Source organism: Anabrus simplex, chromosome 8 (genome assembly GCF_040414725.1).
Source record: "Anabrus simplex isolate iqAnaSimp1 chromosome 8, ASM4041472v1, whole genome shotgun sequence".
Taxonomy (NCBI): Eukaryota; Metazoa; Arthropoda; class Insecta; order Orthoptera; family Tettigoniidae; genus Anabrus; species Anabrus simplex.
The window spans coordinates 16,236,007-16,705,518 of record NC_090272.1 but is presented as its reverse complement, the minus strand read 5'-3'; the positions used below and the strand labels follow the sequence as shown (position 1 = coordinate 16,705,518).

The 469,512-nt window shown below is 39.4% G+C and overlaps 1 protein-coding gene across 1 annotated transcript; it reads left to right on the top strand.

Annotated features, from left to right (window-relative positions):
- The first annotated feature begins 211,925 nt into the window (after positions 1–211,925).
- On the top strand, positions 211,926–469,180 carry LOC136879203 (WD repeat-containing protein 73). Its single transcript, XM_067152998.2, has 6 exons — positions 211,926–212,026; positions 318,756–318,824; positions 340,597–340,822; positions 355,998–356,088; positions 366,743–367,036; positions 467,678–469,180. Exons 2-6 carry the CDS (start codon positions 318,766–318,768, stop codon positions 468,127–468,129), a joined length of 1,122 nt encoding a protein of 373 aa, XP_067009099.1. The 5' UTR covers positions 211,926–212,026; positions 318,756–318,765; the 3' UTR covers positions 468,130–469,180.
- The last annotated feature ends 332 nt before the right edge of the window (positions 469,181–469,512 follow it).

Genomic DNA, 469,512 nt, shown 5'->3' with positions numbered 1-469,512 from the left:
CTCTCTCAGCCACTCAGTCACACTCGTTAGCGCTGTCACGGCCCACAGCCTACACGTCAGTCTCGCAGCTCGGATAGTATCCGCTGTTCTCTCAATCCCTCGAACTCAGTTCGCAGTCTGCACACGTCAGCACCCAGTGTTCTCTACGCGCTGCTCCAAACAACCCAAGGTTCTTCTACAGCAGCCGGCCCCAAGAGACTCACACACACGACGTCAGGGAAATAGGAACGAGTCCTCGGCTCCAACAGACAGATACCCCATCAGGCTGTCACCTCAGCCCAGGCCATCACTGACTGCGCTAACTCACTCCAGGCGAGTCACTCCTCTCTTCTACAACAGTCCGGATGCTAGATGTGTCCGGGAACCTCGTGAGATGGAAGACTCCAGAGTAATCGTCTGGTTATTTCCATCGTCCCATGCCGCGCGACCACGGGCAGTAGAGAGAAGGGGCCGATCTAGCACTTAAGTCTTGCTCGTGATTGGCACGGTCGAATCGTAAGCGGGTGGTCCGATACGGTGACGAGCCCGGCCCATGCGGACGCTATAACCATTACAATATTTTCGGTCGAGTGTTATTTGCACAAGAAGAAGAAACCAGTTAAAGGTTCTTTCGAAAATTCCGTAGACTATTTCCCCGCGCGACAGTACCATCAAAACTTTACGTGTATCAGCTCGTTTACAAGTGGCGTAGTACTGGTTACGTAATGTTTAATAAAAAGAAGCGAAGGAGAACAGATCTCACACGGGAGAGATTAGAAGATACACAGGCAAGACTCCAGGTCAGTCCACATAAGTCGCTTCGGAGAGTAGCTCAGGAAAGTGGTATTTCACCTTCTTCAGCACGTAATGCAACAAAATTGTTGCATTTACGATCTTATCGGACTCATTCAGTCCATAACATACTGCCTACAGATTTCAATGCAAGAATACGATTTTACAATTGGCTAATAAAGTGTCCACGACGGTATTGTGGATTCCTACTTTTTTTATGAGCGACAAAGCTTGGTTTCATTTGAGTGGATATGTCAGTTCACAGAACAATAGAATCTGGGATACAGACAACCCGCACATTTTACAGCCGAGACTTCTGCATGATGTGAAGGTGGGTGTGTGGTGCGCCATCAGTGCCCGACGATCCGATCCGGTCCGATATTTTTTCAGGACACCATTACTTCTGATCGTTATATTCACAACATTCTGGAACATTTTTTGCTGAACTGACTGAAGAAAGAAATAGGAACTGCTATTTCCAGCAGGATAGTGCAACGGCCCATACGGCGCGTAGCCCTATGCGAGGGTTGCGGGAAGTGTTCGATGATGATCAGATCATCAGTAAAGGCTTGTGGCCCCCTCGTTCGCCTGATTTAAGCACATGTGACTTTTATCTATGGGGAAATCCTAAAGGAAAAGTTTATAGGATAATCCTCGAACTGCACAAGAATTAGGAATTGAAATTAGGAACATTGTGCGTTATATCGGTGTTCATGAACTACAAAGTGTATTTCGAAGTCTCATTACAAGTTGTTAAGCTTGCATTGCAGCTGAAGGAGATCACTTTCAGTACCATCTGTAAATACTGGTGAATTCAGTTTAATTTCCTAGTTGATTTATTTATTTGTTTATTCATTTACTTATTTGTCCAGAGCATCTATGTAGCCGATGAGTTCAGTTTCGTTTAGTTCCTACAGGTAATTTTGCCGCTTCTTTGAGCCGACTATGCTTGCTTGTCATCGCTGTTTCCGCTCCCCAGCGCGCATAATCCTCGGCACTCTGCTCTGAACTTTTAAATTAATTACCCTGTTTTAGGCAACTTGAAATTCGAGCGTGAAGGAAATTTATCCACAAAAAATGGACAGAAAGCATAAAAACAAAAATGCCCGTGCAAAAGGCTTACGGGCATGTGAAAGTACGCTCTAGGCGTGAAGTCACAGGGTTAAAACAAAAGAGAAGAGAACCAATCAACAACACAAAGACATATCGGACACAAGAGACCCAACTCATGACAAATAAAGCGAAGCACACTTACGTGGTGTTAGGATATACAAAGTGACATCCCAACACGAGGAAGACACAAGAATATGAAAAGAAAGAGCGACGCGACCTAATTGAATACCCAAGCCCCTTAAATGAATAAATAATCTACAATTAAACTCAAGAAGAAATTAATAAAATAATGCAAAGGTGTAACATTGAGCACCACTCCACGGTGGAAGCGTACTGCCGTACAACACATGGTTGAACCCATGTACGACATAACTCGATGTGCGAACTCTCGAACACTACAACAGCAGACAAGATAAAAGTTTCGCAACAACGAGCAGAAGACCTCCAACAATTCCAGGACGTTATAATAATAATAATAACAACAATTATTATTATTATAATAATAGAACCGTCATTTAGGTCTCTCCAGCTATTCAAATCGTCCGCCAGCTCTACTGCAGTGTAGAATACATGAACTCTCTGATGGAAGAAGTTTCAACTTTAAGAAACAGATGTCAGTACTGGGGAATCACGAGCGCAGCATGGTATTCAAGACTTTAACTATCAGGAAGAAACTGTTTATTGTCGTGTTTGATAATGTAATCGGTATTCTTTTGTCTGCTAGTAAAGCCATCCTGAATCACGTCTTCTCTTTCTTTTCCTTCTGATATGATCGGCCGTAAAACTTGTGTTAAAAGGAGGTGGGCACCCGGCTAGCGTGAGGTCTACGTGTGTACTTGGGAAGATTTCCACGACCCCCTTTAGAACGTAATTTCCTGTTTCTGTTCACTTTTCAATTTTAAATGTTGGGTTTTCTCTGATAAACTTTAAATTCATTAAAGCTCCGTTCTCCGCTTCGGACTTGTTAAATTTCCTCTCAATAAATTTAAATTTGGTAACTTTTTCTAACCGTTACATTTGTTTTCTTCTTTCCAGCCTTTAAAGCTTTTCACATAACTTAATCACCTCTTAGCATGGATTAGCATCTGCTTCATTGGGGCCTTATGCCCAATTAGGTAATATGTAAATTTTTCTGGGATTGATTTGTTTTTGCCTCCATTCATTTTGGATTTCGGCCCTTTTGTAGTATTTAATTTGACTAGATCTTTCTTCTCGACTTTTGCGGCCGTGCAGTGTGGATGTTCTGCTCCTGGTGTATTCCCCAGTCCTGTAAATAACAAGTGTACGACTATTTTTAGCAACTGAGTGTTGCTCTTCTAAATGTAAACGTATTCTCCTGGCCCATTGAGGGCATTTGGTAAATTAATACAGTCCCGGGTGCGAGACCCTTGCTTTGCTCTATTGTATTCCTGGGTTTAAGATATTTCTAAAGTTTAGTAAATATTTACTACTGGGTTTGAGCCCCGCCCTGGTAAATTTTAAATTGTGTCAGAAATAAGGCTTCTTTTTCGCTTGGTATTTGACACACCTTATCCAAACTGTACAAGTAATCTGCTCCTCATATGTCGGTGAAACTCTTGTTGAGTAAAAGTGTAAGAAGTTGTGCTCTGTGTGAGATCTCGTCACCTTGCTGACGAGCATAGCACTCTACTGGTTGTATCTTTTCTAATTGTTAAATTACTGTGTTTATGCGAAAAGAAATAAAATTACAATTTCTCAAATGTTTATGTATTTTCTTGAACTTTAATTTTTGCTTTGTTCACCCCTCACGCTTCTTCAGCTCTATGCTCTATTGAAATATCGGCAATAATAGTAGTAATAATAACTTAAATTACGTAAGTAAGTGCTTTCAGTCCGACAACATGACTCTCGGTTTACTATAATTGTTCAGTTGATAAGTGTTTCACCCCAAATGGGAAAATGGTGAACAGCATAAAAAATGGAAAATAAAGAAATTACAAACGTTGGACAATCAAGAAGTTAGTAAAATAACCACCTAATCGATACTTTATTATTGCCCCAGGCAAAATTGAAGTAAGTAACTGTAAGTGCTAATTTATATTCAATTTTGCCTGAGGCAATAATAAAGTATCGATTAGGCGGTTATTTTTACTAACTTCTTGATTATATTCATCGATACGGTCATGAAATGGACAACTTGTAATAACGTTGGACAAGGTGGAAGATTCTCAAAATCCAGACGCGTCTGTTCCCCAATCGGGCAGTGTTCTGATCAGCGTCTGTTTCTCCATGTGAGAGGAAGCTGGTTGAAGGCTCTACGATTTACAACCCTAGTTCTAACATGATTATGCTTTGCCCGTCTAATAATTAGACAGTTGATGCATTGTGGAGAGCCAATTCGAGAATGCAACTACTTCAGGTGGTAATTCAAATGGGGAATCCACCGCCACAAGCAGCGGCGCAAGTAGGCCTAAAGGTTATGGACGACGATACTGGTTAGGAACCCTGAAAGTGCCATTGGAAGAACGGGATATCAAGGAAACAAGGTACAGAGACGAGGAAACAACCTATCAAAGTGGCTAATACAAAAATAATTCACTCTCAATTCTTGGGATGGCATTTAGAGTAGGCAAAAATTTAATAGACTTTGAACATTCATCGGAAAGACTTCTGCACCTAGGGTGTGTAAACAAGTCATACACTCTAATAAATGTCCATGGCATGATAAATGAAGATAATTGCAAGGTTCCAGGCAGAGTTCTGGGAAGAAACAGAAGACCAATTGTCGAAGATTCCAGAGAGGAATATCAAGATGCTGATTGGCAATTTAGACGCACAGATAGGCAAAGAGAGTAAGTGCAGAAAGATAGTACGAGAATATCCAGCGCAAAAACTGATAAACACCAATGGTGAGAGACTCATTGAACTATGTAGTGTCTTTGAACTCGACTGATCTCATCAAATTTCAAGCATTTACCAAGAAAAATGAAGACTTGGAGTTCTCCGAATCCAATCCTTGGGAGATTTCAGATTGATCACGTAGCAATTTATGAGACAGCAAAGAAAGAAATCATGAATGTGAAAATAGCAAGGGGGACAGTGGTCGTCTCAGACCACTACCTGACTAAAATTAAAATGAAGTGTCTTCCAAACAAAAAACCAAAAGAGGATGAAGGCAAAAATTCCCAGATATGACGCAGGCAAATTAACGATTTAAAAAACATACCAAGGAGAAGTGAGACAGCATCAATGGTGCGGCTGAAAGGACACTTCTCCAGGCAAAGCAATGGTGGATGCGATGAGTCACTCGGACATCGTGGAAGCGATGGAGTTCAACCAAAAAGGAATAGAATCTATTATCATTCAGAACCCAGACGAAACTACCGCCCGGTTATTCCGAAGGATGAAGAGACAGTACGAAAGAGATCAGCTGAAGAGAACACAAGATGACTTCCAGATGAATAACACCCGAAACTTCTACAAGACCTTCAAATGACAGCAAAAAGGCTATCGGGCAGCAGGACACTGCTTCAGAGATGAAGAAGGGGAATCATGGATGAACTACATGGAAAATTGTGAAATTCTAGCCAGATACTTCAAAAACCTACTGAAGTGTGATGGCCCGTAGGAAAGGGAGCCACTAAAGAGAACATCATCTAACTCAGTACCACCTGACGAAGAGGGTTAAAGGACAACAAAGCTCCGGGTGAAGATGGCATCGTGGCAAAACCCCTGAAAACTGAAGTCTCTGATCTATTACTTGAGAACGTACGGAGACAGGAAACCATTGCAGGTGATAAGATAGAAGTTAGAGAAATATCTAAAGTTTCGGTTCCATTCAAGATTTGAGTAGAATGATCAAGAATTGGGAGAACAGGAAAGAGAGATCATAAAATGCAAGAGTGTCATAAAATACAAGATTCTGCGGCAGTTTTGGTGGACTTCAGAAACACATATGACTCCACTGACAGGAAAAACTTTGGTGGGATTTCTAGAAGAGTTTGGAGTAGACAACAGGCAGACAATCAGGAACACTTACTCCAAACTAAAGTTCAGAGGGGAGATCTCAGGACCCTTCGAAATCAGAACTGGCGTAAGACAAGGAGATGGACTCTCACCAATTGGGATTTACAGTTTGTTTATTGGATTGCTGTGCTTATGCGAATATTATATTGACTCTTCGATGGTGGTAAGATATTGTAAGGGTTACCCACGATTTTATTTCAGATGGATATTTTGCTGCAGTGCATATTTAATTATGCATTGGAGGGTTAGCATGATAAATAAGTATATAGAGCCAGGATTTCTCTTACAGGCTCATGATAATTATTCAAACAACTGACGCCAACAAAATAAGAAACAGTGTAACGGGAATGTTAAAGCATCACCCTCTACTATGACTGCGCTAATACGCCTTCTCATTCGCCCGGCCACACATGTAAACGAGAGAACACGTCATAGTTACCAGTTCCGGCGCTTGGAGCGCTGGGAAGCTGGCATTAGTCTGCTGGAAGAGATACGCTCAGTGATCATTGCTAAGACTGCTGCCGTAATTTGAGCCTCTGTTTGCCTTATTTGGCTTGTTTCTTTGGTCGTGAATCGTTTTAATGTTTATGTACATAATATTGTTTCCTGCTGTGTGCCTCGGTGTACGATGAAAAGCAGATCGGGAAGTGGGATTCGTTTCATGAATTTCCTTTCAACGAGTAACAACGTCATAAATGGCTGAATGGTATCTCAAGAAAGAATTTCTCTCTTAATTTCAATTCGAGGTCATATGTTTGCCACACTGAATAAATCCACACTTTCACGCTACGTAGGAGATATAAACTGCGAGACTGGAATAACCCTCTTAGTAAAGGAGCGCCTTTTAGCAGAAAGTCAGCGCCTAACTGAAGCAGAGAGATTGTGTTTGTTGGTAGTCCATCGAACAGCAGATGTTATATGACAAGAAACTGGACACCTTCTTTGAATAGAAAGACGCTTCGTTCCATGTTGAGGAAATAAAATCTACTCAAAGATGACTGTCATGCAAGCGAAAGTAGAAATCGAATTACCCTGGTCAATAACCTTCTCCGTTTTATAATTTCTGCTGTGACTACAAAATAAAGGTTACAGCAGCATTTTTTAAGAGGCTTTTAGGGACAGAGCTACATATTTTAACACTCACAACAATAAAGGAAGTCGAAGCTTGCGGTTTTTTCGTGTTGCGCGTTGTGAGTGACAATCGTAAGACTAATGTTAGCATGATAAGAAGAATGTCTTATTCAAAACACATTAAACCGAAGATCTGTCACCCTGTTGATAGTGAAATGCCTCTTCTTGCTTTCGACCAATCGCACATTCTGAAGAAGTAAGAAATTATTTACTAAAAAAAAATCTATGTTTGATGGTTCCCAGGATATAAATGGTGATTTTAGCAAGAAACTGTATCAGATGCAATCAAATGAAACTGTGAAACCGGTTCATTTTTCTTACACGCAAAAATATCGAACCGTCTAAGTTTAAGAAAATGAACGTGCGGTGCGCGAAATATATTTTCGCGACTGAAGTAATAACAGGCCTAGAATATTTAAAAGACCATTCGTATACAGATATACACGACTTTTTAACGGAGGTACCACTATCAAATACATGTTATCATAAGGAAATGATTCGATATACATGTCAGTAGCACAAATGTAGCAACATTGCATCCGGACAAAATGCTTGATTCTTTTGACAAGACCAAGGTGTGCAACAGTGGTAATGGACTTGATTTATGAAAGAGATTAAGTGTTTCGCGTTATCTTTGTTATGTATGTGGTTATTCAAGAATTACTTCACTCAATAAATGTGAATGTCCGATTTTAGGACAACTAAAGTGAGGAAAATCACGCAACAAGGACATTAAATAGTCACCATAGACGCAACAGGATTTTTACGAATAAATGGTTGTGCTTTCAATACAAAATCATGAATAACTTTCAAAATCCACATTCGCAAATCAGATGGATACTGCAGCCTGCTGTTTTAAACAGAAAAGTGTGTGAAATTATTTATTTCTTCAGTATTTACTACCTACAAGCAAGGTAAAGTCACCTCCGTACAGGCCATGAAGGCCCTTGGGGAGTGGAAGGTAAAGGCTTCCACCATTGTTAACCTCGGCACGTAATGGTGTAGGGTGGTTAGCTCTACGCCCGGCCGCCTTTGCCCCCAGGAATTAACCTGGTACTCATTTTTGGTGTAGGCTGAGTGAACCTCAGGCCCATATGCACCTACGGAAGTGGAAATCTCGTTTCTTAAATTTTTACGACTTTCTGACGGGGATTCGAACCCACATCCTTCCAGGTGAACCGAGCACGCCTTTAGCGCCTCGACCAGGCAGCCCCTATTTATTATTTTGTACGGTTTTTCCGCTGCGGAGGGGTACGTTCTTCGCTGAATTTCTTTTATTAAGGTGTAAGGTGTGATTCAAATGTATTTATCGAGTGATTGGCTGTATATTTAAAGAGAAATTTACAAAACACTTAACGTGTGCTGTAATGAACAATCGCGTTTCAATGCCAGGGAAGCAGCGCTCGGCGGTAAAAATGGGAACTAGGCCCATATCGCTTATATCGCTGTATTGGGAAGGCGTATTAGCACAGCCATAGTAGAGGGCGATGGTTAAAGTTAACAGGAATGTTCAAATAAGGTCAAGTGATAGGTTTTATCTTTGGTGAAGATTAATTGCACTCATCCTGTTCTATTTCTGTCACTTAGTTTCTCTGAAGTTCAGTGTTCAGCATTTTTATATTAAACAGATATTTTACGTTACGAATTATTTGACACAAGAGATGTATGTTCAAGTTTACCATCTTCAAAGATCATACTCTAACTTTGGTGAGCCATGTTTTGGTCATCAGTAACTTAATTTAAATTTTATTCAGTAATAGTGATCGGTCCATAACACAACTGGAGGTTTACATCAAAGTCCAGATCTCACGTTAGTGAACAGAATTCTGGCGAAAGTCTAGAGAGTTACCCTTTCTAGAAACAAAAGTGTTGTTTATGGAAGTTGTTGTTGTTTTTGTTGTTCCAATTGAACTTTAAGAGTGGTTTTTAGTTCCAATAGACGCTTAGGCACTTCTGAAATCGCACGTCGTCATGACATGACATTTTTGTTGTAGGGTAAATACATTTTAATTAGTGCATTAACAAGTAGTAAGGCCTTCCTTGAGTCATGTTGCCGCCGATTTAGCCGAGGTACTGGTAGGAACATCCCTCTCAATCACAGCAGGATCACATAACGCTTCTTATTTTAATATTATAGAATATTCATAAAACATGTCTCAGTTGAGAACAAACGGATCTGATAACAGATCACTCCGACTTTTCACCAGTTTTATCTTAAGTAGTGATAAACCGTGTGTGTCGCAGATAAGCTACAGATACCAAGAAACCAAAGCTATCCCCGTCATTTTGAAGTGTTTGGTGAAATGTACAACAATATAATATCAAACACCGCCACACATCTTAAAATCACGTGCCACGTCTTGGACTAACCAACCAACAGCTCGTTCTATTCCCCGGCCGTGAAAATGTATCTCCATGGGGAGTAGGTATTTTTGGAAACTTCTCCTTTAGTAGGTTAGCAGTCCCTACTTTCTAACGCTGCAGGAGCATGCATTGGTCTGCCACTGCTAAGCAGAGTCATGGAGGACCGTCCCAATCCAACTGATGGGCCGAAATGGCACGTCTGGGCGAAACTCTGCAATTGCACACGGCGTAACCATCCAAAAGCTGGTTATATTCCCGTGATTCTAAGTACAAGAATATAGATAGAAATATGTTATACATCTCGATGTAAGGAGATGGCGGATCGTCATATGCTTTATAAACACAGGTTTATTTCAAGAAATCTAATACTGTTCAGAAATAGTGGAATATTGATCAAATATATTTTATTTGGGTTTAGAAACGTACGGACCGTGTATCTTATGCTGGAAGGCCTGGAGGACTATTTCCAGCAGAACAGGATACTGTCTGTCTAGCTGACGAGTAGAATACATCAACCATAACAGGGATCTGCTGTGTGATTCAGTTCTCCACCTGGGTAAGTGGAAGGTGTAAATTATGACAATCAAGGGAATTGCCGATCGTGCACTAACATACCTGCGCCTAGTTCTAGTAAAAAAAAAAAAAACAGCACACACGGCCTTATTGCTGTGAAGGGACCCGCACGCTTCTCACATCTTCTTCGTATCCATCGACTTCAAAATATTCCAGACTTTCAATGCCTAAGTTACCAATAAGTCAATTTCTCCGAACTGTTTGGTGTGAGAATTACAGAGAACACTAGGTGAATGATTTTTTCCAAACTGTCAGCGAAATTATACAGAATTTTTTCACTTAGCTAATTCCCTTGTCCTCACTAATCAAAGAGGATAGCCGCCTAGATTTTGATTTGCAGGTAAGTATAAAATTTGCAGTTTTTTGTGGATGTCTGGTAATATTTTCCTCAACAGATACGACATATTCTCTATACTTTCTCCGCTGCATTCCTTTCTTAGTGCATCTCGTTTCCTTTCACCGTATTTTGTCTGTAAGTTCGGAATCATACCAAAAGCGAACCTAGTTTTCATAATACTGTGCAGGTTAACTGCGGCATGAAGGGATGAACAGGATTCTAGCAAGTTCCATTGACACTGGGATAAGATATTTCGTAGATGAGGGAAGTCTGCTTTTTCTATACTGAGGAGTACGGGAAATACGAAGTCTGTGTTCAAGCCCAGAATTATCTGATGCTACTAACTGTCCTGTTTTCCTTCACACAGGCTAATCTTAGTGAAGGAAGGTCCAGTCACAAAGTACTGCGCCTGAGCATTCCCTTAGTTCAAGGCCATTTCCAACTCAACATTAACGCGAGCATTCCTTCTAGGGCTCTCCAAAGACTAGGTAGCTATGCTCGCCCGCCATTGTCATCCTTACCTGCTCTCCGCTCCAGCGCTGCATGTCTCACGTGGCATTAGTCACCAATCTATATATTATATTATATTATATTATATTATATTATATTATATTATATTATATTATATTATATTATATTATATTATATTATATTATACTATTATTATTATTATTATTATTATTATTATTTGCGAATGAGCCCATTAGGACTACGCAAAGTACTTAGACACAGGCAATTGCCTTTCTTTGTGCCCACACTTCCTTCATTCGTTTGCTGTGTGCTTCTTTTCTCTCTTGAGACCATGTTGTTCCGGTCTTCTTCCTTGGTTCCTCCTCTTGGTCAACTTGCCACTTACGAACTTTGGCTCTGAAGATAACCCGGCTTTAGATGTCTTCAGGTGTAATTCCTGCCAGTTTGAGATCTGTTTTAATTTCGCCAATCCATTTTATTGTGTCCGTTTTGGCTTTACTTCGGTTTTCATAAAATTCAACTATTTGCTTGGTAAGTCTATCTGGCTTTACAAAAAACAATATAAATATGAATCTCCACCTTATCAATACAAAATTAATTTACATTAAGCTGGTAAATATAGTCAAGACTAGTTTCGACCCCTAGGGGGTCATCTTCAGTTTGACATGCAAACCCTAGGGGTCGAAACTAGTCTTGACTATATTTACCAGCTTAATGTAAATTAATTTTGTATTGATAAGGTGGAGATTCATATTTATATTGTTTTTTGTAAAGTAATATCTATCAATACGGAAATGAAACTTATAAACAACAAGTCTATCTGGGTTCATTCGTTTTATATGTCCAAAGAATCTTAATCTGCGTTTTCTGATGTCGCTGTAAATGTTAGAAAATTGTTTGATTTCCTGTTTCCCTCTAAGGCGGAACTGTTCATCTACGAGTTTTGGGCCTAAATTTTTTCTAATGATCTTGCGTTCCTTTTTCTGAATATTTTCTAGATCAGTTTTCCTGTTCAAAATTAGTGTCTCTGATCCATAGAGGCATTCTGGTTTTATTACTGTATTATAGTGTCTTAGTTTTACATGCTTGGAGAGACACTTTTTGTTATAGATATTTTGGGTGAGTCTATATGCAGTTTCCATTTTTTGGCATCTAACTTCGTTGGCTTTTGTTTCTATTCCATTCTCCTGAATTATTATATTATATTATATTATATTATATTATATTATATTATATTATATTATATTATATTATATTATATTATATTATATTATATTATATTATATTATATTATAAGAAAAAAGATAGTGTAGTCTACTTGTGAGGTCGCTCCGCTTACCAGCCGTATCCTCAAGTAAACTATTGCAAGTGTAACGTCACCGTGTTGAGTGAACATCATGACTCCAAAGGCAGTGCAATCCAATGTATCTTCATTCGAAGAACGTATGAATGAGTTTCAGAAACGACTGGAACAAGCGACCATGGCCACCAACCGCACGGAACAACTGGACGCTCTCCACTAGGACCTCCGTGAATTTCAGGCTGAGCTTGAATCCGTTAAGCAAGATCTCTTGGCACTTCAGCTGAGAGCTAACAAGCGAGACGATATACTTGATGCTCAGGAGCAATACTCGAGGAGGAATTGTCTTCTTTTTCATGATGTTTGTGAGTGTCCTAACGAGGATACAGCTGTAAAGGTAGTAAACACTGTGAAGGAGAAAGGTGTCACAGAATTGAGGTCGTAAGAGGACAGTGGCAGACGCAGTTACGTACCATGAGCGTGAAGCAGTGTGCCGTGCTGTTGATAACAGACGAGGAAGGAGCCAGGGAATGTGTGAGCAGGCGACGTTCGTCACAAGATCGATATATCATTTTAAAGGACAATGGCGGCAAAAATATTTTGTAAATACATCTGCTGAACTAGATTCTGTTCTACAAAGGCTTGGTGCAGAGATGAACTGATTAGTCCACAAAGGCTGTATTATACCGCAGTAATCTTAGGATAGGTTTATATTATAGTGCGTGTGCCTTAATTCAATTAATTTTTATGTTGTGTGTGTTTGAGTGCAAGTGTAAGTTAGCAATACATCTATAGAGATACGAAGGTAAGAAGAATGCTTTCCCTCCTGGGTAAGGTTTTTATTACAGAGTACTGTTATGCCGCCCCCTGAATGTGTCAATGACCTTCCCCACCCTCAACATGCTAGAGAAAGTATTTGTGACTAAACCCCATTCTTTGAACTGCATTCATAAAAAAATTCACAGTCTGTCCCAGCTCATATTCAAAATCATATCAAAATCTCTTTATTTGCAAATGAGGTGTCTACCTCTGTGGCAAATGGTACACTAAAATACATTATTGTCAAGCACTAAATTTTAAATTAACAAGAGAAGAAAATTTTTCTAGAATACAATAATATACAATTTACGCTAACAATTTTCTATTAAACAAACAGATCATCCTTAATAAATTTATATTGTTTACAAAATTCTACTTATAATATCTCCTATACTTGCAAACATTGTCAACTCATATACAGTAATGTGGAATTACTTCAAATAATACTATGCAGCTGGTATAAGATTAAAATTTACATTGCATTTATTTACTCTTTTATACCCATTTTGGAACCTAAGTAGCATAACGACCTGCTGCGTCTTAACAGAGCCCCTTTTACCACCACTTTTCAGAGTTCCTGAAGGGCCTACCGTAGTGGTCCCAGAGCCCTCGACGTCCCCACTGTACTTCACCCCTACAGGCAGTCCCCTACTTTGGCTGTCCAAACTCCATGGACCAGGGGATGGAATTAATTTTTTCACACACATTTTTTATTTACAATAGCCTGCACTGGTCGAATGCCCTCTAACATTTATTTTCCCTGTTTCTGTTTATTCTCTTCTTGAATATCTGTACAGATTTTGGAAAAGGATCAAACACTACCCCTGGTAAACTGTTCCACTCCTTCGCGCCCTTACCAATGAATGAAAATTTATCCCAATCGCTTCTGCTAAAATTCCTTCTAATTTTATACTTGTGGTCAGTTCTGCCGATATAATTATTTTCCATCTGAAGCCTCTCACGGATTTCTCCCCGTGCTTCTTCTCCTGTATAGGCTCTATATAATCCTATAAGTCTAGTTTTCTCCCTTCTCTTACTTAAATTTTCCCACCCAAGTTCCTTTAACTTTTCTGATACACTACTCTTTCTCCTAAAATCCCCTGTTACAAATCTTGCTGCTTTCCTCTGCACACTATCTATTTCTTTTATTAGGTATTCTTGGTGAGGATCCCAAACACTGTTTGCACATTCCAATAATGGACGAACCATACTTAAGTAACTTTTTCCTTTTAATTCTTTATTGCATCCTTTAAGTAGCCTCATTATGACATGTAGGGATCTGTATGCTTTCCCAACAATGTCATCAACATGAGCCTTCCAGTGCAGATTACTTTCAAATCTCACACCTAAGTATTTGCACTTGCCATCTTTTGGGATAACTACCTCATCCCAAGTATATTCAAATTCAGTTTTAAAGCTCCTGTTTGTAAATGTTGTAACAGTTGATTTGCCTCCATTAACCTTCATATTATTTTCATCAACCCATTGTTGGATACTCTCAGGGGCGAAGCGTCAGGGGAGACAGGGTAGACAGCGTGTACCCTTAACATTTTGTGAACGAAATACTGTCTAGTTAATTCAGTTATTTTTAGGACATTAGTTATTTTCACATTCATGACATTATTATAATCTCCGCTTTACTTATTTTCGTCTCACTTCGGCAATGTTAGGGCTCGCGTCAGTTACACGAAGCACGTAGGCGAAAGTAGACGCTGTCCATTCTGTGTATTTTTCCTTTGATTTCAGATAGAGCAACACTAACGCTATCTGTATGTGCTGACTGTGGAACTATGACTTTCCTATAGCGAGATTTCTCCGCCCAGTAGACAGACTTGCCAGCGTCTCTTCTTGCTCTCATTGGCTAGTATTTGGATCCCAGGTATAGGAGTGCTCTTATTGGCTATCATCTCAGACATGCTTTTAATGTAGTTAATTTGAATTTATTTTATTATAAGACAGTCTAAAAATAAAATAATCATATTCAAATACGAAATATAGCAAACTTACACCTAATAAATGAATGACAGCATGAAAACCCTTCAAGAACATGCACTTCCTTGCCCGCCATTATTAGTTAAGGTATTATAACCCCCACAACTACTGGCTTACATTCTGAATAATGAACTCCAGTGTGTGCATACGGAAACAACAAAATTGCTTAACTAGATGCCGTATATTCCGTTAACGTCAGTTTCTAGTGAACGCGCTGTTAATGCCTTGAAACGAATTAAAACCTATTTAAGGAATTCAGTGACCAACCAGAGACTTGAAGACGAGGGGTAATAGATATATTTGCTGAAATGAAGGACAGGCGGATTTAACTCATTTACAAGAATATTGTTTAAGGTGACTTGTACGAAAATCTATTTATTTCTTATTTCTCTTATTAAATCTACATAGCAATATATGACAACTCCCACTGCCCATTTAGTCTATATTTAAAAATAAAACGAGTGCATGTAGGATTATAGGTTTGTTATAGGATTTGTCTTAGTTTCAGTCATTAATATAATATTGAATGTAGATCTGTATGCGTCGAAAACAAAATTCCTTATATACACTAATGTGATTAAAATAGTTTAAATATTCTTAAAAATCTGTCTCCCGCCTCACTTAGTTCACGCTTCGCCGCTGGATACTCTCAAGGTCCCTTTGTAATTCTGAACAATCCTTAATGTTATTTATTTCCCTATAAAAATTATGTCATTTGCATACAATCTTATTGTTGATGTTATATTGTTCCCTAAATCATTATTATTATTATTATTATTATTATTATTATTATTATTATTATTATTATTATTATTATTATTATTATTATTATTATTATTATTATTAGCGTATGGTAACGTACACAAAACAATACAAAGGTTAAATATACAGCACAAAATATTATATACATAATTACAAGATAAACACATAACATTGAAAACAATCGTGCAAGCAAAAGGGTTCAAAGAGTTAGATCTAAGTTCTCTAGCCATTGTATGGCATCAGAAGAAGCCACCACAAAGTCCTGGCTGGATCCAGCGAATGCCCTTCCAATGCATTCGGTGACAATATGGTTGATGGTCTGCTTAACTGCACCACAGTCACAGGCTGGAGATGATCTCATACCCCATTTAAAAAACATTGAACCACATCTCCCGTGGTTAGTACGTACTCTGTTGAGGGCTACCCATGTCTTGCGGGGCAAATCAAAGCCAGCTGGAAGATTCTTATAATCAAACAGTGTCTGCCATTGAATCGGAGCTACGCTGTTCTACTCTTGTTGCCAATCAGTTTTTGGATTGAAATCCCTCCTAACAAGTTGCTGTGCTGTTTGAATAGGAGGAGTTCTTGATTTGAGGCGACTGAATCTGACGTTGACATCTTTATGGATAGGGAGATCAGGATTGGTTAATATCTTATTGTATTCTCTATACAAGTTGTTCAATCTTCTAATTCTAGGAGGTTATACGTGGCTGAGCACTGGCAACCAGAAAAGAGGAGTAGATTTTACTGTGCCACTTATGACACGCATTGTTTCATTCAAGACCGAGTCCACCATTTTAGTATGAGAGCTGTTGATCCAAACCGAAGAACAGTACTCAGCTGTGGAAAGCACCAACGTCATAGCTGAAGTACGCAAAGTAGATGCAGAAGCTCCCCATGTGAAGCCAACAAGCTTGTGGATGATGTTGTTGCGTGACCTTAATTTGGCTGCTAGGTTGGTTAGATGTTTCCTGTATGATAGCGTTCGGTCGAGAGCAACTCCAAGATATTTGGGGTTGGCATTGTGAGGGAGAAGACTTCCATTAAGTGACACTTTCAAGGTGAAATTCGCTTGTCAGTTATTTAAATGGAAGAAGCAGGTTTCCGTTTTACTAGGGCTTGGTTTCAAGCACCACGTTTTGAAGTATGCACACAGAACATCCAGGTCTGCATTTAAAGTTCTCTCTATCACATTAGCATCCACATGTTGACTAATTATTGCCAGATCGTCGGCATAAGCAAATTGACGAGAACTCGTGACAGGTATGTCTGCAATATACGGGTTAAACAGTAATGGAGAGAGAACAGATCCTTGAGGTAGACCATTGTTAAGTACCTTTATTTTGCTGTGATTTGTATGCATGACTACCTGTATAATTCTATTTGAGAGCATATTGTTAATCAGACGCGACATTTAACCACACTTTGTCAGTTTAAAGAACTTATACACAATACCTTCTCTCCACACTGTATCATATGTAGCCGTTAAATCAATAAACACTGCTCCACTCTTTAATTGCTTTTCAAAACCTGTCTCAATATGTGTTGTCAGAGCAAGCACCTGGTCTTCACAACTACGTTGAGGTCTAAAACCAGCTTGTTCGATTGGAATGATTCTAAAAAATAGAGGGCTTATTCTATTGTAGATAAACCGTTCCAAGAGCTTAAAGCAGACACTCATTAAGGCAATTGGTCTGTAGCTTTCGACAGAATCCGTAGGTTTACCAGGCTTTAAGATAGCTAGTATCTTAGTTCGTTTAAACTCTGAAGGGAGTTGACTTGTTCGGAGTATGTTAGAGAAAAACTGCACTAGCCAGTTCCTTACATTTTTCCACAGTGCTTCAAAAATTCTGGGTGTATACCATCAAAACCTAGGGACTTTCCACTTTCAATTCATTTAGGGCAAGCGAAAGTTCTTGCTCAGTAAAAGGAGCAGAAATGCTGGAAGAAGTATTGTACTGCTTTCTCAAATGAGACAGTTCATTTTTAATAAACCTTTTGTGTAATTTGTCTGGCTTGGATTTGGACAAACTGGCAATGCGACTGGCAATATGATTAGGTGAAACCTCTGGTCTCAGCTGGGGACTGTGAGGTATTATTCCTAGCTTTTTCAGAAGGCTCCAAGCTTTTCGACTTGAGTGTCTGAAGTCCAGTGTATCCATAGTTTCCTTCCACCTGCTTCGTCTAGCTTCATCTAGTTTATGAAGAAGCTCGTCAGCTACATCTTTTTCACCACTCCTCTGGAAATCTTTATAAAGTAGTTCACAACCCTCATCCCACCCTGGTATAAAGTCATTTCTCACTCCACGGGGAATATGTCTTTTAGCACATGTTAGAATAGCTTTCACAAACCTAGAGTAGTTACTAACCTCAGGAGGAATCCATCGTATGGTACTTTCAAGATCCGCTGAATAGCTCTCCCAACTAGCTTTACTAAAGTTCCAGCGAGGGAGTGGAGAAGATCTTATAATAGGAATCTGCATTCCAATTTCCAGAAGGACAGGTCGATGTTGACTATGGGGAAGTTCATAAGAACTTTACGAAACACAGGTAAACTTGATCCCTGATCACATGAAGCAAAGCACAAGTCAGGATTAGTTTCTGAGTCCCATCTTCCTGACTTGAATGTAGGTTTGTCTTTTGGATTGAAAATCAGTTGCATGTTACAAAGCTCTGCCCACTCTATAAGTTTTCCTCCACACTGATCACTATACCTATAACCCCACAGAGTATGATGACTATTGAAATCACCCACATAGATGGATGGGTGAGAGACTGTTTGAAGAACATTGTTAGGCCGCTGAATTCCTGGAGGTTTATAAATATTTATGATCGATACATCATTAACTTTTGTAGTGATGTTGAAAATGCCTGCATCAGAATTACCAAAGACTAAATAAGTGCAGGTGATGGAATTTCGAACAAAGGTAGCAGTTCCATAAGACTGATGATAAGTAGCTCCCAGTAACTTGTATCCAGGAATGTTTCCTCTTGACTGAAGCTGAGATTGATCAGAGGCATGAGTTTCCTGAATGCATATTACATCAACATTATTTTTCAATGCCAGTTTCGAAAGGTAGTCATTTTTAGATCTACTGATTCCTTCGATGTTGATTTGAAGGACTCTCAGAACAGTTCGTTTCGTGTACCATTAGCCAGGAGATCACAAGTGATAGTCTGGCTACCAAAAGCTGACGTTCAGTTCAGTACTGGCAACACAGTTACCTGTACCTATCCAGGGGCACCAGGGGAGGAATCAGCATCACCCCCCTAAATCATTTGTGTATATTAAGAAAAGTAACGGACCGATTATACTACCCTGTGCAATTCCTTTCCAAACTTTCTCTTCCTGTGATATATTATTTCCTACTTTGACTTTCTGAACCCTTGAATTTAGAAATGTTCTTATTCAACCTATAACCCTTACGTCCAATCCTATTCCCTCCAATTTGTTTAATACTATTCCATGTTCCACTCTATCAAAGGCTTTGAAAAGATCTATGGCTATTCAATCTAACTGGCCTCCTGAATCCAACTGATCTGATATGTCCTACTGAAATCCCACCAGTTGTGCCTCACAAGAAAATTTCTTTCTAAATCCATACTGGCTCCCCTGAACCAATTTTTATCATCACATATCCCTCTGATGTACTTTGATATTAAACTCTCCAGTATTTTACAAACTATACTGGTCAGGCTGATTGGTCTGTAGTTCTCTGGTTTTCTTTCACCCTTTCCTTTATAAATTGGTATTATTATAGATTCCTTCCATTCTTCTGGTATTACACTATTATTTATGACATAGTCAAAGAGAAATTTTAAATAAGGCACTATGTACCACTCCATTGTCTTTAATACCTCCCCACTAAGTTGATCACTTCCTGCTGCTTTTCCTTGCTAAAGCAATTGGATTTCTCTGAAAACATCTTCATTTGTGAATGAGAAGCTTCTTGTTTCTCTATGTGTCTCTCTCTCTACCTTCTGTTACTGTTTCCAACTCCTGACAATCTTCTACTGAATCTCTGAATTCCCTACTAAATAGATTTGCTTTCTCAGTATCTGTTAAACAGTGTTCACCCCCTTCTCCCACCATTGTAGGAATTTGGATTCCTTTCCATTTTTGATTCTTAATATATGAATACAGATTTTTCCATTTCCGTCTGTGTTCATTACCCTCTTGAAGTATGCCATTCACATATTTCTCCTTTGCTTCCTTTTCCACTGTATTCAGTTCCCTCATTAGCTGCTTTTAGTTTCTCTATTCTCCCTACCCTCTTTGATTTTCCTGTTTACTATTCTACATTTTCTTTTTATTTTTCTTATTTCCTTTGTATAATAAACAGAGTGTGAGGTCATTTTACCCTTCTTAACAGGTACAAATCTCTTCTCTCCTTCCCAAATGATTCCTTTAAATTTAGCCCAGAGTGTATCCACATTACTCCCTTCACTTATCCAACAACTGAATTGTGATTTATGGTAAGTCCCAAATTCATCAACTTTAGTTTTTCTGTATAATTTCTTGTCTTGTGTGACCCTCGTATTAAGCATTTTTGGTATGAGTCCTACATCCATTATTACAGCCTTATGGTCACCTATTCCTTCAATTACCTCAGTTTTATCAACAATTTCCCATGGTTTAACCAAGAATACATCTAGCAAGTTATTGAGACGAGTCGTTTCTTGTAATACTTGTGTAAATCCTCCCTCCCAAATTAACTTATTTGCCAGTTTCTGTTCATGGGCTTCACTTGCAGCTCCATTCCATTCAACTTCAGGCAAGTTTAGATCTCCCCCAATTATTACCATATCATTATTATTGTTTTTATTAGTATAATCTATTATTTTCTCAAATATTTCCATGTCTCTTTCCTCTCTTCCAGGCCTATATGTTCCTATAATTCCCATCTCCTTCATATTAACACAAACTAATTTTATCCCTAATATTTCATCCCTTTCATCGGTAAACCATTCACGTTAACAATAATTTTCCTTCACCAGAATAAACACTCCCTCCCTTTTTATCTGCTCGGTCTCTACGATAGACTGTATACCCTTCTGGAAATAGTTCTCTAGTTCTCTATTATCCACCCCTTCTCTCAACCACGATTCCACTCCTATCACCACATCAGTCTCATAAGATTCCATCAATGTACCGAATTTTAATTGTTTATTTACTACACTCTGACAGTTTACCAAGAGCAATCTCAGATCCCCTTCCTACCTAAAACTTGACTGCTGCAATTGGGTAACATTTGACTCATGAGTTGAGAACGTCCCTGGAACCCAGATCCTTGTACATATATCTTGATTTAAAGATCTGAGTTTTCTGGCAAGTTTCCCTGTATATGCAAGTTTCGTGGTATGGGTTTTCTTAAGTGCATATTAGTTTGCAAATCTCTGTTGATAATTGTAGCAATTTGTCTACAGAGAGTTGCTTTTCCATTACCATTCAGATGTAACACATGCCTAGTGAATATTTGCCTGCCAAGACCTAAAGTGTTTACTATATAGACATTTCTAAAACTCTTACATAATCTCTTGATTTTTATATTTACATCATGTACAGCTTTGCTCACACACGAGTCCTCTAAAAGGTCATACCTTGGTGGCACATTAACTACGGTACAATTACGTTTGTGTCAGGTACGGTAGTTTAGAAATCTTACCACTGAGGGACGTTATTAGTTCCTGACTATCATTTGCAGCAATGTCATTTGTACCACTCACAATCACCACATAATTGTCTTTCTCTAACACAGGATCACAACTTGAAAGGACGTCTTCAGTTTTGGCACCTGGTTTTATTGGTCCTAAAACCTCAGTTTCTGGATTCTGCAGCTCATCCTTGATGCCTTCTGCCATACCCCGCCCTTGATTGTCTGCGTAGAGATGAATTTTTGGTGATCTTGACTTTCGGTTGGTTTTCTTCTTCTGTAGGTTACCTCCACTGGATTTAAAATTATTCGGAAAACTTGATGTGTCTTCTTCTGGAACTTATTACAATGACTGAAATCTATTTTGGCTCTGCAAAGAATTGTTTCCCGGTTTTAAGTTAAACGTAGTTTCTCCCATACCGTATGTTTAACATTAGGCCCAAAATGGTTACGCGTCACTTCGTCCACGGCGATCTTTCTTCTCCAATGTCTTCTTTATCTTCCAGTTTTTTATTCTGTCCTTTAAGCTTTCATTTTCAAGTTTCAGAGCACATAAGTCTTCTTGCAGCACTCCTAAAATCTTAAGCATAGATTCGTAAGTCTCTCTTTGTTGTTGTTCTGCCTCACTATTGAACCGCTCTGCTCTTGACTGGGGTGGCCCCACTGTTGACGACAATTTTTTTGAACCAAGTTGGGTCGACAATTATCTTTAACCCAACACTTATTTTTGCAACCACGTTTTGAGTCCCGCGGCGTCTTTCTTCTTTCCTTGTCCCACGTATGTGAGTCATTCTTTCTTCCACTTAACTACATGCCAGCGTTCAAGAAAATCTCCAGCTAGCTATGCTGTACAACTCAGGGATTATCCTATATCAAACTAAATATTGGTTGTTTTTACGTGAATCCGACTGAGATACGCACCTCTAATATATTCATCATATCTGCATGACTAACAGGTCAATAAATCAAAATGCGATCGATCTTAAATTCAACTATTTCCATTACGAAATTACCTTAAATTAATCTTATAACCTATAAATAATAATATTATTAAATTATATTCTTAAATACTAATTTTATTCAATATTTTTTTACTAAGGATAAGTTGTCAATCAAATAAGTCCTATGTACATGTAGGTATTTCACCAAAATAAAAAAATGTGATTGCCTTGAAGTTATCGTGCTAATTATTAGTTTCCAATTCACATTATCAATATTTTTCTCAACATCCACGGTCTCGTCTACTCCCATAAACAATTATCTTCCTCAATTTCTCTGGAGAATTGTATTATTTCAGGAGGCTCTCCTGACCTGACGTGGATTACCTTCTACATCTCCTCAGTCTCATATAAAATAAAATTAAAATGTCCAATCCACTAAACTAACATAAATAATTCCATCATTCCTTCTGGCTAACTCGAAATTAACGAACCGTTATATTAAGAATAAACTAAAATAAAATTATCTGGGAATAGAACCCTCAAATTCTCCTTAAATATCAAATCCTAACTTGATGTTAAGTTCTATCAAGATATTAAATGATTACATAATATGTTTTACATATGTACATAATTATTGAAAGGTTTGTTCAATCATGCATTTAAAGAATGCTTCTTTTGGTGTCTCATTCTAATATTATTTTATATTTATGACTCTATCATTAATAACGTAGACGGAGTAAGCAATGTTTCACATGTGTAGCTTTCAATTGCTACCTAAGCTGATATACCAATGAACATTATATATATATATATATTATCATACTTGGACATGTTCAAAATATTCCCAAAGAAGTATGTAATAATTCTTCAATAAAATCTCAACAACTTTATGTCTAGGTTAAATTAAGGTCGTATTGTTTTACAAATCCAATCAACTGAATGCTAATGGTCAAGGACTACCGTGGATGAAACTTCCACACTCGCAAATAGCAATGACGTAACGGTATGAAGACACTACCATCAATGATTTGCTGTTCCCACTTAAGTCGTTTTAAATGTTGAGTAACTGGTAAAGTTTTCTCAAAAAATGCCGTCATTATACTCTACTATAGGTTATCTAAGGTTATTTTTGAAGATCGTACTTTATTATTAATCTGCAAGTTCACTAACCAACTGTCGATAACTCATATAATAAGACAAGCCATATTACATGTCGCTATAAGCGTCAAATATATCCTGATCCATAACTGCTTGAAATAAACTGGCATCAATTAGCCATACTCTGAATTCCTTCCTAATTGTTCGTCGTATTAGTCATAATTCCCCGCCTAATATCTCAATGCATGTATCATTTATAACATTCACAAATCTTACCTCAATATTTCCGACGTATATGACCTCACTGCAAATATAAACATCATTAACTCTGTTCAAAGTACTGCTCAATTCAATAGATTCAATATCTCATTACAATTTATATTATATGGATCCACAACTATCATTTATATCGACGCACACTTCTCTTATCAAAGTACGAACATATTAAGCCTGTATCTATTTACATTTGGCAAAAAGTTGACGTCATATCCGCTCGATAACCTACAATTCAATGTGCTACATATTCTCATTTCAAACATCTAAGATCACATTATGTAAGGCAATTTTCTTTGAAAGAAAGCTGGACATTGCTAGCAAAGCACATCATTTGCGAGTATTATCTTTCCTACACATGCGAGTGATTATAAGTTTTGGAAGATTAACTAAATCCATCAGTTAAACGTCACTATTGGTTCATTCGCGCTGAAACTCGATATTGAGATCATCTCTCGAAGACATATCGATCTAGCTCTTGTATAAACATTGACAACTTGATATCAAATAAAATACATACAACTAAAATTTAAGAAAAGAACTTTGTGAAACTTAACTTAATCCGTCTGCGTTTCTGGACTGGGATGGCTGCTTCCTGGTTATCCTGGGACGATCATCTCCGGATTATCGCTGCATCATGACCGGGCTGCGGCCTCGATCGTCGGGTCCGTAGGAATGGTTGGTAGGTTATCGTCAGACGTCAATCCCATCTTCAGTTTAGCCGGTCATCGTGTCGCTCTCGAAGACATGCATAAAACACATATTTGAAAATGTCATTAGTTTGACCATCATGCTACTTGTAAATCTTCCTTGAACTATACTTATGTTGAGCTAAGTAGCTTATGACGTAACAAACGTCAAGATTTTAATTTGAATGATCTAAGAGGTATCTTAAATGTTGCCCTGTTTTGAGTAGATACATTAACTGATCAATTTTCAACGTCTCCAGTGATCTGCGCTCCACTATTTACTTCGTTTACATTTGTTTTGATACTCCGCTTGGGATTTCTGTTACGACTAAGAAAGATGTATCGTTATAACTTTATAACGCAATCTGGTTTCACAACAATTTAGGAAGTATCCCTTTTAAATCTTCTGTTCTTGCTGCATATCAATCCACCCGTAAATCTTTTTCTGGTAACTTCATTCGATGTTCCCCTGTTCCTATTGTTGGTTCTTCCAATTAAAAGTCACTGCATTCACCTAAATCACGTCCATTTGGATTCCGTTGGTCTGTACTTTCTTACTTCACGTTTACGGCCTGTTTGATTCTATATGCTTGTATATATTATAATTCGTATTTTCTGCCGCATGATTTCCGACACTTTATCGCTATTCACGGCAAAATGACGATTTTAACACCATGATTCGAAATTATCAGGGCAATGAAATGGTACATTTTTCCTTCCCTGCTACGGACAAATAAATGTACTGCTCGCAGTATATTTATTTCCATTTCATTTCTTTGTACAAATGGAACTTTTTATTGACCTGTTTGAATAACTCTGTTATTTAGGATTTTAACATCATACTTTAAGCCTTATTCATGATCTTGTTGATAGTACAACTTCATGTTGGCGGTATTGTGTATATTTCTATACGTACCTGTCAGATTTTGAATAATATAGGCGTTGTTACCTAATACTCTCTTTATGACGTATGGACCATCGAATAGGTGAACAAATTTTGAAAATATCCGCTCTGTAACATTAGAACTTGGTGTTTTCTTGATCAGTACCATGTCGTTGTTCTTGAAAGGTGGATGAAATCTTTTATTCCGAACTCTTCTCATTCGCCTGTCAGCTTGTTTTTTCAGTCTTTCGTTTACCATCCGGTTGATTTCCAGGCTGCTAGGTCGTAGTTCATCGGTTTGCCCTAATATATCATCCCATGGTCTCTTTCGGTACTCATTTAAATGTACGACACTAGGTATTTGGTTGGTCGATTCGTGGACTGTATTGTTAATGCTTTCTTCAGTTGTACCTATAACGTCGATCCATTTCCAATGATTCTCAGAACAATATATCCTGAAATATTTTGATATTTCCCGCATACATCGTTCTACAGGATTGGCTGAAGGATGCTTAACTGAGCATAATATATGTTTAATTTGCATTTCATGCATCGCTTCTTGAAATTCAGCCAATGTAAATTGGGTGACTCTATCCGTTAGCATTTTCTTCGGCTTTCCCATTTTAGGTATTACGCCTTTATTTATTGCTCTGAGTACCTGCTTGGTTGTGGCTCTTTGAATTGGCTGCAATGTTAAAAATTTGGAAAATATGTCCATGGTGACAACTATGTATTTACGTCCTTTAGTAGCTGATGGTAATTTACCATAGATGTCTATTGCAAAAATATCTCTTGGGGCTGTCGGTAATATGGCAATTGGTTCATGCTTAGTTAAAAATGAATTGTGCTTCGTTCTCTGGCAAGTATCGCAAGTCTTAATGACATTCCTGATTGTTTTTCTGATTCCTTTCCATGTGAATATTTCTAATATTGTTCTTGCTACTTTCTCCATTCCTCCATGTCCTATGATCCTATGAGTATGCCAAATCATTTCTTTCTGCAATGCCTGCGGTACCATTATCCTTAATTTATTCATATTTTGGTTAATACAGCTCATTAGCATTCCATCCTTCAGTACATACTGATTATTCTCATTCGCTCGCTTGTTATCTTCTGGATCATCACGCTCTATTCTTATAATTTATGCGCTAGTTTCTCATCTGAGCTTTGCAAATAAGCAATATTCTTTAGTCTTTCTAGGAATTCTTCGTCCTGCTGTATTAACTCAATCTGTTGTATTATTTCTTCTTTTTCTACAGGGTTTTTACTCAGTGCATCTGCAAGGATGTTACTTTTCCCACTACAATGTTCTACTTTGATTTGAAATTGCTGTGTAAATAAGATCCATCGTGTGATCTTCTCACTTGTCATTGCCGCTTTGAGTCCAAATTCCAAGGCTTTATGATCGGTTCGAATTGTTATCGGGTATCCATATATAATTTTCTTCCACTGTTGTAGCGCGTACACAATGGCTAGTAATTCTTGCTCAGTGGTAGTATAACTTAGCTCATGTTTTCGCAGTTTACGACTGGTAAATGCTAAGTAAGTTCGTTTCCTACTTTCGTCCGTTACCTCTTGATATAGACAAGCACCTATTCCAACATTGGAAGCGTCAGTTTGAATCACGAATTCCCTGGTATAATCTGGATATCCCAGTTTACTCTGTTTTGTCATTCCATTTCCATTTGTTGTTTGTTTTTAAAAGCTCTTTTAACGGTGCTGCTGTGTATCCCTTGCAGTCATTCGCAAAAAACTGGGTCATTCCTAAAAATTGCCTGACTTGCTTAATTCGTGTCGGACGAGGAAATTCACATATTGCTTGGATCTTTACTGGGTTTGGCTTTATTCCATCGCCGTTGATAACGTGTCCTACAAACAGTGTTTGTTCTTGGCAAAATCTTGATTTGGCTAAATTAACTTTAAAACCAGTACTTTCCAGATTTTCTAACAGCTTGTCGAGTTTGATACAGTGGTCATCAAAAGTTTCGCTTGCGAAAACAAATCCTCCACGTAGCATGACCTCAGGTAACAAATTCCTGTCCAGGTTTGTCCTTAAATATCTCAGAATACTTTTCTAAAATTGCATTCAACTTCTGTATTTCCTTAGCATTTAGCTTGGTTTCAGCAATTTTTTCCATATGCTTGGATCTTTCCTTTCATCTTCAACACTCAAAATCTTCTCTAAACTTTGTATTATCTCCTCTCCTTCAGATACACTCAGCCTCCTTTGTGCTGTATATTCTTCCGCCTGTCTTTCTATTTCTAATCCCTCAATTCTCATATGTTCTGAATCCTGTGTTTCTTCATATAGTTTGATTCTTTCTTTTCTTATATCTCCATTAACCTCGATAATGGGGAATCTTATTTCCTGTTTTCTCAAATCAATGGTCATTTCTGTGGCTACCATAAAATCAATCCCAAGAATGATGTTGTATTTTATCCTATTCATTATTATGAACGGATGTTCGAATATCATTCTGCCAACTTTTATCTTCAAGTGTGTTTGTAATTTGCATTCAACTGTCTTATCCGGTATTATTCCTCGGATTTTAGTTTGTGCAACTAGTATTACAGGTAATTTATCCTTTTGATTGATTTCATCATATAGTATTTTCGACATGACGCTTATGCTCGCTTCAGAGTCAACTAAGCAGTGCGTCTTCAGCCCGTTTACCCGCACAATAATAATGGGTAAGCGTGCTCTGTTATCTTTATTATCTTTTTGCATATCTTCCAATAATTCATCTGGATCTACATCCCAAGATTCAATTTGTAAAATACACCAGTTTTCAATTTGGTAATTCAACTTATCCCTTGTACTATTTATTTCTTTCCCTAACCTAAAATTGGCGTTTTTTGTTCCGGGTATCCAACTCATATGCCTGGGCTTCCGGGTTTAGCTTTTGCTCATCTCCTTTTTTTCTTTTATATTCTTGTAATTCCAAGCTCTCGGCTCCTTCTAAGTCTCCGTTTATGTTCCGATCCTTGATTGTGTCTTCCCATTTCTTCTTCTCTTGGGTCTCTCTCCTCAAATCCTGAATATATTGTCTATTTCTGTTTTCTCTTCCATCATAATTGTTAATCTGTTTCCCTCGATACATAGGTCTCCTTCTATAATTGCCTCTATCTCTACTATTCCTGAATTGGTTGTATGGTCGATGATATGGCACAAATCTTCCGTTTCCATCTTGCCTTCCGACCTCGTGACAATCCTGCCTGCACTTGCATCGGCTCTCTTCTCTCATCCTCCCCTGATCTTCTTTCCATTCTCTTCTTCTGGGATCCCTATCATTTTCTCTCCTTTCGGTAAACGATTTCCTCTTGTCGTTTTCCCGAGTCAATACATTTATTACTTCCTCATTGTTCGCGCTTCTATTTATCCTATTCGTTGTATGACTAGATGTCATATCGAGTTGTCTGAGTATACTCTCCATCTCTATTGCCGACTCTACATTCGCAGCCGCAAGCAGTCTTTGGATATGTTAAGGCAATTGTTTTTGTATCGTTTTTATCGCCTCCAGTTCACTAGGCGCTGAATCCAGATCTTGAAATCTATGGAAATGTTATGAAAAGTAATCGCTGTATCGAGTTTGTACCGTTGATGAGTATCTCTTTGAATACAACTCTAATCTGAGACTCTGTTGAATCTCCGGATTCCAGAATCGTTTTAGAAAGGCTAATTTGAACTCTTCATAATCGTGAAAAGTATATTTGAAAGCCTGATACCAAAGGATTGGGTTGGCGTCTAGGTGTTTCTCGACTACCCTAAGCTTTTTCTCGTCTGGGATCCTGTTTTCTCGGAAATACTCCTCCATTTCACGTAGAAATCTTTTCGGTGACATGGCTGCGGTATTGTTGAAATATTTAGGTCGGTCATCGTAAGTTTTGATGATATTTATGATAGCTGGAAGACCATTGCTGTTAGTTCCTATTGTCATATACTTATTGCTCTGGTCTGTTTCTCCAGTTATAGTTGGTGTTCCCTCTCTCTCATTAATCTGTACTTCCACCATCCTCTGTTCGTTCGGTTGCTTCGATATTACAGATTTTGTTATCTGGATTTCATTCTTAATATTTTGAATCTCCTTCCTCATCTGATACAATCCTTGCTCTGTCCTAATCATTCTTTCTTCGGTTTCATTCTTATTCTTTTCTATTTCTTCTTTTATGATCCCCATTTTATCTCCAATCTGGTCACGCGCTGTAATAAAGTTCACTTCCATTGTTTTGTTCGTCGTTTGTACAATTTCGTTTATCCTTTCTATCTTTCCTTCGTACTGATTCCAGTTTCCTTGTGAATAGATTCTTATTGACTCCATATTGTCCGTTTGTCTCTTGATCTCATCCTCTTTCAAGCTTTGAATATACTTCTTACTTTCTGTTAATTTCCCTCTGATTCTATTTACTTCGTAGATCTCTTTATTTTTATTTTCCAATGTCTCAGTCATTTCGGTTCGAAGATTAGTTAATCCAGTTTTTATTTCGAAAACTTCTCTTCCGATTTTACCAATTTATGTTTTCATCATCTCCTTCTGCCTCTCTTCCACTGTTCTTATCTCTTCCATCTGGTTTCGCTGGAGTTCTTCTTGTTTCTGTTGGTATTCCTCCTGTTTCTGATTATATTCTTCTTGTTTCTGTTGGTACTCTTCTTGTTTCTGTTGGTACTCTTCTCGAAATTTTCCAAATAATTCATCTAGTTGCCTCTTTTGTATTTCTTCTTGCTGTCTCATCATCTCTTGTTGATTTTCTTCATGCTTTCTGCTCATCTCTTTCAATATTTATACTATTCCTTTCTGCTCTTCTTTCGCCTTCTCTAACTCCTCGGTTATCTTCTCTATCTCCTCATCCTTTTGCTGTAATCTCTCTTCCTGCTCCTTCTGATATTCCTCGAATTGCGAGCGCAATTGACTTATATTAGACATTTTAATATTTGTATTATTAAGTTTCGCTAAAGTTCCTATTTCTCTATATATGTATAGATTGCAATCACAATAATTATATCAATACTTCAATCCAATTTGGGATTGACAATCTGACTTCCCCCAATAAACCAACCATCCTACTATCCCAGTCACTCACGACACTCAAAAAGAAGCATTCTTGGTATTTCTTAAATTATTATCCTATTAACCATCTCTATCTTAATATAAAATCCTATCATAATCTGAATTAATATTATCAATCAACTTAACCTATCAATTATTCAAATTATTATTGCAATTTATTATTATTATTCTCTCTTCTTCCGCTCCCATATGCATCCGCATATCTTCTCGCTTGATTCTTGATTTGCCCTTCTTTCCTCTTTTTCCTGTATGTAGTAGTGTGAAATAATTTCTGTTCTTCTACTGTGCTATTCTTCTCTTGATCTCAATCATAAGTGTCCAATTCTAATCATTATCCCTCTCAGCCTTACTTCACAATTGTACATCAAGTTCTCTAGATTATTCTTTCCCTTGGTCATGCTACCCTCTTTCTCAGTCTTGCCTCATTGGTGAGCATTGATTCTTCTTGATGCGCCCTATATTCATTTTGTAACTGTACTGGGCGTTCTCAGTCTTGCCCCACTGTTGTGCGCCAATTTTCTTGAACCGCTCTGCTCTTGACTAGGATGGCCCCACTGTTGACGACAATTTTTTTGAACCAAGTTGGGCCGACAATTTTCTTTAACCCAACACTTATTTTTGCAACCACGTTTTGAGTCCCGCGGCGTCTTTCTTCTTTCCTTGTCCCACGTATGGGAGTCATTCTTTCTTCCACTTAACTACATGCCAGCGTTCAAGAAAATATCCAGCTAGCAATGCTGTACAACTCAGGGATTATCCTATATCAAACTAAATATTGGTTGTTTTTTAAGTGAATCCGACTGAGATACGCGCCTCTAATATATTCATCATATCTGCATGACTAACAGGTCAATAAATCAAAATGCGATCGATCTTAAATTCAACTATTTCCATTACGAAATTACCTTAAATTAATCTTATAACCTATAAATAATAATATTAATAAATTAAATTCTTAATACTAATTTTATTCAAAATTATTTTTGTACTAAGGATAAGTTGTCAATCAAATAAGTCTTATGTACATGTAGGTATTTCATCAAAATAAAAAAATGTGATTGCCTTGAAGTTATCATGCTAATTATTAGTTTCCAATTCACATTATCAATATTTTTCTCAACATCCACGGTCTCGTCTACTCCCATAAACAATTATCTTCCTCAATTTCTCTGGAGAATTGTATTATTTCAGGAGGCTCTCCTGACCTGACGTGGATTACCATCTACATCTCCTCAGTCTCATATAAAATATAATTAAAATGTTCAATCCACTAAACTAACATAAATAATTCCAGCATTCCTTCTGGCTAACTCAAAATTAACGAACTGTTATATTAAGAATAAACTAAAATAAAATTATCTGGGAATAGAACTCTCAAATTCTCCTTAAATATCAAATCCTAACTTTTTGTTAAGTTCTATCAAGATATTAAATGATTACATAATATGTTTTACATATGTACATAATTATTGAAAGATTTGTTCTATCATGCATTTAAAGAATGCTTCTTTTTGGTGTCTCACTCTAATATTATTTTATATTTATGAATCTATCAAAATCAGGATTGCATCACGTATTCTCACATTTCTTTTGAAGCCAAATTGATCTCCTCCCATCTCAGTTTCAACTTGTCTTTTGCATTCTTCTGTAAATAATACGTGTTAACATTTTTCGGGCGTGAGATACTAAACTAATGGTGAGATAGTTTTCAGACTTGGTGAGCACCGGCTTTCTTGGGAATATGTGTAACAACATTCTGCCGAAAATCGGATGGCATTTCTCTTGTCTCATACATCTTACACACTAAACGGAATAACTTCTCCATGCTAGTTTCTCCTAAAGCAGTCAGTAATTCTGATGGAATGTCATTAATAAATGTTACTTTGTTCCTACGTATGTCTGTCAAAGCTCTGTCAAATTTGGACCTCATAATTGGGTCTCCCACGTCATCAGCATAAACAGCCTCTTCCTACTCCAGAACCTCATCATATACTTCTTTACCTTAATACAACTGTTGGATATATACCTTCCATCTTTCTGCCTTGTCTTCTTTCCCTTGAAGTGGTTTTCCATCCGAGATTTTAAAATTAATGCACCTAGTTTTCCTTTCTCCAAAGGTTTCCTTGATTTTCCTGTATGAAGCATCTACCTTTCCTAGGACCATACAACCTTCAACATCCTTGCACTTCTCTTTCAGCCATTCTTCCCTAGGTGTCCTGCACTTTCTATCTACTTCATTCTTCATTCGGCTGTATTCTTTTCTGCCCTCCTCATTGTTTGCATTATTGTACTTTCGTCGTTCGTCAATCTGGTCTAGCATCTCTTCAGTTATCCACTGTTTTTGAGCTGATCTTTCCTTTCTTCCTAACTGTTCTTCAGCAGCCTTACTGATCTCATTCTTCATGACTCCCCATTCTTCCTCTACTGTGTTTCCTTCATTCTTTTCATTTAGTCCTTGTGTCACATGTTCCTTGAAACAATCCCCCTCAATCTTTCCTTTCAACTTGTCTAGATCCCATCTCCTTGCATTCCTTCCTTTCTTCAATTTCTTCAATTTCAAATAGTATTTCATGACCAACAAGTTGTGGTCAAAGTCCACATCTGCTCCTGGGAAAGTCTTGCAAACCAACACCTGGTTTCTGAATCTCTGCCTAATCATAATGAAGACAATTTGATACCTTCCAGTATCTCTAGGTCTCTTAAATGTATACAGCCGACGTTTGTGGTGTTTGAACCAAGTGTTAGCAAGGACTGAATTATGATCGATGCAGAATTCAACCAGCCGGCTTCCTCTTGTATTCCTTTGTCTCAATCCGAATTCTCCTACTATGCTACGTTCTCTTCCTTGGCATACCACTGCATTCCAGTCTCCCATCACAACTAGATTCTCGTCGCCTTTTATATATTGTATTCAACCCTCTACCTTTCCAGCACTTGAAATGTGGCACCGGCAAAAATGAATCCCAGGGTCGCTAAACGCGTAATAACCACAAATATATCTTCGAATAATATAACTAACCTTAGAGTATTGAGCAGGAAGGATAAGAGAGAAGATAAATTAAATAAAAAGGTCTGAATGAGAACCTCAGGTAAAAATACAAATTTTTAAAATAAAAAGATAAACTGTGGCAAAGTAAAAATAATAAATCCCTACACACATAAAAGAATTTGGCTACCTTTTGCTGTACATGGATACGTCACTCATAACATCCGGTCAACTAAAATCATCGTATAGTTTAATTCATATGTAAAATTTGTCTTATTCACTCAATTATTCACTCCAAGTCACTCTCTAATGCCTTTATCTATTGAAATTCGACGGTATAAGTATCAAATTAATTTACTTCCATCGTCAATTATACCATGAAAAACAATAATCTTGTTACTGAATTCCAAAATCATCCAAATACATCTCGGGCAATTGAACTCTTATTACATCTCATTATCATATACCGACATTAATTTAATCAGCATGTTGCTTTTTATTTATACATCTCGGTTTTTATTGTATTTGATTATCACCATATTTTAAAAGAAAAAATATAGTTGACCATAATTACATCTATCACCTTTATTTGAGTGACCTTTTGAAATCAAAAATTAATTTAAAATACATTCCTCTATACATGAACTATTCCACTCTTCCTTCTATCCATGAATCATTGAAAAATATAAAGTACTTTCTGAATATAAATTATTGAACTTGATATTTAACACTAAATCATTATACTTTCAAAATTATTAAATTATAAAATTATTAAAATCAATTATTATTATTAAAATTATTAAATCATTACAGAAGTTCAATCAGTAAATCATTAAAATGTTAGAAATTATTAAATCATTACAATATTGAAATTTATTAAATAAAAAATTATTAAATGTTAAATCTGTAAAAAATGTTATATCTGTTAAAAATATTAAATCTGCTAAAAATATTAAATCATTCTTTTACATCAGCTTCCTTCTCTCATCTACATACGCCTAACACGGAACGCCACCGGATCGACAATTACCCCTGATGCAACTAAAATTAAGTTACTATTCTGACTTATCAATTTTAAAAAATGATTTCACATACGCATAATCAGCTGTTCACTAATATATAAAATAACATGAACTTGTTGCGAAGGGACCTAAACTAACTTGAATTCCCACCAAAATAAACTTTATCTACACTGACTATGACAATAGGACGAAAGTTTTTGTCTCAAACACAACAACCACTTGTAATGAATTCACAAAATTAGCGTTATCAAATACACAGTAAATACCAGTCACGTATGCAAGAAATAAATCAATCATTATTAATAATTACCAGGAATATCATGTTCATTGACCTGGTCGGGAATCGAAATTCCGACCACCTGGATCGCAATATTACATTTCATTTCCTATCTCACAATGGAATATCGCGAATATTATTATTAAATCTTTAAACCTCAAGGTGCTGTTCCTAAACCATTCAATCGGAATTATCTAGTAAATTACATTTATTCTTTCATTTTATGACCTTATTCAACGTAGTTTAAATCTTTCGTTAACAAACACGCAAACCAAGTAAGAACATCTTATCTGGGAACGCATCACGTTCATTTTTTCACACGTATGGCAATTATTTCTGTCAACACAAACTAATATCTCTAAGACATTCAAAGGTAGGCAATATTGCCCATGGATGAATGATACACTTTCCAGCCTCATTGATCAAAAGAATAAACTTTACGGTAAAATAAAAAGACAACAACTTAGAGTAAAAATGGGCTGTGATTATGCATCACAGCAATTGATAAATGACTATAAACTGTTATGTAATCAGGTAACAAAGCTTAAAAGACAGTTGGAAAATGCATATTTCATAAATAGATTAAGTAATGCCAAAAACAATCCTTGGAAAATTGTCAATGAAATCTTAACATCAAATTTTAACAAAAACAGGAATTTCCAACTCAAAGTTCAAGATAATATTGTGACTTGTCCAGTAGAAATATCAAAATTATTTAATGACCACTTTATTAATATAGGAAAAAAGTTAGCTACCAATACTCCTACCCACAAATCACCTAATATTGGAAATGGGCCAAGTAATTCATTGTTTTTGAAACCTACTAATGACCTTGAAGTTGCGGAAATAATAAAAAATTAAAAAATAGCAGCTGTAGTGATGTGTACGGTGTTAGTAATAACCTACTTAAGAGTCTAGCTGTGCATTTAATTCCATGCATTACAAAGTTAATCAACAAATCGTTAAGTGAAGGTATTGTTCCATGTGAGTTAAAAATTGCCAAGGTCATTCCTGTGTATAAAGGGTCTGATAAATTCGATCTTAATAACTACAGACCTATATCAGTCCTTCCCATTGTGTCAAAAATCCTAGAGATAGTGGTCAAAGATAGGCTATTAAAATACCTACAATGTAATGACTATTTTTATCCATAGCAGTACGGATTTTTGCCTAACTCTAGTACCTACAATGCTGTGGAAGACATTATTATTAAGTTACAGGAGTCCTTAGACTCATGTATGGTAGCATCAGGCCTTTTTATAGATCTTCAGAAAGCATTTGACACAGTTGACCATAACATTTTATTACTGAAGTTGGAAGCAGCAGGGGTTAGAGGTTTAGCACTTAACTGGTTTACAGATTATCTCAGAGACAGGGTACAGTTCGTTAGTTGTATGGGAGCAGAAAGCACGTTACAGACTATAACAACTGGTGTGCCTCAAGGATCTGTTCTAGCACCAATATTATTTCTTGTATTTGTCAATGATATTGGTAACTTGCCGCTGTTCGGCAAGTTGTCATTATTTGCTGATGACACAAATATTTTCTACACAGGGAATTGTACATATAATCTTGAAGAAAAGATGCAACATGACATATCTTTAATTCAGACCTGGCTTACTACCAACCGACTAAGAATTAATCATAATAAAACTAACTATATCATATTTCACAAACCATTATGTACATTTCCTCTGGACATCAACTTGAGTTTCTATGACCAAGTGGTACCTCGTGTTCAATCAACCAAATTTCTAGGACTTAGCATAGATGAGTCGCTAACTTGGGAGAATCACATCACAATGCTGTGTGATAGAATAACTCCTGCTATTGGTGTACTCAGTCGATTAAAATACAAAGTTTCTCGTGGACTGTTGAAGAGTATTTATTGTAATGTGAAAATGGGAACTAATATTTACTGGACATAACTGAATTATTACATCAAAGCATCTAAGTGTATTTATTTATTCATCTGTCATGTCGACATGTGTATCCAGCCGTTATCTGTATTATCGGCCATTGTTGGAACTGTTTCCTAACTGTGGAAGTTACCAGACCAATTTAATTCAAGTTATCTATCCATTATTGTCAGGCATTTGACTGGACTCTGTAATGCGCCGAATTATCATTTGTAACTTCTGCGCATTTTCGCGGTGCACGCATTGAATTATGGGACTGGCTACTCGCCTAGCTCGGTGTGAGCTCAGTAGTCTGTAGGAGTCTGCTCGCCGTTACTCTCCAAGATGGCTGTGTTGTATGAAGCTCCCAAGTGGACGGCTTGGCGAGAAGGGAAAGCTATTATAATGGAGCTTGACTCCGGCGGTTAAAGAGTAATGTGAGGGCTAGGCCCTGTTATTTTTTTGAAAGTTATCCAGTGTGCTCCAACCTTAATATTTTCTTAATGTAACATGTAAACTTGGTGCAGTGAGTTAACCGTTATCGGTATTAAAAGTTTCAAGTGTCTTGTAAGTTTGGATATCTTAACTCCAAGTAAGTACTGAAAATTATAATTTATTGAAGGGATCCCATTCGTTCAGGCACTAGTGTGAGTAATTTCGTCGTGGACATGAGCAACATTATAAACGACAATTTTGGTATAGTGCAACCTTGTAAGCAAAATTTGATATCTGTTTGAACCGAACCCGTTGGAAAAAGAAAATTTAATGTAATGTAGGGAGCTCGGGATCACTAGTTATGCATCTATGAGGTGATATTTTGTGTAAGTGATTTTGTCTTACGTTTTTGTCGGGGTGCATTATTGCCAACTGTGTTTCTTGATGTTCATTATGATGATGATGATTATTATTATTATTACTTTTATTTTTTTGTAATTCATTTCGGTGCGTGTTTTCTCCCTTAATTTTTTCCTGGTTGGTTGTAATTGCTGTCTGATTTTGTCCTATTGCCTTCGTGGCTGGTTATCTGTACGTGGTTATTATCGCATTGTTACGGGCCTTAATTAATGACACCTCATATTCGCATCGTAGCGCATTCCACGGCCCCCTCTGTTCTAAAGTATGTAAACCGCTGGTGAATTGATTAAGTAAGGCTAATGTAAACTGGTACTATCACCTCTTGGATAAATAATAATAATTATTAATATTATTTTAATAACTTAAAATCTTAAAATTGAAATTTGCTGGTCAAAATTAAGCTTAATAATGGGAGTTTTCTTTCGTTGTCTTATTATCTTTTCTCCCATTGTTTGTGTTCCTTGCTTTTGTCTTTATTACGTCATGTCATCCCTTCTTATCTAATCTGAAGATACGTTAATATTTTGGGTGGCTTTGATGATTATTATGGGATCTTGGCTTCGCGTCGGTAACGGGTAGCTTCTGTTGGGTGTTTCAGTGTCCTTTATTATTTTTATGAGTGCACCGTTAATTGTAAATTTCCTTTAATATACTTCTTCTGTTGGAGTTGCTGTGTGCTATTATTTTATTGTGTTTTCATCTAGCTCGTTTCTTTGGAGTAATGTTTATTCGCGGTTGGAGCCACTAATTTTTTTTTTCCTTTTTCGTGTGTCCTAGTGTGCGTCTTGTAATTTAGTATTTTAGTAGTCTAGCAAATTTCAATTTTAAAGTGATTTTATATCGCGGGCCCGCATATCGGTTGCAACCAATTTTTAAATAATATTATTTTCTGCATGTAAGGTAATGAGTTATTAATGAATTTTCAAATCTTAATTTCGGCGGAAGCCTATGTTAATGTGAGCGTCATTTCACCTTAATTTTAACCTTATTTTAAAATACTGATTTTCTCATCTAGTTTGATTGCATTTTTAAATTTTAGAAAAAGAAATATATATTTTTATTGTTCTTATTTTATACCATTTTCAAATTACATTTGCTTAGTAAATTTTCTTCATTTCAAATTTATCTGGTGTGTCATTTAGTAGCTAGCAGTATTTACCTGGCAACCTGTCAAAGTTATGTAAGACCCTGGCCTTTTTATTCTCGCCTTTGCCCTCCACGCTTCATATTTTATGCTACTGCCTTTCGGTAAGTATTGTGCTTGTTTTCTTCTTGATGTTTGTGCTTTTCTTTTGAATGTTTGGTTTACTAATTGGTAAGGTTGCATTTATCATGCACTAATTGAAAGCCACCTGAATTATATGATTCATATCTGGGCATGTTGCAGTAAAGAACAATTTGAAAAGATCAGTATCTTACAGAAAAGAGCACTGAAAATACTCTTCAACTTACCCACCTTAACACCAACCATACAGGTCTACCAGTATTGTAATGTGCTGTCACTAGATGGTCTTCGTAAAAAAGCTTCAGCTATTATGTTGTATAAATTGAAAAATGGACAAACTCATTCGAACACACTTTGCAACTTGAATTCTGACATACATTCATACAGTACAAGAGGATCTACTAAAATTCACTGTAAATCATCGAAGTCTACTAAGTATGGCACTAATTCTTTATGGCATTTTTCTGTAAAGTTTTTCAATAGCCTTCCTGAGCATATTCGAGAAGCCACTAACTTACCCATCTTTAAAACCAAGCTTGTTAATTTTCTAAAAGTAAAAATGCCAAGCCTATAGAGTACTGATTTAGTATACTATATCACTGCTGTTCATATTTGGTTTCTATCACTAGGATACCTTAATATTATTTTTATTATTCTTCATTGTACAGTATATTATACTTTTGTCCTAGAAGCTGATGTTCTAAAATCTCATCTTTGTTGCCAAATGTAATTAATATTATAATTATTCATTGTACAGTCTATTATATTTTTGTCCTAGAAGCTGATGTTCTCAAATCTCATCTTTGTTGCCAAATGTAATTATTTGTACTGCACCATTATGAGCCTTGGCTCAGGTGCCTCTTTTGAAATAAATAAAATAAAAGTTGTAATTAACTCCATATGTTCCTCTCAAAAATCATCTTCCATACAACTTAGCTCCCTTTGGGTTACAATATCAATTATTCATTAGCATACAACGCTTTCCATACACAATGTATTGCACGCACTTTACATGTCCACTGGTTCAAATTCTCACCAGGGTTCGTCATAACTTATTGATAAACAATTTACTTCGTTTGCCGGCACTATATTCAAATATATTCATTCCATAGTATCACTGGTTCGTTACCTGCTACTGGCGTTCGAATGTTAAAGGTCCTACTTCCAACCTAATCTCAACTAAATCACAAAAACGAAATATATGACAGAATATCTACTCCCTCACAGCACATTTTCATTTACTTGCCAAATGCTTGTTACTTATTGATGAAAGGAAGTCTAAATATGACTGGTCACTGGCACATATCCTCATCATGATATCAATGAACTCTCGCTCGACGATTAAAGTTATCCATGCAACATGCCACAAATTATCACTAACATACCCCAATGACGATAAACACGTATTGAACGCCATCTATTCTAATGAATATATTTACACACACGAGATCATGGTAGAAGATCACACGTCTTGTTTTTACCAACACACGTTTCTTATTCTACACATATTCACTCCCCCAAGGCATCAGTATTAAAATTTACTCCCTATATCTAGATAAACCTTGCTACATTGATAAATAAAAATTGAACTTAATCATTTCATGCAAGGACTGCTGACATGCATATATGAAATAATATAAATCAGGAGGTACTTATCGAATCCGGCAGCATTAAGGCCCCCATTATAACGATAGCGTTACCCTGTACATAATGCCTTCCTCGACGTCCATTTTCTTGACTCTCGTTTTGTACAACATTGCACATGACATCACTCGCACTTTTTACACTAAAATACGCAAAGAAAAGTATACATAAATTATACACAATTTCACATTAAAATCTTGTCACAGTTTAGTAAATACTCCATCTCTGCAAACTTCGCAATTTTCACCCCATGGCACTGCAAATCGTCCCGCGATTTTACGCCATTTCGGTTCTTACCACCCTACGAAACAGGTTTATAGACGCGAGACTTTATATCTCGAAAATATAAGCAATTTATACTCTAAATTCTCTGATAATAATAAATCCAGCGGATTCAGTTATGCATTCTCAATGTAGTATGTATAAGGCTGAGAAATGCTCAAATTCCCGTTCCACGGCGAACACCACAAATCTTCGTCCAAGACGTTCCGAATCAAAAAGCAGAGTGAGCCTCGTGGACCGCGCGTGGGTTCCTGTTGTGCGCTTACCTAGTGGCGTAGAGCTTAGGGAATTCCCTGATCAGTTGGGTAACATCCTGTCTTTAATAGCCACATTCATAAATTACAATCATTTACTAGGATATATTGTCTTAATTTTCCGACTACGTAGAAGTCTGAACCTTCTTCTATACTATCTCGCTGCGGATTTTTACCAATATAGTGGGGCTTTCATGTTGGCGTCCTCATTCTTTCTTATGCATCTTCGAACGCGCTATGCTTTGATTCGCTGTTCAGAAGTCCTATCAACTTAAATTTAGAGTAGCTCTGTCGCATACTTTCTCCTTCTAGAGTGGAAGATTCCATTGCTTCTCTCTTGTGCAATCAAATGACGATGACATGTGTACTATCTGACTACTGACTTGAGCATGGGGCTCAAAACATATATCCAGCATCTCGTGTAACTCTAATTCATTATTCCCTTAAGTTTAAACCATTTTAATATTATAGAATGATGATATGAACCATTTGTTTGTTAAAAATGAAGCCATGTTTTTCAGTGTTGACTTAGTTAAATGTAACAAAGGATTTTCAGTCTGTCAAACACACAGCAAATACAATGTAAATTAAAACACTATAAACATATCTGTAAAAAACACCATAACATACAAAGAATGACATGTTTCGTTCTACAAGAACATCCTCAGATTCTATCAAATCACTTAAAATCAAGCTTATATATGTACAGTATTGTTTACGTAGCGTAAACTTGTCAATGATAGAGAGATTAGTGATAACATGAAACAGTAATGACAAAAAATAAAATATATACAATTATTAATATAATGAAAAACTTACGTATTTATCTAGACTGCCGAAGTTTAGTCCGTTGTCACTAAACACTATTTCAGGACTGTGGTCATGGAAAGTTTATGGTGAGCCACGCTGCGCGTGGAGAGGGGAGAGCAAGAAAGGAAGGGGCCTTGTAGAGCGATGTGGATCTATCCAATTGGATGATTAAATCGAGTAGACTATAGAGTGGAGAGGGGAGGGAGATGTAGGGCGGAGTGGCTGGAGCGCTGTGGAACCTTCCATCAACATTGGAGAGGGGAAAGATGTTATTGACCTATTTCATGTTAATTGTACCTTTATGTAATATGGATGAATGCAAATTAGTATTTTTTATAGGTGAATAAAGTAAGGAACGGTATTATTATTATTATTATTATTATTATTATTATTATTATTATTATTATTATGGAAAAAAGGATTTTACCTTCCATCAACATTGGAGAGGGGAGAGATGTTATTGACCTTTTCCATGTTAAATGTACCTTTATGTAATATGGAAGAATGCAAATTAATAATTTTAGGTGAATAAAGTAAGGGACGTTATTATTATTATTAATTATTATGAAAAAAGCAATTTACCTTCCATCAACATCAAATTGCTTTTTTCATAATTAATAATAATAATAACGTCCCTTACTTTATTCACCTAAAATTATTAATTTGCATTCATCCATATTACATAAAGGTACATTTAACATGGAAAAGGTTAATAACATCTCTCCCCTCTCCAATGTTGATGGAAGGTAAAATCCTTTTTTCCATAATAATAACAATAATAATCATAATATACCGTTCCTTACTTTATTCACCTATAAAAAATAATTAATTTGCATTCATCCATATTACATAAAGGTACAATTAACATGAAATAGGTCAATAACATCTTTCCCCTCTCCAATGTTGATGGAAGGTTCCACAGCGCTCCAGCCGCTCAGCCCTACATCTCCCCCACCCCTCTCCACTCAATAGTCTACTCGATTTAATCATCCAATAGGAGAGATCCACATCGCTCTACAAGGCCCCTCCCTTTCTTGCCCTCCCTTCTCCACGCGCAGCGTGGCTCACCACAAACTTTCCATGACCACAGTCCTGAAATAGTGTTTAGTGACAACGGACTAAACTTCGGCAGTCTAGATAAATACGTAAGTTTTTCATTATATTAATAATTGTATATATTTTATTTTTTGTCATTACTGTTTCATGTTATCACTAATCTCTCTATCATTGACAAGTTTACGCTACGTAAACAATACTGTACATATATAAGCTTGTTTTTAAGTGATTTGATAGAATCTGAGGATGTTCTTGTAGAACGAAACATGTCATTCTTTGTATGTTACTGTGTTTTTTACAGATATGTTTATAGTGTTTTAATTTACATTGTATTTGTTGTGTGTTTGACAGACTGAAAAGGCTTTGTTACAATGAACCATTTGGGTTCAGTATTAAATCTTCTGCCTCTTCGTATAATCTTTGGATTTCTTCATCATCCGCTGAACTAGTAGGCATCAAGGTGGCAGCAGAGTGAAAGCACGCGTAGGTAGAGCTCCTAAATACTGTGTATTTTAAGTGTGTACATCAGAAAATTTCACGTTAACTCCTAACTATATCAAAACCAGTTGGGTTTTGACGCTTGACGGAAGCGTAAATATTGAAAAGTGATAAGTTTTAACGTGATATCTGTAAAAAGGAGTGAAGGCGGTACCTCCTAGTTGCCATGGGCTTGTGCGCGGAATGTAAGAAGGGAGCCAAAGTAAATTGCGAAACGTGTGAAAACTGGTACCACGTGAAGTGCTTCAGTGAGTGATGAACTGTGTGAACATTGTAACAAAGAAATTGCTCATGTGATCGAACAAGTTTCGGGATGAAATGAAAGAGATGAAAAAGGTACAGGATCAGAGGGAGAGAGACCGAGGCAATTCATTAGAATTGTGTTACACTAAACTAAATGATAACGCCAGCCTTGCGAAGAAACAGCGGGGGTATATAGCTCAGCCTTTGGCCGAGATCGAACTTTTAACGCAGGAGAATATCAATCTGCTTGCCAAAGTGAAGGCTCTGGAGAATCGTGTTGTAGAGGGAGAACAATACAGTAGCGTAGCCAGGATTTCAGTTTGGGGGGCATTTAATTTGATAGGTGTCCAAACTTCCAGAGTTTAGGTGGTATAGAATACCTAAAATGAAAATGAGTGTCCTTGAATCCAAGTAAGAGTGGTGGATTCGTGCGGATTCCGGAAGTTAATAGTAATCGTTATCATCATTATCATCATCACCACAACCACCTTCATCATCATCTTCTTCTTCTTCCGTTTTTCCCACATCTGTGGGGCCACGGGTGCGAAGTGTGTCGTACATGTGAATTTGGCCCTGTTGTATGGCCGGATGCTCTTCCCGACGCCAACCCTATATGGAGGGATCTAATCACTGCTGTGTGTTTCTTTGGTGCTTGGTAGTGTAGTATCTTGTCTCAATGAGAGGAGGAAAATGTTGGGGACAAACACCCACTCCCCAAGCCAAAAAATAAATGCGGTAATTTTATTACAATAATGGTCATGCTATAAAGAAGTAACATTTTATACGAGTAAAATAATGCGGCAAAGATTCACACACATACAGGTCGAATAAAGGTTTCTCGCCCGTCTTCTCCATGGCTAGATGATGAAACCAAGAGAATGATGGCCCACCGTGAGTCGTTATTTCGAGATTATAAACAAACTTTAGATGACACAGACTTCGAATCTTACCGCATCTTAATAAATCGCACAAAGCAGTTAATAAGAAAATTTAAAAATGTGCATATTTCCGGAATTCAGCTAACAACTTTAATTCCAATCGCGAATGGGACCAATTTAGAGCTCTGGGAATAGGAAAACATCAACAGAGCCACCTGACATTCTACTTGACGAACTGAACGATTACTCCAGTAGAATAAATATTCAACCTATCCCAGTTAACTGCACCGACTTACCGTCCTCCCCTCCAGCCAATCCACCATTCACATTTCACAGTGTCACAGAAAATCAGATTAAAAAGGCTTTGTACTCGATTAAATCAAAGGCCACGCCTGTAAATGATAATCCTATTACTTTCATACATAACATTATGGGTGCTGCCCTGCCTATACTGACGCAAATACTGAACTACTGTTTACTAAACGGAATTTTCTCTACTGCCTGGAAAACAGACAATATTGAATATTATACTGGTACCTAAGACTTTAGACCCACAATCACTCTCTGGCATTCGTCCTGTGTCCATAATCCCTGCGCTTTCTAAAGCCTTTCAACGTTTGGTATACGAGCAAGTTCTGGAATACCTAAATAAAAATGCTCCTTTGGACCCTTTGCAAACTAGATTTAAAATGGTCACAGTATCGCGACAGCACTTTTGAAGGTAAGAAGAAACGCTATAGACAAACGACTGCTCACTATACTTATCATACTTCAGTAGCACCTTTGACACTATAGAAATTCCGACTATGATAAAGTAAATGGAACTGTTAAATTTCGACCTAGCTGCACTTAAGTTTTTTAGTTATTATTTGAGTAACCATCAGCAGTGTGAAACAGTAAACGACAAGGCCTCTAAATGGAAAATGAAACTTAGTGGTGCCCCACAGGGCTGTATTCTAGGGCCCTTACTTTTCTGTATTTATATCAATGACATACCATCCGTGACAGGAAATAAAATATCGACGCTGCAAGACAAGATATTAACAATGACCTCCGATGACTCAGTGTATATGCACAACGAAATTCTCTTATTAAAACTCCACAAAATCTCAGGCAATCATAATTGGATCACGAAAATTAATGAGCTGCTCAAACAATGTCGCAATCCCGCCTATCATACTGAATGGTAACATTATTCCCTACAGTAAAACGGTTAAAAATCTCAGCTTAATTATGAATGAAACACTTTCAGTTTCAATAATGCAGCCGGTTTAGAGTACAGAAGCTATGATTTCGATTGTTGGATATAATTACATGGTAACTATCAAAACCATCAATACCGAGCTCGATAGCTGCAGTCGCTTAAGTGCGGCCAGTATCCAGTATTCGGGAGATAGTAGGTTCGAACTCCACTGTCGGCAGCCCTGAAAATGGTTTTCCGTGGTTTCCCATTTTCACAGCAGGCAAATTCTGGGGCTGTACCTTAATTAAGGCCACGGCCGCTTCCTTCCCACTCCTAGCCCTTTCCTGTCCCATCGTCGCCATAAGAGCTATCTCCGTCGGTGCGACGTAAAGCAACTAGCAAAAAAAAAACTAATATCTACAGAAGATCCGTCACCGCACTCGGTAGGACCGGCTTTCTTTTCATATCCACCGGGCGAGTTGACCGTGCGGTTAAGGGCGCACAGCTGTGTGCTTGCATCCGGTTCGAACCCCACTGTCGGCAGCCCTAAAGATGGTTTTCCGAGGTTTCCCATTTTCACACCTTAATGACAGCTGATGGCGGAGCTGTTGAGGGTCCAACCAGCCTTGGGGCTGAAGACTGAACATACAACCTACAATTAAGGCCATGGCTGCTTCCTTCCCACTCCTAACCCTTTACTTTCCCATCGTTGCCATAAGACCTACGGTGCGACGTAAACCAAATTCTAAAATACAAATTAAAACATCTTTTCACAACCCCTTCCAAGGAAAAGTTGTATCCACGCTACTGGCCTAGACTTGGCCACTGAAATTATTTCGTGGGTACGCCACTGCATCCACTCACCATTTAAGGTACAAGGTAAGCCCGAATAATGGTTGATACTCAAAATACACCATTATAAATGATGCAGTTATGGCTCAAAAGTACTAAAGAAACGTAAGGCACGCGACCTAGTGTTTTAAGTAGAATCTGAATCAATAGAACGTGACTTCCCATTTTAAAAATGTTTCATGCATCGACTGCGACTCAAGCCTTGGCCGTCGTGATGAGAAGATAGAACCATTGGAACTGAGTTATCACGTCCGCTAATTACAAGATAGTTACATGCACTTTTGATGGTGCCATTTGAGGTTCCAATCAGTCCCCGGGCATTTGACAAAATATATAGACCTACCTATAGAACTAAGGCACGCATCTGCGGTCTGTCTTGCTACTGTTAGAATTACAAAGAAAAACATAACTTACCGAGGATGCACATTATTTTGCCCTTAGTGACAAAACGGTCCGTCTTCAAATAAAGTTACTTATATGGCACAAAATGAGGAACTAACGTGCAGCTCACAATCCTGTCACAGTCTTCCGAAGGCTGCAACTTAAACATAGCACATCTTCCAACCACGGTACAACCCCAGTTTCCTGGAACCGATCTGCAAAAGCTGACACGATGTTGCAATCTTTCAACTGTTTCTGGCCGTGGACACCGTTATCTGGGCGGTCACGTTCCGGCCCCCTATTGAGTAATCCCTGGCTAATTGCCCTTTTCCTCATCTTTTGGCATTTGTCAACACACAGTTACATTCCCAATACTGGGGCCTCTACAATGAAATATCCCCGCGCATCACAATCCTAAGTGTTTTCCTTTCATTCAAGCAGTACAAATATGGAGAATTATGAATGGCCGTATTGAGCCTTGCTAGTAGATTCTTTGTCGCTACGTTAATTTAATAATTCGCCGTAAGTTTTTAAGTTGTTCGTACCATACGTAAAACAACGGCTTATCCTCGCTCTAGTTTCAGGAAACATTTTTTTTGGGGGGGGGCAGTGGAACAATATTCCAGAAGGAAAACCTTGAAACCCTGAGTGTCCGAATGAAAACCTACTAGAAACTGTATAGCAGATTGGAAGAGCTCAAGAACGTGGAAGTTAAGGACGAGATTGTTGATGCGTTCCACCGACTTCCTAAACAACCCAGCCAAAATCATAGATCGATAGTGCAGCGCTTCGACAAGGAGAAACTCATCGGACGTCGCCGGGTGAAGAGGAACCTCTCTACGAATCATATTGGACTCCCTGGAGACTCCATTGTGTACGTGAACGAAGAGGAAGCTTCCAGCTACTGCCCGTCAGAAGAGGATGGAGAAACAGTACGCTTGCTTATGAGTAAGAAAAGTCAGGGTTTACCTGTAGAATTATTAATTGTACCGAAGACCTTGCAAAACTATAGAGGGTGAGCCAGAATTGATAAATATTTACTATCAGAATGTGCGAGGAATGAGAACCAAATTAGACTCGTTTAATGAAAGTTTATTATCTAATAATGGACATATTTGTATATTAGGCGTATATTAGGTGACAGTGAGGTCTGTAGCATCGGATACCGAGAGTACAGACAGGACAGAGGTAGCAGCAGGAGAGAGGGTTGGACCTTCATAGCAGTCAAGGAAAGCATTAAGGTCCTCAAGGTCGAAGGCTTTGCACGTAGGTCAGAGGGCTTGTTGTTAAAATTAGAACTGCAGGGAAACCTTTGTTTTTTGTGCTGTCTAGCTCCCCCCTCTAATCTTGAGTCATACCAGGAAGTGGTAGAGTGGCTAGAAGCCCACTATAAAATTTACAGTAATAATGTGATCACAGCATGCGATTTCAACATTCCCACGATAACAACTACAGACCTCAATCCCTATGATGGTAACAGTCAGTATCAGATGATCTTTTCGAAGTAACATTTCATAACACTGTGCAAAATTGCAATGGGAAAACCCTTGACTTAATTCTTACAATTTATACGCAATTAGAAGTTTCCAGGGACACATTCCCTCTCCTACCACCCTTCATTAAAATTATATTTACCAGTGAAACGTGCTATAGAGAATTTCAGTCTAAAAATTGAAACACGATTTAATTTTAAGAAAGCTAAATTTGAGAAGCTATTCACTTACTGAAATGAGCTATACAATAGCACGGAAATAAATTCGGCAGTAAATACTTTTTACAGTCAACTGTACACGGTATTGCGGAGAAACGTTCACAGAGGCCCCTCCTGGTTCACGAGAGAAATTATTAGAGACTTAAAACAGACAGATTTCCATAGAAAACGTAAAGGCAATTCCCAATATAAAGATATGAAATTTAAACAACTCAGAAGCAAAATTAAGGTAGATATTAAAGTAGCTTATAGGAAATATGTAACGACCGTCGAAGACACCATTGCACAAGATTGTAAAAAATTTGGTCTTATGTAAAAAGTTGAAAACGTAAGTTAGGAACTTGTAATAATATGTTAAAGAGTGGTGAATCAGTTGTGGATGGGTTTGCTAGGTCTACTCTCAACACACTGCTCTGTACGATATCCCCACAGATAATACTAGTGACTCAGAAACTTTACATATCGATGAAATTACGGTGGAAGACATTGACAGAGCAGGTCCTCCATATAACGTAAAGAGATGAGGACGCCATTGTATTTTCTTGATAATCTTGCTCTTAAAACACAAACTTTTCCTGATGTTTGGAAAAAGTCTCGGGTTTTCCACATATTAAAATCAGGTGATCAGCTGTTAGTTAAAAACTATCGACCAGTGTGTATCTTATCAGTTTTTGCAAACGTTTTTGAGTTTATTCTTCATGATAAGTTTATTTTACACATTGGACCAGCAACATGGGCTTGTATCTGGGAGACCTACAGTTACAAATCTCGTCAACCTATGTCAGGATATATCGAAACAATCAGATAATGCTGGATAAATGGACGTTGATTTCACAGATTTTGGAAAGCCATTTGACAGAGTGGATCATGATATATTGCTAAATAAACTGAGTAGATTAGGAAACAATATGTTCAATACCTTGGAAATTCGTCTATGGAATATAATGTAAATTCTAGAATCGTTCAGGCTTTGAACCGCGGCCCAATTACGTTCGTGATTTTCATAAATGATTTACCTAAACATGTATGAAACACCAACTGTGTCCTTTATACGGATGACTTCAAAATATTCAGACCAGTTAGCTTAACACAAGACTGCTTCTTACTACAAAAAGGCTTTGATGATATTGTAATGTGGAGCCATATGAACAAATAAAAATTTAACGTCTCGAAATGTGTAACAATGTCATTCACCCGATAAAGGTGGGTACAAACGCCCTGCAGGAAGTTGACCAAGTCAGTGACCATGGTGCCCGGCTTGACAAGAGTCTTAGTTTCACTGCTCATCTAAACAAGGTGACAGGGGAGGCCTACCGGGCATTGGGATTTATCATACGGAGCACTAAACTCTTCAAGAAGATTAATTCATTCATAGCACTCTGTAATGCCTTCGTACGAAAAAAACTGGAATATGCTAGCGTTGTATGGAATCCGAGGTTCGTTAAATGTGTGGCGGCCTCTAGTATCAGTATATGTGCATGAGAATAGAAGTACATAGTGTGACGACTTCTGCTGTTTGATATTTTCCCAAACTACGCGGCGCTGGTGTAGGTAAACAGGGATCAGCTGTCCCTGAACATGTGATTTTAAATGAGATCTAAGGTGACTTAATTAGGAATTTATCGTTTAAATAAATTATTTAAAACCGTGTGTTTATTATTGTTATGTTTCAGGAATGTGCATTCTCTTTATTGACCGATGACTGTGTCTATGTGCGACCTGTGTTTCGTGCAAATTATGATTATAGTGTTCCTTGTTTTGAAAGTAATATGTGACAAATTCGTAGGAAATATTTTACATTTAGTAATGATTTAATGACATTACTTCTGAAATTGGTTCGTCAGTGTCTTAACGAATATCTCAAACGGGTATGTGTGTATAGAGCTATTTCAATCATTCACCACAAAATCAAACTCAATTGCAATTATCAGCTATAACCTTAAAAAACCACATGTTCGGCTGTTAGTGTACATGCTGCGTAATATAAACACATTAAAACTCTGCAGGCACCCAGATGATGTTACGTACCGGTAGTCATACATATGTAATTCCTACATAACTACCGGTACTTAAGTTGTATATTAACATGCTCAAATTAATGAATCTTATCAGCACTTCACCCCATCAGTCAGTTAACAGGACACCTTGGACATTTTCAGGGTATGTTTTGCGGTCGTACAAGCTTGCATTTCTTTCCGTACTTCTTTTGTTCGGAAATAAAATCGGCATCGTATGTAATGAAAAATTAATTTTGGTACCAAGTCCTGAGCATGTTCAGTACAGCATCCAAGTCTATAAGAAACAGTAATTGAAGGTAAACTATCCAGGCGTTCTTGAAATACTTCACCCCATATGCTTCTTCTACACTAATATTTCTCAAAACAACTTCCTCTACATGAGAAAACATCAATAATAATTCACTCGATGGATAAATAAGATAGTTGGATGCGTTAAAATATTATTCTAGACTTGTTAGGTCCTCCTCTGTATTGTTTTGCGTAGAACCAATACATGCTGTACAGCCTATCACTTCGCTTGCATGTTTAACAATATACCCATAGAACTGATGAATGACATTAATTTTTGAACTGGTGAAAGGAGCTATTTGTTCATCTTCCCAACTTGATAATGGTGGACCGAGCTAGTTGGCAGTGCGGTTAGGGGCACGCGGCTGTGAGCTTGCATCCGGGAGATTGTGGGTTCGAATCCCACTGCCGGCAGCCCTGAAGATGTTTTCCGTGGTTTCCCATTTTCACACCAGGCAAATTCTGGGGCTGTACCTTAATTAAGGTCACGGCCGCTTCCTTCCAACTTCTAGGCCTTTCCTATCCTATCGTTGCTATAAGACCTATCTGTGTCGGTGCGACGTAAAGCAACTAGCAAAAAAAAAAAAAATTGTGGCTGATCAAAGGTAAGCGTGCTGTAATTTTTTTCCTGAGCTGTACTTGTGATTTTGGCATCCTCTTTGACAACAGCTTTTGCCATGGCTCTAATCTGACTGAAAAATTATGATAAGGGTACTATCAAATTAAGGCAGATGTTGACATGGGATAGCCTTCGACCACTTCGAGAACAGAGTGGAATCTTTTTGGGGGTGAAACAAAAATGACGCTTATCATTCGAATGTTTATTGTAACCCGAATTACAACGTGGGATATTGCAAGTTGTAGGCATATTCGCATGCGGTAGTAAATTGAAGCATATGTCAAAGTATACGCCCTACTTCTCAGTTCATGAAAAGTTAATGCCAGCTATTTTGCAATTATACAACTGGAGAATGTATAAAACTACTGAAAAAGACCACAAACTGTTTGCACACTTCCACAGTAAGACGGCGAAAAGCTCGCGTACTTGGCGCTTTTATCGACAGCAGCGCTGCAGGTGGCGGAGAACATGTACACCGTGTCTGTTAACATGTGATTCAGAGGGAGTCGTCACACTTTTCATTTCTATTCGTCCTGATATGTGTATAAACTCATATATATGTTATAAACTCCTTGAACTTTGTTAGGGTTTCGAAGACATATATTGATGTTATGTGCTTCTAATATTATCTTTATTCTCTCTGATTATTATTCATGTTTTACCTTCGTTCCCCACGATAGTTGGAGTGTTAATTAAACACATTAATACACCATCCCTGTTCTATTATTCAAGTACATAATCATCATCAATAACTACATTGGTGACTCCCGACGTGATATTAAAATACGGCAAGGAACACATTTTGTGGTTAGTCAAGTGTGAAAATGACTGATGCCAGCAACGAAACAAATCCACCGCCAACAACAGTATGGAACGAAGCGGGTATTGATCGCATTTCAGTGAAGATTCCACCCATCTGGAAGAAAAACATAAAGGTATGGTTTCTTCAAGTTGAAACACAGTTTACTATGTTGGGTATCACTAACGAAACCACGAAATTTAATCATGTTGTTGCGTCATTAGAAGCGGATATTGTAGAATTAATTTCCGACTTTTTATCTCGACCACTATCTACCACTCCATTCACAGAGCTTAAAGCACGAATAATTCAGGAATTTGAAGAGTCAGAGAATAGGAAAGTGACGAAATTATTAACAGAATTAGAATTAGGTGATAAGAAGCCAACTCAACTCTTGCGTGAGATGCGAACTTTAGCCGGTACGCAAGTCAAGGACGATTTCTTGAAAACCATATTTATGCAGCGGCTTCCTGTTACCGCACGTTCTATATTAGCTACGAGTAAAGATGATCTGGACACCATAGCCACTATGGCTGACAAAATTGTTGAAATTTCACAACCGGGGTTAAATGTTTGTGCTCAAACCGCGCAGGCACCATCCACCATTGCAGTCGATAAAATAAATGATGTCAGTAACGATCGTATGTCAAGACTAGAAATGCAGATCGCTGAATTAACACTGAAAATCAATGAATTGAAAACGTTGTCACGTTTTTCAAGAAGTAGCTCACGATCATCTCATTCTTCACCAAGAAGATCACGAGACAGGTCCCGGTCAGCACATTCTTTTAATCCTAATGGAGCACTATGTTTGTATCACTTTAAATATCGCAGCAGGGCAAAGAAATGTCAGAGCCCATGCTCATATCAATCACCTTCCGCTCAGAATTCCAACATGCAGTCAAACTAAAACGCTCCACACTAGCGGCGGCAGGTGATCGGAGTCATTTTTCACGCCGCCTATTTCTCACAGACAGAAGTAGCGGAAGTCGTTTCCTGGTCGATACCGGAGCTGATATTTCTGTGATTCCGCCTTCGGATAGTGATCGCCCAAAAAAGACAGATCGTAAACTTTATGCAGCAAACGGCACTGGTATTAACATTTACGGAGAGCGTCTAGTAGTACTCAGTTTGGGTTTACGGCGCAATTTCACATGGAAATTCGTAATTGCAGATGTGCAATCACCGATTATTGGAGCCGACTTCATTCACCATTACAACCTTATCGTAGATCTAAAGAACAGGCGACTCACTGACCCATTAACATCAGCAGAGACACCTGGCACAGTGATTAAAGTCTCGGGCATAGAAACAGTTTATCTAATGCCACCAGATCAAAAATATGCTGACATTCTAAAGAAATTTCCCACTTGCTCCATGAAAACGTCCATTTCGACATCCCAGATACCTCTGTTTATCATACCATTGTCACAGAAGGACATCCTGTAGCAGCAAAGGCACGACGACTACCACCAGATAAACTCAAAGCAGCTAAAGCAGAATTCCAACAAATGATCGATATGAAAATCTGCCAGCCATCAAAGAGCGCCTGGGCAAGTCCCCTCCACTTAGTTCCCAAGAAAGACGGATCCTGGAGACCTTGCGGAGACTACCGTGCTCTCAACAACATCACCAAGCCTGACAGGTATCCTATTCCTAACCTTCAAGATTTTAACAGCCAACTACATGGAAAACGAATATTTTCTAAAATTGATCTGATCAGAGCTTATCATCACATCCCTGTACATCCGGACGATGTACCTAAGACAGCAGTGATAACTCCATTTGGTTTGTTCGAATTTTTGCGTACCCCATTTGGACTCCGTAATGCGGCTCAAACTTTTCAAAGATATATCGACAGTATACTCAGAGACCTCGATTTCATGTACTGTTATATAGATGACATCCTAGTGGCCTCACAAGATGAAGAAGAGCACAAGAAGCATCTTCAAATGCTTTTCGAACGACTCAGTACGTTCAACATCAGAATCAATCTGAACAAGTGCATTTTCAGTTCAACAGAAGTACCTTTCCTGGGATATGTGATATCTGCAGAAGGAATCAGACCACTACCAGAGCGAGTGCAAACCATTGTTGACTATCCGCTACCCACAACAGTAAAAGAACTGCGCCGGTTTCTTGGCCTCATTAAATTTTACCGAAGAGCACTGTCAAATTCAGCCAGTAAACAAGCAGAGCTTGTGACTTCCCCTCTCGGAGAACAATCATTGAACGAGAAATGCAACCATGCAAGCTAAGGGCGCCAATCTTTAAGTTGATGACTTAAAGATAAAAATTTATAATCAAGCTTGGACGGACTCTTATCACAGGGGTGGGGTGATAGTGCACTAATCATTAAGCAGGAGAATTAGAAATCAAAAGGCTAATTAAGGCAGATTGATTAAAGTGAACTAGGAAAATACTATTTATTATATTGAATATAAATGACGACGGTTTAACGAGAACTGAATTTAAAATAGGAAATGAATTTAACAAAAAGTTGAATGACTCTACTTCGCGAAAACTTGCAATATTTTTAACTCGCTTGCTCACCATGTAGTCTTGTTCTGCTGGTCCTTGGAAAGCTTCCATCCTTGTAGCTGGAACATCACCGGTCGTCTTTGAGATATCTTCATCTGCAGCTCATTACCATTCCTGCCTTGCTAAGTGCACCTACCATTAATTGGAAGATGGCTTCAACACTAACACTCCCTATTATGCTCTATTCCATATATTGGAGATGAGCCCTAAGTCATAGTTAGAAAAACCTCCTTGGGTTATGTGGAGAGGATACTCAATTAATAATCCTTCCAACTTTACGGAAAATGTGCCCTGAAGTTTCATTTCTATCTAGTTTAATACTACCTATTGTCTTAGACTGGTACAAACCGGTCTAGTAGCCGAGCTGTACGTACTTCCTGATGAGAGTGGCTATACACCCCTCATTCAGAAATTCCTAAGTACCACGTCGTGGTAATGAAGTAATTAATGTAGAAGTGATAAACTATCACACTAGTCCACTATGGTACAACAACCATAAGACAAGTTCACAGACCTACAGCGATATACAAGATCGAAGAATCAAGATGATTAATAATAACGAATGCAGAATACGAATGCAGAATCAAGAAGAGTGAAGCCAAGAGCTCCAACACGCCCTTTTATAACCTTCTCTGGCTCTAATTACAGGTCGCTACACGTGTTCCAATCAGTTGACACGTCTCTCCCCACTCCAGATATTAGAGTTGATGGGTCTTAACCATGATATCAACTGTTCTTCTATTAGCCCTTTCACTCGGTATCCATGGCAACATGACGCTCCTTTGAAAATATAGGTGGTGATCAGTTGGAATTATTCTGGTCGAAATACGGTAGCTTTCGTTACAACGCTTGAACACGTGCTCGCTTTTCCCAGAATTTGATGTCTAAATTTGTCCTTCCTTCTTCCTCGGTGATGTGGCAAGATAGAGGAAATCTACTGCAAGTTAAATTTAAACGAATGTCGCAAGAATCTAAGTGAATATTAGGATATTCAGCCCTCGTTTACAAGTCGTAGTTACAAAGTAATGAAATGATAGTGAGCAAATGATCAACCATGAATTATAATACAATTACATACCAAGATAAATATCATGACGTTAAATTCCTGAATTAATTACACATAATAAAATTAACATAATTACACTGTGACGTCTGGAACGTTACAAGCTTTTGATCCTTCTCCACGGGACTAAGAAAAATGACAACAGAAAAATTAATTGGACAGAAAACCTTCGACAAGCCTTTAATGACCTAAAAAATAGCTTGGCCGATTCAGCACTTCTAGCTCATCCATCTTCAAATTTACCACTAATTTTAATGGTAGATGCCTCAGATTATGCTATTGGTGCATCCTTGCAACAAATCAAGGACAATAATCTGCAACCATTAGCATTCTTCTCCAAGAAACTGACAAATGCAGAGAGGAATTACTCAACCTACGACAGAGAACTCCTCGCTGCCTACTCAGCTGTGAAGCATTTCCAGTACATGCTTGAAGGACGTGATTTTCCGATTTACACCGACCAAATGTATTCAGTTAATCGAAAGAGTGCAAAAACGTTCTGTAAGATTCCTTCATCACCAAACACATGGCTTCAGTAAATTACTACTGATCTACATTTAGGGCAGTCGCCAGGGTGGCAGATTCCCTGTCTGTTGTCTTCCTAGCCTTTTCTTAAATGATTGCAAAGAAATTGGAAATTTATTGAACATCTCCCTTGGTAAGTTATTCCAATCCCTAACTCCCCTTCCTATAAACGAATATTTGCCCCAATTTGTCCTCTTGAATTCCAACTGTATTTTCATATTGTGATCCTTCATACTTTTAAAGACACCACTCAAACGTATTCGTCTACTGAAGTCCTCCCACGCCATCTCTCGACTGACAGCTCAGAACCTATCACTTAGCCGAGCAGCTCGTCTCCTTTCCCCAAGTCTTCCCAGCCCTAACTTTGCCACATTTTTGTAACGCTACTCTGTTCTTAGAAATCGCCCAGAACAAATCGAACTCCTTTTCTTTGGATTTTTCCAGTTCTTTAATCAAGTAATCCTGGTAAGGATCCATACACTGGAACCATACTCTAGTTTGGGTCTTACCAGAGACTTATATGCCCTCTCCCTTACATCCTTACTACAACCCCTAAATACCCTCATAACGATGCGCAGAGATCTGTACCCTTTATTTACAATCATATTTATGTGATTACCCCAATGAAGATCTTTCCTTATATTAAGACCTAGGTACTTACAATGATCCCCAAAAGGAACTTTCGCCCCATCAACGCAGTAATTAAAACTGAGAGGACTTTTCCTATTTGTGAAACTCACAACCTGACTTTTAACCTCGTTTATCATCGTACCATTGCCTACTGTCCATCTCACCACCATATCGAGGTCATTTTGCAGTTGCTCACAATCTTGTAACTTATTTATTACTCTGAACAGAATAACATCATCTGCAAAAAGCCTTATCTCTAATTCCACTTCTTTACACATATCATTGATATAAATATATATATATATATATATATAAGAAAACAAAAGGTCCAATAATACTGCCTTGAGGATTTCCCCTCTTAATTATTACAGGGACAGATAAAGCTTCGCCTACTCTAATGCTCTGAGTACTATTTTCTAGAAACATAGCCACCCATTCAGTCACTCTTTAGTCATGTCCAATTGCACTCATTTTTGCCAGTAGTCTCCCATGATCTACCCTATCAAATGCCTTAGATACGTAAATCGCGATAGAGTTCAACTGACCTCCTGAATACAGGATATCTGCTATATCTTGCTGGAAACCTACAAGCTGAGCTTCAGTGGAATAACCTTTCCTAAACCCAAACTGTCTTCTATCAAATCAGTTATTAATTTCGCAAACATGTCTAATATAATCAGAAAGAATGCTTTCCCAAAGTTTACACGCAATGCATGTCAAACTGACTGGCCTGTAATTTTCAGCTATAAATCTATCACCCTTTACTTTTATTACAGAGGCTACTATGGCAACTTTCCATTCATTTGGTATAGCTCCATAATGCAAAGAATAATCAAATAAGTACCTCAGATATGGTATTATATCCCAACCCATTGCCTTCAGTATATCCCCCGAAACCTTATCAATTCCAGCTGCTTTTCTAGGTTTCAACTTTCGTATTGTACCTGTCCAAGGCTTCAGTGCATAAACAAGTTACCGTGTTTCATAAGTATACTATTAGAATGGAGCACCTCCGATGAGCTTCGAACTCAGCCCGGTTGTCGATGCCTAACCTTTCCCTACTGGAATGATTCTCTAGCTGAGTCGATATTGCATTCGGGTCTGACTGGTGCGTTCGATGGGGGCTATAATTTTCTAATAATCTCTATAGTAGTGGAATATTAACTACGAGAGGAACACTATTTCATTACTAATGAGAAGAGAAACAATATCTTGTATAACAAATTTACTATACTAGTGAAACACATTTTATTCACATGGATATGCCATACAAACACTTTACATATGGTATTGAAGGTGATCTTGACGTTTAAATGTTCGGTAGTCTTTCTCTACACGTCATTATACGTTCAATTATTCAAACTTAAGAGGCGTTCCCTCTTGAACTATTTACACTATCTCAGAATTAGAGAGGCGTTTCCTCTCGAATTATTTCACTGTACACTTACACTGATCACTTTACGCACAAATTTAATCAGTATGGACATACCCTGCTATAATCCTGTTTACTTGCCGAGAATTAATATATTCAAACTATATCAAGTTATGATATAGGCCTACTAACATGGATGAACTGAAATATACGAAGGTTACTTATGTATACACCCCCAAGCCTTTGAACGTCGTACCACAACATTTCCTTAAGTTAATCATTGCTGATTATGCAATGTAATAAACACGATCATTTCATTAGGATATCTATCAATACACATATCAGGACATTATTTACACAACATTGCTACCTGTGGACAAGCATAGAGCGACTCGAATACCAGACATCATAGACAGAGTATCTAGCACTACCTGTAAGAGATGGACAGGAACAAATGCACCTCAAACATACACAATGAGTCACAGATGGCCTAAGTCATCTGCTGCTGGCGATAGTAAATAGAAGCTTTCACTGTCTCCTGGAATGAACCCAGGATCTTCTGAGACGGGGTATATCTAACCTGGAACTCCCTACACGCTGTAAATAATTAAGGAAATAAATTGGAGGGATCCTTCTTTTAATACACATCAGAATATATGCGACGTTGGTAATATTTAAATTGATGCACGTAATCGTTGTGCCGAGAGGAATGAACCAACTACTTGTATTCTGTTCCCTTTCAATGAAGCAAACACTTTCCCTTCGTCCCTTTGACGGGCTCGTAAATCCCCAGCTGTGGGCCGCTCACGACCCACTTCCACCAGCGGGCCACGTGCTTTGTCCTTTCATACACTTGCTTCACGGCAAATCTCATTCTTCCTTTCCTGGCCACAATGGCAGTACATTAAATATCAGCTCTATATCCAGCCGTAATCATCATCTTCGTAGCGTGGTATCCACTTCGCGCTTATTAATAACAGATTCCAGGGGGAACTTTACGTCTTTACTGCACAATATGCATTAGGGCTACAGCCTGCCTAGCCACCACGTTTCACCTCTCGGTACCTCGACTACAATGCTATTTAATGACGAACCCCTGCCACACGGGTCCAAATTACCTCACGCATTCACGAGCTAAATAATTTAATAATATATACCCCAATCTCATGTTTCCATCCGTTGTTTCAGCAGCCTTAATTACTAGTCAGGAGGACTCCCTACGATCTTGTTAAGTGCAAAAAAGAGAGAAAATCAATTACTGAGATACATTTGATGACTCATATTTGCTATAGAAAAGATAATAACTGGAGTAATTCTTTTACAGAATATTAAGCCCTCTTTACTTGACAGCACTTCACACCTAATTAATCTAAGGTCCTTAGAATTACGTCATGCATTATCAAACCCTTATAAAAATGGAAGTAAAATTTGGTCGTTCCCAACCATGATGAAGGTATTCCATAAAGGACCCAAAATAAAAATGAAATTATTATTATCATTATCCCTCCAAATGGCATATTGGCGATCTATGTTACGTCTACATGCAAATTTACTCTATATTTACAATAGGCAACGACCTTCAAAGCTACAAATACTTGGAAATGTACTCAGCCTTCAGGATACCACGTGCACAGCATTACAGAAGGGCAGGCCCCTGAATTTATTCGGACTGCATGACGTCTTCAGCGATGAGAAGTTCTTTGATGACCAACTGGCAAGTCACGAACATGGTGGCTTGATCTCGTGCGATGTTCCAGACGTTCTCTGCTACACCAGGCGAAATTCCTGCAGACAGCTAGATGCCTCGTTCTCTCTGCTACACAGGCGAAATTCTGGCAGACAGCTAGATGTCTCGTTCACTCCGACGTTCTTGTAGACGTATGTAAATGAGGGGAAGTTATCTCATGTGAATGCGTTAATTTATGTTACACACTACAAATTAAATATATGGATGGATCTGCTCAATGGCACGAGCATTCCAACCCAATGTTGGTACTGTCCCTGAAGCCCGACATTATTCCCTTCTCATCTACCTATCCTCTTTATAGACAGAAGATAGCTACTCTGGGCCCTGAAATTCCACTGCTTCACTTAGAAACGTCACTGGTTATGCCACCACTGGGTTAGCACTCTCGTATTTCACGACAATAATTTAGGCGTACTCTATTGCACTTAGTCATACGTAAGTCGAGCTCTCTACTGCGTTAGGGATTGATCTAACGTGGCACTGCCCTAATCATGCCGACAATGAGCCGTTCATTCACTTTCCTTATATTTCTCAGTTATATCGAGTACACGCGCTCCACGAACTTAGTTAAATACGTGCCTATTTATGCTAATTGAGCCGTCTTAATTTAGGCATATATGAGGCTCGATGCACGATCTCTTCGATACACGGACAGCGGTCATTACGGTTTCGTACCGTTTCTGCTATATTAATTAGCGGCACACTGTACGCTCAAACAGCTTACTCAGATTGTGGTTATTTCCACATATATTCACAAACTTTACTAAATCACTGCATTACACTGCTCAAATTACAGGATGATTTATTCATAAACGACTCACACACAAATCACGACGAACTACCGACGAACTGGCGTTGCACTGAAAATGATCTGGTAGTTTCTGCTCTTTAGCTCCTTACTATAAAGGCGAGATGGCCTGGTACTAGCAGTGGGGCAAAAACGCAACCCCTTCTCAAAATGTGCTCCGGTAATACGCAACGTAGAGTGACGAACAGGATATCAAATTGTAGCTCCTGTATTCCCATTTTCACTGAGTGAATATTATTAAAATAGCTTCGTAGATTCTCCAGTACAGTAAGCTAAAAACCGTCCTTTTGTCTCTGTTGGTGAATGTTGACGAGCACTAGGGGAATCCTTCAGTTCGCTGCCACGGTTGGGACTCAACATCTGTTAACCATTAAAACGCGCCCCTGTTACAGCGTAGCTACCGTTCTTTCAATTAAGTAGAGCACTTCTCGGTCTCATAATTATGTGTACAATTCCCTGATTCGAATGAATGTTTGCACGCGATTATCCGTTGAGTATCTTGCGATTTATAAAAATTATCAAGGGAAAAACAATTGAACTCGATGAGTTGGCAGTGATGAATGAATGAGGGAAATAGGGTATAATGTTAGTTCTCACGTTGGATATACTCCCTGGGCTCGGCTAGTGACCTAGATTTTCTGTCACGTGATAACGCGTCTCTTTCTCTCTTGCTCGTGGTTGCAGTGAGAAAACTTCACGTACAAGCGCTCTTGCACCGCCTCGCTGCTAATTACCAGCAACTAGAGTTGGGTCGCGCGACTCAGGATACTGCCAATCGTATCCCGGAGCAGGTGGAAAAATTCTAAGTTGGGCAGTTTTTATCGTAGAATGACGCGGAAAATGGCATATTTCATCTCCTGCGTATCATGACATACTATAGGTGACGTTGTGAACGGTCACAGTATGTTACTGTGAATGTCATTGTTGTCATACGTAAATTACCTCCTCTTCCTGCCAACGTACTCTACTTATACTAACTACATCTAAAATTTAGTAACCACTGTCGGAATGACAGTCTTGAAAATCAGAGAAAAGTATTTGATGCCAAGTACCTGCATAAATTATTTAAACTATAAAATAGATAATCTGAATTTACTGCCTCCATTGAATTTTGGCGTACCTTGCTTGCACTCAAGGGAACGCAGCATGTTTTGGGCTGAAAGAGCTCTGAAGGCCGCCCACAACCATTCACCACTCTATAGGTTATGTAACAACTATTATGACGCTGTTAGCACAGGCAATAACTTGGACTTCAATATGTCAATATCCAAAGTCATAAAACGATTTTCAGCGACACTGCCACGACACTAAGCATTAAAATCACGTTGAAAGCTCTCAAATATTTTAGGTATTTAATAATTTAGTTATTAAAAATTGTATTTTAATTATTGTCATCTAACATTTATGTCAATGTAATTTAATAAATACGTTAAAAAATTTAGGTTTACTGTAAATGGGGTTTACTACCCTGTTGTAAACAGGATTTTAAATAAATAAATAAACCTGCACTATTGTGGTGGGCATTTGCTTGGTGTCTATCTTGACAACAATAATCCTTTCACTATTCTGGGCATAGTAGCTTACCCGCTGCCCTATTTTCTTGTTCATTATAAACCAACTCCTGCATTTCCCCTGTTTGATTTTGTATTGATTATTCTGTAGTCGCCTGAGCAAAAATCCTGCTCTTCCTGCCAACATACTCTACTTACACAACTACATCTAACTTTAGTATATCCATCTCCCTTTTCGATTCTCTAACCTACCACAACTATAACATTCCACGCTCCGTCTCACAGAATGTCAGTATCCATCCTCTCGTGTAGTCCCCACCCGGAGATACGAATAGGGGACTCAGAAATATTTTATCCGGGAAGAAACCATCATCAGCACGTCATGGCTTCAAAAATCAGGAAAGAATGAATTTAAAAGTGAAATGGGAAGTGACCCAATGACTTCGTAAGTAACGATTCATTGGTAAGTCACGTTTTCGGCTTTTGTAGAGACTTTAATTCTTTAGCTTACTATATCAGAGTAATTGTAAGTCACTTCAAAGATGACTGTAACAACATAACTGAAGATGTTCTCCTCCCAATCCCAGGAAGTGTTATAACAGTGTCGATACTCTGTCATGCCAGTAGAAACCTACACTCAATTACGCCATTCGGAATGCCTCGATATGTAATAAAATTGAAAGTTGGTCCAATTGTAATGCTTATAGGAAATATGCACATGGCCTTTGGTTTAATGAACGGAATGCGTATGTTAGAGAATTGTATGACAAAATTATAAAATTTTCATTGAAAGGTCAATGTTACGAACTTGAGGGCCCTGAATAGGGCCTTTACTGTCGACCAAAATATCATGTGCACTCGATTTTGGAGGTTGTTTATGAAATAACCAATACGCCCACTGAAAATCCAATAAATCCGTCATTTTCCTCGTTTCATTTTACTTTACTTCATGTAGGTTTTGAATTTTTAATTTATATGGTAATTTTTTTCGCAAGTGGAACGCAATAAATGCCCGTTTTAAGCGTGTTTCAATCATGCGTCAAATTTAAGACATTGTTTCTCCAAAACCCGTCTTCTCATCGAAGCCGCATTTTTACACAATATTCATAGGGATGTTTTAAGTACCGTTTATAAATGTCAGAATTTTGTGTTTCCAAGAGAAAAAATTCTTATCAATTTTCTAAGGGAACTTTATCTCGGCTCGGGCTAGTTGAAAAATTGCGTTTTTGGACGCCTTGTAATCTTTACGTATCCAGTAGTTATGCTGTATGATTATGAAATACGTAAATGACTTCGCCGGGCCCTTCTCCTACAAAATATTCCTTAAACTAGACCGAGGATCAGCCGTTCTTTTGCGTACGGTACGAACTACTTAAAATGTTAAATTAACGTAGAGACAAAGAATCTACTAGCAAGGCTCAGTAGTGCCATATATAATTCTCCATATTTGTACTGCTTGCATGAAAGGAAAACACTTAGGATTGTGATGCGCCCGTGTAACGATACAATTTAAGGACTATGTGAATCACCGCTACACCAGACATTTGTCCGTGTGGAATTCATAAAAAACGTGAATGGAAATTATCGTTTAATTTTGCCCAAAAGAAGGGAACTCAGCGATAACTAATTGTTGTACTGTTGGGCTTCTTATTGATGCAATTGTAATATAACTGTGGGCAATTGCTTCGCCATTGGACTTTTATTGAACGTTGTTGTTTATGAGTTTGTTATTGGGTAGCTCCGCTGCTCGATAGTCAACTGTTCTGCATGGCGCTCCCTAGCGGCCATTGTTCAAAACGAGCACTCCTGTTCCAGCGGTCGGCTAGTGCAGGCGTCATGTCGCTTGGCTTCCTGCCAGTTGCTATGGCAGGCAAGAATGATTTGAAACCACCGTAAGGTGATTGTGAAAGAAGGCATAGGCCTGTGTAATGACCTTTAAATGAGGATTTTGCTATGTGGTGCTGTAATTTTAACTTGTGTGTAAATGTGGAATGCAACCTTTTTCACGACTACGAGTGCCTGCAGCTGATTATAATATTTTTCTTGGGAATATTTTGAACGAAATGGTATAAGTGAGTACTTCAAAATTCCTTTCAACAATCGGGTAAGTGATCGTCTGGCATGATATTAACTCCAACAGACTTTCCATGTAATTTTCAGGGGATCATTCTTCAGTGAGTAAGACGCCAACATGGCTACCTTCATCGATGTTTTGAATTAATAATTTTTTGGGAGACGTTTTGTGAACCACAACCTCGACATACTACTTGCAGGAGAGTGATGTTTATTCGCCTAATTATGTTCTGAGAAGATTCTTGTGTGAAATCCCTTTGATACCGCTGGCATTTAAATGTGGCACTAATAATAATAATAATAATAATTGTACCGGGCGGTACACCTCCACGCCGCTTATTTAAACTTGGCGCCAGTTGAAACTCCCCTACTGGGAGAAGTCTGAACTTTGTCTTATGTATTAATTTTCAAGTTACCCTGAAGATGCCACTACTTGGAAATTTTGAAGTTTCTGAACTGTGTTGTTTTCGATGTATTTTTGTTTTGCTTGTAGTAAGAAGTGTGAACATTCTCTTCTAGAGGACACTACTGAAGAACTACAACGGTGCACCCTAGTGCGAAGTGAAAGAACTGTTTTTGTTGAGAAAATTTAATTTCAAAAGTTTGTTCTTTGCTAAATTTCTTTTAGTCATTGTTTAAGTTGGCAATATTAACCCTTTCTTTCCCCTTGTTTTGAATTTAGCCAATCCCGAATTTCTCGAATTAATTTTCAACCAATAATATGTTTCTTCTTCGTATTGTGTAGGGGGTTTCTTGATGAACCAATAAAATCCTTGTGGGAGGGTGTTCTCATTCCTAAAACGCCTCGAACTTTCCGCGAGAGTATATAAACTGCTGATTTTCGGGTCTCGGTGCCACTTCAGTACCATCTTTCAGTGTGTAAAGTACATAGCAGGGGGCGGGAAGCGCCTCTTTCTTCGGGGAGCAGTTCAACACCAAGGTAATGGCCTTTTAATAACTTCTTTTCTTGCTAGCTCAGCAGTTTAACTCTCGGGGCGGGTCCGAAGCGTTTCTACCATGTAACATTCCCTAAAATGTAAAGACTCTTAGCCTCTATTCTCTTTCAAAACTACATATTGGGATAGAGAGTGCTTAACCCTCTCGATCTCCCACTCATATTGCATTGAGGTGAACTTATTTTCACAACCGTTTCTTCCCTTCTAATGTAACGTAAATTGTTTCCTTCTAAAAGTCACCTCTTTAGTATGGGATTAGCCCTTGCATTAACGGCCTAGTGCCAAGTAGGTTTTAAACAGTGTATTAGGAGTGCAGATTGCCTCCTCTCAATTGTTATTTTAGAGGTCAAGTATTTAACCTTTTTCTCACTTAATAGACCTCAGTAGGTTGGGTACGTTACCCCTGTGTATATGTCCTTAGAGGACAACTTGAAGGTGGAGTTTGGTGTGGCCTTTGACAGGCTTAAGGTTGAAAGCGAGTGGTTCCTTTTGAAAATTGAGTGTTGTATGCCTCGAGGAGGCTTTTCTGGGTAATTTGGAGCAAGTGCTTCTGAGCATGAATGGGGTTTTCTGCCCCTCTGTTAAAACTTATTTTGGAGTAAGGTCGGGCTGATTGCCCAAGAATTGTGAGTTAGGGGCTCGAAGCCCAAATCTTGTGAATACTGTATTTGTAATTTGTTACCTTGCTACTCCGTACCTGCCATTCGTGTTATTTCTTAATTTTGAAAAGAAAATAGAACCTTGTTAAATTTTAAATTCACTTTAATTTCGTAGCCTGAGACCTGTTCACCCCCCGCACCTTCTTTCACCTCTACCTACCACAAAAACACGGTAACAAGTGGTAGCAGAGCGTGGTTGAATGGGTCTCAATTTAGCCCCTTTGACGGCTAAACATTGTTTTGATTCCAACTCTAACAATTTTCTCAGTTGCTGGAATTTTTAAATTTTCCTTTTTCAAAATTGTTCTGTCATCATGCCCGGCCCTCGCGATGTCCTCCATCTTAACTATTTGAGCAAGGAGGAGTTGATCTATGAATTGACTATTAGAAATGTGCAATCTGGAGGCACGGTTGCAGTAGACACAAACAAGCTTAGAGAGTCCCTTGATTTGCCCATTTCCATCCCCACTTTGGGAGACAAAGAAATTGACGACTCTCTTTCCACGATCATCGAGAATATTACTGGGCTAGCATCTGTAGTTAGTTTTTTTTGATGAAAATGATCCTTCTCCTAATCAAATTAAGCGTGTGCAAGCCAGGCTATTTCATTTTTCAAATAGAGTTAACGATCTGTTGTCTCTAAAGTTGAATGACGTTCAGAGGAAGGAGGCTAGTACAGTGCTTGAAAATATTTCTGAATTATCTAATAAGGTAACTCAATTGTTAACTGGGGAAGTTCCTCCCAAAATCGATCAACCCACCACGGTGAATGTAGGTAGTGAGGAAGAGCCTCCTAAGGGAGAAGTCAATAGGATAACCGTTGCTGCTCAAACTATCTCTGCCCCATTGGACAACGAGTCTGAACGCCGTAACTCATTGAATAATGTACGTTCTGAATTAGCTTCTTTGCCACTTAAACCTTTACCGACGATGTCACCTGGGTTCAGCAGTTTGCCTCATCCATTGGCAATGTTGCTCAGAGGTATCTCGAAGTTTTCTGTCAATACCACCAGTGAAGTTATTTCTTTCTTAAGGTTTTTAGTTGAATTTGAGGATCATGCCCTTGTTTTTTCTCTTTCTCCATGTCAAATTTTGCAAATCATCTATCCTTATGCTATTGGTATTCTCTCTGACAAAATAGTAAGAGCCATAGCTGAACAGTAATCTATTGAAGATTTTCATGCACACTTGCTTGCAAATTTTATTCCTGCCCGCGCGAGGTCATCTCTGATTCAGAAGTACTATTATCGTGTACAGAGATTGGACGAAAATCTGGCGGATTTCATACAAGACATTAAGTTTTATACTAGGGTTTTTGCTCTTCATTTTCCTGAAGATCAGATCGTACAGGCTATTGTAGAAGGAATGTCACCATCCTATAGGTCATATTTATGTTTCGCGGCGTGCCCGCAAACTTTCTCTGAACTTGAAGCATTGGCCGTCTCAGCGGAAGGAGTTAGATACGCCGATTCCTTGCGTGTCGCGAAAGAACCCCCTCCTTCGTTTAGTAATCCTCGACCTCCACCTCGCCGACCAGTCATACCCCGTAAATGTTATGCTTACGGGTCGCCTGACCATCTTCGCAACAAGTGTCCATTGATCAAATCTAGTAGGGCAAATAATGGGGCTGGCTCATCACAAGGCTGTTTTAAATGTGGGGCTTTCTCACATATCGCCAAGAATTGCCCAAATTCAAATAGCACCCCCTCCTGCTCAACTTCTGGTGCAACTTCCACCAATGTCACTAATAATAAGTGACTAGCGGCTTCGGCTGAGTCGACTAATCCATCTTTCCGAGGCTCAGCCCCTGGTAAACAGATCGAAACTTCAGGGAACGTTGCATTTGCAAATCCATCTTTTGAATGCCCCAAAGAGTGCCTTAGGATTGCGGCGGATACCCCCGCACCTGTTCCTTTTCTTAAAATTGAGTTAAATAATGAGCCTATAACAGCCCTATTAGACTCAGGCAGTGTTTGTTCTATTATTTCGGACCAATGGTATTCTAAATTGAAATCTGTTTGTAAACTACCTGACTATGACTCATCTCCTGTTCAATATCTTTCGGCTAATTCATCTCCATTGGAAATTCTAGGTTCTGTAAATGTCAAAATTCGTATCTTTAAATTTACATGGAAAATCAAATTGTTTGTGGCTAAGCACCTGTCTTGCCCCATCACATTGGGAGCTGACTTTATTTTTCACACTGGTCTTGTGCTCGATCTTCAGAGTAAGTCGTGCACATTCAAATTTGCGTCCAATTGTAAAATCCCCTTGTTAAAGTGTAATTCTATATCATGTTCATCTATTTCGCCTACCCAGGATGAGATGTTGTTAGACCTTAGACATCTACCTGAGGAGCAGGCTGATAGTATTCGTAAATTATGTCAGTCATTTCCAGAGGTGTTCTCTGATACTCTTGGTGTTACTGACCTTATTGAATACAAAATTGAGGTCACGGATTCAATTCCTGTCCGTCTTCCACCTTATAGGCTATCTCCACCTAAAATGAAGGCTCTGAAAGAAATCATCGATCAGATGTTGAAGGATGGTATTATTAGGCCCTCGAAGTCGGCGTATTCGTCACCTATTTTTCTAGTCCCGAAACCCCAAGGGGGCTTCAGGCCTGTCATTGATTATAGGGCTCTCAATCGGAAGGTGGTGTTACAATCTGTGCCCCTTCCCGACCTTCATTCTTGTTTTTCATGGTTCCGTAAGGCCAAGTTCTTCACCATCTTGGATTTGAATCAGGCCTACAATCAAATTCCCCTAGCGGAAGAGTCTAAACATCTTACAGCGTTTGCCACGGACTGGAATTTATACGAATACAACCGCGTGCCTTTCGGGCTCCCCACGGGGGCAGCTGTACTCACTAGGCTGCTAGATAGGGTCTTCTCCGACATCAAATTTGAGTACTTGTATCACTACTAGGATGATGTCGTCGTATTTTCGGAGACCTTTGAAGAACATCTAGATCATCTGCGAGAAGTTCTCAATCGCCTTCGTAAGACTGGGTTAACTGTTAAGTTGTCCAAGGTTGCCTTTGCTAAGCCCTCTATGTCATTCCTAGGGCATATTGTGTCACCTGATGGTGTTGCAGTCGATCATTCGAGAACACAGGCCATCCGTGATTTTCAACCCCCTAAGGACATCAAAGGTATCGCCAGGTTCATTGGTATGGTGAATTTCTTCAGAAAGTTTATTCCTAACTTCGCTAATAGAGCGGCGCCCTTGAACCTTCTTCGTAGGAAAGGCATCAAATTCGAGTGGGGACCTTCTCAACAAGCCGCTCTTGAAGATCTTAAATTAGCTCTCTGTAATGCCCCTGTCCTTGCTATGCCTGATTTCTCAAAGAAATTCATCGTCCAAACTGACGCGTCGTCGTCAGCAGTAGCGGCAGTCCTTCTTCAAGAGACTGAACTAGGGAGGCGACCCATCGCCTATGCATCTAGGACTCTATCGGCTCAAGAAGCCAAGTATTCCATCTATGAGCTCGAAGGTTTGGCAGTCTTATTTGCCTTAGAAAAGTTCCGTCTCTATCTGGAACATGTCAAATTCGACCTGGAGACAGATAATCAAGCCTTAAGCTGGGTCTTAGGTAGGCCGCGTCGTACTGGTCGTATAGCCCGTTGGGCCATCCGTATTTCTGCCTTCCAATTCGATGTCAGGCATATCCGAGGTACCGAAAATGTTGTCGCTGATGGACTCAGCCGTATGTTTTCCAACGATGTCGAGACCCAGGAACCGGTCGACAGTTCATCACCTCCCGAGTCCATACTATCTGGTGTTAATGCCATCTTAACAGATGCTCTCATGCTCTTTAGGGATATCGAGAAATACCAACGTGAAGATCCGACGCTGGCTCCGATCATGGAAACCCTTTCTTCTGGGGAACATGTCGTCCCTTACGTTCTGAGGAATGGTGTTTTATGTTGCCCTTCAAGGCATGATAAGATGATGAAAGTTGTCGTTCCAGCTGTTCTTGTACCTATGATTTTCAAGTATTATCATGAGACCCCATTAGGAGGGCACCTAGGCATCTTTAAAACTCGTGAGAAGATTCGTGAAATGTTCATCTGGAAGGGTATGGCGGTGAAATCCGTGAACTAGTAAAGGCTTGTAAACCCTGTTTGCTTAGTAAACCTACCATGTCCACCAAGGTAGGCCTTTTGTCTTCTCATCAAGCGTCGCGCCCCATGGAACGCCTGTATATTGATTATGTAGGACCCTTCCCCCAGTCGAAGGGAAATGCTAACAAGTTCATCTTTGTATGCGTAGATGGTTTTACAAGATTTTCCTGGTTATTTCCGACTAAGCTGGCTACCGCTCAGTCCACCATTACTTGCCTAAATTCTATTTTTGCTTCTTTTGGTCCGTGCCAGTATATTGTGTCTGATAATGCTAAGGCGTTCACATCAAATCTTTTTCGTAAATTCTGTTTTGACTTGTCCATCTCTCATGTAACTACTTCTGCTTATTCTCCTCAACCATCTCTGGCTGAACGGGTTAACCGTAATCTCAGGTCCGCGCTTATTGCCTATCATCATGAAGATCATTCCAGGTGGGACACGTCCCTGCATTGGTTAGCTTTTGCTTTGAATTCGGCGGTTCATGAATCACATAAATTTACTCCAGCCTCTTTGATGTTCAAGTTTGTTCCCAACACGCCGCTCTCTAACCTCTGGTCTCTGAGTGACATTCTACCTGAGACAATAGATCCGGATAATATCAAAGATCTTTGGAAGAAAGCTAAAGCCAATCTTAAGGTGTCTCATGAAAAGGTTAGGGAAAGATATGATCGTGGACGGAGACCCACCAATTTGAAGGTAGGCGACAAAGTGATGGTCAAGAATTTTGTTCCCGCGGGCAAGCTTGCTCCCAGATTTCATGGGCCGTGTGTCATTCTTGATTTCCTTACGCCGGTTACGTTGTTATTAAGCAATCCAGCCACCGATAGGATATTTAGGGTTCACCTGTCCCAGGTGAAACCGGTGTAATTTCTGTGTTAACTTGCTTCATATTATTTTGAAAGGAATATGAAGGTTATATTTTTTTTGAGTTTTCACTTTTAAGGCATTCTGCCCCTTCTATAATATTTTGTTTTATATGTAAGCATTTTTTTAAAACCTGTCCCGAACCGTTAAACTGCCATTCTGTCCTTACCACGGCCATTACCACGATCCCGTCTCCTGCTCCACACACTGTGGCTTGCTTATATAAAATGCCATGGATATCTGCACGCCGCTGGCCCCTCAACCTCTCCACAAAGCCTGTGCCCTCAAAAAAGATGATGGTCCAACAAAATTCTGCCGCCTAGCTTTAATGTTTCAGTGCCCCCGCAGCCGCGCGGCGCCGTACCGCTGCTGGAATAGAGGAAGGGCCCCCTCTCCTCCAGCGAGGTCGACCAGTGTACGGCGAGCCGGAGCCCTCCTCCCGGCCAAGGCTGATGTGCGGCGCACGACCTGCTACTTGCCCGCAGCCTGTATATGTTCACCGCGGGCGCGGCGTGCTTCAACACCACTGCTCCCCTCATAGTGCGGGCAAGCGGTATCTCAGGGTACTTGAGGGGTCCGAGCGGCCGCCTTTGGACGTAAGCTGCAACGGCCGGTCTGGCCATCCAACTTAATCAACATCGAAATATTTAATCAACTACATGGACATTTACTATCAGCAATTACTACACTTGGGAATTCAACAGCAATATTTGGTGGACTTTGAAAATTTTTCTTCACTTTCAAGTATTAAAAGTTTTTCTTCTGAATTCAACTTCTACAAACATAAAGACATTACTTCAGTAGTTACTACGAGAATTTTTAAAACTGGATCAAATCAAATTTTCACTATTTTGATAAATGCTTCTGCAATTAATCTCCATAGCAACATCATAACTTGGACCTTGTTTTCAAACAAAAGTGTATGTTCTTCCGTGTTACCCCCTTGGAGGAACTTTTGGGGGGGGGGGGAGGTCTGTACCGGGCGGTACACCTCCACGCCGCTTATTTAAACTTGGCGCCAGTTGAAACTCCCCTACTGGGAGAAGTCTGAACTTTGTCTTATGTATTAATTTTCAAGTTACCCTGAAGATGCCACTACTTGGAAATTTTGAAGTTTCTGAACTGTGTTGTTTTCGATGTATTTTTGTTTTGCTTGTAGTAAGAAGTGTGAACATTCTCTTCTAGAGGACACTACTGAAGAACTACAACGGTGCACCCTAGTGCGAAGTGAAAGAACTGTTTTTGTTGAGAAAATTTAATTTCAAAAGTTTGTTCTTTGCTAAATTTCTTTTAGTCATTGTTTAAGTTGGCAATATTAACCCTTTCTTTCCCCTTGTTTTGAATTTAGCCAATCCCGAATTTCTCGAATTAATTTTCAACCAATAATATGTTTCTTCTTCGTATTGTGTAGGGGGTTTCTTGATGAACCAATAAAATCCTTGTGGGAGGGTGTTCTCATTCCTAAAACGCCTCGAACTTTCCGCGAGAGTATATAAACTGCTGATTTTCGGGTCTCGGTGCCACTTCAGTACCATCTTTCAGTGTGTAAAGTACATAGCAGGGGGCGGGAAGCGCCTCTTTCTTCGGGGAGCAGTTCAACACCAAGGTAATGGCCTTTTAATAACTTCTTTTCTTGCTAGCTCAGCAGTTTAACTCTCGGGGCGGGTCCGAAGCGTTTCTACCATGTAACATTCCCTAAAATGTAAAGACTCTTAGCCTCTATTCTCTTTCAAAACTACATATTGGGATAGAGAGTGCTTAACCCTCTCGATCTCCCACTCATATTGCATTGAGGTGAACTTATTTTCACAACCGTTTCTTCCCTTCTAATGTAACGTAAATTGTTTCCTTCTAAAAGTCACCTCTTTAGTATGGGATTAGCCCTTGCATTAACGGCCTAGTGCCAAGTAGGTTTTAAACAGTGTATTAGGAGTGCAGATTGCCTCCTCTCAATTGTTATTTTAGAGGTCAAGTATTTAACCTTTTTCTCACTTAATAGACCTCAGTAGGTTGGGTACGTTACCCCTGTGTATATGTCCTTAGAGGACAACTTGAAGGTGGAGTTTGGTGTGGCCTTTGACAGGCTTAAGGTTGAGAGCGAGTGGCTCCTTTTGAAAATTGAGTGTTGTATGCCTCGAGGAGGCTTTTCTGGGTAATTTGGAGCAAGTGCTCCTGAGCATGAATGGGGTTTTCTGCCCCTCTGTTAAAACTTATTTTGGAGTAAGGTCGGGCTGATTGCCCAAGAATTGTGAGTTAGGGGCTCGAAGCCCAAATCTTGTGAATACTGTATTTGTAATTTGTTACCTTGCTACTCTGTACCTGCCATTCGTGTTATTTCTTAATTTTGAAAAGAAAATATAACCTTGTTAAATTTTAAATTCACTTTAATTTCGTAGCCTGAGACCTGTTCACCCCCCGCACCTTCTTTCACCTCTACCTACCACAAAACACGGTAACAATAATAATAATAATAATAATAATAATAATAATAATAATAATAATAATAATAATAACTGCTTTCTGTCGAGAACTCATAAAATCTAGTCGAGAGCAATGTGCTCTCTCCGTAAGCATTCTTGCGGGTTTCTACACACAAAACTGCTTGGGTTAATATTTATATTGTGCTACATCTTGCTGATGTGATAAAGATGGGTTTCCAAGGCAGTAATAAATACGATGTTTTTGAAACTACTGGATAAAATATTAGCTGGTGGACACTCTCTCATATTTGTATTTGTTAAGGTGAAGGTTTAGGTAGATTCATTATATTTTCTTCCTTCGGAAGTATACGGAAGTTGCTAATGTTGATACTATTATCGCATGCATTGTTGTATCGATCTTGTGACCGTTAGCTTGAGTTATCTTGATCTTATCGGTGATTTTTGGTCGCATCTTCCATTATTGAATTCCGCTAATCTAAATAAGCCCTACGAGTTATGTTATACTTAAACAAGTGAATAATTTCTATTGATGCACATACTTATGCGTCACGGGAACAGTGTGGTTTAAGATGATCTGCTCTTTTAACTGGAGCTGTGACGAGTGAAGGTGTGTGTAGTTTCTTGTATCATTAGCCTCACAAAGGCGACTGAATATATCAAATTATTTTAAACCCTAGTGAATACTGAAGCGTGCTTTGGATCGAAGTGAACTTAATTCCCTTTTCTTTTTAAAATTAATTTTTATTATTATTTTGAAGTCTTCTTTTCCATGAATTTTAATTAATGTTACTGATCTGGAGCTTCACTCCATTTCTATTCCATTGTTGTGGATATGCTTTCATTTGTTTTTCTGATAACAGTGTGATAAATTTGGCATTGTAGCGGAGTGAGTGTTTTAACAATACTCGTGACGTGCAGACGTTCGTTGTTGCATGACGTACCTATGTTGTTGATGTGATGAACTGGTTCACAAGATGAGTTTTAATTGTTTCTACATTATTGTGCTACCTTATTACTACTATTATTATTATTACTATTATTATTATTATTATTATTATTATTATTATTATTATTATTATTATTATTATTATTATTGATTTCCTTCCATCATTCATTGCTTTTTCTTTTGATGTGGGCTCGTCCTTAATTTTAATTTTAATTTTTGCTTTCCTTTATGTTTCTTGAGGACATTGTTAGTGTGTTAGGGGGCACGGTTGAAGGTTTAAATTTGAAACGCTTCCGTGTTCACTGAGGAATTTCAAATATGTAATAAGTTATCATTTTGGGGAATTTTATTGGGACGCGCGTACCCACAACTGGTGCACCTGAGTTATTTATGACTTCCCTTAAGGAAAGAAGGGTTCGAACTCGAACAAGTAAATTGTAATAAGCTTTTAAAACTACTGAAGTTAATTGGGAAATATTGTTGAATTTCTTCTAAAAATTAGTTGTAACTATTGGTATGGTGACTACGATTGGTGGTTTTCCTGTAAATGAGCCTTATCATCAGTTTTCTCTTTTCTTAAAAGATAATGTTTTGTTTTTAATTTCTTATATATTTAATTGCACCACCCACCCTTATTATTCTTTTAAATTATATTATAGTTTGGTCTTTTAAGTGTGACTGGGTGTGTCATTATTGTGAATTGCTCTACCTCATACTCCTTCCACCCTCTGTTATGATTGTTAACCTATTGGCTCCGCCCAGGTTCCCATCCCTTCCCATTTCCTGTGTTTGTGTTATATTGAGGCCCTTCTCTAAGTAGCTGGCATGATTTACGCTGGGAAGAGCCTTTTATCAATTTGGTGGTCGCGCTGAGACATGGACTTGGGCTGCGGTATTGTGATTTCATGTGTTTGATTGCCCTCTTCCTAGTCTCTCGGTGCGCCACGTAGAGTGAGTGGTAGCAGCCGTAGCGTGGTTTGTTGTGGCTACGCTGTTGCTATGACTACTGAAGTGAGCGACATTTCACCTTGAGTAATGATTGTTACCGAAACTCAGTAAATGTGGTACGCTCCTCGTTCTTTCTTCCTAACCTTTTTCTGCCTGTACGTTTACCTCACCTATTATCTTGGTGGAGTAATTCAATGGAATTAATGGTACCTTTTTCTTATAATGTGTGCGGTTGGCCAGGTGCAATCTTTTCATTCTGGCAACTTGTGTTTCATGTTGATCTATTATGCTGGTGGGCCTGTACCTGATCCTTGTTTGCTGAGGGGTGCTGGGATGTGTTATGAGCTCCGAATAAGGAATCTCTGCTGCCCAGGTGCCACGGTTTGTGATGTCGCCCTATTTTCCAGTGCTGTGGATATTAGTGAGAATACGCTCTTATTAAGAATTTATTGCATGAATTAGTGGAATTGTTTACTTGTATGTGTACCCTTGTGGTACTAATTTAATTGGTGGATGTCACAGGTCTCACATTTTGTGAGTCAAGTATTGAATTAGTTTAACTGTGTCCTCATTAGGACGGATGGGTAATTCGGGGACTGTCCTCTAACGTCGAAGGCATAATCCTCAAATTGTATTTCTTTCAGCCGTGTGGTGAATCAGCCAGTACATGTTTGTGGTTGTCTAATGTAATACTTTTTGGTTGGTAATCTGTCTTAATTCAGGTCTGTTCTATGTTCATATTGTCCAATCGTACGCATGTGAGCTTGGTATTATCTATGTCGGTTATCTATTGGTTAAATTGTGTGTCAGCTGTGAATAAGGAATCCACTGTGTCCAGTGTAAATAATCCTTCATTGACTTATGCACCTATTTCATCTTGTGCATATTCACGGCTCTGTCTCTTAGTTTATTTATTACATCCCTGGTATTCTTAGTGTTAGGAAGGGTGTCTATGTGCATTGTACCGAATGTCATAGGGTGCGTCTTCGCTAATCCACCATATTATTAGCCCTGGTATATCCAGGAACTCATTTGAATACCTGACGGGTTGTGATTGTACACTAGTGCTGTAACTGCTTCATTAAATTAATTGTATATGGGGATGATTTACATGTCTTAAAATGTTCAGCCTTAGCTAGTTCATCTAAACTGTAACCTGTCTCGACCTAATCGTCTCTGTTTCTTGCCATGTAAGTCTGCACTGCATTTCATCCTTTTATCACTGTCTCGATGTTGAATTTATCGTCCGGTATTTATTTCTCTATTATTTATGAGGAGTGACTAGTGTCATGCGTGTTACGTGATCTTCTTCTCTTGGTTGATGGATATCAGTTTGGCCGTGTGCTTGAATGTATGTCTCATTCTTCCTGATTTTTCACTGCCAGTGCTGCTTGGTCGTTACATGCATTGATTATTGTTCATTCTTACCTGTTACTCAAACATCGACATACCGTTGCTGGTGCTTCGTGGCTGAATTCTAGTGTGGAGTACAGCTGGTTTATAGCTGAAACGGCCCTTCGTTTTTACTGTGTCTTCATGTTCGGAGTTTGGTTATGGGTCTCACAATTGTTGTGTGGTTACTGGTGCTGTTCGTTACCTAATAATTGTGGAATCTGTTCTGAAATTAACCTTCTGCGTTGAATCTTCCTTCCTGTTCATTTTCTATAGGTTATGGGAGTGTATTTTGTAATTCTTGTCATTTCGTGAAAGTACACTGACCTGATCATGTCTTCATTTACCGAGCTCGATAGCTGTAGTCGCTTAAGTGCGGCCAGTTTCCAGTATTCGGGAGATAGTGGGTTCGAACCCCAATGTCGGCAGCCCTGAAAATGGTTTTCCGTGGTTTCCCATTTTCACACTAGGCAAATGCTGGGGCTGTACCTTAATTAAGGCCACGGCCGCGTCCTTCCCACTCCTAGCCCTTCCCTGTCCCATCGTCGCCATAAGACCTATCTGTGTCGGTGCGACGTAAAGCAACTAGCAAAAAAGTCTTCATTTGATGTCTAGTGATATGAGAGCTCATGTCTCTTTTGATTTGTATCTGTGGAACAGATGTTGTATGTGATCTGGTATTATTATGAAAAATTTGTGTACGAGAAATTTTCCTTGCACCTGGTGGTCTGTGTAACCTATTCTGGTTAAGCTTATTTACATGTGGTGTTCATTAGTTGGTGCCTTTGCTAGTTTCTCAAGTGGTTTTTTAACCTAAACTCTCGTGATTCAGTTGCTTCTGGCTCTACCCTGCTTGTTTTGGCAATTTTATATTGTTGCCTGGTTGTCATCTGGCTGTTCTGGGTTCTATTCCAGTGAGTATGGGATCATGTAAGATAGTTCTTGGTCAGTCGCTAAAATTCCTTGTCCGTCGTTGGGGTATGGGACCCAACTGATTGACGGAAGGTTCTTCGCCATCAACTCATGCGCTTTGTCATCGTGTAACCTATCATTTCTTCATCGTTTATGTTTTATTATATCCCGTGTATTCCTACTGGCTGGTGATTGGCATAATCACACAGGGTGGACCGTCGTATTGCCACCATATTATTAGTCCTGGGTTATCCAGAGGTTCTTTTGAACACTGATGGTTGTGATAATACACCTGTGCTCAGTATATTCAAATATTATTTATATAGAGATATAATTTTCCCTGAATTTTGGCCCTTATTATGCTGCGTAGAGCTCGTTCCGGTTGATGTACCGTAACGTTATTTCGACGACTTATCAGTTGTTCCCTACTGTCCTGATTGTAATCGTTAGTTGTCATGTGGTTGTTGACCTTGGTAATGGCTGCTTGGTAATCTCTTGCGGACACACTTTGAGATCTCCCCACCATCTTTTATTATGTCGACTATGTCTCCAGTTATTGCCATAGCTTGTTTCTTTGTCTAGGTCGATTTTCATGTGATCTCTGCGGTTGTGGTTAGGGATAGTTTGGTTTATTATATTTGGCCTCTTTAGTACTTTCCTTACTCCCCTTCTTACCATTCATAGGTTATCTGTGGGTTGCTAGTCCATATGCCCTGATCATATTTACCATATCCCGGCACTACTCGTTTTCCTCTTGTATATTTTATTTTTTTCTGCCTTATTTGCGATGGTCGAGATAGTTCAAATTAGTATATCATTCTGTAATTTTAGGGCCTTGCGCTTGTAAATTATGTCCTACTGTGTCTCTGCGTACTGGTTCTTAAATCATGTAGAGTGAGACTAACTCCCTAATATCAGATATGGATATGTTTTGTGAAACATTACAACACATAGTGCAATACTGTTACAGTAACTCTCGAGGCACCGCTCTGTCATTGTGTGCGTTTAGCGATGAGATCATATTTAGGATGATGATGATGATGATGCTTGTTGTTTTAAGGTGCCTAACATCGAAGGTCGTCGGCCCCTAGTATGCCTTAGGCTATTTCAACACAATATGTAACAGTTGTAGCTTGGTGGGAGGGATATCATAGTTATTTTGAGAGATGACATGTGGGTGACAACTTATGTCTATACATATAGGCTGTATCCTATAGCGGCAGTCAGTTGGATAGTTCAGTTGTTTGGAAGGAGATGAATGGAGAGACTTGCCATGAAGTCAATTAGAGTCAATAGGAAGGAGACGAATGGGGAACAGTGATATGGATACGTAATCGTCAGTGACCAAATGGATTTTATGTTCGGAGTGTGTTTCATGCATCTGTTCGGTCGAGTTCTTATGTCAGTTCGGTGACAGTCCTAATGCAGACTAACAGTTATCAGTGAGCTACTTGTTAAGTTGAGTGTGACGTGTGAATATAATTTCAAGTCTGCTATATCTCGTTTCTTAAACTAAAAGGATACATCACCAAATTAGGCTTGAGATACCTACAGCTGATACCAATTCAAAGGAATACGTCGTAATAACACTCAAAGTGTTCAAGGTATAATAAGTGAACCAGTGAAGGATAAATTTCTTGTACAACTTTTGAATATCCGGTCAAGAATATTTCAAATTTAATGCCTACAATTTCCTTCAGTTGTAATGTCAGAGTTTTATATTATATTTTGAATTATCGCAGTAAATCTCATTCGTTCAAATCAGAATTTAAATAAAATATTTTGTTTAGTATCAAATAAATTTCAATTCAAGAAATAGGTCAGATAACCTCACATTTTAATGGAGAAACCGAACGCCAATCTCCTTTTCCTAGAACCTATATGTGTTATGCTGTCAAAGTTAGTTTATTACCTCACATCCTAGAGATATTCAAGACTCTCATTCTATTATCGTTACATCTACTTGTAGCTGGCCCATCAATTATTGTAAATGTAAGTAATCAGATAAGTACTAAGTGTGAGTACATAGACCGACGATTGAGCATTTTATTTCATGAACATTTTTACATTGTTTCATTTTAATTCAATCTTATAAGTGAGTAGTAGTCACATAGTGTCACCGGAACGTGGGACTCGAGTAATTCGGAACTTGTTCTGAATGACAGCATACCATAGGCTGATTTTGGGAAGAGTATGCACATCTAAACCAACGGAAGTAGTAAATGTGAGGAGTGTAATTTTGTTATATATATTTGTATTTTGGGGGAAAGTCAGGGGGTTTGAGATCGCGTACTATTACTAGTGAACCAAAGATGGACAAGGAAGACAATAGCAAGTCACGTGACTAGGAGGATGTTGCTTCAGAATAGGGAGCTGATGAACAGGATGGAAGGTTCTGAGGTAATTCAGGAAAGTGCAGAAGTCGAGAAGCACACTGAAATTCAAAAGGATGTCGTGGGGGCAATGAACCAAGATCAATTCTCTTTGCTGATGGCCAGAATGACCGAGCTCAGTGAAAATTGTAATAAACAGCTTAACTCTCTAAGTAGTAAAATGGAAGAATTGATTGGTGGTAGTAACAGTACGATCAATAATAAAATAGATACGTTATGTGAATCACTAAATGCTAAAATAGATAATATATTAGAAGTAAATGATTAAATATCTAAGTTAGAAAATGAGTTATATATGGTGTGTTGAAATTAAAGGTGAAATGGAGTTGAGTCAGAGGGACCTTCATACTCAGATTGAGGAACTCAAGGGAATATGTACTGAGAATAGTAACGATATAGCACAGTTAAGCAATATGATTTCTAGTACTCTGGAGAAAATTCACGAGATCGTAGATAAAAGACTAGCTAAGATCCATAATGCAGTGGTGCACGATACGAGGGAATCTGTCAGTAGGGTAGAAACGTGTGAAAAAAGCTTGGGCAAGTCAGTAAACTACAGAACAAACAGGAAACTTTGTCACAGAAGGTGACAGAGAAAGAGGAAAATTACAGGAAGATTTGAGAATATTAAAAGAGAATGCTGAGAGAGTAGCGGAAGAAGCAGTTTTGAATTGCCAGAGAGTACTATGGCAATAAATTAGAGAAGGTCAAACTACAAGTAGTAACGAGTGGTTTATACAATAGGGACCAAGACTTGTCTAAGTTTTCTGGAAAACAGTTCAAATCTATGGAATTTGTAAAATTAGTCGAGAAAACATTTGCAAGTAAGTTGAGGGATAATATTATCGTATGGGAATACGTGTTTGAGATCTTGTCGAATGCCTTCATCGGTGAAAGTGAAACCTGATTTCATGTGTACAGTAGTAATATGTCTAATTTCGGGGAAGTTATAGATAAGTTCACCGACAAGTTTTTGGATGAAAATGTACAAGGTCGTGAGAGAGAACGGATTATGTTTGGTAAATGTGGACAAGAGGAGGGAGTGTCTATGGCAGAAAATTTTTGGCACACGTGCTCATATGGAAGCATCTCAATAGCATAGGGGCAGAAATTGACATCGTAAGGATTATGTTAAAACATTACCCCGATAAGATTAGGGAAGCTGCCTGTATGCAAAAGGTCAGTACTATTACAATAATGGAGGTATTATTAGATCGTTTCTAGGCTCTGAATAGTAACGTGGGTGGTAATCGACCGCAAAGTAGAACAGTAGATGATTTTCTTGCTAGTTGCTTTACGTCGCACCGACACAGATAGGTCTTATAGCGACGATGGGACAGGAAAGATCTAGGAATGGAAAGGAAGCGTTCGTGGCCTTAATTAAGGTCCAGCCCCAGCATTTGCCTGGTGTGAAAATGAGAAACAATAGATGGAGGCGGAAACAGGTCAGATAATTATGAGAGGAGAGGTAATAATTATGATCAGCAGAGGATTAATAGAAATTTCAATATTGATAGGGGTCAGCAGAGTTACCAGAGACAATCCGAAAATGGGAGGCGTGAACATGTGAATTATGTGAGAAATTGTGGACAGAATAGTCAGAGAGATAATAATAGGTCTGATACTGAATCCAACTGGTTCATGTCATTGGCATATAATTGTAAAAATTGTATAGAAGTAATATTATATGAGGCAAAGTCTGTATGAGAAGCTGGATGCATGTTGTAATCCAGCTTGCTAAAATTTATAAGGCCAATAGCGCACGTGTCGAGGTTGGCAGATATTGTACAAAAACGGAGGCAATGGAATCTTCCACACTTAACAGAGAAGTGCAAGAGATGCGACAGAGCTATTCAAAATCAAGTTGGCAGGACTTCTGAACCAGCGAACCGCAAGGGAGCGCGCGAGGTGTGAAGTGATGTAACAGTGATGTGACTCCAATGTGAATGCGCTGTAATATTACCTGAAACCCACAAGAACATATTATAGAAGATGGATAAGAACTCCACATGGTTAGAAAATTAAACTGAAATATCCTAACTAATTCTTTAATTTAATGTATGTGGCTACTGGTCGCCGGATATGGTGAAACAGGTCAGGGAATTCCCCGGATGCTGTGAAGAAGACTCTCTCGGACGTGCATGTCCGAGGAACGCGGACCTGAGCATAATCCACCGGTAATTCGATACTCAAATTATGAAACCTAATTAGCTAGCGCCGATAACCTGTTCGTTGTGCAGCTATAAACGAGACTACAAGTGCGTTTGGAGTGTAGCTTAGTATGCAATCGTGGATTCTTGCCGAGATAACATTTTGATTAATTTTTTATGAAAATTTTGCTCGTGTGAGAATGTAAATTTTTGCGTATAATTTGTAAATAATTTTTTTGTAATTTTTCTTTGTGAATGCTCAGAGTTTCAATCAAGTGTGGAAACATGTATTATGCCGTATGCAATCTGTGTTATGAACATGGACTGCAAGAGAAGAATCTTCACAGAATGTAATGACACGTCAATCCGAAAATGGAAAGCTTGAACATGTGAATTATGTGAGAAATTCTGGGCAGAATAGTCAGAGAGATAATAATAGGCCTAATACGAATGTTATTCAGGAGCCATCATCGAGCCAGAGCACTTTAAACCCTCAGCGGACTGGATAAGTAGGTCAGGTGGACAGTCCGAAGGTATAAGTTGTCAGAAACAGGTAGTTAGTGTAGATAATTGTGTAGTTATTATTTATTTAGCGTATGGTATACAAATTCATTATTACAAATGAACCAAACTACAAACAAACATCTAGATCTTGTATGTAATCAATACATTTTGGGGTTGCTAACAAGAAGTCTTCATATGCTCTGATGCTGCATTCCTCCCTGATGTGCCGCAGTGAACCACAGTCGCATACCGGTGAGGACAGCATTCGCCATTTGAAAAGTGAATCCCCACATCTTCCGTGCCCCGTCCTGAAGCGGTTCAATATTGACCGTACCTTGCGAGGTGTATCAAACCCTTGAACTGTATTATCGATGTATGGCATTTCCAGGCATGCAGCTGGAGAATTTTTCATCCATTCTTCCCTCCAGGAATCGGTTATGTTGAACCCGATGTGATTGATGTCGGCTGCAAGAGGTGGATGTCTCGAACGGAGACGTTTGATTTTGAGGCCCGAGATGTCAGAGTGTACCGGTAGTCCAGGGTTCGCTAGGATCTTGTTGTAATCTCTGATCAAAGCCACTATCCTTCGCAGGCTAGGGGGTGGTATGTTACTTAGGACAGGCAGCCAGATGGTGGGAGTAGACCTGATTGTTCCTGTAATAATGCGCATAGCACTATTAAGTTGGACATCAACTTTTCAACCATACTGGTGCGCAGTACTCCGCCGCAGAGTATACCAAGACGTCCACAGAGTTGAGGCGGATGATCCCCAAGGCCGTTCCACAAAGCCTTTGTATGGTGTTGTTTCATGTTCTCAGTTTCACAGCAGATTATTGTGAGATGTGATTTAAACGACAGACGGTATCATAGGCTACTGATAAATCAATGAAACCCACAGATGTTTTCATCTTCTTCTGCAGGCCTGCTTCAATATGTGACGTGAGTGCCAAAACTTGAGATTTAAGAGAACAAAGTGATTGTGACTTAAGTAATGATAAGTTAAATGTTTTAAGTAATGACGTAGTAATAGATAGTAAAGTATTAATTTACACATAAGGAGTGATCTGTTAAGTGATGTAAGTACTGTTTTTTTTCAAAATCTTCCTCCACTTGGAGGCTGCCAAAGACAAAGAATACACAGACAATTCATTCAAAAATAAAATAAGTAAAGTACGTCTCAATCTGGCGAGTCTCGGTCTGGCGAGTACATGTGGTGTCTGAGTATCAAAGGAGAACCCCTGATCGCTTTCAGCCCCTAGTCTATGAACTCCTTGGTACTGATGTTAAAGGTCTTCATCAGATCTATCGTCTTCTTAGGGACTGTCCCTCTCGCACAGATCATGAGACCCCTCACTTCTATGTCGTCCAGTTCGTATTTGTTCTTATAATACGGCACTGTAGGCTGGTAGGTAGACTTCGTCTGGTTGGTCGGAGTGTCTTACTGTGCGGTCTAATATATATCCTTTCTTCCCTGTAATTGCGATCATATCAATCCTTCTCGTGTTGCCATTTACTCCGATGCCATGGACTTCCTCATGCACTTGATATCCTTTCTCACGGAGTGTCTGTGCTATGGATGACCTGATGTTGTGATGTCTAGTGTTTCGAAGAGCTTCACCGAAGGCACAGGAACCCAAGACGTGAGGTAATGTTTCAGTCTCACTACATCTTCTGCAGCGGTTACCATCAAGGGACCTACCTGGTACAGCTCTTACAGGTGCAACGTTACATGCCATTTTCAGCGCATCTCTCCACTCCATGCTAGAAAGGCCATCATGGTTTCTAACTCAGCGGTTTGCAGGAGGGAACTCCTTGTACAGACACACTCCCTGACCTTTGCTTCTCAACTGGCACCATTTCTCAAATTCAGATTCTCGTAATTTATTTCTGAGTTTCTTGGTGCCATACTCACCGTGTTCTTCATATCGTCAGTTTTACCATTTACATTTAACTCAGTTAAACATCTGTTAATTTCTTCGTCTAGGTTTCTGGTGGCTTCAATATATCGGTTCTCCCGTTTCAGAATGTTGCAGCTGTTTATATTCTGAATCAAGGCTTCCCAGCTTGTTCTAAAAACGCCTAAACCTTTGTACCGTTTATCTGAGTAAATCATAGAATCCGGAGTGTCAGTAAGAAGGGATAAGATCTCCTTTAGTTTACTCTTAACGAGTTTATCGGCATCTTCCAGAAATCGCTGTGGCATTTAACCTGCAGGAAAGCAGAGGAACTGGTAAGTCAACGTAGGGCAGACTGAAGAATTTAAAATTGAACATTTCTGATACGGATGAAGCCAGGGACAGGATGATAACGAGCTGAGTTTCTGCTGAAGGAGTGTCATTGATTTCTTGGGATCAAATAACATGGTATCTGCATAATTTACCCCTAAGTATTTGACACATTCGTTCCTCGAAATACATTGAATCTCCACACCTTCTTCGACTGTAATGAGCCCTTCGTTTATTTCTCCTCTACTGATATTAATAACTTTAGATTTTTCAGGGTTTAATGTTAGACCATGTTCACGAAACCTTTGTAGAGCTAGTTTCGTCAGTTCTATTGCAGAGTCTAGGTTTTTCCTACAATAACCGTATCATCTAATATTGTTAAAGGTTGCAGTCCGTTGGCAAGAGAATAGCCAAGCATGTCACATTGTTCTTTTTCGCCGATTTCTCGAAAAATGTGATCTGTTGTGAGATTGTATAAAGCTGGCGACAATGGGGATCCTTGTCCGACTCGTTGGATGAACGGTCAGCGTACTGGCCTTCGGTTCAGAGGGTCCCGCGTTCGATTCCCGGCCGGGTCGGGGATTTTAGCCTTAATTGTTTAATTCCAAAGGCATGGGGGCTGGGTGTACTCATCATCATTTCATCCTCATCACGACGCGCAGGTCACCTACGGGTGTCAAATAGAAAGGCCTGCACCTGGCGAGCCGAACCCGTCCTGGGATATCCCGGCACTAAAAGCCATACGACATTTCATTTCATTTCATGAGGATCCTTGCATTACGCCACGGCGTAATTTAATGGGATTCGTTTTCTTGAAATTGGCCTGGATCTGAGTTGTATTATTCTCCTGAAGCTTACAAATTATATTGCTCAGCTTGCTTGGCGCAGTTGATGAAGCTAACGTTTTCCTTAAGTGTAAATGGCCCAGGTTGTCGCAAGCCTTGCTTATGTCTAGGAAGACCAGAGTAACATGTTGTTTGTTGTGTTTTGCTGAGTTTTACACAGATCTGAGTAAAGCGGTGTTTATGATGGTGCCAGGTAGAAATTATGATATGGAGAAGGAAAGTAAAGGTATCATTAGATTCTGATAGTGAAAGGTCATGTATTAGCTCCAAGCTTTACGAGGAAGTTCTGAAAGAAATTTAAACTATAACGGAAATTCCTGTGAGGCAAACCTTCATTCTAATAGCTGCTGGTAGTAAGTGACAGAGAGTCAATAAAATGATAGCGGTACCAATCACGATTGAAGATGAAGATGACCTTCAGCCATGCCTTGTTGTGCCAAACCTTGTGTATTCGGTTACTTCAGGAGCTGACTGGCTTACAAATTATGGGACTAGATTAGACTATAATTTAGGTAGTGTTTGTTTGTCCTGGGGGAAAACTAGCAAAGAAGTACGTGTAAATTATGATGGGTCTGAGATAAGCGTTGGTAACGTATGTTCTATTAAAGATATAAAAGAGGTGAGTGAAGGTATTCCTACTGAGAGGAAATGTTTTGATGTGTGTCACGTGTCCATGCGTCATAATCCGAGGAATAGTCTGTATGAGGCAGTGGCGAGAAGTAATTTGAGTGAATTACATGAAAATCAATTGTGTTCCATGTTAGTTGAGCATCGAGACATATTTAGTGATAAGCCAGGAAGAACACACGTATATGAACACAAATTTGTAGTACATGACCATTCATCATTTGTGGGACCTAAGTACCCCATTCCACTTAAATATGCCAGTGCCGTTGAAGAAAAAATAATCATTATGCTGGATTACGGAATAATCGAACCACCTTGTAGCCATAGTACTAATCCTTTAATTGTTGTTGCCAAGAAGTATGGGCCTATAAGGTTATGTATCGATGTCAGACTGTGAATCAGAGAATTGAGGCAGTTCAACAGAGGCCCGAAACAGTGGAAGAATCAGTCAGCGGTTTTAAGGAAAAAAACATGGTTTTTCATCATGGATTTTTCTTCTTCATTTTTGCAAATTCCCCTCAGAAAATAGGATAGACCTCTCACAGCCTTTTCACATAAGAACTGTTTGTATCAACTTGCCAGGGTTCCATTTGGGACAAAGACATCTTCCGCAGCGTTGATTCGCGCTATATATAGAATTCTAGATCGGTATACAGGGAAATTTGTAACGATGTATATTGATGACGTTGTTATAGCATCTCACACTTTTGAGGAACACATCACATGGAACATTTAGACTTAGGTGTACATAGTTTTACAGAAAATTAGAGAGTGGGACTTCACACTGGATAAGTCTACATTTTGCACACAACAGATTACTTTTTGAGGCACACTGTATCTGTACAAGGGTAAAACCAGAACAAACTAGATTAGAGAAGGTTAACAACATGAGTACTCCACGTAATGTTAAACAGCTAAAATCATTTTACGGGTTATTAATTATTAAAGGCGTTTTGTTATTCAATGTGCAGCGTTGTGAAAGCGAATTAGAGGATTACTGAAAGGCGGAGTTAAATGGAAGTGGACGGTTGAACATGATGAGGCATTACTTAGGCTGAAGAAAGGTTTCAGTAACGCCGTTATGTTAAAATACCCTGCGACGGATCGCGAGTTCATACTCATGAGCGATGCATCGGAAAAGGGTACTTCTCTATGTTTGTGCCAATGGGATGATGAAGGAAATTTGGGTATTATTTCCTTGGCGGTTCTAGGAATCAGCTTGACAGAAAAGAGGTATAACTTACGGAAATTGAGTTCTTAGCCATTATTTATTCTTTGAGTAAGTTTATGATGTATGTATTATGAAAAAGGTCACCAGGCATTAGTATTTATTAAGACATGTAAGTTAACAAGTAATATAATTACAAGGTGGATTTTGGCTATCAGTCAATATGACTTTACTATTCGACATATTAAGGGTAATGATAATTTCTTGGGCGATTTCCTCAGTAGGAATCTATCAGGTAATACGGAGTCCAGGTATGTAGAGATAAGAGAAGGAATACTGGTATTTGTGGGGAGTTTAACGGACAATATGATAGAACGGGGTCAATTACGTCATCTCATGTTGGAACAAGAGTGGGAGGATGAGATGTATGTTATCCTGACCTTGCTAAGAGATAAGGAGGCAGATGTCGTGGAGGAAGGTAAACATGAGTACAAACTGAGTAGTGGTTTCCTGTCAAGAAAGTGTCATTCTGGTCAATTTAAAGTTTGTGTACCAAAAACATTACAGGAAGATATGATTTGGTATTACCACAAAGAACTCGGTCACTTTGGGGCAAACAAGTTTCTTTAGGCTATTCAAGGGAATTTTGTGTGGAAGAATATGGGAAGGAGTATTAGAAAATTACCTGCGACATGTGATCTATGTCAACAGAACGTTAGAGGGCCCGGGCGGTCATTATAGACAAGCTAGGCTAACTTATAAGCGTAGATCTGTTCGGGCAACTAGTAAAATCTCAGTATGGGTACCGACATATGTTTTTCTTGAATGATAGCTTCAGCAAATATGTCAAAATGTATCCCCTGAGAAAAGCTACTGGAAAGGGTTTCCCTGAAGCAGGTTATTGACAGACATATTCCTGAGTTTGGAGCCTACGTACACGAGAAGCACAGTTCTTGATTTTCACGACTGGGTGATGTAGAACAAGTATACGGGATGTACGCTTTACGAAATTCATTACGGTAGGAAGCCAACCGATCAAATTGCAAGTATACTAGGTTTAGATTTGGGAAAGGGAAAACCTCAGGATTATTATATCAAACTGGCCAAGGAAAATTGAATAAAAGCAGGAAATAAACGCATTCGCCAGCAGAAAAGGGCAAACTTAGACGAATTCAGTTTGGGTGACAAGGCACTACTCAGAGTTCCATTCAAAATAAACTAAACTTAGGTGGAAAATAGTTACACAGTGGTTATCGATTTATTCTCAACCATACTGTTCAAGGAAGTACCTGCGTACTTCTTTTTTAAATCTGCACAAGTCATTGATTTCTTTCAATTTGGGAGGTAGATTGTTAAAGGCTGTGCTGGCCGGATAAGAAATGCTTTTAACACCATATTTGGTAGTGTTAGTGGAATCTTTGTAAAACTGGTTTGCTGATCTTGTGTTATGGGTGTGAATATCTTTGCTGTATCGTAGTTCTGTATTAATAGAGATCATATTATGTTTATGTCCCTGCTGGCGGGACCTAGTGTTTACAGTGCACTATGTCTTCTGGTATGGGCTAGAGCAATCTTGTTGCTTTCATTGATCGGTCTCAGCTTTATTCTTGGCTTTGACAAAATGAAAGTGACTGAGGTATGAGTGATGCTAGTAATACCATTCCTTCTGCAGGCAGTCCCTGCTATGGATGGTGTGAAAATATTGCTCATAGGCTCAGTTGGTGCATACATTTCAGTGGGCTTGGCAGACGGATATGTAATGGCAACTCATGGCTCGGTGAGGAAAGCAACGGGAAACTACCTCACTCCTCATTTCCTCTTCAGTGATGCCTAGGCCATCTATGACAGCTGATGGTGGAGCTGTTGAGGATCCAACCAGCCTTCGGGCTGAGGACTAAACATAGGTATATTATTTTTATACCTGAACATAAATAAATCTTTAGAGAATTTAATCTGGCATTGTACTGGCAATATGTTAGTTTTCTGAAAAACTTCAACAGATGGTTTTAGAAAATCATATCCACACACAATTTTAAAAGCTTTCTTTTGGAGTATTTTGTAGTTTCTTTTACAGATGCCTATGTACAATTTCCCCATATCATATTCATGTACACCGAGCTCGATAGCTGCGGTCGCTTAAGTGCGGCCAGTATCCCGTATTCGGGAGATAGTGGGTTCGAACCCCACTGTAGGCAGCCCTGAAGATGGTTTTCCGTGGTTACCCATTTTCACACCAGGCAAATGCTGGGGCTGTACCTTAATTAAGGCTACCGCCGCTTACTTCCCACTCCTAGCCCTTTCCTGTCCCATCGTCACCATAAGACCTATCTGTGTCGGTGCGACGTAAAGCCAATAGCAAAAAAACATTCATGTACATAAAGTGTGAATGTATGATGGAGGTATATACGCTTCTTAAGTGTTGGTGGTTTATTCCATAGTCCCTCAATCTTTTTAGTACTCCATTTACACTATTACTTCTTCTTTACATTTGAGATATGCTCATTCCAACATAAGTTATTATCTCAAGTCAGGCTTAAATATAAAAATTGCTTTACTCTTTCAATGGGCTCATTGCCAACCTACATTACAGATATTGATAATTTGTATTGGTTTATTGAATATCATGTATTTTGTTTTTGAGGTGCTTATTACTAGATTATTTTTGTTCAGCCATGATGTTAGTATTTCCAGATCATTTTGCATATAATCCATAATATTTTGTGCGTAACTGATGTCATAAAATATAAATATATCATCTGCAGACAGGAATATCTTACCAGTAAACTCAAGATAACCGATATCATCAGTAAATATTAGAAACAGTAATGTTCCCAGCACTGACTCTTGTGGGACACCTCTTTAACATTGTAGATGGGCTCGTTAGTTTCATTAACATATTGCTTCCTATCAGTTAAATCATTTTTAAACCACTCAAAGTCTATTCCTCTAATTACTGCATTTGCTAGCTTATTAAGTGGTAGTATTAAGTAGTATGATTATCTGTGCCAAATGCCTTTGCAAGATCTATGATAAGTCCAGCTGCTATTTTATTATTATTTAATGCATTCTGTATAAGGGACACTGTGTCAAAAGCAACTGAAAGTGTACTATGTTTGGGTAGGAAGCCATCCTGAAATTTGAAGAAGTGTGTTTTATTAGGAAATTTAGTATTGATGTGATGAGATAGGCCCATATGTTGTTCGTGCCTAGCATCTCCTTAAGCTTGTCTATCACTAGCTTCCTGTTTATCAGGTCGAAAAGCTTAGCAAAATCTATGAAGATGGTGTAATATTTCGGTTGTCTTCTAAGGCATCTCTGATTTTGTTTAGCAGGAGTTCAATAGCGTTTAGGGTAGATCGTCCCTTTCTAAACCCAAGTTGGTTCTCTGGCAGATGCTCGTTTATTTCCTCATTTATTTTTCCTGTTATAATTTTGGTGAATATTTTGAAGGGGCAATTTTCCAATGCTATGCCTCTGTACTTATTGGGATCCCTTGGGCCTCCTTTGCCTTTATATAGAACTTTTACCATTGACTTTCTCCACTGGTCGGGAATGGAAGCAGTTTCTATACATTTATTATATTTGTCCCTATAGGGGCTAGAAGGTGTTATAGATCCCGTCCGGACCTGCGGCTTTCTTGTTTTTGGTGCAGTCTATAGGGATTCTAGTTTCCTCCATGGTCAGGAGTACCCAGTCTTTTTGTATATGTGGAGTGATGATATGTAGATCTTTTCTGGGGTGCGCTGGACCTTCGATGTTGAGAATCTTACTAAAGTGTGATTCCTAGTTTTCCATGTCTATGTAGTGCGTCTGTTTTTGTTTCTTTGGATGTAGGGCTATGAACGGATTTTCCTTGGCTTCCTCTGCTAGCTTCTTGCCCTCCGATTCTAAGTAGGCGCGTTTCTTTTCTTTCAGTGTTCTTTTGTACAGTTTCTTCTTTTCATTGTATATGTACAGGGTTTCCATAAAATACTCCGGGGTTTTGAGGCAAAATATTGTAATGAGGTAAAAACTTATATTAATGTTTAGTACATGGTTGAAAAGGTTGCATTTTCAAGTTTTTTAACAATTTAATAAAGTTCAATATGAGCCCCTTTAGTGGCACGGCACACATCGTAACGGTATTCCACTTCTTCCCATGTCCTGGCCACCATGTCTGGGGGGACGGTTGCCACACAATTGATTATTCGTTCCCTGAGATAGACAACAGGAATTTTCTCCGCATACACAAGATTCTTGATATGCCCCCAGAAGAAAAAGTCCAACGGAGTCATATCAGGGCTCCTTGGAGGCCATGGAATAGGTCCTTCCCTTCCAATCCATTTGTTGCCGAGTCGAGCGTCAAGTGCATCACGCACACGCAAACTGAAGTGTGGCGGTACCCAATCCTGTTGGAAGTAGACTTCTCCGCCTCAATGTCATCTAACTGAGGAAAAACAGATTCCTCTAACATGTCAAAATAGACATCACCATTGATATTTCCTTCAACAAAAATGAAGGGACTTTTTACTCTATCATGCATAAGACCACACATTCACTTTTGGCGTGCCACGTTCATACTCCACAAACTCATGGAGCGGCTCTGATCCCCAAATTCTGCAATATTGTGTCTGTTTACAGACCCGTTCACATGAAAAGTCCCTACACCACTAAAAATAACATTTTAAAAAATCGTTATTTTCATCGATTTCGTTTAGCATAGAAACAGAAAAGTCAAATCTGTTAATCTTGTCTGTCGGTTTAATGTGGTGTAACAGTTGAAGTTTGTAAGCAGTTAAACGAAGTATTTTATGAACTGTTGATCTTGGTAACCCCAACTCCAGACTGCGTCTTGTCAATGATATCTTAGGGCTTCGAAGGCTTGAAGCTCGGATTCTGTCAATATTCCCGGCGACTTTTGTTTTAAAACACTTCCTGTTTGTGTGAAAGCACTTAACCATTGGCGAATGGTTTTATCCATAGGCGGGTCAACACCATAATTACGTCGAAAGTTTCTTTGTACCGTAACAACAGAATGAGTTTCTATTAGCCAAATAACACACTGAGCCTTTTGTTGCGGCGTCGCCATAGCGCGGCAATCCAGACAGCACTGACTGCCGCTACGTTGGTTCAAGGTCAACGCTCCGCAGCGCTGCCAACTGTTCATGAAAACATTCCCAACTGATATGAGTAAAACTTGATGAGCTACTCGTTTCAGAGAAATTAAGTAAATTTTGATATCTTCTACAGTTATTAGGATATGAATTTTTAAAACCCAGGAGTTCTTTTATGGAAACCCTGTATATTTGACTTTGATTATTCAAGTTCTGCCTTAATTGTTGCAATTTATCTAGGGTCTCCCTCCTCAGCCTATAGCACTCACTATCAAACCATATCTTTGTTCTTCTTGTGGCCGGCGGAATGGCGGCCTTTTGTAGGATTTCTTCTATTATTCCTGTTGCATCATCCAGTCTTGAATTATCTATTAATGTGTCTAGATGTGTTATTGAATCTAGCATAGCTTTAACTTTCTCACATCTAGTTTCCTCGAAAGGGGGTGAATTGCCTTTTTCTGTGGTTTTTCCCACTCCCCTTGGATACGTATTTCAATTGGTAAGTGCTTCCTAATCACGGCTTGGTTTATTGTCCATATTGTAGTCATGTTTCCTGTTATTGGTTCTTTCGTAAGTGCAATATCTATTGTGCTCTTTCCATTATGTGAGATGTATGTAGGGATACTGGGGGTGTTTAGCAGGATGAAGCCTTCTGCTTTCAGTTTCTCGAGGACTAGCTTTGCTTTGTAATTCGGAATGTCCAGTCTGCAGTTAAGATCGCCTGCTATAATTATTGGTTTATCTTGCTTGCTCTGAGTGATCATTTGGCCTAGCTCGTCCATTATGTCGATTGCTGTTATGTTCGGTTGGAAGTAAGCGGCTATAATTACGAGGCGCCTATTTCCAATAGTAGGGTATGGTTCTGTTGCCTTGTTGATAATATTGGGGTTAGGTGTGGTCTCAGGAGGATAGTTATCCCCCTAGAAGATCTACCTTTAGTAGTATAATTGGATGGTTCGGCGGCCACCTCCACCTCAGGCTCCCAGTGGCCACCTCCATCTCCACCTCAGCCAGAGGCCTCCCAGTGGCCTCCTCCACCTCCACCTCAGCCAGAGGCCTCCCAGAGGTCTCCTCCACCTCCCGCGGGAAATTTGAATTTGTAAACAAAGCCACGTGCTTTTTGACAGACAACAACGCATCGCTAACCTCAGTACTGCCATCTTGACGGGCCTAAACCTCAGTAGTGCCAACTTAACCTAACTAGCTCGAGATAAACAAAGCCACGTGTTTTTTGACAGCCACGTGCTTTTTGACAGATTTGTAAACAAAGCCACGTGCTTTTTGACAGCTGTCATCGACAACAACGAATCGCTAACCTCAGTACTGCCATCTTGACGGGCCTAAACCTCAGTAGTGCCAACTTAACCTAACTAGCATGAGGTAAACAAAGCCACGTGTTTTTTGACAGCCACGTGCTTTTTGACAGATTTGTAAACAAAGCCACGTGCTTTTTGACAGACAACAACGCATCGCTAACCTCAGTACTGCCATCTTGACGGACCTAAACCTTAGTGGTACCAACTTAACCTAACTAGCGCGAGGTAAACAAAGCCACGTGCTTTTTGACAGCCACGTGCTTTTTTGACAGCTGTCATCCGCCATCTTTAAACCACAAAGCACTGTGCTGCCCTCTATATCGCAGTAGCTGCAAAATTCGTCACCTGTCATCGGCAGTGCTGCCATCTTGACGGGTCTAAACCTTAATGCTACCAACTTAACCTAACTAGCGCGAGATAAACAAAGCCACGTGTTTTTTGACAGCGGTCATCCGCCATCTTTAATCCAGAGAGCACAGTGCTGCCCTCTTTAGCTACTTACCTTTGAAATGTGGTGGCGGATAATTTGAAAAATGCTTTTTTGAGAGCAGCCATCTTTGTGCACCGTGCTGCCGTCTTTAGCTAGATACCTGTGGTGGCAGACAATTCCACGTGACAGCAGCCATCTTTAATCAAGAGAGCACCGTGCTGCCCTCTATGTGGTGGCGGCAAATTGAAAAATTCTACGTGCTCTTGTTTGGAAACAAACTCACGTGCTTTTTTTGACAGCTACCATCCACCATCTTTAATCAACAGAGCACAGTGCTGTACTCTTTAGCTAGATACCTTTGAAATGTGGTGGCGGCAATTTGAAAAATTCTATGTGCTCTTGTTGGGAAACAAAGCCACGTGCTTTTTTGACAGCTGTCATCCGCCATCTTTAATCAATAGAGCACTGTGCTGCTATCATGCGGGCAATTTCGTTAGCTGTCATCCGCCATCTTTAATCCAGAGAGAACAGTGCTGCACTCTATGTGGTGGCGGTAAATTCTATGTGCTCTTGTTTGGAAACAAATTCACGTGCTATTTTCTGACAGCTGTCATCCGCCATCTTTAATCCAGAGAGAACAGTGCTGCCCTCTATGTGGTGACGGCAAATTCCACGTAGAAACAAAGCCATGTGCTTTTTTTGACAGCTGTCATCCGCTATCTTTAATCACCGTGCTGCCCGGTGGCGGCAAATTCCACGTGCTCTTGTTTGGAAACAAAGCCATGTGCAGCTGTCATCCGCCATCTTTAATCACCGTGCTGTCCCCTCTTTAGCTACTTACCTTTGACAGCTGTCATCCGCCATCTTTAATCACCGTGCTGCCCGGTGGCGGCAAATTCCACATGCTCTTGTTTGGAAACAAAGCCATGTGCTTTTTTGACAGCTGTCATCCGCCATCTTTAATCACCGTGCTGCCCGGTGGCGGCAAATTCCACGTGCTCTTGTTTGGCACTGCATTGCAATCAAACACTGTTTAGAAAAAAAAATCTCTTCTCAACATGAGCTAGACAATAACATACTTACGAATCTGCTCATCACCTTCTTTCTTCTTCTATGAGTAATAAACAAAAACTCTATCTTGCAAATAAGGAGCGGGAGGAAGGTGATACCTAACCTAAAATAAAAGAATATGCTAATTCTACATTATTTATTTACATCTTGTATGTACAAGTTTTATCTCGAATCATTTTACCCTAGCGTACTTCTCGATGCAATTCTTGAATGTACAAGTTTAGACTTGCCGTACTACACTCTCAGCGTACCTCTTTGTGATGTAAGACAGCGTAACGTAAGTACACACACCTCTAGCATAATGTTTATGTAAAGTAGTACTTATCAATACTACTATGCCCCCAGGCTAGCGTGTTGGTAGAATTTGGAATGACAAACCGCTTACAATCATCGCTATTAAGGGCTACCTTACTAATTAAATGTGTGTACAACTGGTGCTTCTTGCTTCTAATGACAGACATTTGCTTATGCAAAACAGGTGGATTACTTTTAATGCAATTGTTATAGTTTTCAAAACTTAGCTGATTCTGAACGACATTCTTTTTAACCCCCTTCAATCTCTTTATTTGTAATTCATTTAAGAGTTTTATGCAATATGACTTGGATTTAGTACCTACAAATGAATCGATAATATTCCCAGCACATTCATCTTTCATTTAACCTAGAACCTTTTTGTTCACTAGCGGTAGATGATATTGATTATCTGCAGGATAGTTACTCGTATCAAACCTACCCAAGTCAGGCTTTATATCATTGTAATAGTCATCAGTTTTGATTTGATAAATAAACGAATCGGTATCTGTGTAGAGCAATTGCGCATTATGCGCGTACTTCTTCATCATATAATCGTAATGGAATTCATACATGAGTGTTTTAGCCAATTCAAGTACTGTGAAGCCGACGTAGGTAGGTTTGTCATACTTAACCTTGACACGATTCATCTGTATAATAACTAAATTCTCATGTATGATGGTGCAGCTGTGGAAATTTGGTTTACTTATTAAATAGTTAGCACCATACCTTTTCTTAATATTATCCCAGTTTGTAATCAATTTTACATCAACGCGTTTGTCAACATTCTCCATAGTCTTACCAAACACACTGTTATTCATGAGCTTGTAGAAATCTTTTTCAAACTCGTTAACCGCATTCGTTCTTAAATTATTGTTCAGATCGATATATGGCTTTAGCCACGGTGACTGATTAAATTCTAGTACACGATGAATTTTGGATAACTTCAAACCATGCTGCAAACACTGTTTTAAATTTCGGTAATGAATGATATACTTAGATTTATCGCATAAATTAGCAATGAGCATTTTCGTCGTTGATGCAATGTACGGGGACTTCATATTTTCAGGGCAGAACGGTAGGTCATTATGAGAAGTGTGTAACTCTTTAGGATACTGTAAGTCAACTTCGAGGAAATAACCTTTATCAGCTTCATCACCTAGGGCGTGTAGCTGTAAAGCATCAATTTCGCACTGCGTCAGCCAGCGGAAACCACTCACCGGTAGATGCTGACTCATCGCCCACCCATACTGATTATTAGCATCGAGGTAAACGATATACCGAGATTCCTGACTGGAATCGAAACTCGGCATGTACTTATTATTAGCACTCGAATACCGGCCGCTGCACTGACTCAGACCGCCTCGAATGGATGCTTTTATAAAGTGCACCATATCAATATCAGTTAACAGCTCCAAATTCACACGCGTGTATTTTAACATCGCGTCCCAACTTAACCCAGGTGCAGTAAAATACTGACATGGGTCAAGGCTGTAGGTGTTCATGCAAACACAGCGAAAATTTTCAAAAACATCGGCTAACAAAAGTACATCTGTCTTTAAATATAAATCGGAGTATTCACCCAGCGTTTGAATGTGGAACTGCTCCCAGATATGTTGTGCATGTAAATAGTCATCATCACTAATATCTGCTGAATTCAGCGAGCTGTAAAAGGATTGTTTCGATGGTAAGGCACGTTCTTCGAGGCGGTCTAAGCAGTCGAGATATTCGTAACAACAAACACCCTTACGCCGAAGTAAATTAAACTGCGTTTCTTCAGGGAAAACGCGTCGAATTTCTGTAAATTGTTCAATCTGTAAATGACTAGAAAGTTTATCGAGGCTACTCGCCATAAAGCGAAACGAGTCAAGGAATCTCAGTTTTATAGAATGCTCAGCATCTACTTTTACAGACTTTGCAAACGCAATGTACCGCTCTTTATTCTGAGGGATTATATCTACTTTTTCATCTGAAGCTCCAAATTGTGAAATGATGAAATGAGAGTCGTAACCAGATAAGTTATGAAAAATTACAGGGATGAATTTAGGAACTCTATACTTAAGATTACAGCTATAATGAGCGGCACATCTGTAGAAACCAGTTAAATGATCATGATCAAAAACTTTAGGGTCATTTTCGGAAAATTCCCCATCACAAATGCTACACTTTGTAGCACGTTCATGATCATTTAACTGAATTTCGGTGAGTGGCTTCATAGGAATATTACTATTCAGAATACGACCGAGACGAACTGCATCACTTTCAAGTCTTTCTAAAAATACTTTAGCAGCATCATGTCCTTGATACAGCTCTAACTTGTTAAGCGTACTATCGTAACTACACTTGATGTAATACGCGAAGCTATACGGGACATGCATGTGCGTAGTATTAGTGAAAGAGTTGTCAGGATTAGGTGAGCATGTGTTGCATGGCGTGAGGATGGCTTCAAAGTCTGCATAAATCACGAACGGTACCCACATCTGCTTGTGAAAATTTGTAAATTTTAAAACATTATTGCCTGTAGTAGGTATCTCTGTACGTACATGATTGCAGTCATTCTTGGAATGCTTCGTTAACTGGTCTTCAGTTCTAAAATACTGCAAGCATCCATCACATAGCCACTTTTTGTTACACCTTTTTGACAACTGACTGCCAACAAGTCTACTCAGATTTTTAATCCAGCTTGACTTGAAAGTGATGCAGTTCGTCTCGGTCGTATTCTGAATAGTAATATTCCTATGAAGCCACTCACCGAAATTCAGTTAAATGATCATGAACGTGCTACAAAGTGTAGCATTTGTGATGGGGAATTTTCCGAAAATAACCCTAAAGTTTTTGATCATGATCATTTAACTGGTTTCTACAGATGTGCCGCTCATTATAGCTGTAATCTTAAGTATAGAGTTCCTAAATTCATCCCTGTAATTTTTCATAACTTATCTGGTTACGACTCTCATTTCATCATTTCACAATTTGGAGCTTCAGATGAAAAAGTAGATATAATCCCTCAGAATAAAGAGCGGTACATTGCGTTTGCAAAGTCTGTAAAAGTAGATGCTGAGCATTCTATAAAACTGAGATTCCTTGACTCGTTTCGCTTTATGGCGAGTAGCCTCGATAAACTTTCTAGTCATTTACAGCCTGAACAGTTTACAGAAATTCGACGCGTTTTCCCTGAAGAAACGCAGTTTAATTTACTTCGGCGTAAGGGTGTTTTTTGTTACGAATATCTCGACTGCTTAGGCCGCCTCGAAGAACGTGCCTTACCATCGAAACAATCCTTTTACAGCTCGCTGAATTCAGCAGATATTAGTGATGATGACTATTTACATGCACAACATATCTGGGAGCAGTTCCACATTCAAACGCTGGGTGAATACTCCGATTTATATTTAAAGACAGATGTACTTTTGTTAGCCGATGTTTTTGAAAATTTTCGCTGTGTTTGCATGAACACCTACAGCCTTGACCCATGTCAGTATTTTACTGCACCTGGGTTAAGTTGGGACGCGATGTTAAAATACACGCGTGTGAATTTGGAGCTGTTAACTGATATTGATATGGTGCACTTTATAAAAGCATCCATTCGAGGCGGTCTGAGTCAGTGCAGCGGCCGGTATTCGAGTGCTAATAATAAGTACATGCCGAGTTTCGATTCCAGTCAGGAATCTCGGTATATCGTTTACCTCGATGCTAATAATCAGTATGGGTGGGCGATGAGTCAGCATCTACCGGTGAGTGGTTTCCGCTGGCTGACGCAGTGCGAAATTGATGCTTTACAGCTACACGCCCTAGGTGATGAAGCTGATAAAGGTTATTTCCTCGAAGTTGACTTACAGTATCCTAAAGAGTTACACACTTCTCATAATGACCTACCGTTCTGCCCTGAAAATATGAAGTCCCCGTACATTGCATCAACGACGAAAATGCTCATTGCTAATTTATGCGATAAATCTAAGTATATCATTCATTACCGAAATTTAAAACAGTGTTTGCAGCATGGTTTGAAGTTATCCAAAATTCATCGTGTACTAGAATTTAATCAGTCACCGTGGCTAAAGCCATATATCGATCTGAACAATAATTTAAGAACGAATGCGGTTAACGAGTTTGAAAAAGATTTCTACAAGCTCATGAATAACAGTGTGTTTGGTAAGACTATGGAGAATGTTGACAAACGCGTTGATGTAAAATTGATTACAAACTGGGATAATATTAAGAAAAGGTATGGTGCTAACTATTTAATAAGTAAACCAAATTTCCACAGCTGCACCATCATACATGAGAATTTAGTTATTATACAGATGAATCGTGTCAAGGTTAAGTATGACAAACCTACCTACGTCGGCTTCACAGTACTTGAATTGGCTAAAACACTCATGTATGAATTCCATTACGATTATATGATGAAGAAGTACGCGCATAATGCGCAATTGCTCTACACAGATACCGATTCGTTTATTTATCAAATCAAAACTGATGACTATTACAATGATATAAAGCCTGACTTGGGTAGGTTTGATACGAGTAACTATCCTGCAGATAATCAATATCATCTACCGCTAGTGAACAAAAAGGTTCTAGGTAAAATGAAAGATGAATGTGCTGGGAATATTATCGATTCATTTGTAGGTACTAAATCCAAGTCATATTGCATAAAACTCTTAAATGAATTACAAATAAAGAGATTGAAGGGGGTTAAAAAGAATGTCGTTCAGAATCAGCTAAGTTTTGAAAACTATAACAATTGCATTAAAAGTAATCCACCTGTTTTGCATAAGCAAATGTCTGTCATTAGAAGCAAGAAGCACCAGTTGTACACACATTTAATTAGTAAGGTAGCCCTTAATAGCGATGATTGTAAGCGGTTTGTCATTCCAAATTCTACCAACACGCTAGCCTGGGGGCATAGTAGTATTGATAAGTACTACTTTACATAAACATTATGCTAGAGGTGTGTGTACTTACGTTACGCTGTCTTACATCACAAAGAGGTACGCTGAGAGTGTAGTACGGCAAGTCTAAACTTGTACATTCAAGAATTGCATCGAGAAGTACGCTAGGGTAAAATGATTCGAGATAAAACTTGTACATACAAGATGTAAATAAATAATGTAGAATTAGCATATTCTTTTATTTTAGGTTAGGTATCACCTTCCTCCCGCTCCTTATTTGCAAGATAGAGTTTTTGTTTATTACTCATAGAAGAAGAAAGAAGATGATGAGCAGATTCGTAAGTATGTTATTGTCTAGCTCATGTTGAGAAGAGATTTTTTTTCTAAACAGTGTTTGATTGCAATGCAGTGCCAAACAAGAGCACGTGGAATTTGCCGCCACCGGGCAGCACGGTGATTAAAGATGGCGGATGACAGCTGTCAAAAAAGCACATGGCTTTGTTTCCAAACAAGAGCACGTGGAATTTGCCGCCACCGGGCAGCACGGTGATTAAAGATGGCGGATGACAGCTGTCAAAGGTAAGTAGCTAAAGAGGGGACAGCACGGTGATTAAAGATGGCGGATGACAGCTGCACATGGCTTTGTTTCCAAACAAGAGCACGTGGAATTTGCCGCCACCGGGCAGCACGGTGATTAAAGATAGCGGATGACAGCTGTCAAAAAAAGCACATGGCTTTGTTTCTACGTGGAATTTGCCGTCACCACATAGAGGGCAGCACTGTTCTCTCTGGATTAAAGATGGCGGATGACAGCTGTCAGAAAATAGCACGTGAATTTGTTTCCAAACAAGAGCACATAGAATTTACCGCCACCACATAGAGTGCAGCACTGTTCTCTCTGGATTAAAGATGGCGGATGACAGCTAACGAAATTGCCCGCATGATAGCAGCACAGTGCTCTATTGATTAAAGATGGCGGATGACAGCTGTCAAAAAAGCACGTGGCTTTGTTTCCCAACAAGAGCACATAGAATTTTTCAAATTGCCGCCACCACATTTCAAAGGTATCTAGCTAAAGAGTACAGCACTGTGCTCTGTTGATTAAAGATGGTGGATGGTAGCTGTCAAAAAAAGCACGTGAGTTTGTTTCCAAACAAGAGCACGTAGAATTTTTCAATTTGCCGCCACCACATAGAGGGCAGCACGGTGCTCTCTTGATTAAAGATGGCTGCTGTCACGTGGAATTGTCTGCCACCACAGGTATCTAGCTAAAGACGGCAGCACGGTGCACAAAGATGGCTGCTGTCAAAAAAGCATTTTTCAAATTATCCGCCACCACATTTCAAAGGTAAGTAGCTAAAGAGGGCAGCACTGTGCTCTCTGGATTAAAGATGGCGGATGACAGCTGTCAAAAAACACGTGGCTTTGTTTATCTCGCGCTAGTTAGGTTAAGTTGGTAGCATTAAGGTTTAGACCCGTCAAGATGGCAGCACTGCCGATGACAGGTGACGAATTTTGCAGCTACTGCGATATAGAGGGCAGCACAGTGCTTTGTGGTTTAAAGATGGCGGATGACAGCTGTCAAAAAAGCACGTGGCTGTCAAAAAGCACGTGGCTTTGTTTACCTCGCGCTAGTTAGGTTAAGTTGGTACCACTAAGGTTTAGGTCCGTCAAGATGGCAGTACTGAGGTTAGCGATGCGTTGTTGTCTGTCAAAAAGCACGTGGCTTTGTTTACAAATCTGTCAAAAAGCACGTGGCTGTCAAAAAACACGTGGCTTTGTTTACCTCATGCTAGTTAGGTTAAGTTGGCACTACTGAGGTTTAGGCCCGTCAAGATGGCAGTACTGAGGTTAGCGATTCGTTGTTGTCGATGACAGCTGTCAAAAAGCACGTGGCTTTGTTTACAAATCTGTCAAAAAGCACGTGGCTGTCAAAAAACACGTGGCTTTGTTTATCTCGAGCTAGTTAGGTTAAGTTGGCACTACTGAGGTTTAGGCCCGTCAAGATGGCAGTACTGAGGTTAGCGATGCGTTGTTGTCTGTCAAAAAGCACGTGGCTTTGTTTACAAATTCAAATTTCCCGCGGGAGGTGGAGGAGACCTCTGGGAGGCCTCTGGCTGAGGTGGAGGTGGAGGAGGCCACTGGGAGGCCTCTGGCTGAGGTGGAGGTGGAGGTGGCCACTGGGAGCCTGAGGTGGAGGTGGCCGCCGAACCATCCAATTATACTACTACCTTTTTCTCCCTGTCTAGTTGTAAGATGAAAACCATAGAAGTCTGGGTATTTCCAGTCGTCAGTGACGAATGTTTCCAATAAAATTGCTATTTCGTACCCTAAGAGAAAGTTTTCTGGGCTCATATTCATTGCACTTTTTAGCCCTTCTATATTCCACATCATAATTCTTAGTATTCTTGAAGCATCTTTTAAGTTTTGGTTCCTTCTTTCAACTATTTTCTTTTCCGAATTATTCGAAGGAGCGTCCATTGTCTCGTATGGGGCGAAAGGACTGAAATCGAAAACGTCTGATAACAATCCCTTTCGGCCAGAATTCCTCTTCATATACCCTGTCCATTAGATCAAATGGAATCCCCACTTTGAAAGCTTTCGTGTCGTAATTGGTTACTATTCCTTCACACGTAACGTCGTCTTGGATTCCTCTGTTTTCTAGGTATTTCTTTATGACATCGGAGGTTTTGTGCGGGCTCAAACTCCCCATCAAGAGCCAACCTTTCTTCTTTGCCGCTTGAAACTCTTCAACTCTTGGACCTGTGCTTATAATTGCGTATTGCTCTCTTGTTTGCCTTCTACCTGATATGCTGGCAACTTGCTCCATATTCCACGCCTGGAGTTTTTACCTGCACCAACTCATGTGATGACGAAATCTGTTTGTCATTTTTCTTACTATTACTGCTCGCCTTAATATCTGCTGGTCTCTCGTTACGTGTTGATGTCAGTGGTGGGTGTTGGGCGCTCTCTATTTCTTCTTTTATCATTTTCCTTAAGTGGTTTGTAAGTATATCAATCAAATAGTTTAGTTTTTGTGTGGCATTAATGGTGTTTTATATTCCAGTGACATGTGAACTGGCTCCTGAATGTTGTGGTTATCGAATTCGCCGCTGGTTATCGAGGCATGCTGGGTTGGGCGTGTAGTTCCAGTTGTTATGTCTCTAAAAAGCGCCCTAGTTATGTCTCGTAAACTGTTAGTGGAAGGCGCCAGAGAGCTTATTTTACTTTTATTTGTTATCTCTGGTTCTATTTCATGCGCACTATCGGTAGATGGCGCCACATGTTCCACAGAGTTTCTGTCTCTTACCTCTGTTATCTCTGATTTTGGGATGCCATTAACCTCTTTTCTTACGTTTGTTATATCAACATACTCATGTTTATCCATAGTTTCACTCTCTTGGCCTTTGTTCCTGAATCTGAAACAATCTTCCAAGGTACTCAACGCTTTAAGCAATTTCCTCCTTCATAACTTTACTTAGATAGCCGTTTATATCCTGTATACTTCTCAATTTTCTTAGAGCAGTTTTCACTTTCTCGTCTTGTATGTTCGCCATCAATACTGCAATGGAACGAAGTACGATTTTCGGATAACCGCACTCTATCAGATTCAATAGCTCAATCAAACGGGGTCCTACAGGGTGACCCACTGAGTCCTTTGCTGTTTATTACCCAAAAGGAGGGAGTATTTTCTTGCGCGTATGCCGAAGACATTGTAATCGGCTCAAGAGACATAACAAAACTACAGGAAACTGTAAATGATGTGCAAAACTGGTGCTCCGAAAACAAGCTGTTCATAAACATCTCTAAAACAGACACCACGATCTTCAGAAAAGGAGGGAGAGTACCCGCCTCAGCAGATATCTTAATTCGGGATAAAAAAATTAAAGATAGTACCAGACATTAAATATTTAGGCTTCACCCTGCAATCGAGCGCATATTGTTTCACAGAAAAGGCAATTCAAGCAATGATGGCAATGCATGAAATAAAAGACATTAGATCACTCAGTCTGGAGACAGCAATGTTGCTATTCAGGGTAAAAATTCTTCCAATAATGACTTATGGCATTGAAATTATCTGGTCACATTTAACAATGGGTACCTATCAATCTTGGGAAGGGTGAAAACGAACTATATAAAGAAGGTGATAGGTGAATCAAAAACGACACGATCTACACGTGTATATTTCCTGGCAAGGGAATAATTTCTTGTAGAAGATCTCACGACATGTATGCCTTACCGAACACCGGTGCATCAGATAAACTGCATGCAAAAGCGATGGAGAAGAGAGAAGTCCAACCAGACCTCTATGGCACAAGGGCAATATAGATCGCTCGTAGACAAAAGTTAATTTTGAATTAAGACATGTCGTTACAAGATTAGCAGTTCACGGTTTTCATCACCTACTCTGCAAATCAAAACTCTTCCATGACCCAAGTATAGACTGTGAGTACACACTATGTGGAAAAACGTGTGAACAGTACCACATTGAATTCTGTACAAGAAGAACAATGTCTATAAGTGATTATGCAAATATGTAACCCATCAATGTAATCTATATTCTCTGTTATGGCTATTAGGAAATTCAAGACTTGTTTTTTAAATACTGCTTCAAGTACTTTTGCTAGTGAATATACTATACATAGTGGCCTGTAATTACTGGGGTCAGATTGTGTTCCTTTGTTAAGACTTGGTACAACTCTTACAATTTTACATTTATCTGGTATTACTCCTGTTTGCAGTGACAAATTAATTATCTCGGTGAGCAAGAGGACCAGATGATTTACACACCTCTTGAGGAGTATGTTATTTATTCCGTCATCTGTGTAGATATTTTTGTTGGTTAGTGCTTCTGTAATTTGTGTAACTTATTTAACATTATGTTGGCCCAAGTTACAGAGAGTTGCAGATCGTATGATTAGAAAGCAAAGATGGATTACATGGACCAAGATCTTTAACCAAGTTTTCAACTACATTAGCGAAAAATGTGTTAAAAGCTTTATAAAGATCTTGACTAGAAATGTATTGAACACTTAATGAATTTAGCTGTCCATTTTTTTGATACATACACTGACAGTCCTCCTCCAGTACCCTCTCTAGCAAGTTTCAAAGCTAGGTATGTTATACTGGGATGTTTCTTCATCTGATAGCCAATTTTCTGTTATAACTACGAGGATTCGGGTAAAAGTCATGGCAACTATTTTTTTTCTTGTAGATATGTGAACGGATCACAAACGTATATGTGTCGTGTGGAAGTTCTGCAGGCAGAGTGTGTATGCAGAACAACATATGGCTCTGTGATAGCTAGTAGTAGCGCAGCGAGGGCTGTGAATTCAGTCAGTTGGTGCGTGCCATGCGAGGTGGAAATAACCCGTGTGGAGCAGCGCGCTTACACCAAAATAGCCGTTCTCCGAGGGAGAAATGCGATAGAATGTCACAGTGAATTAGTGGAAACCCTTGGGAATAATGCCCTACTATACCGTACAGTAGCACGGTGGGTAGGAAAGTTTCAGCAAGGACGTGTGTCAACCACTGATGAGCAACGTTCGGGAGGACCTGTCAGTGTGCAAATCGACGTGTCACGTGCCGTCATCGAGCAGCTCCTGGATGAAGACAGACGTTGGGCTCTACTGGAGTTAGAGAGGACAAGTGGCATCGAGAAACGCGCCGTCCACAGGATATTGTGTAAAGAGCTGCAACTGATAAAAATCGCATCGCGATAGGTACCGCATGCACTGACGGAAGTTCAAAGGTGGGTGCGCTATGCAGTATGGTCCGACCACCTTGCACGCTGGCAACAGGACGGCGATCAATTCTTGTCACGAATAATCGCCATCGATGAATTTTGGGCCAGGGCATACGAACCAGAACTGAAACATCAGTCCGAGGATTGGCAACATGCTGCATTCCAAGGAGGCAGAAGGTCCGTCAGAATTCTTCCCCAGTCAAATTGATGGTGATCGTCATGTATGACGTCAGAGGTGTCATTGTTTGCCACTTTGTTCCACATGGAAGAACAGTGACCGCACAGTACTACAGAGACTTCCTGGTGAGACAGGTACGACGTGGCGTTCGGGAGAAACGTCCTGATATTGTGGACAGTGCAATTAGCCTGCACGACAATTCAAAACCACATAAAGCAGAGTGTGTAGGGCAGCTATTGCAACGTTGGGGATGGGAAGAATTGGAGCAGCACCCACCGTACTCTCCCGACATCTCGCCCTGTGACTTTGATCTCATTCGAAAGATTAAGGAACCACTACGTGGTAGGCGGTTTGCAGCACGAGAGGACATTGCTAATGCAGTGCGCCAACAGGTGAACCGATTCACACATAGTGCGGCAAATGTTGAGGGAGATTGTATTCAGCGCCTCCCACAAGGTTGGCGGAGTGTGGTGTCAGTAGCAGGGGACTACCTTGAGTGTATTTAGGCCCAGGTTTGTCATGCCAACTTTATGTGTGCTATGTTGTCATTATTTAGCACCGAGAAGGCCATATTTCCCTTATACTACCGTAATAAATTGGTGTGTTATGATATTTCAATGCTATTCATTGTCCACACATGTAGATAACACCTTGTCCTTTCGTCTGTATTTGTCACATTTTCCAACCGGACTTGTACCTTCAAGAAAAAAATAGTTGTGATTACTTTTGCCCCAACCCTCGTATTATTACAGACTTGTGTAGTAATCAACAAACTTCTCACGTCCTGCACGACTGTATTATTACAGAGGAAGGTGGTTATACTATTCGTAAGAAACCGTCAGTAGTTCTTTATCATCCTGTGTCTGTAAATCGCATTACTAACATCACTTTTAGACTTGTGAATAAATACAATCAGCTCATTAATTTAGATCAGCACACGAACGTACCTTACAAACTTCATCTTAAATCAGCATAAAAATCTACAAACGACGGTGTACATTCTGGAGACATACTACATGTTCAGTCAATCACTACTGATCTGCATTTCGGGCAGTCGCCCAGGTGTGAGATTCCCTATCTCTTGCTTTCCTAACCTATTCGTAAATGACTGCACAGAAATTAGAAATTTATTGAACATTTCACTTCGTAAGTTATTCCAATCCCTAACACCCCTTCCTATAAACGAATATTGGCGCCAATTTGTCCTCTTGAATTCCAACTTTATCTTCATACTGTGATATTCCTACTTCTAAAGAGACCACTCAAACTTATTCGTGTACAAATGTCATTCTACGCCATCTCCCGCAGACAGCTCGGAATATACCACTTGGTCGAGCAGCTCGTCTCCTTTCTCCCATGTCTTCTCAGCCTGAACTTTGCAACATTTTTGTAACGCTACTCTTTTGTCGGAAATCACCCAGAACAAATCGAGCTGCTTTTCTTCGGACTTTTTCTAGTTCCTGAATCAAATAATCCTGGTAAGGGTCCCATACACTGGAACTATACTCTAGTTGGGGTCTTACCAGAGACTTATATACCCTCTCCTTTACATCAATTATACAACCCCTAAATACCCTCATAACCATGTGCGGAGATATCTACCCTTTATTTACAATCATATTTACGCGAATACCCCCAATGAAAATCTTTCCTGATATTAACAACTAGGTATTTACAATGATCCCCAAAAGGAACTTTCACCCCATCAACGGAGTAATTAAAACTGAGAGGAATTATACTAGTTGCGAATCTCACAACCTTACTTTTAACACCGTGTATCATCATACCATTTCCTACTGTCCATCTCACCACATCATCGAGGTCATTTTGCGGTTGCTCACAATCTTGTAACTTATTTATTACTCTGTACGGAATAACATCACCTGCAAAAAGCCTTATCCCTGATTCCACTCCTTTACACAAATCATTGATATATATATAAGAAAATATAAGGGGTACAATAATACTGCCTTTAGGAATCCCCCTCTTAATTATTTCAGGGACAGATAAAGCTTCACCTAATCTAATTTCCTGAGCTCTATTTTCTTGAAATATAGCCTAATATTCAGTCACACTTTTTTCAAGTCCAATTGCACTCATTTTTTCCAATAGTCTCCCATGATCTACCCTGTCAAATGCCTTGGACAGGTCAATGTCTATACAGTCCATTTGCCCTCCTGAATCCAGGATATATGCTATATCTTGCTGGAATCCTACAAGTTGAGCTTCAGTGGAATAACCTTTCCTAAACCCAAACTGCCTTCTATCAAACCAGTTGCTCATTTCGCAAACATGTCTAATATCAGAAAGAATGCTTTCCCAAAGCTTACATGCAATGCATGTCAAACTAACTGGCCTGTAATTTTCAGCTTTACGTCTATCACCCTTTCCTTTATACACGGGGGCTATTATAGCAACTGCCCATTCATTTGGTATAGCTCCTTCATGCAAACAATAATCAAATAAGTACTTGAGATATGGTACTATATCCCAACCCATTTTTCTTAGTATATCCCCCGAAACCTTATCAATTCCAACTGCTTTTCTAGTTTTCAACTTTTGTATCATACTGTAAATGTTGCTGTCATAGGTAAACGTTAATACTTCTTTAGTATTAGTTATCTTCTCTATCTGGACTTTATCCTTGTAACCAACAATCTTTACATACTGCTGACTGAATACTTCTACCTTTTAAAGAGCCTCGCATTCGCACTCCCCTTGTTCATTAATGATTTCTGGAATGTAATTCTTGGAACCAGTTTCTGCCTTAAAGTACCTACACATACCCTTCCATTTTGCACTAAAATTGTTATGACTGCCAATTTTGCTTGCCAGCATGTTATCCTTAGCTTACTTCTTTGCTAGATTCAATTTCCTAGTAAGTTCCTTCAATTTCTCCTTACTTCCACAGCCATTTCTAACTCTATTTCTTTCCAACCTGCACCTCCGTCTTAGTCTCTTTAATTCTCTGTTAAAAGATAGTGGATCTTTACCATTCCTTACCACCTTTAAAGGTACAAACCTATTTTCACATTCCTCAACATTTGTTTTAAACCCGTCCCAGAGTCTGTTTACATTGTTATTTTCCGTTTTCTACCGATCATAGTTACTTTTCAAAAACTCCCTCATGCCTGCTTTATCAGCCACATGGTACTGCCTAATAGTCCTAACATTAACACCTTCCTTTCTTTTACATTTATTTTTAACTACCACAAAACAGCTTTGTGATTACTAATACCATGTATTACTTCGGATTCTCTATAGAGATCATCCGGTTTTACCAGCACCACGTCCAGATTATTCTTCTCTCTAGTTGGTTCCATCACTTTCTGAATCAGATGCCCTTCCCATATTAAAGTACTGTATTTGCCATTTGTTGGTCATATTACCTGTCGTTCGCATTACCTTCCCAATTGACATTTGGTTAATTGAGGTCACCCGCTTCAATCATGTTCCTTTACTTATCGTTTCCCACATAGCTGATCAGCTGATAATTCTGATCCGCGTCAGCGCTACCTTTCCCGGTCTGTACATTCCGAAGACATCAAGTTGCCTATTATCTTTAGAGATGAGCCTTACACCTGGAATTTCTTTTTAACATTTTCGTATTTTATAAATTCTTCTTTCACCAGAATGAATACTCCCCCTCCTACCATTCCTGTCTTATCTCTACGATACACACTCGAGTTCCGTGAGAAAATGTCTGCATCGATTATATCATTCCTCAGCCATGATTCAACTCCTATTACAATATCTGGCAAGTATCTATTAAATTACTTAATTCTATTCCTTTCTTTACAATACTTCTACAGTTCAACACTAACATTTTTATGTCAGCCCCACTTGACTTCCAGTTTCGTTTTCCCTTATGACCGCGCCGTAGGCCACCCCGTTTCCCTGAACGTACCTCCCTACAACCCTTCTAAACAAATTTCCTAACTTATATGTACCACTACGGTTTAAGTGAAGGCCTTCTGAGCGCAGAACCATATCTCCTACCCACCCATTAGGATCTAGAAATCTCATTCCAAATTTCCCACATACCCACTCGATAGGCTAATTTAAATCCCCAAACACCTGCGAGTCAGTATCACTACTACAGAGTATTCCACTGATAACAACCTCCGCTTTCGTAAAACCGTGCTGCATTTACCAGATTCCATACATCCCCAACTATGTTGGTACTTATATCTGCTTGTCTTACGGTGTTAGTACCAACGTGGAACACAGCCTCCTTCTCCTTTCCCTCCTCCTTCTCTTCTACTTTCCTCAACATCTGCCTTAACCTAATTCCTGGATAACACTCTACCCTGGTTCCCTTTCCTCCACACACTTTGCCCACATGTCTAACAATGGAATCCCCCATGACCAGAGCCACATCCCTACCAACCTCATTTGATCCCCCCCTCGTGGTCAGCCCTATCTTTCCTGACAGCTGCAGAAGCTACTTCCTCCTCCCTTTTCTCCATCCCATGACCCTGTTCCACCTGTCTCTTCCTATCCACTACTCCACATTTCTCTTTCCTACCTTTTCTCTTCCTCCTGCTTCCACATTTCTCAGCAACATTTCCCTATTCCTCATCTTCCCTCGGTTGTTCTACCTGCAGTGACTCGTACCGATTTCTCACAGACAACTGCCCTGTATTCTGATCCTGAATGTAGCCCTTAGTCTGCAATCTCCTTCCCCTTAAACCACTAAAGACTCAAGAAGTCTCAACGACTTATCCGATGACCATAACCGGATTCTCCTAGATTTAGGCTATATACTACTACAACAAAATAGAAGAAATGCTAGACGTTATGAACACAGTAGAAACTCATGAACGTGTAGTACAAAGTGAGCTTCATTCTTTACTTTTGGACTCAATAACAATGACGAAATTCACTTTATCATTAATCAGCAAGATGTGTACACACTACCATACGAAAGCTATTGAAGGAAGCCTAAATAAGGCAGATGAAGTGGACCGAGCACATCTCAACTAAACAACCATGGTCTAGCTTTTCTCTTTTCTGAAGCGTGTTATGAAGTAAATAATGTGGAAATAGATACATCGAAGGATTTTGGTATTACAACTGCAATGAAGCTCTACCCTTCTTATAGTGATGAAGAAAGTAGTATTCTACGGATGGCAGGATGGTGCCAGAAAGCTAATAACAACTGGATGATTAATCAGGACGGTACTTTTTCTGGTCTGTTAACTTTAAAACATATTCTCGGCTTTGTTAATGATTTAGACGTATTATAATCAACGCCAACCAAGAGCTAATTCTGATCCGTGATCGAAGCAGCAGAATCTCCAATAGACTCGAATATTACTCTTCATCGTATATTGTGGGAGATTCCACATGTAACATTATCTGATCGAGAAAAACTTCAATTGCTCAAGATTGTCGAAAATGATACACCATTACCTATACGTTTTCGAATTTGGGCGCTGCATGTGTTACCACCTACGAAGAAGCATAGTCAGGCTGTTAAAACGTCACGTTTTACTGAAAAGCCTTTTAATATTATTTGTGGATTTCAAACCCATCGTAAATTCAACCATGAAAAAGATAGCTCACAGTTTGATCACTGTAAATTAAGAAATATTGGACTATATCTCAGCGGAATTACGCATCCCTAGGAAAACATGGACATTTATTTTGAGAAAAATAAATTTGGGTTGATCTATGACATGTTTTGTAAATTCCAATTATCGTATCATCAGAAAGAAGGTCGTCCACTATTTTCGCCTGAAGAATTTTGAAAAAGCACCGATTTTTGTTATAGACTGCTCTTATCTTGATGTCACTTACCATCCACTAACGAATATTGTTACAAGACTATACAGGAAAATAGCCCTTCATCATGATCATTAGTGTGTGCTTCCACACCGTACACTAGTGAACGGAAAGAAGAAAAAGTGTACACGGTTACAGGCAATCGTCTTGATAACAAACAAAACTGTGAATATGCATCGTGTTCGCCTACCAACGAAATTAATGCGCTACATCTTCTTTACCTCATTCAAGTACGCGAGGCTATTAAGATGTTCTATAAACATAGAACCTTATGTCAGATGCCAAAATTTCTGATTCAGTGTTTACCACCAGGATTTTACCTACGTACCTACGCTGCTCCTTTCGTAGATGCTTTTTGGAACATCCTACCTCCCCACAGTAATATGTCAATTGGTGTAGCTTTATGCAGACGCTGTCGACGATATCACATCGAATTCGATTGCGATGGACCGAATTCGAAGATTTTAAACTGTAGACAGTGTATGCATACAGTACCTGATAATGATTCAGGAAGGAACTAAACATATGGATGACATCCAGGTGAGAACTGCATCTTGCGAAACAAACATGCATAGTATAATGAAACCTTAGTTTCATAAACAATAAATGTTTTGTTTAATTTGAATGTTGCAGGGGGCATTACAATGCTACCTCTTCACTTTAAGGAGTACAACAGCATAACCAAGACTGTAGTATAACCGGTAGTAGTTTGTTTAATTTTATAAACAATTACACAATAAATATTTTCATTAAATTTAAAATGTTCCACTTATTGCCCACCTCACACCTATGGAATCTTTACCAAGTCGTCACCATTTTACTCTTATGAAAATGTAGGCTGATGAACTTCGAGCTCTGAAAATTTACAGAAGACTGAAGTATTCATAATAATTGAATAGAGCACACAATTTGTGTATATAAAGCGATAACATGTCATTTTAAGCATAAGTCTATTTCGCTTAGAGCATTCCACAACATGGTAACGAGGACACACACAACTATCGTCAGGTTCATGAAAGATCTTAGTTTTGCAGAGTTTATAGAGGTGTCCATGAACTGCCATAGAAATGACAAAATGTCGGAGATCCTGGTTTGTATTGGTCCAAGTTCTATTCGTCATTGCTTCAGTTGAACAGAATTCAGTACAAATACCATTTTCTGGCCAATCTTTCATCCAGGAGTTTCGTCCAAGGGTCTGTATAAGTTAGAGCGAGCTTCAATCCCAATACTTCAATTAAAAAGGCTCCTTTGCAAGTTCATAAACCAGTCTTGATCTAGTAAATCTGGACACACAGAGGGTTGTCTTTAAGAATCGAGCTTTGACTTTTTATAGAGTGTGTAGGTCATTTTTATTAGCTTATCCCAAATGATTTCCAGTCCATATGTTAAAATAGGAATTATTTTTTGCGTCAAACAAGATCATGGCCGTCTTTAGAGATAGTCTATTTAAATTCTTGATGTCAAACATTGCTTTCATAGCTGCCGCAGCACGTAGCTTAATATGAATCTAAAGCAGTTTACTGTCGTCTACATCGTACAGCCCAGATATTTAAAACTGTTTACGTTGTTTAATGTTTCCATTTTATAAGTCACTTTGTCACTTGAGTGTATTCGGCCTCCCTTCCTGACAATCATGTTGTCAGTCTATTCAATATTCACTTGCAATTCATTTGTATCTGTCCAATTCTCCAGTGCATTAAGTGCTTTTTGTAGCTCTTTAACATCGTGTGATCCTAGAACCATATCATCAGCATACAAATACATGGTTACTTCGTTTGACACCACTTTTATAGCTTGAACCACATCAGAGATAGCTACATTAAACAATAAAGGGCTGAGAAGGTCGCCCTGTAGAACGCCATTTGTCTGCGTGATCTCCCTTGATGAAGTTATATTGTCTGAAATGATGACAGTATCATTTCTTAACATGTTATGGATCAGGATAGTGAGAGCCTTGTCCTCTACAAGAGAATCAAACTTCGACGATATGTTTCTTTTAAGATTATTCTTGGAAAAATCTATGAACACTCTGTGAAATTTACCCCTTAGTAGTCGTAAGATGTTATGTATATCGTCAAGCTTGATGAGTATAACAAATTGTTCTCCAGAGCGATCCCTCTATAGGAATTTGGATCAAGCAAGTTACCCTTTCCTTTATATAAAACCTTCAATGTGGAGGTTTTCCACGCTTTCAGGATGTCTCCTAGTAACAATCATAGGTTCTTTATGGATGGAAGTAAGGAGAAATTGAAGGAACTTACTAGAAAATTGAATCTAGCAAAGAAGGCAGCTAAGGATAATATGATGGCAAGCATAATTGGCAGTCATACGAATTTTAGTGAAAAATGGAAGGGTATGTATAGGTATTTTAAGGCAGAAACAGGTTCCAAGAAGGACATTCCAGGAATAATTAATGAACAAGGGGAGTGTGTATGTGAGGATCTTCAAAAGGCAGAAGTATTCAGTCAGCAGTATGTAAAGATTGTTGGTTACAAGGATAATGTCCAGATAGAGGAGGAGACTAAGGCCAAAGAAGTAATAGCATTTACATATGATAACAATGACATTTACAATAAGATACAAAAGTTAAAAACTAGAAAAGCGACTGGAATTGATCAGATTTCTGGGGATATACTAAAGACAATGGGTGGGATATAGTACCATATCTGAAGTACTTATTTGATTATTGTTTGGTCGGAGGAGCTATACCAGATGAATGGAGAGTTGCTATAGTTGCCCCTGTTTATAAAGGAAAGGGTGATAGACATAAAGCTGAAAATTACAGGCCAGTAAGTTTGACATGCATTGTATGTAAGCTTTGGGAAGGCATTCTTTCTGATTATATTAGACATGTTTGTGAAATTAATAACTGGTTCGATAGAAGGCAATTCGGTTTTAGGAAAGGTTATTCCACTGAAGCTCAACTTGTAGGATTCCAGCAAGATATAGCAGATATCTTGGATTCAGGAGGTCAAATGGACTATATCGCGATTGATCTGTCTAAATTATTTGATAGGGTGGATCATGGGAGACTACTGGCAAAAATGAGTGCAGTTGGACTAGACAAAAGAGTGACTGAATGGGTTGCTATATTTCTAGAAAATAGATCTCAGAGAATTAGAGTAGGTGAAGCTTTATCTGACCCTGTAATAATTAAGAGGGGAATTCCTCAAGGCAGTATTATCGGACCTTTATGTTTTCTTATATATATAAATGATATGAGTAAAGGAGTGGAATCGGAGGTAAGGCTTTTTGCGGATGATGTTATTCTCTATAGAGTGATAAATAAGTTACAAGATTGTGAGCAACTGCAACGTGACCTCGAAAATGTTGTGAGATGGACAGCAGGCAATGGTATGTTGATAAACGGGGTTAAAAGTCAGGTTGTGAGTTTTACAAGTAGGAAAAGTCCTCTCAGTTTTAATTACTGCGTTGATGGGGTGAAAGTTCCTTTTGGGGATCATTGTAAGTATCTAGGTGTTAATATAAGGAAAGATCTTCATTGGGGTAATCACATAAATGGGATTGTAAATAAAGGGTACAGATCTCTGCACATGGTTATGAGGGTGTTTAGGGGTTGTAGTAAGGATGTAAAGGAGAGGGCATATAAGTCTCTGGTAAGACCCCAACTAGAGTATGGTTCCAGTGTATGGGACCCTCACCAGGATTACCTGATTCAAGAACTGGAAAAAATCAAAAGAAAAGCAGCTCGATTTGTTCTGGGCGATTTCCGACAAAAATGTTGCAATGTTTGGGTTGGGAAGAATTGAGAGAAAGAAGAAGAGCTGCTCGACTAAGTGGTATGTTCCGGGCTGTCAGCGGAGAGATGGCGTGGAATGACATTAGTAGACGAATAAGTTTGAATGGCGTTTATAAAAGTAGGAAAGATCACAATATGAAGATAAAGTTGGAATTCAAGAGGACAAACTGGGGCAAATATTCATTTATAGGAAGGGGAGTTAGGGATTGGAATAACTTACCAAGAGAGATGTTCAATAAATTTCCAGTTTCTTTGAAATCATTTAGGAAAAGGCTAGGAAACCAACAAATAGGGAATCTGCCACCTGGGCGAGTGCCCTAAATGCAGATCAGTATTGATTGATTGATTTACTGCAGCTTTAATGTGTTCACTGAAAAGGACGTCAGGACCCGGTGCTTTTCCATCTTTTAGTTTAAGTATAGTGTCAGAGACTTCTTTCTATGAGAATAGAGTGATGCCTCCCCTGTCTGCTTCAGTGTACTTTCTTGAATAGCCTCTTAAGGATCTTCGTTGATTTAGAATGAGTGAGAAGTGTGTCTCCCAGGTATTCATATCTATTTTACCAGTTGCTGGAACTTTACGTGCTTTTAATACTAAGAATGGGTCCTTCTTGGCATCGTCAGCCATCTTCATTGCTTCGAGTTCAATATATTTGTTTCTAGAAGTCTTCAGTAGTTCTTTGTATTTATTTCTGGGCAGACTGTAGTTAGTTAAATCTTCTGTATTCAGTGTTGTTTTCGCCACCTGAAGAGCCTTTAGAACTTGTTTTCTTTCCAGATAGCAGGTCTGATTGAACCACTTTTTGAATTTTCGCGGAGTTATTGTGATGAAGGCAGATTTGAAGATTCTTCTAAAACAGAAGCTGTTGTGTGAAGTATTCAGTCAGCATTATGTAAATATGATCGAACCTGCAAAGTTTGTGACGGAAGGACAGCATCTCAACCATCTGAGGCATTATGCCTAGCAGGGTAAGGTAGGTGGTGGTGTGCAATTTGTAATTGCTAGATTGTGTGTGCCAAAAAAGCATTGATTAAGTTCCAATCCTCTCTGAAGTGCTCAGGTAGAGTGAAGGCATATAACGCTGTTGATTGTTATTTGTCCGTCTGATGCAGCCTTGAGCAGAACTATCGATGCTATTCGACATGTGCCACTACCGGCTTTTACCCTCTCGTTCCTACTATCATATATCATGTCATTCATTTCATATTATTACCTTCCCTGATGTGGTTGAAGTCAGGAAGGGCATTCGGTTATAAAAACTCTTAAAAGATTCATCTCACCACACACACGGGACAGGGATTGGACGCACGTTAGGTTATAACGCCCTGCACCCTGTGACGCCACAGCTCTGTCAGAAGACGCGTTCGGATATGAAAAGATAAGCATGCACTTTTAAATCGCCCGCGCTTCTTACGTCACAGCTCCATCACCACTCGGAGGGGGAGACGACAAAAAGCGTGTGTGAGGTTAGGCTACCGTTCGTGGCCAAGGTTAGATTTACACACGTGTTAACTACACCTACAAGTCACCTCACTAGTTCGGCTCCTCCAAGGGGAACCCGTCTGAGGTTAGGTAGGCGTTCCTCGTAGCGAAATTAGGTTAACACGTCATAACCTCAACTACAAGCCACCTAACTTATTGGACTCCTGCAAGGGGAGCATGTGTGTGAGATTAGGTTAACACGTCATAATAAAGTCTTAAACGTCATCTGCAAGTCACTTGACTGATTTGTGCCTCCTCCATGGGCGCCCGATCAATTCGGCTCTTCCAAAGAGGTCCTTGGCCTTTCCGACTCGACTCGTCCAAAGGGGGTTCGTCCTATTCGGCTCCTCCAAAGTAGCCCGTTACCTTCTAAGCAGGTATCATTCATAATTTCCCTTCACAGAAATTTTCACAGGCCTCTTATCCCTGTTTTAACACCCTTATTATATACTAGGCGATATCTACCTTTCTTTACACTCATATTATTCTCCAACCCGGATCGCACGTCTTCCCTGCTCACTAAAAGACCCTAACTCCTCAATGTCGCCTTTGCACTCCACTGGCAGCCAAAATATACCCGAAAACGCGCTCTTATATGGTAATAAAAGAAACCTACGCTGTATTGACTATACTTATCCCTCACAACATTAAGGCCGCATAGCCTTGGTAATGAAGAAGTTGCATCACATCTAACACATACATATCGGAATACCCTGAAATAAACCCAAGTAAACACACACACACACACCCATCTACACCTACTCACAATCCTTTACCCAATACTAAGCTAACCCAACAAAAAGAAAAATAAGGACACTAGCATGCATTTGCCCAGGATCACCAACTACGTAATCTAAAATCAAGAATAGCTCAGCTCTAGTGAGCTAACATTTAGCATTAATTTACAATCTACCTTGGTTGAAACTAATCTGATTTCTTCTGTCTAAGAATATGCTTATAATATTGATATTTCCACTTAGCTTGGTCGATATTACCCTCTACATGGGTGCAGCGTCAATGGATCAACACAGCCATCATACCACAGTGGATGTGGTTACATTATATAGTTCGTCGCCATAAGACCAATCCGTGTCGGTGCATGGAGTCACTCGGGCAAAGGTAACTGCCACAATAACGGACTTTTCACTCCCGTATCAATAAGACTTAGTTCACACCAGGATGGTGCATTTTAACACAGTTTTCAATATAGCTTCACTGTCATTATATTATTCTCACAATTATATTTGTAATAGGGTCACTTGTGAAATGGATAACAGACAAAAAATACAGCAATCACGACTAACGTGGAGACTGCCTTCCGACTGAAAAACGAATAACGAAAGACTGACCACGCTTCCCCTGCGGCTTCTGGTTTTATAGATTCACAGGTCTTATTCAAAGGAGGGGTTTCCCCAGTACACTATGGCTTGAGGGCTCAACCGCTTTCTGGAGACAAAGCACACAACCGTTGGAAAACAGCAATTCATTATTAAGATTGAAAGTAGCCAAAATATGGACAGATATGTGTCTCTAAATTCAACTACAACTCATTATTCATATCAAAGCCGTGGAGCACAGGTTAAATAACAGACTCAGCACTGTGTTGGATAAGACCATAGGCCACGCCCTCATAGCTCGCTACACTCCATGCAGACTCGTTCAAAGTTTCAAATTACTCGCCGTTTCAAAGCTTGCTACTGACTGTCCTCTATCTCCGCGCGGTCCGGAATGAGACCGTTGGCTAACCGCCTCTCAAACAAAGACTTCAAATATAACGATCCCACAGTCTTGTGCAATATTCAAATAAATATAGATGGGTCATATATGATATGACTCAGTACAGACCAAGCTACTGTCCTTTAAATAATATTAATTTTATCAACATCTTGCTTCCTCCTTCCTTCTATAGACATGATGCAGTCTACAGGTAAAATACTTATGCAAAATTAATTTAATGAGCGAGGCATAATGAGATTCCTCCACGGCAGTGAACAAACTTAACACCTCTGCCTGAAGTATTTCATGCTTTACCACTAGTTTATATTTATTTCTAAAAACTTTTTCAGCAATTTTACATAGTTTTACTACATCTTGAGATGGATTCACAAGAGAACCGTTCGCATTATCTTCTACTGCTAACCTACTTCCGTATGTACTGCTATTAGCCAATAGAGCTTCCAAACATTGTAAGCATTTCAATATTTAGATGCCTGGCGAACTACACTCCCTGCAATGTACTCAACTACATTATCAACATATATGCTAATCGAATCATAGTTATGCCTAAATAGTCATGACCCACTTCCAGTGCATTTAACATAAGTTTGTTATCGATTGTATTTTGAAGAGAATTGTTGATACCATTGGGGGGACATCACTGTCAAAATGTTCACAATTTACACTTTCAGATGGCTTAAAACTCAAAACATTTGGATTACTCCTGTTCCCACTCTAGAACTTAAAGAAGAAAAAATAACTCCAAATAACCTTGGATCAACCTAAGCATTATAAAATATTTCATAATAGCGTCATAATTGCAAACATATGCCTCATTCAACTCCTTAACAGTCATCAGTGAGTCCATGAATCGCCATTTTCCTGTTTGAGTTGCAAGCGAGTATTCCACCTGAAAGTTTCAGGTTTTGTAGATAATTGAGACAGTCCTTATTTATTTATTTTTTATTTATTTATTATGTTACCGTATTTTGGTGGTAGGTAGACGTGAAAGAAGGTGCGGGCGTGAACGGGTCTCAAACTACGGAATCAAAGTTAATGTAAAATTTAACAAGGTTATATTTTCTTTTCAAAAACAAAGAAATAACAAGTATGGCAGTTACAAAGTAGCAAATCAAAGGGGAGTCACAATATTTACAGGATTTGGGCTTCGAGCCCCGAAAACACAATGCTTGGGCAATCAGCCCAGTTTTACCTCCAAAACACAAGCTTCAACAGAGGGGCAGAAAAACCCCATTCATACCTCGGAGCCCTTGCTCCAAATTACACTGAAAAGCCTCCATGAGGCATACCACAATCGATTTTTAAAAGAGCCACTCGCTCTCAGATTTAAGCCTTCTCCTAGGCCACACCAAACTCCACCTTCAAGTTGTCCTCAACGGACCTAAACACAGGGGTAAAATACCCAATCTACTGAGGTCTAGTAAATGAAAAGACGGTTAATTAAATGACCTCTAAGGTAACAATTTGAGAGGAGGCAAACTTGCACTCCTAATACACTTGTTTAAGACCTACTTGGCCTTAGGCCGTGAGTGCAAGGGCTAATCCCATACTACAGAGGTGACTTAAGAAAATAACAATTTACATTACATTACCGAAGAATTGGTTGAGAAAATAAGTTCACCTCAATACAATGTGAGTGGGAGCTCGAGAGGGTTAGCACTCTCTATCCCAGTATGTAGCTTTACAAGAGAATAGAAGAAAAGAGAAGTTACATTTTAGGAAAAGGTTACATAGTGGAACGCTTAGAACCCGCCCCGAAAGTTAAACTGCTGAGCTAGCAAAGAAAGAATTTATTAATCGGCCATTACCTGGTTGTTGACCGCTGCCGAGGAAAGAGGCGCTTCCCGCCTCCTGCTATGTACTTAATACACTGAAAGATGGAACAGAAGTGGCTCGGAGACCCAAAAATCAGCAGTTTAAATACTCTCGCAGAAAGTTCTAGGCGTTAGGGGAAAGAAAACACCCTCCCACAAAGATTTTATTGGGTAGGACCCCGCAACAGATTCAAGTTGGGGGAAGATACATCTGATTGGATAGAAATTAATTTAAGAAATTCGGGATTGGCTACATGCAAAACAAGGGGAAAGAGAGGGGTATACAGCCAACTTAAACAATAACAGAAAGAAATTTAGCAAAGAACAAACATTTGAAATAAACATTTCTTCAACAAAATAGTCCTTTGACTCCGCACTAGGTTGCACTATTGTTGATCTTCAGTAGTGTCCTCTAGAAGAGAAAGTTCACACTTCTTACTTCAAGCTAAACAAAAACACATCAAAAATGACACAGGTCAAAAACTCAAAGTTTTCCACGTGGTGACATCTTCTGAGAAAGTAGAGAATTAATAGCGTAGATAAAGTTCAGACTTCCTCCAGCAGAGGAGTTTCAACTGGCGCACATTTTAAATTAGCGGCGTGGAGGTGTACCGCCCGGTACAGACCTCCCCCCCCCCCCAAAAGTTCCACCAGGGGTGATATATGAAATTTGTTTGAAAACCAGGTCCAAGTTTTGATGTAGATATGGAGATTGATTGCCCCCAAAAAAATTTATAAGATTTTCTTAATTTGGTTTGTATCGGTTTCAAAATTTTCTTGTTGCAGATGAAGTATAGTCTTTAAGTTGTAGAAGTTGAATTCTGAAGATAACTTTTAATACTTAAAAGTGATGAAGAATTTTGCAATGTCCACCAAATATTGCTTGTTGGTTTCCAAAGTGTAGTCATTACTTATAGTAACTGTTCATGTAGTTGAGGTTAATGAAGTTGGATGGCCAGACCGGCCGTTGCAGCTTGCGTCCAAATGAGGCCGCTCGGACCCCTCAAGTACCCTGAGATACCGCTCGCCCGCACTATGAGGGGAGCAGAGGTGTTGAAGCACGCCGCGCCCGCGGTGAACATATACAGGCTGCGGGCAAGTAGCAGGTTGTGCGCCGCACATCAGCCTTGGCCGGGAGGAGAGCTCCGGCTCGCCGTGCACATGTCGTCCTCGCTGGGGCCGAGGGGGCCCTTCCTCGGACCCAGCCGCGGCACAGCGCCACGCGGCTGCGGGGGCACTGAAACATAAAGCTAGGCGGCAGAATTGTGTTGGACCATCGACCTTTTTGAGGGTACAGGCTTGTGGAGAGGTGGAGGGGCCAGCGGCGTGCAAATATCCATGGCATAAGTTAAGCCACTGTATAAGGTGAAGCAGGAGACGGGAGCGTGGTAATGGCCGTGGCAAGGACAGGATGGCAGTTTAACAATAGGGGGAGGTTTACAAGAAAAGCTTACATATAAAACAACATATTATAGAAGGAGCAGAATGCCTTAAGCGTGGAACTCAAAAAAAAAATATAACCATAATATTCCTATCAAATTATATGAAGCAAGTTGACACAAGATTTACACCGGTTTCACCTGGGACAGGTGAACTCTAAATATTCTCTCGGTGGCTGGATTACTTACTAACAATGTAACCGGTGTGAGAAAATCGAGAATGATGCATGGCCCATGGAATCTGGGGGCAAGCTTGCCCGCGGGAACAAAATTTTTGACCATAACCTGGTCACCTACCTTCAAAGGGGTGGATCTCCGTCCACGATCATACCTTTCCCTAACCTTTTCATGAGACACTTTAAGATTGGCTTTAGCCTTCTTCCAAAGATCTTTAATGTTATCCGGATCTATTGTCTCGGGTAGAATGTCATTCAGAGACCAGAGGTTAGAGAGCGGCGAGTTGGGAACAAACTTGAACATCAAAGAAGCTGGAGTAAACTTGTGAGATTCATGAACCGCCGAATTCAAAGCAAAAGCTATCCAATGCAGGGACGTGTCCCACCTGGAATGATCTTCATGATGATAGGCAATAAGTGCAGACCTGAGATTACGGTTAACCCGTTCAGCCAGAGATGGTTGAGGGTAATAAGCAGAAGTAGTTACATGAGAGATGGACAAGTCAAAACAGAATTTACGAAATAAATTAGATGTAAAAGCCTTAGCATTATCAGATACAATATATTGACACGGACCAAAAGAAGCAAAAATAGAATTTAAGCAGGTAATGGTAGACTGAGCGGTAGCCAGCTTAGTCGGAAATAACCAAGAAAATCTGGTAAAACCATCTACACACACAAAGATGAACTTGTTGGCATTACCCTTTGACTGGGGGAAGGGTCCTACATAATCAATATACAGGCGTTCCATGGGGCGCGACGCTTGATGCGAAGACAAAAGGCCTACCTTGGTGGACATGGTGGGTTTACTCAGCAAACATGATTTACAAGCTTTTACAAGTTCACGGATTTCACCGTCCATACCTTTCCAGATGAACATTTCACGAATCTTTTCACGGGTTTTAAAGATTCCAAGATGCCCTCCTAATGGGGTCTCATGATAATACTTGAAGATCATAGGTACCAGAACGGCCGGAACGACAACTTTCATCATCTTGTCATGCCTCGAAGGGCAACATAAAACACCATTCCTCAGAACATAAGGGACAACATGTTCCCCAGAAGAAAGGGTTTCCATTATCGGAGCCAGCGTCGGATCTTCGCGTTGGTATTTCTCAATATCTCTAAAAAGCATGGGAGCATCTGTTAAGATGGCATTAACACCAGGTAGTATGGACTCGGGAGGTGATGAACTGTCGGCCGGTTCCTGGGTCTCGACGTCGTTAGAAAACATACGGCTGAGTCCATCAGCCACAACATTTTCGGTACCTCTGATATGCCTGACATCGAATTGGAAGGCAGAAATACGGATGGCCCAACGGGCTATACGACCAGTACGACGCGGTCTACCTAAGACCCAGCTTAAGGCTTGATTATCTGTCTCCAGGTCGAATTTGACGTGTTCCAGATAGAGACGGAACTTTTCTAAGGCGAATAAGACTGCCAAACCTTCAAGCTCGTATATGGAGTACTTTGCTTCTTGAGCCGAAAGAGTCCTAGATGCATAGGCGATGGGGCGCCTCCCTAGTTCAGTCTCTTGGAGAAGGACTGCAGCTACCGCCGACGACGACGCGTCGGTTTGGACAATGAATTTCTTCGAGAAATCAGGCATAGCAAGGACAGGGGCATTACAAAGCGCTAATTTAAGATCTTCAAAAGCGGCTTGTTGAGAAGGTCCCCACTCGAATTTGATGCCTTTCCTACGAAGGAGGTTTAAGGGCGCCGCTCTATTAGCAAAGTTAGGAATAAACTTCCTGAAGAAATTCACCATACCAATGAACCTGGCGATACCTTTAATGTCCTTGGGAGGTTTAAAATCACGGATGGCCTGAGTTCTAGAATGGTCGACTGCTACCCCATCGGGTGACACAATATGCCCTAGGAATGACATAGAGGGCTTAGCAAAGGCAACCTTGGACAACTTTACAGTTAACCCAGCCTTACGAAGGCGATCGAGAACTTCTCGCAGATGATCTAGATGTTCTTCAAAAGTCTCTGAAAATACGACATCATCTAAATAGTGATATAAGTACTCGAATTTGATGTCGGAGAAGACCCTATCTAGTAGCCTAGTGAGCACAGCTGCCCCCGTGGGGAGCCCGAAAGGCACGCGGTTGTATTCATATAAATTCCAGTCCGTGGCAAACGCTGTGAGGTGTTTAGACTCTTCAGCAAGGGGAATTTGATTATAGGCCTGATTCAAGTCCAAGATAGTAAAGAACTTGGCCTTACGAAACCATGAAAAGCAAGAATGAAGGTCGGGAAGGGGCACAGATTGCAACACCACCTTCCGATTGAGAGCCCTGTAATCAATTACAGGCCTGAAGCCTCCTTGGGGTTTCGGGACTAGAAAAATAGGCGATGAATACGCCGACTTAGAGGGCCTAATAATACCATCCTTCAACATCTGATCGATAATTTCTTTCAGAGCCTTCATTTTAGGTGGAGATAGCCTATAAGGTGGAAAACGGACAGGAATCGAATCCGTGACCTCAATTTTGTATTCAATAAGGTCAGTAACACCAAGAGTATCAGAGAACACCTCTGCAAATGACTGACATAATTTACGAATACTATCAGCCTGCTCCTCAGGTAGATGTCTAAGGTCTAACAACATCTCATCCTGGGTAGGCGAAATAGATGAACATGACACAGAATTACACTTTAACAAGGGAATTTTACAATTGGACGCAAATTTGAATGTGCACGACTTACTCTGAAGATCGAGCACAAGACCAGTGTGAGAAATGAAGTCCGCTCCCAGTATGATGGGGCAAGACAAGTGCTTAGCCACAAACAGTTTGGTTTTCCATGTAAAATTAAAAATACGAATTTTGACCAGTACGGAACCTAGAATTTCTAATGGAGATGAATTAGCCGAAACGTATTGAACAGAAGAAGAGACATAGTCGGGAAGTTTACAAACCGATTTCAATTTAGAATACCATTCAGCCGAAATAATCGAACAAACACTGCCTGAATCTAAGAGAGCTGTTATAGGCTCGTTATTTAACTCAATCTTAAGGAAAGGAACAGGTGCGGGGGTATCCGCCGCAATCCTAAGACATTCTTTAGGGCATTCAAAAGATGAATGTGAAGGCTGATCGTTCTCTGCATTTACAACCTGTTTACTAGGGGCTGAGTCTCGGGAAGATGGATTAGTCGACTCAGCCGAAGCCACTAGTCAATTTTTATTATTGGCATAGGTGGAATTTGCACCAGAAGTTGAGCAGGAGGGGGTGCTATTTGAGTTTGGGCAATTCTTGGCGATATGTGAGAAGGCCCCACACTTAAAACAGCCTTGTGATGACCCGGCTCCATTCCTTGTCCCACTTGACTTGATCAGTGGACACTTGTCGCGCAGATGGTCAGGCGACCCGCAAGCATAACATTTACGGGGATTGACTGGTCGGCGAGGTGGAGGCCGAGTGTTACTAAAGGAAGGCGGGGGTTCTTTCGCGACACGCAAGGAATCGGCGTATCTAACTCCTTCCGCTGAGACGGCCAATGCTTCAAGTTCCGAGAAAGTTTGCGGACACGCCGCGAAACACAAATATGACCTATAGGATGGTGAAATACCTTCCACAATAGCTTGTACAATTTGATCCTCAGGGAAGTGAAGAGCAAACACCCTAGCATAAAACTTAATGTCCTGTATGAAATCAGCCAAGTTTTCATCCAAGCGCTGTACACGATAATAGTACTTCTGAATAAGGGAGGACCTGGCCCTAGCCGGGATGAAGTTAGCTAGCAAATGGGCATGGAAATCCTCAACAGATGATTGCTCGGCAATGGCTCTTACGATTTTATCAGAGAGAATACCAATAGCATACGGATAGATAATTTGCAAGATCTGACAAGGGGAAAGAGAAAACACAAGGGCATGATCCTGAAATTCCACTAGGAATCTTAAAAATGAAATTACATCACTGGTGGTATTAACGGAAAACTTAGAGATACCTCTGAGCAACATTGCCAATGGATGAGGCAAGCTGCTAAACCCGGGTGACATAGTAGGTAAAGGTTTCAGTGGTAAGGAAGTTAATTCAGAACGGATGTTACTCAATGATGCCCGACGTTCAGATTCGTTGTCCAATGGGGCAGGGATAGTTTGAGCAGCAACGGTTATCCTATTGACTTCTCCCTTGGGAGGCGCTTCCTCACTACCTGCATTCACAATGGTGGGTTGATCAGATTTGGGAGGAACTTCCCCAGTTAACAATTGAGTGACCTTATTCGGAAATATTTTCCAGGAGCGTACTAGCTTCCTTCCTCTGAACGTCATTCAGTTTTAGAGACAACAGATCGTTAACCCTATTCGAAAAATGATATAGCCTGCCTTGCACACGCTTAATTTGATTAGGAGACGGATCATTTTCATCAAAAAAACTAACTACAGAAGCTAGCCCAGTAATATTCTCCGTGATCGTGGAAAGAGAATCGTCAATTTCTTTCTCTCCCAAATTGGGGATGGAAATGGGCAAATCAAGGGACTCTCTCAGCTTGTTAGTGTCTATTGCAACCGTGCCTCCAGATTGCACATTTCTGATAGTTAATTCATAGATCAACTCCTCCTTGCGCAAATAGTTAAGAAGGAGAACACCGCGAGGGCCGGGCATGATGACAGACCAATTTTGAACAGGTCAAAAATTCCAGCAACTGAGAAAATGGTTAGAGTTCGGATCAAAACAATGTCTAGCCGTCAAAAGGGGCTAAATTGAGACCCATTCAACCACGCTCTGCTACCACTTGTTACCGTATTTTGGTGGTAGGTAGAGGTGAAAGAAGGTGCGGGCGTGAACGGGTCTCAAACTACGGAATCAAAGTTAATGTAAAATTTAACAAGGTTATATTTTCTTTTCAAAAACAAAGAAATAACAAGTATGGCAGGTACAAAGTAGCAAATCAAAGGGGAGTCACAATATTTACAGGATTTGGGCTTCGAGCCCCGAAAACACAATGCTTGGGCAATCAGCCCAGTTTTACCTCCAAAACACAAGCTTCAACAGAGGGGCAGAAAAACCCCATTCATACCTCGGAGCCCTTGCTCCAAATTACACTGAGAAGCCTCCACGAGGCATACCACAATCGATTTTTAAAAGAGCCACTCGCTCTCAGATTTAAGCCTTCTCCCAGGCCACACCAAACTCCACCTTCAAGTTGTCCTCAACGGACCTAAACACAGGGGTAAAATACCCAATCTACTGAGGTCTAGTAAATGAAAAGACGGTTAATTAAATGACCTCTAAGGTAACAATTTGAGAGGAGGCAAACTTGCACTCCTAATACACTTGTTTAAGACCTACTTGGCCTTAGGCCGTGAGTGCAAGGGCTAATCCCATACTACAGAGGTGACTTAAGAAAATAACAATTTACATTACATTACCGAAGAATTGGTTGAGAAAATAAGTTCACCTCAATACAATGTGAGTGGGAGCTCGAGAGGGTTAGCACTCTCTATCCCAGTATGTAGCTTTACAAGAGAATAGAAGAAAAGAGAAGTTACATTTTAGGAAAAGGTTACATAGTGGAACGCTTAGAACCCGCCCCGAAAGTTAAACTGCTGAGCTAGCAAAGAAAGAATTTATTAATCGGCCATTACCTGGTTGTTGACCGCTGCCGAGGAAAGAGGCGCTTCCCGCCTCCTGCTATGTACTTAATACACTGAAAGATGGAACAGAAGTGGCTCGGAGACCCAAAAATCAGCAGTTTAAATACTCTCGCAGAAAGTTCTAGGCGTTAGGGGAAAGAAAACACCCTCCCACAAAGATTTTATTGGGTAGGACCCCGCAACAGATTCAAGTTGGGGGAAGATACATCTGATTGGATAGAAATTAATTTAAGAAATTCGGGATTGGCTACATGCAAAACAAGGGGAAAGAGAGGGGTATACAGCCAACTTAAACAATAACAGAAAGAAATTTAGCAAAGAACAAACATTTGAAATAAACATTTCTTCAACAAAATAGTTCTTTGACTCCGCACTAGGTTGCACTATTGTTGATCTTCAGTAGTGTCCTCTAGAAGAGAAAGTTCACACTTCTTACTTCAAGCTAAACAAAAACACATCAAAAATGACACAGGTCAAAAACTCAAAGTTTTCCACGTGGTGACATCTTCTGAGAAAGTAGAGAATTAATAGCGTAGATAAAGTTCAGACTTCCTCCAGCAGAGGAGTTTTAACTGGCGCACATTTTAAATTAGCGGCGTGGAGGTGTACCGCCCGCTACATATTTATTTATTTATTTATTTATTTATTTATTTATTTATTTATTTATTTATTTATTTATTTATTTATTTATTTATTTATTTATTTATTTATTTATTTATTTATTTATTTATTTATTTATTTATTTATTTATTTATTTATTTATTTATTGGTTATAGAATGTCCCAGTGAGCTAGTGGCTCAAGGAGGGACTGCACTTTACAATCACAGCTTGGCAGCTTTCAGTTTCATTTAACAGATAAGGCACAGGCCTACATATATAACAAGGAATATTTACAATTACTGATTTACATCATAATATTATTATTTTACATGGAAAAAAGAAGATATTAAAAATAAACTAAACTTAGGTGGAAAAATAGGTACACAGTGGTTATCGATTTATTCTCCAACATACTGTTCAAGGAAGTACCTGCGTAATTCTTTCTTAAATCTGTACAACTTATTGATTTGTTTTAATTTAGGAGGTAGATAGTTAAAGGCTGAATAAGACATGCTTTTAACACCATATTTGGTAGTGTTAGTGGAATCTTTGCAAAACTGGTTTGCCGATCATGTGTTATGTGTGTGAATGTCCTTGCCGTATCGTAGTTCCGTATTAACAGAAATCATATTATTTTTATACCTGAACATAAATAAAGCTTGAGAGTATTTAATCTGGCATTGTACTGGTAATATGTTTGTTTCCTGAAATACTTCCACAGATGGTTTTAGAAAATCACATCCATACATAATTTTTAAAGCTCTCTTTTGGAGTACTTCTAGTCCCTTTATAGCTTCCTGTGTACAATTTCCCCATATTATATTCATGTACATAAGGTGTGAATGTATGAGGGAGGTATATATGTTTCTTAAGTGTTGGTTGTTTATTCCATAGTCTTTCAATCTTTTTAGTACTCTAATTACAATAATATTTTTCCTTACATTTAATATATGCTCATTCCAACTTAAGTTATTGTCTAAAGAAAGGCCTAAATATGAAAAATGCTTTACTCTTTCAATGGGCATATTGCCAATTTTTACTACATTACTGGTATTGATAATTTGTGTTGGTTTATGAAATATCATGTATTTTGTTTTTGAGGTGCTTATAACTAGGTTATTGTTGTTCAGCCATGATGTTAGTATGTCCAGATCTTTTTGCATATACTCCATAATCGTTTGTTCGCAACTGCTGTCATAAAATATAAATATATCATCTGCAAACAGGAATATCTTACCAGTAAACTCAAGATAACCTATATCATTAATAAATATTAAAAACAGTAATGGTCCCAGCACTGACCCTTGAGGGACACCATGTTTAACATTGTAGATGGGCCCTTTAGTTTCTTTGATATTAACATATTGCTTCCTATCAGTTAAGTAATTTTTAAACCACTCAAAGGCTATTCCTCTAATTCCTGCATTTGCTAGTTTATTAAGTAGTAGGATATGGTTAACTGTGTCAAATGCCTTTGCAAGATCTATGAAAATTCCAGCTGCTATTTTATTACTATGTAATGCATTCTGTATGAGGGACACTATGTCAAAAGCAACTGAAAGTGTACTAACTTATGTTTGGGTAGGAAGCCATACTGAAATTTGAAGAAGAGATGTGTTTTTGTTAGGAAATTCAAGCCTTGTTTTTTTATTACTACTTCAAGTACTTTTGCTAGCGAAGATACTACACATAGTGGCCTGTAATTACTGGGGTCAGATTGTGTTCCTTTCTTAAGAACTGGTACCACTCTTGCAATTTTACATTTATCTGGTATTACTCCTGTTTGCAATGACAAATTGATTATTTCGGTGAGCAAGGGGCCATATGATTTACACACCTCTTGAGGAGTATGTTATTTATTCCATCATCTGTGTGGTTATTCTTGCTGTCTAGTGCTTCTATGATTTGTGTAACTTCCTTAACATCTGTTGGCCTAAAGTACACAGAGTTGCAGATCGTATGATTGACAGCAAAGGTGGGTCACATGGACCGACTACATTAACGAAAAATGTATTAAAAGCTTTACAAATATCTTGACTAGAAGTGTGGTGAACATTTGCATACACAAGTTCTGTAACTTTTGGTTTACTATTAGTTCTCCCAAGTATTTGGTTTACTGCCTTCCACATTTCTTTATTAGTATCCCCTTTTCTAATAACATGATTATAATATGACCTTTTTAGCAATCTTTTCATTTTAATTACGTCCTTGCAACATCTTGTGTACTCTTCGATTATTTCAGTTGAAGGGTTTTTAGCTTTTGTTTTTGCATATAGGATATTTTTTCTTTTTACAACTTCTAGGAATTTTTGTGTTACCCATGGCTTATGTGTATCTTTTCGTGGTGGTTTTTACCCAATATTTGAACTAGCTACTCTAAGTCCCTCACTAATAAAAGTACAGAGCTGGTCGTAGGATTCATTCACGTCAGCAGATAAATTTGTACGTGTATTTTTTGTGAAAAAATCATTTAGCTTCGTGTAACTTATTTTCATGTGTGTTTGTATATTTGCGTCACTACTGAATGGAGAGCTCTCTTTAATTTGTGTTGTTACTTCTACAATTATTATATTATGATCACTAAGGTCACTTATTACATTATATACACAGTAATCAGCAGTGGCAAAGTTTGAGTGTACATGATCAATTAAAGTTGAGGATGTGGGTGTTATTCTTGTTGGAAGCCTTGTATTGCAGGGGTAAAAATTGTAACAATTCAATAAGGATATATAGTTCCTATAAGTATTGCTATCTTTTAGAGAATCTACGTTATCGTCTCCTATCAGCAATGAGTTTGATTTTCGGGTATTGCACAAAACAAATTCAAGATCTATCATAAAGTTAGTAATATTACTCTCCTTTGGGTTGTAATATGAAATCAAGTTATATCTCCGGTTTTTGCTAAATACTTCTATTTGGAGAATACTGTGATATGTGTTAATGATCTTAATGACTTTAGTTGTCCATTTTCTTGATACATACACTGACAGTCCCCCTCCAGTAACCTCTCTAGCTAGATGGTAAGATTCAAAGCTAGGTATATTATAATAGGATGTTTCTTCATCTGATAGCCAATTTTCTGCTATAACTATAATGTCAAGTTCTGTAACCTCATCAATAATAAGCATAATATCCTCAAACTTGTTCCTAACACTTCGTGCATTGATACAGATACATTTAAATTTAGAATTTAGAGCTTGATTCTTAGTTTGTAATTTATAGTTTTCTATAGTATCACACTGGATCTCAACAGGACTTATTATTTCCTCACTGCTATAAATGTCCTGTACCATTTAAAATCAGTATCAATTTGTGTGAATATGGTACCTGCAGCGTTTACTGTCCGAGTTTATTCTCGAGGTGTGCGATCTTTTCTTCGTTGCTGATGAGCATGCTTGGTCCATCCCTAGCTTCGCGGACGTAGATCTTGTAGTTCCTTGTCCATGTGGCAAATGTTTTACCATTCTGCTTCAGTAGCCTACACCTTCTTGCAATGTTCTAATTCCTGGGCGAAAGATGGTCATTAATGAATACTTTGTGTGATGGGCAGTTCAGTCCAATATCCTGGGTGTTCAACACTCTTTTCTGTATTCTTGCACTCACTGTTTCGTCTTTGTTCTACCTGTTAGTGAATTTCACCACTATTCTTCCAACGTCCCCACCTCTTGACGCCAGACGGTGAGCGACGTCAATCTCCTGGATACCCAAGTCAACCCCCAATGCCCTGGCTTTTTGTACTACCAAGTCATACACGTTTTCTTTGGCCATTTCTGGCATTCCACTGATTAACAAATTCTTCCTGCGGGTGTACTGTTTAAGGTGTTTTGACCCACCTAAAGCCTGTTTGGTATAATTGCTTACACTCGCCAGAGATTTTTCTACTTCAGATGTTCTTTGCTTCAACTCACCAGTGAGAGTTTTGAACTTCTCAAACTGGTCATTTATAAATTCTGCCGCTTGCTTAATAGCACTGAGTTCAACCATGAATACAGTTTTCAGTTCTGTAACAGATAATTGTATCTTCTCCGTCACCTCCTTAACTACGTCACATTCGCTTAGGTTAGGTGGCGGGTGACCATCGTCACGTTTACATTTCCATACCTTTTCCGAATCACTTCCTACCGCCTCGTAAGCCTTCTTTGACATTCGTGTGCATTCCTTGTGAAAATTACGTCCACAATCTCCTTCACAATTAACGAATTCCTCACAATTTCTCGCTTTTTTACCGCACGGAGCACAAACATTACTAGCCACTGCCGCCAGTGGGTAAACAAACTGCAAATTCATGAAACGATAATGCATTACAGGAAGACTTAGCACAACAGACTGACCTGCTAAATGTCTGAGCAGCAAGGACAACTTTCATTTCTTGGGTTTCATAGTAGATATTACGGGTACACCCGTGGAGCAGAAAGAGGTTAAAGAAGGTGCCGGAGTGAATGGCTCTATCAACAATATCAAAATTAATTTAAAACTTGAACTGAAGGTTGTATTTCTTCAAAAACAACAACTCAACAAATTTTCACTTAGTGAACATAACAACGTCACGTACAAAAGCAAATAAGGGTGGAACACCCCAAGAGTAGGGAATTTAATAAGTTTGGGCTTCAAGCCCCTCGATTTTCAGTTTCTGAGCTACGAGCTCAACTTTACAAAATTTCAATTCAAAAGGAGGAACCATTTAGTCAAGGGCAGAAATCCCCTAATTCACGAGCACTTGCTCCCTAAATTACAATATCTAGCCTTCCAGAGGCACACTTTACTGTTACAAAACGTTGAAAAGAGCTAACAGGCTCTCAGTTTCTTCCAGTCTACTCAAGACAGCATTACATCAAAATCTTACAATCTCTGGCCCCTCAAGGCACACTTACAAATTGAAATAGTTCTACACAACCTACAGGGCCTTTGCGAAAAAGAACAGGTTAAATAAACGGCCCGAACACAAACTGAATGGAGGCGTACACTGCGCTCCCAGATAGTGAAAAATTAAAACCTACAGGGCTCTCGGCCGATGAAACTGGGGCTAGTTCCAAACTGCTGAGGTGGCTCGCATGGAAATCACTTTAATACATTACAAAACAGTTACGAAATCGTAGTCACCTCAAACCAGGATGAAGGGGAGCTCGAGAGGGTAACTCACTCTCTATCCCCGATTTAAAAATTAGGACCTTCGCTCGGATAAGTCTGCGGATGTAGCTACAGAAAATAGGATTTACGTGGCCATACCTGGCTGATGTTCTGCCTGCCGAAGAAAAAGGCGCCCTGCCTCCTGCCTTAACAGACACACTCAGAAAGTCGATGATCAATTGATAAGGTAGCCAGAAAACCGCAGTTTATATACCCTCACGGAAGGTTCGGAAGGATTCTGGACTAATCCGGATACACCCTCTCAATTTTATTGGTTAAACTCAAAAGTTACACTCAAAATCGAACAAGAAGCCTGTGATAGGCTGAAAATTAATTACATAAATTTTTCATTGGCCAGATTCAAAACTGGCGGAATGAGACGGATGTGTTGCAACCCTACAATTACATAAAAACAAATGAAAGTTAGGAAAACCTATAAACACAAAAATTCTTTCAATAACAACTTCCTTTACCTCGCACCAGAGTGCATGATCATAGTTTTTTGGTAGTGACATCTGTGGAAAAATGTCCAAACTTCTTGATGTATAGCAAAACAAAACAAGGAGAAATTCAATCAGTTTAGGAAACTTCACAATAACACAGTTACTTAATATTTCAGTAGTGACATCTTCCGATTAAAGTTCCGAGTTCATTTAGTATCAGTTTCACCTTTTGGTCGATAGCGGAGTTCATTAAGGCGCTTATTTTGAATGTGCGGAGTTGAGGTGTACCTCACGGTACAGACTCCTCCCCACCCAAATGTCCTTCCTTGGGGTGACGCAGACGAATTTTGAGAAAACATTTCCAATTGAAAAAATGTTTATAAGTTTTTCCGAATATAGTTTGTAGAAAAATACGTAAATCCAGATGTAGTGTCCTTGTGGTCGTAGAAAATGAAATACATGCTGATAGGTTTGACGGCAAGACCTGCCGCCGCTGCCGATATTCAGGTGAGGTCGCCCGAACCCCTCCCGCTACTATGAGAGGGGTAGGCGTGGTGATGGCCGTAGTGTTACCGCACGGCAGCCTTTGTCGGGAAAATGGACTCCGGCGCGCCGTACAGAGTGGAGTGGGCCCAGTCCCCGCTCCGGTATCTCTCGCCAGCCCCCGGCCCCCGACCGCTGACGGAGCACTGAACATTAATGACTGGGCGACAGAGAAGTGTTGTTGAAACCTTGGGTGTATGATCTTTATTTGAGAGGCAGCGCGACGGGCAGCGTTGGTGTTGATGTGTGTCAATAATGCGTGGATGCAGGAGACAGGGGCTTGGTAATGGCCAACAAGGAAAACCAGAGGGGAAGATCGTACATAACAGGTAATGTACCCAACAGAGCAGAAGGCCTTAACTCTATTGTTACATTATATTAAAAAGAAACACAACCTTCGACTCCTGCCAAATGTAGTCGCGAAAGAAAATAACAATGAACTTACACTGGTTTCACCTGAGAGAGGTGAACTCTAAAGATCCTCTCTGTGGCTGGATTACTGGCTAATAATGTAAATGGTGTCAAAAAACTAAAATGACGCACGGCCCATGGAATATGGGGGCAAGCTTGCCCGCAGGAACAAAATTCCTAACCATGACTTGATCTCCGACATTTAAAATGGTGGGCCTCCGTCCACGATCATATCCTTCCCTAACCTTTTCATGGGAAGCTTTAAGATTGGCTTTAGCGTTCTTCCATAGATCCCTAATATTATCGGGATCTATTGTCTCTGGTAATATATCATTAATTGACCAAAGGTTAAAGAGCGGCGTGTTAGGAACAAATTTAAACATAAGAGAAGCTGGAGTAAACTTATGGGACTCGTGAACCGCCGATTTCAAAGCAAAGCCAACCAATGCAGGGACGTGTCTCACCTGGAATGGTCTCCATGATGAAATGCGATTAGAGCCGATCGAAGATTACGATTGACCCGCTCAGCCAAAGATGGTTGAGGATAATAAGCTGAAGTAGTTACAAGTGATATAGACAGATCGAAACAGAATTTACGGGATAGGTTGGATGTGAATGCTTTAACATTATCAGAAACTATATATTGATATGGGCCAAAAGAAGCAAATATGGTAGTTAAACAAGAAATAGTGGACTGAGCGGTTGCCAGCTTAGTCGGAAATAACAAGGAAAATCTTATAAGACCATCTACACACACTAGAATGAATTTATTGGCGTTCCCCATTGATTGGGGGAAGGGTCCGGCGCGACGCTTGGTGAGATGACAATAGACCTAGCTTAGTGGACAAAGTGGGCTTACTAAGCAAGCAAGATTTACAATCTTTTACCAACTCTCGAATTTCGCCGTCCATAACTTTCCAAATGAACATCTCTCGGATCATTTTCCGAGTTTTGAAGATGCCTAATGCCCCCGTAATGGGGTCTCATGATAGTACTTGAGGATCATAGACACAACAACAGCTGGAACCACTACTTTCATTTTTTGATCATGCCTCGACGTCCAACAAAAAAACCATTTCTCAATACATAAGGGACGACATGTTCCCCAGAAGAAAGGGTTTCAATAATAGGGGCCAGCACAAGATCTTCACGTTGATATTTTTCAATATCCCGAAACAGCATGGGGGCATCAGTTAGAATGGCGTTAACACCCGAAGGTTTGGGCGTGGGAAGAAAATAACTATCTTCCTGTACGGTGGGCTGCAGGTCATGAGAAAACATGCTGCTTAGTCCATACGCAACAACATTTTCAGATCCTCTGATATGCTCACATCAGGCAGAAATCCTGATGGCCCAACGGGCTGTACGACCAGTACGACGTGGCCTAGCTAAAACCCAACTTAAGGCTTGGTTACCTGTTTCTAGGTCGAACTTGACATGTTCCAGATAGAATCGGAAATTCTCTAGTGCAAATAAAACTGCCAAACTCTCAAGTTCGTAGATGGAATATTTGGCCTCTTGAGCCGATAATGTCCTAGACGCATAATCTATGCGTCGTCTTCCGAGTTCAGTTTCCTGAAGAAGGACAGCACCCACCGCCGATGATGAGGCGTTGGTTTGAACAATGAATTTCTTCGAGAAATCAGGCATAGCTAACACAGGGGCGTTACAAAGAGCTAATTTCAGATCTTCAAAAGCGGCTTGTTGAGACGGCCCCCACTCGAATTTGACGCCTTTCCTACGGAGTAAGTTCAAGTGCGCCGCTCTGTCAGCGAAGTTAGGAATAAATTTTTTGAAGAAATTCAACATGCCGATGAACCTGGCAATACTTTTGATGTCCTTACGAGGTTTGAAATCGCGGATGGCCTGTGTTCTGGAATGATCAATAGAAACACAATCGTGCGACACAATAAGCCCTAGGAATGACATAGAAGATTTAGCAAAAGCTACCTTAGATAACTTGACAGTCAATCCGGCCTTACGAAGGCAATCGAGTACTTCCCTTAGATGATCTAGGTGTTCTTCCAAGGTCCCAGAAAATACAACGACGTCATCAGGATAGTGATACAAGTATTCAAATTCGATGTCAGAGAAGACCATATCGAGCAGTCTAGTGAGATGATCCCTGCCGGTTGTACTCATACAAGTTCCAATCCGTGGCATAAGCAGTTAGATAAGTAGTATAAGTGGACAGTTCGGATGCCACCTCCACCTCTCGCGGGAAAAATGAATTTTGGCGGGAGATATGAATTTTGGCGCGAGATTTGAATGTGTAACAAAGCCACGTGCTTTTTGACAGCTATCTTTAAACAACAACGCATCGCTAACCACAGTGCTGCCATCTTGACGGGCCTAAACCTCAGTGCTGCCAACTAAACCTTACTAGCACGCGACTTGAATCAGTAAACAAAGCCACGTGCTTTTTGGACAGCTGTCGTCCACCATCTTGCATCGCTAACCTCAGTGCTGCACTCTTTACGGCACGACGGGTAATTTAAAATCCACGTGCGTTTTTGACATCTGTTATCCACCATCTTGCATCACTAACCTTAGTGCTGCCCTTGTTACGGCACTACCTTTGAAATGTGGTGGCGGCAATTTGAAAAATTCCACGTGCTCTTGTTTGGAAACAAACCTACGTGCTTTTTTGAGAGTTGTTATCCGCCATCTTTAATCAACAGTGCAGCGTGCTGCTATCTTTACGGCTACTACCTTAAGCCCGTAAAAGCGGGCAATTTGAAAAATTCCGTCAGCTGCCATCCACCATCTTAAATCAACAGAGCACCGTGCTACCCTCTTTAGCTACTTACCTTTGAAATGTGGAGGCGGGCAATGTCTACGTGACAGCTGTCATCCGCCATCTTGCATCGCTAACCTCAGTGGTGCCCTCTTTAGCTACTTACCTTTGAAATGTGGTGGCGGACAATTTGAAAAAATCCACATTCTATTTGACAGCACCCATCTTTAATCAACAGAGCACCGTGCTACTATCTTTGGCTACTAAATTTGAAATGTGGTGGCGGCAATTTCCACGTGATAGCTGTCATCCGCCATCTTTAATTAACAGAGAAAACAAAGCCACGTGCTTTATGACAAGCTGTCATCCGCCATCTTATATTGCTTACCTCGGTGCTGCTATCATTACCTACTACTTTTGAAATGCGGTGGCGGCAATTTCTACGTGCTCTTGTTTGGAAACAAACCCACGTGTTTTTGCCAGCTAACAAGCTGACAGCAGCCATCTTTAATCAACAGAGTATCGTGCTGCTATCTTTAGCTACTATCTCTGAAATGTGGTGGAGGACAATTTGAAAAATTCTACGTGCTCTTGTTTAGAAACAAACCCACATGCTTTTTGACAGCTGACAAACGACCATCTTTAATCAACAGAGCATCGTGCTGCTATCTTTACGGCTACTACCTCGCTAATTAGCGCTTAGAGGCTACTACACAAGATGGCAGGGGATGTTATGGCTACCTCCTCCTCTACCTCCTCCTCATCCTCTGTCAAGGCATAGCTCTATCGAACATGAATCGCGAAGGCAAGAGGGTGCAGCGATAACATTATTGTGCATGTTTAGACTTGCGGATTACAAAAGAAACATAACAAAACTAAAATCGAACACTGTACTCGCTACAACATGTGTTTAGAACATGTCAAGGAATACCTTTGTTCTAAGAGTATCAGACTGAAACATAACAAGGCTAGAATCGAACACTGTACTGGTTGTTGTTAACTTCAACATGTAATTACAACATTTATTGATGTGTTCAAAACACTACATAAGTGATCAAGACTAGAATCGAACACGGTACTCGATACAACATGTGTTTAGAACATGTCAGGGGATACTTTTCTTCTAAGAAAATCAGATTGAAACATAACAAGGCTAGAATCGAACACTGCACTCGATGTTGTTAACTTCAACATGTGAATAGAACATTGTTTGATGTGTTCAGAGCAAAAGTGCAACTTCAATGATTTGCCTAGTGTAAAAATAGAAAAAACACTGTACACATATCGCGTAGCTAACTCGCTCAGTAAACGATATAGCAACCTTTCAATGATTTGCCTAGTGCGAAAATCAAAAAGCTACTAAAAAGACCTCACCGCGTAGCTAACTCGTTCGGTTACACATACCACGCAGCTAACACGCTCAGTAATTGCAAATACACGGGTAATCGACTAGAACACTAATATACTTTATGTAAAAATAAAAACCATTCCGCGTATCCAACTCGCTAGGTCACTCGCTTAGTAATTGCAAATACATCACAACACGACTAGAACACTGATATACGCATACACGTTACTCTTTTTTTTTCGAACACCCGGACAAGAATGTTGCGTGATACTACACGTGACATTCTTACATGTTAAAAAAAGGGAGGATGAAAAATCATAAATTATTTGTATGCATGTTGTTTCGTCGAAATTGTAAGACCAAATGGGAGCGGTACTGTGAGTTTCTGCTACGGCTTGCGAACGGAAGTGGCATGTTATCTCAACAAAAAAATACACATGACCTTGTTCCTGCATACACGCAAGTCAGATACTTGCAGGAATGAAATGTTAGATACCGCGATTCATATCCTAGCAACTTATTACCTTTTGCCATCAGGAAGGGCATCCGGCCAAATCCTTAGGTTTTATGTAATTACACGTTGTTAGGAAGACTGACGATCGCGCAGGAAAAGGCTAGCAGCTGCTAGCCACCCCCTAGCATTTGTTATTTTTAGGGCTGCGACAGTGGGGGTTCGAACCCTCTATCTCTATATCTTATTCACAGATATGATAGAAGTAATGAGAATGATTGCGGGTACAAGATGTTGATGGTGATTCAGCTGTCGGATGGGGGCGTTAAGCCTTGTGCAGTGTATTTCGACAGGAGTAGCCTATGTGCCGATACCGGGTTTTACCCTCTCTCTACTGTCGTATATCACATCCTCGGGGAGGTGGTAGCACACAATTTCTAATAACTAAAGTGTATACTAAAAGCCTGCATTAAATTCTAAAAGATTGACGACATGTAATGCTCTTGATGGTGATTTACATGTCGGATGGGGACTTCAGCGTTGACCAGACCCCTAGATGCTATTCGACAGAAGTAGGCTATGTGCCGGTTCAGGGTTTTACCCTCTCTGTACAAACATAATATTTTATCTTAGGAACTTACACCAGCTAAATCCTAGAAGGTTATACTAAGGGAATTTACCTACACGGTGAAGAAAATGCCATTGCACTGTTATCGATCTTTGAGTTACAGGTGTATTATCATACACACAGTATCCTCGCTGCTTGCTCAAGGTTACTACAGCCAGAAAGCAGTGTACAATTTCTGTGAACGCATGCATTCCTACGTCGCTCTGACTGACTGTGTAAAACACAGGTACAACCTCAAAGACAGTATTCGGTTGGGACTGGTACCTCACCTAAGCGACTTTACCTGTTATGCAGAACAAGGATCGAACCGGCTATGTTAACAACACAAGATGTAACCCGGTGCTAAACTTAGTGCCGGCACATAGCCTACTCCCGAACTACACTAAAACTCAGCTAGCTGCTTCCTACTGCTAGCCCTGTTTTACAGCCGGATGCCCTTCTTGACGCAACAACTAAGATTTTAAATCGCAATAATCCGTTTTACGACCGGCTGCCCTTCCTGACGCAACAACTAAGATTCTAACTCGCAAGAATTTTATTTTACAGCAGGATGTCCTTCTTGGCACGAGAACTAAAATTATAAATCGCAAGAATCTGTTTTACAATCGGATGCCCTTTTTGACGCAACAACTAAGATTTTAAATCGCAAAAATCTGTTTTACAGCTAGATGCCCTTCTTGACGCAAGAACTAAGATTTTAAATCGCAAGAATCTGTTTTACAGTCGGATGCCCTTCTTGACGCAAGAACTAAGATTTTAAATCGCAGTATCTAGCGTCTTACATCATAAACCATTGTTTTACGGCCGGTTGCCCTTCCTAACGTCAAAGGACCGGGATTTTAAGTCGCAAGAATCTGCTTTACAACCGATGCCCCTCTTAACGCGAGAATCGGGTTTTTACAGCTAGATGCTCTTCTTGACTCAAGAACAAAGATTTTAAATCGCAGTATCTAGCGTCTTACATCATAAAACATTGTTTTACGGCCGGTTACCCGTCCTAACGTCAAAGGACCGGGAATTTAAATCGCAAGAATATGTTTTACAACTAGATGCCCTTCTTGACGTAAGAATCGGGGTTTTACAGCTGGATGCTTCTTTTAATGCAAGAACTAAGATTTTAAATCGCAGTATCTAGTGTCTCACATCACGAACAATTGTTTTACGGATAGACGCCCTTCTTGACGCAAGAACTAAGATTTTAAATCGCAGGATCTAGTGTCTCACATCACGAAAATTTCTTTTACGGCTAGATGCCCTTCATGACGTAAGGACTAAGATTTTTAAGTCGCAAGAAACTGTTTTACAGCCGGATGCCCCGTCTTAACGCGAGAAAAAAGATTATAAATTGCAAGAATTTGTTTTACAGCCGGATGCTCTTCTTGACGTAAGAACTAAGTTTTTAAATCGCAGTATCTAGCGTCTTACATCATAAACCATTGTTTTACGGCCGGTTGCCCTTCCTAACGTCAAAGGACCGGGATTTTAAGTCGCAAGAATCCGTTTTACAATCAGATGCCCTTCTTAACGCGAATTTCGCGGTTTTACAGCGGGATGCTCTTCTTGACGCAAGAACTAAGATTTTAAATCGCAGTATGTAGCGTCTTACTACATAAACCATTGTTTTACGGCCGGTTACACTTCCTAACGTCAAAGGACAGGGATTTTAAGTCGCAAGAATCTGTTTTACAACCAGATGCCCTTCTTAACGCGAAAATCGGGGTTTTACAGCTGGATGCTTTTCTTGACGCGAGAACTAAGATTTTAAATCACAGTATCTAGCGTCTTACGTCATAAACCATTGTTTTATGGCCGGTTACCCTTCCTAACGTTAAAGGACTAGGATTTTAAATCGCAGTATAAGCGATATGAAGTAGGATAAATCTGTTGTAGCGGGTTTTATAACCGGATGTCCTACTAAAACCCGGTGCCTGCACATAGGCTACTCCTGTCGAAGAAGCCTGCACAAGGCTTAACGCCCCCATCCAACAGATGAATCACCATCAACATCTTGTACCCGCAATCATTCTCATTACTTCTATCATGTCTGTGAATAAGATATAGAGATAACGGGTTCGAACCCCCACTGTCAGCAGCCCTAAAATAGCAAACGCTAGGGGGTGGCTAGCAGCTGCTAGCTCTTTCCTGCACGGTCATTAGTCTTCGTAACAACGTGTAATTACATAAAACATAAGGATTTGGCCAGACGCCCTACCTGACGGCAAAAGATAATAAGTTGCTAGGATTTGAATCGCGGTATCTATTATTTTTTTCTGTAAGTGACTGACTTGCGTGTATGCAGGAACAAGGTCATGTGTATGTTTTTGTTGAGATAACATGCCACTTCCGATCGCAAGCCGTAGCAGAAACTCACAGTACCACTCCCATTTGGTCTTACAACTTGGAGGAGACAACATGCATTCGAATAATTTATGATTTTTCATCCTCCCTTTTCTAACATGTAAGAATGTCAGGTGTAGTATCACGCAACATTCTTGTCCGGATGTTTCGAAAAAACGAGTAACGTGTATGCTTATATCAGTGTTCTAGTCGTGTTGTGATGTATTTGCAATTACTGAGCGTGTTAGCTGCGTGGTATGTGTAACCGAAAGAGTTAGCTACGCGGTGAAGTTTTTTTAGCAGCTTTTTGATTTTCGCAAGAGGCAAATCATTGAAGTGTTCCTATATCGTTTACTGAGCGAGTTAGCTACGCGATATGTGCACAGTGTGTTTTTGATTTTCGCACTAGGCAAATCATTGAAGTTGTATTTTCGCTATATAGTTTATTGAGAGAGATGGCTACGCGATATATGTACAGTGTGTTTTTGATTTTCGTACTAGGCAAATCATTGAAGTTGTACTTTGTTGTATCGATTGCTGAGCGAGATAGCTACGCAATATGTGCACTGTTTTTTATTTTTACACTAGGCAAATCATTGAAGTTGTACTTTTGCTCTGAACGCATCAAACAATGTTCTATTCACATGTTGAAGTTAACAACATCGAGTACAGTGTTCAATTCTAGTCATGTTACGTTTCATTCTAATCTTCTTAGAACAATGGCATCCCCTGACATGTTCTAAACACATGTTGTATCGAGTACCGTGTTCGATTCTAGTCCTGATCACTTATGTAGTGTTCTGAACACATCAAACAATATTCTAATCACATGTTGAAGTTAACAACATCGAGTGCAGTGTTCGATTCTAGCCTTGTTATGTTTCAATCTGATTTTCATAGAACAAAAGTATCCCCTGACATGTTCTAAACACATGTTGTATCGAGTACCGTGTTCAATTCTAGCCTTGATCACTTATTTGGTGTTTTGAACACATCAATAAATGTTCTAATCACATGTCGAAGTTAACAACATCGAGTACAGTGTTCGATTCTAGTTTTGTTCTGTTTCAATCTGATCTTCTTAGAACAGGTATTCCTTGACATGTTGTAAACACATGTTGTATCAAGTACAGTGTTCTATTTTAGTTTCGTTATGTTTCTTTTTTAAACCGCAAGTCTAATTATGCACAATAATGTTATCGCTGCACACTTTTGCGTGCGCGATGCATGTTCGATAGAGCTATGCCTTGACAGAGGATGAGGAGGTGGTATAGGAGGCGGAGGAGGTAGGGGAGGAGGAGGAGGTAACCATAACAGCAACCGCCAACTTGTGTAGTAGCCTCTAAGCGCTAATTAGCGAGGTAGTAGCCGTAAAGATAGCAGCACGGTGCTCTGTTGATTAAAGATGGTCGTCTGTCAGCTGTCAAAAAGCATGTGGGCTTGTTTCCAAACAAGAGCACGCAGAATTTTTCAAATTGCCCTCCACCACATCCCACAGATAGTAGCTAAAGATAGCAGCACGATGCTCTGTTGATTAAAGATGGCTGCTGTCAGCTTGTTAGCTGGCAAAAATGCACGTGGGTTTGTTTCCAAGCAAGAACACGTAGAAATTGCCGCCACCACATTTAAAACGTAGTAGCTAAAGATAGCAGCACCGAGGTAAGCAATATAAGATGGCGGATGACAGCTTGTCATAAAGCACGTGGCTTTGTTTTCTCTGTTAATTAAAGATGGCGGATGACAGCTCTCACGTGGAAATTGCCGCCACCACATTTCAAATTTAGTAGCCAAAGATAGTAGCACGGTGCTCTGTTGATTAAAGATGGGTGCTGTCAAATAGAATGTTTTTAATTATCCGCCACCACATTTCAAAGGTAGTAGCTAAGGATGGCAGCACTGAGGTTTGCGATGCAAGATTGAGGATGACAGCAGTCAAAAAGCACGTGGATTTTAAATTACCCGCAGTACCGTAAAGATAACTGCACTAAGATAAGCGATGCAAGATGGCGGATGACAGCTGTCACGTGGAAATTGCCGCCACCACATTTCAAAGGTAGTAGCTAAAGATAGCAGCACGGTGCTCTCTTGATTAAAGATGGTTGCTGTCAAAAAGCGTGTGGAATTTTTCAAATTGTCCACCGCCACATTTCAAAGGTAAGTAGCTAAAGAGGGCAGCACTGAGGTTAGCGATGCAAGATGCCGGATGATAGCTGTCACGTAGACATTGCCCGCCACCACATTTCAAATGTAAGTAGCTAAAGAGGGTAGCACGGTGCTCTGTTGATTTAAGATGGCGGATGACAGCTGACGGAATTTTTCAAATTGCCCGCTTTCACGTGCTTAAGGTAGTAGCCGTAAAGATAGCAGCACGCTGCACTGTTGATTAAATATGGCGGATAACAGCTGTCAAAAAGCACGTAGGTTTGTTTCAAAACAAGAGCACGTGGAATTTTTCAAATTGCCGCCACCACATTTCATAGGTAGTAGCTGAAGATGGCAGCACGATGCTCTGTTGATTAAAGATGGCTGCTTCTCAAAAAAGCACGTGGGTTTGTTAAGCACGTGGAATTTTTCAAATTGCCGCCACCACATTTCAAAGGTAGTGCCGTAACGAGGGCAGCACTAAGGTTAGCGATGCAAGATGGTGGATAACAGATGTCAAAAAAGGACGTGGATTTTAAATTACCCGCAGTGCCGTAAAGAGTGCAGCACTGAGGTTAGCGATGCAAGTTGGCGGATGACAGCTGTCCAAAAAGCACGTGGCTTTGTTTACTGAATCAAATCTCGCTGTAATAAGGTTTAGTTGGCAGCACTGAGGTTTAAGCCCGTCAAGGTGGCAGCACTGAGGTTAGCGATGCGTTGTTGTCGGATGACAACTGTCAAAAAGCACGTGGCATTGTTACAAATTCAAATCTCGCGCCAAAATTCAAATCTCCCGCCAAAATTCCAATTTCTTGCGGGAGGTGGAGGCCTCTTCCGAGAGCCGGAGGTGGAGGCCGAACTGTCCACTTATACTACTTAGATGTTTCGATTCTTCAGCTAGAGGGGTCTGGTTGTACGCCTGGTTATGGTCTAGGATGGTAAAGAACTTGGCTTTTCGAAACCATGATAAACAAGAAAGAGCGTCAGGAAGGGGTACAGATTATAACACCACCTTACGATTTAAAGCCCTATAATCAATCATGGGCCTGAAGCCACCTTGCGGTTTCGGCAAAAGAAAAATGGGCGATGAATACGCCGACTTTGAAGGTCGAATAATACCGTCCTTTAACATCTGAACGATGATCTCTTTAAGAGCCTTAATTTTAGTTGGGGACAGTCTATAGGGAGGAAATCTATGTGGAAACGAATCCGAAATCTCAATCTTGTATTCGATAAGGGCAGTAACACCAAGAGTATCAGACAATACATCAGGAAACGACTGACACAATTTACGAATACTTTCAGTCTGTTCTTCATTTAGATATCTAAAGTCTAACAACATCTCATCCTGGGTAGGCGAAACAGATGAACATGACACAGAGTTACATTTGAGCAAAGGAATTTTACCATTATTAGCAAATTTGGAGGTGCACGACTTGCTCTGAATGTCGAGCACCAGACCAGTACAAGACATGAAATCAGCCCCCAATATTACGGGGCACGACAAGTATTTAGCCACAAACAATATTATTTTCCAGGGGAATTTAGAAATACGAGTTTTAGCAAGGATGGAACCAAAATTTCTAATGGAGAAGAGTTAGCCGAAACGCATTTGATAGGAGACGAAAAAGGGTCAGGAAAATTACAAACAGTTTTTAATTTGGAATACCATTCAGCCGAAATCATAGAACACACGCTCCCTGTGTCTAATGGAGCAGTGGTAGGTTCATTATTCAATTCAATTTTTTAAAATGTACAGGTGCGGGGGTCTTCGCCGCAATTCTGAGGCATTCTTTAGGGCATTCAAATGATGGATTAGAAGAACTTTTACCCTTACCAGAGCTTTCGGTTGGTTTAACCGGTGCTGAGCCTTGGGAAGATGAACATGCCGACTCAGCCGATGACACTAGTCACTTTATATTATTGAAGTTCGCGGAGGTTGCACCAGAAGTTGAGCAGGAGGGCGTGCTCTTGACATTAGGGCAATTCTTGGCGATGTGAGTAAACGAGCCACATTTGAAACAACCTTGAGATGACCCTATCCTTTCCTTTTCCCACTCGATTTTATAAATGGGCACTTATTACGCAGATGTTCCGTAGACCCACAAGCATAGCATTTGCGGGTGGTGAAAGTTCGGCGAGGTGGAGGCCGAAAACTATTAAAAGACGGAGGGGGCTCCTTCGCAACTCAAGGTGTCGGCATACCTCATCCCTTCTGCTGACACCGCCATAGCCTCTAATTCTGTCCAAAGTAGTATATGACATAACAAGGGTTTTTAGTTTAATAACGCCACAACTCGCCTAATCACAAATGACACAGCTCCCATTAAAATCAAGGCATATCTCGCCTAATCACAAACGACACATCTCCCATTAAAATCGAGGCATATCTCGCTTAATCACAAATAACACAGCTCCCATTAAAAACAAGGCATATCTCTCCTAAACACATATGACGGAGCTCCCATTAAAATCAAGGCATATCTCGCTTAATCACAAATAACACAGCTCCCATTAAAATCAAGGCAAATCTCGCCTAGTCACAAATGACACAGCTCCCATTAAAATCAAGGCATATCTCGCCTAATCACAAAAGACACAACTCCCATTAAAATCAAAGCATAACTCGCCCAATCACAAATGACACAGCTCCCATTAAAATCAAGGCATATCTCACCTAATCACAAATGACACAGCTCCCATTAAAAAGAAGGCAAATCTCGCCTAATCACAAATGACACAGCTCCCATTAAAATCGAGGCATATCTCGCCTAATCACAAACGACACATCTCCCATTAAAAAGAAGGCAAATCTCGCTTAATCATAAATGACACAGCTCCCATTAAAAACAAGGCATATCTCGCCTAATCACATATGACAGAGCTCCCATTAAAATCAAGGCAAATCTCGCCTAATCACAAATGACACAGCTCCCATTAAAATCAAGGCATATGTCACCTAATCACAAATGACACAGCTCCCATTAAAATCGAGGAATATCCCGCTTAATCACAAATGACACAGCTCCCATTAAAAAGAAGGCAAATCTCGCTTAATCACAAATGACACAGCTCCCATTAAAATCAAGGCATATCTCACCTAATCACATATGACAGAGCTCCTATTAAAATCAAGTCATAACTCGCCTAATCACAAATGACACAGCTCCCATTAAAAAGAAGGCAAATCTCGCCTAATCACAAATGACACAGCTCCCATTAAAATCAAGGCATAACTCGCCTAATCACAAATGACACAGCTCCCATTAAAATCAAGGCATATCTCACCTAATCACAAATGACACAGCTCCCATTAAAATCGAGGAATATCCCACTTAATCACAAATGACACAGCTCCCATTAAAAAGAAGGCAAATCTCGCTTAATCACAAATGACACAGCTCCCATTAAAAAGAAGGCAAATCCCGCTTAATCACAAATGACACAGCTCCCATTAAAAAGAAGGCAAATCCCGCTTGATCACAAATGACACAGCTCCCATTAAAAAGAAGGCAAATCTCGCTTAATCACAAATGACACAGCTCCCATTAAAATCAAGGCATATCTCACCTAATCACATATAACAGAGCTCCTATTAAAATCAAGGCATATCCCGCTTAATCACAAATGACACAGCTCCCATTAAAATCAAGGCATATCTCACCTAATCACATATAACAGAGCTCCTATTAAAATCAAGGCATATCCCGCTTAATCACAAATGACACAGCTCCCATTAAAATCAAGGCATATCTCACCTAATCACATATGACAGAGCTCCTATTAAAATCAAGTCATAACTCGCCTAATCACAAATGACACAGCTCCCATTAAAAAGAAGGCAAATCTCGCCTAATCACAAATGACACAGCTCCCATTAAATCAAGGCATATCTCACCTAATCACAAATGACACAGCTCCCATTAAAATCGAGGAATATCCCGCTTAATGACAAATGACACAGCTCCCATTAAAAAGAAGGCAAATCTCGCTTAATCACAAATGACACAGCTCCCATTAAAAAGAAGGCAAATCCCGCTTAATCACAAATGACACAGCTCCCATTAAAAAGAAGGCAAATCCCGCTTAATCACAAATGACACAGCTCCCATTAAAAAGAAGGCAAATCTCGCTTAATCACAAATGACACAGCTCCCATTAAAATCAAGGCATATCTCACCTAATCACATATAACAGAGCTCCTATTAAAATCAAGGCATATCCCGCTTAATCACAAATGACACAGCTCCCATTAAAATCAAGGCATATCTCACCTAATCACATATAACAGAGCTCCTATTAAAATCAAGGCATATCCCGCTTAATCACAAATGACACAGCTCCCATTAAAATCAAGGCATATCTCACCTAATCACAAATGACACAGCTCCTATTAAAATCAAGGCATAATCCACTTAATCACAAATGACACAGCTCCCATTAAAATCAAGTCAAATCTCGCCTAATCACATATAACAGAGCTCCTATTAAAATCAAGGCATATCCCGCTTAATCACAAATGACACAGCTCCCATTAAAATCAAGGCATATCTCACCTAATCACATATGACAGAGCTCCTATTAAAATCAAGGCATAATCCACTTAATCACAAATGACACAGCTCCCATTAAAATCAAGGCATATCTCACCTAATCACAAATGACACATCTCCCATTAAAATCGAGGAATATCTCGCTTAATCACAAATGACACAGCTCCCATTAAAATCAAGGCATATCTCACCTAATCACATATGACACAGCTCCTATTAAAATCAAGGCATATCCCGCTTAATCACAAATGACACAGCTCCCATTAAAATCAAGGCATATCTCACCTAATCACAAATGACACAGCTCCCATTAAATCAAGGCAAATCTCGCCTAATCACATATAACAGAGCTCCTATTAAAATCAAGGCATATCCCGCTTAATCACAAATGACACAGCTCCCATTAAAAAGAAGGCAAATCTCGCTTAATCACAAATGACACAGCTCCCATTAAAAAGAAGGCAAATCCCGCTTAATCACAAATGACACAGCTCCCATTAAAAAGAAGGCAAATCCCGCTTAATCACAAATGACACAGCTCCCATTAAAAAGAAGGCAAATCTCGCTTAATCACAAATGACACAGCTCCCATTAAAATCAAGGCATATCTCACCTAATCACATATAACAGAGCTCCTATTAAAATCAAGGCATATCCCGCTTAATCACAAATGACACAGCTCCCATTAAAATCAAGGCATATCTCACCTAATCACATATAACAGAGCTCCTATTAAAATCAAGGCATATCCCGCTTAATCACAAATGACACAGCTCCCATTAAAATCAAGGCATATCTCACCTAATCACAAATGACACAGCTCCTATTAAAATCAAGGCATAATCCACTTAATCACAAATGACACAGCTCCCATTAAAATCAAGGCATATCTCACCTAATCACAAATGACACATCTCCCATTAAAATCGAGGAATATCTCGCTTAATCACAAATGACACAGCTCCCATTAAAATCAAGGCATATCTCACCTAATCACAAATGACACAGCTCCTATTAAAATCAAGGCATAATCCGCTTAATCACAAATGACACAGCTCCCATTAAAATCAAGGCAAATCTCGCCTAATCATATATGTTTGGCCATAAAATCCTCCCTCTGGTATTTCATACTAGTATCACAGACTCGCCTTGTTGAGCCTCTTATATCCCATGTTGTCAGTGCCGCACTTGCAGTAAATGAAAATCGTATATTCCGCATGCAATGAAAATACCGGACTGACTATATACTGTAAACTGACGTAAATATAAATAACACAGAAGGCGTCTAGCCTGCTTGAAAATAAATAGCCTTACCCGAATATCTCTAAATTAATTTTTTTGCTATTTGTTTTACGTCACACCAACACAGATAGGTCTTATGGCGACAATGGGATAGAAAGGGCCTAGGAATGGGAAGGAAGCAGCCGTGGCTTTAATTAAGGCACAGCCCCAGAATTTTCCTGGTGTGAAAATGGGAAACCACGGAAAACCATCTTCAGAGCTGCCGACAGTGGGGTTCGAACCCACTATCTCCCGGATGAAAGCTCACAGCCGCGCGCCTCTAACCGCACGCTCAATTCGCCCGGTTCTCTAAATTCAATAACGATATGAAGTTACACAAAAATACTACACTAGCAAAATACAATAACTACGTAATTTCTAACATCTTCCCTCGATCCCATCTAAATATAACATATATACAAATAGCCTGGGCTGAATACATGCATCCCAGCCTTAGCCAATAATTAACGTGAATTGAATTAAAACAAATCTCCAGCCTAAGTGGCTGACATTGAATTTACCAAACATAATGTAAAACTCCATAATCTACTGTTTTATTTTTCCCGGAACATGCCTAGTAAATGGAATTCTTGTACTTATCTTGTGCAGTTAGGTGTCATTCACCACGGCCCACATGGCCGCAGTCTCTCCGCTGCTTTGCTCATCGAGATGATGATAAGCCGAGGTTGAATGGTTCTGGCGTCGACTCCACGTACATACAAGATGTCTCCTTTACGTCCCTGGAACTCTGTAGGATATTGGATTACGTTCACTTCTCCACCGCTTTGCGTGCACAAGTAGGCCTACACTAAGTTGACTCTAATGCTAGACTGTAATTTGGGCAGCCTACGCTCCAGCGTTAGTCCAACTGGGGCGTCATTAGATAAGGGACTGAGCCCAATCAACTTAAGTTCTTCACAGCGGTAAATAATTAAGCAGAGCGCACACGATTCATATGTATCTCGCGATATTGGTCACTGTTCGAAATGTACATTTATCTCATCCGCGGGTCTCGAGCAAACATTACTCTCGGATAACAGAGTTATTAAAATCACGGTACCAAACCGCACTTGGTTTATCGATTGTATTTGAATCAAATGTTAGGACATAATAATTATCCTGTAAACTTCGGCTCGAGATTAAATAACAACGCGCACATAGCGTGTAATCGTTTTTAGTCAGTACAAGGGAACTTTCATCACTCGCGCACAATGTGCAGTTCTCTCCAAGTACACCAGAAGAATAACAGCTGCTGCCCTACCACGGGACTTTAAATAAACTCACCGTCTCTTTGTGGCAGCAGGGTAACCCCCGGCAAACATTGTGATTGCCAGTAACGGACTCTGGTCCGGCCCATACGACTTTCCATTCAAATAAAATTACTCTGATAATGCACAAGAAGGCATTGTTTTCACATATGAGTGACTGATAAATACGTATGCAAGTGTTATGCAGTTCGGACCTGTGGAATACTAGCTTAGTGGCGAAAATAGCTATGTAAATGCTGAGATCCCAGTAAAGTGCAGTTGAAGTTGGTCACCCTGAAGTGCTGGTGAGGGGTTTCCTATATTTGAATCGAACCTCCGCCAAGCTCGGGCCGTTTGAATTTGAAAGTTGGAAGGGGGATGGCGTGCGTAGTTACCAAAGCAACAACTCGCTTTGAATACAAACAGCACAGCGTTTACTGGTAAATTACACCCTGCAGCTCGCCTATCTCGGCGGCTAATGGACTCCCTCACTTCGTACCCAGCTCTAAGCCCATGAAGAAATAGATATGTCCACAGTGTTATTATTATTATTATTATTATTATTATTATTATTATTATTATTATTATTATTATTATTATTATTATTATTATTACATCTTGAGGCTCATTACAGCGGCGCTGAACTTCACTAGACATTTCATTGTCCTATGTGTATTCTCTGTGTATGTTTTGGAACTCAATAAAATTAAATACCTGTCTTTCATGGTGAGAAGTAAGTGTGTGTCTCTGCTATTTCATTTTCATCAGGTTATGGGTCCAGGATCTGAACTGCGTGAATAAATTATGACTTTTCTATAAAAACATACCGTAATTGTGCAACATGTCTCAAGGCATTATAAGGCTAAGTATCCCATTACTAAATGATGGCAGTTACGTATTTTTTAAAAACAAAGATGCGTGATTTTTTGTACGTGACGATTTATGAGAATTTGTCAGTGAGCCAAAACCCGAAGATGGAAATTATGACTGGAAAAAGAAGAATTACAAGGCTCTAGCGTACATTACGTTAGGTGTCGAGGACAGCCAACTCACTCATTTTGCTCATCTGGAAAACGCGTACGATGCATGGAAAACAACATCAAAGAAATACGAGAGATCTACGCTTGGCAGCAGGCTGTATTTACGTCGTAAGTTGTATGGAATACACTATTGTGGCGGCTCGATGAGCAATTATATTGATGCCATCATGGAAGTGGTTGGATTGCTGCGCTCGTCAGGTAAGCCTCTCGAGAATGACGAAATCGTCGCGGTTTTATTGGTGAACCTTCCAAAAAGATACTCAGGACATGTTACGGCGCTCGAAGGTCGTGACGAAGCAGATTTAACTGTGGAGTAGGTAACAGGAAAAATACTGGACGAGTATCAAAGACGTGTCGAAGCCGGGAAATGATGACTTCGAGACAGCACTACATTCAACCGCAACAGGCTCAAGTAAGGTCAGTCATCATAATAAAAAAGAATCGGACAAAGATACGAAGAAAGGAAAATTAAATAAAAGTTATAAAGAGACACGAATATGTTATTTTTGTCAAAAACCCGGTCATTTAAAGATGGATTGTCATTGGTTCAAGAAAAGCCAACAAACAAAGTCAAATGCTAAAGAACCCACCAAATTGTCGGTCAGGGTAGAAAGTAAACAGAATTACGTGTCATTCAAGATATAAGATCAGCAAAATAACACTCAACCTGAGGGATAGTGCATTGATTCCGATGCAACAAGTCACATGACTAGCAACTAACAATTTTTCTCAAGTATGCGTGATTTAATGCCTACTGTTTATCTTGCTGATGATTCGTCAGTACAGGCAGCTGGAGTGGGAGAAAGACCATTGTATTGCGAAATACCAGAAGGAAAAGTCCAAGAAATAAGACTGCAAAGCGTTCTTTATGTTCCACAACTGGTCGATAAGCGGATAACAGAACAAGGTCATCGTATAATTTTTGAGAAGAATTAATGTGGAATCTATAATGGACACAGGATCATTGCTGAGGCAAGAAGCGATGGTAATTTATTTCGACTTCAAACTGTGACTCCAAGGTAGGTAGTTAACACGGCAAGAAAAGAAGGATGTCTGCATTTATGGCATCGTCGAATGGGGCACAGGGACGTAGCTGCGGTTAAGCGATTAACTAATGAGCAATTGGCCACAGGGATTCGAGTATCTTCATGTTCGGAAGAGGTAATACACAATAATTGTATTAAAGGAAAAGTAGCTAAAGTTTTCAGATGGTATGCCAAGGGAAACAGAACCGATGAGACTCATCCATTCCGACCTTTGCGAGCCTATGCAAACGGCGACACCTAATGGCAACAGATATTTTCTGACTCTAATCGACGACCACTCGAGATTTACTGTAGTGAGATTAGTCAAATCCAAGGATGAAGTACCAGGTGCCATACGCTAATATATCGCCCAAATGTCAACGAGATTTAGGAGAAAACCAATTTCCATTCGCACGGACAATAGCAAAGAATACGTTTGTAAAGAACTCGAAATTTTTCTGCAGAAAGTGGCCATAGAACATCAGCTTACTGTCCCCTATACTCCTCAGCAGAATGGCGTCGCGGAGAAGAAAAACAGGTCACTATCCGAATGTGCGAAATGTATGCTGTTAGATGCTAGATTGGACAACCGTTACTGGGGATTACTGGGTAGAAGCTGTACTAACAGCAGCATACTTACAAAATCGGTCAGCGAGTCGGAGTATCAATTAAACTCCATTCGAGTTATTCACGCGAGTGAAACCTGACCTTAGTCATCTATGCGTTTTTGGATCGAAGATTTATCCCTTGATTCCCGAGCAGAAACACAAGAAATGGGATGATAAAGCAGCAGAAGGTGTTCTTATTGGGTATGATGAATCTATTAAAGGATATAGGATTTTAGACCATATGACAGCCAAGGTTTGGGTCAGCAGGTCTGTGAAAATAGTCGAACATGACACCAGTCACATGAATGTTGTTAGCAGTACAATACCAGAAGGGGAAACCATCATCTCGAAAACCAACCCAATGACGAAGGGAATTCCTATTGAAATGTGTTCATCTAATGACAATGCACAAGATTGTCATGAATAAAAAGACGACTTGGAAAAGGAATTTGACAGCACAACTGAAATTGAAGAGGAATATCTAAGACATGCGTCAAAAAGAAGAAATAAAGGAATACCACCATCAAGATTGTCGTACAAAATGCAATCAGATTACGTGAGAGAGCCTAGCACATGGGATGAACTGCTGAAAATGGAACCCCGTGAGCGGAAGTTATGGTCAACTGCTGCTGAAGAGGAAATACGTATTCTAAGGAACGAAAAGTTTGGGAATCGGCAGACCTTCTGCCCGGAAAAAAGCTATTTCATGCAAATGGGTTTTCAAAGCAAATGAGACGGGTTTGGAAACGTTCACATGTATAAGGCCCGTTTGGTAGCTCGAGGTTTCTCGCAAAAATTTGGAGAAGATTTCGACGAAACATTTGCACCAGTTGTTAAACATGAGACTATTAGAGTTTTGTTCGTTGTCTCCATGTTCGACTTTGGATATCAAATCTGCATACTTGAATTGCGAATTAACAAAAGATATATACATGAAGTAGCCGTAAGGTTTCGAAGAAACACGTCAGGAAAACAGAGTATTAAAATTGCGAAAAAGTCTTTATGGATTGAAACCGTCTGCACGTGTGTGGAATAAAAAAAGCTCAAGAAGTTTTATTGAAGCTAAAGTTTCAACAAGGCAAGGCTGATGAATGCCTGTATTCCCGAAAAGAAGAAACGGTTCTGACGGTTCTATTAGGTACGGTATATTCTGTTATAGATGGACGACTTGCTGGTAGCTGGAAGCTGGTAGATCTTCGGAAATAACGGCAAGCGTTGGTCGAGAACTACTCAGTTATTTCGACTTGAAAGACTTAGGTGATGTAAAACATTATTTGGGACTCCAGATCGAACGAAAACCAGATGGATCGTTTTGGTTAAACCAGAGGTCAAAAATTGTGAATCTACTCGAAAAGACTGCGGATTATCAGAAGCAAAGCCAGCAGTTAACCCAATGGAAACGAATTTCCTATCTGCAGAAACATCTCATAGTCCAGATCTAGAAAACAATACAGCGTACAGAAAGGCAACAGGATCTCTAGTGTATTTAAGTACAGTATCAAGGTCTGACATCAGTACGGCAGTTGGCGTTCTTAGTCATCGTGTTGAAAGACCATAGCAAAGTTATTGGAATGCGTTACCTTGCTGCAACAATTGATAAGAAATTGCATGTATCTTCACACGGAAAATTAGAGTTGAAATGTTATGTGAATGCTGACTGGGCTAGTGACAGGATGAATCGCAAATCGACAAGTGGGTATGTATTCCTACTCGGAAAGGGGACAATTGCCTGGTCTAATCGGAAGCAAACATCTGTTGCAATGTCAAGAGAAGCAGAGTATGTTGCAGCGTCTCTAGCTAGTCGGGGGTTATTCTGGCTGAAGCAGTTAATCAAAGATTTCAGTATACAGATTGTTGAGCCTACCAACATGTTCGAAGATAACCAAGGTTGCATTCGACTGATTTAATCGAGTGTTTCTGGAGCTCGAACTAAACATATCGATGTCTGTCATCATTTGTTACGGGATCTGCACGAGAAGGGAATTAATAATGTTCAATACTGTCCTTCCAATATGATGTTGGTAGATTTATTTACGAAACCATTACAACAGGAACCGTTCAATCGTTTTTTGGAAGAAGTAGGTTTCTCGTAGTGCTGAAAGTTTGAATCTGTCTCAACGAGAAGGGGTGAAGGAAACGCTTCTCTTAGATGTCAAAAGTAGCCGCCATCTTTGACTACGTCAACGTCACACAGAGGCGCTGAACTGCACTCCACATTTCATTGTTCTATGTGTATTCTCTGTGTATGTTTTGGAACTGAATAAAATTAAATACCTGTTTGTTTTTTAATGGGAAGTAGGTGTGTGTCTCTGCTATTTCACTTTCATCAGTTTTGATTTAATCAGCACAACTGCTCACCGTTTATTCTATCTTTACGATACATCGTAAAATTCTTAATTTTGAAGGGCATATTAGCTTTTAGCCATGTTTCAGCTAGTAGCATAGTGTCGATATTGTGATCAGAAATAACACCCTCAAGCTCATGCTTCTGATCAACAATACCCTGAAAATTCCAGTCAAGTCCACGTCAGAAAAGAACGCACGTCAAATTAAGGCTCAGTGAAGTACAGCATTGTTGTCTGACATGTCTTGATATTTTCTAATTTGTCTTTTAGTATAGGTATTGTGCCCTTTTCAAGGCAACAACTGCGGTGAACTCTTCCTTCTTCTGTGCGCCGGCTGCTCCTGTAATAAATGACATTTAAATGATACTCACCGCTGCATGTAGACTCTTCTTCCTCAGGCGCGGACCGTCCATATATCCCCGAAGATAGGCCACCCGTCGATCAGGGAGTGAGGAAATGAAAAGTTGGGGTAAACTAACTATAAATGACTGTACCCAAAGACTGAATTAAAATTTAAATAACAAACTGATTTATTGGATAAAGTGCAGAGTGCCAAAAATGAAAGTAAACTAAACTGGTGAAAAATGTAAACAAAGTGAAATAAATGAGACTAAGAAAATTTAAAGATTGAGGATCTGCCTTACAATAACTCAAATGTCTGCCTAATAAAACTGACTGAAAGTCAGTTAAAATTTAAAATATATCAGACTATGTTGACACTGTCTTCAAGTCGATGACGTGAATAAATTCAAAACTCTGGTCAGAAATACCACCTCATTTGAAGTACAGAATTGTATTACGTAGAAAATGTCTCTCAAAATAAATTAAAGTAGTTGAATCATTAATTAAGTAATTAGTTACGTCATCAAATCAACACTGACTCAGAGGAGTTTATCAAATCTTCAAAACATGTGGCTTTGTTGGGAAACACCCAGCTTTTAAATAATCATGGACTACACTAACCAAGTGTAACAAATAAGGAATAATTCAAAGAAAACAGCCATGGACATCGTACTTCATTTACCACGTAACCACTATCACATTCAAACTACTCGTGGTTGAAATGGAAATTATAACACATGAACCTCAGTGTTACAACCACTCATCTAATTATTTAAACTTCACTTGCATGACTGTGATAGCCTGGACTTCTTAAAAATAATCCAAATGATTAGGCCAAGTGCCTCATGTTTACATTTTAAATGAAAGCGATCCTTGTACATTAAAATTTTTACTGAATTTGCCGCAGACTGCATTTCATTATGAACTCATATTTGTGGTACCACCACTAGATGGAGGCAGACCCCATCTTATTCTACCTCATTCATTGCGGCAGTTATTATACAACTGGTTTATTAAAGATCGCTTCATTTCCTAATTTAAAATGTAGTGGATTTTTTTAAAGGTTTGGTAATTACTGAATGTCTGGTATGAGCATACCACCACTATGGTTTTGACTGTGACCTAATCGATGATCCCTTATCCTAACACATGAAATCTTATTTACATAATTAAATCTTTTAATGGAGAAACACTGCTCCAACAAAGAAAATACAGAAATCAAAACTAGCCTAACTACACCTATCTATTTACATCAAATCAAATATAAATAATTCACATACGATCCCACAAATAAACGGTAATAAAAGGTACATTCAGAAAGAATAACAAATAAACAAAACTAGATCCCAACATCGCTGCCTACTGTAAATTAATAAGGATGAAATGCGCAAAATATCGGAGCTTACAGGAAATATTTACCCCGCTACGAGTAGCAAAATATTGTGAATTTTACGGCAATCTCTAACCTCAGACGGCGAATGTCTGGCCATGACACTAATTAACCGTTATGGACAATAATTACTGCAATTCCATGTCATCCATGACACTACATGACTATCAAAATACACATTGACTCGTCGCTCTGCTCACATGTACTACGGCTAGCATAGTTGCCGAGCGTCTACTTTCCCTGGAATTATTTGAAACAAAATACAGGCTTCTGCCTACAATCTTAACCCATGTCGTAACGTATTTAACACTCTTGGTTAAATTATTCATCTCTCAATTCTATTTACCCATCATTAATCTCGACGTAGTACTTCATAATACGGCCTCGCTCGTACCCGGCGGGCGAAATATCTGTCGTGCACATCACTATTTCTTACGACAGTTCATGACATGTTCCAAATATCACGTTTCCATTATCAACGTAGATCACCAGGGATATTACTCACTTAGCTCGATCTCTAGATCATTCTCTGCTTCACATATCACAAAATATCAGAGCTGACTCATCAATGGCTTCCTGGCACTACCTGTTTACTAAAATGACGAGATTGCTCCTCAAAACACAGCTATTGAAAGATGTGTAACCGCAACTACACCGAAATAATTACTCGCGTCCACCAAAAATCGTCGCAAAATACACGGGATAATAACTACAGAAACGGTCATCTGAAGGATTATTCCACAACATAAAACAAGCTGAATGCGCAAAATAGCAAAAGAAGCATTAAAATCAACAAGGCGGCGTCTACAAAATCACAACTCCAACAGAAATATCGCTCAAAACCAAAGTTATAAGAACATGATGATTATTATTACAATTATGAATCGGCATTACACTCATAGAGATCAAATAATATGGCATCCTAAATTGTCAAAGTGACATACTACAGAATAATCCATAACAATACGCAAACACATCTACATAAAGGAAGTGCGCAAATAACCCTAGCTGAAAGCGCAAAAAAATATTATTATTATTATTATTATTATTATTATTATTATTATTATTATTATTATTATTATTATTATTATTATTATTATGATTATTAAAATGTGAATTATTTACAATCCTACCTAACAGTCTAAGCTACATTTGATCATCGATTAGGCACGGTCCTACGTATTTATTTACATTATTTTATTTGATGCTCATACCTGGGTGATGGAGGCATGTTGGATCACCCTCCGGGCTCCGTCATGGTGAATTAGAATTCCATCTTGAAGCTGATGTGGTATTCCAAATTTTCACACACGCAAACCTGATACATTTTTATCATGACGTTACACACGCTTACATTAACATAAACACTCGCATTTTCTCGCACTCCAGTGAAGATTAGACGATAGCACTGCATAAACTCCTGATGTGAAGTCGGAAGTTCCTCTCCGCTACCTTCCTGAAAATCACCTGCTGGTCTGCACACCGCTCTCTCAGCTATTGTTTACATACAGCTTACCGATCGTTCACCCCTTCGGAACATAACAGTTTGCTCAAGGTCTTTACCACTGCGGCCTTTCATTTATGAAAAGACATTCTGCTCCCTGTCTGCTTTAACTAGTTTCTCCCCGCAAACATCTCGCTTGCCAAAACAGTTTATTGTAAGTGGTAAAGCAAGCTAAAGTACAGTTTCCAATGTTGTGGAGAAATTTATGCTGATCGTCCTCCAAAAATGAAGAATAAAATAGCTTTCCAACAAATGTCAAACTCCCCGTGGATTAGAGAGGTTTTATGCAGCTAGGCTGAAAACATGGACTTGTCCCTCTCGATTCGTAATGTGAGTTCATTTGAGCCACGTGTTGAAAGTGTAGCTATTGCCTGTTATCTCTGCATAAATTCAACGTAAAGTAAAGTTTGTTAAAGTGTTCATTTCTGAAATGTTACTCTCCCAAGTAAAATACATGGCTCACTCAGATGCCAACAAGTGTCTCTGATCGCTTTCTTACCAGACAAAAGTAAAGTTCAAAGCTGACTAACTGGATTAGCTGACACACTCTAAATACACTGAGGATTCAGCTAACCCATGAACACAGGATACACAGTGAAACACACAGTCACACCGTCTCACACCGTCAACCACTGTCACACTCTGAAGATTCGCCACCCTGCTCGCTGGTTATGTAATGAGTTCTTCCCCCACCTTGAAAATAGTTCTGTGGAATGGATGTGGCGTAGTGATCTAGTACTCGGGAGCGCTTTATCATACATCCGTAGGTTAAAGTTTCAAAATTTATGTACAAAATCTTCCTAATTTCGGTCTGACTTACTTGTTATATTGCGCCGTGGGAAACGATCACAGAATAATCCACACGACGGCGCGCGTCACCGGCGTTATTTCCTTCCAGCGAATGGCTCCTTCCCGCCATGACAGTTCATTTCCTGGGCGATACTACTATTCCGTGTGAAGTTAAAATTTTATTAATTAGCCAATAATTAACCACACCTTCGCACCGATAAATTTTCAAATATTATTAGGAAGTCAGGACACTGTTTTTCACCACTACTCCGGGCTTCAGATAGCGAAATACTGACTGTAGATTCCCGCTATGACAGGACATTCAAATTTGGAATTTTGTGATTGGCTGAGACTTTCGCGCTCTCCGCAGCGTGGATGCTTCCATTTCCTCCCAAGGGTTGGTGGGTGTTATCGTTGTCTTCTTTGTCCTGCTAAGTAGGTCAGGCCTCAACGCGTGATTTTCTCGTGAGAACCCAGTAGAAAGTCGCCACTCCTAGGCGGTACCATAAAATTTATTGGATGCCGTACTCAGGGCGGTTTACAAGTTGCTCGTGCTCTAAGAAGAGTTTCGTGGATTTTCCTTGCCGACAGCCTGGCGCCAGAAAGTTCCTTTGTGACTGCTAGATTCATAGCCTACTGTAGTATCCCAATATGCGAAACATTCAACTTTTAATTTGTAAATTAATTACGTAAATTCGCTTATGGGTGCAGTATAAACTTGGTAAAATTTATACTCCAACAGAGGTTTAAGATGTCACGCATGCCCCCACAGATCGGAGATGGGTGACGCCTGAGTCGAAGGAGGAGGGTTTGAAGCAGATGTAGGGGTAGGGGAACTGCCCATTACCTGTGCAAATGAGATACTGGGGTCGACTGGCTTAGAGGATGCTAGAGCACACTTGGGCCGTTTCGAGCTCATAGTCTGATTCTGTTCCAGGATGTTTTGAAACAGACGGCATCCTCACCAGGAAGCGGGATTTTCCCTTTTGCAGTTCACACACTTGGTGGCGGCCTCTGCATCTAAGGGGCAAGCAACCGCCACGTGGTTTTCCCCGCATTTCACACATCTCCAGGGCATGGAGCAATAGTTAGCGGCGTGATCACATCTTTTACACCGATAACATTGCGTGGGCCCTTCAAGACCTTTGTATGCCTCAATTTTCATCTTGGCCCAACAAAGAAATCCCAGGGAGAAGATGGTCTCGCTGAATTTCGTATTTGGGAGTGTGACACTCATGACGCTGAGCGGAATAACCTTATTAATATTTGCATCCTTTTTCGTAAATGGTTCATGGTGTGGGTTACTGTAGTCACGTCCTAGTTCGTGAACCATGGGCAACGGCTGAGTGGCCTAGTAAGTGCTCCTGAAAGTCGGGATACCAGTTGCTATGGAATGGGAGTGGGCATCTCGGACATATTCTGCGTCATGGGCCTCCTTGTGCTCAGGCAGCTAGGATTATGCAATTCACCGGTGGTCCATAACCCGTTAGAGGAGAGATTCTAACTTTTACTATGTGCAAGTAGTGTAGCATCCTGCTTCATGAATTTACCGAGCTCAGAACATTTTAAGCAAGCCTCGGACCTATGGGAGTAACGGAGTCCCACTCCCATTTGACAGGCGAGGGACTTCTTGGAAACAACTTGGCGAAGGAAATGGAATTCGATGGGGAGCTGAATCAATATTAATGGGGCTTATGGAAGAAATAAAGCAGAACTGGCTGAGTCAGCAAAGATGATGCATCTGGATGTGCTAGGAGCAAGTGATATTCGGGTAAGGGGAGATAACGAGGAAGAGATAGGAGATTATAAAGTGTACTTGACGGGTGTTAGAAAGGGAAAGGCAGAGTCTGGGATAGGGCTCTTTATCACGAATACAATTACACGCAACATAGTTTCTGTTAGGCACGTAAATGAGCGAATGATGTGGGTAGATTTGTTAGTTGGAGGAATTAGGACTAGAATTGTCTCCGTGTATTCACCATGTGAGGGTTCAGATGAGGGTGAAGTTGACAAGTTTTATGAAGCATTGAGTGACATCGTAGTCAGGGTCAACATCAAGGACAGGATAGTGTTAATGGGCGATTTCAGTGCGATAGTTGGGAATAGAATTGAACGATACGAAAGGGTGATTGGTAAATGTGGGGAAGATATGGAAGCTAATGGGAGTGGGAGGCGTTTTCTGGACTTCTGTGCTAGTATGGGTTTAGCAGTTACGAATAAGCATAAAGCTATTCACCGCTACTCACGGGAGGCTAGGGGTACCAGATTCATAATAGACTATATCTTAACCGACTTCGAATTCAGGAATTCTGTTAGGAATGTACGAGTTTTACGGGGATTTTTCGATGATACAGTGCATATTTGACCTGTAGTGAGCTAAGTATTTCTGGGCCTAGGGTAGAGAAAGTGAAATCGGTCTGCAAACGAATAAGAGTAGGAAATCTCCAGGATGAGGAAATTAGACAGAAGTACATGGATATGATTAGTGAGAAGTTTCGAACAGTAGACAGTTAGCAGCTTCCGGATATAGAAAGTGAATGTGTTGTATACAGGGATGCTGTAATAGAAACAGCAAGGGAATGCCTAGGTACATCTGTGTGTAAAGATGGGAAAAGCGAACATCTTGGTGGAATGATGAAGTGAAAGCAGCTTGTAAACGTAAAAAGAAGGCTTATCAGAAATGGCTCCAAACAAGGGCCGAGGCAGACAGGGATTTTTACGTAGATGAAAGAAACAGAGCGAAACAAATACTTGTTGAATCCAAAAAGAAGTCGTGGGAGGATTTTGGTAAGAACATAAAAAGGTTAGGTCAAGCAGCAGGGAAACCTTTCTGGTTAGTAATAAAGAATCTTAGGAAAGGAGAGAAAAGGTAATGAACAGTGTTTCGAGTAATTCAGGTGAACTCATAATAGATCCCAGGGAATCACTGGAGAGGTGGAGGGAATATTTTGAACATCTTCTCAGTGTAAAAGGAAATCATCCTGGTGGTGTTGCGAACAGCCAAGCTCATGGGGAGGAAGAAAATGATGTTGGTGAAATTATGCTTGAGGAAGTGGAAAGGATGGTAAATAAACTCAATTGTCATAAAGCAGCAGGAATAGATGAAATTAGACCTGAAATTGTGAAGTATAGTGGGAAGGCAGGGATGAAATGGCGTCATAGAGTAGTAAGATTAGCACGGAGTGTTGGTAAGTACTTGCACCTATCTATAAGCAAGGGAACAGGAAGGATTGCAACAACTATCGAGGTATCTCATTGATTAGTATACCAGGCAAAGTATTCACTGGTATCTTGGAAGGGAGGGGGCGATCAGTCGTCGAGGGGAAGTTGGATGAAAACCAGTGTGGTTTCAGACCACAGAGAGGCTGTCAGGATCAGATTTTCAGTATGCGCCAGGTAATTGAAAAATGCTACGAGAGGAATAGGCAGTTGTGTTTATGTTTCGTAGATCTAGAGAAATGATATGACAGGGTACCAAGGGAAAAGATGTTCACTATACTGGGGGACTATGGTATTAAAGGTAGATTATTAAAATCAATCAAAGCCATTTATGTTGACAATTGGGCTTCAGTGAGAATTGATGGTAGAATGAGTTCTTGGTTCAGGGTACTTACAGAGGTTAGACAAGGCTGTAATATTTCACCTTTGCTGTTCGTAGTTTACATGGATCATCTGCTGAAAGGTATAACATGGCAGGGAGGAATTCAGTAAGGTGGAAATGTAGTAAGCAGTCTGGCCTATGCTGACGACTTGGTCTTAATGGCAGATTGTGCCGAAAGCCTGCAGTCTAATATCTTGGAACTTGAAAATAGGTGCAATGAGTACGGTATGAAAATTAGCCTCTCGAAGACTAAATTGATGTCAGTAGGTAAGCAATTCAACAGAATTGAATGTCAGATTGGTGATACAAAGCTAGAACAGGTCGATAATTTCAAATATTTAGGTTGTGTGTTCTCCCAGGATGGTAATATAGTAAGTGAGATTGAATCAAGGTGTCGTAAAGCTAATGCAGTGAACTCGCAGTTGCGATCAACAGTATTCTGTTAGAAGGAAGTCATCTCCCAGACGAAACTATCTTTACATCGGTCTGTTTTCAGACCAAATTTTCTTTACGGGAGCGAAAGATGGGTGGACTTAGGATATCTTATTCATAAGTTAGAAGTAACAGACATGAAAGTAGCAAGAATGAATGCTGGTACAAACAGGTAGGAACAAAGGCAGGAAGGTACTCGGAATGAGGAGATAAAGGCTGGTTAGGAATAAACTCGATGGATGAAGCTGTACGCATAAACCGGCTTCGGTGGTGGGGTCATGTGAGGCGAATGGAGGAGGATAGGTTACCTAGGAGAATAATGGACTGTGTTATGGAGGGTAAGAGAAGCAGGGATAGACCATGACGACGATGGTTAGACTCAGTTTCTATTTAAAGATAAGAGGTACCTATAGAACTAAATGAGCCCACAATACTATTTGCAAATCGTGGATTGTGGCGACGTTTAGTAAATTCACAGAGGCTCACAGACTGAACGTTGAAAGGCATAACCGTCTATAATGATAATGTATGTATGTATGTATGTATGTATGTATGTATGTATGTATGTATGTATGTATGTATGTATGTATGTATGTATGTATGTATGTATGTATGTATGTATGTATGTATGTATGTATGTATGTATGTATGTATGTATGTTTGTATGTATGTATGTACGTTTCGTAAATTGATGCAAATCCCTAGGCTCATAGCCCAGTTCTACGAGTTCCTCACGAACCCAGTCAATGCCGGTAGTTGCGACAATGTTGCAAATTATAACATTGAACACGCGGTTAGACGGCAGTTGGTTGGTGTAAAATGAGGCATTATCCTCTTCAAAATATTGCTTCATGAAGGCATAATCCTCAAGATTCTCAGCATGGAATTTAAGGGCATCTCTAGTGTTGATAACCTTGATCTCGCCGGTGCATTTACTAGTTAGATATTTATAGTGGGGCTGGTACTGAGACTTGTCAGCAACCACTATGGGAGGAACAGAGTCTTTCTTGTGGGGGAGGGATCTCCATCGCCTAGCCCCCGCCACCAGCGGGTACCGAGCTGGTCTCATTCTGTTGAGGGACAGATTGAGAGGAGCTCATAGAAGCCTCCTGTACCAAACTACTGGGTTGCGCCACAGTCGAATTGAGGGTTACCGACTGGGTAGGATTGTAGGCTACTCTGTCATTTTCCCCGCTGGTAGGGAGAGAAGCTCGGTTTTCGATCTCGCCGGGGTCGCTTTGTTTGCTTTCATTTCCTTTAATTTCATTTTTGTTACTTGCTTTCTCTTTCATTTCACCATGGGGTGCCATGGTAACTGAACTTTCACTGTTTTCACTCGCGGAAAGACTTGCCAAGGAGCTGGAAGGATTGTTATTCAGAACATGTGAGGAGGAACCTCCGCCTACCGGCGGGGGCAGAGCCATGCCAAATACAAACTACAACAAGTACAAATAAACAGGCACCCACAGACACTAAATCTACTTACCACCAGGTAATTACTAAAAAATTACACTGGCAGACACCAGCAGGCCGCTTACCGACAGCCGAGCATGTAATAGTAATTTTTAGTAACTACACAGAACTATTTCCCGCTACACCACAACGATGCAAGAACCACAACAATACGCACAGAGATACGGGACCAGAATCAAGCACGTCCGCTCTCTGCCAAGTCAAGATAAGGAATGTGCTGACGCACAGAGAGGCCGTTTTCTCGCGGAATCCTCTCATCATGATAATACATATTATACGTTTCATGATACATAACCTCTCATTGTGATTCACTCCTCACATTTGAGTTAAAATAGTGTTCTCGGCAGTTTTTAAACATGGCCCGTTGAACATCAGTAGTTTAATACACGGATTTGGAGCCACCACCACCACAGGCTCCCAGGGGCCTCCTCCACCACCACCACAACCAGAGGCCTCCCAGAGGCCTCCTCCACCACCACCACAGCCAGAGCCCTCCCAAAGGCCTCCTCCACCACCCGCGGGAAATTTGAATTGGTAAACAAAGCCACGTGCTTTTTGACAGCTATCATCGACAACAACCCATCGCTAACCTCACTGCTGCCATCTTGACGGGCCTAAACCTCAGTAGTACCAACTTACCCTAACTAGCGCGAGATTTGAATAGGTAAACAAATCCACGTGTTTTTTGACAGCCACATGCTTTTTGACAGACAACATCGTATCGCAAACAGCAGTACTGCCATCTTGACGGGCCTAAACACTAGTGCCACCAACTTAACCTGACTAGCGCGAGATTTGAATCGGTAAACGAAGCCACGTGCAGCTGTCATCCGCCATCTTTAATCCAGAGAGCACCGTGCTGCCCTCTTTATCGTAGTAGATGCAAATTCGTCACCTGTCATCCGCAGTGCTGCTATCTTAACGGGCCCAAACCTTAGTGCTACAAACTTAACCTCACTAGCGCGAGGTTTGAATCGGTAAACAGATCCACGTGATTTTTTGACAGCTGCCATCCGCAATCTTTAATATATAGAACACAGTGCTGCCCTCTTTAGCTACTTACCTTTGAAACGTGGTGGCGGATAATTTGAAAAATGCTTTTTGACAGCAGCCATCTTTAATCCAGAGAGCACCGTGCTGCCCTCTTCATCTAGATACCTGTGGTGGCAGACAATTCCACGTGACAGCAGCCATCTTTAAACTACAGACAACCGTGCTGCCCTCTTTGTGGCGGTGGCAAATTCCAGGTGCTTTACAAACTCTCGCGCTTTTTCTGACAGCTGTCATCCGCCATCCTGCATCACAAACCTCAGTGCTGCACTCTTTAGCTAGATACCTTTGAAATGTAGTGGTGGCAATTTGAAAAATTCTATGTGCTCTTGTTTGGAAACAAAGCCATGTGCTTTTTTGACAGCTGTCATCCACCATCTTTAATCGATAGAGCACTGTGCTGCTATCATGCGGGCAATTTCGTCAGCTGTCATCCGCCATCTCTAACCCACAGAGCACGGTGCTGCCCTCTTTATGGCATGTAGTAGCGGGCAATTTGAAAAGTTCTGTTAGCTGTCATACGCCATCTTTAATCAAGAGAGCACCGTGCTGCCATATTTAGCTAGATACCTTTGAAATGTGGTGGCGGCAAATTGAAAAATTCCACGTGCTCTTGTTTAGTAAACAAACTCACGCGCTCTTTGTCAGCTGCCATCCGCCATCTTTAATCTATAGAGCTCAGTGCTACACTCTTTAGGTACATACCTTTGAAATATGGTGGCGGATAATTTAAAAAGAAAAATTCTACATCAGCCATCTCTCGACGCTAATTGCACAAGATGGTGGCTATACATGACTCCTTAAAGGTGCTTATGCAAGATGGCCGCTATACACAGGTTCTTATGTGACTCCCTTGGGATGCCTGCGCAAGATGACGGTTATACAAGGCTCCTTATGAGACTCCCTAGGGATGCTTGCGCAAGATGGCGGTTGCTCTTATGAGGCGGCTTAAGGGTCCTTTGCACAAGATGGCTAGAGATGCCCTAAGGATGCTTGCGCAAGATGGCGGACGCAAGATGGCGGCTATACACGACTCCTTATGAGACGCCTTAAGGGTGCTTGCGCAAGATGGCTGCTGCTCTTATGAAGAAAGCTAGCCTAGAGGCTAACGTGTCGTGCTAGTTCGATTCATTAAATTTGGGGCTTAAATGCAAAATGTTAAATATCTCGAAAACGGTGCATCGTAGAGCAAAACGGACAAACTTTTTCTGCCAAATACCTCGGTTCGCAGAATGAGGAACATGATAGCATAAGAAAAACATAGTCTAATGATGAGATCAACGGTTCGGTTCTAACTTAGGCCCTTTGGCATTAGCTCTGTTTCAGCTTGTAATGAAGCAAGTCTTCGCAACATTATCAAGTCTAGCTATGGTAGAGAGTATAACGTGCCGTGCAGGTTCGATTCATTAAATTTGGGGCTTAAATGCAAAATGTTAAATATCTCGAAAACGGTGCATCGTAGAGCAAAACGGACAAAATTTTTCTATCTAATACCTAGGTTTGCAGTATCAGGAACATGATAACATAAGAAAAACATAGTCTAATGATGAGATCGACGGTTCGATTCCTACTTAGGCCCTTTGGCATTGGCAGCTATCTATTTCTACAAGATGGCAGCTATACATAGCTTCTTACGAGACAGCTTAAGAGCGCTTGCACAAGATGGCTGCTGCTCTTATGAGACTCCCTAGGGGTGCTTGCGGGAGGTAGCAGCGACAAGACGATGACTATACACAGCTGCTTATGATACGGCCTAGAGGTGCTCACACAAGATGGTGGCTGCTCTGATGAAGAAAGCTAGCTTTGCATCGTGCAGGTATTTTTACAGCACTAAACCTCATACCTTTGAAATGTGGTGGCGGGCAATTTGAAAAATTCGACGTGCTTTTCCTTCACAGCAGCTATCTTTAGACAATAGCGGCTATACATAAGCTGTTAAGGCCTCCTCTTATGTCAAGGCATAGCTCTATCGAACAAGTTTAAACCTGCATCGGAATAGCTAGAGTAAGCACGTGCTGCAGTGATGACATCATTAAGCATGTTTAGACTTGCAAATCACAAAAGAAACGTAACAAGACTAGAATCGAGCACTGCACTCTATGCCGTGAACTTTATCATGTGATCGGAACATTGATTGAAGTGTTTACAACACTAAGTAAGTAATCAAGACTAAAAATAGAACACTGTACTCGATACAACATGTGTTTAGAACATGTCAGGGGATACCTTTGTTCTAAGAAGATTAGATTACCGCACATTCCTTGTAGGGCTAATAGGCTAAAGGGCTAATGGGCAAAAGGGCTAAAGGGCTAAAGGAGCAACAACCTCATCGATCGCTATCAGCAAGAGCGCTTGTACTTTTTTAAGTGTAGAAAATTAATCTTTATTTGTAAATGGTTTCATGTTCAGAACAAGGAATGGAACCTAGGGGTTACGTCTTACCTAATAAAATCCCCGAGGTGCGATGAGTTACGTTTTTCGAACTAGTGTTTGGAACACTGAACTTTTCAAGATGATAGCAGAGAGTTTAGCAATGTTCTGTTGTTGGATTATAAATTCCGCGCTACAACATGCATAAGGTAGCAGCCTTGAGGTTTACCGCCTTAAAGATGACAAGAGTGAGGTTAGCAATGTTCCGTTGTTGGACTTTAAATTCCGCGCAATAACAGGCATAAGGTGGCAGCCTTGAGGTTTACCGCTGTGAAGATGGCATCAGTGAAGTTAGCGAAGCTCTATTTCCTTCAAAGTGAGGTTAGGGTTCGTCAAGAAGACAGCTGTCAAAAAAGCACGTGGCTATGTTTACCAAACAAGAGCACGTAGCTGTGACATCACGGTCACGTAGTATGCTGTCTCAGCATGCAAAGTTCAATGTCTACACCTACGTAGTTAACATTCTGCTATGTTCACAAGATTTGTTACACATAACTATTATTTATGCTTTAAGTTCATGTACATAGGTTATGTTAAGGTAGCATCAGATACAAGCGATGGTCACATGCTCTAGTAGAAGATGCATGCATTATCAAAAGGTGGTGTGTACACGCCTTTAAACCTTGCTATTCTTAGCGCTGCCATGTTCACAAGATTTTTAAACATCGCTTTTCTTTGTACTTTAAGTTCATGCACATAGGTTATGCTAAGATAGCAGCACAAACACACGCGAATTTTTTTGTACATTCTAGTGGAATAAGTTTAGTACTGCGTGCATCATGGATACATGATGTGTACACGCATTAAAACATGGCTATACTTAATGCTGCTGCTTTGTTTACAAGGTTTTTATACATTGCTATTCTTTATGCTTTAAGTTCGTGCACACACAAGCGATAGTCGTACGCTCCGGCAGGAGAAGTTTAGTACGATATTCGATACATACATTATCGATAGGTGATGTGTACACGCTTTGGAACATAGCTCTTCTTTGTCCTTTAAGTTCGTGCACATGGGTTAGGGATACGGGATACACAAAAGCGATTGCTATATGCTCTAGCGGAAGAAGCCTAGTACGATAGTCGATGCATGTAAAATCGATAGGTTATGCTAAGATAGCAGCACACTTACACGATTTTAGCACAATCTAGTGGAAAAAGTTTAGTATGATAGTCGTTTCGTGCAAAATCATTAGGTAATGTGTACACGCTTTGAAACAAGGCCATTCTTTGTACTTTAAGTTCATGCGTCTTAGTTATGCTAAGATAGCAGCACAATCTACCTGAAGAAGTTTAGTACGAGAGTCGATGCATTCTTCATTGATAGTTGATGTCTACACGCTAGGAAACATGACTATTCATTGTACTTTAAGTTCAAGTGTATAGGTTAAGCTAAGATAGCAGCACAATCTAGCGGAAGAAGTTTAGTACGATATTTGATGCATGTAAAATCAATAAGTAATGTGTACACGTTTGAAACGTGGCTATTCTTCGTACTTTAAGTTCATGTGTATAAGTTATGCTAAGATAGCAGCACAATCTAGCGGAAGAAGTTTAGTACGAGAGTCGATGAATGGAAAATCGATAGGTGATGTGCACACTCTTTGAAACATGGCTATTCTTTGTACTTTAAGGTCATGCGTATAGGTTATGCTAAGATAGCAGCATAATCTAGTGGAAGAAGATTTAGTACAAGAGTCAATGCATGCAAAATCGATAGGTGATGTGTACACGCTTTGAAACATGGCTATTCTTTGTACTTTAAGTTTATGGGTATGGGTTATGCTAAGATACCAACACAATCTAGCGGAAGTAGTTCAGTACGACATTCGATGAATGCAAAATCAATAAGTAATGTGAACACGCTTTGAATCATGGCTATTCTTTGTACTTTAAGTCCATGTGTATAAGTTATGCTAAGATAGCAGCACAACCTAGCGGAAGAAGTTTGTACGATATTTGTTGTATGCAAAGTCGATAGGTAATGTGTACACGCTTTGAAACATGGTTATTCTTTGTACTTTAAGGTCATGCGTATAGGTTATGCTAAGATAGCAGCACAATCTAGCGGAAGAAGTTTAGTACGAGAGTCGATGCATGAAAAATCGGTAGGTAATGTGTACACGCTTTGAAATATGGCTATTCATTGCACTTTAATTTTATGAGTATAGGTTATGCTAAGATAGCAGCACGATCTAGCGGAAGAAGTTTAGTACGAGAGTCGATGCATGTAAAATAGATAGGCGATGTGTACACGCTTTGAAACATGGTTATTCATATTGCTGCTCTGTTCCCAAGATTTTTTTTGATAATTGCTTTACGTCGCGCTGACACAGATAGGTCTTATGGCGACTCCCAAGATTTTGAGCATAGCTAACTCTAATGCTGCTCTTAACGACCTCCAGCTAAGGATTGATTACGTGACCGTGACGTCACAGCTACGTGCTCTTGTTGGTAAATATAGCCACGAGCTTTTTTGACAGCTGTCTTCTTGACGAACCCTAACCTCACTTTGAAGGACAATAGAGCGTCGCTAACCTCACTGCTGCCATCTTTACGGCGGTAAACCTCAAGGCTGCCACCTTATGCATCTTATTGCGCGGAATTTAAAATCCAACAACGGAACATTGCTAACCTCAATCTTGTCATCTTTACGGCGGTAAACCTCAAGGCTGCTACCTTATGCATGTTGTAGCGCGGAATTTATAATCCAACAACAGAACATTGCTAAACTCTCTGCTATCATCTTGAAAAGTTCAGTGTTCCAAACACTAGTTCGAAAAACGTAACTCATCGCACCTCGGGGATTTTATTAGGTAAGACGTAACCCCTAGGTTCCATTCCTTGTTCTGAACATGAAACCATTTACAAATAAAGATTAATTTTCTACACTTAAAAAAGTACAAGCGCTCTTGCTGATAGCGATCGATGAGGTTGTTGCTCCTTTAGCCCTTTAGCCCTTTTGCCCATTAGCCCTTTAGCCTATTAGCCCTACAAGGAATGTGCGGTAATCTAATCTTCTTAGAACAAAGGTATCCCCTGACATGTTCTAAACACATGTTGTATCGAGTACAGTGTTCTATTTTTAGTCTTGATTACTTACTTAGTGTTGTAAACACTTCAATCAATGTTCCGATCACATGATAAAGTTCACGGCATAGAGTGCAGTGCTCGATTCTAGTCTTGTTACGTTTCTTTTGTGATTTGCAAGTCTAAACATGCTTAATGATGTCATCACTGCAGCACGTGCTTACTCTAGCTATTCCGATGCAGGTTTAAACTTGTTCGATAGAGCTATGCCTTGACATAAGAGGAGGCCTTAACAGCTTATGTATAGCCGCTATTGTCTAAAGATAGCTGCTGTGAAGGAAAAGCACGTCGAATTTTTCAAATTGCCCGCCACCACATTTCAAAGGTATGAGGTTTAGTGCTGTAAAAATACCTGCACGATGCAAAGCTAGCTTTCTTCATCAGAGCAGCCACCATCTTGTGTGAGCACCTCTAGGCCGTATCATAAGCAGCTGTGTATAGTCATCGTCTTGTCGCTGCTACCTCCCGCAAGCACCCCTAGGGAGTCTCATAAGAGCAGCAGCCATCTTGTGCAAGCGCTCTTAAGCTGTCTCGTAAGAAGCTATGTATAGCTGCCATCTTGTAGAAATAGATAGCTGCCAATGCCAAAGGGCCTAAGTAGGAATCGAACCGTCGATCTCATCATTAGACTATGTTTTTCTTATGTTATCATGTTCCTGATACTGCAAACCTAGGTATTAGATAGAAAAATTTTGTCCGTTTTGCTCTACGATGCACCGTTTTCGAGATATTTAACATTTTGCATTTAAGCCCCAAATTTAATGAATCGAACCTGCACGGCACGTTATACTCTCTACCATAGCTAGACTTGATCATGTTGCGAAGACTTGCTTCATTACAAGCTGAAACAGAGCTAATGCCAAAGGACCTAAGTTAGAACCGAACCGTTGATCTCATCATTAGACTATGTTTTTCTTATGCTATCATGTTCCTCATTCTGCGAACCGAGGTATTCGGCAGAAAAAGTTTGTCCGTTTTGCTCTACGATGCACCGTTTTCGAGATATTTAACATTTTGCATTTAAGCCCCAAATTTAATGAATCGAACTAGCACGACACGTTAGCCTCTAGGCTAGCTTTCTTCATAAGAGCAGCAGCCATCTTGCGCAAGCACCCTTAAGGCGTCTCATAAGGAGTCGTGTATAGCCGCCATCTTGCGTCCGCCATCTTGTGCAAGCATCCTTAGGGCATCTCTAGCCATCTTGTGCAAAGGACCCTTAAGCCGCCTCATAAGAGCAACCGCCATCTTGCGCAAGCATCCCTAGGGAGTCTCATAAGGAGCCTTGTATAACCGTCATCTTGCGCAGGCATCCCAAGGGAGTCACATAAGAACCTGTGTATAGCGGCCATCTTGCATAAGCACCTTTAAGGAGTCATGTATAGCCACCATCTTGTGCAATTAGCGTCGAGAGATGGCTGATGTAGAATTTTTCATTTTAAATTTTTTTTGCTAGGGGCTTTACGTCGCACCGACACAGATAGGTCTTATGGCGACGATGGGATAGGAAAGGCCTAGGAGTTGGAAGGAATCGGCCGTGGCCTTAATTAAGGTACAGCCCCAGCATTTGCCTGGTGTGAAAATGGAAAACCACGGAAAACCATCTTCAGGGCTGCCGATAGTAGGATTCGAACCTACTATCTCCCGGATGCAAGCTCACAGCCGCACGCCTCTACGCGCACGGCCAACTCGCCCGGTCTCTTTTTAAATTATCCGCCACCATTTTTCAAAGGTATGTACCTAAAGAGTGTAGCACTGAGCTCTATAGATTAAAGATGGCGGATGACAGCTGACAAAGAGCGCGTGAGTTTGTTTACTAAACAAGCGCACGTGGAATTTTTCAATTTGCCGCCACCACATTTCAAAGGTATCTAGCTAAAGATGGCAGCACGGTGCTCTCTTGATTAAAGATGGCGTATGACAGCTAACAGAACTTTTCAAACTGCCCGCTACTACATGCCATAAAGAGGGCAGCACTGTGCTCTGTGGATTAAAGATGGCGGATGACAGCTGACGAAATTGCCCGCATGATAGCAGCACAGTGCTCTATTGATTAAAGATGGCGGATGACAGCTGTCAAAAAAGCACGTAGCTTTGTTTCCAAACAAGAGCACATAGAATTTTTCAAATTGCCACCACCACATTTCAAAGGTATCTAGCTAAAGAGTGCAGCACTGAGGTTTGTGATGCAAGATGGCGGATGACAGCTGTCAGAAAAAGCACGAGAGTTTGTAAAGCACGTGGAATTTGCCACCGCCACAAAGAGGGCAGCACGGTGCTCTGTAGTTTAAGGATGGCTGCTGTCACGTGGAATTGCCTGCCACCACAGGTATCTAGATGAAGAGGGCAGCACGGTGCTCTCTGGATTAAAGATGGCTGCTGTCAAAAAGCATTTTTCAAATTATCCGCCACCACATTTCAAAGGTAAGTAGCTAAAGAGGGCAGCACTGTGTTCTATAGATTAAAAATGGCGGATGAAAGCTGTCAAAAAATCACGTGAATATGTCTACCGATTCAAACCTCGCGCTAGTGAGGTTAAGTTGGTAGCACTAAGGTTTAGGCCCGTCAAGATGGCAGTACTGAGGTTTGCGATACGTTGTTGTCTGTCAAAAAGCACGTGGCTGACAAAAAACACGTGGATTTGTTTACCTATTCAAATCTCGCGCTAGTTAGGTTAAGTTGGTACTACTGAGGTTTAGGCCCGTCAAGATGGCAGCAGTGAGGTTAGCGATGCGTTGTTGTCGATGATAGCTGTCAAAAAGCACGTGGCTTTGTTTACCAATTCAAATTTACCGCGGGTGGTGGAGGAGGCCTCTGGGAGGCCTCTGGCTGTGGTGGTGGTGGAGGAGGCCTCTGGGAGCCTGCTGTGGTGGTGGCTGCCGAATCCCTGTATTATACTACTAACATCGGTTTTAGACAGTGTCTAAGTGATAAATAACGTTTCTACAATGTGGCAGAAATGCTTACGTATTGTTTAACCGTAGACTTCATCTAAACCGCGTTTCGGCAATTGGCCCACAGTATTTATCACTTAGACACTGTCTAAAAACCATGTTCAACCGGCCATGTTTAAGCACGGCCGACAACGCTTTTTAACCTCAAAGTAGAGGAGTGAATCAAAATTGGAGGTCATGTACCATGAAGCATGTAAATTGTGTTATCATGTTGAGAGGATTCCGGGAAGAAAGGTCAGTCCGACGGACTCTCTGTGGGTCACCCGCTGCGAAATCGCAGCAATTCATATGACATGCACGGGGAGGTAGAGCTTAAAATAAGAATACGCTTTTCGAGAGACTTGTTTCTTGAGAATGACAAAGGGACAGTCCCATAACTGTCAACTTGAATACAATTCTTGGCAACCGGTATATTTTATTATACATGGGGTAATTTCCATGCAATTATAGGTCACTTTGACTACATACGTGTCAGAATTACTTGTCGCAATCGTCAGAGGGCTGTCACATACATCAACCAGGAGGAATTCGCTTATATTTACTGCCAAGTAAATACACATATTGTCTAGTACTGCAACTAGAAGGAAATCTTCCCAAAAATTGCCCTTGCTAGTGCTAAAAGATGTTTAGTTTACAATTTAGATGGTTATGTTGTACAACAGGCCACCAGAATTATGAAGTGTGCTTGCTGTGTAGATGTTATCAAGACATCAATAGTATCAAATAATTATTTTGTCCTCTTTACAAACTTACGGCACTATAACTCTCAACTTGGATAAAACTATTTGTGTCACCCTTCAGAGGCAATAATTAATGTCTTGCTTCAGGCAGAAGAGACAAAAATCTGTAGGTCAAGTTTGTTCTTGAGGGAACCGGCTCCTAAGTATAAGTGCTGATGGACAAGAATAAAATACCACATCACAAAGCCGATTGCAGAAACGATGACTAGTTTTAAGCCTTAGACAACGTGTAAATCGAGCACGATCTTGAATTGTATAAACGATGTTCAGCCGATGTTTAACTAGACATCGTCAACATTTGCGCGGAAGTTTTCTAAGGTATCAAACTAAAGGTGAGAATTAAAAGAAATATATGACTCCCGGCTTTTCTTAAACATGTTATTCTCTCATAAATGCATACATTTTTCCTATTATGCATGATGATGAGTTTATGCTAGTTAGTTCTTTAGAGACGTACTTCCTTTCTTTCTATCATAATTTGTTAAATTTAACAAGTAAATCTTCTAAAAATTGAGCATCATAGACGTTGGACTTTTCAGTAAGTTCCCTATCCTTCCTTGGTATGGCCCTTTTCCACTTGATAAATGTTCCTTATCTTTAGGGGCTTTTAAACAACGTTTTATCTATTTATAGTACATATAGCCTGATCTGCCTCCTGGTACTAGACAGAGAGGCATCTTCACTACACACATTATTATTCTTACAATTTGCTTTTTTGCTAGTGGTTTTACGTCGCACCGACACAGATAGGTCTTACGGTGACGATAGGATGAGAACGGCTTAGGAGTGGGAAGGAATCGACCGTGGCTTGGATGAAAATGGGAAACCACGGAAAAACAATTTTCAGGGCTGCCGACAGTGGTATTCGAACCCACTTTTCACACTAAGCACTCAGGAAAATGTAACGGCTAAACTGATGTTTACTTGCATTAAATAACAAGAAAATCATCACATGAAGTTTACCTCAACACACGGCAAGAAATTCCATTCCCTTCACTTAATGCTTCCTACAACAGCATTTCAGGTATTAACACTCTGAAGAAACAGTGTAAGCACTTGAATATCAATAAAAGTGCAACGCCCCTAACACTTTAACAAATAAATGACGTGTGTCACAGGGACGTGCACATAAGACAAATGAAAAGAACCAATAATACATAACACATCAGAAAATAACACAACAAACAGGAAGTGTGCATGAACAAACCCAAAATGGAAGGAGAGAGGAGTGGATTAAGGGACTACGAGGCAAGCAACATCAAAATGACACCAATATTTTCAAAAAATAAATATATAATTAAATATGAAAAATCATTTACATTCCACACTAAATTATGAAAAAAACGAAAATTCAAAAAAAAATAATGAGGAAGTAATAGAAGAATTTAAACAAATCATTAAATAAATAATCTATGGGTAAATAAATTAGATTCGGAATTACATAAATTCATTATATTATTCTAACTACACTGGTGCACCAGTTCCTTACCATCCCCACAAGAACATATTTATACGAAATAAAATTTTAGATTAACACAGGAAAATTGGGTAGTAAGTTAAATCAAGGGTTTCCAACAAAACCCAACCGAGGTAAAGTCCACACAAACCCCAACGTAAAACTAGCTCACAAGACACATCACGTTAAACACACCGGCACACAAATTTCAACATATGTCATCGCCCAAGATCAAACAGAATCAGGAGAATAGCCCAAATAAAAATAATTTAAAATCGCAGAAGCACAAGAAGGCCAGGGCGATAACTAAGACGCTCAACACATATTAATATAGAAAAGGCAGGTAAACTTCACAACACCAAAACCGAAAAACCAAATGACATGAGAAGCAAACAATGCATTGTCATCCACATGGAGCACAAAACAAAACTGTTATCTCGGCCGATACCACACGCAATAATAATGAGTTACGTAACAGCTGAGCACAAGAGATAACCAACAATAAGAAGTGCGATAATCCCCAAACATCTCGCGCTAGGGCTGTCCAAAACCCTTGACTTAAACCAGCAGACGTTACATGTGCATTGTTGAAATGTGATGTTAATATAGTGCGGGATTACATACATTAGTGAGTAAAGATCACCTTAAATACCCGCAATAGAAAATAAACAAGGAATTCCAAACCAATCCAAGTAATACCTAGCCATGAGAAATTAAAAGTTATATAAGATCACTAATAATAATAATATTTTTTAAAAATTGGAAATATTAGTGCAGCATAGCATTAGCTCGAATCACGGACAAGAAGGCCAAAAAACGAAAGGATGCACAGAACAAAATAGGGAAACACAACACCAAAACCCGGGGGAAACACGAATACAATCACATTAGCGATACATACCAAATTTTACAATAGTAACCGCACACGCATCCAGGAAGTGCAGAAAACAAAACATATATATATACGCAGGGAAACAAATGGATACCGGGAAAGACAATATTAAATCAATGCAAAAGCGAATTTCCAAGTTACGCAGACAATAATGACCTTCACTGCTATACAGGACGCTCACTTGAAGCGAGAACACAATCACACCAAACTTAGATAAAAATTTAAACCATAGTTCAAAACACAACCTATAATATAAAAGACTCAACTCTAGAAACAATAGTATTAATACAAATTAAATAAGAACAGCGTAGTTACAGAGAGGTCATATGACTGAGTAACCGACGTGTTTCGAGCTAGCACTAGAACACTCACTAAAGATAATATAATTAATCTTACACTACATCACACGACTATTCTAATACAATAGTTAAAAATTAATATGAGAACAATCCCCTGCTGCGGGTAGTGATGCTTTCTTAGCCAATACCCGTAGGTAGGTTCATTGTTTCCTGTGTCTGAAGGCACAGCATATTTAACAGTCAACGTCCGCTCCGGTCCGGATCAGCCAGTCGTCAGACACACTCAGAGCAAGGCCACTAGGAGCGACACTGCCCAGCCTAGCAACACGCCCTGGAGGGCTCCGTCCAAATCACACCTAGCAGTACCAAATCACGCGCATAGATAGCGCAAGCATACATGTTGCTGTACACAGAACAGTCAAACACACTAGAAACCACTCGTAGAATAATTTAATAGAACCATGTCCTAATATCCGAACGTTAGATGAGTATTATTATAATCCACTCAGGCACATGGTGTAAAATTCCAGTTTCAAATGGATAATGCCAATATTACAGCTTATCACATCGGCACTCTGTCAATAAAACAGAGTCCGGCAATAAAATGCTCAATTCACAAAAATGTTACTTGTGCGGATAGTGCACGGAATTTAAGAAGTGTCGTGTAGACAGTTGATAGTCCAAATTATATTGCATAATTCATGTTTCTTTTGCGTAATAACGCCACAGCACCCCCGCCTGAAAGAGGACCACAGGGGGTCGAGATGAGGCAGATAGAGTACAGTCATATGCAGTTGAAAAGATACCACTCAGTCGCAGAGTACAAGAGCGTTCAAGGTTTGACATAAGTCCGCAAGTTAGGTCCATAATGAATTTAGGCGTCACAAGTTTAGCGTCAACGTTTCTCGACGTTGAGTATGTTTCCTTTCATGCATAGAGGATAACCATAGAACAGTCTTACTTGCAATTAGATGACATCGAAGAATCAACATGGGGCATACATGGACTGTTCAATGTGTAGGAAGACGGAGTACCAATGGCCAGTAGGGACAGCGTACAACACACCAGGTGGAAAACAGACACATGACTTGCAAACAGCAGCACCAAGTGTTGAGCTACAATGACATCCAGCGGTGTGCCAGTCCTCGGGTGCTTCAGAAACAGCAGCTTCAGGATGGAGAATGCGCGCGCAAGCTGCAACATGAACAAGCAGCAGACAACGAGGGAACAGGCACATCACACATCTCTTAAGTAATATAAAATGGTCCGGTCACCTACATTTGGGGAGTACATTTAATACAAACTGGGTTCCCGCAACCCGGGGTAACAATAGGTTTTAGAAAAATCACGGGGCAATAGTAAGTACCAACACTTACAGTGACATGAGATGTCATCTCAGAATTTTACAAGAGACAATACGTGCACACGGCACGGAACACTGTTTTACAATTTGGCAAGGGCTACAATAACAGGTACCAACCCACAAAATTATTACATGGAGTGATAAGGAGCACCTAATCCTCAATAGTTACATGGAATTACTTATGACCTAACGGCCATACACCTAAACTGGTACATAAAGGATGTACATATTAAACATACAATCAGTACTTAACATTTACAACTGACATAAATTAACAATTTAAGCGGGCTTTATTTGACTGAGATGTACTCTTCGAATTCTTTTAGAATGGGGGTCATTTACCAAAACAGAAACAGGGGTCAAAAACTCAAGAATAGTACAAGGACCATGAAAACGGGGAGCAAGCTTACAAGTGAATTTATCAATCCCCTTACTTGGGTAATGAGTCTTAATAAAGACTTCGTCACCAACAGCCAGGTCAGAGGGTCGACGGTCCTTGTTATATTGTTTCTCCACTTTAGCATATGAAACCTTTAATCTATCTTTGGCTTTCTTCCACACTATTTTAATCTCCTCAGGATCTTTTTTCTCAGGAAGTAGTTCATCAATCCTCAGTAAATTAGAAATGGGGGAAAAGGGGGTGAAGGTGAATATAAGTGACATAGGGGTTTGCTTATGAGACTCATGCACAGCGGAATTTAATGCATATGTTAACCAGTGTAGAGAGGAATCCCAATTTTGATGATCCTTATGATGGAATGCAATCAACGCAGACTTAAGATTCCGATTCACTCTCTCAGCATATGATGGTGCAGGATGATAGGGAGAAGTAGTGACATGGGAGATAGATAGGTCGAAACAAAATTTCTTGAACAGATTACATGAGAAGTACTTAGCATTGTCCGTTACCAGAAATTTAGGAGGGCCAAAAGAACTAAAGATGGAGTTTAAATATTTAATAACCGTAGGAGCGTTAGCTGAACGAGTCGAGAAGTTCCAGGAAAAACGAAAATATCAGTCTACACACACAAGTATGAATCTGGAGCCTCGCCTCGAACGGGGTAACGGGCCAACGAAGTCTACAAACAGTCTTTCCATGGGAGAGGAAGCTTGGGACGATGCTAACATACCAATTTTAGTATTCAACGGCGGTTTGCTAATTGCACACGCACGACAAGATTTTACCATTTCAGCAATTTGAAAATCCATGCCCTTCAAATGAAGAAATGTCTGATCTCTTGACGAGTTTTGAAGATACCAAGATGTCCACCAATAGCAGAATTACCGGGCGAGTTGGCCGTGCGCGTAGAGGCGCGCGGCTGTGTGCTTGCATCCGGGAGATAGTAGGTTCGAATCCCACTATCGGCAGCCCTGAAGATGGTTTTCCGTGGTTTCCCATTTTCACACCAGGCAAATGCTGGGGCTGTACCTTAATTAAGGCCACGGCCGCTTCCTTCCAACTCCTAGGCCTTTCCCATCCCATCGTCGCCATAAGACCTATCTGTGTCGGTGCGACGTAAAGCCCCTAGCAAAAAAATAGCAGAATTGTGATAGTACTGAAAAACAACCGGAATGAAGAGTTGAGGACATACAATTTTCCACTTCTTTTCATTACGTGCTTTACAACACAAGACACCATTACGCATACTATAGGGTTTTACAATTTTACCAGCTTTGATATCATTAATGATCAAATTCAACTCAGGTTCGTCCTTCTGATGCTTACTAATGTCTTGATATAACAGAGGGCAGTCAGATAATATAGTACTGACGCAACCAGAGACACAATCACATGGTTGAGGGAGATCGACAGTTATAGGACCAGTGTTCTCAACAGGGGAGTCACCAAACATACGACTCAGACAGTCTGCAATGACGTTGTCAGTCCCTTTTATGTGACGTACCTCGAACTTGAAGGCAGAAATGCGAATTGCCCATCTAGTAAGACGACCAGTTCGACGCGGGCGATTCAGGACCCAACTTAAGGCCATGTTATCAGTTTCCAAGAGAAAGGGGGCATGCTCAATGTACATCCGAAATTTTTCTAAAGCAAAGATGACCGCCAAACATTCAAGAGGCATCAGTTTGCACGATGAAATTTTTGGAGAAATCAGGAATGGCCAAGACAGGAGAGTTAGACAATGCGGTTTTCAGTTTTTGAAAGCTTCTTTCTGGGACAGGTCCTAAACAAATTTAGCATATTTACGTCTTAACGCATTGAGAGGGGCAGCAATTTCAGCAAAATTTGGCACAAATTTTCGAAAGAAGTTAGCCATACCAACGAAAAGAGCAACTTCACTTCTTTTGGGTTTTGGGGAGGAGGGAAGTCGTGAATCGTTTGAGTTCGACTTTTATCGATAGCAACCTCTTCGGGAGAGACAATGTGGTCAAGAAAGGACATTTGGGGTTTAGCGAAGGACACCTTAGCAATTTTGACAGTTAGGCCAACTTTCTTTAACCGAGTAAGCACCTCATGGATATGTTGGACATGTTCCTGGAAAGTTTTAGAGTAGATTATAAGATCATCCAAATAATGATAAACTTAGTGAAATTTAATGTCCGAAAGGATAGAATCTAGGAGGCGCGTGAGAACTGCAGCACCAGTCGACAAGGCAAAGTGTATGCGACAGAATTCATACAGATTCCAGTCCGTCGCGAAAGCAGTTAGATGACGAGACTACACTGCAAGAGAAATCTGAAGATACGCGCTGTTCAAGTCAAATGACGTATAAAATTTCACACCATGAAACCAGGAAAAACAAGAATGAATATCAGGTAACGGTACAGACTGCAGAGCCACCTTGTGGTTTAATGCACGATAATCCACAACAGGACGATAACCACCATTAGGTTTAGGCACAAGAAAGATGGGGGAGGAATAGGCCGAGGTAGATGGACGAATGACACCCTCATTCAGCATATCCTGGATAATGTCCTTTAAAATTTTCATACGGGGAGGAGCCAAACGGTAAGGAGCAGATCTGACAGGGATATTATCGGACACATCAATTTTATACTCAAGGACATTAGTCACCCAAGCTTATCGGTGAAAACATCCGGAAATTTTGCACACAAATCACGAATTTGATTAGCTTGGTCACTAGATAAATGCTCCAAGTTAATTTGGACAGTTTCAATATTAGCAGCGCTCTCAACAGAAGAAATTAACCTAGAGGGAATTGTATGCCTGCCAATTAATAGAATTTTAGAGTCAGGAGAAAATGTGAAAAATAATTTTCTTTCCGGAAAGTCAGTCACCAAACCAAGAAATCAGCTCCTAAAATAAGATCACAACACAGTTTCTTAACTACAACTAACTTAAATTTCCACGCGAAGTTTACAATTCTGATTTTGATAAGAATAGACCCAATAACAAATACAGTAGAACTGTTAACAGTGACACAATCTATAGATACCGGTTGCAGCTCAGGAAGGATACAAGGCATGTCGACCAATGACTCCCAGAATCCACTAGAGCGGATACAGGCTCACCGTTCATCTCAGCTGGAATAAACGGCAAGTTACCACATACATGGGCAGAGATATGCTGGCAATCAATATGACATAAAACATCATTAGGCAGGGTACACAATTTCATAGATCTGGCTGAGTGAGGAGAAAATTTCACAGAACCCTTAGGATCGGCTAATCAGATAGTTGATTTATTGGGATTATTCGGGCAAGAACGCTTACTATGTACCTTGGACCCACAAACAAAACAGGCGAAGTTGGGGTTTGAATAATTCTTAGGTGTAGTGGGCTGCTTCAGGCTCTTGTCCCGAAGATGATCTCTGGCACCACACGCGTTAACATTTCTTAATCGGTTTGCTAACTGGGGCAGGCATATGAGAAGCACTAGGTGGACAAGGTAACGGAGGGGAAATGTTCGCCACACGACAAGAATCCTCATATCGAACACTCTCCGCTTTGACACAAGCAGCCTCCAGCTCCTTAAGAGTTACAGGTCTAGCAGTAAAGCACGTGTAGGACCGATAATGTGGTGAAATGCCTCTGACAAAGTGGTTCACTAAGTTCGTTTCTGGGATGTCTTGTCTCAACACCTTGCAATAATACTTGACGTCTTTAATATAGTTAGATCACTTTTCGTTCAAAGATTGTCTCCTAAAGCAACAACTCTGGATCAGGGATATATTTGTTTAAAATATTATCATGAAATTTTTCAACGGTCACGTTTTCAGAGATGGCATCCCGTAATTCGACTTTTAACTTTTAACATTCCCTGACAATGAGGGAAGCAGACCCTGAAGACATTCAAAGAAGACAGCTCAAAAATATACGCTGTTTCCAGCAATTCGACCCAGAATCTTAAGAATCGAAGGGTCTTTTCAATGGAATCAACAGAAAAATCGGCCAAACCCTTAAATAATTCTAAGACCGGGGGTGGCACAATGAACGAGACAAGGTACCAGTCGGACAAAGGTTGGATGTAGTAAGATGTTCGACATTACTAGCATGATCATCAACATCAACAAGGGTAAGCATTTGGACACCAATAAATACTTCAAGTGCGTGAATATCACAAGACAATGAAATGGCCTTAGTCAACAAATCGGACACAACTTGACGATTATCAGGGCTAAGATTTAAGGAAAGCAGATCCTTAATTCGATCCAAGTAGTGTTCCACTCCAACTGTGAGTCTTTTTAATTGAGCCTTAGTTGGTGTAAAATCAGCAAACGAGGAACATAATTCTAATAACTCATCAACATTATCCGAGGAAAAGACAATCGACTCACCGACTTCCTGTTGGTCCAACACCGGTACAGTGATGGGAAAGTGGGCGCCTTCAATGAGCCTGTCTAACTTGTCAGCATTGGTTCCCCGGCTTTCAAGGCCTCGTATCTGCAACTCGTAGGCTAACTCAGCACTACGCAGGAACCGCGGGTCACTTACAGTGCGTACACCCATCATAGAAAAGTACATGGAACAATAAATCAAAAGAATCAGCAGGGTCCACCTCAGATTACAAATACATACTTAAATATTAACTTTTTGGTGCCATTTTGCGTGCCTGCGTCGCAATTCTTTGCAAGTATCTATTCAGAGTAGCTTCACCCAAAAAAAAACAAGCGACGACGCTACCAAACTGCAACGCCCCTAAAAATTTAACAAATAAATGACGTGTGTCATAGGGACGAGCACATAAGACAAATGGAAAGAACCAATAATACATAACACATCAGAAAATAACACAACAAACAGGAAGTGTGCATGAACAACCCCAAAATGGAAGGAGAGAGGAGTGGATCAAGGGACTACGAGGCAAGCAACATCAAAATGACACCAAAATTTTCAAAAATAAATGTATAATTAAATATGAAAAATCATTTACATTCCACACTAAATTATGAACCAAAAGGAAAATTTAAAAAATAATGAGGAAGTAATAGAAGAATTTAAAAAATTTCATTAAATAAATAATCTATGGGTAAATAAATTAGATTCGGAATTACATAAATTCATTATATTCTTCTAACTACACTGGTGCACCAGTTCCTTACCATCCCCATAAGAAAATATTTATACGAAATAAAATTTTAGATTAACACAGGAAAATTGGGTAGTAAGTTAAATCAAGGGTTTCCAACAGCACCCAACCGAGGTAAAGCCCACACAAGCCCCAACGTACAACAAGCTCACAAGACACATCACGTTTAACACACCGGAACACAAATTTCAACATAATGTAATCGCCCAAGATCAAACAGAATCAGGAGAATAGTCCAAATAAAAATAATTTAAAATCGCAGAGCACAAGAAGGCTAGGGCGATAACTAAGATGCTCAACACATATTAATATAGAAAAGGCAGGTAAACTTCACAACACCAAAACCGAAAAACCAAATGACATGAGAAGCAAACAATGCATTGTCATCCACATGGAGCACAAAACAAAACTGTTATCTCGGCCGATACCACACGCAATAATAATGAGTTACGTAACAGCTGAGCACAAGAGATAACCAACAATAAGAAGTGCGATAATCCCCAAACATCTCGCGCTAGGGCTGTCCAAAACCCTTGACTTAAACCAGCAGACGTTACATGTGCATTGTTGAAATGTGATGTTAATATAGTGCGGGATTACATACATTAGTGAGTAAAGATCACCTTAAATACCCGCAATAGAAAATAAACAAGGAATTCCAAACCAATCCAAGTAATACCTAGCCATGAGAAATTAAAAGTTATATAAGATCACTAATAATAATATTTTTTTAAAAATTGGAAATATTAGTGCAGCATAGCATTAGCTCGAATCACGGACAAGAAGGCCAAAAAACGAAAGGATGCACAGAACAAAATAGGGAAACACAACACCAAAACCCGGGGGAAACACGAATACAATCACATTAGCGATACATACCAAATTTTACAATAGTAACCGCACACGCATCCAGGAAGTGCAGAAAACAAAACATATATATATACGCAGGGAAACAAATGGATACCGGGAAAGACAATATTAAATCAATGCAAAAGCGAATTTCCAAGTTACGCAGACAATAATGACCTTCACTGCTATACAGGACGCTCACTTGAAGCGAGAACACAATCACACCAAACTTAGATAAAAATTCAAACCATAGTTCAAAACACAACCTATAATATAAAAGACTCAACTCTAGAAACAATAGTATTAATACAAATTAAATAAGAACAGCGTAGTTACAGAGAGGTCATATGACTGAGTAACCGACGTGTTTCGAGCTAGCACTAGAACACTCACTAAAGATAATATAATTAATCTTACACTACATCACACGACTATTCTAATACAATAGATAAAAATTAATATGAGAACAATCCCCTGCTGCGGGTAGTGATGCTTTCTTAGCCAATACCCGTAGGTAGGTTCATTGTTTCCTGTGTCTGAAGGCACAGCATATTTAACAGTCAACGTCCGCTCCGGTCCGGATCAGCCAGTCGTCAGACACACTCAGAGCAAGGCCACTAGGAGCGACACTGCCCAGCCTAGCAACACGCCCTGGAGGGCTCCGTCCAAATCACACCTAGCAGTACCAAATCACGCGCATAGATAGCGCAAGCATACATGTTGCTGTACACAGAACAGTCAAACACACTAGAAACCACTCGTAGAATAATTTAATAGAACCATGTCCTAATATCCGAACGTTAGATGAGTATTATTATAATCCACTCAGGCACATGGTGTAAAATTCCAGTTTCAAATGGATAATGCCAATATTACAGCTTATCACATCGGCACTCTGTCAATAAAACAGAGTCCGGCAATAAAATGCTCAATTCACAAAAATGTTACTTGTGCGGATAGTGAACGGAATTTAAGAAGTGTCGTGTAGACAGTTGATAGTCCAAATTATATTGCATAATTCATGTTTCTTTTGCGTAATAACGCCACAAAAGTTTGCACAGAACACCATCAAAACACTCCAACCGATTAAATATTTCAGATATCACACATAAACATAGGTGATCATGTAGCCAAAATCGACTGGAGCGCTGCGTAGCGGAGAATGCCAACCCGATCATTATTCTATACATGCTATCGAGAAAGAAGGGATAACACTTCTTCTATTCATAATGCACAGTGGCTACTATAGCAACTCTCCGTTCATTTGGTATAGATCCTCCATGAAAACAATAATCAAATAAGTACTTTAGATATGGTACTATATCCCAACCCATTGTCTTCAGAATATCCCCAGAAATCGTATCAATTCCAGCTGTTTTTCTAGTTTTCAACTTTTGTATCTTATTGTAAATGCTGTTGTTATCATGGGATATTTTAATACTTCTTTAGTATTAGTCACCTCCTCTATCTGGACATTATCCTTGTAACCAACAATCTTTACATACTGCTGACTGAATACTTCTGCCTTTTGAAGATCCTTACATACAAATTCCTCTTGTGAATTAATGATTCCTAGAATGGCCTTCTTGGAATTTGTTTCTGCCTTAAAGTACCTATACATACCCTTCCATTTTTCACTAAAATTTGTATGCCTGCCAGTTATACTTGCCATCATGTTATCACCCATCAAGTACTCAGAAAATGTTATGAGTACATAGAAGGAAGTGCCATCCGTGAGATGGGAAATAAAATCAAAAGCCACGTCTGTCTGAAGGTTATATTTGTTCTGAATTCCGAAGAGGAGAAAGAACGTATTGCCTAGGGAGATGTAAGATATCCAGCTCATGATTTTGTGAAATTGTTACGTGGCTGAAAAAGTGGCTAAAATATATAACCTCCTGTATTTACAGGCTGCCGCTAAGAACAAGGTAAAACATATCAATTTTTGTACATATCTATTAATTAAAGACAATTAAAGATTAGCTGTAGAGGTGGTGTCTCAGGATCTTGATGGAGCTTCGGACTACAAGGGTCGTGATTTCGGGGATGAGCTTCATTGGGAGTTGGAAACGCTTCCATATGGCGACGAAGTGACGAGGTATGGTATCGCGACCTGCGACCATTATCCCTATTATTTCAATTTGCTGAAGGTGGTATTTAGGTTTGTAGCAAGGGATAGTGGGTTTGCGTTTGTTAATCTTTTCTAGATTAATCTCCTCTGGCTGACCGCTATGATGCTCGAACCTGACAGTCGGTTCTAATATAAATCCTTGAGAGCTGTTGTCTTTAAAGGCTATGATGTCAATTCTCTGCGAACTACCATGTATGGCCAGTCCGTGTACCTCCCCATGTACATTGAATCCCTTCTTTCTCAGTTCTGCGGCAATGAAGGATCTGATCTGGTGGTGCTGCGTGTTTCTAAGGAGCTGGCACCGAGCGCACCGCAGAAACATTAGCAATCATCTTTATAGCCTCTCTCCACTCGTTACAAGACAGTCCGGTATGATCTCGCACCCGAGAGTTTGCTGGTGTATACTCTTTGTAAAGTTGTACTCCGAGTCCTTTTTGCGGTAGTGAACACCAGGAGGTGAATTCACGTTCTCGTAGCACTTGACGGATCTTCTTAGTAACGTACAGACCGTTCTTGGCGGTTATTTTCAGGGTATCAGCGTTTGTTAGTTTTAGGCTTTCTATACATTCCCGACTCCCCGTGTGAGAATCCCTCAAAGCGCCACCAAGTGGATGTTTAGACTTCAGCAAGGTATTGCAGGCATTAATGTATTGTAGGCAAACTTCGCACGATGTTTTAAACAGAGCAAGTCCTTTGTATTTCTTTTCGGTGTACATCATGCCATCTGGGGTATCCGTCGGCAACTGCAATATCTCCTTTGTTGCACTTTTAATCATATTATCGCTATCGGATAAAAATTTCTGTGCAATTTTCTTGAAACTGCATATCAGGAAAGGGTATATCCGGGTGGGACAGATTGAGGAATTTAGTACTATGAGCTTTTGGTCTTCCTTAGCAGTGGCGACGATGTTAGAAGTTGGAGCTTATTGTGAAGGTCTTTCATTACAGCAGTCTCGTCGAACACTAGAGTATCCCTGAAGGTAGTTCCAAGGTAGCGAATTTATTCGCCGATTCCGATTAAGTCAATGCTACAGTCTTCCTCCACGGATAGCGACCCTTGCTTCAACTCGCCTCGGATTACACATATCCCTGTACGCTTCTGTTGATTGATATCAAGACCAATTGCTTCGAACCTCCTGCGGGTTAGTCGAGTAAGATCTAAGGCGGCTTCTTTGTTCTTTCCGATGATGACGGTGTCATCGGCAAAGCCCATTACTGTTGTAGATGGTAGTTCGGGTGACAGAGATGCCCCGTAATGCCGCGAGAGACTATCTTCGCTTAGCTCGTCTAAGATATGATCTACGGCTAGGTTATAGAGGGCTGGTGATAATGGAGATCCCTGCATCACACCTCTCTTTATGAGGATAGGTTATGTTCTACCCTTATGTATTTCGATTTGAGTGACGTTCCCTGTCTGAAGGTTGGAAATTACGTCCCTGAGTTTTGAAGGTATTCCTTCGGACTATAGAGTTTTTAGAAGGTGGCTGTGACCGATATTGCCAAGTGCCTTTCGAACGTCCAAGAAAATTACCGTAATGTCTTCTTTCCTCTGTTTAGCAAATTTTTACAATGCGCCGAGAATGGAATTTATTTAAAATGGCGCCTGGTGTTGAACAGAATCCTCGCTGGTGTTCATTATAGTGGATGTACTCACGTAGGCGACTGTCAAGTGATCTTTCTATTACTCTCCTAATGACTGAACAGATAGTGATGGGTCGCCAGTTCGACACGGCCTTCGGAACGCCTTTCTTATATAGCAAAATTGCTGGTGCTTTCCGCAGACATTCGGGAATTTCGCAAGTTTGTAGCATTCTGGTTGCTATTATTTGCGACGATAGTCTGTACGTCGTCGTCTTTAAGGGCTCTCATCAAAACGCGATGTGGGCCCGGTGCAGTATCCACTGTGATATGATGGACGGCAGCAGTAATTTCCTCCTTCGACACGGTGGGCACGAACGTTTCATTAATTTCCACACGTTCCGCTTCAGTGAGTTTTTAAGGGTAAGTTTTCCTTTCGGGTAAATTTTCATGGGAAAATGTATCGGAAAAGGAGCTATGGATGTTTCCAAGGTCGATTCTACACACCTCGGATTTGTTCTCCAACACCCGCCTCACTGTCTTCCGTCTCTGATTGTAGAACTGGTATTGGGTCAGTTCGTAGTTATATTTGTTTCGCCTTTTTTCGCGGGCACGTTTGTCTGCACGCTGTGGATTTGACGAGTGACTGTGGTGTTTTTCGTTAAGAGCTAGACGGTGTTTCTTCCTAGCCTCATAAAATTTGATTGCTGGGTGTTTGGGGCCGGGCAGAAAGGTTAATCGATGTGAAGAGGAATGATACGAAATCTTGAACCAATTTATTATAGTCATGATCGTCATTGAATAGTTCAAATTTTGATTTCCAAATGCAAATTCTTGTTTGTACTTTAGAGATGAATTATCTGACATACCCCCGTCGTCGCTAGGATTGGGAACTTCGCTAGGGACTGGACCGGATGTATCTGTTTGAAATACTTTGACTGTGTGATTCTGAAGCAATCTTTCGCGATGTCGGTCGGGATGGGAGCGACTAATATGGACAGATACGCCCCTCTCACCAATAAAATACTGGCTACAGTATTGACATTTGACTTCCCGAGGCTCTTGTGAATTGTTCTTGTTTTCGTACGAATTTGCGTTCCCGGTTTCCTGGGTATCAAGACGTTCGTTAGGTGTTAATATCGAATGATCTTCGGTTGCGTAAGACACGATGTGCGTGCTTGATGTCACGCTGTGATCGGGATGTGCGCACCTTAAATGTACAGATATTCCACTCCTCATTTCCCCTTCATATGTATTATTTACGTCTCCGCGTTTATCCGGTTCTTGTAAATGGGGCGATGATAAAGATGAGTCGGCATCTTCCAACCCTACATTTAGGTCGGTTGTAAGAGTCAAGGAAGTCGTATTTACAAGTGAATCTCGATATTCTTCTGAATGGGCTTTGATAATATGAATTTTAAGTCCTTTGTACTGTTTACCACAATACTGACAAGGAATTTTCTGGTTTTTATAACTGTCACAAGTAATATCAGTCATATGGATGGTTACGTATAAAGGGTAACTCAGGATGAAATTAAAGGTCTGGGAACTAATGCTGTGTCAACGAGCGTTGTGGGTAATGGGAGGTTATGTGTTGCTTTATGGTTAGTTGTCATTTATATATCAGATATTCGTTCCTAAGCTCATTGGAGTTGATACGAAATGAAGGAATACCTAAATATATATATATATATATATATACTGTACTGATCTTATGTTGAATGTTACTTCCTTTCTAGCAGCTATTGAAGAAAAATAATATAAAATATGTGTATAGCCGGTATAACTTTCGCGCCAGATAAATTTTCCGATTCTTCCGTATCGATCTACACCTAGATGATCATTCAATGAAAAAATGGGATACGCAATAGTATATACAGAATAACAAAAACTGTCGAATCGATAAATCTTCAATATAAAATTATGATGTAAATTTCTGTTTCACGCAAAGAAAAATGTAGATAACACTCACGAACTTTCTTCAGATGACTGACACGCCTTAAATGACAAGATATTAAAAAATAACCAAATTTAACCTTATATCATCTCAAATATAGAAAGCGTCAAAACTTTCCATCGGGTCAGTTGCAAAGCCACCTACAAACGTTATCTTAAAGTTACACACTAAAGTTCTTTCGTCACTTGTAGGGCAGTATGTTTTACATTAATTATCATTACTACTTGACTTTTGTGATGAATCTCATTACGTCAGTATGACAAAACTTATGTTAAAACAGTATTTTAAAAAATTTTAAATTGGTCTGAACCACATATTAAGAACTATTACGCAAGAAGAAGAAAGATGTATACAAAATTAATACCTTCTTGGGACCATGAATCAAAGCTAGAAGATACGTATCGGTTCATGTGAATGAGAGAGCTGGTTCGAATCGAGAAATGTGACTATTAATAGATCAATATACAATTCAGTTTGTTTATTGTACATTTTATTTCCAGTTTGTGTTATAAACATGTTTATGTAGAAAGGTCTTCTCTGAAATATAAGGTAAATCACTAACGTGTGCTAAATTTTCTTAGCTGTTTAGGTATGCATCCTAATCCGTAATCTTATTCCGTAAACCTACACTGTTCTGTATGTTGATAAATTGGAGGTGTATGGCTATCTCCACATCTTCGTGATAAAGCAATAGTTGATTTAATATTTTTCAGCAATATATTGCTTCAACTAAAAACAAACAGTTACGTAGTCTGCCCTTCCTATTTGAATTTACAGTACGGTACACTGCGATTCTGTGGTGAACCTCTGCTTAAGGAAAACTTATATGCATCAAATACTTACGCTTTCTATCTGATATTTTCATCAATTCGGATTTTAAATCTGTGTGAAAATTTCTCATTTTGCCGCTCTTTCCCGCACTCGCTTACACAGTTTTCCACCTAATGAGGAACAGTTCCAACAGTTCAACTTCCTTCAAAGATGGCAGCATGATAGCCACCATCGAGCACAGAATAATATAGAGATGGCAATGCCTACTGCAATGCATTGGCTCGCTGAAGCCGAGTTTTGCGCGCATCGCCATGTTGGCATTACCAGCAGTGCTATCCTATTCGAGTCACGTTAATTCCTATCAGAGTCTATCATTTTAAAAGATTTCCGTAACATTATTTCATTCGTTAACGTCTCTAATGCAGTAGAAAAGTGCCTTAGTCATAATTATTAGCACGGGACAGTCCAGAACACTGTTTTAATCGCAGTACCGGTAGTTTAAATTTCGGAAATATGAGCTCAAATAGCCTGTTATTATATCAGATTGTATTTAGCTCAAGCAGTGTTCTGGACTGTCCCGTGCTTATTCTTCTTCTTCTTCTTCTTCTTCTTCTTCTTCTTCTTCTTCTTATTATTATTATTATTATTATTATTATTATTATTATTATTATTATTATTATTATTAAGGAAAGAGCGCACAAACGTGCATAAAATTAGTATACACTGAACAAATAGATACAAAATACACTATTCTTTACTGTATTCCTTTAGAGTCTTCTGTCTCTGTGCACAAATTGTGAAATGATAACGCTCACACAATTTGTTGCATAGTTTGCATAAGCAGTCTTCATCTGGGTCATGGAAGTATGTTTTCATGCACAATTTATGGTGAAATCCGTGTACGGCTAGTCTAGTAATGACACTACGCAAAACCTGGTTTGGTCCACTCCATCTTCGGTCTAGCATGGCTTCTGTCGTGAAAAATTCCGGCCATATTTCTTCTTGTTTTTCCTTTCTTTTCCTAAGGACTGCTTCTGCTTGTGGTGTAGATGGTAGCTGTAGGATGTACCTCATATCTTCTATGAAAAAGCGTTCTTTTGCAAGCATATACGCTAGTCTTGACGGCGCTGTTTTTGCTATCCCCAGTATTCTTTTCAGGAATCTGGCTTTTACTCTTTCTAGGGTTTCTAAGTCGGTCTTAGTAAGGTGGTCCCAAATGAGATGAATACCATAGGTGAGAGTAGGGAGAATTTTGTTGCGGAAGAGAAGCATTGCTGTTTCTAGTGAGATCATGATGGGGTTTTCAATGTCGTAGATCCCTCGTATGGCTGCTGCCGTTCTTTCTCTTATGTGTACTCTGTAAGAGGTACCATTAGATTGAAGAGTGATGCCGAGGTATCGGAAATTACCTACTCTTTTCAAGGTCTGTCCTGAAAACGTGATTGTGTCTTGTGCCGCAACTCTTCCTCCTTTTCCAAATGTCATGTAAACAGTTTTGTCTTTATTTAATTGTAGGTCATTTTCGTCAGCCCAGATCTGTAACTTGTCCATTGCTTCCTGGAGGACCTCCCTGTTTCTAGAGCCTAGTATCAATAGCACGATTGGAGAGTTCTGTATTATCTTCGTTACATCTGCTGTGGCGATAGTGAATAAGATTGGGCTTATTGGATCACCCTGGAGGACCCCATTGGTTTGTGTGATGGGGGACGAGGTTGATACACCGTCTTCGCTTTCAACGAAATTGAATGCTAGCAAATTATTTATTGCAGTGGCCAGACGGTTGTTTTGTCCAATCATATGTTCTAGCTTCTTTATTAACTTGGTTCTGTTCAGGAAATCGAAGGCTTTCGTATAATCAACGAAGACAACGTAAAATTTTCCTCCTCTGTACCTTAGTACCTCATGTATGTCGTTTAATAGATTTGCAATTGCGTGCAGGGTCCCTCTCCCTTTCCTGAATCCAAAATGCTCCTCCGGAATGTGGATTTCAATTTCCCTCTCAAGTCGCCTGGCGAGAATTCTTGTGTAAATCTTGAAGGAGTTGTTCTCTAACGCTATTCCTCTGTATGAGTTTTCATCATCGGCTTCTCCTTTTCCTTTATAGAGGATTTTCATTCGTGATTGCCTCCAGCTATCTGGAATAAATCCGCTTTCAAGACTTCTATTGAAGAGTTTTGTCCATACGGGACCTAGTATTTCCAGGGTGTCTTGTAGATTTTCAGTATATATCCCGTCTGGCCCTGCAGCCTTCCGCTTTTTCATGGTAAATACCATCTCTTTTACTTCTGTAAGGGTTATTGCAGATATTGTTGTATTGTTCTGTTTTCTGATGTCGAGAGCCCGAGTTCTGTTTCCTTTGTTGAGAATTGTTGTGAAGTGGGTTTTCCAAGATTCAATGGATATATGATTAGACTGATGTTGTACTTTTTTCTTCAAGGCTATGTAGGGGTCTTTAAGAGCATCCTTAGCTTGTATCTTTGCATGATCTTCCATATATGATGATTTCTTGAGAGCCAACAGATGCTTATAGAGTTTTCTTTGATGAGCGTACATTTGAAGGTTTGATTTGTTCGATTGTTGTCTGGCTTGGCGCAGTAATTGAAGTGTTTTCCTTCGTTCTTCATAACACTCATGATCAAACCAAATTTTTGAGGTCCGTTCTGTTTTGGGTATTATGGCGTTTTTAATGTAGTGGTTGATAATTTCTGGAGCAGAATCTGTTTGGTCTGCTTCAATGAGCTGTGATGCTAATTCTACCTTTGTTTGGTTTGCCTGTAGATTATCGATATCTAGTTTCCTTGATCCTGTTTGTGTCAGTTTTACTTTGTCTTGGCAGTTCTTTCTTACTCTGAAAGTCGCATAGATTGGTAAATGTTTCTTGAGTACTGAGATGTTTTGTCGTTTTGCTATTTGGTGATCCATAAAGGTGATCCCTTTGCCTCGGAAGAAGATGAGATCGATAGTGCTAGTTCCATTCGGTGCAATGTGTGTAACTTCCTCTTTTTTATTGATCAGATTGTATCCTTCAGCTGCTAAGATTTCCAAGAAGAGATCCGTCTTGCTGTTCGGTTTGTCGAGCCTGCAGTTCAGGTCGCCGGTAATTATAACATTTTCTTCCTTTGCTACATATGTTATTGCCCTAATGACTTGTTCCATCGCGTCATCCATAGCTTCCGTAGGGCTGATATAAATTCCTACGAAAGATATGTAGGCTGTTTTCACAACAATTGTATTTTCTTCAATATTGATTTCTTTGATCACTCCTATTTTATCATTATAGAAGCAGGATACACCTCCTTCTGGTCTTCCCCGGCTCTTTTGGATTGCTAGTGCATGTTTGCTGTAGTAGTGAGGTATGTCTAAATTTTTTGTGATCATTGCTTCTGTGGTAATTATTACATCTAGTCCGTTCCATAGGTTATCAGGTGTTGTTTCGATTAGTCTTCGTAAGCCTTCTACGTTCCATAGCATGGCGTTTATTTCAAGAAAGTTCGTGTCCTTAGTCTTTGCTGGTTCATCTTCTGCACTGATCGACATGTCAAAGTTCGACCCCAACTCGCCTTTCTCGGCGAAAATTGAACTTTCTGACTATTACTCCTTTTGGCCATAAACCTGGTGATTTTACTTTGTCGAGTTCCCCGGAGGAGAGACCAAGTTTAAACGACTTATTTATCCCTTTTGTTTCCAGCATTTCACATTGAATGTCGCTAGTTATCCCATTTTTCCTCAGAAAGTTTACGAGGGTTTCTTCTTCCGCGCTGTGGTGAATGCTTCCTACATATAGCCATTCCTGTCCTGATTTTAAATCGAAGTCCTCATCGGTTCTGGTCCCTCTGATGACTGATCCATCTTTTCGCTGTCTAGTTCCTTCTCTTTGGTGTTTGTCTTTAGGTGTTTCGGTCCTTTCAGTTTCCTTAATTTGTATTGGGTTCCTATGTGTTTCAGTTCTTTCATATTCCTTAATTTGTATGGGATTCTGAATGGCTGTTGAATGAGTGTTCGTTATGTCTTCGCTTGTTGTTGTTGTTGAAGTTGAAGTTTGAGAGACTGCTCTGGCATAATTTAGTAGTTTCCTGTTGCTTTCGAGATAGTCCACTTGTTGGAGTTGTGCTTCTAGGACGAGAGTCATTTTAGTAATGAGCATGTCACCCATCTCGTCCATCTTTTACTTCAGTTCCTCACATGACTTCTTATTTTCTGAGATAGCTTCCTTTATTTCTTCGTCAGTTTCCCTTCCCTGTGGCAAGGTGAGTACTAATTTACATTTCTTACATAGCCAAAGGAGTTTGCAGCTTTTCCGCTTTAAAATCTCGAATTCTCCCGTTGTCAATCCGGCACAGTCCTTGTGCTGCCATCTGTTGCACACGCCGTCACACTGAATCGATATTTGATCGTCTCTAACTTCTCGGTTACAGGCACCGCAGAAAGAAGTTTTATTATTCCTTGGTATGTCTGTCATGTTTCGGTTCACGTCTTTCTTTTGTTTTTCAAGATGTCTTCGTCTTATGTCTGGAGATGCTACTGTTTTACTCTAATATAGATAACTTGTCAATAAGATTCCTTGCAAATAATACTTCTACACGTTCTTCGTATAATTTAAGTCTGTAATAAGTTTCTAAGTGATTTTACCTCTGTATTATGTCTTCTGTCTGGTCCAACTTCACAGCTCTCTGACTTACGACTTGTTGTTCATCACTGCCAACACAACGCATATGACTAAGGCAATTTTCTACTGCGTTAGACACGATAACCAATGAAATAATGTGACAGAAATCTTTTAAAATGACAGACTCGTATAGGAGTTAACGAGACTCGGATAGGAATTAACTTAGCACTGCTAGTGATGTCAACATGGCGACTACGTGCCAACTCGGCTTCAGAGAGCCAATGAATAGCAGTAGGCATTGCCATCTCTATGTTATTCTGTGCTCGATCGGTTGTAACCAACGAGCTAGAAAGAGGACTATAGAGTGGCTAACACGTCTGCTACAGCGCTCTAGGCGGTGCCAAGGCAAAATAGCGGCGCCATATTATATCCGCCCGTGTTTTACGGTTTATTCTGGTTATTGTGTGTTCTTATCGTGGTTTATTTGCACTGAAACTGATAAATTAACTGCATAAATTATGCCGCCTATATGTGCAGCAATCAACTGCACGTTCCGTAGAGGCAGCTCAAAGGATATATCATATTTCAGGTAAGTTTCTTTTTTAGTAAAGAATGCAATGTTTGGTCATTAGCAGAGTATGTTTCCCCGTTGTCAGTGTTTGTAAATCAATCTATGCTTTTCTCTCTAGGTTCCCTCTGAAAGATAAGGAACTCACGAAACAATGGGTAATAAATATGAAACGTGATAAATGGTTTCCGACAAAGCACAGTTTCCTGTGTTCACGACATTTTGAAGAAAAATACATAGTGATCAACAATGATAGAAGACGCTTGCTGTCCAGAGCCATCCCTACAGTTTTTGATTTTCCGAGTCACCTTATGAAAATACAGCGTACTAGACCTCCACCTACGATACGAAACAATATGAGAGCCTCCAGTCCTACGCCGCCACTATTCGAATCTTCGTCCACAAATATGGAATTGAACGATTCAGGTAACTATGCGATTTAACATAATTGACATTAACACAATAATTATTTCAAATGGTTTAAAGTACGAAGTGTTCGGTCTAGGCCTATCATCATTATCGCTATGGGATGGTTTGTTACAGTATTCGGTGTAAAACTTCTATAACCGGTGTGTGAAAGTGAGGTTAGAGATGGCACATGTAACACTCGGCAGGCTTGCCAACTTACACAATCTTAGTGACAAGACCATTGGGCTGGATGGGTTATGTCCGAGGAGCGACAAAACCATTGGTCTGGATTGGATAGGTCCGGCTAGTTACTAGACCATTGGCCGGGGGACGTACAGGTTAGAGTCACTTACCAGCCCTTAGGCCTTTAGTATCCTGCGTGACACCACCATTGATCTGGATAGGTTACGGTAAGATAGTGACAAAACCATTGGTCTGGATATGTTAGATAAAAATTTCAAGAAGCGAGAGTGAAATTGATGGTTCTCTCACTTTTAGCGAATATGGCAGCCCTGTACTTGCACAAGATGTGAGCTCATCATTACTCCAGCCCGGTTGACAAGACTTTCACACCCGTATAACGACTGTCGTTTGTTTACATGCTCGCGGCCTTCTCAGGAAGGGTGTTGCCAAGCGGTGCTCTGTAGCCTACTGTCAACCTCTGTACTTAGGAACTGATGAGTGAGTGGTGCTTCGATAGCTGGTGGTAGTGATTATTGTTGCACGATTGGTGAGGAGTTGTTCTTGCCGTGCGGACATTAGGATAGGACCTGGACAAAACCAGTGATATAGGGACAGGCAAAGGGGATCTGGGGGGGGTTCTTGTATGCAAGTTTTATTTTTTCATTTTCTTCGTCTCGAAAAGCCAAGGGGGATGTAATACGCGAAGGGGTCTAATACATGAGTAAATACGGTAGGCTAACTATTTTAGTAATTACCAATATGTGGTCCTTTCGTATCATCATGGTTTTAATGTATTGTCTGTTAATACTTTCAAATGCTTTTGTAAAGTCTGAATACTGTATAGCTTTCCTTTAGCATGTTTCAAGTCATCAGAGATGTAGTCTCTCGGAATGCTGCTATATCCAGTAAATTGACATTTTTTTCCTTGTAGAAAGATCTAGTCCTTATTTGTCAATAGTAATGCTACTGGTAACAGTGGATTGTGTTTATTCGTTTGTTTCACTTTTACTTTTTTCTCCTCTTTTCAGGAAGTGCTGAACTGAAGATCATAGGAAATGATCATGCTTACTGTGTCCCTAGTCCACGCAAAATGAAAAGAATGTATGACAATGCAATGGAAGTAAATGCCAATTTAAAGAAAAAATTAAATGTCTTCAACAGAACATTAATAGAAAGAGGAGTAAAATAATTAATTACCAGCAGCTAATTTCAGGACTTAATAAAAGACTGTGTGAATCTGGCTCTGAAATTTTAGACAAATGTTTTACAGGTGTACTGAAGGAACTTCTAGAACTTCAGATCAAGGGTTGTGGACAGAATTATACTGAGGAGATAAGAAGATTTGCTTTGATGCTACATTTTTATTCCTCACGAGCCTATCAGTACCTCAGGAAACACGTTAAACTTCCTCATCCAAGGACTCTCCGTCGTTGGGCATCAGTTCTGGATGGTAATCCAGGCTTCACAGAGGAAAGTTTCAGGAAAATTACACAGGAGGTAGAGGGAAGTGCCGAGCCTATCCTTGCATCTCTAATGTTTGATGAAATGGCAATAAAGAAAGATCTTGTGTGGGACGGTAATCAAATTTGTGGTTATGTAAGTTTAGGACAGGGTTTTATTGGAAGTGATGACTGTCCCTTGGCCAGGGAAGCTCTTGTTTTTATGGTTACGGCTTTAAATCGTAACTGGAAGATACCTGTTGGTTATTGCCTTGTAGATGGCACATCAGCTTCTATGAAAGCTAATTTAATAGAGCAGTATCTTAGGAAACTGCATGAAACAGGAGTCAGTATAGTAAGTGTAGTCTGTGATGGAACACCTACAAATAAATCTGTTATGCAGAAATTAGGTGTAACTTTTTCTGGTGATAACGTACAGTGCTGGTTCCCTCACCCATCTTTTCAGCAGAGAAAAGTGTATTGTATTTTTGACGCTGCACATATGTTAAAGTTAATGCGGAACTTGCTGGCAGAAAGCTAAGTTCTTGTTGATGGCACTATTCAAGGTGGTGACGGAAATAAGATTAAATGGGAGTATTTTTGTAGTCTAGTTACTCTCCAGGAAAACGAGGGTTTACATGCTGCAAATAAACTGAGACGGCGACATATCTACTATGAAACCCAAAAAATGAAAGTTGCCCTTGCTGCTCAGACATTTAGCAGGTCAGTGGGTTGTGCTATGTCTTTCTGTAATGCATTAGGGTTTCAGGAATTTTCAGGATGTGAACCCACTGTAAAATTTGTTAAGATTATTGATTTAATATTCGATATTTTGAATTCCTGTCATCCATTGGGTAAAGGCACAAAATCTCCTATTTCCAGAAAGAACAGAGTAACTATCTGCAATCAAATTAAGGACTGTATCAATTATCTACAACACCTGAAACTTTCAGATGGAACACTTGTTTGCAACTCGAATAGGAAAATGCCAATTCATGGGCTCATTGTTGATCTTGTGGCTGTTAAGGAGTTGGCTGAGGCATATGTTTGGAATGATGACCCTATTATGAAATATTTTCTGACGCGTAGGTTGAGCCAAGATCATTTGGAATTATTTTTTTCTTCTTTACGCTCTAGAGGTGGGAACAGGAATAATCCAAATGCTTTGCAGTTTAGGTCGGCGTACAGGAAATGTTTGATTGTACGTGTGCAGCCATCTGAAAGTGCAAATTGTGAACTTTCTGACTGTGATGTCCTTGTCCCTGCCAGTGGTATCAGTTCTCTTCAGAATACAATCGACAACAGATTTATGTTAAATGCACTGGAACTGGATCACGACTATTTTAGTCGTAACTATGATTCTATTGGTATATATGTTGATAATGTAGTTGAGTACATTGCAGGGAGTGTAGTTCGTCAGGCATCTAAGAAGTTGAAATGTTTACAATGTTTGGAGGTTCTATTGGCTAATAGCAGTACATACGGAAGCAGATTAGCAGTAGAAAAGAATGTGAATGGTTCTCTTGTGAATCCATCTCAGGATGTAGTAAAACTATGTAAAATTGCTGAAAACGTTTTTAGAAATAATTATGAACTACTGGGAAAGCATGAAAGAAAAGTAATGTTAAAACTTCAGACTGAGGTGTTAAGTTTGTTGCCGAATTGTTTATTTTTTTGAATTTGATCATTTGTTCACTGCCGTGGAACCAGGGGAGGAATCTCATTATGCCTCGCTCATTAAATTAATTTTACATCAGTATTTTACCTGTAGACTGCATCATGTTTGTAGAAGCAGATCTGAGAAGGAAGGAGGAAAGCAAGTGAGACAGATGTTTACTAAATTAATATTATTTAAAGGGCAGTAGCTTGGCCTGTACCATGTGAAATGAGAGAGATTTTCTTTTTCTGTAATATCTTCTAGGCTTTTCCAATCTTTGTCAAAATACAGGCAAAGTTTATTAATTCTTTATGAAATAAACTGTTACCAGTCACAAGTTCTACAGAGGGATCCAAAAAAATGTAGACACTTTGATAGTTAATATCTTTGGAACAAATGACATATCATTGCGATTCTTGCACAGTAGCGTAGTCCATTGTATTCTCAACAGAATGGCGCAACAATCTTGGCTTGCGTTTTCCAGCAGATGACAGTGCAGCAATGAATGAAGTAAGATTGTCGTTTGAACAACGCAAAGCCATATTGAAGTGGTACTGGAAGTATGAAAACATGGAGGTACAGCGGCAATGGCGTAGACATGTTTGTGAAATTAATAACTGGTTCGATAGAAGGCAATTCGGTTTTAGGAAAGGTTATTCCACTGAAGCTCAACTTGTAGGATTCCAGCAAGATATAGCAGATATCTTGGATTCTGGAGGTCAAATGGACTGTATCGCGATTGACATGTCTAAAGCATTTGATAGGGTGGATCATGGGAGACTACTGGCAAAAATGAGTGCAATTGGACTAGACAAAAGAGTGACTGAATGGGTTGCTATATTTCTAGAAAATAGATCTCAGAGAGTTAGAGTAGGTGAAGCTTTGTCTGACCCTGTAATAGTTGAGAGGGGAGTTCCTCAGGGCAGTGTTATCGGACCTTTATGTTTTCTTATATATATAAATGATATGAGTAAAGGAGTGGAATCGGAGGTAAGGCTTTTTGCGGATGATGTTATTCTCTATAGAGTGATAAATAAGTTACAAGATTGTGAGCAACTGCAACGTGACCTCGAAAATGTTGTGAGATGGACAGCAGGCAATGGTATGTTGATAAACGGGGCTAAAAGTCAGGTTGTGAATTTCACAAATAGGAAAAGGCCTCTCAGTTTTAATTACTGCGTTGATGGGGTGAAAGTTCCTTTTGGGGATCATTGTAAGTATCTAGGTGTTAATATAAGGAAGGATCTTCACGGGGGTAATCACATAAATGGGATTGTAAATAAAGGGTACCGATCTCTACACATGGTTATGAGGGTGTTTAGGGGTTGTAGTAAGGATGTAAAGGAGAGTGCATATAAGTCTCTGGTAAGACCCCAACTAGAGTATGGTTCGAGTGTATGGGACCCTCACCAGGATTACCTGATTCAAGAACTGGAAAAATCCAAAGAAAAGCAGCTCGATTTGTTCTGGGTGATTTCCGACAAAAGAGTAGCGTTACAAAAATGTTGCAATGTTTGGGTTGGGAAGAATTGAGAGAAAGAAGAAGAGCTGCTCGACTAAGTGGTATGTTCCGAGCTGTCAGCGGACAGATGGCGTGGAATGACATTAGTAGACGAATAGGTTTGAATGGCGTTTATAAAAGTAGGAAAGATCACGATATGAAGATAAAGTTGGAATTCAAGAGGACAAACTGGGGCAAATATTCATTTATAGGAAGGGGAGTTAGGAATTGGAATAACTTACCAAGGGAGATGTTCAATAAATTTCCAATTTCTTTGAAATCATTTCGGAAAAGGCTAGGAAAGCAACAGATAGGGAATCTGCCACCTGGGCGACTGCCCTAAATGCAGATCAGTATTGATTGATTGAACATGTACAGCAATTTATCTTATTCGGGATAAATTTGAAGCCGACGGTACTGTTCAGGATGTGCATAAGAAAAGGTCTGGCTGACCGAAAACATCAACAAATCCAGCTTCCAGCGCTGCTGTGTTGCAACATTTTACCAGATCACGTAAAAAATCTGTGAAGCAGGGTGCACGTGAAGGCAGGGTAAGCCGATTAACCATGCGATGAATTCTGAAGGCTGTAAAGTGGAAAGTGTACGTTCCAAGATCGTTGCACGCTATGAACGAGGACGACCCGGATCGAACGATGGAGTACTGCGAGTGGGTTGAAGGCATGCTTCATGAAGATAAACGGTTTGCAGGGATGATTGTCTTGTCAGATGAGGCGCAATTCAAACTGAACGGTACTGTAAACCGCCACAACTGCGTGTACTGCGCTTCTGAAAATCCTCACGTTCACGTGGACAACATGTTAATCTACCTGGTGTTAATGTGTGGTATGGTCTGTCATTGCGCGGTTTGATTGGCCTGTTCTTCTTTCAACGTACCGTAACTGGTGAGGTGTATCTTCATGTGCTACGAACATCAATTTTGCCTGCCTTCCAAGAGGTGTTTGGAAATGAAGGATATTACCTACAACAAGATGGCGCTCCACCTTACTACCACAGAGATGTCAGAGCCTACTTGGAGTATTGAGTACTCACCACGGCCTTCAGACCTTACACCTCTTCTGCATATGGGGGATGTTGAAAAATGAAGTTTATCGATAGAAGCCAACTATACTGAACGAGCTACGAGAAGCCATCGAGGCTTCCTCATCCTGTGTGGCTATCAGACTGGCAACCCTGACGGCCGTAGTTCGGTCAGCAGTTCAGTGGCATCGACGTTGTTTGGCTGGTAATGGGGGTCAATTTGAACCCGGAAAATGAACTTACCTCCATGCAAGGATTGTAAGGTGTGTCATTTTGTTCATTAATATTGACTATCAAAGAGTGTCTACATTTTTCTGGACCCCTCACTCTGAAAAGATTTGCTCAGTCTTTGAAATACATAGGGGAGTAAATCATTTAAGAAAACTTGTGGCTGGAAATAGATTTTATTATTTTATAAGAATAAATTCATGTACAAGGCCTTTCCTAAAAACATGGTTATGTTTATAACATCATTTATCTTTTGAAATACTTTGAATCAATAATGGCTCCATCAATTCAGTAGAGCGAATGTGTTTACTTCTCATGCCCTTTTTTACAGAGACTCATGTTTTTGCTCACTTTCATCTTTGAATCTGTAGTTTCTTAAACCATACACATTAACACAGTACCTGTTCATTTCCTTGACCGTAATGTGTGTGAAATTAGAAACTGCTCTAGATTTCTAATAGTCAAACTTTGAGATTCAGCTGATTGAGAAACCGATTGTGTGTTTTCTTTGCAACTCTCTTAGCACTTTCATGCACTTTTATTGGCAATGTTCTGCGACTACTTTGGCATGTTTTTGTTATTCCAACAAGTTGATTTTTACACTTAAATTATTGTTGCCTTTGAGAGTTATACGGAGTATTATGCTGAGGATAAGTGGATTTAATTGGCTTTTGAATATATAGGGTGGTTGTTAACAAAGTGAACCAGGTGCATGAGCATTATAGTATTGGCCATACTGATAAATAATTCCATATTCCTCACTGTTGTCAGTTTAGCAGCTGCCGAAATTAGCAAATCAATCACGTCATGGGCAAATTCAAATGGGCTTTAGGAGAAGGTGTTACTAAATCTGCACATGGTTAAGACCAGTTTGACAGCACCAGTTGATGAATCGATGCTGACAGGACGGCGGTCGATACTGACTAGGTTTGCGTTACAGTGCGAGTCCATGTCCACTACTGCTTAATGAACATTTTCTATTGCCCCTCAGGTACCGATGATGAGAAATCATCATCAAAGACACACACACCATGGATTCAGCTGGTGTCACTTTAGCATAGTTGCTATGGTGCGATACTGTCCGCTCAGAGTTTCAGGGTCTAATTCCTCCCCTAGCAAATTTTTTTCTTCGATTGGTGCTTTCAAGCAGTATCAAGTTGTGTGGAGATTTAGAGACTCTGCCTCGCATAGCCCATTTGAATTTGCTTGCGAAGTGACCTTCAACAGCTGATAAAAGGACTACGTGAGATACTGAATTGCTTTTTTCAAAATATTTATCAGGTTGACCAACATTCAAATGCTCATGTTCCCGGTTCATGTTGTTTTCGACCACCCTATGGTGTATCTCATGTATTTACATCCCATAGGCATTGCCTGGCAGCAGTATAAAGTCTTACCAGAATGCTTGCAGGGAATGAAAAACATTGCACCCATGAGGAGCTGAATAACTGGCTATTGTATGTCTGTCACCACCTGACCTTTTCCTCTTTTTTCGATTGCCTTTGTCACACCGACACAGATAGGCCTTTTGGCGACGATGGGATAGGAAAGGGTAGAGGCACGTGGCTGTGAGCTTGCATCCGGGAGATAGTAGGTTCGAATCCCACTATCGGCAGCCCTGAAGATGGTTTTCCGTGGTTTCCCATTTTCACACCAGGCAAATGCTGGGGCTGTACCTTAATTAAGGCCACGGCCGCTTCCTTCCAACTCCTAGGCCCTTCTCATCCCATCGTCGCCATAAGACCTATCTGTGTCGGTGCGACGTAAAGCCCATAGCAAAAAAAATGGAAAACAAGAGAAAAACCATCTTGTGGGCTGCCAGCAGTAAAGTTTGAACCCACTACCTCCCAAATGCAAGCTCACAGCTGCGTGCCCCTAACCGCACGGCCAACTTGCTCAGTCCCTTTTTCCTTTTCGTGCTTCCTGTATTAGCTTCACTTATTAAAACAAGAGCAGAAATTTCAAGTAGCCTGGACACCAGGCACGTCATTGCCACAATGTGGTCATCTAATTGCAGTCGAAAAGACTGTTACCTCAAAGCCAAGTGTAACCGAAAACATGCCTGTTTGATTGAAATATTGCCTTTACTTGATTTTCTAGTGAAGAATCATGTTTAAAATCAAAGTAACCTCACAAGTTGAAAGTCCTTAATAAGCTGAAAATAATGCTTGCTGTACATTACTTTTTTTTTTTTTCAAATAATATTTTTGGGAGAAAATATTATTTGAATGTTCGCTCCACGTGTGCATTTAACAGTTGGTTATTGGCAGGTGTAATATAATTTTTTGTTTGTAAATTTAGTGTATGTATATTTGAACTTTCATGTTTGCTGTAATATTTTCATTCTCTGTAAATATTGTATTGCTGAATGTACTTAATGCTAGAGTATTCTGATTGCTTTTGTAATTAATTATTATGTATATATCTAGTTAACGTCTGTGTAAAAATACACACCAATCAAAAAATATTCAGTATATACCAGATTCTGTTGCTTTCAAGTAGAACCGATATCATATTGCTTCATGTGAAACATAGAATAATAAGTACAATGAAAATATACTCAATAACTTAGGATCCAGTGAAAATTAAAACACTTGGTCTGTAACTAAACCCCACAAATTAAAGATAGTTTTTAATGCATCCACAAGTCAATAGAGTGTTTGTCCTCTACAAACCCTGTGGCACTCTTGAATGCAGCGGGACATGTTCAGTACCAAATTATTGAACATTTCTTGAGGGAAACAATCCCACCTCTTGATGGCAGCATGTTTTATGACCTGAATCGTTAGTGGTGGATGTTGATGGTTTGAAATTCCTACTCTAAGAAGGGATCACGCATGCTTTATGCAGTTCCTGTCCAGGGAAAACGCTGGCCAGTCCATTCTGCCGATCACATATCCTTCCAGCTATGTTCACAGCTGCTGCACGATGTGGACAAGCATTATCGTCTTATAGAGTAAATACATCTCCTACAGTCTCTGCAAAATGACTTGCTATGGGTTGGAGAGTGTTGCATTGTACACATCAGCCGTCACGTAGAACGTGAACCAGCGGTGAAACAATGCCTGTCCAGGATAGCGCCGAACCTCCAAGATGTTGGTGACATTCTACCGAGAATCATTCATTGTAACATTCCTCTCTTGCCCTCCACACACGCGGGGAGGTATCATCAGGGTGTAAACCAATTCTCACTTCATCAGTGAACCACATTCTGGATCATTGATCTCGTGCCCAAGTCTGATGTGCTTTAGCCCATCGAATGCAATCCACCATGTGGAGGAGTCCTGAGGGGGTTATCTTGATTAGTTCCCCACCATGGAGTCTTGTGCACAGTGTGGGTACTTATAATAACTCTTCTATTGTCTCAAAGCTCGTGCCACAGAGTAGCAGCTGTGTGTATACGGTGTTTCCATGCTTAAATTCATATATATTGCTCTTGAGGTGGTGGTATTTGCATGAATGGCCTGCGCAGTGCCCATCTGTTACTGAATGGGGGTCTTGGAACTTTTCTCGCAACTTGGAACCAACACTTTGATTCATGTCAACAATGTTATCATCAGCTTATCTAGTGTGATACGATCTGCCGTAGACAGTGTAGGATGAGGTATTTCAGTTCATAGAAGCGAGTCACACTGACAAGTTTGCTTGTACGCCACTTCAGTTCTAGTGTACTGGGTTTGTTTACCAATTCTTAGTCAAATGCCCCTAGCTGTGAAGAAGGCAGGGCTGCCATGATTCAGAGGTGCCAACTATTTCGGATTGTCCGTAATTATTACGGATTTCACCTCACAATAACGGAGTTACCGTCAAAGGGGAAATAATTACGGAAAAGCTGGCATTATCACGAAAAAATAATTTTTGACGGAAACAAAAGAAAAGGAAAAATTTTGAGTCCTTTCGAGCCTCTCTCCTAAATCGACTTTATTTCAGTGCTTGTGAGTTGGCAACGTTACTTGTTCGATCGTGACTTCCTTTTGCTACCCATAAGCGTTGTAAAATTAATTGTGAATGAAGGAGCTCCACTACAAATCCTTCAGTAATGTTGTATTTGCTGTGTTAAGTGTACCTGACAGTTGACAGAAAGATATGCACTGCACTGGTATCGCTTATGGTTCAGCAAACGAAAATGTCATCACAGTTGGAAGGATGCTTCAAGAAAAACTACACTGAAAAGTAGCTGCTGCGTGAGAAACAAGCTACAAGGAATGTTTTATCATAGAACCAACAGGTTGCGTGCAAATGTTATTGTGTAATATGATATACTTTTCGATAGATTGCTAGAGGGAAGGGCAAAAGGGGTGTGTCATTATCAAGAAGGAAGGCGTATGCTTTGGACTTGACTCGAAATTTTTCTTGGGGGCGGAGGGCAATTACTGATAATCCACTTCAAAGTTGGCACCTCTGATGATTTAAATAATGTACGTTATAATAATTATGTTGTGTGACCTCCGAAGAGGCCTGATGCAGGTCTTTTAACTTGATGCCTGTTAGGCGATTCGCGTGTCTGCAAGAATGGGGCCTTACCTATGATGAATTCTAATGCTAGAGATGGCACACACATGCCCATCCCCCGAATCATGGGAATTAACTGTTGAAGGTGAACACCCCGGACCCTTTGGACCATGCTAACTATTTAGTCATGGAGCTGGACAAGCCATTGCCAGTCACAATTTTTACTGAATCTTCTTCACAATGCATTCCAGTCTAACCATAAATACAGCATAAATTGGTAGGTAAACTGCAAATATCCTTAACATTTTTGATGAGTATATTATGATTTTTTTCCTTTATGTAATAAGCAATTTTGTATTGTTACTGCTTTCTAAAAATATATTAGAGACTTTACTGTTTTCCTAATGAAGAAAATTTTGTACTGTTCATTTTTCCTGCACCTTGTGTCCTTGATTCATCACCACACCCATTTGTTTTAGGTCCTTAAAATACTGATGAGCCTGTGCGTGTGGGTAGGTTGTCAACTGTTTCACAGTGTCAGAATCAGGATTAAAGTTCATAACCTTCGTTCAGTAGATTCCAGTCATTTTACTACTGTTGTAATTCACATTTTACTTTGAAATAAGTTCACGGTCCAACTAACACCTGTCTTGGAATTAGCAATATGAAGCAAGCAAATATCTTCCTCTTTCTGAAAAGTACTTTTTGCTTGGACATTGACTGTCTCTGTGACATTCTCTATGTAAAACTAGCAGTATCTTGTTGAAGTACTAGATAGGTGTACCAACTAAAACTGCATCTCTTTATTAATATTTATACATACATGCAGACAGATGTGTCAGTTATAAGAACACAAGCTGACTGACTTACTTTCTCCTTAATACATTACATTAAAGCATATTGATCAACACAGAAAATGTAAAAATTTCACAAGACTCTAAATCTCATGATTTCAAGATCATCAAGCTACAGTTTCATTCAAAATTCCATCAGGATCATCAGAGATGCACGTGAGTGAAGGTGTTAGATCGCCCAGGTGGCAGCTTCCCTATCAATAGTATACCTAGCCATTTGTCCAATGTTTTCAAAAAACTTGGAAATTTATTGAACATTTCCCTTTTGCCCGAGTCCTAATGTGCCGCAAATTTAACAACTTTGAATGTATGAGCGACAAAAGGTTGCCTTTGTAATAAACCACCTAAATCATGACCAGGCAATTTATAATGTTTTAGAAGATAGGCCTATGTCTGTTTAATAGAGTTAAATATAAAACCATTTTTCTGGAGAACTTTAAAATGAACATGAAACGCCAGTTTTACTTGCGAAGAAGAAAGTATATTCCATATTTTGTAAAATAAAAATACATTTACGAGTCGGTTATTGACAGGCACGAGGTATCAAGAGGTGTCTTCTTTCTAAATCGTTGGGCTGGCCTAATGTACATTTAATACCGGTAATAGGTTTATTGCGGGGCGCGCGGCTGTGAGCTTGTATCCGGGAGATAGGGGGTTCGAATACCACTGTCAGCAGTCCTGAAGATGGTTTTTCCATGTTCACACTAGGTAAATGCTGGGCTATACCTTAATTAAGACCACGGCCGCTTCCTTCCAACTCCTAGGCCTTTCCTGTCCCATCGTCGCCATAAGACCTATCTGTGTCGGTGCGACGTAAAGCCACTAGCAAAAAAAGGTTTTATTGCAGCTAATGTACATTTAGAGTTTATCTATTTCGTACCTTCAGTGATTTTTTGTTCTATTATTTTCATTCTCCGTGCGTTGTAATGCTTAATGACAGTGTAGGCCTAATCTGATTCCTATTGTAATTATGGAACCGTACTGGAAATTCACTGATTTCTCTTCTTTGTTTAATGCGTAATTATGTATGCACTTGCAGAATACATTATGCTCCTTTGAGTACTTTCGCAATGAAGAAATTGTGACGATTACTTTTCGTGCACTTTGTGTTCTCAATCACCAACGAGTTGTAGCTCGATCGCCACGCCCACTTGTTTTGATCGCTAATAATATGGCGGACGCGGCGTTCAAGAAGATTCAAATATGGCGGTCGAATACAGGTTGAAATAGGCTTCCCTGAGCAAAGCTAGATTTTCTTTGCACTTTTTTTTTTTTTTTTTTGAGTTTGCCAACTTCTGCACGGTTCTGGATTGTGTATTCGTGGTATATGAAGAATGCGTCGAACTGTCAAATGGTGATTGATTAATGTAAAGGTAAATATTTTCCTTTAAAATTGTCCAGTCTAATTGAAAACACATGTAGTTTGCACATTGACCTTTATTTCATTTCTCCTTTGAACATTTCTCAATTAGCCTGCTTTATAATTTTTTTTTTAAAGGTTACGGTGCATGTTCGAAGCATGGTTTTGAATTCCATTCCCTCAATTTTGTCCGGTAATGTTATGAATTGGAAGTGTAATGATTATTAAACATGGAAATAGGTGTAATACGCCGAAGTTAATCCACTTTTACTTATTTTGCTATTAGTTATATTTAACCTCTATTTCATCTAAGTATTCAATTGTCCTTACCGTACGTTTCGTTGTGTTTACGTTACATTGAAGTTATTATTGCAGATCATCTTTTTTTAAAATACATGTTAGGCTGAAGTATGATATCTTATTTACTATTCCACATTCAAGAACATACTCCGTCAACACGAATTACGACAAGATGCAGTTTTGTGTTTATAAAGATACCTCTGATGCGCTGCATAGGATGGCTACTATCCGTAGGCCTGTAAATATTGCCCAGACCATCTCGGCTTCACCGGCCTGTCTCCACCCAACTGTGTCACCAGGTGGTAATCGGCATACACGCGCTCTGCTTTTGATGTTAAGAACCAAGAATTTGATTCAATGGACTAGATGGCCTTTTTCCACAGCCATCCACAGTCCATTGTCAATGATTTTTTGCCCACGTCGTGTGCTGCAGTCAGCATTATGGTGTGGCTGTGTCTTTTGACTCCGTAGTCCGTGCGCAGGAGTATTTGCTGAACTGTGTTCTGTGAAGCAGTGCCCTGGTCACCACTGATTTTTTTGAACTGTGGCCTGGAGGTTGCTCTAAACAATAAATGACAGCCTTCACTGGCCTCTGTTATCAATGAGCAGCTGCTGACATGGCTGGACAGATGTCCTTGCACTTACAACAAAGGCACAGCTACGAGGTGCTATGTGAAGACACAACTGACAGTGAGCCTGGTGACCTGCCCTACATCTACCTCTCCATGCACTTGGATCATGATATAATGCATGCCCGGTTTGCTTCGAATTGAGCCCTGTGGGTAGAGGTGGCAGAATATCCATGGTATCTCCTGCTAGTAGTAAAAGGCAACTCGGGGCATTTCATCTTGGGAGCATGGGTCGATGATCATGGGGCCCCTAATGAACCTGGCGTTCCTTTCACTTACTTGTGTCAAGCTCCTATCCAACCTCCCTTTGTCAACTCCTGTTCTTTCCTGATCCCGATAGTAGGCTAAGGTTTATGAGATCTGAGGCCCATCGTGGCCCTTCCTGATATACCTTTGTTCTTTGAAGTGCGAAACCTCTTCCATTTTCCTTCTGATTATTGTTAATAGAGGGTGTTTACCCAGTTGTATCACCACCACCACTTACTTCGACTTATGCCAGGCTCATGTCCTATCTTGGTCAGATCTCGCCTCATATAGGTTTTAAAATCTAACGAGCCTTTAATTTTCTTGTCATTGACAATCCGTTTTAAGATATGTGACCAACAAAACTCTGTGCATACCCAACCCATGTCCTGTTCCTCTATGGGCTCGGTTATGAAGTTAGACAAGTCTTCGTAACAAGTTTTTACGACCTTCCTTACCTCTGCCTCATCAGAGTTGAGATGAAATGAATGTCGTGATGTATAAAAGTAGGAAGCAAGAGTGTGGTGCGAGCACAGACTTCCCCTGTTGAATAGAAACAAGGAATCTGCTCAAGGACTCCCTGTGGGTGGGAGACGGTCGTAAAAGGCGACTAAAAGGGGCCCAGGGACTCTGAACCTGAAAGCGTGGTTTGGTAACCATGGGGTCCTTAGCCGGTCCTCGCATTGCTTCCAATTACTTGTGCCAGGCTCCTCGCTTACATTCATCCTATCCGACATCCCTCGGTAAACTCTTGTTCTTTTCCGACCCCGGCGGTATTAGCTTTGTGAGGCCTAGGGAGTCTTTTATTTTCCCGTTGTTAGTGGCCCTTGTCTTTCTTAGATACCTTCATTTTTCAAAGTGTTGGAACCTTTTTTTTTTTTTCCTCAGAGTAGTGTTAATAGTGGATGGTTGCCCATTTGTACTTCTCTTAAAACAATAATCACCACCACATCTGCTGGCGGACGAATGACCACCTTCGCTCCATGCAGTCTAGTTATTAGAAAGTGTATACCACCACCTCTCCTAGCCTGCCGGGGCTAACCACGGTGCCTTAACGGTCACGGTCATTAGGTGGGTTCTATCACAGGACATTGAATGGCATATTTTGCAAAGATCAATGAAAGCCTGGAGAATTTTCTTCCTTCTCTTGCACTTAAAGTAAACAGACAAGTGATCTCATGTTAATTGTGAGCTGTATTGTCTCCATTTCATGTTCCGTGTGTGAACCTCAGACCTTTCTTGTTCTTTCCTTTGGCCATGTGGTTAGGGGTGCGCAGCTGTGAGCTTGTATTCAGGAGATAGTGGTTTCGAAACCCACTGTCGGTAGCTCTGAAGAGGTTTTCGCTGTATATTAATTAAGGCCATGACTGCTTCCTTCCCACTCCTAGCCCTTTCCTATCCAGTTGTCATCATAAGACCTATCTATGTCGGTGCAACATAAAGCCAGTTTTCAATCATGAAAGTGTATTGACATGAAAGAAGCATATAGGATACTATTTTAGACAAGTCAGTACTGGTACAGGAACAAATGCAAATACCTATTAGGGTTAAGTTTTCTATCAACTGTAAAGCCAATTGTATAATAAATTCTTTCATTTGTGTGTTTATTGTAGGCTTAGTGGTTCGTGGTATGGGTTATTGTCTCACCTTAGTTTGTGAACCATGGACGAAAGCTGAGTGGTATAGGAAGTGACTCTGAGAGTCCGGATGCCAGTAGCTATGGAATAGAAGCGGGCATCTGGAATATATTCTGGGTCACGGTCCTCTATTTGCTTAGGCAGCTGTGACTATACAATGCACCTGTGGTCTCTAACCCATTATAGGAGAGTTTCTTAATGGGGCTATGTGTAAGTAGGGTATCATCCTGCTTCACAGACTGAATTGAATTCAGAATGTTTTAAGCAAGGCTCGGAGCTATGGGAATAACAGAGCCCCACTTCCATTTGACGGGTGAGGGACTTCTTGGAAACAATTTTGTGAATAAAATGGAACTCGATGGGGGGCTATCAATATTATTGGGACAACTGGCTGAATCAGCAAAGAGAATGCATCCGGATGTGTTAGGAGTAAATGATATTCATATACGTCGAGACAACAAGGAGGAGATAGGAGACTATACAGTGTTCATAACGGTGTTAAAAATGAAAGGGGTAGGACTGTTCATTAAGAATACTATTGCACAGAGCATAGTTTGTGTTAGGCACATAACTGAGCGAATGATATAGGTGTATTTGGCTGTTGGAGGAATTAGGATGAGAATTGTCTCAGTGTATTTACCATGCGAGGGTACAGATGAGGATAAAGTTGACTAATTTTATGACGCCCTGAATGACGTAGTCAGAACATCAGGTATACGATAGTCATAAAGTGTTCTTTTTTTTTTTTTTTCAATGCAAGATTAGGAAATAAAACTGAAGGTTATTAGAAGGTGAACTCCCCCTGTGGGTGGGGGCGGTAGAATAACACCCACGGTATCCTCTGCCTGTCGTAAGAGGCGACTAAAAGGGCCTCAGGGGCTCTGAACTTTGGAGCGTGGGTTGGCAACCACGGGGCCCTTAGCTGAGTCCTGGCATTGCTTCCACTTACTGTCCAGCTCCATGGCTAAGTGGTTAGCCACAGGGGCTCCGGGTTTGATTCCCAGCAGGGTCGGGAATTTTAACCTTAATTGGTTAATTTTGCTGGCACGGGGGGGTGGATGTATGTGTCGTCTTCATCATCATTTCATCCTCATCACAACGCGCAGGTCGCCTATGGCCGTCAAATCAAAAGACCTGCATCTGGTGAGCCAAACTTTTCCTCGGACACTCCTGGCACTAAAAAAGTAATACGCCATTCCATTCCACTTACTTGTGCCTGACTTTCATCTATCCTTATCGACCTCCCTTGGTCAACTCTTGTTCTTTTCCGACCCCGACAATATTACGCATGGAAGCCTAGGAAGTCTTTCATTTTCACGCTCTTCGTGGCCTTCGTCTTCCTTTGGCCGTTACCTTCATTTTTCAAAGTGTCGGACCCCTTCTATTTTTTCTCTCTGATTAGTGTTATATAGAGGATGGTTGCCTAGTTGTACTTCCTCTTAAAACATTATTCACCACCACCTGGGAAGATGATGAGTAAATATGGGGAAGATATGGAAGCTAATATGAATGGAAAGCGGTTACTGGACTTCTGTGCTAATATGGGATTAGCAGTTACGAATACATTCTTCTAGCTTAAGGCTTATTATGTCAAACCCAAAAATCTACCCGATAAACTGAATTTGTCTGATAGTTACACTGGTGTTGGCTTTTATTATTTCCCACAATCTTAAACTTGCTTGAGATCGTCCTTTTTTACAAAGAATCTGTTCTCAGACCAAAGAGTACAAAACTGGTGGGGGCATTCCATTTAGTCTCCGGATGTAACATACCTCCCATCTTTTGGTTTTCTTTATTCCCCTGTTAACAGTAAACCAAAATGAACCAATTTAAAAAAATTTGACAATCATTTCGCTTACACAGTTTAACAAGACAAGAAGTTAGATTCACAACTAAGTATTTATTTATTTTCCACCTAGTCGATACAATGATTACCTAAGGCAATTTAATGGTTAAACGTGGTACATGTTTCGTAAATAGGGACACTTCCTCCAAAGCATTACTTTGACAATTTATGTATTTTACATCTAAACAGTGTTGTGTGGCTGAAGATGTTGATAATATACGAAACATATACTTAGTTGTGAATCTATTGATGTGCGATACAGACCATGAAGCTGATTTTATGTAAGACAAGAAGTTATCACAAAACTTAAGTCCTATATCGTGCAGGGAGTTTCACCAAATGTCCACTTTTCGTTTTCACTTCGTTTTTACAGCAGAAACAACACTTTCATACTCATTATCTCCATCATTTTCCTGCGATGAAGTCATCTCCAGTGGGTACAAATGTTGAATGGGCCTGATCATGTCCCGTCCAGCAGTCTGCACTCCAACTACCTCTTATGTTACCAGGAAATATCTCAATCACTTTACCCAAAGGCCAATCGAGTCTTTTCCTCTGATCAGAGCCTACTAACACAACACCACCAATCTTTAGCATCCTTCGACACTTTTCTTTAACTTGCGGCTGTACTAAAAGGCTCAGGTAATCATCACGGAATCTTTTCAATTCCTCCCGTAAACGCTGCAGGTACTTGGCCCATCTTCTGAAGTCGATGTTGCCAAGGCAGTCAAGATCAGGGACTCCAATGGACCTATTGTCCTGCAGGAACATAGCAGGAGTCAAGGGCACTAAGTCGCTTGGATCCTGAAACAGGTATGTCAAAGGCCTAGAATTTACCACAGACTCCACATCGCATAGGACAGTCAAAGCCTCTTAATAGGCGAGAGAGGCTCTCCCCAACGTCCTCTTCAACAACTTCTTGACCATTTGAATGACCCTCCCGCACCATCCACCCCACCAAACAGCCGTGGATGGAATGAATTTCCACTGGGTCCTCCTTAAAGATGCTTCCTCCTCTATCTTATGCCAGTCCAAAGAGTCAAAGGAATTCACAGCTGCAGTGGAGTTGGTCCCATTGTCACTGTATATAACTCTGGGTCGTCCCCGCCTTGCAACAAATTTCCTAAGACCTTGAAGAAATGTGGTTATGTAAACGAAAGGTATCTAGGAAATGTCACTGTAATATTCGTCCCAAATGGAAGATAATAATTGCTTTTACTCAAAATGTAAAATCTGTGGTAAATTAAGAAATACTGTTGTTACTAGAGAAGTATGTATACGTACCCACGGGCTGTAGACAGGACTCCCTTATGTTGCATTCCGCTGCTTGTACCATCTTTTGTTTCTTTATTGAGGTCTAGGGCTAGCACCGACGATTGGGAGTGCTATGTCTGTGAATTCTCATTATCTTTGTCCGTATGACTAACGCGGCCTGTTCAAACAGCAAAAATCCCTGAAGCAATAAAAATAAAGAAAATAGCATTATCCCTGGACCAATAAATATATCACTTAGTGAATGAGTTAGGGCACAAAACGAATGAGCAACATGAAGAAAATGACACCTAATTAATTCAAACAACTTCAGTGAGCAAAGACATCACACACAAAAGTGTTAGACAAACAAAACACATACGGAAGTGCTGCGACGTAGCAGAAAAAATAGTTGTAAGGTAGTAAAGTATGTATCCATATTATTCTCTACAAGTAAAATATTTTGTACTATTTCTTAATTTACTGCAGATTTTACACTTTATTTGAGTAAAAGCAATTAATATCTTCTATTTGGGACAAATATTACAATGACATTCCTAGATACCTTTCGTTTATATAACCAAGAAATGCTTCTGTGGAAAGGTTTAACACGAGATCAATACGTACAGTTCGATACACAGCACAAGTAAACAACAAAATCCAAGCTTTCTCTCTGCCCCTTAAGATTAACGGCCCAGCAAGATCAACCCCACTGACCTCAAAGGCTGACGAATCTTTCACTCTTATCTTCTGGTAATGGTGCAGGATCTCCATCAATTTTCTTCGACTCAAATTGTCGACATTTGACACATTTTGTGATCATCCTCCTTATTGTCTTCCGACCTCTTAAAATCCAGCATTCTTCCCTTAATATTCTAAGTATCACCTCAACACCTGCATGAGAATATTTTATGTGGTAGTCTCGGATTTAGAATCTCCCAAGTTTGTGACTGGAAGGCAGAAGAAAGGGATATCTAAAGTTTTGCTCATCTTTTCTTTGAACAATTTTAGTCTTCAGCCTCAGAAGACCATCTTGGTCCACAAAGGTGCAAAGGGAGTTCAGTCATCGTCTTTCAGTTTCTTTCAGAACCCCTCTCTGGACAAGACGCAGGAGCCTTCTCTCAGCCTGTGCTAGTTCTGAAACAGAGAGAACACCCTCACTTTCACAACTTCTGCATTTCAATGATTTTCCAACAAATTGCAGTATCCATCCTATAAGCCTGACAGTTTGAGAAACCTTGGAAAATCTTCTTAGGTACCTTCGCCGAGGAATTGATCGATGATGGAGATATTTTTCTTCTCTCTTGTTTGATGATGCCATCATCCACATTAACCTCTGATGTCTGCCAACTTCAACCAGTGAAGACCCTCCCACTATTTGGGTCTATAAGGGCTTCTACAGAACAGCCTCGAGATGGAAAACAACCAAACTCATACAAATTAGAGCACTTACATATGCCCTTTTATCATCAGAGTAAGGTTCAGAGTAAGATGGCGGCGTGTGCAGAAGTGACGCTGAGTGTTATGCGCAGTATTATTATATTTTTGGTGGTAAAGAGTACAGTGCAATACTCCAAAAGTGCTACAATCGCTTCAGATAACCCTCCTGGATACCTGGAAAACATAATTCTATTGGAAAAACTATTGGTGAGTGAAAAATGTAGTCTTAACGGTTTGACGTGGTGCAGTGCTGAAAGTCTGGGGATGGCAGCCATAGGTCGGCCTCGGCGAAGGGACGGGAGCGGTGTTGTCAGACTGCCTGTAGATAATCAGCCACTGCTGTGCTTGGCACTTGCCCTGAGTGGGGACATCGAACTAAACCCGGGTCCACAACAGTGCACAATTTGCGGAGATAGTGGTAGGAGGAATCAATTATTTGTCCACTGTAATAATTGCTCGCTAAAAGGCCATAGAACCTGCGCAAATGTCTCAGTGTCTGAATTCAGAAAAATAAAGAACGGTTCCCGTACATGGTTATGCTGGAAGTGTGAAATGCCGCTGTTATCAGACTCGTTCTTTACAGTTACCAGTGATACGCCCAGTGACTTAGTGAATAATTCTAAATGATCTTTGCTCCAATACGGCTGATGATGACCCCTAGATGGGTCGAAACTAGTACCGTATAATTTTGTAATCTTGTGAATATATTGTATTGAAAAGGTGGAAACATTTAAGTTATTATTATTATTATTACTTAAATAAAAATATATCACTTTTTGTCTTCAATGCGCGCAGTATTATGCGACCTGGACGGTTACAAAATATCCACGCATCGCTTGAAAGCCTTGACCCGACCATCGTATGTGTCAATGAGACGTGGTTGTCTAGCAAAATTAATGACTCAGAAGTGTTCCCTGACTCGCTGATATTGTTCCGTAAGGACCGAACCCACCGCTCTGCAGGGGGAGTTCCTATTGCAGCCAAGCCAGAATGTAATCCAACTCGAGTTCATCACCTGGAGACAGCAGCCGAAGCACTGTGGGTGGAAGTGACGTGCAACAAACGCAAATTCCTTATTGGATCAATTTATCGCGCCCCTAAGTCGTCGCCGGAAATGAACGATGAACTAATCCTCTCTCTCGAGCGTGTGCAACATGTACAACAAAATTACGATGCCATTTATATTGTCGGTGATTTCAACTTAGAAATTACGTGGTCCAGAAATGCTGCACCTGTTCCAAATAACCCCCTCGCCAATAAATTCCTTTCCGCTTTCTATGATTTATTCCTTCATCAGTTAATGTTCGAAGCCACGCGTATTACTCAAACAACACGTTCAACCCTTGATCTTTTCCTAAGTAATATGCCACAGTCCGTCCAATCTCTTAATACTATCCCTGGATTCTGTGACCATCAGGCAATCCTCGCAACACTGACTCATATAAAACCATCCCCCAAACTCCATACCAGAACAGTTTATAATTTTTCCCGAACAAACTGGAACGATCTATCCACTTTACTATCCAACCGCCTCCCCGTTCTCACCTCAGATTTCACCGGCAGTACTGACATAAACAAGATATGGAACAACTGGAAGAAAATTTTCTTTCAATGCGTAGAAGAAACCACACCAACAGTAAATATAACCAGCAGACGGAAATCTCCATGGATTACCAAGGAGATAGTGCGAGAAATGGAAAAGAAATCCAACCGATTATGAGTGGGAGAAATACAGGCTGGCTAGGAACAAGGCTAAACAATCTATCAGAGATTCCTACGATTCTTACATCCACAGTCTTAACACCAACTCCAAGGAACTCTGGGCTCTTCTCAGAAGTAAAGATTGCAACAGAGCTCCATCTGTATTTAAACATAACGGTACGGCAGTCTCAACACCACAAGAAATTGCAGACACCTTCAATAGGAAATTTAAAAGTAACTTCTCCGTCCCTACTGAGGAAGAGAACATGCTATATTCAAGGACAACATTTACCCCTCTCTTCCCTCTAACCAACCTGTATTTCTCAACGAATGAAGTAAAGGAGAGCCTTCTGAAAACAAGACCTCATGCCGCGACCGGGCCGGACCGAGTGCCAGCAAGAATTCTCAAGAATTGTGCAGTCGCCTTGGCGCCCTCGCTTTGCGCTCTCTTCAACTATTCCATTAATACCGGGTCTGTACCTTTGGAGTGGAAAGAAGCCAACGTAGCGCCAGTTTTCAAAGATGGAGATAAGGAAAACGTAGATGATTACCGGCCAGTTTCTATAACATCAGGGGTCTGTAAATGTATGGAACGTCTAGTTGCTAAATGTATGTTGGATTTTCTCAAGGAGAGAAACCTGCTGAACTCAAACCAGCACGGCTTCATTCCGGGAAAATCCTGTACAACACTTCTAACAAAAGTCATTGATGACTGGCAGTTCTCTTTGGAGCAGACTGATGTCTCACAAATAGACTGTGTGACTCTGGACTGGAGCAAAGCTTTTGACCAGGTGTCACATCAAAGACTTCTGTTAAAACTTAGCAACTACGGCATTCAGGGTAAACTGCTGTCATGGTTGAGGTCATTTTTGGTGGGTCGAACGCAATGTGTTGTGTACGGAGGATCCAAATCAGACCAAACCACAATTACTTCTGGAGTAATTCAGGGCAGTGTGATAGGGCCCCTCCTGTACACGATTTATGCTCTCGACTTACCGGATTGTGTAAATTCGACCATGGCGCAGTATGCCGATGACACAGTCATTTACAGAGCCATGAAAAACCGTGATGATATTGTACAATTCCAATCGGATCTGGATAGTATAGCTCTGTGGTGTGAGGTAAATAGATTGTATATAAATATTAAGAAGTGTAAATATATAAGACTAAGCAGAGCTAAACAACCACTCCAGAACCAACCTACTCTATGTAGAATCCTACTGCCGACTTCTAACTCCATCAGACTGCTCGGTATTCACATTACGGACAATCTGAAATGGAATAAACACGTGGAGGAAGTGAGGTGTAAGGCATACCGGACGCTAGGTTTCGTCCGTAGATGTCTCTCGGGAGGAAGAAGTAAAGCCCTACGAACGGCTTATATTTCCCTTGTGCGGCCCATACTATTATATGGCCTTCCTTCCTGGCATCCAACTACAACGGAAAATATGAGGAAACTAGAAGGTATCCAGCGACGAGCAGAACGTTTAATTAACAAACACATCCCCTTAAACACAGCCAGGTCATTGCCACCAGTGAACTCGCTATGTACACAAATAGATGTAGCCTTCCTTAGGAAATCCCTGACAGATCACACACACCTCTCCCCTTTCCACCGCCTGCAGCTCAATTACCGCTCTGTTAAAAGAGGCCAAGGAGTTACTCTTGTCCCTCCCTTCGCTAGAACAACCTCATATTTAAATGGGTTTTACTCAAGGGCTGCTCGTACGTGGAACCTTATACCATCTGAGGTAAAGCTACTTCCTCTTCCTCACTTCCTCCGCGAAGTAAAGAAAATGTATATGTAAATATAAACCTATATGTGATGTATATAACTTGCATAAATTAGAATTGCAAGAAGGATGGGTGCAAGTACAGGTGTATGTGGGCGAATGTGTATGCGTGCGCGTGTGTGAGTGGTTGTGAATGAGTGTGTATACAGGGGTCTGAGTGAGAGTATAAATGGCTGGGTGTTCTTACTCTAATATTTTCAGGATAAATCAAGATAATTATTATTCTAAGGGTTCAGTGTTTGTAGTGTAAATATGTAAATTTAAAATTGTCTACATAAGTTTGTATGTAAATATTCAGTAGAGTTTATGTACACATGTGGAGATGGAGGCACTTCCGTGTATGTGGGGCTTGCCCTTTCTCCATCTACCACCCTTAAATTGTACATGTACAATTTAAGGAAAATAAATAATAATAATAATAATAATAATAATAATAATAATAATCAGCGTAATGTTTTTGCAGATAGCATTAACAGTGCCAGTTTTTCTTTGTAAATATTCGGCATGAATATATGTCTGCTTTGCTATAAGCCCATAAGATTCCCATCCCACACATAATTGAAAAAAACAAAAACTCTGTACTCCCGGAAGGTAAATCATGATTTGAACCAGTATTGTTTTCCCAGATTTCCAGTCCATTAGAAACTTTATTGCAATATTACTAGTAACATTTCTCTTTAGCCCTGTACCCTCGGTCTTCATACAATATTTGTTCACGTTTTTCATGCGTCTATGTTCATCAGAATATTATTCTCTACTGGAAAGTTTACTGTCACCACTAATTTCTAACATACTCCAATTTCACATTTGTTTAAACCTTGTGACACTTCTCCAAATTATAAGTAGACGACATGACGAGAACTCAAACATAAATAATCTCTAACCGGAATACGATGTTGATAAATACTCACAGCAAAGACTGTCAACAAGATGCCGAGAGCTTGCTGAGTTATGGGAATGCACTGTGGTTGTATGAGAACATTTGATATTTCCGTCAACACACTTCTAATCACCGCGTATGTCACGAGCGCTTCGGAGCGTTAAGCTCGGAGGCGAGTCATAAAACTCGAGCGCTCTGGAGAGTTAGGAATGACATAGGGTTAAGGTCATATTATGGTTATATTTTGCTGTACTTTAATGTGATGTCCGATGTTGCTTGTATAAATATGTTTGTGGCGTCGTGGCGAAACTTAGAAGCTTGGGCCTCGAAGCTGAATAGCTAACGCTTATTGTATCTCGTCCTAGTTTTAGAATAACTTCCTTTAGAGTAAGACTTGCACGTCCACTGTAATATCACCTTCGGAAAGAGATGAGGAAATACCACAACGTGCTAACCACACGACACCTCAGGATGACTTCATGATGAGAACTCGAACATAAATAATCTCTAACTGGAATACGATGTTTATAAACTAGGTATGCCTGTGAAATACACACAGGAAGGACTGTTAACAAGATGCTGAGAGCTTGTTGAGTTGTGGGAATGCTTCGTGGTTGACGAGCAGTATTTCCGTCAACACACTTCTAATGACAGAGTGTGATGAACACTTTGGAGAAATTACATTCCTCCCCTCACCTTTCTTCAAAATTTCAAAAGGACAATTTTTAAGGCTTCATAGTTATATTAACAGTGATAGAGCTGTCATAAGCATGCCTAAAGAAAGTGCAGTGAAAGTGTTAAATTAAGAATTTGCGTTAAAGAGTTCAAGGAGGAATGCTTCCCTGCCGAAGGAAAAATCCTATTCTGCAAAGTATACAAAGTTAAAGTAAGTGCTTTATTGTCCAGCAGCGTAGCGTTACTCTGTTAGACACAAAAATGCTTCCTTCTATATTTTACTTCAGTTAAATATTTTGTGCGTATGGCAACTGTCGGCGATTTCTTACTTCTGATAACTAATGCAGTTTTTATTGGTTTGCAGGAGCAGCAAATGTGGTCTGTCTTCGTTACTGATAATAGTTCAATGATTGTTAATGAATTTATGATAGAGACTAGTAAAATTGAGTTAAAAGAACTAGTAAGGAAAATTAATTGAATTAGTGCAATAAGATTTATAAAAAATTGTATCTTTAATATAAAATGATGATGCAACTCCGCCATTGTCCGGTCCCAAGTCCGGAATGAGAAAGGAGGAGGGTTTGCTGGTCTGGCACCCAGCTGTAAAATTGCCAACGCCGAGTGTTGGGCGGCGGGAAATAACCTCACTCTCTAAGGGGGCCAACGGCTTCAGGCGAATGAGCCCCTTTGGGTGGGGTGATGGTCCCCACAGTGGAGGAAATGCCACTGGAATCCATTATGCAGCGTCTGTTCTCGAGGTTAGGGGCGGCTGCATAAGGCGCCTGTACTCCAGAGGAGCGGCCTCATTATCACCTCACTGGATCACATCCAGAGTTGTAATTCGGGACCTAGTCCCACACAGGTGACACCTTGACAGTCAACCATGGAAGGTCTTTTAAGGAATACTCCACCGGCTGAACCAAGAGTTCAGAGAAGGCAGCATTCGGATACGGTGGGCTGCCACCTGAAAGATACCGTGAAGTCGGAGGCACGGAAATACCCCAGTACTACATACACGAATGAGACAAAATCAAGAATCAAACCAAAGCAGATAACATACTTCTCTACACACAACATAAACTCACTCATGCAAACCGGTAAACTAAAAGTGATCACCGACATAATGGACCAACACAAAATTCTTATCATGGGATTACAGGAAATTAGAAACACTGACCAGGATGCCTTGGAATCTCAAGGGTACAGACTTTATAAAGGTATACCCGGGAAGAGAGTGATGAAGAATGTCCCACAATTTGGAACAGGATTTTTGGTCAGCCTTAAAATAATAAACTCAGTTCAAGAATTCAGATCACAGTCTCCACGACTCTCAACGCTCACCTTAAAGGCATCTAATAAAATCTATACTATAATAAATGCCCATGCTCCCACTAATGATAAAAACAACTCCTCAAAAGACCAGGAGGAAACAGGAGAATTTTGGGACCTATTGGACCAGACCATAGATAACATCCCCAAACACCATATAAAATTATTAATAGGCGACTTCAACGCTCAACTAGGCAGAGAAAGAAAATACCGTGACATCATCGGAAAATGGCCAGCACACAAGAAAACAAATAAAAATGGAGACAGACTAGTTGACCTGTGTAGAAACCATAATTTAATCTCAAAATCTACATGTTTTAAGAGGAAACCTCAAAAACTCAAAACATGGAAACACCCTGACTACACTAAAGGAGAATGGCAACTGGACCACGTCTGCATGGACAAATACCACCACAAAGAGATCTATAACGTCAAAGTCCTCCAAGGAATAGACACAGGTTCAGATCACTACGTAGTTAAAATTAAAATTAAACTCACTCCCCAGAGAAGACAACAAAAGCAAGCCCTTAAAACTAAAAGAAAAATAGATCCTACCCAGCTAATCAACAACAAAAATTACCAGAAAGCAACTGAAAAAATAAAAATCACAGACAAACTTGAAGACTTAGTACACAACCTTAAACAAATTGCAGAAGACCTAGCTCCAATTAAACCACGTAAAAAACACCAATGGTGGAACAGTGAATGTGATGAAACAGTGGAGAAAAGACATCAGGCATGGCTATTACATCAGTCCCAAAAGACAGAAATATCCTATCAAAAGCTAGTAAAACAGAGAAAAGAAACTACCCAAGTCTTAAGAAGAATAAAAAGACAACATCATAAGGACACCCTGCAGTTAATTGAAGAACAGTTCAGTAAAACTAAATCAAGGGACTACTACAAAACCTTCAGAAAGCAGCTCCAAAAATATGAACCCCCGACCCTACTGATGAAGGATGAAGATGGTAAGCTGGCCCATAACAATAAAGACAATGCAGAAATTCTGGCTAAACATTTCAACAAGCTTTTAAATTGTGAGGAACCTACAGAACTCCTTCATTTGGACACCAACACCCCGATAAAAACATCACCAGAAAACATCAATCCCCCCACAATAAAGGAAGTCTATCAAGCTCTGAATAAATTAAAAAACTACAAAGCGCCAGGAGAAGATCAGACCTTTGCGGAAATCTGGAAATATGCAGGAACCTCAGCAAAAGTTGCCCTCCATCAACAACTTGTCTCTATCTGAATTAAAGAAGAACTACCAGAACACTGGACAACAGCCCTCATTCATCCTCTGCACAAAAAAGGGGACAAAACCGACCCTAATAACTACAGGGGAATCTCGCTCCTAGACATAACATACAAAATATTTTCAATAATCATCCTTAATAGGATAAGTTTACAACTTGAGAAAGAACTAGGAGAATATCAAGGAGGTTTCAGACCCTGGAGGAGCTGTCCTGATCAGATCATGAGTCTTAAGTTGATAATGGACTATAACAGGAGAAGAAACAGAGATATGGTGATAACATTTGTAGATTTCAAGAAAGCTTATGATTGCATCCATAGAGAATCTCTGTTTAAAATTTTAAGACACCTTGGACTACACCCCAAATTAATAAACATGATAAAATTGACTCTCACCAATACCAAGTCAAAAGTGAAGTTTAGGGGTGAAACATCAGAGACATTTGAAATTAAAACTGGACTACGGCAGGGAGATGGGCTCTCACCACTATTATTTAACTGTGCTCTAGAAATGGTAATGAGGGAATGGTTTAGAAAATGTCCCCCCAAAATAAAGATTGGCCGAAATATCAAAACAAATTGCCTGGGTTTTGCTGATGATTTAGCATTACTAGCAGTGGACATAAAAGAAGCAAAAACCCAGATATCAGAACTTCAAAACATTGCAAATAAAATTGGCCTCAAAATATCATTTGAAAAAACAGAAATTATGCCCCAAAAGCCAACACAGCTAAAAGAAGTCACCATAAATGGTAATAAAATCAAAATAGTAACTCAGTTTAAATATCTTGGAGAAGTAATAACACATAACTTAAATGAAAAAATCTCAATCCAAGTAAGAACAAATAGATTAGCTAAAGCACAAAAATTAACATGGGATATCTACAAAAAGAAATGTCTATCAATAAATACAAAAATAAAACACTACAACACAGTTATAAAACCGGAAGCTACATATGCAGCAGAAACACTCTTTTACCTGAATAAACAATCAAAGACTGACAGACTTCAGAAAATTGAAAGGAGGATTGGAAGAACCTATATCAACAAAAAATATCAGAAAGATGGACAGTGGCGGTTAATACCTAACAAAGTCGTGTACAAAGAGCTAGAACCCATTACAGATACTATGCGTAAGAGGAGACTGGGATTCTTTGGACATATCATGAGGATGCAGGACTCGAGACTTCTGAAACAACTAGTACAACACAATCTCGTCTCAAAAAATACCACAACAGGATGTAAATGGATCAGAGAAGTAAGAGAGGATCTGAAGGAAATAGGCCTTACAGCAGAAGACACCAAAAATAAGATAAAATTGAATACAAAACTCAAGAATACAAACCTCCGCTTTACCCTTACACAAAACAAACCAACAACACGCACATTTTCAACTGAGGAAAGGGCACGAAGATCGGAGCGTCTGAAGAAGTACTGGGAGGACCGCAAAGCCCGAACAATCCCTTCAAAGAGACCTGAACGACGGACTGACTAAAGTGATCCTATGTGGTCATAAAAGAAGAAGAAGAAGAAGAAAATGATGATGCCTGTTGTTTAAAGGGGCCTAACATCTCGGCCCCTAATGGTACGAAATGAGACAAAATGTTATGACAATTTAAAAATCCATAATTCTCCACTGGCCAGAATTTGAAAACATGAGGACAAAGAATAAATGGATGGATATGAAGTTAAAACAATCAGTGGATCCGACCCGCAATGCTCCACATTTCTGAAAACTAGCGTTAAACAATAGTATTACTGACCAAGGGACTGCTTCTAAAGCACAATACTGAATCGATGATGCTTGTAGTCAAAACGGGTCCAAAATCCAGGTTATCGGCCCCTCAGAATGATACTTATCGCTAGGAAAGTAGAACCATGCTAGTTGTCATGTTGCGGTACTAATCAAAGGTAGCGTAATCTCGCGGTATTCCACACATTATGGTACTATTTACAGGTAATGTAATTCACACATGTAACACAGACCTATGGTATTTTGCACATTACGGTGCTATTTACAGGCAATTGGCTATTGAGTGCATGATTCGAAGCAGTGCATCAATTCACTCGAGTGTCCGAGTGAATCAATTCACAGGAACAGCGAGCTCATTGCACACAATTCAGCTGACTCGCAGCAGACAGTGCTGAGTGGTGCACTAGCAGGACACTGGATATTGGCGGGAGTCAAGGTTCTGCTACAGCGAGACACAGTGAATCATGGCTCACTGATAGAATCGTGCGCAATCACAACTCAGTAAGACGCAAGACACACACGGCTCCTGATCTGGACACTGGCAGGGAGCCGAACTTCCGCTGCGGTGAGACATACAGTGAGGCATGGCACACCGAAAGAATCGTATGCAGTCACGGATCAGTGAGACACAACACACACACGGTTCATTATCGGTACACTGGACATCGATGTGGAGCCGAACTTCCTCTGAATCAATACATACAGAGCCATGTTCACTGAAAGAATCGTACACTATAATGGACTCTCAAGCTCAGCTCATTTGAAAATAATACCCACTTGTATTCACTGTCCTCTTCTTACAGGAAGTTTTAAATAATAGATGGATTTATTTGCAGTGTTAAAAAGGTACGGTAGTCAAAACATAATTCTAAAGTACCTAGCTTGTAAGTAGGTAGGCTATTAGGTTATCCTATATACCGTATTAGTTTAATCAATACCGAGTGAGTTGGCTGTGCGGTTAGGGGCGTGCAGCTGTGAGCTTGCATCCGGAAGATAGTGGGTTCGAACCCCACTGTCAGCAGCCCTGAAAATGGTTTTCTGTGGTTTCCCATTTTCATACCAGGCAAATGCTGGGGCTGTTCCTTAATTAAGGCCACGGCTGCTTCCTTCCCATTCTTAGGCCTTTCCTATCCCATCGTCGCCATAAGACCTGTCTGCCGGTGCAACGTAAAACAAATAGCAGAAAAAAAAGTTTAATCAATCATTTTTTATAACTAGTTGACGTTCGACAATTAATTAAACTCAGCTCTCTAGCCTCCCCGCCTGGCTGAATGGCTCAGACGGTTGAGGTGCTGGCCTTCTGAACCCAACTTGGCAGGTTCAGTCCTGGCTCAGTGCAATGGTATTTGACGGTGCTCAGCCTCGTGTCGATAGATTTGCTGACACATAAAAGAGCTCCTGTGGGAGTAAATTCCAGCACTTAGGCGTCTCCAAAAACCATAAAAGTTGTTAGTGGGACATAAAGTCAATAACATTATTGTCTAGCTCATGACCACTCAAAATTGTCTGATTTATATTCAGAAGAACCAATTGATATTCTCTCAGTTCATATGTCGCATCATTGCACAATACTTCAATAATCAAATCACGAGATCACCGGTGTACGTGGACAGTAAGTGAGCAGACTGATGCAATAGCTTAAATAAAAGGATGTTTAATCAGAAAAAAGTGGGCTAGTGTACATCTCGTGTAGCCTATACAAAATATGACGATTTAAAAAATCTTCTGCTGATAGAAAAAGACATTTTCAAAGATGACCGAGCTAGTTGTCCATGCATTTAGGGTTGCGTAGTTGTGAGCTTGCATTTGGGGGATGTTTATAACCTATGGTTTCGAATCCTACCGTCGGCAGCCGTTAAGATGGTTTTCTGTGGTTTCCCATTTTCACACCAGGCACATGCTGGTGCTGTACCTTAATTAAGGCCAAGGCCGCTTCCTTCCCACTTCTAGCCATTTCCTATCTCTTTGTCGCCATAAGACTTATCTGTGTCAGTGCAACGTAAAGCAACTTAATTGATTTATATTTGATTTATGTTTTATTTCGTGGCCACGGGTACTTTTACACCCAATTATAAATATATAAGGGCTGGTTTACACTGGTAGAGTAGCGAGGCACGTAGAGTGGATAGTAGAGCTACTAGCATGGTGTAAACCACTGGGATAGTAGCTAGTACGCAGTAGAGTAGAGTGGGTTTCCGCTGTGGTAAAGTAACTCTACCACTATCCTACCCCCTCCACTGGAACTGAGCTCTGAGAGCTGGCGGAGAAGGCCGAGGACGCTCGATTTTTCAGTTGGCGTGTCATTCGCCTATTTCCATGTGTGTACTGACGGTATTCCGCTGAGTAAACTGAGCATTTTTGTGCGTTTATTTGGTGGCAAAATCAAGTGTACGGAAGAAGAAACATGTAAATTTGTAGAACTGACAGTGAAAAAAGAATGTTTATGGAACATAAACAGCATTATTTACAGAAACTAAAATATGATACGGGCGATGGAAGAGGACTTGATTACGAAAACGGGTAAAGAGGGTTTTGGTTTTATGGAACTTAAACATAATTTTTTTTTTTAAATACGATGTACCTACAACCAAGAACTGAAGAAAATTCGTAAATCCAAGAAGTCTGGAGGTGGTGTCGCCGACATCTACACTCCCTCTCTTAAGTGGTTTAGTCAAGTATAATTTTCAAGGTAATACTGAAAGCCATCCGCCTCTGTGGTGTGGTTAGTGTGATTAGCTGCCATCCCCGGAGGCCCGGGTACAATTCCAGACTCTGCCACGAAATTTGAAAAGTAGTACGAGGGCTGGAATGGGGTCCACTCAGCCTCGGGAGGTCAACTCAGTAGAGGTGGGTTCGATTCCCACCTCAGCCATCCTGGAAGTGGTTTTCCGTGGTTTCCCGCTTCTCCTCCAGGCAAATGCCGAGATGGTACCTAACTTAAGGCCACGGCCTCTTCCTTGTCTATCCCTTCCAATCTTCCCATCCCACACCAGGGCCCCTGTTCAGCATAGCAGGTGACACCGCCTGGGCGAGGTACTGGTCATCCTCACCAGTTGTATCCCCCGATCCAATGTCTCATGCTCCAGGACACTGCCCTTGAGGCGGTAGAGGTGGGTCCCTCGCTGAGTCCGAGGGAAAAATCAGCCCTGGAGGGTGAGCAGATTAATAAAGAAAGAATAATATTAAAAGCCACAACGCAACATTATAGCTCAGTGATATTAAGGGGAGGTGCAACTTTGGAGGTCAAACAAACGCAGGTGTATTGTCCTATAATGGAGAACGGACCTCCCTCTTTTCGATGGAAGAAGGATTTAAAAAATACCTAAACCTATAATAGTTCCGAAGATGCAACAACAAATATAAACAGTGTCAGCTGGATTGCCCCTTTAGATGAAGGTTTCTCAAGTTTCGGTGTTACACAGCGTGTTCATCATGTGTCTCGACGTGTTTTAAGTTAGACAATGATGCAGGACTGTGTACTTTAATTATACTAATAACATACATAGGAATCTTCTGCCTCGTATCACTTGACAATGCCATTAACTTTAAGCAATAACAGTAATGTCCACAAAAAATAGAATAATTTTCATATTTTGTTTGGAATATCCAAAATAATTATTGTTTACAGTACATTGTCAGGTCTTGAAACTTAATCTCTACACCTGGGCCGTACAAGCAACGAACAAACGAATTATATAAATAGATCAGTAATTGGGGTATTTATGGCAAAGAAGCTACTACAAATTAGGCCTACGCAAGTGTGATTTATAGTGTACTGATGGCTATTATCATTGGTCAAGAACTTCAGAGTCACCTCAAGCTTAAATTTTGGTGTTATTGCATTTCTCATCATTGTGTTGTGTCTTAGAATTTGCGGTGTTATAGCATCTAACAGTGTCTGAAAGTTATCAGGCTTCGATCTCATACACTTTCTGTATTCTTCTTTATACTCGGTCGCAAGTTCTCTCAGAATTAATGTTGATGCCCCGAGTGTATCTCATGTCTTTAAACTCTTCGTTACGATGTGCTTGCATCTTGACATGGTGCTACTACTCTACTCTACTGTATGACACTACTCCTGTATGAACGGTACAAGTGTCAGCTCTACCAGACAGTGGTAGAGTAGAGTAACGTGGCTACTCTACTATCTACTCTACTCATCTCGCTACTCTACCCGTGTAAACCATCCCTAAGAGTTGTGATTTTCAGAGAACTGTGGAAAACCATTAGGTAGTGTATAAAATTTGAGTTATATCAATTATTATTATTATTATTATTATTATTATTATTATTATTATTATTATTATTATTATCTACGTAAGTTTTGTGCTGTAATATAATAAGCAAGTATAGTACTGAATCTGAAAGTTAGATGATGCATAGGAAAGCAGTTCATAGAATGAAGACCAGATGGCAGCAGCAAGCATTGAATGTTGTTGCTGCTGTCTTATTAGTACACACTACACAGATGCAATAGGATTGATTACTAATGAACCGTGAATCGGCTCACTGTATCACAAGATCACTGGTGTACGTGGACAGTAAGTGAGCAAACTGATGCAATAGCTTAAATATAAGGATGTTTAATCAGAAAACCAGTGGGCTAGTGTATATCTCGTGTAGCCTACACAAAATATGTAACGTGAATGGAATCAAATGAATCGAATATCCCATCACTACAACGCAAACCTATGGCGTTCCTCACATAAGTGGACTAACCACAGGGACTTGCACTATCTCATGGTGTTCATATAGTGGGTACTAAGCATAGGCAAGGCAGAAACCATGGTGTCGCTCATCCCATGGTCTTGTTCATATAGGTGTACGAATCACAAGTACTGTAAAATGCATCCTGAGCCACACACTGTTGCTACTAATCACAAACCTATTTTGTATCTAACATAGTGGTACTATGTAATTAATCTCATAATGGAACCGTATTGAGGATAATATATAAAAATTATAAAAGTGTATTGAGTAGGTGGTTGTTAATAAAAGAATTTTATAATTTTAATATAGTGGTTCTACGCGCAAGTAAAAGTGACCCATTGTGTTCCCTGCATGACGGTACTAATTGCAAGTAGTCTCATGGTTCTAATTTGATCATCCCTTGGTTGCCCCTTTTAGTTGCCTCTTATGACAGGCAGGGGATACCATGGGTGTATTTTTCGTCTGCATCCCCCACCCACAGGGGGTTTAATATAAAATAACGAGAGGCAAAAATAATTTGTTGGAAGTACATATGTTTGGTCATATTTTCCATGTTTTTTTGTTTCAAACAACAGTCATTTAGCTGTCCTCTTTCAAGTGAACTAATCATTTCCAACAAAGTTCCACCCAAGAACACTTTTTAAACAAATAAGCTTTTAATACAACTTTTATAGAACAATATGATTACCCATTTTTACTGTTTTTAATGTGTATAGGCCTATTCATTCTACTTATAACGTGTCGCACCATGTGATCGTAGCTGAAGATGGCCGTAAGGAGGCCAAAACATGTACTAATTTATGCATGATTATTTCATTGTGAGTAGTAAATATTAGATATTGAATAGGTGGAACTAAACAATCAGTTCTTTCTAAGAATTAACTTTAATATAGTTGATGGAACCGAACAATGAAATTCATAAGTTGTAATTCAGCAAATTTTAGGATTGTGCAGATATTTTGGGGATTTTTTGGTGATAATGAACAAAGTAACAAATAAGGGTAGAAAATGTACAGGATGAGGAAATAGATATCATTAGTGAAACGTTCCAAACAATAGACAGTAATATAGAAGGAGAATGAGTGGCACATAGAAACAGCTGTGTGCAAAGCAAACATCTTGGTGAAATGATGAAGTGAGAAATGGTTTCAAACAAGGACTGGTGCAGACAGGAATGAACAGAGTGAAACAAATAATTGTTAAATACAATAAGTCATCATGGAAAGATGCTAGGTCAAGCTTTCTTGACGAGTAATAAAGAACCTTAGATAGGAAGGGGAAAAAAAGGAATGAAATTTCTGATGGTAAATTAAGTGAACTCATAGTAGATCCCAAGGAATTACAGGACAGGTGGAAGGAATATTTTTAAAATCTTCTCAACGTGAAAGGAAATCTTTATGTTGACATTAGGAACAACTGAGCTCATGGGCTGTTGATATTATGAGCAACCGAGCTCATGGGGAGGAGGACAATGATTTCACTGAAATTTTGCTTGAAGAAGTGGAAAGGATGGTATACAAATTCCATTGTAATAAAGCAACAGAAACACATAAAATTAGACCTGAAATCTATATCCTGTATGTATGTGTGTTTGGTTGTTCAGTCGTCAGCCCTAAGGCTGGTTGGATCCTCAACAGCTCCGACATCAGCTGTCATAGATGGCTAAGGCATCACTGAAGAGGCGTGCTAGGGAAATGAGGAGTGAAGTAGTTTCCCGTTGGTTTCCTCACCGAGCCAGACATTGCTATTACATATCAGTCTGCCAAGCCCACTGAAATGCATGCATCAATTGACCCTATGAGCAACATTTTCACACCATTCATAGCAGGGACTAGCTGCATAAGGAATGGAATTACTAGCATCAGTCATACCTCAGTCACTTTTATATTGTCAAAGCCAAGGATGAGACTGAGACATGTCAATAGCCTATACCAGAAGACATAGTGCACTGTAAACACTAGATCCGACCAGCAAAGGCATATATGTATGTATTGAGGCGTATAGTTTCAATCATGGCCAAGTCCGTTGAGCTGTTTTTTTTCAGGAGAAGCAGAAAACTCGTTTAGGATATTAATTTATATATATTCAGAAACCTTATTCTTTATGTTGCTTAATAGAGGCTTCTAATTCATTACCATACCATGTTTACAGTCTAAATATATTACATGAATTGAAAAATGTCTTTAAAATTTGGACTTGACCATGTTTGAAACTAACTATGGGACTTGGCAATTTTGAAACTTAGATTAGAAAATTTGGCCTAATATGCATTATTCCTGCTTTGCCGTCTTTTGGGTATGCTTATGCGACAGTGCCTTAGAATAAAATCATCTTGTTTAGCTTTAACGGGGGGTGCATAGTATGCACTATGAAAGTCTTTTATATCTTTCATTTTCAGTAGCCTACGCTTTTTTGTTCCTCTGTGATTACAGGTTGGGTACTGTGGTAAAGACTTTGTGGAATACGTAAGGAAAAACGAAATCTAGATTAGGCCTATTTTCCAACTGTGTTCATCTTGACTTTATTTGGAACAAATATGATTAAAAAATGATATAAGATTAGTGAAAAATCTTTAAAGATTATTATTTTAAACATTATGTTTGTATAAAATTACCCAACATTGTAACCATTGTAGAGGCTAATTAACATTTAAATAGTGTATATTTTGCAAATATGTGGATTAATATAGTTACTTCTATGTATATTCTTCATATTATACCTATTTAATACCATCGTGCCTTCGAAATACATCACCGAGCCTTGATTGAATCACCACTAACAACACGTTGTTGATTGTACTAATCTCAGCTGTTTTTCCCTCCTGCGCTTCCAGGTGGAAGGATCACATTGCCACTTTCTGGCATGACGTTTGTTTATTTATTTCCTCCATTTTATTGCACAGCAAATATGAATACTATTAAAAACGACCAATTAATTATATATATTTATTACTAGCTGATATACCCGTGCTTCGCTACGGGATTCTCAAAAAGACTGGCCTGGTGGTTTTCCAAACTGAATTCAACATAGGTCATTACAAAAACGTCAGTAGGAATGTAGCGATTGAAAGCAATGTTATCATATAAAATACTTGATCAAATGAAAAACCGCACACTTTCTCACTTTCAAGGAACAGTACTACGGTGCCGATCTAACAGTCCAAAGTTCCCGAGCTGGAACAACCAGGTAGCAGACTGCCATTATTCCATTAAATATGCACACTACTCATTCCAATCAGTGCCTCAGGGTAGGGATTGAATAGCTCGAATGCTATGATGAACCAGTGTGTTACATACCTGCAGTATCAGAAAATGTATGAACCAGAGGAGTGGCATGAAGAAAGTTTTCCAACTCCCTAGCTATTTCCCGCCAATGTTCGGTCAGGCTGTTATACTCGGTACGCAGTAGTAATCCCATCTATCGGAGTTGAGCGGCACGAAGAACATCACAACAAACAATGGTCAATGTAAAGTTATTGTTGATCAGTGTTATGTACTTTGGATATTGTAGGCCTTCTGAAATACCATTCTTATAGTCGGTACAGTAAAACTGAATGAAACATAAATGATCGGAAATTGTATTGTCTATAACTTTTGTTATGTTGTACCGTACTTTTCGATAGCACCAATAACATAGGTACCAGTATTTAAAAATTAAATTTCAGGCGCCTTCCCCTAAACTACCTTTTCATCTCGGGAAAATAAAATTATTTACTGCTTAGACTGTAGTTTCTTATTCTCCGACTCTATATAGCGGTTTTCATTAAATTCTGTTAACCCATTTTCTCGTGGCTCGGCGTTGATATGGACTTAGCAACAAAAATACAAATTCATTAATATCTGTGTTATCAGAGCCGGTACGGTAAAAATGTATAAGACATAAATGATTGGAAATTGAATTCTATATAACTTTAGTTATATAGTATTTATCGATAGGACTGCTAATAATATAAATATTTGATAATTAAATTTAAGGCCTTCCCCTAAACTACCATTTCACTCAGCGTGAATAAAATGATTTATAGCCTAGATTGTAGCGGCTCATCCCCTGACTTTACATACCGATTTCCATTAAATTCTCTTCAGCCGTTTTCTCGTGATGCGTGTACATACGGACAGACAGACAGAAATTACAGAAAAGTAAAAAGTACATTTTCTTGTTACTATGGACATGACCGATACAGAAATACCATTCTTTTCACATTCTGAGCAATGTACAGACAAAACTCTTATTTTATATATATAGATTTAGAAGATGTTTACATAAAAATACACGGAAACAAAACCACCATATGTGACTCGAACAAACTTCAGTCAGCCACGTGACTGGATAGCGCAGGGTTATTGGCTCGTGTGGGTTAACAGGGACTTGGCCAACTTTGACATGAAACCTCATTTTTTGCTGTAATTTTAAATGTGATCTGGTCAGATTTGAAACCCACTTTCGGTCTCGTTGTATTCATCTTGTAAAGAGGAATCCATGGAAGTCAAAACATCAGAACGTGCAAAAGATGGACTTGGTAGTATTTGAAACTATACGCCTCATATCTGTACATTGCTTAGAATTTAAAAAGAATGGTTTTTCTGTATTGATCATGTCCACAATAACAGGGAAATGCACTTTTTAATTTTCCATCATGTCTGTATGTATGTGCGAAGGCTGTGCCAAAAATTTTTAGCAGCCCGTAAACCGTAATTCTGAGGACAGTGGGATTCTTTTAATTTGAAAGAGTGATGTTCCTCGACCTTGGAACATGTGTGCGCTTCACCTCCCAGCGCTGGTTCCTCCTCAGCGCAGGAAGAAAACACGGGCAGTGCTGAGTCAGACACGTTGCAAGATGTATCGGTCGCGCCGCGATGTTTGCGCAGTGACTTTTTATGATTATAAAAAGGATTTAAGTGGCAAAGAATGCCATTCTTCTTTGCTGTATGTTTTTGGTGAGGCTTACGCTTCTAAGGCCACAGTTGGAAATTGGTTTCGCGAGTTTTCAAGGGGTCGGCTGTCAGTTGAAGATGAATCTTGTACCGGTCGCCTAGCAACAGCTGTGACTCAGGAAAACATTGGTACTGTGGGGAAAATGATCAAAGAAGACCCACATCTTACATTTTGTGACACTGAAGGGGCCCTAAATATTGGGTTAACAGCAGCGCAGACCATCGTTCACAATTATTTAGGCCTTACCCAGAGGTCTGCCCGTTGGGTGCCATATTCCTTGACAGCCAGAAGGAGGCGTGGACTGGTGTCATTTCATGCTAGAAAAATTCAGTGGAGTGCAGTCCCAAGACACCTACAATATCGTTACAGGTGATGAAACATGGGTCTACCATTATGACCCTGAAACAGAGAGACAGTCTTCTGTGTGGTGCTTTCCAGGGGAGGAACCACCCACAAAAGTTCGAAGTTGGAGCTCTGGAAAGAAGATGGTGGCAAATTTTTTTTGCGAAAATGGTGCATCTCGCATCTTCACACGTCGTACAGTCAATGTTGAATTGTACGTGAATGATTGTCTTATTATTATAAGATATTAGAATCATTCCGTATTGACGGTTTTCACTTTACAATGGCGAAAAATGAAAGTATCCTCCTATTCAATACATCATATATTCCGTCATTAGACGGAGTAAACAAGTTCAGACATGTTTCGGCTCGTTTGAGCCATCTTCAGTGAAAAAAAAAAAATTAGGGGGGTTGGAATAATTTACATAATATGAGTTGAAAAAATGCTAAAAAACATAATGAAAGCGCAAATGAAAAAACAAACAAAAGAGAGCCTAGACGGAAACAAAATAGCACAAATATACAATATTTACATCAATATGCAGAGCAAAAAAACAACTTATTGCAACAAAATTCAGTGAAACAGGAGTTAATTTGAAATAATAATTGATACTAAAAAACTGCGTTAACCTAAGAAACAAGGGAATGAGAAAACAAATGATGCAGATGGAAATGAATAATAGTAGCACATGGTGAGGTTGTGGACCTCATAGTTAACAAATTATTAGTTTATAAAAACGACAAAACAGTTTGAAATCGCTGTCAAAATCCTAGTGGAAACCCATCACATCAAAATGGTCAGGAGGAGAGCGGGAGCAAACATTTTGAGACAAACCAAGCCTGAATTAACCTGCAGGCGAAAAGCCTGTGATAAGGAGAAAAAACACCTTAAATTTAAGGCTTCAGAAATAGCAGCATTCTTAATATCTTCTCAATCTAGCGGTCCCTTTTTTCATTATTGTTTCATAATGTTGGCCGGTGTTTTGCCTTATTATAGAGGGGTCGGAAGGGCTGCTTCTCATATTTTTTATATGCAGCCCTTCCGACCCCTCTATAATAAGGCAAAACACCAGCCAACATTATGAAACAATAATGAAAAAAGGGACCGCTAGATTGAGAAGATATTAAGAATGCTGCTATTTCTGAAGCCTTAAATTTAAGGTGTTTTTTCTCCTTATCACAGGCTTTTCGCCTGCAGGTTAATTCAGGCTTGGTTTGTCTCAAAATGTTTGCTCCCGCTCTCCTCCTGACCATTTTGATGTGATGGGTTTCCACTAGGATTTTGACAGCGATTTCAAACTGTTTTGTCGTTTTTATAAACTAATAATTTGTAAACTATGAGGTCCACAACCTCACCATGTGCTACTATTATTCATTTCCATCTGCATCATTTGTTTTCTCATTCCCTTGTTTCTTAGGTTAACGCAGTTTTTTAGTATCAATTATTATTTCAAATTAACTCCTGTTTCACTGAATTTTGTTGCAATAAGTTGTTTTTTGCTCTGCATATTGATGTAAATATTGTATATTTGTGCTATTTTGTTTCCGTCTAGGCTCTCTTTTGTTTGTTTTTTCACTTGCGCTTTCATTATGTTTTTTAGCATTTTTTTCAACTCATATTATGTAAATTATTCCAACCCCCCTAATTTTTTTTTTTTTTTTTTTTTCACTGAAGATGGCTCAAACGAGCCGAAACATGTCTGAACTTGTTTACTCCGTCTAATGACGGAATATATGATGTATTGAATAGGAGGATACTTTCATTTTTCGCCATTGTAAAATGATTGTCTTCCCAAAGTGCTCGCCACATGTAGGTCACAGCACCCGAAGTCCAAGTGTAGGTACCTTCTGCCACATCTGTGCACAAGTCTACCAGAACAATGGACTTTTTTTGAAAAGGAAAAAGTGTGTTACCTCATCCCTCCCTATTCACCTGCCCTGACCCCATGTAACTTCTTTCTGTTCCCTAAGTCCAAGGAAAAAATTTGTGGGCAGCGGTTTTCGTCAGACGAAGAGGCCATTGCAGCGTACAAGAGTGCACTGAAAGAAGCTTGGACTGAGACATTTTCTAAGTGGTTTTAGGGGATGGAAAAATGTATACGTCCTAATGGAGAGTATTTTGAAAAATTGTAATTGTTATTTTGCAAATAATTTTTTTTTCACACACTGCTAAAAACTTTCGGCATAGCCCTCGTATGTGCGGGCATCATGAGAAAATGGCTGAAGATAATTTAATGAAAATCGGTATGTAAAGTCGGGATGTGAACCACTACAATCTAGGCTGGATACTGACCTTCAGAAGTATAAAGTGCTGAAATCAGCAGTGAAAAGAGCAGTGGCTGCTGCAAAAGATCGTTTTTACCAGGATCTGTACGACCAGCTTGACACACCAGCAGGAGAAAATAACGTTTATCGCCTTGCGAAGTCCCATAACCGTTCAACCCAGGACATTGGATATATCACGCATATCAAGGGAGCTGACAACAAATAACTACGAGACCAACAGGCTATCCTTCAATGATGGTCAGACCATTTCGCAGATATCAGCAACAAAGAATTTGATCATTCACCGATTACAAGCTCTGATGCCGTCTATGGTCCCGTGTTCTTGATTATGGCAGAGGAAGTAATGATTACCATAAAGAAGATAAAGAATGGTAAAACAACTGGCCCAGATGACATACCAGCAGAAATCAGGAAAATTCTTGGCAAACCCGCTGTAGAATTCATTGCCGCACTCTTCAACCAGATCATCATTGAGAACAAACTTCCCCGTGCATGGACAACTAGCACGACAGTCCCAATCTGGAAAGGTAAAGGAGACGTGAACGACTGCTCAACATACCGCCCTCTGCTGGAATCTCTCCGCCCTTTGATATCACCGTGGGTGTACATCAGGGCTCAGCTCTATCGCCTTTATTATTTATCCTCTGCTTGGATACAGCAACGGCTGACATACAGACATCGCATCCCTGAACCCTTCTTTATGCGGCTGATGTGGTACTTGTCCAGCAAACATGCTTTGAACTCCCAACGCCAGACACAAACTTGGAGCGACAATTTGTATGAGAATGGTCTGCGCCTCAACACCCAGAAAACCGAATACCTACAATGTGGCCCCGAAACTAGTGGGACCATAAGGATCAATAATCAAGACTTGCAGAAAACCATGCATTTTAAATATCTAGGGTCAGTTGTCACTTCGAACTGTGATGCCACTTTTGATACCCGAGCGCGAGTAAATGCAGCTTGGCTCAAGTGGAGACAAGTCACTGGAGTCCTCTGCGATAGAAAGATGCCTCACCATCTAAAGGAAAAAATTTACAAGACAGTGGCATGCCCAGCAGCTATTTACTGGGCAGAATGTTGTCTAATGACAAAACAGCACGAGCAGACTCTTCATACGATGGAAATGAGGATGTTTCAATGGATTCTTGGACTGACTCGATGTGACCACATAAGAAATGAAGATGTTCGACAAAGGCTGGGTGTCGCTCCAATTGTGGAGAAAGTGAGGGAAGCGCGTCTCCGCTGGTACAGTCACGTTATTGCTAAAACAGCTCTCCAAGTTGATCCGGGAGGAACACGACCATGTGGAAGGTCTTTAAAGCGGTGGACTGACAATATCGAGGCCGACATGAACGACGTTGGTTTAAAACCTGAAGATGTCAGCAATAGGATGAAATGGAGGAGATGTAGCAAAGAAGCGGACCTCATAATTTGGGATAAATGCTAGGGAAGAGAGAGAAGTGAAATGGTAGTTTAAGGGAAGGCGTAAAATTAGTTCCCTAATATTTGTTATTAGTGGTCCTATTGATAAATACTACTTAACATTAATTATACAGAATTAAATTTTCGATCATTTATGTCTTACACATATTTACTGTACCGACTATGATAATAGATATTCATGAATTTTTATTTTTGTTGCCATTGATGCTTTCACGGCCCGTACTTATAGACGTGATACTGTATAGGCTTTTGGGCTTATGCCGTGTCAAGAAAATAAGGTGAAATTCTTACGTTTTGCAGAGAACTGTGCTCTGTGTCCTCAGAAGAAATCTCGACTGTCCACGCGAAAGGCTTCTTAAACAATGACTCTTTAAATGTATACGTTATAATAGAAGTGGAAATGGTACGTTCATTCGCCAGGATTACGCGAGAAGCTGTGGAAATTACAAGTAATAAATCTCATTATAGACCATATTGGATATCAGATGATGAACTTTAAAATAAGATTAATAGTTAACACCACCTTTCCAATACTTACCTTTCCTTATATTTAGGATATAAACATTACAACAGGCATTGTAAGATGGGACATGTTTCGCTCAACTGTCGTAAGCATCATCAGCCGAAATAAATCTTAGCCTAAAGTTAGGTCAGGGCCCCGAACCTAGTGTCCTTAAAATATGTGGCACCCTAAGAATCAACATTTACATTTAGAAAATCAAATAGGCTTAAAACTAGTGTGAAAAAAACATAGAATGTTACAACATGTTCATAAGCTGTGGAAATACGTAGAAATCCTAACAATTTCAACAGGGACACCGGCTGTCAATTAAGTAATACGTGGTTGATAGCCATTAAGGATCTACGTAGGTAGTTCCCTTCCCTGTCCCTTCACTATTGTTATTTCGTCTTGGTGTTTTCCAAATTCATACGTTCCTCATCGCCAGATGTTTCATTCCAGGCTTGTGTCTATATCGTACACCTGTCGATGTCATATGTTATGTACACACGTTATGTGAACCGCTTAGACTATTCTGATGGTTCGGTCAGCTTCCACTTCCAACGCGAGCGTTTTGCCACGTCCTGAGAGCCATCTGGTGGCGAATGAACGTACCACTTCCACTTCTATTATAACGTCTAAATGTAAAGAGTCATTGCTTAAGAAGTCTTTCTCGTGGACAGTCGAGATTCCTTCTGAGGACACAGAGCACAGTTCTCTGTGAAACGTAAAGAATTTCACCTTATTTTCTTGACATGGCATAAGTCCAAAAGCCTATACAGTATCATCGATTTTTGTTGCTAAGTCCATATCAGCACTAAGCCACGAGAAAATGGGTATACAAAATTTAAAGAATATCGGTACATAAAGTCTGGGAATACAGAGCTCAGTAGCTTCAGTCGCTTAAGTGCGGCCAGTATCCAGTATTGGGGAGATAGTGGATTCGAACCCCACTGTCGGCAGACCTGAAGGTGGTTTTCCGTGGTTTCCCATTTTCACATCAGGCAAATGCTGGGGCTGTACCTTAATTAAGGCCACAGCCGCTTCCTTCCCATTCTGAGCCCTTTCCTGTCCCATCCGTGTCGATGCGACGTAGAGCAACTTGGAAAAAACAGTCTGGGAATAAGGAACTACAGTCTAGGCTATGAATTACTTTTATTGATGCTGGATGAAATGGTATTTTAGGGAAAGGCAGATGAAATTTAATTAACACATTTTTAAAAAATTTTATCGAAGAGTACTACATAACAAAAGTTATAGAGAATGCGATTTCCGTTCATTTATGTGTTATTCAGTTTTACCATACAGACTATGATAAGAGTAGTGGTGGTGGTGATTATTGTTTTAAGAGAAAGTTTGACCAGGCAACCATCCTTTATATAATACTAATCGGAAAGAAAAAATGAAAGGGGGTCCGACTTAAGAGAGACAGGGGCATGAAAAGAACAAGAGTTGAAGATCGCTTGAAGAGTAAGACAAGAGGGAATCATGAAAGAAAGGAAGACTCCCTTTATGTTAGATATCACAGAGTTGGAATGTGATCAACAGTAACATTTAATTTATGTTTTTTGTGATTTGCTTTGTCTCTTCTGTTGCCACTCAGGTAACAATTCTGGCACTTAGTTTAACTTTGGAAAAGGGACTTGAACAGATAACTGTATACAACCTCATTGGTTTGGAAAATGCTTTTAACCATGTAGACTGGCAACAGTTTTTCCAAAAGGTCCTATGTTCTAATTGTAGAAATTTTTCTCTTTGTATCATATGCTTCAAAAGTACTGCTCAATATCATAAAAAAAAAAAACAGATTGAAAGGAAAAAAATAGAATGCTATGTTGATAATCAGTTTGGATTTAGATCTTTGATAGATGGAATTACTGTTGTGTATGGAGTATAACAGTCTGCCTGGCAAGTAGTTGGAGAGTTAGCATGCCATTCCTCTGGTTCATACATTTTCTGATACTACTGGTATGTAACACACTGGTTCATCATAGTATTCCAGCTATTCGATCCCTACTCTGAGGCACTGATTGGAATGAGTAGTGTGCACACTCAAAGGAATAATGGCAGAGTAATGTTCACAGCTGTATGCAGCCTGGTCATTCCAGCTCAGGAGCTTTGTACTGTTAGATCGTTAGCTTAGTACTGTTTGTTAAAATTGAGAAAATATGCAGTTTTTCATTTGATTATTTCATATGATAGCATTGCTTTTAATTGCAACCTTCCTACTGATGTCATTGTAATTACCTATATTGATTTCAGTTGGGAAGACCACAGAAAACAGTCTTTCTGAGGATGTGAAAATATAGGGTCTTTATTTATGCTTGGCAGGGACTTTCTCGCTCGACTGTGGCCGCCAGTCACGGTTCAGTTGCCGGCTACCGCGCATGCGAATGTACGACAGAATACGGTGCTCAAAATCATTATCGTGCATTTTACTCGCCATGTTTACAGTTTATGCTAAAAAATCATTACCATGCATTTATCATGCATTTTACTCACCATTTTTACAGTTTATGCTGAAAATCTTCCCCATGCGCTGCTAAAATAATCGGCATCTCCTAATGAAGTTTTCGGTTACTCTACCAAGTTCTTCAGCACTGATGGATGCAATTGCAACTCTTATATTGTCTTGAAGTTCATCCAGTGTGTGAGGGTTGTTCCCATAAACAACATTTTTTAACATTTCCCACAAATAAAAATCACATGCCGTTAAATCTGGGCTACGAGGGGGCCACAGATTTTTACTTATGATCCTCATACCAAACACGCTTCAGTAAGGAGATAACGACCTTTAGTCTATTTTTATTGTTTACTGAACCTGTAGGTTTGAATCTCTTGGCCAGTTGTTTTATTGTCCGATTGATTGGAATGGGTCTCCCTGGAAATTTTGCTCAAAACTTTTGTCTTGTCTAAGCACACGATTTTCTGCACTTAATGTAAGTATTGTGCAGATGTACACGTTCGAGTAACGAATATTTCACATACATTACAGCACTATACACAATCACAATAAAACACTATACAATACGACATACAGTACGCAGTAGCTTCATTGAACACCCTACTATCTCGGAGCTCAGCTCTCAGCAACTGCAGAAGTGCCGGAAACCGCGCGCGCCAGCGGCCAGTGGCGGCCTGTCATCAGCGGCCAAGTTCGAGAGATAAAGTCCCTGCCAAGCATAAATAAGGACCCTGTATAGTGAAAACTCCCCAACTTGATTGTCTGGCAGTAGGCAAGTGGGCCTGCCATCATAATGAAAACTCTCCAATTTGACTGCGACTGATACGAGGCAAGAGGGCCTGCCATTATAATGAAAATCCCCTAACTCAGTCTTTACATGAGAAAAGACTTATGGTGACATACCCGTCACATTTCTGGGGTAGCGTTAAGAGCTATGCAATTTAATACAATCACAATGTGTACACTACTTAACCTAGATTTTTGTGTACAATGTAGAATTCTGTAGTGAAGCATGGGTACAACAGCTAGTGGTAAAATTAGTGGGTAGGCAGGGATGAAACAGCTTCATAGAGTAATATAAGTTATTATCAGTTTCATGTCCCACTAACTACCTTTTACTGTTTACGGAGCGGAGTATTAGTAAGGTACCTTCTGATTGGACAAAAACAATAATTACACTTAGGCCCATCTATAAGCAAAGTAACTTTTCTTTTTCTTATTTTTCTTTTTCTTTTGCTATTTGCCTTACGTCGCACCGACACAGATAGATCTTGTGTCGACGATGGGATAGGAAAGGCCTAGGAATGGGAAGGAAGCGGCCATGGCCTTAATTAAGGTACAGCCCCAGCATTTGTCTGGTGTAAAAATGGGAAACCACGGAAAACCATTTTCAGGGCTGCCGACAGTGGGGCTCGGACCCACTATCTCCCGGTTACTGGATACTGATGGCACTTAAGCGACTGCAGCTATTGAGCTCGGTAAGCAAAGGAACAGAAAGGATTGCAACAACTATCAAGGTGTTTCTTTGATCAGTATTAAAGGTTCACTGTCGTTTGGAAGGAAGTGTGCAATTAGTAGGTGCGAGTAATTTGGATGAAAACTAGTGTGGTTTCAGACCACAGAGGGGCTGTCAGGATCATAATTTCAGTATGCACCAGGTAATTGAAAAATTCTACGAGAGGAATAGACATAAATAACAGAATGGCATGCTTTGTTGAAGTCTATATTTCCTACAGTTTATGCCCATCTTTGCTTTTGGTTAGCATCCAAACTTTATATTAGCAACATGTAAGTTTCCACTTTGTCATTGTAAAGTGCTTCACTCTCTGCGCTCCAACCAGAGTACCCCCACGTCATGCTTTTCTTGGCTGCCAATGTCACTGCACCTTATCCAGCTCAACAGAGAACATAGTCCAATCAGCTTTCCGAAAATTCCACCGGGCATGTGGTGTAGATCTTACAGTTGGGATTGAGATGCCAATTTCTACTATTGCTGGTCGATGCTGGATGTGAGGGAAGTTCCCAATCACTTTTTGAGTGATGTGGAGAGGATAGCCATTTTCATTACAGCTGGCAAAACACAAATCACGATTAGTGTGTCTACCCCATGCAGCTGATCAGAAAGTGACATGATTTTTTGGCATCAAAAGCAAGATGAAGATTGTTGACTTAAGCCTATTCTGAGAGTTCAACCTCATTCATTGTGTTTTTATAGTACTTCTGTGACTCGTGGTGGCTGTTAAAATCACCCAGATTGACTTCAGAATGCTCAGTAGTTAGTACGACAGCGTGGTGGGTTGAAAGTTAGAAACTTCGGACTGCCAGTTTGGATTCACTCGTGGAGGCAGTTAGTTGCTTGCTTGCTTGCTTGGAGAAAGAGAAGAGGCCCTACGCCGTCTTCATTGACTGTAAGAAAGCATTTGATCTATTAGACAGACAAATCATAATGGAAAAAGTTAAAAACACTGGGCGAGTTGGCTGTGCGGTTAGGAGCATGCAGCTTTGAGCTTGCATTCGAGAGATAGTGGATTCGAACCCCACTGTCAGCAGCCCTGAAGATGGTTTTCCGTGGTTTCCCATTTTCACACAAGGCAAATGCTGGGGCTGTACCTTAATTAAGGCCACGGCCGCTTCCTTCCCATTCCTAGGCCTTTCCTATCCCATCGTCGCCATAAGACCTATCTGTGTCAGTGCGACGTAAAGCAATTAGCAAAAAAGTTAAAAACATGACTGGAATGAATAATCAGATAACATCGTTGGAAAACATTTTGAAGTTCAACGCAGTTGTTATAGAGGATGGCGTCACTACTTTAGAACCCATCATACAGACGAGCGGAATGCTACAGGGCGATCCCCTAAGTCCGCAATTATTCAACATCACCACTGCAGACATTACTGATATCACTAAGACAACTCCAGGAACTTCACTTATATTATATGCAGACAACATGGTAATAGGTTCCCAGAGCAGAGAGGAAATGCAAAAGACACTAACAGAGCTCGAGAAATGGCTGAAAATGAATCCCCTTGAAATTAACCTGAATAAGACAGTTCAGATGACTTTTAGGAAGGGAGGAAAATCCTCAGTGAAAGACACACTCTACTTGAATGGACAACCACTAGAAAGGGTCAATAAATTTAGGTATCTAGGAATAACCCTGCAAACCACAATGAAATCTTTCCGACATCATGTACAAGAGAGAGAGCAGTAGCCGCAATAAGAGCAATTTATAATATCAAGAATGTAACGGACCTCTCCCTGGCCACAACAATGACCCTTTTCAAGACAACCATATCCCCAATAGCAACTTACGGCTTACAAGTAGTTTGAGAACACTTGTCGATTAAGCACCTGGCAAAAATTGAGTGTGTAAAGGGTCAGTTTTTAAAGGATGTATTGAGAGAAGGGAAATTTGCACCAACAATGCTGGTTTATGAACTAGCTAAAGAATCCTTCTGTGTAGAAGATCTGAGGTTACAGGTATCACTGCCATGCACAAGAAGCTATACCCAGCATACAGAAGAAAGAATAGCGAAGAGGAGAGAAATCGATTTAGATTTCTACATCACAGACACCATTGTCAACAGAAACTGGACCGGAGGAAACCAAGAGCAAAGACATATTATAACACAACTTGCCATTCATGGCTTTCACCATAAGATTTGTGTGAACAAAACCTATCATGATCCTAGTGAAAGTTGTGTATGTATTTTGTGCAGTAATAAGTGTGATAGATATCATATAACCGTGTGCTGAGCGAGAACAAAGTCGTTGAGTGACTATTGTAAAACTTAGTTTATAATCTAATGCCCATTTGGGCAAACCTTTCTTCTTAATAGACTATTTATTAGCAATATGTGTTTCCTGTATGACAGCAATGTCTATGTTATTATCCAACAAAACTTTTGAGAGAAAGTCACACTTGGCTTTGCTGATACTTTTGAAGTTGAGTTGTAAAATACGGATGAAAGGTCCAGTGTTTCTCTTTAAGGAGCTCTGAAAAAAAGGTGTTTCAATTTGGTGTTCTTGACATCATGTGATACCCAGGAGATCTTTTCAGACAGACTGGCTGCCAGAATATGGACGTGAGCAACATCAACCCTCATTCAGCAAGATCTCAAAGCAGTTGGACTCAGTGTAGAAGATGCAGAAACAAAAATAAAATTAACACCCTTCTTAAGACTCACAAATTTTTAGTAGAAATGACACATGTAAGGGCTGTAGCAATTTCAGATGAATTGAGAATATTACTGTGAAGAAGTACTGGGCAGATCACAAGAACCAAACTGTACAACGTGGAACGACTCAAGTGGTCCAGTGTGGCCAATAAAGTTTATATCATTACTTTTACCATATATAAATAATGCAAAATTTGAAAATATACAACAAATAAATTAAACATTTCATATCAAGATTTTATTATTATTAAATTTGTATTATTTGTATAATTAAGAATACTGGTACTTTCATCAATGACTATAAAGGTAAGGGTGTTTTCTGCCCAGAGGCAGGTCCGAACCTCCGCAGAGGTGTGCCTGAGTCGGAGTTTACGTACGGTAGAGTGGCCAGCTCCTTTACGCTTCTCCATTCCCCTATCCCCCCCCACCAACAGCGCGTGGCAAACCATCCAAATCTTACCACGCCCAATTTTGCTTAACTTTTGAAATCTCACGGGATCCGGTGTTTCAACACGGCTTCGGCCGTTGGCTCAATAACTATGACTTAAGAAAATGTACATTGCTCAGAATTTAAAAAGGATGGTGTTTCTGCATCGGTCGTTGTCTGTCTGTATGTGCACGCATCACGAGAAACGGCTGAGGTATGTAGTGTCTGGGAATCTAGCCCATAAATAATATTATTCATGCTGAGAGAAATGGTAGTTTAGGGGAAAGCCTAACATTTAATTGTAAAATATTTGTTGTTAGTGGTCCTGTCTTAATGAAAATCGGTATGCAAAGTAGAGAAATAAGTCGCTACAATCTAGGCCATACATAATCTTATTAACACTGAGAAAAATTATATTTTAGGGGAAGGCTTACAGTGGAATTCTCAAATATTTATGTTATTAATGGTCCTATCTTAATGAAATTCGGTATGCAAAGTCGGGGATTAAATCACTATAGTTTAGGCCATAAATAATTTTATTCACGCTGAATGAAATAGTACTTTAGGGGAAGGCCTAAAATTTAATTCCCAAATACGTTATTAGTGGTCGTATCGATGAATACTACATAACTAAAGTAATACATTATTATAATTCCCATCATTTATGTCTTATACATTGTTACCATACTGGCTATGATCAGAGATATTCATGAATTTGGATTTTGTCACTAATCCCTTATCAGCGCCGAGTCACGAGAAAATGGTTAAACTGGATTTAATGAAAATCGGTATGTAAAGTCGGAGAATAAGGAACTACAGTCTATGCTATAAATTAATTTTATAAGTCACCCTAATATCACAGAGTCTAAAGAAAACTAAATATGAAGGCCTACAATATAGAAAGCTCATAAAATTGATCAACAATAACATTACATTGACTATTGCTTGTTGTGATGTGCTTTGTCTTCTGTTGCCACTTATCTCCGATAGCTAGGAATATTGCTGCGTACTGAATATTTTTTTAATTTGCCTTACATCGCACCGACCCAGTTAGGTCTTATGGCGACGATGGTATAGGAAAGGGCTATGAGCATGAAGGAAGCGGCCTTGGCCTTAACTAAAGTATAGCCTGGTATAGTATTTGCCTGGTGTGAAAATGGGAAACCACGGAATAACATCTTCAGGGCTGCCGATAGTGGGGTTCGAATCCACTATATCCCGGATGCGAGCTCACAGCTGCGCGTCTCTAACCATACGGCCAACTCGCCCGGTCGTACCGAGTGTAACAGTCTGCCTAAATATTGGCGGGAAGTAGCTGGGGAGTTAGGTAACTTTCTTCTTTAGCATGCCATTCCTTTGTTTCATAAATATTCCGATACTACTGGTACGTAACACACTGGTTCATCATAGCATTCGAGCTATTCAATCCCTACTCTGAGGCACTGAATGGAATGAGAAGTGTGCATATTTAATGCAATAATGGCAGAGGAGTGTTCACGGCTGTCTGCGGCCTGGTCATTCCAGGTCTGGAACTTTGGACTGTTAGATCGGCACCATAGTACTGTTCGTTAAAAGTGAGAAAATGTGCAGATTTTCATTTAATCAAGTATTTTATATGATAACATTGCTTTTAATCGCTACATTCCTACTGACGTTTTTGTAATGACCTATGTTGAATTGAGTTAGGAAAACCACAAAGTCAGTCTTTCTGAGAATCCCGTAGCGAAGCACGGGTACATCAGCTAGTACTAAATAACTGCACGACATCTATTGTTAACAACAAGCAATTTACCAGTGTTAAAATGAGTCAGTAGGAATCCTCAAGAAATAATTACAATAAATATCACTACAGTCATAATTACTAACATTTTGCTAATTTTGCTAATTGTTGAAAGTTATGATATCAAAGTGACAATAACAGATGTTAAAGACATTCTGTGTGCCAAACAAGGAGCAGAATACATTTACATTTTTGTACAATGTAATAACAATGAAAATAATTTTAAAAATAAATGGGGGATAACTGTAGTGGGCAAACTTGGGGCTTGCCTGAGGGTTTCGGGTCTTCTCTGCACCATCCACGTATGTACTAACATACTTTTCAGAAACTTAAATCGGTCACCAAAAACTCAAATTATGTGGCATAAGGGCTCCTCGTTCAGCCTGCTTCAGGGTAGGAGTTGAAATAACTTTGCTTCACCTCCACTTTATGCATTTTAACAAGTGTGCAAGTCACAAACTGACGAGCCCAAATTAGCACACTGGGGCAAAATGCTGACAACCAAGAATGAGTTAGCTGGAAAATATATTTCTAATAATAAACCAATTATATTGGAATTTGAGATAAATAGCAAAGAGTAAGCAACTACTCTCCAGTTTGTGTAATCTTTAGTATTTTGTTATGAATAGATTATCATGCAGTAAGAAGAGTTAGTGGAGTTCTGTGCTCTGGGAGATTTACATAAAGTGAAACATACCTTTACGTTTTTTCTCTATTCGCTATGAATGCTACTTGTCAAGTCTGGAATTGGATGATTATGGAGAAGAGATCTTCTTGAATAGTTGGCCGTACAAGGAGGAAGTCCTTGAGACTTATGCTGTTGTTAGTCTTGGCTGAAGCCTTGAAAACAACACGTGTTTTTGTTGGTGAACTTGACTGCTTTATGACGGCATAATGTGGAATGTAATAGTGATTTTTCTTCCTTTGAGGGTTTTGTAGTAATTTCTTTCATGTGGCCAAGGGATTCATATTCTTGCATGAATGATATATATATTCCTGGTGAAGCCTTTCATTGCGTTTGTCTTTTTTCTAAGGACAGTAAAAGCTGTTGAAACTGTCGTTCGTTTAGATCTACAGAATTTTTGAGAGTCTATCTTAATAGAGAGTTCTACAGTGTATCTGCCTGACGTGTCTCTTGTGTGTTGCCGGAAGTATGCTTTGGACTACTGTAGCAAACGCACAATGGGGTCCATCTCTTCCAAAACTGTTGAATTTGTTTTTCTAAGTTGCAGTCAGTGTGGAGGAATAAAGGTTGATGAGGCATTGTTTTTTCGTGTTCTCAGTTTTGTGTTTGAGAGAACTGGGTGCTATTCATAAGTTTTCTGTTCCATTATTAACAGATGCATGAAAACTTGATCTCTGGTATAAAGTTTGAGGACAGCCTCGTGTTGATAAGTTTAGTGGCATGTAAAAGGACTCACGCGGGACAAAATTGCGGCTACTCGGTGTCTCTGAAAAGCGTAAAAGTAGTTAGTGGGATGTAAAACAAATAATTAAAAGGTCTGTGGAACGTTCCAATCTTGATTATAGATGTAAGAGGACGGGACAACATATTCAGTGAAAATCACAGGAATAGAACTAGCTTTTTCGAATGTCGAAATGGTGGTTGTTCACATTGTATATGTTGACGATTGTATTTCCTTGAGAAGTGAGGTCTCTCAAAGCCTGTAGTTTCATAATGTTTCTTTTCTTCTCGAGTCACAGTGCTTGAACACTGTGTAGAGACACCTGTTTATTGCAAAGTGCAAAATTTCAAAAAATTTGTGACAATTTGCAAATTTGACTCACAAAGTGATTGACAAAACTATGTGGAATCGCTCTTTGATCAAAGAAATATATGAACTACCTACCTACCTACCTACCTACCTCCTCTGCGAACCATGTGACCTTGCTGCGGTGGGGAGGCTTGCGTGTCCCAATGAAGCAGATAGCTGAGCCGCAGGTGCAACCATATTGGATGGGTATCTGTTGAGAGACCACACTAAGGAATGGTTCATCGAAAGGGGGGTAGCAGCCATTCGGTAGTTGCAAGGGCGGCAGTCTACATGATTGACTGATACGGCCTTGTAATAATACTCAACATGGCTTAGCTGTGTTGATACTGCTACACAGCTGAAAGCAACGGGAAACTACAGCCGTAACTACCACCCGAGGACATGAAGCTCTCTCTGTATGAATGGTGTACTAATGATGGCTTCCTCCCGGGTAAAATATTCCGGAGGTAAACTAGTCCCCCATTCGGATCTCCGGGTGGGGACTACACGAGCAGGAAGATTGATACTGACATTCTGCGAGTCGGAGCGTGGAATGTTAGAAGTTTGAATCGTTGTGGTAGGTTAGAGAATCTGAAAAGGGTGATGGATAGACTAAAGTTAGATGTAGTTGGTATAAGTGAAGTAAGTTGGCAGGAAGAACATGATTTTTGATCAGGTGACTACCAAATTATCAACACAAAATCAAACAGGGGAAATGCAGGAGTTGGTTTAATAATGAATAAGAAAATATGGCAGCGGGTAAGCTACTACAACCAGCATAGTGAAAGAATTATTGTCATCAAGATAGACACCAAACCAATGCCCACCATAATAGTGCAGGTCTATATGCCTACTAGTTCAGCGGATGATGAGGAAATCAAAAGAATATATGAAGAGATAGAAGATTTAATACAATATGTAAAAGGTGATGTGAATCTAAGTGCGATGGGAGACTGGAATGCAGTGGTAGGCCAAGGAAGAGAAGGTAATACAGTAGGAGAATTTGGATTGGGACAAAGGAACGAAAGAGGAAGTCAACTGGTTGAATTCTGCACTGATCATAATTTAGTCCTTGCCAATACTTGGTTCAAACACCACAAACGATGGCTGAATATGTGGACGAGACCTGGAGACACTGGAAGGTATCAAATAGACTTCATTATGATTAGGCAGGGATTCAGAAACCAGGTGTTGGATTGCAAAACTTTCCCAGGAGCAGACATGGACTCTGACCACAACTTGTTGGTCATGAAATGCCATCTGAAGTTGAAGAAATTGAAAAAAAAAACGAAAGAATGCAAAAAGATGGGATCTAAACAAGTTGAAAGAAAAGAGCGTAAGGGATTGTTTCAAGGAACATGTTGCACAAGGACTAAATGAAAAGGCTGAAGGAAACACAATAGAGGAAGAGTGGATAGTCATGAAAAATGAAGTCAGTAGAGCTGCTGAAGAAATGTTAGGAAGGAAGGAAAGATCTACCAAGAATGAGTGGATAACTCAGGAGATACTAGATCTGATTAATGAACGACGAAAATATGAGAATGCTAGAAATGAAGAGGGCAGAAAAGAATACAGGCGATTAATGAATCAAGTGGATAGAAAGTGCAAGGTAGCTAAGGAGAAGTGCAAGGATGTCAAAGGCTGTATGGTCCTGGGAAAGGTAGATGGCTGCATACAGGAAAATCAAGGAAACCTTTGGAGAAAGGAAATCTAGGTGTATGAATGTTAAGAGCTCAGATGGAAAGCCACTTCTAGGGAAAGAAGACAAAGCAGAAAGATGGCAGGAGCATATCCAACAGTTGTATCATGGTAAAGATGTAGATAATTTTATTCTGGAACATGAAGAGGCTGTTGATGCTGATGAAATGGGAGACCCAATTTTGAGTCAGAGTTTGACAGAGCTGTGAGAGACCTAAATAGGAACAAGGCACCTGGAATTGATGACATTCCCTCTGAATTACGCGCTGCCTTAGGAGAAACCAGCATGGCAAGGTTATTCTATTTAGTGTGTAAGATGTATGAGACAGGAGAAGTCCCATCCAATTTTTGGCAAAATGTTATACCTATTTCCAAGAAAGCCAGTGCTGACAGGTGTGAAAACTACCACACCATTAGTTTGTGTATCTCATGCCTGCAAAATCTTAACATGTATTATTTACAGAAGAATGGAAAGACAAGTTGAAACTGAGTTGGGAGAAGATCAATTTGGCTTCAGAAGAAATTTAGGAACACGTGAAGCAATCCTGACTTTACGTCTGATCTTAGAGGATCGAATCAAGAAGGACAAGCATTCGTAGATCTAGAAAAGGCATTCGATAATGTTGATTGGACCAAGCTATTTAAGATTCTGAAGGTGATTGGGATCAGATACTGAGAACAGAGAATTATCTACAATCTGTATAAAAATTAGTCTGCAGTGATAAGAATCAAGGGCTTTGAAAAAGAAGCAGTAATCCAGAAAGGAGTGAGGCAAGGCTGCAGTTTGTACCCCCTCCTTTTCAATGTTTACATAGAACAGGCAGTAAAGGAAATCAAAGATGAATTTGGAAAAGGAATCACAGTCCAAGGAGAGGAAATCAAAACCTTGAGATTTGCCCATGATGTTATTTTATCTGAGACTGCAGAAGATCTGGAGAAGTTGCTGAATGGTATGGACGAAGTCTTGGGTAAGGAGTACAAGATGAAAATAAATAAGTCCAAAACAAAAGTACTGGAGTGCAGTCGAACGAAGGCAGATGATGCAGGAAATATTAGATTAGGAAATGAAGTCTTAAAGGAAGTAAATGAATACTGTTACTTGGATAGTAAAATAACTAACAATGGCAGAAGTAAGGAGGACATAAAATGCAGATTAGCTAAAGCAAGGAAGAGCTTTCTTAAGAAAAGAAATTTGCTCACTTCAAACATTGATATAGGAATTAGAAAGATGTTTTTGAAGACTTTCGTGTGGAGCGTGGCATTGTATGGAAGTGAAACATGGACGATAACTAGCTGAGAAAGAAAGAGAATAGAAGTTTTTGAAATGTGGTGTTACAGAAGGACGCTGAAGGTGAGATGGATAGATCGAATCACGAATGAAGAGATACTGGATCGAATTGGTGAGAGGAGATCGATTTGGCTAAATTTGACGAGAAGAAGAGATAGAATGATAGGACACATCTTAAGATATCGAGGACTTGTTCAGTTGGTTTTTGAAGGAAGTGTAGGTGGTAAGAACGGTAGGGGTAGACCAAGGTACGAATATGACAAGCAGATGTAGGATGCAATAGTTACGTAGAAATGGAAAGGTTAGCACAGGATAGGGTGGCATGGAGAGCTGCATCAAACCAGTCTATGGACTGATGACTCAAACAACAACACGTATGGTTTCTGAGTTACAAATTGCAAACTTATTCAGATACTTCTAACTTCCCTCAGCTTGCCCACCTTGCATATTTTACTGACATTGAAAGGTGATTTAGAAAATGATGGAGTCTCTCATTTAACAAAGCAAATTTCCATCGTACGAGAATATGTTGAACCATACACAGTCCCGTTGGTAGTTGATGTACAGCAGATGATTGCCATTTTTCTTTCCCTGAAATCAGAATATGGACATTTTGTAGAAGAACGGCTCTCACTCCCAGTAATGTGAAACTGTCTATATAGGGATAAATGTTTTCCAAATATCCCTGCTGTTTTCAGCGGTACTGCTGGGCTGAGGGGCTCAGACGGCCTTATGACCGATCCTGGCTCAGGTACTAGCACGTAAAAGAATTCCTGTGGGACTAAATTACGGCACCTCCAGGTATCTGAAAACTGTAATGTTATTGTTATCACTACTTCTTAAAGTTATTCCTGAAGCATAACGCTCATGTTTCTTGTAGGTTACCTATGTTAAAATAAAATGTGACATTTTACTGCAAATATGCTATCAACTATCATTTTGTTTGGCTTTTATTGCTTAAAAGTGGATATAAAATTTATCGGAATTATTGCCAAAATAAAAAAGCAAAAATTATAGCATTTTTTTAATGACAAAATTAGGCAAAATTTTTCACTAGCTGTGTGTTCTGAAATGAAGTTGCTCTGTGAGCCATTGTCGAGAAATTCGGCTATTTTTTAATTTCCACGAGATCAGTCCTCTGATGGTAGCTGTGCTCCTGATTGACTTGTATGTCGTTGTTTAGAGTGCACATTAGACCTTGTGTCATCATGAGTGACGGTGTAGGGATATTTTCTTCATTCTCTGCATGTTCCTTTTGATGTGCATGTATTCCAGAAGCAGTTACTCCAGAGTTGTTTTATATACAATTTTGAATCTGCTACTGTCTCCAGGAACTCAGGGCATTTGTAGACTTGATGCTGAACAGCACATAAGCAACTCTGTTTGTATGTTACTAAATATGTTTGATTGTCTTGCTTGTACTTTGGCTTAATTGAGAAGATTCAGAGAATTCTTTGCAATGTTGGATGAACACAAATGGAGCAAGGGCATTTTCTGCCTAGGATTGAATTTACTCCTTAAACACGGCAACTTGTGAAAATTTGTTTTCGAACCCCAATCTCCTTTTTCTGTCTATACTTGACTGAAGTAGGAAGTCAGTAAATTTATTTTTGGAAGACTGTTACACTTCTTACTGACAGATTCTGCCAAATTAAATGAGCGCCCATCTTCAGTTCCATTATTATTAGTTGCTGCGTTCACGGATGTTATTGTTTTTGCCTCCAGTAAGTCACAAAAGGTCTTAAAGTTATTTGGATGTACATCGTGTCCACCTCAATCATCGTTTATTTCTAATTGTCTGTACTGAGTTAAATTCTTTCCGGAGGGATCTCAACCTTTTTAATTTCACTTATGTTAGTTGTCTGTTTGCAGTTCAGTACAGGTTAAGCGTTCCTTCAATTTACCTCTTTCCTTGATTCATTTGTATCATTGTTTGGTGTATTCATAAGTACTATAGAATGCAGGAAGTAACGCTATCTGGTGAGTTTGCGTGAACTATGAGCGGTGAGAGGTATGTCCATGTTGAGAACTTAAGTGGGTGTGCTGGATGTTGGATTCACCTTGCTGTGGTAACTAGTAACTTTTGCCTAGCTTCTAACCTGAAATATAGCTGGTGATATCGAGGGCCAGAGGACCGTATCTTTATGAAACAGTGCTATGATACTCTACTGCATGTTTTCAAATAAAACAATTATTGAACAGAACAAGAATTGTTGATTTCTAGATACATACAATTGTTAGTATACTAGTGTCCAAAAGTTCAGCATAATCACTAAACGAGGCCATACCACCTGATAGGAATGTCAGATGGATTGCTGAACAAATGTAAGCTGATGTGGCATGCTCTCTATCAGATGGTCCAAGAGCTGTTGTGGCCGGCGATCCCATTCCCCCGAAAGGGCAATGTGAAGGTCTTGGAGTGTCCTTGCTGGTGGCTGACGGGATGCAGTTCGCCTCCTCAATGCATCCCAGCCATGTTCTATAGGATTCAGATCTGCAGACCTCGCTGACCAGTCCATGCGATGAATGTCTTCCCCAGCCAGAAATTCATCCACCAGAGCAGCACGGTGCGGTCGGGCATTATCGTCCATTAAGGGAAGTCTGCACCAACCGCACCTCTGAAGAGTCAAACATGTGGTCTCAGTACCTCATCCCTGTATTTCCGAGCGTTAACAGTGTTCCTTGGACCAGCCATGAAGATGTGCAGGTCCGTACGGCCATTCAACATTGTGGCCGTTGTTGAACAGCAGTGAACAGAAATCAGTGAAGCAACAGGCCTATGAAGAAATGGACTATGAAAAAGATTTATGTTCCTTTACATTTCTTGGTTTAAATTGTATTATTTTGTTAAGTATAGAAAGGGATGTGGAATTTTTATAAATGACTTGTGAGGCAGGGTGTGCCACGTGTAAGTGGCCCTTTCCTGTCGTTTTGTAATATCCGCGAAGATGCAAAGTCAGCAGAAAGGATTATTCGAGAAGATAATTATCATTGGCTAAAATTCAAGTGTTTTTATTGGCCAGTATATTAGGATTTTTAATTGGTGAATGTGGCAAACTGGAATGTTGTTATTGGTTATTTGTAATCACTCTATTTCCTGTTTGTGGCTCCTTGCGTGTGCGAGTTACTTTGTCTGCGTCTTTGAAGTTGGAGCACTACAGCGGGCGGACGCGTTTTGCGTCCGTCCCGCAATCGGTCTTCAGCCAGCCAAGGTAAGCGCTGTTTTGCCTTATGTTATTTAAATGCATTCTTGTGTTTCGGACTATTCCCGACTAATGTAACTTCAGTAATTATGTAGAATATTATCTTTTGTGCCGGAGTTTCCTATAGTTTTCCACATTTTCCAAAATAGAGCATTTATATGAATTGGCGATTATGCTAGTCCGGAACGTGTTGTTTTCAGAGGCAGACCTTTTCTAACTCTAGTTGTACTTGTAAGTAACCGTAACACTTTCTTGAATGGTGTAATTAATTTTGTTTCGTTCGAGGTTGCATCCTTTCATTCTGTAACTTTAATCTTAATGTGAACCTCTATGTCAAAGTTTTCATTCCGTAAATTTAACTTTTAATGTGAATCTCTATGTCAAAGTTTGTTTGTGACCGAAGAGCTTCATTGTTTCCCTTACACAGCTTTTGTTTTGTATCTCAAGTATCAGTTAATCCGCAGTTCATTTATTGGTTCATTTATAATTGTATGTTCATTTTCTCAATAATTATTTGTCTGTTGGGTGTATTATTGTAAGTCTTTTCTTCCCCATAACGTCATACGTTCCCATGGACCTCATAGGGCTTCCAACACCTTCCACTCTCTTAGTTGTCATTTTTAGGCCTGTAAGTGTTCCCTTGTATTTGCTTTAATATTGCTTATCGAAAGATACTCGTCACATATCCATGTTCTGATGTGAATTCTCCGCCGCGGCGTCATTGTACTATTTCCTTATTCATATTATTAAGTGTCTATATTATTTACAACTATTTCTTTATTCATATTTTAAGTCAATATTTATTATTATTACCATCATCATCATTATTATTATTCTGCTTATCATTATTATGTGTAGGCGTAATTGTCCGAATCACGGCTACAAACATGATGCCGCCCCATCACCACCACCATACTGGTCCCGTTCCACGATGTTCCTGTGGTTGTATCGGCTACGCGGTTCTCTCCAGATTAATGTGGACGGGAATTGTTCTGCAAACTGAAGCGGGATTCATCTGTGAAGAGCACATGCCTCCATTCATTCATGGTCCAGTTTCGATGTTGACGGCTCCAGTGCTGGAGTGAGCGGGACACACACCGCTGGACATCGGACAAACAGCCCTGCTGTTCTGAGCCTCCGGTACACAGTTTGCCGGGAAACAGCAACCCCTGAGACGGCTGCAAGCTCCGCCGACAATTGTCTTGCAGGTGCACTCCGATTTCATCGGGCGGTTAAGGCCAGATATCGGTCCTGCTATGGGGTGGTTACTCTTGGTCGACCTGGTACTGGCCTACGGCTAACATCTCCTGTGTCTTGAAATCGTCTCTAAAGCCCGGAAATGACAATTTGTGGCACATTGAAGGATACAGCGACTTCGGTCTGTGTCTGGCCTGCTTCCAGGCGGCGGAGTATTCTAGCCTGCAAAATGGGGTCCAAATAGCGTCGTTGTGCCATTATGTTATCACGTTCACCACGAGGATACACTCCGTACACTATAACAGGGCAAACATGACCGAGGGAATATGTGGCGCAGGCACTGGCTGTGTTTATTTTGCGGTTACGCCGCTAGTCAAAGTAGGGAACACTCCTTTCCTATACAGAGCGAACACGTAAGGTTGGCAGGTGCGTATGTCGTGCGATTTGCGGTCTATTTCCTATTGCCCTGCTTACTTGTAATGTATGCTTAACTTTTGGACGCTAGTGTAGGTATAAGTTATAGGTGATATGCTTGCTTACTGTGAGAGTTCAATCACTGTACACATTGTAGCCACATTTGAATGTACGGAAAACGGTCTACTTCTTTATCATTGTTGTCTGCGGTACATCATTAGTCTATAGGGACATTATATCATCGGCTGCTACTCATTTCCAAGAATACATTTTTCTCCTGCAATTCTTCTCAAAGTCTGTTGGCTCTGTGGAGATGTCGCTGAGGACTGATTTCCGCTTTTCATGGGTTTCAATTTCTAGGGACATTATATAATATTACTTAAACTTGCAATGAATAAATAGAGTATCAAACAGTAGGCCTACCTTAAATATTTTACTTCTGCTGTGCCATTGTCATTTCATATTACTTACTCACAAGGAAGCAAACAAGCAGGTTCAGAATTAATTCAGGGCATTTGTAAAAGTAAGTTTCTTTATTATGCAACACAGTACAGTACTGAAAAAAATCATGGAACAAAGAACTCTTAAAGTGACTGAAAAGATGAAAGCAAACTGGATGGGAGGAGAAGGACTTTAAACAACAGTTCTTGAAGGTACAGTGGAAGAGGAAAAGAAACTAGGAAGGAGGAAAAAACTGTATCTGAGAGGGAAAAGGGCGTATGACGAATTTTTATGATTCTGAGTTGCGGCCATTTTTGTGTTTAGTATAATGAAACTCATCTGTGGAATAAGGGCGGTTGTCCTGTTGCCATTCCGTGCGGATTTAGAGTGCGACATAAAGGCGGTAGTCCAGAATGCTTTGGAAATGGTGCACGTGGGACATTCGCCGTTTGCAGGAAATTATTTAGTGCTGCTCTTCTAAGTGAGTGCTCCACACGAGTTAATAGACATTCGCCTTGTGCCTACATTATCGAAGTCTGCTTATCAATATGAATGTTATTATTGTTTCCGGTATTATGGGAATATAAAGGACCTGCATTGTTGTATGCGAATTAGCATGAGAACAGCAGTGAAATATTGTAAGCCACAAGGACTTTGGTGTTTGAATGTACTCAAAAATTTTCAAGAGGAAGGATGATATTGCAACTTGCTCTGAAGCAAGGACGTGAATTGAGAGGCAAATATATATTACTGAAGAGTTCCATATTAGCGTACGTTTTGTGACTGACCATGCTTTGTGGAGTTACGCCCTAATCACTAACTTCAATGTACAAATTGAAGTAATGCTTACTTCAGCTGATTAAGATTAGGTCCCCTTAACATAGGCTGTATTATTAATAGTATCTTAATCATCGTTATTATTATTACTGTTTTAGTGCTATTTATCAACAACTTCCACTACAAATACCACATATTATTGCTAATGTAAAAAGAGTAATATTCTCAGATGAAGACACACTGGACGCAAGCGTTCACATGAGAAACAGGTGGATGAAGAGCATATGAAAGACTTGCAGCATGACATTGCATCAGACTTCTCTGACTTGGATTCAAATTACAAACTTGAAGACAGTGAAAATAGTGGGCTTCTCTATATGGTCCGTTTAAGTTCAGAATGTCAAAATAACTCAACAGAGGCATGTGAGTTACTTGTAAATAATGGAAATGTAAAAGAAGGAGAAGTACATCGTGGGAGAAAAAGGATCCAAAACCCCTCAAATTGGAAAAGAAATAGTGCTAAAAGAACAGTAAAGAATGGGACTTAACCCTCCACATAACTGCAGGATGAAATGTGCCGAGATATTAACTGAAGAAGAATGGAAAAATATATTTGATACCTTTGGAAGAGGTCTAGTTCTTGGGACCAGAAACGTCAGATAATAGGAACCTTGGTGAAGGAAGTTCTAAAAAATAGACACAGAACTCAAGAAATGGATAGTTCTACAGAGAGAAGAAAGGTGACAAAACTCTACATGCTGGAAAATAAACATGACATAATTGCTGTGTGTAAAATTATGTTTTAGAATACGCTTTGTGTCACTGACAAGTTTGTGAGCGTTTCTATGTATAAAAAATGAATGGGGTAGTTACATGTGATTGAAGAGAAAAATCTATGCTGTCTACTCGTGATTGGACGTCCAGGACCAATCTCGATGTATCATTGAGGAAGGAGGAAGCTGTGATCAAACGGCGAGAAGCCTATGATACTGGACTGGACTTCAAACTTTGGTGGAACGTGGTCTTATTACATTCGTGGAACGTGATTGATCTACAACTGTGGAGTGCTTAGGCAGTGGCTATTGCATCACTTGTGGCGGCTTGATATTATACGTTAGGGAGGGCTATTTCAGACTTTTCATAATTTATGTTCTGGAACAGCAAGCGTGTGTTGCTCAAGTGAATGTATCTTTAAACCAAGTGTTAGTCAGTGAACACAGTGTTATAAAGGTACAGTATCTGTGTGATATAATAAGTGCCAATTATGCGAATATGCAAGTCGTGTTGATACCGGAGACAGTGAAGGGTACTTATCTACATATATTTGCATTGTTGAACGGACTAACTGCAAATGGTAGCTTGGTCCTCGCTTTTGGTTTCCTAGTGTTTTTGTTCTTGTTGTAAATATGGAGTCTACCAGCGGTAGTATGTGAGTGTATTTGATGTATATTTTTGTGTGTTGATGAGGTGCCCCATGCGCGGATGTTATTCAGAATATAGTTCGTTATTTTAGAATCAGTGGTGTTATTGATGAACCTAGGTGCAGTTCCTACCTGTTTAGTTGTTTTCAGAAGGTTAGGTAAAGCCTGAACCAGATGTAGCAGTATGCAGCATTATGTACACGCCTAGGGAGAGAAAGCTTATCATACTCTATCAAAATTCGAGGGATCCGTTCTGGTGAACACTGGTGCCCATACTACGGACATTTTGATCAATTCTTCTTTTTGTTTCGTTTCGGTCAACTAAGGACCACGTCATTTCAACTGTTTCCCTTGAGCTTTAATGTTGGTCCAGTATTCCTTCATTCGTATACGGCGTTGCTCCTTTCGCTCTTCCGTCCATGCCTTTCCAGTTTTCATCTTCGGCTTTGGTAGGAAACTCTGATGTTCTTGGAGTTTTTTCTTAAGTGGGACACGCTACTGGATATCTTCAAATGAGATCCCAATCTCCTGCAGATCTTTCTGTACCTCACTGAACCATGCCCCCTTTGCCTTTTTCTCTTCGAGGAATATGAAAATGCGGTTGGTTAACCGTGTTGAATTCATTTGGGCCACATGTCCATAAAAGGTAATCCTCCTTTTTCACATCACATCAGTTATTTTCTCCACATGCGAGTACAACTCCTGGTTGTGCCGTCTCCTAAACTCGCCGTTGTCTTTGACTGGACCTAAGATTTTTCTCAAAATCTTTCTTTCCTTGGCCTTCAATTTCTCCATCATGCCTTTTTTGTTCATGGCGAAACATTCCGCTGCATATAGAGCTTCTGGCCGGATAACAGTGCAATAGTGTTTGATTGTTGCATTCAGAGATATAGATCTTTTGTTATAGACATTTTTATTCAGATGGTAAGCCATTTCCATTTTATTCATGCGTGAAGGAAAGGCTTCTTTTTCGGACAAGTTAGGTTCTATTCATTCACCAAGATACTTAAATTTTTCAACTCGCTTGACTTTTCCGTGAGTCCCTTCTAGCTCACTTGGTGCCAGTTTGATGTTTGTATTGAATTTCGTTTTCTCAAAGGAGATTTGGAGGCCCGCCTTTGCAGCTTGTGTTTGAAGCTGATTGATCTGTTTCGTGGCCACATCCAAGGAATCAGCGAAAACCGCGAGATCATCTGCAAATGCTAGACAGTCTATTGAAAGGTTCTTGTTCTTGTGGCCTAGCTCATTTCTCTGCGCCATTCACGGATCACTTTCTCAAGAATGCAGTTGAACAACAGAGGTGAGAGATCATCTCCTTGCCTAACTCCTGTCCGTATTTCAAAGGCCTATGAAATCTCTCCTCTAAACTTCACTTTTGAGATGGTGTTGGTGAGAGTCCGTTGGATGATCACTCTTGTTTTACCGTCCAAGCCAAATTCCTTTAAGATCTGAAGTAGGGTAGTTCTATCAATTGAATCATGGGCCTTCTTAAAGTCGATGGACGTTACTACAAAAGGCTTGCTCCTTAGTTTAAGATATGAAAGGACAGATTTCAGATTCATAATCTGCTCCACACATGACCGTCCTTTCCTGAAACCTCCTTGGTAATCACCCAACTCTTGATCTAGCTGTTCTTCTGCCCTGATTTGAAGAGCTTTCGAAAGAATTTTGTAGGTTATAAGTAGGAGGGAGATGCCGCGATAGTTGTTAACCTCCGACTTGTCGCCTTTCTTATGAAGTGGGTGGATTAGGGCAGATGTCCAGTCACTTGGAAGTCTTTCAGTGTTCCAGATTTCGTGTATGATGTCCGTTAATTTTTCCACTGCATTGTAACTAGCGAACTTCCACAATTCAGCTGTTATCGAATCTTCACCTGGCGCTTTATTATTCTTCAAGGATTAGATAATCTGTCTGACTTCCTCTTTCGTAGGTGGAGCTGAATCTCGGTGAACTGTTGTTTTATCTTCAAATGTGAATCTGGACATTGGGGCCTTGCAGTTAAGAATGGATTCGAAGTATTTTGCAAGGATCCGGAAGTTTTCCTTGTCGTTATGGGCTAGGTTTCCATTGGAATCTCAGAACTGTAGGCTCGGTGGGTCGTATTTCCTCAAGTTGCTTTTAAATGTTTTATAAAAGTCGTGTGTATTGTTCTTCTTGAAATCCTGCTGAATTCGAGCCAGCTGGTGTTTATCAAAAGCACGTTTAACGCTGCGGATGGTTTTGCTGCACACTTTCTCTCATTCAAGAGGTTTGTTCAGTTGACTTGGTTCTTTAGCGAGTTCCATTTCTGCCAGGCGAACTGGCATCGCATTCACTGTTCCACCAAGCATGCTTCCTGGGCTTAGTAAGCTGAACCTTCTCTTTAGCTGTTTTGACCAGGGCCTCGCGCAGTTGTTTCCAGTTTTCTGCATCCACCGATTGTATTTTCTGAGTGAACTCATGGTTAGATCCTAGGTTTTCTCTATCAAATATTTCAGTCCTTTTGGCTCGAACTCTCCTTGTGGTTCTCGGGACCAGTTTGACTTTTATCTTGGATAGATAGTGATCTGAGTCCAGTTTTGCTTGTCTTAGAACTTTATCATTCTGAATTTCTCTTTGAGCCTTCTGTGCGATCGCGACATGACCAATCTGGAATTCACCAAGGTGGTGATCTGGGGATTTCCAGGTCTTCTGTTTCTTGGGCAGGTGCTTAAAAGCAGTAGACTTCATTACGAGGTTAACCCTGACAGTAACACGTCTATAAATATCGCTTTAGTTACACCACACATTTCGAAGACGTGTCACTCAAAGCCTAATATTTAAAGTTACATTAAAGTTACCAGATGGAATGAACAAGGAATAGAGGTGGTGGAGGGGATAACTCTTCCATCCTTAAGAGGAATAGATGGGATTCATTCGCACAACACGTTAGAAAAACGTATGGTGTTACTGTCAGGGTTAAATGCCTTACACAGCTCTATTAGCCGTTCTCCATTACGATTTGTTATCTGGTGAGCAGGATAGTTTCCAACGATGTTTCGGAACTTTCTCTCTTTGCCTACCTGGGCATTGAAATCTCCAAGCACGATCTTGGAATCTTGGATAAAATCTCCTCAAGTCCTTCCCAGTATCTATCAGTTCCCTCTGGGTCTCTCTTGTTCGCTTGGTTGATCGGTGCATGAACGTTCACAATAGTATACATTTTGTTTGTGCATCGAAAGGATAGAGTCGAGACTCTGCTATTCACAGAGGTGAAATTTGTTATTGAGTCCAGAATCATTTTGTCGACTACAAATGCTGTGCCAAGGTGGGGGACAGTTTGTATGACACGTTTACCAGGTTTACTCTTGAAGATCCTGTAACCTTCAGATTCAAAGACCTGCTCATCTGTAAATCTCGTTTCCTGAATTGCTGCAATCAAAATTTGCTGTTCCGATAGGATATCTGTGAATTGTTTCAGTTTTCCTACCTTCTGGAGAGAATTGGCATTAAAGGTAGCAAAGAAATTCTTGGCTCTATGTTTAATCTTTCGTGGAGTCTCCGAAACCTCCGAGCATGTCGGTGCAGGCTCCCCGGAATCCGAAGGCCCGCTAACGTCGTACAAGACGACGGTGGATTGGTTACCACCTCTGGTAGTAGCTTTAGCTGAAATTTCCTCCATGCTTTTTTCACAGTTTAAAAACTGTATAATGTGAACGGTGATATTTCGCACCGACCAAGGTACTACCAAGGTTGTGAGCCTTGGAGCCCCCAGCACTGATCGGTTCACCGACCCAGTTTCCCGCTGGGATTGGTTACCCAACCTGCCATTGGGTTGCTCGGCTTAACAGGGGCACTTCTTGTAAGTTACGTGCTGGAGTTGTAGTGAATGAAGCTAGTTCAATTCTCTTGCTGAATCCAATAGTTTATTGTTGCAGATGGTCGCAACGACGCATTTCACTCCCATTTGCCAGGGCCGTGAAGACCCCTCCTAGGTTGACACCTAGGACCCATTTTGATCAATTATTTTTATTAGTTTAATTTATTTTAGTAATTTATTCAGTTATTTATTCATGTATTTTGAATTAGGTTACAATTAACATCCAAGCGTGAGGTGATTAAGTACTTTATTCTATTCATATTTGATTATTTTAATTATATTGCAATGGTTATGAATTATTATTATTAATTGTCATTCAGTAATATTACAAATGGCATCGAAGTGTGTGGCAATGATTATGGTGAATAATTCTTATTATTGTGATTTACATCGTATTACAAATAGCTGCCCAACGTGGAGGTGAACGATTGGTACACCTGTTAGGCTTATAAGCGTAGGTGCACTTGTCAGGTGTGGTTGGAATTCTACAAACTGTGTCAGCGAAGTGTCGCATATGTATTTTGGAGTATGAAGAAATGTTTTAGCGAGTCTAGTATTATTAAATTGAGAAATAGAGAGGTTGTTAAAGTTGTTGGTACTATGAATCACAATAAGAGAGCTCAAAAGAATTCCGCCACATCAAGTCTATCTAGCAGTGAAGATTAGTCGGCAAAGATAGATGAGGAATCGAGTAATCTGACTCAAACTCAGCCTGTAGGGGTTCAAGGGGAGGCTTCAATGCTCAGTATGCTTAAATCGCTACTTAATTAGTTGAGTAAAGAGTTGAAGGGTGAATTTAATTTTGTTAACTGGGTCAACAACTGTCTCACAAGTGTTGGGTTTGATGCCTTTAGGCGTTCTTGTAATTCTAAATGTGTTCTTACGTTGGGGTAGCTGCCTATAGGCATCTGGCTATTCTTAATCACTTCTGTCATCTACTATCATTTAAAACTAATTCCATTCATATTAGATGTGATTATTGCTGTCCTATTCATTTTTATTCGGTCTCACGCCAGACGGGTAGTTCGCGCCAAGGCGGCAGTCCGACAGCTGTCTTGTGTTGCCTCGTGCGGTCCGCGCCAAATTCTTCGTAAAGAATTTATTTGTGTATATTGTACCGGTTACGACCTGTACATGCGTATTTTTTATAGTTAATTGCATTTAATCATCACGCGTAATATTCCGAGCAAGCCTGGTTTGTTTACATTCGGTAGAACGAGCGAGCGAGTCGAGGACAGCTGTGTGTGTGACGTAGCTGCAGGGGCATGATAGATCACCCGCCTGACACGCCACGTGTAGCTGGCCTGACCTGGTATGTTCTGGATTCAAGCGTCACACCTTCACGAAAGTTCGATTAAGAACATTTTAAAACTCCTCTATTAATTGTGGTAGCGACTTGAGCGACAGGTCATTTTGAAGGGAATCACATAAACGTCGCAAAGCGTGAATCTCAAGTAAATCCGTCGAGGGATTCATGAGATAACCAGTTGCAAGGGATCACGCTATATGACGACGTAGAAGCCCCCAAACCGAATATAAGGAGGGCTCATTTTAGCCTGATCAGTCAGTCACAGCCGAGTATTCAGCCTAGCTCTACACGCTGCCGTAGTCGTCAGAGGCTATCTTCGAGTAGTTACAGTCTTGATGCGGAACTTAAACCATTACGGCCATATGGGACTTATCAGTTGTGCGCGCGTGAACTCTAAAATTATTCAAAGTCTTTCTGAACATGGACTTGTAATGTCTGTGAGTGTTAAGGAACAAGTCATTCTAAGTCTTTATGAACAGTGACTTGTAGTTTCACCAGTGATGAACGCTAAAATTATTCAAAGTCTTTGTGGACATTGACGTGTAAAACGTTTGCCAGTGATGAACTATAAAATCATTCAAAGTCTTTGTGGACATTTACTTGTGATTTTCGCCAGTGATTATTCAAAGTCTTGCAATTTTTACCAGTGATGAACTCTAACATTATTCAAAGTCTTCATGGACATGGACTTGTAACATTTACAAGTATTGAGGAACAAATCATTCTAAGTCTTTATGAACAGTGATGAACTCTTAACATTATTCAAGGTCTTTATTAACATAGACTTGTAATATTTACGAGTGTTGAGGAACAAATCATTCGAAGTCTTTATGAACAGTGACTTGTAATTTTCGCCAGTGATGAACTCTAAAGTTTTTCAAAGTCTTTATGAACATGGACTTGCCATTTTCGCGAGTGTTAAGGAACGAATTCTTGAAAGTCTTTATGGACAGAGACTTGTAAATTTGCCAGTGTTGAAAAATCAATTATTCAAGGTCTTTATGAACATTGACTTGTAAATTCTGCGAGTGATGAAGAACACATGCCGAAGTCATTGTGGACAATGATTCTATCAGCCACATTGGACTTGGGTAATGAGTGATTACCTGCAACGTCGTCAGAGACCATCGTAGATCATCCAGAACATCGGTAGTTCGAGACTTATTCATACACAACCAACCTGGGTGTTCCGGCCTCATCTTAACGGAGTATTTGGCATCTGCCGGAACGTGTTCCAGCCTGTTCGGCCCGGTGAGCTGGAGACCCGGACCATTTAAAGGACGATGTTGAAGACAACCCCTATCTATAATGAGGTGATGTGCAATTTGATATGCATTTCATGAATAAACTCTTATTCAATCTGATTAAAATTTTTCTTGTAGATAGGACCCTGCCCCCTGTACTAAGCCCTAGCTAGTGTCCATCCAGTTTTGCCCTGAGAACTCTTTCATGCTTACGTAAAAATTAAAATCTTAAAGTCGGGCTCTTTTACTGGTACAATATGTACATTGAAATTACTAAATTTGCGAGTTGTTGTTACGATACAGTTGTTCTGCGAACTCCATTGTCCATGTTCTGATAACTTTTTGTAAATTGGTCTGTGTATGAGGGTAAACTGTTCCATGTGACGTGAACATGGCTTGGTTAGGAAAGACGTTGAATTATATCGGTAACGATGAACTAGTGGAATATTTATTACAAGATACTGACACTGACAGTGACGCGTCCACTGATGGGCAAAGTGACACAGAAAACGACGACCCAGAAGAAGAAGAAGTGGTGGTGGAAAGTGACACTATATGAACGGACATTCCAAGTAAGCCTAGGTCTAGATTTCCTTTCATTGAAGGTGCAGGTATACACATAGTACTGGAATGTAATAATAATAATATAATGCTATTGAATTTCTACTATGTTACTAATAATTTAAATAAATCAAGTATATTATATTTCTCTGTAGAGTATTTAAATCTGCTGCACGCTACTGTACTCATTCCAAAAGTGCACGTTGCGCTGAATAATTACCCACTGGCTGGTTGACGTTATGAAACTATTCCCCAGTTAAGGGGTTAAAAGTAAAATCGATGAAAAAATGAAATGGTGAATGGATTTTAGTACCGGGAGTGTCAGAGGACAAGTTCGGCTTGCCCAATGCAGGTTGTTGACTTGACGCCCGTAGGCGACCTGCACGTCGTGATGATGAAATTATGATGAAGACGTCACATACACCCAGCCCCCGTGCCGGCAAAATTAACCAGTTATGGTTAAAATTCCCGACTCTGTCGGGAATCGAACCCGGGACCCCTGCGACGAAAGGCCAGCACGATAACCATTTAGCCATGGAGCCAGACAGTAAAATCAATAATAAGAATGATGAATTGTCCAGAAAGATTCGTAGTCAGAGTAAGGAGTTAAATTCAGTGACTGTTGATTTGTCTAGTAAAATTGATAGTTTAAGCAGTGCTGTGAATGGTAGAATAGATTAATTAAACCAGAAGTTTGACCATCAGAGCAGGGAAATTCAGGAAGTCAACAGTAAGGTCGAAGCTCAATGCTTGGAACTGACTGAGAAAATGGAATGCCGATTTAATGTAGTTAGGAAGGAATTTGTTGAAAACGGGAAGGAATGTGATAAGAGAATAAAAATAGTGGAAGATAAAGTCAAGGAACTAGATAGAATTAAGACCATTCAGAATGTTTTAGTGAAGCAAATAGAAGGAAATGCCAGAATGGTAGTGGAAGAAGGAAGTTAAGGGAGGAGATCCGTGAAATCCAAGTAGGTAGCAATATATGTAGCGGGTACGTATCTTGTACGAAGGACTCTGAATTGCCCAAGTTTAATGGTCGACAGTTTAATCTAATGGAATTCTTGAAAACGGTGGAAAAACAGTTTTCCAAGAATCTTAATGATGGTTTGATTGAGTGGAGTATGGTTGATGAGATGTTGGATGTTGCATTTGTTGGAGAAGCAAGATCTTGGTTTCACATTTATAGACAGGGTATTTTGAGTTTAGAGGAATTTAGGGAAGCAGTTGTAGATTTTATGGTTGACAGAGGTATAGCATTGCTGGGAATCAGTGAGACCAAATGGAAAGGGCAAGGTGAGAGGAAACTAAAGAAAGGATTCACCTTATTCTATAGTGGAGGAAGAGAAGCCAAAAAAGGTGTAGTTCTCATAATTAGAAAAGACTTAAAATAATACCTAGAATTGATGGAAAACATAAATGACAGGTTGATTAAGGTCAGATCGAAACTTGAACCTGGTGTTACAGATATAATTCAAGGGTATGCTCCACAAACAGGAAATACATATATGGATGTAGAGGAATACCTTGAATATCTGGAAGGTCATTGTCACGGGTGAACAATGTAGCGGAAATGGAAAATGTTTGTTGAAGACTTTACTTGTAAAGTGTGGTAATATGTTTTATTTGTAACGACCTAACCTGTACAGTGTAATATTTGTAAATAGTAGATTTCAGTTCTGTACTTACTGGAAGTACCTAGAAAATTGTTACATGAATTTTTGAACAGGGAGTGTTGCCTTTTGTTGGTTATGTGTTCTAGAAGGCATTTTCTAACTATTCCGGAAATGGAAGGTTCGCGAACGTGCGTATTCGAGAAACTTGTTTAAAGTTCGCGACTGTAGTAGGAATTGTGATTGGTGAACCTAGGTGGGGATAGGCGGACTCATGCATTCTGATTGGCTACTCCAAGGCCAGGGTTTACCCTTATATAGAGTGCGAGGCAGCATTTCGTGGTCTGGTCGTGTCTTGTCTTGTCTTGGCCTGGTCTGCCTTAGTCTGTGTTGGTCTGTCTGATGTTTTACGTCATGTGCGACGCCTCGCTAACGGGATGGCCCATCTTCGAGTAACCACTCTTGAATTCCGTTCCGGCTAAAATGTCTGTAATGTTCGGTTGCTATTTCGTATAGGAGTCTGCCCTAGCCTAACCTAGATTCGCCGAATTAATTATTTATGACGCCTTAGCTTTTCAGCTGGGCTTGTCTGTTTGTTTTCGAGGCATTCCCTTTTCTTGTTTCACTAAATATGTAGATTGTAGTTTAATATATTTACCTTGCGGGTTGCCTCTGGTAGTTCAGTGTCACTTGATGTATGATAGAGTTTTGGTAGAGTACGTTTACTTCACTGTAAATTGCATTGTACAACTGGATTTGTAACTAGATGTATAGTTGGTTTGAAATTTTGTACTTGTACGAAGGCATTGTCAAAGAACCTGTGAGTTATGTGTACCACAGAGCTTATATGTTCGTAAGTTGCAAGTTGGCGGATTTTGTTCGGAATGTATTTTGTAAAATCCATTTGTAAATAATATTTTCTTAAAATTTAAGGATCACGGTTGATTATTCGGAATCTGCAATCTAAGCCATGTCCATGCCCTCGGTAGGCCCTAGCTCCTTCCACCTTCCTGGTTTGTTGTCTACTAGTTGGCCCTACTGATATTTACGTATGTTGTGTCGGCGGAGATCCGCGAGTTGCTGCTGATGCTTCGCTGAGTATGTAGTGATTTCTGGTATTGTGTAGTTCTTTCCTTCCCCCCTTCAGGTGTTTGTGTTTTGTTTTTGTGTAACCACTGTAGTAGCGGTTACATTTGGTAGCAGAGGCAAGCGCTCGGTTGCGGACGAAGAAAAGTGAACTGTGACCATACCTAACCTAAAACTTCGTAAAAGTTGTGATTCGTGTATCGCTTGAAATCTTGTTTCTACCCGTCAGGATGGCACGCGCTGTTCCTAATCCTTTCCATTTGAGAAAAGCAGAACTCGTTTATGAACTTCGTATCCGAAAAATTAATTGAACAGGCAATGTCAGAGATGACACTAGCCTGTTGAAATAGTCGCTTAACCTACCTATAACCATACCTGAGTTAACTACGGACGAGTTGCGTGAGTCTTTGGCCGTGATTAAAGATAGGTTACCTGATTTTAACGCCATTCTTCTGTCCTTTGGTGCGTCTAAGCCCTCGCATGGCCAATTAGCGCGGGTTAAGGGGCAGTTACTACATTATCTCGACAGAACTAAGGATTTGTTGTCTCTCGAATTGCTGGCAGAAATGTCAAGCCTTACTAGAACAGTTTTCTAGAATTGTCGACAGAATCAGTGGTTTGCTTGAAGGCAATAAGTTAAATAACACAGCTTCTGAAGTTCAGGTGTGTATTCCATCTGAAATGAGTGACAGTGTTAACTCTGGTGATGCATCTGTTGCTGCTGAAGGGTGCAATCTGACACATAGTGCTGGTGTTATTCAAGAGTCTGAGGTGACTAATGCTGTCCTGGGATCTTCTGTTTCATTGTCTGGAACTAGAACTCCCGTAAATCATTCTAATGATCTATCTCCTTTGCATGTTGGTACCCATACAATTTTTCCTGTGCTACCTGCTAATTCTGTTGTGGCTCAGTGTTTGCCCTCTATTGTTAATCAACCCGTTTCTGATGCAAGGGTGCAAAACCACCCCCCTGTCTTAGCGCCACCGGTATCAAGTTGCATAACCTCTACACAACCGGTTAATGCCCAAATGGTCTATCAGATTAGTGAAAACAATTCTCAAATGAGGTCTGCGCCCGTAACGTTGCAGGCTATCGTTAGTCCTAACCTATCCTGTACTCCGTCCTTTTCACAAGGACACCCGAATCAAAGGTACGAGGCCTCTATAAACCCTCTGGAGTATTCTAAGCCTTCCCAAGCACCCTCTGCAGCTGTTTTCCCCCAGATTTTCTCCAATCCGCCTCACCCGTTGACCACTGTGTTTAAGCGAGTCCGTTGAAGAAGTTATTTCCTTCCTTCCGTTCCTAACTGAGTTCAAAGATCAGGCAATAGTGTATAACCTCAGTAACGACAACGTATTTCAAATTCTATACCCGCATATATCTGGGGCTCTTTCTGAGCATATGGTCAGTAGATCAATTTCATGCCCGTGTGCTTGAATATTTCATTCCTGCTCGTGCCTTGTCTGCATTAGTGCAGAAGCACTATTTCAGAGTACATCTCAACGAGTCATTATCTGAGTATGTTTAGCTTCAAGCTGAGATTTTCCGGCTCCACTATTCAGAGGCCCAGATGGTTGCCAACATAATTGAAGATCTCGCCTCGAACTATAGATCATATCTGGCTCTTTCACCCCGACCAGCAACGTTCGCCCAGTTGGAAGCCGTTACAGTGTCTGCTGAAGGCATTCGATATGCTGACCAGTTACGCCTTGCATTCTGAAACCACCCCGTCACCTGCTTCCAACTCACGTGATCCTAGTTTGTGCTTCAGTTGTGGCTCCACGGCTCATCTGAAACGGGATTGTCCCAAAACTGGCACATTAGGCAAGGCGAAACCTGCGATGGGTAGAGGCTCTTCCACCAATACTTCTTGCCGTAATTGTGGATCAACTAGGCATTTCTCTAGGCAGTGCCCACGTAACATTTCTGGCCCTGCACCCCGAGGCCATAGTATTGCTAGACGACTAACCGCCAGTTCTGATTTTTAAACCCCAAAGCATGGCTTCTTGTTAAGTCGATCATGACTGTACCTTGGATGATTTACTTTATTCTGAATCTAATGATCACTCCCAGTCTGACTCTGGTGTTCATTTCTTGCAATCTTGTAGGATTTCTGCCATGCCTTCTTATAAACTACCATATTTATGCATAGGGGTAAATAATGAACCTGTCTGTGCGTTACTAGACTCTGGCAGTAATGTCAGCTTGATGAGTGAGACCTGGTACCATTCTATGAAAACTGTTTGCAAGTTACCTACATTTTACAACCCGTGTCCTTAACCTGCCATACTGCTAATCCTAATTCGTTGAACATTGTAGGATCACTAGTGGTCAAGATTAGAGTCCGTGATTTCACCTGGAAAATGCCAGTACTAGTGGCAGAGGATTTATCCTGCCAATTTTATTGTTAAAACAGGCATGATTTTGGACCTCCAATTCAACAGATTCCATTTTAAATTTTGTGCAAGAACCTTTGAGCTGTGTGATCGCTCCCCTATCCTGCCTTGTCACGTTAACGCTGTTCCTGAAGATTCTGATGAACCCAAGGCTTTCGATTTTAATCACTTACCCGAAGAGCAGGCCAATCAACTTAGGAAACTCTGCGATAAGTTCCTTGATGTCTTCACCGACAGGTTAAGTGTCACCTGTGTATTAGAATACAAAATGGAGGTTACGGATAACATACCTGTTCGCTCTCCTCCGTACCGGTTGTCACCTCCCAAAATGAAAGCCCTGAAGGCTATCAATGATAAAATGCTCGCTGACGGAGTGATACGCCCGTCCAAGTCACCCTATTCTTCTCCCATGTTTCTGGTCCCTAAACCGCAAGGTGGTTACCGGCCTGTAGTTGACTATCGGATGTTGAACCGTAAGGTAGTCCTCCAATCTGTCCCCTTCCTGATTTGCACTCTTGTTTTTCTTGGTTCGCTAATGCAAAATTTTCACCACCTTCGATTTAAATCACGCTTATTACCAGATACCTCTTGCCAAAGAATCCAAGCATCTCACTGCATTTGCGACCGATTGGAACCTATATGAATTTGAGCGTGTCCCTTTTGTCTTATCGACTGCAGCGGCTGTCCTTACACGGTTACTAGATTGTGTCTTATCGGACATTAAGTTCAAGTTCGTTTATAATTACCTTGATGATCTCGTAATTTTTAGTGAAACCTTCGAGGAACACCTATTCCATCTCAACGAAGTGCTTGAAAGACTGCGTAAAGCAGGTCTAACCCTCAAGGCATCCAAGGTTTCCTTTGCTCAACCCCAGATGTCCTTCTTAGGACATATTGTGTCGGGGAGGTGTGTTTCAATCGATCAGTCTCGTACTGCCGCCATCCAGAATTTTCCCCCTCCAAAGGACGTAGCCAGATTCATTGGAATGGTTAATTTTTTCGCAAATTCATTCCCAATTTTGCTGAACGTGCAGCCCCATTAAATGTCTTGAGAAGAAAGGATGCCAAATTTGTGTGGGGTGATGTCCATCGCGAAGCCTTGATGGAATTGAAATCTGCCTTATGTAACGCTCTTGTACTGGCTATGCCTGACTTTTCTAAACGCTTCAACCTTCAGACTGACTCCTCTTCCTCAGGCATATCTGGTGTTCTTCAGGAATTTCAAGAATGGCGTCGTCCTATTTCTTATGCTTCGCGTGCCCTGAATCCTGCTGAGCGAAATTATTCCATTTATGAGTTGGAAGCCTTAGCTGTTGTCTTCTCTTTAGAACGCTTCAGAATGTACCTGGAACATTTTCCTCTCGATCTGGAAACTGACAATCAGGCGTTGAGTTGGGTACTGGCCAAGCCGCGAAAGACCGGTCGTCTAGCACGTTCGGCAGTGCCCATCTCAGCCTTCCAATTTCAAGCCCGCCACATTCGTGGCACCGAAAACGTTGTGGCTGATGGCCTGAGTAGGATGTTCAATCCAGGCAGCTCTGACCCTCAATCAGAGCCAGCAGACTCATCTCCCGAACACGTATCAGCTTTTGTAATGTAGTTCTCACTGACTCTCCCTTCCTTTTCAAGGATATAACCAAACATCATGAGGACGATGCTGAGTTAAAAGCTATTATCGACAGGATTAAATCTGGTGAGCATGTTAAGCCCTACATTCTTAAGAATGGTGTCCTGTGTTGTCCTGCTCGCGGTCGTAGAGACCCCAAAATTGTAGTCCCAACTTTGGTCCCGGCTCTCTTCAAATATTTTCATGAATCCCCAGTGGGCGCTCATCTGGGCGTTTTCAAAACAAGAGAGAAGATTCGTAACCACTTCATTTGGAAATCCATGGATAGTGAGATCCGTACCCTTGTCAAGTCCTGTAAGATTTGTAACATCAGCAAACCCGCCCCGCATACTCGTCTACGTCTCTTGTCTTCTGAGTGTCGGGCTGAGTGGCTCAAACGGTTAAGGCGCTGGCCTTCTAACCCCAACTTGGCAGGTTCGATCCTGGCTCAGTCCGGTGGTATTTGAAGGTGCTCAAATACGACAGCCCCGTGTCGGAAGATTTACTGGCACGTAAAAGAACTCCTGCGGGACTAAATTCCGGCACTTCGGCGTCCCCGAAGACCTTAAAAAGTAGTTAGTTGGACGTAAAGCAAATATTATTATTATTATTATTATTATTATTATTATTATTATTATTATTATTATTATTGTCTTCTGAGCAAGCTTCTCGCCCAATGGAAAGACTGTTCATAGACTATATCGGGCCCTTCCCGAGATCTCGGAATGGTCATCGTTTCATACTTGTGTGTGTTGACGCCTTTTCGCGTTTTATGTGTCTGTTCCCCACTCAGATGGCTAACGCCAACACCACCATCTCGTGCTTGAAACAGATATTTGCCTCGTTTGGACCCTCTCAATTTTTGGTAAGTGATAACGCAAGAGCCATTACTTCTGCCCAGTTCCGGAATTTCTGTTTTGATCTTTCCATTGCTCATGTAACCACTACCCCGTATTACCCGTAGCCAAATTATGCTGAGAGAGTGAATCGTAACCTGCGATCTGCCCTTATCGCTTATCACTCCTCAGACCACTCCAAGTGGGATTCCTCATTAGATTGGTTGTCATTTTCATTTAACACTGCTGTCCATGAAAGCCACAAGCAAACCCCTGCTTCGTTAATGTTGGCTTTTACCCCAAATTCTCCTCTATCTAATCCGTGGTCAATTAATGATCTTCTGCCAGACGATGCCAGCCCAGAAAAGATCCGAGCTAATGGGCACCGTGCACAAAAGAACTTGAAGGTTTATTACGCTAAGGTCCAGTATAATTACAACCAAGGGCGAAGACCGCACGAGCTCTCTGTGGGTGACCAGGTGTTTATTAAAACACACCCCGTCGGTAGTGCTGCGGACCATGTTATCAGTAAGTTGGCCCCCAGATTTCTAGGTCCTTGCACCATCTTAAAGTTCCTTACCCCGGTGACATTATTGTTGAGCGATCCCGAAAGGAAAAGGATCAGCAGAGTCCACCTCTCCCATATCAAGGTACCTTAAGTCTGGTAGGGAAGGGTAAATACTATTGTTGGTGACCATGTAGACTTAGTTGTAAACTATTGGTAAGAGTTTAGTTATAAAATAATGATAAGTGTATTGTAAGGTATTTATAAGGTTTTAATTATGAGGTAATAATAAGTTTTATTGTAAGTTAGTTGTAAGTAATTGTGTAGGTGAATACTTTGGGTATCCTCTAGTGTAATAGATTTAGTATTATAAGTTAGGTAGGTGTTAGTTTAGGGTCACTGTTTGGAATTTATTCCCCTTACTTTCAGGTTTAGGATAAACTCCTATAGTTTCCTTTCACCCTCACCATAATCTTGTCAGATGAATTATAGATAGTAGTGCTTACCCTGGGGCTAGTGCCCTAATATCCCTGGTGTGCGAGGGAGAGTCCCTACTGCATACTTATTAAACCGCCCATTGGGTGATTCTACGCAAGATCTTTGAACCCAGCAGCATACTTTTACCTCAAGTATTCCCCTGTCTGCTGCGGTTTGTTTATGTTACATTGGCTGCAGTGACCAGCTTCTTCTCAAGGCAACCTGAAGTGCCAAGTTGGAAAGCACACTCTGTGCCCTGGGTGCTACCATCCCGCATCACCATCCTGTGGCAAACATCCTAATGGTGGCAATCTGACTGGATGGTGTCTCACCCTGCTGCTTATCTGGTGCAAGATACCACTGGACTGCAATTACATAGCTACCTGGGTCGGACTGAAGTTGAATGGAGGCTGGCGGCAAATGGCTGTGTCGGCAGCCGCATCATCAGCGAGAACCTGTGGCCTAGCTGTGCTGTGACTGGTGTGGAAAAGTAGTGCAAAATACTTAGTCCGTAATCTCGCCTATAAGGAGGCTTTGAACACTGTTTAGCAACAAAGTGAGAAGTTTCTGGCTGACTAACATTTGGCAGAAGGAAAGTGTGTACATCCTTTGGTGGACATAGTACAAATTGTCTAAACAACTGTGAAAGGGTCAGAAGGCGTTTTGAAGTGTAGTGTGACTCTCCATGTAGATTTTTGTGATATTTATTGAATAGGTGGATCTATGAACACCTTTATTATTTTTGAAAATTATTGGTAAAACGTAAACTGAAGGCTACTAAAAGGACCTGTGGTGTGCTGACAGTTTGTTTTGTTTGTTATCAGAAAGTCTACTTCAAGAAATCGTGTGTGTTAGAGTAATATATCTTTACTATCTGTACTGTGTGAGAACGTTTTATTGCTTTTTCCCCAGTGAAATTATGTTAATGGTCGAGCGTGGCTCGACTTTCGGGGGGAGGAAGATGTCGCGGGTGATCAATGTAGTGGAAATGGGAAATGTTTGTTGAAGACTTTACTTGTAAAGTGTGGTAATATGTTTTATTTGTAACGACCTAACCTGTACAGTGTAATATTTGTAAATAGTAGATTTCAGTTCTGTACTTACTGGAAGTATCTAGAAAATTGTTACATGAATTTTTGAACAGGGTGTGTTGCCTTTTGTTGGTTATGTGTTCTAGAAGGTATTTTCTAACTCTTCTGGAAATGGAAGGTTCGCGAACGTGCGTATTCGAGAAACTTGTTTAAAGTTCGCGACTGTAGTAGGAATTGTGATTGGTAAACCTGGGTGGGGATAGGCGGACTCATGCATTCTGATTGGCTACTCCAAGGCCAGGGTTTACCCTTATATAGAGTGCGAGGCAGCATTTCGTGGTCTGGTCGTGTCTTGTCTTGTCTTGGCCTGGTCTGCCTTAGTCTGTGTTGGTCTGTCTGATGTTTTACGTCATGTGCGACGCCTCGCTAACGGGATGGCCCATCTTCGAGTAACCACTCTTGAATTCCGTTCCGGCTAAAATGTCTGTAATGTTCGGTTGCTATTTCGTATAGGAGTCTGCCCTAGCCTAACCTAGATTCGCCGAATTAATTATTTATGACGCCTTAGCTTTTCAGCTGGGCTTGTCTGTTTGTTTTCGAGGCATTCCCTTTTCTTGTTTCACTAAATATGTAGATTGTAGTTTAATATATTTACCTTGCGGGTTGCCTCTGGTAGTTCAGTGTCACTTGATGTATGATAGAGTTTTGGGAGAGTACGTTTACTTCACTGTAAATTGCATTGTACAACTGGATTTGTAACTAGATGTATAGTTGGTTTGAAATTTTGAACTTGTACGAAGGCATTATCAAAGAACCTGTAAGTTATGTGTACCACAGAGCTTATATGTTCGTAAGTTGCAAGTTGGCGGATTTTGTTCGGAATGTATTTTGTAAAATCCATTTGTAAATAATATTTTCTTAAAATTTAAGGATCACGGTTGATTATTCGGAATCTGCAATCTAAGCCATGTCCATGCTCTCGGTAGGCCCTAGCTCCTTCCACCTTCCTGGTTTATTGTCCACTAGTTGGCCCTGCTGATATTTACGTATGTTGTGTCGGCGGAGATCCGCGAAGTTGCTGCTGATGCTTCGCTGAGTATGTAGTGATTTCTGGTATTGTGTAGTTGCTCTTTCCTTCCCCCCTTCTGGTGTTTGTGCTTTGTTTTTGTGTAACCACTGTAGTAGCGGTTACAGTCATATACAGGACAAACAATTTGTGATCATAGGAGACATGAATGCCCAAGTAGGTCAGGAAAGAAAAGGAGATGAAGAGATTATAGGTCCATTTGGATAAGGGAAAAGAAAAAAGCCTGGAGGTATTTTGGTAGACTTTTGTAGAAGAAATCATTGGTAACCCATGGTTTCGAAAGAAAAACAGTCAGAAGATAATAAGATATAGCTGGGATAACAAAATCAAAACTCTGAGAGATTACATTTTGGTCAAGAAAGGTAACAGGAAAATGTTGGTAGATGTAACAGCCCTCCCAAGTAAATCTTTTGAAGGATAACACAGAGTTGTGATAGCCAAGTTAAAGATGGGAAAGATACAAAAGATAACTGAGATTAGGCAGAGAAAACTAAGGGTGTGGAAATTGCAGGAGAAGGAAATAAATTAAGAGTTCCAGACACACATTAAAACAAGTATACCTAAGGAAGACATCAGAAGGGTCGAAGAAGAATGGACATATTTTAAAACAGTCATGGTGGGAGTCTGCAGAAAAGACCCGTGAAAGAGTATCAGGAAGGAAGAAAGATAAAGAAATGCCATGGTGGAATGACAGGGTAACAGATATAGTTAACAGGAAGAAACAAGCTTGGAAGAGATGGCTGAGAAACAGAACAACAGAATATAGGCACTGCAAGAGGGAGTGCTCGAAGGTGGTTCATGAAGAGAAAAAGAAATGGTGGCAAAAATTCACTGAATCTCTGCAAGAAGATACAACCAGAAGCTAAAAGATCTTATTTCAGTGGGTTAAAAAGAAGGAAAAATCCAGGTGAAAAACTTCAATAACACTCCAGTGGGCGCGCGGAGTAAGTTACAGGTGTCCTCCAGTGATTTTGTTTTGCGTGACTACAAGGGTTGGCAACACTCGTGACCTTGAGCGGCGATATACCTCTCTCCTCACTCGCCCACCGCCCGTTAGGGCATTGTCAGCTTTTATGCTCGCCAATTGTCGCCGTGACCTCGTGTTTATTTGCACTGTGCAGTAGTGGAGGAGACTTGTCCTCCGCGCGCCCACTGGCGTTACAGTATTCTTTTATATTGCTGTGGTATTTTTATTTTTTTATTTCATAATTGTGGTCGTCATAACAAGGGCTCGGAAGTTCATGCATTAAGTAAACTCTTTCAAGATTAAAATTATTGTTTCCACCTTTTCAATAGAAATATATATTTTTAGTGGTTAAATTCTACATGTCCGACTCGTTGGCTGAATGGACAGCGTACTGGCCTTCGGTTCAGAGGGTCCCGGGTTCGATTCCCGGCCGGGTCGGGGATTTTAATCGCTTCTGATTAATTCTTCTGGCTCGGGGACTGGGTGTTTGTGTCCGTCCCAACACTCTCCTCTTCATATTCAGACAACACACTACACTACCAACCACCACAAAAACACTCAATAGTGATCACATCCCTCCATATAGGGTTGGCATCAGGAAGGGCATCCGGCCGTAAAACAGGGCCAGATCCACATGTGCGACGCAGTTCGCACCCGCGACCCCACAGGTGTGGGAAAAGCGGTAGGAAAAGAAGAAGAAGAAGAAGTGGTTAAATTCTACATGAATGAAACACACCAGTTAGGGACATGTTTCACCCTAGTTATGGGCATCTTCAGCCTATATTAATCCTAAGGTCAAGAATTAAAACTATAAACATTGGAACTTATAGTAAACTAACTTAATACTAAATACAATTGTCTTATGCTATTTACACAGTTTACAATATGTACAGTATGTACAATAAGTGCATTAACCTTGCCAGAATTTATGAACAATGAATTACATTTTTTACAATGACCAGACCTCCAACTGCAGATTGGAATGATCACAGCTTGAATTGGGGCTTCTCAATAGTATTGACTAGAATTTATCACTGCGTGAGTTGGGGTTTCTTCAGCTGTTATAGTCGCCTGAGTCATAAGAATTTTTACAACACCGGAATCTTGGATAAAATCGTTAATATTCAATTTATAGTCCACATGAGTTGGAAATGAGAAGCCCCAATTCAAGCTGTGATCATTCCAATCTGCAATTGGAGGTCTGGTCATTGTAAAAAATGTAATTCATTGTTCATAAATTCTGGCAAGGTTAATGCACTTATTGTACATACTGTACATATTGTAAACTGTGTAAATAGCATAAGACAATTGTATTTAGTATTAAATTAGTTTACTGTAAGTTCCAATGTTTATAGTTTTAATTCTTGACCTTAGGATTAATATAGGCTGAAGATGCCCATAACTAGGGTGAAACATGTCCCTAACTGGTGTGTTTCATTCATGTAGAATTTAACCACTAAAAATATATATTTGTATTGAAAAGGTGGACACAATAATTTTAATCTTGACAGAGTTTCATGATTTTGATAAATGCATCGTATTTTAATATTTTAGTGCGTGTATGGCATATTTTTATCAGTTTAATGTTTTTTTTACAGTATTTTTAATTCAGCTTTTTTCATCTGGTTGATGTTGGCAGTAATGTTGCGCATGATGATGCAACATGTCATGTGGTGAGGAAGTATGGTGTCACGCAGTGAATCCCCTGTTTCATCATCTACCCTCACGTTTTGTGCTTAGCTGTCGACTGGTTGTCCATTGAGTCGTATAACGGTGTTGTGAACTGGTTGTGACCAAACTATGTTTCGCATATATAAAGTGTCCGTTAAAAAGTCCTTTAAATGATGAAAATAAGGGCAACTTCGAGTTGTAGATTAACTAATTTACAGGAGGTGTTTTCAGGTGACTTAATATCTACAGATAATAGGGTACTGTTCTGTGGAGCGTGTGAGAAAACTATAGGGAGTGAGAAAAGATTTCAACCAGTTTAACACATGAACACAGCACAACATAAGGACAATTTAACTAGCAAACTCGCAAATAAAGAGCCTGTATTAGAGTGTTTAGGAAGTAGGATTAGTGAATTTTCTTATGGGTTGTGCCAAGCATTTTTATCAGCTGATATTCCATTGTATAAAATTAATAACCCCACATTAAAACATTTCTTGCCGAATACACTCTACAACATGTGCTTGAAGCAAGTACATTGCATAAGACTTACGTAAGACGTTACAATAACGAATTGTCAGATTTACAAATTGAATTAGCGGATCAGTTTGTGTAGTTGTCTATTGATCAAACCACTGATTCTGAGGACCAATTTATTGCTAATGTAATTGTGGGTGCCTTAAATAAGGAACAAAAGACGATACCATATCTTCTTAATGTGTGTGAATTGCCGGCCACTAACAATGTACAGTAGAACTTCGCTTAACCGAAATGTTCTGCCAAAATTGTATTTTAATATTTAGTTTACTTTACTTTTGTATTCATCCCTTGGCACAGGCCAGAGTAAAGTGTAGCTTCCACCGAAGTCCCAGTCTCATCCATGGCTGTGACAATATGGTAGCTGCTGGGGTATGGGTGGTGCTGAGTATTGACATTCAGAACACAACTAGTGCATCTGAGTGTTATGAAAGGTGTTACTCATAGGGTCAGTCGTGCTGCAGTAACACTTTCTGACCCAGTGAGGAAAGCAATGGCAAACTACCTCACTCCTCATCTTGCCTAGTACGCCTCATTTTGGTGCTGCCATTGGTTTTTGCGGTTTCCTTATAACCGCATAACCTTTGGTGGTGCTATTTGAGGATCCAACCAGCCTCTGGGCTGATGACCTAACAGACACAGACGACCCTCTCATACTTAGCTGTTGATATTAGTAATTCTCTTGCTATATGTGCTGAGAGCTACTATGCGCACCCTATTTTTATATTATGACTTATGCCAGAATATACGTGTAGCATAAAACAAAACTGTTATTACCCTCCAGTTCGTTCCATGATACATTTTTTCTTGAACAAGCAGCAATTATTATTAGTGTATTATTATTATCATGATTATTATTATTACTGTATTATTCGTCATGAAGATTATGCAGATGACACCGACCTTGACAATAGCAGTTCTGAGAATCGAGTTAATATTAGATGATGGATTTAATGCACTGGAGGTAAGATTGATTTCGAATTTTTATTAAAATACAGTACCACATGCTTTCATTACAGTACTGAAATAAAATTACTGTATACAGTATTCAGTTCAATAGTAACAAAAAAATGTTTCATTATTTCAGATCGCTTTGCCCTTTGTTGAACAAAGCAATGAATCTACACCAGGTGATGTATTGTTGATTAAACAGTGGTGCAACATAGCTGCACCAAGAAAACTCAAAAGAAAATCACTGATTTTATACAACCAGTGCCATTATGTAAACATGTATACAGTATGCACCGTTGCTTAACAGAGTTCATGCATTTTATTTCGACATTTAACTTCCGAATATATTTACCATGTGTCATCCAAAAAAACTCATCAACCGAAGTGGCTCCGACCCCTTTATTTTGGATAAACGGGGTTCTACTGTAACTGTAACGCAGTGCGTGATAGACTCATTGAAATTATTATGGCCATCTGGAATCAAATACGACCGGCTACTTTTATTTGTTACAGATGCAGGTACTTATACAGTAAATCATGACAAACACTGAAAGACATTTTTCCTAACTTAATTCATATAACTTGTTTGGCACATGCTCTTAATCGCATTGCTGAGACAATCCACAATTCTTTCCCATTGGTAGATCGATTTATGGCCTGTTCAAAGAAAATGTTTGTTAAATATCCTTCAAGAGTCAAGTTGTTTAGATCAACAGCACCCAGTATCCCACTTCTTCCTGTGCCAGTGTTAACACGATGGGGACCATGGCTGGATGCAGCTCAGCACATAGAAGTATTCAAAGAGGTTGTTAATTCATTACTCGAATGAAGCTGCATCAATACAAACAGTGCAAAATATTCTGTCAGGCATTGAGTTAGAAGAAAATCTTGCTTTTATAGATGCCAATTTTTCTTTTCTTGCCAACCGCCAGAACGTCACTGGAAGCTGTAGGATCTTCCTTAAAGGAAATACTTACTGTTTTTGAAAAAACAATATCCAATCTAAATTCTAATCCTGGTAGTACAGGACAAAAAGTGAAAGAAAAAATAAATTATGTAACTTCAAAAAATCCTGGTTATAAACAGTTGTGCGATATTCGAGACATTACACATTATAATTCTCACGTTAGGTCCGTATTGAAATGTACGTAAATACAAAGTATGTTACAAGTGTTTAATATCCACTTATTCAATACAAAGAGATCTAGTAAATTAACAATTATATCTTATCATAAAAAGTTACAAGGGACATGTTTCGCCCATATTAAGGGCATCATCAGCCTCATACTCAACCTGTAAGGTGAATAATCAGGATCCTGATTGTTCTTACAAATCGTAAAAAGAGGATATCAGTGTAGGTGTTTGTCTAACTTAAAATTATTAGAATGTCCTTGGTTAAAATCGTAGTATCAAGCTGCATGTCACAAGTTCACAAGATCCCTTGTGCCGGGCTGAGTGGTTCAGATGGTTAAGGCGCTGGCCTCCTAACCCCAACTTGGCAGGTTCGATCCTGGCTCAGTCCGGTGGTATTTGAAGGTGCTCAAATACGACAGCCCCGTGTCGGTAGATTTACTGGCACGTAAAAGAACTACTGCGGGACTAAATTCCGGCACCTTGGCATCTCTGAAGACCTTAAAAAGTAGTTAGTGGGACGTAAAGCAAATAACATTATTATTATTATTATTATTATTATTATTATTATTATTATTATTATTATTATTATTATTATTATTAAGATCCCTTGTAACTTTCTATGATAAGATTTAATTCTTAATTTACTAGATCTCTTTGTATTGAATAGGTGGATATTAAAAATAACTTTTAACATACTTTGTATTCAAGACATTCTCGAAGGAAAACCGTCTATCACACCAAGAGACTTGCCTCTTTGTGTGGTGCAGTTATCATCCTTTAAATATGCCCCAATAACATCTTGTGATGTAGAAAGAAGTTTTTCGCGTTACAAAAGTGTTTTGCGAGACAACAGGTGATGTTTTTGTGCAAAGTGATGGTTGTGAACTCAGCAGCCTCCAAGTTTACTATCAATACTAACCTGACTTGACATCTGATAACAACACATGGCCCGTAACGCACTGACTTCCCACTGCTTCAAGTAGTATCATATCATTTGCTCATCGATACTCGGGCTTTCAGAGAAAACGCCAAATTTCATGAAATTCTTATTTAGCAAATCCAATAAGGGACAAATTTTGAAGTTTGTTTCTCTCAGACCGCGGGATGCTATCCAGAAGTGAAGGTAGCGTTTGATTTCAAGGTATCAGTTACGACTCGTACATTTCCGCACAATTAATACGTCAAAATCCTCATCTTCATTCCAATACAGCTGAGGGAGGGCGTGATATCCAGTGAATAGCAGAATCCCTATAAACTTTTTGATACATTCTGGCGATAATTGGAAGCTGTGATTATTGTTCTGGGAGGCTTACCGAATGCTTTCACGAACAATCAATCTCAGTACTGTTCCATCAGACGTTCTTCAAAATATCCAACAGCGGTCTTTTCTTTTAGAGCTGTTGTCAGACTGACTGACTCAATTTCTCGAGAGCCAGGATATGATTTACTGCATGTTGCATCTTCCCTTATCTTACCTTATCTTCCCTTATCCACTTTTTTCTTCCGAGGTTTGCATCTTCCACTTCAGGTTGCACAGTTCCTTCACAGTCCTGTTATTGGCGAGTATGCACTTTCAATCTTCCCGGTACATCAGTTGGGACCGTATCTTCCAGTTAGGTTTCGTCAATGTCCTCACAGTCAGAAACATCGTCTACGCGATCTGGTGGTAGCTCAACAAAATCAGTAGTATCATTCACATCACAGTCATTTTCCTGGACATGACGAACCATAAAGTTTGGATCATTGACTTTTTCCTCGATTTCTCTAAGACAAACTGCAGTATAGCGACTCATTACAATCTGAAAAAAATAAAACAAAAACTTACATTGTATCTGCCATGAGCCCCAAATGGGGATCAAGCTTTCAGAAGCCTCCAGTCCTAAATGAAAATAAGCATGAAAGTGAAAGGGTGTTCTATATCTTCTAAAAGCATTAAATTCAGTTGATTGGAATTTAGAAATAAAATATTATAACATGACTTACTGTTATTTGAAAATTCACAAGTGTTGAAACTTCTGAATACCATGCCTCATCAAAGGAATCACGCACTACAACCCACAGCCTTGGCAACAATGAACAAACACTGTAACCACAAGGTTCAAAAATGTCTGTAGAACTATGTCAACATGTAATCATTGTTACCAACCTAAACATAGAAACATAATCTCCAAGGAAAGAAGAAATCCCCAATTGGGGATCATGGCAGTTAATGGGTTAAGACAGGGAAGTGTATTGTCACTTACTCGTCATTGGTTACAATTCTACATAATATCAAGGGGAAGATTATGGCCAAGCACTGACACTGTACAGACATAAGTGGACTTACAAAATGAGGAGATGATTGTACTGTGAAAAGCAAGATTTTGATTGTGACGAGAGGTAACAGAAAATTCGGGGGATTGATAAAAATTGGAAATGAATCTCTTGAAGTAGTGAAAAATTTTAAATATTTGGGCAGTGTGATGTCACAAGACGGAAATTTGGATGGAGAAATTGATTTAAGAATACAGCAATCTGCAAGTTTCTACCAGTATGTGAGAGACATTGTATGGAACAAAGATGTGTCAATGAAGTACAAGAAGGTTTTATACTCATCCTATTATAAACCTATACTGACCTATGCTTCAGCAGCCTGGACGTTGACTAAGCGGAACCAAAGTAAGATACAAGCAGCTGAAATGAGGTTCTTGAGGAGCATACAGAGAAAGACAAGATGAGATAGAATACGAAATGAGGAAATAAGGAGACGCGTGGAAGTGTGTAAACTTCTAGAAGGGATTGATATAAGATATAGCAAAGCTAAAATGGTTTGGGCACATCATGAGAATGCCAGGAGAGAGAATACCAAAGAGAACATTCATGGATACAGAGACTGGAAGGAAGCCTAGGGCACGTCCTAGAATGAGATGGAGGAACTCTGTTGTGGACTGTATTGCAAATAGAGGAGTCGATAGCAATAAAGTACTAGAAGAAGAATGGTGGAAAGATCGAGTAAGGTACATTACCCTACCCAGAGGGAATCTGGAAAAGGGAATGGATTAAGAAGGAATTTAGGGAGAAATTTAGTTCTAAATTTTAGAGTGAAGCTATTCAGAGAAGGGAAAGAGATCATGTGCTATTTGGCAAATATAGACCTCAGGAAGATGTGTCTATGATGGAGTATTTCTTGGCACATGTTTTGATCATCCAGAATATTGAAGGTCTAGCATCGGAGAGAGATACAGTCTGCCATATGTTGAGGCATTTTTCTGAGGTCCGATTACCTACATGTATGCAGAATATCGTTACGATTAAGGAACTAGAGCAGCTTTTAGATAGGTTTGATGCTTTGAAAGGGCAGGGGAGGACTAGGCAAAGTGAAGGCAGGAATTATGGGGATATTGGGAGATAAGGTAATCAACTAGGGGCAGATAGGAATAATCAGAATTTCAGACACACTAATCAAGGGGAATCAGAAAATAGGGGGTGTGCGGATCAAAAACCTCTAGATCAAGTGCAGAGACATGGTAATAGTGAACAGGCCACGTCAAGTAATTAAAACCGGAATCGGACTTCGTAGTTGGGTCAGATAGGCAGTCCGATACCGAAATTCCGATTCATGCGATGAAACAGGTAAGGTGCGATGTAGACGTGACAGAGGAATTATTGTATGACCATGTGATTTGTGATCAGAGAGATTTTGAGAATAGGGGGTGTGATGAAATTAAGATAGGTGTGTCGGATGACTTACTTTGTGCTAGTGGTGATGGTAATAGCGGTGTTGCGATCAATAATCTTGTGGAAGTTTCTGAAATTGAAAGTGAAGTTTTTCGTGAAGGTGATAAAGGTGGTTTAGTGAGTGAAGAGTGTTTACGGAGTATACATCAGAATGAGGATGTTTTTGTTGATTTAGGTGTACGGGCAACCGAGTAAGAAAGCATTAGTAGTTAGTCTGAAGATTTATTGTGTTCGTATGGATATTAGTGATTCTTGGTGACTAAGTTACATGTAACAACGACCGGTGTGTGTGAAAATTGTCACGGGTGAATAAGAAATATCATTTATTTTACGTGAACTAAGTGTGAAACAGTGTTTCAGATCGGAATTTTTGTTTGAGGTTATGTCCAAGAACAAACAAAAGAATCGCGGTAGCAAGGAGATGGCAAGCTTGGAGCAGCAACAGCCACAGCAGCGCAGTGCAGCAGATGGGAATGTGAGGACTCCACCTAACGTAAACAGTCGCTCAGAGGATCTGTCGGCCGCGGTGAATAAAATACTTCGTGAGTCAACATTTTTAGACTCAATTATGGATCGATTAGTGGACAGAGTTATTGACAGGCTGAAGGAAAGTATTGATTTCAATACTAAAGTAATTGAAGACTTAAAACTGGAAATTAATAAACGGGATGAAAGGATCAAGGAACTTCAACAGGAACTTCACAAGATGAAGGCCGATTCCCATGACGAAGTGGGGAATGTTAACCATTACCTAAGGAGAAACAATATTGAAATCCATGGCGCACCAGAACTTCCGAATGAAGACGTTTATAGTGTCGTGACAAATATTGGTAAAGCTATTGGATTTGAATTAAATAAGTGTGATGTAGACGTTGCTAATAGAATTTCCTCGGCAAACAAGACACTACCCAGACCCATCATTGTCAAATTTGTGAACAGATGGAAAAAACAGAAATTTATGGCAGCAAAGAAGAATGTCCGGCAGATATCATCTGTAGCAGTGGGCTTCAATGCTTCAGATCATACGATTTACATCAATGATCATCTTACACCCAGAGCCAAAGGTCTTCTTAAGAGGGCCAAGGATTTAAGAATGATAGGTTATAAGTATGTGTGGACACGGGAAGGTAAGATTTTTGTTAGGAAGGATGATAACTGTAATGTGATAAGCATACGAAATATCGAAGATGTTCGTAATCTTGAATCAGCTTGAATTATGACATGGAAATTGTAGAGGCTCAGTTAACAAACTTAAGACAACTTAAGACCAGAGATTGCCATCTGAGAATTTTTTATGCTAACTCGCAAAGTATCCGTAATAAATGGCTAAACTTAACCAGTTTAATTGTAGATGTACAGATGACAGAAATCATTATTATAGTAGAAACATGGTTATTCCCACAAGATGAGAAATATTATAATCTGAAAGGTTATGAATGTTATTTTTGTTCCAGAACAAAAGATAGAGGGGGAGGGATTGCTATATACATTAAAGAACCCTATAAAGCTAAAATATTAGTTTCGATTAACACTCCTGGTACTCCGTACAATTTTTTATTGGTTAAAGTCAGCGGTCTGGAGAGGGATATTCTTATTTTGGGATGTTATAATCCCCATTTGAAATTTTCCAAAGAGTTTCTTAATGTACTTGAGGATATATGGAATAAATAGAGTAATTATATGTGTTTTACTGTAGGAGATTTCAGTATTGACAAACTTCAGCCGAGTCTACTAGCGTCTGAACTTAAGAGGTTATGTGAATCTTACAACCAAAATCCATGTAACAGCAGATTTCCCACCAGGATTACTAACAGTACAGCTAGTCTGTTAGATCATGTTTATGTCATTAAGCTGTACAGGTGCAAACTGTATAATATAATTAATGATTATAGTGATCATAATTTATTAGTCTGCGATATAAATTTGTTATCGAAAGCGAGAACAGAAATTTCATACTTGAAACCAAAAACATGTAATGTGAAGAACATGAATGCTTATATGTCTACCAATCCTTGGAAAATTGTCAATGAAATCTTAACATCAATTTTTAACAAAAACAGGAATTTCCAACTCAAAGTTCAAGATAATATTGTGACTTGTCCAGTAGAAATATCAAAATTATTTAATGACCACTTTATTAATATAGGAAAAAAGTTAGCTACCAATGTGATAGTAAATAAACTTAACAATTATCTGCAGGAAGCCAATAGTAGCAGTAGGCCTATAAATCAGAATTATAAAACAAATAATAAAAGACATTCAAAGGTAGTCAATATTGCCCATGGATGAATGATACACTTTCCAGCCTCATTGATCAAAAGAATAAACTTTACGGTAAAATAAAAAGACAACAACTTAGAGTAAAAATGAGCTGTGATTATGCATCAATCAGGTAACAAAGCTTAAAAGACAGTTGGAAAATGCATATTTCATAAATAGATTAAGTAATGCCAAAAACAATCCTTGGAAAATTGTCAATGAAATCCTAACATCAATTTTTAACAAAAACAGGAATTTCCAACTCAGAGTTCAAGATAATATTGTGACTTGTCCAGTAGAAATATCAAAATTATTTAATGACCACTTTATTAATATAGGAAAAAAGTTAGCTACCAATACTCCTACCCACAAATCACCTAATATTGGAAATGGGCCAAGTAATTCATTGTTTTTGAAACCTACTAATGACCTTGAAGTTGCGTAAATAATAAGAAAATTAAAAAATAGCAGCTGTAGTGATGTGTACGGTGTTAGTAATAACCTACTTAAGAGTCTAGCTGTGCATTTAATTCCATGCATTACAAAGTTAATCAACAAATCGTTAAGTGAAGGTATTGTTCCACGTGAGTTAAAAATTGCCAAGGTCATTCCTGTGTATAAAGGGTCTGATAAATTCGATCTTAATAACTACAGACCTATATCAGTCCTTCCCATTGTGTCAAAAATCCTAGAGATAGTGGTCAAAGATAGGCTATTAAAATACCTACAATGTAATGACTATTTTTATCCATACCAGTACGGATTTTTGCCTAACTCTAGTACCTACAATGCTGTGGTAGACATTATTATTAAGTTACAGGAGTCCTTAGACTCATGTATGGTAGCATCAGGCCTTTTTATAGATCTTCAGAAAGCATTTGACACAGTTGACCATAACATTTTATTACTGAAGTTGGAAGCAGCAGGGGTTAGAGGTGTAGCACTTAACTGGTTTACAGATTATCTCAGAGACAGGGTACAGTTCGTTAATTGTATGGGAGCAGAAAGCACGTTGCAGACTATAACAACTGGTGTGCCTCAAGGTACTGTTCTAGCACCAATATTATTTCTTGTATTTGTCAATGATATTGGTAACTTGCCACTGTTCGGCAAATTGTCATTGTTTGCTGATGACACAAATATTTTCTACACAGGGAATTGTACATATAATCTTGAAGAAAAGATGCAACATGACATATCTTTAATTCAGACCTGGCTTACTACCAACCGACTAAGAATTAATCGTAATAAAACTAACTATATCATATTTCACAAACCATTATGTACATTTCCTCTGGACATCAACTTGAGTTTCTATGACCAAGTGGTACCTCGTGTTCAATCAACCAAATTTCTAGGACTTAGCATAGATGAGTCGCTAACTTGGGAGAATCACATCACAATGCTGTGTGATAGAATAACTCCTGCTATTGGTGTACTCAGCCGATTAAAATACAAAGTTTCTCGTGGACTGTTGAAGAGTATTTATCATGCACTAATTGAAAGCCACCTGAATTATATGATTCATATCTGGGCATGTTGCAGTAAAGAACAATTTGAAAAGATCAGTATCTTACAGAAAAGAGCACGGAAAATACTCTTCAACTTACCCAACTTAACACCAACCATACAGGTCTACCAGTATTGTAATGTGCTGTCACTAGATGGTCTTCGTAAGAAAGCTTCAGCTATTATGTTGTATAAATTGAAAAATGGACAAACTCATTCGAACACACTTTGCAACTTGAATTCTGACATACATTCATACAGTACAAGAGGATCTACTAAAATTCACTGTAAATCATCGAAGTCTACTAAGTTTGGCACTAATTCTTTATGGCATTTTTCTGTAAAGTTTTTCAATAGCCTTCCTGAGCATATTCGAGAAGCCGCTAACTTACCCATCTTTAAAACCAAGCTTGTCAATTTTCTAAAAGTAAAAATGCCAAGCCTATAGAGTACTGATTTAGTATACTATATCACTGCTGTTCATATTTGGTTTCTATCACTAGGATACCTTAATATTATTTTTATTATTCTTCATTATACAGTATATTATACTTTTGTCCTAGAAGCTGATGTTCTAAAATCTCATCTTTGTTGCCAAATGTAATTAATATTATAATTATTCATTGTACATTATATTATATTTTTGTCCTAGAAGCTGATGTTCTCAAATCTCATCTTTGTTGCCAAATGTAATTATTTGTACTGCACCATTATGAGCCTTGGCTCAGGTGCCTCTTTTGAAATAAATAAATAAAAAAAAGGTTAGGTCGATTATGTGTGAGAATGGTGACTTTGATATGAATGAATGTTCTGTTAAGAGAGTCGCGAGTAACAGTATTGTTGGCATGAAAATGGTGTGAATAGGAGCTGATATAAAAGGTGGTGAAGAGGGAGGCATTAAGTAGTACTGATAGCAATTTCGAAGTGAGTTATTGTATTGATTTTAGCAATAGAGTGAGCGTGAGTGAGGGAACATGTGCTAAGAGTTGTGTGAATGATATCGATATGAGATGTGAGGAAAAGAATGTGACCTGTTTGCCTCTATTAATTATGGGTTTGTGGAAAAGAAAACTTAGTGAGATACCTGCTCATTTCAGAAATAGGCATTTCTTGAATGTTAATTTTGTTATGAATGTTCCAAATGAAATCTTGTGTGTTACTTGTGTAACTGAATGGGATGGATGTGTGTGTGTGAGATAGATTGTATTCTAGATGTAGTCAGATTTTATTACGGTACGTATTCCTAGTTTTTCGATGCTGATGTTAAGTTTATATATAGGTTTTTTTTTTCTTTTTCATTTATATCAGGGTCCGTATTCTGTGGACAGTAGAATAGGCAGGTTATCACAGTAGTTTAAGTGTTCAGTTATGGCATTCTAAGATTATTTATGAAGTTCTGTTTTGCGGTGAATCATAATATGTGAATTCATCGATTCACCAAGAGGGTGATAGTACATATATCACACCCTTGCACTGTATTTAGAAGTGAGAGATATTATTGTCATTATTCCTATTATTATTAATATTATCATTATTTCATTTGTATGTTTATTCTTTACATCTTAAGCTGGAAGGTATCCATATGTGATATGAGTAATTTGTTTTGTACAAACAGATGGGAAAACAGTGTTATTTTCAACTTGGAAAATTCGTATGAGTCATGTGTATAGCCCAGAGTCTGATGAGGTGGCCTTGTTGATGTTGTGGTTGGAAAGTTCTGATGACTCATGTGAAACACCCCAGAGTCTGTTGATGTTATTGTTATGGGATCCGCGAAATGTTCAGGGCGTGTTCTTGACAAGAGGATCTACCTGTATTTGGATGTCCAGGACCAATCTCGACATATCATGTGAGGAAGGAGGAAGCTGAGGTCTATATAGGCATGTGATCAAACGGCGAGAAGCATATGATACTGGACTGGACTGGACTTCAAACTTTAGTGGGACGTGGTTGACCTACAACTGTGGAGTGCTTAGGCAGTGGCTATTGGATCACTTGTGGCGGCTTGATATTATACGTTAGGGAGGGCTATGGAGTGCTGTGTTTCAGACTTTCCATAATTTATGTTCTGGAACAGCAAGTGTGTGTTGCTCAAGTGAATGTATCTTTAAACCAAGTGTTAGTCAGTGAACACAGTGTTATAAAGGTACAGTATCTGTGTGATATAATAAGTGCCAATTATGCGAATATGCAAGTCGTGTTGATACCGGAGACAGTGAAGGGTACTTATCTACATATATGTGCATTGTTGAACGGACTAACTGCAAATGGTAGCTTGGTCCTCGCTTTTGGTTTCCTAGTGTTTTTGTTCTTGTTGTAAATATGGAGTCTACCAGCGGTAGTATGTGGGTGTCTTTGATGTATATTTTTGTGTGTTGATGAGGTGCCCCATGCACGGATGTTATTCAGAATATAGTTCGGTATTTTAGAATCAGTGGAGTTATTGATGAACGTAGGTGCAGTTCCTACCTATTTAGTCATTTTCACGCCCTGGGAGAGAAAGATTTATCTTACTCTATCAAAATTCGAGGGATCCATTCAGGTGAACTTTGGCGCCCATACTACGGACATTTTGATCAATTAGTTTTATTAATTTCATTTATTTTAGTACTTTATTCAGTTATTTATTCATATATCTTGAATTAGGTTACAATTTACGTCCAAGCGTGAGGTATTTTTATTCTATTCTAATTTGATTATTTTAATTGTATTGCAATGGTTATGAATTATTATTATTGTTATTTACATCATATTACAATCGTCTGGTCCGATAATTGTGTTGGTCAGAACAGAAACATTCTAATGAAAGGTGTACAAATTGTACTTGAGGCTTGCTTGCCCCAAGCTGCTCTGCAACAAGCAAAGCAGCTTAGCTTGAGCATCAGTGAAGCAAGAGTGCACACTAGTGATAGCAAACCAAAACCTGGGTTTCCCTAAGCCTGACATGTTGCGTGGAACCCATTCGGACAAGAGTGAACGTGAAGTTTGCTATCGATGTGCCGTTTCAACGAGTGCAGCTCTGTTGTAGTTAGAGGTGCGACCAGCAGGAAAATGAACAATAAAACAGGGCTCAAGTCTAGCATGAATTTCATTATTATATGTTTATGAACATGTAGGTTAGTCACAATGCAATTTTTGCAAAAAACTACTCAACACCCATTCAGGGACCTCAACTATCTTGTGACATCTCTGCAAATTTGACCCAAATTTTCCTCAGTCTAAAAATATTTTGAAAGAGGACAAAGACTTGGTGACTGACAAGTGCGTGGAAATGTGCGCCAAGGACTTGAGACCATTTACAACTATTGAAGTTGAAGGATTTTTAAATTTAGGGGAAACGCTGATAGAAATGGGCAGAAAGTATGGCTAAGTGGATATTAAAAATGTCATACCGTCTCTAGTCACAGTTGCTAGGAAAACGGACAAAGTGCTCAGTGAAACGCTTCCCGATATAGTACATGCTGTTAAATCTGGGTGTGCACTATATGTCTGTTACAGTGCACTATATAAATGCAGATTGGTCTCTCAATAAGTATGTATTAATGTGTTTGGCCTTCCCTGACTGTCCAAAAACTGGTGATAATATTCACGGTGAATTGGAAGATTGTTTGAAAGGACATAGCGTTTTTCATGAAGATATTTGCAAAATTACATTTGTAACAGACCAGGGAAGTAATATTGTTAAGGCCCTCGGCATATACAAGCGTCTTCCATGCATGGCTCATATTATTAATACTGTCTTGAAGCATGTTCTGAGCGAACCCTTTTTGAAAGAAAGTCTTCCTAATGTGTTAGCTGTTATCCATTCAGTGAAATCTCTGATTTCATACTTTAAGAGAAGAGGCCTATGTGTGAGGTTACAATCATGTTTGAAACCGTATGTTTCCACTCATTGGAACAGTTATGTTGACATGCTGCAATCAGTTCACTCTCAGATAGATGCTGTGAGAACTATTTTAGAGAAGGAGGATGCCTCTAATAAAATGCTTGGTTATGATCAGGACATTACTGCCCTGCTTGTAACATTTCTTAAGCCATTTAAGGAGGCCACAATTGATCTTGAGGGTGATGAGGAGCTGACTTTGCATCTGGTCCTTCCATAGTTTTATGCCTTAAAAGCCCATTGTACTGTACAGGATGACGATGAGCAGGTAATATTTCATTTCTTTCAAATTTTAATGCAAGTCTCCTGATATTTAAATGTAAACATGTTTTCATACTAAATGAATTTTCAGTACTTGAAGCTTTTGAAACAAACCGGTGGTGCCTTCCCAGAGCAGAAAATGGAAGTCCCACAAAATTGCAACATTTTTGGTTCCTAAATATCGCATATTAAAGAAACGAAATGCAGGAGAACAAATGTCTGTTTTTGAGGCAGCTCGACAAATGTGTGTTGATTCTGTGGTTATTTCATAATCATCATTATTATTTTTATAATTTTTAGTATTATTATTATTATTATGTATTACACGTATGCAAATTAGATATCTTTTAATATTCTAACATTAGCATAAAATATCAATAACTTGGGCATATATATTTTCAGAGCAGCTACCCAATCAAAATAGACAATTCTTCTTCAAATGGAGAAAATTCAGTGCAGCGTAAGAAGGCAAAATTTAACGATTGGGCAGAAAATTCGCCAATGATATATGATGAGGTCAGTAGGTACTTGCAAGAATGGTTTATTAATGACGAAAATATACTGTGGTGGTGGAAAAATAATTTGCAGAGGCTGCCCCGACTTGCCTGTGTAGCGAAAAAAGTGCTTAAGATACCCACGAGTGCCTCCAGCGAGAGGGTCTTCAGCTGCTCAGGAAATTTAATCAGCCAAAAATGTTCCTGTCTTGATGCGCAAAGATTTAATGACCTCATAGTAATACACACAAACGATAATGTTTCCATGCATTAAACATTGGTATTCAGTATGCACAGTATGAGGCGACCACAAACTAAGAGAACAAGTGGTAAAATTACACTTCTAGACTGATTAGGTTTATAATTATTTCTTTTGGTTTTGTGGGGAAGGAATTCCTAAATTATTAAATGTATTTCCAAAAACTTACCTAGAAAATTAATCTTTTTAAAGATTTTTATGACCTGTACCTTCAAATATATTGTTCAGAGAACCTACTTTTTATTAAGTAACTATTTTTGACAGTGAGAAATATTATTTGTTAATTAGTTCCATAAGACGTCTGAATTACGAAATAAATTTAAATATAACTTTGTATTGATTAACATAATACTAAATAACCATATAAAATAGTATTTGTGTTGACGAATCCTATATAAATTCTGGCATGTAACAACCCCTTTCCTGCGAGTCTCATATCAGCACGATCAACGAGCAAACATAGATTAACGCAGCAGGAAGAAGAAAGCTAGCTAACCTGTAGCTTGACCTGGCCTGTACTGTTGTTTACAGGCAAGCATGGGCAAGTTTATACAAAGAGGATAGAATGATAGCAAACACTCGTAATCGAGTAGGTTTGTCTTCCAGGTAGGATGTCTCTTCATCTGTGTGTTCGGAGGTGACTATACAGTCCAATGCGGGAGTTACACAATTTGCCACAGTGATGACAGGTAGTCCCAGGTGGAGCAGTCATGTTATTTCTATGTCTTCTCAGCACTTCTTTTTCTTTCCTACGTTGCCTCTTGTAATTCGCTGTTCGTCGGCGGTTTTCTTCAAAAGACAGTGTGCCGTAGTGGACTAGTGATCTCCAGGATGAACGGTCAAGCGCTAAGCTCTCCCAGTTATCAACATCAATGTTACATCTCTTTAAGTTAGCCTTGATTACATCTTTAAATCGCTTCCTCTGACCGCCTACACAGCGTTTACCTACTGATAGCTCAGAGTAAAACACTTGTTTGGGAATGCGATTATTGGGCATGCGAACTACGTGGCCTGTCCATCGTAGCTGGCGTCTTAAAACCATCAATTCTATACTGGTGGTGTGTGCCCCTTCAAGAACGCTGATATTTGTGCGCCTGTCTTGCCAAGTTATTTGCAGTATTCTCCTCAAGCAACATTGATGATACTGTTCTAGCTTCTTAAGGTGTCGACTGTAGCATGTCCAGGATTCAGATCCGTAGAGTAAGGTTGGAACTACAACAGAATTGTACACAAGAATCTTTGTTGTGATATTGACATCATGATTGTCAAAAACTCGAGATCGTAACTTAGCAAAGGATGCTCCTGCACGGTTAATTCTGTGTTGGATTTCTGAATCTATATTTGCGCTTGATGAGAGGGTGCTGCCAAGGTATGGGAAGGTGTTTACAACTTGGAGGCTCATTCCATCAATTGTGACATTGATATATCTTTGACCTTCCCCAGGGGCTGGTTGGTATAGGATCTGCGTTTTGCTGGTATTCAGTTTGAGTCCAGTCTTGTTGTACGCAGCAGAGAAAGCATTCAGGATTCTCACAAGCTCTTCTTGTGTCTGAGCTACGACAGCATTATCATCAGCGTACTGTAACTCAACTAATGCTGCAGACGATGTCCGAGTTCCTGCCTTTAAACGGCTCAAATTAAAAAGTTTACCATCCATCCTGTAAGTTATATGAATTCCTGGAGGGAGATCATCTCTTACAAGTTCCATGACAGTGGCAACATACAAGGAAAACAAAGTGGGGGCTATCACACAGCCTTGCTTAACACCGGTATTGATATGGAATGGCTCTCCAACAGAGCCGTTGCCAATGACAGCTGCCATCATATCAGTGTAGAGCAATTTCAAGATGGCAATAAATTTCTGCGGAAAGCCATATAGAGCTAAAATTTTCCACAAAGCTTCTCGGTTCACAGAGTCAAATGCCTTAGTAAGATCAATAAAGGCAATATAAAGAGGTCTATTTTGTTCTCTACATTTTTCCTGGAGTTGACGAGCTGTGAATATCATATCTGTGGTTCCTCTAGAAGGCCTGAAGCCACACTGACTCTCTGGAAGTATTTTCTCCATCAGGGGTACAATACGATTTGCCAAGATTCGAGCAATAAGCTTTCCCAGGCACGACAGTAAGGATATTCCCCGATAGTTACTGCAGTTTGTTCGATCCCCTTTCTTAAATATGGGAACTACCAGACTGTCTCTGAAATCAGGAGGCATTTCTTCTGTGCTCCAAATTTTGACAATCAGTTCATGTATGTGTCTTACTAGTTCCTCACCACCTTCTTTGAGAGCTTCCACTGGTATACCATCAGGACCAGAGGCTTTGTGACGCTTTGCTTGATTTAGAGCATGCTTAACTTCATCTAGTGTTGGTAGGGAGCCAAGTTCATCATTGATGGGAGCTTGTTTTAATATATCATACACCTGTTCATCAATAATCGAATCCTGGTTCAAGAGGTCTTCAAAATGCTCTTTCCACCTATTCATGATGGAGTGCTGATCTTTTAAAAGTATACTCTTATCGCTGGACCAAAGAGGATTCCTCCCAAAGGTGGTGGGACCATAAACTGCTTTTGTCGCTTGGAAGAACTGTCGTGAATCTTTATCTGCTAGATATTCCAACTCTTTTGCCTTTGCTGTCCACCATGCATTCTTGAGCTCACGGGTTTTTCTTTGGACATTTGCTTTGGCAATATTTACGGCTTGTTTCTTAGAGTGGGAGTTAATGTCCCTTCGCCATGCTTGCAAGGCTTTTCTCTTCTCTGAGATCAATGCTTCAATTTCTTCATCATTTTCATCAAACCAGTCCTGATGTTTTCTGGTCTTATATCCTACTGTTTCTTTGCAAGCATCTTGAATAGTGGTCTTCAGACTCTCCCAGTGTTGTGTTACATCAGGTTGATATTCCTTCGGCAAAGTCTGATGAAGGAGCTCTCTGTATTTTGAAGTAATTTCTGCATTGCCAAACTTCTCGGTGTCAAAAGTATGTCTGAAGCTCTTCCGTTGTTTCCTCCTCTGGGTGGACAGTGACAAATGCATCACTGATCTAATAAGTCGGTGATCTGTCCAACAGTCATCAGCTCCCGTCATTGCTTTGGTGATGAGAACATCGCGTAGATCTTGCTTGCGGACAATCACATAGTCAATGAGGTGCCAATGTTTCGATCTAGGATGCTGCCATGATGTTTTGAAGCGATCCCTTTGGCGAAAGATGGTGTTGGTGATTATCAACCCATGCTCAGCACATTTTGAGAGGAGTTTTCACTGCCAACTCCCTCCTTGCCAATGACACCATTCCATACTTTATGGTCCTTTCCCACTCTGGCATTAAAATCACCAAGCAAGATGATTTTATCTAGTCGATTGATGTTTGATAGGATGTCATCCAGATCTGAATAGAATGTTTCTTTGATGTCATCATCAGAGTCTAATGTGGGGGCATATGCGCAAATTACTGTGGCATGCTGGTCGCCATTTAATCGAAGTCTTAATGTCATGATGCGTTCATTACGACCAGTTGGAAGCTCCTGCAGGTCTCTGAGAAGCTTATTCTTGATAGCAAAGCCTACTCCATGTGTTCGGTGTTCACTGGTAGGTTTACCCTTCCAGAAGAAAGTGTATCCTGCTCCGTTTTCATTCAACTGACCTTCTTCAGCAAGACGGGTCTCCTGGAGTGCTGCTATGTCGATATTGTATCTTCGTAACTCTCTACCCACAAGGGCTGTTCTCCTTTCGGGTCTCTCATTTGAAGGGTCATCATTAAGTGTTCTTACGTTCCATGTAGCAAAATATAATTTCTTTCTTGTTCGACCGCATTGAGGTGATACCATTGGACGCGGCTATCCAATCGGTACTAGAAGTGGCTGACTATGTTTAGGGCACCTTTTCTAGCCCCTTCCCCATGTGAGGTGAGCAGAGTGGACCCTAAATAGGACTGCTCAGTCGTAGATGCAGCAACCGAATTGCTCTACAGCCACAATCCTAAGCAAGACGACCGATCACACATCTACCGCCTACGTGCCAAGTTATCACTAGAGGCTTCCAGACATCACAATCCTGCCCCCGTCGCAACTTCCTGATCGCCGCAGGACTTTTGGAAGAGTCAATCTGTTGTTGGAAGGCTGCTGTGCGTGAGATTCCTTTAGAGTGAGAGTGTTGGTGCACTTCAACAAACGCACTGTACTTGATGACTTACGAACTGTTTTCAATGGCAAGCCGATGCAAGACGATTGAAGGGTTCATAGTCACTGCAGCCTTCGTCCGCCATTCCAGCCGAGGAGGGACTTACTGTCCTTACGCCTGGTCCGCCGTTGAGGACTTTCTATGCCGTTGACCAAATATGGTTCATCCGCCTTTAGGGGAAGTTCCACCCCAAGGGCAAGAGAGTGCCCTGAACTTGATGAATTTATGTGTCATTTCCTACACAAAGGCTTCATCAAACCTACTAAGGGAGAGCTCATCCGCCCGTAGCCGTTGGTTCTCCCCTAGTTTGCCAGGTTTGGTACTGGCCGCCTGACCCTCGGCCAGACAGTCGCAGGTAGTACCGTCTACTGTCACATACGGTAGCAGGGTGACCCTGACCTGACGACTCAATGATAAATTTTGGTTCCAAGCCACTTGGCGCTAGTAGTTTTAGTCTCTTTTCCGAGATAGCGCCACAGTGTGCATTCTGGTGCAATACCTTAGTATTACTTTCAACAGATAGCGCGGAGAATTAACATCCGGCGCAGTGACGCACATCCGGGTATGCTTACGGCTCCTCCCCCCTCCTTTCCCTGCCCCTCGCCCCCCCCCCCCCCCAAACGGCGATAATAATGCAGTTCTACTACCTCCATGCCCAATACATTGTAATTCATATATTTTTATTTCCAAGTACTTACTACGTTGTAAATAATGATCTGATACCCCTAGTTTGTATGGCATACTATGTTACTGAGAACATAACCACACACCTCAAAGCAGCTTTAACTTCAAATGAATGATTGACACATTAACACAAAGCTGATATTATAACAAATAAGAAATCCCTTCGAAAGCAAGACAATAGAGCACACCATACACAAGACAATGGGGTATCACATCAATATCCAAGTACCACATGAAAATAAAAATAACAGAATTAAATGCACTGAGACAGGAAATATATAGAACTACATTAACAGAACCATTCAGCTTTCAGCCCCTGATGTGTACTCAAACAGGAAATACAGGATTTCAGGAGGACTGGCGAAGATATATTTCAAATAACCAAGCACAAGGAACTAAGATTTACATCACAAGCACATGAGCACTTGGAATTCAAACAACACAAATTCTGTAGCATCATGGGAACTATCGATTAAAATCGATATAAGTTTGAACAAGGTTAATCGATTGGGTAAAGTCGAATTCGATGCAATTCAGCAATATCTCCACAATGCTCGACGTTTTATGACTAATTAATTTGTGAGAAGTGCCCACTGATTGAGGTTAGACTTGAAAAACTTTAAATACTTCACTTCGAGACAAAGTGCCTTTAATTATTAACAACGCTCATTTTATGCTTACTTGCGTGCCATCTACAGAACGTGTATATAACTATTTACACGTTATGAATGACCTCCAGCGCCATCTAGAAAAAGAGACTGAAACTACCTGAAGCTAGCTACAGATTGGAACCAAAAGCCCTAGTAGAGATGGGGAATCTGATTCTTTTAGAAGAACGGATTCATTTGAACCGATTCACTAAAATGATTCGTTCATTTAATTCGTTCATTCCAATACCGCGTGACGGAGAGCCGAAAGCGAAATCATGGACTCAGATGAACCATTCCGTTATGTTCTTTATAACTGCTACTGCTTTACATGTTTACAGGTTACAAGAAGTGAAATGTTCAAAGTATAATAATAATAATTGATAGCATTTTAACAAGAGTAATATCCTTTTTAGAGGTTACAGTTGAGAAATGCTACACAACTGTCTGACTAATCCTTTCCAAACTTAAGTAGCTACCATTCGAAACTATACGAGAATCTAATTTGAAATTTATAGTAGATATGAACATTTTTGTGGCCATGTTTCACACGTTACTTCGCAAGAACAAGAACGTGAGCGGGAACCTTGAAGTAAACTTAACCTAACATTTCGCAACGAGCTGAAAGTTGAGTGTAGCTTCAAGTTCCGAGAAGTGTGTGACTTGAAACTACGTGATAATTTCTTATTTAATTTTTTTTTTCCTGTAAGGTTAGGTTAGAGTATTTGACTTGTGAACAGGACTTTTAGTTCAGGTTAAATAAAAAATAACAGAGTCGTTCTTCACAAGTAGTCATTGATTCAAAAATGGTGGATACCCGATTTGGCGATATGAATCAGAACGAACGAGGAACCAAGGAACGAGTTGCGGCTGCCATCTCTCGATTCAGATTTCGATTCACAAACGAGTCGATTCATTTCGCTCACTGAATCATGATTCAATCGTTCAGTGCAATGATTCGTTCATTTTGAATCACTCGTTCAGAATCTCCCCATCTCTACCTATTAGAGTTTCACCCCCCTGAGTTTATACACCTTTTATTCAGATTTCTCTGGCTTCTGAAAGGCCACACACGTGGAAGTGGACAGCATTCATTCAACCAGTGAAAAGAAAAAGTTGAAACTCACCCACTTGGAGATTGCTGTGATTGGGCTAGGTTCATCAGAACGTGCTAGGTAAAGAAGCCGCTACTAGTCCATTTGCATTTCATTGCAATCTAGCAATTTCAAAAATTTCACATCTTTAACTGAAAAATCTGGATCCGCTTTTACAAATCGCAAGAAATCTACTACAGGTGAAATGTTTCTAACCTCAAAAGTTGTTTCAGCTGACAGACCTGGAATTGTTGACTACAAGACATATTTCATCAAAACCAGTTTCCAAGAAATTTATATCAGAAGGCGTCATAGAAATGCTCTCCTGTCACCAAAGGAAATTCCGACCATATGAAGAGAACCCAAACCCATTCGTTCAGCAAAATACACTGGACATCAAACGTTAACTCAGTGGATTCCATGGCAGTACGGTGCGTTTTATAGTGATCTCCTTCATTGAGAAGAAGAAGAAGACGTATCCTACTGATGAGTGATACTTCTGCAGACATAAATTGAAATTCTCTGGACAAATTTTTAATTCGGGAAAAAGTAATTACAATGTTTCCTTACACAGAACTTCTGTGACAAAAATAATTTCCAAATAAAGAAAAGAAAATAGTGAAGATAATTTTCTTAATGTGATAAAGTTTTGTGTGTGCTATATTATATTTTTCTTGTTCATATAAATTGATATTACAAACAGTTACCGTATTTACTCGTGTGTTAGACCCCCTCTGGCTTTTCTAGATGAATAAAATGAAAAATAATCTTGCATACAAGACTCCCCAACATAATTCGTCACAGAAAAACAACGAATCCGCTTCGAACCAGGTACAAGTCTTATTGTAGGTCTGATGACATCGCACAAATTTGTCAGTAGTTTCGTCCGTACGACGCACGCAATGCAAACGCGTCAGAGTCATGCAGTAGGCTACATCTGTGTTTCCTAGTTAAGAAATGCCTGCCTCCGTAGCGTAGGTCTACTGCAGCTCTGATGACGTCGCACAGATAGTTTCGTGTTCGACCCGCGCATTGCAAGCATTCATCAGTCATGCTATGGTAAAAACAGTACATTACTCCCCTCCACTGGGGGTGTGTCTAAATGTTCTCGGAATGAGGAAACGAGTTAACTTTAGTTGAGGAATATTCATGGTTATTGCATTTATATAGCAGGCGAGATCATTAAGAAAGTGATTGTTTAATATCTCGTAACTCGGGCCAATATAGGTATTTTTTGAAAAAAAGTTGAAAACGTGATGAAAGTTATCCAGTTATAATGATTGTTTCACTTGCCAATGTACGTAAAAAATTATAATAATTTTCTGTCCCCACGTACTTGAAACGATTTTGGAGACTCCAAACAAAACATACTAAAGTATTGATTATTTTCACCATGTTGATTAATCCTGTCCGTATTGACTTATATTCCAATTTCTATAGAACACTTTCCCACCTTGTCAAGACTTTACATATTTTATTATACTTAATTACTGTACATGTTTCGAGAGCTAAGTACTCTCTTATTCAGAGGTGCCAAAGCATCAATTAATCTTTGGACTTGGTACATTGGTAGAAATATACTTACCGGACGTGTTGGCCGTGCGGTTAGCAGCGCACAGCTGTGAGTTCGCATCCAGGAGATAGTGGGTTCGAACCCCACTGTCGGCAGCCCTGAAGATGGTTTTCCGTGGTTTCCCATTTTCACACCAGACAAATGCTGGGGCTGTACCTTAATTAAGGTCACGGCCACTTCCTTCCCATTCCTAGGCCTTTCCTGTCCCATCATCGCCATAAGACCTATCTGTGTCAGTAGGACGTATAGCAAAATAGCATAGAAATATAATTATCAACAAAACACTTATATACAAATCTTGCCATACGACAATAATAATAATTTATAAATCTTGAAATTGTTAAAATATTTTTTTGTGTTTCTACTTACTTACTTACTTACTTACTTACTTACTTACTTACTTACTTACTTACTTACTTACTTACTTACTTACTTACTTACTTACTTACTTACTTACTTACTTACTTACTTACTTACTTACTTACTTACTTACTTACTTACTTACTTACTTACTTACTTACTTACTTACTTACTTACTTACTTACTTACTTACTTACTTACTTACTTACTTACTTACTTACTTACTTACTTACTTACTTACTTACTTACTTACTTACTTACTTACTTACTTACTTACTTACTTACTTACTTACTTACTTACTTACTTACTTACTTACTTACTTACTTACTTACTTACTTACTTACTTACTTACTTACTTACTTACTTACTTACTTACTTACTTACTTACTTACTTACTTACTTACTTACTTACTTACTTACTTACTTACTTACTTACTTACTTACTTACTTACTTACTTACTTACTTACTTACTTACTTACTTACTTACTTACTTACTTACTTACTTACTTACTTACTTACTTACTTACTTACTTACTTACTTACTTACTTACTTACTTACTTACTTACTTACTTACTTACTTACTTACTTACTTACTTACTTACTTACTTACTTACTTACTTACTTACTTACTTACTTACTTACTTACTTACTTACTTACTTACTTACTTACTTACTTACTTACTTACTTACTTACTTACTTACTTACTTACTTACTTACTTACTTACTTACTTACTTACTTACTTACTTACTTACTTACTTACTTACTTACTTACTTACTTACTTACTTACTTACTTACTTACTTACTTACTTACTTACTTACTTACTTACTTACTTACTTACTTACTTACTTACTTACTTACTTACTTACTTACTTACTTACTTACTTACTTACTTACTTACTTACTTACTTACTTACTTACTTACTTACTTACTTACTTACTTACTTACTTACTTACTTACTTACTTACTTACTTACTTACTTACTTACTTACTTACTTACTTACTTACTTACTTACTTACTTACTTACTTACTTACTTACTTACTTACTTACTTACTTACTTACTTACTTACTTACTTACTTACTTACTTACTTACTTACTTACTTACTTACTTACTTACTTACTTACTTACTTACTTACTTACTTACTTACTTACTTACTTACTTACTTACTTACTTACTTACTTACTTACTTACTTACTTACTTACTTACTTACTTACTTACTTACTTACTTACTTACTTACTTACTTACTTACTTACTTACTTACTTACTTACTTACTTACTTACTTACTTACTTACTTACTTACTTACTTACTTACTTACTTACTTACTTACTTACTTACTTACTTACTTACTTACTTACTTACTTACTTACTTACTTACTTACTTACTTACTTACTTACTTACTTACTTACTTACTTACTTACTTACTTACTTACTTACTTACTTACTTACTTACTTACTTACTTACTTACTTACTTACTTACTTACTTACTTACTTACTTACTTACTTACTTACTTACTTACTTACTTACTTACTTACTTACTTACTTACTTACTTACTTACTTACTTACTTACTTACTTACTTACTTACTTACTTACTTACTTACTTACTTACTTACTTACTTACTTACTTACTTACTTACTTACTTACTTACTTACTTACTTACTTACTTACTTACTTACTTACTTACTTACTTACTTACTTACTTACTTACTTACTTACTTACTTACTTACTTACTTACTTACTTACTTACTTACTTACTTACTTACTTACTTACTTACTTACTTACTTACTTACTTACTTACTTACTTACTTACTTACTTACTTACTTACTTACTTACTTACTTACTTACTTACTTACTTACTTACTTACTTACTTACTTACTTACTTACTTACTTACTTACTTACTTACTTACTTACTTACTTACTTACTTACTTACTTACTTACTTACTTACTTACTTACTTACTTACTTACTTACTTACTTACTTACTTACTTACTTACTTACTTACTTACTTACTTACTTACTTACTTACTTACTTACTTACTTACTTACTTACTTACTTACTTACTTACTTACTTACTTACTTACTTACTTACTTACTTACTTACTTACTTACTTACTTACTTACTTACTTACTTACTTACTTACTTACTTACTTACTTACTTACTTACTTACTTACTTACTTACTTACTTACTTACTTACTTACTTACTTACTTACTTACTTACTTACTTACTTACTTACTTACTTACTTACTTACTTACTTACTTACTTACTTACTTACTTACTTACTTACTTACTTACTTACTTACTTACTTACTTACTTACTTACTTACTTACTTACTTACTTACTTACTTACTTACTTACTTACTTACTTACTTACTTACTTACTTACTTACTTACTTACTTACTTACTTACTTACTTACTTACTTACTTACTTACTTACTTACTTACTTACTTACTTACTTACTTACTTACTTACTTACTTACTTACTTACTTACTTACTTACTTACTTACTTACTTACTTACTTACTTACTTACTTACTTACTTACTTACTTACTTACTTACTTACTTACTTACTTACTTACTTACTTACTTACTTACTTACTTACTTACTTACTTACTTACTTACTTACTTACTTACTTACTTACTTACTTACTTACTTACTTACTTACTTACTTACTTACTTACTTACTTACTTACTTACTTACTTACTTACTTACTTACTTACTTACTTACTTACTTACTTACTTACTTACTTACTTACTTACTTACTTACTTACTTACTTACTTACTTACTTACTTACTTACTTACTTACTTACTTACTTACTTACTTACTTACTTACTTACTTACTTACTTACTTACTTACTTACTTACTTACTTACTTACTTACTTACTTACTTACTTACTTACTTACTTACTTACTTACTTACTTACTTACTTACTTACTTACTTACTTACTTACTTACTTACTTACTTACTTACTTACTTACTTACTTACTTACTTTGAAATAGATATTTTCAATCATAAATGATAAAAATCTGTTCAAGTAGTTACTATATGCTAAAATTTTCTATCTACTCTTTTCTTGGAACTTACATCCTTATTTATATCTAAAAAAGAAATAAAATGGTTTTTTTTTTGTGTCTAAATTTACTGTTAGTTTGTCATTTAGTAAAACATTTGAAAATAGAATCATTTCAAATCGTAAAACAAACAAATAACACCTATTAAGTAAAATATTTTCTTCTCTCTCCTTGAAAATTTCTCCTTTCCTTGAGTCATAGAAAAGAAAAACATATTTAAATTCCTAATCTGCAATTCCATTACCTTACTTATTCCAATAATTGTCACTTAACTTACTGCTATATTTCTGAGACCTATCACATAAATCGGAATTTTCATGGTTTTCCGAAGAAAATTAAGATAGGAATTTTTGAATATGCCTTTATTTAACATCTGCATAAATATATATGAAACATTTCAATTGTGCTGCATTTGTATAACGAGCAATTGGCATAAATGTGCAGCCAGTTTTTAGCTTAACAAAATAGACATAAGCCCTTTTGCTTCTCAGGAATGGAAATAGAAGTGAAAAGGGGATACCAAACAGTTGGCCTGGGACAGAAGCTATGGTGTCAGAAACCTGCCAGTGGGCAGAATACAACACTTTACTGTAAGATTGTGGTTTGTTAGATGCTTTCTGGGATTGAGGATATGATTGCTGGTAAGATGATGCATAGGCCCTGTAATATTTTTTTTCATGTTTCACAATATTTATGACAAACCTGTTGTCCAATTTTAAATCCAGTTGTTCATTACTTAGTGGAGATTTGTTTTGATAGGATGGCGTATTATATCAACACTGCTATCTGAAGTATTGAACATTTTCAACAACAAACATGTGCTTAGGAGACAGGCAGCACCTGCTATAGACGAAGGTGGGTGTTTGAGGTGGTAACCTTGTGAACTTTCATTTAATAATTTTATATACTCGACAGTTTTCCATCTTTGAATGAAAAGTTCTTGCATAGTCCCTCCGTCAGGAGAAATTTTATGAGTGTTCATTCAATTCAACAAAAATTGTAGAGAAGTAATGATATAAAATTGAGTTGTGGAGTTTTCATAACAATGCCAGGCTCCCATTTCCTACTGCCGTTTGTTAAGGAATTGGAGAGTTTTTGTAATATGGCAGGCTTGCTGCTAGTCCCACTCGACTTAGGGAATTCTCATTAATAGCAGGCTCCCTTGCCTACAACCAGTCACTGTCATTCAAATTGCGTTCTCCAAGGTGGTTGTTGAAGTAAAGTTGTTTTATAAAACTTTTGTGTAAACTACATTTTTGTTCACTCCTGTGGTTGCAGAAGAACTTACACGTGAACATGCTGTGTATAGCTAACCATGGGAAAAATAATCATTCCTTAAATACATACCACCAGGCGAATTGGCCGTGTGGTTAGGGGCGCGCAGCTGTGAGCTCGCATCCGGGATATAGTGGGTTCAAACCCCACTGTCGGCAGCCCTGAAGATGGTTTTCCGTGGTTTCCCATTTTCACACCAGGCAAATGCTGGAGCTGTACCTTAATTAAGGCCACGGCTGCTTCCTTCCCATTCCTAGGCTGTTCCTGTCCCATCATCGTCATAAGACCTATCTGTGTCGGTGCGACATAAAGCAACTTTTAAAGACTTTGTTTATTATCATTACAAAACATAGTTTAAAAGAAAATTGCAGTCGTTTGAATAGTAAGTAAACTCATGTCCTGGAAGTGGTATTTGGATGGAATCAAAGGAATGCGAGGGATGAAACCTGTTTTTCCCGCACCACATCCCGTGAAGATGGTTGCTTTGATCATGTTACTATGTAAAGACTTCACTTGCAGTTTAGCAGATATCAGATTCCACAGTAGCATTGTAGGTCCTCCATCTTTCAGACTGAGATTGTGAGGTGGAAAATCTCACCACAGGGTAATGGACCATGTCCTCTATCCTCACAACGGAGTCCACCGACTTGCATCTCACCATCTTGGTAGAAAGTTTGTTCAATGAGGAATCTTTGATGCTTACTGCATGGTGTGAGAATAGCTCTCCCCTGAAGCCAGCGAATCATTGCTGTACATTAAGCGGTGAGCAACTAACTCCATGCCTAACAAAACCTCTTCTGGAAAATGTAAGGAAAATATTCAGCAATGAGAAACAGGATCTACTGTATACAGGAACTGTAGGTAAACAGAAAGGAAACCTTGGTAGAACAGCTGTAGCGTTGTGACCAAAATGAGTCTGTAAAGGTAGATGGTATTAAGAAGAAAATATAGTAGATGAAATTAAAAGAAAAGATGTATTCAGTGAACAGTATAAAACTTTCTGATAGAACACTGAGACAGTGAGCACTGTAAAATTCCCTCGCATTCCTGAAACTTCCTACATATCTTACACAATCCGTCAAAGTTGTTACGCCTTGTTTGTGAGTCTGCCAACATCTGTTCTCCAGCATCTTGGCGTAGAACGGTGGCAGTGTGTTTCTACTACTGTATCTTGAAAACGGTTTGTTTTAGGGCCTTAAAATGTGGTTCCCAATGTTCCGAATGGACCTACCACCATTTGTTCTTTGCGTCTTAAGACTTAAAATGACCTTTGTCTTGTCCTTGTATTGATTTTTGCCCATAGTGGCCTGTGCTATTATGGCAAAGAGCCTAACTCTAGCGCAGAAGTTGAATTTGGAAAAATCCTAATTTCAGATTTCTAGGTCTTCTGGATTTGGAGATTTCATGATCGAAGAGTGGTATTTGGCTTTTATACACTGCCACAAAAAATATCCAAACACCATGAAATAAGGAATGTCAGTCAAAGTCATCTCCGTACAGGCCATGAAGGCCCTTGGAGGTTGTGGAAGGTAAAGGCTCCCAGTATCCGTAACCTCGGCACTTGATGGGGTAGAGTGGTTAGCTCTACGCCCGGCCGCCTTTGCCCCCAGGAATTAACCTGGTACTCATTCTTGGTGTAGGCTGAGTGAACCTCAGGGCCATGTGCACCTCCGGAAGTGGAAATCTCGTTTCTTAAATTTTATGACTTCCTGACGGGGATTCGAACCCACGGCCTTCCGGGCGAACCGAGCATGCCTTTACCACCTCGGCCAGGCAGCCCCTTAAATAAGGAATGTAGAATATGGAAGTTTAGGCAATAGAATATATTAGTCAAGGTAACATATTTTAAAAGATACAACACTACAGGTTAATATCCACGCGAGAAAATCCATCGCAAATGTGCCATACTGGTCCTTTTAATAACCGGTGTAATCGCCTGACTGTTGAATGCAGGCATGCAAACGTGCATGGATTGTGTCGTACAGGTGTTGGATGTCAGATTGCGGGATGAAGTTCCATGCCTGATGCACTTGGTCGGTGATTACAGGGACCGTTAATGCCAGTTGCGGACGATGCTGGAGTTGTGCTCTATTGGGGACAGATCGGGGGATCAAGCAGGCACATTGGGTTACAACAGCGACAGGGGGGTGTGCATTATCCTGTTGGAAAACACTCCTGTTCATCACTGGCAGCACAACATTCAGGGTGCGTGCTCCTGCTGTCATAGGAAATTGTTTCCCAGACTCCCAGTGTAGGTCCAGTGTGTCGATGCCGTAGACAGGTGGAATGCAGGCGCTCACCTGGCCTACTCCTAACCTACACACGGCCGTCACTGGCATCAAGGCAGAACCAGTTTTCATCGGAAAGCACGGTGGACCTCCACTCCGTCCTCCCATGAGCTCTCGCTTGACACCACTGAAGTTGCAGGCGGCGGTGGTTTGGGGTAAGTGGAATGCACGTCGCAGAACATCTGGCTCGGAACGGTCCTTCAAGTAACAGTTCATTGTGTTGCTGCGGTGCCAACTGCCGCTGCGCCACAGCCATACACCGAATACGGCGGTGTCACGGTCTTGAGCTTGGTCTTCTTGCGAGTGCACCTTCTCGTGACCACTGCTGCCTGTATGTATGCAAGTCATTCTGCAATAGCGCGGAAGGAAAATCCACCTTCACATAGCGCTATTATACAGCCTCAATCAACCGCAGTGATCTGTTGATACTGGCCTCTTCGTCGCTGTAAAGGCATTCTTGACCCCCTCACAGTCATTCGGTCCAATCTCACAGGTAACTAATGCTCTAGCACGGTACAACCCCTATTTAAAGCAAACCTGATCAACGTCATGGGGCCGCTACTAGCGCCACGCTAATGCGGTTTGCGGGAAATTTGAATCAACGTCATGTTTCAAATATATAAGCACGCGTACCAATGTTCGTTAATCTAGCACAACCCCTTCTTCGTGTTTGGATATCTTTTTCCACCGGTGTATATCATATTATTATTAAGCGTATGGAATTTACAGAATGGACAAGTGTATACAATATTATACAAAAGAAAAACCTGCAAAGAATACAAGGTAAGTAGGGAACAATTACACATGAATATCTAAATTGTTTATCCACTGCACTAGGGATACTGAGACATCAGCAAAGTCTTTTCGGTCTCCACCATAAGCACGCAGAGGGCATTCGTCCATTATATGATGCATGGTCTGGACTAAAGCACCACAATCACACGCTGGAGAGTCCCTGAAGCCCCACTGGTGAAGGGAGAATGCAGATCTTCCACAATTTGTGCGGAACCTGTTTAGTGATGCCCACGTTCTTCTTGGCAAGCTGAAACCAGCTGGGGCATGGTTTGGATTAAAGAGGCTTGGCCACTCCAGAGCTGTACGAATCCATTGCTCTTTCCATTCCTCTTTTAAATTGAAACCAGCATCCGTTTTCAACGGTGGCTTACGGGATTTCAACCTTTGTCTCCAGAGATCAGCAACATCTCTATGGATAGGTAGAGTTGGATTGGACACGATATTATATTCTTGAACAAGGGCTCTTGAACGTCGCAGGCTTGGTGGAGCAATGTGGGACAGGACTGGCAGCCAGTGCGTTGCAGTAGGCTTCAGAGTACCAGAGATGATACGCATGGTGGTGTTAAGTTGTACATCGACTTTCTTCACGTGGCAACTGTTAAGCCATACTGAAGAGCAGTATTCAGCTGCAGAATACACGAGGCCAAGCGCAGTACGTCGTAATGTGTCCGCTGAAGCACCACATGAAGTTCCACACAATTTAAACAGAATATTATTACGTGATCTCAACTTAGATCCAAGGTTTTCAAGATGCTTTCTATAAGATAGGGTTCGGTCAAGCGTTACCCCGAGGTACTTTGGGTTAGGATTGTGCTTTAGCACTGAGCCATTGAAGCGTACGTGGAGTTTTGTATTAGCCAACTTGTTGTGGAGATGGAAGCAAGCAGATTCTGTCTTATTCATACTGGGTTGTAGTCTCCAGTTTCGGAAGTAAGAGCTAAGTGTATCCAGGTCAGACGTCAGGATGGCCTCGGCATGGCTGAGATCTGGATGTTGAATGGCAATGGCTAGGTCGTCTGCATAAGAGAATTTTACTGATTTTGTCTCAGGAATATCTGATATGTAGAGATTGAATAGAAGAGGTGCCAATACTGATCCCTGGGGTAGGCCATTTTTTAGTTTCCTAAGACGACTAATGTCATCATACATGACAACACGGAAGAGCCTTTCGGTTAGCATATTGTTGATCAGTGTGGTTACAGTTTTGCAAGGGATAACTCGTTGCAGCTTCAACATCAACCCTTGCCTCCACACAGTATCATATGCAGCCTTTAGATCTACAAAGACTGCAGATGTTTTAGAGCCCCTTTGAAAACCAGCCTCAATGTGAGTTGTTAGTGCTAGCACCTGGTCAACACAGCTTCGGTTCTGCCTGAATCCAGCTTGCTCTACTGGGGTCACTTCATTAATGGCCGAACTAATTCTGTTGTACACAAGTCTCTCAAGGAGTTTATAGCAAACACTCAGCAATGCTATTGGTCGGTAGCTATCGACTCGGTCTTCCGGTTTACCGGGTTTCAGAATTGCAATGATCTTGCTTACCCGGAATTCATTTGGCAGATGCCCAGATGATAAGATATTAGAGTAGAATTTAGCCAACCAGAGCCTTGTGTTTGGACCACTATGTATCAGAAACTCAGGAAATATCCCATCAAAGCCAGCAGCTTTACCAGGTTTGAGGCTTTTCATAGCAGTATCTACTTCCAGATGTGAAAATGGTTCCGAGTATATGGAGTTGTCCTGCAAGTTGCTTTTCTGTTGTTTGAGCAACTTCTTTACTTGGACGGTATGTTTCTTATCAGAGGGCGCTCGTGACATTTTAACAATATGTTCAGCTACTAGGTTGGGGGTGATGCAACCATTTCTCTTGTGGCAGGTTCTGCTTCCGGTAAGTTTCCTGAGAAGACTCCAGGCTTTTCTGCTGGACTGTTTGAAGTCCATAGTCTCAACTGTATCGTTCCACTTCTGCTGTCGAGATTCATCTAAACTCTGTAACAGAGCACTTGCTATTTCAGGATCTCCACCCTGTAAATACTCCTCATAGAGTGTCTCACAAGTTTCATTCCATCCAGGGATATACTCTTTCTGCAGCCCTGTTGGAATATATTTCTTGGCAATTGAGATAATAAGTCCAGCAAAACATTCGTAGTTAGACTGAATAGGCGGTATGAATTGGACACATTTGTCAAGATCTTCTGAAAAGCAATCCCACTTGGCTTTATTGAAATTCCAGCGTGGTCGAGGTGTGCTTTTAACCAAAGGTATTTGTATTCCTGTAGTTATCATGACAGGTCTGTGTTGACTGTGGGGAAAGTTTTCCATTACTTTCCTTGCAGTAGGCAGGACAATACCGTTTACATTTTCAGTGACAAAGCAAAGATTAGGATTGTATTCTCTCTTCCAGCGGGCTGACTTAAAGGTTCCTCTATCTTTCACATCGAAAACCAGGTGTAGATTATTAGCTTCAGCCCAGGTGACTAGTTGAGAGCCACATTCATCTGCATCATGCCCGACTCGTTGGCTGAATGGTTAGCGTACTAGCCTTCGGTTCAGAGGGTCCCGGGTTAGATTCCCGGCCGGGTCGGAGATTTTAACCTTCATTGGTTAATTCCAGTGGCTCGGGGACTGGGTGTTTGTGCTGTCCCCAATATCCCTGCAACTCACATACCACACATAACACTATCCTCCACCACAATAACACGCAGTTACCTACACATGGCAGATGCCGCCCACCCTCACCGGAGGGTCTGCCGTACAAGGGCTGCACTCGGCTAAAAATAGCCACACAAAAAAAAAAAAAAAAATTCTGCATCATCATATTTCCAGTTCGGATGGTGACTATTGAAATCTCCAACATATATTGCTGGATGATTCTGGGTGAGGAGCACTTCATTTGACCAAGCCACGGATGGTGGTTTATATACATTTACCACTTCGATGCCCGATATGTCAACAGTTACCACGTGAACACCGTCAGTTACCATTGCTGAAATGAGCCGAACATCTCGTAGATTCGAACGAGCATAGGTTGCTGCCCCATACGCTTGGTGGTAGGTTGCCCCAATAGCGATATAACCAGGAATTTTTCCTCTCGATCTTAGCTGTTCCTCAGTCGCAGTATGAGTTTCTTGAATGGTCACTAAATCGATGTTGTTTTCAAGAAGGATTCTAGAAAGATGTTCACTCTTCGATCTGGATATGCCTTCGATGTTTATTTGGCATATTCGTAAAGAAGGTCCTAGTATCTTTGCAGGTTGGTCCTGAGAAGGACCATTTGCAGAAGTTCTCTCTGAGTCCATTTGGCCAGGAGATCAACGTCTGTTGATAGTTTGGCTGCCGATTTGTTGTTGCTCGCTTAGCACCACCCGGGGAACACGTGCAGGGCAATGTGGAGGTAAATCCTGCGGACGTGAGCAACGTTCATTCCCCTGTATATCATATATAGATTAGTGATCGGTTGTAATAATATTTATTCTTCAACACTGTAGTCTATCTCTATCCTTTGTTTCAGGAGTTATACAATGGCTGACTGGGATTGTGGTGATGAAGATGAAGATTGGTTCTATGAGTCCATCACAAGGTAAGGTGTTGGTTTGAGACAGTACACGTCCAAGGAGGGAACGTATATTTCTTATCCGACATCCCTTGCTGGTATTAGGTTTGCAAGGCCTATGGTGGAACTGTTTCATTTTCATACCCTATGCATTTTTTTTTTTGAGTTACTAATCTAGTTGAACTTCCTTCTCTCTATCTGTTCTCGATTTTGATTTAACTAGCTAACGCAGCTGTGTTTCACTATGGAATTCTACACTGTATATGGATTTCTATGGTAATTACTGTACATGCTATGAGAAGATTTTTATTAAATTGCATATCTATTAGTGTTGTCCAAGAAACACTACTGGGAGGTTGCCATACATCGTTTCTCATGTAAAGTCCAGGTTGGAGAGTTTTCATTATAATGGCAGATCCCTTTCCTACTGTCAATAACAGTCAGGTTTGGAATTTTTTATTATAGTTCCAGGCCCTCTTCCCTACTGCCATTCACAATCGAGTTGGGGAGTTTTAACTATAATGTCAGAAATACTTGCCTACTGCCAGTCACAATTGATTTAGGGAATTTTGGCCCCCTCTCCTACTTCCAGTCACATTCCAGTTAGAGAGTTTTGATTATAATGGCATGTCTAATGCCAGTTACAATTATCTATAACTTACAAATATAATAAAGGAGGAGGAGTCATCATGACTCTGGCAAATGGGAGTGAAAAGCGTTGTTGCCAATCATCTGCAATATGAAAATATTGGATTCAGCAAGGGAATTCAACTAGCCTCTTTCACTCTAACTGAGCACATAACCTGCAAGAGGTGCCCCTGTTAAGCCGAGCAACCCAGTGGAAGGTTGGGTACCAATCCCAGCGAGAAGTTAGGTCGGCGAACACATCAGTGTTGTGGGCTTCAAGGCTTACAACCTTGACAGTTAACAAATTGTTACCTGCGGGTAATCACCCTAAACTTTTTTCTTAACTTTCACAACATGGAAAAAATGACCAACGGAAAAACTACCCCTGGTGGTATAAAATCCATCCCCAGTTTTGATGGGGCAAGCAAGCCTTTGGATTCTGGAGAGCTTTCACCTTCATGTGAGACGAAGAAACATTTTAAGTTCTTGGCGACCATCAACATCAACTCCCTCCTAGAGACAAGAAAATTAAAACATACACTAGATGTTTTAACTGAACACAACATCCTGATAACAGCTGTATAAGAGACCAGATTCCTCGATCAAGAAGTGATAGAATCACAAGGTTATCGGATCTACAAAGGCCAACCAGGTGAAAGAGTGATGAAGAATGTGCTTCACTTCGGGACAGGCTTCATAGTGAGCAAGAAAATGATCAACTCCATCTTCTCCCTTTTATCTCCAAATGGAAGAACATCCACTATAGCTTTTAAAACTCTCAACAAAGCATACACAGTTATTAACTTCCATCCACCCACTAATGGTACCAACAGAATGTGGAAACCATTTGGAGGGTACTCGAAGAGACAATGGACTGGATCCCAAGGCACCACATAACTATTTTAATGGGGGACTTTAATGCCCAGATTGGCAAAGAGAGAAAATTCAAGAACATAGCTGGAGATTACCCAGCCCACAAGAGGACCAACAGAAATGGAGAAAGGCTGATTGACCTGTGCATAAATTACAACTTAGTCCTCAAATCTACAGCTTTCAAACGCCTTCCTAGGAAAGCCATGACTTGGAGATGCCCTAACCCAATGCTTGGGGAATTCCAACTGGACCACGTAGCCATCAGTAGAAGCAACAGCAAAGAAGTGCTGAATGTCAAAGTATTGAGAAGTGCAAATACTGATTCAGACCACTATCTTTCTTTGATCAAAACCAATTTCATCCTTCTTCAAAGAAGCAGAGAAAATCACTGCATCAAGTTGCGAATTCCAAGGTTCAATCAAGCCAAGCTGAAAGATAACAATAACTTCACCGAGACCCTGGCTAAAAACAAAGACGAAAAAGATTGGCCTCAACTACAGAAAGCACTAATAGATGCAGCGAAAGCCACCATCCCGGCGGTCAAAAAGAACAAACATCCATGGTGGACAACTGTTTGTGACAAAGCAATAGAAGAGAGAAAGCAAGCATGGCTAAAATGGAACCGTAACAAAAGTCTGGATAACCATAAAAACTTCTTAGAAGCTAGGAAAACTGCTACTAAAATTATCAGGAACACCAAGAGGCAGTATAATAAAGATATCACCGGGCGAGTTGGCCGTGCGCGTAGAGGCGCGCGGCTGTGAGCTTGCATCCGGGAGATAGTAGGTTCGAATCCCACTATCGGCAGCCCTGAAGATGGTTTTCCGTGGTTTCCCATTTTCACACCAGGCAAATGCTGGGGCTGTACCTTAATTAAGGCCACGGCCGCTTCCCTCCAACTCCTAGGCCTTTCCCATCCCATCGTCGCCATAAGACCTATCTGTGTCGGTGCGACGTAAAGCCCCTAGCAAAAAAAAATAAAAAATAAAAAAATAAAGATATCATTGAACAAGCACTGAGGGATTTTCAAAGAAACAACACTAGAGACTTCTACCAAACTTTTAAATCTCAAATAACACCCTACTCAGCCCCTACACTTCACCTTCGGGGAGCTGACGGAAAGCTGAAAATGAACATTGAAGAGTGCACCACAGTTCTAGCAGAGTATTTCAACAATCTTCTAAATTCAAAGGAACCCAAGGAGAAACTGCATTTCGAACCTCAGAATATTACTAAGTTGGACTCTCTCCCACCAACAAAGGGGAAGATCCAGAAGGCTATTTCAGAATTGAAATGTAACAAAGCAGCAGGCGAGGGTGGAATCATAGCAGAGCTCTGGAAATAGGCTGATGAGGAGTCAATCCAAAGTATCCATGAAATCATATCTAATATCTGGGTGACAAAAAGCGTTACCTAGCAACTGGACCTAAGCTATCATTCACCCGTTACACAAAAAAGGCGGCAAATCAGATCTCAACAACTACAGAGGGATTTCCCTTGTATCAGTGACGTACAAGATACTCTCCAAAGTATTACCCACAAGAGTAGAGGCTCAACTAGACTCCTGTATCAGAGAGTACCAGGCTGGGTTTCGCAAGTCAAGATCATGCGCCAAACAAATCCTGAACCTGAAAACCATCATCACTTAAAAAAACCTAAGTGCCTCACCCTACGTGGCAACATTTGTTGACTTTCAGAAGGTCTACAATTCAGTAGATAGAGAGTCACTCTTCCAGGCACTTGCTGAACGGGGACTAGATAAGAAAACCTTGAATCTAGTGAAAGCAACTCTTACCAACACTACAACCAGAATCAAATTCAGAGGGGAACTGTCCCAGAGCTTTGAGATCAAAACAGGTGTTAGACAAGGGGATGGCCTCTCTCCAGTCCTCTTTAACTGCCTACTAGAAAAAGTCATTTGTGAATGGCCAAAAATGCTAAAGGATGACTCTGGATTGAGAATAGGCTACAAGAAAGACAAGTTAACAGTCAACTGTTTAGCCTTCGCAGACGACCTTACACTCCTGGCATCCAGTGTGGAGGAAGCTATCCATAAACTATCCTCTCTCGACCACGTAGCAGGTGAAGTAGGGCTGAAGATTGCCATCAACAAAACACAGTTTATCACCGACATCAAAGATGCACCCAAATCAATCCCACTGGGGGACAAAGCAGTACAAAGGATTAACTCCTTCAAATACCTAGGAGAATGGATAACACCAAACATGAATTATCAGGCCATGAACAGCAGATGCATGAAATTGGAAAGCACCTACCACCTATGTAAGAGTATGTACAGATCCAAATCCCTCTCACTTAACCTCAAAATCAGGCATTACACTACTGTAGTTAGACCATCAGTACTATACGCCTCAGAATGCCTAAACATGGTAAGAGAAGGGCAACTTAGAAAACTGGAGCTGAAGGAAAGGAAGATCCTGAGAAAAATCATGGGCCCTATTAAAGAAGAAGGCAAGTACAGAATCAGGCACAACAACGAACTGTACCAACAATTGGAGAGCATTACAACATCTATGAGGAAGAGGAGATTGAACTTCTATGGTCATGTCATGACAATTAGAGGCTCACCTCGAGAATCTTCCACACCATCTCTAGAGGGAAGTGGGCAAGACTTGTCAGAAAAGACCTTCAAGAATTGGACATTGCTCCCAGTGAAATTTATGACAGGAATAGGTACAGAACGTTGATCAGAACATCAAACTCTCTCCAGTCACTAACAGAAAAAGCAGTACATCCGGGAGGAGGTGTGAAATGGACTTAGGAGCGAAAAGACATTCACAGTGCAAGAATGAAGGAGTACTGGTCAAAGGAGAAGGCTGCTAGAGATAAGAACCACGTGGTTCATAGCAGGCCCAAACGGAACTGGGGGAAAAAAAAAAAAAAAAAAAGTGTGTGTGTCAATTTTGTGAGTTTGTTTATATCTGGAGGGTAATCTCAGAAACTACTGGACTGATTCTAAAAATTATTTCACTAATAGAATGATACATTATCCTGAGTGCTATAGGCTGTATTTTATTTTCAAAACAATTCGGGGGGGGGGGGGGGTGACGGGGGGGGAAATATAAAAATAGGCTATTATAGGCAAAATATTGAATTTGTTGTACTAGGACGAGACAAACCTCATTTTAAGTCCCTTGACGCAAGCAACACTACTCGGTAAGCCCTACAGGCCCTAAAACCAACCGTTATGGAGATATTGGCACCACACTACCCCTGCTCTAGGAATCGGATAAAGAAATGTACTGCCGTAACCATGGCATCGTCAGCTCCAGGATTTTAAGCAGTGAGATTACGCATGTACGTTTGGGCATAGCTGCCAACCAACATTGGTACACATAATCCTTGAGGGACATTGGCTGTATTTTATTTTCAAAACAGTTCGGGAATAGGGGCGACGGGGAGAGAGATAAAAATAATAGGCTAATGTAGGCGAAATATCGAATTTGTCATACAAGGGCGAGACAGTGCTCATTTTAAGGCCGTTGGTGCAAAAAAAAAAAAAACTTGGTAAGCCCTATGGGCCCGAAAACCATGTTTTTAAGGCCCTAAAATCAGTCGTTATGAAGATATTGGCACCACACTACCCCTGCTTTTGGAATCGGATAAGGAAATGAACTGCCATAACCATGGCATCGTCAGCTCCAGGATTCTACAGCAGCAAGATTATGCATGTAGCATATCGACAGTATAGCTCAAAAACTTTACATGTTACAGACGTGAAGTGGTATTTATACTGCAATCTCTTTTTAAAATAAAGAAACGTATTATTTCGTTTTCGGAAACAAACACTTGGGTGGGTGGGAGTGTTAAAAGGACTGAAAAGTTGGTTGGCGTGAATTTGTAAGATGATCATGTCCACAGTATATCTCAAAAACTATACATTGTACACATGTGAAAATTGGTATTTTTAATATTTCACAAATAAAAAAGATTTTTTTTTTTTTGGAAAATCCACATAACGTGGGGGTAAAGGGGACTGAAAAGTGGGTTGAATTATTTTTATTAGGTTACTGATATCTCAGAAACTGAAGATGTTACAGATGTAAAAATTGGTATTTGGCGTCTCCTTAAAAAAAAAAAAAAAAAAATACTTATTCTTTTGTTTTTGGAAAATCCACTAGGGGGGATGAAACGATTGAAACATTAGTTGAATTATTTGTATAAAGTTACTTATATCTTAAAAAACTAAATATGTTTACAGACGTGAAAATGGGTATTTGGATTATCCTTTTTGGGGGGGGGGAAAATGAACTTGGTCTGATATTTCAGAAACTGAAGATGTTACAGATGTAAAAATTGGTATTTGGCGTCTTCTTTAAAAAGAAAGAAATACTTATTCTTTTGTTTTTGGAAAATCCACTAGGGGGGATGAAACGATTGAAACATTAGTTGAATTATTTGTAAAAAGATATTTATATCTTAAAAAACTAAATATGTTTACAGACGTGAAAATGGGTATTTGGATTCTCCTTTTGGGGGGAAAATGAACTTGGTCTGATATCTCAGAAACTGAAGATGTTATAGATGTAAAAATTGGTATTTGGCGTCTCCTTTAAAAAGAAAGAAATACTTATTTTGTTTTTTGGAAAATCCACTTAAGGGGGGATGAAACGATTGAAACATTAGTTGAATTATTTCTATGAGGATACTTATATCTTAAAAAACTAAAGATGTTACAGGTGTGAAAATGGGTATTTGGATTCTCCTTTTGGGAGGAAAATCAACTTGGGGGAGAAAGGGGGGGGGGGGGGCTGAGAAATAGCAGTTGAATTCTTTTTACGAGTATACATATATCTCAAAAACTATTGTTTTCGGTAAATTCACTTACGGGGGAGGAGGGTGGAAAGAAGTGAAGAAGAACTTGATTTTTTTATGAGCATATTTATATCTTAAAATCTGAAGATGTTACAGATGTGAAAACTGGTATTTGAAATCTTCTTTAAAATAAAGAAACCTGTATTTTTTGTTCTTGGAAAACCACTTAAGGGGCAGAAAGGAAGTGAAAATGCAGGTGAATTTTTAAAATGAGTACCGGAATATCTACAGTGTATGTCAAAAACTTATCATGTTACAGACATGAGTTTTGGTGCGTGGAAAGTCCTTTAAACATAAAGAAACATATCTTTTCTTTTTGTTTTTGGAAAATCCACTAAGGTGGGGGTGGAGGAAGGGCTGATAAAGGGGTTGAATTCTTTTTATGGGGATACTTATATCTCAAAACCTGAAGATGTTGCATATGCAGAGATAGGTATTTGGAATCTCCTTTAAAAATAAACTTTTTCTTTTAACTGAGAGAAGACATCCTCGTGTGTACAATTCTATGACTCATGTTCTTCTTAGCCCCAAAAGGCAATACCACAAACGTGGTTTACAAGGAGTTTATGGAGTAAATGAAACTCAGTTTTTCGGTGAGTTTTTGTACTTTAGGGATTTTCAAATATTGTCTTAGTACAATGCCAAGGAATGATTACTTTTATCAAATTACGAAATCCAGGCGAGAGAAGCTGTGGGTAACTGCTAGTAAGAAATAAATTGACAAGAAGGTCCACCTTTTCAATACAGTATATCAAGTAAATAATATTACATTGGTCTTGGGACTAGTTTCAGCCACTTAGTGGACATCATCAGCCAAAATAAAAATTAAGCAGATAACATAACTAAAACATATGTATATAAGATAAAGACAATGTTGCATTAATAATTATAACATTAAAATACATATAACAACAAAAATTATAAGGAGTTTCGATTATAATGGCAGGCCCCTTCTATTGCCAGTCACAATCAATTTAGGGAGTTTTCAATATAATGGCAAACCCACTTTCCTACTGCACTTCCAGTCACATTCCAGTTGGAAAGTTTTCATCATTATGGCAGCCCCTTCCCTACAGCCAGTCAAAATTGAGTTGGTGTTTTCATTATCATGGCAGGCACCCTAGTGCACTGCCAGTTACAGTTGACTTGTAGAGTTTTCATTATAATGACAGGCCCCCTTTCATGATGCCATTCACAGTAATACATACTAATAAATGGAACTTGATGTGAAGCCATCTGTACAAAAGTATAAAAGTGAAAGTAGACATGAATTAAAGGACACTTTCAGGCATCCTACGAACTTAAAACTTGGTACCAGAGAAGCGGACCCCCGCAAGATCCCTAGAAAAGTTGAAAATTCCCAATATTCCCCAAGAAGGCCAGGCTTTAGAGTTTCAAATTTGGAGCTCAGCATAAGTACACAAGTGTAAGCATTTTTTCACCCTGTCGGACCTTTTTCTCCAAAGTGATTAACTGGAGTTTTCATGGGCTTACAAGTTTCCTGAAAGTTCACATATCAAACCCCAAGAAAGTGTTGAGGGATATTTTCAAGATATTAAGGAAGATAAATATGAAAGTTGGTATGTATAAGGACGTTTATTTCTATTAAGGTTCTTTGAAGATCCGTGTAAATATATATTTTTTAATAACGACCTCTAAGTACAGTGGAGCATTTTTGGTTCAGTTGATCCCAGGTTCAATTCCCGGCTGGGTTGGTTAATCCCAGTGGCTTGGGGGTCGTCAGCATTAGAATTCATCGTAGGTAGGGCCCCATACTCGCCTGTAGGCCACACACCATTGTCATCATCCTCCCGCCTCTGCCAGGTTCCAATCTAGGTTTTTTCTAACTATACTAATGATTGTTTTCTTTTGACTCACCTTAGTTTAGGTTTCTCTCTTGCTCTGTCTGGATCTCCATCATCCACTTCAGTATCTTTCCTTCTTCCATCCTCTGAATCAGAGGCAGATTCAGTGGGGGGGTGTTAAATAACATACCACACAGCAAAAATTAGCTTACATTTTGTAATAAAGCGAGAACCTTACTAAGAGGCTATATATCCCTTTCAACAAATCGAACTTGTATAGTTCCACACATTTTCATTAATATTAAGCATTTAGAATTCTCATTATTATATGACTATCAAATTGCACTAAGCATTCAAAATATGAAGGACAATTCTTCAAAGAATTTAGTAAGTTCCTATCATATATATTAGACTACTGTACACACGAAAGATATACTATGCATGCAGAGTCGTGCAAGTCACCACTAGCAACTATGTTATTCCCCTGTTTTTGTCATGTGTGCAGTCTGTTTTGAATTAATAATAATTTAATATGTGAATCTTTGAAAAATTACACTTGAGTAACTTTATTAATTTTATAGCAAGTGTTTACTCATCTGACTAATCACTTAGCATTAATTTTAAAGTTATGTACTAGTAAACATAGCCCCTGTTTCATTTTGCCTTATCTTAACCATAGTAAATTATCCGTATTGACAACCAATATATCACACCAGAAGGTCAATTATATATGAATGTCCACCTTACCTACAATAATATGAAATTTATTACATAAAACCTGTCTGCTTCAGAGATGGCAGAAATATTAGCTGTTTCCACTGACATACTAGGACGTATCCTTATTTCATCATCTGCAGATCCTTTCTCTTTTTTAGTAGTAATCATGTCATTGCCACCAGAAGAGCCTTAACTGTGGAATTTTGACATGTTTTATCTTTTGCTCCATTGAAACACTAGAATATTTACATTTTTCACTCATTGCACAGTAAATAGTGAACTTTCAGCTAGTATTCAAAGTATTACTTGTGAAATGAAACTACTTTTGAAACATTCGCTATGAGCAATCTGCAAGCTCCTCGTAACTTGTTGTGAAGGTCGCCGAGGTAAACAGCACATGCCAACATGCAGCCTGTTGTTGTCAATCCGCTGGCCGCTGCTAGGACAAGTTCAGTAGTTACTGTTCAATGTGTGGACACAAATTCTTTGAAGTTGGTATAAACTGTACTTGATTCTACTGTATTATGAGTTTCTCTGTGTTTTTTGTTTTATATTGATGTCTGTGATGACCATATGCTAATGTAGCCAAAGGTCAAGAAAAGATATATAAAATACAGTAGTTGTTATTCAAGGATTTTGTGCTCATCCCTAGCAAACTTTGGTGACGTACGTACTTAGGGCGGAAATAAAAATGTTAGCACAGCATATACACCTGTTTCAGCCACTCGAATAGTATTGCACTCTGCAGTGTAAGATGCTGCAAATTGTGAGGAATTTTATTACAAACACATGGCAGCACTTACAATGTATACACATAAACACATTGAGCTCTGGAAATAGAGAAAATAAAGCGCTATGTAGTTTGGGTCACGTAGCTGTCAACTTGCATTCAGGAGATAGTGGGTTTGAACCCCACTGTCAGCAGCCCTGAAATGGTTTTCACACTAGGCAAATGATGAGGCTGTACCTTAATTAAGATGACGGCCGCTTCCATCACGCTCCTGGACTTTTCCTATGCCATTGTTGCTTCAGTGTGACGTAAAATAAATTGTAAAGAAATGTAAAATAGTAATACTGTGTTCATGCTTTATCTCGGCAAGAATCAGCGACGGGCTGACAAGGGGAAGCAGTTCTTATGCAGTGGGAAACTTTTTTTTTTCTCTCAAATTGATGACCTAGAGGTTCGACGGGCTTAACAGCTTACTTTTAGTGTAAATTACCTTTTAAGATCAAATCCAATGAAAGTGTTGATGAAAATTCCTGAGATATTTACACACCTCACGAACTTCTGCCCCAGTACTACTTCTACTCTTACTGTATAGATAAGTTACCAGACGTGCCAAATCTCCCGATTTTTCATCATTCCTCCCGATCTCCCGATTGCCGGGACTGATCTCCCGATTTTCAGACCTATATCCATAATTTTCGTATTTTTTTAAACTCCTGAGGATTTCCTCATTCTGTGGATATGTGGCTGAGTATGGCTGGTCCATAGTAGTTCTAGTAATGATACCAGATGGCAGTACAGGGCACGGTGGCGAGTCATGTGCTCCTCCTTGGTCTATAATACAGTCATTCTCTTTGCCAGTGAGTCAAGCGAGTAACATTCTCTTTGGAGAAGACCTGCAGAAGTGCTCGTGTTGTGTCTTAATATTTGTTTTAGCCAAAATGTCAAAAAAGAAATATGATGCAGTGTTTAACAGTGCTTATAGGGAAGAGTTTCCATGTTTGAGTGAATCCAGGAAGGGACCAACGTTCACATTCTCTACTATATGTAGGTGTGATTTTTCAGTTGCACATGGTGGGAAATGCGATATACTCAAGCATATGCAAATGAAAAAACATGAGGGGAGTGCCCAGTGTGTAGAAAGAAACCAGTAACTGAACTTTTCATGTAAAAACCAAAATGTGAATTCTGTGACGAATGCCGAGGCATTATTTACGTCAATTATAGTAGAACATAACCTGCCTGTAAATTGTGCTGATCACTCGGGACCTTTGTTTCGCAAAATGTTTCCTGATTCGGAAATCGCTAAACAATATGGGTGTGCTAAACGAAAACAGCGGCTATCGTTACAGAAATGTGCATGGAAGAAAGGGCGAAAATTGTATCACATTTTCAGGTGAACACATTTTCTGTTGCTACTGATGGTAGCAATAAAAGCGACTTGAAAATATATCCCATTGTTGTAACATTTTTTAGACCTGAACTCAATGAAATTCGGAGTTGTCTAATCTCTGTGCCTAATTTAGAAGGGGATGCTACTGGACCTAACATTGCCAATCTTTTGCACTCAACTTTTCAAGAATTCTGCATTCCATTAAAAAACTGCCTATCTCTTGGTGCTGATAATTCTCCAGCAATGGTAGGATTAAAGAATGGTGTGGCAGGATGTTTGAAGCGGGAAAATAGTAACATTATCATCGTAGGCTGCTCTTGTCACCTAATTAATCTTGCTCCTGAGAAGGGTGCTGCGTGCTTGCCCATAAATATAGATGAAAGTATAATTGATATATTTTATTATCTGGAAGGGAGAGCAAAGAGGAAAGAAAAGTTCAGAGAATTTCAGACTTTACACAACACAGAGATCAGTAAAATTCTGAAGCATGTGCCTACTCGATGGTTATCACTAAGAAGGTGTTTAGATAGGATTTTGCTGCAGTGGGATCGTTTGGTTACTTTATTCAGGAGCAAAATTGGGAGTAAGGATTCTCAGATGGAAACTTTGAAGACTTACAAAATTCCTAAGCACAGTTTAAGTGCAAATGTGTCTTGTTTGTCTGACAAGGTGAAGGATTGGTATAACATTTCACCTCACTCCTCAGTTAAAAGGAATACCCAGTCATCAGTTTCACAAAAAAAAAAAGAAAAAAAGAAACTACTGATGACGCTAAGAGCCATGCATTGTCACATGAAGAACGACTGTTTATGTTCCTTTCATCAAATTTATATAAATCTACATACATTTACATAAATAATAGCAGGCACAGCATACATAATACCAAGTCAGTCAACAGTAACAATAAATATCTTCACCGAGCTCGATAGCTGCAGTCGCTTAAGTGCGGCCAGTATCCAGTAATCGGGAGATCGTGGGTTCGAGCCCCACTGTCGGCAGCCCTGAAGATGGTTTTCCGTGGTTTACCATTTTCACACCAGGCAAATGTTGGGGCTGTACCTTAATTAAGGCCACGGCCGCTTCCTTCCACTTCCCAGGCCTTTCCCGTCCCATCGTCGCCATAAGACATATCTGTGTCGGTGCGACGTAAAGCAAATAGCAATAAATATCTTCAGTCAGGAGTTTATCGAATTAGTTGTAACAACTGCTTAACAAGTTACATAGGGCGTACTGGTAGAAATTTCACGATCAGATATAATGAACACGTCAATGCCATCAAGCATATTCATTTTTCTGCAATAGGTCAGCACATGCACGAGTACAAGCATAAATTTACAGATATAGGTAATGATTTGAAAATATTAAATACAAATACCAAAGGTCCTTTGCTTAAACAAAGAATTATACATAACATTTGATCAATATCCAAACTCCAATTACAATATTAATGAAATAACTGAGAAAACTAATATTTTATTTAATAAGATTATCCCTATCATAAAGAATGATTACCTCAGATTAGTCAACAAACAACGTCATACGCAAGCTATATCCGCAGACAGCGGACATACCTGGCTCCGCCCATACACACGCCCAAGCTTCCCCCACTCACCCCTCCACCAACACCAACACCAGAAGTACGAGATACAATACGCGACAGACAGCCAAGCAGCATACATCTCAACCACTCCACAACAGTAAGTAGATTATCCCAGAACTCATACAATAACTTTAATTCAACCAAAATTTCTAATTCATTCATTTCAACTTACAGATATTTACCAACACCAACATCATAAGAAAGGAAAGAGCCACCAATTATTACGACTTTGTCATTCAAATTGAACAATTTCCAGAACATCAGCCACGTCAAACAAGCCAGGATTATGTTCAAGTCACAAAAACAAAATTAGAAAGATAAAGTGGTTGAGTTATACACAAAGTGTATCGGCTAAGCTTATACAAATTCAGGCTTGTAACTCGCATGTTCATCAGTCTATTTTTAAAACAACATAAGAATGTGCTGTCACTTGTTAATTTAGACTGCAAACAGACATTTGCATCATATCTTACAATGTTTAATATTTTAATGTGTTAATATGTTTGTATAATGAGCAAATTTCACATTATTTCAATGTAATACGTACTGCAAAACAACGCAAGATTTATTGTTATCAGCTGTTTGTGTTTGTGGGTTACTGTAGTCACGTCCTAGTTCGTGAACCATGGGCAACGGCTGAGTGGCCTAGTAAGTGGTCCTGAGAGTCGGGATACCATTTGCTATGAAATGGGAGTGGGCATCTCGGACATATTCTGAGTCGTGGCCCTCCTTGTGCTCAGGCGGCTAGGACTATACAATTCACCGGTGGTCCTTAACCCGTTAGAGGAGAGATCCTCACTTGGACTATGTGCAAGTAGGGTAGCATCTTGCTTCATGAATTGACAGAGCTCAGAACATTTTAAGCAAGCCTCGGACCTATGGGAGTAATGGAGTCCCACTCCCATTTGACAGGCGAGAGACTCCTTGGAAACAACTTGGCGAACGAAATGGAATTCAAAGGGGAGCTATCAATATTAATGGGGCTTATGGAAGAAAGAAGGTAGAACTGGCTGAGTCAGCAAAGAGGATGCATCTGGATGTGCTAGGAGTAAGTGATATTTGGGTAAGGGAAGATAATGAGGAAGAGATAGGAGATTATAAAGTGTACTTGACGGGTGTTAGAAAGGGAAGGGCAGAGTCTGGGGTAGGGCTCTTTATCAGGAATACCATTGCACGCAACATAGTTTCTGTTAGGCACGTAAATGAGTGAATGATGTGGGTAGATTTGTCAGTTGGAGGAATTAGGACAAGAATTGTGTCCGTGTATTCACTATGTGAGGGTGCAGATGAGGATGAAGTTGACAAGTTTTATGAAGCATTGAGTGACATCGTGGTCAGGGTCAACAGCAGGGATAGAGTAGTGCTAATGGGCGATTTCAATGCGAGAGTTGGTAATAGAACTGAAGGATATGAAAGGATGATTGGTAAATGTGGAGAAGATATGGAAGCTAATGAGAATGGGAAGCGTTTGCTGGACTTCTGTGCTAGTATGGGTTTAGCTGTTACGAATACATTCTTCAAGCATAAGGTATTTGTTTTTTGTTTTTTTTTGCTAGGGGCTTTACGTCGCACCGACACAGATAGGTCTTATGGCGACGATGGGATAGGAAAGGCCTAGAAGTTGGAAGGAAGCGGCCGTGGCCTTAATTAAGGTACAGCCCCAGCATTTGCCTGGTGAGAAAATGGGAAACCACGGAAAACCATATTCAGGGCTGCCGATAGTGGGATTCGAACCTACTATCTCCTGGATGCAAGCTCACAGCCGCGCGCCTCTACGCGCACGGCCAACTCGCCCGGTGGTATTTAGGTTGACAATTGGGCTTCAGTGAGAATTGATGGTAGAATGAGTTCTTGGTTCAGGGTACTTACAGGGGTTAGACAAGGCTGTAATCTTTCACCTTTGCTGTTCATAGTTTACATGGATCATCTGCTGAAAGGTATAAAATGGCAGGGAGGGATTCAGTTACATGGAAATGTAGTAAGCAGTTTGGCCTATGCTGACGACTTGGTCTTAATGGCAGACTGTGCCGAAAGCCTGCAGTGTAATATCTTGGAACTTGAAAATAGGTGCAATGAGTATGGTATGAAAATTAGCCTCTCGAAGACTAAATTGATGTCAGTAGGTAAGAAATTCAACATAATTGAATGTCAGATTGGTGATACAAAGCTAGAACAGGTTGATAATTTCAAGTATTTTGGTTGTGTGTTCTCCCAGGATGGTAATATAGTAAGTGAGACTGAATCAAGGTGCAGTAAAGCTAATGCAGTGAGCTCGCAGTTGCGATCAGCAGTATTCTGTAAGAAGGAAGTCAGCTCCCAGACGAAACTATCTTTACATCGGTCTGTTTTCAGACCAACATTGCTTTACGGGAGTGAAATCTGGGTGGACTCAGGATATCTTATTCATAATTTAGAAGTAACAGACATGAAAGTAGCAAGAATGATTGCTGGTACAAACAGGTGGGAACAGTGGCAGGAGGGTACTCGGAATGAGGAGATAAAGGCTAATTTAGGAATGAACTCTATGGATGAAGCTGTACGCATAAACCGGCTTCGGTGGTGGGGTCATGTGAGGCGAATGGAGGAGGATAGGTTACCTAGGAGAATAATGGACTCTGTTATGGAGGGTAAGAGAAGTAGAGGGAGACCAAGACGACGATGGTTAGACTCGGTTTCTAACGATTTAAAGATAAGAGGTATGGAACTAAATGAGGCCCCAACACTAGTTGCAAATCGAGGATTGTGGCGTCGTTCAGTAAATTCTCTGAGGCTTGCAGACTGAATGCTGAAAGGCAAAACAGTCTATAATTATAATGCATGTATGTATGTTTAAGACTTCCAAAAAATGCATTCAAGCATGTTTAACCATGTTTGCTAATATTTTAATGTTGATATATAATATGTTTTATTGAACTATCAGCATGTAATTCCATTTGGTTAGCCTCATACATGACTAAACATTTATAAGAATGGAGCTTATTTTAACTGACTAGGCAAACACCTATGGTAAACTATTCCTACATACTCATTACGCATTAGAAAAAGACAAAACTCATTTTATTATAATTATATGTGTACATTGGGTCATTATATTATGTAATAAGAGTATTTAACTTGTTATAGTTTTAGCTATTTTGTAACATTAGAACTCTTAGCAAAAGTGTAATCAACATAATGTTGTTAAATTTCAGAATATGTCATAAAGCTTTCAAGAATGAGGCATAATACAAAAATGCAAACATAAGATTCTAATGTACCTGAGGATGACCTTGTAAGAGGTCGAAACCGGTCCTATTATACATGTGATATTCTATCATACATGTGATAATAAATAAGTATTGATCAGGTGGAACTTTTCTTTCTTTTATGACATTTGGTGGCTATCATTACGGAACAAAAATGAAATTTATAAATCAAGAGTCACCTCTTATGCGGTCGAAAAGCAAAGATTACCAAAACTTTAATTATAGGAACCTGGAATGTTTGGACTCTACAATAACAGACCTGAGAGAAGAACATTAAACCAGACTGTCCAGCGAAGAGGCTACACAATCTCCTGGAAGCGAAAAGATGAGGGAGAACACCACATTCATGGTATTGAATTCGCTGTGAAGACCACATTGATGAATGATTATCAGCACTTCTATCAGTGAAAGAATTATGTCTCTCCGAATCCCACTCTCCGGAGCCAAATCTATGACACTCTTCTCTGCATATGCTGCCACCTTGAATACTGATGTAGAAACTAAAGACCAATTCTAGAACCTGCTGAGCATTTCCATCACCAAAGAACCACCAAGAGACAAAAGTCTTACTACTTGGCAATTTCAACGCCAGAGTTGGTAAAGATCACCAAGTATGGGGCAATGTGATGGGAAAACATGGACTTGGCAACTGTAATGCCAATGTTCTACTGCTCCTTGGTCTATGTGCTGAACATGAACTCTTTATTACTAATACTCAGTTCCGCCTGCCTAAGAGCTTCAAGACCACTTGGATACATCCTTGCTCAAAGCACTGATACATCCTTGATTATATCATCACCAGGCAATGTGATAAAAAAGATGTCCTTGTTATGAGGACTGCAAGAAACGTTGATGACTGCTGGACAGATCATAAGCTCCTTTTTTGCCTGTTGAGAATCTCAATCTGTCGTAAACCAGAATGGATCCATCCACAACCTGCCCAGGAAGAAATTTGATACTTCTAAACTTCAAATTGAATCCATTGCTACAGATTACAGAAATGCAATCTCAAACTGGCTAGTCATCCAGTCAGCAGTGCTAGTACAAATTAGGAATGGGCGACGCTTCAGAAGGTCATCACTGAGTCAGCTGAAGAAACAATTGGTTTTGTGAGGGGGAAAAGAGACAAGACTGGTTTGATGAAAATAATGAAGAAATTAAATGTCTGATCAATTAAGGTTAAGTTATGAGTAGGTTCCCACCTTCCAATACTTATCAATTTCTATATAATAGGCTTATTAATTACATAATATAAACCATATAATCTCTATCTTGAAAATAGGATAGATGGGCTTCCTGTTTGGCATTTATAAGCTGTCTGATCAATGCCAAACAGGAAGCCCATCTATCCTATTTTCAAGATCCGTCTTCCAATGTGAAGAAATCACATTTCTTGAAACTTAGGAAAATGTCAGACACAGATTAGAGAAACCAAGAATAACTGGTGGCAACAAAAAGAAAAGAACTGCAAAGACTGTCTATGCCCGTGACCTGCAAAACTTCTATGCTGGCATAAAGGAGATATATGGTCCAATTTGTTACCTCTACTAAAGTGGTAACACCAAACAAGGCACAAACAGAGTTAAAAGGGGAAGTTAAGAGCAAACTACACAATATAAAAGGTCATTACACACTCGGAAAAAACAGTAGCTAACATTACGCTGATCTCCAACAAAACATGTACGTAAATATCAGTAAGGCCAACTAGTGAGCAACAAACCGGGAAGATGAAAAGGCTGGGAACCTACCAAAGGCATGGACATGGCTTAGGTAGCGGATTCCGAAATAAATCCCCGTGATCCTTAGATTTTAAAAATATTATTTACAAAATAATTTTACAAATACATTTCACATACAGTTCCAAGTTACGAGCTATAAGTTCAGTGATATACATAGCTTATTTCATAGCAGTGTAAATTCAAATTTCAAATCAACTATACATCTATTTACCAATGCAATTGTACGATGCAGTATACAGTGATGTGAAAAAGGTTATCCAAAACTTAGCGTACCTAAAGTGATACAGAACTACCAGAGGCAAATCCCAAGGGAAATAATATTTAACTACAATCTACATACTTTAGTGAAACAAGAAATGGGAATGCCTCGGAAACGAACAGGTAAGCCCAGCTGAAAAACTAAGGCGTCATAAGTAACTAATTTGGTGAATCTAGGCGAGGTTAGGGTAGACTCCTGTATGAAAAGCAAATCGGAACATTACGGAAATTTTAGCAGGAACGGAATTCAAGAGTGCTTACCCGAGGAGAGTGCCATCCCGGAAACCGGGGGACGTCAACCAGATAGGCTGCTCGCAGACAGATAGACCAAGACCAACAGATTTCAGGATACAGAATTAATTCGAACACTGCCTCGCTCACTATATATAGGAAATTCCGGCCTTGGAGGTAGCCAATCAGCTTGCACGAGTTCCCTATCGCCACCTAGACTCACCAATCACAACCTTACTTTCGATCGCGAACTTTGACTAACATTCTAGAATACGCCTGATCGTGAATGTCGTATTTCCAGAACAGACAGAAATATTTTCTAGAATACATTACAAACAAAGTAACACACCCTGTACAAAAGTTATGTCACGTTCTGGATCTTTCCAGGAACTATAGAACAGAATTCTACTATTTACAAATGCACGTCACCAATCTTACACAGTACAGGTTAGGTCATTACGTTATCTTACGCTCTACAAATAACAGTACAGGTTAGGTCATAATAAATAAAACCTTATATAGTACTTCACCAATAAAGTCTTTAAAAAAAAACATACATTCCACTCACACTACATACTTCACTTGTAACACAATTCAATCTTCATCGGGGTCATTGAAGACTGCTGACAACTCCATCATTTTAACTGATAATGGAGAAATTTTGGAGCGTTGAAAGGAAAATTTCTCTGCGCTTCTAAATTGTGTCTCCAATGTCGCTGAGGACTTTCTTCATAATGTCCCTCAGCAGCCCCAACCACCATAGATGGCAGTTCTACCCACGTACAGAGACTTCACCAAAGCACTCAATCAACTAAAAGAAAAAAAGAAAAAAAGAAAAAAGGCTGCTGGTCCTGGTAACATCCTTCTGGAACTGATACAAAATGGAGGTATATCCTTGAAGACTAGACTTTTCACACTCATCATCTTGATTTGGGAAACTCGAGAAGTACCTGACGACTTGAATGTTGGTCACACTGAATGTTTTGAGGAATGGGTTCAAGCTCTTCATGATGGCATGCCTGGACAGGTTCTTCGTGGTAACTCAGTGTCTGATTCGATCCCAATCACTCATTGATTGAAACAAGGCTGTGTGCTTGCTCCTACACTCTCTGCACTGTACATGGCTGCCATGCTGCATGAATCATCTGCATACAACTTAGGCATGGAGATTAAATTTTGTTTTGATGGAAGCCTTTTCAGTCTGGCAAGACTTCGCTCACAAAGACGTACTCTGGTTACCCAGGTGACAGAACTGCAGTATGCTCTAACAGCTGCAGAACTATAGGTGGGCCGGCGTAAGGTTGCACATGTCAGCTGCGCACAATGTTGGTCACACTGCAATGGCGCACAAAGCGATGTTGCCGCCATAACAACAGCTGATTGCACAACACATGAGTTTTTAAAAACATGGGAGAAACATTTTTAATGTCATCGCGATGATACACAATACAAATTAAATCGGCCGACAAAAATCAAACTTTCAACTCGCTGATTATTCATCGCACAAAATGATACGAGATAAATATACTATGAAGTTCTTATTATCGCAATGTTAGAAATGTTAGAAAATATGGAAGAAATCTGCCGACAAGAATCTCACTTTAAATACACAAATGAATGTTAGAATAATATACACCGGTGCTAACACAAAAGGTTTCAAGTAAAATCTATAAAATTTATGAAAATTCAGAAACCTTATTTTCATACCTGATTCATACAGGTAGAGGCTCGATACCCTCCAGATCACTGCCATCACTACCGTCGCCTTTGTTGTCATTGTCATCGTCGTCTAGGCAGATCATCGAATCCTGACAGTCACTGATGATGCCATGTATTGCCATTGCCGAGTTAATGAATGCTGCGACATGGCTAACTTTCTTCCTCCACAATGCCGCATCCATTCGAGCAGTACTCTCCCAGAACAGTCCTTTGACTTCAGTAACTGTGAAGGACTTGTTATTAGTGCGTACGTAATGTTTTACTTCACCCCATACCGTACCAACTCAATGAGGTTGAGGTTGAAGTGGCAATGGTACGGCGGCAACCTAATAACCTCGTACCCTTGTTCCTTCGCTACCTTGACGGCTAATTTAGTCATATATATACACATATGCGCTGGGATATTAACTGCAGCCATTCCACTAACAGTTCTTTACGGACGCTCGAAGTAGGGGTCTTGTCCATTATTACGGAGTGGTAAACTGCATTGTCCATAACAATGACAGAAGGGACTTTGAGCTGTAATAATCGTACTTGTGTCTTCGTACTACATCAGCCTGGAAAGAATTAATTCCTGTTACAGGAGACAGCTTAATTCGTTTCTTTCCCGGAGTACTGTGAAACAAGTCCCTACTATCAGCCTCGTTTCCACTACTGCTATGTTCCCCAGTCCCTTTTTCCTTCTGTTCCTGGAGGCGAACACCTCTCTGAATAACAGAACGCTCTGAAAGCCCTAATGTTTGACATATACATTCCAGAACATGATCTGCAAGAACAGAGAGACAGGTTACAAGCGTACGAATTTCCTCCCCCTCTCATAAAACTCACGAGTTCTCCGCACTAGTTCTAATGCCTGACTATTAAGGGACACTCCGCGGTGCAAAGGATTATTAATTCGCGCTTCAGGACTATGATGTCATTTCCAAGACATCGCACTGCATTCACAATTATCTCACAATCAAAACAAAACTTTCATAAACACGCAAATCACACCCGACCACGTGCTAGCGGCGACAGACAAAACGGCAACACTTCAATGCAGTAGTCAAGCTACTTACAGATGGCACCACTGTACTACCCATATTGCCAACAACAATCAATCGAAAATAGTTTGTATTTATCTTGTGGCTCGCTTAAACCTTATAATATTTTTTTAAATGCTCATATTTGTGTAAGCAAATAAAAGATTATAAGCACTATACGGAATTAAATACGAATTAACATGAATAAAATGTGGAACTGTATCTGACATTAAAAGTAGTAGATTGGTGATTCTGATTGAAGGGTGATATTCTTCATTTAATTTTTGTAGTGGTGCCAACATGACTTAGAACTGTCAAGTGCAACCTTGTGCCGGCCTACCTATACAACAGTCAGTCAACTGCTTTTGAAACTGCATGTGATCGCTTTGGTCTTGTCATTAATGTAAAAAAAACAACAAAGGTACTTGCACAAACTGCCCCAGGATTAACTCTTCCTGAGTTCAGTATCTCCATCTTAGACACAACACTGGAACGGGTTGATCACTTTTCGTATCTTGGAAGCATCTTGTCTGAACGGTGTATCTGCAAACAAGACGTTGAGCAGCATTCGGACGGTTAATGCACAGAACCTTCATGAATAACGACCTAAAACTGGATACCGAACTCGTGGTGTACAAAGCTGTTGTCATTTCCACGCTACTGTATGGTAAGGGGAAGGAAGGTGGGTAGAGGGGAACTTAAGCACTACTGGATGCCGCTGGTTTTAAATGGAAGTGGAAACTGACTGGGAAAGGGGTGTGAGACTGACTTGTGGATAATGACAGTTCATGTAAAGTGCATATATATTAAAATCAATTTTCTCTGCTTAACCTATGTAACAAGATGGTCCTCGGCCGTATGGGTCCCCTCCCATGTGCCAACCATTGGAAGTACGCATTGGGATTATTTCTTTTAAATGTATGTTGCATGAACACAGAGTCAGATCAAGTAGATTTTACATTTCACATTTCTTGCAATTATATTTTTTCTGGTTTTTTGTTTTTCAGATACAACCTGTTGCGAATGTTTGATTTTGAAAATACTCCACTACATCTTCAGCTGTCAGATGCTAAAAGTATATGTGTCGCAAGCAGAGATTCGTCAGGGCGTAATGATATCTTGGAACTTTCTCTTCCAGAGAAGTTGACAGTGCCTCCTGAACAAGAAGGTCTCGTTAAAAGCTGTGATTTTAAAATGAAATGCGGTGGCTATACTAAGTCACCATTATTTCAGGTATTTTTTGAATTAACTGATTGTAGTAGAAATAGTACCTAGTCCAGCTCTTCTAGAATTCAAAATGCTCCATGCAAACCAGTTTTATATGTAGTATCAACATGTCAGCTTGTTAAAATATACAATCCTTTCACCTTCCTAACCATGTTTCCAGCCAGAAAACAAGAAGTTGTGCAACTGGAGCATTTTGACAGAAGGCTTTTTTTTTAAGAGAAAAAAATAGCCATAATTCCTGAACTGATTGCTCAGTTTGCTTTCCTAATATGAAAGATCACTGTTTACTAAACAGTTAACATTAAAATATATTCTAAGTATATGGGAATAATAAAGAGTAAACACAATTTATTGAGCTCAGAATATTTTATGTAAGCCTCGAATCTCTGGGAGTACTGGAGTCCCACTTCCATTTGACAGACAACTTGGTGAACAAAATATAATTTGATGGGGAGCTATCCATATTAATGGAACTTGTGGAGGAAAGAAAGTAGGATTAGCTGAGTTGGCAAAGAGGATGTGTTAAAGAGTAATGATATTCAGGTCTTATGAGGAGGAGATAAGAGATATTCAAGTTTTTTAGCAGGTATTAAAAAGGGAAGGGCAGAGTGTGGGGTAGGACTGTTCATTAGGAATACTGTTACATGCAGCATGGTTTCTGTTGGGCACGTAAATAGCGAATGAAGTGGTTAGATTCAACAGGTGGAGGAATTAGGGCGAGAATTGTCTCAGTAAGGGAGCAGTTGAGAATGAAGTTGACAAGTTTTATGAAAGGCTCAGTCAAGCGGCAGAGAGAGGAAAAACAACAAAATGCATTGTGTAAATTGGGAGAACTCAGGGTAGCTACCAGAGAATCACTGGACAGGTGGAAGAAATATTTCGAAAATCTTCTCAGGGTAAAAGGAAATCTTCCTGGTGACGTCATGAACAACCGAGCTCGTAGGGAGGAGGACGATGTTGATAAAATTACGCTTGAGAAAGTGGAAAGGGTGGTAAATACTCCACTGTCATAAAGCAGTAGGAATAGATGAAATTAGACCTGAAACTAGCTGATGTACCCGTGCTTCACTACTGGATTCTCGGAAAGACTGACTTTTTGGTTTTCCTAACTTAAGTCAACATAGGTCACTACAAAAACATCAGTAGGAATGTAGCGATTAAAAGCAATGTTATATCATATAAAACACTCGATCAAATGAAAAACCGCACATTTTCTCACTTTTAACAAACCATATTACAGTGCCGATCTAACAGTCCAAAGTTCCAGAGCTGGAATGACCAGGCCGCAGAGAGCCATGAACACTCCTCTGCCATTATTCCGTTACATATGCACACTGCTCATTCCATTCAGTGCCTCAGAGTAGGGATTCAATAGTTCAAATACTATGATGAACCAGTGTGTTACGCACATCTAACTCCCCAGCTACTTCTCGCCAATATTCAGGCAGGCTGATACACTCGGTATGACCGGGTGAGTTGGCCGTGTGCTTAGGGGCGCTCAGCTGTGAGCTTGCATCCCGGAGATAGTAGATTCGAACCCCATTGTCAGCAGCGCAGAAGATGGCATTCCGTTGTTTCCCTTTTTCACACGAGGCAAATGCTGGGGCTGTACCTTAATTAAGACCTATCTGTGTCCGTGCGACTTAAAGCAAACTTTAAAAAAAGAACGGGTATGCAGCAGTGATCCTATCTATCTGAGATGAGTGGCAACAGGAGACACAAAGCACATCACAACAAACAACGATCAATATAATGTTATTGTTGATCAATTTTATGAGCTTTCTATATTGTAGGCCTTCACATTTAGTTTTCTTTTGAATCTTTGATATTAGGGCGTCTTAAAAAATATTTATAGTGTAGATTTTAGTTCATTATTCTCCGAATTTACTTACCTATTTTCATTAAATTCTGTTTACCAATCTTCTTGTGACCCGGCACTGATATAGACTTAGTAAGAAAAATACAAATTCATGAATATCTCTGTGGTCATAGCCTATAAGGTAACAATGTATAAGACATAAATGATCGCAAATTTAATACCATATAACTTTAGTTATGTAGTATTTATTGATATGACCACTAAAATCTGTCACCGGTGGTGAGTTGATAGTCGGCGGAATCATTTTTGACTTGTCAAAAGAAACTAAGGAACTGACATTTTTTAAGAATTCAACTAAAATTTTTGTTGTTGTTGTAAAAATTATGTAAAATTTGTGTGTTTTATTTCTGATGTATTTTGAAGTATTTTCAGGACTCACTGAAGAGACAATTATTTACTTAATCATTGACATTGGTATTGGAGATCTTCAATAATATGTTTGTTTGTAACCCATTTTTTGTATCACCCTGTAGTGCCACGTGGAGGCTTCGATCACGAAATCGCTGAGTTTCGCTATCGAAACCTCTAGAATGAATTGCCCACATTACCATATATGGTGCTGTAATTCTATTGGTGGAAATAACACTAATTTGTATTGGTGAAACTTCGGATCGAACATAGGTAGCTTCCCAATTTCCGGCCTTTTGGCTCCTTAGCAAGAGCAAGGCTCTGTTCAGCGTCTTTGGTTTTCGTACGTCGTAACGATCGGACGCACCTTGTAAGGTGGTCTGCTCACCAGCTCCAGCCATCCCGGGGTAAGCATGTTTTCTATTCTTAAGTGTTAAATTAAAATGTAAATTCATTTGTTCGAAGTTTGCCTTAGACCCTGGTTTTCACCGCTTTTGATTTTGTAATGCCGTAGTTCGTCAGCTAAGCATATCCTTTATTTTGGAGGCAATTCCTTTTATTAACCTTTTGTGAACTTTAATTTTTTTTCCTTCCAAGTTGCCTCCAGTAATTCTGTATCAATTTAGTGCACACCTGTTGAGCTTTGCGTCCCTCACTGATGTGTATTAGGAGAGGACTGCTTCTCTATAGGCCCCTGCGCTAAATTTTATTTCCGTTGTTTCCTTCCCTTGTAACATTTTTCAACTTCCTTGTATGATGTTTGTAATTAGGTCATTGTCCCCTTTAAATTTTCATTGTAAATTTCAACATCGAAATCATGCTCACTTATTTAAATGTTATTGTAATTTTGTGTAAATATTCACTTTCCTGAAGAAACACTGATAGGAACCTCGTGGTTCAATTTGATTTTTTTTTTAATTAATGATGTATTTAACCTTGTGCACTTCATACCTTGATTCAATTCTATATGTTGAATAAATTAGACAAAGGGTTAATGTTCTCACGTTTCTTTCCCTACAACGTCACGTAAGATCTCATCCTCTGTAGGGTTTCCCAGCCTGCTTCCCATACTTCCTTTCCCTAGTTGTCATGTTGGTTATCCTGCAAAGCCACATGTTGGTAAAAATTAAGATGTTTTCCTGGTTTATCATCGGCTGATATCGTTCTGTAAGGTTTGTTATTTTGCATTATCAAATAATTACGTGTTTTATATGTATCTTGTATTATGTGCTCTCTTCTGTTAAAAGGGGGGTAACATCTGGTAGCAGAGCGTGGTTCAGATACTCAAACAGCCAATCAGGGAAGCTACCTATGTTTCGATCCGAAGTTTCACCAATACAAATTAGTGTTATTTTCACCAATAGAATTACAGCACCGTATATGGTAATGTGGGAAATTCATTCTAGAGGTTTCGATTGCGAAACTCAGCGATTTCATGATCGAAGCCTCCACGTGGCACTACAGGGTGATACAAAAAATTGGGTTACAAACAAACATATTACTGGAGATCTCCAATACCAATGTCAATGATGAAGTAAATAATTGTCTCTTCAGTGAGTCCTGAAAATACTTCAAAATACAACATCAGAAATAAAACACACAAATTTTACATAATTTTTACAACAGCAACAAAAATTTTAGTCAAATTCTTCAAAAATGTCAGTTCCTTAGTTTCTTTTGACAAGTAAAAAATGATTCCGCCAACTATCAACTCACCACCGGTGACAAAAACATATATAGTTGAGAATTACATTTTTGGCCTTCTCCTAAACTACCATTTCACTCAGCATTAATGACATTATTTATAGCCTACTTTGTAGCGACGTTTTCTCGAGCTTTGCCTACCGATTTTCATTAAGATACAACTACTAATAACATAAATATTTCAGAATGAAAGTTAGGCCTTCCGCTAAACTACCATTTCACTCAGCGTGAATAACATTGTTTATCGCCTAGATTATATCAACTAATATCTCAACTTTTTATACCGATTTTCATCAAGACAGGACCATTAATAACGTAAATATTTCAGAATTAACTTTTATAGGCCTTCCCCTAAACTACCATTTCACTCAGCGTGAATAAAATTATTTATGGCCTAGATTATAGCGACTTATTCCCCAACTTTTCATACCTATTTTCATTAAATTTTCTTCAGCCGTTTTCTCGTGATGCATGTACATACATTCAGACAGACAGACAGACAGAAATGACAAAAAATTAAAAAATTCATTTTCTTGTTACTGTGAAGACGACTGATACAGAAATACCATATTATTTAAATTCTGAGTAATGTACAGACAAAACTCTATGGTGAAATATAGTGGGAAGGCAGGGATGAGAAATAAGATTAGTGTGGAGTGTTGGTATGCCTTCTGATTGGGCAAATTAGTACATTGGACTTATATATAAGCAGGGGAACAGGAAGGATTGCAACAGCTATTGATCAGTACACCAGGCAAGGTGTTCACTGGCATCTTGGAAGGGAGAGTGCGAAGTTGGATGAAAACCAGTGTGGTTTCAGACCACAGGATGAGCCAGGTAATTGAAAATTGCTACAAGAGGAATAGACAGTTATGTTTATGTTAACATTGATTCTTTCGTGGCCCGTACTTATAGACATGCCATGTCAAGAAAACTTTGCTCCACGTCTCATGAGGAAGTCTTCTACAATAACTACAGTAATAATCCTATATGTTTCGTTGCAGTTTATTAGTTTCTATTTTCGTCTGATGTCCTCTCTGTTACTTCTCACACAGTAATGTTGTCATCAGCTCCTGCTTGGAGCATACAGCGAGCCACCTGATGACGAACGAGTGTACCACAACAGCTCCAACGCTAACTCTAGCTTGAAAATTTATAATGTCCAATAACGGACCATTTATATTGGTATTATAAATTTACTCATTTGGGACAAATGTTTCAGGTTCCATATCGGAATCAACATCTATATTACATACCACTTAGTCGAGCAGCTCGTCTCCTTTCTCCAGTCTTCCCAGCCCAAACTTTGCAACATTTTTGTAAAGCTACTCTTTTATCGGAAATCACCCAGAACAAATCGAGCTGCTTTTCTTTGGATTTTTTCCAGTTCTTGAATCAAGTAATCCTGGTGAGTGTCACATACACTGGAGCCATACTCTTGTTGGGGTCTTACCAGAAACTTATATGCCCTCTTCTTTACATCATTAATACAACCCCTAAACACCCTCATAACCATGACCATAGATCTGTACCCTTTATTTACAATCATATTTGTACCGGGAGGTACACCTCAACTCCGCTCATTCAAAGTAAGCGCCCTAATAAACTCCTCTATAGATCAAAACGTGAACTGATACTACATGAACTTGGAACTTTAAACAGAAGATGTCACTACTGAAATATTAAGTTATTGTGTTATTGTGAAGTTTCCTAAACTGATTGAATTTCTCCTTGTTTTATTTTGCTATATATCAAGAATTTTGGACATTTTTCCACAGATGTCACTACCAAAAAACTATGATCATGCACTCTGGTGTAAGGTGGAAGAACTTATAACTTAAAGAAGTTTCATATTTCTAGGTTTTCTATAACTGAATCTATGTTCATTTATTTTTGGGTTGGCAATACTTCTTTTTCTTTCCGCCAGTTTTGAATCTGGCCAATCATTAATTTGTGTAATTAATTTTCAACCAATTCCGCATTTCTTGTTCACTTTGAATTTGTCAATAAAAATTGAGAGGGTGTGGCCGGATTAGTCCTGAATTCTCTTAAACCTTCCCTGAGGGTATATAAACTGCGGCTTTTCTGGCTACCTTGTCAGTTGATCGCCATCTTTCTAAGTGTGTGTGTGTTAAGGCAGGCAGGACATCTACCAGGTAATGGCCACGTAAATTCTATCTTTCTTGCTGTCTCCACGAATTTATCCGAGGGGAAGGTCCGAATCTTTAACTATGTAACAAACTTTTCTTTAATGTAAATCCTCTTTTGGCTAATGTAAAAATTTCATAAAGTCTTTAACTGTAAATCGGGGATAGAGAGTGAGTTACCCTCTCGAGCTCCCCTTCATCTTGGTTTGAGGTGACTAATACAGTACAGGAAGAAAACAGTTATGAAAACGTAAAGTCATTTCCATGCGAGCCACCTCAGTAGTTTGGGAATAGCCCCTATTTCATCGGCATAGAGCCCTGTAGGTTTGTAATTTTTCATCATCTAGGAGCGCTGTGTATGCCTCCATTCAGTTTGTGTTCGGGCCGTTTATTTAACGTGCTCTTTTTTCGCAAAGACTCTGTAGGTTGGGTACTAGATACCCCTGTGTAAAACTATTTCAATTTGTAAGTTGTGCCATGAGACACCAGAGATTGCCTTGTGTAGGCTAGAAGTAACTGAGAGCCTGTGAGCTCTTTTCAAAGTTTTGTAATAGTGAAGGGTGCCTCTGGGAGGCTAGACATTGTAATTTTAAAGAGCAAGTACTCTTGAATTAGGGGATTTCTGCCCTTGACTAAATTATTCCTCACATTGAATTGTAAATTTGAGGTGGTAGTTCAAAAATTGTAAAATTGGAGACTTGAAGCCCAAATAGTTAAAGCTCTGAATCTTAAATTTTTCCAAGTCTCGTTTCAAAATTGGCATTGTACCTGATTTCTTCATTGTGATTTCACCTAGTGGAAATTTTTAAGTTTTTTTAATATTGAAAGAAATATAACTTTTGTTAAAATTTTAATTCAATTCTTGTTATTGTAGTTAGACCCATTCAAGCCCGCACCTTCTTTCACCTCTCTGCGTTCCACAGATACCCCGGAACAATATTTATGTGATTACCCCAATGTAGATCTTTCCTTATACTAACACCTAGGTACTTACAATGATCCCCAAAAGCAACTTTCACCCCATCAATGCAGTAATTAAAATTGAGAAGACTTTTCCTATTTGTGAAACTACAACCTGACTTTCAACCCCGTTTATCATCACATCATTGCCTATTGTCCATCTCACCACATTATCGAGGTCATTTTCCAGTTGCTCACAATCTTGTAACTTATTTATTACTCTGTTCAGAATAACATCATCTGCAAAAAACCTTATCTCTGATTCCACTTCTTTACACATATCATTGATATATGTAAGAAAACATATAGGTCCAATAATATTGCCTTGAGGAATTCCCCTCGTAATTATTACAGGCTTAGCATATTCTAATTCCCTGAGTTCTATTTTTTAGAAACAGTCACTGTTTTGTCAAGTCCAATTGCACTCATTTTTGCCAGTAGTCTCCCATGATCTACCCTATCAAATGCCTTAGATAGGTCAATCGTGACACAGTCAATTTGACCTCCTGAATCTAGGATATCTGCTATATCTTTCTGGAATCCTACAAGTTGAGCTTCAGTGGAATAACCTTTCCTAAACCCAAACTGCCTTCTGTCAAACCAGTTATTAATTTTGCAAACATCTATATATATAAAATAAGAGTTTTGTATGTACATCGCTCAGAATTTAAAAAGGATAGTATTTCTGTATCAGTTGTGTCCACAGTAACAAGGAAATGCACTTTTTACTTTTCCGTGATTTATGTATGTATGTATGTACACGCATCATGAGAAAACGGCTGAAGAAAAGTTAACGAAAATCGGTATGCAAAGTCGGGGAATAAGTCTCTACAATCTAGGCCATACATAATTTTATTCACGCTGACTGAAATGGTAGTTTAGGGCCTAAAATGTAATTCTCAAATATTTGTTATTAGTGGTCCTATCTTAATGAAAATTGGTATGCAAAGTCGGGGAATAAGACGCTATAATCTAGGCCATAAACAATTTTGTTCACGCTGAGTGAAATGGTGGTTTAGGGGAAGGCTTAGAATTTAATTCTCAAATATTTATGTTATTAATGGTCGTATCTTAATGAAAATCGGTAGGTGAAGTTGGGGAATAAGTCGCTACAATCTAGGTGATAAATAATTGTATTCACGTTGAGGGATATTATAGTTTAGTGGAAGGCCTAAAATGGAATTCTCAAATATTTGTTATTAGTGGCCCTATCTTAATGAAAACCGGTATGCAAAGTCGGAAAATAACTCTCTATAATCTAGGCCATAAATAATTTTATTCGCGCTAAGTGAAATGGTAGTTTAGGGGAAGGCCTCAAATTTAATTGCCAAATAATTATGTTATTAGTGGTTGTATTGATAAATACTACATAACTAAAGTTATATAGTACCGGGATTAAATTCCGATCATTTATGTCTTATAAATTGTTACCATACCGGCTATAATCACAGAGATATTCATTAATTTGGAGTTTTGTTACTAAGCCCATATCAGCGCCGTGTCACGAGAAAATGGGTAAACAGGATTAATGAAAATCCGTATCTAAAGTCGGAGAATAAGGAATTACAGCCTACGCTGTAAGTAATTTTATAAGATGCCCTAATATCACAGAGTCGGTAGAAAACTAAATGTGAAGGTCTACAATACAGAAAGCTCATAAAATTTATCAACAATAACATTATATTGACCATTGTTTGTTGTGCTGTGCTTTGTCTTCTGTTGCCATTCATCTCTGATAGATAGGATTACTGCTGCGTACTGAGTGTTTTTTTTTAAATTTGCTTTACATTGCACCGATACAGATAGATCTTATGGCGACGATGGGATAGGAAAGGGCTAGGAGTGGGAAGGAAGCGGCCTTGGCCTTAACTAAGGTACAGCTCCAGCATTTGCCTGGTGTGTAAATGGGTAACTATGGAGTACCGTCTTTAGGGCTGCCGACAGTGGGGTTCTAATCCACTATCTCACAGATGCAAGCTCATAGCTGCGTGCCTCTAACCACACGGCCAACTCACCCGGTCGTACCAAGTGTAACAGTCTGCCTGAATATTGGCGGGAAGTAGCTGGGGAGCTAGATAACTTTCTTCTTTAGCATGGCATTCCTCTGGTTCATAAATTTTCTGATACTACTGGTACGTAACACACTGGTTCGTCATAGCATTCGAGCTGTTCAATCCCTAGTCTGAGGCATTGATTGGAATGAGCAGTTAGGAGCAGTTACAGACTGCTGACTGAATACTTATGCCTTTTGATGATCCTCGCATACACACTCCCCTTGTTCATTAATGATTCTGGGAATGTCCTTCTTAGAACCCGTGTCTGCTTTAAAATACCTATACATACTCTTCCTTTTTTTCACTAAAATTTGTATGACCGCCAGTTATGCTTGCCTTCACTTTCCAATCGTTCTGTTTTGCTGCAGGTTTCTCTGATCCATTTTTCCTTAGCATGTTCAGTCTCCCTTTCTTAATTCGTTATTTCATTTTATATACATCTTTTTTCCTTCTTGAGTGTGTACGTTTTTCCATTTTTTCGTTTCTTCCATTTTGTCCAAGATTTCTTCAGTTACTCATTCCTTTCTTGTTTTTCTCCTTCGTTTTGTTACCAGTACTTCTTTTGCTGTCTCTGAGATTGTTTCTAAGTCTGTCCTATTTTTCATTAACCCATTGAGCCCTGCATATATTTTGGATTGAAACTGCATTGGCGCTGGGATTTATTTTGGAGGAAATATAGTGTCTCTTCATATCATGATAAATTTCTTAGTTACAAGACCATTAAAGATTTAAATATACATGAAAACAAAAGGCTTTCATACCACAGACTGCGGAACAAGGAATACTGTAAAACATATTATTTTATTAGCATCACGGGACCGTACTCAGTCCGCCTGCTGAGCTATAACACAGTCTTCTCTTTGCACTTCCTCTTCGATTTCCACATCTATTTGTTCTTCAGGAGCGTTGCTCACACTAGTACTAATATTACCACTAATTTCACTGAAAAAATTACATTCCTAATCATCATTACTTCCTAAAAGGGGTTATATATCGGTAAATATCAGTTCTATACTGGCAGCCATCTTGTTTACAAGCGAATCTCAAAGCTAGAAATAGCCCACTTCAAACTAATATTACCAAGCACACTATCGATATATATTAGTAAAGATCATATAACATTGCAAAGAAAGAGTCCCTGCACAAATCACAAATGCAACTCACTCTGCCATCTCTTGTGGAAAAGTTGAATTACGTAGTAAAATGAGACAACGGAACAGTTCCGTGGTCAGTGTTTGGTCCACTGAGACGAAGCACGGAACAGTTCCGTGGCTTGGGCCCAATGAGTTAACATGCCTCTCTTCCAACTCTACAACATTTACGTTTTCTTGCTCTTCGTACTCTTTTTAATTTAATGCGCAGTTCTGCAACAACTAGGTTGTGATCAGAACATACGTCTGCTCCTGGATAATATTTTTTAATTTTTAAGCCATTCCTATATCTTTGTTTTATCATAATAATTAGTTGATTTGGTACCTTTTGTTATTAATACTAATGTATTCTAATAACAATGTTGTTTCTTTTGCAGAAGTCTGACCTCTGTCATTTCTAACTCCAAACCCATATTTCCCGACTATTTTGTCTTCTTGTCCTTCTCCAATCTTCCATTATCACCACACATGCATTCTTCATTTCTCTGGAGTGTTCACCACAGTTGTATAGGAGTACATGTACGATTTCCTCACATCTCTCTGGCTTACTTGTGCATTGCAAGTTATCTCTCCATTGACATATCAACTACTGAAATTTCTTATCATACGCGTGCTTCAGAATACTAATTTTAACGTCTCTTTTATTTAATTACTGACAGTATACCTCCCAAAAGCTGTTAATCAATTCTACAAGTAAGAATATTCACACATGACTGTTCGTAACGTCAGGAGACAGTTCAACAATTATGCACCAGCCTGAACTTTGGATTTACGACACCGCTTTACGCTACAAAAAACTTACGATCAATTTTCAAATGTTACAGCATTTAATTCTCAACACTCAACTTACCCGAATTATTCTCAATCTCTAGCAGTTGTTTATAACTATTGGACATTGTATCAAGTTCAGATACAGAATTCTTCAGATTATTATACCCAAAGAGGATTACAATCTTTATCATGACTGTTACTAGTTCTTTTAGTTTTCATTTACATTTTTCAAATTTATTTCCCATGAGTACAGACTAGGGTGGGCCGAAAAAACTCTAATTCCTTTTTCCAAGCCGTAATACCGCAGAAAAGTTGCGAATTGGGGAGAATAAAATGGGGTAAAGAAAGAAACAAAATAGGTTCGTTTCTTCCGGTCGCGCACGTGCTCTAAAATTTGCCGAAATTCGGAAAAATGTATATTTCTAGTCGACTCTTATTCGAACCAATAATGATTTAGAAAAAAGAATGGTTGAAATCGGTTAAGGTCTTACGCTCGCGCAACAGCTGTCATAAATCTAACAAATTCTCGCGCTCGTCGTAACTCGCTCGGTTCAAAGACTCTGACGCTCAGCTCACCTACAACTCTCGCCACCACGCCATGCCATTGTAGTGTCAGTCTGCACTTATCTCTCGTGTTTGATGTGTGTTTCATTTGCTTTTCCAGGTACTATTGTGGCATTTGCATCTACTGTATTTCGATGTTTGTTTTGTTTTATGACATTTTTGTGTAACTTTGCGACTTATAGGTATACTATGGCTGTATCTCAGAAACTCATCACAAGACAGGTATTTGATTGCCCAATATTTGCTGCAGCTAAAGACTGTTCATTAAACAAAATAAAGTTAAAGTTGTTATCCTTCTAGTAAAGGTGGTGATAGCGACCAAGATATTGGTCTTCATCATCAGTTTCAACATTATTTACATTTGAATACGAACACGAGGGTTTCAGATGAGATTCAGATTCATCATCCAGAGTTAAATGGCTGTCATGCGATCTCCTTTCCAATGATTTAATATGTTTCATTGTTTCGGACACGTCCAACCCTCCAATTTTTCCTATTCCATGTGCTCGTAATAAGTAAACAAATCTTAGCCCAATAGCAGGTATTTTGTTTGATTTTGCACAGAGTTGACAGTTATATCGCATTTACATAAATCAGGGGTTCATTTACAAATGCAGTCAACAACAATGGGGCATTTGCAAGCCGCTACGTCAAAAAGCAAATAGCATTTTTGCTTAAACTCGTCAATTTTCTGCTTAAACGAATCTTTATTCTTATCCTGAGTATATGATTTTCGAATGCTGTAATATTTATCATGCAACTCTTTTATAAGTTGCACAATTCTCTTATCGGTAGCTGTTGGGATGGATGCTTTCTGATACAAACCAGTATTTGTTAGCTACTGTACTGGCAACGTGTGAAAATTTTCAACCCTCAACTTTATCCTACGTTCCAGTATCCTCTCCATTATCTTAGCAACATGGGATATCAGAGTAAATCCCCTGTAGTTCTTCAATACCTTATTATTGCCTTTCTTGAAAATTGGAATAATTATTCCTTTTTGCCAATCCTCAGCGACCTCCTTATTCTCCCAGACATTCCTGAGAACCCGATATGTCCACTGCAAGCCTACAGCTCCAACTGCCTGTATCATCTCCACTGAAATCTCATCTATTCCAGCAGTTTTCCCATTCTTCATCTTTCTTAGTGCCATTTCAATTTCATTCATTGTAATTTCTTCATCAACTAATTGCCTTTCCCGGTGGTCAGTTGAATGACTGTCGTTAGTTCTTATGTTCAGCAACTTTGAAAATACTCTCTCCATCTATTTCTTATTTCTTCTGGCTTTGTTAATATTATGCAGCCTTTATCCTTCACAAATCTGGTGTTTACTTTATCTCTCTTTTTGTTTCTTAAGATACCACACAGTAATTTCTTGCTACCGAGCTCGATAGCTGCAGTCGCTTAATTGCGGCCAGTGTCCAGTATTCGGGAGATAGTAGGTTCGAACCCCACTATCGGCAGCCCTGAAAATGGTTTTCCGTGGTTTCCCATTTTCACACCAGGCAAATGCTGGAGCTGTACCTTAATTAACGCCACGGCCGATTCCTTCCCACTCCTAGCCCTATCCTGTCCCATCGTCGCCGTAAGACCTATCTGAGTCGGTGCGACGTAAAGCAACTAGCAAAAAAAAAAAAAAAAATAATAAATTTCTTGCTACCCTGCATATCATCTCTCAATTTTTGTGTGAATAAGGCCCAGCTTTTCCTCTTTTCTTCCTCCACTACTTTCTTGGCCTAATTCTTTGCTTCCACATATTTTCTTCTACTTTCTTCAGTCTATGATGTTTTCCATGCTTTCCATGTCTTTTTCTTTTCCTTCACTTTAATCTTTATCCTATCATTCAACCAGTGTGTCTCTTTGTCTTTCATATTTCCTGATGTTCTACCACATACCTTTCCTGCACATCCAACCAATGCTTCCTTAAATCTTTTCCATTCATCTTCAACATTCCCCATCTCTTTCCTGGGTACCAAGAGTATTATTTTCCTTTGAAATTCTTCTTGTATGCTTTTCTCCTTCAACTTTAATACTTTAATTCTTTTCTCTCTTCTTAATGGGGGTTTTTCAATCTTTCCCACTTTCAATTTTCCTATCGCAACTCTATGATCTCCGCCAAAGGCTTCTTCAGGCATGGCTGTAACATCTGAAAGGTTCTTCCAGTGTTCTTTGTTCGTCTCTCTCCCCAACCATACCTTGTAATCTTCTGACTGTTCTTGCTAAACCAGGTGTTTCCAACAATCAATTGGTTCCTCATGAAAAATTGCACCAACAACTCACCTTCTGGATTTACATTTCCATATCCAAAGGGCCCTACAACATCTTCCTTTCCTTGTCTTTCCATTCCAACTTGTGCATTTAGATCTCCTATCAACAGCACTTCCTTATCTTCTATCTGTCTCCCCACTTCCTCTAAAAAGTCCTCTAGATGTTCATCTATGCAAGCCACTTGTGGGGCATACAACTGAAATAGATCTTTCATGCCATTTTCAAACTGGAGTATCATCACCATCATCCTGTCGCTGATACATTTTGTAGATTCCACATATTCTTGGATTTCTTTTCTGAGTATGATGGCTACTCAATTTTTTGCTTTAGGTCCTCTGCTGTAATACAACGTGTATCCTTCCTTGAGAGGATTCTCTCCTGTCCCATCTTCTTGGTCTCACACAGTCCAAGTATGGCTATATCTTTATCTTTCATGAAGTCAACCAGTTCTGCTGTCTTTCCCTGACACTGTCGCAATCTTCATGTAGTTTGGTGCTGATTACCCACTTCTCACAGTTCCCCCAGCACCCAAAGAGGTGCGTGTCGCTTTTAGCAGGGGATGCTTTAACCTTTTCCGAGGCACCATATCTGCTTTATCTATGTAGCCTATTGTTGCGATAGGCTCGCCACACGCAAAGGCATTTTAGATCTACTGCCAGGTTCAAAATTAGGCTGCCCCTAACATGGAGACAGATGCCTTTCGTAGCCACTCCTCTGGAGTACAGACTCTATAGGTTTGCCCCTTCCGCCATCTCCACCGCACCGAAGTTCATCTTCTCTGTAGATACCGTTGAGGACGTCACCCATAACCCAGGGCAAGGGCCCTGCGTATTTATGACCCCTGGAGAGAGAGTGTCCGGTATTTTAAAGCCCCGAGAATTGGGCTACCTGCTGGTCCGCAAGTTGTATTGGGTATTTCAACTGTAGGGACCCCCTATCTGCCTCCTGAGGACGTGCCTATAGGGGTTGGGTTCCCCAACCTCACCTGTAAAGGCAGACAATGCAATTATTTTTCTTAATGTTGACAGTGGGATTTCCAGTGAATTTGTATCTTTATCTGACAAAGAAACTGCTATAATAGAGTGATGAAAGAAACTGCTTTTCGTCAAACATTAGTTTTAATCACAATACATAAAATTCACTAGAACTAAGGAATGAGAGTACAACGGCCCTACTGAGAACAGGTAATGAAAATTTACTTATTCTTTCAAGGATTGCTGAAAATGAATTTGTAATGAGATCTGAGGATGTAAGTTCCCATACATTTGTTTAATGCTGAGTAGCTATGATCACCTAAGACTAGCTTTTGAGTGATACAGTACTATCTTGTTTCAGATGGAAGTCTTGTTTGAAAAAAAGCAAGTACTTACTTCTGAAAAGAATGAATTTGGAGTGGCCATCTACGATCTCGGTTCTGAAAAGCCTGGTAAGTACTGTATTTTATTCATTTTCATAGGGAAAGGGGACATAAATTACTGTCACTATGTACATCTCAGTAGGAGGGTTATTGTAATGGATGAATCAGTCAATTGAGATGAAACATCACATTGACTGGCAAATATGTCAGTCACATACCCATACACGAAGCCACCAGTTTGAAGACTTGTCTTTCTGCTGAAACGCTTGTGCTCGGTTAATAACATCACGGACAACTCCCGTGTGTTGTCGTTAATGAAATACAATCCTCAGGTAAGAAAACAAACATAAAGGAGAACAGCAACCATGTGGATCGAGTGGTCATTGTTGACTAGTACAGACAAGAGCTGAGCACCAGTCCAACTACAAGGTAACGTCGGTCCCTGGGCCCATGCAAGATGTTGTAAGCTATCGACTCAAGCTGGGAATGGGTTGGAAACAACAGTCAACCTGCACAAGGTGATATATTACAGATTTAATGAACGCTTCTTTCTCTCGCCCCTAATAAGTATGAGTACATGACGATTGTCATAGGGACGAGCACTTGCAAATAAATTTCAGCAGAGCAAAAAAAATAAGATAAGACAGTAAAATGGACAAGAGGAAGCATGTAGGGACCAGGAGCCTACCCATTTAATGAGAGAGGACGGGATCAGGAAATTGCTTAGCAAACACACCAAGAAATGACACCAGAAATATTCAAAAATTTAAAATAAAATATAATAAATAAATCTTTTTACACTACAATTTAAACCTTTGGATAAAATTTAAATAACCTGAGAAAAGTATTGAACTTACAATTAGCACCCAACATTTAGGGTAAAATAAAAATTCAGAAAACCAACGAATAATATAAGTAGAAGGAAATTCATTTCTAATAAATAAAATCATTCATTTCTTTACAAACAACCTTTTTTATATACCTATATACTGATGCATCAGGAAAACTACATAGGTACCATGGTACGCACATGTTTGACGTATTCTAAAATTAAATGAAACTTTAACATTTAAGCCCGAAAGGGGGAGAGAGGGGTTAGCAAATCAAGGACTGTGACAGCACCCGGTTGAAGTAAATGGCCCACACCAAACCCGGATACGAAGGCTGCACCACGGTATGTGACAGTAAAATTAAGCCACTATTACGAACATGTTACAAACACAAGCTCGCACAGCACCGTTTAAAAGAAATATATCCCAAGTTACAATAATTTTCTATCACCAAACCATGGTAAACAAACGTAAACATGAGCCACAGTAACATCAGGAAAAAGCACGAACAGATCACTTAGCATAACCCAGAACACAATATAGAACCAACAGATTCAGAAGAAAAATCAATACAACGAATAATTTATGGAGTATAATACATGATACAGTCATCGCGGCAGACACAATGCACATTCCCTTCACAATAATAATGTTACATAACTGTCAGGCACGAAGAGATAATAACAACAATACCCACACGAAAAGATAAGATAAGGAACCATCCTTTTCTCCAGGGCTGTCCAACCCTCGACCTACTAAACGTTACTTGTATTGTTGAAACTGATAACATTTATACGATATTACACCAACAATGGAGTGATATTTAATTTAAAGCCCTCAAAGGGAAAGAACATAACTAAACCAGACTCAACTCTAGTATTCACCAAGAAAATTAAGCATAATTCAACTTACCAAAGGTGACTAATAATAATAATAATAATAATAATAATGTAAATAAAATATTAAAGATAATTATAGAGAGAAATGTAGGTGCAATGTTAGGTCAAAATACGGGCACAGGATAGCCAAAACATGAGACAAGCAACACAATTCGCACAAGGAGACAAGCCGAAACACGAATATACGCCAACAATACCACACGTAAGAAAACAAATAAAATGCCAAGGGTAAAAGAAAAGCGGCACATGCATACGGGCATAACCAGGAAAATCACAAGCAAAACACCGAAAGGTTAAGCCCGAGCGAAGAGAATGACAAACTAAAAACAAGGACACAATAAAAAATTTCAAAATGTTATCTTAGCACAAGGATGGCCTACCGTTATGTACCGCACGTACACTAGGAGCAAAACACAGCATCACTAAAACTTAGATGTCCATAATGTTCATATTCCACACCAATTCGAATGTAACACACACACAGTAAAATAATATTAATAGCAATGATACATTAAAATACTTACAAGCAAGCCTTATGCCAAGATAAACTCACCTCGTAGTTTGACCTAACATTATCACTCCACAAGTACAAATAAAACTACCTACTTAGTTACACATTTACAGAACTAAAAGGATAAAGAAACTCAAAATCCTAGATGTGGTGCTTTTTCAGGGTTATCACCGTATCCCAGTCTGTGGACACATAGTTGGAGCAACAGTCCGCCACGCCATAGTTCCAACGTCTTGTCGCCAAGGCTTCCTGCGCAGAATGCAGCGCTTCCCAGTTCCCCGCTAGGAGCGACACATGGAAGACTAGATACGCACCCTGGCGAGCAACTGTCACATCACACTCATTAGTACTACATGCAGTCTGATAGATAGCGTAGCAGTCCCTGTAGCTGGCCTACAGTGCAATTACACATTTAGAAACTACAACACACAAAAGCGGCACTTAGTAGTCGAGCGTCCAAGTTGCTAGGGCAGATATAATCCAAGTTCACGAAATACGAAGGCTTTCTTAATTTAATACTTAAGTACAGTAGAACTCCAGCCTCACATGAACGTGGTAATATAATAGTTCAACACAGTTACTAGGCTGGGAACCCAAGGTCATTAGCAGAGAGTAATAATTACAAGTGTCAAAAATAGACACAATTTAAATAACTGTCCAATAACAGTAGATGGTCCAAAGTATATGACACAATAAGAGTTTCTATATTAATAACGCTACACTCTCCCTCTCTGTTTTAATTTTTATTTTAACCCTGGGGTTGATTTGCCCTGTCTTCAGAAGTAGTTATGCGGCATTCCAAGCTAAATTCACCATTCACGATATGGTTCATCTGGCCTGGCAAAAGTAATTGTATGTGATATATGTTACTTTTAGTGTCCTTATGTAAAAATTAATACCAGCTGTTTCGTATCACGTACAGATTTGTCACAAGTCTGTTTCATGTTTATGCTAATGGAGCATCGTTGTTGTAAATGAGGTTTGGATTGCTTGTATGGAATGCAGGTATGGACATATCTGAGAGAAAATATTGTATGTGCTCTGTTTTGGAGGGGAGTAGGTAATCATACAGGAACACCAGAATAACAGTTAGAACAGTTGCAGCTTGCGCATGCGCAATGTCAGACAAGGTCAAAATGCCAAGATTGTGTTTCTCCGTAGTCTGAGAGGAGAATCTGAGAATGTATGTCACACCTTTGTCTACAAGCTCCAATGTGCACCTGAAGTCGATTGAGTGAATAAGTGAGTTAGTTTATGTTAAAATGGCAAGTGGTAGTGATGTGTGAACAATCCCAACTCTTTCTGTTATACACGTGGCCTATATACAGTTAAAGGCCAGAAGTGAAATATTATGCTATTTATGAAAAGCCTGTACTTGGCATATTTTAACATGAAGTTAGGTGATCAGGACAAGAATTTCACACATCATATTGTGTGTAAAACATGTGTAACAAAACTTGCGGCAGTGGTACAATGGGTTGTTGCCGTCAATGCCATTTGGAATCCCAATGGCTTAATAATACCAATATAGATGGTCCGTTATTGGACATGATAAATTTTCCCAATGGCTTAGCAGGAACAAAGAAATTGTTTTGACAAATGGAATTTTTGTGTATGTGAAGTGTCCGGGTTCAATACGAAAAAAGAAACCACATTGTGTATCCCTGCCTTCCATCTGCCATAACCCCCATACCATATGGACCCGGATATTCCTGTCCCAAAACCACCAATACAGTTACCAGAGAGTGTGTCTTCGTCATCTTCAAGTGCGGAGGATGGTGATGATGATGCCTTTGTACCGGATCTTGAGGATAAAACTCCACATCTTTATAATCAGTGTGACTTAAATGATTTGGTGCCTGACCTAGTCCTCACTAAAGTAAGGAGTGAACTTTCAGGATCAAGATTAAGAGAGAGAAATTTTTTACTCTCTGGGACAAATTCACATTGTTACAGAAATCGGGAGGAAGAATTCGGGCAGTTCTTTGTTTGGAAAATTTGAAATTCCCAAGGAGGGAATTAGATGTTTTTCACCAGTAGAGCCTGTCAAAAATGTATCGAAAACATATCAGATGTAAGGTTTTGCAGGCATTTGCTCTATTGACCAGCGTTTCGTCTTAGGTCTGACACAAGACTCATCAGCGTGGGATGTGACAGACCCTACCCACTGATGCTGGGGTATATGCAGGTGAATTTATCAGAAGCCCTTATAAGAGGCACAGTCTGATAACTGCGTACGGGAGATAAATCTCCACAATGGAATTATTTCCCGCATAGCAATTCCGAATGGAAAATTCTAAATTCCCAAGGAGGGAATTAGATATTTTTCACCAATAGAGCATGTCAAAAATGTATCAAAAACATATCAGATGTAAGGTTTTTCAGGCATTTGCTCTATTAATCAGCATTTCGTCTTAGGTCTGACACTAGACTCATCAGAGTGGAATGTGTCAGACCCTACCCACTGACGCTGGGGTGTATGCAGGTGAATTTATCAGAAGCCCTTATAAGAGACACAGTCTGATAACTGCATATGGGAGATAAATCTCCACAATGGAATTATTGCCCGCCTAGCAATTCAGAATGGAAAATTCTAAATTCCCAAGGAGGGACTTGGATATTTTTCACCAATGGAACATGTCAAAAATGCCTCTTATAAGGTCTTCTGATAAATTCACCTGCATACACCCCAGCGTCAGTGGGTTGGGTCTGACTCATCCCACTCTGATGAGTCTAGTGTCAGACCTAAGACGAAACGCTGGTTAATAGAGCAAATGCCTGAAAAACCTTACATATGATATGTTTTTGATACAGTTTTTTGTTTACAAAGACAAACTTTTGCTGTGATATCCCTGGCGTGATTCGTCTTGGAACTATTTACCCAGCAAAGGACTGGCGTCTATTTATTGATACCAGTAAAAGAAGTCTCAAAGGTGTTCTTCTGCACAGTGGAAATAAACTTGCTTCAGTGCCAGTCGCCCATTCAACATCTCTTCATGAAATCTATCACAATTTATCTATAGTGTTGAAGAAACTGAACTACAATGAACGTAGATGGTTACTGTGCTGTGATTTAAAAGTGTGCGGTATCATATTAGGGCAGCAAGGAGGGATATACAAAGTTCCCGCCTTTTCTGTACGAGTGGGACTCTCGGGACAGGAATCGTCACTGGTTAGTGTCTGACAAGGGAGTTAGCACAACTTTTGATCGCAATTGCAAAAACTGTCTGGTTTGTATTTAAGTCTTTTTACATGTACATTACAAATATGCGCACAATATGTGCCATCGACAATTACACTGCACTTTACAATCACGCGCATGTTCAGGCACCGAGTTCAAAATATGGGTTCTTGGTAGCTCTTGGCAAAAGATTACGAGGATGAGCATGTCCACCGGGTAGAAAGTGCCGGAAACAGAGTTGTTTATCACAGTAAGAACACTTCATGAATGCTTGCAATAAGCAGTTTTCTGAGTTGCACGGCTTTTGAACATCAAAAATACGTGCAGGTGGTGATTGAAACCTCTCTGATCTGAAGTCGTCATATCCAGCTACAGTCCAGGCAGTACCGAACAAAGTCAGCAAAGACTGGAGAACAGAACTGATTGTGTAGAATGCACATCACCAACGAAATGGAATCCCTCGATGATGGTGTGAACTGATAGTCGTGAAGGATAATGTGATCTTCAATCCGCTTCAGCGCCACCTTGAACTGTCGGAAGAATAGCACATCAAGCGGCTGAATGTAAGGTGTGCACCCAGGAGGGATGGTCTTGACTGTATACACCATATTTTGAAGTCGGATAGCATCGATATGCGTTCTGTCACGATATGTCCCGAGGGAATCAACCAGGAGAAGATACTCCTGTGCTGCACATGGGAAGTAGACATCTCGAATGAAATGCGTCATGATTTGTTTCATTATTAGGCCGGACTTTGAAGCAAATTGAACCATATTTTGTGGTTTCAGCATGTTACACTACTCGCAAACCACTGACCTTTAGGTTCCTGGTAAATAACCAGCAACGTGGGAAACACGTATCCACTTGCCGAAGTAACAGGTTGGATGGTGTAAAAATGAGTTGTTGCGTGATCACTCCGCACCGAACTTCTAACCGACTTCTCTCCCTTGTAATGCAGAGTTTGCGATGAGTAAAGTTCTTTTCATATACCACTTTGATCGGTATTATAAATCTGTATACATTCCATGGTATTCATTAGGGACATTACCTCTTAGCGAAACTTGTCACATTGTTCCTTCACGTCACCATCTGTATTCGAGGCTTTAGTGGTTACACATTTTGTTATTGCCCATGAACCAAGATGGTGTGTCTGTTTAAACCGTGCAACCCATCCATGGATAGATTCAGTGAATTGAGTTAGTCCTATTCCTCGAGCCTTTTCTAAACTCCAAGCACGAATATCCCTGTCATGAACATTAGCGCCTAGAACAGTTCTCGCCACCCTGAATTTTTCAGCTACATAATCATCAAGCAAGGGAAGTTTTGAGCGCTACCCTAGCTCCCTTTTTTCTACTACGCGACGTAAATATTGTAGATGATGTACGTCTTGCACCATACGATATAGTTTCTGTACTGTATTGAAGCTTAATCGTTTGGTTTTCCCCGAATCTTGGAATTAAATTATCTCCTTTGCCTTTTCAAAAGATACAGCATCCCACCCCTTCCTCTCCGGTGGGCTTGGCAGATACGCAGATGACTGGCTTCCATCACTTTTTATTAACGACCTTTCCTCACAGTCAGGTTCTGGATCATCCATAATGTTTTCACAATCAGACACGTCTTCCTCTGCGCATTCATATTCTTCAATATAGTCTATTGTATGTTCTTGATGTATATTATTACCATTGGTTGCCACTGTTTCGTCTATCACCTTGATTATAAATGCAGCTGCATTTCTCTCACTTACTGTAATTTCTCTGGATCTTCGTGAGTGTTTGTAATGGCGAACAATTATACTCACTATATTGGCAGGATTCATTATCACACAATTACGGTGACAGTGACTCGCTACGAAATTGGAAACACCACAACAGAAGGAACTTTATGAACAGTCGAAACAGATACAACACAGATGGAGGTCCCTATTATACTACCTTCCTTGCTCTTATGCGGAATGTCTGTCTGGTTCCCCTAGATGTCGCATCGGCAACTGTGTCGGGTGACCTTGGACACGACGCAGCGTGTGACGACCATAGCATACACGTAAAATAACTAAAGTAGCTAGAGAAAATGTTTACGGTGTCTAAAGTTACTAAAGCCACGATATCATGTTCGATATGGTCTACTTTGAGTGGAATAGCGAATCTTTGTAACTTACAGTGTAATTGGCGATGGAACTTAAGTTATACAGTGTTGTGATCAGCACCTCAAACATATTCATACAAACCACAAATCACCTGCAATTGCGATCGCAAGTTGTGCTAACTCCCTTGTGAGTGGCCATAGAAGAAATGGTTCATGTCTGGAGAAAAAAAAAAACCATTGTAAATCGTCCATTAATTGATCCTCAAAGTGTGTTATTGTCCCCTTTACATATTAAATTGGGAATCATGAAGCAGTATGTGAAGAGTTTGGATAGAGGCAGTCCCTGCTTTCGATACCTTTGTTAAAAATTTCCAGGACTGTCGATTGTCAAAATTAAGGAAGATGATTTTGACGGCCTCCAAATTTGGAAGCTTATGGAGGATAGGCAAAGAAAGATAATTTAATAAAACCACCTATTCAATACATACCATGTTAAATGTGGTTTAGATCTACATGAATTTATATAGACTTATCAATTTCATGAATTTACCGAGCTCAGAACATTTTAAGCAAGCCTCGGACCTATGGGAGTAAGGGAGTCCCACTCCCATTTGACAGGCGAGGGACTCCTTGGAAACAACTTGGCGAACGAAATGGAATTCAATGGGGAGCTATCGATATTAATGGAGCTTATGGAAGAAAGAAAGTAGAACTGGCTGAGTCAGCAAAGAGGATGCATCTGGATGTGCTTGGAGTAAGTGATATTCGGGTAAGGGGAGATAATGAGGAAGAGATAGGAGATTATAAAGTGTACTTGACGGGTGTTAGAAAGGGAAGGGCAGAGTCTGGGGTAGGGCTCTTTATCAGGAAAACCATTGCACGCAACATAGTTTCTGTTAGGCACGTAAGTGAGCGAATGATGTGGGTAGATTTGGCAGTGGGAGGAATTAGGACAAGAATTGTGTCCGTGTATTCACCATGTGAGGGTGCAGATGAGGATGAAGTTGACAAGTTTTATGAAGCATTGAGTGACATCGTGGTCAGGGTCAACAGCAAGGATAGAATAGTGCTAATGGGCGATTTCAGTGCGAGAGTTGGTAATAGAACTGAAGGATATGAAAGGGTGATTGGTAAATGTGGAGAAGATATGGAAGCAAATGGGAATGGGAAGTGTTTGCTGGACTTCTGTGCTAGTATGGGTTTAGCTGTTACGAATACATTCTTCAAGCATAAGGCTATTTACCGCTACACATGCAAGGCTAGGGGTACCAGATCCATAATAGACTATATCTTAACAGACTTTGAATTCAGGAAATCTGTTAGGAATGTACGAGTTTTTCGCGGATTTTTCGATGATACAGACCACTATCTGATCTGTAGTGAACTAAGTATCTCTAGGCCTAGGGTAGAGAAAGTGAAATCTGTCTGCAAACGAATAAGGGTAGAAAATCTCCAGGACGAGGATATGATTAGTAAGAAGTTTCGAACAGTAGACAGTAAGCAGGTTCAGGATATAGAAAGTGAATGGGTGGCATACAGGGATGCTGTAGTAGAAACAGCAAAGGAATGCCTAGGAACAACTGTATGTAAAGATGGGAAAAAGCAAACATCTTGGTGGAATGATGAAGTCAGAGCAGCCTGTAAACGTAAAAAGAAGGCTTATCAGAAATGGCTCCAAAAAAGGGCCGAGGCAGACAGGGATTTGTGCGTAGTTGAAAGAAACAGAGCGAAACAAATAGTTGGTGAATCCAAAAAGAAGTCGTGGGAAGATTTTGGTAATAACCTGGAAAGTCTAGGTCAAGCAGCAGGGAAACCTTTCCGGATAGTAATAAAGAATCTTAGTTATTCACATTTTTTAAAATATTATTGTGGCATGTTAATTTTAAGAGGTTATTACTGTTTAACATTAACGTCCACATTTCTTACTATATATGGTTAAATAAGGTCCTGGACCTTGACCTTAAGGTTGACCACAGGCTGAAGATGCCCAAAATGGGTGAAACATGTACCTGATAAGTTTATATAAATTCATGTAGATCTAAACCACATTTAACGGGGTATGTATTGAATAGGTGGTTTTATTAAATTATCTTTAAGATATTTTTGCCTAATGTCATTTTCAATACGGAAAAACTATGAGAGTTGTTACTTGTAGCCTATGAAGGATCTGACATTGAGTACAACAATGAACGAAACACGCTTCAAGGATGTTTGTGGCAAATTGTGGAAACCATGCTGTACAACTTCCAGAAATCGGGTTGCCGCATGAGCTTAAAATTACATTTCCTGCACAGTCATCTGGATTATTTTCCTACAAATTTAGGCACATTCAGTGAGAAACATGGCGAGCGGTTCCATCAGGATCTAAAAGAAATGGAACGAAGGTATCAGGGCTGATGGGACGTCTCCATAATATCAGATTACTGTTGGTGTCTAGTGCGAGATAGCACTAGTGAGGAACACACGCAAATCAACATAGCGTTCATTCGCATCAAAGTGCAGCAAACAATAGTGTTCTTGTAGTGAGATTCATACATTCTAGCAGTGAACATGTTACTTTTTTGTATATTCGTTGCAATTTTATCATATCCCATTAAAATTACATATATTCTCTATTATGGTGTTTTTTATTGAAATTACAATATGTCAAATTTTGATTTCAAATAGCCAAAAAAAAAAAAAATGCATGATAGGCAGAAACAGTTTACATATTTGAAATCAGCACACCTAAATTAGGGTAAATCACCTCTTCAACCTTTCGCCGGAGATTTTTTTTTTTTTTTTTTTTTCACAGGCTGGTGTAATTGGTAGAACAGCATTGTTTATGCAGAAGCTTTTCTATTGTACTACACTCAATAAACAAAGCTTGGATGATTGAAGCTGTGTATGATAACCCTAATCTGTCGGATGTTATTGTAATTTTGAAACGGACCGAGGTTTCAGTGGGCCACCTGTTGGAACCCGCGAACTGTTGCTAAATTGCATTCAATAGCCTTGTCAGGTAGGTACCAGATGGTGCCTTTCAGAAGCCTCAAGAGTCAGAATATCCTCTGTTGGTAACTACAAGGTCATCTGGTGAGCAAATAATCATCTGCTTTCATATATGATATTTTAACATCTTTGACCTCGTCCCCCTCATAGCAGGATTTGGTTTGAATGACTATTAAAAGTTATTTTGTTTAAAATGTACAGGATGGGTTATTTTCTTGTATTCCAGGTGTTGTGTCATGGATTGGGAGAACATTATGTGACTTAGTATCTCCAAGAATATCGTACAATAAGGGTTCATTAGTAGCGATGGTCTCGACCGATAGAGAAGACTTGGTGCTCATGAGCACAGATGACAGTAGGATCAAAGAATCCATCAAATGGACCCAGGGTGATGGCAACGGGGAGTTGATTAAACCTGAATTTGTTTCGCCAAATGCTGTGAGCCTTTGTGGTATGAAGACTGGAACAACTCCGGTGTTTGATGTGCGTTCTAAGCACACTTCATGCTGTATTCTATTAGGTAAGATCTATTAGCAATTTTCTACTGGCCTTGTAGACAATATGTTGACATTTCAGCCACTCTCAAGACTGAAGGAACATAACCAGTAATATGAACAAGCATTTTGGCACCCCAGAATCTCTGAAAACTGTAACAGCAATTGGTGGGATGTGAAACCAAACACATTCCCCTTACAATTTTTAAGCAAAATCTCTTCTCCTATACTACGCTCAAAAAAAAAAAAAAAAAAAAAAAAGGGGGGGGTGGGGGGCAGTTGTGGAAGATGAGAATTTGGAATATAGCAATATTACAAGTTATAAACCTCATCGTTGGCTCTGTTTTGAGCAATGCATACTTTCTAAAAGAATTTTTAGTTTTTGAGTCCACCTTTTCAATACATTATGTTTTTTTTAAATTTACATAAATATTTTTACGTTATTGTTATGTCATAAGCGGGACATATTTTGCCTATTTTTTAGGCATCTTCAGCCACTGTTCCTACTACCTAAGATGGTTGTGCTGACTTGAATTGTTTTAAATGATGATGATGCTTGTTCTTTAGAGGGGCCTAAAATTTAGGTCATCGGCCCAATTGTTTTAACTAAATGTATTTTTATGTGTATTATGTGTTCTGCAGAAACATCCGGCTGATGTGGATAGTTACGACTAGTGAATTGTGTTAACCGTGCATTAAAAAAAGCTTGTATACAATTGCTCTGTCTAAAAAGGGGTGTTTACAATTATTATACATTTGATGAAAACCCTGATATGCTTTAAAAAACTTGTGATGATATTGGTTTGTTTATAGTCTGTAATATCCAATGTGTGAGCTCTCACTGGAATCTTCATGGATATGAGTGTCACCTTGGGAATAACATTTGGTAGCATTTCCATAAGATATTGCGTGATACGTTGCATGAATGTTGCTTTATGGTGATTAAATTATGTAAAATCCTCCAACGTCTCGCTGTGTGAGAAGTCCCCTCTTCAAACTTGTAACCGTTACTTCAGCGGCCACACAATTACAGTAAAGAAAGGAAAATAAGTGCAATTACCCCCACGGTACCTAAGACACTACACATACAATAAAACATCTGATGAACTACGCGGCACTCTGCCGATAACAATACTGGTAAAAGTCAATAGGGGCAACTTGATGATAATAAACCAGGAAAGTGGAAAGGTTACTGGGAAACCTTACGAAGCGCCATGGAGGGGCGAAGGTTGCGGTTTTCGAAAGGCCAACAGCGATCTCTGGTTTTCAAAATATTATTTACAAAATCAGCAGTACAAATTACTTCCGAAACAAATACATCTGTACACCAAATCTAGATACACACTACACATCATATACATGTTCTTAGACAAACTACCGTATAGATATTCCTAGACAAGAGCTTTGCCTCCAGTTCAAAAGTTAAGCAAGTGCATCTCAGTACAAATCAAATTCTACAGATACAATATTGAAGGTAAGGTGAAGCATACAATACTATTACATTTTAGAGTGAAATCAAAACTCGTTTTTCACATGTGATCAAAAGATTGGTGATTAGGGCAAACTCCTGTGATACACCAACGGAATCTTAATGGAACTAAAACCCGACAGAAAGAAACTTCGGGAGGCTCGGCAGGGCAAGACCGAGACGGCTCAGAGACTTAAGACATCAGACCTCCTTCAAAATGCTGCCTAGCCCCTTTTAAAGGGGACCCTGGCCTTGGAGTACCCAATCAGAACACAGGAGCTTGCCCGCATTGACCAATCACAACACTTACTTCAGTCGCGATGTTTAAATACTTTCTTGAATACATACGATTGCGAATCTTCCAATTCCAGAATAGTCAGAACATACTTTCTAGAATACATAACTAACAAAGGCTAACACACCCTGTTCTAAAATTTATGTGACAACTTTCTGGAGAGTCCCAGTAAATATAGAAATGAAACCTACTAGTTACAAATACCATATGTTACCAAAATATTTACACTGTACAGGTTAGGTAGTTACATGGGAATACAAATAAAACATTCTATCACCATACTTCAGATCATACAGTAAGTATTACTCAACAAGGTTTACAAATAAAATCTTCTATACCTGTGTCATCTTCCTCCCCCCGAAAGTCGAGCCACGCTCGGCCATTAACATAATATTACTGGGGGGGGAAGGCGATCACTTCTGGAAACGCTTTGATTTTCCAACAATAAACAAAACAAACTGTCACTACACCAAAAGGTCCTTTCAGTAGCCCTGGAGTTTACAGTTTACCTATAAATTTCCAAAATAATAAAGGTGTTCATTGATCCACCTATTCAATAAATACCACATAAAAGTCCACATGGATAGTCACACTACACTTCAAAATGCCTTCTGAACCTTTTACAATTACTTTGACAATTTCTACTCCGTCCACCAAAGGATGTACACTCTTTCCTTCTGCACATTGTTAGTAATCCATAACCTTTTCGCTTCCTTGTCAGACAGTGTTCAAGGCCTCCTTTTTGGCCGAAGTTACGGACTAAATATCTTGCACCATTTTTCACACCAGTCACAGCACAGCTAGGCCACAGGTTCTTGCTGATGATGTGGCTGCCGACACGGCCGTTTGCCGCCAGCCTCCATTCAGTTTCAGTCCAAACCAGGTAGCTAGGTAAGTTGCAGTCCAGTGGAATCTTGCACCAAATAAGTAGATGGGTGAGACACCGCCCAGTCAGACAGCCTCCATTAGGATGTTCGTCACAGGATTGTGGTGCCGGATGGTAGCCCGGCACTTTGGGTTGCCGTCAGGAGGAGCTGGTCACTGCAGCCACTGTAACATAAACCAAACCGCAGCAGACAGAGGAATACTTGAGGCAAAGTTATGCTGCTGGGCTCAAAGATATTGCGTAGAGTCACCCAATGGATGGCTTAATGAGTATGTAGTAGGGGCTCTCCCTCGCACACCAGGGATATTAGGGCACCTAGCCCCGGGGTAAGCACTATCTATAATTCATTCATTTGACAAGTTTACGGTGGGGGTGAAAGGAAACTAAGGGGAATAAATTCCAAGCGGTGACCTAAACTAAAACCTACTTAACTTATAATACTAAATCCATTACACTAGAGGATACCTGAAGTATTTACCTACACAACTACTTACAACTACCGTACCATAAAACTTAGTATTACCTTATAACAAACTCGTACAAATAGCTTACAACTAAATCTACATGGTCACCAACAATAGTATTTACCCCTCCCTACATGACTTAAGGTACCTTCACCTGGGAGAGGTGGACTCTGCTGATCCTTTTCCTTTCGGGATCGCTCACCAATAATGTCTCCGGGGTAAGGAACTTTAAGATGGTGCAGGGACCTCAAAATCTGGGGGGCCAACTTACTGATAACATGGTCCGCCGCGCTACTGACGGGGTGCCTTTTAATAAACACCTGGTCACCCACAGACATATCATGCGGTCTTCGCCCGTGGTTGTAATTATGCTGGACCTTAGCGTAATAGACCTTCAAGTTCTTTCGTGCACGGTGCCAGTTAGCTCGGGTCTTTTCTGGGCTGGCATCGTCAGGCAGAAGATCATTAATTGACCACAGATTAGATAGAGGAGAATTTGGAGTAAAAGCCAACATTAACGAAGCAGGGGTTTGCTTGTGGCTTTCATGGACGGCAGTGTTAAGTACAAACGACAACCAATTTAGTGATGAATCCCCCTTGGAGTGGTCAGTGGAGTGATAAGCGATGAGGGCAGATCTCAGGTTACGATTCACTCTCTCAGCATGATTTGGCTTCGGGTAATACGGGGTAGTGGTTACGTGAGCAATGGATAGATCAAAACAGAAATTCCGAAACTGGACAGAAGTAAAGGCTCTTGCGTTATCACTTACCAAAAATTGACAGGGGTACAAATGAGGCAAATATCTGCTTCAAGCACAAGATGGTGGTGTTGGCATTAGCCATACGAATGGGGAACAGCCACGTAAAACGCAAAAAGTTGTCAACACACACAAGTATGAAACGATGACCATTCCGAGATCTCGGCAAGGGCCCAACGTAGTCTATGAACAGTCTGTCCATTGTGCGAGAAGCTTGCTTGGAAGATAAGATACCTAGACGAGTATTCGGGGCGGGTTTACTGATGTTACAAGTCTTACAGGACTTGACAAGGGTACGGATCTCACTATCCATGGATTTCCAAATGAAGTGTTTACGAATTTTCTCTCTCTTTTTGAAAACGCCCAATGACCGCCCACTGGGGATCCATGAAAATATTTGAAGAGAGCCGGGACAAGGATAGATGGGACTACAATTTTGGGGTCTCTGCGACCGCGAGCAGGACAACACAATACACCATTCTTAATGATGTAAGGGTTAACATGCTCACCGGATTTAATCCTATCGATAATAACTTTTAGCTCAGCATCGTCCTCTTGATGATTGGTTATATCCTTGAAAAGGAAAGGAGAGTCAGTGAGAACTACATAGACAAAGGCTGATACTTGTTCAGCAGAGGGGTCTGCAGGCTCTGATTGAGGATCAGACCTGCCTGGATAGAACATCCTACTGAGGCCATCAGCCACAACATTTTTCGTACCACGCATGTGGCGGGCTTCAAATTGGAAGGCTGAGATGTGCACTGCCCAACGTGCTAGACGACCAGTCCTTCGCGGCTTGGCCAATACCCAACTCAACGCCTGATTACCAGTTTCCAGGTCAAAAGGAAGATGTTCCAGGTACATTCTGAAGCGTTCTAAGGAGAAGACAACAGCTAAGGCTTTCAACTCATAAATGGAATAATTTCGTTCAGCAGGATTCAGGGCATGAGAAGCATAAGCAATAGGACGACGCCCGTCTTGAAATTCCTGAAGAACACCAGATATGCCTGAGGAAGAGGCGCCAGTCTGAAGAATGAAGCGTTTAGAAAAGTCTGGCATAGCCAGTACAGGAGCGTTACATAAGGTGGATTTCAAGTCCATGAAGGCTTCACGTTAGGCATCACCCCACACTAATTTGGCATCCTTTCTTCTCAAGGCATTTAATGGGGTTGCCCGTTCAGCAAAATTGGGAATTAATTTTCAAAAAAAATTAACCATGCCAATGAAACTGGCTACAGCTTTGACGTCCTTTGGAGTGTGAAAGTTCTGGATGGCGGCAGTACGAGACTGATCGATTGAGACACCCCTCCCCGACACAATCTGGTCTAAGAAGGACTTCTGGGGTTGTGCGAAGGAAACCTTGGTGGCCTTGAGGGTTAGCCCTGCTTTATGCAGTCCTTCAAGCACTTCATTGAGATGAACAAGGTATTCCTCGAAAGTTTAATTAAAGATCACCAAATCGTCAAGGTAATTATAGACGAACTTGAACTTAATGTCAGACAAAACATAATCCAGTAACTGAGTAAGGACAGCAGCGCCAGTCGCCAGGCCAAACGAGACACGCTCAAATTCATAAAGGTTCCAATCGGTCGCAAAGGCTTGAGATGCTTGGATTCTTCGGCAAGAGGTGTCTGGTAATAGGCCTGATTTAAGTCGAAAGTGGTAAAACTTTTTGCATTAGTGAACCAAGAAAAACAAGAGTGCAAATCAGGAAGGGGGACAGATTGAAGGACCACCTTTCGGTTCAACATCCGATAGTCAACTACAGGACGATAACCACCTTGCGGTTTAGGTACCAGAAACATGGGAGCAGAATAGGCTGACTTAGAAGGGCGTATCACTCCGTCAGCGAGAGTTCGATGAATAATAGCCTTAAGGGCTTTAATTTGGGGAGGTGATAACTGATATGGAGGAGAGTGAACAGGTATGTTATCAGTAACTTCAAATTTGTATTCTAAGACATTGGTGACACCTAACCTGTCGGTAAAGACATCAGGGAACTTATCACAGAGTTTCCTCAGTTGATTGGCCTGCTCTTCGGGTAAATGATTAAAATCAAAAGCTTGGGTTCGTCAGAATCTTCAGAAACAGTGTTAAAGTGACAAGGCAAAATAGGGGAGCAATCACACAGCTCAAAGGTTCTTGCTCAAAATTTAAAATGGAATTTGTCGAACTGCAGGTCCAAAATCATGCCTGTTTTAACAATAAAATTGGCACCCATTATGAACTGACAGGATATATCTCTTGCTACTAGTACTGGCATTTTCCATGTGAAATCTTGGACTCTAATATTGACCTGTAGTGATCCTACAATATTCAATAAATTGGGATTAGCAGCATGGCAGGTTAAGGATATAGGTTCTAATGTAGGTAACTTGCAAACAGTTTTCATAGAATCGTACCAGGTCTCACTCATCAAGTTGACACTACTCCCAGAGTCTAGTAACACACAAACAGGTTCATTATTTACCTCTATGCATAAGTATGGTTATTTATTTATTTATTTATTTATTTATTTATTTATTTATTTATTTATTTATTTATTTATTTATTTATTTATTTATTTATTTATTTATTTATTTATTTATTTATTTATTTATTTATTTTACGCCCACATTGGAGCACTGAAATCAATACATTTGAGTTAATTTCTTCTTTTTCTTCTCCCAGAACTTTCTCATCCTCTCCGACCTGGAAGCCCTTTGTGTGTCCGATATAGTATATTGTTTCCGTTGAACTGTTTTTAGTTTGAGACTTAAGGCCACCACACACAGAAAGCTAGGCTAAGCTAAGCTAAGCTACGCAGAAGAACGACTAATTGAGGAGGTGAAATTATATCCCTGCCTTTATGATACGTCATCAAATTACTACAGAGACTTGACAAGAAAGGAAAACTGTTGGCAGGAAATAAGTATAGTACTTCAAATTGATTGTTAGTTGGCTACCATTTATAAATTAGCAATATAATCACAATTTTGTTCACAAACCACAACCACAACTGAACCACCAATTACATGGCTTGAGGTTGAAAATGCGCTCAAGAGCATGAAGAAAGGAAAGGCAGTGGGCATAGACGAACTAAGTGCAGATATGCTGAAAGCAGCAGGAATTCCAGGAATCCAGTGGCTCTACAGACTGCTTAACAAGATATGGGAGGAAAATACTATTCCTGAGGACTGGAAGATGGGCATCATTGTACCTCTGTTCAAGAAAGGAAGCCGACGAAAATGTACTAATTACCGAGGTATCACACTACTGTCTCATGTCCTGAAAATATTGGAAAAAATAATAGAGACCAGAATCAGAGATATTGTTGAACCAATTTTGGAAGAAGAGCAGTATGGTTTCAGACCAGGAAGGTCAACTACAGACCTTATATTTGCAATTAGGATGCTAATGGAAAAATACTGGGAGAAGAACAAGCCTTTATTTTTAATATTTTTGGACATTGAGAAAGCATACGATAGTATACCAAGGGAAAGAATTTGGCATTGCATGAAAGAACTTCAAGTGCGAGACAGCCTTATAGACAAAGTGAAAATGTATAGTGGAAACAGAAGCTGTATTCAAGTAGGATGTGGTTTGTCGGACTGGTTTGAAACAAAGAGAGGAGTGCAGCAGGGCAGCTCATTGTCACCACTTCTATTTATTATTGTAATGGATGTAGTAATGAAATCTATTAAAAGGAAAGAACATGGAGATATCAAAGCCTTCACATTTGCAGATGATGTTGCGATCTGGAGTGACTCAGAAGAGGAATTGGGAGAGAGAATACAAAGCTGGAATGAGGAGTTTAAGAAATATGGTTTAAACATCAGCAAGACCAAGACGGTGGTGATGAAAGTGTATGGGGAAGGAGCAGAACCAATAGTCATGTTAAATGAAGCTCAACTGGACAGCGTTCCAGTTTTCAAATACTTGGGTAGCGTTATATCAAATGACAACCTAGCAAAACATGAGGTGAACAATCGAATCAATAAGGCAACACAATTTTACCACCAGGTAAGACACCTGCTGTGGGATGAGCAAATACCCATGAAAACAAAAATGACATTGTACAAGTCCTATTATACACCAATTCTTACGTACAGTCTCGAAACCACAACACTGACCAATAGAGATAATTCCAAACTTCAGGCAGCTGAAATGAAATTCCTATGCACTATGATCCAGAAAACCAGGAAAGACAAGATTAGGAATGAGAAAATTAGAGAAGAAGTAGGAATAGATGATTCTCTCCTCAATAAGATTCAGATATCAAGACTGAAGTGGTTTGGTCACATGAAGAGGATGCCAGTAAACAGAACTGCAAGGAAGGAATTTGACACAAAGGTAGAAGGAAAACGACCCGTGGGAAGGCCACGAAGGAAATGGATAGATTTAGTTAAGAGCGATGTACTGCTGAGAGGTCATGATTGGGACAAGTTGGTGGAGGAAGAATGGTACAAGGACAGGATGAGATGGAGGAGGCTCATATACCACACCCGGGAAACTGGAGATGGTTTAGAATGATGATGATGAATCACAATTTTGAGAGTTCTAATTGTTTGAGAAGAATACATTTTTCACATGGCTTTACGCATTGTATTTACAATTTAGCAGATACAGTTGAAACGCCTGTTATGTAACTGTATGCCATATTCTTAAATATATCAACAGTTACAAAGAACATGAAAGATAAAAATAATAACATGTATTGTTTTAAGTAAAGAACTTAAAAATTTATGGAAAAGACTGTTTTAGGGAGGCACTAAAGAGGCAAAAAGAGAGTAAAAGTGGACAGGAAGGGAAAAAATGAAGGAGTGGAAATTCCACAAACAAATGGAATTCCTTCTGCCTTATATTTCTACAAGAAGGTGAGCTGTCACTTTAACGTAGTAAGTTTATGGCTAATATTTAAAAATATTTTTAAATATTAAAAATCGATGAAGTTGTAAGTGTTGAGTATATTATTATTATTATTATTATTATTATTATTATTATTATTATTATTATTATTGGTATTTTACTATTTGCTTTACGTCACACTGACACAGATAGGTCTTATGGCGACGATGGGATAGGGAAGGCCTAGGAGTAGGAAGGAAGCGCCCGTGGCCTTAATTAAGGTACAGCCCCAGCATTTGCCTGGTGTGAAAATGGGAAACCACGGAAAACCATCTTCATGACTGCCGACAGTGGGATTCGAACCCACTATCTCCCAGATGCAAGCTCACAGCTGCGCGACCCTAACGTCACGGCCAACTCACCTGGTATATTATAATTTAAAACGAATGCATGTAATTCATTCGAGGTTATAAAAAAATAAGAATGTCTCGATTTGTTATGTTTTGCAGCTAAGACATTATGAACATTTCACTAATAAAATTGTGTTTGAAGCACAAGGCAGACTGGCCTTGTCTTCTGCTTCAAACACGCAGTTCAATATGCTCATTCTCCATAAACAGATCTCCATGTGTCATTTCTTAATATACCTTTGGATGTGTGTTAATAGCTTAATTTTCATTATAGCACACATTCAAACATTGACAGGCAGGGAACATATCGAGGTCAAGAGATAACTGAAGTAACCACCCAGATGACTGAGAGTCCGGAATGCGAAGACCTACACTCCTTATCACATATATCTGATTCATCATCTGTTCCGTCCACCCCCACACCAACACAATCACAGCCATTCGAACCCCTTCGAAAAAAAAAAGAAAAAAAGAAAGAAATATCATGCCACCGAGCATAGAGAGTAATTGATTATTTACAACAGCGCAACAATAAAAGTGCTGCCTAGTGTAGTTTAGCTTAGCTTTTTATTCGTGTCATAACACACCACAGCTTGGCATTGCTTAGCGTAGCATAGCTTAGCTTAGCTTTCTGTGTATGGTGGCCTTTATGCTTTTGTTCTTCAAAATCCTCTTCTCTTTTCTGTCTTTGATTTGTTGCTGAGTTATACCCAATTCTTCCAAATCATCCTGAACTTCTTTGAACCAATTATTATTGATTTTATTCTTCAAAAAGTAATTGAATAGTTGTTTTAATATCCTGGTGTCTGGTAATCTTGATATGTGACAGAAAAAGGAAATTCTTCTTTTACGCATTGTAGATATTATTGATTCACATTCACAATAGACAATGTTGTTAGGCAACAATCTCCACTGTCCATCAACTTGGTGTTTTTTATTAATAATTGTTCTAAGAATTCTTCTCAGTTTTCTGTAATTTCTCTGTTGTAGATTTTACATTTAATTTGAAAGTTTCACTAGCATATGTTGCCTCTGGTTTAACTATGGAATTATAGTGTTTCAGCTTAGCGTTTATCGAAAAGAGATTTTTTTTTTTTATAGGTTGGCCAGGTAAGTCTTTGTGCTTGTTTATAGTTGCTCTGTGTTCTATTGCTTCTTTTTCATTTGTGTTCCATGTTATTATTTCTCCAAGATATTTGAATTTCTGAACAATTTTAATCTCTTTATTACTGTTCAGTTGAATAACTGGTAAATCAACTTTAAAAGTTGGCATCATTTCTGTTTTTTCAAATGAAATTTGTAATCCCATTTTTTTAGCTATAATTTCTAGTTGTTCAATTTGAAATTTAGCCTCTTCTATTGTATTTGCCAGTAATGCTAAATCGTCCGCAAAAGCAAGGCAGTTGAGTTTAATATTTCTACCGATCTTTATAGTTGGTTGGCATTTCTTGTTCCATTTATGCATAACCTTCTCCAATGCACTATTAAATAACAATGGTGAAAGTCCATCTCCTTGTCGAAGTCCAGTTCTTATAGTGAATGATTCTGATAATTCACCTCTAAATTTAACTTTTGCCTTTGTATTTTTAAAAGTCGTACTAATGAGGTTAACAAGTTTTTGGTGTAAGCCAAATTCTTTAAGGCTTTTTAATAATGGTTCACGATGAATACTGTCATATGCTTTTTTAAAATCTACAAACGTGAGCCTTACTTCGAACTCTTTGGTGCTTCATTATCCATTTTAAACTAATGATTTGATCTGGTCAGCTTCTACCTGGTCGAAATCCTCCCCGATATTCTCCAAGTTCTTGGTCGAGTTGTTCTTGGATTCTTGTGTATATAATCTTGGATAAAATCTTGTATGTAATATCAAGCAAGGATATCCCCCGATAATTATTTGGATCAGAGCGATCACCTTTCTTATGCAGCGGGTGGATTATCGCTGTATTCCATTCCTTGGGAAGCTTCTCCGTGTTCCAAATATCAATGATGTATTTATGTAGGTTTTGAATAGTCTGATCATTAGCATTCTTCCATATTTCTGCTACTATTTGATTCTCTCCTGCTGCTTTGTAGTTTTTAAGTGCATTAATTGCTGTTTTCACTTCATTGTAAACTGGTGGTATAATCTTTTGTAATGGAGTTTTATTTTTTGGATTAGGGTCAAATTCTAAATGTTCCACAGGATCCTCACAATTAAGTAACTCTTTAAAGTATTCTGCAAGGATGTTAGCATTATCCTGATTATTGTGTGCGATTTTTATTTCTTTACATAAGTGTGGGAGGGGTAAATTTAGATTGATATTGCTTGAATGTTGTAATAGTCTCTTGTTTTATGCTGATTGAATGTTTCCTCTATAGTGTTAAGCGTTTCCTTTGATAATTTCTTTTAATTGTCCTAATTTCGTTAGCTGTTTGTCTTCTGGCATTAATTAGTTCTCGAGATTTTTCTGTTTTCCTCTGTTGATCATTTAACCATGCTTTGTGCCTTGCTTGAATTGCTTTGTCACATTCCCCGTTCCACCACGCATGTTTCTTTTTCCTTTTAATTGGAGCGATTTCTTCAGTTATGGTTTTAAGTTTGTTGATCATCATCTCTAATTTGTCATTTAATTGTGTTTTGGATCTCTCTAAATATTTTTTATTATTTATTAAGTAACTGGGATCGTAATTTCTCCTTGCTTTGGGAGATGATTACATTTGTGTTTCCTTTTTGGTGTTAAATTTGTTACAAGTGAACTATGTAGTGTGAGTGGAATGTATGTTTTTTTTTTTTTTTTTAAAGACTTTATTGGTGAAGTACTATATAATGTTTTATTTATTATGACCTAACCTGTACTGTTATTTGTAGAGCATAAGATAACGTAATGACCTAACCTGTACTGTGTAAGATTGGTGACGTGCATTTGTAAATAGTAGAATTCTGTTCTATAGTTCCTGGAAAGATCCAGAACGTGACATAACTTTTGTACAGGGTGTGTTACTTTGTTTGTAATGTATTCTAGAAAATATTTCTGACTGTTCTGGAAATACGACATTCGCGACCAGGCATATTCTAGAATGTTAGTCAAAGTTCGCGATCGAAAGTAAGGTTGTGATTGGTGAGTCTAGGTGGCGATAGGGAACTCGTGCACGCTGATTGGCTGCCTCCAAGGCTGGAATTTCCTATATATAGTGAGCGAGGCAGTGTTCGAATTAATTCTGTATCCTGAAATCTGTCGGTCTTGGTCTATCTGTCTGCGAGCAGCCTATCTGGTTGAAGTCCCCCGGTTTCCAGTATGGCACTCTCCTCGGGTAAGCACTCTTGAATTCCATTCCTGCTAAAATTTCCGTAATGTTCCGATTTGCTTTTCATACAGGAGTTTGCCCTAACCTCGCCTAGATTCACCAGATTAGTTACTTATGACGCCTTAGTTTTTCAGCTGGGCTTACCTGTTTGTTTCCGAGGCATTCCCACTTGTTGTTTCACTAAAATATGTAGATTGTAGTTAAATATTATTTCCCTTGGGGTTTGCCTCTGGTAGTTCTGTATCACTTTAGGTACGCTAAGTTTTGGATAACCTTTTTCACATCACTGTATATTGCATCGTACAACTGCATTGGTAAATAGATGTATTGTTGATTTGAAATTTGAGTTTACACTGCTACAAAATAAGCTATGTATATCACTGAACTTATAGCTCGTAACTTGGAATTGTATGTGAAACGTATTTGTAAAATTATTTGGTAAATAACATTCTTCAAATCTAAGGATCACGGCCAGTTATTTCGGAATCCGCTATCTACGCCATGTCCATGCCTTTGGTAGGTTCCCAGCCCTTTTCATCTTCCCGGTTTGTTGCTCACTAGTTGGCCTTACTGATATTTACGTACATGTTTTGTTGAAGATCCGCGTAATGCCAGCTACTGTTCCGAGTGTGTAGTGATTTCTTGTATTGTGTAGTTTGCTCTTACCTTCCCCTTTTAACTCTGTTTGTGCCTTGTTTGGTGTTACCACTTTAGTAGAGGTAACAAACTTGATTTTTATTTTTGAGATATAATGAAATGAAATGGCGTATGGCTTTCAGTGCCGGGAGTGTCCGAGGACAAGTTCGGCTCGCCAAGTGCAGGTCTTTTTTGATTTTACACCCGTAGGTGACCTGCGCGTCGGGATGAAATGATGATGAAGACGACACATACGATCCTAGTCAATGTCTACCCCACGGAGTACTCTGACATTATAAATTTCTTTATGATAATCTTTATCCATAGCAACATGATCAATCTGAAACTCTCCCAATTTTACATTAGGGCATTTCCATGTCATAAGTTTATGTGGTCGCCTGATGAATCTGGTGCTTTGCAAAACGAGTCCATGATCTGCATAAAGTTCAATTAATTTTTGGCCATTTTTGTTCGTTAATTTATGAGCTAGCCATTTTCCTACAACTGTGCGATACTTCTTTTCTCTGGCTATTTTAGCATTGAAATCTCCAAGTAAGATTTTTATATGCTCATCAGGGATCTTCGATAATATGTAATCAAGTTCCTTCCAAAAGTTTTCATCTCCTTCTCTATCTTTATTGTTTTTGTCATTTGTTGGTGCATGGACATTTATTAAAGTATACCTTTTATTCCCTACTATGATTTTATGGAAAATTCTCGAAAACTGTACTAGTAAGGCTTGACATTCCTCCCGCTCAACTTCCGGCAACTCAAGAGACAACAAATCCCTAATTCTGTCCAGGTAATGTAATAACTGCCCCTTATCCCGCGCTAATTGGCCATGCGAGGGCTGAGAAGCACATAATTAATCTACAGATAATACATATATTAAAGAAATGTACTCTCTCTCTTTCTTAGCATTAATCCCGACTTGCAGGGTCTGCTGCTTTGCTACATCTCCTCCATTTCTGTCTGTCGTTGACATCTTCTGGTGTTAAGCCAACACTGTGCATGTCTGCCCTGATGTTGTCAGTCCATCTCTTTGCCGGTCTTCCTCGTGGTCTTGTTCCCTCTGGGTTGATGTGGAGCGCTGTTTTGGCAACTGAGTCGTCCTGTTTTCTCATGACGTGGCCGTACCAGCGGAGACGGGCTTCCCTCACTTTGTCTATGATGGGCGCGACACCAAACCTTTGCCGGACGTCCGTGTTCCTTATGTGGTCACATCGGGTCAGCCCCATGGACCATCGAAGCATCTTCATCTCCATGGTTGTCAACATTTGCTCCTGTTGTTTCGTCATGGGGCGACATTCAGTCCCATAGATCGCTGCTGGCCGTACCACACTCTTATAAACTTTTGCCTTTAGATATTGAGGCATCTTTTTATCACAGAGGACTCCAGTGACCTGTCTCCACTTGAGCCAAGCTGCATTTACCCTCATCCGAGTATCAGGAGTGGTGTCACAGTTTGAGGTGACGACGGATCCTAAGTACTTAAATTGCATGGTCTTCTGCAGGTCTTCTTCACTGATACTTATGGTACCTCTGGTTTGGGGGCCACATTCCAGGTATTCTGTCTTCTGGATATTGAGGTGCAGTCCATTTTCAGCCAGTCTGTCCTTCCACGTTTGAACCTGATGCTGGAGTTCAGGACGGGTTTCTTGTGCAAGTACCACATCATCGGCATAAAGAAGGGTCCAGGGATGTGAAGTCTGTATGTCAGCTGTTGCCGTATCCATGCAGAGGATGAATAGCAATGGTGAAAGGGCAGAACCTTGATGAACACCCACAGTGATATCGAAAGGCGGAGAGATTCCAGCAGGACTCCGGACAACACTAGTGGAATTGCGATACAGAAGTTGCACCCAGCTTACATACTCTTCAGGGACGCCATGACAGCGAAGAGCTCGCCAAATAAGTTTGTGTGGGATACGGTCAAAAGCCTTTTCTAGGTCTAGAAATGCCATGTGTACACTCTTCTGTCTCTCTCTGTGCTTTTCCATCAAGAGGCGTGTGGCATGGATTGCATCGATGGTACTGCATCCCTTAATAAATCCACACTGGTTTGGTGTTACAGAGACAATACATCTGAGTCTGCTGTCAAGTACACGTTCAAAGATCTTGAAAGTATGACAGAGGAGTCGTATAGGGCGATAGGTCGAGCAATCACTCACATCTCCTTTTCCCTTCCAGATTGGAACTGTTGTGCTAGTTGTCCATGTGTGTGGAAGCTGTTTCTCGGCGATGATTCGGTTGAAGAGTGAGACAAGGAACTCTGAAGCAGGCTTTCCGAGCATTTTCCAGATTTCCGCTGGTAAGTCATCTGGACCAGTTGCTTTTCCATTTTTCATTTTGCTAATGGCAAGCATTACTTCCTCGGATGTAATTGAGGGAACAGGGTCTACGATAGGATCAGGACTAGAAATTGGTGGATGCGTAAATTCTTTGTTGCTGATGTTATTAAAGTAATCTGCCCAACGCTGGAGAATGGATTGTTGATCTCGTAGCAGTTTGGCGTCGGCTCCCTTGATGTGCATTACGTGTCCAATGTCCTGAGTTGAACGGTGACGGGACTTAGCAAGACGATATATATTGTTTTCTCCTGATGGTGTGTCAAGCTGGTCGTATAGTGACTGGTAATAATGGTCCTTTGCTGCAGCTACAGCTCTTTTTGCTGCAGATTTCAGGTCGCGATATTGCTGAAGATCAGTATCAAGACGTGAGTTCCACCAAGTCTTGTAGGCTATCTTTTTCTCCTTGATTGCTTGCTTGACTTCGTCTGTCCACCACCAGGTTTGTTTATCAATATATTTTCGTCCGGGTATGGTTTTTCCCAACGTTTTTGTCGCCGCCTGATGTATTTGTTCCACAGCATCTTTCCACATGTCTTGAACCGATTGATCGGACTTCACGGAGAAGTTTGCCAAGGCTGTCATCAACTCGTTTCGTTGGGCATTCATCCGCCACCACTTAATTCGGTCAGGCCCAGTCTTAGGTTTAGGTTTGGGTTGTGTAACATTGCTACGAATATCGAGGACAAGCAATCGGTGTTGAGGGGCAATGCTGTCATACGGAATTACTTTAGTGTCCGTTACCAGCTTAAAATCTTGTTTACGGATTAGCCAATAATCAATCTGAGTAGCATGACCACCGCTTGTATAAGTAGCCAGATGTGTTGGCCTCTTTTTAAAATATGTGTTGGTAACAATCAGATCATGAGCCTCTGCGCAATCGAGTATCCGACATCCGTCATCGTTTCGCACACCAAACCCATGTCCTCCATGGCATCGCATATATCCTTCTTTGTGAGACCCGACATGTCCATTTAAATCTCCTCCAAGAATAATGGACTCATCCTGGGGAATTGCTCGAAGGAGGGCATCCAGACTGTTCCAAAATTCATCCTTCTCATCCTCAGTGCATCCAGTTTGAGGTGCATAGCAAGATACAATGTGGGCAGTGATGGAAGTTGAGTCAATCTTGATAGACATAAGCCTATCTGACACCCTGTTGACACTGGTGACATTGTTGCAGTAGTTCTGGTCGACGACTATTGCTACACCATTTCGTGTACTGGTACCATGATAGATGAGTTTGTAGCCATCTCCGATTTCTGTTGCCTTTGAACCTTTCCACTTGGTTTCCTGGATGCAGGCAATGTTGACACGTCTGTTTTTAAGCATTTCTGCTAGTTCACGATGTCGGCCTGTCAACGTACCAATATTGAGAGTAGCAAATCTCAGTAGTTGTTTGGGTTGAACTAGCTTCTTTAGCCTACCCCGTCCATGAGTAGGTAACCCTTGCTCATTTATCACGTCACTCGGGCGTAAGTGGCGCGCGTCGCTTTGAGGGGACGCCCTAGTATGTTCCGAATTTAGAAGAGACGTAGCCATAGATGCGACAAATGATTCCTCAACCGACGGGTCGCTTCGTCTGTCGTTGAGGGCATTTTATAGCTACTGCCAGCATATAATTAGGCCGCCCCTAACCTGGAGAACAGACGCCTTTTGCAGCCGCCCCTCTGGGGTACAGACGCTGCAGCTCAATGGTATTTCAGCAGCATTTCCTCTGCTGAGGGCCCATTACCCTCCCACAAGAGCTCATCCGCCCGAAGCCGTTGGCTCTTGTGGGGAGTCAGGTTATTTTCCGCCGCCCAACACTCGGCGTCGAGTCCCTGGCTGTACGGTCTACTCGGTTACCGTAGCATGGCAAGCATGGCCAGACAAAAAAGAAATGTACTATTCTATCATAAAATCAAAGATAAGCTAAAAATTACAGATTTGGACAACATATAATGAAGAAAGAAAGAAAGCAAGCAGAGTTCAACAAATAAAATAGAATAAAATTCGGAGCGTATAGATAATGAGAAAGAGACAAAGTCATAATGAAAAGTAAGATACAAACTGGAAAAAAAGAAGCAATGCATAAAGAGAACACAATAAGTAATAAAGTAAATGGAAATATAAGTATGGCCATGAAAGTGATCTATGTACATGAGTAAGGAGCTAAATATTATGTACATTACACTATAATAATTATAATAATAATAATAATAATAATAATAATAATCACCATCACACAACCTGTCATACGTCATCATACACATGAAACAATCAGTGGTATTCAACAGGTAATCTCTACATGCAGTCTTAAATTTCGATATTGAGTTTGAGTTCCTGACAGTAGCTGGGAGTGAATTCCAAAGTCGTGACCCAGCCACAATGAAAGATCTGTTATATATTGAAGAGTGGTTGATGGGAATAGTGAGGTAAGTGACAGATCTAGTGTTACAATTATGGAATGAGGATAATAAATGGAATTTTGAAGAGATGTATTTGGATAGATTTTCCTTCCGAGTTCAATATATCAACGTAAGTACGTGGAATTTCCGTCGCCTCTCGGGTTTCAGCCAGGAAAGAAATGTGTAGCTACGGGTTATGTGAGCATCGTAACTCAAGTTGAAAACAAATTGAAGAACGGAGTTAAATGCAAAAAAAACAAAACACAACAAGTAGCCTACGCAGTGGCCTCCATGGTTTGCACTAGCCAGCATCTTGTGAGCCCAACCTAGCACACAGGGGTGAAACGCTGGCAGCCAGGAATGAGTTAGCTGGAAAAGTATAATGTCCAATAACGAACCATTTAAATTGGCATTATAACTGTAGGGCCTGAATCCACCATCTCCTGAAAGCAAGTTCACAGCATTGTCATCGAACTGCACAGCCAGTTCGCTCAGTTTCTTATGACGCGTAATAGACCTACCACACGGGCTTGCTCTCTCCCAAATTACACAGTTTCAACTTCTACCACAAGGCGACCCACTTACCTGTGTATGGATCTTCAGTTCTTCAATTATGCATGTATCTTAGTAAAAGATACTTCCCTAGTCTGTAGTTTGGTGTAGGTATAACAAATCTGCTGATGATGCTTGTTGTTTAAAGGGGCCTAACACTTAGGTCAACAGCCCCTAATGGTACAAAATGAGACAAATTGTAATGACAGTTTAAAAGTTAAAAATCAACCACTGACCAGAATTTTAAAAAAACAGGATGATGATTAAGAATGAATGGATGGATATGAATTTAAAACAATCGGTGGATCCAGTTCAGAAACTATCATAAACAATAGTATTACTGACCAAGGGACTGCTTCTAAAGCACAATTCTGAATTGAGGATGCGTGTTGCCTAAAGGAGTCCAAAATTCAGGTCAACAGCCCCTCATAATGGTACTTACCGCTGGTAAAGTAGAACCATGGTATTTGTCATGGTGCAGTACTAATCAGAAATAGTGTAGACTCACGGTGTTCAACACATTATGGTACTACTCACAAGTATTCTACTTTGTACAGGTAACAAAGACCTATGGTGTTTCTCACCAGGGCCGGATTAAGGGGGGGGGGGGGCTAAAGGGGCTGCAGCCTTGGGCCCTGCTTGCCCTTGGCTGAACTTAAAATTGTATAAAAAGCCCTGCTGTTCCACCTTACGCTCGCAAAATATCGAACACACACTCTTCCTTCCTTCTTATCAGCTGTCCGCGTTAGTATTTCATCACCGCTAGAATCAATTACTGTTAAGTTAATAAATTTCATTATTCGTCCGTATTGAGCCAAGATTACAATTTATTAAAATTTGTATCCACCGTATTCAATACATTAAAATGTTGTTAAGATGAATTTACAACATATATTTTATCAGAACTAGTTTCAACGCCTTTTTTGCAACATCATCAGCTGATATACATTTTAGGAAATATTGGCAAACCTAAACCTTCGATGACTAAAGCGTGCTAAATGGCAATGATATGGATATAATGGAAAATGGAATGTGAGAAGTATCTTTCAGGCTGGGGCTAGTAGAAAATTGGAGGAGGAATTACTTAAATATAACATAGATGTGGCAGCATTACAGGAGATAAGATGGAAGACAATCGAGGTGGCAGATCTACAGCACTACATTTTGTTCAATAGTGGGGAGGAAGAAAATAGAATAGGAACAGGGTTTATGGTCAGGAAATCGATCAGTCATGATATGACTGAGTATGAAGCAATAAGCCTCAGACTATGCCGGTTAAGATTGAAAAGGAGATCTGCCACCATATCACTAATTAGTGTCCATGCCCCAACAGAGGATGCCGAAGGGGAAGAGAAAGAACAGTTCTATGAAAAAATGGAGCAAGCATATGACAAGTTGCCCAAGTATGATGTTAAGTTGTCCTAGGGGATTACAATGCCAAAGTAGGCAAAGAGAAAGAAAACCACCCAGTGGCAGGATATCACAATAAACACCAAGAATCCAATGATAACGGATGGAATTTGATTGATTTTGCCTTTAGCAAGGGACTGGTGATTAAGAGCACATGTTTTCCTCATAAGGAGATCCATAAAGAGACATAATAATAATCATGTTATTTGCTTTACGTCCCACTAACTACTTTTACGGTTTTCGGAGACGCCGAGGTGCCGGAATTTAGTCCCGCAGGAGTTCTTTTACGTGCCTGTAAATCTACCAACACGAGGCTGTCGTATTTGAGCACCTTCAAATACCACCGGACTGAGCCAGGATCGAACCTGCCAAGTTGGGGTCAGAAGGCCAGCACCTTAACCGTCTGAGCCATTCAGCCCGGCTAAAGAGACATGGATATCACCGGATGGTCTGACAAAGAACCAGGTAGACCCTGTGCTGATAGATGCATGACATGCCTCCAATATTATGGATGTGAGAAGCATGCGTGGTGCAGACAGTGATTCAGATCACATACTCGTGAGGATCAAGTTCCAAGAAAGACAGGCAATTAAACCCAGGGACAGAGCTGAGCAGAGCAAGGTCTATAATGTAGAGCTGTTAAGGGATGAGGAGGAGGAAGAGGATGGATACCAGATACAAAGAAAACTACAGATGGGCAGAAACGGGAATGTGGACATCAATTAAAATGTGGGAAGAAACCAAGCTAGCAATAAATACAATAGCGCAGGAAGTACTTGGAGAGAGAAGGAAACAGAATAGAAATAAATGGTATGAAGAAGTGGGCAAGGTTCCTAGAAGAGAGAAATCTGGACCGACAAAGAATGCTACAGAGACCCACTCGAAATTATATGGCAGTTTTTAAAAAGAAACTAATTTGCAAAGACATTGATAAGGAACAAGAAAATAATAGAAGGGAGAGATTGGATGAAGTGCAAAAGAATTTTGAAAACAAACAAGATAGAAAATTCTTCCATGGGGTTAGACAAGTAAAGAAGGGATAGCAACCTAGAGTGAATATGCTTAAGGATGAAACTGATAGACTGATTGTTGGGAAAGAACAAATTCTGGAAAGATGGGCAAAACATTTCGAAACATTACTTTCTGTCAGACCAATAAATGAACAAAAAGAAGGATCAGGTAGTATGGAAACTACAGAGAGAGATGAGTGTGATGGGGGAAGAGAGGAACGATGAGAATGAAGATGAGGATGAAGACGATGTGGGATCACCATCGGTTGAAGAAGTAAGTGAAATTATAAAACAATTGAAGTACAGTACAGCCCCAGGGAATGACCTCATAACTGCAGAAATGGTAAAACTGGAGAAGTGTTGGTGAGGAAAATACATGAGATATTAAAAAGGTATGGGAAACAGGTACTGGACACTAACAAATATATGTATGCCCTATACATAAGAAGGGGTCACGCATGCAATGCAAGAATTATCAAGGTATATGCTTACCGAGTACAGTGTATGAAATCCTCTCTCCAGCCATAACAAAGAGAGTTGGTAATAGAGCAGAAAGAATTAAAGGGGAGTACCAAGCTGGTTTCAGACCTGGAAGATCGACGACGGACCCTATTTTCACCATGAGAATTACTCTGGAAAAGATATACAAATAAAACGTTCAACTAGGATATATTTTAAACAAGCCTAGACAAAGTAAAGAGATCGACATTATTGGAAACAATGAAGTATTTTAAATTCCCACAGAAGTTAATTAAATTGCCTAAGAAGACTCTGGAGAACAGCAGAAGTCAGGTAAAAGTATAGGGAAGTCTGTGTGGTTAATTAAATTGCCTAAGAAGACCCTGGAGAACAGCAGAAGTCAGGTAAAAGTATAGGGAAGTCTGTGTGGTTAATTAAATTGCTTAAGAAGACCCTGGAGAACAGCAGAAGTCAGGTAAAAGTATAGGGAAGTCTGTCAAGATCTTTCAGAACTGATGAAGGCATAAGGCAAGTACTAATTTACAATACACTGATCCAAGTTTTGGCTTATGCAGATGGTGTGGTGATAACTGCTAGGAGTAATGAGGCACTTATAACTGTCTTAAGGGAGCTGAAAGATGTGGCTGGATCTTTGGGTTTAGAGATAAGTGAGGCTAAGAGAAGTGGAAGGAACACCGAAAAACTCCAAGTGGATGATTACACCTTTGAAGCAGTATACCTAGGCTCAGTAATAACATCAGAAAATAAAGTTGAGATAGATATTGTAAATTGTATTAAGGTTGCCAACAGATCCTATAGAGCACTGTACCCTCTTCTGAGAAGTAAAAATTTTAAAACTGACTCTCTACAAAACAATAATTAAACCAGTACTTATGTATGGGATTGAGGCATGGGTATTGACTGAGGCCACAGAGAGAAGATTAAATGTGTGGGAAAGGAAAGTACTGAGGAAGATATTTGGATTGGTGAAGGAGGGAGATTTATGGAGAATCAGAACCAGTGTTGCCAACTTATATTTTCAAGATCCGCTAAATACTACTAAAAATCCGCCAAGAAATCCGATCTCAAATAATAATAATAATAATAATAATAATAATAATAATAATAATAATAATAATAATAATAATGAAATGGCGTATGGCGTTTAGTGCCAGGAGCGTTCCAGGAAATGTTCGGCTTGCCAGGGGCAGGTTTTTTTATTTGACCCCCGTAGGCGACCTGCGCGTCGTCATGAAGATGAAATGATGATGAAGACGACACATACACCCAGCCCCCGTGTCAGCAAAATTAACCAATGATGGTTAAAATTCCCGATCATGCCGGGAATTGAACCCGGGACCCCTGTGACCAAAGGCCAGCACGCTAACCATTTAGGCATGGAGCCAGAAATAATAATAATAATAATAATAATAATAATAATAATAATAATAATAATAATAATAATAATAATAATAAAAGTAAATGTCTGCACTCATCTGATCTGTGAGTTTCACTGGGATTAACCCTCTGCCTGCGAGCCGGCGAGATAAAACTTGTAGGCGTTTTACTGCCGGGTGCAAACTCGGTGAAGCCCCTACCTCAAGGGCCACACACAGAACAGACCAGTTCATTAAACGGTCTTCCATCACAGCATAAATATAAATGCTACTCTCTCACAGTTTCATTATCTGTCATCATTCGTCAACTAAGAGATAAGTACCCTTTCCCCACGCATTACAAATTTATAATACCATGATCTCATAATATCGAATCCATATAACATGTTTTCCTCATGTGACTGCTAGCTCCTGACAAGAAATATGGAATAACTCTGAGACAGACTGGAGTACAATTTTTTTTTAAATGTAAAATAGATAAAATGCTAAATTCCGCTATAATAAATCTAGAATTCTACCAAAAAATCCGCTGTCCACTAAATGATATATTTCTCCGCCGGCAGCCTTCCAATTCCACCAAATTTAGCGGAAAATCTGCTAAGTTGGCAACACTGATCAGAACAAATGAAAAATAAGATTACTGTACGAGGACGGTTTGAAAAGTTCTCGGAATCACCACTAGATGTTAGTGCTAGAGCAACGAGGTTCCCGCACAATAATCACACATCCTTTGGGAGTGATCACGTGGCGTGTCAGTGCTCTAGCTGCAGGAGTTTGTTAGTGACGACTCTTTGTTGTTGTTCCTGCGTAGTGATTTGTGACGATGGAAAAGACTGAGATTCGAGCAGTGATTAAATACTTTGTAAAGAAAGGTATGAAAGCAAAGGAAATTCATGCCGACTTTCAGAACACACTGGGGGACTCTGCTCCTTCATTTTCAACTGTTGCCAAGTGGACCAGCGAGTTTAAATTTGGTTGGGAGAGCTTGGATGATGATCCACGTAGTGGACGGCTAAAAAGTGTTACGACCCCAGAATTTATCACAAAAGTGCATAAAATGGTCATGGAGGATCGTCGACTGAAAGTGCGGTAGATTGCTGAAGCTGTAGGGATGTCTTCTGAACGGGTATATTATATTTTAACCTAAGAATTGGGTATGAAAAAATTATCCGCAAGATGGGTGCCGCGGCTCTTGACATTGGACAATAAACGCACCAGATTGGAAATGTCCGAACAAAGTCTGGCCCGTTTTCAGTGCAACCAACAAGATTTTTTGCACCGGTTTGTGACTACAGATGAAACTTGGGTCCACTACTATACCCCAGAGACAAAACAGCAGTCAAAGCAGTGGAAACATGCTGATTCACCACCACGAAGGAAAGCAAAGGCAGTGCGTTCGGCCGGAAAGGTCATGGCCTCAGTTTTCTGGGATGCAAAAGGCATTCTGCTGATAGATTATCTTCCTACTGGCCAAACAATTACGGGGCAATACTATGCAAACCTCCTAGATCAACTACAGGAAAAGATACGCGAAATAAGGTCTGGTTTGGCAAGTAAAAAGGTCATCTTTCATCAGGACAACGCTCTGCCGCACACAAGTGTTATTGCCATGGCAAAACTTCATGAATTGGGGTATGAATTGTTGCCACATCCACCTTATTCACCTGATTTGGCACCATCAGACTTTCATCTATTCCCCAAGCTGAAAATTTTCCTCGGTGGACGGAGATTTTCTGCAAGGGAAGAACTGACAGCCGAATTGGAGAGGTATTTTGCAGGCCTGAAGGAATCTCATTTTCGAGATGGGATCAGGGCATTGGAACATCGCTGGACCAAATGCATTAGTCTACAGGGAGACTATGTTGAAAAATAAAAGCAGTTCAACCGAGGTAAGATACTTCTAGTACATTCCGAGAACTTTTCAAACCACCTACGTATAAGGAGCTGGACTTGGTGACCTCAGTCAAAATGAGAATAAATTGGATGGCTGGGGCATGTGCAACGGATGGAGGAGGGAAGACTTCCGTGGAAGGCACTGACAGGGCACCCTGGGGGCAGAGGGAGAGGTCGGCCCCGGATGAGATGGCTGGAGGATGTGGAGACTGATCTGAGGACCGGTGGAGTCAGGAGGTGGCATAGGCATGCTGAAGATCGGGACGACTGGAGAGCTGTGGTCAAGGAGGCCAAGGTCTTTTAAGGACCATAGGGCCATGCAGTAAGTAAAGTCATCTCCGTACAAGCCATGAAGGCCATTGGAAGGGTGAAAGGTAAAGGATTCCGCTATCCATAACTTTGGCACTTGGTGGGGTAGAGTGTTAGCTCTATATTCAGATTGAGCACTGGAACTTGCTCACTGACTTGAAGCTTGCAGACCCCAAGTTCTTTCAGCCAGATGACACTGAGTTATTAATAGTCGCAGAACATTTATTTTCATTATTGAAACTTGGTTGCAGAACTCAATCACCAGATTATCCTATTCTTAAAGACACTGAACTAGGATGGATTATTGCTGGACACTACCGCCAGAGGGAAGGAAAATGTCTTCCTCTAATCACATGTTTCTTGAAGTCACAGGACATGTTAGACACCCAGCTACAGCAGTTCTGGGAAACAGAAGAGCTTACATCCCCAGTCAGGACAAGAGAAGAGAGAGCCACAGAAAGGCACTTTACAGAGAATACCACTAGGGATTCTACAGGTAGATTTATAGTTCGCTTACCCCTCAAGCAGAAACCTACAAAAATGAGGGTTGTATTTGTTACATCTGCTAAAATATCTAACAATATTTCATTGAATGATATAGTAATGGTTGGAACGACAATACAAGAGGATCTTTACTCTGTTATTCTCAGTTTTAGAATGCATACCTTTGCCTTCACTGCAGATATTGCTTGAAATGTATCGGCAAGTCATGGTTCATCCAGATGATAGGAACATGCAGCAGATTATCAGGAGGGAATCGAATTAAATTTATTCCTTTCAGAATAGCATTAAATCATGATAAACGCACGTGGTACATCTTTCTTTCACCATGCAGTTAGGTGGCACACGAGGCTAGGAGTGGGAAGGAAGTGGCCGTGCCTTAATTAAGGTACAGCCCCAGCATTTTCCTGGTATGAAAATGGGAAACCACGGAAAGCCACTTTCAGGGCTGCCAACATTGGGGTTCGAACCCACTGAAAAGGCTGATGCTAGAATAACGATGGCCGGGCTGAGTGGCTCAGACGGTTAAGGCGCTGGCCTTCTAACCCCAACTTGGCAGGTTCGATCCTGGCTCAGTCCGGTGGTATTTGAAGGTGCTCAAATACGACAGCCTCGTGTCGGTAGATTTACTGGCACGTAAAAGAACTCCAATGGGGACTAAATTCCGGCACCTCAGCGTCTCCGAAGACCGTAAAAGTAGTTTGTGGGACGTAAAGAAAATTACATTATTATTATTATTATTATTAGAATAACGATGATACTCTGTCATTTTTAATGTCTTTATGAAACCAAGCCCAATATTCAACTTGCAAAACTTTGAAGAAATGTTCCCCCTCGAAATTAGTCCAGTCTCATAGGAAAAGTGCTGAACATATTTTTTATGACTTGTTTTCAGATAATTGATTGATAATTGTATTCTATTTTAACAAACACTAACCTATACTTTGTGTTACTACATACAATATTAAGATTTTTCAACTATAGTCCATTAACGACAGATCTCAATTTAACTCCACAGTGTACTTTTATACATGTAAAATGTGTTATGGATGCTGTATATTTTTATAATGGTGTTCTTTTGACTAGACTCTATTGGTTTAGAGGAGGTGACTTATACTAAAGAAGTATTAAAATTTACATATGATAACAATGAATTTACAGTAAAATACAAAAGTTGAAAACTAGAAAAGCAACTGGAATTGATAAGGTTTTGGGAGATATACTAAAGACAAGGGGTTGGGGTATAGTACCATATCTGAAGTACTTCTTTGATCATTTTTTACATGAATGAGCTATGCCAAATGAATGGAGAGTTGTTATAGTAGCCCCTGTGTATAAAGGTAAGGGTGATAGACATAAAGCTGAAAATTACAGGCCAGTAAGTTTGACATGTGTTGCATGTAAGGTTTGGGAAGGCATTCTTTCTGATTATATTAGACATGTTAGCAAAATTAATAACTGGTTCGATAGAAGGCAGTTCGGGTTTAGGAAAGATTATTCCACTGAAGCTCAACTTGTAGGATTCCAGCAAGATATAGCAGATATCTTGGATTCAGGAGGTCAAATGGACTGTAATGTGATTGACCTGCCTAAAGCATTTGATAGGGTGGATCATGGGAGACTACTGGCAGAAATGAGTGCAATTGGACTACAGATAGGGAATCTGGCACCTGGGCGACTGCCCTAAATGCAGATTTGATTCGAGAAGAGCACTGAGATTGGTAAGGAATGAGTTAGCTATGCGGTATTGACTGTGTAGTTGTAAATTTATCCATCGGGCGATCCAAGCACCACTATTCTAGATGCACCGAGCTCGATAGCTGCAGCTGCTTAAGTGCGGCCAGTATCCACTATTTGCTAGATAGTGGGTTCGAATCCCAATGTCGGCAGCCCTGAAAGTGGCTTTCCGTGGTTTCCCATTTTCATACCAGGATAATGCTGGGGCTGTACCTTAATTAAGGCATGGCCACTTCCTTCCCACTCCTAGCCCTTTCCTGTCACGTCATACCATAAAACCTATTTGTGTTGGTGTGAAGTAAAGCAACTTGTACAAAAGAAAAACTAGACGCATGCATAATAACGTGATAAATTTTCATCAGAGCACATAGACAGGACCAGATACCTAGAATATTCACTGTCTTTCAAAGTTTAAATATATCTTGTTCTCTTTCCCAAGAATTTTCAAATGTAACGCTGTTATAGCCGAAAGGACAGGGCCATTAGAAATGTATTATTTCCCAGCAAAGTTGGAAAACCCTTAATCTCATGGATTAGCTCTTACAACGGTACAGCTAACTCCTCAGCTTTCTTCTTCTTCCTTCATAGCATGGCCTTCATTGTGCAGAATCTCATCACCATTATACCTGGTTAAAAAAAAGAGAAATATTATTATGGATATATGAAAGTAAACAACATTAGCCTACGTAAAGTGATGTTTAGATACTACTGTACCTCTTTAAGTGAGTTTGATTCATATGACATCTTTTGCAGCTCATCTTTTGTTGAGTTTTGTGGTGGAGCCACCCCAGTTCTGCCTCATCATGACTATAAATTCAAGGAAAAATAAAAATAAAATTTTGTAACAACATTAAATATAATTCAGTAGTAGAAAATATTCAATCTATTATAATTACCACTCAAAAAATACCACAACAGGATGTAAATGGATCAGAGAAGTAAGAGAGGATCTGAAGGAAATAGGCCTTACAACAGAAGACTCCACAAATAAGATAAAATTGAATACAAAACTCAAGAATACAAACCTCCGCTTTACCCTTATATAAAACAAACCAACAACACGCACATTTTCAACTGAGGAAAGGGCACGAAGATCGGAGCATCTGAAGAAGTACTGGGAGGACCGCAAAGCCCGAACAATCCCTTCAAAGAGACTGACTAAAATGATCCTATGTGGTCATAAAAAAAGAAGATGAAGAAGAAGAAGAATTAACACTAATTGATCCTTCCTCCATTTCATTGTCGGTTGATGCTACACAAGCTTGGAGTGATATGCTACATTATTCATCACAATACACAGGGTCCTATATTTCTTAATCCTATGATTAATTGTGTTTCCACCCACATCTGAGATTTCTCACTGTTCATAGCACCATGGTAATCTTGACTTCTCTTCAAATTTGTGGCAAATATCAAATCAGCACCTGTAAGAAGTTTGAGTTTTAGCATGAAGTTATTTCTTCTTTTCCCTAAAAATATGAAACCACCTTCTACAGGAATATTAACAGACAAAAATTGTTATTTTTGTTGAATGATTGAAAAATATGTCTGATTTTAAGTGAAAGCAATTACAATGCAACAGTCACCTGATGATGAAGTTAATGAATTGCTATTTACACTACTCTATGCTAAAATTTATCATGTATTAGTATATCTAGTATATTGATAGTGGTTTAACATCAATATGGTATATCTAGACTAGAAGTCCATGATCACTTGTATTAATGATATTACTATAAACACTAATGTTTAATACTTCAGAAGAAATGTAATTGCTACGAACACCAAACCTATATCAAGCACTAAGGAATAGGAAGCTTAGAAGGTGTGCAGTAGTCAGTTATACACTGATTCAGGTGGAGATTGTCAATACAGAATGAACCTAATAAATCGGCCTATAGTACAAGTAATTTGCTGATACCAATATCCAGTAATATTACATGAACATACACTGGAGAAGTTATAATTGAAGTGCACCTCTAAAGTTATTACCCTGCAACTAACAAAAGAACCTGCGCAAAGCTCACTTCTCCGCGCATTCTCTCCGAGTGGATATCTGACATCATAGGGAGTAGTGGAAGGGGTCACATGCTGCCTGGCCACCGTACTGTGCACACTGTGAAGCGCGGTTACACAAGAGTTTCGCTGTCACTTCTGTATCCGTTTTAGCGCTCTTGTTATTTTGTCAGTTTTATTCATATTTCTTTCTTTAGTTGTAGTAATTGTAGTCCTATAATTCCTTCACGTGTAGCGTGTACTGTATTGGTAAATGTTTTTATGTATGTAGTGTTGAACAGTGTTACCCAGCTACCTTCAAGGTCATTACTCATTACGGAGCACATTAATCAGGTGAATAAACTAAATTCTTGACTGTGTAAAAAACAGAATTAGAAGTATTGACAGTTGCGCAACTGGTATGCCAACACACACACACACACACACACACATCTAAAGCTGCTCAGCAGCGAAATAATTGACGGCAGCCCAGTCTTTCAGCTATATAGTGTTGTGTACCATGTTATTCTAGTGAGAGTGCCATTTGAATGTACAGTAGTTATGGCTGCTACTTCGAAGTCTGGTAGCAAATCTGGACGGCCTGTAAGGGGACAAGCCAGAGAAATAGTATATAACGTAGCTGCTCACTTACAAGAACAGAAAACCGTTCATAAACTGAATTATAATGTAGTGGCTTCAACAAGTGAAGCAACAGGGGTTTCAAAGTCACTGGTGAAACGTATTTTAGCGGAAGGGAAGACTTCTATGGCAAGGGTTGTTTGCATTTTTCTACACGTGATGGCAAGAAAACAGTCCACAAGAAAAGGATCGAAACAGACGACTTCACAAAAGGTGTGATACGTCGGAAAATAAGCAAATTGAACGTGATGAAAAAACTGTACCTGTGTGTTAAAATCAGAAAAGATTCTTGACTGTAGCAGAGAGTATCTTTGACGTTTATTTTGTGTTTATATTATGTCCTCTATGTGTATGCTTATTGGAACAGTGTACTATTATTTTTTTATTTTTAAAAATATGGTTTACAGCTTGGGTATTGTAAGTAGTTCCATTTAACTCAATGCTTAATACTTTTGGCCACTTTACATTTACTTTCGTTCTTTTAATTGCATTGCGTTTCTGGCTTTAATGAAAGAATAACCTCAGTCAAAGAGCCTGACTGCAGCTGCTTGCAGTATGTGTTAACGCCAGCTTGACAGCCAGCATGGCTGTCAGCCAGCTACGCGTGTGCTTGTCCTTGATTTGTCGGGTAACATCGGGATGAACCGAAACAAGCTGCGCGAACCGAAGTAGCCGAGGGTTCTTTTGTTTGTTGTCGGTTAATAATCGTTGGCCTAAAGTGAATAACTACAGGTCTTTTTCATAACCAACAGACCCCTTAACAGTGGTGAAGTCAAATTCAAGAACCACTGATAGAAAACAGTGGTGAAGTCAAATTCAAGAACCACTCATAAAAAACAGTGGTGAAGTCAAATTCTAGAACCACTGATAGAAAGCAGTGAAACAACAGATAGGGAATCTGCCACTGCCCTAAATGCAGATTGAAGCTATAAGTTAAATTGCCACTTCCTACATCATGCCAGTTGATTTGAATCAATCAATCAATCATCACTGATCTGCATTTAGGACAGTCGCCCAGGTAAACAGATTAGAAATCTGAAATGAAACCACGTTGTAATAATACACATGAGCAGATATATTACATACACATATGCCGTAAGTCAATAAGAATACACGAAGGCTGGGTCTGTAAACCGTATCGACGTCGAGACAAGACATGTTTAGGTTAGGTTCATAACGAAATATTTTCCATTTGAACTGATTCTCACTGTCAGAATCTTATCATAGAAACAACATTAAAATTAAAATGAACACTTACCCCCAATTAATTGTGAAACTCTTGTCATAAGGTCCATATCACTATGAGTGATTACTCGTCGTCTTCCTTTTCCAATACCTCGTAGCAATCTCTGAATTGATTTTTGTAAAGGACATATCGTTGCTTTCCTTTTCGGAGGAGTTCTTGCAGATTTTTCTGCCTTCTTAGACATCCCAATCAAATTATGTACGTAAGTATGGGACGAAATAGGAACGTAATTAATAAAATTATGTGTTCATCATTTCACACAAACTATGTTATTAAATGCATTGTCCGACCATGCCATAATTCTACTTACCTGGTGTTAGCCAAATAGATTTACAATCCCACAGAAAAAGAAAGTATGCTTTAAATATTCTCGCAAATGTATCACTAGTGATTTTAACAGTAATGCAGTGATAATACGTAATTCACGCTAGAACTGCGACTGAACGTTGCCAACATGCCAGATTAACGGTAAATGTAAGACATCGTATCGGCAAGTAGGGTCCCTAAACTGTATGGTTACCGATACTGAAAAAGAACTGCAAAATACCCAACAGCAAGAAAAGTAACTATAAATCGCTACCTTAACATTACAGGGGAGAAAGGGTAAGGTTGCACCCTTAGAGTATTGCCTTACATGCTCAGGACTATAAAGAGAGGAAAATAAGTGCAATTACATTGTACCTAAGACACTACACACACAATAAAGGCTTGGTGTCTCAGAACCGACGCATGCGAGGTGCGAGGCCCGCCTCGCACAAATCCAAACTACACGAGCTTATGCAAGTGGTTTCTCAAGCTGCGCGGTGTGCGCAACCTCGCAGTGAGACCTCGCAGCGTCACCGCGCACTGATTCGTCCAGCCAGATTTGTGCGAGGCGACAGCAGTGCGAGGCGACATTGTTTCTGTTCTTGTTTTTACTGTTTTAAGCAACACGGTGAGATTTACGGACGAAGTGGACGAGGAACTGATTAAAGAAATTCGAATACATCCAGTGTTGTATAACTTACAACACAAGAGCTACAAAAACAACGTTGTGAAAGACAACTTACGGAAAATGATATCACTGAAGATGGATAGAACAGCTAATAAATGTTGCTAGTTTTATGTATTATACGATGGTCTTGAGAAGGAAAGAGTTCGTAAAAATAGAAACTCCAAAAACGGAGGTACCAGACGATTAATGTTAATTTACTGTCATTTGGAACCTCCGTTCTTGGGATTCTTTGCTTTTTTATTGATGTGGTAGCTGCCTCTGTGGATTGGTGGTAGGGTGTCTATTATTATTATTATTATTATTATTATTATTATTATTATTATTATTATTGATGTTACTTATAACAAATATAATGAGTTCAGTTTCAAAGGATTAAATAATTAACAGATTTAGAAATGATATATCAACCAATAAATCCATTACTTTAATATCAAATATGCCAGTATATATAATTTTACAAAATTTGAGTTCAGTATTGTTCATTTAATAAAATCACGTGTTTTATTTTAATAACGGTGTTCATTCTGTTATGCTAATTGGGTCACAGAAAAAGTAAACTATAGGTAAACACAAATACATGTTTGTCCGTTAGAAAAAAAACTTTCACTCCACCCTGTTAGCATATTCTCTTTGTCATACCGATTCTCTCTCCCTGCTACAAAAAATATTTCTTGAAGCTGTCTCTTATCATGAAAGCATCATGTATAGAATTACCTCCGTTGTCAGCTGCCAGAGGAATCATGTTTTCTGTTAATTCCAAATAGCCAATAAAGTGTTAATTTGGGCAAGGAATTCGCTCATTCCGGAGAAGGTTGTGGACGATACAGGCTGACATCACAATATCATCAACAGTTTCCATTGATACTGCTATAGGGGTGAAGAAAACCCTCCAGTACTGACACATAATCCGCTTCCTCTTCCAACAGTAGCGCACAGGCTGCGAGCCATGTGCTCGGCAACTGATCCACTTTGCAGCCTGGGAAACCACGAGCCTCGCAGCGTCATTGGGATGAAAGTACGCAACGTCGGCCTTGCACCTCGCACCTCGCATGCGTCAGTTCTGAGAAACCAAGCCTTAAGACATCCGATGAACTACGCGGCATTCTGCCGATAACAACACTGGTAAAAGTCAATAGGGGCAACTTGATGATAATAAACCAGGAAAGTGGAAAGGTTACTGGGAAACCTTACGAAGGGCCATGGAGGGGCGAAGGTTGCGGTTTCCGAAAGGCCAACAGTGATCTCTGGTTTTCAAAATATTATTTACAAAATCAGTAGTACAAATTAACTTCCGAAACAAATTCATCTGTACACCAAATCTAGATACACACTACACATCATATACATGTTCTTAGACAAACTACCGTATAGATATTCTTAAAGAGCTTTGCCTCAAGTTCAAAAGTTAAGCAAGTGCATCTCAGTACAAATCAAATTCCACAGATACAATATTGAAGTTAAGGTGAAGCATACAATACCATTACATTTTAGAGCGAAATCAAAACTTGTTTTTCACATGTGATCAAAAGATTGGCGATTAGGGTAAACTCCTGTGATACACCAACGGAATCTTAATGGAACTAAAACCCGACAGAAAGAAACAGCGCTTACCCCAAGGCAGGCCATGCTGGTACCGAGGAGACGTTCACAACGTCAGAACTTCGGGAGGCTCGGCAGAGCAAGACCGAGACGGCTCAGAGACTTAAGATAGATAGATAGATAAAGCCTTTATTTACTGTGGCGAAGTTAGGGCTCTTGGCCCTTTCTTACACTTAACCACACACATATTGTTATTATTCCACAATCATATTAAACCAATATTTAATTTATTGTGCAATAATATATCATTTTCACACACAATCACTCGTTCCACTCATACAGGTACTGTACCTTGCTGGAAGCACTTAACGAGGAACTGCTGGTAGGAGGCTTTAAAAATACTTTTTGATGCAGCATCCTTGATGTCTTTGGGAAGAGCATTCCACCATCCCGAAGCGGTAATAGTAAATGATTGATGGTATGTGGTTGTTCGGTGGATAGGTATTTCTAGGAGGGACACTGAGCGAGTATCATAAGGATGTAAAGAACCAAGGTGACGAAAATTGCTGGAGAGATAAGCAGGGATGTCTTCCGAAAGTACCTGGTACACAAGAGTATTTGCATGTAGTTTACACCTGTCATCTAGTCGTAACCAAGATAATTGTTTATAGTAGGGAGAAACTCGAGCGTCATACCGTAAATCCATAGCATATCTAAGACAAGCATTTTGAGTGTGTTGTAGTTTCAAGCTTAATTCTTTTGTTATATCCGTAAGAATTACATCACAGTAGTCAAAAATGGGAAATAATAATGACCGAACAAGTTGAATTTTCAGTGATCGAGGGAATACATTTCTGAAACGTTTTAAGGGGTGCAAGCCACAATAAACCTTTTTGCAGATATTCTTAACTTGCGCTGTCCAGTTTAGAGTTTCCGTTATAATAACACCAAGATTAGAAACTGATTCACAATAAGGTATAACAGTATTATTTAAAGTTACGGGAGGAATGCAATTTTGTTTTAAAATGTGAAGATTCTTTGATGTACCGATGATAATGACTTGCGTTTTATGGGGGTTTAATTTAAGGTTGTTTTTAATTGCATAGCTATTAATTTGTTCAAGGTCAGCATTTACATTACATATTGCTTGTTGTATATTATTAGTTCTAGTGTGGTAATAAATTTGCAGATCATCAGCATAAAGATGGTACTTGCAGTGCTTAATTGATCTGGTGATATCATTTATATATAAAGTGAATAGGAGAGGGCCTAGGACTGACCCTTGTGGAACACCAATATTTTTTGTTCGCCACGTTGATTTATTATTATTTGCAACCACACACTGCCAGCGGTTTGTGAGGTAAGAATAGAAAAATTCCAGCACTTTCTGGCTAAAGTTAAGGACTGTAATTTGGAAAGAAGCAACCTAGGATCGACAGTATCAAATGCGCTACTGAAATCTAAAAGAGTAAATATTGTCACTTGTTTGTTGTCCATTGCATATCTAATGTCATCTGTCACTTTCAGCAGAGCTGTCATGGTACTATGTTTTTTCTTAAAGCTTATTGGTAAGAGTCGAGTAAAGCATATTTATGTAAGTACGTAAGGATTTGTTCATGTACCAGGCGTTCCAGCACTTTGGACAAGGGTGGTAGGATAGAAACTGGTCGGTAATCTGAAGGAATACTGGGTCCATCCTTTTTTGGGATTGGGATGACGAGGGCATCCTTCCACGCCGTAGGGAAAATTCCTTGGGTTAAGCAGTAGTTAATAATGTGTGTTACGATCGGCAGAATGGCGCCAATGATGTATTTGTAGAAAGACAGAGGTATGCCATCATGTCCAGCAGCATTTGATCTGAGAGAATACATAACTCGTTTTACGTCATTTATACCAACCTCTTTAAACACAAATGTATCTTGAATTGGCATAAAATGAATATTATTATTATTATTATTATTATTATTATTATTATTATTATTATTATTATTGTTATAAAAATTATTATTATTACTTGTACAGGTACGAAAACTATTATTATTATTATTATTATTATTATTATTATTATTATTATTATTATTATTTGCTCTTACAGTGGTTTCGGCCGACGTGAAGTGTAAATTTAAGTCCTCAAGGGATACATTCAGCGCCTGCCTTAGTAACTTTCGACCTATACCCATCGTTCGTAATTGTTTCCATATTTCTGTCGAGTTCTTGCATTTCGATACTTGACATATGTGTTTATATTTACTGTTTCTGATTAACTGTTTAACCCTGTTGCGGAGAATGCGGTAATTTTCAAAGTCATTAGCATTACCCGTTCGTTTAAACCTTCTGTACCATGAGTCACGCTTTGCCATTTCTGATTTAATCTCACTAGTCAACCACGGAGAAGGTGGTCGAGTCACCCGAATCTCTTTCTTGGGAGCAAATCTGTCATACAGTTCTAACACCAGATCAGATAGTTTATTTATTTTTTCGTCAATATCATCCATGTGTAAAATATCGTTCCACGGCAGATAATATGCTTCGTGTCGTATTCTTTCCTTGTCCAGATTTTTTATATCCCTGCATGTTTAGTTTCATATTTTGGCATCTTTAATGAATAGCAGACATATGTTAGATCATGGGTAGAAATACCTGGCACTGCAAGCTGTCCATGATTTAAAACTTTCTGAGTATTGTTAGTTATGATCAAGTCAATCAAAGTATGAGTCGTCCGGTTTACTGTATGTAGATGGTTAGTAGCATTTAGAGGTAGGATGTTCAGGTCTAAGCTAAAGAACATATTTTGTAAATGCAATGAGTCGTTTGTCGCAGTCAGCAGATTTGTATTAAAATCTCCAAGTATAATTATATTTTCGTACAGTGGAATTAACTTGGTTAAGCAAATTTCAAGGTCCGATATATGTCTTACGTCTGGGGGTTTATAAACTACTCCGATCAGTACTTTTTGATTGTTAGCCAAAACTTCTATAAACATAAACTCAGGTCGACTGGGAATTGTCTGGTCTGAAGTAGCCACTATTTTACTTTTGAGATCATTACGACAGTATATAGCACACCCTCCCCCTATACGTTTTCTTCGGTCTAGACGATGTAAAGTCATGTTATTTAATTCAACCAGGCCTGAGTTTAGTGAGGGTTGTAACCAAGTCTCAGTTACACATATGCAGTGCAAGGTATTACTATCGTGAAAGAGGGATTGTATTTCGTCAATGTGAGCCATTAACGATTGCGCGTTAATATGACAACACTGTAGGGGCTTGCCGATATCTTGAAAGACTTTCCCTGAGTACCGGGCGAGTTGGCCGTGCGGTTAGAGGCGCGCGGCTGTGAGCTTGCATCCGGGAGATAGTAGGTTCGAATCCCACTATCGGCAGCCCTGAAGATGGTTTTCCGCGGTTTCCCATTTTCACACCAGGCAAATGCTGGGGCTGTACCTTAATTAAGGCCACGGCCGCTTCCTTCCAACTCCTAGGCCTTTCCTATCCCATCGTCGCCATAAGACCTATCTGTGTCGGTGCGACGTAAAGCCCCTAGCACACACACACTTTCCCTGAGTATGTTTCCCACTGACGCTGTTGAAGGGTAGGGTGAAGGGGCGACTGGGGAGGGGGTGGGAGCGGGTCACTGACATCAAGGTCACTACAATCGGTAGAAATAGCACTTGTATTGTGACTAGCCATTATCTAGAAAAGACTTCTGCTTACTCACCTTGTTTTCACCGCAAGTACTTCCAGGGGCACAATCACATTCACTCACACACATACACGCACATTTACTTAAAACTACAACATTATCCATTAATGCCATCTCAGTAATGAGTCCGTATCAATGCTCACTCGTGTTTTACATTAAACTAACAAGTTGTACCATTGTAGTAATTAACACCTTTCGTCCATTGTCACATAGCACAACAATGCGACCGTCCTGGCTCCAGACACGATTTAAGCCAAAGTGATCTCGTGCACGATTTAAAATGTTTTTCCTGGTACCCATGAGCGATTCCATCAGGAGAAGGTGCGTGCCTTTTAGCCGACGTTTAGCTCTCCAAATGCGGTCACGATCCTGGTACCGCAGGAACTTAATAATCAGTGGGCGTTTACCCGTGGCAGCCACATCAGCCGTTGTTCGCTTCGGAACACCTAGGTGATGGCAACGGTCAATGTCTGACATATTAAGCTCGATATCCAGTTTTTCTTTAATAGTTGATAATACTTTAGCGTACACGTTTTCACCTGGTGCTTCCGGGACGCCATGCAAAATTAGACAGTTTCGGCGGCTGTATTGTTCCGCTTCGTCCATCCGTTCTCTTTGCTCGTCCAGCTTCAAAATGCTGCCTAGCCCCTTTTAAAGGGGACTCTGGCCTTGGAGTACCCAATCAGAACACAGGAGCTTGCCCGAATTGACCAGTCACAACACTTACTTCAGTCGCGATGTTTAAATACTTTCTCGAATACATGCGATCACGAATCTTCCAATTCCAGAATAGTCAGAACATACTTTCTAGAATACATAACTAACAAAGGCCAACATACCCTGTTCTAAAATTTTTGTGACAACTTTCTGGACAGTTCCAGTAAATATAGAAATGAGACATACAAATACCATATGTTACCAAAATATTTACTCTATACATGTTAGGTAGTTACATGGTAATACAAATAAAACATCTATCACCACACTTCAGATCATACAGTAAGTACTACTTAACACGGTTTACAAAGAAAATCTTCTATAACACTTTCCAGTTCCAATATATTCTACACCTGTGTCAAAACCCACACATTGTGTGAGAAGTCCCCTTATGACGTAACAATAATGTAAAAATATTTATGTAAATCAATAAAAAACTTAATTTATTGAAAAGGCAGGCTAAAAATCTAAAAATTATTTTAGAAAGGTATAGCAATATGCCAGGAGCAATAATTTAAAGTAAATTACAACAAGAAAGTAATCTTTGTTCCGACGCCTAGCGGCACAAAGGGAAAAAAGAAGAAGAAGAAGAAGTAGTCTTGAATCAGTATGTCATATTCACTTAGTTATTCTAGTGAAGAATATGTATCCCTCACAAAGTACTAATTATTCTCCTGAGCATGTTATCAGATTCTCTTTGAGTAGTTTTACGTATCGGTTTGTGGTGGTGAGACGGGGGATACATTTAGTAGATCCAGATTAGGTGTGTTAAACAGTACAGACTTGGTGATGACTAATAATATGGGTAATAGTGTACGAATGCTACATGCAGTATAAATCTGTCTGTGCGTAGAACCAAAAAAAATAAATCACTGGGTCAAAAGACGCGTGCAATAGATACCACCAGCCAAGTCGTTACATGGCAAACATAAAGTATTGTCAAGCTCCAGTGCCAGACCATTCAGGGAAAAAGAGCGAAGCATAAATCAGAAATCAAAACCTCAACATATCAGCAGAAGTAGCGCAGGGTTTGCTGGACTATTTTCCAGAAGGTATGACGTGGTAAGCACATAACAAGCGGGGAAAGAGGGGAAGTAGGGATAGCTAAGGTAGCTCAAACAACAAAGTTCAAATTACAAAATGTATTGATAACACCAACAGAAGAAAGTATTTTACAGTCAGAGATTTCCACAAATACCAAGACTAAATTACTGTGACAGCTTTACTTTCAACCACAAAATATAATTCGAAAAGTTTTATGGAGCTCATTAAAGTTGATTAAGATCGTGACTAGAGTTTCACAATATTGCTTTGGCAATACAAGGAAGAATTTTAAAAAAGAAAACGATCATTAGACCATGACTAGACCTAGGCACCTATAAGGAAATGCTTATGTGATCGTGACCAGAGTCCTTTGAAGATAGAATGTATTTACTGACCATTAAGGAGGGATCAAAATAGTTATTTTTACACCTTAGAAGAATAAGTACAATAGTTACACATCAACATTCATAGTTAATAAAACACGAAGGTCACTATTACAAATTTAGAATCACCAAAATTATGAAAACGAAGAAAGATTAGAGACACAGGAAAGGAAAAGACAGGGAATAAGAAAAGCAATGTTAGCAGTGACAAGAAAGGAAAGAAACATAGGAATGGCAAGAGTGAGAGATGGTAAAAATCAGGCTGCTATCATTCAAAGATATTCTAACACGCATACAGGTTGTTTATAAAAGTTCCATATCAGTCAGTCTTTCGCTTGATTTAATTTTGAAACGTTCACCCAAGCATGAGTCCTTTGTGCAAGTTTTATAACTAAGTCTTGATGGTTTGAACTTCATCAAATAAATAGTAAGAAGTGCCATGAATGGACCAGAGTTCGAAATATATATTAAGGCCTGAGGGGCAAAGTTAGACAAGAATAGTCTAAAGTGTCTAGAATAATATAATAAAACTGCTCACCCAGCATAGTGATGATAACACAAAGACATGTAGAAGATGGAAAAATTTTAAAATCGCAACGGACCAGCTCTGCGTAACAGTTTTTGCTCCCACCGCTCGAGTAAACACACAATGCCTGACTACCTGAAACAGGCCAATGGCGACTTATATAGCGCAAGAGAAGCAGAGCCGAGAATATCGTGACGTAGTAGAATGCAGGCCGGGAGGTAGAGTCAACAAACAGTCGCAGGTGGGCCGAGTGAGCAGACGAAGCAAGATGAGTTGAGTTGCAGTATAGAAAGCAGCAAGCTGGCGAAGTAGGCAGAAGGTAAGATCAAACATCAATGTAGTGGAATGATTAGGGAGCTGGTAACAGTAGGTTATTGATCAGCAACTTCTATTTCAGCATGCTTTACCACTCCCTAAAAACCTGAACCAATCTATACTTTTTCTCTCCACTCCTTCCTATACTTATCCTCCTTTCCCTGCTGTTGTCTTATGGTTCCTATTGTTTCCAGCTTGTTGCCAGGGCCAAATTACTACTTTCCTGTATCACCTTCTCCAGTATCTGCAGGCCATCCAACAGGTTAGAGCCTTTAGTGCGCCTCATCTGGTCAGTAAACCAAGCAGTACTGCTGACCAGGTGACATTTCAGTATCTGCAAAATATCTACAGGCCAGAGCGGTTAGTGAGCCTCAGATCCGGGCTGTACTGACCAAGTGCATTCCACTATGTGCAGGCGAGAGCGTTTAGTGAGCCTCAGATCCTGTCAGTACTGACCAAGGGCATTCCAGTATGTGCAGGCCGGAGCGTTTAGTGAGTCCCAGATCCTGTCAGCACTGACCAAGGGCATTCCAGTATGTGCAGGCCAGAGCATTTAGTGAGCCTCACCAGTCAGCACTGACCAAGGGCATTCCAGTATGTGCAGGCCAGAGCGTTTAGTGAGCCTCACCAGTCAGCACTGACCAAGGGCATTCCAGTATGTGCAGGCCAGAGCGTTTAGTGAGCCTCAGATCCTGTCAGTACTGACCAAGGGCATTCCAGTATGTGCAGGCCGGAGCGTTTAGTGAGTCTCAGATCCTGTCAGCACTGACCAAGGGCATTCCAGTATGTGCAGGCCAGAGCGTTTAGTGAGCCTCACCAGTCAGCACTGACCAAGGGCATTCCAGTATGTGCAGGCCAGAGCGTTTAGTGAGCCTCACCAGTCAGCACTGACCAAGGGCATTCCAGTATGTGCAGGCCAGAGCGTTTAGTGAGCCTCAGATCCTGTCAGTACTGACCAAGGGCATTCCAGTATGTGCAGGCCAGAGCGTTTAGTGAGTCTCAGATCCTGTCAGTACTGACCAAGGGCATTCCAGTATGTGCAGGCCAGAGCGTTTAGTGAGCCTCACCAGTCAGCACTGACCAAGGGCATTCCAGTATGTGCAGGCCAGAGCGTTTAGTGAGCCTCAGATCCTGTCAGCACTGACCAAGGGCATTCCAGTATGTGCAGGCCAGAGCGTTTAGTGAGCCTCAGATCCTGTCATGTGCAGGCCAGAGCGTTTAGTGAGCCTCAGATCCTGTCAGTACTGACCAAGGGCATTCCAGTATGTGCAGATCAGAGCGTTTAGTGAGCCTCAGATCCTGTCAGCACTGACCAAGGGCATTCCAGTATGTGCAGGCCAGAGCATTTAGTGAGCCTCAGATCCTGTCAGCACTGACCAAGGGCATTCCAGTATGTGCAGGCCAGAGCGTTTAGTGAGTCTCAGATCCTGTCAGCACTGACCAAGGGCATTCCAGTATGTGCAGGCCAGAGCGTTTAGTGAGCCTCAGATCCTGTCAGTACTGACCAAGGGCATTCCAGTATGTGCAGGCCAGAGCGTTTAGTGAGCCTCAGATCCTGTCAGTACTGACCAAGGGCATTCCAGTATGTGCAGGCCAGAGCGTTTAGTGAGCCTCACCAGTCAGCACTGACCAAGGGCATTCCAGTATGTGCAGGCCAGAGCGTTTAGTGAGCCTCAGATCCTGTCAGTACTGACCAAGGGCATTCCAGTATGTGCAGGCCAGAGCGTTTAGTGAGCCTCACCAGTCAGCACTGACCAAGGGCATTCCAGTATGTGCAGGCCAGAGCGTTTAGTGAGCCTCAGATCCTGTCAGTACTGACCAAGGGCATTCCAGTATGTGCAGGCCAGAGCGTTTAGTGAGCCTCACCAGTCAGCACTGACCAAGGGCATTCCAGTATGTGCAGGCCAGAGCGTTTAGTGAGCCTCACCAGTCAGCACTGACCAAGGGCATTCCAGTATGTGCAGGCCAGAGCGTTTAGTGAGCCTCAGATCCTGTCAGCACTGACCAAGGGCATTCCAGTATGTGCAGGCCAGAGCGTTTAGTGAGTCTCAGATCCTGTCAGCACTGACCAAGGGCATTCCAGTATGTGCAGGCCAGAGCGTTTAGTGAGCCTCAGATCCTGTCAGTACTGACCAAGGGCATTCCAGTATGTGCAGGCCAGAGCGTTTAGTGAGCCTCACCAGTCAGCACTGACCAAGGGCATTCCAGTATGTGCAGGCCAGAGCGTTTAGTGAGCCTCAGATCCTGTCAGCACTGACCAAGGGCATTCCAGTATGTGCAGGCCAGAGCGTTTAGTGAGCCTCAGATCCTGTCAGCACTGACCAAGGGCATTCCAGTATGTGCAGGCCAGAGCGTTTAGTGAGTCTCAGATCCTGTCAGTACTGACCAAGGGCATTCCACTGTGTGCAGTCCTGAGCATTTAGTGAGTCTCAGTCCGGTTCGATGGCAAAGCGGTTAGCGTGCCGGCTTTTGGCCACAGGGGTTCCGGGTTCGATTTCCGGCAGGCTCGGTATTTTAAATCTAATTGGTTAATTCCGCTGGCACTGGAGCTCAGTGTATGTTTCGTCTTCATCATCATTTCTTCCTCATCACGACACGCAGGTCGCGTACGGGCGTCAAATCAGAAGACCTGCACCTGGCGAGCCTAACTTGTCCTCGGACACTCCCGGCACTAAAAGCCATACGCCATTTCATTTCAGTGAGTCTCATATCCGGTCAGTACTGACCAAGGGCATTCCAGTATGTGCAGGCCGGAGCGTCTAGTGAGCCTCACCCATCAGTACTGACCAAAGGCATTCCAGTATGTGCAGGCCAGAACGTTTAGTGAGCCTCAGATCCTGTCAGCACTGACCAAGGGCATTCCAGTATGTGCAGGCCAGAGCGTTTAGTGAGCCTCAGATCCTGTCAGCACTGACCAAGGGCATTCCACTGTGTGAAGGCCGGAGCGTTTAGTGAGCCCCAAATCCTGTCAGTACTGACCAAGGGCATTCCACTGTGTGCAGTCCTGAGCATTTAGTGAGCCTCAGATGTGGTCACTACTGACCAAGGGCATTCCACTGTGTGAAGGCCGGAGCGTTTAGTGAGCCTCAAATCCTGTCAGTACTGACCAAGGGCATTCCAGTATGTGCAGGCCAGAACGTTTAGTGAGCCTCAGATGTGGTCACTACTGACCAAGGGCATTCCACTGTGTGAAGGCCGGAGCGTTTAGTGAGCCTCAAATCCTGTCAGTACTGACCAAGGGCATTCCAGTATGTGCAGGCCAGAGCGTCTAGTGAGTCTCAGATGTGGTCACTACTGACCAAGGGCATTCCACTGTGTGAAGGCCGGAGCGTTTAGTGAGTTTCGGATGCGGTCAGTACTGACTGCACCAAGAATTGGCAGCGGAAGTGGAATTAAGGAAGGTGCAGGCTTTAAGGTCAGAGCCATTTACCAGTCACATAAAATAAGGGGGCGGTAGTGGTCTGCGACCGAAGCCATCTGCTATGCTAAATATTTATTACTGCAAAGCATTTAGTTTGGGGGTGGGGACCTGCCCTTACATAATACAAAATCTCCACTATTCTTTATTATGAGAGGAGTATATCACAAGCCAATTCTCAAATATTCAACAAGTTCAGGGGCCTTGGGCCACATACAAATTCAACTTCATCCACTCAGCAGCAGTAAGTAACTATCGTGATACAAACACACAAGCAGGCACTTTCAGAATAACATTTTTAAAACTTCTAATTTTAAATTCATCTTTCGCCTTTTGCAGATATCTGTCAATAGTCATAGACTGGAAAAGAGCCACCACCAACAACTGATTTTACACACTAAAGTGAACTGCATTTTACGCTTTCAAGTCCATCAATTCGGCTGCACATACCCACCTTCAAACGTACACGTATTTAACAATATTAGAATATTTGCAAGCTGATAAGTGGTTGAATTTCATAGAAAGTATAATAATACAAAAGTACCCCATGCGAAATTAAGCATAGCTCATGCTGGACTATTCAACAAACAACGCAAGATGACAAATTCATTCAAGAACGTGTTTTTACCCGTTATCTTGGACTGTAACAACACATATGTATTTTAAAGTGTTTTTACCAAGTGTTGTGAGCATTTTGATGTGTTATATGATTAATATTTTAATAAGGTGTTCAACAAGAGTTTTAGGTCATCAGACATACTCAAGAGTAAGAGCATATAACTAACCACTTTGTAATATGTCAACGTCTGTCACACATTATCACTTAACAAGGCATAACACCAAATTGTAACTAATGTAAGGGTTAAAATTAACATGTTCTTAGGAGTTCGTCAAGAGTGATCTTTGCTTTGATGTGGCTGATGATGACCCCTAGATGGGTCGAAACTAGTTCCATGTAATTTTAAAATATTGTGAATATATTTTGTATTGAATAGGTGGAAACCTTTTCTGTGTTGTTACTCATATGTTACTTCATAAAGAGTTGAAACCGGTACTGTAATTGAAAGAGTTACAATAAAATTTGTATTGATTAGGTGGATCTTTTCTTTTCTTTTCTGAGATATAGTGAGCATTTGGTGAGCTGTTGCACGATGTGTTGTTTTTAACATGGTAAAAAAATTTTTGTGCTGGGGTCAATCTGAAATTGACGTGGACACTTTCTGTCATAATTTTCCGACACCACGTTAACCATGGCAATCGCTGTAAATCATATATATATATACTAGGACAGAAACCGTGTGGTGGAGGAACTGGATTAATTTCTTATGTTGTAAATTACTAATCCTCTTCTCTCTGTATCGTTCTCTTGTAAGTGATATATTTTACTAGTATTTAGAGTTTTGATGATGCTTGTTGTTTAAAGGGGCCTAACATCGAAGGTCATCGGCCCTATTTAGAGTTTTCATGAGCCAAATGTAATACTTTGGGAGAGACTTAACTTTTGGTTGTTTGTTGATTAATAAGATCACAAAAGTGACACACAGCAGAAGGTGCAGGGATTGATGACATGATCAAGGAAGAGGAATTAACTCAAATATTCTGGAAGGAATGCTTGAAGAAAGGATACATACATACAGAGATTGGTCAAGAACGAGTAGCCATACTACTGCATTGAGAGTGAACCTTCGCTCTTCTCCTGTTGAACAGTGAGATTTAAAATATGTATGAAGTTCTAGATGAAGATACAATCATTCGAGGGAAAGATATTGAGAGGCAGAGCTAGAATTAGGTGGAGTGATTCGATAAAGAGGATTGCAAGAAGAAGAAGAAGAAACATGGACTGGGACACTGAAGGAAAGTGGAGAAGTGCCAGGCAAGAGGATGATGATTGCTGTGGTGGGAGAAGGCCAGAGAGCAACAAGGTCGCCAACATGGATCAGCCCTGGAGATCTTCATCTTTCTATTCAAACAAAAGTACAGAAATCAAGGCAAGAAATGTATGGCGCAGCCTGTTGCAGGGGCCAGTGCAGAGCATGGCTAAGAGGACCAAGGTGGAATTTGTCTGCACTGAAAAATAAGGCAATACAAGAGGAGTTTAAAGTAGTAGTCCACAGGAAGTGACGCAGTGTACATATATGTACTGTAACTCAGGCTGCTAGATAACAGAGCATTCAATGGTTGTGTCTTGTTCTTCCTCACCAAACTACACACTCATGCCATGGGGTACTTAGTGAAGCATACTTCCTTATACGTGAAGCATCAGTGATCTTCAATATTTCAAACCAAATTCTGTCGGCCCTTTCATCCTCATCAAAAGAGAATCCATCAAATTGGAAACCACCAAACTCTGTTTCCAAAGTTTAATTTTTTTCTCATGACAGAATTTTAGGAAACTGGCTAATCATAAAATTAAAAATCTTTTGGATTTCCTCTGGAAGATTTGAGCAACTTCAGGATGCTCAAGAAACTTATCCCTAATTGGCCATTTGTTGACAGTGTACTCGCCTGGTTTTGTAAAGAACAGTCTGATATTGAAATAGAACTTTTTCAATATCGTTTCATCCAAAGAAACTGCACTTATGTAAGCTTTTGTGTTTGCTCCAATGACCAAAGCAGAACCATATTTCACATCAAGCAAATTACTGTAGGACTCTAGAATCGAGGATGTTCTTGCAAAGCGAACAGTAAAGTTACAGAAAAAAGTATTTAACTCTGAATGTTTATGCTGTTGAGGAATACTTTTAAGGAAAAGTGGAAGAACAGAGCTGAGAAATAACAGGTAAAGCTTAGTAGATGGATTTTCAAACTGTTCCTTAACTTTCAGAAATTTTCATTTGGCCTTGCCAGAATCTGATTCACAGAAGACCCTTGATACACACTGTAGAAAAGATAACCACCTGGTAGAAACATACTTCAAAATTGTATGAGTCTTTTCACCAAAGACTTACTTTAAAGCATTTTGCCTCTCTGAACTTTTCAGCAAATAGTAATAAATGTCAATTGAAAACTACTCAGTATTAACATTTACAGGAACATTGCACCCCTTTTGAGCAGCTAAGTGCAAAAGATTACAAGCACAGCCTTGCACATGAATATTAAGATTTTCTATACAAATAAAGGAGCACACCAGTCATAATACTTGCATTGTCACATGCAAAACCTACACAGTTATCCCATGAAATCACCTCCCTTCTTCAGTTCATCATCCAGAACATTGAATATTCCTTTGATTGTCGTTGGATTCCCGAATTGTAAGAATTATCACTGAAACTTGCATAGTTTCCCCATCGAAAAGCGTCACAACTAATGGGTAGAGCGTTTTGTCATTCATATCGTTACTGTCGTCTGTTGGCAGGGCAAAGGGCTGGAACTTCAAAACTCAGTAACCTTTCCCTCAACTGTACAAGTCAAAGATTTTAACTAGCACTCCTGTTTTTGTTCTCGCACAGCCATACTTTGAAGCTATTTTCAAATCAGGAAATATGTTCTTGAACAAATGGCCCACATGGTCACCGCAAGCTAAACGCAAGTTGAGTTCAACAAGAAAAGTCATAAACAACAACTCCGTATTTGTTACCGAGCTTTCATCTTCCGAAGATTTAGCAAAAATGGTTCAATTCTTGTTTATGTCCCTCAACTTCACTGTATCTGTATGCATTTTGCTAGCCACGTGTTTATGACAGTTCTCTCATCCACCATACGCAACTGAAAAATTAACACACTACAAAATGATTGAAGGAGATTTCAAGGAACGCTGTAAACAGGACCAGTTTTTCAAGTATTCCTTCCTAAATTTTTTGGTTTCTTACTAGCATCACTAGTCCCAGTGACATCACCACTTGCACTTTTTTCTGCACAAGAAATTGTATCATTGCTTATTTCAATCTTTTCGCATTTTGCAAACGTGCTTAGCATCTTCTGGAAGAACAATACTTGTAAATTTGGCAACGAAAAATCCTATAAATACTCAGTCACACGCATAATATTCACAATGAAACAGAGCTTGCTGCTACTTTGCCACCAAAACAAGAATAGAAGAACTTTAGTACTGCATGAAAGACTGATCATGTGACGAAGAAAGACAACTACTCAGCATTTCATAGGGTGTTATTGTTGAGGTACTGGAAGTATTTGGTGCGTGAAAACTGGAAATATTCTTAAACGAGAGACAGGAAAGGGCAGGAATATAAATGGTCACTGAGAAATCCGAAAAGAAATATTCTGAGAACTGAAGTTGTAAAGGCGTTGCTTGTGTACTCTTTTGAACACTCATACACTTACAGGACATTCAAAAATTAACAAAAAATCATAATTTGTGGTGTGTCATTCATGAAGGTGTAATAATGATGGGAAATTCATAATTGTTACTGCTGAATCTTAATAGTTGGCATCTCTGAGATGGGCTGGTGTTCCAAAACATCTGCAGAATAGGCAACAAGAACAGCTCAGCCAGGAAGCTTGCCAACATCCAGAACGGATAGGGACCAGAAGGAGAAGGAGGAAACTTTTCATTTGTTATTCTGGCTACTGACAATCTAAACTCTTTTGTTTGCTTCTGAGAATCCATAGGACAAACATTTCAGATTAATGTATTCCAAGTACTGGTAGGTTATATTATGGTCCCTAGAAATGGTAAGAATAGAGTTTGAACTCTCATAAAAATATCTTCAAACTTCAAGAACTTCAGCTATAATATCAGCACCCATTATGCTGATATACTGTACCTCAGAATGTGATTAGAGAGTCTTAAAATACTTGCAACAGCAACTGAATTAGCTCATAAGATAGAGTCCTCCAGAAAAATAGAAAATAGTTTGCATCAGATAATGTAAAACAATGGCTCAGTATAAAGGCAGGTTTTATTATCGTCAGCGGCCAACAGCACATCAGCAGGTGCAGTTTTTTGTAGATCTCTTGTGACGGTATCCTTTACTGTGAGGATGAGCAGATCCGTGATGTACTTCCACACAAAAAAAAGAAAATCACCCAATAATCCAGCAGCTGAATCTTTGGATGACAAGAGCAATTTGACCCATTCTCCAAGTTCACAGAGTGCAAACCAAACCATTTTGTGGAGCACTCCGTCAGAGGCCTTTTCCAGGTCAAGGAAAGCAGAGTGGAGGTGCTTTGACTTCTCGCAAAGCTCTTTAATAAGCAAGTGCACAGCGTGGAGAGCATTTGTCATTCCACAACCTTTTGCAAAATTTTACTGGTTGATGGTGAGTCAGATCCTATTATCAATGATGTGTTCTTGTGTGATATAAGGTGCTCAACATCCAGCTGGATTTCCTTTCAGCTACCAAATTAGAACTGTGGTACTGCATGCCCACTCAGCTGGAATCCTTCTTTTCCGATGATCTTGTCAGCCCAGTGCTTCAACAACCTCAGTCTTGGTGACTGGCATAATGGGTGCAGACTCTGCAGCTGGAGCATTGCTAATCGCTGCCTACATTCTTTCTATTGGTGACAGTTCGCCTTTTTTGTCATTGATTCCATAAAATATGTCAATGTCAATCGTCTGTTACATTGCTTATCATTCTTCGTTTTTATTTGTGCACTACGTCCAGTCACTAGCTTGATTTAAGTATTACTAATCAATGGAAGGCATTTCCATTACAAGATATTAGAATCATTCCGTATTGACGGTTTTTACTTTACAAAGGTGAAAAGTGAGAGTATCCTCCTAATTCAATACATAAATATTCCGTCATTAGACGGAGTAAACAAATTCAAACATGTTTCGGCTCATTTGAGACATCTTCAGTGAAAAATGAGGGGAGTTTGAAATAATTTACATAATATAAGTTGAAAAAATGCTAAAAAACATAATGAAGGAGCAAATGAAAAACAAACAAAACAGAGCCTAGACGGAAACAAAATTAGCACAAATATACAATATTTACATCAAAAAACAAGATTACATTCATGAAACAGAGGAGTTCTTCTCTAATGAGACCTACATAATAATCTCAAATGATCCCACTACAAAAACTCGTCATCTAAAAACACTTTTTAAAAACTCTTCATTTTTATTTAATGAACGTGAATACCAAAGTCTCATTAATATGAACCCCAAACTACCCACCGTCAGATCACTACCGAAGGTACATAAAAAGGACGTTCCCATTCGACCGATCATAAACAGCCAAAATAGCCCGACATATAAAACCTCACAATTCCTCCAGAAATTTCTCAAAAAACATTTCAAATTCCATAACAAACACCCCAAAAATTCAATAGAACTATGTGAAACTCTCAAAAAATTTAACTTAAAACCTAATCACACATTGTGCTCTTTCGACGTCATTAACATGTATTCAAACATTCCCGCTAAAAAAATTTAGAAATAATAAAAAACAATCTTTCCAAACATAGCAATTTAAGCAAAATAGAAATAGAAGAATTCTTAAAAGTACTAAACTTCGTCTTACAAAACAACTTTTTCACTTTCAACAATAAAATATACAAACAGGAAGGCCTGGCCATGGGAGACCCTTTATCCGGAATACTTGCTGAAATTTATATGGAAAACCTCGAAAACAGCAAAATAATAAATAACATCAATGGATTAAATCTCTGGCTACGCTATGTTGATGACACGCTAGTAATAATTGACAAAAATCTCAACAATAGTGAAAACATATTAACTTATTTAAATAATCTGGATAACAATATTAAATTCACTAAAGAGGACGAGGACCACAAATCAATTAATTTTCTGAACATCACAATAACAAGAACTTCCCATAAGTTTGATTTCCAAATTTACAGAAAACCCTCATTCACACCTATAACTATTAAACAAAGTTCCCTACATCCACAATCACACAAACAGTCCTCATTTTATAGTATGGTGTGCAGAGCTCTAAAAATTCACCTTTCAAGCACCAATTTAAAAAAAGAAATAAATACAATAAAAGAAATAGCCACTTTTAACGGATATAATCCCTCTACCATAGACAAACTAATTAATAAAGTTAAATTGAAACTGTCCACAAACCTCTCCCCATTAAAAAAAGAAAAATCAAAGTTTGCAACCTTTACATACACCAACACCTTAAAAAATCAAGAGATCAACAAAGCTTTCAGAACTCAAAATTCAAACCAAAAAATGTTCTTCAACCATAAAACAATACATTCAGAAAATAATAAATACTCAGGCTCTGGTATCTATAGATTAAAATGTAATGAGAGCCTCAGCTCATACATCGGACAAACAGGAAGAAGCTTCATAACTAGGTACACAGAACATTTCAATGCTCAGAAACATAATAAAAACACTCAGCAATGAGCAATCACATGAAAGAAACGGGGCACAACTATACCACAGTTGAACAGGACCTTCAAATTTTAAAAAGAAAAAAAGGTAGACTTATGACCGAATTCGAAAATGTATACATATTTTTGGACCAAAAATGCAATGCTAATAAAAATTTAAATGATCCGATAGACAATAGAAGCCCTTTTATATGACCAAATAGTAACATTATTCAATAATGTAAACCTTCAGAACAATTTTTTTTAAATATTTTCAAAACAGTATCAACAAACACCCCTACGACAACAAATACATCATACCCCCTCCCCCTCCCATCTTACGTAATTCCCCTCCACGCGCCAATCATAAACCAATAAATGATTCACGCCCCTCCGCTTCCCCCACTATTCACAACCCCCTCCCGTTCACCAATCACAAGCCTACAACTCCGCCCCCTCCTATCCATCCCCCTCTGGCCAGACGACATACGTACAACACAAGAAGTAAAACCGTTAGTGACCATTAGTATCCTAACAGCGCCTCACACAGCATGTTAAATGGGCCTACAACGTCATAGGTAAGCACCAACATTTTCTCACTACCAACACTTAAACAAAACCTTCCCATGTTTTCTTTCATTCTCGTCAAAATTAACTACAGTTTTTTCTTCATTTCAGAACCAATCTATAACAACAATAATTCAACGGCCTCATCAAACCTCCATAATACTCTTCGATAGTATAAATTATTACAATCAACGTTTTATAAAATATATTTCATCGAAGAAGAAAACAACAGCTCTCCAACCTTCACGTCAATAAACCATACCAACGTTGAGAATTTCAACCCATCATCATCTCTGCTACTTTCTTGATGACTTAATACAAATTAGGCCAACTATAAACATCTGGTGAACTTCTTGTCAACGCAATCTTGCCGAATAAATCTAAAATAACCTACGAACTGTTGACCAATAAATATCACGGACAAATGCATGCCAACGTCAAGTAACTTTTGTCAAGCAATTGGAATGTTTTTCCTTCATATTTTTATACTAAGCTTTATATTTTGACTTATATCTTTTTACCATATATTAGCAGTTACTTGACCTATACTTCAAACATTGACTACGGCTTTAAGCCATCAACTGTCATTTATAGTCACATGATGCCTTCATTTTTAAATGTACTGCTTATGAATCTACCGGTTTTTATGTATCATTTGATTGTATTTTATTCTCATTGAACTGAGTTCATATGCCTTCCACTGTGTATTAGACATCTATTAATTACTACGGCTTTAAGCCGTACAATCATACGACGTCCTATTCAACAAAGAACTACATATGTGTTTATCATTATATTAGATCTTTAGTTATTCCATTGGACATTTTATATGTACTACCTCTGAATCCACCAGTTTTAGTATCATTTGAATGTAATGTATATTCTCATAGAACTGATATTTTATGCCTTCCACTATGTATTAGACATCTATTAATGGCTACAGCTTCAAGCCACCTTTTTTACTATAGTACAATCAAACAAGTCCTATTCAACAAAGAACTACATATGTTTTTATCACTATATTAGATTTTTAGTTACTTCATGAACATGTTTATAACAAATGTAAATCTTACCTCTCTTATAATCATCAAACACATTTTAGAATACCTTTAACCAGATACCTGGTAAAATAATAAGGTTTTTGATAATGACTGAAGATGCCTCACAGTAGGAGGCGATACATGTCTCATCTGAAAAATGTTTTAACATAAATGCCAACATCTTATAATGTATTGAATAGGTGGAAATAAACAAAAGATATTATCCTATACACAGTTTACTTTTACGGTTTCCGGAGACGCCTATGTGCCGGGTTGTTCTGCCGCAGGATTTCTTTTACGTGGCATTAAATCTACTTACATGAGGTTGACGTATTTAATCACCTTCAAATACAACCAGACTGAGCCGGGATCGAACCTTTCAAGTTGGGGTCAGAATGCCAGCAGCGCCTCAACTGTCTGAGAAAAATAGTTTCTACAATACAGTACAGTACATACTGTAATGCCCGTTCTTTAGTATTTACATTAATAAAATACTGTGTAAAATTGCAGTAGGATAGTTAAGAACCTGTAGAGGAGAAAACGACTAAATCTAGGTTAAAAACTTGTTTCCTAAATGGTAACGGGTTACACTTTTGCATTGTGCCCGGGATGCGAAGAGCTGATTGTGATGTTTATTTAGTAGCGATTGGATGGAAGCTGACTCATCAATTACAAACAGACCAAGAAATTGTAGCTATGGTAGAGAAAGAATCTGGAATTGATCAGGAACAGAGTGACAACGAAGAAGACCACAGTGAACAACTAGTGTCAGATTCAGATGCCACGGCCGCCGTAGAACTTGCCGTACGCTGTGTCGAGCAACACTCCGCTGCTACGCCCACTGATGTGATGTTCATGAGACGCTAGTAACACTGCATCTTCGAGTAGGTTCCAATCACTACGGCAAAACAAACTAACATACTTTGTAAACATAAACTACGCGTAATTGATGGTTTATGATGTGTAATTATGTTTACATTAAGTTATTCTAGTAAAATATGAGTAGTAAAATGCAAGTAAATGTGCGTTTTATATTATATTCTTTCATTTCAATAAGGATAATTTTTTTTAATTGAATATATCAGTTCGCATTAACCGGACTTTCGGATTAACGGGGTTCGGATTAACGGAACTCTGGTGTATATACTTTAGGAATATTATATTCTTCTATCATACTGTTAGTGTGATCTATCACGGCATCTGAATACCACACATGAACCTGACCAGATCACAAGTAAGGGATTCAGGATCATCCATATTAAATCATTATATTACATTAATTAAAAATGTTGCTGCTAGTTGAACTGTTTGATGATATACTACACGAGAAACATTTAGAGGAAGGTGAAAACCTATTGATATTAAGTTGGAAATGAAATGTTGTTGCTGTCTTTTTAAACATAGTGTAATAGAATTAATGTGGTAGGTTAGTTTCAGAATAACCACAGGAGCTTAGAATGAACTCATATGACAGCTTGAAACATAATTTAAATAGGAGCAAAGTGATAATGATGCTCATGCCTGCCTCCTGTCCCGTAGCAACCGTACTTACTATCACCTTAGAAAACAGTAATATTATACAGTACTTCCTATTTTTAAGGTGCCTTCCCTCATAGTAACAGACCAGAAGGTAGAGTCACCTGAGTGTTATTCCCGTAATGAGAGAAGTACATCCTGCCCATCCCGGTGGGCGACTTTAACTCTGTTAAGGCTGAAACAAGCTCGACTCTTACAACTCGCATATTGTGGTTTCAAGTCACATAGTGGGAAGGGGTTACCTCAACACTGCAGTTTTCAGAAACTCATAGTCTGTATTCTGGTCCAAGTGCTGGAGGAATGGGCTTGGTTGGTGTTTCAGTTTAGAGCTCTGAAGTCTTAGCCTGCTCATCTAATGCTCATGTTACCCTCCTGTCTGTTCAGTTTTCATGTTGAAAACATTTCTTAGGGTCCCCATATTACATGTTATAAATCTCATTTTTGATCCGTATTGAAAATTTATAGTTGAAAAACAATAAAGGCGATCTTATTCAATACTTTAATTTCCACTTATAGTGGTTACATAAACATAAACATTTTTGAAGGCTCCCCATAGTATGAAAAATGTAAAATTAAGCAGTTTCCTGAATTGTGCTGAAAGTTGAAGGGCTAATGTGTTCCTGGGTTTAATACCCTCAGGCATTCTTTGAATTTGTGAAAAATGCGCATATCAAATAGATAAGGGCTAAAGTGAAACTCTGCATTGACTCACATTAGCGCTCGTAGTGGTATAAAAAGGCAAACTGTTATTCTAATCGTCTGGATAACAATGTTATCAGCTATAATTTCATTTTTGTTTAAACTAAACGGAGAACATCTCTTTGTCTGCCCTGTATTCTTCATATAATATGAACGACGAGAAAGACCTTCTTACTCTATCATCACGAGGCATGACCATTGGACGCTAAGGCCCTCAGACGCTCCGATATTAAGGTGTTCTGATATTAAGACTAAGACCCTCTTTAGGCTCTTGTCGTTGAACTATATCAGCTCAAAATCTCCCTCCATTTCTCTTATCACATGGTCCAGTCAGATCGCATGTTCTATCCCTTCTTTCCATCGCTATAAACATTTTTGTTCCGTATTGAAGAGCAATTATAAGAATAAATTGACAAGAAGGTCTACCTTTTCAATGCAATATATCAAGTAAATGATATTACATAAGTCTCAGCCACTTAGTGGGCATCCTCGGGCAAACAAAATTAACAGATTATGCGATAACTAAGACATATGTATAACAGACAAGACAATGTTGCAGGAATAATTATAACATTATGCAATGGCCCAAGGACACAGGAAGTGAACACAATAAAACAACAACAAAAACATTAAAGCACAAGCTTACTTACCTTGGGTTCAGCAGCTTATGAACATAAAACGTGCAAGGGGCCCAGAAAGACGAGACATTAAAAGACCAGGATCTTAAATTTACACTTGAGAAGTTGCTAGGTAATGTGAGTAAGTATACCAAATTAAAACACCAAATTAAAATTGGCGTGAAATAATTAATTTAAAAAATAATTTAAAATTCTTGAAGAATTACACTATAAAATACTGAAAAGATGGTAATTTCTTAAATGCTTACAATAAATTGAAACATAAGGAAAATTGAGAAACTGATACCTTTAAATAAATTAATAACTGATATTAAATAAAACCAGTTCTTGAAAAATTAAATTACTGAAAATCTGGTACCTTCTTAAATTCTTACAGTAAATTGAAAAAAAGGAAAATAGAGAAATTGTTACCTATAAATAAACTAATCATTAATATTAATTAAAGAATTTCTTGAAAAATTAAAATACTGACCAGTAAGGTACAATTTACCTAATTACAGTAGAGTCTCGTTAATACGTACTAATTCGGACTGGAGTCTGTTCGGATTACGAAATTTTTGGGTTAACCGGAAAATATTTTCTAATAATAACGTTATTGTCTTTATGTCCCGCTGACTACTTTTACGGTTTCCGGAGACGCCTGGGTCCCGGGATTTTCTCCCGCAGGAGTTCTTTTACATGGCAGTAAATCTGCTTACACGAGGCTGACGTATTTGAGCACCTTCACATACCACCGGACTAAACCAGGATCGAACCTGCCAAGTTGGGGTCAGAAGGACAGTGCCTCAACTGTCTGCGGAAAATAATTTCTACAATACAGTACATACTGTAATTTGAAATGTCGATTGTTTAGCAGTTACATTAATAAAATACAAAATTACAGTAGGGTAGTTAAAAACCCGTAGAGGAGAAAACGACAATGAAAATGACATTAGCGAGTGGACTGTCATCAATTACAAACAGATCAAGAAATTGTAGCTATGGTGGGGAAAGAATCTGGAGTTGATGAGGAACAGAGTGACGACGAAGAAGACTACAATGAACAACTAATGTCACGTTGAGATGCCACGGGCGCCTTAGAACTTGATGTACGCTACATCAAGCAACACTCCACTGCTAAGCCCACTGATGTGATGTTTATGAGACGCTGGTTTAACACTGCATCTTCGAGTACGTTCCGATCTCTACGGCAAAAGAAACTAACAGACTTTGTAAAGATAAACGACCAGTGATTGATGGTTTATGATCTGTAATTATGTTTACATTAAGTTATTCTAGTAAAATATGATTACTAAAATGTAAGTAAATCTTCATTCGATAATATGTTCATTCATTTCAATAAGGAGATTTTTTTAAGAAATTGAAAATTTCAGTTTGGATTAACCGGACTTTCGGATTAACAGGGTTCGGATTAACGGGACTCTAGTGTAAATTGAAATTTGTTTCAATTGATTTTCACGTAAATCTTAAAAGGACAATCAAGGTAGTATGGTCAGATACACCAACTCAAAATTGCGACCAAAATAGCAGAAGAATATTACACTGAAAAATAATAAATCAATTGAAATGATAAACTTATAATTAGTAGAAAAATTTCCTTAAATGATCACAAAATAATAAAGGGAAAATATATTAAAGTTCCACAAATTGTACAGAACAACTACACATGAACAGGAAAAATGCAGCTTGCCAAGCTATCAAGCCAAAGCATGCGTACAGACAAGTAATGCAACAAGTAATGAGAAGGAAAAAAACAAAATGTGAATATGAATAAGTCAAGTGAGAGTAAACCAAAGAAAGATTTAAGAAATCAGCGCGATCACACATCTACTCAGCTTCAGCACGATTATGGATCTTCATATGTGTTTGATTGTGTTTATGACTTTGTGCCTGACACTGTGTACTAACTAGCTCATTTAACCGTTCTTCGCTTTTCATAAACATTATCACACTTTGCCTAACACTGCGTGTGCCATACTGCCGTTCAGAAAATTACGCATTGTTTCTTTTAAGTGACTTACATTTTACTTCTTCTGAATTTTACAGTGTCTACCCCCGTCATTTTTATATCGCCTCTTCTACTGATCCGGAGTGAACTTGATCTTTTATTTTATTTTTTCTATGCATTGTTTTTCATGTTTTAATTGGCTGATGATGACCTGGACTAGGGTCGAAACCAGTACACTTCTACTTATTATTGAATAAGAATGTAATCACTGCATTTCTTATTCTTTTGTATTGAATAGGTTGAACCTCGTTATTTATTATTTCAATTTTAACTGTGATACTTTTCAATACAGAACAATGACATTTTTATCTTTAAATAGAACATTCTCAAGAACCTACCCCACTGTTTACGAGCACAAAGTCAACCAACATAACCATGTGCGCACGAGACCCTAACTAGGAAGTCTGAAGAAGGAATATGCAAGACATGAACTTTTAAATTAACCAGGTGTTTTATATACATGTTTTTAAGTGTTCTTAATGTGTTTAATGTGTACGTACAATTAGTTTTAAGCTTAATCTCAAAAAACAATTTTACTATCACGGACTTACAAATGAAATGACGATAACATCCAACTCATATCCCCATTAGACATCCGGATGTCCTAATGGATGATGACATCTTTTTAGATAAGTAATGCCTAATAGATGTAATATTATGATTTGTCAGCTGATGATGACCAAATAGTCAAAACTGGTACTGATGTAAGTCTATATGTACAATAAACCGTATTGATAAGGTGGAATTTCTTTCTTATCCATATATATGTGTTCAGTCCATATGGACTTGAAACTCATAAATAACGACTTGGGTTCTCATCTGGTCCACAGCTACGCCATTAGGTGATATGTAGTCTAGGAAAGACCCGTGGTTGTACAAATGAAACCTTAGAAGGTTTAACAGTGAGACCAGCTTGTTTAAAGTGACGAACAACTTCCTTAATATTGCCCCCTTCTTACCGGGCATAGCTCAGCCGGAGAACGAGAGTCCCAAGGGTGGACCGTTCGTTGTATGGCTTTGCTTATTTTTGAAGGCAGGGAAAGAGAGAAGGACTAGCGACAATAATGCAAAAATATCCAGCAACAGGTTTTTGACATTTATTACAAACTAGCTGATGTGCCCGTGCTTCGCTACGGAATTCTAAATTTTCATTATAATGGCAGACACTCGCTCTCCACCCGCCTTTATAGATTCTCAGAAAGACTCTCTTAGTGGTTTTCCCAACTTAAATGAGCATGGGTCATTACAATGACGTCGGTAGGAATGGCGCGATTAAAAGCAATGCCTTCATATGATATACTTGATCAAATGAAAAACCACACACTTTTTCACTTTTAACGAACAGTACTATGCTGCCGAACTAACAGTCCAAAGCTACAGAGCTGGAATGACCAAGACGCAGACATCCGTGATCCATGAACAATATTCGTCCTTTTTTCGACGGGGGGGGGGTTCAAAAAGTGGATAGTCCCAGGGCAAAAACTATGCCCGTTTACTAATCGGCTTCCTGGGAGTACCCGATGAGTCAGAAAATCTCAATTCATTACACTGGCGCGGGAAAGAACTATTTGACATGGAGGCAATTTTTCCTCCAAGCCAGAGAAGAAACACATCCTAATTTGGAATAAAATTAATGTAGATTTAATGAAAGTGAAGAGGAAGAAGCTTTTCCTAAGAAACGGCTCTTTTCAAGGTTGAATTTTGAGTTATTTAGTGAATTCTGGTACTATAATTTGGAATAGGGCTAAATTGTAATTCCAGACCAGTTCATACTACTACTCCTACTACTACTACTACTACTACTAACTGAGCCTCTGACTTAAGTGCGCACACTGCTCACTCAAAACAGCGCGTCAGAGTAGGTATCGAATAGCTGGCATACTATGATGAACCAGTGTGTTACGTACCAGCACTATCAGAAAATGTATGAACCACAGGATTGGCATGCTAAAGAAGAAAGTTATCCAACTCCTCAGCTATTTCCCGCCAATATTCAGTTAGGCTGTTATACTCGGTACGAAACAGTAATTCCATCTATCGGAGTTGAATGTCAGCATAAGAGACAAAGAACATTGCAACAAACAACGGTCAGTGTAATGTATGTTATGCGCTTTCGATATTGTAGGCCGTCACATTATTAATTGTCTTCTGGTTCTGAAATACCACTCTTATCATGGTCGGTACGGTAAAACTGAATAAAACATAAATGATCGGAAATTATATTCTCTATAACTTTTGTTATGTAGTACTTTCCCATAGGACCAAGAACATAGGTATTTAAAAATTAAATTTTAGGTGCCTTCCCCAAAACTACCGTTTCACCCAGGGTGAATAACATTGTGTATAGCTTAAACTGTAGTTTCTTATTCCCAGACTCTATATACCGATTTTCATTCAATTCTGTTTACCCATTTTGTCGGGGCACGGCGTTGATATGGACTTAGCAACAAAAATTCAAATTCATGAGTATCTCTGTTATCACAGCTGGTATGGTAAAAATGCATAAGATGTAAATGATCAGAAATTTAATTCTACATAACTTCAGTTATGTAGTATTTATCGATATGACCACTAATAATATAAATATTTGAGAATTGAATTTTAGGCCTTCCCCTAAACTACCATTTTACTCAGCGTGAATAAAATAATTTATAGCCTAGATTGTAGCGGCTCACCTCTCGACTCTACATACCGATTTTTATTAAATTCTCTTCAGCCGTTTTCTCGTGATGCGTGTATATACATACATACATACATACATGCATACATACATACATACATACATACAAACATACATACATACATACGGACAGACAGACAGACAGACAGACAGAAATTACGGAAAAGTAAAAACTACATATTCTTGTTAGTGTTGACATAATCGATACAGAAATACCATTCTTTTAAAATTCTGAGCAATGTACAGACAAAACTCTTGTTTTATATATATAGACTAGCACTCAACAATAACAAATTAAATAAACTAATTTTGATGGTTAATTATTTTCTCTTCTCCGCCAGTTCATTTAACACTGCACATAATCTCTCCAATATCCTTGACGACATTAATTCTGTAAATATACAGATGGATGTTAGCCTACTTCTGGCTCAACGAAACAACAACAAAATGTATACTTTTCATAGGAGGACCCCCTCTCAATAATGTCATTATTATCTACAAGTTGAAAGAAAATGAAAACTGTCTGATTCATATTTATCTTGGACATCGAAATATCAGACCTATTTGTGTCTACATTTATTATCTCAAAATAAAACTTTCCTTCTTTAATATACTGAATTAAAGGTTACCTCAATTGAATTGGAAAAATTATGAAACCAAAATCTTATCGAAATATTACTAAAAAAATCTCCATCGGACTAGATTTCACAAAATCGTGTTTGTACCATAATTATTACTCTGAAACTTTCTCCAGTATTTCAGCAGACAAACGTGATCTCAATCTTTAGTATCTGACACTTCTAAGGAAAATTTTAACGTCGTAGGCTTTACAAAAAGAAATGGTGAACCTCGTCCACTGAAATAATTATTTCTTATTCATAACTCTGTATGATACTCTGAACCTTTCTTTACTTAAATTCAAAATAAATTTCACTAAAGTTTTTACTCTCAAAAAGTTAGATCAACTCAAACAACGATGCTGACAACCAGGACTCAACGTAACGAGCACGTGGCCAGGTCAAAACCATAGTCAAAGAAAATATCGCAATTCACTTAAATAATTATCAGTCACACACACAGCATTCACAATAAGGTACACGAGAATTATTTACAACGAATTCTAGCCTTTGAATATTGTATTTGATTTTTATCCTAGATATTTGAAATTTCTCGATGACGGTATCGGGTAAAGGAAAATTCATTTACGTCCCTCAGAAATGCGATGAAGTCTGGATGATCATTTAGTTAAAGATGATGATATTTACAACGTTGGTCATGATAACATCAGCGGTTGATATCTGAAAAAATTGTCCTCTACAGAAACACACATAGTACAGGTCAAATATTAGCATTCGCTTTCATGGTTCATGACTCACGACATTATTAATACTCAACTCCACGTCAATCAATTAACACGTGCTCCACTTGAAGAAATTACGTCCAACAACACGTATTCTCCAAATAAGACTCAATAAATGGATTCACTAGTCAATAACACACAGTAAATGATCCATTCTCAAGTCAGTAAAATACAGTAAATGATCCGTCGGGATTCTGCCATATTCCAGGCTCATATTTGTCCTAATTGAGCACACATTAACATCTTACACACAAGAACAAGCAATATGTAAACTCATGACCCTTATTCATTTATTTAACCTGAGAAGAAAATTTATTATTACTATTATTATTATTATTATTATTAGATGTGCTAGATCTCAAATTCGCGCAAACTAGGATTCGACAATATGCCAGATGATACTAATACGCCTTAAATCATACAGGAAAAAAATCGTATATAGAAATGCGGCGTAACACAACATTACATACAATTTACAAAATATTCGTTTAATCTTAACCTAGTCAATACTTACAATACCACATTTTGTGGTTAAATAATTATAAAAAATAGAGAGATCGTGAATACGTTTCGCCCTTCTTAATGGGCCTCATCAGTACAATGGATAACTTTAAAACAAATAATTACTATTAAGACTGTTTACAATTATTGGTCATATAAAATTGGAATGAGACGTTGTGATGTAAAATGTTATTTTCAATATCATGATTAAAAAGTTTGACGTGAATGTTACAAACACAAGTTAAAACTATTGTAGTACTATTTTATAATATTGTCTAAAAATATATATTGATGTTGGTGAGAAGTTTTTAATCGGCATTCGTCTGGAATTGAAATGGATCCTCTTCTTTTAACTTTGTGGTGAAACTCAATATTATTGTCGTGTTAACCACAAGTAGATTTGAAGAATAAAATATGTATAAAACATATGTTCCTATTGTAGAAAATTAGATCAGGAATGAACATTTGGTGTTTCTTCTTGAGTTAAATTGGTTAAAACACATTCAGGTGAAAAATACGTTGAAATGGAATGTACGTAGAAAATTTTTCCGATGTACTAGTTGGAATATTTATCACTATATCAGTAGTCTTCCAATTTGTTGTGTAAATCTCAATGGTTAGAATGTTGATAAACTGCAAATAAATATAAAAACGCATGTGATTGTATAGTGGTTTGGGTTACATAAAAATGATACTCGAATGCCGCAGAGTGTCTATCTTGTTCTGTTATTAGCGTTAGTCTGAGTGGCGTTCCTGCTACGCGTATTGTATGGATGTGGCGGAGGGAGGGGGACGGGTTGAGGGAGGGAAGAATTGGGCGGAGTAATACGTATTGATATCGGTACGGGAGGGGGAATTGTAGGTTTAGTATTGGGGGGGTAGATGGAGTTGTTGAATTGGCAACTTTTAATATTTGCAGAATTTTCTTTTGATTTGGGATAACTGTTTTAATAACTTAGGTATTAATGTGTATAAAGAACTCTTAATATCCGTGTCTTCATTTAGGTTGCGGTCTTTATTAAATGTTTTATCCAGATAAATATAAATATTTTCTAATCCATTTAGTAGTTTTCCCTTGTTAGTATTCCTTATTATTGTCAGATCTTTTTCTAATGAGGTAAAATTGTGGACCGTTTCCTCAATGTGTGTACTCGTAGTGGAATATTTGTTATGTTTGTCGGCATTGAAATGTTCCATATATCTTGTAATAAAACTTCGCCCAGTCTGGCCAACGTACGAATAACCACACTGCGAACATGTCAACGTCTACACTCCTGAACTTAAATATTTACTGTTATTATTATTATTATTTATTTATTTTATTATAATTAAAAATATGTTCTGTGTAGTATTGGTTGTTCTATAAGCTACATTTATATTATACTTGTTGAAGGTATTGGTAATTTGGTGAATAGTTGGGCTATTATATGCGAACACGGCATGTTTATTTCTGTTGGGCCTATCTGGTTTGAGGTTAGTGGATAGCTTGTTTTTTTATTTTATATATCAGACGGTTTATCATTTCAATTTTGTATCCATTGGTGTATCCAGGATGTAATGAAAAATTATTTATTGTAATTGACCAGTGTGTAGGCTTTCTACGAATTTGATGTTCAAAGGAGTTATTAGGTCGGGTAACTTTTATATCCAAGAAATTTAAATTGCCTCCATCTTCTTTTGTAAAATTTACGTTGGGGTAGATCTTGTTTAATTCATTTAATATTTCATTACTATTCGTGACATTCTTGTCAATTATGACAAATGTGTCATCCAGAAAACTTAACCGTAAACTAATTCCTTTTATGTTGGTTTTAATTTTTGTGTGCTCTATCGTATCCATATAGATATCGGCTAGGATACCCGAAATAGAGTCTCCCATCGCCAAGCCATTCTGTTTGTAACTTCTACCACTGAACGTGAAATAAATATTATCTAATGTAAAATTTAATATAGTCATAAATTCTTCAATCTCCATTTTACTGAGGTTACTGTATTTACTGATATTGTTGTATATAATATCAATGGTGCCTTTAATCGGAATATTTGAAAACATGTTAACTACGTCGAAAGAGCACATTATATGATGGGATTGTAAGTTGAAATCGCTAAGGGTCTCGCAAAAATCAATTGAAAACTTTAATGGATGCTTGTTATTAAATTTATAGTGTCTTTTGAGGAAGTTATGAATATTTTCAGAAATTTTGTAGGTTGGGCTATTACGACAGTTAATGATGGGACTTATTGGGATATCTTCCTTATGTATTTTGGGGAAGGCTCGAGCTTTAGGGAGGCTGGGATTCATGTTGATGAGACTTTGTTGTTCCTGGTCATTAAAAAGAAAAGTTGATTTTTAGCAATGATTTTATGTTTCGTTGCTTTCTTACTATCGGGTCTTTGTTTACCATTGTATAGTTATCATTAAGAAAATCTTCTGTTTATGGATATATGCATGTCTATCTAATAGAACTATTGAGCCTCCTTTATCATCTTTGGTTACAATGATGTTATTATCTATTTTGTCTTCATGTTCTGTATTAATGTATGTTGTTTAGGGTCCAAATTAGTGTTCCGGTTTTCTGCTGACCTTGGGAGTTTTTTCTCTATATCAGATCTTAATTCATTTTGTACATCACAGGGTAATTTGGAAATGTTACTTTCTATTTCGGCTATGGTATTTATAATATCCACTTCTTTATTTTTGTTAGGCCAATTATAGCTGGGACCTTCGTCGCCATAAGACCTATCTGTGTCGGTGCGACGTAAAGCCCCTAGCAAAAACAATCTATTTGGGACCTTTGTATACGAGTTCTATCTCTTCATTCGAGAACTGTGTATTCGTCAAATTTGTTAATACAGGTGTGATGGAATGCATTAGATTTGTCTTCTGTTTATCTGTATTTAGCCTAGGATGTTGTGTTTGGTTTGTTTTTAGCTGCATAAGTTTTTTGTCGAGTGTTGTCTGTTTTTTGTCCATTAGCTGCGTTAGTTTTTTGTTTACATACTGCTGGAATGACTTCCATTCTAATGGGACTAATTCTTGGGATACTATTAAATGCGTTTTATATAGTTGAAAATTCAAATGGGCTCTCTTCTGGTATCTTATTTCAATTTCGTTCCTCAACCAAATGTCATTGACTCTGTTTTGTACCTTGTGTGCGGTTGTGCTGTTCAAATTCTTTCTTTGCGTCGATCTTAAAAATATTGGGATCAATTTCAATTTCAGGCAGTTTTTAAAAAAGCGATGCCCTTGCTCAGTTTACATATTTTTGTTTTAAGATTAAGAAATTTGTTCATTTGGAATTTTGCCTGGTTGGCTACTATATTACAAGTCATTAACCTCATTTTTGGTCCGTATTGACGACAGAAATTACATACAATTTACAAAATATTCGTTTAATGTTAACCTAGTCAATACTTACAATACCAAATTTTATGGTTAAATAATTATTAAAAATGTATAGATCGCAAACATGTTTCGCCCTTCTTAATGGGCATCATCAGCACAATGGATAACCTTAAAACAAATAATTACTATTAAGACTGTTTACAATTACTGGTCATATAAAATTGGAATGAGACGTTGTGATGTTGAAAGTTATTTTCAATATCATGATTAAAAAGTTTGACGTGAATGTTACAAACACAAGTTAAAACTATTGTGTAGAAAAATATATATTGATATTAGTGAGTTTTTAATCGGCATTCGTCTGGAAGTGAAATGGATCCTCTTCTTTTATCTTTTTGGTGAAAGTCAATATTATTGTCGTGTTAACCATCAAGTAGATTTGAAGTACAAAATATGTATAAAATATATGTTCCTGTTGTAGAAAATTAGATCAGGAATGAACATTTGGTGTTTCTTCTTGAGTTAAATTGGTTAAAACACATTCAGGTGAGAAGACGTTAAAATCACTATATCACTATATCAGTAGTCTTCCCATTTGTTGTGTAAATCTCAATGGTTAGAATGTTGATAAACTGCAAAGAAATATAAAAACGCATTTAATGTGTGTGTATAAATAATGGATGTGATTGTATAGTGTGATGGGTTACGTAAAAATGGATACTTACTCGAATGCCGTGGAGTGTCTATCTTGTTCTGTTATTAGCGTTAGTCTGACTGGCGTTCCTGCAACGCGTATTGTATGGGTGTGGCGGAGGGAGTGGGACGGGTTGAGGGAGGGAAGAATTGGGCGGAGTAATATTTATTGGTATCGGTACGGGAGGGGGAATTGTAGGTTTAGTATTGGGGGGTAGATGGAGTTGTTGAATTGGCAACTATGCAATATATGCAGAATTTTCTTTTGATTTGGGATAACTGTTTTCAATAACTTAGGTATTAATGTGTATAAAGAACTCTTAATCTCCGTGTCTTCATTAAGGTTGCGGTCTTTATTAAATGTTTTTCCAGATAAATATGAATATTTTCTAATTCATTTAGTAGTTTTCCCTTGTTAGTATTCTTATTATTGTCAGATCTTTTTCTATTGAGGTAAAATGGTGGCCCGTTTCCTTCATGTGTGTACTCATAGCGGAATATTTGTTATGTTTGTCGGTATTGAAATGTTCCATATATCTTGTAATAAAACTTCGTCCATTCTGGCCAACGTACGAATAACCACACTGCGAACATGTCAACGTCTATACTCCTGAACTTAAATATTTGCTGTTATTATTATTATTTATTTTATTATAATTAAAAATATGTTCTGTGAAGTATTGGTTGTTCTGTAAGCTCCGTTTATATTATACTTGTTGAAGGTATTAGTAATTTGGTGAATAGTTGGGCTATTATATGTGAAAACGGCATGTTTATTTCTGTTGGGCTTATCTGGTTAGAGGTTAGTGAATAGCTTGTTTTTTTATTCTATATATCCGACGGTTTATCATTTCAATTTTGTATCCATTGGTTACTGCAAGATTTCTTATGTAATTTAATTCAGTTCTCAAATTTACGGGAGATAAGGGGATTCTTATGGTTCGATATATTAGGCTGTAAAAAGATGCCTGTTTTTGCGATCCAGGATGTAATGAAGATTTATTTATTGTAATTGACGAGGGTGTAGGCTTTCTATGAATTTGATATTCAAAGGAGTTACTCGATCGGGTAACGTTTATATCCAAAAAATTTAAAGTGCCTCCATCTTCATCTTCTTTTGTAAAATTTACGTTGGGGTTGATCATGTTTAATGCATTTAATATTCCATTACTATTGGTGACATTCTTGTAAATTATGACAAATGTGTCATCCACAAACCTTAACCGTAAACTAATTCCTTTTATGTTGGTTTTAATTTTTGTGTGCTCTATCGTATCCATATAGATATCGGCTAGGATACCCGAAATAGGGTCTCCCATCGCCAAGGCATTCTGTTTGTAAATTATACCATTAAAAGTGAAATACTTATTATCTAATGTAAATTTTAATATAGTCATAAATTCTTCAATCTCCATTTTACTGAGATTACTGTATTTACTGATATTGTTGTATATAATATCAATGGTGTCTTTAATCGGAATATTTGAAAACATGTTAACTACGTCGAAAGAGCACATTATATGATGGGATTGTAAGTTAAAATCTTTAAGGGTCTCGCAAGAATCAGTTGAAAACTTTAATGGATGCTTGTTATTAAATGTATAGTGTCTTTTGAGGAAGCTATGAATATTTTCAGAAATTTTGTAGGTTGGGCTATTACGACAGTTAATGATGGGACGTATTGGGATATCTTTCTTATGTATTTTGGGGAAGGTTCGAGCTTTAGGGAGGCTGGGATTCATGTTTATGAGACTTTGTTGTTTCTGGTCATTAAAAAGAAAAGTTGATTTTTTAGCAATGATTTTATGTTTCGTTGCATTCTTGCTATCGGGTCTTTGTTTACTATTGTATATTTGTTATGATTAAGAAAAAAATCTGTTTTTGGATGTATGCATGTCTATCTAATAGAAGTATTGAACCTCATTTATCAGCTTTGGTTACAATGATGTTATAATCTATTTTTGTCTTCATGTTCTGTATTAATGTATGTTGTTCAGGGTCAAAATTAGTGTTCAGGTTTGCTGCTAATCTTGGGTGTTTTTTCTGTATATCAGATCTTAAATAATTTTGTACATCACAAGGTAATTTGGAAATGTTACTTTCTACTTCCCAATATCGACTTCTTTATTTTTGTTAGGCCAATTATATTTGGGACCTTTGTATAAGAGTTCTGCCTCTTCATTCGAAAACTGTGTATTCGTCAAATTTGTTACTACAGGTGTGATGGAATGCATTAGATTTGTCTTCTGTTTATCTGTATTTAGCCTAGGATGTTGTGTTTGGGTTGTTTTTACCTGCATAACTTTTTTGTCGAGTGTTGTCTGTTTTTTGTCCATTAGGTGCGTTAGTTTGTTATTTACATACTGCTGGAGTGACTTCCATTCTAATGCGACTAATTCTTGGGATACTATTAAATGCGTTTTATATAGTTGAAAATTCAAATGGGCTTTCTCCTGGTATCTTATTTCAATTTCGTTCCTCAACCAAATGTAATTTACTCTGATTTGTACCTGGTGTGCGGTTGTGCTGTTCAAATTCTTTCTTTGCGTCGATCTTAAAAATTTTGGGTTCAATTTCAATTTCAGGCAGTTTTTTAAAAAAGCTATGTCCTTGCTCAATTTACATATTTTTGTTTTAAGATTAAGAAATTTGTTCATTTGGAATTTTGCCTGGTTGGCTACTATATTACAAGTCATTAACCTCATTTTTGGTCCGTATTGACAGCAGTGATTACATACAATTTACAAAATATTCGTTTAATGTTAACCTAGTCAATACTTACAATACCACATTTTGTGGTTAAATAATTATAAAAAAATAGAAAGATCGTGAATACGTTTCGCCCTTCTTAATGGGCCTCATCAGTACAATGGATAACTTTAAAACAAATAATTACAATTAAGACTGTTTATAATTATTGGTCATATAAAATTGGAATGAGTCGTAGTATTGTTAAGAGTTATTTTCAATATCATGATTAAAAAGTCTGGCGTGAATGTTACAAACACAAGTTAAAACTATTGTCTAGAAAAATTTATATTGATATTGGTGAGAAGTTTTTTAATCGGCATTCGTCTGGAAGTGAAATGGATCCCCTTCTTTGAACTTTTTGGTGAAAGTCGATATTATTGTCGTGTTAACCATCAAGTAGATTTGAAGAATAAAATATGTATAAAACATATGTTCCTATTGTAGAAAATTAGATCAGGAATGAACATTTGCTGTTTCTTCTTGAGTTAAATTGATTGTAGACACCATTGATATTATGTACAACAATATCAGTAAATACAGTAACCTCAGTAAAATTTATGACTATGTTAAAATTTACATCAGATAATAACTATTTTATGTTTAATGGTAGCTTTTACAAACAGAATGGCTTGGCGATGGGAGACCCTATTTCGGGTATCCTAGCCGATATCTATATGGATACGATAGAGCACACAAAAATTAAAACCAACATAAAAGGAATTCGTTTATGGTTCTGGTTTGTGGATGACACATTTGTCATAATTGACAAGAATGTCACCAATAGTAATGAAATATCAAATGAATTAAACAAGATCAACCCCAACGTAAATTTTACAAAAGAAGATGAAGATGGAGGCTCTTTAAATTTTTTGGCCACGAACCATCTACGCAGGCGTAGCAGGGGGAGAGGTGATACTCCCACGTGGCGCGTCCCAGGTGGCGGATAGGGGGGTCCTAACCGGCTTGCCAGCGGACTTGAGGGAAATAAAATACCTATCGCGGACCAAACACACTACCCCCTGCGGGTGGGGGGCGCACATGTAGAATACACCTGCGGTATCCCCTGCTTGTCGTAAGAGACACCAAGGGATGATTGAATTAGGACCATGAAACTACTCTTGATTCGTACCATCATGCGGGGAACACAATGGGTTGCATGTACTTGCGAGTAGTATCACTAAATTGGTACGAAATAGGTTTGTGATTAGTTGCAGTAAAAAGCCTGGCCTGGTGGATTCCAGTACCCGTGCGCTGTACCCATGTGAGCAACACCGCGGGTCTGGTCGTAGCCTGTGAGTTGTACCGCTATATGAGCGGCACCGTGAGTCAGCGTTGCCTGTGATTGGTACCCACTATGTGAGGAACACTACGGGAATACCGGCGCCCATGACTAGTACACCTAGGTGAGGAACCTTACCGGTTTGCGTTGGCAATGAGTGGCGCCATTGTGTGAGAAACACCATAGGTCTGCGTTTCCTGTACGAATTGCAATACTTGTGAGTCGTACCATCTTGTGTGGACCACCGGGAGTCTTCGCTACCTTTGATCAGTACCCCAAAATGACAAATAGCATGGTTCTACTCGCGACATGTACCATTCTGTGGGGCCTTAGACGTGAATTTAGCACCCCTCCAGACATCAAGCATTATTGTGCTTTATAAATGGTCCCTTTATCAGTAATACTCTAACTACCTTTTTGTGAGTCTGGTCCACTGTTTTTGTTTGTTTGTTTGTTTTTTGTAGGGTTCATGTCCATCCATTCATTCTTTATGACATTTTTATTTTATTTTAGTCAATGGATAAATTTGATTTTTTGTTATTTCATTTCGTACCATTAAGGGCCGATGGCCTCGATGTTAGGCCCCTTTAAACAACAGGCATCATCATCATAAATGTTTTGGATATAAAAGTTACCCGATCTAATAACTCCTTTGAATATCAAATTCATAGAAAGCCTACACCCTCGTCAATTACAATAAATAATTCTTCATTACATCCTGGATCGCAAAACGAGGCATCTTTTTACAGCCTAATATATCGAACCATAAGAATCCCCTTATCTCCCGTAAATTTGAGAACTGAATTAAATTACATAAGAAATCTTGCAGTAACCAATGGATACAAAATTGAAATGATAAACCGTCGGATATATAGAATAAAAAAACAAGCTATTCACTAACCTCTAACCAGATAAGCCCAACAGAAATAAACATGCCGTTTTCACATATAATAGCCCAACTATTCACCAAATTACTAATACCTTCAACAAGTATAATATAAACGTAGCTTACAGAACAACCAATACTTCACAGAACATATTTTTAATTATAATAAAATAAATAATAATAATAACAGCAAATATTTAAGTTCAGGAGTATAGACGTTGACATGTTCGCAGTGTGGTTATTCGTACGTTGGCCAGAATGGACGAAGTTTTATTACAAGATATATGGAACATTTCAATGCCGACAAACATAACAAATATTCCGCTATGAATACACACATGAAGGAAACGGGCCACCATTTTACCTCAATAGCAAAAGATCTGACAATAATAAGGAATACTAACAAGGGAAAACTACTAAATAGATTGGAAAATATTTGTATTTATCTGGATAAAACTTTTAATAAAGACCGCAACCTTAATGAAGACACGGAGATTAAGAGTTCTTTATACACATTAATACCTAAGTTATTGAAAACAGTTATCCCAAATCAAAAGAAAATTCTGCATATATTGCATAGTTGCCAATTCAACAACTCCATCTACCCCCCAATACTAAACCTACAATTCCCCCTCCCGTACCGATACCAATAAATATTACTCCGCCCAATTCTTCCCTCCCTCAACCCGTCCCACTCCCTCCGCCACACCCATACAATACGCGTTGCAGGAACGCCAGTCAGACTAACGCTAATAACAGAACAAGATAGACACTCCACGGCATTCGAGTAAGTATCCATTTTTACGTAACCCATCACACTATACAATCACATCCATTATTTATACACACACATTAAATGCGTTTTTATATTTCTTTGCAGTTTATCAACATTCTAACCATTGAGATTTACACAACAAATGGGAAGACTACTGATATAGTGATATAGTGATTTTAACGTCTTCTCACCTGAATGTGTTTTAGCCAATTTAACTCAAGAAGAAATACCAAATGTTCATTCCTGATCTAATTTTCTACAATAGGAACATATGTTTTATACATATTTTATCCTTCAAATCTACTTGGTGGTTAACACGACAATAATATTGAGTTTCGCAAAAAGTTAAAAGAAGAGGATCCATTTCAATTCCAGACGAATGCCGATTAAAAAACTTCCTGCCAATATCAATATATATATTTTTAGACAATATTGTAAAATAGTACTACAATAGTTTTAACTTGTGTTTGTAACATTCACGTCAAACTTTTAAATCATGATATTGTCCGACTCGTTGGCTGAATGGTCAGCGTACTGGCCTTCGGTTCAGAGGGTCCCGAGTTCGATTCCCGGCCGGGTCGGGGATTTTAACCTTCATTGGTTAATTCCAGTGGCCCGGGGGCTGGGGGTTTGTGCTGTCCCAACATCCCTGCAACTCACACACCACACATAACACTATCCTCCACCACAATAACACGCAGTTACCTACAAATGGAAGATGCCGCCCACCCTCATCGGAGGGTCTGCCTTACAAGGGCTGCACTCGGCTAGAAATAGCCACGCGAAATTTAAAAATCATGATATTGAAAATAACTTTTAACATCACAACGTCTCTTTCCAATTTTATATGACCAATAATTGTAAACAGTCTTAATTGTAATTATTTGTTTTAAGGTTATCCATTGTGCTGATGATGCCCATTAAGAAGGGCGAAACATGTTCACGATCTTTCTATTTTTTATAATTATTTAACCACAAAATGTGGTATTGTAATTATTGACTAGGATAACATTAAACGAATATTTTTAAACTGTATGTAATCACTGTCGTCAATACGGACCAAGAATGAGGTTAATGCTTGTAATATAGTAACACAATATGCCGTAAATCTATCCCACACGACTTCAAAAAATTTTCAAAATTGAATTAATAATTATCGGTGAGGACAATGATTTTTAACTCACACTAGACTGTTAAATGGGACAGCTGGAATAATCGTAGAAGACACACACACGTTCTAGCTATTCTAATAGAGACCAATAATCATTCACACACAAATGACAATACTACCATATCCCATGTGAAAGAAGGATGAAAATATTCAAAACTACTGCAAGACTAGAAGAAATATTACCACTAATGAATAAGTAAGCATTATTTCTACAAAGATGAACAGATAAACATTATAAAAGAGTACTTAAATGAATGATGGAACTGGATCTAGGCCTATGATCTGGAACGTGTGGTAGGTGATCTGCCCTCGGTCGTTATCTCCCCATGTCAGAGATCGCCTACATCTTAGCACACCATTGTAGCCGTGATGTTCAAAGTAGAGGTGTGGTAGGCTTCCTCTTCACAGTGTAGCAGCGTCTTGAAATACTCGATCCAACACGTTCTTCTCGTACAGTAGAAGCTGAGGTGTTCCGAACACACACGCGATGAATTTGAAGATGAAAAGTACGTAACTTGTTTTTGAAAATCTGCCAGACTCGTTGATCCAAATATTATTGAAGGGTGACTGATGGTACTGCCGTATAATTAGTCCAAGAAGCGTCTGCGTTGTGAATGTAAGAACAGCGTCGTCGAAATACACAGCTGAAGAGAACGTTTCTTCTAGAAACTGGGGTATTTAAGCATATTCAGCACAAGGGGTGTGTCACTAGAATTGTCTAGCCTTTCAATTCTCGAAAGTACTTCCGTCTGAAACTTGACATGCGCGATTCGTGTCGAGGTGACCTTGGCTCCTCTCAGTAGGTCACGTGGGGACAGCTGACAGCTCAATAAAAAAATACATCGCTCCCCTCGCCAACAAGAGCGGTTCTGTACAAGTGAGACCGTCTCTGTAACACAGGGCTGAAGAATATCGCCCGTGCTAATGGAATAATAATCTTGCACTCGCAGACACAATACTTATTGTAGGCCAAATTTGAAGGGGGCATCATCTCCCTTGGTTGGAAATGATTTAGTTGATAAATTAAATCATTAGCACACAGAAATGTAACGTTAGAATGTACTGTACCCTGAAAATTTGCGTTTTCACAGTTCTGAGTCACTCTGTTCCCGTTGTATTTTGTAAGCTATCTCGGCACGTATCCTCCTATTATCAACTTCCAGAGCTGCACCTAATAAGCGAAGCTGATCTAGTACAGTGGTCCGTAGATTCTGACATTCCTTGCACATCTCTTCCGGCATATTCACCTGCGTTGATACGTGATGGTGCGCTGGATCCTCATTTTATCCCATAATGAATCTTCTTCGGTGATCACATTAATTGGACCAGTTTTTGACTGCTTAGGAAAATATTAACTCCTTAAATTAGCGGCGTTGTGGGTGGCTTCATATGTCTTGTCTAAGCTCTGAAGTTTATATGCATTGTTTCCAAAGACTTTAATGATTATGTACGGCCCAACGAAGAGTAGGGTAAGTTTTGACATATAATTAATTTAGAATTTGTTATTTTCAAATGTGCCATCCTTGAGTAAATTTGACCAAATGTCCATCCATAAATTTCACACAATTATTCAAAATTTAGAAAGATGGCCATCTCCTAATTATTCCAGCAGGTGGTTTTCTTTATAGCTCCTTTACTATAATCAACACTACTGTTGTCTTCCCTTCTTTCGGTCTGCACCTCCTGGTGTTTTGGACTCTTCTTTTTGATGATATCTGGGTTCATGTCCTGCTCGAGCATGACGTGTGTTCCCTCTCTTCGTGTCGCCAATCTCGCTTCCTTCCCTCAGTTCGGCGAGTATCGGTTTCTCTCCTCCATCTTCCTCTCTCGTTGTCGTACGGTCTCCGCCTGGTATTTCGGTCGGAATAATCCCAATTTCCTCGGTTTCCAAATCTTGATCTGGGAGAACGATCCCGCGCTGACCTTACTTCCGGAGCTCTGTTCCAACTTCTTCCTTGGTTGTTTGGAGCCTGGAAAACTTGTTGCTCAGGTCCACTGTTACGCTTGGGTTGTTCTCTTGAGGTCATATCCAGCTGTCTGAGGATAGCCTCGGCTTGGATTGCCGACTGAACATTAGAGGCAGTCATGATCCTCTGGATTTCTGCTGGTAATTGTCACACGATTACTTTCGGGTTCCGACGGAATTTCCGTAATTGGCTGGAGAAAAACTCTGAAAACCGTGTCGGAGTGGATGAGGCGTACCATTTAGCATAGAGTTCAGTTTTCAAATTATTCTGAATATCTAAATTCCAGTACTTCTCGAGGAAGGCTCGCTTAAATCCCTCGAAGTCGTCGAAAGCATTTCTGAAGGCAGTAAACCATGTTAGGGCGGAGTTCTCCAAGTATCGCTTCGTGACACGCAACTGGCGCTCTGGCGGAATTTTTGCGTTCCTGAAATAGTCTTGGAGCTCATTAATGAAACTCTTAGGAGTAAATCCCTTTACATTACCGTAAACCGGGGTTACTTTGTGACTGCAGGGGTTACTTTTGACAGGTGCGCGCCAAATAATAATTTCATATTTCGCGGGATATGCATTGATGGTCTGACGATGAACACTATATGTTTTCACTCCTCAATAATGCTGCTACCTGTGTGTCCAATGATAATGTCCTAAGTGTTGGATTGTTGGCAACAGAGATCCTTTTGTTGTATTGTACTGAGCACGTGATTTTGTGAACAGCGGGAAACTTTTGTCGGCGACAGAAAACGTTAATGAGGTACACCCATCAAAGTAAGTGGAAATGTTAATTTCATGTTTCCTGATAAAAATGCAGGATCCGCATGACACTTTGAGCTTTCTTTCAGTTATTTATGTTAAAATAAAATAAAGAGGAGAAGTTTAAGGGGTAACTTTGTGACAACAATGACTCTGCCACAAAGTAACCCCAGTGTTCTAAAATTGCCTTTTTTAGTAATGTGGAGTCTGAAAACGATATTCCAGTATACTGAAGCAAGAATGTCCATCTCTTGTTAAGATCTAATTGAGAAATAGTTAAAAATGGTCTGAATAATCTACGTTCTTGATGCAGGAAATGTAGTATTTGCCCTCTAAGCCAGGAAGAAATGCTGAAGCACATGTATAACAGGGCAATGGATGTAGAAGGTGATGCTGTGAAACAAGCTGTAAGTTTCATTGAGCACTTGAATCTCAAAGGGGGTAAGGTAACAAATAATGGGTGAAGAAAGGGGAGATGTATAGATGTGCCACCTGGAAGAGGTATGACAGCTCAGATTTTGACACTGTAGATGAGATTCCTAGCTGTAGTGGCACCGACGGAAACTGTCCCTCAAAGAATATTAACGACACCCGAAAGGAGAATTCAAGTAAAAATGACAATGATGACATCTGTACTGAGTCAAAAGACAACTCGTTGCATGAAGAAGAATTTAATTCTGACCCTGAAGAACTTCCTATTCGTGAAAATCGTATCTTGGAATCCGATGATAAGATTGTTGGGACACGCATAACTGTACTGTCCAAGAATCGTAACAAAAGTATACAACCAAGGTGCAGTTGTCAGTGCTATGGATAGCACCGTGGAGTGGGTGGATATCAAAGTGCAGTTGTCAGTGCTATGGATAGCACCATGAAGCGGGCGGATATCAAGGATGAAATATAGTATGCAGATGACAAAATATGGTGTAAAATTAGTCCAACCATACAAAGGAGAAAACTTGAAATCTATGACATTCCAGAACTCACAAAACACAGCAAAAAGTAAACAGTTTGTAAACTATTCACTCTTTAATGATGCAGATATTTCAAATGGTTATATCTCAGGTTTAAAAAAATATACAGTGTGTTGTATTATCATGGTTATGAAAGAAATTCTCCTTTTATATTTAGCCAGAGTCTTAAGTAATGACTTAATTGGGGTAACTTTGTGACATCTGCACCAAACATGGAAATACAATGGTAAAAAGATTGTGTCACAAAGTAACCCCACCTAACGGGGTAACATTGTGACAAGTTCTTCTTGAAATATTAAGTGATTAAATGTAAATACACATATAAAAATTATTTCAAAACATGAATAAAGGATGGAAGAATACGACAATATAGAAAAACCTTAATACATAATGATATTATTCTTATTATCCTGAAGAAATCGCCAAAACTGTCACAAAGTAACCCCAGTTTACGGTATTGAATTTCTTCAGTTGGTCTTCGTGCAGTCCGATAATATTTACAACCTTCGTCTGACCCATAGTGTTTACTGTGTTCGATCCGCTATTCTCGGGGGTCAAAAAAGGTTTGTGTTGTTAACTGGGTTGACAGTATTTATCCTGATGTCTTGCTTGGGAGTAGAAGATGGGATTTCCCCGGACATTTGTTTTTATAACTGGCTTTGTTTCTCGAGCAGGGTAGCTGTGAGGAGGTTATTACTCTCACCCTGAAGTTTTAACATTTTTATCTCTTGAGCGAGATCCTGAATTCCTCCCTTAAGTTCTTGTTTACAAGCTTCGGAATCAGCTCTGCCCTTCCCTATTTCCTGAGTAAGTGTGGTTTTCACGACCTTGAGGTCTTTCTGATTCTCTTCTATTGACTCGTAGAAATATTCCAACCGCTCAGAAGTAGTGACTTGTGACACCTTAATCTCGGCTATGACTCCTTTTTCCACTTGTAAAGGTCTCGTAAATGCCAGTAAATTTCTCTTGCCCCAGGCTGATTTAGTAGCCGCGAGGTCTGCCGTATTATCGTTAATTTTCTCTTCGATGCTGTGAAAGTTTTTCTCAACCTCATTCTTGTATTTGTCCAGTCCTTGCCAAATGCCTGTCTGCACTGTTGCTAACCTCTCACTAAATTCAGTGGACATTGTCGAAATTGATTTGGTGATGCCCGCTAGAATTTCACCTTTAAGGTTGGAAAATCTTTGTTGGACCGACACTAGTTCGCTCTGAACCGACGCAAGTTTTCCACTGAACAATTTCACATCCGTGTGGAGTTTTCGTATGTTTTCATCAGCCCGAGTCTGAATTTCCTCTAAAGCAGTTTGGAGGTGCTTTTTCAGCTTAACCTGATTTTCATTCAATTCACACCTTAAGCTGGCCTGGTTTTCATTAAGTGCTTCGGTCATGTCCTGCTTTTAACTGTCTTTTAGGTGGGCCATTGCCTCCTGGCTTCGGCGTTCCAAGTCCAACAATGAATTTCGTAAATCCTCCATAATTATTAAATAACGCAGACGACAGTTCTAACAATGGGGAGCTAACGAGCGGAAGCAGATTTTCAGAGATCCATTTCATCAAACACGTGTGGACAAGATTTACAACCTTAGGGACCTTAGGAGAAGACCTGAATTAAATTAAAATGGTAGTTGATTGTCTAAATTTAATTTTAGTGCATTATCGCCTGGAAATAAATTTCCCTATCCTTCGTCAAGTTTTTTGTTTTTGGACAATACAACACGGCCCTACTCTAACTTTAACATGTGTGCTGTTAGCCACAAAAATGTGGGCAAATAAATGTCATGAAATTAACCTGTATAAAATTAATTTGCCGCCGCATCTTGCTCCTGTCCAACATGGGACACTACAAGATCGAGTCCTTGTATTGGGAAAGCCAATATCGGGCCCCTAAATTTGGCCGGCAATATTTACCTGCCCCCTTCTTACCGGGCTTGCTCAGCCGGAGAACGGGACTCCCAAGGGTGGACCGTTCGTTGTCTGGCTTTGTTTATTTTTGAAGGCTGGGAAAGAGACAAGGATTAGCGACAATAATACAAAAATATCAAACAACAGGTTTTTGACATTTATTACAAACTAGCACTCAGCAATAACAAATTAAATAAACAAATCTTGATGGTTAATTATTTTCTCTTCCGCCAGTTCATTTAACACTGCACATAATCTCTCCAATATCATTGACGACATTAATTCTGTAAATATGCAGATGGATGTTAGCCTACTTCTGGCTCAACGAAACAACAACAAAATGTATACTTTTCATAGGAGGACCCCCTCTCAATAATGTCATTATTATCTACAAGTTGAAAGAAAATAAGAACTGTCTGATTCATATTTATCTTGGACATCGAAATATCAGACCTATTTGTGTCTACATTTATTATCTCAAAATAAAACTTTCCTTCTTTAATATACTGAATTAAAGGTTACCTCAATTGCATTGGAAAAATTATGAAACCAAAATCTTATCAAAATGTTACTTTAAAAAATCTCCATCGGACTAGATTTCACAAAATCGTGTTTGTACCATAATTATTACTCTGAAACTTTCTCCAGTATTTCAGCAGACAAACGTGATCTCAATCTTTAGTATCTGACACTTCTAAGGAAAATTTTAACGTCGTAGGCTTTACAAAAAGAAATGGTGAACATCGTCCACTGAAATAATTCTTTCTTATTCATAACTCTGTATGATACTCTGAACCTTTCTTTACTTAAATTCAAAATAAAATTCACTAAAGGTCTTACTCTCAAAAAGTTAGATCAACTCAAACAACGATGCTGACAACCAGGACTCAACGTAACGAGCACGTGGCCAGGTCAAAACCATAGTCAAAGAAAATATCGCAATTCACTTAAATAATTATCAATCACACACACAGCATTCACACTAAGGTACACGAGAATTATTTACAACGAATTCTAGCCTTTGAATATTGTATTTGATTTTTATCCTAGATATTTGAAATTTCTCGATGACGGTATCGGGTAAAGGAAAATTCATTTACGTCCCTCAGAAATGCGATGAAGTCTGGATGATCACTTAGTTAAAGATGATGAAATTTACAACGTTGGTCATGATAACATCAGCGGTTGATATCTGAAAAATTGCCGTCTACAGAAACGCACATAGTACAGGTCAAATATTAGCATTCGCTTTCATGGTTCATGACTCACGACATTATTATTACTCAACTCCACGTCAACCAATTAACACGTGCTCCACTTGAAGAAATTACGTCCAACAACACGTATTCTCCAAATAAGACTCAATAAATGGATTCACTAGTCAATAACACACAGTAAATGATCCATTCTAGAGACAGTAAAAGACAATAAATGATCCGTCGAGATTCTGCCGTATTCCAGGCTCATATTCATCCTAATTGAGCACACATTAACATCTTACACACAAGACCAAGCAATATTTAAACTCATGACCCGTATTCATTTATTTAACCCGAGATAAAAATTTATTATTATTATTATTATTATTATTATTATTGTTACCGCGTTTTGATGGTAGGTAGAGGTGTAAGAAGGTGCGGGCGTGAATGGGTCTCAAACTACGGAATCAAAGTTAACGTAAAATTTAACAAGGTTATATTTTCTTTTCAATATTAAGTAATAACAAAGAACAGGTACTTAGTAGCCGAAACACAATTTGAAATGTACAATTGCAGGGGTTACAGAGTTTGGGCTTCGAGCCCTGAGTTCACAATTTTTGAGCAACTAGCCCAACTTTCCGATATACAAATTTTAACAAAGGGGCAGAAGACCCCAATCAAACCCTGGAGCACTGCTCCAAATTACACAGTAAAGCCTCCTCGAGGCACACAACACTCCGTTTCCAAAAGTGCCACTCGCTCTTTCATTTAAGCCTTTCCCAGGCCACACCAAACTCCACCTTCAAGTTGTCCGTCAACGGACATAAACACAGGGGTAAAATACCCAGTCTACTGAGGTCTATTAAATGAAAAGCAGGTTAATTAAATGACCTCTAAAACAATTTGAGAGGAGGCGAACTTGCACTCCTAATACACTTCGATTTTAAGACCTACTTTGGCTCTTAGGCCACTGATGCAAGGGCTAATCCCATACTACAGAGGTGACTTAGAAAAGAACAATTTGTTTTACATTATCGAAGAATACGTTGAGAAAAATAAGTTCACCTCCGAACAATATGAGTGGGAGCTCGAGAGGGTTAGCACTCTCTATCCCAGAATGTAGCTTTACAAGAGAATCGAAGAAAAGAGTAGTTACATTTTAGGAAAAGGTTACATGGTAGAACGCTTCGCACCCGCCCCGAGAGTTAAACTGCTGAGCAAGAAAAGAAAGAATTTATTAATCGGCCATTACCTTATTGTTGACCGCTGCAGAAGAAAGAGGCGCTACCCGCCTCCTGCGATGTACTTAATACACTGAAAGATGGAACAGAAGTGGCACGGAGACCCAAAAATCAGCAGTTTATAACCTCTCGTGGAAGGTTCTAGGCGTTAGGGGAATGAAAACACCCGCCCACAATTATTTTATTGGCTAGGACCCCGCAATCGATTCAAGTTGGGGGAAGATACATCTGATTGGATAGAAATTAATTTAAGAAATTCGGGATTGGCTACATGCAAAACAAGGGGAAAGAGAGGGGTATACAGCCAACTTAAACAATAACAGAAAGAAATTTAGCAAAGAACAAACATTTGAAATAAAAATTTCTTCAACAAAATAGTTCTTTGACTCCGCACTAGGTTGCACTATTGTTGATCTTCAGTAGTGTCCTCTAGAAGAGAAAGTTCACACTTCTTACTTCAAGCTAAATAAAAACACATCAAAAGTGACACAGTTCAAAAACTCAAAATTTTCCACGTGGTGACATCTTCTGAGAAAGTAGAGAATTAATAGAGTAGATAAAGTTCAACCTTCCTCCAGAAGAGGAGTTTCAACTGGCGCAACTTTTAAATAAACGGTGTAGAGGTGTACCGCCCGGTACAATTATTATTATTATTATTATTATTATTATTATTATTATTATTATTATTATTATTATTATTATTATGAGATGTGCTAGATCTCAAATTCGTGCAAACTAGGATTCGGCAATATGCCAGATGACACTAACACGCCTTGAATCATACAGGAAGAAAACCTTATATAGAAATCCGGCGTAACACAACATACCGTAAATCTCTCCCACACGGCTTCAAAAAAATTTCAAAATTGAATTACTGATTATCGGTGAGGACAATGATTTTTAACTCACACTAGACTGTTAAATGGGACAGCTAGAATAATCGTAGAAGACACACACACGTTCTAGCTATTCTAATAGAGGCCAATAATCATTCACACACAAATGACAATACTACCATATCCCATGTGAAAGAAGGATGAAAATATTCAAAACTACTGCAAGACTAGAAGAAATATTACCACCAATGAATAAGTAAGCATTATTTCTACAAAGATGAACAGATAAACATTATAAAAGAGTAGTTATATGAATGATGGAACTGGATCTCTGCCGATGATCTGGAACATGTGGTAGGTTATCTGCCCTCGGTCGTTATCTCCCCATGTCAGATCGCCTACATCTTAGCACACCATTGTAGCCGTGATGTTAAAAGTAGAGGTGTGGTAGGCTTTCTCAGTCGTCTTTGAGTCAGCAAGGAGTGCGGATGTGCTGAGTGGGGCGCGGAGCAATGGGTAATACGTTGTCACAGTACAGGATAGCGATTGGTAGCTGGAACTGTAAAAAGGGAAGCAGAATGGAGACAAGAATGGAGCTGAAGGGTGAAAAAAGTAGGATGGTGGCTACTCTACTGGTGGCGGCGGTGGTGATGGTGCTGTTGATAATAGGAGTGGAAGTTAATCCTGGCCCAGGTCCAGTGGGTTCCATTGGGTGGGAAGAGTTCGAAGCGATAAGAGAGATGGTAAGAGAGGCTTGTCAGACGGAGCAAATACGGGAAATGTTTCGAGAGCTATCCAAGGAGTTTATGGACCTAAAGTTGAGTATTAAGGAAGACGTAAAGAAGATATTAGATGAGAAATTGTGTAATAAATATGAGTTGGACTTGTTGAAACAGAAAGTAAGAAGTTTGGAGCGGGACCTGAGAGAAACTAAGAGATTAGTAGAGAAGGGTGAGCAAGAAAGTGTGAGAAAGAATATTTTTATATGGTGTCCAAGAAGAGGAAAAAGAGTCAAAAGTGGAACTAGTATACAAAGTGGTGGAAGTGATCCAGAGTAGGATGAAGATCAACTTTAGTGAAGTTGATATAGACGATGTGCATCGTGTGGGGAAAGTCAAGGGAAGGAGGCCCATCAGAGTAAAATTATTATCCACGTTGATGGCTGATATTGTGATAAGAAAATTGAGCAACTTAAAAGGAGTGGAAGTGTGGATAAGAAGGGAGGTGAACAGGGAAGCCATCGAGAAGAACAGGATCCTGAACAGACATTTAAGAGACGCAAAAAACAAGGCCTTAAAGCATATATTAGAGGGCAACAATTGGTGGTTGGAGACGGCAAATGGAATCGTATATGCGGGGTAGGCCGGCTAAAAAACTTTATGAGGAACACCAACAGCAGCAGAAGAAGTCCTTGACGGCAGAGGAAGTAGCAAAGAAGGACATAAGGAGAAGTGGCAGTGACATAGAGGAGAGTGATATTACGGAAGTGAGCGAAGTCCACATCATATCAGGTGCAGAAAGTAGAGAACTGCTGAACAGCAGTGCCAGCAACCAGATGGTCGGGAATGCAGAGACCTTGAAGAATCAGCGCAACGTAGAGGTGGAGGAAGCAAGTAATGTGTCACGAGTGGTGCGGAGTGAAGGGAAAGGTGCGAATGAAGATAATAGTAAGCAGGGTAAAGATTCATCCTCCCCGAGTAAAAGGAATACAGAAATTAAAATAGAGAGAAGTCAGATGCTAAATAAGGAAAGATCAATAAGTTTGAAGGATTTATGGAGAAAGAAAAAGCGTAGGTACGATGAAAGGGAAGGAGTACGAGAGAAAGGAAGAAGAAGAGAGAGATGGAGAAGACTTGCAAGGAAGAGTGACAAGGAGTAGGGGTGGAAGTTGAGAAGCACAGAAGCAGAGAGGGGGAGGGAATAAATGGCTAGATATGACGATAGGGTTGTGGAATGTTGAGGGGTTGATGGGGAAGCCAGGGAATAAAGAAATAGAGAAACTAGTAGAGACTTGGTTGGGGAAAGGGGTAGAAATTGAATGGGATGGGTATAGAGTAGTCAACGTCACAAGGAAAAATGGGGAGGATGGGGGAAGAAACCCTGGCGGGATAACAGTTTTAATAAAAAATGAGATAGTAGGGAGAGTAGAGAAATACAGAATGAGGTAGAAGGGGTGGTGTGATTTAGAATTAGAATGGGAAGTGAAGAGGAGGCAATTTGTCTAGCTCTATTGTACAATCATCCTAAGGATGGTAGGCTTCCTCTTCATAGTGTAGCAGCATCTGGAAATACTCGATCCAACACGTGGCGATTCTCTTCCTTCTTCTCGAACAGTAGAAGCTGAAACTGACAAACAATTTTAGGAGGTGTTCCGAACACACACGTGATGAATTCGAAGGTGAAAATTACGTATCTTGTTTTTGAAAATCTGCCAGACTCGTTGATTCAAATATTAGTGGTTGTACTGCCGTATAATTAGTCCAAGGAGTGTCTGCGTTGTGAATGTAAGAACAGCGTCATCGAAATACACAGCATAAGAGAACGTTTCTTCTAGAAACTGGGGTATTTAAGCATATTCAGCACAAGGGGTGTGTCACTAGAATTGTCTGTAATTGGCCGACGTCTAGCCTTTCAATTCTCGAAAGTACTTCCGTCTGAAACTTGACATGCGCGATTCGTGTCGAGGTGACCTTGGCTCCTCTCAGTAGGTCACGTGGGGCCTGCTGACAGCTCAATAAAAAATACATCGCTCCCCTCGCCAACAAAAGCGGTTCTGTACAAGTGAGACCGTCTCTGTAACACAGGGCTGAAGAATATCGCCCGTGCTAATGGAATAATAATCTTGCACTCGCAGACACAATACTTATTGTAGACCAAATTTGAAGGGGACAATATGAGAGAGATGTTCTTCGAAGGTTTCCGAATACATCACAACGTCGTCAAGATAAGTATACACAAATTTGAATTTGATATCAGATAGTATGGAATGTAGCCTGGTGAGTACAGCTGCCATGCTAAGTAAAAAACGGAATCCTCTTGTACTCATATGAGTTCCAGTCCGTGATAAAGGCAGTTAAATGTTTACTCTCTTCAGCCAGAGGAATTTGGTGATAAGCTTGATTGAGGTCAAACACTTAATAGAATTTAGCACCATAAAAAATGAAAATCAAGTATGCGAGATATGTAAGATAATCCTATTGAGACCCATGTAATCAGTGACAAGCCTAAAGCCACCTTGAAGCTTAGGAACTAGGAAGATGGGGGAATCACAGGCAGAAGTTGAAGCTCCGATTACTCCTCCAAGCATCTTATCTATAATTTCCCTTAGAACTTTCATACGCGGAGCAGAAAAACGATACGGAGGTGAACGAACAGGAATGCTATCACATCAATTTTATTTTCAGCCACATTAGTTACCCCTAGTAAATACTGCGGGGAATTCATTGCATAATTCACGTATCTGTTGAGCTTGTTCACCTGTCAAATGATTGAGGTCAAACCTTCAGCAACTTGGTCACAAGCATCAATAGAACAAAAAAGTTTAGCAGAACAAGGAAGATAATTAAAAAACGGGAGGGTTTAGTTAGTACAAAATTCAATGGACAGACAACGGTTATGAGCATCAAGGATTAACCCTACATGAACAGCAGAATTATAACCAAGAATGATGTCATGTGATAATCCTTTAGCTACAATAAAAATACACTTCCAGGTGAAATGATTGATACGAATTTTGACCTTAACAGAACCTATAACATTCCAGATAGAGCCGTTAGTGGCATGAAATACAGGTGGCGCAGGTACAACGTAAGAAAGTTTACAAATAGATTTAATTTTAGAAAACCAAGACCAATTAATGGCAGAGGTAACACTGCCGGAATCCACTAGCGCAAATGCAGGTTGATTATTGATTTCCATGGGATTAATTGGAAATTTATTGTGAACACCCCGAAATACCCTTGCAGTCAGCAGGACAAACTACATAGTTGTCATTGAAATAGATATCGCCGCATTTAACCAAATCATTCACACACTGGCTTCCATTGTCAGTAGCTTTTTCTAGTCAGAAGTGTTGATTAGCATTACTCTGATTGAAATTAGTAGAGGGAGGAGGATAATTAGGAACAGGGTAAACACCACTCTGAATTTGGGGGTTAGGATAATTACTAGCAGGAAAACTTCTTTTCTTCACCAATGGACACTGGTTTCTTAAATGGTTCTTTGACCCACAAGCAAACCATTTTTTGAAATAGCTCCAAGACTGTAGGCCTTCAGACCAGAGGGCTGCCCAGAAGAACCTTTTGGAAGGTGTTCATTAACTGGTCTACAACTATTTAGCTTTAATACATGCAACCTTTCAATCGCTAAGAGATTCGAGACATTTTCGAAATGATACGTATGAATGGTACTCAGGCGATATTCCACTCATTATACTATCGACCATATTTCCCTCATCAATAGATAGTCTAAATACATTGCAATATAACTTAAGATCACCGACATAGTTAAAGAGACTTTCAAAATACAACTGGACTCGAAAACAATGTTTGACTGTTAAATCCTTCTTTGCTCAAAAAAGGAATAATTTTTTTAAGATACCATCATGAAATTGATCCAATGTACTTTCTGTACTATTGTTCTGCATATCCAAAAACATGTAATCCAATATCCACGGAATATATTTTGGGATTGTGCCATGTAATTAATTATAAACACACACTACGCGTTTCAAAAAGAATCTTGCATTTCTTCATCACGAGACAACAGAGAAATGAAACTGCGCATTAAAGGTTGCTAGGAGAAAGTAACAAGGAACATAAAATGGTGCCCTAAGATGTAAAAGGGATGCCATTTTAGCTCCATACTAGAGACAACGAATGGTAACAGTAAAGCATCATTCTCTAATGGTTCTGATAATAGGTAGCCATGATTCACTGAGGTTGTAGCCTGTATCGCTCTTGAAATTATCTGGGTGTTTACATATTTCAACCGCCTCTCTGATAATTCATGCACGATATTGCTTTATACAGGCAAGAACATCCTCTTCTTGGAACAAGACATCATGACCAGGTGTTAAGGCATGATCACCAACAGCTGATTTATCAGGTTGGTTGAGCCTGATACACCTGGTATGTTCTTTGACGCGAGCACATACCTTTTCGAAGTCTGCCCAATATAAACCTTGCCACAAGTACAGGGAACTCTGTAGATACCAGGTTGTTGCAATTTAGGCAAACTATCCTTAGTTGGTCGCAGGAGTTGCCTAATCCTAATTGATGCTCCAAAAACAGTTTGTACATGCTACCTATGTAAGATTTTAGCAATACGATTAGTCGTGTTATGTATGTAAGGTAGGTAAGCAGTTCCTTTTACATCTTTTTCCTTAACAGATTTCCGATTATGCGTCGATTTCAGAACTGTTGAGATCAAAGCTCTGCTATAACCGTTGTAACCGTCCAGGCTTCTCCAGCCAAACTAATTTAATGTACTATCATTTTACGCGATATCACTCGATATCAACTTTATCCGCCATCGGCAATTATTCGTTATATCATATTTATTCAACGTCAAGCATTTGTAAATAAGGCTTTTGCAATCATATTATATAATTATAACATCATTTATTATTTAAATTATTATATTAGGTAGGATAGGAATTCATTATGTATTGTAGATATGGTCAATATGTTGAGACATAGTTGTCATTTCATCTCATTTTTGTGTCTACGGAAAAGGTTATTCTTATAGCGGGGGGAAATTACATGAGTCATTGGGTTAAACTCATGAGCCAAGGCAGTAAACAGCGACCTGCGTGCAAGGCTAGGCTTGCAGACTACATCATCGCCATACCTACAGGACTTGGCAAGAAGAAAGAGGAGAGGGAGATGATAATGCGATCTACGAATCAGATGCTTCGTTATATAGAGATCTGAGATTAAGCTGTTACCAAGAGTGGGGAGAGCCCGGTATATATTATGTAGCGCGGAGCATTCCTCGATACAATACGGAGTTACGGACTCACGGATTCACGGATACTCACTCACATCGCTACATCTACTGTGAACATCTACTTTGAACGACGTTATTGATTTTGAGACAGTGTGTGGTGTCTCCGAGACATAGTTATTTTTATACAGTGTGTTGTTGCTTCGATACAGTACTCAGCTGCGGTAATGTTATCGGATCTGCGTGAGACGAGACAAGCTTACGGCTTGTGTTATATTCAGTAAATCTTCTGGACGAAGAACTATGTTTAGTTCAAGTCCATGGAATTTGGTACAAGTCTGTACCGTATAAACAGTATAGCTCAGTTGGATTGAGATTTCTACTAACATGGAAAAATTCATATCTCTGAATTTTCTCCTCATACGATCAGCGCTGATCAGTTTTTACAAGTATAGGGCCAATGTCTAATTTAAATACTAGGCAATAAGGGAGTGTTAGTCCAGATAGCCCGTACCACATCAGAGAAGGAAGGATGTCCATGGAGCCAATTCTACATCGAGAAGAAGAGAACGAGTAACCACGGAAACCAGATGACTTCAACGGAAACTGCAATTGGTGAGCTTCAATTAGGTAAAGCAAGCAATAGTAATTTGAGTAACGTAAATTCTAAATCCTTCCACGCTTTAAGGAACTTTGATCACAAAGTTTATACAAGGAGTAATTTTAATACCACCTATTCAATACGAATTTATTCCACTATAGTGTGGTTAAATACACATGGAAATTATCAGAAATTTGAAGTACATGTTTCGCACACTATTTATTGGGAATCATCAGCTTCAATCAATCTTAAAACACACATGGTCTAAGCAGTCACAATAACTTATGTAAAAAATTGATGAATATTTACAAGTGTTAATACTGTGGATGCAAAATATTTATAGTAAAAAATATTAAAACAGAACTTATACTAAAATCACTTTGAAAAAATGACGTGTTCATCTAAAAGTAATAGTCATATATTGTTTTTTAAAAATAGTCATTGTCTGACACTGAAATAGATCTTCTTGATGAGAAGTTTAAGCAATATATATTACACTAGGGAAGCAGAATATAAAAAATTAGGCGTCAACAGGATAAGAACAAAACGGTTAAAAGATGCAGTAAAAGTTCATATTTGAGGCCAATATTTAAAATAAGGATGAAAAGAAGTAGTTGCATTGAAGGCAGTGTAGTTTATGACGTCTTGGAAAATTGGATTAAACCAGTGGTATGTCGTGAAGTGCTGAAAACATCGAAGAGTTTGCCCTAAAATGCTGCTAAAATATCGAATAAAAGAAGGTAGGCTGGACGACAAATTCGTGTAACAGAAAATGCCTCTTGTAGACGTGGATGTCCGTAGTAGACAATGTCAATTTATTCTCAAGATGTAATGTATGTCCGAATGTATCTGCAGCGTTAGTCTGTTTGAAGCGTTTTACGGCAAACTTTGCGATGTTTTTCAGCACTTCACGACATACCACTATTTTAATCCAATTTTCCAAGACGTCATAAACTACACTGCCTTCAATGCAACTACTTCTTTTCATCCTTATTTTAAATATTGGCCTCAAATATGAACTTTTACTGCATCTTTTAACCGTTTTGTTCTTATCCTGTTGACGCCTTATTTTTTATGTTCTGCTTCCCTAGTGTAATATATATTGCTTAAACTTCTCATCAAGAAGATCCATTTCTGTGTTAGACATGGACTATTTTTTAAAAAAATATATGACTATTACTTTTAGATGAACACATCATTTTTTCAAAGTGATTTTAGTATAAGTTCTGTTTTAATATTTCTTTTTACTGTAAACATTTTGCATCCACAGTATTAACACTTGTAAATATTCATCAATTTTTTTACATAAGTTATTATGACTCCTTAGACCATGTGTGTTTTAAGATTGATGAAGCTGATGATGCCCAATAAATAGTGGGCGAAACATGTATTTCAAATTTCTGATAATTTCAATGTGTATTTAACCACACTATAGTGGAGTAATTTGTATTGAATAGGTGGTATTAAAATTACTCCTTGTATAAACTTTGTGATCAACTATTTTTCAATACGGAATAATGACGAGAATAATGGTTTGTAATTAAGGAACTTTTCCGATTCATCTCATTATTTTTGTATAATAAATTCATTTGTATTTTATAATTCGTTAATTTTCTTTCTTAAGGGATACATAATGGTTAATTATTTATAATCCTACCCCTGTGATTTAAGTATAAGTCTATGCTAGTAAATATAAATTTTGCTTTACAATTTTGAAAACTGCAACGCTGGCGCCCATACATCACTTAGAGAAATGGGAAACCATGGAATGTTAATTGTTTCTATTTGCGTGGCAATTTGCGGGCAAGCCACATATTGTTTATTTGATATTCATGTGTCCCAAGGTATCAACTTTCGTCTCCTCTAGTGAGAAGCTTAGGGTCGATCAGTTACACCGTTGCTCTCAAAGTGTTAATTTCCTGTTGTAGAGCTGACACTCCAGAAATCCTCCTGGCCCTGGTAGTCAGAGTTGTAAGGATACCATGTTTCTGGGCAGAGCGATGGTGAGAATCTACGTGGAGATATATATTGGTGTGTATAGGCTTGCGATAAACGCTGTGTCCTAAAGATCCATCCATCCTAAGAATGGTATTTTGCCGTCAGGTTCCATTTCCATGGTGAAACAAATGGAAGGGTGCTGGCGATTAAGGTAATCCAGGAAGTGACCAAGATTGTCTTCACCTTCCGTCCATACAACGAACGTATCATTCACATATGCCACTAGATCTTCGGATTACAAGGTGCCGACAGCAAAGCTTCCTTTTCGAAGTTTTCCATGAAGAATTTAGCCACAACAGAAGAGAGAGAACTTCCCATGGCCACACCATCCGTCTGTTCATAATATTTCCCATTGCATAGAAAGGAGGAGGAGGTCATGCAGTGATAGAAAAGCCTAGCGATCTCTTCAGTAAAAATATCATTAATGAGAGGCATAACACCATCAGCAGGTACTCTCGTAAACAGACACACCACGTCGAGACTCACCAAGATATCACCTGACTGAAGTGATATAGTTTTTAACTTCTCAATGAATCCTTAATATAGGAAACGGTGTTACCCAGGAGTGGTTGAAGTAGACTACCTAAATATTTAGAAAGGGCATATGTCGGGGAGCTAATCGCACTAACAATAGGCCTAGGAGGAACACCTTCCTTATGTACTTTGGGGAGCCCATAAGGTCTCGGAGGAATAGCATCCCCTGGAAGGAGACTCTTCGCTGTATCTTCTGGAATAGAAGATTACTTGACCAATTTGACGGTCGCATTTGAGTAGCGAGATGTGGGATCACGACTGTTAATCCTGTATATAAGATCAGCTAACAAAGACAAGATCTTGTTGTCATAATCAACCTTATCCATCACCACTGTCGCGTTACCCTTGTCAGCGGGGAGAACGATTATATCAGAATTGTCCCTTTGATCTTTTAACACCCGGATTTCGCCTTGTTTTAAGTTGGACTCAGGTGGATTAGTGGTCTTGAGAACTCTGGAACATTCTTGTCTAACTTCCTGAACCTCTTCAGGTGTGAGGTTATGTACCGCTGACATCGGCCCGGCTGACGACAGCTGCGCTTACGTTAGCCTTGCTCGCTGACGGATTTCAGTTGTACTATAAGGTAGGGGAAAATTGGCGGAGTTAAAAGGTCGCTTCTAGAAACCTTTCTTGAATAATTCAAGGAGTATAAATACCCCGCGTGTGTATATAAGGACATCAGACTCTCCTCAGCTTCATTATGCCTGCATTAACGACACCTTCGAGCTGGCTCGTTCAAAGTGCCGACTTGGTAGAGCTGTCGATTGACGACCTCTCAATTCTTCTGCAAGTTATTTTTCATCAACCAAATACAAGTTTGACCTGCAGGGCAATGATACCATACTTCTGCACCTTCCGTACTCTACAAAGTGTGAGTCTATTTAGCATAAATTTGGGGAATGGGCTGAGTTCGTCACAATGGTGCCAAAATCGATCCATCTTCAAAAAGGAGGACTCTTCATGGAAAACTTCGAAGAGAAAGCTTTGTCATCGGCACCTTGCAAACCGAAGATCTGGTGGCATTATGTGGATGATACGTTCATCGTATGGACGGAAGATGAAGAAAATCTTGGTCACTTTCTGGATCACCTTAATCGCCAGCACCCTTCTATTTGCTTCACCATGGAAGTGGAATATGACAGCAAAATACCACTCTCAGATGTTCTCGTCGCCAAGAAAGAGGATGGATCTTTAGGACACAGTGTTTATCACAAGCCTGCACACACCAGTAGATATCTCCACGCAGATTCAAAATCACTCTGGCCAGAAACATGGCATCCTTACAACTCTGACTACCAGGACCAGGAGGTTTTGTGAAGTGTCACCTCTACAAGAGGAAATTAACACCTTGACAACCACCTTTGAGAGCAACGGTTACAGCAGAGCTTTGATCTCAAGGGTTCTGAAATGGACGCATAATCGGACGTCTGTCAAGGAAAAAGATGTAAAAGAAACTACTTACCTACCTTACATACATAACACGACGGATGGCATTGCTAAAATCTTACATAGGTAGCATGTACAAACTGTTTTTGGAGCATCAATTAGGATTAGGCAACTCCTGCGACCAAGTAAGGATAGTTTGCCTAAATTTCAACGACCTGGTATCTACAGAGTTCTCTGTACTTGTGGCAAGGTTTATATCGGGCAGAGTTCGAGAACGGTATGTGCTCGCATCGAAGAACATACCAGGTTTATCAGGCTCAACCAACCTGATAAATCAGCTGATGCTGATCATGCCTTAACATCTGGTCATGATGTTTTGTTCCAAGAAGTGGATGTTCTTGCCCATATAAAGCAATATCGCCCAAGAATTATCGGAGAGGCAGTTGAATTACATAAACACCCAGATAATTTCAAGCGCGATACAGGCTACAACCTCAGAACCATTAGAGAATGATGCTTTACTGTTACCATTCGATGTCTCTAGTATGGGGCTAAAATGGCATCCCTTTTACATCTTAGGGCACCATTTTAAGTTCCTTGTTGCTTTCTCCTAGCAACCTTTAATGTGTCATTTCATTTCTCTGTTGCCTCCTGATGAAGAAATGCAAGGTTCCCTTTGAAATGCGTAGTGTGTGTTTATAATTAATTACACGGTACAATTCCAAAATATACCTGATCAATAGTTACGCGGGCCATGAAAGTCTAAATGATAATATTAAAAACCTCTGCGGGGAGGATATTTTTCAATCGATGTCTAAATTTAGTAGATTATGACGCAAGAAGGTGTGTCTTATTTCCTCTCTCACTTTTCTCCTAAGATGCCGGGACCACGATATACTACCAAATTTTGTTATGTTGAAGCATACCTTCAGAACACCAAAAGCTATGAGAATCTATCGTCGTACAAGCAAGGCGATAATGGTCGAGAGGATACAGCAGACTCGTAAGAAGTTGGATTTAATCTTGCGGGAGTTGCTTCAGTTGCATCTATGCCTCTCGAACTTCGTAAATGATGAATTCTGGAAGGTCTTTGATCGTATTACTGCAGTGCAAGCCAACAGCATACTAGATCAGGTAAGGGGCAGGTATATTTCCAAATATGAAAGGTTATGTCAGATGCAGAAACCTAATGCCATTAGACTTGATGCCAGCAAAGTTATTATAAATTTGTCCCGTATGCCTCTGAATGAAACCCAACACGGAGTTCTCGTCAAAGGTCTCAACTTTGCTGTACTGCCTATTAAATTTCCTATTGAGGAACTTATAACATCTATAGAATCTTTGGTACATAACCTCACGCCTGAAGAGGCTGAGGAAGTTAAACAAGAATGTTCAAGAGTTCTCAAGGCCGCTAATCCACCTATGTCCAACTTAAAACAAGGCGAAATCCGGCCGCTGAAAGATCTAAGGGACAATTCTCATATAATCGTTCTCCCTGCTGACAAGGGTAACGTGACAGTGGTGAGGGATAAGGATGATTATGACAACAAGATCTTGTCTTTCTTAGCCGATCCTATATACAGGATTAACAGTCGTGATCCCACAAGTCGCTACTCAAATGCGACTGTCAAATTGGTCAAGCAATCTTCTATTCCAGAAGATACAGCGAAGAGTCTCCTTGCAGGGGATACTATTCCTCCGAGACAGTACGGGCTTCCAAAAATACATAAGGAAGGTTCCTCTTAGGCCTATTGTTAGTGCGATTAGCTCCCCGATATATGCCTTTTCTAAATATTTATGTAGTCTACTTCAACCACTCCTGGGTAACACTCCTTCCTATATTAAGGATTCCACACACTTCATTGAGAAGTTAAAAACTATATCACTTCAGCCAGGTGATATCTTGGTGAGTCTCGATGTGGTGTATCTGTTTACGAGAGTACCTGCTGATGGTGTTATGTCTCTCATTAATGATATTTTTACTGAAGAGATCGCTAGGCTTTTCTATCACTGCATGACCTCCTCCTCCTCCTTTCTATGGAATGGGAAATATTATGAACAGACGGATGGTGTGGCCATGGGAAGTTCTCTCATGTTGTGGCTAATTTCTTCATGGAAAACTTTGAAGAGGAAGCTTTGTCATCGGCACCTTGTAATCCGAAGATCTGGTGCGATATGTCGATGATATGTTCATCATATGAATGGAGGGTGAAGACAATCTTGGTCACTTTCTGGATCACGTTAATCGTCAGCACCCTTTCACTTGTTTCACGATGGAAAAGGAAACTGATGGCAACATACCATTCTTAAATGTTCTCGTCACCAAGAAAGACTATGCATCTTGAGGACACAGCGTTTATCGCAAGCCTACACACACCAATAGATATCTCCACGCAGATTCTCACCATCGCCCTGCCCAGAAACATGGTAACCTTACAACTCTAACTACCAGGGCCAGGAGGATTTCTGGAGTGTCAGCTCTACAACAGGAAATTAACACTTTGAGAACCACCTTGGAGAGCAACGGTTACAGCAGAGCTTTGATCTCAAGAGTTCTGAAATCGACGCATAATCGGACATCTGTTAAGGGAAAAGGTGTAAAAGGAACTGCTTACCAACCTTACATACATAACACGACGGATCGTATTGGTAAAATCTTACGTAGGTACCACGTAGGAACTGTTTTTTGAACATCAATTAAGATTAGGCAACTCCTGCGTCCTACTAAAGATAGTTTGCCTAAATTGCAACAACCTGGTATCTACAGAGTTCCCTGTACTTATGGCAAGGTTTATATTGGGCAGACTTCAAGAACGGTATGTGCTCGCATCGAAGAACATACCAGGTGTATCAGGCTCAACCAACCTGATAAATCAGCTGTTGGTGATCATGCCTTAACACCTGGCCATGATATCTTGTTCCAAGAAGAGGATGTTCTTGCCCTTATAAAGCAATATCACCCATGAATTATCAGGGAGACGGTTGAAATACATAAACACCCAGATAATTTCAACTGCGATACAGGTTACAACCTCAGTGAATCATGGCTACCTATTATCAGAACCAGTAGAGAGTAATGCTTTACTGTTGCCATTCGTTGTCTCTAGCGTGGGGCTAAAATGGCGTCCATTTTACATCTTAGGGCACCATTTCAAGTTCCTTGTTGCTTTCTCCTAGCAACCTTTAATGCATCGTTTCATTTCTCTGTTGTCTCCTGATGAAGAAAGGCAAGGTACCTTTTGAAACGCGTAGAGTGTGTTTATAATTAATTACACGGCACATTCCCAAATTTTCCTTCATGAATAGGTACACGGGCCGTGAAAATCTAAATGATAATATGTAATCTAATAACTCGCACACTTGAAGACAGATTTGAAGCCAGCACTTCAGCACTCCTCTCAAATCTCAAATGAAATAATTAAAACAGGAATAACTTGCAACACAAAATTAAGGCAATGGCCATAGTTTTCAGCGATTATAATGCGGAGAATCGGACTCCATTCCTCCAAAACTCAAATATGTCTTCCAATACACACGCCAATGAACAACCATCTTGTAGCTTGATCGGAGAGCAAGTCAGCGGCTAATAGCAGCTCACTGTCCAGAAACGAGTCACGCATCAGACATTCTAGGTAACAAATACTTAGAGTACACAAAAATCTAAAAAGACAGGAAATTTAACAACATAGTCCTATGGTCCAGGTTTGTAGACGACACGTTTATTATCAATGACCAATGTACTGTATTACTGACGCGTCCACTACCTTAACACACCTCAATAATATTGATACAGATATCCAGTTCACAATAGAACCGAAACCAATAAGGCCCTAAATTGTTTAGATTTAACTATCACTAGATTGCCATTTTCTTTTAATTAGAAAATGTATAGGGCACCAACGCGCACAGCTACGACAATTAACCAAGATTCTGTACACCCTCCTAGCCATAAAAGAGTTTAATACACTGTGCCTTCAGTGTACCGATGTTTAAACCAGAGCTTAATAAGGAACTCAACACCATTCCATAATGGTTATAACCAAAGTTTTATAGAACGTATAATATACAAGTTTAAACACCGACCCAGGTCTAATTTACAAAAAGAAACAACTAAGCCCAAAACTTATGCAACCCTGACATTTTCCGAGTAACAAATATTTTTAAAAAGAGAAATACAAGACTTTCCTTCAGGACTAACAACATAAATCTCGACATTTTTCATAACTCTAACCTAGTCAATGTGTCCAACCCCTTTTAATAAATCAGGCATTTACAGGTTTCACTATAACGACTGCTCCAGCGTATACATTGGGCAAATTGGGAGATCTTTCAAAATTAGATACAACGAGCATGTGAATGCTTTAGACCCAAATATTAAATTTACAGCGGAAGAAGAAGGTACACTCAATTTTCTAGATATTCAAACAATTCGGATAAACAACCATTTCCAGTTTAAAATACACAGAAAGCCCACTTTTACACCGACTACAATTAAAAGCGATTCTTTACATCCCACTTCACAAAAGAAATCCGCCTACTACAGTTTCGTCAACAGGGCCTTTGAAATCCCGTTAACAGATACAGACAGAAAGAAGGAACTATCTTTCATTCGTCAACAAGCCTTACATAACGGTTTCAGTTTGAAATTCATTAACAAAATTATTACTAAGTGCAAATATCAACAACAAATTAAACTAAAGCAACAATCGGAGAATGCAACGAAATACGTCTAATTCACCTTTAATAACCCAAGGATTTATGAAATCACGAATTTGTTTAAGAAGCACAATACCAAAATAGCTTTCTCAACCAACAACAATACAAAACACAGATTTTTTAATCACAATAAAGTCAATAAGCTTAAAGATGACGAACTCCAGGAATCTGGCATTTACAGATTGACATGTACCCAGTGCAAAAAAACATACGTGGGGCAATCTGGGAGGAGCTTTTTAATTAGATATCAGGAACATGTTAATTCAGAGAAATACAGAAGATACTCTGCTATGGGAGCCCATATGAAGGAGGCAAATCACAATTTCACTAACATCAGACAAGATCTCCAAATTATCAGTAGGATTAATAAAGGAAGTTTAATGAATAACCTAGAAAACATCCACATTACTCTCGATAAACTAGAGAACAGGGAACGGAATCGAAACGAAACGAACGAAAAAACCTCCTATACGAACAATTCAGTAAATACGTAGAAATGGTAAACAGTAAACAAACAAGACAAACAAATGAAATACTCGAAAATGACGTCACTGAAACACAACCAGTAATCCCTCCCCCCTCACAAAACGTACTAGATGACGACACAACTCTACTTCCCCTTTCTCCGGAATATTCCACGAACAATCAGACCATGTCACACCGCTATCACACTAGGTCGTGCACGAAGGCAGTTCTCCAAGGCAACGCGGATTAAACATTTGCCAGATAAGGTAAGTCAAGGCCACGCAATCTCGAATACAAATATCTTCCCGCTATCTATTTAGAATTCGGAGCTTTTTACTTTTATCATATGTCATATTTTAATATATTACGATCTCCTGCTGGTTTACAGATCGCGAGGCAAGCTGCCCGAATCAGATCGCCATTTTATATAACAGAAGCCACCACAGGGTTTTAGCAAGTTAAACGACTAACATAATTTCTTTTATTACATTCCGAAGAGCAATTCTCGGAAGTTAAACAGTCAGCAAGGCCTTTTAACCACAAGAATATCACTCAAGGAAGTTATTAAATATAAACAATAAATACATGAAGACTGGTGCATATGACATAAACTTTCATTCAAGCACAAGTGTTTTTGAATAAGTGCCTTATCATAGACACTTTAGAATATTTTAAAGTATGTTTATTAAAAACAAAGTGTTTAACATCACCACAGACGCGAATTTTAATTAAGTTATTATTTTTCTCACATATGCCGGAAGATTATTACAAACACGAACTTTTTATTCACGCCACCGAATGTTATCAAAAAAATTACCATAGACGCTTTTAAATATTTTAAATTAGTTTTTCATCATGTAAGTCTTTTTTTAAACACAATTGTAAACGATACTGTAATTTAAGTATCATTCACATACATCTCCTTACCCCAAGCCCCCCCCCCCATTTTCCATTTCATTTAAAGCATCTAGAACAATAGTTTTTGGATTCCCATGGGATACAGTTTCAAGATCCAATGTTCTTGCTTTTAAATGTTATCATCTAAGATTTTTTATATACAGCTGAAGATGACCACTAAGTGGTCGAAACATGTACTGTGTTTGTTAATGTATTTTTAAGTTTGCCAAAGGCAAAAGAAATAAAGTATCGATTAGGTGGCTTTTTAGATTAATTTGTTGATTATACTCATCGATACGGCCATGAAGTGGACAGCTTGCAAGACCTATCTGTGTCGGTGCGACGTAAAGCAACTTGCCAACAAATTGTTTACATTGCCTGCTTCCTCCAGCAGGTCAGTGCTTGTTCTCCATCAGACATTAGAGGAGAGTCTCATAAATAATTTTTCTACTTTTTAATTTCTTTTATGTATGTTTATTCATTCCTAATTCTGGCTTTCATTTCCAGATTTACTTCTTTGCCTGAGGTCCTAAGTGTACTTTAAGACATCATATGATGACAAGATGATCATAAACTTCAATTTTGTTATCATATGTAATTTAATGTTATAATTATTCCTGCAACATTGTCTTTGTCTGTTATACATATGTTTTAGTTATCACATAATCTGTTAAATTTATTTGGCTGAAGATGGCCACTAAGTGGCTGAAATTTAACGGATAACAATGATCAAGAAAAGGATCGTAATTTTCATGAATATAAAGAAAATATTCTCATACTTTATTATGTTTTATTTACATAATATCCATAGAACATTGAGTTGTTTGCCTGAAGGACTGGAATTGTCTGAATGCATTGAGTTCAAATTTGTTGTTTCTAGCTTGGATAATTCCTTAACTGGTAAACATGGGAAACGACTGACAATGTGATGTCATGATTAACCAGACGAGCCTGCTCATATGTGTGCAGTAGTCCCAGTAATATTTGTTTCCAGTATATTGGTTTCCCCCGTAGCTCAAACTATATCTTCATTCCTTTTTTTGCAATTTAGCAGCTGTAATCTTAGAGATAAATACAAAGTTTTAGTGGAAAAAAGAGAAAACACAATTTAAAGGAATAACTATATTCAACTTTTATTTATTTGCCAATAATATTTGATGTTATTTTTTTTAGAATTCCTGAACTGGCTTTACTTCTTTTTTGCAAATATTTAGTTATTTGGTATACAGTGCACTGTGGAGGCAAGAAATTTGTTGTGCATTTATTACAACAGATTAAATAAAAATGTGGTACTACAGTGCTACTACTTTCTTTGTTGAATGTATTGTATTTGAAGTAGAAAGTTAGGTTAGTATTAGACTTACAAAAATGTAGACAAAAATAGCTTATGCGAGAAACGTATATTGTGGTATTTGCTTGTATCCAACAGACCTTGCCGTAGGTTGAAGTATGAATTGAGCTCGCACCTGTCTTTTGCTCAAATTTGTGTCGTAATCAGCTTGAATCATCTCAGTAATGATCCCACGAGTGCTGTGTGCCATGCTCAGGTGACACTGGTCGATTTTGGAATGTACTTCTCTGTAAATATTTGTGTGTACGAAACTATGAAGGACATTGGTGTGATATTTAGAGAGGGATTTGGATAGAAGTGAAACTCAAGAACTGCACAACTTTCAGTACGTTTCTGTAAGCTGTTTAAATGTTGTGGTGACCTACTCGCTTTTCATTGCTACACTTTTAAGTATATCAAGCATATGTAAAACATGATCTTGCAAACTTTAATTCTTTCTGTGTTTTGAGATAAATAGAAAACCATCTGAAATTTCTCCCCAGTTGTAGTCTTTTTAAAGAGCTTGTCTCTGTTACTGTGAACAAAATCTGTTTTTTGTCTCATCATTAATATTTCTTTTTTTATATCACCAAAAATTTCCAGTTTTTCCAAATGATTGAACTTTTGATGGCATTTGCTTGTACAGGGATCTGGGGGTCCCCCTGTTGCCATCTAAAGGACCTCTCAGTCTAGTGTATTTCTTCCAGCTCTATTTCGATTACTAAAGCTCTAAAGCATCATGTGATCCCTGAAGTTGTGTCCGAACTGAAATGCTTAGTTTTCTTCTGTATCAGGATTATTAAGACTGCCATTCAATGAAGAAGGTAACTTAACAGTTTTAAATGGTTGCTTTCTCAAAACACATAAGTAACTGAGAAATCAGTATCAAGAAAACGCTTATTTTTTATAAGAACATTTTTTTGTTACGGATTCCACATTATTTAATAAAAATAGTAAAAACTAAGATTAAATTTATCACATTTTTACTTTGAAAGTTGTAATTGCATATTCCAAAGTACAGTTTCACCCATTTTCTTCCTTCTGGAACACATAGTTATCATGAAAATGTGTGCATATTAAAATGAAATCACACAGATGCACCTTACTGGTGCAAGAACTGTGTGAGCTGAAGTTTGTTATTGACTTTTCTGTAACGATTATTGAAATGTGGTTTTGTTTCAGGGCAAGCTGAACCATGTGATAAAACGTGGACCGTAGCTTCCAGTTTCCTCAGTTCGCCACATAGTGATGACACTGCAGACCTGACAAAACTAGCTTTAGTTTCATCGTTAGGAACTGTAATCATTTATGATCTCAGAAACATTCAAGAACCAGTCTGCAAGGGAAATATTGATCACAACATGAATGGAAGCAATCCCCCTTATCTCTTGCCAATTTGTGTCAAGTTCTGTCCCACAAAGACTTCTACAGTATCTGTTTCAGGCTTAGACGAGAATGTCTATGTGTGTGATGTAACATTTCCGGAATTGAAAACGATTTTTGTTCACGACGGACATTGTAAACACCGTACGGCAAACAGTACTCTTACAGTATCGCATTTGTGGTATGAAGATGTGATTATTTCAGCTTCAGAAAATACGTCGGTGCACTGTTGGCAGTTCAAAGTTACTTAATGTTTTCTTGTCATTATTTTAGTTTAAAAAATATATACATATTTACTTACTCACCAAAGAATTTCTTTCCAGTGTCCATTTGTACTATAAGTGGGATTTAAAAAAAATTTTTACACATTTCTTATCTTGTGACCAATGTGTGCATCAAACTGCCAATTGTTCTCGTCCGTATTACCTGATTTATGGATTTTTATTACAATTATTAGAATGAGCAAGAGGAGAAATTAAGACGGTGCATTATCAGATATACTCTTCCTCTCGGTTACAACTCAATTCTGTGAAGGGTAGGGCTCTAACTGCCTCGAACAATGTGTTCCGCGATCCTCTTGTACTCGGCTGGGATGTCCCAGTCACGAGGCAGTTTGGTCTTCCACTCACAGTGAGTAGCATTGAATCGGTCACTTCATAAGGTAATGTGTACCACCGCACACTGATTTTAGGAAAAGTCTTTTGTATCTGTATAATTTTTAACACTTATGTAGTTTTCAACCAACACATACCACTCCCAGCTGCACATTATATAATTATGAAACAATTTCTTTGTAGCCTAATCTTCAAAATATAATGACATTGGTCTGCGTTACCAATTTGCACGGTGGCTGGGCAAATGGACGTGTGGTTAGGGTTGCGGATTCAGGAGATAGTGGATTCGAACCACACTGTCGGCAGCCCTGAAAATGGTTTTCCGTGGTTTCCCATGGTTTACTCTGGTTTACCTTAATTAAGGTCACGGCTGCTTCCTTTCCATTCCTAGGCCTTTCCTATGCCATCATCGGTGCGACGTAAAGCAGATTACTTTACAAAGGTGAAAAATGAGAGTATCCTTCTAATTCAATAGATAAATATTCCGTCATTAGACGGAGTAAACAAATTCAAACATGTTTCGGCTCGTTTGAGCCATCTTCAGTGAAAAATGAGGGGAGTTTGAAATAATTTACATAATATAAGTTGAAAAATGCTAAAAAACATAATGAAGGAGCAAATGAAAAAACAAACAAAAGAGAGCCTAGACGGAAACAAAATTAGCACAAATATACAATATTTACATCAATATGCGGAGCAAAAAACAACTCACTGCGACAAAATTCAGCGAAAAGGTGTTAATTTAAAATAATAATTGAAACTAAAAACTGTGTTAACCTATGTTAACCTGTGTTTTCTTAGGTTAACACAGTTTTTAGTTTCAATTATGTTAACCTGTGTTTTCTTAGGTTAACACAGTTTTTAGTATCAATTATTATTTTAAATTAATTTTCGCTGAATTTTGTCGCAGTGAGTTGTTTTTTGCTCCGCATAATGATGTAAATATTGTATATTTGTGCTAATTTTGTTTCTGTCTAGGCTCTCTTTTGTTTGTTATTCATTTGCTCCTTCATTATGTTT

What these genes read in the sequence shown, in the direction of transcription:
- LOC136879203 (XM_067152998.2), top strand. Translation starts at nt 318,766, where the DNA reads ATGGCTGACTGGGATTGTGGTGATGAAGATGAAGATTGGTTCTATGAG. An exon ending in TTCTATGAGTCCATCACAAG is followed by an intron (nt 318,825 to 340,596) that starts GTAAGGTGTTGG and finishes TTTGTTTTTCAG; the next exon opens with ATACAACCTGTTGCGAATGT. An exon ending in TTCATGCTGTATTCTATTAG is followed by an intron (nt 367,037 to 467,677) that starts GTAAGATCTATT and finishes GTTTTGTTTCAG; the next exon opens with GGCAAGCTGAACCATGTGAT.